The following is a 576716-nucleotide window of genomic DNA, read 5'->3' as shown; positions in this document are numbered from 1 at the left end:
GGAAAGACGAACAACACTGAACATTCACTTGAACACTGCACTAAAAAGTTGGCAAATATGACATACCACAGCTGAGGGCAGGGGGGGGGGGGGGGTCCTGGACAGGTGATGGGAAAATAAAAAGGGAGGATGGAGAGGAAAAACGAAGGGGGGGAGGGGGGTGTCCTAATTCCGCCAACGCACTGGCCCTTTATACTTGCTGTACGCAGTATTACCTCCGTCTGTAGTACGTGCGTATCAGTATTCCACAACTTTTGTCACCTCAGTGTAAGTTCAGTTGACTGAAAACTTAAGGTACGTAAAAAAGATAACGAAGCTGACAGCTATAATATACCGTTAAACATATTCTGATAAAAATATCTACGTCAAACGATCTATACAAGCAGGTACGTAACAAGTGCTTATGATGACCTAAGAGCGTTCTATGCTCATTCAAACACAAGCTATAGTCCATAGAGGCCGCTAGTGCTGAGGTAAGTAAGTGATGGGCATTATCGATTTAGTAGCTTAAAACAGAGTATGCACATTAATTGATTAAATTGTTATCATTTTGCAATATGCATGACTAACAATAACACATAAAATAAATGCAGTATGTAAAAAATAATATCCGAGAGATCAGAATAAAACGTGTAAAAAGTGTTATATAATCTATTTATAGAAAACCTTTTAGCACCACAAAGTTAACAAAACGCGACATTGTGTGAAAGCTGATTAAATGAAACAGTAATTATTTAATTAAAAGTCTCGATGATCGATAGCGCATTCTGAGCATTGCGCAGCCCGCGCCGCTCCGCGGCCCCTCCGTGGAACGTTTTGTTTTGTTTTCCTGTGGTGGTGGTGCTTGCTGTGGGAGGCCCACTGTTCGCGCCGTCGGCGGTCAGTGTACGTCGCCACACACCGGGCGGCTGCTGCGCTTTTCGTAACACCAAGTTTCTCAATACATCGAAGTAGGAATTCACGCTGCACAAACGCTCTTCGTTAAGCAGCAATTCCAGTTATTGTTTTCTACGTACGCAGACACTGTTTTCCTCCAGTAGGATCAGTAAGTGTCATTTGTGTGCCCTTTGCAACGTTTTCAAGTTATCCTGCACAATGCCGTCCACATGTTTTTCCTTATCCTGTGTACTGAATATTCTGTTATTTTGGCGATACCCGTTTTATACTTTTCAACAAATGTGGTGATGACAGTAAGCCGACACCGGTCGTTGTGAATTGTATATGTGATTATGATGGATATCAGTAACGTGTCATGTTGAATTGTGGGTAGAGCAAACCAAAGACAGCGATTCACTGGGAGAAAACTTAGAAGGTGCAACAGGTCTACCAAAGAGATTGCTTACACCACGCTTGTCCGCCCTATTCTGGAGTAATGCTGTGCGGTGTGGGATCCGCATAAAGTGGGACTGACGGATGACATCGAAAAGTACAAAGAAGGGCAGCTCGTTTTGTACTATCGCGAAATAGGCGAGATAGTGTCACAGACATGATACGTCAATTGGAGTGGCAATCATTAAAACAAAGGCGTTTCTCGTTGCGACGGGATTTTCTCATGAGATTTCAATCACCTGTTTCCTCCTCAGATTGCGAAAACATTCTGTTGGCACACACCTACATAGAGAGAAATCATCATCACGATAAAATAAGAGAAATCAGGGCTCGCACAGAAAAATTTAAGTGCTCGTTTTTCCCGCGTGCCTTTCGAGAGTGGAACGGTAGAGAGACAGTATGAAGGTGGTTCATTGAACCCTCTGCAAGGCACTTTATTGTGAATAGCAGAGTAATCACGTAGATGTAAATGTAGAATTACAATAATAGCAGAAAAGAATTGAAGAAGTTCTTCCTAAGTTTGGCAGCGACACACTACAGCTTGGGAAACGACCTGTGCTTTTGCCACAGGCTATTACAACTATCGGACGAGTCTAAATAATTCCTACTTCTAGAAAGTTGTGGAGGGCAATGTCATACCATTTTTTAAATATTCACACGAGCTCGGAATGCACTTAATCTACTGAAACATACGGGATATCACCACTGAACAACTAGGCCATCGGTGACTGGGAGAATTGAGACTCTGTTAAAAACAATATCGCACTTAATAACTCAATAGTACATCAAACATCAACCTAATGCAATGCCTTGATCTATAGAAACTCATAACATTCGTAGGAACTTCAGGAAGTCTGTTACACATTATCAACCCACGCTGAGACAACTGCGCAACAAGAGTGGCGCACTGTCGGCAGAGTACATGTTGCAGATCTCCTGCAGACTTGGTTCTGCTGTGGTAGGGATAACAGGTATATCACAATTTGGTAATGAAATAGCGCTGCACCTGGAAACGTACCCCATAGTTGAAGTACGCGGGGTAATATGATTCTTGTGGAGAAAGCACCTAACTACCATACAGATTCTGGAGGTACACGGACCAAATACAGTGTCGCGTTCAGCCGCAGTGAAATGGTGCCAACAATTTGACCAAGGCCTTTCAAACGTGGGTGATGTTGATCAGAAAGGAAGGCCAAAGACGACTACCACAGACAACAATGTCCAGGCAATCGAAGGGGTAAGAACATCTGGGGAAAACAAATTTCCCAACGACGAGGATATCCAGACAACAGTCCTCGAATGGCTCCGTGTGCAAAGAGCGGATTACTGTCATTGAGGAACTGAACGATTGATAGAACGTTCCGATCCTGTTTACAGACACTTGATGACTATGTTGAAGAATGGTGTGATGTATGTGTCTCACTTGAAGTGCAGTGCAGCATTCAGTAAAAGTTATCTGGTCTGCCATAATAACGTATAATTTACTTTTTGAAGTCCCCTCGTACTCGAAAATACATCTGTAAATCCGGTTTCACAATAATTTAGTTCTACTGTTCTGACACTGAAATATCGTTTTTACATTTCCATTACTATCATCTGATGTGAATTTTATGATTTTTTTTTTTTTTGATAGGTCTTAGATGGAAAAGAAAACTGAGGATGCGCTGGATGACGATCAGTTTGACTTTAGGAAAGGTAAAGGCACTAGAGAGGCAATTCTGACGTTGCTGTTAATAATGGAACCAAGACTAAAGAAAAATCAAGACACTTTCACATAATTTGTTGACCTGGAAAAAGCGTTAGACAATGTAAAGTGGTGAAAGGTGTTCGAAATTCTGAGAGAAGTAGGGGTAAGTTACAGGGAGAGACGGATCATTTGCAATATGTACAACAGCCAAGAGGGAATAATACGAGTGGACGACCAAGAACGAAGCGCTCGGATTAAAAAGCGTGTAGAGAAGGATGTAGCCTTTCGCCCCTACTGTTCAATCTGTACATCGAGGAAGCAATGATGGAAATAAAAGAAAGGTTCAAAAATGGACTTAAAATTCAAGGTGAAAGGATATCAGTGATAAGATTCGCTGATGACATTGCTATCCTGAGTGAAAGTGAAGAAAAATTACATGATATGCTGAACAGAATGAACTGTCTAATGAGTACAGAGTATGGATTGAGAGTAAATCGAAGAAAGACGAAGGTGATGAGAAGTAGTAGAAATGAGAACAGCGAGAAACTTAACATCAGGATTGATGGTCACGAAGTAGATGAATTTTAGGAATTCTGCTACCTAGGCAGTAAAATTACCAATTACGGACGGAGCAAGGAGGACATCAAAAGCAGACTAGCAATGGCAAAAGGGCATTCCTGGCCAAAAGAAATCTGCTAATATTAAATATCGGCCTTAATTCGAAGAAGAAATTTCTGAGAACGTACGTGTGGAGTACAGCGTTGTATGGTAGTGAAACACGGACTGTGGGAAAACCGGAACAGAGGAGAATCGAAGCATTTGAGATGTGGTGTTACAGACGAATGTTGAAAATTAGGTGGACTGATAAGGAATGAGGAGGTTCTGCGCAGAATCGGACAGGAAAGGAATATGTGGAAAACGCTGATAATGAGAAGGGATAGGATGATAGGACATGGGGTAATGACATCCATGGTACCAGAGGGAGCTATAGAGAGCAAAAACTGTAGAGGAAGACACAGATTGGAATACATACAGCAAATAATTGAGGATGCAAGTCCTACTCTGAGATGAAGAGGTTAGCAAAGGAGAGGAATTCGTGGCGGTCGCATAAAACCAGTCAGAAGACTGATGACCGAAAAAAAAAAGAAATTGCAGTGTAAACTGTTCATCCTGCAACTGTAGGTAGGAGGATATTGACGGTAAATGTTAAACGCTGGAGCACTAGGAAACGTGTCTGTACAAACAAACGTACATTAAGGCCTGCGTTTATAGTTGTCTGCCAATTACCAACGCCGTTGGAAGTTACGTCTGAGCTAATGAAGCGAAAAGACTTGAGAGCCTAAAATGGGACGAGATAAAGGCATCCAATTTTCCAGGTGAACAAGGACACATGCAGTTAGCGTTTTCGTTTTTTACCCGTCGACTCAGTCCTGTTAATTCGGTACAGGCGATGCTGTGTTGTTGGAACGTTTTTTTTTTCATTGCATTATTTTCAGAGCTACAGATTAAATGCTGGAAAATTAAATGCCGAGCTATGCTTTGTCTTTCGTGAATATACGAAAGAGTGCTACTTATTTTTATATTGCAGCAAAGAACAATACACGTTTCCCATTGGGACTACTGTAACCGACAACAGATCTCCGAACGAACAGCTGCAATCCGTGTCTGCAGCAGAGCGGTGCTCCTCGAGAGAAGCCGTACGCACGGAGTAAGTAAGCAGTGTCGGCGTAATCCGCTTTCCTCCGTCTTAACTTCATAAGCGTCAAACTGTGTTCTCTCGCCCACGTCAGCCGTTCACACCACATAGTGCCATCACGACACGAGACCCTGTTTTCCTGTGGTTTATATTTCCCCATAGTCAGTTCGTTCATTATGTCACTACACAGTCAATATATGAATTAAATAAAGCGTTTCATAAATTTTATTCAAGCCTTATTCCACTAACAGTTGTAGCCTGACGGTGTGGCCGAGTTGTTCTAGGCGCTACAGTCTGGAACCGAGCGACCGCTACGGTCCCGAATCCTGCCTCGGGCATGAATGTGTGTTTTGTCCTTAGGTTAGTTAAGTTTAAGTAGATATAAGTTCTAGGGGACTGATGACCTCAGAAGTTAAGTCCCATAGTGCTCAGAGCCATTTTTGAACAAGAAAAGCAAGTTGGATAAACAAAATGCATACTTTCCGAGATCTGAACATTTGCTCGTAGGAGGGCGTAAAAGACCTTTGGCTGCAGATATGAGAAAAGAAGTCACACTGGCGCTCCGTCAACGTGGTCGACGAAGTTTTTCAATACCTTTACATCTTGTAGTATCACATTAGTCTAGGTGCGCGTTAGTCTCAACATTACGTTATACCCAGTCAGTTGCGTGGTTCGAGATGAGTTGCACTGTAGTTTCAGTCGTCTTAGAGAGTGTTGTTGTACAGAAAATACCTCGCAACTCTGGGAATGTGTCGTGGTATCTTACGTACTTGCATAAATTCTTTACTTTTTTGTTTACTGTCATTGTTCTACGAATGATCCCCTACATTTTGTTCACTCTTTGGTGCTACTTGTTAGCAGTGGAAGATTACACCACACAAGTGATGTGACAGATATGATTTTCTGCTGTGGTTGAGCAAATGGAAGTCGCTTCTAAGTCACTGATCTCTACGCTGAAAAATATCCGCCTCTCAGAGTACCATCTGATAAACAGTTCGGCCGGCATTTGCTGCGTTCTCTAGAACACCAAAATATGCACAGTACAAGGCCTCGTTCGGATCACACGCCTGAGATAGAGGAGTGAGTGCTATATTTATTCAGCGGAAATCCTGGAACAGTGTGCGACGATTAGCAGCAACGGAAGGCATGAGTCATCCTATTGTCTGAGCGGTATTTCAGGAACAATACCTGTACGTCACAGAGATGTGAGCTTACCCCGAATGGCAGAGGGATGCACTGCTATCTATGGACGTCACGTTGAATATCACGTACGAAGAAGTGACATGAGTGGACGTAACTATACGTTTACGGCCGCAACCAGTCACATAATATTATTAATTCAGGAGTTTTCTAGGTTATGCGGGCAGAGCAGTACGCGTTTCGGATATTCGTCCATCAACTAGTGCCTTATTTTCTTAAGTCTAACAAAAAGCACATCTGCGTGCATTGAAGACGTACTTTACAGTAGCTTCTGTAGATATCATTTTCTGGCGAAATTTATATATAATTGCTGTAAAATATGAGTGTGTGAGTTCAGAGACATAATAATCTAAAAAGTGTGAAAATATTCGAACAACACATTTGATCCCACGTTGTAGCAACATTCTCTTAAGGGTGAAGCAGAACCAACTAAAACCATACATGAACATAGAAATAAACAGCGTTCAGAAAGACTAGAAGTACCACGGAGCAAATAGCAAACATAAGGTAGAGCTTAGAAAAAGCCAGAGAATATCAACAAGACTTATTTATGTGATTCATACATTACAGCAAAGCAATTTGCTGTGTAAGTCTCTCAGAAACGTAGAGAGTACTAGGCTTTGCACGAAGAAAGACAAACACTACAGTAAGAAATGTACAAAGTTGTGAGATCGGGAAAGGGAGTGTTCAAATGTGTGTGAAATCTTATGGGACTTAACTGCTAAGGTCATCAGTCCCTAAGCTTACACACCACTTAACCTAAATTATCCTAAGGACAAACACACACACCCATGCCCGAAGGAGGACTCGAACCTCCGCCGGGACCAGCCGCACAGTCCATGACTGCAGCGCTTCAGACTGCTCGGCTAATCCCGCGCGGCGGGAAAGGAGGTGGGTATGTATACTCTCTCAGTTTCCTTTCAGTTTTTAGGGTGGACACGTAATGCGAACTGCTGCCTGCAGATTTAACACACATGTAAGCAGAAGTTGAAATTGTGTTTGGAGGGATGACATGACACTTAAGGCAGACATTGAAGAAGACATTAAAAGTATGCTTGAAAAAATACGAAAGGAAAGTGAAAAATCTGGTCTAAAGCCAAATTTGAAGGAAGCAAAACGACGGGAATGAAGACTAATTTGGTGATTACAGAGAAATCATTAAGGAAGTTAATGAATATAGGTTTTTAGGATCTGCAATAACTAAAAGCTGCCTTTGCACTGAAAAAATAAGAAAAAGAGTACAGCCTGCAGAAGGTGTTTCAGTTAAATTAGGGCAAATTCCGAAAGGAAAAGAAACTTTTGCTACTGACGAAAATAAAAATGGTTGAAACTTTGACCATTCCTAAAAATTCATACGGATGTCGCCGACAGTGAAAACGTGGACAGCGAAGAAAAGTGGACAATCTGTAAAAACTGAGACTGGGAAAGAATGGACAATGAAAAAATGAACAGTGAAAAAGTGGACAGTGAAAATATGGATAATGAAAAAGTGGCCAGTAAAAAGAGGACAATAAGAAACTGGAAATAAGAAAATGGAGAATAGAAAGTGGACAGTAAAAAAGCGCATAATTAGGAAGCGGACAATTCGAGAAAGATGCCGAGAATGTCATAGATTGAAAAAAATAAAAAAAAAATTGTCCTGAAAAAAGTAATAACAAAGATATATTTTGAGGAGAATACACTGCAGTTTGAGTTGAGTACTTTGGGCATATCACGGAAACAGAAGACTCCCTAGAAAAAGCTTAATGCTCGGAAGAACAAGAGGACAGATACGTAGGGAAGACCAAGGAGAAGGTGGTGAGAGACCGAAAGCATCGGAATAATCCTGTAAGAACTGAGGACCAAAATTTCGTTCCGGAATGCATGGAGGGACATTGTCAGCCTACATCATGTCACTGGGAGTCAGAGATGAATTGATTGATTATACAAACATTAAATTATACCAACATTTAAATTATACAAACATTAAATTTTCGACGTCATCTGAACCTACTGATGTGCTGCTGACTATGAATAAAGATAGGCAGTAGCAAGCAGACATGAGCAGAGGTTGACTTGGGGGTAGCTTTTACTTTATTTCGTAGCATATAGATGCGTTTTGAGTTACACCTAAGTAAATAGGGCACTAGGTGTTGGACCACCCCTGAATTGGGTAGTTCAGTGCAGTAAGAGAAAAAAAGGAAAAATAATTTCAATTAATAATGTCACGGAACTGGTTGCGACCGTAAGAATGTGGCTCCATTTTAGTCACAGTCACGGGCAGGAGAAACAAATTCTTGTATGGCTGACGGTGTTAATAACTGGACATCACGTTAAGACAGTCCTATGAACTAGTGTACAGATCTCAAAGCATGTGTTTCCGGACCCATGTTTATAGGACTTGGTTATCTTGTTTTGATGATTACTACCATCTGAAACTTCTTTTACACGCTATAGACCTGCGTTAAGTGTCATCTTACATGGGTCCTTGCACAGCATGATACCTTCTTAGTTAATAACGTTCTTGATGGCTCCCTGAGTGTATTGTAACAGTATTGATGTAAAAGCGTTTAAACCACTGGGAATCTAAACTACAACATCCAAGTCGAGCGCCACGACGGTGGTGTTCTGTAACGATCGCAACGCTTGGCGCTGGTGACCAGACGTAAGGAAGGATGAAGTGAGGAAGGCTTTGTTACGTTAACAGGGCAGTCCGAGGTCGATGGGCACCACTTCTAGAGGCTGACGGTTCCGACCCCGAAAGTATTAATAGGAGCGGCGTTACTCGCAGTACGTGTTTTCGCGTGCGCCAGGCCTGGCATTAGCTTCAGCATGTGGTCGCGGCGCATTCCTGCGCTCTCCGGGCACGGCTACTGTCTGGACAGATGCCGCCGGCCACGGGCGAAAGCAAACAGCCCGCCGACGGCCAGGAAAGCAAACACGGCGCCGAGCGGCGGTCCGGCACCGGCCTGTTTATTACTGTCTCTGACGTTATCGCGTCTGATCATGCAGCGGTAAGCGTCGCCTCCGAGAGTGCGACTTTATAACCGTGTTGTCCTTATTCCAGCCTCTTCGGGCAGATTAACGGTTGACGCGTGTCATCTGTTGGCAGAACCATTATACTTTCTCTTCCGCCTCCTCCCTCTTATTATTCTGCATCATTTTTATGCGGCTCACACGAACTCCGAAACTTCTACCTGCTCAACGGCCAAACTCTCAACTTGCCAAGAATGCGCTTCCCGACAGCACCTGAACTCCGCAACATCAGCAGACCTATGAGCTTATTTTGGCCGCTCCCAACAACTTATTAATAACCCGTAGGGGTACTAAAGAGTACTGTTCCATTTTTCGTACAAATATTAAAAGAGGTGAAATTATCATAAATACACGAACCTGCTCGTATAGTGTAACGCGCATCGCACTAGCTTGCGAGACAGGGAGGTGAGTCAGGCTTGTGCGGCAGATTAATGGGCGTGGGCTGGTACACCGACCAGTCTGAGTGTGGTTTCTAGGCGATTTCCGACGTTCGTTTATGCGAATGCTGTGCTGATCCGTATTTCTTCCTCAGATAATACGATACACAAGCAGTAGAATAAGGTAACATATAGTACACAGTTTCCTTTAGGCTACCCTGATGACTCTCGTCTCAGGAAGAAAGGACATGTGGCCACAGAGTTGAATAATAAAATAAAATTCGACAAACCCTGAAAAGGCTGACCTCGTACTACATAAGATACACACTTGAGTGGAACAAAGGGCCATAAATGTGGCAGAAGGATGACGAAAAAGCGAAGAAAATAAAGTATACAGAATGAATCACCGAAAACTTGCACCGAAAATGTTGCGGAAATGGGAAGTGCTATTGATGTGCGGTTTTCACAGAATAGGTTGGTAGTCAGATGCTCATATTGTTAGCCAATCAACAGATTCTAATAATATTTATAAGTGTATTTTTTGTGCAAACTTACACTTTTTTAAATGGAACAATACCTATTGACACCGAGCGAGGTGGCGCAGTGGTTAGCACACTGGACTCGCATTCGGGAGGACGACGGTTCAATCCCGTCTCCGGCCATCCTGATTTAGGTTTTCCGTGATTTCCCTAAATCGCTTCAGGCAAATGCCGGGATGGTTCCTTTGAAAGGGCACGGCCGATTTCCTTCCCCATCCTTCACTCACCCGAGCTTGCGCTCCGTCTCTAATGACCTCGTTGTCGACGGGACGTTAAACACTAATATCCTCCTCCCTCCTCCTATTGACACGAACCGAATAAAAGGAGAGTAAATTAGAATGTTATTGGTGTTTGTTGCAGGATTCTAGTGACAGTCGTAGACGAAATACCGTGTTTTGAAAAGATCCCACGCCGACACTTATACAGTATCTGTGGTAGCACACACTAAAGAGCAACACAAGTGAATACACTACTATGTGGACTCTAACCAGTAACGACGGAATTGAACATCAAAGTTTCTTGGTGGCTTTTTCTGCATTGGGAAATCCTATTGTCCACTCACGACCTACTGCTTGGACTGTCACACACTAACTGATTACAAGTCGCAGTGCACTCAAGGAACACACAAGCACACTGTAAATAAACGTAACAACATCGTACCAGCAAATACCCACACTGAATGGCACAAAAACGTGTCGGTGTGGAAACCTTTCAAAATACATCTCGTAAACAACTCGCACTAGAATCCTGCAACAAACACCATTGATATTCTGATTTACCCTACTTTACGCCTCTTAACGCCAATAGGCATTGATGCATTTAAAAAAAGTATACACTTGCACGGAAAATACACTTTATACCGAGCGAGGTGGCGCAGTGGTTAGCACACTGGACTCGCATTCGGGAGGACAACGGTTCAATCCCGTCTCCAGCCATCCTGATTTAGGTTTTCCGTGATTTCCCTAAATCGTTTCAGGCAAATGCCGGGATGGCTCCTTTGAAAGGGCACGGCCGATTTCCTTCCCACTCCTTCCTTAACCCGAGCTTACGCTCCGTCTCTAATGACCTCGTTGTCGACGGGACGTTAAACACTAACCACCACCACCACCACCACACTTTATAAATATTATTACAATATGTTTAGTGGCTGACAATACGAACCTCTGAATACTAATCTATTCCGTGAAAATCGCACATCAATCGAACTTTCCATTTCCGCAATATTTGCGATGCAAATTTTACATGATTTGCCCTGTATGAAACGAGCTTCAGTTTTTCGGAATGGTAACATTTACGTTTTGTACAAAATAGGATTCAAAAAGTGATACCTGATGAAATGAAATGTCGTGTGGCTAGGGTCTCCCGTGGGGTAGACCGTTCACCTGGTGCAGGTCTTTCGATTTCACGCCACGTCGGCGACCTGCGCGTCGATGGGAATGAATTGATGATGATTAGGACAACACAACACCCAGTCCCTGAGCGGAGAAAATCCCCGACCCAGCCGGGAATCGAACCCGGGACCTTAGGATTGACATTCCGTCACGCTGACCACTCAGCTACCGGGGCTGGAGAGTGATACCTGATCATTGCACCGTTTTGCAATTGTACAACTTTATCCCGGATGATTATTTTGTGTGTTTTGTTTTCTTGTCCATTTTTGTTGTGGAGCCAGAGCCGACACTATTTAGTCGAACGTAAGAGTCTATTCTCTTCTGTATTGCGTATATAAATAGTACGGGTGCCGCTGCTAAGAAAGAGTTAAAACGAGAACGAAAACTCTTGGACGCCTTTGTCGGTCTCCAACGGACAGAGCAATCGTCTGCCCAAACACAAGGTGAGAAAGATGCATTTTACTCGTCAATGTGCTGTTCTGTGATACTGTCAGCGAGTTACCTGAGTAATGAATCTTCTAGCATTTTGATCTGTATATCAAAAAGCTCATCTTCTGTTTCTTCATGTTTGAAGTACACGGAGGTGATAAAAGTCATGGGACAGCGTTGTGCACATATACAGACGGCTGTCGCATCGCGTACACAAGGTATGAAAGGGCAGTGCATTGGCGGAGCTGTTGTTTGTACTCAAGCGATTCATGTGAAACTGTTTTCGACGTGCTTATGGCCGCACGACGGGAATTAGCAGACTCTGACCGCGAAATGGTGGTTGTAGCTAGCCGCTCGGGACACGCCATTTCGGAAACCGTTAGGAAATTCAACAGTCCGAGATCCACAGTGTCAAGAACGTACCGAAAATACCAAAATTCAGGTATTACCTCTGACCACGGACTAAGCGGTGGCTGACGGCCGTCACATAACGACCGAGAGCAGCGGCGTTTGTGTAGAGTTATCAGTGCTAACAGACAAGCAACACTGCGCGAAATAGCCGCAGAAGTGAATGTTGTATGTACTGCGAATGTATCCGTTAGGACACTGCGGCGACATTTAGCGTTAATGGGCTACGGCTGCAGATGACCGATCCGAGTGCCTTTGTTAACAGCACGACGTCGCCTGCAGCGCCTCTCCTGGGCTCGTGTGACCATATCGGCTGGACCCTAGACGACTGGAAAACCATGGTATGGTCAGATGAGTCCAGATTTCAGTTTTAAGAGCGGATGACAGCGTTCGAGCTTGGCGCAGATCCCACGGAGCCATGGACCTAAGCTCTCAGTGGCTTCAGCACTTCTGTGCATGTTTCTGCCGTCAGCTAAAGACTACGTGGCCCTAAGGCGAAGTTCCCTGATGCACTTGTTTCGTGAAAATGTGTTATGCTGCCTGAACGGAAAGCTGTGGAATTCCTTTAGTGTGATTAGTGAACCCTTCCTCGACTTTACTGAATTTCACAGTTTCCATCTACTCGATTTTATGGGTAGGCTTTCTGTCTCCACAAGCATGTTGCCCAGGGAGGAGATGCACATTGTCCTTGATGTGTTGGCAAATGTGCCAACACCTTGTAGATACAGGAGGCCGAAATGCACGCTATCTCACGTAGACGGGCGTGAATTCTGGAACAGGATAAGTAGCGAATTCTAATAAGAAAAGTATGCAGCTCCTCGAATACTTAACTTTTATTTATCCTTGTTGTATACATCGTTCTTCTTGTTGAGACATTTCATACGATAACTATCAAACTATGTAATGCTAATGGCGCCTTGCTAGGTCGTAGCCATGGACTTAGCTGAAGGCTCTTCTAACTGTCTCTCGGCAAATGAGAGAAAGGCTTCGTCAGTGTAGTCGCTAGCAAAGTCGTCGTACAACTGGGGTCGAGTGCTATATCGTATCTCGAGACCTGCCTTGTGGTGGCGCAGTGGCGACACGCGGGTCCGACATGTACTAAATGGACCGCGGCCGATTTAAGCTACCACCTAGCAAGTGTGGTGTCTGGCGGTGACACCACACTCCTCAATATTCACTCATGAGTATGGGGAGTGATCTCGACTTCTTTGTCTTTGACTTCAGCCTCTTTCGTTCCTCGGTACGAAGAGTGTTGCTTCATCTAGAGTGACGCTTGCGACCCCGGGCGTACACGAGCATATCTGTGCAGAAGGTAGTTCCATCCACTTTCTTGTACCCAACTCCCGATGATTCGATGACTGTAGTTTTGAACCAAGGATTGTGATTTAGCGTTCACCAAATGTGACATGTGGTTGAGTCCTACAAAACATATGTACGAAGACTATGAAAGGTGCGTCCTAAGGTTATGGTAACCAGTAAGTATGATTCAGAATTAATAAACTGTACCGAAAGAATGAAAACACACCAATGCCCTGAAGGAAAATAAAGAATACGTCGCTGAATTAATGGTGGTCCTGGAATGTGTGTTGATAGTTCATAATCTGTCAAAAGGCAATGCACATTATGAGCCCGATGCTGGAGCAAATTATGATGATGCGATGTCAATTATCATTAGTTCTTATTTCGATAGAGTGATGGAAGAAACACACCACACCGTGTATCCATGTAATTAAAGGTGAAAGGCGTCGTATATCTGTTCCAATCTTTTCTCAGTGTTATAAAATGGTTCAAATGGCTCTGAGCACTATGGGACTTAACAGCTGTGGTCATCAGTCCCCTAGAACTTAGAACTACTTAAACCTAACTAACCTAAGGACATCACACACATCCATGCCCGAGGCAGGATTCGAACCTGCGACCGTAGCAGTCACGCGGTTCCGGACTGCGCGCCTAGAATCGCGAGACCACCGCGGCCGACCTCAGTGTTATACTGATAGCTGATATCTCCTCCGAGCAACTCGTTTACTAATGCTGCTCTAGTGTCTCTTCTTGAGATCTCATTTTGTGGTCAGTATTGTGGGCTCCAGCAGCCACCCTAACGTCTACGAAGCTGCTGGAGGGACGTCCGCGTATTTTAAGTTCTGGTAAGAACTGCGCTCCGCTCCATCACATTCTGTAGGGACAACTCAGAAGGTAGATAGTGTCACTTGGAAACACCGGAAAAAACAGACTCCGAATGTGTCCTCATTTGAATGCTTCTACAGGTAACATTCCTGAAAAGCAACTCCTTCGTTGTGTAAGTAGGCTATTAAGGTTTTTATGTTAGTAACGCCACGTAGCGCTCTGTATGAAAACCACTGACTGTGTGCAGTCTGTGGCTGGTTGGACTCATTGTTGGAAAATTCGCTAGTGTAGTGCTGGACAGTTGGATGTGAACACCGCGTAGCGTTGCATAGTTGGAGGTGAACCGCCAGCAGTTGTGGATGTGGGGAGAGAAATGACAGAGTTTTGAGAACGGACGATCTGGACGTGTGTCCGCCAGAAAAAGGAAATTTGTAAAGATGGATCTCATGATATATATATATATATATATATATATATATATATATATTATATATATATATATATATATATATATATGGTGTCCCAGCTATCTTGTCCACCCAAAATATCTCTTGAACAATAACAGCTATTGGAAAACGACTTTCACCGATATCAATGTAGGGCTGGGGCCCATGAATGTACATATTTGGAAACATTCTAAAACGAAAGCATATGCGTTTTTTAACACAAACTTATGTTTTTTTAAATGGACCTCCTCTATTTTTTCTTTAGCAATCCATTGCATGACAAAGCACATACACAATGGCGTTGATTGCATCGCAATATTCCCATTACATCCCGAGATATTGAGACGCGAAGTTGAGGCTTGAAACACCCGACATGCGCTACTAGCGCACGTCCTGAGGCTCAGGCGTGAACCCCATGCTGCCCGTAATCGCGATGTGATTGACATGTGTAATCACACCTCCATACTTATCAAGAGGTCCGAAACGAATAATACGGTCTGCTGCCATCAACTGTCATAAGCACATAATGGTTTCCCTCTTGCACGTTTTACGTATCTACGTACACAATATGAACCAGTACCGATCGGTGTACACCCGTCAGGTTGTCTTATTTATCCTGCACACCCAAAATAAGGTTTATCTAATGCGTTATATGACCCATTGTGCCTGTCGCGCAGGGCCTGGCTCTACCTGATCAAGTGTCCAACGTAGTTCCCACTACTGCCACAGTTAAATGGTTGAAATGGCTCTGAGCACTATGGGACTCAACTGCTGTGGTCATCAGTCCCCTAGAACTTAGAACTACTTAAACCTAACTAACCTAAGGGCAGCACACACATCCATGCCCGAGGCAGGATTCGAACCTGCGACCGCAGCAGTCGCATGGTTCCTGACTGCGCGCCTAGAACCGCGAGACCACCGCGGCCGGCTGCCACAGTTACCACTTCGCTTTGTCATGCTATGGATTGCTGAAGAAAAAATATAGGAGGTCCATTTAAAAAAAAAACATAAGTTTGTGTTAAAAAACACATATGCTTTCGTTTTAGAATGTTTCCAAATATGTACAACATGGGCCCCGGCGCTACATTGATATCGGTGAAAGTCGTTTTCCAATAGCTGTTATTGTTCCAGAGATATTTTGGGTGGACAAGATAGCTGGGACACACTGTATATGATGACTTTTGAACACTATTAAGGTAAATACATTGTTTGTTCTCTATCAAAATCTTTCATTTGCTATCTATGCCTATCAGTGCCTTCAGTAATTAGAACCTTTTATTTGGCTGGCAGTATTGGCGCTCGCTGCATTGAAGTAGTTCGAGTAACAAAGATTTTTGTGAGGTAAGTGATTCATGAAAGGTATAGGTTATTGTTAGTCAGGACCATTCTTTTGTAGGTGTTACTGAAAGTCAGATTGCGTTACGCTAAAAAATATTGTGTGTCAGTTTAGTGATGAGCAGAATAAGTAAAGAGAGAAGTCTGAGTACGTCCAGTTTTGCTCAGCTGTTTGAAAATCAAATAACGCAAGAGGCTTTACCAGCACAGTCATTCATAGTTTTTCTAAGAGGACGTTTCAGTCGTAGCTCTGTAGGTAAAGCCGGCCGCGGTGGTCTAGCGGTTCAGGCGCTCAGTCCGGAATCGCGCGACTGCTACGGTCGCAGGTTCGAATCCTGCCTCGGGCATGGATGTGTGTGATGTCCTTAGGTTAGTTAGGTTTAAATAGTTCTAAGTTCTAGGGGACTGATGACCACAGATGTTAAGTCCCATAGCGCTCAGAGCCATTTTTTTTTGTAGGTAAAATTCTTCTAGTAGGGTGGCAGCTGTCTACATACAGAGTATCACATACATCCTTGTGGTGTCGTCCGAAGCGTAAGGCTCCAGAGAAAATTTGGTACCTTACTACGCAGCCAGAAGTAAGGACAGTCATTGCCAGTACCAGCCATGAATGAAAGACGTCGTAAGAAGACAGGCACTCAAGAGGTTCAGGACGCTGCCGTTGCCGGTAGTCTGTTGAAGTCAGAGCGCAGCACCGTTCGCCCCGCCTTCATAAGTCAGATCCGGTAGAGAGCTAGTATTGTTTGTCAGAACAGTGTGCCGAAGTTTTAGTTACATGTACACTGATATCTGACCGTCATTCAGTATTGTTCAAAGTGATAAAGAGTTACTGTGTTCTGCGATAGTGGCAGGGTGGTCACAAACAATCTGAAAAGCTTGTAAGGGTGATACAGGGTAGGCTGCGCTGAGAAATAATTGTTAGGAAAGAAAAGAAAACTTCGATACGTTGCCCGGTTTCCGAGTTAATTAACATTGAAGTGAAGTTAGACAATCAGGCCGCTGCGCGCTCAAATTCAAGCGGTCTTCACGTGACGGTGTCACCAACCGTGTTCTCCGTTTGGTTTCCTAAAACCGAGCAAGAGAGCGATTCAAAAATTGGACATGAGACGTTGGTAAGCATCGAGACAAAGGTTAAACTGTGTCGTGTGCTATCATATACGCTATTGACAACAACTGACTAGTTCTATCTGCCGCGCCACATGTACTTGCACGCGCAACGGGCTGACTGGCTAACTTAAGTGTTAATTAACTTGGAAACAGCGCAACGTATCGAATTTTTTTCTTGACAGTTATTTCTCAGTGCAACCTACCCTGCAACATCCTGACAAGCTTTTCGGACTGTTTTTGACCACCTTACGCAAATAACTGGTTTCTCTTCCATGGGTAGTTAGGGGCATTTTTTTCTGGTGTCATTTTTGCACCTTGTAGCTGGAGTCTACCCAAACAAATTTTGTTCATCACGTCTTTCATACGCCACCCAACGTCAATGGAAAGCGTCGGTTTCATGTTAGAAGCAAAATGATTTTCAAAACAGAGTTTTACGTGCCCATTCGACAGATCGGTTCCAGATTAGTCTAGAGCGATATTCGCTTTATCGATATGTATTAACAGGGACAGCAAAACGTGAAGAATAATCGCTACACCAGCAGCGACTGAGCAAGGTGCTTTTGCATGGAGGCAGCAGTCATCACGGGCCAGGGCAGTGCTGTCGCTACTGGAGTATTGTCAATTCTTCGTGTTTTACTGTCCCTCTTAATACGCATCGATAAAACTACGTTACTCTAGACTAATATGGTGTTGCTCTGTCGAATGGACACGTAAAATTGCACTTCAAAAATCATTATGCTTATAGTGGGCGAAGCAGTCGGCTATGGCCTTAGCCTATAGGGACAGTTCCATCTTCTCCCAGATAATCGTACAACATCTTTCCGCTTAGTCCAGAATGCCGAGAGTATGGGAATGATTATAGGAGGAACTTCGGCAACATTGAAGTGTAAAGGCAAAGAGACCAACACAGAAGTCTTACGCGAAAGCTGGATCGTATTACTCGAAAAGAGCTGCAGATAATGATATTTATTTAATTGCTCATATTATTGTATCTGAGAAACAGAGAAATTCTGAACACATCAGTTGACTTTTGCAGCTTTTCTAACTGTGTTCTCTAGTAGTAATCAAATGATGCTACAATATATCAACGTGCATTCTTCCAAAATTAAAAGAAACAGTTTTTCTTGTTGTTAATTGGAATACCGCCTTTGTCACTCCGAGTAATGCTCTGAATTTAGGACAGTTGTCCCAAGCTTAAACATTAAAAGTGATGGATGAGATTCTGCTGGAGCTAATCCAAGTTGTCTTAAAGAGTTTGTGCAGAAGAAATATTTCAAATTCCGCGCAGCTGTTAATCTCCCGTGTTTCCTTTCTCCCTCAGAGGTCAGCATTTTCACTCCATTATAACTTGGCGCACACTAAGGTAGTAAACACTTGAGGAAGAATTTTAATGACCGAGGTGTAAATTTACGTAAGTGCAGCTACTTTCCTTGTTATTTCGGTTCAAGGGACGCAAGAGTCTCCTTTATATTCTTTTCCACATTTTGGTTCCGGTTGTGAGGTGGCGCTCCGCGAGAAGAGGACGTAATTTATCTAGTCTCGACTCTCCCTTCCTTATCCAAGCAGGTCGTTGAAGAAGAAAACAAAGAAGTCGAAGAAAAGTTTAACAGTACGACTGCAGGGACAAAGAATAGCAGAATTAAGTTTCGTGGGGGACTTGTTTTCCTTCTGTTTGAACGTAAGGAACACTGAAAAGTACTATTGGTTTGTATGTACAATCCACAAAATCTATCTAGCGTAGAATTCAGCTCAAAAACAGTGAAGGAAAGAGATGTAAAGGAAATGATAGTGAACAACTACTAAAAGTTCAATCTAAGGAATATGTTTCCGGTATCGTTCTATTTATAATTCAGAAACTTTGGAAGTGAAGAGAAGCACTGATAATGTGATGCATGAAAATATTTAAGTCTTCGTGTAATGCCTCTGACATAACTTCGGTTGAGATAATATTTGCTGCTGTAGCCATACGGTCAGGGTAAAGAATAATGGTAGCACAGGAGAGTCGATGGCTGAAACCATAGCGAACTATTATTATTTTTTTATCTTACAAACGGGTTACGTTCTGAAATAGTTAACTGAAGTTTCATTTATAAATAAACTTTCTTACCGTAAAAATTCACCTCTTATGTATATTTAGGTTTTTCGAAGATACTTATTCAACTATTTTTATCTGACCTTTCTGTCTGAAACTTCGCGCAGACTGCTTCTCTGCCGTCGTGATATGGGTAACGTATGTTGTACTGTACATTGAATCTGACGCTGAAGTTTCTGTAGTGCGGTATCTACATGCAAGCTTGAGGCTACACTGCTTGACAATATCTACATGCAAGCTTGAGGCTACACTGCTTGACAACCGCTAAGGAGCAGAGACATTGTCGGTTAGGACTAAATAAGGCGATGATGGACGACATGAAACGCAGTACATACGTAATAGTGGGGTGGAGTGGTATATTTATAATGAAATCTGGTACAGATTTCACCACATGGGAAAGCAGGATAACATAAATAACGTTCATGTTTGACATCAGTCAGACTCCAAACATAAAGGTCGATATCTGACTCTTAGTAAGGAATGCGTCCTCCTCGGGCACTAATGTACATTTTGTACCTGTTATTAATGTTCGACGACAAACTGTGGAGGGGTCCTCGGGGGGATATTTCCCCACACATCTCACAAGGCGGTTTTCAATTCTTACACGGTTAGGAAATAATAAGCAGCTGGTTACCTATGGTTTCATTGTATACTATTACAGTTGCTGAAGGATAAAATACTAGAGCATGCGCTGTAGGATTTAGATCCGAGGAATACGTAGACTGCCGCACGGGATTAGCCGAGCGGTCTAGGGCGCTGCAGTCACGGACTGTGCGGCTGGTCCCGGCGGAGGTTCGACTCCTCCCTCGGGCATGGGTGTGTGTGGTTCTTAGGATAATTTAGGTTAAGTGGTGTGTAAGCTTAGGGACTGATGACCTTAGCAATTAAGTCCCATAAGATTTCACACACATTGGAACAGTACGTAGACTCTCCCACGCGTTCATTATCTTCTCTTCCCATTGTGCCCAACACCTCAGCGATCGTGTGTGGGCGGGCACTGTCGTCCATAAACAGGAAGTCGGGGCCTACCGCACTCTCAAACAATCGAACATGATAAAGAATACTCTCCCTGCAATACGGCTGTGCTATAACCGTGCCTCGCACAAAGATATGCAACGGTTTTCAGCCATTGTGTGTAATAGCTGCCCACGCCATAGCGCCTAGGCATTACCGATGTCGTTTTCATGAACGTTTTGTGATATTAACGTGTTTTTCACTCTCCAAATTAACTGGTGGCCAGAATCACTTGCCACAGTGAAGTGGGATTCGTCGGAGAACATCACACTATATCATTGTTGCTGACCAAAACCAGCATGCTACCTACACCAACAAACTCTTTCTCGACGATGGCGCGGTTGAAATGGGCTACATTTAAAAGGCTTCCGAGCTCAAAAACCATCCTGATTTAATCACAGCGACGTAGTTTCTGGCAGAGGCACTGCACTGGTAGTGGCTGCAAGGTCAACAGCGATCTGCCTATGAGTGATGTGTCTGTTCCTTTCCGCCACTAGGGCTGCGTATCTATACTTTTGCGGGGTGGTGGTCCGTCGACAAACACCTGCATGCTTTCGCATCGGATTTCCTTCCTTCATCAGCGGCCTTTTCCCGTCCACCATCGTTAATACTCAATTGATATCTTGCAGACATGTTGTCATACAACACGGAATGCCACACTAATCGGTTCCACAACATCCTTCGTCAAACACGATACTGCATGAACTGTCGACTGCATATAGGGCGTTCGTTCACAGGCTTCGCTGCAGTTAACATGTCCCGCCCTCTACATTTCTTTCTGCTGTCATTGATCTGGTATTCCATAGCAATTATTGGTTGTTCCGTAACAATTGGCAGTTGTTCGTTAACAAGTTTCAGTTGTTCCTTAGCAACTGTCAGTCAGTGTAGGAAGGATATAGGCACTTTCGATTTTCGGCTACATTTTTGATGCAAAATTTTTTCTCTCCTTCTTCTATAATTCTACCCGGAATTATAAATGATTCATTTATATATATTCCGGTAAACAGGAACAATGTACACATGAAACGTTCTTGGACAACATGCCAAGTTGTTTACGTGTGCCACTAAACATGTGTAGTATCTGTAGTCATTTACGTTGGATACAGTTGGCAGTCATAAAACAGGGTAAACGAATCTAGGAAACAATTTACGTCTGCTTCATGTGAATCCTTAACTATCGATCTGAGGTAGTTTCAACTCTTTCCATTCCTTCCATCAAGGACAGTAGCAGGAATCGAACCGGTTCATGTTAACGTAAGTTCTTACAGATATAGTAGCTAACACCCAATAGCAGGTTAAAAAAAAGAAATTGTATGACGCACGTTAGGCACATTATATATTCAGAAAATGCCTGTGGAAATGAGTGACAGGGGGTATTTTTCGTTGTAACAAGCTGTTAAGTGTTCTGCTTCATTGTGTGAAGAATAGTCGATAACTGACTGTTTGGTATGGGTTGGTGAAGCAGTCCTCTATTGCATTATGTCAGTTTCGTATTATTGCAGTCAAACGCTTAGAGAACTATGCTACCTATAGCAAACTACAGAATAGCAGCAAATGTAATAGCGAAATGTAACAGTCCGTACCTCTTGCGCTGTATAGATGAAAAATTCGTCACTGATGCTGAAAAATAGCGCTTAGCCGATGACTACACTTTACGATACAGAGCATCGTAGGTACTCCAACATAAGCACAGAATGGTTGCTTGTTAACAAATTTGTTAACATACTTCATTTTCAAAGGCGCTCATGTATTTATTATATTTTGTGGCACACTCGTAAATCAGCCAACTTTTTTACTCTAGATTACACAGTTGCTGTGAACGAGTTAAAGATCATAACCATGGTTTCGCTGGGTCTCTAGGCTTTTATGGTAAATATAAATTAATTTGTGTATCACGACCGGCCAATTTCAAATTATATGAAGTAGCTTCCAGGTACAACAACTGTCATAATCTTGGAAAATACGACACAGCATGCTTCTCGTTCTTGAATGGAAGCTGCCAAATATCAATTTTTTATTAAATTTCGATAAAAGCTAAGAATACCACAGGAACTTGTTTACTTTAACCTTTAATAAATATACGAAAATATTTCGAACACTTGTTTTTGCGCTAGGTTGGTTCAAAAATGGCTCTGATCACTATGGGACTTAACAGCTATGGTCATCAGTCCCCTAGAACTTAGAACTACTTAAACCTAACTAACCTAAGGACATCAAACAACACCCAGTCATCACGAGGCAGAGAAAATCCCTGCCCCCGCCGGGAATCGAACCCGGGAACCCGGGCGCAGGAAGCGAGAACGCTACCGCACGACCACGAGCTGCGGACTTTTGCGCTAGGCTTGTATGTTTTCTAAGGAACTGTAGGAGTTTGCAGAAACGTCTGTGAGCATTCTACACCGACTTATAGAAATATATGTATATAAACAGATCTGTTTTCTCAGTGAGCAAATTATCTGATGTCTGTGAGCATTCTACATCGGCTCATAGAAATTTACGTACGTAAACAGTTCTATTTTGTCAGTGAGAAAATGATCAGATATGAAGTTCGTGTTTTTTTCCTCATGAACTTATTTTTGCATTATTTGTAAATTTTGTTAAATTGTAACAGCTTCCCTAATGTTATGTACTGTCGTACCTTTGCCAGTGGCCATTTTCGCAGACTACCACCACCTGCAGCCCAGGACGAGGTCAAGTCGAACCGCATTCAACGGCTAGGAGACACGTGGACACGGTGGCTTTCTACAGCCATGCAGGGGGCTATGCTAGCAAACATCCTCAACTCAGTTAAGAATCGACACCTTGCGAAGACACTGGCGGACAACGCGAAACGTGCAGATAACTGTAGACAGGTAGGTACAGCGTAGGCAGGAATGCACAGCTGAAGCGTGTGAAACTTCTGGCTGGAAGCAGCCTTTTCGCCTACCTTAAAAAGCGAGACACGTGCCTATAACTGATGGACTCCTGCAGTCGCTGGGACGGAGAGAGGACAAGAAGCGCCAAGAATTGGCACAGGAAAGTGTGTGAAACTGAAGAACTGCAGAAGAAGTCAGCCTGCAGAAAAATGTTTTCTGGACAGTAAGGAAGTTGTTTATAAAATTACGAACGCCAGCAGATTCTTAGGTGAAGCACAAACATGAGACTGTCCAGGCTTCAATCAGAGATATCCGCTATAAAGAAGCGTTGTGTAGCTGCTTTCTTGCAACTAAGGAATGCAGAAAAAATCACAATAATGTGGGACCAACCTTGGGGACAGCATTGACAGTGAAAACGTGAAAAACATGCCAATTCTTGAGTCTCACACCAGCCCACCCTATAGTGGGAGGCGTGGTGATGAAACGGCTATCTGTCAGTGGGTACTGTGGCAAATGTAGTCCACCAATGACAACGATGAGATGCGGAAAAATTCGAGGAGTCGGTGGGCTGAGGAGAGTGACCAGAAGGACATTGCGGAAGCAAGGGGACTTTGGGGGCTCTCGCATCCACCGCCTACCTAGTCCGTTGACTTTGAATCTAATCCTGACTCCCATCCTACTGTTTGCCGTCGCTTCGTGACTTATTCTTCTTCTGTTCCATATTAGGTGGACGAATCCTCAAAGTCCAGTACTTTGGATTGAAGTATTCGACAGAGCATAGAATTTCCGTGCCTAATATCAGCCTTCCGACGCCGTGATAACGCTGCTTCGGCCACTAAAGCGACCGCGACCTGCCAACGTGAGGACCGTTCCGCACCTTCGCTGCACAGCTGCGGGACGCCGGAAATGGCAGTCGACTCGCGCCGCACCTCTCTGTGGTGACCTGCCGTACCGACCCAGCGCCTGCAATCAACATGGCCACACGATAAACGAGGACGGAGAATGGTGAGATGTTGCAATTCCCCCTCCTTCCCCTTAGTAGTTGAGTCGTGTCCACGCCCAGTCAAATTGGGCAGGATATTTGTAATTTGTTTTTGCTTCCAGTCCCAAAGAAAGCAGGTGTTGACAGATGTGAAAATTACCGAACTGTCATTTTAATAAGCCAAGGCTGCAAAAAACTAACACGAATTCTTTACAGACGAATGGAAAAAACTGGTAGAAGCCGACCTCGGGGAAGATCACGTGAGGCAATACTGACCCTACGACTTATCTTAGAAAATAGAATAAGGAAAGGCAAACCTACTTTTCTAGCATTTGTAGACTTAGAGAAAACGTTTGACAATGTTGACTGGAATACTCTCTTTCAAATTCTGAAGGTGGCAGGGGTAAAATACAGGGAGCGAAAGGCTATTTACAATTTGTACAGAAACCAGATGGCAATTATAAGAGTCGAGGGGCATGAAAGGGAAGCAGTGGTTGGGAAGGGAATGAGACAGGGTTGTAGCCTCTCCCCGATGTTATTCAATCTGTATATTGAGCAATCAGCAAAAGAAATAAAAGAAAAATTCGGAGTAGGAATTAAAATCCATGGAGATGAAATTAAAACATTGAGGTTCGCCGATGACATTGTAATTCTGTCAGAGACAGCACAGGACCTGGAAGAGCAGCTGAACGGGATGGACAGTGTGTTGAAAGAAGGGTATAACATGAACATCAACAAAAGCAAAACGAGGATAATGGAATGTAGTCGAATTAAGTCAGGTGATGCTGAGGGAATTAGATTAGGAAATGAGACACTTAAAGTAGTAAAGGAGTTTAGATATTTGGGGAGCAAAATAACTGATGATGGTCGAAATAGAGAGGATATAAAATGTAGACTAGCAATGTCAAGGAAAGCGTATCTGAAGAAGAGGAATTTGTTAGCATCGAGTATAGATTTAAGTGTCAGGAAGCCGTTTCTGAAAGTATTTGTATGGAGTGTAGCCATGTATCGAAGTGAAATATGGACGATAAATAGTTCGGACAAGAAGAGAATAGAAGGTTTCGAAATGTGGTGCTACAGAAGAATGCTGAAGATCAGATGGGTACATCACATAACTAATGAGGAGGTATTGAATAGAATTGGGGAGAAGAGGACTTTGTGGCACAACTTGACTAGAAGAAGGGATCGGTTGGTAGTACATGTTCTGAGGCATCAAGGGATCATCAATTTAGTATTAGAGGGCAGCGTGGAGGGTAAAAATTGTGGTGTCACTGCCAGACACCACACTTGCTAGGTGGTAGGCTTTATTTAAATCTGCCGCGGTCCGTTAGTATACGTCGGACCTGCGTGTCGCCACTATCAGTGATTGAAGACCGAGCGCCGCCACACGGCAGGTCTAGAGGGACTTCCTAGCACTCGCTCCAGTTGTACAACCGACTTTGCTAGCGATGGTTCACTGACAAAATACGCTGTCATTTGCCGAGACGATAGTTAGCATAGCTTTCAGCTGCGTCATTTGCTACGACCTAGCAAGGCGCCATTACCAGTTGCTATTGATACTGTGAATCATGTTCCGTCAAGAGCGACGTTCACCATTAATGGATTAAAGTTAAGTATTTCACCAACTACGTCCGTTTTTTCTAAATTCTAATTTCCTTGTCCTGTTCCAGACCTCACGCCAGCCTGCGTAGGCTAAAATGCGTGCCTTTCGGCTTCCTCTAGTACACGGTGTTGGCTCTCCTGCCAACCACAACAAAAATCGTACAGGGAGACCAAGAGATGAGTACACTAAACAGATTCAGAAGGATGTAGGCTGCAGTGGGTACTGGGAGATGAATAAGCTTGCACAGGATAGAGTAGCATGGAGAGCTGCATCAAACCAGTCTCTGGACTGAGGATCACAACAAGAACAACAGTTTTGCTTTTTATAAATGGTACAGAAATAAATGCATTTACTTCATAGTTTAATCGTCTAATCAGTCTATTCCATTCATACTTCAATTCCTTAAACTCATAACCTTTTAATGTAAGAGTTCACTCAGCTACTGATGTCACTTAACTATTGGCTCCCAATATGGGGCAATATAATTTGTAATCTGTACGTAATTTTATGCAAGAGTTCAAAGATTTCTCAATTCACTACATTTTTGACGCCATTTGCATACTCTATCACAAAGTTTTGAAGGATTCGCCAAATTTTAGACCCAGAACTCGTTATTAAAAGTGGCGTTGACTTACTGCTGCAGAAAAATGTTATTTAATTTTCTTCACAAAATGATCATACGCAGTGAAATAAGAGTCCTGAATGTGAAATTAGCCTACAGTGGAGGAACTGAACTGAAATGTGTAATCTATCTGTGAATCTAGCGTTTGAATTTTTTTTCAAGACATTTCACTTTTTCAGTTTAATATTGTACACACAGCATGACAGATTCCCACTGAAATGTCAGTAAAGACCAGTAATGAAAAACAGGTTTCAAACAGCAGTGATTCAATCTACCTGGCTAAAGTAAATTCATCTCTTGCATTTTGCGAAGCAAATACAAGAACACTGGCTGAAACTTTTTGGTAATCATACGAATTTATTACAGCCCAGTAAATTCTAGAGTCAGGTCTTCCTGCTGAGCATTGCAGCGCACAGCTACCTGGCGCGTGGCGGTAGACGTTCGAACCTGAACTCAGCGAATAGTTTTCCTCTCTGATTACGTTTCGAGAACCATATAAACGGCGTTGGTTACGCACTTGCTAGAGAACATTAACAGCAAATTACAGCGGTCCTCAAAAGAGCCACTGCGGGCGCAAGCCGGCCTGAATGGAGCATCTGCTCATCAGCTCTGCGGCTGGCTGGCGCAGGGGGCGCCCACTCTGGCGGCCGTTCTCTTCTTTTTTGGATAACCTTACAGGCCACTCGTAATCCATTCAAGCTATACAAAATGGCTTTTTCCGGTATGAAAGCGTGTATTCATACACACGTGGTTTCAAAACACACACACACACGCACTATGTTCTTTTCTCGTTTCTGTGATGGTCAGTCTGGATAAGAGAGATACACAGAAAGAGATAAATAGGAGGGATAGTCAGAGAGAGAGAGAAGAGAGAGAGAGAGAGAGAGAGAGAGAGAGAGAGAGGTGGCAGGATGAAGAGTGATAGAAGGGAGGGTAGAAAAGGGATACTGCTGAAATATAAGGCTCTGATGAGGGCAACGGCATTAGTTTCTCCTTTTTCACAAGCTGCGTACTTTACTTCCTTCTCATGAGCGTCTTCCATGAAGGAGGTCCGTGAATCGTGTTAGACTTTTAGCCTATTATATTGCTGTGTTTAATAATAAGAAAATTACCTTCAGTGCTTTCCCACATGGACATCACATATTATATGACGTAGGAATTGAAAATTAATGCCGGCCGTGGTGGCCGAGCGGTTCTGGGCGTTTCAGTCCGGAATCGCGGACTGCTACGGTCGCAGGTTCGAATCCTGTCACGGGCATGGATGTGTCTGATGTCCTTATGTTAGTTAGGTTTAAGTAGTTCTAAGTTCTAGAGGACTGATGACCTCAGATGTTGAGTCCCATAGTGCTCAGAGCCATTTGAACCATTTTTTTAAATTCGTGTATGACAAGTTGGTGGTATGGAGGAGGTGAATGGCTCACTTCATCTTTACTGAAGACTTCCACATTACCGTTAGAAAAGCAGAATTAGTAATTTCGTTGCTATACCGACGCACTTACCATATTTTTTAAACAGTCTCACTCAGTATATTAATACTCTAGCTATAATTCGTTACAAGTTGTGAAATATTTATATACAATCTTTAATAATTTCGACATATTGCTGGCTCATTTTCAGAACAGGTTTTCAATACTAATAAAGTATCACTCTGGACAGTAGAGATTGTTTAACTGTGGTAACTAACTAGATATACTATAACGCTTTTATTTCGGCATAATTTTCAGAAACAACTGGGTTTAATCGAAAAAAATGTGAAAGGAAAGAATCGACAATACATAGCAGATTGCTCTCTTGGTTGCCCTTTACAGGTGAAAATGAACCAGAAATGTCTCGAAACTAGCAAATGAAATATGTAATCACTTGCTGTATTGGCAATTTGTTGTTTCTCGGACTGCAGTGTAATGGAAGTTTTATTTACATTCCGCATTCGGTCACACTGCTAATAAATTACGCTACCAATTTACGCTGGTACAATATTTGTGTATCGTCTTAAGAAATTTGTAGATTATTCCAACTATACTTATCACTTCATGGCATTTAGGAGGAGAAACATTGGGAATATTTTCTATCTTCATTTATCTCGGCTCGGAGATTTCTGCTGATGGTGACTGCGCTCACTAAATCAAGAGGTGCTTGTTACTTGGAAGACAGGCAATGGCCAACCCCGACGATATTTCAAGTACTAGAGGTATAACCTCGACAACATAACTGTAGGACGGTGATGTTTTCAATAGGATGTACGGATGGGAGACCTGAACCTTAACAAAATGCTGAATTTTGGTGTTGGAGTAAATCCTTCAGAGACCTATGAGCTGCAAAGAGAACAAATAGATCAATATTACACCAAATAAAACCCGGTTGCTCCTTGGACGGTTTGACACTGACAGCAAAACTGACCTACTTTGGGCACACCATAACGAAACAAGATTCGTTGGTAACGACATTAATGCTAGAGAAAATCGAAGTCACAAGGAGAACAGGACGGCAAAGACTGAGATGGATAGATAGCATCGTAGAAGCAATGGAGTCCAACCTGCGAAGTCTTCGGGAGATATTGCAAGACGGAAGAATTGGCGTGCTTTAATTCATGGGATCACGGAGAGTCGTGCCTTTCGCTGGCATTTCTCTTTCCGACTGATCCGTCCAGGAACGGCTGACGACCTGCTCTAATACAGTGTTACTGACAGAAGTAAAATTGTAGGGACGAGTCGTGAGTTGGTCCTGGATAGCTCAGCTGGTAAGAACATTGCCCGCGAAAGGTAAGGTTCCAGTTTCCTGTCCCGGCCTTGCACACAATTATAAGCTGACAGGAAATTTCAAAACAGCGTTCACTGCGCTGCATACTGAAAGATTCTAGTAACAAAATGTTACACTTTTGCCACTGAATTGATTTATTTCTTACACTACAAGTTTAGAAAGCCTGTTCCATCTTCAGGTGTGGTTACATGAATATTTAATGAATTCCAACATTTTGTTACTATTTTTTAATCATCCTTTATACGACTGGGTTGAGGTCGGGTCTCATCGCTGGACATTCCATCACCACCGAAGCATCCGCTTCATATGACCTGACATTATCGTTCGTGGCCTCTGTCGTATACTGCCGCCTCCTCGTTATCTAACGGTACTGTACGGATGCACACTCCGGAAAAAAGGCACCTCGTATAGTGTCAAGATCACTACGGTAGTCAGTACTAACGTTACCGTTACGTCGTCAGAAAACCTTACTCTAATCTATGGACTTACTGGAAAACCGAGAATGAATCTACCGCTCTGAAGTGTAGTGTGCGTAGTTTTTCTGGTAGATTAAAATTGTACCGGACTAGTCAGTGCTCTTACCGACATAGCTACCCATGCACGACTGCCAATAACCTTCTGCCACTTTTAAAACTTCAAAGAACTGCTTCCATGCACCTTACGGAAAGAAGTGATATCGCGGAAAAATGGCTTAACCAGGCTGAGCCGGCCGCGATGGCCGAGCGGTTCTAGGCGCATCAGTCCGGAACCGCGCTGCTGCTGCGGTCGCAGGTTCGAATTCTGCCTCGGGCATGGATGTGTGTGATGTCCTTAGGTTAGTTAGGCTTAAGTAGTTCTAAGTTCTAGGGGACTGATGACCTCAGATGTTAAGTCCCATAGTGCTCAGAGCCATTTGAACCATTTTGAACCAGGCTGAGTTATGAATAATCATTCTGGAGACAACAGCTATCCTATGGCTAAAACTTTTTAAGTCGCTAAGAGCAACGTTCCGATCGAGAATCCGATTCGGCACAGTTTTAATCTGCCGAAAAGTTGCAGAAACATATTGCATTCGTATTCAAATCTGCACACACGAAAATATTGATCGCTTAAACCCAAGCGAAATCTAAACTCCTCTGTGAGTTATACAATTAATACACTGGCGAAGCTGCTGATTGACGTGGGTGTGGATGAAACTACGACTATCTGCATGATGTTATTGTCTGGTGTGGATCACTTGGAAAGGAAGCTTGTTGCTTACGTTCGTGTATTATCACCCTTACGGTCTGACCCGTCCCTGACATTGCATTAATAATTATAAAACGTTATTATTGTTCCCTGGCGATTGTTATCAAAGGCTTCATAGCTAAATTACCGGTCATCGTTTAGGGCTGTATCCCTATATACCGCTTTGTAACTGAAATGTGTTACCGTTGCGAATCCACAACCCATGACTGACGAAGACAGTCAAGGATCAGTGCACCAAGCATTGTGACTCATCTGTTGTTAAGACGCCTGCCGTGTCGAATACGTAGACCGCAAATGACAGTTTTAGTCTGTGAACCTTTCTACGATGCACTACCTTACGGACATCGACGTTGTTTCGAGGGACCACATACTCTGCAATACAAGGCTACGCATGAAATGTGACATTGCTATTTGCGTATGCGGAACAGCCACGTCTGCAGCTCTACAGGAACAGACTGACTTTCAAAAACAGGTTCCGCTATTCTGCTGCACAGATAGTTGTCGCATGCGTCAAAGGGCAGGAATGTTCCCCGACCGCTTCTGCAGAAGTATCTAGCGGCTGCTACAGGCCTCATGATAAACTGCTTACGCTACCTGTTGTATGTTCTTCGAACGGCACGTGTGGCATAAAGAAAATAGCCAGTGACATTTTTTCTGGGTGCCTTCATACTGAACAGTAACTTCAAAGACCACGGCAGAAAGAACACAGTGACAGATATGTTCATGAAAGTAACACATTTTCCGATATTAATCCAATGCAAACCTAACAATACTGCACCGACAAGTGTAAAACATAAAATGTCAGTAATGAAAACAGGTGAGACATTTGTTTTTATGGGACTGCAAACACGTGAGTGTTGTAAGTCACGTACCCCGTTTATGCGGCAGTAAAAAATATGATATTCACTGCTCGCACATAAAAGAGTATTTTATCCGCTCGCTTTGAGGTGTATGCCACAGCACTGGCGAAAGGCTCGAAAATGTTCCATTCGAAACGTAGCAGAAAGCTCTGCAAAGTGTTCTTCCTATCTACGGTGGTATTTGATGTGTTACACTGTGTGTGATCGTAAATGGAATTAACATAAAGAAGCTAGAAGGAAGTTAGCGGACCGGTGACTGGGATATCAAAATAACTCTTTATGAAACTCTTAACCAATGCCCGATGCCTACTGTGACGAAGTCTGCTTTTTATAGTCTTCTGTTTATTACTGAGAACGATCAGCTTATCTTGTGAGTCGAGACTGGTGGAAACAATACTACCGATTCACTTCGCATGGAATCAAAGTTCCACACATGAAATAGGGGTAAGGTATTACTATTTTGGATATGCAAAAAGTTTTAAGTAGATGATTAAGGAGACATAAAATACCCTCACATTCAAGTGCGTTAAATGTAATTATACGTTGCTGTAATGAAAAAGAAATACTAAGGATGAAATGCATGCTTATGGAAGCAGAAGTATGTGCTAATGGCAGCAGTTATTGCCACGTCTCTACTACATTGGCTCCATATCACAAATACTTTTGCATTGGAAACATGTGCTCCACACGGCACACATATACGCACAACAATGAGCGAGCTCGGGCGAGAAGCGTTTGTTCGCGCAGGTCACGCTTGCCATTTGCACGCAAAGACTGCCGACACGCGTGAGCGGCGTATTGGAGCCGCGTTGGCAACGAGCCAGGGTTGCACCTTCAATCAGTTTATCGAAACAGCGCCTACGTGGGTACTTGTGTGCGACGAAGTGTATTGTCTTCCCTAGAGTTGTTTAGAGAATAGATTTAATATTTTGAAGAATCAGCCACAGTTGCGCGAATTTTCTGGTCTTTACCAGGTTTCGGCTAAATTAATCTAGCCTTCGTCAGAAGCATAAACATACTATAACATGCCAGAGTAAGGCACAGTCAACATTAAAATTAAAACCTACAGTACCGTGTTACCATGTCGAATTAAAACTACGTAACTGAAGTCCATCCCCGGCATCTCTTCACCACGCGGTCGGTCGGCAGCGGCAAATACGTTGGCACTGACCGTTGCACGCGGAATTGCACTGAGCGCATGTGGATTATCGTTTGGCTGTAAGAGCACGACGGTACCGCCTTGGTACTGCACAGCAACTGGCGTCTGACATCGCAGCATCCACCTGACGTGTTCTATTGAGGCAAACACTGTACAGAAGGCTTCGGCAGAGTTACCTCTTGTATGTGTACCTGTGACGCGTCTTCACAGAACGTTAACTTCTAAAGTGAAATCGTCAACATGCAACCTGGACGGTCGAACAGTGGGCCAATGTTCTTTTCGCTGATTAGTCCCAATTTTGTCTGCAGAGTGGTTCTCGACTGATTCTCATCATGAGGGAACGTGGAACACGATTTCGGGATCCAAGACCGATATCGAGGAGGATCCCTAACAGTGTGGGCAGGTAGATAGTCGGTTAAATTTAAGCCCATTTAGATGGGGACTTAATACAAAAGTTTTCATTTCAAATCCACGCCTTAATTTAACCTGGCAATATCAGAATCTTCAGGCCTTCTTTTACCTCTTCATGAAATTGAGCGGATGAATCGGCAAGGTTTAACTGCTGTCAGGTATCGTGGCAATATGTCGGGACCTCATGTGCGGTTGCTTCAAGGCCGTGTGGGCATGGACTTTGTATTGATGGATGATAATGCTCGACCTCATAGAGCATGGATGGTGGATGTTTTCTTGGAAACGAAAGATGTTGCACACTTGACATGCCTGCTCGCTCTCCCGATTTGAACCCCATAGAGCATGTCTGAGATGCATTAGGAGACGGGTTGCATCAATTCAGGATCCACCAACCACTCTGCAAGACTGCGTACAGCTCTGCAGGGGCCGGGCGGAGTGGCCGAGCGGTTCTAGGCGCTACAGTCTGGAATCGCGTAACCGCTACGGTCGCAGGTTCGAATCCTGCCTCGGGCATGGATGTGTGTGATGTCCTTAGGTTAGTTAGGTTTAAGTAGTTCTAAGTTCTAGGGGACTGATGACCACAGCAGTTAAGTTCCATAGTTCTCAGTTCTTTGAGCTCTGCAGGAAGACTGTGCGTTATTGACTCAACATGAGATTGATGGCATCATTCACAGCATCACTTGTCTTTGTCAGGCCTGCCTGGATTGCTGCCAGAAATCGTCGCACCTCGTACTGTTCACATTACCCAGTTGTTGGAATGTGTGTGCAAACCCGTTAAGTTGAAAAAAAAATGTTTTTGTATATCGTTATGTATGTTGAAGCCGTTCTGTATTCTTTACATTTTTTCTACTTTATTATAACCTGTTTACACTGTTTTGTGACAAAATAAACGCAATATTTCCGTTTGTAGCTTTAATTTTGGGCACAAGTGTAAAATGATTTTTCAAAGTCAGGGTCATTGTATCCTTCACGATTCCTATCACGTAGGATTCCTTAACTTACGGCACGACGTGTTACAATGTATACGGCTAATACCACTGCTACGCCCAAATAGACAAGAATTTTCGGAGGATGGGGGTGAGGGGTATCAAAGAAGCTTCTTGTGTGTTCACTAGCTAAATGACATGTTTGAGATGCCAGACGTTTGCAAGTTATCGTAAACTTAGAGGGGAAAATGCCACCGCAATCTCTCGTCGGTTGAGGTGCTGCAGCCCATTTCTGGCTACGACCTACATGACAGCGCCGGTCGGATACTCTGGGCTTATCCAAGCACAAAATCCGCCGTCAGAAAGTAGCAGCTGGTGGCACGAGACGACAGTGAGAGGGTGGGGAGGGAGGGAGGGAGGGAGGGAGGGAGAGCAATCACCGCTTAAAGTCGATAAGCTGCTGCAGATCCGCATTACCGTGTTGGGCTGCGCACAGCATTAGTGGGAGTTTACGGTCGCTTTCGCTGCGCCGGTGGCAGAGTTCTGTGCCGTCAGGGATTCTCTTGTTTGAGAAGAAAAACGCACTCTGTGCTCTTTCGATCTTGTGCAAATACAGAGTCCCTTCGGATTTCGTTTGACGTAAACATTTGTACTTGGATTCTGCTTTCTACCCGTCGCTGATGGGCACCGGCTAACAAATTTGTGTTGCTAGAATGCGTTGCTGAAGATCAAATTTGTTCTTCCTGTCATTCCAGACGGTGTATCATAAATATGAACGAATGCTGACGCGGCTGAAAGTGTTCGATAGTAGAAGCAAAAACGTTCCTATAAACCTGCGTCCAGGAACGAGCCGTTCGCAACATAATTGGAAATGTGTATCGCCACTTGCTTCAGTGTATTTGAAATGTCAAGTTTTCGATTAAACCTCCATCTATTTGTGCTTCATTTTCACCCATAGCCCATGGTTGCGGGGCGTGGTAGATGCATGGTGGGGTACAAGGATGTTTTACTACTGATGTAATCCAAGATGGATAGGTTCAGCAAGGCCGTACCATGATCTTCAAGATCATCTCACCTCAGTCCTCTGGAGAATTCTATTTGAGATCATGTTTAAAGTGAGTCGTAAATCACTCCGGCTGATACAGCGGACTGTGTAGTCTTGACGAGATGTAGGAGATGATTTGGGGGTCTCAAAGAATTTGTAACTCACTGTACAAGCGAGTGTAGTGTTGCATCTATATGCGAGGACGACACGTGGAACACCTGTCTTAACGGCTACTATTGTACAGTAAACTGCATCAGATAATGTGCTGAAGAAGTGTTGAATATCTTGTTTGGTAGATAATCGGTAAAATTTAAGCCCATTTAGATGGGGAAGTTTTCATTTCAGATCCACGCATTAATTTAACCTGGCAATATGAGTCAACATAACAAGATGCGTACTGCATGAATAGTCAAAACTAGTCCCTTATTCAGGGAATGGGCATAGGGGAGGAGTTTCAGGAATCCTGCATCGAAGTTCTAAGTAAGGTGCTTCTGGAGGTGGCTTGCCATTTCCTTTCCCCGACCCGTTGTGAAGTGTCAATGTACAACAGTACCGTGTAGATGGCTGTATTGAGTGCTGGTACAGTTTAGAGTTGGTTTGTGTTGGCATGGGTCGAAGGAAGAGAGGGAGTGAGACCCCTGCCGGAACATTCTCGAAAAGAATCAGGGGGCCACCGAGCATAATGTTCCCATCCGACGGACGGATAACCATCAACAGTGTCACATGCCCTCACTTCAAGAGACACTGCGGAGATGCTTGCAATTTACTTGAGGGCATTTTCGCCAAGACCGACGATGAGGAACTTTACGCCACCACTTCCTCTTCCGTTGCCGGCCAAATAATGTCAGTAAAAATTATCTGCCACCACGATTTGAAGCGCGGACCTCAGAGTCGAGCGTCACCGCACTAGCGTGCATTAGCGACCTCGGCAACGAAGGCTGGCATACGAGCAATAGTAATAATAAAAATAATAGTAAACTTATCCTACTATTTCTCGCTCTTCTTGTGAATAGTCAACTTCTTCTCCGCATTCGTTCTGTACTGATGCTATATTATTATTGTACCTCATCGTACTATAACGCAAGATCTTATAACGGACGGAAGGCATTGCTAGCGAGTTCTTTGTCATGACACGCTACTCTTAGTACGCTACAGTTTCCCGGCATAGAACTGTGTTCTGACGCTATGGTAAAATTAATCAAAAATTGATATATTCCGTTACAGTGTACAAAGGCTTTCCTACAATCATATTTAGAGCTCCGCCGAAAGCTACATTGCGAAATTCCTGCGTGGTCTCTCAGAAGACGGCACATAGACAAGTTTTGAAAAGTGGAAAGAACCAATGTAGACGTGCCTTGACCCAAACACGTCCTTCCTTGAACGCGACCACCAGTAGTTGAACGTATTTGGCAACATTTGAAACATGTATCTCAATTCTTTTGTGAAGCGGTCATACACAATATACGAGGACGAGCGGGAATACGTCTGAATTAGGGCGCCCGTCCACTGCGACTGATGTGATCTATATTGGGGAAACTTATCATAGCGGCAGGACATAGCTGAAGGTCACGGTAACGCTAACAACAATCTCGGATTTTTATTTTATTTTATTTTTTTATACCGCGTAGGCCGACATTTGTTAAAATGGCAACATCCAGAAACAACGTCCCGATTCCAATGAAACACTTGACAACGTGGTGTCGTTTAGTGTAACAGAAACAAGTGATAGGTGCCGACATACACTTAGCCTGAAAGAGCTCTCCCACCCTCCCTCCATTCCTCCCTCCTTCCCTCCCACCCTCTTCCTCCCGCCTTCCCTCCCTCTCTCTCTCTCCCTCTCTCTCTCTCTCTCACACACACACGCACGCGCGCGCGCGCGCACCGACGCTCACCCTCTCTCTCTAGTGTGAAGTCGCAAATACTATGCTATACCCAAACCTTGGAGAGTCCAGACGAGAACAAGTGCCAGTATATCCCATTTGAATTTTTGTCAAAGGGAGCCTTCCTTCCTCTTTTTTTAAATCATGCAATTCGTGTTTGTGCAGGGCAGGGTGGCGGCGGAGATCAGACCTCAGCGTGGGATATCCGCCCACTTATGGCAACGGCTATAACAGAACGTGTAGTGTTAGGACGACGGCACATGCAGACCCGTTTACGTCGACGGTGCTACTGGACTCCTGGCACGCTTTGTGTTGTGTCGGCTTTCACTCTTCAGAATCACAAAGCTTACAGAAGGCACACGAACGCCGTTTTTGGGGCGATGAATGGTAAAATGTAGTGTTTCTGAACGGTTTTCGCTTCACCTGTAGTGTTAGATTCAACGACGGTTGCCGTAATCTGACAGTCTGGAGTTTTTAGCGGCATAGCGGACAAACGTCAAATTTAACTGTGTGGTGCTCCATTAAGTCAATATGGCATCTCTCTACTCAGGGCCATCTGAACCACACCGCTACAGTTTGCTGCCCCTCCTTCACTCGGCCTTAGGTACATATTTCAGCGTAACAACTCCCAAATACATTTGTCGGGAAATGTGAAGCTCTTCTTCGACGAGTGCCCTGTACCACTGCGTCCCTGCGCTTGACGTACGTTGACGTATCATCCGTCTGTGGCTGTTCTCAAATGCTTCAAATGGCTAGGAGCACTATGGGACTTAACTTCTAAGGTCATCAGTCCACTAGAACATAGAATTACTTAAACCTAACTAGCCTAAGGACATCACAAACATCCATGCCCGTAGCGGTCGCGCGGTTCCAGACTATAGCGCCTAGAACCGCTCGGCCACCCCGGCCGGCGGCTGTTCTCACACAGCGCTTTTGGGTACAGGATGGTGACATCGTTGGAAATTTCGTACGCAATGCAGAGGGACTTCCAGATAATTAATTACTGGTGCAAAAATTTTCAGACGAGTCATAGTGCATTCTTAATTGCAATTTGCCAAATAGAATATATAAAGAAGTCTTTCAATCTTAAAGCGTCGTCGTTGAAAACTCAATTCATTCACTGTGATGTTATGTACAGTGGAACCTCTATATTCGGTACTCGTTAATGCGATCTTCGTATCATCAAGATATTTATTTTTAAATACAGAAATTGTTCAGTATTCACTAATGCGTAAGAAATAATGGCACCAATTATTAAATTGATATTCAGCTAACCGCCATATACAGATCGTGGCACTTTGTTAGTTAACTAGTTAACAGTGAGTTCTCCCCATTTGTTGCGAGCGTAAAAGAAATGCTTCAAATGCCTCTGAGCACTATGGGACTTAACATCTGAGGTCATCAGTCCCCTAGAACTTAGAACTACTGAAACGTCCCCTTTGAACAATTATACAAGACTGTCCTTAAACTGACACACAATATTTTTAGCGCAACGCAATCTGACTTTCAATAATCCCTACAAAAGAATGGCCCTGACTAACATTAACCTATACCTTTCACAAATCACTTACCTCACAAAAATCTTGGTTACTCGAAGTACTGCAATACAGCGAGCGCCACTACTGCCAGCTAAATAAAAGATTCAAACTACGGAAGGCACCAACCACCGATAGGCACAGCTAGCAAATGAAAGACTCTAATAGAGAACAAACAATGTATTCACCTTAATAGCGTTGAAAAATCATAATATACACAGCAGCTCATGACATCCAGTCTTACAAATTTCAAAACTCCGCCATTTCTCTCCCCACATCCACCACTGCTGGCAGCTCACCTCCAACTGCGCAACGCTATGCGCTGTTCACATCCAGCTGCCCAACACTACAATGGCAGACAACAATGCAAACTAGCCACAGACTGCACACAGCACAGCCAGTGATTTTCATACAGAGCGCTACGTGGCGTTACCAATAAGAAAAACTAAATAGCCTACTTACATAGCCCCCATGCTTCCCACAAAAAATTTTACAAATTTTTTTGGGCACTGGCCAATAATGATTTGATAAAATTTTTCATAATTACAATAACAAAGATATCAAATGCACACACTTATTGATACAATGTTGGTCAAAAGCTAAAATTTTCTCACAGTCCATAAAGACAGTCCTGATCATTCATCACAGTAAAATTGCAGTGTTTTTTTTTCTCAAAGTCTGAGCAGTAAAAGAAAATGCACACAGAAGTAGTGGATTTCCATGCAATCTTGAAGAAGTAGTGTTGTCCTTCCAACGGAAAGACAGTGCTGACTCTTGACATGCAGACAGGTAATGGGCCACAACAGAGCAAACCCACAGTAGAAATAATGGTACTGGTGAGTCAGCAAAGGTGTAGACCCACTGCAGTCCTTGTAGAAATAATGGTATTCGTGGGTCATCAAAGATGCAGACCCACTGTAGTCCTTGTAGAGGTGGCCAGCAGCCATCTGTTGTGACTGTGCAGGTGCACAATCACCTTTAAAGAGTCTTGCGGATAATATAGCAAGTCCATAACCACCACTTGTGCACTCACAAAGTTTTTGGAATTGTCCTTAGAACCAGCAATGCTGTTATCCAGTCCCTTGCTGAATTATTAACACACGGGCAAACACTAACAGTCCCAACTTCTCACATATTGCCCATATGCTATGACCAACAGAAACGTGTGCAGTGAAATGGAACTTACAAGTTAATAATATGATGAACTGGTGTCAATTGCAACTTTATAACATAAGAATACAATAAGAAAGGTACAAGATATATCATTAAAAACATAATAATACAGATAACATTTGTAGTAATACGGACTTTAAAAAGGAATCAAACTAACATATACATCAGTGTTACAAGAATTATGACATAAGTACATACATAAAAGATCAGAATAACTTTTGAAACATCAACTTTATACATGAGCATTAAAACAAAACAGAATAAATAATGTCTAAACCCCTTTACGAAGAAAATAACACAGTATTTGAAAAATTCTACAACATAAATCTTATTAGCTAAACACATAAAGACAGGAAAAACACAAATATACATGAGTACACAAACACATAGCAGAATAACGCAGGGGGAAAGGACAGGGTTTGTTTTCAGTGTAACATTTGGTACTGCAGTATTTTGCAAACAAAACCTTTTTTTTTCTTGGAGATCTCCCTTTGTTCATCATTATTCCCAAAAAGTCCTATCTATACCTGCTTTCTGTACTTTTTTCGTATAACTTCTCAATGCATTTCTTCCAACGCATCACAACTCGTTCTCTTATATAGTGTACCCTCTCTTAAGCTAACTTAAATCTACTGAGCTCAGATGCTAAACTAAGGGATGAGGCAATGCAGCAGCGCAAAACAATTAATACAAACAGCAATGAAAAAAAATGGAAATTGTCAATGCAAGCTACAGTTAATCTAAATTAGCAGGCAATGCAACATTACAACTAATATGAGCCAATGTGCAGCAACAAGAAAAATAAATCAGTAGTAAAACTAGCTTCACAGAGTAATACAAAGTGAAATTTGGTAGCACTATGCCTGGCAAACAGCAGCAGCAAATGTAATAACTTATCTCTGAACATGACATAGCTCAAGCAGAAAAAATATTACACTAAAGACAACAATGCAGACAAGGGAAATGTATATTAACATCTTAATGTCTATGTAATTAAAGTGGTGCACCACAAGAGGTTATTCTACCAAAAAAATTACCACATAGTTGAAAAGAAAATTCCATATGCAATTCCTGTGAAGGGAAATGTCTTTTTATGCTCCTTCGCTTTTTTTATAGATCATAAAATTATTTACTGGATCTGTAGGCAAAAAATATTTATATTAGTACATCTATTAAATTTTATTTTAACCAATGCTGCTGCAGCTATAAACTTGATATTAAACAAAATGAGCAAACTCTCAACTAGAAAGACAATAGATGTAAAATCCTTCTCATCATTTCATTACGCATTTTAGTAAATATCATAAATTAAAAGCTCCACAGTATAATCATATGTTTTCAAGTTTGAGCGTGTCGTATTTGCGATGCTTTCTACAAAGAAATTTCAATAGCGAGGGTAATGGCCTCTTTTTTTTTTACCTGTACCTCTGAAAGGCACACACTAATGGCTTTTTTCTGGGCGACTGTCGCGCAGCTGCCCACGATGCATTACGTGCAGGTGGTCACTTAACTTTCTTACGGAAATATTTATGACAGCAGTTTCCGCTACAGTGACAGTCTCATATAAAAATATTTCACAGGTCAAGAATTTGCGTTACAAATCTGTAGAAACAAAATCCTATTGATGTAACAGAGTCCAAAAAATTTTCGTCGGCATTGTAATACATTCACACATTTACATACATTTCATAACTCTTAAAGTAAGATTCTTGGTTTCCAACAACCTTTTTCACAAACCGGAGTCCCTAACCACTACTCATTATTCCTTACCTTATTCGTCGACACTTCTTCAATATTTCATCATAACAGATGCGTAGCATACTCAAATAACTCATATAGCATCAGCTTATTGATCATAAACATACTGCAACAGCATAATACACATAGTCATCATAATAATAACATCATAACACCTCAGTCAACTCTCAAAATCGTCGTAGCTTCCTCCAATAATTTCAAAACCTAAAAATAATTCTCTGCTCATGTCTAAAGTATCATCAGCCTCAAACGTACTTTAAAAATCGTGATCCCATACCAAATATATCATTCAAAGCTCTCATAGTATCACAATGGTTCCAAAAAATATGAACAGTTCACAAAGTACAGACAAAATACAATTTCATAAGTGTGAAGTTATCCAACTGTGTAATTGCGTAAACATGTGTCACTGTCATAAAAAAAATTTTGTTTCTCTGTTAAATGATCAGATAGCTGTGTAATTTATGTGTTAGAGAAATATGGTACCGATGTGTAAAGTTGTATAAGCAAATACCATATTAGCTAGGGCTCCTTGTGCTTGCCAAACACATGGTACACAAAGTAAGTGTGTACCCCCCTGAGGATTAATGTAATTATACCCTCAGGTGTTACAGATTACAGCAATGGAATGAAATGTATCATGGAAAACTTTCTTTGTAATTCAAAAATCTTGAAAAATAAATGGCTTAAGTACAAAATTAATCTCTCAGATGCATGTCCTGTAGCGCTAAATGTGCGTCTTGCTGTAAGGTAATTCTGTGGAAGTGTCGTAGTTAACGTCCTCTGTAAGCAAAGTTCTGCTGAAGTCAGTATACTTACGTCATCATAAACGAAAGTGAAATGCTTTGCGTATGGATACCATAGTTATTACGTACTTTACCGTGATCAAGAAAGTACTATAATGTAACGTATTGTTGTGCTACGAAAAAGGCTGTCTCAGTGTAGCTATACCACAAAAGTTACTACTAAAACATGTTTTACTTTCCAGAATAAAACAGAAAACTGTGCAGATGTAAAACAAACACCGCAAAAGCAACATTGTAAATTGTCACTCATTAGTAGCGTCGTGATAAAATCGTGTAGCTGTCAAATCGTGTAGCTGTCACATAAACTAACCACTGTGTCATCTGGTATCTCGCAGAAAGTACTTTAAATCCAGAATGTATTTTCAAGTAAACCAAAATGTTGCATTAAAATCTCATTAGCAGTACAAGTATATGTTCTAAGTATGGAAGGCTGATAGTCGTTACGTAATCGTGCAACTAACAAGCAAGAATGTACAAATAACAACACTGTGTCGTCTGTTCACTATAACAATGATTTTCATACAGAGCGCTACGTGGCGTTACCAATAAGAAAACGTAAACAGCCTACTTACACTACTTAAACCTAACTAACCTAAGGACATCACACACATCCATGCCCGAGGCAGGATTTGAACCTGCGACCGTAGAAGTCACGCGGTTCCAGACTGAAGCGCCTAGAACCGCACGGCCACACCCTCCGGCCAGCGTACAACAACATGAGAGAGAAGGATGGTAGTAATAGCCCATGGATAAAACGGTGCACTACGAAAGATAGATAAACACGAACTGTTGAAAAACGGTGCTATGCTTTTAGTGTTGGAACTTCAACGGTAAGAGATTGGAAGAAGAATATATGGCCAGCTGTTTGTGAGTATTCTGATGCAGTTTATACATCTCAATAAAGGAACCGGTGAAATTTCTATCAATCGGAGTTCGTTGAAGCACTTAGAAACATTCCAGGACTCTCAGAAGTAAGTGTTAGTGTCGTATATGACCGACTGCGACGTGATAACTGCTTATTTCCGATGACGAAATTATCACCATTTGTTGTTTATAGACAGTGAGACTGATGAAGGATTAACTGCCAAAGCTGACGCTCAATCTGAAGACGTCATGACACACATAGTGGCAATCAAATAATGGTTTGAAACTTCCTGGCAGATTAAAACTGTGTGCCCGACCGAGACTCGAACTCGGGACCTTTGCCTTTCGCGGGCAAGTGCTCTACCATCTGAGCTACCGAAGCACGACTCACACCCGGTACTCACAGCTTTACTTCTGCCAGTACCTCGTCTCCTACCTTCCAAACTTTAGAGAAGCTCTCCTGCGAAACTTGCAGAGCTAGCACTCCTGAAAGAAAGGATATTGCGGAGACATGGCTTAGCCACAGCCTGGGGGATGTTTCCAGAATGAGAAAAAATACTGTAAAAGGTAGTAGATGTTGTTTATTACTAAGGTTTCCATAAACAAGTGTAATGGACATAAAAAGAGGATCCGACGTCAGCTGACAAGGCGATCTACAGTTCTTTGTAGCTCTACGAAATCGGTAGTTACACAATCTGCATTCACTTCTACCTGAGCAGTTAAATGACAGTTTCCACTCGTAGATGGTTGATACCATGCGCACGTTTGCAGGCGATGCTTAAAAGAAAAGTGTGCAGCATAGCTTAAATAAAATAGCATTGTGCTTATAAAGGAGTAGGTGCACAGTTTATTACTAAAAGAAAAAAAATCTCCCAGTATTTTCACGACTGTGATGTTGTTTTCCCGTAAATTGTTTGTAATACGAAAAGAATCTCTGTAACAGCCGGATTAAAGTTACGTCATGATGTCAATCGAAACTCTTTTTCCCACAAAAAGCCTTCTATGAAACAATGTTTTTGTCTTGGAGGTATTTCGTTTGTATCGTTCACTTTTCCAGATAGGATTTAGTGGAGGAAGAGAAAAATTGTACTCGTTTTTATTTGTTTCACTTTATTAGGGTAAAACAGGAAAACAGGGATAGATAGCTGCACGGGGGAGATGACCAATGGCAGTCGTTCTTTCAGTTACCCGCTTTACAGCGCTGCCGGTCATCTGTTAGTGACTCTTGTCGCGAGAGACACTTTGATGCTTCCTTGACTCTTTATTTCAACAAAAAATATTTTTCATTATGTTACAACACGTCAATACTTTTCCATTTTACTGAGTATTAGATGTGAGTAGTTATGGGACCTTACATTTCCGCGCTGAATAGGTCGAGCTGCATACCGTCATGTTTCTGTTTGCGTTCCGTCCACCATGTTTGATGACGCACCATGGCCATCTCTCTCTGCCGATTGGGGTAGATCACCTTACCATCTTTGCTATAGTTACAAATTCCGACTAAGTACGTTTTTCAAGAATGTTTCTACTAAAGGCATATGGAGACAAGAAGACTTCATTTTCCTATGCAAACATTAGAGTGAAAATTGAAAACCGGTTGTGATTCTGCGATGGGTTCAGGTTCCTGTTAGGGTTTAGCCAATGAGGAACGTGTGATTTCCTATAATTTTATCTACAAAATGGCTCTGAGCACTATGCGACTTAACTCCTGAGTCATCAGTCCCCTAGAACTTAGAACTAATTAAACCTAACTAACCTAAGGACATCACACACATTCATGCCCGAGGCAGGATTCGAACCTGCGACCGTAGCGGCCGCTCGGCTCCATACTGTAGCGCCTAGAACCGCACGGCAACGCCGGCCGGCAATTTTATCTACAAAACTTACCTGTAACAAGTAATTTGATAAAAATATGTTAACGTTTTTGGATACTATTTTAATACGATTTCCTTTTCGTTTTTAAAGACTTTCGTCGGCTGGCCATCTAACCCTTACGTGTCTGGCCATCTAACCCTGATACGTGGAGATTGCACAATTCATGAAAAAAATCGTACCTAGTTTGAAATTTGGTATAATTTCGCCAACGAAATCTTATTTTGTTTCCTATGAATATATAAAGCGATATAAGTAAATTTCCCAGTAATTTTTTGTGTTTGAGTTTGATATTCGCATTTGAAAAGATCATTGCGATCTATCCCTATTTTACCCAATTCAAATTAACATTTAATTTCAATTCTGAGTTACCGATTTCTTCAAATTAACAGCACATGTGTGTATCATTTGATTTGCTTAGTGATCGATCGTTCCATGTCGTAGGTGGTACAAGTTAAATACCGGATCAGGATATCTATTTCGTGCTCTCCTTCCAGATAACAAAATTTTTCTGGTCATAATTGGGTGTCCATTAAGTAATGGAACGCGTAATTCGTCACAACAAACGATAATAATGACCACAAGGCCAAAATTGAAGTATTGGGTTTTATGAACAAATAATGTGAAAAACTGTGCGAACAGGCCTCGGAAGGCCTAACGGTAGCGAACGACAGCCGTGTCATCCTCACCCGATAGGCGTCGCTGGATGCGGGTATGGAGTGGCACGTGGTCAGTACACCGTTGTCCGTTTTCGTGGCCGGAGCCGCTACTTCTCAGTCCTCAATTGGCTTCGAAAGACTGAGTGCCAACAGCGCTCGGCAGATTCGGATGGTCAGCCATCCAAATGCTAGCCAAACCCGACAGCGCTTAACTTCGTTGATGTGACGGGAACCGGCGTTACCTCTGCGGCAAGGCCGTTGGTAAAATAATATTAAAGGCGACCTTATTTTATTTACTCGAGTCTCAAGCCGTACGAAACTCTACAGCACATGCCTGTACAATATAAAAGGTTACTAATAAAACAACAATTTACCTAATTTACAATATATGTAGTTCACATAATGAACTAAATGATCTTCTCCCCGGATTGGGCAACAGCACCGCCTTCAGACTGCATCAGCTTTTCATCACTGCATGACTCAGGGCAGCATAGTTGTTCCATTGTCAGTGCTCTTCCATATTTACATTATGTCGCTTCTTTATAAAGTCCTCATTTCACAAGGTTGTCCTTGGATTAACCAACACTTGATATTAGCCTGTTCAATGATCTCCTTGTGGACCAATCTAAAGTACCTCCAGACGGCAGACAGTAGGTTTCATTCGCATTTTAAGTTGCTCACATCTGACTACCCTCAGTCGTTGTCTGGCAGCACGTGAAGTCATAGTTAGTGTTGAACTAAGAAAACTTCTTCCGAATTTCAATCTAGATCTTTGTGGTTGATGGCAATGAAAAGAGAAATTAATCCAGCCTTCGGGAAATTAATCCGGCATACTGTCCGGGGCTGGGGGTCGGAGAACCTACAAATACAATAGATAAGGGACAGTCCTAAAGCGAATGTGTGATGTGGCTTAATGCACAACACAATTATTAGACCATTGTTTTTCACTGAGCCTACCATTAAGGCATTAGTTTATCTTGTTTAAGTCTGTAGGAATACCAAACAACGCTAACAGGAGATATTGAACCTATAAGGGCAGCATGAACGGTCACAGGTTTGATTGCCAGGCAGTGCGGTACTGAAATGCTGATAAACCTGCATTGGCAGACGCTTGAGGATGAACATGATCCAGTGAAAGTTTCAAGAACCACTCTCAAGTAAAGACTACAGAAACAATCTTCAGCTTTCTGGGTATCGCTCCTGCAGAGACCGTGAAGACAAAATTAAAGACGTTTAAGCAATCATTCTTCCCGCGTTCCACACGCGATTGGAACGAGAAGAAACCCAAACATGCTGTTCAGTCATAAGTACCCTCTGCCATGCTATTAAAAGTGTTTTGCAGAGCATGTATGTAGATGTGCATTTATGAACAAATCGGTGTAGTTTACTACTTAAAACTATACACATAAACTAAATTCGTGCTGCGGGGTAAGAAATTAAATTAGAGATTCGTGGAGGGTTACGAAACGGCATGGTATCTCTCTTTTTGCACCATCCTTAGCATAACTACACGTCTGAAAAAATAACTTAGACATTCCATTTTGGTAGCCAGTTCATAAAGTACCCTATTATATACATTTGCGGTATATTTGTCGTTGAGGCGGTGTCAGTTCACAGCCGCGGGGGATTAGCCGAGCGGTCTTAGGCGCTGCAGTCATGGACTGTGCGGCTGGTCCCGGCGGAGGTTCGAGTCCTCCCTCAGGCATGGGTGTGTCTATGTTTGTCCTTAGGATAATTTAGGTTAAGTAGTGTGTAAGCTTAGGGACTGATGACCTTAGTAGTTAAGTCCCATAAGACTTCACACTATTTGAACATTTTTTTGTCAGTTTACACCTTTACGAGTATAAGTGAATAGCTGATGGATGCAATCTTTTAACTTGATTTCGTTTTCCGCGAAGCTGTATAACGAGTGTTATGTTTTAAGAAAGTCACTTTTATTGCGAAGACGCGCCATACCCACATTTTTCTATTAAAGAACCCACAGTTTATCTGTTAGAATAATGTTGAACACCGAGTAAAGAAAGCCTCTCTGACGAGTATTTCATTGTATAAAACTCTCTGACGAGTATTTAATTGTATAAAGCTCTGTTGTTATCTATTCTTATTCTATCACTCTATGAAGTTTCTTTTTTGCCTGTTGTCGCTGCTTAATGCTGAGTGTTCCCCTAGTTACACGCTGTCACCCATTATAGGCTAGAGGACCATTCATAAAACTGATAAATAACATCGTAGTTTTAAATGAACAATTTCATTTGCGACCATCTCTAATATCGATTTATTGCTGTGCTTCGTCTGGGAGAACAAATTTTCATGTGTTTCCCACGCTATCTAAGGACAGTTTACCAGATTTTGTAGCAGTTCAAGTAGTACTCGTTGTAAGTGAGAATAAGTTTAATTCACACCTTTCTCAGTTGTATTTTTAAGACTCCTGATCAGAAATCCCAAACTGTTAAACTGCTACTAATCAACTGCTACTAACATTAGTAACTCGTAAACTTTTTGTTCTAAAGGGAGGTAAACAGTCTCCAAACTCGTAGTAACATAGGATATGCGACAATAAAGCAGCATTAGAGGGCTTATAGTTTAGCAGAAGAGACTTTCTCTTAGAACTCGGACGGTTTGAATTCCATTTTAGTTGTAAACGTGTAAGTAACTATACATCCTGTGAGTTACATGCATGAAAGTAGCAGTACAGTAATAAAATATGTACCATCCACTCGCAGTGAGTAATTTTTTCAACTTTGAACAGAGAACGTTTAAATGATTTCAAGACAGTTGCACATGCAATCAGCTTGCAAGGATCTTTGCTGAGATGGCGTAGGGTGTGTGGCTGGTCAGAAATGGAACATGGCAACCTAGTATGTGCTTTTGCTTTCTTTTTTGTTATTTCAGTTGTTCTCAAGGAGGCGGAAACTTAGGGAGTGTTATAATCTTTAGCCATATGTTTACAGTTTGTTGTGAAGACACCGTAACACTATAGAAACAACAACAGATTGTTTTTCAGTAAAAAGGGGTCATGAAATCCGATTTGATACGTAAACTCATGCCACATTTTGTGATCTAAAGGTGCTAATAGTGAATATATATACTACAGGAAAAATAGTACACCCTTGTAGAGGTTTACAATTCACTCAAGATTTGTTGTTGCAACAGCACATAATAGAGTGTATGCAATGACTACAATCACAGACCAATACCACAAGCGCTTCTGAGGTACCAGTTATCCACCCATGGTGAAACACTCGTATTAGTACGTTGTTTAGCCTCCACAGGCGGCAACGCAGGCACTGACGCTGATTCAAAAATGGTTGAAATGGCTCTGAGCACTATGGGACTTAACTTCTGAGGTCATCAACCCCCTAGAACTTAGAACTACTTAAACCTAACCAATCTAAGGACATCACACACATCCATGCCCGAGGCAGGATTCGAACCTGCCAGACTATAGCGCCTAGAACCGCTCGGGCACTCCGACCGACACTGACTCTGGCATCCAGCCGATCGTACAGATGGCGAATACTCTCCTGGGATAAGTTTGTAATGTTATGTGAGCCTCACTGACCATTTTTTAACTAATTTGTGCCTGATTTTAGTCTGAGAAACTCAGTAATGTATGTAAATACCGTAAATGTAAATTTTATTCAATAAGTACTTGAAGTGAAGTGAAGCGCAGCTGGACAGCAAGAAACTCTTTAGCGCGCAATTCCCGCAACGATAGTAGTTGTCAATCTTTGAGTATGAACTCTAAAACAAAAAAAAGACACTTGATTTATTTTAAAAAAGAGGACTGTTAATCTGTATCTTCTGAGAAGAGGACGTGTTGCTAGGTCGTCGCTCAGAACGTATTGTTACATTTAATGAAAATTGCTATTTCAGTGATAAAACCAAGTAATGTATGTGTAATAGGTGCCATACATTTTTGTATGCCAATTTTCTGCAAGTGAAGAATAGAAATATCTTGTTTTTGGAAAAGGAGGTGAACTTCATTGTCGTTGACGTCTATCAATCAACAGAATTGTAAGTGTACAAAGTTCACTAAAATACAGGCGAGGAAATGCATTCCTTTTAATTTTCATTCAATACGTAACAAACTCTCATAATTTCTTAATTGTAGTAACTGGATTATGTTCTTGTATAATGGTATGGTGCTGAACTCCACTGACCAATTTTGATGCAGCAGGACGTGCAGTTTGAAGGAAGTTTGTGTGGCAAGCAATCTTCTTTTCACACGAAAAGCAGATTGCTGTTTGATCTTATTTGCTTGCAACAGTGGTTCCTTAGTAATGAAAAGCTACGAAAACTTGGGCTCAAAGTTATCCGCAATACGGCCAAGTAACCAAGAGAGTCGTATTTTAAATCTTAAAGAACAATAACTTCCTCCAAATTATAATACGTCATCAACTGGGGAGAAGAGGAGTTTGTGGCACAACTTGACTAGAAGAAGGGATCGGTTGGTAGGACATGTTCTAAGGCATGAAGGGATCACCAGTTTAGCATGGAGGGTAAAAATCATAGAGGGAGACCAAGAGATGAATACACTAAGCAGATTCAGAAGGATGTAGGCTGCAGTAAGTACTGGGAGATGAAGAGGCTTGCACAGGATAGAGTAGCATGGAGAGCTGCATCAAACCAGTCTCAGGACTGAAGACCACAACAACAACAACAACATCAACTGGTGCAGAAGCTGATAATTTAAGGAGGCAGCAACCAAAATTCAGGTACCAGTTACGACTTAAAGTAAAAATCTCTCTCTCTCTCTCTCTCCCCCCAAACACGTATATAAATATTCATATTATTAAGATGAAAGTCATTTTATAAGTTATTCCACGCCTGCTCTACCTGTTCACGTAGGTCTTCAAGAGTTGTTGACTGAGGGGTCGCAGGGGTTACTTCTCATCCCATCCTATACCAGACATGCTCGATTGGAGGCAAGTCCGGAGATGGTACTGGCCAAGGAAATTGCTGCACGCCTTGCAGAGCACGTTGAGTTTCAAGGGCAGTGAGTGGACGAGCATTACGCTTTTGGAGCAACACATCATCTTCCCGTTTCTTAAAAGTCAAGAGGACGGGTCTAACAACACTGTTTACGATGTGATTCTTGAGTTTCTCCCGGCGTATTTGATAATAAAAATATCCACGGGAGTACTGCCGGTCTACAGTGTCCAACGGGCACAATATTTCGGCGATCATACATGCCGCCATCATCAGGTGAACTCACGGACTGAGCTCCTGTGAACGTGCCGGCACGGAGATCCTTACGCTATGGCTGCTCAGAGGGAACTGGGTTCGGTCGCGGGGGCCGCCGATTTAAATACCCTCCACCCGCGGCGCGCTCCCTCCGCTGTCCGCGCCCCGCGCCACGGTCGCGCGGTGGAACAGATTGCGACGGCGTCTGGGATGACGTCGGTGTGATGGCTCTGTCCGCCGTGGTCGTCACAACTATACGTTTGCTCGATTTACTCTTGATTAACCCAATCGCTGGTTCCCAAGCCTTGCTAAGATTATAGCCACAGTCACGGTTTATGAGGTCGTCATTGGTGCAAATCTCGATGGCTTCTCTAACAACGCTGTCCCCGAATCTCGACGTCTTTGCGTGCAGGCAAAATCTTCTTTCATCGCTAAAGACCACTGCGTGCCATTCCATGTTCTAAAGTGAACGGTACCATTCGGGCCGCGCATGTCGATGCTGTGGCGTGAGTGGAGGACCAGCTAAAGGTGGCGTGCCCGTATTGCCACTGCTAATAACCGGTTCTCAACAGTTCCTTTCGGAGTACGCTGATGCATTAGGTCCATACTTAACAATCACGAAAGATCCGTACCCAAAGACTGGGAAGTCTCACAGGTTACATCAATATTCAAGAAAGGTAGTAAGAGTAATCCACTAAATTACATGCCCAAATCGTTAACGTCGATATGCAGCAGGATTTTAGAACATGTATTGTGTTCGAACATTATGAATTACCTCGAAGAAAACCGTCTATTGACACACAGTCAACATGGGTTTAGAAAACATCGTTCTGTGAAACACAACTAGCTCTTTATTCACATGAGGTGTTGAGTGCTACTGACAAGGGATTTCAGATCGATTCCGTATTTCTGAATTTCCGGAAGGCTTTTGACACTGTTCCACACAAGCGGCTCGTAGTGAAATTGCCTGCTTAAGGAATATCGTCTCAGTTATGTGACTGGATTTGCGATTTCCTCTCAGAGAGGTCACAGTGCGTAGTAACTGACGGAAAGTCATCGAGTAAAACAAAATTGATTTCTGGCGTTCCCCAAGGTAGTGTTATAGGCCCTTTGCTATTCCTTATCTATGTAAACGATTTTGAAGACAATCTGAGCAGCCATCTTCGGTTGTTTGCAGATGACGCTGTCGTTTATCGACTAATAAAGTCATCAGAAGAGGAAAACAAACTGCAAAACGATTTAGAAAAGATATCTGAATGGTGCAAAAAGTGGCAGTTGACCCTAAATAACGAAAGGTGTGACGTCATCCATATGAGTACTAAAAGGAACTCGTTAAACTTCGGTTACACGATAAACCAGTCTAATCTAAAAGCCGTAAATTCAATTAAATACCTAGGTATTACAATTACGAACAACTTAAATTGGAAGGAATACATAGAATATGTTGTGGGGAAGGCTAACCAAAGACTGCGTTTTATTGGCAGGACACGTAGAAAATGTACAGACCTACTAAGGAGACTGCCTACGCTTTTCCGTCCTCTTTTGCAATACTGCTGCGCGGTGTGGGATCCTTACCAGATAAGACTGACGGAGTACATTGAAAAAGTTCAAAGAAAGGAAGCACGTTTTGTATTATCTTGAAATATGGGAGAGAGTGTCACAGAAATGATACAGGATTTGGGCTGGAAATCATTAAAAGAAAGACATTTTTCGTTGCGACGGAATCTTCTCACGAAATTCCAATCACCAACTTTCGCCTCTGGATGCAAAAATATTTTTTTTAATCCGACCTACATAGGGAGGAACGATCACCAAAATAATATAAGGGAAATCAGAGCTCGTACGGAAAGATATAGGTGTTCGTTCTTCCCGTGCTCTATACGAGATTGGAATAATAGAGAATTGTGAAGGTGGTTCGATGAACCCTCTGCCAGGCACTTGAATGTGATTTGCAGAGTATCCATGTAGATGTCGATGCAGAAAAGCCCTCTTATATGTGCTGTGGTAGCTGTACGGTCTGCCACTGCTGCCCTTAAAATGAGATGATCTTGGCTGGCGTCCGAGCAACATGGACATCCTGAACCTGGTCTACGGGTGAGAGAATGTTCACGTGACCACTAATACTAGCATCGTTGTACAGCTGACGCAGCACGTCCAAGTTGTGTGGCAATTTTCCAGAAGAACCATCCCCCCACTGGAAAAGTCACAACTTCAACTTTTTCAAACTCACTCAGTTGGTTGCAGGAAGCACGGGTGTGTCTCTGTGGCTTGGTTATCTATTTCCCTCACTCGTCTGCAACACACTCAGTCTTCTGCTTCTGCCTGTGAGAATTCTCTAATAAAGGGTAGACTTAGAGGCTCTCTGATAACTATGCCACTACGCTATCTGTTGGCGGACGGCGTTGAAACCATAATCTGTACTATCCCCCAGGTGGCATATGCCGTCATCGGTTCAAAATCGACTTCTTCTTTCCAGGTGTATTAATTTTTTCCAGCAGCGTACGTTATTCTGGGACTGATGATATTGGTGTTGTTGATGGAGGAGATAGCGATGCTGTAGATGACGCTCTATTCCTGTTGATGTTAGTAAACTGATGCGGTTGCAGTCAGGAGACGGGCATAATGGTGATGAGACGTGAGTAATAGTACTAGTAGCTCCTGATAGACTGTGGTGATAAGGCTCATGGGTGACAGGGCTTTAGGAGCAAGGGAGACACTAGCAGGGAAGGACGCCATAGAAAACGTATGTCTGATGATGCTAAACGACGCTCGGGATACTCATTGGTGGCCATTAAAGGTGTAACAAACATCAAATTGGCATGAAATGTACAACGTACTTGAATATGCAGATGATAAGCATTTCAGAGCAACCACACAATGCAAATGGGTGTACTCGCATCTAAATTATGTACATAAGGGATGTTGATGGTTAGCAATGTAGGAGGCCTTAGGGGGCGAACTGATTATATTAGCGTCGCCACAAGAAATGAAAATTATTTGCTGCGTATGTAGACCCTGACTTTAATGAAACTGAAATGACGGAAATGTGTTTTCGGATTTGTGAACGCTGAAAGGGGAAGACGTTTTGAAGAACCAAGTGGGTCGTAGACAGAGGGAATGCCTTGTATGAATGGGGTTCTCGTGCGTATTTCATTACATTATCATTACAAACAACAACAGGTGAAGATGGAAGCTCCGTGAATGTATGGACGTGATTTTTATTTGCTTCTAAGCTACCTCAGATACTTGGGATTAAAAGCGCGCACACTAAAATCAGTGGGAAGGACGTACTGTAAACAAGCGCGGTCGCTTGTCCACGCGCTGCCTCATTCTTCGAGCAGTGAGCTACGCATCCACTTTTTTGCTCTTCAATTTGTGCTGCTTTTACTGCAATGAAAGGTGGCTATGAGTAAAACAGTATCTGTATAAAGCAGGTATTATACGTATGAAAGAAATACAGAGTGACAGCGGAGTTTTAAATGCAAATTTCAGAATAACGACGCAGCAAGATTTAGATTTTCTGCTTGGAAAACTGGAACCTTTTACCTCTTGGCAAGTTACTGTTCTGCGTAATGAAGTTCCTGCAGCAACAAAGCGGGTAACAACATTTCCTTTTCCGCATCCGGCTATACACATACCAGTTGTGTGATGTTTACTTCCCGTTTCAAAACAAAGCACTTCAGAGATTATTCACGAAATTGTGTAATACTTAAGATTTTCTTTAGTGGCTTCATGAAGTTAGATGGCTTTCATTTCGATGTTTGTATTTTATTTTGTAAAAAACTGTTTACAAAAATCACTCATAAAAGATTATAGATTAACATCGCCGGATTCCAAAAATTCGGGGGATGTCATGTACCCCACGTCCATTACAACGGAGATAGCGTTTTGCAAATATGTATTTTTTTTGCATCCTTTGTGTCCTTGATTCCAGTTTCTGGCAATTTCTTGAGGAGCTCAGCATGCACCATCTTTTTCAGTTGTTCAGGTGTCAGGTTCCTCAATTTTTCACGCAAATGTTACGTTAATCTGTAGACTTTTCTCTCCTATGTTTTCCTACTTCGAGATTTATCTTAATCCTTTCGGTAATATGACTCGACAGTTGGTACCTTATTTTTAGTTACCAACAATACAAGTTCTTATTTGGCGCTCAGAACATCGCATCTCAAATTTTTGTTCAGATAATCTCAAGAAGCGGGGTTCCGCCTGACTATTCTTAGTATTTGTCTATAAATCTGAACAAGCTCTCTTTGGAATCAAGAGACATCATTGCCCATAAACCGCATTTTTTCACAACTACAATACGGTACACAACGAAACATGCATGATCATCTACTGCCAGTCGTCTGCTAAACTGCGCTAGAGATTGCAACCAGACAGGGAAACAATGCGCTCTATTTCGGCCAATTACTCAGCCGCCTATGCGCATGGTTCTTACTGTTTTGGAAATGTGGAGCGCATGTGCGAAGTTGAATTGAGAAAACACATCGTGCGGACGCATCTTAAAGGAGTGAAGTAATCATCACTGCTCTTTCTTGCATGTTAGACTGTTGGAGACAGTACGTGGACAGTGAAGAGTTTAGGAAACACTTTTTTTTCTCGTTTAGGCGCAGCCACTGTGCTGGCTGGCTGAGCTCCCCTTGAAGCCTGCGGGTAGCGCTCACTGAGGTGCACCAAATTGCGCAGCGGCAGGCGGTAACGCTAGGGTCGCGCCTGTGAGGCAGGCAGCCACCCGTACACGAGCGCGCAGCGGGAAGCGGAAGCGGTACGCTCCAGCGAAGGGGCGCGCCACTGCCACCTGCTCACCTCAAATACTGCTGCAGCTTGTAAACTCGCTTTGTCTCACATCGGTACCGATATCAGTACTTCTTTAGAGCTGTTTCCACAAACACCCAACTCCCTCAGCCCCTATACTGCAAGAGGGAATAACGTTGACAAATATTTCTTAGGCACTGAAGAAAATTTTTTCCCTTTACAAATGCCGCAGCAATCTCAGTTGAAGCGTAAGAGGGTAGTCGTTTTTAATAGGGGTGAAATAGGGTTGCAGCCTATCCCAGATGTTATTCCAACTCTACGTTGAGTAAGAAATAAAGGAATTACGAGTATATTTGGAGGAAGTGATTGTAGTTGACGGAGAAGAAAGAAAAGTTTTAATGTTTGAAGACCGTCCTTGGAAGATTAGTCGAACGGAATAGATAGTACTTGGAAACAGGCAATAAAATGAAGACAAGTGAAAGTGAACGAGGTTAATGGAATGTATACTTAAGTCACGCGATGATGAGGGATTTACATAGGAAATTCCTCGCAAAAATTAGCAGATGATGTTTGCTATTTGGGTAGCAAAATAACTGACGACGCGACATTAAAGGGGATACAAACGCACGTTGGAAATAGTAAGAAAAGCTTTACTGATACAGAAATTTGTTAACACTGAATATAAATTAACTTGTGAGGAAGTTTTTTCTGTAAGCCTGAGGGGTAGTCAGAGTTTTAATTATCCTTCGACAGAATAAAATTACGTAATTTACTTTAGTTGCTGGTATTCGTCAGCAGATATCGTAGAAAGTGAAATCGCCGCGCCACAGTGCCGTATCACGCCGGAAGGGGAACTAAATCAAAACTGCGCAGCCGATCTCCACTTTATCAGTGGGCTCCTCTAGTGGCTTGCTGTGGTACTATGGCATTGGGATTGAGTGTAACGTTGTACTGAAATGAAACGTGGTCGATAAACAATAGAGAAAACATGAGAATATAGAATTTTGAAATGTGCTGCTGCATAAGAATGCTCAAGATTAAATGGATAAATCGAATAACTAACGAAACTCTACTGAAACTAACTGAAAAAAACGGGTTTTGTGGTACAAGTTGTCCGAAATAAAGGAAATACTCGTACAAGACTAGGTCAGGCATTGGGGTTAGTTAATTCGCTGATGGAGGGAAGTTTGATGGATAAAAGTAGTGTACGGAGGCCAAGGCTTTAATACAATAAGGAGGTTCAAATGGATGTTGAGTGCAATACGTAGTTGGTACAAGAAGACCTTAACAAGGTAGAGACGAGGGTGGAGCGCTGCACCAAACCAGTCTTCGGACTCAAAAATAACGTTGAACGGTTATCAAGCTAAAGCGGCTAAGCACCAGTTTTGCATTTCTTTCTACTTCTTTAGGTGCTATGTGGAAAGGGTTTTTACATACTAAAAGGGCTATCTCAAATAATGGCTGATGTAGGTGCTATGAAGGAAAGTAGATGGCCTGATAAGTAACTCCTATGTCTTCAGAAAAGAAAGGAGACCTCAGAAATATGATGGAATACCTACCTGAAGTGAAAAAAAAACAGTTTTTCAGTGAATTGTGCTGTTCGCCCCCGATAGCTGAGTGGTCAGCGCGACAGAATGTCAATCCTAAGCGCCCGGGTTCGATTCCCGCCTGGGTCGGAGATTTTCTTCGCTCAGGGACTGGGTGTTGTATTGTTCTAATTATCATCATTTCATCCCCATCGACGCGCAAGTCGCCGAAGTGGCATCAAATCGAAAGACTTGCACCAAGCGAACAGTCTACCCGACGGGAGGCCCTCATCACACAACATTTTTTTTAGTGAATTGTGCTGAGGCTTAACATTAGAATGGTTACTAGAGATAGAGATATTACAAACATTGTTTGGTGGACGTAACCCATTCAGCATGTCAGAGCTAATTTCTTTAGGAGAGTTAGTTTATATCTGTTATTTTTGGATCATGCCAAGTGACGACTTGCTTCCCTAAAGTCAATGAGTAGGCGTTAATGTGTGCATATTTATATTCACGTTATTTTTCTAGTGTTCATTCTGAATAACCTAGAACGTACATTTCGTTCCTTAGTCCCTTTAACATGATAACCCTTCAATTACTGGTGGCACAAAATCAAATCAAATCATTTTATAAAATTGTGAGTGTATGGAACTTAAATGCATTAATATGCAGGGTGTATCAAAAAGAATCACCCGATGTTTTAAAAAAAATCATAACTATTATGTTATTTGACATATGCGCATGAAAAACGTACTGTTGGAAAGAGCTAACTTTCGAGTTTTACACGGTTCCTACTAGGTAGCAGCAATGTGCGTCCACTTCAGTTCTAGTAAAAATGGTGTCAGGACAACAGAAAGCGTTTTGTGTTTTACGTTTTGGGCAGTGCCGGTCAGTAATAAATGTTCAGCGTGACTTTCGTATTAGGTACGGTGTGGATCCTCCTACAGCACAGAGCATTAGACGATGGCATGAACAGTTCCGAGAAACACGTTGTTTGTGTAAAGGCAAATCATCAGGCCGTCCCCGAGTGTCTGACACAGACGTCGAATGCATCCGCCACAGTTTCACAAGCAGTCCGCAGAAATCCGTTCGCCGTGCAGCTCGACTGCTCAACATGCCCCCGATGTCCGTCTGACGTGTGTTGCACATGAAACCACACAAAATTCGGCTATTGCAAGCTCTTCATGAAGGTGACAAACTACAACGTGTGTTCTGTAATTTCGTTCTTGACGAGATGGAAGATGACAGTTTCCTTCTTCGCTTAGTGTTTAGTGACGATGCAACATTCTATTTACGTGGAAAGATGAACTGTCATAATGTGAAAATGTGGGGCACGGAACAATCGCATGAAGTTATACAACATGAGAGGGACTCTCCAAAATTTGATTTATTTTGTGCAGTTTCGCGGGAAAAGGTGTATGGTCCATTTTCCTTTGCCGAGAACACTGTTACAGGAAGCACTCGATATGAGAACTTTCTTTTTCCACAGTTGGAGACTTTATTCTCCATTTACCGACCGGATGGGTATAATGCCACTTCCTCGGACGAGAAATGAAAATCCAAAATTAGCTCCAAAATTCCCAAAAATTTCCCCAAAACAAGTTCCAAATTCCATGAAAAATGATCAAGCAAACAAATTTCCAGTTAACACTATTATTTGGATATTAACCAGTAATTGAATCAGGAATCTAATACTTAATAATTTATTAACACACGAAAGAAAGATAGGATTCCAGTAAAATCAAACTCAAAATTCAAGATCATAGTAAATCGCAAAATCATTATAATTAAAATTCACAAAGTAGAACCAACGTTCCCAAAGAATACTCCGTGTGAGTATTCTTTGAAATTCGTGAGTAAGCCGAAGCATGTCATACTTTTGAATGCTCGTATATGTAGGCGCAATTAGATTGTTTTTTCAGAATTGATTATTGCGATCTAGTGTGACGCAGTGAAACGATACATTGACCTCAAATATTATTTAGAATTCAGATAGAGGACTTGCATATATTAGACACAAGTGACTTTTAACTACATAACCTGAAGTTAACACTATATAGGAAGTGAACACAGATAGGCAATTTCATTCGTAATAACTAATGGGCTATGGAACTTGGCGATAGTTACGAAGCATATAACTTACAATTCCACCCAACACCTGGGAAAGTTTCTTCCTCACGGCTCTGTTAGGAAGTGACTAATATTGTGTAATAAACCAGCGTATCGTGTCAATTCACGCATTTATCAGTCAAGCTTTACAATATTATTTATAAAGCTAACGTGCTGCGATATTATTTGACTGAAGCGCGGCGCTTATATAGAAACTCCTTGAAGTTAGGAATTAATAACACTGTTACGACTGATTATAGATTTGAGATTACAACCAGTCTATACGGAATTTGGTGTCGCAGGAACTAATTTGAACTTATCATTAATATTTAAATAGCAACTGATAAACCATCGACTATAAACGATTTAATTACGACATTTGGTGAAGTAAATATCTCGCACAATTCGCGAGTTCAGTTCATCAATATTCTGTTTGTAACGTCGATACCGATACATAAGAAATAACAATCTCATTGCTCTACCGCTGAGTGTTAGCTAAGACCGAAGATCAGAAGGACGTTACATGGGGCACCGCCACAGTGGATCTGCAAGTGCGAGAATGTTTAAATCAAAGGATTACTGAAAGATAGTTCGGTGGACTAAATGATTCAGCCTTACATTAGTGGCCTCCAAGGTCACCGGACCGGACTGTGTGTGATTATTTATTGTGGGGTTTCATAAAAGACTCTGTTTATGTGCTTCCGTTACTAACAACAATGAATGAACTGAGACATTGCTTAACAGTAGTTGTGGAAAATGTAACACAAGACATGCTCGCTGCAGTGTGGGAACAATTTGAATGCAGCATTAACATATGCAGTGCATCTCAAGAGCGGAATATTGAATACCTATGAAAAGGTATGGAAAAAATTTTTTTTTGAGTTTCCCATTCATCAAAAAATGAAATTCATTATGTATGTTTATGTGGTGTGCGTACTGTAAGATCTTCGGTACACACACCATCAGATTATTTGACTTGTCGCTCTAACTAAGTAGGCGAGTGTCAGCAATATGTCTCGTGGTCTTATCGTGGCGTGTTTATCTTCTGCCGTTAGGTCAGACGATAGAAATGCCACTTGCACGCTTAGAGTAGCAGATTGATGGTGACCAACTTTAAACAGAACTTGATTAATTTTCACACGCATTTATTAAAATAATAAAAAGCGTAGACATTACGTAACTTGATTCTGGATGCTGTTTACAATTGGCAATCTGAAGTTCCTTTGGTATTGGTACGTTAATCTCATTCTCACATGTCTCTGATACTTGAGAAAGTCTCTATTCGTTTATCTTCATGGCTATGTACAGGAATATGGTAATCTTATTAGGTGCAGACTGAAACTTGACTATAGACTGGTACAGACAAATGTAGAACTCATACAGACTGGTACAGACTAATGCAGACTGATACAGACTGGTGCAGACAATTGTAGACTCACTAATGGGGAGGTCTGTACACTCGTTATAATACCTCGCGCGTTCAGGTATCATTGCGCGAGTGTGATCCTCGAGGAGAAAAGGTTCTACTTTAGCAGCAATCTCATTGGCTGCGTTACATATTAATACGCGGATCGGCGGAAGCAGAATTTGGTCCGTCTTTAAGGCAGCGTCATCTCGTAGCGCGGAGACGGACGAGCGCTGCGCCTGCGCTGTTGTGCTTAGCGGGGCGCGCTCTAGTGGGAAAGTTGTGTACTCGCTGACTACGCGGAACTGTGTACACAACAGTTTATTAGTTTCAGAAGTGCCAAATCGCATGACTATTTTTGATGCATCCTGTATTGTTGTTTTTCAGCAACTCCTATTTCAAGTGCATTCCGAGTCGCTCCGTCCCCATGAGCTGATGCTTCTATTTTGAGGTACTTAAATAGCAATGGAGGGACGGTTTTTGTTTGTCGGCTCAGAATAGCCGTGCCTCAGTGGCGCTCCGCCGCGCGGCCTTGTGGGGCCATTCAGCACTCGGTGGCTGCTCGTGCGGCCCCCACCCGCTCCCGCCAGCGCTGTTTACCTCTGGCACAGCGCGGCAGCGGCGGTCGCGTTTCATTTCCTGCCGCCTCGCACACAGCGGCTTCCGCTTCCGGACGCGCTGCGCCGCTCGCCACCAGCTGCCGCCAGGGGCAGGCGAGACACCCTCCCCGCCGTCGCACCTGTGAGTGGGCGTGTAAGGAGGGGGCGGCAAAGGGAAAACCTCAAATGTTCGAAAGCATCACTCCGCCAGTACACCCTTAGTGATCTTGTACCTCAGCTATTCAATTGGTGCGTAGAATGTATGAGTCTGGTGACATACCGCCTTTCAGAAATATATCATCCACACAATTCCGAAGACTGCAAGAGATGGCAAGTGAGAGAATTATCGCACAATCAGCTGAACAGCTCGTGCATCCTATTTTCTTACAATAATAATATACAGAAGACTGAGAAAGAAAACTGAGGATGTGCTAGATGACGATCAGTTTGGCTTTAGAGAAGATAAAGACACGAGAAAGGCAATTCTGACGTTGCGGTTGATAATGGAAACAAGGCGAAAGAAAAATCAAGACACACTCAAAGGAACTGTCGACGCGGGAAAAGCGATCGAGAATGTAAAAGGGTGCAAGATGTTCGAAATTCTGAGAAAAATAGGGGTAAGCTATAGGAAGAAGCGGGTAGTATACAATATGTACAAGAGCCAAGAGGGAATAATAAGAGTGGACGACCAAGAACGAAGCGCTCGGTTTAAAAAGGGTGTAAGACCCTTTCGCTCCTACTGTCCAACCTGTACATCGAAGAAGGAATGATGGAAATAAAAGAAAGTTTCTGAAGTGGAATTAAAATTCAAGGTGAATGGATATCAATCACACAATTCGCTGATGACTTTGCTATCCTGAGTAAAAGTGAAGAAGAATTACATGTTCTGCTGAATGGAATGAACAATTTAATGAGTACAGAAAACGGATTGAGAGTAAGAGGAAGAAAGGCGAAAGGAATGAGAAGTAGTAGAAATGAGAACAGCGAGAAACTTGATATCAGGATTGACAGTCACGAAGTAGATGAATTTTAGGAATTCTGCTACCTAGGCAGCAAAATAACCAATGACGGATGGAAGAAGGATATCAAAAGCAAACTAGTTCTGGCAAAAAGGGCATTCGTGGCCAAGAGAAGTCTACTAGTATCAAACATAGGCCTTAATTTGAGGAAAAAATTTCTGAGAATGTACATCTGGAGTACATCTGTCGAGACACGAGGAAATGAGTTCAGTGATACTAGAGGGAGATGTAGAAGGCAACAGAGGAAAACAGAGATTGGAATGCATACAGCAAATAATTTAGGACGTAGGTTGCAAGTGCTACTCTGAGGTGAAGAGGTTGGCACAGGAGAGGAATTCGTGGCGGACCGCATCAAACCAGTCACAAGACTGATGACTGGCAAAAAAATATCCCCAGCTACTGATGCTCTTCAGGTTTAGGATCGGGCATGAGAAAGCACTTCTCTTTGTTTCATTCCATCTCGCACCAAAGCCGAATGTGGTCGATCTCTTTAGAGGACGAAAAGCAAAGAATAAAAGGCATGTCGTTGTGATAGCTCTCGTGATTTTGTGTGAGACCCACTTTGAAGCAGACGAATAACATCAGTGACGTTGTACAGTGTTCAGACTCGTTCAGGGGGTTTGTCAAAAGGTTTGTGCGAATTTCCAAACGCTATAAGCGTAGGCTTGCCTTTTTTAAATCTTTCTTATAAGATAAATCATGGGATCGGTATTGCCTCACGCGTTCCTACATTTCTCCGGAGCTCAAACTGATCTTCCTAGAAGTCGGCTTCTACCGGCTTTTCCATTCTTTTGTAAGTAATTCTTCTCAGATGGTTACATTGTTAGATAACTAGGTCTGCGTAATGATCTTAGGGGAGGAGTAAAAACTACGCTCGCGCTCTTGGACGAGTCTGAACAATATAGAACGTTACTGATGTTCTACAGAAATGTAAAAATGTTATTGCGTTTTCTAATTATTTTTGCTCCGGAGGCACTATGTCTGTGGAGCCAGTTTAAATATCTATTCCGACAACGTGAACTGTTTTACATAAATAACTTTTTTCAGTTCCTTTCACGCATTCGTTTGCTACAGTGACGTCCCCGTTGTATTGACGTTTATGAAAGGGAAATTGTATTAAGTATGTAAATGAGTGTGACACCCTTCACTACCCAGCGGAACAACAAATCAACTTATACCGTACGACAACGGAACAAATAGTCTGAAGCGCCTGAGAATATGAATGAACGAGATATTGCCACATCTGTCTGCCGCTTTTGGTACCGTTACCACGGTATAACCCTGTCATGACTGTGTTTGCTGTGATCCCATAAGTAAGAGACTTTAGATCACTCTGCCAGTCGGTACGGGTATGGCTTTTGAGACGCCGTGTTAATTTGTGTAAGATATTCTCCATAATATTTCTATATTCCGTATTTAATTGTTTCATGATGTATGGGAATGGTTTTCTGTGGAGTATGGAGTATCGAAGAAAGTTAATGTCAGGGGTACTAGAAGTTAAAAACACGCATTGAAATTGCAAGATCGCGCCTTAAAATGAACTGTTTCATTAATGCAGGTCCTTCAGGAAATATATTTAGTATCTTGTAATAATGTGGGATTTAGGTGTGACGCAATAAATGGGTGCTTGAGGCTATTTTCATGAAAATTGCCTGAAATTTCTGAAGACCCTTTAGATGAGAGTTTTTGGCGAAGGAAAGCATTGCGAAGTATTTTGCAAGGCAAATTAGACCCCTATAAACAAAAACTTTAGCCCCAACAAACCAGGTGCTCCTTCACGCACTGCTTCGTTAATAGCGGTGTGCAAATAATAATAATAACAAAAGTAATAAGTAAAGAAAGTAAACGTGAAATTATAGTGAATTGCCGTTGCCACCTGAGGCTGAATTTACGGTGCTGGCAGCAAGCAGACAGCCTAGGCGCTTTCACCTCGCTCGTTCGCTGAGGGATTTTTCATGTATTTCGGTAGGACAGATTTGAGTTATTGGATGGAAATGATTACAAATTAAATTTTATGAACAACTGATGTCCATAACCAATTTCCTATACTTTTAAAATATTAGTGGAGGGAAAGCATCGCTTTCAACTTTTTTGCGGTAATTAATATAATGTATGATTTTTTGGTGCTGTGTTGTCCTTTCTTCATAAATGTTCATCAGAACTTCGTGCATCTGGCTAACTTTCTGTTTTCGATAGGAGCTAACTCACTTCCATTTGTGATATCTATTTCTTGGCACTCTAGAAATAAAATCACATTCTGATTATCGCCATATGTAAGCAAATCCCTTTAGAACGAGAGAGGGCGGCATGGACAACCTTTCCTACCCTACGGGCCTGATTCACTTACTTACTTAACGTCGCGTGACTCGACAGCAGCGCTCCTAGCCCATAAAGTTAAAACTATAGCGTAAGTGACGTTAATATTTCAGGGGTAGTGCACCGGTATGAATGGCTCCTTTTTCTCGGCACACCTAGCCAATAAATTGTAGCACAAAACACACGTCTTTGATAGTAAATTCATTTTAATAAACGTAAACACGGTCCGTAGTAGGCTATAACGCGATTGCATTGTCAAACACATTTGTAACATCTGTACCTAAGTTATCAAGAGTGATTTGAAAATGACATGAAGCACAGATGTTACAAATATGCTTGAGAATGACGCGTAGTCGAAATTGCGTAGTCGCACGATTAAATAAAAATTGCATTACATTCTACTCCGGACAATGTTTACGTTTATTAAACATCTAGAGGCTGTGGATCCCCACAAATAAAAAATTACATTCATTTTATTTTCACCCCATCATCAGGTATTTACATTTATTTATGTGTCGTGAAAATTGTGTCTTTTTACTTACGTTGTTGTACGCTAGCTGTCTTAAAACCTTCCGTTGCAAAATTCTGACGCGTTTCGGTCCCTCTCCCACGCAATTTCTTTCGCGTTCCTGATACGGCCGCATACGGCCAGCCGCCGCTGGTTGCCCACCCGTGTTTTAGAATATTCAGGTACTGAACATCAGGTAAAACCGAAATCGGCAGAGTGCTACTATTGTTTTTAATCGAACTCCTCACTTGAGAAGTACAAATTCAGAAACGGTCTTTCGTTAAACTAAGGGTCGTTTCAAAAACTAAACTTATAATGTGAAAAAAGGAAAGCTTATGATCAATGTGAGTTGCTGCTTTCGACTTAGTGTCAGCGTGATGTGGATTTTTGTTGGGAAAAATCATTCAAAAACTGAGAGCTGCTCAGCGATGACGAAGAGAGGAATGTTAGGAGTTGTTTCGCATTTCTGATGACTATTATACCGTGTTGCCATTAACGCTCTCACCAAAGAGTCGCGGAAGTTAACAAACTTCACCGTTTCATCCACTCTTGGTTCGATACCCATCGGTTATATCGTCAAACCGAGAAATTCACTCCACTACTTAACGACAGTAGTGAGAGGAAAAGTTACCGACAGCTCTTCTACTTCTCCTGTTAGAAGCATACAAGATACAAAATTGGTTGCCGCTAGGAGGCGCTAATACCGTGTAACAGCATCGCCAACCTTGATAACGGCCTCATTTGGGTGAGCAAGAGCGTCTACAAGTATGCCATATGTACCTGTGGAACCCCACATTGATGACTTGATCCCACAGAGCTACCAAATTTATGGATAGCTGTTGCTGCGTTTCGTTCACTCTTTCAAATAGCCTCAGACATTTACAGTGGGTTTAGAATCGGGTGTTTCAATGGTCGAGTCGAGCTGTGATATATTGCATAAATGTTCATGAAATCAGAAAAATTTGAGTGCCGCCCTGTGAACATGGCTGTTGTCATCTTGGAAGATGACACACTCATGAAATGTAGAGTTACGGGCAACACATAATCCCAGACACGCTTGAATTAAACATTGTGGTTCATGTTCACGATAACCTGAGTGAATTTGCCCCACCATCTTTGAGTTGAACTTGTGAGGTAACGGGCGAGTTGTGGCGCCCTGGAAATATTCGAAGTTCGGAGTTGACGTGGCCGCACGGGCCGCTGGGCAAGCCGGGGCCCATCAGCAAACACGTGGTGCCGAATGTTAGCTGAACATGAGGGTAGCCCCAACTCGTGGTCCATCCACGCAGCTGGTAATTCCACGGTGACGCTGTGTCGATGAAGGGGACACGCCGGGAGTGCCAAAGATGGCGGACTCTGTGAAACCTTAATGGCAGACATTTCACGGTTCGTATAGAAATTAATAGTAGCCAGATGAATGATGATACCTGAAAAAGAAACATGTGCATTACCGTTATTTGCACGACAATTCTGATGGTGTAATCAGATTTTCAATATCTTTATTATTTTAAATTTTAGTATCTCACTGTAAATTATGACGTGCGGCTAGAAAAAAACCGGACTGATGCTGGAAAAAACATTTATTTACAATTATTTACAATTTCATGTTATCTCCTTCAATGTACTCTCCTCTTCGGTCTCTACACCGCTCCATACGAATTTTCCACTGTTCATAGCAATGCTGCAGATCATTTTCGGTAAGTCCATACATTACTTCCGTCGCTTTTTCTTTTACTGCTTCAACAGTCTCAAATCTAGTTCCTTTCAAAGCTGACTTGACTTTAGGGAAAAGAAAAAAGTCACAGGGGGCCAAATCAGGTGAGTAGGGTGGATGATCTAAGATGGGAATGTTGTGTTTTGCCAAAAACGTCTTCACTGACAACGCACTGTGAGCTGGGGCATTGTCTTGGTGAAGGATCCATGACTTTTTCTCCACAAATCGTTCCGTTTTCTCCGTACTCGCTCACGTAGGGTAGCCAGGACGCTAATGTAGTAATGCTGATTCACTGTTTGTCCCTCTGGTACCCAATCAATGTGCACAATCCCTTTGATGTAAAAAAAAAAACGATCATCATTGCCTTGAATTTCGATTTTGACATTCGTGCTTTTTTTTGTCGTGGAGAACCAGGAGTTTTCCAATGCATCGATTTTGTAGGAAGGTGGGATCACTTTCAATGTTTTCCAGGATGTCAGAACAAATCATTCTTCGGCGTTCCTTCTGTTCAATTGTGAGACACTTTGGAACCATTTTTGAACACACTTTGTTCATGTTGAAACTTTCATGAAGAATCTGCCTAACACTTTCCTTGTCAACTCCTGTTAACTCAGACACTGCTCTGATTGTTAAACGGCGATCTTGTCGAACAAGTTTACCGATATTTTCAATGTTTGCATCAGTTTTTGCTGACAATGGTCTGCCAGTGCAAGTGTCATCACTGGTGTCTTCGCGGCCATCTTTAAATCGTTTAAACCACTCAAACACTTGTGTTCGCGATAAACAATCATCGCCGTACACTTGTTGTAACATTACAAACGTTTCACTTGCAAATTTTCCTGGTTTGAAACAAAATTTGATGTTAACACGCTGTTCTTTCTGTACACTCAACATTTTCCGACGCACAGACAAAACGTCAACTACTTAAAACAGACGCCACGGGCAGACTGAGTGCAGGAGGCAGATGAAACTCGAGCAGTAGGCGGAGCGAGAGTCACGTGACAGGCCACGCGACTTTCAGCCTTATTGCATTCGTTTTATTGTTTCACCAGTACTAGTCCGGTTTTTTTCTAGCCACACCTCGTATACAAGTAACACCCAGCAACGAATTTCCAAAATCTAAACGGTTCATCCGATTTCGTCGATCGATGTGTCTTTAGAAAGCTATTAGTGTAAGCCTAAATTGGTATGAATTGCAGGCATGTAACTTGAATAGTACATGAGTTATTGGAGGTCAATGTGACCAATTACTATCGATCGCGTCAAACCATAAGTACTCCACAGTTACACGGAAAAACGGTAGCAGCATGCTTATAAATATATTTATTCATCTGTGTCTTTGTTTATATTCGAAATATACTATTCATAAAGGAATTGGTTAAATATTAAATATTTACAGAGACATTAGGCTACTGGCCTAACTTTTGTTCTATTCCTTTGATATATGTTTATTTAATTTGTTTATCTATTTAATAATGTGTGTTAGAGCGTGTTTATGGTCCAGCCGTAGGAATATTTATTTAATTTCAAGTTATTTAAATGTAAATCCAGTATTTCGAATGTATTTCATTATGTTTGTGAATGTGTGTTGGCTTGAAGACATGGTGGGATCGCTCTAGCCAGTCGCAGCGCTCGTGAATGGGGAGACTGGATGGAAGCGGGAGAAGAGTACGGGAGAGGACACGGGGGAGTCTGGGACAGGACCGCCCGGGACAGTATGGCGCGAGGGACGCACGGTCGCGAGAGAGACTTGGGGTGTGGAGCGGTTTGTGCGTGGTCGCGAGAGATAGAAATACTTCGGAGTGCAAACTTGTGAACTTGTGAGATTTTCGAGGTTTCTGCAGCGAAGGCATAGTACGCGTTTAGAAGTGATTATTCGCGAGCTATGTTGTCATTCTTAAATAATTACGTGCAGTAGGAATCTATTGTTTCCCTGTTATTCAACTTATATTTTATTTAATTGCTGGACTATCGACACTAGTAAGTGTTTTGCAGAAATATACCACATTTTCAAAAGTACTTCTACTATTATACTCACCATTTAAAGTCGTTAAGTTAGTACCTGCAGATTTTATTTATTGCACTCTTTTATTTATAAATTTCTACGTTACATTCGCGATTGCCGAGTGATAGGAACCTTCGACCATTCGATTCAAGTGTATATTCATATTCTATACTGTAGACTCAGCATTATTTGGCTTGTAAAGCGGCAACTACGTATCCCAGCCCCTAGGTAACGAAACCAAACTTTTTAATATTTCAACTTTGAGTCTGAGGGTCACCACAACCTAACATCCTTTCATCATTTCATTTGAAAGCTCGCAAACTACACCCTCCACACTTTCCTTGTTAAACATCTCATTGTGCCATCGGTGCACTCAACGTCTTATGTCATGCCTTCACTCAGCAACTGTCCAATTTCTGCGTTTTTTTGGCCGGTTATATGCTTCGCTGTAAGTGATGGCTTTTTTGCGAGGTACCCTACTCCAAATGTCCATTACGTTAAGTTAGCTATCTTTGGTTGGAAACTCGTTGAGATGCACCTACATTCATTGCCAACAGAGATTGCTCTGTGGTTTGAAACCGAACGTCATTCACGAAACATGACACACTTCTCCGTTTCGTCGGTTAGGATATGGGTTCTTGTTCCGCTTTACGTGGCTGCAAGTGGTACACCTTTCCTCGCAGACACGTTGGACAGTTTGTGTTAATAGATCCACGGTGTGGCCATGGGCAGGCCCAAACTCGATAACTCCTTTCTGCCGCACTGCCACGACTCCGCTCGACCCATGTTACCGCGCCCATTCCGTACAATCGATTGCCATGACTTAAGTCGGACGTGGAGGATTACGTGATTGTCCTGTACGCTTCAGAACGATCAATGCGCTTCTTTAAGGGATTTTGTAACATGTTGCCTGGAGAGCTTACCTGCGTCACTAGTGCACACCATCCGACACGTTACTGACGTTCGCTCTACAGTCGTCACAAATATTAAGTTGGTGCATAAGGCCGTAGCGTTTTTGTTGTGGATGTTGGGATTTCAGTTGCTACGGATTTGTTTATCGACTATAGCTTTTTGTTTGTATCTCGCTCTTGTTGTTTGAGTTTACATGTTGTCATTTTGTCACTTGAAGATAGTGAGTGAAGCTGTGGCAGCTAGAAAGTGGATTTCCAAGAGGAGAAATCGGAACATTTCTGACATATTCTTCTGTTTGAGATCAGTAGAGGGATGACGGTAGCAGAGGCAGCCAGGAACATTTGCGCCGTGCATGTGAATAATGCGACTGAAAAGAGCACTGCAATAAAATGTTTTTCTCGTTTTAATGGTGATCCTTCTGACATTAGTGACTCTCCGCGTTCAGGAAAACCTTCGTGGTAGGATGGCAATTTTGATGAACTGTGCTCATTCCACCAACGTACGAGGCTTGCATGCAATGGCGACGCTCGAAAAATCGGGTTCGTGTGTACTGCGTGCTCTAAGGCGAAATCACAAAAATCAGCAGGTGTCCATATGTGCACCTCTGCTTGCTCGTCATCAGTTGCCTCGTGAGTAAGACAACCATTCCTATTCTGTATCGTTGCTGGGGGTGAGAAATGGTGTCTTTATGCAAACACGAGGAAGAGAAAGGAATGGTTAAGCCTAAACAAAGCAGCAGCAGCGCGCATCCACAAAAGATAATGTTGCGCATCTGTGAAACAGCGTCGATGTGATACACAACGATTTACTTCCTCAAGATGTAACCATCATTGTTGACATTTACTGTGAACAGCTGAGACGTGTTGCAGACGCAGTCGAAGAAAAAAGACCAGGAAGACTCCTTGAAGTGATGCTACTCCACGCTGACGCCCGCTCGCATTCTGCTAGACTGACAAACAACGCTATACAGCGTAAAGTGTCAGGCAAATCCAACACCTTCCATGAAAACCCTGACATGATAAGCAAATCCAGTAGTATGTCACATAGCTCCGAATAAATCGTGACATTAAATTAACCAAAGTAATACGAGTAACGAGTGAGCAAATGGAATACCACAGACTAACACAAGAATGCCTAAATGCATGTCATACCTTCCCACCGTGGGACAGACGCAGTTCCGAGGGGAGAAACGAGAACAGAAGCTGAGAGCAGAACCGTGTTAAGCTGGAAGGCCCTACGATAAGGGACGGAGGGACACCCACGTCGCCAGCTAACCGCTAGGACCACACCATCCGCAAGTTTTAGCGTGAGACTTTTTCGCGTCTCTGTTACGTCAAGACCACCCCCCAGCCAATGTTAAAAGCTAGAGCCCTCCAGAAGAACATTATAGATCTTACGATAACACAAAAAAGGGCTACACCACCCGCAAGTTTTAGCGTGAGACTTTTTCGCGTCTCTGTTACGTTAGGACCAACCCCCAGCCCATGTTAAAAGATAGAGCCCTCCAAAAGAACAGTACGGATGTTACGATAACACTAAAGGACCACACCAGCTGCAAGTTTTAGCGTGAGACTTTTTCGCGTCTCTGTTACGTTGCAAACTTTAAAAACATTGCCCCACCACGAAAAGTATAACGTTTCTCATTGGATAGACAGAATTTTTGTAGGCAGAGCTTAAGGTTAACATTGAGACCCTGATTGGTCAGATGAAAACACAGCCAGATAGTTTTTTTAAACCAACTTCAGCAAATTGTAGTAAGGAGAAGTTAGGAAAGAGTTGCTTCGGAGACAGCGAGGTGAGCGGAGCTGTGCTGCCCACCGCCCCCTGACGAACACTGACAAGGTAATGAACGCACGCGATGCCGCATAACAGCGCATAAAGCTTCACTCATAACTGCAGAAGTCTCATCTGTTACACTCCCCTTTTTTGCGTAATACTAGTGTCGATCGTCAATTAAAGCTCATGGTGTTCACATTTGCCACTTGAAGTAAAAATCTGAAACGTGATGATTTTTCTGTTATATAGTTATTGAGAAGCCACATCAGCCACTGTAATTTTCGACAAGTTAGATAAGTAATTAAAGATAATTGAGGGTCACTGTAGACCATTTTGATAGTTTTCTCTTTTGTGAAACTTAATTTAAACCTAGATTATAGATGTGATATGGCATAGGTCATCCTTCGATCCATTGTAGAACTTGGAAACCCACTCAGGGAATATTCGTTCACATTTTTGTTGGACGCAGTTGGTTTTTACCATCCTGTACTAAAACATTTCCTTTTATTAATAGGGCAATTTCTAAACAACGTTTTGTGAGTAGAATAAAATTTCCAGTGGTAAACTTAACTGCTTTTTCGACGTTATTTTACCAGCTAACTAAAAATAGGTAAGCCTTGAACCCCTTCCACTAAATTTAGTTAGTATTAAGATTCTTTTACAGGGAGTGCAGTGGAGCTGACGCTGAAATCATTAAGTATTTGGTTATATCATCGCTAGTCTCACTGAACTCTTCTGAATTCTACATGTCATGTGTGATCTGGCGTCTCCTTACCAGCAACAGGTCCCAGGTTCAAACTAGTGAATTCCCTAAAAAACACGCTCAGAGCGTCGTTGCGTGAAAGTGGTAGGGAGACACGATATAGAACAAACAGACACCACGCAGAATGTTTAGAACAGCACTTGGATTGCGATGTCATTCTACACCCTCCTTATTCACCTGAACCTGCACCCTCAGATTTTCACCTTTAACGTTATCGAAAAACCTTCAACGCACTTTCTTTCTGGATGAAAGAGCGCTCTGAACGTGGCTCGACGACTTCATAGCTTCAGAACCACGTGATTTATACAATAACAGAATGGAATAGTTACCAAAGCGTCGGGAGGTTGTTGTAAATAGTTGAGGCGATATACGAGGCGTGTTTTTAAAGTAAGTACCGTTTTGAAATTTAAAAAAGACGTGCTAAGATATCTCAATAATTTTATTTTTACATGAAAGCCTGTACCTTAATCTACTTTTCTACATAATTTCCGTCAATATTGAGGCACTTGTTATAACGATGTACCATTTTTTGAATACTCTCGTCATAGAAGTCTGCCGCCTGACTTGTTAACCACTGCATCACCACTGTTTTGACTCCGTCATCGTCTTGAAGACGCTGACCGCCCAGGTGTTTCTTCAAGTGCAGGAACAGATGGTAGTCACTGGGCGCAAGATCGGGTCTGTACGGAGGATGATCTAGAGTTTCCCATCGAAAAGATGTGATGAGATCTTTGGTGTGATTCGTCACATGCGGACGGGTATTGTCTTGCAGCAATACGATGCTCTTGCTCAACTTCCATGGACTGTTGCTTTGATTCTGGTGTGACGTAGGCTACCCATGTTTCATCGCCCGTAACAGTTTGGATTAATAAATCATCACTGTCGCTGTGGTACCGCTCAAGGAAAATCAACGCACAGTCTAAACGTTTGGTTTTGTGCACATCCGTCAACATTTTCGGTACCCAGCGTGCGCACAATTTTCGGTAATTCAAGTGCTCGGTCACAATGCCATACAAAACGCTACGAGAAACGTTAGGAAAGTCATCCCGCAAGGAAGAAATCGTAAAGCGTCTGTTTTCTCTCACCTTATTGTCCATTTCCTGCACCAAACTTTCATTAACGACCGAAGGACGCCCACTCCGTTGTTCATCATGCACATTTGTGTGGCCATCTTTAAATGCTCTCGCCCACTTTCTTACAATTCCGTCACTCATAATGTTTTCTCCGTAAACTGCACTGGACTTGCATTCGGGAGGACGACGGTCCAATCCCACGTCTGGCCACCCTATTTAGGTTTTCCGTGATTTCCCTAAATGCCTCCAGGCAAATGCCGGGATGGTTCCTTTGAAAGGGCACGGCCGACTTCCTTCCCCGTCCTTTCCTAATCCGATGAGACCGATGACCTCACTGTCTGGTCTCCTCCCTCACAACAACCCAACCCGTAAACTGCACAGATCTCACCATGAATATCGATGGCTTTTAGGCCTTTAACACCAAAAATCTTATAACAGCCCGTACTTCACAGTCGGCGAGACTCAAGATTATCGGAGGCATCGTAAACACTCAGTACACAACGTTAACAAGGAAGAATCAGAATGTAATGGCGTCAGTGCGTAGATTAAGGTACAGGCTTTCATGTAAAAATAAAATTATTGAGATACCTTAGCACGTCTTTTTTTTTTATTTCAAAACGGTACTTAAAAAACACGCCTCGTATTATTAATGACTAAAGTGTCTGTATCTATTCATACGTAATCAGCATGGTTTCAGAAAACACCATTCTTGTGCAACGCAGCTCCTTATTCGCACGAAGTAATGGCCGCTATCGACAGGGGATCTCAAGTTGATTCCGTATTTCTAGATTTCCGGAAAGCTTTTGACACCGTTCCTCACAAGCGACTGCTAATCAAGCTGCGGGCCTATGGGGTATCGTCTCAGTTGCGCGACTGGATTCGTGATTTCCTGTCAGGAAGGTTCAAAAAATGGCTCTGAGCACTATGGGACTTAACATCTTAGGTCATCAGTCCCCTAGAACTTAGAACTACTTAAACCTAACTAACCTAAGGACATCACACACATCCATGCCCGAGGCAGAATTCGAACATGCGACCGGAGCGGTCACTCGGTTCCAGACTGCAGCGCCTAGAACCGCACGCCCACCACGGCCGGCCCTGTCAGGAAGGTCGCAGTTCGTAGTAATAGACGACAAATCACGGAGTAAAACTGAAGTGATATCAGGTGTTCCCCAGGGAAGCGTCCTGGGACCTCTGCTGTTCCTGATCTATATAAATGACCTGGGTGACAATCTGAGCAGTTCTCTTAGGTTGTTCGCAGATGATGCTGTAATTTACCGTCTAGTAAGGTCATCCGAAGACCAGTATCAGTTGCAAAGCGATTTAGAAAAGATTGCTGTATGTTGTGGCAGGTGGCAGTTGACGCCAAATAACGAAAAGTGTGAGGTGATCCACATGAGTTCCAAAAGAAATCCGTTGGAATTCGATTACTCGATAAATAGTACAGTTCTCAAGGCTGTCAATTCAACTAAATACCTGGGTGTTAAAATTACGAACAACTTCAGCTGGGAAGACCACATAGATAATATTGTGGGAAAGGAGAGCCAGAGGTTGCGTTTCATTGGCAGGACACTTAGAAGATGCAACAAGTCCACTAAAGAGACAGCTTACACTACACTCGTTCGTCCTCTGTTAGATGGTTCAAATGGCTCTGAGCACTATGGGACTTAACATCTGTGGTCATCAGTCCCCTAGAACTTAGAACTACTTAAACATAACTAACCTAAGGACATCACACACATCCATGCCCAAGGCAGGATTCGAACCTGCGACCGTAGCAGTCGCGCGGTTCCGGACTGCGCGCCTAGAACCGCGAGACCACCGCGGCCGGCCCTCTGTTAGAATATTGCTGCACAGTGTGGGATCCTTACCTGGCGGGATTGACGGAGGACATCGAAAGGCTGCAAAAACGGGCAGCTCGTTTTGTATTATCACGTAATAGGGGAGAGAGTGTGGCAGATATGATACGTGAGTTGGGATGGAGGTCATTAAAGCAAAGACGTTTTTCGTCAGGGCGAGATCTATTTACGAAATTTGAGTCACCAACTTTCTCTTCCGAATGCGAAAATATTTTGTTGAGCCAAACCTACATAGGTAGGAATGATCATCAAAATAAAATAAGAGAAATCAGAGCTCGAACAGAAAGGTTTAGGTGTTCGTTTTTCCCGCGCGCTGTTCGGTAGTGTAATGGTAGAGAGATAGTATGATTGTGGTTCGATGAACCCTCTGCCAAGCACTTAAATGTGAATTGCAGAGTAATCATGTAGATGTAGATGTGTATCTGTTGTGTTTACTAAACTTATGGAAAAACGCTAGAAAGCCGTTAAAAGGGGTTAACAGTAACGAGACTGCGTGTCGCACAGGTGAAACACGCGCGCCGCAGAGCTGTGTGCTTTCGCCCGGCTCATAGGTAGGATTTTGAGAGTACGGCCGCTGGTCCCCGAAGCCCAGAAGCCGCCGCCAGTGACGCAGAGCCGGTGGCGTGCCGGCGGCGTGCGTGCCTGCGGCGGCGCCCACATCGATCGCGGCCGGCAGCCAGCCTTCGGCCTCAGATTGCGGCACGCGCCTCCTACCCTCCTCCTCCTCCTCCTCCACCTCCTCCTCACTGCGGAAGCTCGCTGACCCCAGGGCCAGCGATCGCCGACTGCCGCTCACGGCGAGCACTCGTCCCGCCTCTTGTCCGACACGCGACTGCTTCCCCTCCCACCTCCTGCCTGAAGCTCCTACCACAGGCGGGTCCAAAATTTCTCACTTCAATTCGAGCAACGTACGACTGGAACAGCACACAGTAAATCGGTCTACCGACAGCATCTTACAAACAGTGTGCTCTCAGGTGAGACTAGAAATGACAGCGTAAAGATGTTACATAGTTCTGCGAAAAGTTTGTTTTTAGGAATGTTAGAAGTAAGAGAAATTTATGACCACCACAACAGTTCGACTCGAAATTTATTACAGGAGCAAACTGACCTTAGGAGAAAACATTTACAACTTGTTTCTTGATTTATTATTATTATTCTGACTATTTTACGTAGACACTCAGCAAGCCATTGTGCAATGTATGACGGAGGATTCACCGTACCAGAACTAATGATTTTCTAAGTTTTCGAAAAAAGCTAAAAATCGCACTCAGTATTTTTCTTTTCCAAGGGTTTCGCTCTTCAAATGAACAATACACAGTTTAGAGTTGGCTACCAACACAAAAGACTGCGTTTACAGTTGGCTATCACCACTCAAGATTAAACTGGCTGTACTACACTACTTAGACTTAAGTTTAAAGTACATTTACTACTGTAACAATTTTAAACGCAATCTTTAGTGTTGTCAGCCAACTTGAAACTGTATATTCTGATGACGCTGTTGTTCATTTGCAGAGCGAATTCTGATGACGCTGTTGTTCATTTGCAGAGCGAAAGCTTTAAATAAAAATACTACATGCGACATGTGCCTTTTTTCAAAAACTTAGTTTTAACTGTCGCTCCACCTGCAGACAATGCCTCCTCTTGCTATCAGTTTTCGTTCGTATTCCATTAGTTTATTGGCCGAGATAAAATACACTCTAAGACAAAAAGAAAGGCACGCCACAAAGGAATTATCCGAATGGCACGGAAATCGGTAGATGCGATGTACAGTCGTGGATAAAACGAGCGAGACCCCTCGCCTTTTCGTTATGCTGATCCGCACAGCTTTTAAGTCTGCTACACAGCATAACAGGCATGGCGACGAAGTGCTACCAACATACTATGCACAGGCGTGAAATTGGAAAACTATCCGAAATTTGTCAGACTGTTTTTAATCATGTGCAAGACTATATTAATGCTGATTAGTGTGATATCCACCACATCTTAATATAAGATATAAATGGAAGAAGAAACGCTAATTAGCACCAACTGTACTAATAAAAATGAATTTCAGCTTATCGAGATAACATAACTGTTTTAGTAAGACAAAGTAACCCAGATCATTACGAATTAGCAAAATATTATGCGCATTCGGCCGCGAAATGGTCTGTGTCAACGTTCAGACCAGTCATATCGAATTACCGTTGCTGACCTTCCATGAAAGTGCGCAAATTTAGCAGTGCGTGAAGATTCATAACGACATTCAGTTAAAAATCATTCAGTGCATCACTTAATTCAATTACTGACAGAAGCGGAAAAACGTAGGCAGTAACGAGTATGAAATTCTACAAGGGTACACAGTAAAGGTAGCGCTAAAACGTATTGGGGACGCGAGAATTTCTTAAAATTCCTTTACTGATAGTCCATCTGCCTCCATCGAGATTAGAACCGAAAACAAACCAGACCTCCGTTGCAGTAGCAAACACCTTTCACTACGCTAGCAGACAACGGATGCAAACAGCCCTCTATTATTACCCCAGACATGAATAAGCCGGCAATTTCGCAATGAAAATGGCAAAATGATCTACAGTTTCTGTTGCATAGAGCTTTCTGGACTCAAAAACGTGTATTGTCTAGCTTTATGTCACCGCTTATGTGACAGTCATTCGGGATGTTTGTCGAAATAACAAAAAACTGTTATTAGCGAGTAAATATAGTAGGATAATTCTGCACCACCCAGGAAATAAACGGCGACGTAGCTGCCAAACGTATTCTACAATGTTTAGAATTATCCTTTAGACGTGCCACAGCCAGAAAACGTTCATTAGCCGAAGTGTTCCTTAAGGTAGCTAGCAATGGGAAAGCTTGCACATCTAAAACGCGGTGGCGTCAATAGCGGGATCTGAATTACCACGTGTATAGCCAAATGTATTTTATTTGCGTTCCCGTAAACGTGATTTGGATCAAAAGCGTAGCTACGATTAATATTCTGACTATGGATCGACTGCAACTGGAATATTTCGAATAAATAGTAGGGGAAATTATTATGCGGCCCTCATCTTCAGTAACTGTGGGAGCTATTTTCATTGTTAGGATTTCGTCACGTAAATCGGTAAAAATGGAACCCTATTAGTCTCACTTTCTTGACCGTCTATTTTGCTACCCAACCATTAAAACCCGTTTACTTCGAGTACGGGTGGACATAACAAGCTGAAATGTATCGCACTTCCTGCGGTATACGGTCCCCTGGTGGTGTAAAAAAGTGAGCTATGTCAACGCAATCTAAAGATACGGCCGTTTATGTAAAGAAAATTTACGCGAAAGGTCAAAAAATGGCTCTAAGAACTATGCCACCAAACAGTTTAGGTCATCAGTCCCATGGACCTAGAACTACTTCAACCTACCTAACCTAACACACATCCATGCCCGGGGAAGGATTCGAGCTGACGGCGCAAGCAGCAGCGCGGTCCGCGATATGACGACGTTGAGCGCACGGCTAACCCGCGCCGGCAAGCTGTTAATATCATCTGGTGTTGCTAAAAAGTTATTCACTTCTGGTGAATGATTTTCTGCGCAGTCCATTTAAGAAAGAATAAGTAAAATATATTTCATGTTACAGAAGAGGAAGGACGCCTAATTCATTTCCCCTTGTCTTTATTCATGGTGTTAGATTCGCAATCTGAGCATACGTACTGTCCATAATCACACTTTAGCTCCAAGTCATAGTCACTGATATGCGAATACAACACATTGGCTTATACTTGAGGTATTTAGTTTCTCACGAAGAGGTGGCAGACGATGCTGTGGCGTCTTCGAAGCGCGAGTTTTTCCTGTGCTAGCTATCTCAGCACATCAGCTGAGCGAACTTGCATTGTATGTTGCTAGCACTTCGTGCCTTGCCTGTTATGCTGTGTGGGAGACTTTAAAGCTGTGCGGATCAGCATAACGAAAAGGAGAGGGGTCTCGCTTTGTCCATGACTGTACATGTACAGACAAACAAATGATTACAATTTCAGAAAAGAATAAATGATTTATTCAAGAGTAAGAGCTTCACAAATTGGACAAGTCAATAACGCCTTGGTGCCACTCTGGTCTTTATAAAAGCAGTTATTCGGCTTGGCGTTGAATGACATTCGTTGGTTGTCCTCCTGAGGGATATCATGCTAAATTCTGTCCAATTGGTGCGTTAGATCGTCAAAATTGCAAGCTGGTTAAAGGGCCCTGCCCGTAATGATCCAAACTATCTAAATTGGGGACAGATCCTGCAACCTTGCTGGCCAAAGTAGGGTTTGAAAAGCACGAAGACAAGCAGTAGAAACTCTCTCCGTGTACGACCAGGCAGTATGTTATCGAAACGTAAGCCCAGGATGGCTTGAATATCGCCGGCTGGTGTGGCCGAGCGGTTCTAGGTACTTCATTCTGGAACCGCGCGGCCACCACGGTCGCAGGTTCGAATCCTGCCTCGGGCATGGATGTGTGTGATGTCCTTAGGTTAGTTAGGTTTCAGTAGTTCTAAGTTATAGGGGACTGATGACCTTAGATGTTAAATCCCATAGTGCTCAGAGCCATTTGGCTTGAATATCGTCGACGTGCCACTGTGATGTACGGCTGCAGCGGATGACAACCAAAGAGGTCGAAATAGCAATCCAGATCATCACACCTGTGTAGCCAACAGCCAGCTTGATATCCCACCACTTTCCAGGGCATTTCCAGACACGAATTCGGCCTGGAAACTCGTTGAGTGGAGCAGAATTGTGGAATTGTCTTCAGTTATGAGTTCCGCTTCGAGCTGAGCCCCGACGACCAGCGGAGACGTGTCTAGAGAGTCTGACCGTCTCCACCCTCCTGTTGCCCAATGATGAACTTAGTAATGTTGCCGGCCGGAGTGGTCGTGCGGTTCTAGGCGCTACAGTCTGGAGCCGAGCGACCGCTACGGTCGCAGGTTCGAATCCTGCCTCGGGCATGGATGTATGTGATGTCCTTAGGTTAGTTAGGTTTAATTAGTTCCACGTTCTAGGCGACTGGTGACCTCAGAAGTTAAGTCGCATAGTGCTCAGAGCCATTTAGTAATATTTGGAGTAAGTTAGTAATTTGGACGGCTGGTCACATTTTCACAGCACTTGGCACACTGAGGTAGTGACACGCTGCAGCGAGTGACAGGGACAGTCGAATGGTTCAAATGGCTCTAAGCACTATGGGACTAAACATCTGACGTCATCGGTCCCCTAGGGACTTAGAACTACTTAAATCTAACCAACCTAAGGACATCACACACATCCATGCCCGAGGCAGGATACGAACCTGCAACCGTAGCAGCAGCGCGGTTCCGGACTGAAGTGCCTAGAACCGCTCGGTCACAACGGCCGGCTGACAGTCGAAATTTAATAACCAGTTCTGTTAATGATAAAAAATTCAACTTTTTTGTTGCTCTTATTTGTTGTATGTTGCTGGGTCGTTGTTCTCCTCCTTTCTGTGGTTCATCTTTTTATAATTGTCTAGAGCAGTGTTTTTCAACCAGCGGGCCGCGTCCCCCTGGGGGGTCGGAAAGCCTTGCTCTGGGAGTCGCGGTCGCAGGATAAAGCAGTTGCAGCATGGCTGGTAACGTATGTTTGGTGACGATCATGTGCTATGGTATAAATGTCACACGGAAGTGACAAGGATTTGTGGAAGCACCTTGCAAATTCGCTCACGTTCAGATCTAGCACATATTTATAATAATGAATACGAATTTAATTCAAACCTGTTGAAGAGTTCAAATATGCAAACACTTGTAGCAGTGAGAAGCAGCACGATGTCTATCGATCTCTTCCCATGGAACTAGGACGGCGAGAGTTACTAAATCTTGTACGGATAGTACAGGTTTGCAGGGAGAGGGAAAGGACCACATCAACTTCCGGGCAGGAACGGCGTTGCAGTGGCAGGGTCTTGTGTATTACTGACAATTTAGTTTACGTGCCAGTCATCTGGTGTGGTAAAAATATCACACGGAACGAGAACAATTTATGAAAGCTCATTTAAAAGATGCTCACGTTCAAATGTGATACACATTGGCTCCAACAACACCCACACAGCTCACGTGCAAGATTTTGCACCACCGTTACTAGAATGCATTTCAGTGACAAGCTTCGAACCAAAAAACAGACCGTTAGGATTGGCAGCAGTGAGACAAGGCACGAAGTGCCGGATCTGGGATGCCTGAACTCAATTCAGACTTTGTTTCACTCACTGCATGTAGACCTTGTTTCTGTTTACCTAGTTCTGTGGCTTCATCGGGATTCCCACAAAATCGTCGTTGCTGGTCACCGGTTAATTTCTCATTTCTTTCGTGTAGTTAATTGCGGTGATTGCCATGAAGTGAATCATTGTTTTTTTTTATAGTGCTTTGTAAAAGGGTTGAAAAATATCTTTAAAAAATAGTACCATCATTTGTAATAATATATACTACATATTCTCGCAATCAATAAACAGAAATGTTGGCTTCTTTTAAAACTGAAGGGAAGCATATGAAATAACGATCCTGCTAAATGTCTCAAAATTAGGTGTTCTGTAATACAAAAACATTGGCCTATGGAAACTGGTATTTATTTTTTGTTAAAATTACGTAATTCCTTGTTTAACATTAATTCTGAGTTGAGCATAATGTAGATTGTTTTATAATAAGTACTTTGCCTTTGAAATCGCTGACAAACTTTTATTATGGGTCTGGGGGTCGCCAGAATATTTTTACTTGGAAAGGGATCGCATATTCAAAAAGATTGAAGATGCTGGTCTAGAAGAAGACTAGCTTACTGCTCCAATAACCATGTCAAATCTGGTGGACTTTCTGCAGAATTATACATATATCTTCAGTCATTTCACCTAACCCGACTTCCGACTCGTACAACCAACTGCCCAAAAGGACAAAGATTTTCCTGTAACAACATGTAACAAAAAAAATTACTATCATATATCTATCTATTTATACAAAATAATCTTTGGGACATACAGTTCATAAATGAAGTACGATTAATTGTCTATCTATTTTGAGAAGTCTATAATCATCGTTGTGATTATATTAAGTATTTATAAAGATTGACGTTTAAACACTTTCACATAGCTTTTTTATTAGTGGGTGTTTGGTTTTTACGTGCTCACCACGGTATTGCTCACTTCATATGATCCAAGATCGGGTACTACATTTATCTCACTATAACCAGTTTTATTACAAGACACCCGGACAGCGGTCGGCTACTCCCTGGCTATCGGTCGCCATACCACATGACAGCCAGGAGTGATGGTCTGGGGCACCATTTCTTTTCATAGCCAGACCCCTGTGGTTGTCATTCACGGCTTCCTTACAGCACAAGGGTGCACCGACGATATTCTACGCGTCGTTTTGTTGTCCATCTTGGCAAGCCATACTGGGCTTACATTTCAGCAAGATAATGCCCGCCCGCACACGGCGACAGTTTCTATTACGTATTTCTGCACTTTCCATACGCTACCACGACCAGCAAGTTTGCCGGATCTCACCCGATTTGAGAACGTTTGGAGCATTGTGGGCAGGGCCCTCCAACCATTTCGGAGTTTTGACGATATAACGCGCCAATTTCTTACAATTTAGCACGATATTCCTCAGGACGATGACCAAGAGCTCTGTGAGCCAATGCCAAGCCGAATAAGTGGTTTCATAATGGCCGCATGTGGGCCAACGCATTATTGGCTTGCTCAGTTAGAGAAGCTCGTGCTCTTCTATAAAGCATCCAAATTTTCTGAAATCGTAGTCACTTGTTTGTATGTACATGTACATCACATCTACCGGTTTCCGTCCCATTCGGATAATTCCTTTGTAGTGCGTCGTTGTTTATCTTTCACTTTTTTTTCTTCATAGAGTACAAAACCATCTAAATGCCTCTGTATGACCCTAACCTCTGTTACCTTTTTCTCATTATCCCAATTTGCCGAACAGTGTTTCATGAGGACTAGGTCTTTTTTATTAGTAGGTGCTTCATTTAAATTTCCCGAGCATTTCTGTCACACTTCAGTAAGAGCTATTCCAAAATTTTCGATCGTCCCAGGGATTCTCTGAATTTCTTCGATGCCTGTTGTCATACCTATTTACGTAGGGCCTCCATACACTGGAATATTTGGTCACGCTATTGGCTTGTATGCGATTTCCTTACAGATGAAAATTCGTGCCATATTAGAACTCTGTCCGGAACCGAGACTCGAACCTGGGACCTTTGCCTTTCACGAGTAAGCAGGAGATGAGTTACTGGCGGAAGTAAAGCTGTGATGATGCGTTGTGAGCCACACTAGGGTAGCTGAGACAACGGTCTCGCGTTCGAGTCCCGATTCTGAACACAGTTTTAATCTGGCAGGAAGTTTGATGTCAGCGCCCACTCTGCTACAGATAAGGCTGTATTTTCCCAGAACTGTTCCAAAAAATATAGATCTTCCACTCGCCTTCCCTAACAGTCATTTCACGCGATCATCGCTATTCACATAGCTTCTTCCTATTTACCCTAAATACTTACATGATTCGACGTGCTCAAGGTTTTCTGCTTTACGAGACCAAGCAGAAAATATAGTCTTTTCCGAAATACTTTAGGCCCAGGCATCCAAGAAAACAGAAAATAATTTGCACAGTAGTTGCTGTCACGAGATTGTAAGCATCTGACTTTATCTGCCGGCGTACTAATATTCGTGATTAGATTATGATATGAAGATACGCTGATGCCCCATAAAACTGCAACATCAGGAATGATAGCAAATGACGAAATCATTTTTACTGTGTGTACAACAGAGTAAGAAGATTAAATCTGTAAATAATTTGGGGCTACACAGTATATGAAATAAAGTATACTGAGCTCCCTCCTCTGGCAGTAACAGCGGCTTTAACCTGGCTGTACATCAAGTGGTACTTACCTTGGGTGGCTCTATGCCAGAGTTCATCGATCGTAATGAAAGGAAATGGAAATGAAGTCCCAGGCTACTTGACAGATAGTAGGGGAACGATGCGGGAGACCCGCACCGCCGTACTGGGCAAGGTTCTAATGGTGGTGGTTTGCCGTTGCCTTCCTCCGACCGTAATGGGGATGAATGATGATGATGTAGATGACACAACAACACTCAGTCATCTCGAGGCAGGTGAAAATCCCTGACTCCGCCGGGAATCGAACCCGGGACCCCGTGCTGGGGAAGCGAGAACGCTACCGCGAGACCACGAGCTGCGGACTCGTAATGAATAGCGAGTGGTGAAGAGCCAGTCTCTGACCACTCCTTACCAAACGTTTTCTTGTGTATGAGAGACCTTGTTGTGTCCCGCTGGGATAGCGTTGGAATCTATGGAAGAAGATACAGACTGAGAAAAACAAACACTGGTAGAAGTTTAAAATAACTCTATACTTAACTTGGTACAATTATTTCATGGAATGCCCAAGCATAAACAAAAATAGAGCCTGAAGTATGTACAGGTATGGCTACTTTAACTTTAATCATTCTGTGTTAACAAGCAGAGGCCTGAGTGTTAAACTTGTAAGGGCAACTCTGTAACAACTAAGCCAACTTAGGACGTAGCCCGGAGACTGAAGACTTTAGAGACTCGGATAGTGTAGCCAGAACGTTGGAGCCTGACACTCGAGCTGGACACCGGAACTCGAACAGTGGCTACCTCTTAGGGTCGTGCTGCGTGGCGCTGACGGCGCCGATCCAAGAGGGCGTAACCCTCAGGCAGACAGCAGTTGGAGGAAGCGGTCGCTCCTGGCTGCTGCTCACGGTAACCGGCATAACCACTGTTGTCAAGTTCGTGTAGCGGAGTGATGGCTCCTGCGTGGTACTGATTGCTGATGACAGCACAGATCTCAGACTTGGATAAAGTGATGGTCAGTGCAATAGTCGGACAACTTCTATGTCAAGAGTCGGTCTTTCGATAAATGTGGTCTTTCGTTGGTGAAAGATAACAAAAGAGGAACGTCGAAGATAAGGGTCAGCCGTTGGCTTTATACACGTCAAAAATCTAGCGCTTGCTGTCCAAACTAACAGCTGTGCCCACCAGGTGTCGGGACAGTATGACCAAGATAAATGGAAAATGGCAGCATTCAGTCTCCACAGTCTTCACACACTGATATGTCCATTGTGATACTGTACACAGTACTGGGACACTCCTGAAAAGAGGATGTGGTGCCAATCCTATTTACAGTCTTATCAAGGAAGACGCGACAATGGTCACTGTCCTGACAGTCCACGCTGTTCCAGATGGCAATCAAGGTACGTGATGTGGCTGTGCGACCGTACTCTCTTGCCCGAACGATATGCATTTACTTTCGGCCGCTAGTTATGCTGGGCTGTTGATCCCGTGTGGGACTTTGTCTTGAACACAAGTGTTCCATATTCGCATGTCAGTTACCGGTTGTGACCTACACGAGCAATTACACCCTCAGAAAAAAAAAAAAAAAAAAAAAAAAAAGAAAAAAAAAAGCCATGCACCACGAAGAAATCAGCCGAATGGGAAGGAAATCGGTAGGTGTGATGTACATTTACAGACGAAAAAATGATTACAATTTCAGAAAAATTTGTTCATTTATTCAAGAGAACAAGCTTCAGAAACTGAGTGAGTCAGTAAAGCGTTTGATGCTCCACTGGGACTTATGCAAGCAGTTATTCGGCCTGGCATTGATTGATTTGTTGGATGCCCCACTGACAGATATCGTGCTAAATTATGTCCAATTGGCTTGGTAGATCGTCAAAATCTGGAGACGGTAGAGAGCCCTCCCCATAAAGCTCCAAAAGTTCTCAGCTAGTGAGCGATCCAGCAACCTTTCGAAGGTAGGGCTTGGAACGCACTAGAACAAGAAATTGGAACTCCCGCCGTGTGCGGGCAGACATTATCTTGGTGAAATGTAAGCTCAGAACGACTTGCCATGAAGGGCAGCAAAAGGAGCAGAATATCGTCGACGTGCCACTGTGCTGTGAGCGTTCCGCGGGTGACAACCAGAGGAGTTCTGTTATTATATGAAATTGCACCGCAGGCCATTACGCCTGAATGTTGGGCCGTATGGCGGGCAACAGTTAGCTTGGTATCCCACTGCTGTCTGGGGCGTCTGCAGACACGTCTGTTGCCTGGGTTCTCATTGGCTGGAATAGAATTGTCTTCAGTGGTTGTTATCTGCGGATCCGTTACAGCATAGTGGTACGTGGGAGTTATTCTATGCTTCGTTTTGTTGCCTTCCATGGCAAACCATCCTGGGCTTACATTTCAGCAAGATAATGCCCGCTCGCACACGGCGGGAACTGCTGGAGCTTGTCTTCGCGCTTGTCAAACCCTGCTTTCGACGATACATGTACATCTACATTTATACTCCGCAAGCCACCCAACAGTGTGTGGCGGAGGGCAATTTACGTGCCACTGTCATTACCTCCCTTTCCGGTTCCAGTCGCGTATGGTTCGCGGGAAGAACGACTTCCGGAAAGCCTCCATGCGCGCTCGAATCTCTCTAATTTCACATTCTTGATCTCCTCGGGAGGTATAAGTAGGGGGAAGCAATATATTCGATACCTCATCCAGAAACGCACCCTCTCTAAACCTGGACAGCAAGCTACACCGCGATGCAGAGCGCCTTTCTTACAGTCTGCCACTTGAGTTTGCTAAACATCTCTGTAACGCTATCACGCTTACCAAATAACCCTGTGACAAAACGCGCCGCTCTTCTTTGGATCTTCTCTACCTCCTCTGGCAACCCGACCTGGTACGGATCCCATACTGATGAGCAATACTCAACTATAGGTCGAACGAGTGTTTTGTAAGCCACGTCCTTTGTTGATGGGCTACATTTTCTAAGGACTCTCCCAATGAATCTCAACCTGGCACCCGCCTTACCAACAATTAATTTTATATGATCATTCCACTTCAAATCGTTCCGTACGCATACTCCCAGATATTTTACAGAAGTAACTGCTACCAGTGATTGTTCCGCTATCATATAATCATACAATGAAGGATCCTTCTTTCTATGTATTCGCAATACATTACATTTGTCTATGTTAAGGGTCAGTTGCCACTACCTGCACTAAATGCCTATCCGCTGCAGATCTTCCTGCATTGCGCTTCTCTTTGCTTTCGCAGTAGTTTCCTAACTTTGTTGTTGAACCACGATGGGTTTTTCCCGTCCCCCACAGTTTTACTCGGCACGTACCTGTCTATAACGCATTTTACGATTGCCTTGAACTTTTTCCATAAATACTAAACATTGTCAGTGTCGGAACAGAAATTTTCGTTTTGATCTGTTAGGTAGTCTGAAATCTGCCTCCTATTAGTCTTTCTAAACAGATAAACCTTCCTCCCTTTTTTTATATTCCTATTTACTTCCATATTCAGGGATACTGCAACGGCCTTATTATCACTGATTCCCTGTTCTGCGCTTACAGAGTCGAAAAGTTCTGGTCTGTTTGTTATCAGTAGGTCCAAGATGTTATCTCCACGAGTCGGTTCTCTGTTTAATTGTTCCAATCTGTGTGAAATCTTATGGGACTTAACTGCTAAGGTCATCAGTCCCTAAGCTTACACACTACTTAACCTAAATTATCCTAAGGACAAACACACACACCCATGCCCGAGGGAGGACTCGAACCTCCGCCGGGACCCTATCTGTTTAATTGCTGGAGGTAATTTTCGGATAGTGCACTCAGTATAATGTCACTCGATGCTCTGTCCCTACCACCCGTCCTAAACATCTGAGGGTTCCAGGAGCCTCAACAGTAACCCACGATGCTGCCGCTGTCGTATCCCGAAGCATGTTGATAGACGTTTCCTTTTCTTCTTCTTTTTATGCAAGACGTAATACGATCATCTCAAAGAAAAAGTAAACCATTCGCATAGTTAAGCCTGCTGAGTAGTTTGTACGGTTGCGTTTAAATGCTAGGCCGGCCGAAGTGGCCGTGCGGTTAAAGGCGCTGCAGTCTGGAACCGCAAGACCGCTACGGTCGCAGGTTCGAATCCTGCCTCGGGCATGGATGTTTGTGATGTCCTTAGGTTAGTTAGGTTTAACTAGTTCTAAGTTCTAGGGGACTAATGACCTCAGCAGTTGAGTCCCATAGTGCTCAGAGCCATTTGAACCATTTTGAAATGCTAATTACTTCCGTATAAAAGCATGTAGTATACTTACGTAAAAAAACAGACGTAGGCGGCTGTGACAGACTGCATTAGAATAGCGGAGTCACAGAAACTGGAAGAACTGAATCATTAGAGTTCCGCCTTTCCTCGTGGCATGGATGGTGAGTCGGTACCTCAGGTGGCCCTGCAGAAGCTCCGCTAGTGCATTTCGGCCGCTCGCTATCGCAGCGGCGCGGCCCAGATTGCGTGCTCGGCTCCGCCTGCGGCCGCGGCCAGCGCCGCCCACCGTCGCCCCATGCATAAAAGATGGGCGGCGCGCCACACACGCCGCCGACACCGGCCTCGTTACTGTTTCAAAAGGCGCGCGCCGGTGCACAGTGCCGCCAACCTGAATTTGTTGCGCGCTCTGCCAAATTTGAATTTCTTTCGCCGTTCGCATTCGGATCTCTTGTGCAGGAGGGCTGGCGGGTGCTTGATCTATTGGCCACAGTCCAGAGTCCTTTTAGAATCTACTGGGTATTTCAGGGTCTTTTATCAAGCAGCGCATCGTAAGCGTTTCGGTGCTGCCTTGCTCTCAGACCTATTTTCACCTCTAATGTGGGTTTGAACATCGCGGTGATTTGCCTGAGAAGTCGCGAGTGGAATGGCCTCCTCCTACTTCAGCTAGCGTATCCAGTCAGACTTGTTATACGTGCAAAAGCAACCGCAATGCAACTTCAATTTTTTCTACACATATAGCACTGGTCTCAGTGAAAATCAAATCAACTGCTGTCGTGCAGCAAAATTGTATCCTATCGTGTACTTCACAATATTCAGTGTCACATCCGCGGAGTCAGCTACAAAACTAAAGAGTTTTGCTATAAAACATTTGCGTATAGGAGACTGCGTCGTCTTGTTCTAATACTGATTTCCATTCGGGTCGTGTAAATATATATCTAGGATGAAGGTCGCTTCCAGCGGAGGCGAAACGTTGCTCATTACAGGGTTTTTCAATAACGTTCATCGCATTTTAATATTGTATGTCGTCTTTTTTACTTTATCCATTAGGAATTGTTGGCGAAAGCCTACAACTGTAAAAATATTGCATTCGTTTATGAAATAACTTTTTCGGCAAGCAGTCAGGATTTCATTGATTGGCGACTCCATGGAGTGTTCTGTGCACCACGACCAGATAATGGATATAATTGGAAAGAGAGACAGAGTTTATGTGATCACTCTAAGCTTGTTAATACCAGTGCCTAACAAATTTAATTGTATCTTACAGCACTGAGGATGGTCACTAAGTGACCGAAAATCGATTTTGCGGATAATAAAACAAAAAAATACGACCAAGCCTGTTTCTCCTTCCAATTATAGTCAGGATTTCCTTTTTGTTTATATGTTGTATGAAGCGTTTCGGGAAATCCCTATTTTCAGGTGCGTTTTTCGTGTTCTGTGTCCTTTGTTAGTGGTAATTTGGATCTGTGAGAGGCTCCATTGTTCTGTCCTCTTTACTGTAATATACAGGATGTATCACTGATAGTGACCGGGCCAAGTATCTCACGAAATAAGCATCAAACGAAAAAACTACAAAGAACAAACTCTTCTAGCTTGAAGGGGGAAACCAGATGGCGCAGTGGTTGGCCCGCTACATGGTGCTGCCATAAGTCAAACGTATATCAACTGCGTTTTTTAAATAGGAACCCCCATCTTTATTACATATTTGTGTAGTACGTAAAGAAATATGAATGATTTAGTTGCAACATTTTTTTCGCTTTGTTAAAATAAACCGTTTACTAATTGCGGAAAAGGTCGATATCGTGTTGATGTATGGCTATTGTGACCAAAATGCCCAACGGGCGTGTGCTATGTATGCTGCTCGGTATCCTGGACGACGTCATTCAAGTGTCCGGACCGTTCACCGGATAGTTACGTTATTTTAGGAAACAGGAAGTGTTCAGCCACATGTGAAACGTCAACCACGACCTGCAACAAATGATGATGCCCAAGTAGGTGTTTTAGCTGCTGTCGCGGCTAATCCGCACATCAGTAGCAGACAAACTGCGCGAGAATCGGGAATCTCAAAAACGTCGGTGTTGAGAATGCTACATCAACATCGACTGCATCCGTACCATATTTCTATTCACCAGGAATTGCATGGCGACGACTTTGAACGTCGTGCACAGTTCTGCCACTGGGCACAAGAGAAATTACGGGACGATGACAGATTTTTTGCACGCGTTCTATTTAGCGACGAAGCGTTATTCACCAACAGCGGTAACGTAAACCGGCATAATATGCACTATTGGGCAACGGAAAATCCACGATGGCTGCGACATGTGGAACATCAGCGACCTTGGCTGGTTAATGTATGCTGCGGGACTATGGGAGGAAGGATAATTGGCCCCCATTTTATCGATGGCAATCTAAATAGTACAATGTATGCTGATTTCCTACGTAATGTTCTACCGATGTTACTACAAGATGTTTCACTGCATGACAGAATGGCAATGTACTTCCAATATGGTGGATGTCCAGCACATAGCTCGTGTGCGGTTCAAGCGGCATTGAATAGCATATTTCATGACAGGTGGATTGGTCGTCGAAGCACCATGACCCGCACGTTCACCGGATCTGACGTCCCCGATTTCTTTCTGTGCGGAAAGTTGAAGGATATTTGCTATCGTGATCCACCGACAACGCCTGACAACATGCGTCAGTGCATTGTCAAGGCATGTGCGAACATTACGGAAGGCGAACTACTCGCTGTTGAGAGGAATGTCGTTACACGTATTTCCAAACGCATTGAGGTTGGCGGACATAATTTTGAGCGTTTATTGCATTAATGTGGTATTTACAGGTAATCACGCTGTAACACAATGCGTTCTCAGAAATGATAAGTTCACAAAGGTACATGTATCGCATTGGAACAACCGAAATAAAATGTTCAAACGTACCTACGTTCTGCATTTTAATTTAAGAAACCTACCTGTTACCAACTGTTCGTCTAAAATTGTGAGCCATATGTTTGTGACTATTACAGCGCCATCTATCACAAAGCGAAAAAAGTGGTTCAACTAAAACATTCATATTTCTTTACGTACTACACGAATACGTAATAAAAATGGGGGCTCCCATTTAAAAAAACGCAGTTGGTATCCGTTTGACCTATGGCAGCGCCATCTAGCGGGCCAACCATAGCGCCACCTGGTTTCCCCCTTCAAGCTAGACGAGTTTCGTTCTTTGTAGTTTTTTCGTTTGACCCTTATTTCGTGAGATATTTGGCCCGGTCACTATCAATGGACCACCCTGCATAAGAAAATGCGCAATTTTTAATTAATATTCGATCTTTAAGTAAACCTTATTTACGCTTTTCTTGCGGTTCACTTGTGCAGAAACTCACACATGTTGAACATCACATACAGGTTTTCTGTGCACGGTACACAATCAAATCAGCAAATGTACAAGAACGAAAATGGAATCGCGGCTGATAGCAGAGATAGTTAGTTAATAAACAAATTCATTGTGTCGTCTACATGATTTAAATTAGAAACCTTGATTGTGTGTTAACTTACGCATCGGAACTACAAGAGTACTTTGGTACCAATTGGAAAGATCTGTTGTAAAGATACTGGGGTGAGGAACACTCGCACCTAGACCGGTGTGCTAAGCTACCTGATCTTTATGTTTTAATTACTGCAGCTTTTTAACTTTATTAGAACGAAAGGCTTTATATTACATTCAATCTCGCAATTGAAGTCACCTTATCCCAATCTCAATGTCTGCTACTATTTGGAGCAGCGGAAGCAACATAGCAATCAACATTCCCACAGTGTAGAAGCTTTCAGACACCTGATCATCGATGAAGGTGTATGACTTACCTAAAGAAGCTTGTGAACTATCTTCCTCACTGAAATGAGGCTGTTATCAACTGTAGAGGCGGTGTTAGTGTTGGCGTGATGCCTGCTTGGGGGGTGACTAATTTTTCGTCCGTTGAAATTGGTAAATGATGTTCATTTGCTGCAGTCAAGACGAAACATAAAATGCTCACTCTGTTTTAGGTTTTTCGCGTATGATTAACTAAGAGAAGTGAGCCTGCATAAGAAAATATTGCGAACCAATAGTCTCCGTTATCGACAGGAATACGAAAGAAAAACATTACTATGGTCGACATATGTGCTTGCCTTTTACTAAAAAAAAAAAAAAAAAAAAAAAATAGGGCGCAGCAAGCTTTTACGGCACGTCTGGATTTAAACTTTCAACACTTGTTGGAGTGATGGGCGGTGTTTGCCCACCATCATTCAGGGACCGCTGCCACTTCGAACGTCAGCGGAAGTGCCGAGGCGCCACGGAAGAGAACGGAATCCCGCCAGCGCTTCCCAGGGCAGAGGCGATAGCGCCTAACAAATGTGACGCAGTTTTCAATAGGAGATTGAAAAAAGGGTTGCCGTTAAGCTGCCGATAAGGCGTTGGCGAGGCTCCAGCAGTCAATATGCAACGGGGGTTTCGAAAACGCCGTACGTATCTCGCGCATTTTTCACGTCAGCTGTATAACAGGAAACTAAGATTAAGGGATACACACACACAGGGAATTTGTTTCCTAGGAGATAAAACGAAGATTGTAACTTCATGCGCCCTCTTGTCTGACCTTGTATTGTCTTCAGTTCGAAGACTGGCTTGATGCAGCTCTCATGTCTACATAACTGCTACAACCAACATAAATTTGAACTTACTAACCGTAGACAAACCTTGGTCTCCCGCCATCAGTTTTACCCTCCTCCACTTCCTTCCAAAACCAAACTGACTTTTTGTCAATGCCTCATAATGTGTTCTATTGGTCGATTGTTCTTTTGGTCAAGTTGTGTCATAAAGGTCTTTTCTTGTCAGTTTTACACAGCACCTCTTCTTCGCTCATCCAATCTACCCATTTAATGTTAAACATTTTTCTGTAGCACCACATTTCAAAATTCTGTCTTTATATCTGAACAGTTTATGGTCCATGTTTCACTTGCGTACAAGTCCAAGTAGGCTGACATTAACTACTTTAAAACTAATAGCGTTGAATTTAAGCCCAGGGTTAAAGAAGTGCATTTCTTAAAGTAGATATAGTGAAATAACTATTTGATATTAGTACTTGTTAGTCGTGTGATCGCAATGAAAATATTTTGATTACTTGGTACGACAGAAAAAGCGAGCTGTAGGAAAAAGTGTATAAAAAGAAAATGAATTTTATCGTAATTGCTGATACTGAAATTTGGACCGAACTCTGTGCATATTAATTGAAAGAAAAAAAAGAAAAAATTAATATATTGCTTTTCTTTTTTTTTTAAGGAGAACATAAAAGGAAATTGATGTGTTCCATTTTTACTGTAAATGTTATGTTTTACCGCTAGAAGATCATTATCGGCGAATTTACAGTGAGAGTAATGTTGCTTAAGGACGTGGAATCATTGCAGATATGTAGGTTTAAGCGCTTCTTGTTTTCCTTACACTGCTTAAGGCAAACCTCGAGGTAATTCCTTTGAAAAGAGCAACCCATTCTAATCCGAGCTTGTAAAAAGGAAGGTTACGGTTTAACATCCCGTCGACGACAGGTTCCTTGAGGCGCCAGCTCGCATAGGATAAGGTTGAGAAAATGAAATCTGCCGTGTCTTTTCGAAAAAAAACCACTCATCCATGTGTCTTTAACGATTTTCTCTAATCTCACAGCTCCAGACTTGAGTGGCGAAGTAGTGCGATACCAAGGTTTTGTAGTGTGTCGTTACGAAATTCTTTTGATGACAAGTGGTTACCATCGATAACGTGGCAATATCACAATAATCTTCATGTATACAGCAGAAAATCCAGAGATCCTGGTCATCTGTGGATTGTACCAGCGGCAGGGCACACTCAATGCTCCACGGTGTTGGTAATGTTACCAAAGGCAACTCCATCAAAGCGGAGTTACTAATCACAGTTTCCAGAAATTCTTCTGCCAAAGAAGATGCAGTAAGTATTCCATAATTCGAATTAAAAACAGCCGCTAACGTGAGTAACTCAGTAGATACCATAGATGTAAACTTAAGTCACTAAATGAAGGCAAATGTTCCAGCCCTGACTGTATATCATTTAGGTTTCTGTAGGAGCGTGTTGATGAAGTAGCTCTATTTTTCGTAATTATACAGAACCGCTCGCTAGCCGACGGACTCATATCTACGCTGGAAAGATTCACAGGTCATACCAATACACAAAAGCGAGTTAGAAGGTAATCGGCTGAATTATAGTTCCATATCATTAACATTGATTTGTAGTTGACTGTTAACATGTATTGTGTAACAACATTTTGAAATATATCAAAGAAGTCATATAACCAGCAAGAATTGATAAAATATCTTTCTTTTGAAACATAACTGGCTCTTTGTTGGCACGAAATAATGAGTGGTATGGACAGAAAAACTCTAGTTCTAGATATGCACAAAACTTTTGACAATGTTCTTCTCAAGCGGCTTCTAATCAGATTGCTCGCTCATGGAGTATCGTCTCAGTTGTGTGACTAGATACGTTGTTTCCCGCCAGAAAGGTCACAGCTTGTAGTGACTGAAATGAAGTCATCCAGTGAACTGATAACTGAGATTCTCCAAAGAACTGTTGTAGGCCTTCTGCTGTTCTTTCTATAAACAAATGAGGGGACAATCTGAGCTGCCATCTTATATTGTTTCCGGATGGTGCTGTCATTTATCGTCTACTAGAGCTATCTGAAGACCAAAACGGCTGCAAAATGACTTAGACAAAATATGTGCATGTTGCGAAAAATGAGAATTGACTCTAAGCAACGGAAAGTGTGATGTCCTCCATGTGAGTACTAAAATGTATCCGTTAGTAATGGCTGACGATTCGACTAAATACATAGTGATAAACATTACGAACAACAAGAATTGAATGATCACAAAGATAATGTTTTGGGGAAGGCAACCAAAGACTGCGTTTTATTGACAGAATTATGTGGGGCGTGGGATCCTTATCACATAGGGCTGACGGAGCATATGAGTTCAAGGGGCAGCTTGCTTTTGTATTATCGTGTATCATGTATATGATAAGCGAGTGGGGGAGCTGGGGGACCAATCATTGAAGCGAAGGCTTTTGTCATGACGGCGAGATTTCTTTCACGAAATTTCAGTCACCAGCTTTCACTTTCGAATACCAAAAAAATTTGTTGAGATATGACCATCAAATAAAATAAGAGAAATCAGAGTTCGCGCGGAAATATTTAGGTGTCCATTTGTCACGTGTGCTGTTCGATTTGGGAAGTATGGAGAAATTGAAAACAGTTCTAAAAACATTTAAGAGTACACAGCATAGTTATCATGCAGAGGTAGATGTGCTTTTTGTCAAAAATATGCGAAAAGCGAGCATTTTTCAATTATTGATGGGTGCTAGGACCTTAATCGACTACTTTGTGTATAACGTGACAATGACAGCAAGTTGCAACAGTCTAACCTAGCTATACAAGATCTTGCTCTTGCTGAACCTTTGTAATACACACACGTGTGCTCTGTAGAACAGAACACTGCGTGCGAAACCCGTGAACCAGCTTTAGATTCAGGGCAGCATTCTTCTTGGGTTCGTGTTGTGTGGTTAGTTGTAGTAGAAAAGAGCACGTTAGTAAATTATTGCCGATAAATGCGGCTTTTACGTAGAGTAGTAAAGGAAACAAAAGAAAAATTCGGAGTTGGTATTAAAATCCATGGAGAAGAAATAAAAGCTTTGAGGTTTACCGATGACATTGTAATTCTGTCAGAGACAGCAAAGGACTTGGAAGAGCAGTTGAACGGAATGGACAGTATCTTGAAAGGAGGATATAAGATGAACATCAACAAAAACAAAACGAGGATAATGGAATGTAATCGAATTAAGTCAGGTGACGCTGAGGGAATTAGATTAGGAAATGAGACACTTAAAGTAGTAAAGCAGTTTTGCTATTTGGGGAGCAAAATAACTGATGATGGTCGAAGTAGATAAGGATATAAAATGTAGACTGGCAATGGCAAGGAAAGCGTTTCTGGAGAAGAGAAATTTGTTAACATCGAGTATAGATTTAAGTGTCAGGAAGTCGTTTCTGAAAGTATTTGTATGGAGTGTAGTCATGTATGGAAGTGAAACATGGACGATAAATAGTTTGAACAAGAAGAGAATAGAAGCTTTCGAAATGTGGTGCTACAGAAGAATGCTGAAGATTAGATGGGTAGATCACATAACTAATGACGAGGTATTGAATAGAATTGGGGAGAAGAGGAGTTTGTGGCACAACTTGACAAGAAGAAGGGACCAGTTGGTAGGACATGTTCTGAGGCATCAGGGGATCACAAATTTAGCACTGGAGGGCAGCGTGGAGGGTAAAAATCTTAGAGGGAGACATGAATACACTAAGCAGATTGAAAAGGATGTAGGTTGCAGTAAGTACTGGGAGATGAAGGAGCTTGCACAGGATAGAGTAGCATGGAGGGCTGCATCAAACCAGTCTTAGGACTGAAGACCACAACAACAACAACAACAACAGTGGATAGTGGGAGGTTTATTTTGTCATAAAATGTTTGGGACACCTTTAACGCATCCCTTAGCGTCACACTGATGCGTTCTCGACTGTCCGCTGGATTTTAAAGCGGCAGTTGTTTCATTTGTACACTACAGTCCCACTCGTATAGCTTTCGGGTACATTATATTTACTCATTAGTTTCACAAACCTAACGAAGCGTATCTTAAAAACTGTCTTAAAGAGTACCTATTACAACGAGACATTCACTCGCTTACGGTCTACGTTTAACGAAGAATTTCAATAGAAATAAATGATGATTTTGACACTCAAATGGCTGCACATCTCTGTTATGGTTACTATAGGGTGCATCAACGTCAGCCACTAGATACACGATGGGCCATAACTGTACAGGATGCTGCCGTGATGTTGGAAACTTTTGTGGACGGATCAGTCGACAGCAGTCGAAAGCTGTGAAACCAAACGTATTGTCAGACAGCTATGCTGGCGGAATATGGGCGTATATGAATTTCCAGAGTGTCCGCTGATTTGAAACATGCTGGCAGAATAAAGCTGTTCACCTTACCGGAACTCGAATCTGGGATGGAACGGCAAAAGTCTGAGATTCGAGGCCCGAACCGGCCCGCAACTTTAAATCAACAGGATGTTTCATGCGAATAGTTATTTGTTCATTGTAAGAAACTGATCCCTTATGTACGTTATTGCTAACATTGTGACGTAGAGAAAATGGAAACCGCCTTTCTCTGACTTTGTATGAAAGATTGATCGGAAGTGATGCCTCTATATCGTGACTAGTTCGTTTACTTTATCTGATCTATCTTTGGAGTCAAGTAAAAGAGTCGTGTAAGAGAAATCTCTCGAGACTAAATGTTCTCGCAAGAATTCGAGTTTCCTGTGATTTTTTCGAACAACGTCGGAGTTGTTCGGCCGAGTACAGCAAAACTTGGTGCGTCGATATCACGCCTGCATGGAAGACAGAAGATGCCTCTGTGAAGAACTTTAGCGACAGTAGCAAATTCTGCACATTTTGAAGATTCATAAAATCATTGCAAAAATGTGTCTACTTAGATCTTCATCAATACCAGCAGACCATTGTAAGTATGTATTCATTTTTTCGTCTTTAACTTTCGACTCGGTCGTTTCCAGCGCAGGCTCATCTTCCTCAGGTTGGTACCTTCGCGCTTCTCCGTAATTGTTGTTTGATGCTGTTCATACTGAGATGGGGTTCTACAATGTTGAAAGTAGATTGGTAGATGCATGGTATAACGGAATAAGAACTTGATTTAAATATTGTGGGAAGATTGTTAATGGAGTTGTTGGCTTTATGGGGATTACATTTTACGCATTAGGTGATGACGATGCTAGTAACATAGCCTTTATTTATGGACTGGCAGGGAAGGGAGGAAAGTACCGTTGGTTAGGAATTCTGAGTCTGGGTATTGCTGAAGTTACCTCCATACAAGTTTGGAGTGAGTGGACGTGAGGAGCAATAAGATGGCGCAGGAATCACAGCGAACCAGATAGAAGGAAGAGTTGGAGCCCGATGCTTTATCGCTGGTCCAGTTCTCGGGATGTAGGATTTTAGGAGGTTTCAAGGGATTTGAAGAGAGCAAGTGGCTAATAAATATAAAGAGTACAAGAGGTTAGGTGAATACGGTGAGTGAAACGCACAACATGACAATCAAGTACGCTTAGTGGGTGATACAATTTGGGAAGAACAGAAATCCGACAAGAAAGGCAAAGAGAAGGGTCTATATTTAGATCTGCACCTATATTCAGCAAACCACGTTACGGTGTGTACCACTGTCACTTCTCCCCTTCTCTGTTCCAGTTGCGAATGCTACGTGGGAAGAACGACTGAAAAGCTTCCATAAAAACTCGAAGTTCTCTAATTTTTCTTTCATTCGCGAGATATAAGCAGTAGCCAACAATATATCTGTCGACTGTTCTTGGAACATACGCTGTCAGAACTTTAACAAACAGTAAACCATATCGTGATACACAACGCCTTACTTGTAGGGTCTGCAATGGAGTTGGATGCGCATTGTCGTGACGTTTTCGCGCTTACTAAACGAACCAGTGAAGAAAGGTGCTGCTCTTCCTTCGACCTTCTGCATTTTCCCTATAAATCATATTTGGCAGGGGTCTCGGGCTAAAGAAACACTCAAATATCATTCAAACGACAGTTCTTAAGCTAACTGTTTTGTGAGCGGAATAGTAAAACAATGGAGAGTTTTATTTTATTTTCTAGGAACTATTCAATCCAGCTGCGAGCCTACACTGAAACTCCGTACGTTGGTATTTGATTCATTTGGCGACAACACCTGAAACTGATGAAAACCAGATGACCCCAAGCGCCGTTACCTTGCTATCTGGGTCTCGTGGTCAAACAGAGCTAGCAGGGTTTAATAAGATCACCATCTATCTCCACGCGAGTGTAATACTATTCCAAATTTTACAACAAATTGAAGTCAGCGACGTATCAGTTGTAGCAATAAATTGTTAATTTTCACTTTGGAAAATTAAAGATACGTAATTCATTTTTTGTTTGTTAAGAAGTGCACATCGAAATCCCCACTCCACAGTATAGTAGTATGCTGTTAGAGTAGTCAAAACAGATAGGAGCAGCGCATTTCCACTTTATCAGTGGACTACATGCACAATCCCGCAGGGGGCTCCCTTCTTGGGAGTATGTGGGTGGCAACCACACAGGCCCTTAGCTAAGCCTGGCATTGCTTCCACTACTTGTGTCAGGCTTCTCCTGTTTCCATTCCTATCCGGCTCCCCTCGGCCAACTCTTGGTTTCTTCGACCCCAACGGTATTAGGTTTCCCAGGCCCAAGGGTGTCTTTCACTTTCCTCTCTAGTATCTATTATCTACCCTTCGACCCAACGGCGAAGCGAGCGGAAGAAGAATCTTATATCCCAGGTTCTCAACGATCGTGGAGGCGGAAGAGGTCATGCCAGACGAACTGGCTGTAAAGGCGCCGCTCAGCCATCATTGAGCTCGCGGCAGTTCGTTGCAGTTCTGATACCTGAAGTCACATGTCACATGCATATGTGCCGTGATGAATTGTTCTAGAATCATAGTGTGTGGGTCACTTCCTCGCAAGCTGTAATCCACCTTAAACAAATTCACGCAAATGGCAATTTCTCCTGTCATTTTCTCTAAAGACCCATGGCGATGGGATAAGGACGATGGTAGCAGGCTCCGAGTGAAGCTGGAAGCTACTAGTCTGGACCTGCACATTGGTGGCAGGTGCGTGATAGTCGCCTTCCTGAGAACCCGTGTGACTACTCGGGAATCCGGTCCTGCATCTGCGACTGAGCAGGCCTATTTAGGAAGACCGCTGCCCACCCTGAATGGGGAAGGCCCTAGAAAATGTGGGCTAAACATCGGAAGTCACACTTTAACCGGGCTGGGAATCCGCACCCAGTAGGTCACTCCTTATACTGCGGACGTAAACAAAAGAAGAATGAAATGATTATGACAATAGGGACATGGAATGTCAGGACCATCCTAGACGTGAACAATTACAGGCCAGAGAGAAGAACCGCTCTTATCACCCAAGAACTAGCCCGGCTAGATATAGACATAGCTGCCTTGAGTGAGACAAGACTCTCAGGTGAGGGACACATCAGTGAGGTACGTTCAGGGTACACCATCTTCTGGAAGGGAAAGGATGCAGGAGAACCACGCATCCATGGTGCAGGATTTGCCGTAAAAACGAAAATAGTGAAAGATCTTCGACTTACACCTGTCTCAATTAATGAAAGACTGATGACTCTTAGAGTACCCATTGATTCAGACAGATTCATCACCTTCGTCTCTGCATATGCTCCTACTTTAGACAGTGATGAAGACACAAAGAATCAGTTCTGCCACAAACTGAACAGTATTCTCTCTAAAATACCCATTCAAGATAAATTAATTTTACTTGGTGATTTCAATGCCAGAGTGGGAAGGGACAACCGTTTTTGGAGAGAGGTCATGGGTAAACAAGGGGTGGGAAACTGCAATTCAAATGGGTTGTTACTTCTTGGTCTATGTGCTGAGCACGAACTTTTCATCTCCATTACCCAATTCCGTTTGCGTAACCGCTATAGGACCACATGGATGCACCCACGCTCAAAACATTGGCATCTTATAGACTACTTTATTACGTGACAGCATGACAAGAAAGACATTCTCATCACAAAAGCAGCACTAAACATCGATGAGTGCTGGACTGACCATAGACTTTTAGTCAGCCGTTTGAGAGTACCAAAGAATCGCAAGCCACGATCCCACTTTTCAAACCCACCACGCAGAAAATTCAACATAAGCAACCTGAACAACAAAAACGTTCGCTCACACTTCCAAGACATACTGTCTGAACACCTTAACAAAGCTCCAGCAACCACAGATGATGTCTAACAAGGATGGACCACATTAAAGAACACCATAAAAGAAACTGCTGAGAATGTTGATGGTTTTAGTGCACGGAAAAGAAGTGACTGGATTGATGACAACCATGGAGAAATCCAAGCCATCATCAATGCAAAGCGGGATGCTTACCTATCCCTTGCTCAAGATCCGTCCTGCGCAGAAAAGAAAGCACACTTTCAAGAACTCAAGCAGAAATGTCGAAGTGGCAACAGAAAGCCACAGAACTCCAAAATCTTTCCGATGCAAGGAACCTGCGTGGCTTCTACGCTGGTATTAAAGAACTGTATGGACCTATCCGCTCCTCATCAGGAACACTGAAAGCTACTGACAACTCCACCATTCTTATTGAAAGTCAGGACATCTTAAATCGTTGGAAAGAGCACTTCAACTCACTGTTAAACCGCCCTTTACTGCCGCTAGAGATTTGCTCAAAAATGTCCCACAGCACCCTCCAAAACCCTGGATGGCTGATCCTCCAACTTTTCAAGAATTCTGCAAGGCACTCAAGAGTGTGAAACCTGGGAAGGCTCCTGGACCTGGCAGCATCCCGATGAGGGTGGCGGCTAGCCTCTAAAAACTAGACTCTTCTCACTCATTCTATTAATGTGGGAAACCCGCAAGGTACCAGCTGACTTGAAGAACTCCACAATTGTCACCATCTTCAAGAAGGGCGACAGAAGCGTCTGTGGTAACTACCGGGGAATATCTCTACTCTCTGTCACTGGCAAAATTTTTGCAAGAATCCTTTTAAATCGCCTCCAGACACTTTCAGAGACTATACTACCTGAGTCTCAATACGGGTTTCGACCTTCAAGAGGGACAATTGACATGATTTTCTGTGCACGACAACTACAGGGAAGTGCAGAGAACAGCAAAAGCCTTTACTATTTGTTTTCTACGATCTAGAAAAGACCTTTGATACAGTTCCCAGAGAAGCCATGTGGATGGTCTTAAAACGCTTCGGCTGCCCTGGACATTTTGTTGACCTGATTGAAGCTCTCCACGATGATATGACTGGACAGGTCATCTGCCAGAATGAAACGACTGGTGAATTCCCAATAACAAGTGAGCTTAAACAAGGATGTGTTCTTGCACCAACATTATTTGCATTGTATCTGGCAGCTATGCTTTACGAGACAACCGTAAACAATGCAGGAATAGAACTAAAGTACAGGTTTGATGGAGGATTATTCAACCAGTCCAGACTCCATTCAAAAAGGTTCACCAGTACCACTCGTGTAACAGAGCTGCAGTATGCTGATGACAATGCTTCTCCAGCTCATTCACCTGCAGAGTTGCAGCTGTCAGTTGATTCCTTCAGCAGGGCGTACGAACGATTTGGTCTCTCCATCAATATTCCAAAGACAAAGGTGATGGCGCAGCCAACTCCTGGCTCCTCCGTTCCTGACTTCAGCGTATCCATTTATGACACACCCTTGGAGCAAGTGGATCATTTCCTCTACCTGGGAAGCATACTGTCATCTAACTGCTCATCTGGAAAAGATGTGGAGAATAGATTACGTGCTGCCCATGTAGCATTTGGACGTCTTACAAAGCGTGTCTTCCTGAATAAAGACCTAACACTGTACACCAAACTGATGGTGTACAAAGCTGTAGTCATTTCCACCCTGCTATATGGTTGCGAAACCTGGACTTTATATCGCTGTGATCTGAAGAAACTAGAACGCTTCAACCAACAGAAGCTAAGATATATCATGAACCTGAAACGGGATGACTTCATATCCAACACGGCTGTTCTTGAGAAAGCAAAAATGTATAGCATGGAAGCTCTTATGCATTGGGCATCAACTCAGATGGGTCGGACATGTCCAGCGGATGAAAAATGACAGACTTCCATGCCAAATGCTGTACAGCGAAATGAGCACAGGTAAAAGGCCACGAGGTGCCCCTCTCAAACGTTATAAGGATCAGTGCAAGAAAAATCTGAAAAACTTGAACATCGATCCGAGTAACTGGTCCACAATAGCAGAAGACCGAAGTCGCTGGCGCTCAGCTACCTCAAATGCTCTTCAAAACTTTGAGCTGGAGCGTCGAAGAATGGAGGATGACAAACGCCGGAGACGTAAACTCCTCGAGGCTCAGCCACGTCCTCCACCTTCCATCAGCTGTAATGTCTGTGGCCGCCTGTTCCACGCTAGGATTGAATTGCTAAGCCATCAGCGACACTTCCACGCCTGAACCGTGACAAAGGAAATCTCAGGAGAGAAATGAAAACTCGGATACGAGTATCAGCCGACGACGACGACATGCACAAACAAATATTAATTACGGACCTTTAATTTTTCCAAGATGACAATTAAAGCTTCATGACTAGGCCTCGTAAGCCTATTGTGTACATCTGTTCGATAACTCTTATTGAAAATGGGAATATTCTTGTATTTTCCAATCACGTGGAACGGTTCGCTCCTCCAGTGACGTACAACAGACGGCTGCTAGATGAGGGGCAAATTATTTCGCATACTTTATGTAGAATCGAATGCGTATCTCGCCAGGTTGGGTTTAATGGCTGTCGGTGCTCCCAGAAATTGTTCGGCAATCCTGAAATCATGCAGTAATAGGTCTCTCCGTTGTTTATGCCCAGTACACTACATTTGTTCATGTTGAGGGTCAACGACCAATGCTTGCACCAAGCGTTAATTCTTTGCAGGTCTTCCTACATTTCGCTGACATTTTCTAGCTTTGCGAATTCTCTATGTACAATAGCATCGCCTTTGATCTGTTGAGCGATTTTAGTTGATTGTCTATCCTGTGGTCACTTATTTCTATACCTGACATTTTGATGTTTGTGCGACAATTGAAAGGAGAAAAAGTTGTGTGATCTCTCTTACAAGGGGACCGCACCTACTCGTAATCACCGATTTCGTCCAAATTTATGGTGTTTGCAAAGTTTGGCCAGAGGTGAAAGTGACGGAAGTGGAAGCTCCAGATGGCGAAGCGTTTAGGAAAATAACATTTTTGGCACGGGTGGGGCGAGGAATTAGCCATTTACGTTAACTCAGCCTCCAAGCAGCGGTTAGCTCAAGGAAAAGAGTACAGGACGGTAATCTGAGTGTCATGGATACGAGTCTCTGTACGAGAACTTCTTATGTAAAATTAGATACTTTCGTTATTTTACAGTTGATGATTTACACGTGCTGGGGTGGCATTCATCGCAAAAACACGGGAAGCAGAAATTTTCTCGGCGTCTTGCACACGTTATAAACGCAAAATTATGAGAATAAAATCGTTGTTTTAAAGTTCCTATAGAAAAACATAATACTTTACATCCATAAAAAGTCGTCTATCGTCGAACAGTTTAGCAGCAAACCACGTGTAACGCAGTATTTCTCCAAGCGATGGAGTGGATTGCTGCTGATGTCCAGTGGGATGTATTTTGATGCAGTCTTCTCCAGATGCGATTTCTTTTTCCCTTTCTATGAGACAAGAGCAGTTTTGAAGCTTCTTGATAAAATTCTTGACCTGAAGATGAAAATAGGCACGGCAGGTCTCCACTACCGGAGTGCATTAGATGGGGTGTCCTGCCTTGGAAATTTATTTGCAATCCCAAATTTTCCTTTGCGTTTCTTTTTCATGCTTTTTATGAAAATATTAATAAATACAATATACTGAGTGTTATTTCGATTCATTTGTTGTGCAAGTAAAGGGACCCTCGAATTACCGCTCTGCAATCTTTCCGCCGCGCTAACCGCTGCCTGTAGGCTAAGCTAACGTAAATGGTTCATGCCTCATCCGACCTGCGCCGAAAATGCTACTTTTCTTTTTTATAAACGCTTGGCCATCTGGAGCTCGCACTTCAGTCACTTTCATTTCTGACCAAACCCCACGTAGACAACAATTTGGACGAAATCGATGATGACGGGTAGACGCAGTTCCCTTGTCAGTGAAACAGTTACGGAATTTAGTTATGTCATAGTACGTTTAGGTACTAGAGTGGAAAGACAGTGATTCGACAGATGTGTATGATCCGTTTACTGACTGAACTTAAGACTAAGTTTTCTTAGGATATTTTTTCAAATTCATATGTCCACTGAGGCTATCATAGCAATGAATGTCGGGTAGGGACATTCTCACAATGTGGATGTAAACAGTACAGTAAGTGGTGTGACAGTATACAAAGAAAGACGAAAATACCGAGGAGTAGCGGAAATTAGATTAACGATAAACATGACATCAAAATTCGAGACTATGAAGTAGACGAAGTCAAGGAATTATGCTATCGTGAAAGAAAATTTACGCGTCACGGATGAAGCAAGGGGGACAGTTTAGCATAGACAACAAGTACATTACACGCAAAAGTAGGTGTGCTAGTTCCAAACAAAGGCCTCTGTTAAGGAAGTAATTTCTAATAAAGTACGTCTGGAGCACATAACTATATGGAAGTTAATCATCGACTGTGGAAAAATCGAAAAAGAAGAAATTAGAAGAGTCTGATATGTGATGCCATGAAAGGATGTTGAAAATTAGATGCACTGATAAAATAAGAAATGAATAGGGCTTCAGAAAATCGAAAAGGAAAAGAAAACTGGGAAACACTAACAAGAAGAAAGGATGGAATTATAAGACATGTGTTAAGCAATTAGGTGCTAGCATCCGTGGTTCTAGAGGGAACTGTGGAGGGTAAAAACTGTAAGGGAAGAAAGGTATTGCAATATGTGCCCCAAAAATGCCGGATGTAAGTGGTGCTCTGCGACGAAGAGGCTGACACTAGAGAGGAATTGTTGGTGGACCGCATCGTACCAGCTGGAAGACAGAAGGGGTAAAAAAAAAGTTGATGCAGAGTTTGAGGCCCACAGCGTGACCACAAGGCACGTGTGGACTGTGACGATACAGAAACTGTATTCGCAATTAGGAATATGAACCACCATCGGCTATATGTTGGAATGATGGCAATGAAAGTTTGTGCCACATCGGTACTCGGAACCGGATAAGGCGATCATTGCCTTAACCGTTTCGGCTATACGTGCACGAATGACGACTAGACCCCAAATTCCCATACGTCGTCGTTCATGTGTCACAACCTGCACTCATACGTTATGTAGGCCTATATTCCTGTCCAGGAAAGACGTATTTATTGAGAGGACCTGGTATTGACAAATAAAGACAAAATACCAGTGCCTCTTTTATTCAGAAACGATGTACTTTTTCTTCGGACGTGTATACATGTCCGAAAAAAAAAACATTGCGCCTTACTTCTTAATAACATAGGCACTGCTATTTCGTGCGGCGATACAATTTTGGAAGAACAAAAATCTGAGCACGATAGTGAAAGATAAGGATCTACATCTACAGCTATGAAGGGTACTAAGTGTACCGCTGCCACCTCTTCGCTTTCCTGTAACATTCTCAAATAATGCGCAGTAAAGCGGATGACGCTCGTACGAAAGAGGTGCTACGACAGATGCCTGGTGATGGTGCAGAGAACGTTCCAGGCATCGGAAAGTGGCTTCGCGGCAGACACGTTTAACGGAATAGCGAGACTGCGAAGCGGCGCACAGAGTGCGGTTGCGCGTCCGTAGCAACGCCGGAAATCCGCAGACTTCTGACTGTTCGGGCGAGTCCAGAGGTTCGGCTCGGATTCCGCGGCCGCAGCAGCAGCGGCGGCAGCTGCCGATACCGCAGTGCGCGGCGGGCGACAGAAAAGCGCGATCCGGGCTTAAATTAGCGGCCGCCTCTAATAGCCTGTCGCCGCTCTGTTGCGCCCGGTATTTATCAAGCTCGCTTTTAATCCTTCCAAAATTTATCGCTATTAGCTTTCAGCCCTCCCTCCCGCTCCCACGCGACGTGTGGTTTAGTCACGTAATTGCCGCCCGTGCGGGTCAGACGGATCGCAAGCAGCTTTTCCGAATTACGCGTTGCCGCGATCTACACTGTTCGCCACCGCCGCTCCTGACAACGTGTTGCCCACACTGCATTTGGAGCCCAGTCTGTTCACGTCGACCTGTTTTCACACCCAACGATCTGGGGCGGCCGTGGCAGGTATTTGGTGGGCCACTCACTTCTGTAATCTCCCGCTGTCTGTTCTGTTTTGTGGCTAGCTATTGCAACTGAATGATTGATGTCGTAGAACTTATGTATTATTCTCACATTTACACCGAAAAAAGTGGGAAATTGGCCAAGGAACTGTAGTTGTATTATTGAGAATTGGCTTTCAAACCTGGAAACAGTTATCTTCATTCATAAAACTGATTTAAGAGACAGATTCGATACATAATTCACTTTGTTTTCTCTAAAACAAACCGGAATCCTTAGAGACTTATTTCGTATTTAATTACTTTAAATGCCATGGAAATTAACCTGGATTACAAAATGACTTCGTCTGCCTCCGCAAAAAGAAAATCTTGTGTAAGATTGTGGAAGATTAAAACATGGTGAGGCCATGAGAATCCTGCTCGCTGCACTAGCTGTGCATTGTGTACCGAAAGAAAAATATGGAGCTCCCTCAACCGTAACAGAACTTGTCACGCCGTGGCCAAACCAACGCTGCACAAATCGGGAATTGCCGCTGATGACAAACGCGACTGCAGGATAGCGGAACAAACACTGGAGCACATTTTACACTACCGCCCAAGAAGAACATTTACGGGTACCTGGAAAGATATCGAGATGAAATACATGCAGCATTTAACTGACTGGAGTCTTTGGATGTCCAGCTATGATGGAAAATGGGTATCTCAATTTCTTTTAGCTACTGCTGGTTTTCCAGCTTTCATGATTATCTATGTACACACACACACACACACACACACACAAACACACACACACACACACACACACACACACACACATATATATATATATATATATATATATATATATATATATATATAAACTAATTGTATGAACCTGTAAGCTATAATTCTGTAAGCTATACGCTGAATAGATAAAACCGAAAGACAAAGTCGTGAAACGCCGCAGCTGTAAGGGGTATCACAGACGTTTGTACATAGGCTGTAAAATAATCGTAGATATGAAACTTTCTGGCAGATTAAAACTGTGTGCCTAACCGAGACTCGAACTCGGGATCTTTGCCTTTGGCGGACAAGTGCTCTCCATCTGAGCTACCCAAGCACGACTCACGACCCCGTCCTCACCGCTTTACTTCCGCCGGTACCTCGTCTCCTACCTTCCAAACTTCACAGCAGCTCTCGTACAAATCTCGTAAGTACTGGCGGCAGTAAAGCTGTGACGTGTGAGGACGGGTCGTGTTTAGGTAGCTCAGTTGGAGTGCACCTGCCCGCGGAAGGCAAAGGTCCCGAGTTCGAGTGTCGGTCCGATGCACAGCTTTAATCTGCGAGGAAGTTTCATATCAGAGCAGACTCCGCTGCAGAGTGAAAACCTCATTCTGGAAATCGTGGATACATTTAAAAACAATAATGGTGATTTCTATACATTTTTTGCCAATTCTAACCGTGTAGGCCGGCCGAAGTGGCGTGCGGTTAAAGGCGCTGCAGTCTGGAACCGCAAGACCGCTACGGTCGCAGGTTCGAATCCTGCCTCGGGCATGGATGTTTGTGATGTCCTTAGGTTAGTTAGGTTTAACTAGTTCTAAGTTCTAGGGGACTAATGACCTCAGCAGTTGAGTCCCATAGTGCTCAGAGCCATTTTGAACCTCTAACCGTGTATTTACCATCTACTCTGTATCTTGAACTGCTTGTGCGTCCAGTTACTTCCTATTTGCTGCTGTTTCACCTTACATCTGACACCGATACCTGAGAAAGACGCCATGTTTTTTTTTGGGGGGGGGGGGGGAGGGGGTAAGATGGACACTCATAACACCTTTTTTGTACATTTATTTATTTATTTGCAGACTATGTCTATAAATTATTGAGAAAAAACCTTATGGAACCAACATTCTTGCTGGACTTGGTCACTCAAAACCCAGCACTCTTAATGAATCGGTAAGCTCACAAACTGCATCTAATTCAAATGTTGCAGCTAAGGCAGGGACTTCGTTCGAGAAGGCTGCACTGGCGCCAATTTTGGAATCACCTTAGAAAGGGAGGAAGAAAGCTGTATTGGTGTTGAAAGAGCACGAAGGATACCCTACAAAGTTTGAAAGCAGCGGTACACAAAAAAAGTCTCCCAAGCACCAAACGAAGAACAACAGTAAAATTGACTGCAGAAATCAATGATTAAAGAAAAGGAAACGGACCGTCAATGAACCGGATGCAGCAAATTCATTGTAAGAAATGGCTTCATAAAACATACACGGATGAATATGACTGTGATCCAAACAGTAAATATCAACTGTAGAATGACCGGAATTAGCAATACTTTTATTTTATATTACTTTGCAATAAAACATGTAATAAAATTGGTGATCGTATCAAATATATTTTTTCATCTTACCCAAACCATGCCTTTTAGTCCAGACTGTAAAAAAAAAAAAAAAAATCCGTGGGACGTGAAAGTTATGAGTTTATGACATACGCCAATTGCTAGTTAGACGAAACCTTTTCAAACATATGTAGTTAATTTCCTTCTGAAAATATCAAAATTTATCATCATAAATCCATGTGGAAGCAAATCATCAATATTACTTTCAAACTATTTCTCTTATCAAGGTTCCCATATTCTGCTTTACACCTTTATGGAAGTACAAATAATTTCCTTTATTTTATATGCTCGTAGAACTCCGTTCACACCCAGCATTAAACCCAAGACGTACAAATTCGGTCTCTTCAACTATCTGTGCGGTCAGACCATACTGTATGCTTCCTATTATTCCATTTATTATGGCAGTGTTAATTCATTCTTCACCACCGCAAGCGACTTTAGTATTATATTAATTTAGCAAAAGTATCCGATTACTTCTTAGAGAAGATTCATTGCGAAAACTGGCATATGTGAGCTACATTACTGCACCGCTGTATTCGCGGGCTTTCGAATACCGCATTCTTCCATGTGAAACCACATTTCTTTCAATGTATCAGCTGATGTAAAAGTTTCGAGAGACGCCGTACAGCAAAATATAACCCATTAACTTACTAATGTTGTTATAAAACCTCTCTTTGATGTAGTGAATTATTTTTTAAACATTACGTTGTTTAAGTTAACTGCGAAGCTTGAAAATAAACAATTTCTCGTGGGGTACGTGCCTCTCGGAAAGCAGGAATGTGTCTTGTGAAGACCGTCTGCTTTCTCAGACGTAAAATGAAATGCCAAGACGAGCTGGCTTTCTACTAGCACTCAAATTGCTTCTGGGTTTCCGTAAGGAGAACAATGTCATTATGGTTTTTCTGGTCGTCGGAGAGGAAAGAAGATTGTCGTGTCCGACAACAAGTTCTTAGTACGCGAGCAGAGAGAAAAGGCCTTTTATGTCTGCCCCACTTCGAAAACGAATATAAGAATGCTACTTACATTTCTCTTGTCTGATAATAATTTATGTGCCGGAAAATGTGTGTCTGGGGCAGTTATGAACATTAGCTCCGCGAATAATTCTAGCAAAACGTCATCCTCTTGTTCTGAGTATAGCAGTGAGGTACTCTCCACAGTTCCATGGAATGGATAATTTACAGCCGTATCTTATCGCGAACGCTATGTGGAGGTGAAAAATTTCGGTACACCACAACACCCTTCGATATTTATGTAGCTTTTTGGAATTATTTTTGTGACTATTTTACAACATACGCCAGTCGCATTATTTGAGGATAAAATAACTACTGGGGTGCCAGTGCGTATTTCCGTAATGCCTACAGTGACCGGCCATGAAATATTCTTCACACTGAAATTAAGTGAATAACTGAAAGACTAAAGACAAACTACGTTAATAGCATTTGTGGATTTAGAGAAAGTCTTTGACAATGTTTAATGGTCTACACAGTGAAATTCTGAAGTTGGCAACATAAACAGTAGGGAGCAAAAGTTTGTACAGAAACGAGGCTGCAGTTATAGGAAAAGAAACAATAGTTGAGCAATAGTTGAGAATGGAGTGAGGGGTATCGCCCATACCCAATTTTATTCAGAATTTACTTGGAGAGAATTGCGAAGGAAACCCAGGAGAAATTTGGAAAGGTAAGTAAAATTCAGATCGAAAAAATTAAAACTTTGAGACCCGACGATGACATTGTATTCTGTCAGAGATGGCTTGGGACTTGGAAGAGTAGTTGAACGGAATGAATACTGTCTTGAAAAGCTGTTATAAGATGAACATCAACAAGGGGTATTAAAGGTAAGGTTTTATGCGGAGGAAATTCTACGCTAAGTGAATCAGAATAGGAAATGATATAGAAGTATTAGATAATTTTGTTACTATGGTAGCATAGTAGCTGACTATAGTCAAGTAGGGAATTTATAAAATTGAGACTGGCAATAACAAGAAAAGAACTTTTGAAAAGAGTAATTAGTTAACATTGAAGGTAAATTTAAATGTTAAAAAGGCTTTCGTGAAGCGTTGAACGGAAATGAAACTTGGAAGATAAGTAATTCAGACAAAAAAGAGATTAGAATCTTTTAAAATGGAGTGGTACAGAAGAATACTGAAAATTAGATGGATAGAACAGGTTAGTAATAAGGAGAGACTTAGTCAAACTGAGGAGAATTATTGCACAACTTATCTAAAAGAAGCGACTGATTGATAGGACTCATCCTGAGGCATCATCAAACCGTGACACCGGTAACTGTGGGAAGGGATGTGTGATGCTGAACTTGCAAACAGAGACGACGACTTTGCAGAAGTCAGTTTTAAATGGATGTAGCATGCAGTACGTATGGAGAGGTGAAGGCGTCCCGCACAAGCTAGACTACCGTGTATAGCTGCATGAAACCGCTAGTCAGACTGAAGCTCACACCAGCGCCACCACCACCACCAACAACAACAACAAAAACAACAACAACAACTACTACTATTACTACTACAAATAATAATGAAAAACAGAGACCTTGCTGTTCAATTTATAAGGGGATGGTCAAATCCGACAAGTCGAAACGTGGCCTGAAATTTTTTACATGGGAAGAATATACCGAAAGAAACACTCAGTCAAAATTTTAGCTGCTTATACGCACTGCAAGCATTTTTTTAAAAAATGTTGAAAATTGACAAATTCGTAGCTTGCAGGCGGCTGGAGATATGTACTTCCCTACCGAGCTGTACCGCACTTCGCATGCCCACATGCCAGCCACATATTATTGGTTGACGACACAACGGTAAGCAAATAAGACGACTCGGCGCGATCGTAATTGTAAAGGAATCTCAGTTCTCGCGGATAGTTTCTCTGAAACAGTTTTACGTAGTTACTGTTCATTCAAATTTGCAATTCATTTAATATCCGTAACAATAATACAGTTCCTCTTTCGGCAGCATAAGTGTTAACGATGGAGATAAACTTAATTAATATTTAACGTGTTTAATGCTTAATATTAAGTAGTGTGCAAATCCGGTACTGCTTCGGAAAATTTGACTGTGAGCTGCATAAATGGAGGAAAGACTTCTACAAAACAAAAAATACGCCAAAATGAAACTCGCAAAATTGTGAAAGAAAAACTATCCAAAAGATTTAACGTACAGAGTGGCCAAAGAGTTCCATTACCCCCGTTAATAACCGACAGAAGCACCTGAACGTAAGTAAATACTATGAACAACAGTTCTTCAGAAAAGTTTGCACTATGTGATCAAAAGTTTGCACTATGTGATAAAAAGTATCCGGACACCTGGCTGAAAATGACTTACCAGTTCGTGGCTCCCTCTGTCGGTAATGATGGAATTGAATGTGGTGTTGGCCGACCCTTAGCCTTGATGAGAGTTTCCACTCTCGCAGGCATACGTTCAACCAGGTGCTGGAAGGTTTCTTGGGGAATGGCAGCCCATTCTTCACTGAGTGCTGCACTGAGGAGAGGTATCGATGTCGGTCGGTGAGGCCTGGCACGAAGTCGGTGTTCCAAAACTTCCCAAAGGTTTTCTATAGGATTTAGGTCAGGACTCTGAGCAGGCCAGTCCATTACAGGAATGTTATAGTCGTGTAACCACTCCGCCACAGGCAGTGCATTATGAACAGTTATTGAAAGATGCAATCGCAATCCCCGAATTGCTCTTCAACAGTGCGAAGCAAGAAGGTGCTTAAAACATCAATGTAGACCTGTTCTGTTATAGTGCCATGCAAAAAAACAGTGGGTGCAAACCCCCTCCACGAAAAACACGACCACATCATAAGACCACCGCCTCCGAATTTTATTTGTTGGCGCTACACGCGCTGGCAGATGACGTTCACCGGGCATTCGCCATATCCACACCATGCCATCGGATTGCCACATTGTGTACCATGATTCTTCACTCCACACAACCTCTTTCGACTGTTCCGTGGTCCAATGTTTACGCTCCTTACTCCAAGTGAGCCGTCGTTTGGCATTTACCGGCGTGATGTGTGGCTTATGAGCAGCCGCTCGACCATGAAATCCAAGTTTTCTCATCTCCGCCTAACTGTCATAGTACTTGCCGTGGATCCTGATGCAGTTTGGAATTCGTGAGTGATGGTCTGGATAGATGTCTGTCTATTACACATTACCCTCTTCAACTGTCGGTGGTCTTTGTCAGTCAACAGACGAGGACGTCCTGTAAGCTTTTGCGCTGTACGTGTCCCTTCAAATTTTCACTTCACTATCACATGGGAAACAGTGAACCTAGGGATATGTAGGGGTGTGGAAATCTTGCGTTCATACGTATGACACAAGTGACACACAATCACCTGACCACGTTCGAAGTCCGTGAGTTCCGCGGAGGGCCCCATTCTGCTCTCTCACGATGTCTATTGACTACTGATGTCGCTGATATGGAGTACCTGGCAGAAGGTGGCAACACAATGCACATAATATAAAAAACGTATGTTTTTGGGGGTGTCCGGATACTTTTGATCACATATTGTATGAACCATGTACAGCTCCTCATTAGAGGCAATGCCTCGTTTTTCATGATAATACACTATACAGTGCCCTCCGAATATCAACTGAGATGAACATTGCTGATTTCAAATCTTCTTGGACATGAGTAAGCAGATTCAAGAAATCATACTGTGTAGGAAGTCTCAAAACAACGATGTTTGCTTTTTTTTTTTACCCCCGCATCGGCTGTGTCTAACGCCAATCAGTCAGGTTTTGTGAAAGAACTGCCTGCAAACCGCAATTTATCGTTTAGAGACGAAAAAAGACAGATTAAGGCTATGACACATTCTTATGCAGCAATGCCAGTGATAAATATGAGTGGATTACTGTTTCCTCAAAGCATATTAGCACCAAAAATTTAAAAAAAGAGACAGTTTAGAGACAAAAATTTTATAATCTGTCTATCAAAATCTGGAAAAGTAGGAAAGAATAATTTTTAACATTTCATTCAAAACAATTTCTAACCAGTTGCAGCATTTAATTCATTGCTTTTGTCGGATTCTTGGCCTGGACACAACGACGCCTCTGACTTTGAGGAGGACAACGGAAAGATTGTTGATTCCATGTGGAACAACCAGTGTGACTCTCAATAAATAATTTTTCAGGCTATGGAAAGTATTTTTAAGGGAATGTCGGACAATATAATTTCGGGTAGCTCCGTGTAATTTGTGGTTTACCAGGAGGACAATATCCTTAAATTTCACTCACTTCTGCATTAGCAGTTTGCACTGGTACGTCTTGCGAATTGTTTTAAATGTGGTCGGTATGCAACACAGTAAGTAGAGCAACAGCCGAAACCATTTCTTACTCGACCGCAATTCGGTCTAAATAAAACTAGTAAGGAAAATGTCTTTGTTAGTCATTCAAATGACGCTTCGCTTTATTGCGGCGACTATGGAGAATAAACAAGGAACTGTTTCATTGTTAGTAAAATATATGTTTTTCAAAAATTGTCATAAGAACGCGCTACAGGAATTGTTAAAGAATGACGCATGTGTAAGAAATATGTCATTTCAGCAAATGAATCTCATGATAGATGGTTGTCGGCTGTAATGTAACATCAGACACTACCTTGATTTGTTTTACCCTGCTAGACACCTTTGCAAGAATTACATCTGCAGCAGTGCAGTTGTCGACATGAAATGCTTCTTATTAAAAAAAAAAATTAATCATTCGTTAAACGTTTTGTGCATCTGAGGTGCTTCAAATTCGCGTGAGTCACTCTAGATACTCACACCTACACTAAAGCGCAAAAAAAAGAAGAAACTGGTACAGGCATGCGTTTTCAAATACAGACACATGTAAACAGCCAGAATATGGCGCTGCGGTCGGCAACGCCCAAATAAGACAAGTGCCTGGGGCAGTTGTCAGATCGGTTGCTGCTGCTACAGTGGTAGGTTATCAGGATCTATGTGAGTTGGAACGTGGTGTTCTAGTCAACGCACAAACGATGGGACACAGTGTCTCCGAGATACCGATGAAGTGAGGATTTTACCGTACGACCATTTCACGAATGTACTCTGAATATCAGGAATCCGGTAAAACATCCAATCCCCGACATCGCTGCGGCCAGAAAAAGATCCTGCAAGAACAGGGCCAACGACGACTGAAGAGAATCGTTCAACGCGACAGAGGTGCAACCCTTCCGCAAGTTTCTGCAGTTTTCAATGCTGTGCCAACAAGTGTCAGCTGCTAACCATTCAACGAAACATCATCGATATGGGGTTTCTATGATCGCATGACACAATGCTTTATGCCCCACCTGGACACGTCAACATCGGCATTGGACTGTTGATGACTGGAAGCATGTTGCCTGGTCGGACGAGTCTCGTTTCAAATTGTGTCGAGCGGATGGACGTGTACGGGTATGGAGACAAACTCATGAATCTAGGCAGGAAGGGCTTTACAAACGGCTGTCATAAGCGGTTCTTCGTGCGACAAAAACGACTAAATTCAAAAATTAAAAAAAAAAAGAAATACTTGCAGTGCACCATAGCAGCTAAAATTTTGACAATGGGTTTCTTTCGTTGTATTTTTTCTGTGTAAAAATTTTCGTCGTGGGTATTGGATAGGACCATCTCCTTGTTCGATTAATTACAAGGTCTTTGACCGAAGCGATGTAGTAAGAGCTCTTGTGGATGAAACTGGTTGGACGTTGCTTATTGGTGCATTTCCGTGTGGTTCCCAGTCGTCATCATGTGATTATCAAATATTGTGGCAGCCAGATGTTCTCACCTAATTTGATTTCTAAAATTTTCAGCTTGCTAGAAGGGGAAGCATGAAGTGTTAGATCACTAAACTGTTTGACGTATTCCGAATAAAAGATATAAAACATTAAATAATAGCTGTGACAACTTACTTTCAGATACTTGGGTAGAGACATTAAATGTTAACTTTCCTGGTTTGTCAACTTTTAAGTCAGGTCTTTCAGTACGAAATATGCGTCCGTCACGCATCTATCTGCAGTGGATCAACACCTTAGATTCACTGAATACTCGCTACCCGAACTGCAGTGATTTTGGCACTGTGTGAGATTGGCGCAAAGGACAGTAGAAGTGTTGGTGCAGTATACCTCTACTTACTGTAGCCAAGGGTATTAGCTTCAAGTGACAGTATAACGGTAACTGCAGATGGGTAAAAGCCATGTTGTTGTTGTGGTCTTCAGTCCTCAGACTGGTTAGATGCAGCTCTCCATGCTACTCTATCCTGTGCAAGCTTCTTCATCTCCCAGTACCTACTGCAACCTACATCCTTCTGAATCTGCTTAGTGTATTCATCTCTTGGTCTCCCCCTATGATTTTTACCCTCCACGCTGCCCTCCAATACTAAATCGGTGATCCCTTGATGCCTCAGAACATGTCCTACCAACCGATCCCTTCTTCTGGTCAAGTTGTGCCACAAACTTCTCTTCTCCCCAATCCTATTCAATACTTCCTCATTAGTTATGTGATCTACCCATCTAATCTTCAGCATTCTTCTGTAGCACCACATTTCAAAAGCTTCTATTCTCTTCTTGTCCAAACTATTTACCGTCCATGTTTCACTTCCATACATGGCTACACTCCATACGAATACTTTCAGAAATAACTTCCTGACACTTAAATCTATACTCGATGTTAACAAATTTCTCTTCTTCAGAAACGCTTTCCTTGCCATTGCCAGTCTACATTTTATATCCTCTCTACTTCGTCCATCATCAGTTATTTTGCTCCCCAAATAGCAAAACTCCTTTACTACTTTAAGTGTCTCATTTCCTAATCTAATACCCTCAGCATCACCCGACTTAACTCGACTACATTCCATTATCCTCGTTTTGCTTTTGTTGATGTTCATCTTATATCCTCCCTTCAAGACACCATCCATTCCGTTCAACTGCTCTTCCAAGTCCTTTGCTGTCTCTGACAGAATTACAATGTCATCGGCGAACCTCAAAGTTTTTATTTCTTCTCCATGGATTTTAATACCTACTCCAAATTTTTCTTTTGTTTCCTTTACTGCTTGCTCAATATAGAGATTGAATAACATCGGGGAGAGGCTACAACCCTGTCTTACTCCCTTCCCAACCACTGCTTCCCTTTCATGTCCCTCAACTCTTATAACTGCCATCTGGTTTCTGTACAAGTTGTAAATAGCCTTTCGCTCCCTGTATTTTACCCCTGCCACCTTTAGAATTTGAAAGAGAGTATTCCAGTCAACATTGTCAAAAGCTTTCCCTAAGTCTACAAATGCTAGAAACGTAGGTTTGCCTTTCCTTAATCTTTCTTCTAAGATAAGTCGTAAGGTCAGTATTGCCTCACGTGTTCCAGTATTTCTACGGAATCCAAACTGATCTTCCCTGAGGTCGGCTTCTACTAGTTTTTCCATTCGTCTGTAAAGAATTCGTGTTAGTACTTTGCAGCTGTGGCTTATTAAACTGATTGTTCGGTAATTTTCACATCTGTCAACACCTGCTTTCTTTGGGATTGGAATTATTATATTCTTCTTGAAGTCTGAGGGTATTTCGCCTGTTTCATACATCTTGCTCACCAGATGGTAGAGTTTTGTCAGGACTGGCTCTCCCAAGGCCGTCAGTAGTTCCAATGGAATGTTGTCTACTCCGGGGGCCTTGTTTCGACTCAGGTCCTTCAGTGCTCTGTCAAACTCTTCACGCAGTATCGTATCTCCTATTTCATCTTCATCTACATCCTCTTCCATTTCCATAATATTGTCCTCAAGTGCATCGCCCTTGTATAGACCTTCCACCTTTCTGCTTTCCCTTCTTTGCTTAGAACTGGGTTTCCATCTGAGCTCTTGATGTTCATACATGTGGTTCTCTTATCTCCAAAGGTCTCTTTAATTTTCCTGTAGGCAGTATCTATCTTACCCCTAGTGAGATAAGCCTCTACATCCTTACATTTGTCCTCTAGCCATCCCTGCTTAGCCATTTTGCACTTCCTGTCGATCTCATTTTTGAGACGTTTGTATTCCTTTTTGCCTGCTTCATTTACTGCATTTTTATATTTTCTCCTTTCATCAATTAAATTCAATATTTCTTCTGTTACCCAAGGATTTCTACTAACCCTCTTCTTTTTACCTACTTGATCGTCTGCTGCCTTCACTACTTCATCCCTCAGAGCTACCCATTTTTCTTCTACTGTATTTCTTTCCCCCATTCCTTTCAATTGTTCCCTTATGCTCTCCCTGAAACTCTGTACAACCTCTGGTTCTTTCAGTTTATCCAGGTCCCATCTCCTTAAATTCCCACCTTTTTGCAGTTTCTTCAGTTTTAATCTACAGGTCTTAACCAATAGATTGTGGTCAGAGTCCACATCTGCCCCTGGAAATGTCTTACAATTTAAAACCTGGTTCCTAAATCTCTGTCTTACCATTATATAATCTATCTGATACCTTTTAGTATTTCCAGGGTTCTTCCATGTATACAACCTTCTTTTATGATTCTTAAACCAAGTGTTAGCTATGATTAAGTTGTGCTCTGTGCAAAATTCTATCAGGCGGCTTCCTCTTTCATTTCTTAGCCCCAATCCATATTCACCTACTATGTTTCCTTCTCTCCCTTTTCCTACACTCGAATTCCAGTCACCCATGACTATTAAATTTTCGTCTCCCTTCACTATCTGAATAATTTCTTTTATTTCATCATACATTTCTTCAATTTCTTCGTCATCTGCAGAGCTAGTTGGCATATAAACTTGTACTACTGTAGTAGGTGTGGGCTTCGTATCTATCTTGGCCACAATAATGCGTTCACTATGCTGTTTGTAGTAGCTTACCCGCATTCCTATTTTCCTATTCATTATTAAACCTACTCCTGCATTACCCCTATTTGACTTTGTGTTTATAACCCTGTAGTCACCTGACCAGAAGTCTTGTTCCTCCTGCCACCGAACTTCACTAATTCCCACTATATCTAACTTCAACCTATCCATTTCCCTTTTTAAATTTTCTAACCTACCTGCCCGATTAAGGGATCTGACATTCCACGCTCCGATCCGTAGAACACCAGTTTTCTTTCTCCTGATAACGACATCCTCTTGAGTAGTCCCCGCCCGGAGATCCGAATGGGGGACTATTTTACCTCCGAAATATTTTACCCAAGAGGGTAATCATACAGTAAAGCTGCATGCCCTCGGGAAAAATTACGGCTGTAGTTTCCCCTTGCTTTCAGCCGTTCGCAGTACCAGCACAGCAAGGCCGTTTTGGTTATTGTTACAAGGCTAGATCAGTCAATCATCCAGACTGTTGCCCTTGCAACTACTGAAAAGGCTGCTGCCCCTCTTCAGGAACCACACGTTTGTCTGGCCTCTCAACAGATACCCCTCCGTTCTGGTTGTACCTACGGTACGGCTATCTGTATCGCTGAGGCACGCAAGCCTCCCCACCAACGGCAAGGTCCATGATTCATATTATTATAATAAATTCATATTATTATAATAATTTGTTTAAACTGGCGGTTGGTTATTGGGCAGGTAATGCAGTAAATAGAAAGCAGTATAGGAACGAAAATCGGCCTACTACAGCACAAAGTGGTAACAGATTTAAAACGGAAATAAGAGAATAAGAGAAATAGGAAAATAAAGTAGAAGGAGAAGCACATTACGAGAAACTTAACATTTTAGCATTATCGCACCACATTTAAAGTTCTAAGAGACAGGCACTACATAAAAACAACAATCCCCTTTCGAAAAAAAAAAATCGTAAATGTATTGATTCTGTAGATTCTTCTTTGATAGGTCGTCTGATGTAGAGTCCTAGTAAGCTCTTGATAGGGATCACGACAATCTGTGTAGCACTAATATGCCTTGATATCTTGATAAATATACATCTACACTTCGGAAGCCAAGTTATGGTGACGGTATTTCTGAAGCCACTATCATTTTCATCTTAGCCTACTGCAATCCTGAATAGAGCGTGTAGGAACAGCTGTCGGTAATCCATCGTATGATATCGAATTTCTCTGATTTTCTAGTTTCTTCGGCACTTTAGTCATTTTCCATGAACTTGCTGGGATACTAAAAATATTTGCTTGGCCATCAACTGTCAACCAAAAATCCAGTAAGCGTAGCATAAGTGGATTATAAAGCCAAACATGAATTGCTTTTTTCCAAGAAGTGCGTCTACTGATCAGTTGACAGGAGGAAGCGATGCCACCAGAGTATCCTTTCAGTGACTGAAGACCAAGGATCCGAATTGGCTAGGTTACCTACTATCGAGGGTACCACAGTTTCTTATCCAATTATCATGGGGCCCATGGTAGAAGAGTACTCCTATTGGCGAAATTCCTCTCTCCGCTGCCAATGTACGCCTTCATACGAGCTATCCGATAGTCCATGGGCTAACGCTACGTGGCTTCGTCCTAGCAGTCCCGAAGTTATCTCAGACGTCGGACCCGACAACTGCCACGACAGCCCAACGATAACAGTGCAGCTACCGTCGTTTTATTGCACTTTCTGTCTCGTGTCTATAAGATTCGCACAGAAATGAAACCAAATTGCTTTACCTAAAACTGTAATGTTGAGTGAGATGGGAGAAAGGGGTGCACTGGTTAAGGTTCTCATACAAACATCCGACCGTTTAAGGCGCAATGTATGACGGAATTTCTTCGTGAATCTCGGACAAACCGGTCAAAGTTTTCTTGTCCATATCAACAATACTGAGATGTTTGAGATAACGTTTGTAAAGCGACCCTAAGAAGTGTGTCAGGAGATCGACGTGAATGTGATTGTCCAAAGATGATTCTCATATAAGTAGACACAGAGTTGTAAAGGTGTTTACCTTGCCCGCTAAGCTAACACCAATGTTGCAAGACGGCCACTTCTACCCCACAATGGCGCGTGCGGGCGGCTGTGGGGATGGGCACCCCACTACTAAAGATTCACAGCTGTAGTCTAGGTGCTGAAAGTGGCTAGAGGTAGCGAGTGGATCCACTGAGGCAACAGAAGGCCGAGACAGCGAAACAGTGGCTGGTGGCGGCAGTAACCTTGCTGTGGCAAGGTGACGCAAGGCTCGACTGATATACTCTGCCCACTGCCCAGTGTGGTTGGCAGGGGCATTTAGACACTCCAAGTCGAACCTTGGACTCTCGAATGCTGGCTGGAGTGTTGGATGATGGTACACAATAAGAAGCCTCGCCTTCGCAGTAGCAGTTCGAAACATAGAACCATTAGGGCTAGTTGACAGCTCGTAGACCAGCAGTTTTTCCATCTTTTTGGTGCCAGTCAATGAGCTGATGATGTAGCTGCTTGTTTGGACATCCGACCGATGGCTGGTGTGGAGATTGTACAGAACGAATCCATGGATCGAATGAGGCTACTGTCTGAATTGCGGGCATATACTGGATGTGTTGTGACAGGAGCTCAGTTCCAGCGACATATCAAGTTCTGAAACTGTGGAGTCCTGCCCACGCGTCACTAATAGGGTGCCTAAGGAACGCAGCGTTCTCGGAATACTATACAACAATTCAAACAATAAAATTAGTTGTTTTATTTCTAGAAAGCAAATTGACAATACTCAACTCTAATTACAGCAAATGTCGCTAGCGAGAGGCGGCATGAAAACAGTAAAATTCTTGCTGTACACAGAGTCCTAGTAAGCACTTGATAGGGATCACGACAATCTGTTAGTGTAGCACTAATGTCCGTTGCACACAGGGGCCGATCTGAGCACGAGGATTTTTTTTTAATAGAGTTGGAGCCCCTCCACGCCCACACCGGCATCATGGCCAACACAATAGGTCTACTGCCGTCTCTGCATAAGGGTTAGTATTCACTAAGGTGAGGTGTCGCAGGATGTGGGTATTGCGATGTCTGCGTACGTCTGGTTAAGGTTAACCATTAATACGAGCTCATCTGGAGATAGATTGGGTCGAAATCGAACGAAGGGTAGCGGTTTGAAAGGCAGAGGAAAAAAAGTGCCAAGGAAGAGCCAAGGGAAAAAAAAAACCTCTGCTATAGTTAGGTCGGGTGGTAAGAGCAGTAGCGTATGTCTTGCTGCCTGCGATAGGTTGTGCAAGGGTAGGCTTTGTTAGTAGTGGGTATCATGCAAGTCGATACCTTGACGTTGTGCGGTTGTCTTGCTCGGAGGCTGGTGCTGGGTGCTGGTGTAGAGTCCTCGTTCAGCGTCAGTAACCTGCAACAGTTAAGTTTATCATCGTTTTTGTGTCCGATAGGTCATAAGTCGGAAGCACAGTGTAAGGTAATGTTGGCAGTTTGTTTGTGCGTCAGTGGGCGAGCTCGTCGGTGACCCTGCTGTGGCCTGTTGGTCGGTTCGAATAGCAGCTGGTAATTACTAGCCAGTGTTGCTGATATGCAGAAGCTTGCCGACGTTTATCGCTTGTTTCCGTATGTTACTTTACCATAGGTGGCTATGCCCTAGCTAGCAGTGTCTAGGGCATAGCCACCTATGGTAAAGTGCACGAGGCTTACAGTAGCGCCGTTTGTATGTGCTTCCAGGTGTCGCTTTTGGCGCGGCGCCGTCCAGTTCCGCCTACCATTGGCCGACGCTTCCTCGCCGCCTTCGCTGCTCTTTCGTTCCCCATCTTCGTTCCGGCGCTTGTGGTTACGTCAGAACAGAAACATTGTTTTATGCTACAGTATGTTACAATCCAGTAGTGTCGATATTACTAAGTGAGCTATTATTAACGGAGAAGAGTTGCATAGCATCCTTCTAAGTCATCAAATCCGGTAATTTCCTTATTTACCTCGAGAAAACAATTCGGACAATTTGGGCATAATGCAGAGTGTGGGTCAACATATCACCGTCTGCATTCCACTCTCAACAAGACAACGACGAACAATGTAGAAAGTGAACGTGCCATATACTGTAAACTATTGTCACTCTCTGTAACGGTGACGCAGAAAGCAACACAATGAGAGCCAGTAGGCATAGCTGCTGCCACTCCTTTTGTTTCCAGTACAGGCTGTCGATTCGGACGCAGGTTGGACAAAAGCCTCAAACATGAACAAAAGCGCGTTCTATTGTTACCTGCAAGGGGGCGGAGAGACAGGTAACGTGTGCTGGTGTAGCTCTGACGACAGCTTTGCTCGCGAAATATCCGACACTCCAACGGAATCTGGACTATTTGAATGACAATGGTGTGCCAGAGTGAAAGCAGTAAATACGAGTACTTATCTGTGCAGAATAGGGACCTACTCGATTTACAAATGTAATGCACGGCAATTCTTAGAGACGACATTAGCATAATCCCCCTGTAGCGCCAGAGAACACAGTACCAAATCCCGTGTTGCGGGGCGGTGACACCCGGGATGCAGTGCCGATGACGCAAACCGGTGGTGAGTCACGGCATTCCGCACGCCGTGCGCCACTCTTTAGCATATTCGTCACGGAGCGTGTCTCATCGTGGCGCGAAGGGTGCAGCTCCCCAGGGAAGCGGGGATGCACAGCCGTCCGGGGCTCCCTGCTGGTCTCCAGCAAGAGTGTGCTGTGTAATTTCTGCGCTCATTGGTGCTGAGAAATGAATAACTTGTGCAGCATTAGCTTTGTGCATTATTGACTAATTTCTCTGGAAAACAATACTGTACGCTGTAGTTAAACCCATAGAGTAAATATCTCTGGAGTGAGCATTGCGTTCTGCGCAAGTTGTCAACATTAAACCAGGATCGTCACGTGTTTTTGGGACGTCGCTGTGCGTGTGTGCTTTCTGCAGCGTTTGAAGTTTATAATATCAAGAGTTTTTGTTGTGTTTCACCGTTTGTTGATAGTGTGATAGCGATGGTGAATTACTGTTGTTGCTACGGATGCAAAGAAAAATATCTGAAAGGAAGGGTAGTAACTTTTCATGGGTACATACCATGCAGCTCTAATTATAGTTATCATCTTATAAGAGACACTGCATACGTTTAAAAATTTCGAGACGCGTTATAATTAAGGCTTGATTCTGTAAACCTATTTTTCTACGATTTTACGACTATATAATAGATATTACGGCTCGTACAAAAGCTTACAAACAATCGCTTCCTCTCGTAAATTTGCTAGTGGAACAGGAAAGGGAATGGTTAGTTGTTTCAGCAGATACTACCCTCCACGCATTTATCAGTGACTTGTCGATTATGTATATAGATTACTCAGTCTACTATTTATTTAATAAACTGGGAGCAAGTACGTAAAATGCGTTACATAAATACTTCAAAGTGTCACCAGCAAGAAAAATTGTGCTTTAGGTTGCAAAAACGAGAAAATAAATACGCAGAAATAGCAGAGAAAAGGACGAATTAGCAGGGTTATAATCGCTAATGTGTGGCAAATTCGGTGTTTTTCGGACACTTGCAAGAGCACTAGAGTACTGTCAAGTCGTTTTGCAAGACTATCACTGCCAAAATGTACGTCAGGCTCTGTAATACTATAAAGTGCCGTATCATACCGAAAACTACCAAAAATCGAGTGCATCTGAACTGACACCTATCGCAAAGAAGCAGGATGTAATATCACTTGCTCTTAAAAGTTACGTAGCTGGTTTATTCCCGGTATCAAATGGATACTATTAAAATGTCTGCGCGACGTGCCGAGAACACGTGAGCAGGTCGGCAATGTACAGTATGTTGACAACACAAAATTGTTTTGCGCATGTGAATGCTCACTCCAGAGATATTTACTCTATGGTTAAACCGACTGAGGTTACGCTGTTTTAAAAAGACTGGCCACGCATGGATGCTGCACGAGGTCCAGATTTAGGTATTACACGGTTTCTCTACATAATTTCAGGTAAATGCTCGCATGGTCCCTATTTACTTCTCAAGTAATAGAACCCAGTACGTTGTCCTCGATGGTGAGTGCTCATCGAAGGTGAGGGTATCATCTGGAGTGCCCCACGGAAGTGTGGTAGGTCCGCTGTTGTTTCCTATCTACATAAATGATCTTATGAATAGGGTGGATAGCAATGTGCGGCTGTTTGCTGATGATGTTGTGGTGGACGGGAAGGTGTCGTCGTTGAGTGACTTGGACAGGATTTGTCATTGGTGTAAAGAATGGCAGCTAACTCTAAATATAGATAAATGTAAATTAATGCAGATGAATAGGAAAAAGAATTCCGTAATTTTGAATACTCCATTAGTAGTGTAGCGCTTGACACAGTCACGTCGATTAAATATTTGGGCGTAACATTGCAGAGCGATATGAAGTGGGACAAGCATGTAATGGCAGTTGTGGGGAAGGTGGATAGTCGTCTTCGGTTCATTGGTAGAATTTTGGGAAGATGTGGTTCATCTGTAAAGGAGACCGCTTATAAAACACTAATACGACCTATCCTTGAGACTGCTCGAGCGTTTGGGATCCCTATCAGGTCGGATTGAGGGAGGACATAGAAGCAATTCAGAGGCGGGCTGCTAGATTTGTTACTGGTAGGTTTGATCATCACGCCAGCGTTACGGAAATGCTTCAGGAACTCCGGTGGGAGTCTCTAGAGGAAAGGAGGCGTTCTTTTCGTGAATCGCTACTGAGGAAGTTTAGAGAACAAGCATTTGAGGCTGACTGCAGTACAATTTTACTGCCACCAACTTACATTTCGCGGAAAGACCACAAAGATAAGATAAGAGAGATTAGGGGTCGTACAGAGGCATATAGGCATTTTTCCCTCGTTCTGTTTGGGAGTGGAACAGGGAGAGAAGATGGTAGTTGTGGTACGAGGTACCCTCCGCCACGCACCGTATGGTGGGTTGCGGGGTATGTATGTAGATGTAGATGTAGAAGGGCACGTTCGATTACCTTCCCCATCCTCGTCATCCTAGGTCTGTATTAAATACCCGTATACACAGGGTGTTCAGAAACAGCCTCAAGAGCTCGTAACGGTGTTGTAGGGTAGACTGTGCTGAGACATAACGGCAGAGATAAAAATTCTATACGTGCTCCGTTTCTGATTTAATTACACGGAAGTCAGCCAATCAGGACGTTGCGCGCACAAATTCAAGCGGGGCTCAACAGACGGTGCCGCCAAATGTATTCTTCGTTCGATGCAAAAATGGGACATGGTACTGTAATAAGTATCGAACCCGAGCCGAAGGTTGAGGAGTCTTGTGCGCTGTCATCTACACAACGTGTGGGCAGCCGTTGGCCCGCTATTGGTTTAAGTTGGGCCCGCTAAAAAAATTCCAGGTGAACATAAAATGTACTCTCAATAACATATGTTTCGAGGCATACGTCGTTGTCGTGGTGTGTTGGGAAAGGGGTACCATTCATATTGGTGCGTTATCCTATAAACACTCTACTCTTGGAGGCTATAGTTCTGAATTGATCCGCTATCAGAGTTGTTGTCACGTCGTAGAGAGGCGGCCTGTGAGCTTAAATAAGTACGTGAATCAGGCTAGTGGGTCACCGAAGGTTGCCCATGTCTGATCTACGCTATGACAGCAACTGACGCTAATGGTATCTGGTGCGCAGCTTGAATCTGCACGCTCAACGACCTGATTCGCCAACTTCCATTCTCATTATTTCTGTAACGGGACAAACTATAGAATTTTTTCTTTAACAATTATTTCTCAGCGTAATCTACAATTTACAAGCTTTTCAGACTGCTTCTGACTACCCTGTATAAACCTATTTGTACTTAAAACGTAATACCATGACGTGTTCAATATCCTTGTAAAAAACGATCCACAGATGAATAAAACTACTATTAGTGTTACTAATACAACTACTACTGTTGTCAAGCATGTGACTTACCAGTAGTATCCATTTAGGTTTACGCATTTTGTCCATTTTTTAAACTGTTATCTGTGAAAATTTCAGTACTGATGTGTGGTTGTGGAAAGTGTGCAGACCAGTTGATTTGTTGAGTTGGCTTAATACCTTTAGTGGACAAAAAACGTGTTCCAGACACACCAAATCTGGTGAGTACTGCTCATGAGGAAGATCCCTTTGTGTCCAGATGGTGCCGACAACTCTCCTTTATTTTTCATTTCGCACTCTAGCTCCTATTATTTTCATGCAGTTGTCCGAGAATTCAAGCGCAGTACTCACCAGTTATTGTTTCATCCTTTGCACGTTAATCAATAATGGTATTACCTCACTCCAATTTAATCACAGAGAGGGCGCCTCATGACTCTTATGGCACGATTTTATGTTAATTTATTTTACTGTAGATTTTTGAAGTTTGATTCACGATACCTGTGTATACTTTTTGAGACAGAGTAATGAAATGTGTAGTATAACACTTCTGTAAACGGATTCTATTCCATTAGTCTTATTATAAAGTTGAAAATGATTTTGTCGCAATGTAATCCCACAGGGATGCCACATGTCCTTCATGACTTTATTTGGATTTAAATTCTGTTCCTTGTTTTTATGCATCACTGTGTAATTTACATATCCCAGATATACCTTATTTTAAGATTCATGTACCGGTTCCGGCTTTCAGTCAAACTAAAATTTCATGGTTTTCTGGTCCTGTAGAGGGCACTACAGGTCCTCGATGAAGCGTATTCATGCCATCTGCGCTGATTGTAAGTAATGGCGTCAGTTTTGTTTCTGGCACGTAAAGGTTAGTGTCATTTATTACAAGTTTATACACTGATCAAATTGGTACCCGTATGAATCTTCGGGTAATTTAATGATTTGAGAAAGTCAGCCATCCAGTTGCAGGTATAAAGGTTTATTAACCACCCTTGACCGTGGTTTCAACTATCGTAAAATTGTCTTTTTCAGAAGTACGTGAATCTATAGAGAAAATTTTTTCACATCTTAGTTAAGAAGCGTTAGCAGGTATAAAGGAATAGATAAAATTATAATAAACAAAAAATTAAACATTGGAAACCTCAAAATTCAGAGAAAAAAATCTTATGTCAAGTAACATTGTATATGTCTCCATCAGTAAAACCAAACAAAATCCATTAAAACACATTCCCATTGGAGCTGGGTTAAGCGTAGAAGTCTTCTCATTAGAATATACTAACAATTCCAAAAACTTTATCGATCGGCCACGTAAACATGCGATCTCATATTTTAAATTTAGTTTTTGGGGCAATCTCGTGTAAAAATAACAAATGTATATGCGTGTGTATGAGAATAGTACCACGAACTGGATATCGTGTCGCATTGACGTAAAGCACCATAAAATCTAGGGCCCAACAGGCAATAGGACAGTCAGCGTACCTCACCCGAATGCGATGTTATCGCTATGGCAGATCGAGCGGCCTTTAATCTAGTGCGTGTGCTGTTGACTCTCTGCGTAATGCTTGCGCTAATGCCGGTACGCCTGACTTGGAAGCCGGTCGGCGCTCACCTGCGCCGGCTGGGTTTGCTTTCGGCCGTAATCCCCGCTGGTGCGCCGTTGCGCTCTCGCGCTGTTTCCGCCGTAATTCATGCCGAGGCGATTTACAGGTAATGGCGGCCCACTCTGCTGCTGATTTGTTGCCCAAGTTCACGGGGGGCGCCGGGGCTGTTAATCTCCAACATGCGTGGACCCTCCATACAGGTACGGCGCGCTCTCTCCCAAACACCGATTCAGTGTTTTCTCGCGAGGCCGGTTCTCTGAAACCGACAGCAGAATAATTATCAACAGGGGAGCGCGTTTGCTCTCAGCGTGGAAATGACGGAGAGGCTGTTTGTTCACGGAAAGCAACGCTTGATTTGAACGAATTCACCACTGATCCGGCAACCTGTTGCTCCATCATAAATTACTACGAGACATAAGAATGCATATCTTACCTATAATTCTTTTACACTATCTTATAATATCTGTAGGCTTTATAAATATCTCAGGCGAATATCGTTGCATACACAAGTACGAGGGCTATCGAGAAAGTAACAGACATTTTGGTCTATCGCCGCGGAGGGGGAGGGGGGGGGGGCTAAAGCCGCCATCTTGGTGACATAACCTTCCTACAGTCAGTACGCATCCAGCGGTGGTAGCGTATGGTCTGGCTCTACGCTACTTTGCTTTCTATCACGTGTTGAAATGTGCGCTGCAATAGACAAGCCCGCCACTTACGAGGGGCGTTCTGTGGTCAGGTTTTCGCCGAAAAAAAAAAAAAAACAACTGCAGTCCAATTGAAATTTATCGCAACCTTAGTGACATGTATGGAAAAGGAATAATGAGTGAAAGTAGTCGTGAAACAACGATTTTCACAAATTTCGTCGTTGATTTTCATCACTAATTCATCACTCAACAAGGCTAGGCCTCCCATTGTGGTCCCTATCGTGAACATTGATAAGGCCATTTTTAAAATCAGTATATCATTGCCTCACTCGGCTTTCAAACACTACTCCTTTTCTGTACATACGACAAAGGTCGCGATAAATTTCAATTCAAAGAACGCAACTCACAAGTGGCGCGATTAATAACGTTTTCTCCAAATTTAACGAAGTTTGGTGCATGAAATCATGGCGGAGAAGCTTGGTTATCGCAAATTATGTGCTAGGTGAGTTGCCAAAATCTTAACGAAAGACCACAAAAAGCGGAGACTGGCTGCAGCAGTAACCTTCCTCGAAGGTATGAAAAAAGTGGCAACTGGGGACTAGGGTGAATCATGCCAGTTGTGAAACAAAAAGGCAATCGATGCAACGAAAAGACACAAATTCTCCGAAGAAACCGAAGAAGTGTATGACACTGTGATTCTCGTTGACTTCCTTGAACGTTGCCCAACAATTAACCCAGAAAGATATCGTGAAACACTGACAAAGGCAGGTTATACAAAACAGGCGTCGGGGAAAACTTCACGCAAAAGTTATGCTTTTTCACCACAATGCACGTCCACACAGTCCAATCGCACTCCAGAGCTCAAACGGGGTTTTGGATGAGGATTTGGCGCTAAGCGACTACCACCTCTTCCCAGCAGCGAAGAAGACATGGCTCGCTACACAACGCTTTGATACTGACGCCGAACTGCTTGCCTGTATAAATCAGTGGTTGCAATAGGAGGCTGCAGTTGTTATAGAGACGGCATTGAAAAACTTTTGCCACGGTATGATAAGTGCCTGAATTTGAATGGCGATTGTGTAGAAAAAAGCATAAGAATACAACTTTCAAATGAATGTAATAAAATTTTATTTTTTTCGTATTGTTAACTTTTTATTTCAAAACGTTTGTTTCTTTTTGGATAGCCCTCGTATAATATCTTTGTAAAATAATTTGTTTTTCAAATGAAACGTCAAAACAAATAAAAATATATATTGTACTTAGGTATTTGCGTACCATGGTAATGGTACATCATAATTCAGAGTAGGTACAAACAAACATGTATAATAATTTAGAAAAGGTACAAAAACTACGTAAAGAATGACAGAGCATACCGTGGAGCAGACATAGATTCGACCGCAACTTGTTTGTGGCAGACTTGAAAGTAAAGCTGAAGAGAGTGAGACGAAAAAAGCCAAGAGAGAAATTTGACCTAGAAAGACTAAAGGGAGAAGGTAAAGATGCTGAGTTGCAAAACGTGTTAATGTCAGAATAAGAAAGAAGGTCCAATGAAAAACGTGCAAACGAAAAATGGAAGAGGATGAGGTAAAACCTTAAGGAATCTCCACAAGAAGTAGCAGTGAAGAAATTCGAAAGCATAAAGAAGGAACGGGCAACAAAAAAAGTGCTAGGTAAGACGGGAGGATCAAGGAAGTTGAAAATAGTATGAACTAAGGAAGGAGGAAGAATGTACAGAACGCTGAACAGTGAATTAAGGAGAGAAACAAAAGAGGTAAGGAAACCATGGACGAAAGGGAGATATAAAGAAATAGAGAAACTAGGAAAAAAAGAAAATATGGCATTGAGCACTATGGGACTTAACTTCTGAGGTCATTAGTCCCCTAGAACTTAGAACTACTTAAACCTAACTAACCTAAGGACATCACACACATCCATGCCCGAGGCAGGATTCGAACCTGCGACCGTAGCGGTCGCGCGGTTCCAGACTGTAGCGCCTAGAACCGCTCGGCCACTCCTGCCGGCAAAGAAAATATGAAATGATGTATAGATTAGCGGCTGACCTAGTCTTTTAAGCAAAGAAAAGCAAGACAAGTATGGGAATAGTAAGAAGATGGTACAATGATTCATAAACCGAAGGAAGTAATGGGAAGGTGGCAAGGATGTGTAGTGTGTCTGTATGAGGCTGGCCTACAATGAATTGGGAATAAGCTTACAGAGGAAGGCACATTTAGAAGGTGTGAGGCAAGGCTGCTCTCTCTCCCCAACATTGTTTAGTTTATATTTGGAGAATATTATTAATAAATGTTAGAAACTAAAAAGGGAAGAACAGGTTGGTAGTAGGAGGATGAATGTATTCGATATACAGATGATATGGTGTTATTATCAGAGAGCGAAAGAAATGTAATTGGAATATTAATGAGACCGAATAAGAGAAAGACAAACTGTATGGTGATAAGTGCAAAAGAATAAGAACAACTATAAAGTCACGACAGGAAGGTATAGAACAAGTTAGTTCAAATGGTTCAAATGGCTCTAAGCACTATGGGACTTAACATCTGAGGTCATCAGTCACCTAGACTTAGAACTACTTAAAACTTGGAAAGCTACATGTGAAGACCGCCATAGGACACAAGATGATGATGATTGATGATGCTAATGGGAATGGTGAAGAAATGAGGAAAAATTTACGGTTAAGGTAAACTGGATCTGGCGACGTAGCCGAGGTCACTAGCATAACCGAGAGCGTCCGCGCGGGGGGCAATTTTTCTAGAAAACTGTTGGTTTCAGACTTTTCAATATGTGATAGCGACGGCATCTGAGTTTGGCATTTCGCACTATCTAACGTAACCGAATGCGTCACTCGCCTCTGCGTTGAAGATGTGGATAACGTCATAGATTCATTGGGCCGCAGGGCAGGTTGTCTGTTCGATTTTACCATTCACAACTGGCCATTATTATCAGTAACTACTGCAAACTGATTGCTGGTTTAACTCCAACGCGTATTGCGAGGTAGTGATTGATGAGCTACTTTATCCAAGCAGGATATTTGTTTTACGAAAATGTTATAAAACTCATGGACCTTAGCAAAGCGACATGCCTTCTGAGTCATAGTCAAACGGAGTCTGGAATTTATTAGATTTCATGGAGTTTTCTGTAAATAGGCAAAAAGTAAATTGATTTAAGTTGAAACTCTGGTAGTGAGTTGAAAAGAAACACAATCTCACTTTTGCGTACTTTGGATGCACCCACGTTTATTTTTCCACATGTTACCTTCGTTTCATTAGAGTACTTACTCGCGCGACCAGCTATAATGGAACACGACTCGTATTTGGAGTGAGAGGAAGAGACTCACATCCTCTGCGTAGTCTTCACAGTTAAAGGTTAATACGATTTCCTACAATGATTTCAGGAAATGTCACGATATTTTCTTAGAACACAATACCACGGCCCATACTTGTGGTGTGGAACCTTTCTTTTTGCCAAATTAAATGATTCTACGTCAAGAGGAGGTACCCCATACGTTCTAATGGGTGACTTTGCGAGTATCAAAATATGTGACATAAATAACCGTATCTTGTGACTGTATTAACTGAGAAGCTAACGTTTATTGTACTGCCAAGATACAATAGTATGTGACATGAATTTAAACTTTATACGTCTGCTCGCCCCTGAGAAAAACGGATCCTAACAGATAGACTGACAAACAGGCAGGCTGATAACAAATGACAATCTTTTTTTGTTTGATATAATTACAGATTAACAATTTTCTGATTTTTTTCCTTTGCTTGTATTGTGAAGCCTTGCTTCTAGCTAAATTTGTTGATTCTGTGCCAACTTGAAGTACCATATGGGTTTTGATGTCTGAATTTGTATCAAAATATGTGACTTAAATGGTCGTATCTTTTGACTGCATTGTCTCAGAAGTTTCACTTTTTTACATCTCCAAGGAACCGCAGACCTTAATATGTGATATAAACTTCAACTTGATACCCGTTCCTGAGAAACAGGATTTTGAACAGACAGACAGGAGTTTGAACAAACAGACAATTAAGTGTTCCTATAAGGGTTCCTTTCTTACAGATGAGGAACGAAGCCCTAAAAATATTGCCTGTACGACCTTAAAACATTTAGTTACGTCGGAAATAGCGACACTTCCTCCTGTCACTAACCAGTCACTGCCAACTATTCCTGTGTTCGATAGTTTAAAATTTCCTTTGTGTCGCATGTAACGGTGGTACTAACGTTGTCTGGAAAAGTCCGTCCCAGGTTGTCCTACAATCCACTGCGTGACGCAGAGACTCACCGATTCTGCCGGCCTGTCCTCTATTAGCTGTCAAGCGATGTGCAAAGACTGTCGAACGGCGTAATCTAATGTCTACACTCCATCTCGCAGCCATTGCGTCGGCATTTGCATATAGATTAACTTGTTGTAGACGATGTTTCTCGACGTTATGATCTAGTTCACCAGACGGCTTCGGTAAGGAGTGTGTACACCATTCATTATACTGTGGATACGGATAGCAATCACACCCTTAAAATTCCCTCTCGGATACAGTTCATTTTTCACCTCGGTAGTGTTCCCATTAAAGGAGTACTGAGATAAAATATGTACTGTAACATTTCATTTCCGAGGCTGTGGGCATGGGCTTTCATGGAGTAAATTGGACACGTATTAAGTCTGGCGGGTGGGCCACCTTCGCTGGGACCTGATTTCTCCCGTTTGTGAGAGGTAGACGTTAAGATGGATTTATCCCGCAAAGTACAATTGTCAGCGTGTCCTTTTTTGTATTTATCTGTTGGCGTTTGCGTTGGTATTGCTTGAGCTGACCATCGTGTGATAGTCTGTGCACGAAGAATAATATTTCAAGGTTTTTCCAGTCTGTCTTAAACTATCCCATGAAAGAAATCAAAAGTTTCCTGAACATTAGAGTGGTAAATAACGGAACGATAGATCGAGCCACAAGACATCGCCAAACAGTGAACTGCTGGTATTGTAGGAGAAGCAGAACCAATGGGAGTGCCTGTTACTGTGTCATGGAGGATCGTTCTGTGTATACACCGTTAGGATCACAATACAAACTTTTATTGATCACCAAATTCACTAGCCGGCCGGTGTGGCCGAGCGGTTCTAGGCGCTTCAGTCTGTAACAGCGCGACCGCTACGGTCGCAGGTTCGAATCCTGCCTTGGGCATGGATGTGTGTGATATCCTTAGGTTAGTTAGGTTTAAGTAGTTCTCAGTTCTAGGGGGTCGGCCGTTGTGGCCGAGCGGTTCTAGGCGCTTCAGTTTGGAACCGCCCGACTGCTACGGTCGCAGGTTCGAATCCTGCCTCGGGCATGGATGTTTGTGATGTCCTTAGCTTAGTTACGTTTAAGTAGTTCTAAGTTCTAGGGGACTGATGACCTCAGATGTTAAGTCCCATAGTGCTCAGAGCCATTTGAACCATTTTTGAACCAGTTTCACTGCTTTTAGCAAATACATCTTCAGATCGGTTTGTAAAAGCTAAAAAACAAAATAATGTTACAGTCTATGTTTCATTCACACTAAAAATACGTTTCAGTTCTTTCCTCCACCATGATTACTTCTGCGACAGTAGACTGAGCATATCGTATGGTATGTATGCTATGCCACAATGTTGTGATATTGTCACCCTTGGACATTGAATTGTAAAGATCCACAATCTTCTAATGTTACGGAAGTACCAGTGCACCAGCACAGTTGGTATGTATATTCGTGCATAAACCTAATTATAAATATAATTGGTCAAACTAAACTAAATAGTTAAAAGGGAAACACATATTTGTTTAACATTATTAACTCCTTATGGATGTAATGTATAAAAATCTTAAGCAGTAGACACAATTTCGTCGTGTTATTATAAGTTTTAGGTCTTCGACCTCAATCAGTAAAAACAGAATCTTTACAGGATCAATTTATGTCACATAGTAAGGTCTGTCGTCCCATGTTGTAATAAATATAAACTTCTAAGCCAATGCAGTCAAAATATATGGTCATTTATGTCACATAATTTGACACTTGCAAACTCACTCATCGAAAACTAGCCGGCCGGTGTGGCCGTGCGGTTCTGGCGCTTCAGTCTGTAGCCGCGTGATCGCTACGGTCGCAGGTTCGAATCCTGCCTCGAGCATGGATGTGTGTGATGTCCTTAGGTTAGTTAGGTGTAAGTAGTTCTAAGTTCTAGGGGACTGATGACCACAGATGTTAAGTCCCATAGTGCTCAGAGCCATTTGAACCATTTGAACCATCGAAAACTATAGGGTACTTCCCGTTAACCTAGAATCATGAAATTTGGCAAGAAGCAAGGTTTCACAATGCAAGTACAAGTAAGATAAAATAAAAAAAAATGTTTTTTTTAGTTACATCAGAATAAAAAATATTTCCTTTGCCCGAATTCGAACTAAAAACTATACATTCTCGGGACTGATATCTTGACAGTATCAGTGGCGATAATGGGAAAAAATCGTAGAGACTCTCGACTTCTGGGATGGGAAACTTGTCCACGTACGTAACTTCGTTTGCACGGAACCTTCAGGGCGCGAGTCCTACTCGTACATGGCCAGTTTTTGAAGTACTGATCAATTCTAAACAGAAAACAATAAAAAACTTATTTACAACCCATTAACAAAATAATTAACGGTAGTTGATATAATGGTGAAGATAGTATTGGAGAGCGATTACCAACACTTGCTACTTATTACACATGAAACTGAACTGAAATTTGGAGCTAATCAATTCTTTGTGCCATGTAGGCACAGTGGACAAAAAATTGGCACGCCCAGGAGATGAGGGTGAGGAACACTGCCTCCGACCTTCACAGTATCCTCAATTCAGTGAGGAAGACAGTCAATAATTTTCTTCAGGTATGCCATCGCCAGCTGAAACCTTTCATGATCCTGTAATGCTGCCAAACTGCGGGACGTTGAATATTACGTTTCACCCACCGTTCAAAATACTATGAGATGTGTTTTGTAAGGGGTTAAGATTCGGTTTTTTACCTGGGCTCTCAAAGTACGGTAGGTTGCCTGAGTGCAGACGACGAATGTATGCGTGCAAGCGCTTGAACACAGCAATTGTTGTACGAGTGACTTCAATGAGGAATGCAGTACATTTTTTCCTGAAAGCAAGTCTGTTTTATTCAGGATTCCAAAACACCATATTGTTCCCTACTCTTTTGACTACAAAATACTATTTTTCAGCGTAATCTCTGTCCAATGGGCCTGTCTTACGCCACCATACTGGGAGGGCCTTCATGTCCATGTGGTACCACTCTACTGGTCGACGTCGGAGCCAATGTCTTGCTGAGTCAGTAACCACCACATCATCCACGCACTGCTTCCCACGGAATGCATCCTTCATTGGGCCAAACAGATGCAAAACGTAAACTGCGAGATCCTGGCTGTAAGGTGGATGAGGAGGAACAGTGCAGTCAAGTTTTGTGAGATCCTCTCGGGTGCTCTGATCTGTGTGGGACCTTGTATTGCCGTGGAGAAGGAGATTCCCTCAAACGAGAGTGTCCGCACGTTCCAACACCAGAGGAGTCACAGCTGTGTGCGGGCGGCCGGCACACGGGCAATCGGACAGGTTTGCGCGACATTGTTGCGATGATGACAGACGCCTCGCCCAACGACTCACCGTGCATTTGTTCACTGCCAGGTCTCCGTAGACATCCTGCAAGCTCCTATGACTGAGACGTATAAAGCTATTATCGTATGCGCCGCTGTGAGCAATGTCCTCTTGTGAAATACTCGACAGCAAGACACTGCATTTTTATTGAGTGACAGCAACTATTGTTGTTAGGCTTCAAACCAATTGTCATTGACAAGTAGTGAAAGTCGCTTCTGATCCCTGTCGGTGAGATCCTTTTTACGACCAATGTTCGTACACCGTCTTATATGGTGGCAATTGATACACCATTCCTTGTGGATACGTTGGACAGTCCGCACTGACACGCCAGAGTAACCACCTGGCGACCACACAGCCGAACGTCTCGGTCATGGTTCATCTCGGTGAAGCTTAGCAGGTACCATGTGTCCTCTCTTATCAACATGAGGCTGGGACAAGAGTGTTACCCCCCCCCCCCCACACACACACACCTATATTGGTTGAAAATCATCGCTTCTGGACACTGTGCTCAAGACACAAAGTCGGTGGAGGATCTGAACCATGCAGTATTGGCATGTACCAACTAAATGGCCACACAGGCGGTCTCGTACAAATAATTGGTTGCGAGGGGTTATCCCCTCCCTACAAGTGCGCTTTACTTCACCGTTTCGATGTATATAGGTATTATTTGCTCGCAAGACGTCGGTATCCAGTTTTGACCTATAAGTTGTGTGGATCTTGTCCTCGCATGAACGGAGCCCGTTTCGAAAACTGGGACATCTGTTTGTGTTTTCATTTCGCATTAAGAACTCATCTTTGTAAACGACTCCGTTGTCCAGATTTTATTTATAAGTTGCTGCGGATGTCATTCTCCTCTGGAGCTGGCCCGATTCAAACCCTGGGTCGAAAATTGTGTTTATTAATTTATATAACGAACTTCTATGTTTGTACTTCACAGTTATCATTGTTCTATTGTGAAAGTTGCACTAAGGTTAACTTGGCACTGTGGTAACTACTGTTGGCTGTTTGGTGTTCGTCTTTTCGTGTTTTTATTTTACATTGAGAGCTTATTTTTCTGCATCGAACGCCTTTCATTGTTCCACTGTGGAAATTGCAATTATGTTAATGCGGCACTTTTGTAATTACTGTTGGCTGTATGATCTTTTGTGACCAATAAAAAAATAAATAAATACAACCGTGTTCCACACACACACACACACACACACACACACACACACACACACTACCTCACAGCCGTGGTATTAGTGACGGTAGAGGGCTACATGCCACCTTAGCATCACTTCCACATTAACAGTGGCCCAGAGTGACCAGTGTACTTTCAGAAGTGGAATCCAAAAGAACAGATACAATTTTTGAACCAGCAGCCATTATGATTTAAGACACAAAGAACTTGCAGACACTGGCTGCTAGCGGGCATTGACTGAAATGAATGGGGAAAGTTGAAAATTTGTGCTGGACCGAGATTCGTACCCGTGTTTCCTGGTTATTAGGCAGATCATCTGAGCACTGAGCCAGCCAGACACAACGGTCATTGCAGCTGAATGGGCTACCCTAGCACGCCTACCGTGCGACCCAAATTCTCATCTTATCAATACTTTACTAATGTAGCGCCCCTTGCCCGTTAACCTCACTGCTCGCAACATTTCGTCGACTCCCGCAACAGTTAGAGGCTGGCTTGCATTCGCACTGAAGAGATCATTGGCCGTCGTCGCTTCAATCAAATAAAATTAGGGCGAGAAGGCCAGTGATTTCTTCAGTGCGAATTCACGCCAAGCTTGAAGTCTTACGGGAGTCGACGAAATGTTGCGAGCAGTGAGGTTAACGGGCGCTACATTAGTAGTGTGTGGGTGTGATGAGAGTTTGGGTCTGATGGGAGGCGTTCTACGATAGTCCGTCCAGTTGAAATGACCACTGTGCTCAGATGGCTTACTGGTCAGAGCATCTGCCTAGAAAAGTGGAAGATCTAGGTTTGAATCCCGGTTCTGCAACAGTTTCACTTATATCAGTGCCCACTAACAACTAATTTCATTAACTCTTCCTTGTTTTGATTGATATTTTGTCCGGTGAGATTGTTCACTTGTTCATGGTTACTTTACCGAGGAAGTTGTTGGTATTTGATCACGGTGAATACTTTCGGTGGTTGTTTTACAAAGAACTGTGAGACTATTCACACACAAACAAAGTGCTGTACGCGTCTTATAAATGAAGTCCAATATATAGTGCAGTGGCTGGCTGTGCGCATTGTCTGCTGGTCGCGGCAGGGAGCGGTAGTGCCCAGCAGGGGTTGTCCGGCTGTCCAGGGTCGCCGCCAGCGCGTCCAGAGCTTCCGCCACCCCACCCACGTAATGAAGTGGCGCTTCGGCAGCCCCTACCTGCACCGCATCGCCAGACAAAGGCTGCAATTAATGGCGGGGCCGCGCCGTAAACCTCCAGCAGCTCCGGGGGAGCCTGCGAGTAAGACATCCCCACCGAGGGGCCGTAAAGCAGAACTGTGGACACTACAAGACGAGCGCGGCAGCAGGCAGAGCTTAACGACGATGCTGGTAACCTCCCTTAATGAACGTCTCGAGCAAACCACTGTCAAGTTCTCACTGCCGTAATTGTAACTATATAGACAATTTGTTGTTGTCGTTGTTGTAGTCTTCAGTCCTGAGACTGGTTTGATGGAGCTCTCCATGCTTCTCTATTTTGTGCAAGCTTCTTCATCCCCGAATAACTACTGCAACCAACATCTTTCTGAAACTGCATACTGTATTCATCTCTTGGTCTCCCTCTACGCTTTTACCTCCAACCCGTCCTTGCGATACTAAATTGGCAATTTCTTGATCTCTCAGAATGTGTCCTATCAACCGATCTCTTCTTCTAGTCAGGTCCTTCAAGCGTCCTTCAAGTTACTTCAAATTTTTCTTTGATTTTCTTTACTGCTGGATCAATGACAGACTAAATAAATTCGGGGATAGGCTACAAGGCTCAGTTCCTTCTCGACCACTGCTTCCCTTTCATGCCCCTCGACTCTTCTAACTGCCGTCCGGTTTCTGTACAATTTCTAAATACCCTTTCGCTCCCTGTATTTGGCTCCTGCCACCTTCAGAATTTCAAAGAGAGTATTCCAGTGTAAATTGTCTCTAAGTTTATTAATGCTACGAACGTAGGCAACTTAAGGGCAGAAAAAATGTGTTTTACTCTTAACATTAATATTTTTCGTTCGCCTATAGTTTCGGTCGTAGTGCTTGAAGAAACCTGAAAAACGAATGGAAAGTAGGATACCTCTCATTCAGAGTAACTCCTTCGTCTATGTTGATAATGACAAATTGCTTGCCACTGGGGAAATGCAGGTACACCTAGTCGCATTTTGTTGGATCGAATCGAGTTCAGAACAGCAACTGCAAAAACGATCGACTTTACTCTTTTTCACTTTGTCTCTGTCTTTCTTTTTATTTAGCAGGCACTCCCACACACTTACCAGTCAGAGTATGATAGAGGTTTTGGAGACTTATAATCAAACAACCAGAAGGGATAGATAACATTCAATCAGACTGTCTAAGAAATTGCGGGAAGTGGCAGTTAAGGCTAGTCCAAGTTAGTGGTTGTAATTTGTGAGATTAAGGACACACTGTATCATCGGCCTTTAGGAAGAATATCATTCACACCATCCAGAAGACAGGAATGGCGGATAGCTACGAGTACTATCGCACAATAAGCTTGTATCAAACTGGTGTCAAGAATAGCATACAAAAGCACAGAAAATGAAATTGAATATCTATTAGATGAAATCACTTTGGCGTTTGTAAAGATAAAGGCAACGGAGACGCACTTCTGAGGTTGTACTTCATAACGGAGGCAAGACTTCAGGAAAAAATCAAGACATTTCCCGTGGTGTACAAAAACCATTAGATAGCGTAAAATAGTGCAACATGCTTTAATTCCACAGAAAAATAACGCTGCTGAGAAACGGAGAGGTATAAAATTCGCACAAGGACCACTAGGGGACAATAAGAATGGAACACCTACAGAGAAATGCTTGCATTAATGAAAGTGTAAGACAGGAATAAAGTGCTTCTCCTTTACCGTTCAGTCTATATATCCATTAGAGATTAAAGGAACTAAAAGAAAGGTTCAGAAATGGTATTAAATTTTTGGCTGATAAGACTCGGGGCAGAAATTTCTGGAAGGTAATGAATCATGGAGTATGGGAAACCAGAAAAAAAAAGAACGGATGTGTGAAGCGTCTGAGATGTTGTTGTTGCTGCTGGCTACTGAAAATTAACTGGACCAACAACATAAGGGAAGGAGGAGGTTTCCTTCAGAGTTGGGGAGGAAAAGAATATATGGAAGGCAGGGCCAAGAAGAAGGTGTGGGATGATAGTGCATCAGGATATAACACGCAAGGTGCCAGAGGAAACCACACGACACAACAATGTAGGGGAAGAGAACGATTAGAAAATATACAACAAATAACTGAGGACGTTCAGTGTCTGATTTGTCTATTGGAATACTGATGATGAGAAAAACATAACAAAAAACGATACTTCTAAGAATCCTAACAATCGGATTTTGTGCGCGGCATTAGTGTGTTTTATTTTCGCTGCATAATGATTAGAACTGTCACAGTTTCCTATCTTAATGAGAAGTCATATGTGTTCCTAATAGTTAAAATTCTTATTCCAGATTATCTCCTTGTTTCCTGTCTCGGTACACCTATATAAGAATATGTAAATATTGCACCTGGCTCCTTTTGGAAAGTGCAAAGTTCAAGATGACATAATTTTATTTGTTTTGAAAGAGAGAAATGCTCTCTTCAACATGCAATTGTCAGTTCAAGATTTTAAATTCAAATAAATGTCTTGTTTTCAACAAGTGAAGCTTTCAAAATTCTACATTTCATAGGAAGTTTGAATGAGTGGAAAATGATAATGCAGAATTAGTAACTGAACAGGATGCTACTGTTCTAATCAGACCCACTGGAAATGAAGTTAGAAAGTCTGTGATTTAAACTCTCATCCATAACGAGTTTGTCAAACATTATACTGAAATCACCTGTGACTTTGTTAACGGGACTATGCCTCAATTCCCCTGAAGATACTTAGGTATACCTCGGGATATCTCAAACTGTGATTGTTCGTGCTGCCCTTCTCTGTATCCGTTCAATGTCCCCTCTTAGTTTATATGACATGGGTTCTATACACCTGCTAAATCTTGTAGAATGTGTCGCAAACATATTTTATAAGCAATATCTGTTGTACACTGGCCGAATTTTCCCTGTGCCCTATCAAAGAACCAAAGTCTGAAACAGCTTTACCTACTACTGAGCATACGTGATGTTTCCATTTCATGTCCTCGCATATTTTTGCATCCAGGGGTTTTGTGACGTTCTCAGTTTTACATTTCTGAATATTTAAATCATGTTACTGATAGTTGCACCTATTTTAAATATATTTATAATCTGATCTGGCATTTGTACATATTCTTCAGCTAGCACTTCATTTACATGAGGTGTGCCTGTAAAATAATAGGAATAATATTGTCACAGATTAAGCACGCATGCGCCAAAGATGAACGACCAATAGCAGTGAAGCGTGAAGCCTTCTCAACCAAATGCAGCAACTTTGATATCTTTAGACAAATCAGTGACGCCAGGCGTTCATTTGTGCAAGAGTTGTTATTTTGTTTTGACGAAAAAATAATGTGAGATAAAAGACCAATGAATTGTCGTTAAACTTCACGTGAAACTTGAAAAAACTGCAACTGAAACCAATTTTTTGCCAAAAGAAATATGTGGCGGAGACTGTTTATCACGTAAGCAAGTTTTTGAGTGGTTCAAGCTTTTCCAAGATGGCCAAGAAGACGATAAGGATGACTCACACCCGGAACGCTCTTTATAACATGTGACGAATCTTGATTTCTCATTTATGATCCAGAAGCTAAATGCCAGTCTATGCAATGGAAGGGCGTAACTTCACCGACAACGAAAAAACTAGAATGAGCAAATCAAGATGTAAAGCGATGGTGATATTTTTTTCGATATCCATGGAACTGTGCATTTTTAATGAGTTCCTAAAGGTCAGATTATTAATCAACATTACTACCTTGACGCTCTTGCTCAACTACTAAGGTAACAAGAAAAAAAAAAGGACCCGAAATGTGGAGGAACAAGTCATGGGTTTTCCTCAAAAAATAAATAAATAAATAAATAGGTAAATAAATAAATCTCCGGCTCATATCGCATTGTTAGTTAAGAGGTTTCTAGCGAAGTACAGCATCATAGTGTCAGACAAATCACCTTATTCGCCTGACCTAGCATCATGTCAAATTTGCATTAAAAGGAACAAAATTTCTGTTCGTTGAAGCAGTGAAAGAAAAAGTGGGACGTGTCATCAAGGATCTCACAGAGGAAGACTTCCAGCACTGTTTCCATCACTGAAAATGGACATTGAGCACTGTGTGTATAGAGGAGGAGAATGTATTGGGAGTGACAATAACTAAATATCTAGGTTTCTTAAATAAAATGTTTCACCACTATAGTACTCTTAGTTCATAGCTACACCTCATAGATCACATCATCTGCAATAAGTCTGAGGTTACTATTAGTATGTGTCCTAGACCATTAATATAAAACACGAATAGCATGTGTCCCTACACACTGCCCTTTTCGCAGCAGGAATGTTCTGCTGGATTAGGTGTCACACTGCTGTGTGAACGTTCTTCAGGTTACTATGACATGACCGACAATCGTCGCCATTTTACTGCATACCTTGTGGCCCCATCCATAATGGAGCCACAGTAATGACTAAAGCTGTTGCAATGACGTAATTTCTAGAGACGCTGTTTGACTGAACTCCACCATTTGAGAAAAATAGGAGGTAACCACTCATACCACATGTTCTTTTGCGGCTTATAACTGAATTTCCTTTAAATAATGCCACGGAGATACATTATCGTAGCATTTGAAAATATAAAATTACTGCAGAAGTGAGCAGGAACATCTCAAGCCGAAATTGAGCTGCTCATTTTAGTTCTGAAATAGTCAGTTTTCATTACGAAAGTCCTAACAGTCATAATGAACAGTCAGGTTAAGTTAAGCCTGTAAAACTGTGCGGTATAATTTATTGCTGCTCCGTACGAAGGGAGCTATAAATTTCTTGCTTTGTTCGCGGCGTTACGGAGGAAGGGTATAGTCTATACAGCCGTCCCCCATCCTCCCACGCCCTCTCTCCCCTCTGCCAAGACTTCTGGCCTATAACGTGACCTGGAAGAGCACAGCGCTTAGAGAGTCTTTTGTGAGCGTCGCTATTACGACAGACTTTTATCATTAGTGAAAAATATGTGGGAGAGACTGCATTAGGATGGAAGGTCTGGTCCTCGGCTTGTTCACAGCCACGATATTGGCTTACTGGGTTCCTTATACCCGCATAAATTCCGAACAAAACGCCCTTCTCTGCACGAGTTCTGCTTCTTCTCCAACTTCACTGCGTTATCGGCAGGACTTAATTTATTCGTACTTGCTCAGATATCGAATAACAGACCCACTACCAACACATTTACGTTCTGTCTAGCAGAAAATTTCTGTCCGCATTACTCCCTTTTCTGAATCAGCTTGTAAATAGTGATATGAAGAAGTGTTGGATAGAAAATGTAATTTACTTGATTGTATTAACTAAATTTTATTTATGCGTTGCATGTTGTGTGCTGTGGATTAATTAATACAGTTCATATAAAAAATCTAATGTACTGTTGCTTACTTTCAATTCAGTCGATTCTTTCGGTTCAGTTTCGCTGTTGACGGCCACGTTGCAAATAGTCTGTAATATCGACAGGCAAGATAAGTCCGTAGTTTGCCTAGAGTATAACTTTTCGTCACTTTTTTCTGTCTTCTGTGATTTCTTAGTTGCTTTCATGAAGTATAACTATTCATTTTTATTTTACAAGCATTCTGAAATTCGTGAAGCTGACTGTGGAAGAAGAGTTCTAGCCTGCCACTCATAGTGTATTTCTGGCTGCCATTTTTCAGCTTCAATCGACAAGTGGGTCACATTCTAGGCTGATCTTAGTGTTAGAGAAATCCATCATTGCCCAGAAGTCCCAGAGAAATGCCGGATGGTTATTAGTTGGAAAACCCAGTCGGCTTCTGACACTGTTCTTCATAAACAAAGCAAATTTTGTTTGTCGTTACTTCATTTCTTTCCCTGTGTCTGGTGGGGATGGACTCCGACCAGTGCAGATTTCCGCTGTTCAGCCTAATTGACTTTTATGTTTTGTGACGGTGGTGCCCACAGCCCGTATTTAAGAAATACCAGTGAATATCTCTTTATGACAACCGGTTTCAGTTGTCGGACCTTCATCAGGTATCATGAGACATTTACTAACAGCTTACATGGTGATTCAAAAACTGTGGCGTATAATAGCATAAAATCCATCATAAGTCACTGCTGTCAATTAGTAATATACTGGATGTTTCAGAGGTAATTACAGAATTTTTGTAGGATGATAGGGTGGGTATAGGCCATCATTTTAAGTATACGAACATGATTTCTGTGACTCATAGTTAGTGCGCTAGACAACGGCAAACCGCATTCGCTTTGCCTGGAGGAAACATCCCTGTACATTGCGATTACTGCAATAAATACTCGAAGTGTAAGCACTGACTTGATGGCATAACTCTAGCAGTCGAAGCGCGGAACGGTGGACATTGCGTAACGTTTCATTGGCTTGATCTCGGACGTCTCCTGCAGCAACAGTAATTCGAGCTCCTAGGTCTTCCACAGTGCTCACGGGTGTTTGATTTACAAGAGCCTGCACGTGGCTCCAGAGATAACAGTCAAGTGGTGTGAGATCTGGGGATCTTGCAGACCAGTGAACAGCTCCGTTACGTCCATTCCAGCATCCAGGTTATTGTCCATCCAAGAATCTTCTCAATCGATTTGTGAAATGAGGAGGTGTCCCATCCTGCTGGAAGAACATTCGTTTTCTGTTTTGAAGCGACATATCTTCGGGGAGACCGGGAAGTACGCGCTGAAGATAAACGCGACCGTTAGACTGTGTGGAAGAATTTAAGGCCCCACTACTTGTTTATGAATAATTTTAGCCCAAATATTAACTGAAATTGGTGGACTGTCGTACCTCGAGGATTTTCGCTTAGCCGGACGTGGGAGCTGCGACTCTTGAGCATTCCTTTGCGGCTGAAAGTTGAGTCATCAGTCTACTAAACAATGTTTGCGAAGTCGGGACTCACCATTCTCTGCTGCAAAAACCATACGTCAAAGTCGTCCCGAATTGGAATATCAGTAGGTAGAAGGTAATCTATCTCACACAGCCTGTAGGAACGCAGATGATAATAACGCAGAGTTCTCCAAACACGGCTAACACTAGCATTTAGAGCATGAGATACGGAGCGTACGCTATCTGATGGATTGCTATCGAATATTTGTAGTACGCATTCCTCGAAACCAGGATGGCGTATACTCCGTGTCGATGTAGAGCATGGAAATCTCCCTCTGACGTCCCTCTTTTACGGAGATGACGATCAACAGTGGCAAATGTTCTCTGATTTCGTATTCGTCTGTTTGGATAACATGCGTGCACACGCCGTGCTCCCTCCATAGTTCTTGCAGCACCGAAGGCCAGTTGCATGTCTGCGAGTTCATTCCACGTGAAACGTTCCTTATCCTACTCATGATAACACAGAGCAAACAGTATTTTTAGATTTGCAATTGCGTACCATTGTTCCTTAACACACTCCCTTATCTTTGGTACAATACTTGATTACGAATTACGTTGATGAGGAAGCGTAGTACATAAACGACAACTCAATTCGAGTACAACCCACCGGATGAGGAAAAAGGTAACTAGTACAGAGATTCCTCGTCAGGGAGCGGGTACTAATGAAAACAAATGACACTAGACATCCAAACTTATGGATACGTACCGCCGGTTGTCGCACCACCACGCGGACCGATGACTTATTGAGATCGCCTACAGTCGTAAATCTGTTCATATGATTAAAATGATACCGTATATCCAGGCTATAATCCCACAAAAATTTTGTTCTTACCTCTGAAACACTCTGTATTTTACTGCTTTTTGGCCGGTCGGCGTGGCCGAGCGGTTCTAGGCGCTACAGTCTGGAACCGCGCGACCGCTACGGTCGCAGGTTCGAATCCTGCCTCGGGCATGGATGTGTGTGATGTCCTTAGGTTAGTTAGGTTTAAGTAGTTCTAAGTTCTAGGGGACTGATGACCTGAGAAGTTAAGTCCCCTAGTACTCAGAGCCATTTGAACCATTTTTACTGCTTTTATTGCTACTTACTGATGAAGATTGGGGATCGAAGCCCTGTTATAATAAAGACATATTTATTCTCAGCTCTTTGAGGTGAACCATGAAGTCTTTTAGCGATTTTTAAACAATAATTAATGGAAGAAAAACATTCCAAGAAGAGATACAATATGCGATGGTAGTAGATATCAGAGGATATTTAAAAGGCGTGGGATACCAATACAGCAGTAGCGGAAAAACGCAAAGTTTTGGAATATTAATACTAGAAAAAATGCAACATTGCTTGACTATCCAAAATTAAACCATTACAGTTTTGCCCAGCGCCGATGGCATGTAAATACACAATGAATTCATCAAATCTGCCATTGAAGTTACACCTTTTGTACCGCAACATGCTGCAAGAGGAGAAATCTAGTAACCTTTAAGGCCAGGGAATTAGATGATACGGTTATCAACACTAACAGAGTGCGATGTCGCACCATCCCACTAAATTTTACTTGGTACATGTTCTTGTTGCTCATGGTTTCATTGTTCCATCATCAGGAATAACCTTGCTATAAACTATACTCAATGATATCCCGATATTTGATAATATTTTTGAAACACTTTTGTCTGAAAAGCGTCAAATTGTGCTTTTTGAATAAGGAAAGAAAATGCTATTGAATCAAAGCATACGGAACTCGTCAAAGAAGGTGCAACGGAAGTTATAAAATTTGGATATACTAATCCCATTTGAAATTACAGTCACGTCTTCATTTTCGAAAAGAGTTAAGATCTGTGGTACGATTGTTTGATATAATATAGCATTACGTGAAACTATGTTTAGGGTTGATGAGACGTGTTCGCTTTGCTTCCTGCGTAGTAAGAGGCCATTTGTTGAGGTAACCTAAAGAAGGCAAGGTGTTCTGTCACACATTCACAGACTGTCCATAAATTCACTGGTCGTTTTTTTATCTTCATTTGTTGGCAGGACGATGTGTAAAAGGTCCTTTTTTATTTCACTTGTTGAAGTACCCGTATTTGTAGCTGTGAAGGTTGGAAATATAATTGACCTGCTTCTTGCTACCTAGAAATGGTGCGTTTTGTTGAGACAAACAGTTGAAGGACGATATGCAGTGGATGACACGTACTGGTATCTATAGTTGATCGCATGTTTTTCAAAGCGGATCTAGTTCTTTAAAAGTCACTAATACGCATTTTTATCGTGTGTTTTGATGGAATCAAACCTGCCTGGAAACGATCTCTAATTCCGTCTGAGCTTTTTCCGTACTACTGTTGTTTTTATAAAGCTCTTTTATGACGTAGCGTCGGTGATACCCAGACTCGTTGAGCAGCAAACGGCGAAACTGTCTATCGGTTGCCACCCGTATTGGGCGGTGGTACGAGATACGCTTCACTTTGTGTCGTTCTGTATCTGTTCTTGTATATGCGAGGGACGTTTTATAAGTAATGCAATACATTTTTTCTCGGCCAGTATCGATTGAAAAATGCAGAATTTATTGTGGGACATCGTGGAATATTCCTTCTTCAGCCCCTGCAGTTATACGAAGTTGCGGTAGGTGGCGGCTCCATACATATCGTTATACACATAGAGGTGCGTTCCAAGCAGAGACCTCTGGTTTTCCGCCAAAAGAAACTCAATGACAAGGTTCCCTTTGGCGGTAGCCGCAGCATCGCTGATATTTATAGGCTCTTCCAGAATGTCTACGGAGGCCAGTCAGTGAGTTGTTGGGCGAGGCGTCTGTCGTCATCCCAACAAGCACAAGCAAACCAGTCCAGTTTGTCCAGTGCCGGCCGGTCGCATACATCTGTGACTCCTGCAACGTTGCAACGTGCGGACACTCTCATTCGAGACGACTGACGGATCACAGCCAAACACCTCGCTGCACAACTGGACGTCTCTGCTGGTAGTGCTGACACACTCGTCTACCAGTTGGGGTACTCAAGCATGTATGCCCGCTGGGTTTCCTGCCGCCTAACAAAAGATCACAAAAGGCAACGAAGGACCATCTCTGCGAAATTTCTTGCGCTTTGCGAGGCTGATCGTGACAATTTTTTGTCGAACATCGTCACAGGCGATGGATCTTGATTCGGAAAGAAAACTGCAATTAGTCGAGTGGCGCCTCACTACCCATCCTCTGAAGAAAAATTTCAAAGTCGCATCCTCAGCTGCTAAACTCATGGCGACGGTCTTCTGGGATTATTCCGTGGGATGTGCAATGAACAACTTTGGAAAGAATTGTGGTAACCTCAGGAAATTGACGAAACGACTTCAGCGTGCTCATTGCTACAAAAATGCAAACGAACTTCTTCTTCTCCGTGACAACGTAAGACACAACACAAGCATGGACACCTGAGAGGAGCTCACAAAACTTTATTGGACTGTTCTTCTTCATTCATCCTACAGCCCGAATTTCAAACGTTTCGACTTCCAACCGGCCGGCGACACAGTGAAGGATGCACTCCGTGGGAAACTATGAATGGACGTTGGAGAGGTTATGGATGCAGAATGACGTTGGCTCGAACGGCGTTCAGTATACATACTGGTCGTTCCAGTAAGCTGGCGTAAGGCCGAGCGTAGAAAAATTGGGTTTTGTAACCAAAAGAGTGAGTAATAATATAGTTTACACTGAAATCCTGAATAAAATCAACCTGTTTTTGTAAGAACAATGTGTTAAATTACTCGTTGAACGCCCTTCGCTGATTTGTTGGATGGATTTTGGAAAAGTGTTGTGGATGTGTAAAGGAAATAGCATATAAGACCAGATCTGTTGTTGCAGCGCTTGGGGTGCTTATCAAGTAGTGAGGATAAAAGACATCGAGCGAATTCAGGAACGCACTGCTAGGATGGCAACAGGATGTCATGGTCCACACCACACTGTAACAGAAATGGTCGGGAAAATTAAATGGAAATACTTGTAAGAAAGACGCAATAAGATATGAAATGGCTCTGAGCACTATGGGAATTAACTGCTGAGGTCATCAGTCCCCTAGAACTTAGAACTACTTAATCCTGACTAACCTAATGACATCACACACATCCATGCCCGAGGCAGAATCCGAACCTGCGACCGTAGCGGTCGCGCGATTCCAGACTGTAGCGCCTAGAACCGCTCGGCCACTCCGGCCGGCAAGACGGAATAGTTCTCGCAAAATCTTATTCAGTAAATTTAGAGAATCTCTGTGCGAAGAAAGTTGTGCGTCCATTATGCTGTCACCATCGTATATCTTGGGTAACGATCAGGAGAAAGAGATAAGAGACAGTAGTGTGCGTATGGAGGCAAACAGACAGTCATTGTTCCCTCGCTGTGTACGCGAATGAAATAGGAAGGAGAACTGATGTTAGTGGCACAATATAATCAGCGACATGTAGAATGACTTGCGAAATATTTGTGTAGACATGGGAGTAGAATGCAGTTAAGTGGAAATCATAACTTTCATTAACGGGGTGAACTCGAAATGATGGAGTACGGGAACGTGCAAAGTTGTAAGAAATTAAATTCTGAGAAGGGTAAAAGAAGGATGGGTTTAAGTAGTTTCGCAGACGGCGACAGTGCGTTTTTCTCAAGCCGCGAGGAGTCCAATTGCAGTTTGTCAGCGCTATGTGCCCCAGTAGTCGTTGAGAAAGAACAATGAGCGCCGTAAGCTGCACGGGTGGGACATAAGTAAGGCTGGCGGCCACCGCCACGAAACTAGTTTAGCGGCTGCCAGAAGCAGCGGTTGGCGACGCTCTGCTCCTCCGCGGTTGAAGTACGGCCACTGCGGCGGTGCTGGCGCGCGCCGCGGAAGACGGATGACCGCCGTCTGGGAGCGTGCCCTTTGGCGCTGCAACAGCCGCGCCGATGCACCCGTGTTACCGTTGTGTGCAGCAGTGAGGGCAGGTGGGCTACATAGTGCTGCGGCAACTGTTGTCGTAGCAAAGCTGGACAGGAGCAGAAATGATTGGCTAACAGCTTAACATAGTAAACAGAAGACTTACTTAACTTGTAGTCGGCCTGTGTGGCCGAGCGGTTCTAGGCGTTTCAGTCTGGAACCGCGCGACCGCTACGGTCGCAGGTTCGAATCCTGCCTCGGGCATGGATGTGTGTGATGTCCTTAGGTTAGTTAGGTTTAAGTAGTTCTAAGTTCTAGGGGACTGGTGACCTGAGACGTTAAGTCACATAGTGCTCAGAGCCATTTGAACCATTTGAACTTATCTTGTATTTCTCCAAGCGTACGAAGACTTACTACAAATAATGCAGCAGGAAATAGAGACCAGCTTTCAATGTCAACAAGGAAGAGGTTCGCTCCACTAAGCACGCGCGATGTAGTCTCAGTGAAGAGGCTCCGAGTGCAAATGGGGTGAGTGCCCACCGCCGGCCGATCTATGTCGCGGTGGCAGAGGCCGCTCGCACTGCAGAGCGACTGGAGTTGTGTGACAGCAGGTGCGCACCCTTCACTCCTCCAGATTATGCACGATCACTATTGGGATCTGAAGGGAACTCGCAATTCCGTTGCCAACCTAAAGATGCCAGTAGAGTGGTGTCGATACATGATACCACAATCGCCCTCCACATATCATTATGTGTTTAATTACTGTACAATTTTAGCGAAGTACAAATAAAATGACATTAAGGCACAGGAGTCCGCAGTTCGTGGTCTTACGGTAGCGTTCTCGCTTCCCGCGCACGGGGTCCCGGGTTCGATTCCCGGCGGGGTTAGAGATCTTTCCTGCGTCAGGATGACTGGGAGTTGTTGTGTCATCATCATCATTCATACCCGTTAAGGTCGGAGGAAGGAAATGGCAAACCCTCTCCACTAAGACCTTGCCTAGTACGGCGGTGCGGGCCTCCCGCATCGTCCCCTACGGAGTATGGGACCTCATCAAGGAACAGGATGTCTTGAACCTTAAGTTTTGTTTTAATACCACAGTGCTTTCTAGGCATGGCCCTATTGAAGGTGGCGTGCTCTTCCCTTCCTTCGATGACGATGATGAAGATGATATTTTGTTTGTAGGGCGCCCAACTGAGCGTTTATCAGCACCCTAACAAATTCCCAAACTTTGCTCAGTCCTGTTGCGCCACTTCCATGAATGATGATGAAGACAACGCAAACACGCAGTCATTTCGAGGCAGTTGAAAATCCCTGAACCTGCAGGGAATCAAACCCGGGATCTCGTGATTGGGGAACGAGAACGTGACCGCGAGACCACGACCTGCGAAATCCTTCCTTCCGCCTTTGAACCGACTAATCCAGCCAGCTATAGAGGGACGTGTTGCTTAGTGTGGATTCCAAACTACGGTGCAACTCGGCTTTTTTTAACATAAAAAAACATACCTAGAGCTTAAAGAAATAAGGAGTGATGTGTAAACATCATAGGACTCGTCAGAGATTGAACCCAAGACATTTCCATGCGACCTGTTCACCACATTACTGATTCACAGTAAGTGATATGCTTGAACATCAAACTGGATAAATAAAACAACAGAAAAATAAATAAAATAAATAAAAAATAGACCAATAAATGATTTTTTCGTTCGTTGCTGCCACACCTTTCGTTTTCTTAATATAAATACATTTTTAAATGAAATAAACCAAAATTATTCCTATTTAACTATACTCAAAACAAAATAAAAAGATTTCCTCTGGGGTAAAAAGATTTCCCCTTAGGTCTGTAATTTAACATTCAGTGTACGATTTCCTTTTTTCAGGATTCACTTCTTGATCTTGTCTTGTTAATGATTTTCTGTTTTTATGAATAGTATGTGTAAGAGGTTCCGTATGTTTCTTTGTGGCTGGCGTATCTTGCAATTTTTGTGCGCTGAGTAACCAAGTACTTAATAAAGTCGTTGACTCCTTGTTTATGAGCCAACGAGGTGCCATATTGTAAATATGTTTTTAATTGAAATTTGATTGAGAAATTTCTCATTTGGCAAGAGAACATCCAACGGAAGATTAGTATACACTGCACTTTTCAATATATAACATGATCAGTTACAAGATGTGATCAGTTGTCCGTAGAAAAAAAGAAAGCGAAATCCGTTTACCGTCGTCAGAAAGAGAGAATATAGTGAATTAGCAGTAAAAAACTCGTGAATTTCATTTGAAAAGATACAGCGTGTATCGTAATAACAGCAGAAACTATAGGCACGAAAATACAGTGAACCAGAAGCGAAAAAGCTCCAGTAAACATAGTCCTCAGACAAGCCATCAGCGAGACAGTTGCCAATATGTGGTTACGAGCCATCATAGATTGTACATGAGGTACTGTCCTATATACTAGCAATCAAGTCCCTATGTAAACGGGCTTAAATTTCCCTCATAGCCAACTTAACAAGAAATAAAATACTACTTCAGCACGTTATATGTTACAATTTGTTCTGCATGTGGAAGTGTTAACCCTCTCGCTGCTGTAGCCGTGCTCTCTTCATTCCGTCCTGAGGACGGCGTTTGTTACGGCTGCACTGATCGCCAAATTCTGGTGCCTGTGTTGAGAGACGGCCTTCCAGTCGATATGAAACACTCATCATCCGATTTTTCGGAAACTTCTAAGTGAAAAAATTTGATTTTTACACATCTTACAATCTGATATTTTCACCCAGAAAGGGCTGAATTTCTTTTTGTTATATGTCATAGTTACTGCACCGCATTAAATTAAGTAGAACATTGAGTGAAATGTTGCAGATTTTTCAGAAGTAAAATAGCACTGCGTAAACTTTGCGAATGGTTATTACTGTGAATGAAATGCAGGTAAGGTATCAAAATTTTATTTAAAATTAAGAGCGGAACGATATCTCATTTCGTTCTCAAGTTCTTGGATTTGAAATCCGACGGATGGTTGCGCACGACGCGCTCATTCACGTCCTTGTGCATCGAGAATCATGTGGTCATAACATTGTCATACCTCATAAACGATTCAAGGTATGGAAACGAGATTTTTGCAGGTAATGAGGCACGTATGTTTTATAATATATATGCGAAACTTTTTTATCCTCTGAGATTTGGAAGTAACTCGTTCGGAGCAGTGAAAGATCGGCAGCTCACGAAGCATACAGACGTCCTTAGGAAAACCCAAGCGGTGCCTGGGGAACAGCGTAGCAGAACGTGTCTATACTTCCACAGCAGCGGAAGTGTTGGAGGTATCGTGTTGTCCCTGCATCTGGATACAATACTACACGCTTACGAGTTCTTTCAAAACCCTTCTGCATCGTTTCGTAAATCTTGAGAAGACTGAACAACTAGCTGTTCCAGTTCTTCACATATCAATGGTGGTGCTGAAAACTTCACTCTTGGGATGGCCCCCAACAGAAAAATCCAGTGGGCTGAGGCCAGATGACATTGGAGGCCAAGGTATAAGCACAAATCGTCCTACTGATGTTGTGCCTTGTTGGCGCAGTATGTTACAGGAGCAGCAGAATGTGTTGGTGTTTCATCATGTACCTATAACATGCCCCAACCAATGACATCGCTTATACTCCCACTTCCATGTTTTAGGTAGAACTTTCGTGAAGTTACTCTTAAGTCTTTCCAAAGGGAAATGTGGAACGACCGCAATAGATTTATGTCAGTCAGCAGACAGACGTAATTTTAAAATAATGTTTCCTTGAGCTCAAATTTCCAAAGAAAAGTGAGCTTACAGAAATATGTCGAGCTGGAAAGTTCTTGTTAAGTGGGAGAAGATAATGGAAATACAGTTCACAGTAGGAGAGAAATGGCTGCCGAATTGTTACTGCGATAAACAGTGGTGTCCCTCATGTACCATAGAATGGTTGCGTGAGCTACAGCAAGTGGTCTCGGAGGCAATAACTACAACTGACTCTCTCTAGTGTCGTGACAAAGATAAAAAACATTTAAAAATGTGCTATACGAGTTTTGGGGTTCTCTAGACAAGCCAAGAGGGAGTTGACTGTCAGAAAACGATTGAATATCAGTGGAATGAAATTGAAAGTAGACAAAGATTTTTGGCAGATGAGTATAGGAAAATATCAAGAACAGCAGAAAATTTTGTAACCATAGTAGGATTCATTATGGATAGGAAGGTGGGGCAGAGAGTAATTTAATCTGAACAGTTCAGTTATAGGGTTGTACTCATCAGAAGCGACAGCAGACCGTCACCGACAACAATAGTTGAGGTACACAGGGCGATGTCGCAAGCAGACGATGAAGAGACAGAGAAAGAACATGATACTGAATGGTTAATTCAGCACGTAAAAGAAGGTGAATATCTGGTAGTCATAGGGGACTGGATTGTGGTAGTAGGGAAAGCGATAGAAGAAAGGTTTACGGGAGAATATGGACTTGGTAGTAGGTCTGAGTGAAGAGAAAGACTAATTGAGGTCTGCAGTAAATATGAGCTAGTAACAGTGAATATTGTGATCAAAGAACACAAGAGGCGGAAGTATACTTGGGGAAGGGCGGGAGATATGGGAAGATTTCAGTTAGATAATATCACGGTCAGACAGAGATATTATATTGTAAAGCGTACCCAGGAGCAGATGCAGACTCAGATCACAGTTCAGTTATGATCAAAAGTAGTCTGAAGTTTAAGAAATAAGTCAGGAAAAATCAGTTCGCGGTGACATGGGATCGGAAGTACTAATGAATGAAGAGATACGCTTGAAGTTCTCTGAGGGTATAGATACTGCGATAAGGAATAGCTCAATAAGCAGTTCAGATGAAGAGGAATGGATATCTGTAAAAAGAGCAATTACAGAAGCTGGAAAGAAAAACATAGGTACAAGAAAGATAATTACGAAGAGACAGAAGAAATACTGTAGTTGATCGACGAAAGAAGGAAGCACAAAAATGTTCAGGGAAATTCAGGAATACAAAACTACAAGTCATTTAGGAATGAAATAAATAGGAAGTGTAGGGAAGTTAAGACGAAAGGGCTGCATGCAAAATAATCTTTGGTGAAATTAGAAGCAAGGGCGGTAACATTAAGAGCGCAACGGGGATTTCACTGTCAAATGCAGGGGACAGAGCAGACGGATGGAAACAGTACATTGAAGGCCTGTATGAGGGGGAGGACATGTCTGATGAGGTGAGAGATGAAGAAACAGGAGCCGAGAGGGAAGAGCTAGGGAATCCACTATTGGAATTAAAATTTAAAAGAATTTTGGAAGACTTAAGATTAAATAATTCATTGCATCGGAATTTAAAAATTGTTAGGGGAAGTAACAACAAAACGCCTATTCACGGTGACGTGTGGAATGTCTGACACTGACGGTTACAATCAGACTTTCGGAAATACACCATCCACACAATTCCGAAGAATGCAAGAGCCGACAAATGGGAGAACTATCGTACACTCATTTGAACAACTCTAAGCCGTTGATAAGAATAATATGCAAAAGAACGGAAGAGAAAATTGAGAATCTATTAGATGGCAATCAACTGAGAGACAGTTCTGGCGTTTCTGTTGATAATGGAAGCAAGACTGAAGAAAAATAAAGGTATTTTTATCGGATTGCATGAAGCGATGATGGAAATAAAAGAAAGGTTCGAGGGTGGGATTGAAATTCGAGGTGAAAGGATACCAATGGAAAGAGTCGTTTGATGACATTGCTATCCTCAGTGAAAGTAGAATTACAGGATGTGTTGAACTGAATGAAGCATATAATGAATACAACATATGGACTGAGAGTAAATCGAAGAAGACTAAAGTAATGAGAAGTAGCAGAAATAAAATACCGAGAAACTTAACGTCAGAATTGGATATCACAAAGTAGTCGAAGTAAAAGGAATTCTGCTACCTAGGCAGAAAAATCTCGTTTGAAGGGCGGAGAGAGGAGGACAGAAGAAACAGACAAACACTGTCAAAAAGAGCATTCCTGGCCATGAGAAGTCTACTCGCATCAAACAGAGGCCTGAATTTGATGAAGAAAATTGTTGAGTTCTACGTGGTCACTACAGGTGATATCTAGTGGCATCTTGCAAATTGAACAGCTAAACTTGTCCTGTATAACCTGCTCCCTTTCGGAAATATTGTAACTTTGGGTGTGTGGAATTAGCCCTTCCATGTCCTTCGTGCACGCAGATATTGCTTGGTTGGTTTATTCGAGGGGAGGGATCAAACGGCGAGGTCATCGGTCCCATCGGATTTGGGAAAGAAGTCGGCGGTGCTCTTTCAAAGGACCCATTCCAGCGTTTTCTTGAAGCAATTTAGGGAAATCATGGAGAACCTAAATCAGGATGACCGGACTTTTGTTTGAACCGTCGTCCTCCCGAATACGAGTCCAGTGTGCCAACCACTGCGCCACTACGCTCGGTCGGTTACTGCTGAGCGGCCGTTGAGAGCGGATGCGCCAGATAGCGTGGAGACACCGTGGCGAACGCCAGTATGTCTCGGTCAGTCAAGCACTGCAGCGCCAAACATGTGTAATTTGTAAAGTTCTGAGAAGTAGCACCTTGTATATTACGGAGTAAAGTATTTTTACGTAGCACGTTATGTTCCATTTTCCCACTATGCTGTGGAAATAGGGGAGGGCAGCCAGTTCTCTAGTATTATGCACTCGAAACCTAAATGTACCAGTGCAGGACCAGAGGCCTGTAAGTGAACTGCGTACAAAATTTTTGGGAATGCGTATTTGGGGCACAGCATTGTATGGTATTGAAACATGGACTGTGGGAAAATCGGAACAGAAGAGAATCGAAGAATTTGAGATGTGGTGCTACAGAAGAATGTTGAAAATTAGGTAGACTGATGAGGAGAAGGGACAGGACACTAGGACATCTGTTGAGACAGCGGGGAATAACTTCCGTGGTGCTAGAGGGAACTGAAGAACATCCGCAGGAACAGAGATAAGGTTCTCATCATTAAGAACATTGTGAGGCCGGTGTAATTAGTACAGAATATTTAGGCAACTTGTTGTACACAGGTTGTGAATCGCACCGATTTTTCCTTCCACTTATCCATAGTTTCAAGATTAGAAAACGAAATAGATACCATAGGAAAAATACCATGACGTAATTACTGTCCGGTAACTTTGAAAAGCATTGAACGGTACACGCAGATTTTCGTTCGGTATGGCATGACGGTTGCTTTCCTTTCCAAAGACATTCTGGAATGACTTGAATACAACCACTTGTAATTTAAAGTCGTATGCAGTAGCCCAAATGTTCGCGAGAAGCCGTAGTTGACAGACTGTTGATTCTATTAATTAGTGTGCGTGTGAAAGGTTTCGCGGCGAATTGCTGCTATGAAAATGTCCCGAGCAAATTGAGTTGATTGGTAACCCAAGGTGCTTTTTCAGAAACATTAATTAACGTCTTCAGAGTTAATGACTGTGTTTTGTGTTCACCCTCAGTTACCCAGTGTGATCTTGTGAAGGTACTGAAATTTACATTATGATCCATAAATGAATTTTCCATAAAATCTTCTTCAATTATGGAGATCGAAAGCTCACTGTAGCTTATTTCAAATGCTTGCAATTCTGTAAAAAGACTCTTTCGAAATTCTAAGAAACAAAACGTCTTATTTATTTCAGACGCATATAAAACTTCCCTTACATAAAAAAATAACGACAGGGAACGGTAGAAAATTAAATCCCGCCTAGCAACTTGTAATGAATCAACATGCATTATTTTTACGTTATAGGGAACACTCACTGCGGAATCCATCAGGGACGGCAAAGGGTGTGCTTTTAAAGCAGTGGTGGTATTTACCTTTGGCACGTCGGAAATTAACAGTACTCTTCTTTTAACAATAAAATTTATTGCAGTCAATTGTATGCATAATTTCTGTCAGTGGCTACACACCTTCCGACTAATCAGTCATTTCCAATAGTACCCTAGTGCCAATTGGAATCTTTTGGTTAGTGGAACTACGCCAGAGATATCACTTGTACAGTAACTCGCTTCCACGGTCACTTGATTACAAATGGTTCAAATGGCTCTGAGCACTATGGGGCTTAACTTCTGAGGTCTTCAGTCCCCTAGAACTTAGAACTACTTAAACCTAACTAACCTAAGGACATGACACACATCCATGCCCGAGGCAGGATTCGAACCTGCGACCGAGCGGTCGCGCGGTTCAAGACTGTAGCGCCTAGAACCGCTCGGCTACCCTAACCGGCACTTCATTACAAGAATCACGTAGTGGAGATTTCACTTTTCCACAAGTGCGAGAACATGCTGAAAATTTCATTTATCAATAGCACAGACGATGGGCGAGTTCTGTACTAAATTATTGAGGAGGGGGAAAGGCTGAGCAGATGGGTATAGATCACAAGAGGTTCTAAACGGGATATCCACTTGAAAAAGCACTTTTTGGAGCAAGCGACAGTGCAGAACTAAGTCGAACGCCGCTCGAAAATCAAGAAATGTGGCATCAACCTGGGAGCCGGTATCTAGAGCATGTTGTATATCATGCACAAAGAGGCCCAGCTGTGTCTCGCATGACATGCTGTTTCCTGAAACCGTGTTGGTTTCTGCTGATGAGATTCTCAGAGTCTAGAAAGGTCATTACGTCTTCACCACAGGGTTTCCTACATCGTATTAAACGTGCCACGGTTTTGGTGTTTCCATATTTTTGTCAAACCCTCTGTATTTAGACGCTTCCTCAGGCCAAGAATGTGGGCTTGTGATTAGTCTTGCATAATAGACAGCGCTTCGTTAGCAACACTGCTGATATACGGCGTTAAGTTTTGCAGTGCCCACCCCACGGCTTTCTCTGCAGCGGTGTGCAGACGACTGTGCCGCAGCCGTTGCAGCTGGCGGCATCGCACGCAGCCAGGACTGCAATCTGACGGCGCGGGGCGGGTAGGCGCCGGAAGCCGGAAAACGCCGGCCCGGGCCCCGGTCCCGGTCCCCAACCCTCCGGTCTGGTAGCTGCAAACCGCGCAGCCGCGACCGCCTTTGTGCGACAAGGCCACCATGTTAAGCCCCATCAGGGGGGCGGACCGCTCGTTCAGGGCATCGTCAGGGAATCACAGCGAACTGAACGGGTCACCCTGCGAGGTTTTTATGCTTGATTTCTTCTGCTTCTTCTTCTTCTTCTTCCTTTCTCTCAAGGAATGGGTGATTCGACTACTCTCATCACAGACGAAGTTGTTGCCAACATTTCATTGGTCTATATATCGAGACTGAATCGACAAATTACAAATTTGTACAATGCCAGGGTTCGAACCTGGGTCTCCTGCTCACTATGCAGATGCGCCAACCACTACGACACGCTGGCACAGTGGCTTTACACTGAGGAGCAACACATGCTAGGGTAGTCCGTGCAGTTGTGCATAGCCACTGTCCCAGGTTGGCGTAATGGTTAGCGCATCTGCTTAGACGGGAAAAGACCCTGGTTCGGATCCCAGCCATGGTACAAATTTTCATTCGTCACTTCAGTGTGCATACACACATCATAGATATTTGAGACCTGAAAAGGTCTCTCGAACCATATACACTACTGGCCATTAAAACTGCTACACCCCGAAGATGACGTGTTACAGACGCGAAATATAACCGACAGGAAGAAGATGCTGTGATATGCAAATGATTTGCTTTTCAGAGCATTCGCAGAAGGTTGGCGCCGGTGGCGACACCTACAACGTGCTGACATGAGCAAAGTTTCCAATCAATTTCTAATACACAAACAACAATTGACCGACGTTACTTGGTGAAACGTTGTTGTGATGCCTCGTGTAATGAGAAATGCGTACCATCACGTTTCCGACTTTGATAAAGGTCGGATGGCAGCCTATCGCGGTTGCGGTTTATCGTATCGCGACATTGCTACTCGCGTTGGTCGAGATCCAATGACTGTTAGCAGAATATAGAACCGGTGAGTTGAGGAGGGTAATACGGAACGCCGTGCTGGATCTCAACGGCCTCGTATCACTAGCAGTCGAGATGACAGGCATCTTATCCGCATGGCTGTAACGGATGGTGCAGGCACGTCTCGATCCCTGAGTCAACAGATGGGGACGTTTGCAGGACAACAACCATCTGCACGAACAGTTCGACCACGTTTGCAGCAGCATGGACTATCAGCTCGGCGACCACAGCTGCGGTTACCCTTGACACTGTATCACAGACAGGAGTGCCTGCTATGGTGTACTCAACGACGAACCTGAGTGCACGAATGGCAAAACGTCATTTTTTCGGATGAATCCAGGTTCTGTTTACAGCATCATGATGGTCGCATCCGTGTTTGGCGACATCGCGGTAAACGCACATTGGAATCCTGTATTCGTCATCGCCATACTGGGGTATCACCCGGCGTGATGGTATGGGGTGCCATTGGTTACACGTCTCGGTCACCTCTTGTTCGCATTGACGGCACGTTGAACAGTGGACGTTAGATTTCAGATGTGTTACGGTCCGTGGCTGTACCCTTCATTCGATCCCTGCGAAACCCTACATTTCAGCAGGATAATGCACGACCGCATGTTTGAAGATCCTGTACGGGCCTTTTTGCACACAGAAAATGTTCAACTGCTGCCCTGGCCAGCACATTCTCCAGATCTCTCACCAATTGAAAACGTCTGGTCAATGGTGGCCGAGCAACTGGCTCGTCACAATACGCCAGTCACTACTCTTGATGAACTGTGGTATCGTGATGAAGCTGCATGGGCAGCTGTACCTGTTCACGCCATCCAAGCTCTGTTTGACTCAATGCCCAGGCGTATCAAGGTCGTTATTACGGCCAGATGTGGTTGTTCTGGGTACTGATTCCTCAGGATCTATGCACCCGAATTGCGTGAAAATGTAATCACATGTCAGTTCTAGTATAATGTATTTATCCAATGAATAACCGTTTATTCTCTGCATTTCTTCTTGATGTAGTAATTTTAATGGCCAGTAGTGTAGTTTCGTTTGATTAAAGCAGCTATTCCTGGATTTCAGGAACGATCCCTCATTTCGGTCAGTGCTGAGGTGCTATTCCAATACAGTTGGAGTGCCTTTGCCATGCTGTTCGAGTTTAGGAGGAATGCCAAGTATGCTGAGGAGTGAATGAGAATTTGGATTGACGACGAAGGTGTGCTGTATAGATGTCTGAGACTTGAAAAGATCTCTGGAACCATATTGTTAGGTTTCCTTGGTCTTCTAATGTCTCTTTTACGTTTCTGTCCATACTGTGAAACAGAACTTCAAGGACAAAATTTCGAAGGTTTTTCGATGAATATTTTGATACAAGGCGCTAGCAGTCACCAGTCACTCTTACAGGTTAATTGCATTCCGTTTCATTTCTTACCACCATTTATCTTTGCATCTATATTGCACTGAAAACTCGAAGATGCTGCTCCAGGCGGGTGTAAAAATTAATGTACACAACGGAAAATACTGAACACGAAAATAAAGATTTGGCCCTGTCTGACTACCCCATGAAGCAGATCTTAGGATCTCTTAATGGTGATGTTATTTCCTCCATCTTGGTTTTTAACGTATATATTACAACGTAAACATAAATGAATGATTAAGGGAACTAGTAACTACAAACTGATAAATGTTGTTTCTACTTCTATATTTACTGTAGATCAAAACTCCTTTATATAGTACAAATGTTTGTATATCAATGTACAATGGACATAAAGAGATACAAATGAATTAACTAATATTACTGATCATGCGAGGTGCCGCGGCTAGCAGTGTATTTAACACTAAATTCTAGAATCTACATATGTAAATGATGCTCTAAGCCCACCCCCTATTCTAACTCCGACTTTTGCTGTTGCACAAGGATTAATAAATATACGCGAACTGACTGCAATCAACCCTGCAAGTGGAGTAGAAAAGAGTTTGGCACCTGCAATAATTTAATTTGATAAACAAGTTAGATAAAGGAAGGTTTCATTAACGTAGTGAGAAATGATGGGTTGCTCTACCGATTAACAGAATGAAAGTTCTGTCCAAAATAACAATATGATTTATTAAGACGAAACACAAAATAATAAACAAAAACACATGAAACATTTATAATACATCAAATTGGCTCAAATTGGATACTCAAACAAATGCTGTGAAGGTCGAAACACAAAATAATAAACAAAAACACATGAAACATTTATAATACATCAAATTGGCTCAAATTGGATACTCAAACAAATGCTGTGAAGGTGAAGTTGTCCCTAAACTAGATTGTGAGGTTTATGACGAAGTGGTATGTGGAGCCAATTCCTTGCCACTCAAATCTTAAGAGAGACACACAGCTAACCCAACATTAATTGCTGCTACTCAAGACAGAACAAAGTTAGAAAAAGACGAACAGGCGCGCTCTGCTGAGCTCTGATTATCACCTAGGAAAATCCCTAACTGCTGGTGCTGCGGACATACATTACCAAACCGTCTTCTTAACTGCCAGAACACGATCTGACGTACCGGAGGCGATGGCTGGTTGCTTCGACAGCCTCGACCGAAAGGCGAGAGCCGACTACCTAGAGCACCCGTACAGGCCGAACACACAACATTCCCGCCCCCACGACAGTGGCCGTGGTTAAACGTTCCAATCAGGAACTCAAAAACCGGCGGAAAATTCCACTCCATTGCCAGAGCACTACCATTCCACCAATGGAGATTCTTGGCGCCAATTTCTGTGCTGATTTTGCCACGTCACGGAGCTACGCCCTGAGCAAGCCAATCACAGTTACTATTTTGCAGAAAGCGCGGGAATTTTCCCGCCACAACTGCCTGGGTACACAAGTCATTCCCACGCCTCGCTGGTAGCCCAATAGAAAGTGTTTTCGCTAAGATTCTGCGAAGTAACGGAACCTCTAGCCCAGCCACTACTTCAGGCCCCTCCGGGCGTGTCTTTTGACAATGTCGGCGTCTGGAAAGCATTCACTCGACTCCCTCACACTCGTCGGCATAACCCTCTCGAGATCCGCAGAGCCCGCCTGTCACCGGACCACCTGGGTGACGAGAGACGCTGCGTGGGAAGTCCGCGTGTGAAGGAATAGCAACTTTTCACCGCATCCAATTAGAGACGAAAATCGTAAGATAGAAATATGAGAGGGGGCTCATGCCACCTCTCAATCAATTGCCCAAATCTGCTCTTTTTTATGGCTACGAGATCTAAAATAATTAATGCGAGATGAGTGACATCACCTACTTACCAAACGCTAGAAGAAACTACTTTCAAAGATGATCTACAGTGGTGTGCAACCTTAGTAGAAATAAAACTTATGTGATCACAGCTGTTTAACTTTACAGCAATAATAAGCCAAAGCAGTTAGCAGTATCATCATATGTACTGCATCTGGTGCGTTGGGGTGATGACTCTCGTACACATCTCCGACGATGGAAGAACTCCAGCCACAAAATAAAAACTCATTCAAACACTAGGACGGCAGAAGGCTGTCCTCTGTCTTCTCCTCTGTGTTCTACAGCCAAGCAACGCGAACTCCCAGCCAAAAGATCGGAATTCAGATAACGTCACAACATGAGTATAGACAGAAGAATTGCTCTCAATCACTGAACGGTGTGTACTCAATGACGACTCCCTACCCGAAGGCGAAGTTCAGAATCGTATAAGCTCGCAACAGTACGTGCCTAACCATTCTGACTATAAAATCTCCTAAGAGAAAGGACAGCAAGTCCGTCTGTACCAACAAAAGCTGATATGGAGTGACCATCAAACACGGGCTGAACGGTAGACCTCTTTCTCTCCTCCGCTGGTTTCCCAGCAAAACTCGGCTCCCCTCCCTCATAAAAGCAGGAGGTGTATCATATTCTCGAAGCCAAGGAATATTCTCCCTCTCTACAGATTCTTCTTAACGCTGACCAACCATATTTTAGTCTTTTGTCGTCCAGCACAGAAAGTTTGCGAGGAAATACCTATCCTCATTAATTAGGAATTCATAGAATGGTACGCTTCTCAGAGGAAAAATATTCGGGAATAACCCAACCTGCGTGATTTCCGAGGTACTGCTTCCTCATTCCTCTCTGCTGCATCCAAGATTTTCAGAGTTTCCGAAGTATTATCCGGTTATCCTTCCGGCCCCGCTACAATACCGGCTGGGCGCCGCTGTATTGTGCTTCAGCGCTAAGGTGCTCCGACCGTCCGTCTTGGGCTACTTCCTGTGTTAAGCAGGACCAACACACCTGCGCGGGCTTTTCCACCCAGGGCCTGAGGTTCACCTGCCGTACCATTTCCACTGGCGTTCCAACCTCTACTAGTATAGGCAATCATTCATTACGCCGTTTTGATAATAAAGACACTCCGTCACCTCTCATGCTACAAGCGTTAACAACTATTTACAAGGTGTACGTGGCAATGTCAGTCTTCTTTAAATATTCATGTTTACGATGTACAACCTTTCAAATGATACCTAACTTCGGTTGTAAATCACGGCAAAGTATGTAAATGAGTGCTTTCATGGCGCGAAATTATAGCCACCTTACAAAATAACAATACAAAAATGATTTTTTTTTCTTCTGCGGGCATGTGAAGAGCCTACTTTATGAGTTCAGACCGATGATCCAGCTTGCTAAGATAGTCGTTGCCTCGAAGAAAGTGCTCCAGACTACTGCATCCTTGAGCGCGTAAGACAATCGATGGTTTATCCGTATTCCATGTAGTTGACGTTTTGAACAATGCCTGAAGAACAGTTCTACCTTTATATTGACGGTTAACGAAAACCACCACAGCTGTAGTAATACATATTAACTGTGTCACGACCTTTTCCTTCCTTTAGGACATAAGATTGCCTAAATGTACCAATATCACAATATAAAATAAACAGACCTTCTATATATAATGATAATGGCGCAACTTGCCAACCTAATGTCCTAAAGGAAGGAAACCTGTCGTGGCACAGTTAATGTGTACCAATACAGATGGTTTCATTGATGAAAAATATTAGTGTCAACCAGCTGTGGAGCTCAACATGATCAAGATTATTGAAGTTTTACATTTGTTGCGACTTGTACTGTACATTGGCAGAAAATTAGAGTAGAGTTGTCGAGTTTCGATGCTTTTTATACCGGTGGCGCAATATCACAGGCAACAGAGACCTGCTTAGTGTAGAGCCAGGCGAACCTGGAACATTGAGGTGCTTACTGTGATATTCAGTGAAGAGTCTCATTTCTGTTTGTGGCAGTCAGGTCGAACGCCAACGCGTTCTTAGATACATCGGTGAAAGGTCTGTGGATGTAATGGTTCTACATCTACATCTACATTTATACTCCGCAAGCCACCCAACGGTGTGTGGCGGAGGGCACTTTACGTGCCACTGTCATTACCTCCCTTTCCTGTTCCAGTCGCGTATGGTTAGCGGGAAGAACGACTGTCTGAAAGCCTCCGTGCGCACTCTAATCTCTCTAATTTTACATTCGTGATCTCCTCGGGAGGTATAAGTAGGGGGAAGCAATATATTCGATACCTCATCCAGAAACGCACCCTCTCGAAACCTGGCGAACAAGCTACACCGCGATGCAGAGCGCCTCTCTTGCAGAGTCTGCCACTTCAGTTTGTTAAACATCTCCGTAACGCTATCACGGTTACCAAATAAACGCCGCTCTTCTTTGGATCTTCTCTATATCCTCCGTCAACCCGATCTGGTACGGATCCCACACTGGTGAGCAATACTCAAGTATAGATCGAACGAGTGTTTCGTAAGCCACCTCCTTTGTTGATGGACTACATTTTCTAAGCACTCTCCCAATGAATCTCAACCTGGTACCCGCCTTACCAACAATTAATTTTATATGATCATTCCACTTCAAATCGTTCCGCACGCATACTCCCAGATATTTTACAGAAGTAACTGCTACCAGTGTTTGTTCCGCTAGCATATAATCATACAATAAAGGATCCTTCTTTCTATGTATTCGCAATACATTACATTTGTCTATGTTAAGGGTCAGTTGCCACTCCCTGCACCAAGTGCCTATCCGCTGCAGATCTTCCTGCATTTCGCTACAATTTTCTAATGCTGCAACTTCTCTGTATACTACAGCATCATCCGCGAAAAGCCGCATGGAACTTCCGACACTATCTACTAGGTCATTTATATACATTGTGAAAAGCAATGATCCCATAACACTCCCCTGTGGCACGCCAGAGGTTACTTTAACGTCTGTAGACGTCTCTTCATTGATAACAACATGCTGTGTTCTGTTTGCTAAGAACTCTTCAATCCAGCCACACAGCTGGTCTGATATTCCGTAGGCTCTTACTTTGTTTATCAGGCGACAGTGCGAAAACTGTATCGAACGCCTTCCGGAAGTCAAGAAAAATAGCATATACCTGGGAGCCTGTATCTAATATTTTCTGGGTCTGATGAACAAATAAAGCGAGTTGGGTCTCACACGATCTCTGTTTCCGGAATCCATGTTGATTCCTACATAGTAGATTCTGGGCTTCCAAAAACGACATGATACTCGAGCAAAAAACATGTTCTAAAATTCTACAACAGATCGACGTCAGAGATATAGGTCTATAGTTTTGCGCATCTGCTCGACGACCCTTCTTGAAGACTGGGACTACCAGTGCTCTTTTCCAATCATTTGGAACCTTCCGTTCCTCTAGAGACTTGCGGTACACGGCTGTTAGAAGGGGGGCAAGTTCTTTCGCGTACTCTGAGTTATGTCTATAACTCTTGTACTTGTGGTCTGGGGAACTATTGGTTATAACAACACGTCTGGTTTAGTAACAGTTAAAGGGAGCCTGTATGCTTGCCTGTATGTGGTGGGAGTGGTAAACCCTTTTCACAGACCGTTTATGACCAGGGTGCCTATTACAAATACAATGCATTACTACACACTGCAGTTCACACGACAAACTCTTTGGAGAGTGTACAGGTCTTTGACTGACACACCTAATTCCCAGGTTTGTCACCCGAATTTCATATCCTGGCTGCGATGGGAGGACTTACATAATCACATCAACTTCCAGCAGCATTATTCATAATTTCTATAGTAAAATTCAGTCGTAAGTTGCAAAAATATTGTTATTTTGCTTTATCGGTTTCAACAAATTAATTTGTTATCTTCATAAGCGTACAAAATTAAAGATATTATAAATCTTTAGACCTTGGCTGTAGCTTTACGTGAAGTAAAGGAAGTGTCCTACAGAAATTTACTTAGCATTGGATTAATAGATGTCAATATCTTCTTCATAGAAGCGTAATGCCACTTTATATACACAAATATGCGCGTTGTATATGATTATCGAAAACACAGACAGACAAATTACACTACTTGAGTTACATCTATGTGTATGGTAAGCTGTTGTGCTAGCAATGAGGAACACATATAAAAACGTATAAAAAGTGTAACCGAATTATATAAAAGAGTTGTGTATAATAAATTTGAAAAAAATGGCACATAGTTTTAATATATAAAAGAAATTGGCCAATTTTCACATTTTGTAAGATATGTTATGTCATCAAAATAGTGTCTGCTTTTTAATGCAAATTGATCACGCATAATTTTTTGTGGATTTAGGTATGACTGTTTATATATTTCAAATTCTAAAAGATATATTTTGTAGCCGTTGTCAACTACATGCAAAATTTCCATTTAAGCAATAATGGAAGATGATGAGTGTTTCTATGTTTTGAGGTGTACTGAAAAACTTGACTTATATGACTTCTCGCCGCCTTTGTTGAGCAAGAACTCACGGAAGAGGGTCTTAACTGCCCTCCCTGTCTGTCCTATATAAAAACTTCGACGTATATTACATTGGATTTTATACACTCCAGATTTGAAAAGTGTGTCAGTTGGAGGTTTCTCATTTACTATATAGAGAGCATCTTAGTAGTATTATTAGTGGTAAAGGACACAGTGATGGCTGTTTTTTTAATAAATGAGGTATACGTTATGAAAAGTCACCTAGAAATGAGGTTGTATGTATTTCTTAACAGAAGGCAATGTTCACTCTTGCTATCACAACAGTTTGACATGTACGTAGATGTGATCGAACTACTGTAAACTGTCAATGTGTGTCTAAAGTAATCACATAAAATAAGTACATTTTTGGATATATTATGGTATCATGTTTCTATGAAGAAGGCATTGACACTGCTGAACCAGTACTAAGTAAGTTTCTGTAAATAAACTCAGTTGACGAAAGACGTTTCATAATATGTACATATAGTATGTACATACTATCACGTACACAAGGTTATAAAAGGACAGTGCATTGGCGAAGCTGCCATTTGAACTCATGTAATTCACGCGAAAGGATTTCCGACTTGACTGTGGCCGCACGACGCGAATTGACAATATTTGAACGCGGAATGGTAGTTGGAGCTGGACGTATGGGACATTCCACTTCAGAAATCGTTAGGGAGCTCAGTCTTTCGAGATCCACAGTGTCATGAGCGTCCCAAGAATACCAATTTTCCAGCATTACCTCTTACCACGGACAACGAAATGGCCAACGGTCTTCACTTGGCGACCGAGAGCAAAAGCGTTTGCGTAGAGTTGTGAGTGCTAACAGACAAGCAAAACTGCATGAAATAACCGGAGAAATCAATGTGGGACGTACGACGAACCTACCCGTTAGTACAGTGCGGTGAAATTTGGTGTTAATGGGCTATGGCAGCAGACGACCGACGAGGGATACCTTTGCTAACAGCGCGACATCACATGCAGTGCCTCTCGTGGGATTGTGACCGTATCGGTTGGATCCTAGACGACTGGAAAACCGTGCCCTGGTCGATGAGTCACAGTTTCAGTCCGTAAAAGTTGATGATGTCGTTCGAGTGTGGCAAAGACCCCACGAACCATGGACCCAGCTTGTCACCAACGCATTGTGCAAGCTGGTGACGGCTTCATATGGTGCAGGATGTGATTACATAGAATGGTCTGGGTCCTCTGAATGTTCGGCTACTTGGAGATCGTTTGCGACCTTTCATGGACGTTATGTTCCCAAAGAGCAATGGAACTCTTATGGATGACAATGCACCACGTCACCGGGCCACAATTATTCGCGATTTGTTTGAAGAACGTTCTGGACAGTTCGAGCGAATGGTTTAACCACCCACTGCGCCGGACATGAATTCAACTGAACATTAATGGGACATAATCGAGAAGTCAGTTCGTGCACAAAGTCCTGCACCGTCTTCACTTTCACAGTTGTGCACGGCTATAGAAGAAGCATGGCTCAATATTTCTGCAGGGCATTTCCAACGACCTGCTGAGTCCATACCACGTCACTCCATTACGTCGAAAAAGGAGGACCGAAACGACATTAGGAGGTATCCCATGACTTTTGTCACTTAATAAACTTCTTATACTTCACATAAATGTATAGCTGAGGTCTAAAGATTTATAATATCCATAATTCTGTAGGCTTATGAATATAAAAAATTAATTTATTGAAACCGGTAGAGCGAAGTAAAAATATGTTTTCCACTGAGCGCTGCATTTTATTCTGAAATATACATTATAGTTGTTGAAAATTACGGCCATGAATAAAATAATATATCTTCATGAAGCGACAAAACATGTGATTCAGGCATGACAAGAAGTTCCTGAAGATGAAATTCAGTGGCTGTTTGCTTCCATGCCACAACGAACACAAAAGTGTATTCGTGGTCAGGGCTGTCACACCTCGTACTGATGACGTTGGACATCTGTTCCCAATGTACTGAAACTTCAGTCATTTGATACACGTTATGTGACAAACATCTCCATTAAGGTCTATAAATATCCGACCGATAACTCATTATGTAACTCCCGAAAATAGAAATCAACTGCAATACAAACTATGAACTGTTTCCTAACAAGAAGCTGCACTATTGTCCACATAACAAGAAAATCCCCAAAAAGAGCAACATGTTGGGGACCTGTAAGTTAGTTGACATCGAAGTTGTGTGAATTGGTAACACAGCAGTGATGTGCAATTTTCCACAAGACAGGCAGGAAGCTGCGAACCGTTTCTGTCACCTCTAAGTACCAAAGTGAAAACAACACGATTGCAATGACGAGAGCCATGATAGGAACGTCTAGTTCCTTTATTACTTTCATTATTTACAAGTATTATTCACACTGTCTTGCTTTACCAAAGAGGAAATGAATGAAATAAAATTTGATTTGATTTGATTTATTGGTGTCCAACTTCTTCCAATCTACTGATTAATTTCCTAGTACAACAAAATGATTTTGACAACTGTATCTGTTGTTAATAATATTAAATAATGCGAGCATTACTTACAATCTGATTTCCGTACAAATTCAGGCAGCAACTGGATCATTGTATATAAGTGTCGTCAAATGATTTTCCTATTTTGTGATGTATGGCTACAGTATCCTCAGGATTATCATATCCACCTTAGTGTATTGAAGATTTACATGTTTTCTGACAAATTACCTTGTAAATGAAAATATGTTTCAGATCTTTTCACGTATTCCTCGTCCATGAGGACCATTTCACTTGTGATTCGTGAATGGTACACTAGCACATTTGCTTTTTATTTGCAAATATTTTTTATGTATTACTGTTCTTTGAGCTACTCAACATCCTGGGGAATCTCCTCACTATGGCTCTACTGGAACGAAAATCTAATCTAATCCAATCTTGATAAACGAAATTACTTTGCGAGAGAAGCGGATGTCGCTTCTTCGGTTCACAGAGGACATAATCCTTTGAATTGAAAGAGAGGAAAATTTGGAGAAAAAGTTTAGATTGAGCCGGCAGGCTACTTAGAAGAGAAAAACAAAACAGAGTCAAGTATGACAAAACTAAGAGTAAATGAGAATATCGTGTAGTTTAGCAAAAACGACACACAGATTACGCACATAGCTCACCGGGTAAGACATTAGTAAGAGACTGACACAAACAGAAACATTTTCTTGAGCATCTCGCGCATAAGCGCGGAACCCAGGAAGAACCTTCCGAAATTGTACATATGGAGAACAGAAACTAAATATGAATAACAGAAAACGTCAATAAGATGACCGACAGCGGAAGATGAACTATGAAAAAAAGAAAAAATGAGAAACCAAAAACAGGAGAAGAGGAAATTCTAAGCGTTTGAAACATGATATAAAAATATAAATTTACTGTTGAAAAGGCTGATAAAGTACTAAATCGAGACGTACTAGAATTAAGAACAACATTGCCTTTGGAAAAAAGTTGGTTTGAGGAAGAGCCACTGACACTTGTGATACAGCAACCAGAACAAGTGCATGGATAAATACATACTGGAATATGAAGGTTATCTAAGAGCGTTTAAAGTAATATTGCCTAATATTTAACATTTTTTTTAAAAAAATGCCCAACACTGTGGTGCCTGTAATAATGTTATTTCATTTTGCTACCGGTTTCTTTTCTGAATCATCCCCAAAGGCAGCTGCGCAACATACAAAAGTGGACAATGCGTAATTTGACCGTGACTGTGCGTTAAAATTTACGAAAACGTTTTGCAGAGACCATTGCCACTCACAATTACTTGCTAATTTATTTTATATTCATGCATTTTTCGAGGTATAGCCACATCGTCAGACAAAAGTACAACACTATTTTACATTTAAATATTGTAACGTCGTTTGTATGCGAGATGAGCAAGAGGAATTACAAACAATGTTTTAGTTTAAACAATGCCCAATGTCGGGTTCATTTAAACCGAATCGTGCTTTCAGATCACATAGAAAACGCCCGTTACGTCCTTGAGACAGAAATCTGTGCTGAGCTTTTCATAATAAAATTACTGTCTTTGAATGTCTCTCTCTCTCTCTCTCTTTCTCTCTCTCTCTCTCTCTCTGTCGAGTTCACTAAATATGTGAACAAGAAATATTTCTTTTAGAATTAACTGACAGAGTTGAAAATTTTATGACCGTGAAAAATAATAAGCGCGTCATGATCTATTCACATTGATAGATCGGACTTCATCGAGATAAAACATGAAGGTTCTAAGTGATAAGTATAAATGATAATTATCTCAATGAGATGACCGCATTTGCAGTTGTGCAAATCTTAACTAACCCTGCTATTCCTTTTTAGAAATCTCACCATCTGATCCATGAGACAAGCTAAAAAAAAATAAGCCTTCAGTATCTAGTGAGCATGCTATGGTACTAAAATAAAGAAATACGGTACAACTTCCGATTGAAACAGTTCTTAGTTTATAAGAACAGTTACACTGGCATTCCGTCCAAAAAGTTACAAGGAAGAAGGAAATACTGAGGGAAACAAATCGACAGATCTTTCCTACTCGAGAAACAAAAAAATTAGAGAGACTGTATGAATATGATATATACATATATTTAAACATATGAGTTCCTTGCTCGGTGGAAACGTATTATTTTCAGTTTGATTAAGTGATTAGTCACTCGAGATGAATTACACAGTTAAAGACGAAAAGAAACCATTCTGACGTTTCAATATTTGTTTGCTTGAAACACTTCAGTAATCGGCTTGTATGCATCAAACAAATTCGAACCCTACTCGCTATTATTAGACCGTAATAGTTTGTTAAAATGTAAACTAACAAGCGCTTACGTCTCTCAGACGATGGCTTACTATCGAAACTGGATGTGAAACAACAAAGATTTAAGCAGATTTATGGTGTTATAAAAATCCTTCATAAAAATTGTGGAGCACAACTTAAAAAGATTTTACGAGCCAGATAAATTTATTATTGTAGCGATTAGTTGCTTAATAAGTTAACAACATGCAGCAAATCTTTTTAATCCGCTTTAATATGGTGCAATAATCATAATGTCCCTAATGCGAATACAGATTTTTACTGTTACAGTTTATGCAAACAATCCTATAAGTACGGAATCCACGGCTAAAATAATTACACATACTGAAAGGAAGAGCCCCCCTCCCCCCCCCCAAAAAAAAAAATTAAAAAAGATACTAGAATGTTGAAAGTCTGTTAAAATTTAATCAGAGTCCAACTTGCAGCGTTGGCTGTTTTACTGTTGGCGCTTAAAGACTCGTACAATCGGTTTCGTACCATGCAGGTACATCCTCAGGTGAATTTCTGGATAAAAATTTTATACAATCCTTTTTAACAGATGTGCTACTGGCTTACTAAGTTCAGAATTCTTAATACTAAAAGATTATTACTATCGCACACGAATTGATAACAAAAGACATGAGGCGCTATCATAAAGTTACTTATAAGGTCTAATGTTCCATGTAATGTAAATGGATTAATTCGCGTCCCAAAGCGCAATGAAGAGCACTAACTCCGCTACCACAAACGTTAGTCAAACATCATAAAGACAGCTGTCAGTGATAAATTTACGTTCAGAGAGCGCCAAACATGACTAAAAAGGTTATAAAAGTAACATTGAGGAAGGTTCAACACGGGCTCTAAGTAGATCCAAATGGAAGGAAAAATTTAAAACAATATTGTCGGACTCACTTTTGGAAACGTGAAACCTTCTAGACTGTTGAAGATTTGATTTCTCATATGACAGCAGTGAATACACATGTGTCTGCAGCTCCCATCTTTAAAAAGGCGTATATGTCCTCAGAAATGGTAGGTATGCTCCTAAAACGAAAGTCTCTATGAGGTGAAATTTCTCACCGTCCTAAACAACGCGAAGAATACGGGATCTAAAGACGGCACTTACGAGAAAATGATCCTCTACGTGTGTATGTGCTGTGAAAATTCATTCCGCATATTAATAAGGCAATCAGAACTGGCTTCACGGGTTAAAGGACGATTCAGCGTCCGTGCGGAGACGAGGTAACAGCAGAGCACTAAAAACTATAAACCGGCGTGGTGCACGGAGGACGCAAGTGCGAGGCGTGCGAGCTGTCTGCCACTGTGCAGTTCCGATAGAACTGTGCGCTGACTGGACCTTGGGACTCGCTTACACGATAAATAGAAGACGTACACATCTGTGTTGCCGTAGATAACGGTAAAAACATGAAAGAGTATGCTAGCAATCCATTGTATAGAAGGACTTACCACTACATAAAATAAATAAAATACCAATTATAAGAACAACGGTAGTACATACACTGAGGTAACAAAACTCACGAGACAGCGATGTGCACACATACAGGTGGTGGTAATATCGCATACAAAAGGTACAAAAAGTCTGTACTTTGGCCGAGCAGTCATGAACGTATCAGTCAGGACAGTGCGCCGAAATTTGGCGTCAATGGGCTGTGACAGCAGACGACCCACGCCAGTGTCTTTACTAACAGCACGAAATCTCCTGCAGCGCTTGTCCTGGGCTCATGAACATATCGGCTAGACTCTAGACGACTGGAAAACCCTGGCATGGTCAGATGAGTCTCTATTTCAGTTGCTAAGAGCTGATGGCAAGGTTCGAGTGCGACACACACCTCATGAACCCATGCACTCAAGTTGTCAGCAAGGCACTGGGCAACCTGGTGGTGGCTGGGTGACGATATGGGCTGTGTCTACCGGGTGATCAAAAAGTCATTATAAATTTGAAAACTGAATAAATCACGGAATAATGTAGATAGAGAGGTACAAGTTGACACACATGCTTGGAATGACATGGGGTTTTATTAGAACCAAAAAAAAAAAAAAAAATGCGAAAGTTAAAAAAATGTCCGGCAGATGGCGCTTCATCTGATTAGAATAGCAATAATTAGCATAACAAAGTAAGACAAAGCAGAGATGATGTTCTTTACAGGAAATGCTCAATACGTTCACCACAATTCCTCAACAATAGCTGTAGTCGAGGAATAATGTTGTGAACAGCACTGTAAAGCATGTCCGGAGTTATGGTGAAGCATTGGCGTCGGATGTTGTCTTTCAGCATCCCTAGAGATGTCGGTCGATCACGATTCACTTGCGACTTCAGGTAACCCCAAAGCCAATACTCGCACGGACTGAGGTCTGGGGACCTGGGAGGCCAAGCATGACGAAAGTGGCGGCTGAGCACACGATCAACATCAAACGACGCGCGCAAGAGATCGTTCACGCGCCATCTGTTGGAAATTTTGTGAACTTTGTTTTTTTGCGGTTCTAATAAAACCCCATGTCATTCCAAGCATGTGTGTCAATTTTTACCTCTCTATCTACATTATTCCGTGGTTTATTAAGTTTTCAAATTTATACTGACTTTTTGATCATCCTGTACATGTAATGAACTGGGTCCTCTGGAGACCATTTGTAGCCATTCATGTCACTGGGCTACAATTGTTCACGTTGTATACGATAATGATGGAAAAAACGGTTCACATTTGGTTTTAAGACCGTTCTGGACAATTTGAACGAATGGCCTGGCCATCCAGATCGCCCGACATGAATCACATCGAACGTTTATGGGACATAATCGAGAGGTCAGTTTGTGCACAAAATCCTGCACCGTCAACACTTTCGTAATTATGGACAGTTGTAGTGGCAGCATGGCTGAATATTTCTGCAGTGTGCTTTACAACGACTTGTTGAGTCCATGGCACGTCGATTTCCGAGAAAGGTAAGTGCGTGGTGGTGGGTGGACGGGGGGAGGGTGAATGTGGAAGGAAGGGAGATTGATTGTTTGCAAATGAACTGGAAAGGAAAAAGAAAGAAAATAGGATAGGAAGGGGAATAACGTGGAGGGGCTAGCGTGATATTGGAAAGAAAGGATCAGTGGATGAGAAACAATATAATGGAATATAAAAAAACATAGGCAACATTGTGCAGCGACCTCATGGTTAAAGTTAGTCGAAAGGAAGTATATAATCAAAATTCACTTAAAGACTGCCATGTCTGAGATCTGCTTGATTGTTTAGTACTTGTGAAGGTTTCTGCTTATTAGCTCTCATAACCTGCACCTAGTCTAAAATATTCAACACGGTTCCATTGATTCCCCTGAATAAGCTCTCCGAATTGTGGTTTACATTTATAGCTGAATGACCAGTATCCCTTAGGTACGTTGTCATGGCAGATCAGGAATCGTTCAAATTAAGATGATGTTTGAACTGTGTCTCAAAATCATTTCCTGTCTGCCCTACGTATCTATTTTGACATCCATTGTAATTAATTGCATAATACACACCAGTACACTTACATGGATCGATATTACTTCGTTCCTTTGGTCTATGCCTAACTCAGGCGCTTTTGGATATGAAAAATTCTGGTTAATTTTTTCTTTTTCAAATGGAAGCATATTTGCGGTGACACCTAACCGTGTTATTGTTTCCTTGTAAAGGTGTTAACGTAGTAAATAAAGGAGAGTGAACAAATGAAAAATATGTCTGCAGCTCGTGGTCTAGCGGCTAGCATTGCTACCTCTGGATCACGGGATCCCGGGTTCGATTCCCAGCCGGGTTAGGGATTATTCTCTGCCCGGGGATTGCGTGTTTGTGTAGTCCTATCATTCCATCATCATAAGTGACTAGATTGGACTGTGAACAGTTTGGGAATGTGCACGGGCGCTGATGACCCCGCCGTTGAGCCCCCCACAAACCAAACATCATCATCAAAGGAAAAATATTATCTTTTTTTAGTATTTCTCTATTAGTCCTGGACGAAACTGACTATAGTAATCTGTTGTGTGATATTATATTCCCGATTGAAGGCCTCTCGGGATGAGGGGATATTGTGAAGGCGATGCGAAAAGTATCTAAAAGAGGCATTTTTTTATAATTTAAGTGGCTTTTTTATAATTTGGAGGGTGAATGGAAGACCGATAAATGACGTTACGGTAAATGTCGTTACGGAAAATGACAATAGAAAAAAAAACTTTCTCAAAGTAATCGACAAATCGTGGTTGGAAAGTGTATTATGCGAGCTGTGTTAGACGGTAGACTTGTGTTAGCATATCGTGAATTAAGATAAGCACGAAATTTTACTAACAATATCCCACGCAATTCTCGCATTAACTATTGGACGGGCAGGAAAGTCCCTTTTGTGAACCTTTATAACCGCCCTTAAACATGGTTTTGAATTTATGGGTATTAATGACCTCCTTCGGAAGAAATCTGAGAAAGCGGTTGTGGTTTTTTAAGTATGTTTTAATTGTCCCACATATTTAGCAGTAGCATCGTATCTACACTGCGTCACATTGTTTTCATTGAAAAAGTCATATAGTTTAGTTGTGTTTTGATATTCTCTAATGGCCAGTATAGTCTTATCTTTATCAGACTTAACTACGATGGATTGGTGGTGGTGGTGGTGGTGGTGGTTAGTGTTTAACGTCCCGTCGACAACGAGGTCATTAGAGACGGAGCGCAAGCTCGGGTTAGTGAAGGATTGGGAAGGAAATCGGCCGTGCCCTTTCAACGGAACCATCCCGGCATTTGCCTGAAACGATTTAGGGAAATCACGGAAAACCTAAATCAGGATGGCCGGAGACGGGATTGAACCGTCGTCCTCCCGAATGCGAGTCCAGTGTGCTAACCACTGCGCCACCTCGCTCGGTCGATGGATTTGTCTTCATCAAGTTTTTTATTGATATTACGAAGTATTTTACTATCATTACTTTGCATTATCCGCTTATGTGACCTGTTCTGTTGTTGGACATGGCTTTTGGTGGTTTTGCTTATATTAGTGACAGCTTAATTCCTCTGAGCTATAGTGAGTAATGTTTCAATCAAGGCGGGAACAGAATGAGCTGTGGAATAGTCTAATTGATCCAGGAAAAAACGTTGGTTCCTGTTATACGTTAGACCTTTTTCAAGGAGTTGCGTTTCTCCCCTGTCAAAGGTAACGTCCGTTAAATTACAGATCCTTAGAGCTGACTGGAAGGAATTACTAGACGTGAACGGACCAGATGATCGAAGAGTAACGGGCAACAAACGGTGTAGCTTTTTACAATCTGTCACGCGTAAACTTGTTAATACATTCATCGATACGTTCTAGGGCCGAATCAACAGACTGATTACTAAGTAAAGCTGCTAACCTTAAGCGGAAAGCATAAATAGCTCTATTGATCTTGTCCTTCTTAACATAAAAATTACGGGCGTCATTTCGTAGGCAAAAAGTCATTATGCGTCCTGTGGATGTACTAGATAAGTGGGCTCGATCATTAACGATGTTTCTCATATAGTCATGGAACCAACAATGCGCAAGGCAAGTCTTATTAATTGAATGTGCATAGTAATTCTAAGCATAGTTTTCTTAAAATTTAAAAATTGGGAAGAAATCCTTTTTGCTGTACCATACAGGTTATTGCAAACAAAGCTGTAAGTAGGCCATTCATATACTGAGTTATTATACATACTGAAAGAAACACTCAAACAAGTTAAAATATACTAAGATGCTGGAATGCTGGTACAATTGTTTGAGTGTCCAATTTGCCGCCTTAGCTCTTTCATTGCATCGCTCATAGACTTGTATAACTGGTTTCGTATCATGCGGGTACGTCCTCGGGTGTATTTCTGCTTAAAAACTTTTGTGCCAAACTTTACAAGAGTCGTACTACTGACTTACTAAGTCCAAAATTCTTAATACTAAAAAGTTATCATCACTGCATGCGAATTACTAACAAGAGATATGACCCACTATTGCAAAATTACTTCCAAAGCCTAAGATCCTGTGTTATCTAAATGACTTAAAGCGTGTTCCAAGGGGTAACGAGGCGCACTAATTTACGCTACCACTGGCCGTCGTCACACATTATAAAGCCAGCTGTCACTAACAAATTAACGTTCGGAGAGCTCCAGACGTCTCTAAAATAAAATGTTATAAAAGTAATATTGAGAAAAGTCCAACAGGTGCTATAAGTAGACCCAAACGAAACAAAAATTAAAACGATATAGACTAGGCACTCTGTTCTGCTCCACCAAGCTCTTTGACCGCTGGAGGAGGGTAGAACGTGTGTGCGGCGCCCTCTCAGACCTGGCAGAGTTCAGCACAGTTCGACGCGGCCCCACAGACAGTCAGCGTTAGCAGTCGGTGTGTCCTCAGCTGGCAGACATCATGGGTAACATCACGTCCACCTCCACCGACACCAGACCCGTGAGGGAGTGGCCGCCTTCTGACGCAGAGTTATTTGTGGACGTTGTCTTCATCTTAGTGGCAACGGTGTGCTTTGCATACGCCCCCATCCTGCTTATACGGTACATCCGTCCGTTTATGAATTACATGTACGGCCAAAACCACTAAGACCGATTAAAGAGTGACAGTGTGGACATCCATTCTAAGACATCTAAGCAACCTCCAACTAGCTATCGTATGGAGAATGGATATTAAACTTTCTGAAATAAAATGGCATTGGTCAGGAACAGTTATATAATGTGCAATTTTGGTGGAGGGTTAAATAGAATAAGTAACTCTGTTGTCAGATACGTCCATATAACTATTACCCATGTATGTATTTCACGCATTCTGTGGACTGCACATAATCTCTTAAGAAAGCCGTAGTAATTTTTAAAAATGACAGAATTTACGTATGTTTCATATTCTTGTAGAAGTCACTGTCAAAATGTTTGACTAAAACTAAGAGCCAACATTTGAAGGGCTGTAGTTTCTCATAGCTAAGAAATCTACTGTAATTTGTTATGAAAGATTCTTCTTTCTGCAAGGCAAAACTTGCAGTTTTATTATATCTTTATCCGGCATTTTCAAACAATCTGTAGTTCATGGGAATGTACAGTGACGTGAATGTGACTGGTTTGAACCACTGCGATGTTTTTACGTATTGACAAGATTGGACATAACAGAACGTAATGCGTGCTCTAGAGTTTTAGCTATTTTGGTTGTGGTAATCATAGTTTTATTATACAGTTATTCCTAAAATGTTGTTCCTTGCGTATTGTGTGTTCTCTAACTATATAAGAAACATAGCTAAAGCCCCCTTATCTAGTGCGTCCATCAGACCCATCATGACCTTCCCCCTGCGAAATAAAGTCCGTAACTTGTATGTTTGGGACTATATTAATAGTGCCCTTTATGCTACCCGTTTATGGTTAGCAGTTGTTTGGCCCCCAGAGCATGGCATTAACGGAAAGTTTACAGGTGACCGGTTCTGAAACACTGTAGTTAGTTGCCCAGTACTGTTCGTTCTCCTAGGCCGTTCACCTCCAGTAATCATAGTTCGCTTTACGTATTTGTAGTTTAACCGATATTACGTTTGACTGAAGACACAACTCCTTGAAAAGTTTGACGTATAATATCGTCTTTCCCAAGTCCAACTGGACTGTTCCACAGCTCTTTCCGCCTTGGATGCGACGTTACTCGCTATAGCTCAACGGAATGAAGCTGTCACTAGTATCAATGTCATGCCCAGCAACAGAGCAAGTCACATAAGGAGCAAATGCAAAGTATTGATAGTAACATATGTCGTAACATCAAAAGTAAACTTGAACATCAGTCTATCATAGCTAGGTCGGATACAGATAAATCTATAGATGACAGTACATAGCGAAAGTACATGACTTTCAATGAAAACATCACTCGGTTTACGTACGGCCCTGCTACTAAATTTGTGTAACAGTTAAATCTGAAAAGCAAAATAGCTTTCCCAGATTAATTAAAATCTATGAAAGCGCAAACTTCAGGTGAACTGCTATAAAGGTTCACAAAGGGATTTTCTTGCGCGTCTGATAGTTGTTAGAATGGCGTAGGTAGTGTTAGGGGAAAAAGAATTGCCTCAGATGTTGAGCGTAGATCCCCCAGCAGAGATTTAGTATTAAAACTCCTGGAAGTAGTAAGCCAGCTTTGGAGATTCTACATTCAGAGAAGGGATATGGCAATGAGATCCTACCTGTCATAGTTTGACCAATATTTGTCTAGAGTGTTTACGTTCATCCTTCTGTTTTATCATAGAAACGTCGCAAAACAACCTGTCAGATATATTCAGAACACGCTAACATCCAGTTTTGCGTTGAACGCAGCTCTGACACTCTAACTTGATTTGTCGATTACTTTGACAAAGTATTTTTTATATTTCCGTAAAACTTCGTCCACTGACCATGTCATTCATCGGTTTTCCGAAGACCCTCCAAATTATAAAAGCCGCTTTTAGATCATTGTTGCATCGCCTTCACAATGTCCTCTTATCACGTGAGGCTTTCGTTGGGGAAAACATCATACAACCGATTGCTAGAGCAAATGGATGCAGTGTCAGCTTCGTCTAGAACATTAAGTGCTAAAAAATCATTCTTCCTTCAATACAGCTTTTTTACTACGTAAAGATCTTTGCAAGCCAACAATAGCACGATATCACCGTTTAGCGTATTAAGACGTAATTTGAGAGCAAATAGGCAGCTATTCGAAAAGAAACATGATTCTAGTGTGTTCATACAGGAAAGCGCCTGATTTAGGTAAAGACACAAAGAACGAACTAATGCCAGTCTATATAAGGGTACTTCGGTGCATTATGCAAGTAATTAAGAATGTCGAAGGTAAGGCAGGCAGGAAGTGATTGAGGCACGGTTCAAAGAACATCTTAATTTGAAAAATTCCAAATCTACGTGACAACGGATGTAAGCATACTGGTCATTCAGTTACAAATGTAAAACACATTTTGGAGATCTTATTCAGGGAAGTCACAGCAACCATGTTGAATATTTTAGAGTTGGTACGGAGTGAGATCTAATAAGCAGACACCTTCAGAAGTATTAAGCAGTCAAACAGATTTTAAACACCGAAGTGAATTTTGACTAATTAGCGGCTTTCGACCAACTTGAATCATGCGTTCGCTGTGTAATTTTGCTTATGGTCCGTATAACCTATTACATCGTCTTCTCGGCCACTCAACCCCTCTTTCTAATATCACTATACATCTCGTTATTCCACTTCCTCTTTTTCTTTTATGCTTTCCAGTTCCTTCCCCTCCTTCCCACATTTCCTCCCTTCGAGTCGTATCCCCTTACATTTATCTTGTATACTACTAGTTAATACCCTTGTTATATAGTTTATATTTTTCATTTTATATAACAGTAAATCCTTCCATATGTAGTATATTTTATATTTTTTCGCGTTATCTCCGGCAACATAAACGTCTACATCTACCTAGTCTATAAGCATGGCCCAAGGTCCAATCAGCACACAGCTTTTCTCGGTACCTCAGTGGTAGATGGCACGCATGCTTTGCACTCTTTTCACCCGCCCACGACGCCGGCTTACACTGTTTAGTGAGCTGCTGTTACGTCGTCTCATGTTCGCCACGCGTACTAGGTAATCCTTCAACCTAAGAAGCCAATTCTGGCGGCCTTCAGTCCACACACAGCATTACTTTCATTTTAGGATCACCATAGCTAAGGACATATGTGTTAAAATGGGTGCGGTAGGTACAGCTGTATTCACACCGGTCATCTTAAAATTCAGATGTTCAACAGTCTAGACGTCTTCGCGTTGCAGCATGTTTCAGATATTGTTTAATTTGGTGGTAGCGTCAGTTATTACTCCTCACCGCTCTTCGGAACACGCATTAAGCATTTCAGATAACATGGGACATTAGACTTCGTAAGTAATTTTATGATAGCGTGTCATGTATTTTGTTTATAATTATCGTGCCACAATAATTTTTTATTGTTGAGAATTCTGAACTTGCTAACTTAGTAGTACTAACCTTATAAAGTTTTGTCGTATTTTTACGCAGAAATACACACGAGGATGTACCTGCATGGCATGAAACAGGTTGCACGAACAATGAAACAACTAACGCCTTAAATTGGACTCTCCTCAATTTTAACAGTATTTATACATCTGTGTATTTTGAGATCCTTTGTTAGCTCCTTTTTCCTGATACTGGCTGTAACAGCTACAGACTTTCGTTTGGAAGAAGAAACGAGCAACAAACCAGCTTGCAGAAAGCTGGAAAGCAATCGGGGAAATTATATAACTGGGATGCCGTAGAAGTGAAATAGCATTTATCTTCAGGAAATCTGCAGCTCGAAGGCTTCCTGGCCTAACAAACTCGGACAAACAGAGGAAACCTGTTAAACGTGCAACCTCGGACACTAGCTGTCAAGTACTACTTACTTGTAGTGTAATTACTTTTCCGTGCAAATCTCAGATACAAATTGTTTTACAAAATGTATGGTAAAAAGGTATGGACTGTCTCAGAAGTAAGGTTTCGCAGAGTAACATGACTTACTAAAAATGCCTTATTCAGAAACTGTGCTGTTACTATCGTCTTCTTATTCTGGTACAACATTTGTTAAAACTCGTTGTAGAATGCATATAGTACGAATTTCTTCATAGTTCCGTTCCACTCATGACATCATAAGAGATATTCCCGAATTTTGACTTTCGTTGCTTGTCTGTTTCACTTCAGATTTTAATTTTTTCGCATTTTCGCAGACGGCTTGACAAATTCGCGCACTGAAATACTCCCTGCCGCTACGTTTCCATTCCATACACTGACGTTTCTTGCGCTACGTCAGATCATAGCTAAGTCGCCAGATAGAAGTCTGGAACATCACCGTGTTCTAGAAAGTTACCGAACTCTCCTACAGTAGTGTAGGAAAACTTTCCCTAATCGGTCTTGTCCAGTTGCTTGTTTTGCTATAACGTTAGTTCCTTGCACGTTCAGGTATTGTAAGCGTTTATGTTCGGTTCCAAATAATTTCATAAGGTTCAAAAAGTTCGTACAATTCAAGTAAACTTTGATTTCTGCCGTGTCAGAAAACTGCTTAACTAAAATTATATTCACACGTTTTCGTTCAATTTTACTTGTTACATTAACCCCCTTTCCCCCAGACGACTCACCACCAGTATTTCGATCCAGATAGTACGTTTCACATCTAAGTTTTGTTGGCGTTGCTACAGGCCTTAAATAGTAAAGTTTTTCTCTATCACACAATAGTTCCCTCTGACCGTGTTACTGGTGTTTACTTCAGTTTTGTACCAGTTAATAAGTTATGTGCATAAAGTTCGACTGTTTATCGGGAAGTTCGTATACTTTTCCCATCCTATCCTCCGCTCTTATGAATACAAAAGTTCTCTAAACCCATAGTTTTTTCCAAATATTCTATCACCTACGCACACTTTTGGTGGCTGTACTACAACCGTTCATCTATTCGACATTCGTACTTCATCAATTTGCTCCAGGATTATGGTTTGTACTATGGAAAAGGAGATTCCCTGGGAGGGTATAAGAGTAGAGTCGGAAGGAATGAGCTTTAATTTTAACAAGTTGTAAGTGGTTCAGAACAAGTTTGTCCCTTGGTGTCACAATCAGATACCCCGCAAATTTAGCTGGAAAGAACAGGGAACTAAAAGCAGCAGAATTAGCCGAAACAGAGCTTTGACGAAACAATACTTCACGTAATAAATTGGCTCGCATAGTGTGCCACTGTGGGAAGGATAAAGCGCACAAGATCGTTTCTCGCATCAAGAAAAACGTAGAAGTCAATGACACGTCATACGTCAGAGCTGAATCCGCTAATGCAGAAATACGAGGCAGGAACAACTTATAAAAAAGGGGCTTTGCTTTTGGAAACGTGTGATTATAGGTTAACAATGTGTGTAAAACAATTGTCTATTCTGATATTACGGCTTCACGTAAAGGTGTCCATCAACGAAAAGGATAGAATACACATCTACATCGATACTCTGCAAATCGCCGTTAGAGCTCTAATGTCCGTTATGTCATTATCGTTGCTCTCTATGTAGGTCGGCGTCAAAATATTTTCGCATTCGGAGGAGAAAGTTAGTGACTGAATTTTCGTTAGTTTCCGCCGCAACGAAAAACTCCTTTGTTTTAATGGTGTCCATCCAAGATCCTGTATCATGTCCATGACACTCCCCTATTTTGCGATAGTATAAAACGTCTGCTCTCATTGAACTTCCTTGATGTACTTCGTTATCCCATATGGTAAGGATCCCAGACCACGAAGCAGTGCTCCAAAAGAGGACGGACAAGCGAAGTGTGGGCAGGTTTTTAGTAGACCTGTTACATTTTCTAAGTGTCCTGCCAATAAAGTGCAGTCCTTGTTTCGCAAACCCCAAAACATTTTGTCCTCTTCAATTTAAATGGTTCATAACTGTAATTTCTAGGTACTTAGTTGAATTTACGGCCTTTAGATTTTACTGATTTATCGCGTAACCGGATTTTAACGGATTCGTCTTAGCTCTCGTGTGGACGACCTCACCCTTTCCGTTATATAGGACCAACTGCCACTTTTCGCACCATTCAGGTATCTTTCCTATGTCGTTTTGCAGTTTGTTTTGATCTTCTGATGACTTTATTAGTCGATAAACGACAGCCTTATCTGCAAACAACTTAAGACGGCTGCTCATTCTCTCCCAGACGGTTCATATACATAAGGAACAGCAAAGGGCCTATAACACTACCTTGTGGAACGCCAGAAATGAGTTTTACTCGATGGCTTTCCGTAAATTACTACGAGATGTGACCTCTGACAGGAAATCACCAATCCAGTCACATAACTGAGACGATATTCCATAAGTACGCAATTTCACTACAAGCCGCTTGTGTGGTATATTGTCAACAGCCTTCCAGAAATACGGAATCAATCTGAAATCTGTCAACCTTTGTCAATAGCACTCAATACTTCATGCGAGTAAACAGCTAGTTGTGTTTAACAAGAACAATTTTTACTAAATCAGTGTTGACTGCGTCAATAGACCGTTCTCTTAGAGGTAATTCATAATGCTTGAAAACATGTTCAGGAATCCTGCTACATATCGACGTTAATGTAATTTAGTGACTTATTCCTAATACCTTTGTTGAATCCAGAATGAGATTTTGCCAGGAAGTTTCACCTTTGTTGAATGTTGGCGTGACCTGTGCAACTTTCCAGCCTTTGGGTACAGGTCGTCCGTCGAGCGAGCGGCTGTATATGATTAAGTATGGAGCTATTGCATCAGTATACTCTGAAAGGAACGTAATTGGTATACAGTCTGAACCGGAAGACTTGCTTTTATTGATTTAAGTTGCTTCACTACTTCGAGGATATTTAGCTGTACGTTACTCATGTTGGCAGCTGTTCTTGATTCGAATATTGGAATATATACTTTGTCTTCTTTGTTGAAGGAATTTCGAACGGCTATGTTTAGTAATTCTTTCTCAGCATTGTCGTTCATGGTATTTCCATTGCTATGGTGCAGAGAAGGCATTGACTGTTTCTTGCCGCTAGCATACTTCACTTACGACCAAGATCTCTTTGGATTTTCTGCCAGGTTTTGAGGCAGTTTCTTTGCGGAAACTATTGTTAAGGATCTTGCGTCGATGTCCGTGCTAAATTTCGAGCTTCTGTAAAAATCGGCAGTCTTGCAGATTTGGCGTTCGTTTACATTTGGCATGAGTTTTTCGTTGTTTCTGCAAGAATATTCTGACCCTTTTTGTGTACCAAGGGGATCAGCTTCGTTGGTATAAATCTGCTGTCGAGACTTTCTTTGAATTCAAGCTACATCTGGTCTACATTTACATTAAGTTGGAAGGAGTGGAGAGTCTGTCAGGAAGGCGTTGAGTGAATTACCTGCTTTTTGAATAGCTATATTTTTAGTTTATTTTTGAGGGTATGAGGGTTACAATAATCAATCTCGCTAAAACCTCCATGTGTTCACTAATCCCTGTGTCCATGTTAATACTCGTTATTAGCTCTGGATAATTTGTTGCTAAGAGGTCAACTGTTTTCACAACCGTTTACTATTCGTGTGGGCTTATGAACTAACTGCTCGAAATAATTTACAGAGAATGCGTTTAGCACAATTTCCCATGTTTTATGCGTTCCTCTGGATTTAAACGTATTTTCGCGAACATACCGAGGATAGTCACCACCAACTATAATTGTACGGGTTAGGTATGTTTGAAATAACTAAAGTTTTCTTTGAACCTTCCACCAATTGCCTCTGAGTTGGGAGGTCGATAAAAGGATCAAACTATTGTTTTATTCCGGTTGCCAAGACTGACGTCTGACTATACTAACTATTCAGGGTTGTGAACAGGAAAAATCTTAAGTTTATTCAGGTACTGAGAAGAAGAAGCGCTAAATCGTTTCTTTCTTCATATCTTCACAATTCAAGGCATTCAGCTTCCTCTATAGGGCCCCAAAGCAGACATGGATAGCCGTACCATTTCTTAAGATGTTTATGATATTGAAAAGGAGTTTGACGAGTGATGGCGCGATGGGAGAAGTAATTTGCTAGTTTTTAACTAAAGTTGTCTTGATCACAACACTTATCTCTAAATAACGTAGGTGACCGGTTTCGGTTATATTTGTATAACCATCTTCAGACCCTTGGAGGATGTTAGGCGGAGCTCTCTTCAGCTGCTACGAAGTAATTTGTTGTATACTATAAAAATCGTAGGTTGCAGAGTATTCTTAATTACCTTAAAAACGCCTCATTTCGCCCGGGTGGGGCATCATCAGCTTATGTGAAAATGAGGGCGACGATATTAACACAAATATGGTGTGGTTCCCTCCTGGACTATTACAAAAGCAAAATAAGCTTCAAAATCTGACCGAATAAAATTATATAAACGTAATGTAACTTGCGTTAAAAATAAATTTTTTAACCTGAGTAAAGTTCCACTATATAATATTATTCGGTCGGTTCTTAAAACTTATTTTGCTTTCATAGTAGTCCACAAAAGACCACGCCGGATGTCTTGTTATATCGTCGTCCCCTTAATTTTCAGATAACCTGATATCCTATTCGGGCGAAAAGCGTCGTTCTTAAGTTAGTAAAGAACATTCTTAAACCTAGGACTTTAAATTGTAGCAATAGGTTGATATACCACCACGCAAAGATGGAATAATTTCTGTAACTTACTGTATTTTTAATAATGGCAATATATTTCTGTAGACTTGTTGGAACATATTTCTTCTGACGCCAGTTAACTGATCTTGAATAAGTGTTTGTTACATTTTATTATTTAATGCTGCGTTAAACTTTGACATGCCGATTTGTGGGTAAAAGAATCAGACGTTTAGCTTTATGTAACTTGAAATTAAGAACGTGTTAAGTGGCGACGATCAACCAACTCTTTTGTATTATCCTTAGGAAATGGGCAACAGACAAGGTTTTAGTCAGTAGATATTGTTTACGGTAAGATGGAGGTTACTGTGACAATGTAAAGTTAAGACAACGGTGGTACGACAGATATTTCGGCGTCTGAGTTGATTCCCTCTCCAGCTACTGGTAGTAGGCAGCCTTTTAATAGACATGGAGTCTTCCGCGTCCGGTCGACCTATGTAGTAGCCACTGTTTTCACTTTAGTCGTGACTGACTCGACAGGTCGGTTCCATAGCTCCAGGTCAGTTGTTAATGTCGATCCCTGTACTAGTCTTTACGTAAATGTTTATTCTGTGGTCAACAGTTGAACGTACTAGTGACAATGAATATAAAGACAAATAATTTAAAACAACTCTTGTTAACGTTTGTAGTGCAAGTTTTCGGAATGAGAGTATACTGCCACAGTTTCCGCCTAGTTAACGGATGTTTGTGGTAATGCAGATTAACTTTTCTGTGAATGCTGTCATGGCTTTGCTTGCAATATTCCTAATTTTTCTGATCTTTCACTTCAGACCTTAAAACAATTTAATGCTAATAAATCTAAATCACAAATGCCACAGTCGTTAAAAATTACGCTATTGGCCACTTGTATGTCAGTTCATCGGTCGATTGGTTTTCTGCGACAGATAAGGTTCCTTTCTTTGGGCAACCCATGATCAGATGTTTACAGCGAATGAGATCTGGAGGACATCCTGACTAGGCAGACTGTATCGAGGGGGGGGGGGGGAATTCGTGGAGTGCTGCTAGCTACTTATGGTACTGGAAAACTAAACATTTTACGATAACTCAGGTGTTTAGAGGAGGCATTTTTGTATTTGTGGGTTCTGTAAGTTTCTTTCAATAGATTGCTCATGACGACTTCTGATTGGTCCAGTGTAAGAGTGTAAGAGATGAGGGATTGAGCGTTTTAATTCTGGTATCGGATTGGGTATGATGCACCTCAACCAATCAGAGGGTAGCATGTTAGCGCGTATTATGTAAGCAAAATTAATTTCGGAGCTCAAGCTTCATGTTCGGACACGTCGATAAGCTGAGTGTAGATGTGATAATTTTGTGGAATTAGGAATTAAATCTGACCGTGGAGTGCCACAAAGCGAACGCTAACGAGTGAGAAGAGAATGCGAAATCCCGATTATGTCTACTGAAATTTCGATTACGTGTAAAACTGACTTTCGAATTAACTAGAATCAGTGGCTTATTGTGCAACTCGGGACGGAGAACTGAACGTTTAAGTGGGAAATATGTGAGAGCATTCTGGCGATGACGTGTTCTGTTCTCCTTTCTGGTATTATGTTTGGTTACGTACCATTAGCTGGCTGTTAAGTCTGTGTCGAAACTGTAAGACCAGCACAGACTTGGCTGTTTTTATCTATGAAACCACTGATGTTTTCACTCGGATTGTCTTTCAATTAATAGCTGAGTTAAAGTAACAGAAAACATGTAATGCAGCCTGTAGAGATGTGTACCACGGCTAGTTTCCGATACAGCTGACGTACATTACTGGTTTCCCAATGAGGACGGCGTGTTAGGGCAGCGGAAGGCAAGATGACCACAAGGGGAATGGACAATTCTGTAGGGAGAATTTTAACAGAGCAGTTGAAACGTGCTAAAATTTTAAGAATCTTACTACTGTTTCGTGCACTGCTTATAAAATAAAGTGGAACACAGTGTACACTCCGTAAACCACTGTAGAGCTTATGCTGGTCTGGGACGTACGTGAAACCCGCACAAGTCTTTATACTTCGGGCAGTTTCGTACCAGTCTCCGTCGACTCTGGTTGAAAAAGTGCGCAAACGATGGCCCGGTTACTTCGCGGAAACCGGTGCAGTATATAAAACGAGCGGCCAAATTGAAACGTGTTCCCGAGGGCGTAAAGCGGATGCCGGTTAACTCTGGTCGCCGGAGGGAGACTGGCTGGGCGAGCGTATTTACTTTTCCGGTTTGGCCTGCAGGGGAGACGACATAAATCAGCGGGACAGTTGTATTAAGAAGTGAAGCGGAAGCAGCAGTAGCGGAGGCGGTCGTGGCCGGCCGCAGCGCCGCAATATCGCGGCTATTGCAGGGCGCCCCGTGCCGCAATATACCCGCTGCGCTGGCTGAGGTCGCAGGCACAGTGCTTGCCGCCGCGCGACCCGGGGACAAGTGCCCCGGCCAGATATTGGCCGATCTCGGCCTGCTCATCTCGACGTATACCTACTGCAAGCAGCATTGGACGCCGAAGTAAAACTACCTTGTTACCTGAAGGATTGCATTCAAGCCTGGTGTACACGTAATGTTTAGTTGTCAGTCTTCTATGATCATACCAGATTTGTCAAATGAAACGTTGTGTATGGACGGACGTTGGACAGTCTTCCATAAATTGAATGAAAAGTGACAAAATCGCTAAACTGATGGGCTGGAGCTTTGTGTACATTGAAGACTGTAGTCTGAATGTAGACCCGCCAGTCCTGTCGCTCAAATTTAACTGTGCTGCCAGTCTACGCTCGGTGACGCTAGATATTGCAACTGTCACTTTAGTGCGTGTATCCGTATCCGGTTCACCCTTTCGTGGACCGGATCCAACGCTCCCTTCAGCAGCTGGCGGACGACGGTTCTCCGGTTACCTTTAAATGAGTTCCTGGCCACGTCTGTATCCCTGGGGACGAAGCTGCAGATGCCGCAGCCAAAGCTGCGGTCGTCCAGCCTCGGACAGCTTCTTGTGTGCCTTCATCCGAATTTAGCAGGGTCATTTGTCAGCGCATTTTATCGCTGTGGCATGCCGATTGGTCTGCACTTACTGAAAACAAGCTTCGGGCCTTGAAACCTCTCCCCACGCCTTGGACGACCTCTTCACGCCCTTCTCGGCGGGAGGAGGTCGTTTTGGCCCAGTTACTGATTGGACACTGCCGGTTCAGCCACCGCCATCTGCTGATGGCTGCGCCGGCGCCGTTCTACCCATGTGGGCAATTGCTGATGGTACGCCACATTTTGACGTCCTGTCCGAATTTTAAAACACTGCGCATTGATCTTGGCCTGCCATGTACTCTGGATGAAATTTTAGCGGATGACCCAGGAGCAGCTGCTCGCGTTCTTTGTTTTATCCACTTGACAAACCTGTCTAAGGACATTTGATTATGCTGTTTCCTTTTAATCCCTTGCCTGTTACTGTGCCTTTTATAGTGTTGTCCTTTTTAGTTGCTGTTTTAACGTTGTGCCTCGCAGTGCAATCATAATTTAGTCTGGGCGCTAATGACCACTAGTTGTGCTCCCTAAACCCACAAAAAAATGCGTGTATTGGCGAGAGTCATAAAATTGAGTCAGTGGACTCGCGAATTTTTCATAGTTAAACTATTTCATAATGCGGGTAACCGCGCTGCTGAAAGGCAAAGTACAGTGACACCACATTATGTATTAGTAATGTCAAAAGATCATAGGCATACCCATCGCTACTAGTCAAACTATTCAGAAAATAGTCAACAGTATGGCGAGCGAAAGGCAAAGAAATGTTCTGCTAACTTCTGAAATTAGTAGCGGCACATAAAAATTACAATGTGGAAGGTATCAGGTGGCAGTGTCTTAACAGCCTGCCGAGCGGCAGACTGTAAGGCGGAACGGAAGCTATCCATGTCGACAGCGTAAAGTCTTATATTCACGACTAGGAGCGCTGGTTCGCTACATTTACAAGTGAGAAGAGAATTTTATTACATACTAACACCTAATCAATCAAAATTATCCAGAACACTACGGTGCTTTAATTCCAATTGGTTATTTAGCGTGAAATGTGCGTTTCCTTTGTCTAAAAATTTCCACTTTCTCTAATACGAAGTATGGCTTTTCTTTCTTGTGTAGTATTTTTAAGTTTCACTAGTTGTACCAAAAGTTTTCCTTGCCTCTGGCAATAAAATCTCAGGATTACACCCATCGAGACGTGAAAAACGACATATGCAACTTCAGTTAATAAGTAGATCGTGAAAAATTAATTTGATTGTTAAATAGATCAACGCAATTCGAATAGTTTACTGCAAGTAGAGCGAAAAATAAGCGTCCACAAGATGAAACGGTGGAACGGAAGATTTATGAATCTTTGTAGTTTCTAGACATTTTTCCACTAGGCTGTGCATAACTTACTTTCACACCACCGGTTGCGGGCATGGCCTATTTTAGTGCCTCTAGTAGTATAGCTATGCACATAGATTCAAAGAAATACGTCCATGGATGGATGAATAGCCGATAACCACCTGTATGTGGAGCGTAGCGACCAAAACTGAAGTCTAGACCGGCAAACGCACTCCCACGCAGTGCAACAGAGGGAACATAAGCATTTCATACGCGTCCCTTTGAACCTGTAATCTAATGTACGTACAGTAAAAGACGACCAGCCACTTTCAAAGCGGTCAAGTCTTTAAAAATTGACAATGCCAAATGAAGAGTCGCTTGTGGGAAGAAATTTTCTCGGACCAGCTGTTGTCGAGATACAGTAATCGGTACTGCAGTAAGTCAGCAAAGGCTCTCTGTTGTGGACCTTAAATCACTTGCAGTTTTATTTAACTATTTAGGCAGACGGATGTTAGAGTTAAAAGAAGCAATGTTACCTTCACTGAAGTAATAGGCGACCTGTAGTGGGGACAGGACTCCTTAGAAGGGGTTGCCAGTTCTGGCCTTTACTTTGCGACCAAAGGAAACCACTCAAAAACCTGAGTCTTAACCGGCGGGTGATAACCATACTTAAAATCGTAATGCATGTGACAACACATTTGTATAAGTAAAGCCGATGTTTCCCCTCACATGTGCAGTGTGTCTAATTTTCATTTTTCCATTCCCTGCTGCAAAGTGTGCTCTTTGGGATCCAGACCATCAGATTCATTTTTCTCTTCAGCCAGATACCACGGCAGGGTGAGAGTTGGGCAGAGACGATCTCAAATTAGGAATTTGTTTTGCTGGCCATTTCTAGTTATGGCATTCATCTGAAAACGTAGGAGACCTTTGTAGGGACGAGAGGATTAAAACTAGTAATTCTACACTTGAGGTACAAAGACTTTGCCTGCTACGGTAGCCATCTCTTCTGTTGACTTCCCAGTCTACTTCGCCCTACCAGAGCATAATTTTTGGCTTCGTTACATAGTCAGCGGCAGTTCATTCTGTTGAGACGTTAACTCCGTTTTCTTATATTGTATATTTTGTTTCATAAGTTAGGTTAAAACTTTTAATTTATAAATGGGTAAACTTGTCTTCTCCAACATAAAAATTGCGTTTACGTGCATTTTGTGTTGATGTAGAACTGTTCCTGCCTTTTGTCCCCCCAACTCTTCAGTGCAGGACTGGCTTTCAATTTTCAGCCAAAACTCGGGAAGACAGGGGGTGGGTCGGAGGGAATCCCAGATAGAAACTTTTGGGGCGAGATTTTCAGTTCCGATGTTTGCCTTGAAACAGTCCCGAAAAACTTTGAGAAGCAGGGGGAGGAGACCCTTTTTAATATAATTTTGGGACAATGTGTCGCACACAAATATGAACCCTGTTGAAGTGAAGTGTAGCAGCAAGAAATGAAAGAATTCTGCACAAACTGGAAGCTTCTAGCTCGTTTGGGTATACCCTTCAGGTTGGTTCAGTATCAAGCTCTCGAATTCTCATAGCGCCCTGTAATAGTTTCTAAGTGTAATACGCAGAATACCGTATTCAACATATCTCTCGCAAACATCGAACGAAAGTACACAGGAAGATACACACAGTACGGAGATAAGGAAAGGCTTCATAGTCGGTAGAAGGCACAGTACCTCCGGCCCGTCCGTGCAGCGGCTGCTGACGGCGGCTGAGCCGACACCAGTAATCTCCCCGCTCATTGTCCCGACTTGTCGCCTTCAGCCGGGGAGGAGGCCGCCCGCACACGTAACACAATAGCGGCTCGTTAATGACGGGCCCAGACACGCTATTGGACACCGATCCCGAAGCCGACGCCGACGCGGTGTTATTAGGGGGCCTTCCGCCCCGAGTCGTCCGTCTCGGCTAACGAAATCCCCCAGGCACGGCGATTCATTGTGATCGGCACGCCGCCTTCAGCCTGCCACCGCGGGTTCCCACATCAGTCGAACGTAATTACCAGAACGTCTCGTCGGCAACAATGAGTAATCTAAGCGGCAGGTGAGCCATTGTTCCAGTCAGGACGACCTTTCCGTTAACAACTGGGTCATGCTCCTCTAAGCTCCACACCCATAAACTGTTACCTCTTGCCTTGTAAGCAGAAGTCATCTTAAAGACGAGTACAGACTCGCCTTTGACTGTCAAAACCGTCCTACATTACTCAGTACCAACCGATTCAAAACTGTATTACTAAGGTACACATATTGCGCAGTACCTTACGACAAAGCTGATTTTTAAGCCAAAAAGTTACTGATGTTGCAAGTGCAAACACAAATCCGCTCGAGCAAATACAAATATACGCTACACTGATCAGCCAAAACACTAAGGCCACTTGCTTAAAAGAAATTTGGTCCACCTTTGGAACGCAATACAGAACGAGCCACTCGGTTGTGGGTGCGGAGCTGTTGCGCCATACCGTCACCTGTGTGTTCCATCGGCGTCAGATAAGGCGAATCTGTTCGCCAAAACATAAACGTAAAATCAGTCATGCTCCTCAAACCACTGTTGCACGTTCTGGGCTTGGCGCACGCATAGTTATCTGGAAGATGACATAGCCGTTGGGGAGACATAAAGCATAGAGGAACGTAAGGGTTCCGCAAAAGTGTTTGCATAGTCCACAGCTGTCATGACGCATTCGATTCGTACCACTGGTACCACAGACACCGAGGTTAATGTCCTCCATAAGTTTTGAATTTTATTCGTTATTTGTCCCGTGAATCATATCAGAAAAATACTTCGTACAACTGTTGCAGGGTAAATCACTACAAATATACATATTACAACTTCAAAACATGAACAGAAAGCATACTCATGTTACTAAAGGCTCTTCACAAACACAGGAACATTATAATATTGATAGTGTTGTTTTTATCTATATTGCACAGGTTCTGGTAGCTACATCTTACTGTCTACCACGTTGTGCTGCATGGGTGGTAAAGATTTATATACTCAACGGTAACATTTTTATTCATTTACTTTCATTTCTGAAGATTGCATAAGATTTGCATTAAAATGGCTGAAGTTAAGAATTTTGATATACTGTTAGATCAGATTCCAAAAATTCTTAGCTGGTGCACAGTGTTCAGAGATTTTATATTAATTTTAAATTCATGTAGTTCCTAATTTTCTTTTATTGGTGCTGGGAAGTTATAATTCTGTTCCTGTGCATTTAACGCTATTACCGCAAACGTTTGAGGAATTAGTCTAAAAGCTTCTTGTCATTATGGTTACAATCCACATGTCTGTACACTTTAACGTTTTTCTTAGTGAAATGTAATATTTATACTGCGTATTAGCAGAGGAGGAACAATATATTCAACTTTTAAAATTGGTTTACTTGTTTATCTTTGCTGTTTCAATTTAGTTTATATTAAGGTATAAATAGCTTAACTGACTCAAAACTTTGACCCCAAATAATTTCATAATTACGTTTAGTGTGATTGAGCATAATACATTATCAGTGTACTCTTGTTTATAACGTTCCTTAATGATGTGATCATAAAACATATTACTGAATTTTGTGCTAGTTAGTGCTTTTTCAGGTAAGGGTGTCCTACGGAAACTTCGAAGTATTTTGTTGCCAAATTCATCATTATTCTCCAGTGATACGGTTAGTGACTATGGATTTCTATTTTGGTACTGCAAAGTTAGTCCGACCGTCTTTTTTCCATTAAGAAGCAGCTTCTAATCTTTAATCCATGTTTGTTATGCGGTTCTTTCGTCAGCAAGCTGAGGAGTTTCTTCTACAGAAGACGTGAGAAGTGTTCTCGTCGACAAACAGGAGGATTTTGTGTGATAGGCTAAGTGGAAGTAAAAACAAGGGGTCTAAAACTGAGCCGTGGGAACGTCTTAATTTATGGTTTATGTGAAAGTGCAGCGCTAGCTCTTCTTGGGGGCTTGATTTCCTTTAATTCAACATGCTGCTGTCGATTTTTCAGATAGCTTTCAAACCAGTCTTTGGTGGCTTCTCTTACTCCATAGGAATAAATGTGTCGCAGCAGGATGCTGTGATGAACCTTGTCAAAGGCCGTAGTACAGGCCCCACCGGCCTGCCAGTGGTGCGGTTCATATTTCGGGCCAGGGTGTCGGCGTACCCGGACGTGGCCACCCAAGAAACGTCCCTCTGACCAGGTGACACGTTTCCATCGATTCACGGTCCAACCACGATGATCCCCTGCCAACTGGTACCGCGAGGACGTTAATTGATCAACAAGGGAAGTCCTGTTTCATATATTTTGTGTGAAGGCTATTTCGCTTCAGGGATTTTTAAAATGTTTTGTACTCTTCGGTAATTTAACTGATTGTGACGTTATGTTGTGTGATAGATGATGCATGTTAGTGTCAGAAATGAGCGTGCAGATATGTACTCTGGCCAGTACAATAGATTGCGGTGCATTGCCGCAGTTCAAATGGCAATGAAAAATACAAAAAATGCTGCCAAAATGAGAATGAATTTCTACCAAAAGGGCGAGGAAGGTAGTTTCGTACCTGCTTTGACTGTCTAATAAACGGCAAGAACTCTGTACAAATGTGTTCATTGGGCCATACCGAGAGTGCAGGATCCCACTTACCAACATGGTGGAGGATGCACTCTGAACGTGGAAATCCAGGGGGCTGAATCACCTCTCGAGTGTTCAGTGATCTACTGCCAGTAGAGGCTGACTACACTAAGGACCCAGGTGGTATTTGTATCATTCCATTGTCTGGATTTCTTTTACTAGCAAAAAAGTTAAGACAGCATCAATTTTATTACTAAAGTTCTGTGCGTATTAAGTACATAGTGTTTGGTAGGAATATGTTCATTTGATGTGTAACGAGATCTTTTAGATATAAGACGAAATTTCGAGAGGTATGAGGTCACGAGGAAGTCCTCAGTGGAAAGAGGGAAAGGCACAGGACAATGTGGGAGATGATGTCTGAGGGAAAGGAGTCCATCAAATGTTTTATTTTTATTAGAATTGTTTTATAATGCACGTAGAGGTTACATGCAGTTGTGTGTATTTGTGATGCAGTAGTAAGTGGTGGTGGTGGTGGTGGTGGTGGTGGTGGTGGTGGTGGTGGTGGTAACGTAGTTTGTGTGTAGGGGAAATAGTCACCCTATTCCTGTGAGACTGAATTCAATGATACTGTGAGATTACTTAGTATGATAAATGAACTGTAGTTATTTCAAGATTATTTTATTCTCTTCTCATTTTGTTTGTTCAGTAAAACTTAATGATAAATTGAATTTTGAGGACTTACTTTGTAGCCCATGTAAAAGTTTCTTTGGGCAAGTTATTTGTTTTGTCATTGTTATACTATTGTCATTGTTATACTATTGTCATTGTTATACTATTGTCATTGTTATACTATTGTCATTGTTATACTATTGTCATTGTTATACTATTGTCATTGTTATACTATTGTCATTGTTATACTATTGTCATTGTTATACTATTGTCATTGTTATACTATTGTCATTGTTATACTATTGTCATTGTTATACTATTGTCATTGTTATACTATTGTCATTGTTATACTATTGTCATTGTTATACTATTGTCATTGTTATACTATTGTCATTGTTATACTATTGTCATTGTTATACTATTGTCATTGTTATACTATTGTCATTGTTATACTATTGTCATTGTTATACTATTGTCATTGTTATACTATTGTCATTGTTATACTATTGTCATTGTTTTACTATTGTCACTAGGTTAAGCTGAACACCCCACTTTGTAAATTTTTTCTTGGGGAAAGGAATCCTTATGGTTTCATGATTAGATGCTTGTGTATTGTCTGCGAGTCTAGTCATCGGCGAAAACTGCACGCTGTTCATTCCCTGTTGCTCAAACACGAAAGTGGTGGATTGCCGACGGAGGAATGGGGTGCTTTCCGCATCCCGTTCAACTGGACGGTCTCGGTGCTGACGGCGAATCGTTCAGAGGTGCACGAGGGAGGGCTCTGGGTGGCTGTTGGACGTCGCGGGCAGTGCATAAGCACGACCAGCACGACCCGCACGACCCGCCTACTGCAGCGCTATCAAGAGGCGTGCCTGGCTCGCTGCCAATCATGCCTCGAAGTACTGTCAGCGAAGAAACTGACGCTAGACTGGTACTCCTGGGTGTGCCATCCTCGGTGATTGTCACTGTCCCACACAACGGCGCAACGAGAGGGACGGCTAGCCCACGGCAGCACAATCAAGAAGCTAGCGTGGCTCGCTACTAGATACAAGAGTGGCGCGACCAGGGTGTATCACCGACGGTGTCTCACAGCTACAGTAGCTGATAGCACCACGCAGTGACGTCAGCAACACGAGAATGCGTGCCCACATCATTCCAGCTGACCAAGGCAATCTGACACTGTACTTGGTGTCACACGATGTGGAGACGTCCGCTGCAATCTAGTGGGGTGCGACAGAAATAGTGCGTCTCCTCCTTATGCACGAGCTGCTACCGAGGTGGGACCAACCGGTAGACGACGACGACGACGACGACGACGACGACGTCGGAGTCCCCGCCGCCCTCGCAGCCCGTGTCCTTTCCCTGTACGCGCCGCTGTGTCCTGAGGTGCGGCCGAGTACGCGAGACGAGATGGTCAGCACGAGCCGCCTCGAGTTCTTCGGAGGAATGCCCGAGGCAGCAAGGCTGCTTGGATGGCAGATGGTCACCAATTACTGACAACTGGGACATCGAGCCCTCCAATTAGTCTCAAAGTACCCTCCACTGAAGGTCGAAGTCTCCCACTGCCCCTTAGTGTTTGCGTGCCAAGTGAAGTGAAAGGTGCAAGAAATATCTCTACGTGTTCTTCGTACAGCATAACTTACTTTCTGTACTTGATATCATTGGTACAGCTTGTTTTACGAACTTAGGTTGTCTCAGCCGACTGAGGTCTTTGTATCGTTATTTACTATCCTGAATTTTAACAATGTTTAAATGATTTGAGTACTCTTGGTCCATCACTCATTACTTGCACAGTTTTTAGTATTTGACACTGTGGAACGACATTGTCACGCCTGCTTCCAGGCGTAATAAAGGCTGATGTAATTCTGTATGTAAGCAGTATGCTAGATAGTGATTATGGTTCATTGTATTCACTGATAACTTTGATATGTATATCTTTGTCCTGTGATTCTTTGTGGGTACTGTTTTGCTTAGCGATTATGAAATTAATCTGTGGTACTTCATGTCATTTTCATGTGACAAATAATTTTGTAACATTTCTTGGTCCTGTGTTGCTTTAACTTTTTCATTCTGTACACAATGTTGTAAGTTCCAACGCAATGACATAAGTAAACTTTGATGGTCGTAAGAGGCCTGTATTAGTATAGTTCCATACAATACCATAGTGAAGATAGGTAATAGACAGGTTACGTTAAAATGTGCATATCTCAAAATTGTCAATGTTCTTGCATGGTAAGGCCACTCCCTGCTCATTTTTCCGCCGGAATCACATGGTGATGAAACGTCTCGGTGAGCCTTTTCACTGGCTGCCTGCAGGCTTTGTATAGCTACTTGCACCTCTATGGGTCGGTACGTCTTCACTGTCGATTCTGGGGAGGATGAGCAGCAGGGTGTCACACAGCCACAGCGGCACTTCAATATGCAGTCATCTATCAATTTATGGTTATGCCTTACTAGATATACTAAGTGTGTATAATCCTTTTTCCCTTTCTCCATTTGTATATTATGTATTCATATTCCTGTTTTCCATTCCTAGTCTCGTCTGCTAGTGTGTGAAAATTGCTATCTTTCTTCATTGTACTTCGTTTCTTGGGCAGTAATTCTTAGTGGTGGTGACAGTTCAGTCAACTTCTGTACAAAGTAGCTTCTGATGGGCCCTAGACACATCACAGGAGACTGGTCGGCAACTATTGTATGTCGAGAAGGTTGCCTGAACGTTTTGTCTGTCCACTTCCGCGCCTTCTTTCTGTGCGTGTGTTGTACGAATGTGCGTGTAGACGAGACGAATGCTTCCTTATACAAAACTGAGGCCTTTCCCAAGTGTTTAGAAATAATTATACAATACTGATAAGCATACTATACCAAGAAATTCTATGGTGAGCTCTATTGTTAATTTGACGTTCTTACCATCTAATTTGTGAAATAAATTTTAAATGGTTTATAAATTCTTTGAAAAAGTTACTTTTACAACCTGTCCAGCTTTGTCTGCCTCCGTTTGATGTTAATAGGTATTTCATATGTTGTTTGATGTCCACAGCAGACTTTTACTTGAACATAATGTAATATTATTCAGGGACATGACATCGCAGTAATTCAGTGCAAGCATAGTTCATTTGTCAGTTTTTAAATTGAGACTTAATTCACACAAGTGAGCATCAGGCTCGCTTTCAATGTCTCCAATCAGAAGGTATGTATAATTGAAGTTTGAGAAAGGATTCATATTTAAACAAATTCGACGTAAACAGCTTCGAACAACGTTTCATAGTCGGAACTAAGTGCCTTTTCGGCACTCAAACAAAAATTCGTTCTCTCAATTTATCCAAACCCGGTTCCAAATTCTCTCGCAGTTACCCGTAGAACTACCCTCTCCTAGGCCGTCTTAAGCCTCCCATCATCACTTCATGAGCTAATGGGTGCATCTCAATGAATGTAAACATTAAGTAATTAAATTTTCCAGTCACATTAATATGACTAAGTGTCAAAAGCCTGAATGGTACCCAAGGATACTAGTGTTGACCCATTGTGCCTTCCAGAATGAAGAAATAACCCAAGAAATGCCACGGAAACTTTCCCAAGACAATGACGCTTGCCGGGTGCTACCTTCTGTTCAATGGAGCGTAAGACGTGATTCATTTCAAAAAGCCACCTGTCTCTGTTAAGTGGGCGTCCAGTTGATATTAGGCATGAAAATTCCAAATTCCAGCGTTCGTTGCCGATGAACCGGTGCCTGCTGCAGAGGTTAACACGCAGAAGAAAAAAATGGATCAACTTTGTAATTAATGTAACAGTATTCGCTCTAAAGCTCACAAAATCAGTCTCTCTGTACTAGTGTAAAAGGCGTTTCAGTTGCATAAGTGAATTTGTTTCCAGACGTGGGACATCATGATACGATATATCATAGCATCTTCGTTACTCATGTTAGTAAGCACTTTGTATTGTCAGAACATGTTATGTATGCTAGAAATCTTTTCTGTGACAAATATAAAGTGTTAAAGGAGAAAAATTTACGTGTGCAACGATAAGAATGCAGTGAGAATGTATTCACATCTGTTGCACTAACGTAATGAAAACACACTTCAAACAGACATTTCAGGTAAACCACATCCAATGAATCTGTGACGCAGCTGTGTTGCGTGCTTGATTTATATTTCAGGACAATCCGCAAAAAGTAATGAAAGCATGAAAACCGTCTGAAGATGAATCATAGATTCTAATCCGGTAACGGTACCCTTTGAATAAAGGAACTGAAAATTTGTGGCTGTTCGCTCTCTCAACGCCATTATCTTCAAATAACAACCACGGTCTCCAACCATATCATGACAAAATTGCAACACAGGAACGTTCTTGGAAAGGTTTAGGAGGCACTGTTGGAAACACATTGATTCATCTGGACGATCAGTTGTTACACTTGGACGTTAATTCGTTCATACAAAACTCTGGAGTCGTGCATACCTGTCACCTATGGTCCATGGTGCACCACAGTTGCTTCGGCGCAGATTTTCGATAACGCCAATTTACCAAGCACGTACTTTAACCACGGAGGCACATGAACGGCGTACAAACTTGGCCGTTTCGGAAATGAGACATTGCAGTGCCTGTTATGTACGATGTAATGTTCTTTCGTGCATGCATCCATCCATCCATCTTAATATTAAAATATCCTTCCCCAGTATGGGAATACATGTAAAAGGGTGCAGTTTGTGACGCATGAACGGCATATGGAAGTTTGTGTATGGCTGACAGTCTTGCACGGATACGCAAAGCGGTTAAGCAGGTTGCGTAAAGCGGGAAATTATTTGTCGCGGTCGGGCGCAAATTCCGTTGCCATTGCGTTACACAGCTGGTCGTTGTCTGTATTCACAACAGCGAAAACATTTCATAAATTTCTGAAATGCTTCCACTCTTGGTACGGAAGGCAATGATCATGCTCTTTTTGGACGTTGTAAAAGTGGCTCCGTTCTCGCATTAAGACGGCACTGTTCACAATGTCCCACCGCTTCATATATCCTCCACCGCTAGTGCTGCCACCTGTTTATTGCACGTTGATGTCGAACGCAGGCGCTGGTCACATTAATGTGAGTGGGCTGTGTATGTAACAAATTTGATCCAGAATCAAAACATTGCATGCCTGCAGATGCGCCAATCGAAAAGGTATGTAATTTTATGATTAAAACTGTATACCTGAAGTCTCTAATGGTTATACAATATAGAGAACGTACAATAATGTTGAAGATTGATTCACAGATTGTCTGCTGGTTTCGTGGCGCACTAAGCTTTTTCGTATTGTGCGCCGGTTTTGAATTACGGTGTTTCGATAAAAATAAAACGTCCTGAAATTAATAAACGCAAATGTTTCAGAAACTGTCTACAACTATCTTGTTTGTGGGGTGATAAAAATGTCACAACCAAGAGTAAAAAAGTTTAATCTAAAAGGTATGAGGCTTCATGCTAAAATTGGAGTCAAATGAAAGCACTCGTCAAAGACTTCAATTTGACCTCTTACGTAGTGTTTTAGCAAGAACGTATAAATTAATAGTACACGCAAGACACTGAAAAGTAACTTAATACATTTATCCTACGGAGAGGTCGATGCCTTGAAGAAAAACTGTTTGCGGTTGCCTAGCATCCATGGTTTTGCCCAGTAGTGCAGCTCTTCGCCCGTAACAACTAGACGGCAACTAATGCCTCTCTTCGTGGCTCTAAAAATACGGAAATATCATGGACTGTGATCAGGAATGTAAGTTGTGCGAGAGCATCCCAGGGAAACTACTGCAGCGTAGGCGAAACAACCTAGGCAACATGTTGGCAACCATTATCTTCCAACGGAATGATGCCATCCGTCAAAGTGTGACGGCGCGCTTCAGTTTTTGCAGAGTGTCGAGCTGAAGTTGTGCGTTATGGAGGGCCGCGCTTCAGAAAGTCGATGAGTAGCGGGCGCTTGCAGTCAGATCATGATTTTCCGAAGGTGCCGTGCCTATTGTTTCGACCGCATTAGAAGTTTCAGTGGGAGGCTCTTACACATGATCCATTCTCGATCTCTCTCTATGCGATTTACATGCTTTTGGAACCCTGAAGAAAGGCATTCGTGCTCTTCGATTTGCTTCAACGACGTGCACGCATGTGCATAGTATTGGTTCCGTAGGCTGACGCAAACATTTTTCCATGGAGGCGTTGTCCCTCAATGGGATAAATGCATTAGCAATTACGGTGATTACTTCTGGAGGAACAAACAGCTTACTTACTTTTCCATCTGCTTTTTCATTTGGCATCCCCTTACAATTTACGAAGATTAGGAAAAAGAGGGCATAGTGCGTGGTTGCATTGTAGTAGATACTTCATGACAATTTGTGATGAGAATCTTAACAAGTGCTTTAAAACGGTGTTTTCTTTCTGATTCCGACAATGTCTGTTGTCTAAGAGGTAGTGGTCCACATAAACGTACAGCGTTACTCGCACGTACCTCTCCCGTCTGCGAAGACATCTCCGCGAAAACAATACATGCATCAACACATGAGTGGATAGAGCGTTTATGGAGGTATTGAGCTGACAAGCGTTCTTGCGGGTGGAAGAGAAGACTCGTTCTGTTTACTGAAGCTGGGAAGGTGCGACAGAGGCCCACGTTGGAAATCTGTTCACTGGCCTGCCTACATGAAGACTCGAAATAATTAGACATGATAATATGCAGAGGATGTTGTCTGAATGGCAGCTCACGCATGCTCGATTAGTGCGCCGTTTGTCCAAGTATTATGAATTAAAACTTGGAGATATGCTCCATCTATGGTGATCAAAAAGATTGAAAAACTTGCAGAGGTGTTTCAGGGTACGTTGTGATGGGGAATAAGACATGTTCCACAGTTTGAGTTAATTAGCACAGCAGTTAGCCAATCAGGCCATTCAGTTCGCCAATTCAAGCGCCCTGTCGGAGCCCGCATCGCCAGACGTGTTCATTTGGTTACGTAATGCTAAACAAGACAGCGATCGGAAACTTAGACATGGAACCGAAGTAAGGCTCGAACTTGAGCCGAAGTCTGGGCAGTCTCGTGAGCTACCTTCTACGTTACGAGAACTGAAACTAAATGTATCTGGCAGATACCTTGAATTAGTGCGAGCAATGGCTTAATTGGCTAACTTTAATCCTAATAGCCTCGAAAACGGCATAAATTAACAAATTTTTTTTTTTTTTAAGTTTCTGAACACTATCTACACGGCAACATCCTTCCAAGCTTTTCAGACTGATTCTGACCACTCTGTATATGATTTAAATAAGAGAGGATTGTCTGTTCTAAAACCCACCCTAGCATTTAACACGATATCAGAAGGTAAGATCGTGCCAACGGTGAACTGAAAAGGGGACGAAGAATGCTAAGAAATGGAACAGACGACGAGCGAGAAATGAGCAGTACATTTGAAACGTCCCCTTAGAAAAATTGTACATGACTGTGCTTAAACTGACACTATTTTTAGCGCAACGCTATCTGACTTTCAAAAATCCCTGCAAAAGAATGGCCCTGACTAACATTAACCTATACGTTTCGCAAATCGCTTACCTCACAAAAATCTTCGTTACTCGAACTACTGCAGTACAGCGAGCGCCACTACTGCCAGCTAAATAAAAGTTTCAAGCTACGGAAGGCACTAACTATTGATAGGCATAGTTAGCAAATGAAAGATTTTAATAGAGAACAATGTATTTACCTTAATATCATCAAAAGTCATATATATAGGAGTTCATCCATTTTTACAAATATCAAAACTCCGCCATTTCTCTCTCCACATCCAGCACTGCTGGCGGCTCACCTCCAACTGCGCAACGCTAAGCGCTGTTCACAGCCAGTGATTTTCATACAGAGGTGGCGTTACCAATAAAAAAAACCTAAACAGCCTACTTACACATTTAGCTTCACAACGGAAGAGGATGACTTAACCCAGACGAAAAAATACACGAACAATGAGGTGAAATTAAGTAAGATTGAGACTCTCAAGAAGCAGCCAGAGATCGTACTGTCTTTCAAACTAGTGTATCGTTGAACACTTGAGTGAATTTGACTACCTAAGAGTATTTTTTAGGTTAGTGCTGTGCAAAAGAAAAAGACAAGAAAAAGACAAGATTACTGTAGTTTATCTAAAGCATGGTCTCGTTTCTCCATTAGTTATTGTCAGTTAAGATAGGAAGCGGTGAACCGTCTCGAAACTGAAGAGAGATTTATAAAGGGCCTTGTAACCCACGGAACATTTTCCTTCTACGTAGTTACCCTCCTGTCTGTTACTTAAAAATACAGCATTTAGAGCAAAATTGAAATTGTCAATATGTAATTCAGGCATTATTCGAAAACTGATTTGTAATGTGGAACAGACGGTTGACGTAGTAAAATATTAAAATATTAAAATATATAGCGATAAATGGAAACGAAAGTATACAAATTTAGGGTAATTATAATTACAACAAACAGATTTGCCGAAGATTGTTGAGACTTCAGTTGTATTGTTTTATACTTACTGACTACATTTACACGGTCATTCGTAAACCTGGGCCCACTTCAATTTCTGTTTCATGAAAAACTGAATAATTTGGAAAGAGAAATAGTTTAGATTACCACTGCTGAAATGTCAATAGTTGTGTAAACGACAGCTAGAAATGTCAGTCAGTTCACGTCAGTTGTAAGATAAGTATTAAGCAGCAATGTTTCCCGTATTCCTGAGTTCTTGAGATGTGAGCCGGCAATTTCAGTGGAGAAACCACTTCGTCTCCGATCAGGATATGAACCAGTTGCCGGCCGCGGTGGTCTCGCGGTTAAGGCGCTGTCCGGAACCGCGCGACTGCTACGGTCGCAGGTTCGAATCCTGCCTCGGGCATGGATGTGTGTGATGTCCTTGGGTTAGTTAGGTTTAAGTAGTTCTAAGTTCTAGGGGGCTAATGACCTCAGCAGTTGAGTCCCATAGTGCTCAGAGCCATTTGAACCACTTTGAACTCTACTCGATGCTGAACATAAATATTTTAACAGCTGTTGTGTTTTAAACCGGGGACCTAGAAACGACGGAGACGCTTCGTCCCACTGTAGCCCTCAGTGGTTCACAACCGCTAAACAGGCCACAGCATCCCACCCACCTCATCGCCGCCCCACACCGAAACCAGGGTTATTGTGCGGATTATTATTTATTTATTTATTACCGAGCGAGGTGGCGCAGTGGTTAGCACACTGGACTCGCATTCGGGAGGACACGGTTCAATCCTGTCTCCGGCCATCCTGATTTAGGTTTTCCGTGATTTCCCTAAATCGTTTCAGGCGAATGCCGAGATGGTTCCTTTGAAAGGGCACGGCCGATTTCCTTCCCAATCCTTCCCTAACCCGAGCTTGCGCTCCGTCTCTAATGACCTCGTTGTCGACGGGACGTTAAACACTAACCACCACCACCACCACCACCACCACCATTTATTTATTTATTGCCAAATTATAGACCTGTTACCTGATGTTTAAAACAGGTCGTACATCTTAGAATTTTCATTTTTCATCTTTTTACAGTTTTCTTTCCTTTTGTTTCATCTACAACATTTACAAAGAATGATTCAAAATAACAATTTGAGGTTGAAATATAAATAAAATTTTGTTGTTTTTAAGAAGAATATAAAAAGAAGATAGGATAGATGAGAGAAACGTTAGTACCATCACCGAGTGTGATTGACGGTGAATACCTCGGAATGGTTTCATCGAGCCGTTGACCGCCACACACACACACACACACACACACACACACACACACACACACACACACACACACACACACACAATGGTTATTAGTAGAGAAATAATGTTTCTTATCCTATTTGTTACTACTCCTATGTATCAACTACATTAAGTACGCATCCATGTACAGCATTTGGTGTTTTCTTGGCTAGACTGCCAGCAATTTGCTAATTTACTGTCACATCTCAGCTTCCTCCTCCTGTTCCTCCTCATTTTCACTATTTTCGCTGTCACTGTGAGTATCGCTGTCCATCCTCTGGAGATTTTTGTTACGCTGCACATAGGCATGTCTGTGATGTCGTGTCCGCATATACTCTTCATGTGTTGTTTTTGAAATACTGTTTGTCAGTGCGTTTAATTGTGCCAATTATTCTTCGTCTCTTATTGCTGTGTATATATCTATGTCTGTATCTGTGTAATCTAAGTGTAGTGTATGTCTATTGTTCGTGTATTGCCCGCAGAAAAAGACAGTGTGTTCTGGGGAACCTTCTTCCCCGCATGTGCATGTACACTCCTGGAAATTGAAATAAGAACACCGTGAATTCATTGTCCCAGGAAGGGGAAACTTTATTGACACATTCCTGGGGTCAGATACATCACATGATCGCACTGACAGAACCACAGGCACATAGACACAGGCAACAGAGCATGCACAATGTCGGCACTAGTACAGTGTATATCCACCTTTCGTAGCAATGCAGGCTGCTATTCTCCCATGGAGACGATCGTAGAGATGCTGGATGTAGTCCTGTGGAACGGCTTGCCATGCCATTTCCACCTGGCGCCTCAGTTGGACCAGCGTTCGTGCTGGACGTGCAGACCGCGTGAGACGACGCTTCATCCAGTCCCAAACATGCTCAATGGGAGACAGATCCGGAGATCTTGCTGGCCAGGGTAGCTGACTTACACCTTCTAGAGCACGTTGGGTGGCACGGGATACATGCGGACGTGCATTGTCCTGTTGGAATAGCAAGTTCCCTTGCCGGTCTAGGAATGGTAGAACGATGGGTTCGATGACGGTTTGGATGTACCGCCCACTATTCAATGTCCCCTCGACGATCACCAGTGGTGTACGGCCAGTGTAGGAGATCGCTCCCCACACCATGATGCCGGGTGTTGGCCCTGTGTGCCTCGGTCGTATGCAGTCCTGATTGTGGCGCTCACCTGCACGGCGCCAAACACGCATACGACCATCATTGGCACCAAGGCAGAAGCGACTCTCATCGCTGAAGACGACACGTCTCCATTCGTCCCTCCATTCACGCCTGTCGCGACACCACTGGAGGCGGGCTGCACGATGTTGGGGCGTGAGCGGAAGACGGCCTAACGGTGTGCGGGACCGTAGCCCAGCTTCATGGAGACGGTTGCGAATGGTCCTCGCCGATACCCCAGGAGCAACAGTGTCCCTAATTTGCTGGGAAGTGGCGGTGCGGTCCCCTACGGCACTGCGTAGGATCCTACGGTCTTGGCGTGCATCCGTGCGTCGCTGCGGTCCGGTCCCAGGTCGACGGGCACGTGCACCTTCCGCCGACCACTGGCGACAACATCGATGTACTGTGGAGACCTCACGCCCCACGTGTTGAGCAATTCGGCGGTACGTCCACCCGGCCTCCCGCATGCCCACTATACGCCCTCGCTCAAAGTCCGTCAACTGCACATACGGTTCACGTCCACGCTGTCGCGGCATGCTACCAGTGTTAAAGACTGCGATGGAGCTCCGTATGCCACGGCAAACTGGCTGACACTGACGGCGGCGGTGCACAAATGCTGCGCAGCTAGCGCCATTCGACGGCCAACACCGCGGTTCCTGGTGTGTCCGCTGTGCCGTGCGTGTGATCATTGCTTGTACAGCCCTCTCGCAGTGTCCGGAGCAAGTATGGTGGGTCTGACACACCGGTGTCAATGTGTTCTTTTTTCCATTTCCAGGAGTGTAGGTGTCTGCCTCAGACTCACGCGGTTTAAGTGCGTGGAATAAGGTCCGCGCCCGGTTAAGAAATGTACCATACCGCGGCTGGGGTCGATATGTCTCATTCTCAAACGCTCCCTTATGTCAGGGAGGAAGTCGTGCAGCCTACGTCCCTTATCACTTACATCCCACTCACCTTGCCATGTATCCAAACGCCAACTTTTAAGGTGATGTATCGTCTCTATGGGCACACCGGTTATTGTGTGTACCTTATCTAGTCTCCCCACCTTTAACCAGTACCTCGCAGCTCTGTATTTGATCGTGATATCTATGGGGCATATTCCCAGCACCACACACAGTGCATCCGCTGAGGTGGAACCGAAGGCTCCAGATAGCCTAAGTAGGACACTTCTCTGCCCTCGTCTGACGGATGCTTTGTTGGTGACCACGTTCAGTCTATGTGCCCACGTGCTAGCTGCAAAGCTGAGTACTGATTCGAAGAGCGCACAGTGGTATGTACGTATGACTGGTAGAGGTAGTCTGTACTGTTTTGAATTTAGCCTCACCAGTTTGTGGAGTATTTTTTCTGCTTTGTCTGTCGTCAGCCTTATGTGTTCGTGGAAATTCAATTTTTCATCTATGTGTACCCCAAGATAGCACGTAATGCGTGCTCGTTTGATGTTTGTGTCCCCAATTTTAACCGAAGGATTCCTTTGGAGTGATTGTTTCAGTAAAGTGTATGTTGTTTTGTTTTCGGCTATCCTGAGTTTGTTGTTGTGACACCACTGAGTATTTGTTTGTAGTAATCCACTGGCTTTCTCTTCTAACTGGGCTCTGTTGTTTGCAGTGACTACAACTAACAGGTCATCTGCGTAGGCGACAATTCCGTCTGACCTGTCATCCCGATCCAGAAGTTATAGGAGGGGTTCGATTGTTATGTCCCAGAAGATGGGGCCGCAGATCGACCCTTGAGGACAGCCTTTGGTAATTCTTTTAATTACTTTCCGGCTGTCCATCTGCCATTCGACTACTCGGTCTTTACAGTAGTCCAGAAAACTGTTGTACAGTGATTGCGGTACCTCCAGATGTCTTAGCCTCTGAAACAGTGCTGGCCACCAAAGATTATCAAATGCTCCGGCAATGTCAATCATTATTGCCATGGCGTATATCTGTTTTGTAGTGTTATTTATGTGCAGGGTCTGGTTGATGGCATCATCTGTTGATCTGCCAGATCTGAAACCGAACTGGTGTTGGCTCATACCCCTGAGAGCTCTGTGTGTTTGCAGGCGCTTACACAGTAGCTTCTCCTGAATCTTTGCTAGGGTGTTTATTAGGCATATTGGCCTGTAAGTCTTTGGATCTGAAGGATCCCTGTCCGCTGATTTCTTAATAATGACTGCTTTGGAGGTTTTCCATACTGTAGGTACCCTGCCCAGCCGTAAGGCATCGTTCAGTAACGTTGTTAGGAACGGGGTGATCTGCGGTGCTAGTTTTTTCAGTGTTTCCGAGTGGATACCATCTGGTCCAGGTGCTTTTTTGTTTTTGAGCTCTGAGATTGCTAGCGCAACCTCTTCTTGCGCAAAAGGACAGGTGACAGTTGCAGTGTTGTATGGTGTGTGTAGGTTTCCTCTTAGTGTTGCATGATATTGTGTGTCTGTATCGATAACGTCGTCAGGGAGCAGTTTATACAGCAGAAACTCCGCTGTATTCCTCCATCCCCTCGTCATCGTGCCGTCATCCTGCCTTAGCGTTCCCAGAACTAGTGGAGTTTTTATTTTCTCTGTCAGTATTTTGCATGGTTCAACCCATATATTTTGCTCTGTTTGTGTTGTTACAAATAGCTCCCATTGTTGTCTACGCGTGTTGTATAGGGTCTGTCTGTAGAAGTCTTGTGCATGCCTATATGCTTCAAGTCTTATTCGTCGGTCCCTATCGGCTATCGCCCTTTGATATAATTTTCGTTTGCGTCTTGCGTCTTGTTTGAGTCTCGTAAGTTCGTTGGTCCATGGTACTGGTGAGCAATTTGTGTTCTTTGCTGTCGGTATTGATGTGTTTTGTGCACGTTGTATCACCTGTGTTAACTTGTGTGCTCTATAATCGATACTTCCATTGATGTTTTCTAGATCGCGTCGTTGGATAATTTCCGTTAATTTGTTCCAGTCTGCTTTGTGCAACAGCAAGTGTCTGGTGTGTGATTTGGTCATTGTGTTCTGAGTGTGAGTTAGTGTGTATGTTATGACATTATGATCACTACTGGTTATGTTGTCGTGTACAGTCCAGTTTGTTACGTATGCCATTGCTGCATTATTTGCTAACGTGAAGTCGATATTACTGCGCGTACCATCGAACCCTGCATATGTGGGTATAGGTCCTTCCGTATTCATTACATGTAGTTGTGTTTCTTGTATTAGATCGATGATTATGCGTCCTCTGTCATCTGTTCTGAGTTCCAGAGGGTCGATCTGGAATTAATGTCAGCACTTATCACTAATTTTTTGCCTCTGGCATGCATTACTAGGTCTCTGATGTAGTCTGCATATGGCTGTATTTGATGGCTGTATTGGGCGTACATGGATGCAATAACCCATGTGACGTTCCCGTTTTAGTTATCTCTATGGCAACCAAGTGTTGATTGCATAGCTGTGTTACCTTAACTATGTTATAAGTTCTATTTAGAATTACTATTGCAGCCTTACAGTCATTGCTGCCTGTTATTGTGGTAGCATGTTTTGGGAGATATATCAGTTGCCCGTTTCTGTTATAGGGTTCTTGTAAGCACATGATGTCTGCCTGCAGGTCTTGTGCTATTTTAGGGATTTCCGCGCTGACTGTCGTACTGTTTTTTGTATTATGTTGTAAGATATTCATTTTTTGTCTATGTGTTCTGGGTGTTTTACGTGTACAAAACATTTACTGCCAGTCTGTGAGTAATCAAAATATGTTCGTCCGTGTGCTCTTACATGATCTATATATATTTTGTCCAAGTCGAAAGATTCTGACCTGCGCAGGCAGACCTGGAGCATGAGATCGAGCAGCGGCTCTGCTGATGTAGGAATATTTTCTGTCTTTAGGATGATTCTGTCTGTTTGTTCAGTTACTGGAAAACAGAGAGAATCTCCCTTTGGATGGCACAATCTAAGTAGCATCCGCTGCGCTGTCTGCAGTATCTCTTTTTTTCTCTAGCCTACTTAAAAGTAAGTTAAGTTGTAAATTATCATAATTAGGTGCAGCTGGCTTGCTGTTGGTGCTGGTTTCTGTTGCGGTCTCTGAGGTGGTACTGGACGGATTGTGGCTTGGTGTTGGCCACTGATTGGGGGACATTTTAAGACCTCTTTGGGATGTCACACGGTTGCTTTTCGTTTTGTCACACGCCTCTTCAATGCTGTTTGCCATCACACGTTTTTCACTGATGTTGGTGGTGCTTGCTGGCGTGGTGTCGGCGATGGTGGTGATTTTTATGGGACTGACTGTATGTGTTATGTTGTCTTTGTTTGTGTTTGGAGTGGAGGTTGTTGCTAGACGCACGTTGACATCGTTGCAAATGTCACATGTCTCTCCCTCAGATTTGTCCTCATCTAATTGGTCTACTTTTATAAGTCTGGGTCCAGTAGTTTTGAGTTTTGTATTGGTCTGTAGCCTGAGTGTTTCGATGTGTTTTGATTCAGGGACTGCATGTCTGTCTGTTCCTTGTTCCTCTTTCCCGGGGTGCCTCCCGAGACAAATTTGACTGGTTTGATGTACTGTTCACATTTACGTGTGTCGTAGGGTTTTCCATGTGATGATGATTCTGGTTTGTGTTCATACTGTGTATGTGTGGTGTGATGTACTTCGGCTGGGAGAAATTGTGAGGGAGTATGTCGGTTTTGTTTGTACATTTTCTTGTGCACAATATATGTAAGCTCATCTTCCAAATCATCTATCCTCTGCAATAATGTTATTTGGAAGTTTATCCAGTGGTGTAACTGTCTTTTAATTTGCTTTGCCACCTCGTAGTGGATGGAACCACAGATTGTCATGTCATGTATATATTCTATCGTATTAATGCAGCTATCCTGTAACGTCGTTGAGTGTGTTAGGGGCGGGATGGGTTCATTATCGACGTAATTCTCCGGCAGAAGATTCATTTGTCTTCTCCAGGAAATTGCTCTTTGGTAACTTCTCTGTAATGTTGACGGTGATTTGTATTTATGTGTTTTGGGTGATTGGCTTTGGGCGTTCGTGTTTCTTGCGTGTGTGCTGATTTTAGCTGCCATAGTCCATACCGTCCAGGAGCCGGTCACGCATCTGTTTATAGGTCTGACAATCACCTCCTTTGGTTTTATTGCAGACGCGGCCTCTGTATTTGCAGGGGATACAGACGCAAACCGCGGACCTGCACTCACTGCGCTTGTGTCCTTGGTTGCCGCACTTGGCACACGTGACGTCGGTTTTTCTGCAGGTTTTAGTCGTATGTCCTAGGTCGCAACACTCAAAACACTTGTTTACTACTGTATAGTCTTTCACAGAAAGTGATTCGAAGTCTATGTAGACTCTCTGTCTTCGGGTAAGGACTCTGTACAGGTGTGGGCTGACCTCCAGTATCTGGTGACTGAAACCCCTTCCCCTAGGCCCTGTTTTGAATCTTATTTTGACCTCTCTGTCGAAGTCTTCTTTCGTGGTGTCACCGCTTAGATGCTGCTCGTAAAGGCTTCCTAGAAACTCTTCGTCGGTAAGTGTATCTGGTACGTGATATACTGCCACGAGTGGATTGCGTTTTCGCGGTCCTTCACAGACAATGGTGTGCAGGTCTTTAGTCTTTTCTATTATTTTTCGACAGTCCTCCTGTGGTTCTGATTGATTTTATATGTATATTCTCTTTCCTGGGATTTATGTTCTTGGTCTGTCGGACAGCTTTGGCGTCTTGATTTTTTGTCGATTTGATATAAAGGGTTGTGGCCTGTTTTGTTTTAGCCTGTTCTATTCTTCGAGCCTCTTTGGTTTTGGGCTCTATAGTTAAGGCGGCAGCATATGTCAGTGTCTGTGCTTGTGTCTGTGCTTGTTGTGTGACTTTATTAGTTAGTTCTCTTATTTGTTGCTGCAAGTCTTGGTTCGCTACACTCAATTCCCTATTTTCGTTCTCTAATTTCTCAGCCTTCTCTTGCAAAGTTTGTATTTGTAAGTCATTGACTGGATTCGAGGCTCTCTGTAGTTCTAGTCTTAGTCGCCTATTTTCATCGTTTCGGCAGGACAGTTTAGCTTCGAGGCTAGTTATTTCGAAAGCCAAGGGAAACACTTTGTCTCTAATGACGGTTAACAGGGCAGATGGAACATGCTTAGCTTTTAACTCTGCTCCTATTTCACTCAATATTTTGTCTATGGCTGCTATCTTTTGACTGGGGGACATGGGCACAAGTTCTTCCTCCGTGTGTTCCATACCTGGTGTGACGTTGATGGCTCTAGCTAGCGTCTTACCCCACGCTTTCCTTCCTCTTCCGTCGGCCTCTGGTGTGGTGGTGTCGCTGCAGGGCCGAAGGTAGGCAGGCGGTTGTTTACCAACAGCAGGCAGCACAGCTGGTGGCCGCTACTGCTGACGTCGACGGCGGGGCGCAGGGCAGCTGGTGGCCGCTGCCGACGTGTCGGATTCCGCTGCGGCTGGCGAGGTGTCGCAGCGCGCGGCGCGGAGTTCGGACACGCGAGAACCGACGCGGCTGACTGGCGAAACCGACACGCGCTCGGCCAGCGGGAGGGCGACGGCCTCTCCGTTGACGCGTTGCACACGACGAACGCACTAGAAACACTTTAATCACTCTCTCTGTTTTATTTACAGTATTTAAAGAGTAAACGAGAACCGACTGTGTAAGATAACACTCCCGGTACACGATAATTAAAAATCAGTGTCCACAATCAAATTTTTACCGAGAAAATCTGCATCTGAATGCGGAGCCGCATCACACTGCAACCTACTCGGCCGCCGTCTTGCTTGGTAAGCAAGATGGCCACCGTGCGGATTCGTGTCGGGGATCGGCATACCTTCCCGCTCGGTAAGCAGCGCGTTAGACCGCACGGCTAGCCAGGTGGGCTAACAGCTATTACTCCCAATAACTTCTACCTGGAGGTTCCGGGCTGATAAGCCGTGGTCGATGTATAAAACTCGACCCTGACGTTTCGTCTCCGACTGCGGGAGATATCCTCAGAGGTAAAGCGGCGAACCTGGAAGGTGGTCTCCCGCAGTCGGAGACGAAACGTCAGGGGCAGAGTTTTATGCATCGACCACGGCCTATCAGCCCGGACGTTTTAAGTGAAGACAATGCGGCCGTGAAAGCCTGGAGGGTTCACATCAGTTACGGTTAAAAAAGGAAAAAGAGCTAGTGTAAGTTTGCCTTCTGTTGGTATTAGATAATGAGAGAAAGTCGTTAGTGTGAAATAAAATTTAGTTAACGTATTTAACCCCCCGTGTAAAATGGTTCACATTTTTGCAAAATGAGGTTACTCTAGCCCGTGCAAGAACAACCGCAAAGTGAAGTTCAAGTGGTGCTAGACCATGATGGTCATTCTGAAAGCTGGTCTTCATGTGGAAGACTATGTCCAATATGAGAAAATGTTGAAAGATAAGTTTACATTTGGGCAAAATGCTACAATTTTATTTGAGAAAGAATATTCCAAATGTGGGACTGAAAACTGGTGAGGGTGCTGAAGTGAACTGTATGGGAAAGACAGCCGTACTGTAAATGGTCTGAGCAAGGGGGGGGGGGGGGGGAGACTTCATAAGAATTGTACAACACTACTAACAAAACGTGGCTATTTTAAACTACGAGAGCTTCAGTAATTTGTGTAATATGGCCCCTATCCGCACTGTAGTTTCATTAAAATACATTATTTTTGCAGCTAGTTACACTATGGCAACATGTAACTTCAAAATGTGTTATTCAGTTGTTGGAATGTACTATACTCGTATGTTTACTGTATCACTTTCTGAATAAAGTTTAATATTCTTTGTTCTTGCCTTCAAAATGTAGTGATTCATTTGTTCCTCATGCTCCTGGATGTCTACTGTAGAAACATACATTGAGTTTACTTTGTCCTAACATTATATTACCACCTTTTGACGAAAAACTAAATGAGTCGGTCAAAGTAGCCACGGGCATAGGTAACACCAGCCCATTTTTTAAAATGGTACCACAGCCATAGATGTATTTTCTTTAATATCTTTATTTAATTGATGGTACAAGACTTAAACAGTACTAGAAAAATGTTTGAAACTTTCTCTCTGCACTATCTTTCGTTTTCCTCCCACATAGGAAAAGACAGCAAAAATTGGGCCCAACTAACTCCAGTTTACGGTAACCCTGTATCGGCGCTTTTTTTTTTTTTAAAGAAAGCGACTGTGACGTCTTGCTGTTGGCGATGATAAACGCAGGTGAGCTTGAGGCCGGATTGCAGTGTGGCGAAGGCACTCGAGCCTGCCAGCGTTACAAACGGCTTCCCGCTGGTGTCTCGTGTCACCGCCAGGGGCGCTGACAGCTCACGCGGCGAGCGTCGCCTGGCGACCGCGACCCCGGTGTGTGGGTGGCGGCGGCGGCGGCCGGTCCACTCTGCTGGCGGATGACACGGCCGTGTGCGAAAGCGGCGGGGCGGGGGCGGAGTCGGAGGTGGGGGCGGTCTCGCCGGCACATCAGCCTGCGGGGCTCTGACAAGCGAGCAGCCGCACGGCTGGACGGCACAAGCGGAAATAACGCGTCAAATTTTGACTCTCAAGTCTCAGAGGCATGCCCGTTTTGAATAGTCAGTCTTTTTTAATTTCATTTTACCTGATCACTGTGCTGAAAATATTTCGTTTCTCAGCGTGTCTGCCTTAACCAAATTATCTGTCCGCAAAGTCGAGTTATGTTTTATTTTCGTTGACAGTTCTTTATCTCCATTGCATACTGTTTGCGTTAGTAATCTAGTTTTTTCTTCATTAACGTCCTTCCCCTAGATCTAACGAATAAATACTTACCGATTTCCGTCCATCACGCTACTACCCTCGAAATGCAATACACAGAAGTATTTCGCCTATAAAGTACAAAGTATAACAGAACAGCTTACACAGGCTGTTAAACAATTCTTGTGACAGGCTTCTAGTACTTCTAGAGGGGACTTAGTAGATACACTTTTTGTGCAGTTTCAACAATACCGTTGGCGTAAAAAAAATCCATAATACATACATATATATGTGTGTGTTTGATCGTTCCACATCTCCTCCTAAACATTGAACCGATTTCAGTCAAACTCGGTACACATATCCCGTACTGTCAGGCAACGATTGCTACTGGGGAAGAACCACCTACCACTATTGTGGGTATACATTATAGCACGAAGAATACTTAAATAAATTTGTTGTTTGGGAGTTCACAGGGTGCGAAACTTAGCATTAAGGGCTGCAACCCCCGGCATCAGCTATGGCTCTAACCCGACTAGACATTGTCTTCAGCTGATCTCGGATGACATATTTGCACGTCATTCCAAGTTGGTTGAGGCGATTGGTGGCGTGCCACTCTCTCGGCAGCTATTGGCCACATGTTGTTAATGGGTAAGAGTTCTGCAGAACTTCACCTGGATCGAGAAGGTTCACGACAGCACAGACTTCATTCGGTCTTACGTTCTCTTGTTGAAAAATAACATCATGACCTCGAAGACATAGTCACCGGCCTTAAAACATTATAAATGGAACGAGTACTGTCCAAATTACTGGATATGTTAACAACAGGTGATGTTGTGTTCCAGCAGCTCCCCGTACCATCTAACCAGGTACTAAGGCAGTATGACGATTACGAATGTAGTCTTGGAACTATGTTCTCGTCGGAGCTTCCACACACACATCCGTCCACCGTTATGTTGCACGCAGAACCGGTTCAAAGTAGTTCAAATGGCTCTGAGCACTGTGGGACTTAACTTCTGAGGTCATCAGTCCCCTAGAACTTAGAACTACTTAAACCTAACTAACCTAAGGGTATCATACACTGCCGGCCGGTGTGGCCGTGCGGTTCTAGGCGCTTCAGTCTGGAACCGCGTGACCGCTACGGTCGCAGGTTCGAATCCTGCCTCGGGCATGGATGTGTGTGCTGTCCTTAGGTTCGTTAGGTTTAAGTAGTTCTAAGTTCTAGGGAACTGATGACCACAGATGTTAAGTCCCATAGTGCCCAAAGCCATTTGAACCATTTGACATCACACACATCCGTGCCCGAGGCAGGATACGAACCTGCGACTGTAGCGGTCGCGCGTTTCCAGACTCTAGCGCCTAGAACCGCTGGGCCACTCCAGCCGGCACGCAGAACTGGGATTCGTCTGACAAGACGATGTGATGTGACTCCCGTGCTCAGTGTTGTCGGTGGACACACCACTGCTGACGCCCCTCTCTCTGCTGCCACATGAAGGGAAACCCCAACAGTGGTCTCCGTGCTGGTGCTCGGTGATCGAAGCTTCGTCACACTGTCGGTGCTACAAAGAAACCCATTGTTTTGATTCACTGTATGTGACGTGCCTGTACCATCCTACTACATGGGCGAAGGTGCAGTATGTCTGACCCATCAGGCGCTAGTCACGTGGGGCTGTAGAGAAGCTGCATGGAGTTGTATCCGCACCTCCTGAATTCATCGATTCCAAATACGCATAGCAGTCGTAGCATCCTTACAACGCTAGGAGTAATATCACCAGACGTAGCATGATCTCACATATGCGTTTTTTTTTTTAATGAGAAACTCACTGCATGATGATTCCATGTAGTTATCCAGAATGAAATTTTAACTCTACAGCGGAGTGTGCGCTGATATGAAACTTTCTGGCAGATTAAAACTGTGTGCCAGATCGAGACGCGAACTCGGGACCTTTGCCTTCCGCGGGCAAGTGCTCTACCAAAGGTCCCGACTTCGAGTCTCGGTCCGGCACACAGTTTTAATCTGCCAAGAAGTTCCATGTAGTTATAATTACACTCCGGGAAAAAAGTTAGCAAACCATTTTAGAGATTTCCAATTCACTCAAAATTTATTGTTGAAACTGTGCATATGGAGTACATGAAACGATTAAATTTACAGATAGATAGCACACGCGGTTCTGAGATACCAAGTATCGACCCATGCTGAAGCACCCACATTATTATGTAGTGTAGCCTCGACTGGCGGTAATGCAGTGCTGACTCGACTGGGATCCAGTCGACCGTGCAGATGGCAAATGCTGTCCTGGTATACGTTATGCCACGCTCGCTCGACCTGTCCACGGAGTTGTGTGAGAATTGTTGTTTGACGAGTCTCACGAGTCACTTCTCGTCCCATCATAGGCCTCACGTACTCGGTTGGAGACAAGTCCGGAGATTGTACTGGCTACGAAAGCTACTGCACATCTTACAGAGCACGTACAGTTTCATACGCAGTGTATGAGCGAGCATTATCCTACTGGAACAACACAATTACATCCTGTTCCAAGAACTGCAAAAGAAAGGAGCAAACAACATTCTGCACGTACCGAAAGCTGGTTACCGTCCTCTCCAAAAATATCAAAGGTGAACGAGAGTTGTAGCTAGTCGCACTCCAGACCATAAGCCCCGGGCTGTTCCAGTGCGTCTTGGGCGAATGCACTCTACGAGACAGTGCACGCAAGGCCCATTTTGTACGTATGCAGCCAGTGTCTTCATCGCTGAAGACCAAGGTGCACCATTCCATCTTCCAAATGATCCTCTGACGGCGCTAGGTCGAATCGTGCTGTGGTGTAAGTGGAATTCGGGCTAAAGATGTACATGCCCGTTGTACCACTGCTAATAACCGGTCCGCAACAGTTCGTGTGGACTAGGCCCACAAGCCTTCTTATCTGTGCTGTGGCAGATCTACGATCTGCCAAAACTGCTCGTACAACACGACGACCCTGGTGGGCGCCTGTTCTGCTTGGACGTCCAAAACCTCGACCATGGATGTGAGAATGTTCACGTGACTACTGATACCAGTTTCATTGCACAACTAACGCAGCACTGGTGTGACAGTGCTCCACAAAGACCATCGCGCCACTCGGAAGGCCAAAATTTGACCCTTCTCAAACTCGCCCAGTTGGCTGTAGGAAGAACGAGTTCATTCACGTGGCATGGTTGCCTGCTTGTTCAAATGTTCAAATGTGTGTGAAATCTTATGGGACTTAACTGCTAAGGTCATCAGTCCCTAAGCTTACACACTACTTAACCTAAATTATCCTAAGGACAAACACACACACCCATGCCCGACGGAGGACTCGAACCTCCGCCGGGACCTGCGGCACAGTCCATGACTGTAGCGCCCTAGTTTGCCTGCTTGCTTCACACCTTTGCACCACACTGATACTTCTGGCTGTGAGCTTTCCCTGTTCAAGTGTAGACATCTGCTATCCTCCAGGTGGCGGAGGCCGTCACGGGATGTTGTCTTGAAGGCGCAGTAATTTCTTTTCCCAGCAGCGTAGAATGTAGACGGCGTTGCTTCGACCTACATTGTACAACTGCGCTGAAACGCTAGTCATTTGTCTCATATGTCTATCAAAGCATCAACGCCTCATCCAAGTTTAAAGTCTGTTGCTTTGCGCCATTATGGCGTCTCAGTTTTGATGGCCAGCGTTGTAGTTAGGAAGTCTGGACGGGTAATGCAACAGCATTCCCCGCTGTATGTTTCAGATGAATCAGGAGCTTCGGCTGTAGTGTGTGCCCCAGTCCGTGCTCAGCAAGCGACTGACTCTCCGCACAGTGCCTCACTTGGGGGAATGGTTTCCGCGCGGCGTTTGCGTTCTCTGCAGGGAGCGGAACAGTGGCCGGCGAGTCACGCGTCAGGGCAGGCGCGACCTGGCGGCTCGGAATGCACTGACAGCAGCAGTGCGCGGCGCTGCGCGGCAGAGTGCGGTGTGCCGCCAGGAATAGACGCCGCGGATCGCCGCTGCGGCCGCCGGGAATAGCAGCCAGTGCCGCTGCCGCCGCCGCCGACTGAGTCACGGTGGCCACTGCCGAACAAAAACACCCGCCGGACGCGCCCGCCACAAAGGCGAGAATTAGCCGCTCGCCTGATTAACGCTGCGGTGCGGCGCGACGGACACCGGCAGCTATACTTAGCGGAGAGCGGCACGGCGCCGTCTCGCTGGCCCTTCGTCCACTCCTGGGCTGGCGGGACTGCTGACGTACTGCGCTGCTTCCTTATCCGTGTAACATCTTACGGTCGTTGATATCTGCAGTTACACTGAGTCCGCAGCTCGTGGTCGTGCGGTAGCGTTCTCGCTTCCCTCGCAAGGGTTCCCGGGTTCGATTCCCGGCGGGGTCAGGGATTTTCTCTGCCTCGTGATGACTGGGTGGTGTGTGGTGTCCTTAGGTTAGTTAGGTTTAAGTAGTTCTAAGTTCTAGGGGACTGATGACCATAGATGTTAAGTCCAATACTGCTCAGATCCATTTGAAGCCAGTTACACTGAAGTGACAGAAATCGTAGAATACCTCATAATATCACGTCGGACCAATTTTTGCTGACTGATGTCTCAATTACGTCCCATAAATGCTCGATGTCATTCCTTTCGGGCGATCAGGGTGGTCAAATCATTCTCTCGAATTGTCCAGAATATTCATCAAAACAATCACCACCCAGTGACATGGCGCATTGTCATCCATAAAAAATGAAGTCCATGACTGGCTGAAAATGGCCTCCAAGTAGCCGAACGTAACCATTGCCAGTCAATGATCGGTTCACTTGGCCAGAGGACCCATGCTATTCCATGCAAACACAACCCACACCATTAGGCAGCCACCACCAGCTTGTACAGTGCCTTCCTGCCAACTTGCGTCCGTGACTGCGTCGCGTCTGTGCCACACTAGAACCTACCTACCATCAGCTCTTTTTTGGTCATTAGTCTTCTGACTGGTATGACGCGGCCCGCCACGAATTCCTCTCCTGTGCTAACCTCTTCATCTCAGAGTAGCGCTTGCAACCTACGTCCTCAATTCCTCAATTATTTGATGGATTTATTCCAATCTCTGTCTCCCTCTACAGTTTTTGTCCTCTACAGCTCCCTCTAGTACCATGGAAGTCGTTCCCTCATGTCTTAACAGATGTCCTATCATCCTGTCCCTTTTCCTTATCAGTGTATCCAACATAATCCTTTCCTCTCCGATTCTGCATAGAACCTCCTCATTCCCAATCTTATCATTCCATCTAATTTTCAACATTCGTCTGTAGCACCACATGTCAAATGCTTCGATTCTCTTCTGTTCCGGTTTTTCAACAGTCCATGTTTCACTACTACACAATGCTGTAGTCCAGGCGTTCGTTCTCAGAAATTTTTCCCAAATTAAGGTCGATTTTTGATATTAGTAAACTTCTCTTGGCCAGGAATGCCTTTTTTGCCATAACTACTCTGCTTTTTATGTCCTTCTTGCTCCGTCCGTCAATGGTTATTTAACTTCCTAGGTAGCAGAATTCCTTAACTACATCTACTTCGTGACCATCAATCCTGATTTCACTTTTCCACTTTTCTGATGTCTACTACTTCTCATTACCTTTGTCTTTCTTCGATTTACTTTCAATTCATACCGTGTACTCATTAGACTGTTCATTACGTTCAGCAGATCATGTAATTCTTCTTCACTTTCACTCAGGATAGCAGTATCATCAGCGAATCGTATCATTGATTTCCTTTAATCTTGAATTTTAATTCCGCTCCTGAACATTTCTTTTTTTGCATCATTACTTCTTTAAGTACAGATTTAACGGTAGGGGCAAAAGGCTACATACCTGTCTTATACCCTTTGTAACCTGAGCACTTCGTTCTTGGTCGTCCACTCCTATTATTCCCTCTTGGATGTTGTACATATTGTATATGACCCGTCTCTCCCTTAGCTTATCCCTACTTTTTCTAGAATTTCAAACATCTTGCACCATTTTACATTGTTGAACGCTTTTTCCAGGTCGACAAATCCTATGAACGTGTCTTGATTTTTCTTTAGTCTTGCTTCCATTATTAACCGCAACGCCAGAATTGCCTCTCTCGTGCCTTTACTTGTCCTAAAACCAAACTGATCGTCATCTAGCACAGACTCAATTTTCTTTTCCATTCTTCTGTTTATTATTCTTGTAAGCAACTTGGATGCTTGAGCTGTTAAGCTCACTGTGCGATAATTCTCGCACTCGTCAGCTATTCCCGTCTAGGAATTGTGTGGATGATGCTTTTCTGAAAGTCAGATGGTATGTCGCCAGACTCATACTTTCTACACACCAATGTGAATAGTCGTTTTGTTGCCACTTTTCCCAATGATTTTATAAATTCTGATGAAATGGTATCTATCCCTTCTGCCTTATTTGATCTTCAGTCCTCCAAAGCTCTTTTAAATTCTAATATTAATAGTGAATCCCTTATCTCTTCTAAATCGACTCATATTTCTTCTTCTATCACATCAGACAAATATTCCCCCCTCATACAGGCTTTCAACGTATTCTTTCCACCTATCCGCTCTCTCTTCTTCATTTAACAGTGGAATTCCCGTTGCACTGTTAATGTTATCACACTTGCTTTTAATGTCACCTAAGGCTGTCCTTCCGACAATCATTTCTTTTTCGATGTCTTCACATTTTTCCTGCAGCCATTTCGTCTTAGCTTCCCTGCACTTCCTGTTTATTTCATTCCTCGGCGACTTGTATTTCTGTATTCCTGAGTTCCGGAACGTTTTTGTACTCCCTCTTTTCATCCCCTACTGAAGTATGCCTTCTGTTACCCACGGTTTCTTCGCAGTTACCTTCTTTGTACCTACGTTTTCTTTCCCAACGTCTGTGATGGCTCTTTTTAGAGATCCCCATTCCTCTTCAACTGTACTGCCAACTGAGCTATTCCTGGGCACGCCTTACAATCCAGTGTCTGATTGTGGAATCTCTGTCTGACTATGATGTAATCTAACTGAAATCTTTCAGTATCATCCGGTCTTTTCCAAGTATACCTCATTCCCTTGTGATTCTTGAACAGGGTATTTGCTATTGCTGGCTGAAACTTGTTACAAACTCAATTAGTCTTTCTTCTCTCTCGTTCCTTGTCCTAAGCCCATATTCTTCTGTAGCCTTTTCTTCTATAACTGCTCTCCAGTCCCCCATGAGTATTAGATTTTCAGTCCCCTTTACATACTGTATTACCCTTTCAGTATCCTTATACACTTTCTCTTTCTTTTCATCTTCAGCTTGCGACGTCGGCATGTGCACCTGAACATCGTTATCGGTGTTGGTTTGCTGTCGATGCTGATAAGAACAACCCGGTCACTGAGCTGTTCACAGTAACACACTCTCTGCCCTACCTTCCTGTTCGTAACGAATCTACTCCTATTATACCATTTCCTGCTGCTGTTGATATTACTCTGTACTCATGTGACTAGAAACCCTTGTCTTCCTTCCACTTCACTTTGCTGACGCCTACTATATCTAGATAGAGCCTTTGCATTTCCCTTTTCAGATTTTCTAGTTTCCCTACCACGTTCAAACTTCTGACAATCGACGCCCTGACTCATAGAATGTTATTCTTCAGTTGCTTATTCAATCTTTTTCTCATGGTAACCTCCCCCTTGGCAGTACCCTCCCGGAGATCAGAATGAGGGGCTATTTCGAACTGCACGACCGCCTCGGGTATGGATGTGTGTGATGTCCGTAGGTTAGTTAGGTTTAAGTAGTTCTAAGTTCTCGGCGACTGATGACCTCAGATGTTAAGTCCCATAGTGCTGAGAGCCATTTGAACCATTTGAACTATTCCGGAATCTCTTGCCAATGGAGAGATCATCATGACACTTCCTCAATTGCAGGCCACATGCCCTGTGGATACACGTTACGTTTCTTTAATGCAGTGGTTTCCATTGCCTTCTGCATCCTCATGTCGTTGATCATTGCTGATTCTTCTGCCTTTAGGGGCAATTTACCACCCCTAGGACAAGAGAGTGCCCTGAAACCCTGTCCGCTCCTCCGCCCTCTTTGACAAAGCCGTTGGCAGAATGAGGGTGACTTCTTATGCCGGAAGTCTTCGACCGACAATCCTGATTATTAATCGAAATTTAAGCAGCGGTGGGATTGGAACCCGGGTCCGAAGACGTTTTGATTATAAATCATAGACGCTACCCGCAGACCACGGCTGGAATCGGGACATCTTATAGGACACGGTTTCCTGTCGTGCTGTTAGCAAAGGCACTCGCTTAGGTCATCTGCTGCTATAGCTCATTAACGCGAAGTTTCGCTGCAGTCTCCTAAAGGATACATTCGTCGTACGCCCTACATTGATTTACGTCGTGCTGCGTGTCTGTTAGGCAGACAGTTCTACGCAAACGGCGCTGCTCTCGGTCATTAAGTGAAGACCGTTCGCCACTGCGTTGTGCGTGGTGGGAGATAGTTCGTTAAATTTTACATTGTCGACACACTCTTGACGCTGCGTGTCTTGGAGTATTCAATCCCCTAACGACTTCCGAAATGGAATGTCCCATGCTTCTAGTTCCAGCTACCATTCCGTCTTCAGTCTATAATCACGTCGGATACCTATTGACATGAATCACGGGAGTAGAAATCAGAGTTCCGCTAAAAAAATTGTTCAAATGGCTCTGAGCACTATGGGACATAACTTCTGAGGTCATCAGTCCCCTAGAACGTAGAACTACTTAAACATAACTAACCTAAGGACATCACACACATCCATGCCCGAGGCATGATTCGAAGTAGCGGTGACGCGGTTCCAGACTGTAGCGCCTAGAACCGCTCGGTTACCCCAGCCGGTAGAATTCCGCCAGTGCACTGCCCTTTTATACCTTGTGTCCGCGATATTGCTGCCATCTGTACATGCGCATATCGTTATCCCTTTACTTTTGTTACGTCAGTGTATAGTGATGAAGCTGCTGAACTTGAGGGGGGACTGGATTAGTTGAATATAAATACAGATGGCTGTGACTAGACACTTATCAAATACAGTGCGCTACAGAATTAAAGCAGCACTTTTTCGAAACCCCGTTATTGTTTCTCATTGCAACGCCTAAGTTCTAAATTTGACTCGAATGTGCCTACCCCTTCCTCCGTGATGGTGCAAAAGCGTTGCTCCCTGTGACGTCATCCTCATGCCAGATGACACCTCAGACAGCAAGGAATCGATCGATACTTGTGATAAAAAGACCAGAGCTCAGAAGCTCAAGTGACGTTTGAAAAGGTGCGGAAATGACGTCGCTTTGGCACCAAATATCACTACAATTCAGGCATGCTCCACCGTGGTTGTGACACACAATGGGAACGTAATCACAGCCTCTCTTATCCCCTATTTTCACTCCCCTACGATGCTGGTAACAGCAGCGTTGTCCGGCTGCGAAATCACGTGGTTTTCGTATGAGTGGACGACGAAAATATTTCAGACACAACGCCGCTCAGAATGGACACAAAAATGTCTCAGTGGCTGGCATAGAGGACGTCACTGAAATCACCCCTTTCATCGGAACGTTGACTCCCACACATTTGGCGGTCGACAACGGCAATTTGTGGTGCGACGAGTAACAGAAAGACGTTATAAACAATCCTCCCTCATGCCTGAACCTTTCTCTAAGGACACTGTGGCCTAGCAACCCCACTGAACGTGATCTCACCCGTTTGGAGTGCAGTACGACTACAATTTTTGTTCTGGTGTACGTGGTGGATCCACTAGGGACCTCCAAAACCATTCGACGACATTGAACATGATATGAAGTAGAAAAGTGTGCTTATGTTTTCAGTCCAGCTGTTTCACCCCCTCCTGTGGCACGATCACGGAGAGGTGCGACATTGACATGTGCGTGAATAAAATGACACAAGGCCCTTCTAAGGTTCTAGTTCGGCGAAACCCTCGGTGTCACCCGTCCACATTTACGGAGTATTTTAAAAATGAGCCTTTACTTTTGTATTAGGCCAAACATGAAGAACAGAGACGGTATTGAATAATACAACTTAATCCTCTACTCCTGTGATATCATAATAACATCAGATACAGATTTGGAAATATCTAATAACACCCTTAATAAACACGGCAGTTGGCAGTTATGTACAGGATACAGCACGGTTGTCGCTGGGTTGAAGCTGGCGCGGCAGACAGAGGACAAAAATCTAGTCTTATACGGCCGTGCTCTGAGCACCAGTGACGTCACAGACGACACTAAGGTTGCGTAATAGCAAGACGAGCAGTCAGTTAGGACTTGACATGACCGAGGAGCACATAAATAACCAGTTGACCATGAAGGCCGGAAAAGATTTTGTGTAGGAGGTAAGTTTGCTTATGACGACGGAGACGACGCAGAGATGGGTGCAGCACCGGTAGCATAACGTAAAGGTAACAGCGGTTGTAACACTACATATCGGTATCTCAGTTAAGTCTGCATATCTACATCAACATGATTATTTTGCAATTCACGGTTGTGTCTGGCAGAGAGTTCATAAAAAACACCTTCAAACTATTTCTCTATCGTTCCACTCTCGAAGAGCGTCATGAAAAAGAGAACTCGTAAACTTTGTGAACCCTGATTTCCCTTATTTTATTATGATGATCGTTTCTCCCTATGCAGGTCGTGGTCAACAGAATATTTTCTCATTCGTAGGAGAAAGTTGGCTATCGAAATTTCGTGAGAAGATTCCATCGCAACGAGAAAAGCCTATGTTTCAATCATGTCCACTCCAAACTCTCTATCATATCCGTGACACGCCCTCCCCTCTTTCTCGATAACATAAAACGTGCTGTTCTTCTTTGAGCTTTCCGTTAATCATATCTGGTAAGGATCCCACACCGCGTAGAAGTCGGACAAACGTAGTGGAAGGCGTCTCTTTAGTAAATCTGTTGCGTCATCTAGGAGCTCTGTCAATATTCGCAGTCCCTGGTTCGCCTGTCCCATAACATTGTCTAGGTGTTTTTTCCAGTTTAAGTTGTTCGTAATTGTAATTCCTACAAATTTAGTTGCATTTACGGCCTTTAGTTTTCACTGATTTGTCGTGTAACCGAAGTTTAACAAATTCCTGTTAGTATTCATGTGGCTGACCTCACACTTTTCATTATTTAGAGTCAACTGCGAATTTTCGCACGATACAGGTATCGCTTCAAAATCTTTTTGCTATTTCTTTTGATCTTCTAATGACTTTACTAGACGATAAACGGCAGCACCATCTGCAAAAAATCTAAGACGGCTGCTCAGATTGTCTCCTAAATCGTTTATATCGATAAGGAACAGCAGAGGGTCTATAACACAGCCTTAGGGAACGACAGAAATCACTTCTGTTTTACTCGATGACTTTTTGTCGATTACTACGAACTGTGACCTAACTGACAGGAAATCAAGAATCCAGTGACATAACTGAGACGATATTCCATAAGCATACAATTTCATTACAAGCTGCTTGTGAGCTACAGCGTCAAAAGCCTACCGGTAATCTATAAATACGGAATCAATTTGAAATCCTTTGTCGATAGCAGTCAACACCTCGTGTGGTTAAAGAACTAATTGTATTTCCCAAGAAAGATACTTTCTAAATCTGTGTTGACTGTGTGTCAACAGACCGTTCTCTTCGAAGTAATTCTTAATGTTTGACCGCGATGTATGTTCCTCAACCCTGGTGCATATAGACGTTAATGATCTGGGCTTGAACATTGGTGTGACCTGTGCATTTTTCCAGTTTTTTTGTACGGATCTTTCGTCGATCGAGTGGTTGTACATGAGTGTTAAGTATGGAGCTATGGCATCAGAATACTCTGAAAGGAATCTCTTTGGTATACTGTCTAGAGCGGAAAACTTGCTTTTATTAAGTGATAGCTATAAAATCATTTAACACTATGCTGTTCACTTTCGCCTTTGTTAAAAGCACATTTAAGCATAGTGTTTTCTTTCCTATTTTTAATTCACGAAATGTTCAGCAAGAAGGAAGGAGAGAATGAGAGCATATAAATCTGTATAAATAACGAGTTTACGCGCTGAAACAGCCAGCAGATACCTAAAACAAGAGCCTGGATCGCGTGCAGCGTGACTTAACGGCTAGTAGCCACGCCAGGCAGTAAATTCGCTACGTGCCTTCCCTGTATTTAGCGCACGAGGTCTGACGTCTGCCAAACAGCGACAAGGAAAGCGGCCGTTTTCCTGGAAACATTACTGCGGAAGGAACTCGCCGTTTGTTGGTCGTCTGGAAGCGTGGCGCAGCTGAACTTCGGGTAGAAATACATGTTCAGGTGGTATGGCTCGATTCACACAGACAGACAGGTGAATCTCCGTAAGAAATTCTTCACTATGGGTATTTATAGAACACCAAAAGTTGCATTTCGGACGAATAATTAACTATAGCCAAGCCTGGAACGTAACATCATCACTGATGAAAATTGAGTGATAAAAGTGGGAGTGTATGAAATAAAGTTCCAAGGTTGTAAGATGAAGTACATGGGTCAAACAGTAGGAAATTTTAAAACAGAGTCCAATGAACATACAGCAATTGCGTCAGTAATTAACGTGCCTTCAGCACTAAGTGTTAAAAGTCACTGATGAATCGGCCGTCGGATTTGAACTGATTGAGGTTTAGACGAGATAATGATGTTCTGTCAAATGTCAAGCGATGTAAAAATGTTTTTATGTTTTTTCTATGACATAAACGTACAGATCCCTCAATCGACAGCTATATCATTGGTTGGCACTGATATATACGGTAAGCAAAAGAGTCTGAGGATCTTAGGTAGGTGAATTATAGTTAGCTGTCATTGTTCAGTGAACAGAGTTCTATGAGTATTGAGCGTGAGCAGTAATAGCGGTCGTTATACCATGACATGCGTGATGGAAAGTCATATGCTTGACAACGCTTTTTGCCACTTGCATATTTTTGAAGGTGGCATATGGCATATAGTTTTAAGAAAGTTGGAACAAATGGACATCATATATAGCTCTCATCATATGTATGTTAGTATGTGGAATAATGCTGAACCATGATCCTTGCTTTTATTGTTTATAGAACGTGATAATGGAGTCATGCCACCCTCAAATGTATTCGAAATTAAATAAATTGTGCACTTGGACAACTAACGTGTCATAGTCTCCATACAGATATATTGGTACAGTTGCACTTGACTTCACAAGAGGTTACCAAAACTTTCGCTGTCGACCATGAATAAACTGTGCGATTTCTTCGGTTCCTAAGTCACAACAGTTATTTGATTACAGTCCGAGAGTTTAAATATTATTTACCTGGCAATAGATGTGAACATAGCGGCCTGGTATTTTGTTTCGCAACACCATTTATATTCAACTGATAAGATTTGTTGGTGTAATTTGCATGTGCAGATTCTCTGCACATCTTCGTACTGATGAGTGCTGCAGTATACAGACTGAACCCGAATTCTATCGACAAAAGTGTGGAGATGGTTCAGAGATATTTTCTGAGTATTTTGGTATGAGGAAGCAGTGATCTCTCGTATCTCGTTACATATTAATTGCATTTTCTTTAATTTCTTACCCTTATTTATCTTTGTATTGTGTTTCTCTGAAAATATCACTACAACAGTGGAAATGTCGACTCTACGCACGGTGTGTCTTGTTTGGAAACAAATGTGCTCAGTTCATTCAGAATACTCGTTGTTGACAACAGATTTTTCCGCTTCACTCTTCTGTTCAAGTTTGCATCCACTGTTGCACGGTTCTCTCTCGGACTTGTTCGTCCAGGACTGTTAGTTGTACACTAATACAGGTACACAACATTATGGGCAGATTTACTGGTGAAGAGTTGGCAGATATACACCTAGTACATGGGTTCAGAGTTACTCTCGGTTTTGTGATACATATTTTGGCGATTAAGATTATTAGCTTTTTGAGTTTTGTGATGGTATTTACACATAAACTAAGGTAATTGGAACAACAAATGAAATAATTCACGATACAGTATTACTCTGTAACGAGTCACCGGAGACAACGGTTCCCTTATACCCAAATGCCCCAAAAAACTCCCTGGTGAACCATCGAAACTTTGCTGGTGGAGTTCGAGATTACCCTCCGTACCGGTGTTTCGGTTTATTTGAACCATACCACATTGTTTTCTCTTTATTTTAGATTTCATATAGATTTGTTAATAACATACACTGTCCTTCTGAAAAATTTCAGATTGATCGTATTCCCGGCATGTAAGCGACGTCAGCGCACTAACTACGGTGGCAGCTTGAACTATCAACTGTATACAACATGTAGGGATTCAACCAGCCATTTGTGAGCAGCCAGTATAACAAAGCGAATGTGCGTCCGTAGTGTGTCAACTTTGTTGCGCCAAAAATCGCAATGGAGTAACGTCTCTAAATCAAGTGTTCTAGACATTCTTCAGAACGTTTTGAAGAACGGAAGAAGTATGTGCGTAGTTTGCCTGACAGGCCAAGATCTCCTTGCCCTCCCCCCTCCCCCCCCTTCCTCCCAAAAAAAAGAACAATGACTCGTGGATGCCTGCTGCGGCTTGATTGAAATGGTTCAACGCTTTGACGACATAACCTAACTCGAACCAATATGACGCCAGATTTGAACATCACAAAGAAGGACTTTCCTGACAGTGCCACATGGTATGAACATTCTGTGCGTTGTACTCAAGTGGGGAAGACTACGTTGAACAGCTAAACAATTAAGAACAGCGTCTTAATGTTTTTGTATTTTTTATTAATCTAATCTCGAAGATTTTTGGACATTATATGATCATATGAGTAAGTAATAGGTTTTAATTACTTCGATTATTGTTTCCTTTTCAATATACTAATACCTCTATAGCCATTTTGGTTGTCACTATGTGCACGTATTTCGTCTCATTCACATGTTCATAAATGTTCGTTTTTACGCTTCCTAGGTATACTTGAAAAATAAAAGTTGAGTAGAAATTCGGCAGTGGTGGAGAATAACACATCATATTTAAATAGTTGATACCTAAGCGGAAGTTCTTTGGTATAAAAATGGAAATGCCGTGTGGCTAGGGCCTCCCGTCGGGTAGACCGTTCGCCTGGTGCAGGTCTTTCGATTTGACGCCACTTCGGCGACCTGCGCGTCGATGGGGATGAAATGATGATGATTAGGACAACACAACATCCAGTCCCTGAGCGGAGAAAATCTCCGACCCAGCCGGGAATCGAACCCGGGCCCTTAGGATTGACGGTCTGTCACGCTGACCACTCAGCTACCGGGGCGTACAGTTCTTTGGTAATAGCCACTGTCGTCGGCTCAGTGAAGGTTGACTTGATTCTACGCAAAGATTTCCTATCAGTGTGACTTGACGTATTTCGGCCGTACTTTACGTACAGCTCAAGAACGTCACGTGTGATATCGACACTATACTCGACATTTACAACCTGATAAATATCCCATGGATAAACATCGTGTTCAGGCTGGCCTTGCGGTAGATTACGAGAACGTCCAGATTTTAACATCTGTATCATCTGTCTGCAATTAAATTTACAGGGAAACAATTGAAATACGTTTCACGAGTAAGTAAATTAATCATGTCTATAGTCTTAACCTTGAAAACTGTAGATACCTGGACTGGCAATTGCACACAACGGTAATTTTTGCCCTGTCGGCCAGAATTTCTGACACAGCATTCTTCAAGGAGGGCGTAATTGTTGCATTTATCCGTGTTGTCGTGTGGTAATTCCTCGACCATGATTATCCGTGTACGCTTGCGCGAGAGGCTTGCCTTACCGACAGCAGACACGGCTGTAATCTCAAAGTTTTTCTTTTCTCGTTTCAGTAATATCCTTCCGGGTGTCTGCAATAGCAGCCGAAAGTTTGATAATTTTGTTATTTATGATGCGTACACAAACCCAGAAGGATTTTATTGAAATGGCCTACAGCCACGAAAGCCTTCGCTCTTACACACTGCTCGAAAGAACAAGAGGAAAATGGCTTTGGGCATCTGCCATACTCCACTGAGAAATAATCATCATGATATGTTACCAAATTATACCTTTATCCTTAAAAAATTAAGTACTCAATAAAACATCATTACATCCTCGATTGTTTGCACAAAATGAACTGGAATTTCTGATGTATCAAAAACAAAGTGGAAAAATTCGTTCATCCTGTCATCTTAGGTGCTTTTGATTGGACTTTGAAAGTTTCAATAATGTGTATGCCCTCGGTAAGCGTTTATCGCCGTCTGTATCTCCACATAAGTCTACGGAGGTCGCCCTCTGGTATCTGTTCCCATTCTTCAGCAAGAGTCCATGTGAGTTTTTGGAGAGTCTGTGATGGAACAGGAGGATCAAGAACACGTCTTTCAAGAATGTCCTACCATTTCCTTACTTCAATGTTCAGGCTTCACAACACATCCCTGCTGACGGGTGCCACATGGGCCCTGGCATTAGGAGGAATTCATGGCCGCACCGTATGCAGCAACCACCATACGATCCAACAGGATCTGTTCGATTTACCGTGTGACGGTAAGACGACCATGGACAACGACAAGATCCGTATGGCTGTCAACACTAAGGCTTCACACACTATCACAGAACCTTAGGAATCTGTCGCTTTCCTGGACAATATCTGGGATCTACCGCTCACAACGGGTCTCCGTACACAAATCTTGACTCGTCTGTGAATAACACATCTCGTCAGTGACGAAGCTGCCAGTTGACAGGGGACGGCAGGACTGAAGGTGAGCTGCAAGATGTCGTGTCAAGCGGGGTACTCGAACGGAACGTCTGGATAGTAAGCTCCTTTCTTGTAACCAGTTCATTACAGCGTGATCGAACACAGCTTCTCCAGTGGCCCTTCTGACGTCTCGCATAGCTGTGGCGGTATCCGTGCGACGCTGCAGCACAGATGGCCGGATATCGGCATTCGCGTTGGCGATCTTGTCCAACTTGTCTTGTGTACTGACCTGTCTCCCTATTGCGTTTCCGCAACCTGTGGATGACAGATAGACATTAGAAAATTGCGTTGCATTGAGTTGTCAACACTGCGGGTGCTTGGTTGAATACAACATCCAGAAATGACAAATGACATCTGTGTACGTCACTTGAAAACACTGGGACACCGGTACTCAGTTCTTTCTGAGGAGTCACCCGAGAATGTAATCCACTACACATCCAATAGATAGTGATGGTTATAATTGTTGCATACACAGAAAACGGAGATTCCAAATCTTGCAGTAAGGCCACAGGTACCTCTTGTATGCAAATAGATTTACACTACTGGCCATTAAAATTGCTACACCAAGAAGAAATGCAGATAATAAACGGGTGTTCGTTGGACAAATATATTATACCAGAACTGGCATGTGATTACATTTTCACGCAGTTTGGGTGCATAGATCCGGAGAAATCAGTACCCAGATAAACCACCTCTGGCCGTAATAACGACCTTGATACGCCTGGGCGTTGAGTCAAGCAGAGCTTGGATGGCGTGTACAGGCACAGCTGCCCATGCAGCTTCAACACGATACCACAGCTCATCAAGAGTAGTGACTGGCGTATTGTGACGAGCCAGTTGCTCGGCCACCATTGACCAGACGTTTTCATTTGGTGAGAGATCTGGAGAATGTGCTGGATAGGGCAGCAGTCGAACATTTTCTGTATCCAGAAAGTCCCGTACAACATGCGGTCGTGCATTATTCTGCTGAAATGTGGGGTTCCGCAGGGATCGAATGAAGGGTAGAGCCACCGGTCGTAACACATCTGAAATGTAACGTAAATGCGAACATGAGGTGACCGAGACGTGTAACCGATGGCACCCCATACCATCACGCTGGGTGGTACGCCAGAATAGCGATGACGAATACACGCTTCCAATGTGCGTTCACCGTGATGTCGCAAAACACGGATGCGACCATCATGATGCTGTAAACAGAACCTGGATTCATCCGAAAAAATGACGTTTTGCCATTCGTGCACCCAGGTTCGTCATTGAGTACACCATCGCAGGCGCTCCTGTCTGTGATGCAGCGTCAAGGCTAACCGGAGCCACGATCTCCGAGCTGATAGTCCATGCTTCTGCAAACGTCGTCGAACTGTTCGTGCAGATGGTTGTTGTCTTGCAAACGTCCCCATCTGTTGGCTCAGGGATCGAGACGTGGCTTCACGATCCGTTACAGCCATGCGGATAAGATGCCTGTCATCTCGACTGCTAGTGATACGAGGCCGTTGGGATCCAGCACGGCGTTCCGAATTACCCTCCTGAACCCACCGATTCCATATTCTGCTAACTGTCATTGGATCTCGACTGACGCGAGCAGCAATGTCGCGATACGATAAACCGCAATCGCGATAGGCTACAATCCGACTTTTATCAAAGTCAGAAAAGTGGTGGTACGCATTTCTCCTCCTTACACGAGGCATCGCAGCATCGTTTCACCAGGCCGGTCAACTGCTGTTTGTGTATGCTAAATAGGTTGGAAACTTTCCTCACGTCAGCACGTTGTAGGTGTCGCCACCGACGCCAGCCTTGTGTGAATGCTGTGAAAAGCTAATCATTTGCATATCACAGCATCTCCTTTCTGTCGGTTAAATTTCGCTTCTGTAGCACGTCATCTTCGTGGTGTAGCAGTTTTAATGGCCGGTATTGTAACGTACCGGACGTTGATTCACGTGTTTCCCTAATTCTGTTGAGCAGCGTATTACAACAATTTTTCCTCGTTGCCTCGCTGTAGGTCTTGTCGCTCAGACCGGCGCGGTATTACTTGTCAGTGGTGGTGGTGCAGCTCCAGCCGCCATCAGTTAGTAAGGCAGCTGGCAGCAGGCAGCAGGCAGCAGGCAGCAGGCGACAGCGAGTCCTGCCCCACGCGGCGCCGCCTTGCGCCTCGGAGCGGAGCACCTCTCGTGCGCCCTCAGCGTCGCGAGCCCTCCGCGCGAGCCGCCTCTCCAGGCACCGGGCCTGGCTCGCCTGCCTGCCTGCTACCTCGCTGCTGTAATTGGCACGCCGCCACCGCTGCAATAATCCTGCACCGCATTTTTATTTCCGAGCTTTCTCGCCAGCGAAATGGGCCTTTATCTCGGGAACACTAATTATACACTCCTGGAAATTGAAATAAGAACACCGTGAATTCTTGTCCCAGGAAGGGGAAACTTTATTGACACATTCCTGGGGTCAGATACATCACATGATCACACTGACAGAACCACAGGCACATAGACACAGGCAACAGAGCATGCACAATGTCGGCACTAGTACAGTGTATATCCACCTTTCGCAGCAATGCAGGCTGCTATTCTCCCATGAAGACGATCGTAGAGATGCTGGATGTAGTCCTGTCGAACGGCTTGCCATGCCATTTCCACCTGGCGCCTCAGTTGGACCAGCGTACGTGCTGGACGTGCAGACCGCGTGAGACGACGCTTCATCCAGTCCCAAACATGCTCAATGGGGGACAGATCCGGAGATCTTGCTGGCCAGGGTAGTTGACTTACACCTTCTAGAGCACGTTGGGTGGCACGGGATACATGCGGACGTGCATTGTCCTGTTGGAACAGCAAGTTCCCTTGCCGGTCTAGGAATGGTAGAACGATGGGTTCGATGACGGTTTGGATGTACCGTGCACTATTCAGTGTCCCCTCGACGATCACCAGTGGTGTACGGCCAGTGTAGGAGATCGCTCCCCACACCATGATGCCGGGTGTTGGCCCTGTGTGCCTCGGTCGTATGCAGTCCTGATTGTGGCGCTCACCTGCACGGCGCCAAACACGCATACGACCATCATTGGCACCAAGGCAGAAGCGACTCTCATCGCTGAACACGACACGTCTCCATTCGTCCCTCCATTCACGCCTGTCGCGACACCACTGGAGGCGGGCTGCACGATGTTGGGGCGTGAGCGGAAGACGGCCTAACGGTGTGCGGGACCGTAGCCCAGCTTCATGGAGACGGTTGCGAATGGTCCTCGCCGATACCCCAGGAGCAACAGTGTCCCTAATTTGCTGGGAAGTGGCAGTGCGGTCCCCTACGGCTCTGCGTAGGATCCTACGGTCTTGGAGTGCATCCGTGCGTCGCTGCGGTCCGGTCCCAGGTCGACGGGCACGTGCACCTTCCGCCGACCACTGGCGACAACATCGATGTACTGTGGAGACCTCACGCCCCACGTGTTGAGCAATTCGGCGGTACGTCCACCCGGCCTCCCGCATGCCCACTATACGCCCTCGCTCAAAGTCCGTCAACTGCACATACGGTTCACGTCCACGCTGTCGCGGCATGCTACCAGTGTTAAAGACTGCGATGGAGCTCCGTATGCCACGGCAAACTGGCTGACACTGACGGCGGCGGTGCACAAATGCTGCGCAGCTAGCGCCATTCGACGGCCAACACCGCGGTTCCTGGTGTGTCCGCTGTGCCGTGCGTGTGATCATTGCTTGTACAGCCCTCTCGCAGTGTCCGGAGTAAGTATGGTGGGTCTGACACACCGGTGTCAATGTGTTCTTTTTTCCATTTCCAGGAGTGTATCAGCGAGGATCAAAATGTTAAAAAGTGTGTGAAATCTTATGGGACTGAACTGCTAAGGTCATCAGTCCCTAAGCTGACACACTACTTAACCTTAAGTATCGTAAGGACAAACACACACACCCATGCCCGAGGGAGGACTCGAACCTCCGCCGGGACCAGCCGCACAGTCCATGACTGCAGCGCCTTAACCGCTCGGCTATTCCCGCGCGGCTCAGCGAGGATCAAATCTGTCAGTTTAACGTAGGGATGCTCTACTATTTGCTCTTTAGTCCATTTTGATAATATCTACTGTCTTAAAAAGTCATAAATGTTATAATTATGCAGATTGCTTAATTACAAAATTGCGTAAAAGTTATTTTCTCTCCCTCAAAAGTTGTTAGCCTACTAAACTTTCAAGACATTATACGTGTGAAAAAACTTTCGACAGTTCTGGCTATATTTGAGGAAAGTGTTCCATATTTAATTTCTATACTTTCAAAAGGTCAAGTTTTTGCATGAAACATCTTATAGAGGAGGTGAGAGTTGCGACGGTTTGGTCTTTCCCTTGAAGTTCTTTGTTTAAGCCGTTCAGGTTCACTATTGTGTCAGTTACAAACGCCAGATCCAACAACCAGCTCAGATCATACAGTTGTGATTAATGTTCTTCTTTTATCGCTGGCAGAAGCTCTCTAAATTTGTTTAGAACCGTACCTATACATAGCCATCGAACTTCGGTGTGCACTAGCAAGCTTACCTGTGTTTAGCTGTACTCATTTTTCATAAACACATGGAGCAGGAAAGACTTTTGCTTGGTGTGAGTGTTAATGGCGGTGAAATGCAGGTGGAGACGAGACTACTATCACAGTCAGCTTTTCTACAAATAGTAAATTACAACAAAAAGTAATCCTTGATACAATACCTCCAAGAGTCCCTGCGGTAAATCAGGAATATACAAACAGAAAGGCGATACATGCCCAAAATTCTAAATTGGACAGAAAGGCAGAAGTTTAGAAATTAGATTCAAAGAACCCATTGATGCTTTAAGGCTTGGCAACTTGGACAAATCTGCATTTACAGCCCATATTGCTGAAGAAAATCATTCAGTGAGAAACATTGAGAACAACTTAAATATTTTACATCTAGCAGAAAAAGGAGCTACTATGAATATATTATACGAAATATAAATACACACACACACACACACACACACACACACACACACACACACACACACACACAAGCGCCAAGAGAGCACCCCAGACTGTATCCTTAATGAACAGACAGAGTTAGCTAACACACCTCTCCTCAAAAAATTCCAAAAATTATTTTCCACCCTCCAAAGCAAGTAATATTCCTACACCTATCTGCAGATCAAGCAGCAAATTTATATGTTACTATAATTCTCATGATGCTAAATGTAAATAAATAATCTACTGTCTTACCTATAAAATACTCACAAAAAATCTATTTTTGACATGGAACATCTTTATTATCAATGTAACAGTGTCCGCTCTAAAACTCACAAAATCAGTTGCTCTCTGTACTAGTGTAAAAGGCGTTTCAGTTGCATAAGTGATATATGATCTTTTTCCAAACGTGTGACACCTTTATAATGTTATGATATATCATAACATCTTTACCCGCCAGGATAGCCGAGAGTGCTAACGCGGTCCTTCCTGGACTCGGGTACGCGCGCCGGCCCCTGATCGAATCCTCCCGGCGGATTAACGACGACGGCCGGTGTGCTGGCCAGCCTGGATGTGGTTTTTAGGCGGTTTTCCACATACTACTAGGTGAATGCCGGGCTGGTCCCCACGTCCCGCCTCAGTTACACGACTCACAGACGTTTGAAACACATTCACACTACTTCACTATTTACACCCGATGCAGACAGCTGGGGTACACTGCTTCCGTCCTGGGGAGCACGGGGTGGTGGCAGGAAGGGCATCCGGCCACTCCTTAAAAACTAATATTCCAAATCCGGTTAACCATAGCCGACCCTGCGTAACCGCGGGACAAGGCGCAAGCGATGGATACACTACTTGCCATTACAATTGCTACACCACGAAGATGACATGCTACAGACGCGAAATTTAACCGACAGGAAGAAGATGCTGTGATATGCAAATGATTAGATTTTCATAGCATTCACACAAGGTTGGCGCCGGTGGCGACACCTACAACGTGCTGACGTGAGGAAAGTTTCCAAGCGATTCCTCATACACAAACAGCAGTTGATCGGCGTTGCCTGGTCAAACATTGTTGTGATGCCTCGTGTAAGGAGGAGAAATGCGTACCAGCACGTTTCCGACTTTGATAAAGGTCGGATTGTATCCTATCGCGACCGCGGTTTATCGTATCGCGACACTGCTGCTCGTGTTGGTCGAGATCCAATAACTGTTAGCAAAATATGGAATAGGTGGATTCAGGAGGCTAATACGTAACGCCGTGCTGGATCCCAACGGCCTCGTATCACTAGCAGTCGAGATGACAGTCATTTTATCCGCATGGCTGTAACGGATCGTGCAGCCACGTCTCGATCCCTGAGTCAACAGATGAGGACGTTTGCAAGACAACAACCATCTGCACGAACAGTTCGACGACGTTTGCAGCAGCATGGACTATCAGCTCGGAGACCATGGCTGCGGTTACCCTTGACGCTGCATCACAGACAGGAGCACCTGCGATGGTGTACTCAGCGACTAACCTGGGTGCACGAATGGCAAAACGTAATTTTTTCGGATGAATCCAGGTTTTGTTTACAGCATCATGATGGTCGCCTCCGTGTTTGGCGACATCCCGGTGAACGCACGTTGGAAGCGTGTATTCGACATCGCCATACTGGCGTACACCTGGCGTAATGGAATGTGGTCCCATTGGTTACACGTCTCGGTCACCTCTTGTTTGCATTGACGGCACTTTGAACAGTGGACGTTAAATTTCAGATGTGTTACGAACCGTGGCTCTACCCTTCATTCGATCCCTGCGAAACCCTACATTTCAGCCGGATAATGCACCACCGCATGTTGCAGGTCCTGTACGGGACTTTCTGGATACAGAAAATGTTCGACTGCTGCACCTGGCCAGCACATTCTCCAGATCTCTCACCAAATGAAAACGTCTGGTCAATGGTAGCCGAGCAACTGGCTCGTCACAATACGCCAGTCACTACTCTTGGTGAACTGTGGTATCGTGTTGAAGCTGCATGGGCAGCTGTACGTGTACACGTCATCCAAGCTCTGTTTGACTCAATGCCCAGGCCGTTATTACGGCAGAGGTGGTTGTTCTGGGTACTGATTTCTCAGCACCCAAATTGCGTAAAATGTGCCGGCCGATGTGGCCGAGTGGTTCTGTATTTGAATACGCATGCCTATACCAGTTTCTTTCGCGCTTCAGTGTACATCCTTCTCGGTATGCCAAATCGCAAACTACATTTCTATTAATTTTATCAAGAAGAAACTGGGCTTAAATCAGTTACACGTATTGTATTAACAAGCCCAAATGTGCAAAGGTACTGTGCATGTAAATAAAGCAACTGCTCACTTATACACAATTTATGCAATGACTTTCTGTGCCATCGATGGTAGTTCTTGTTTATTTCAACTACTGGCCGATTCCTGCTATAACGACTTTCCAGCGATAGTTTACGTGTACTACCAAAAGCAGCCCAGCTATCCAGCCACCGGTATTGTAACATATTATTTCGTAGCCGCGTCTATGCGCTCTTCCTGTGGATATTATTTACGACAGGGTCAGTTTCTGGGGAGAGGACGCTTTCGTTAGCCTGAAGTTCGTTTGGAAGAGTTTTCCCGAATATTACTTAACGAAAAATGGTCAGGGACGGCTAGTGTTAACGTAGGTTATTCTCGTGGCGTCAGTTTCAACAAAGATTTGAGGATCACGCCAGGAGGCAGCACGTCATAGGAGCGCTGTAAGCAGTACTAGGAAATGGTCGATGAGAACGCCTACCTTCTGCTCCTGATTCTCATTGGCTCAAATGTATACATGTTAAATAATTTCGTTGAGAGGTTTGGTGCTCGTTGAGATCGAGAATTTGACTAGCAGCTAAGTGCCCTCTACGTCGGAGTCTGTGTGTTAAAGAGGTTATCATTTTGGAGTCAGGAATTACTGATCCTTCGCGATCAGTGAGATTACTTTTCTGGTATGGAAAATTTACAAGGCATTCGAAGGTGTGTACCCGCTGCAGGGATTGAATTCTGCTTAGCTGTTGTGAAGCCATCGTACCATTGTGGCGTGTACCGGTACTGGGAATGTTACGTACCAGATGTCAAACGTGTGGTATTTTTATCACAACATGTGGCGCGACTATGTTATCCCCAAATTATAAAACAAGGAAACAAAAAATACGTCGCAATATGACATGCACTGCCAACCAAATAAAATATTTATATCGTTCTGTAGTATAACAGCCGGCCGGTGTGGCCGAGCGGTTCTAGGCGCTTCAGTCTGGAATCCTGCCTCTGGCATGGATGTGTGTGATGTCCTTAGGTTAGTTAGGTTTAAGTAGTTCTAAGTTCTAGGGGACTGATGACCTCAGAAGTTAAGTCCCATAGAGCTCAGAGCCATTTCGACCATTTCCAAGTTAAGTTATTCGTAGTTATAACCTCTAAGTGTCGAGCTGATTTCACAGTATTTAGATTTGTGTGATTTATTGTGTAACCGAAATTTAGTAACATTTTTTGTATTCATGTGGATGACTTCTCACGTTTCATTACTTGGAGTCAAGTTCGACTTTTCGCACCATACAGATATCTTGTCTAAATCATTTCATAATTAGTTTTGATCATCTGATGACATTACAGGACAGTAATCGTCTGTAAATAATCTAAGAGAGCCTCTCAGCTTGTCGCCTGAATCGTGTATGTAGGACAAGAACAGTGGAAGGCCTATAACACTTACTTTGGGTACGTCAGATACTACTTCTGTTTTACTCGATGACTTTCCGCCAGTTACTACGAACTATGACCTTTCTGACAGGAAATGACGAATCCAGTCACACAACTTAGACAATACTCCGTAGGCACAACATTTGAATAGAAGTTGCTCGTGATGTACGATGTCAAAAACTTCCTGGAAATTTAAAAATGTGGAGTCAATTGGACATCCCCTGTCGACAGAACACAGTAATTCGTGGGGGTAAAGAGCAAGCTGTGTTTCACAAGAACAATACGAGTTGGCTATTTGTCAATAAATCGTTTTCTTCCAGGTAATTCATAATGTTCGAACACAGCATATTTTCCAAAATCCTACTGCAAATTGTTAGTGAGCCTCGACTTGTTGGTAAAAAGAGACCTCGGAGCAGGGCGTGGCGCCGTTAGGTAACTGGAGGTGGTGATGGATAAAAGTGATGGACTTTCTTAATTGATACGAATAAATGTAATTTGTTTCCGTGCAAATTGGAGTGTGGTGTTTTTGTGCGACTTTTCCTTCTAAATCATTCTCCCCATCATTCTCGATTTTAGCTTTACGCCTCTGATGTAAACTACTCACTAACCTGCGCCAAGTACAAAATTGTGCTACATTCAAGAGCTGTCAATACCCTCAAAGTATTCCTTATGTCTATCCATTCTGTTTTCTTTTTCTTCTGCTCTGTGCTAATTTGCCTCGTCGGGCATGGCTTTCCACCTAAGTTTACTACTAAGATGAGACATTGGCAACACTGGACAAAGAGGATCAGGATCTAAGATCAACAAGTGTCACAAGTTGTCATAACTGTGAATCTTTAGATACAGCTATGACAACGATCTTCCTATTGAGTTATACCTGTCTTCCAAGCTAAACAATACAGATCGCACTAAACAGCAGAGGCTATAAAACCTATAATTATAGCCTATATAAACCACTACTCAGAATAGCCTTTGTGTTCAAGTGTTTGTGAGCATTTGTGTCTTGATAGTCTTCCTACAGTTTATCGAAATAGCTCCCAAGCAAATGATTCACTTCATTTATCTAACAGATACTGCAACTCAAATGAATTACCTTTTTTGCATACGAACCCAACTGTATCTCCATAAACACAGAGTGACATTCAGTCAAGCTCATTACTTTTGCCTCAGTTATTCGGAAACTAAATATACAATTCAATTTAAACGCATCATATTTTTATTTTCTCCAGAGAATCCGATTATTTCTCGCTCAACGTCCTTTTGTTTAAATCAACTGTGGTTACTGAAGTTATTTAATTTAATTTTTCTGTTACGGAATACTTATAATCAGAGAACACGCGATTTTAAAGTATTTATTGCTGTATGAACATAGCGTACATTTCCTGACAAGATAAGTTAAACCCTCTTGGTTCAAAAGTCCCTATTACCGGTTTTCACAAAGTGCTGGAGAATGAATAATTTTCTTTAATATAACTTTCGCTTACAGGATTTCATCTTTATACAGTAAGGAATATGCATTGAGAGTTTAAGAGGGAATCTTAACACAACTGCTTAAATAGCATTGCAACATATACCAGAACAGGAGGAAATACATACATGGAGGGTTTTCAAAGTCAGTTATTGGCATAGACGATTATGAGTCTCACTTTTTGCTGGGGCTGTGAGTAATAATAATTTTGAAAATCATTAAATCAGAAATGAGTAAAGAAATTCTTTATTTGCACAAATTTGCAGGCTATCGTACACTCTGCAGTTACACTTTCGATATTATATCAGTCTGTTTATTTCCAGAATAGCAGTCTTCATCACTTTCAGCATCATCAGACGCCTTCTGGAAAGCCAATTCTACTTCCTTGCAAAACTGCAGATTGTCTTTATTCTTCCATGTACTCCAAAAATGATTTGTTAATAACTGACTCACATCTGGGACATTTTTTCGATTCAGTTTCGTATGATTTATTTTGACTGTAGCTGGCTTTGATATCTGAGATAGTTTTGTCCTCCTTTGTTACATACTTTGCTACACCAATATCACTTCTGTACGCTTGTTGTTGAACTTTTTCATTTGACGAAGTTTTTCTAATGAAGAATCTTTTAAACTGACTGATTCTGAAGTGTCATGACGCTAGAGTTTTGAAACACATAGTTGCCTCATTCCTCCAGTCGAAGGCTCTCACTCCGTCAATTCCAAACTTACGTAAAGTAGCAATATCACTTATTACATTTTCATACATAGCAGGTTCTACTGTAATTTCCATCTTCCTCATATTCTGTTCTTGCAAAATTGCTATCAGGTGGTATGAAGGAGTGACCTACAACTTGGAAAATTATTTTCACTTTTTCATGTTAAGAGGAACCTCTGAATGAAGCCATTTACTAATAATGGTGATACTAATGGCATTTTTGTTTTGATACCCACAGTCATCTGCAACGAGTTTTTATTTCCTGAATATGTGTCGGCAGAGGTCTGTAGTATATACAGCTTGCTATCTTGTTTGAGATATTTGAATGCTGAGCTTTATTCCAGCAATAAGAGTGAGCATTTTGCTTAGACGAAAATGCGTTAGAATTTCCAGTGTCCCTAGAGAAATTATCGCAATTATATTGTCTATTAAAATAAGCAGTGTGATCTATAAGTTTTGGAAGCAACATATTTTTTCCGTCGGTCAAAAGATATGATCAACAATCCTCCTTTATCCTGACGCATTAATTTATAAAATGCTCCTGCCTTCTGTGTGCTCTACGTAATTGTTTTCTCCTTTACAGAGTTTTTGTCTGTTTTCAACCTTTCTCCTAATTCTGTACAAACAGAACAAAAATCAATTCTAGGTCTTCTCAGACACTATACTGAAACTAGCACAAAAGTTTACGAAAATAACACTCAAAATGGCTCTGAGCACTATGGGACTTAACTGCTGAGGTCATCAGTCCCCTAGAACTTAGAACTACTTAAACCTATTTAACCTAAGGACATCACACACATCCATGCCCGAGGCAGGATTCGAACCTGCGACCGTAAAAATAACACCCTTGGACTTTCAAATTATTTGCGTTATACAATGGCAACAATTTCTTCATATCAAGTTCAGGTAGTAAGTACAACCTACTCTCATTTCTCCTACTTCTACAGTAATGAGATTCTGAACACTTGATTGAGTGTAGAAATTTTCCTGTTGCTTCCCTGCAATTTGCATTATTGTAACTTCACCACTTCTCTCAGTTTCCCTTACTGCGTGTACGATGTCATCGTTGAGAGAACCTGCAATACGATCCTTTTTAATCCCAAAATTCCAAGAAATACTTTCCTACTTACTGAAATACGACCACAATTTGCATTTCGTATGTGGTAGGTGAAGGTTAGGCCTCTTTTTGATTCTCTCCGAGCTCCCCGCTCCTCTGCGGTTGTGAAACAATGCGGTAACTGAGTATGAAGTTATGCTGGCCTATTTTGTTCTGTGAAGCATAGAAGACTCGATTGAACTTCATAATATCTTCTGTGTGGAAAACTTAAATATCTTTGAGTTATGTTTATATGTGAGATAAACTCACAGACAACTAACAAAGTATTTGAAAATGAGTAACCAGTTTTATTAATTCGATAGTTGAAGAGTGTTACTGCTTTAGCGACAGCAATTGTAACAATCAATGATAGAGTATTATGCCTAACTAATCCACGAAATTGCCAATGGTAGCTTACTTTTCCCGTTTCTCCCCAGATCTCTTCCATGTTTTTGGCTGCCTCAACCTTTTCCGTCCTCTTCCTGGAGTTGTTGCAGCAACATAAGACGCTTCTCCACTCATATGTAACTCAATTATTCCTCACAAAATGGCGCTCTGAAAATGAACTTTTGTTCACATTGAACTACAGGACGTTATGAAGGTGTTGGCAACTTCATATTTTCTAACTCCTCGATACCAGTAAACAGTCACCAGATTTGGTATTTTCTTTATTAGTATCTAATGTATTTAATGCTTATAAAGCAACAGAAATTACATTAGTCTGTCTTTTTTGGCTAATTAGTAAGTTTTTCCCTATCTGAAAATATTTGAGTATACCACTAAAAACGCAAGAAGTACGACATACTGAGAGGAGAACACGCCATCTTCATACGTTTGTAAATTTCAGTGGCTAGTGCCTATCGAGGATTTTGAAATTAACTGCATACAAATGTAGATGTTTATGGATTTCACTTTTATTTTGCTCCATACGTCTTGTTGCAATTAAGGGATTTCTCATGCCCACACGTTAATACATCAGTGATGGTTAACTTTATGTATCAGACGACTTGATTCACGCTATTAAAAAATGTGTTTTACGTGGTTTTAAATATAGAGGATTCTCCTACTTAAAATGTGTTTTACGTGGTTTTAAATATAGAGGATTCTCCTACTTAAAGGAGCTTGAAAATAATTAAATGTTACTGTTTGATTGCAACAAGCTACTTTTCTGTCCTCTTTCTGGAGTTGCTTTAACCCTGCAATAGACTTGTGAACCAATTCATAGAATCTGTTGCAATTTTGGCTAATCTGTTACCAACCGGCACATAAAAAATGGGAATTTTAGAGGGTGATCTGTTGTTCGGTGCTTCTGGCACTTTAGTTCGAATGTTCAAATGTGTATGAAATCTTATGGGACTGAACTGCTAAGGTCATTATTCCCTAAGCTTACACACTACATAACCTTAATTATCCTAAGGAGAAACACACACAGCCATGTCCGAGGGAGGACTCGAACCTCCGCCGGGACCAGCCGCACAGCCCATGACTGCAGCGTCTTGACCGCTCGGCTAATCCCGCACGGCGGCACTTTAGTGATATTCATCGATCAACTTATGCAGAGAGACTGTATCTGGATGAATGTAAATCAGTTTCACCTCTTAACGAGAACAAACACACATCGTCATTGTCTGAAAGTAGCAGCAAATTATCTTTCCACCGGAGATCCAACTAGTGAATAGCACTGTTCATACGGATTCGCATCTCACTAAAACTTTATGTGGTAAGTATGAGTTTCATATTGAGGATTAATTACTCGTACCACTCGTAACGAAAGAGGAGCCTCCCTAATACTACTTTTACCGGAAATGACCGCGTTCGTACAAAACATTTAATAATAAAATTAACTGATCTTTTAAAGTGAAGCAACAATTGGCGGAAGTAACATTAAAAGTGGAGGAAACCTGACGCCTCTCCATTGGAATGAGAGTTAGATCCCTACGTAATCTTGGAAGAACCAAACAGACAAAGTTTCGACTGTTCACAGAATTCACTCATTATTGCACTCACTCGTACTGAAGCAGTTATTGGTATTTGCCAAAACAGGTAAGCATGGTCCCACATTGGCTCTGGAATACTATATTATGACGATTTCTAAATAAAAATTCACGCGTAGTAAAATATGAAAAAACTTACAATGGAAAAAAATGTCTCACTCCAGATGAATGTGCAACAATGTAACTGCTGTGGAAATGGAAGCAATGTAAAACGAAAATTACTTGCAACCATGTATTTTGCTATAAAAAACATTTAACAAAAACAATTACTTTCAGTTTAAGCTTTTCAAATTACTAAGGAACGATTTAAAAACACTGCGGATTTAGTTTCATGGAATAGGTAAAGATAATGAGAAGTGATAAAATAATTCAACTAAATATTACACGTTTATTAAATAAGTGGTTTTGAAACGTATTTACGGCAGGAGATGTGACGTGTCATATCGTATTCGCGTAGTATATTGCGTTGTGGTTTCAGTGATCTTTAAATATGCTTCAAGTGCAAACGAAAGCTGAAGTTACTATACTAATACTTGCATTAAAAGCTGATATTATTCCCAGACAATCATATTAATAGTCAAATATAGTTACGACGACAATAGCATTCTCATGCTATGTCAATATCGTTAACTATTTGTGGGCAACAGCGCAAGAGGTCGGCCTAAATTACGTCTACACACATCAGAGTACTCATTTTCAGTAGAGCATGAATTAATAAAGTTCTCGGAGATTTCACTCGGAAATGGATTCATTTATGTGTAAAGGTGCATTACACTATTGGTAATATTCACGTTGTAACAAGCCTGTATCTTTAATTAATATTCTTTATTCGCTGTGATGGCGAATACGGTAAGCTGAACGTACTCAGCAGCATATGTCCGGTACGGCCACTGGTTTCACAAGAAAAAAAAAAATAAAAAATAAAAAAAAGAGGACTGAAGCTACGTTAAACTATCTTAAACATTTCAGATGAAGACGCTATGTTACAAATAAAAGAAGTTTTTTATAGTTAATAAATATTCTACTGTATTCTGAAAGCGCTTAAGGAAATAATGCATACGGTTATTGTTTAACGGACCTTTTACGGTCACATCCATCTAAGTCAGCGGTAATTTTAAGAGAGGTGGACTCGGCTTTGTTCGATGTACAAAAAGAGGAAAGAATAGTAATTACTAATGCGTTTCGTAGTCAGAATGAGAGATCACACAGTCATATGTAGCTCTTCATCAGCGTCGCTGATCTCATTTCATTACTTGTTTCACACGTTTTGATTAGTTTTTTACGGCATTTTAAGTTTATCAGACAGATTAAAAATTATGCTGTCGGTTTTTCAGTAAATCTTAACCAGAAGACAGTACATAGGGTTTCGTGACAGTCATAACGTCCGATGAAGAAACACTTAGCTGTGGGAAATGGCGTGTCGTCATTTCACGTTGATTGCCCATACACCACAAGTTTCATCCTAATAAAAAGCTGCCGATGTAGTCGTCCTCTTGCTAATGGTCACTTGCAGAACGAGGCAGTAATAAGTGAGTTATTTACAGTCTCCTCGATGACTGAAGTTTCTGTAGTTGGCAATGTAGGCTACACATACTTCTCCCAGAAAACCGCAATGTTTGACATCATTGAACTTACTGAACATTTCACACCAGTGTTCGATCGCTGTAGTTGTATTATTTTCTTCGATATTAGCTTTTTCGTCAGAAGCACTTGGGTACGTTCGTACAGGGTGACTTCGCTAAACGGGGACAAACTGCAGCAAAATGTCCCTGAGGGGATAAGGAGCAAACGTTTCAGTTTGAAAGCACGCACGAGAACACACTAGCGATGTGGGCAGTGACCTGGAGCCCCGTCATGTAGTAGTCACATTACCCATCGTACTAACAAAGGAACAATTGCCAGTAAGAGAAGCAGGGTTACTAGGAGGAAGGGCGGTGTGGAAGGGTGACCGGTTCGACATGGCAGTCGCAAATACTGATACCCGCCCAAACATCGAAGCTGAACCGGTGCTGATGGTTCGCTGCTGCCATAGCATGAGGATTCTCGGTAGCCCACAGATGGGTGTTGTGATGGCTTATGATACTCCTCGTTGTAAGGGTACTTCATTTGTGAATAGGATGGATGACAGAGATCTGAACACCGTAGTGACCTATATGACCAACCACAGAGAAAATCATCACCATGGAGGAAAACCGTAGATAAATAAGGCCTGCACGCGTTGTAAGTATTAACGGATAGTGGCAGTTGTCTTGCAGAATGTTCCACACGCTCGTCTAGTTTACCTCATGCTGGCGGTCCATCTGCCGGGTGCTTATACCGCGGTTGCTGTCGAAGATCTTTTATCTCCACCTACAAGTGGGTGTACCTCCCTTGGAACGCATTTCCGGACATATCCAAATGACCTTATTTGCACCTTAACCTCTTAGGCATTGTTTCCTGCAATTTGTCCCCATTTAGCAAACTTCAGCACGTTCTTAGTGTCAAAAACATACCACTTAATAAACACGTTACTCTCCAGTTCGAAGATCGTTGTTTGTCTGCCTCAGTAGCTGCGTGGTCAGTGCGCCGGACTGCTATGCCCAGGGGCGAGGGTTCGATTCTCGGGTTGCCCGGAGATTTTTTTTTTCTGGTCGGGGACTGGATGTTGTGTTGTCCTTATGGTCGTATCGTCGTAACTGACGTTTAGCTAGTGAGATGTCAGAATTAGCACGGCCCGAATGCCAACAAATTGGGAAAAAAATCGTAGCATCCGACTTACTTTGCGAAATAGTAAAATGGAAATGCCGTGTGGCTAGGGCCTTCCGTCGGGTAGACAGTTCGCCTGATGCAAATCTTTCGAGTTGACGACACTTCGGCGACTTGCGTGTCTATGGGGATGAAATGATGATGAAAAAGACAACACAACGACCAGTCCCCGAGCGGAGAAAATCTCCCACCCAGCCGGGAATCGAACCCGGGCAGTTAGTTATGAAATTCCGTCGCACTGACCACTCAGCTACCAGCTGCGGACTGCGAAATAGTAGTCCACGACAAGAAGCACCTCGGTAAATTTACAGGGTGTTTCAAAAATGACCGGTATATTTGAAACGGCAATAAAAACTAAACGAGCAGCGATAGAAATACACCGTTTGTTGCAATATGCATGGGACAAAAGTACATTTTCAGGCAGACAAACTTTCGAAATTGCAGTAGTTACAATTTTCAACAACAGATGGCGGTGCGGTCTGGGAAACTCTATAGTACGATATTTTCCACATATCCACCATGCGTAGCAATAATATGGCGTAGTCTCTGAATGAAATTACCCGAAACCTTTGACAACGTGTCTGGCGGAATGGCTTCACATGCAGATGAGATGTACTGCTTCAGCTGTTCAATTGTTTCTGGATTCTGGCGGTACACCTGGTCTTTCAAGTGTCCCCACAGAAAGAAGTCACAGGGGTTCATGTCTGGCGAATAGGGAGGCCAATCCACGCCGCCTCCTGTATGTTTCGGATAGCCCAAAGTAATCACACGATCATCGAAATATTCATTCAGGAAAGTAAAGACGTCGGCCGTGCGATGTGGCCGGGCACCATCTTGCATAAACCACGGGGTGTTCGCAGTGTCGTCTAAGGCAGTTTGTACCGCCACAAATTCACGAAGAATGTCCAGATAGCGTGATGCAGTAATCGTTTCGGATCTGAAAAATGGGCCAATGATTCCTTTGGAAGAAATGGCGGCCCAGACCAGTACTTTTTGAGGATGCAGGGGCGATGGGACTGCAACATGGGGCTTTTCGGTTCCCCATATGCGCCAGTTCTGTTTATTGACGAAGCCGTCCAGGTAAAAATAAGCTTCATCAGTAAACCAAATACTGCCCACATGCATATCGCCGTCATCAATCCTGTGCACTATATCGTTAGCGAATGTCTCTCGTGCAGCAATGGTAGCGGCGCTGAGGGGTTGCCACATTTGAATTTTGTATGGATAGAGGTGTAAACTCTGGCGCATGAGACGATACGTGGACGTTGGCGTCATTTGGACCGCAGCTGCAACACGGCGAACGGAAACCAGAGGCCGCTGTTGGATCACCTGCTGCACTAGCTGCGCGTTGCCCTCTGTGGTTGCCGTACGCGGTCGCCCTACCTTTCCAGCACGTTCATCCGTCACGTTCCCAGTCCATTGAAATTTTTCAAACAGATCCTTTATTGTATCGCTTTTCGGTCCTTTGGTTACATTAAACCTCCCTTGCAAACTTCGTCTTCTTGCAACAACACTGTGCTCTAGGCGGTGGAATTCCAACACCAGAAAAATCCTCTGTTCTAAGGAATAAACCATGTTGTCTACAGCACACTTGCACGTTGTGAACAGCACACGCTTACAGCAGAAAGACGACGTACAGAATGGCGCACCCACAGACTGCATTGTCTTCTATATCTTTCACATCACTTGCAGCGCCATCTGTTGTTGAAAATTGTAACTACTGTAATTTCGAAAGTTTGTCCGCCTGAAAATGTACTGTTGTCCCAAGCATATTGCAACAAACGGTGTATTTCTATCGCTGCTCGTTTAGCTTTTATTGCCGTTTCAAATATACCGGTCATTTTTGAAACACCCTGTATATATTTTATTTAACAGTTCACGGATGCATCGAAAGCAGTCCACTTTAACAAACACTTGCTTCACTTTCCGAATCGCGGCTTTCAAATGATTGTTTTCTGAGATAATAGTTTAAAATGAGACTCACATTGTTGTGTTGTTTGGTGGATTTCAACCCGAAGACTGGTTTAATGTAGCTCTCTGTGTTAGTCTACTCTGTGCGAGCCCCTTCTGAATAACTTCTATAACCTACATCCATTTAAACCTCTTTACTGTATTCATGCGTAGGGCTTTCTCTACAATTTTTACCCCCTACACTTCCCTTCATCACCAGATTTGTTATTCCTTGATGCCTCAGGATGTGTCGTATTAACTGATCCCTTTTTTAATTCAAGTTGTGCCATAAATTTCTGTTTTCTTCAGTTCGATTTAGTTCCATCTAATCTTTGGCAGTCTTCTAAAAGTTCTGTTGCTTCGTGTCTGAACTGCTTATTGCCCACGTTTCACTTCCGTGCAAGGATACACTTCAAACAAATATCTTCAGAAAAGACTTTCTAGCACTTAAATTTATATTAGATATTAACAAATTCCTCTTTCTTAGAAATTCTTTTCTTGCTATAGCCAGCCTGGATTTTGTATCCTCTCAATTATGGTCATTGTTAGCTATTTTGGTGTCCATATAGCACAACATATTTATTAGTTTTAGAGTCTCATTTCCTAGGCTAATTCCCTCACCATCTCCTGATTTAGTTAGATTGTACCCAGTGATCTTATTTTATCTATATTTTTTCAGCAGTGAACTTCACTGTATGCAATAGACACGAAGTATGAATAAAAACCTCTTCAGTTACAAAAAGATAAGTCCGCAGACACAGAAAACACAAAGACATAATGATAGGCTACTCATCATCCCATGCCACCACACACTAACATTCTGAATTTACACTCACAAGGGGAGGCCGCCAATTGTGAAATTCAGATTCGATTCATACTGCGCATAATAAAAGCTCATGGCCAGAGGTGTAATGTGGCAAAGCACCAAAATGCACTTCTCAGCCGTTGTAGAGAAAATCGACAGTTAAAAGAAACCGTTGCGGTGAAATACTCTCTACGATTCATAATTTTTCAGAGCGTAAGCGCTCGGGTTCGTAATCTGAAGGTCGCCGGATCGAATCCCGCGCCATGCAACTTTTTTTTTATTATTAGTTTTTTGTAATTCAAATATATATATATATATATATATATATATATATATATATATATATATATATAAAAATTGCTTATGCATGTTTCTGAAGGCGGATCGCTCTTCAATTGTACCGCCTCCATTTTTCCGTTTGTTTAACAGGGTGTACCAAAGCTCTCCCGTCCGCACTGATTTTCGACGATGTTATAAGTTGCGCTAGGGACCGCATCTACCTTCTTTCGAAGTTAGCAGGCAACTACGCTGTTATGCGGCGGCTCGTTTCGGCCCATTCAACATCTGTCCTTCAAGTGTAACGAGCGAGTAACGGAGTTTATATTTCATACCTGCCACAGCAAATTTGTGTTCGTGGGGTTTCTATTCTAATTCGAACGTTTGACTTACGCTATACGTATTCGTTTCGGAATATCGTTTCTACGTCTTCCGTTAACTATACGTGGTTAACACTATGAAGACAATTAATAACATTTGTGAAATACAACTTTGTTTGCGGAAAACATAATGATGTTCGAAGTCGCCAGTTTTTCCACGACAAACGACTTTCAACAACTTATTATATGCATCATTGTTGCAACTGATTGCCAGGAATTATATATATATATATATATATATATATATATATATGAATTACAAAAAGCAAATACTAAAAAAAAAAAATTGCACGGCGCGAGATTCGAACCGACTACCTTCGGATTACAAACCCGAGCGCTTACCGCTGCACCACAACGCGGTAGAAAATTGTTTATCGTAGAGAGTATTTCATTGTAACGGTTCCTTTTAACTGTCGATTTTCTCGGCAACGGCTGAGAAGTGCATCTTGGTGCGTTGCCACATTACACCTCTGGCCATGAGCTTTTATTATGCGCAGTATGAATCGAATCTGAATTTCACAATTGGCGGCCTCCCCTTGTCAGTCAACTTAGAACGAAACAGCGTTAGCTGCTGTGTACTGCTTTTTTGTGACGTAACAATCATCTTGAGCGGTATAAATGTGGACAGGTCCATTTGCACAAGATGCTTTATGTTTTTAAATGTTTTAGTTATGACAAGCCTTTTATGAACTCTTTATTTCCACCTGAAAACTTGCCGTGAGGTCATACATAAAATGAACACGTTTCATAACTAAAAATTTTTTTAAGATTTGAAGAGACAGCATAGTCTGTCGAAAGCAGTTATTTCGATAGAGAAATATTCATGTGATCTGAGCTTTAAAAAGTTTCAACAATAAAAATTGTTGCCGTCAACAGTGGCTACACAGAAACAACTGACAATTTAGACACACAAATACAAAATCAGAAAGCGGTGAATTGCCACACTAATAAAGAAGAGAAAATATTTGGCAACATCCCACACCTAATTCCCATATCATGAAACATTTTTAACCTATTCAAAAAAACTACGTAACAATTACATTTTTTCTAATAAAAGTTAGGACACTTACTAACCCCCAACATCCAAACAGTTGCCCAAAAATTCAACAACAGCTGAATGCATAAAGTATCATGCCCCAGCTGTCTTCTCTACTGTGAAGGGAAAACAGACATAAATTTCAAAACCCGTTTCCGGGTACACATAAATGCTTCCAGATTCAATCACTATGAAAAATCAGTTATTTCGCAGGATACAGTGGAATCTAAACATTATCAACAAGATAGAAAACAATTTGGTAGTACTACACAGCGAAGCCAACAGTTAGACCCTAAATCTTTGAGAACAACTGGAACTAAATCTCCTTAAAACCAAAAAGCCTGATTCTAAATGAAATGAATAGACAGATTTCGTTAGCTGTAGTTATCTCGGTAATTTTAAAGACTTCTTTTATATTTATCCATTGCATATGTCAATTTAGTTAATGCTCAGATATTTGACACCCACATGACAAACTTCATCTTTGATCATATCGTGTTAAGCTACATCTGTGAAAATTTTTAAAATGTATGACCAAATATGCGTCTTGAGCGACAGGACGTGCAGTGACAGCACGGATAAACCAAAGTATGCTGTCCTTAAAAGGACAAAAATATTCTTTCTTAAACGTTCAGTAAGTTTTGCACTAGTTTGTCCAATGCTTCCCATATTTTCCGCAGTTGATTAACGAAATACAGAACCTAACATTTAACCTTGTCTTTGAAGAACCATACATTTTACTCCACTTATGAGTAGAAATACAATAGAAGACAATATGCACCTGGCGATGGACGTACAGGGTCCGAAATCAGCCATGAAATTCAATAAAACATTAAAAAATACTGTGTCTGAAAGCTGTGTCTCTATTCATGAAACCTTATTTTCGTTTTGTTGGTGATCGTTTTATTATTTCGTTTCAACAGGCTATCCATTCCATTGCTCTTTCAAGTGCTTTGCCGTTTCTGATAGAATTACAAGGTCATCGGCATACCTCAAAGTTTTTATTTTTTCTCCATGAACTTTAATTCTCTTTCCAAATTTCTCCTTGGTTTCCTTTACCGTTTGCTCAAAGCACCTATTAAATGACATGGGGGATAGGCTACAAGTCTATCTCTCTTCCTTTTCAATTGCTGCTCCTTTTTCATGTCCTTTGACTCTCATAACTGCAGTCTGGTTTCTGTGCAAAATGTAAATAACCTTTCCTTACCTGTACTTCAACACAGTTACTTTCAAAATTTCGATAAGTTATTCCAGCCAACAATGTCAAAAGTTTTCTCCAAATCTACAAATGGTATAAATGTAGCTTTGCCATCCTTCAACAGGACTTTTAAGATAAGCCATAGGGTCATTATTGTCTGGCGTACTCCTGCATGTCTCAGAAACACAAACTGACCTTCCGTGGGGTCACCTACTAGGTTTTTCGTTCTAATCTAAATAATTCATGTCACTATTTTGCAACTATGGTTTATTAAAATGTTAATTCATTAGTATTCACACTTGTCTTCTTTGTAATTGGAATTACACTGTGCGTCCCAGGCGCGTTAGGACTGTGGCTAAGAAAAATAAAAGTCATGGATTATGTTCAGAGAATAACTGTATCTATTCAAAATAGGCTCCCCCTGAATCAGTACACAGCTAAAATTGTTTCAAAAGTGTTCTGAAACAGACATTATATTCATTTTAAGTGACCATGTTTAGTACTGCAGTACAATTTTCATGGATGTCCCCAATTGCATTGTAATTGCGTCTTTTTCACTGTGAACTTCAGTTCGGCGAACAAGGAGTCGGCTGGGGACAAGTCCGGCGAATATGGCGGGTGATCCAGCGCTATGATCCATTTGTTGACCAAAAACGTGCACACGGTTTGCACTTTGTGGGCTTGGTCACTGTCGTGGAGTTGTGACGTGGAACTTGTCTCTCGGTGTTTGGGTGGAATTCGACGAATTCTCGCCCACAAACGATGGTGGACTCAAAAAACTTGATGCTGCCTCGTTGCTCCACCGCCATTTTTCGACAAGTGTCAGACACGTACTGTTACATTTTCGGTCGGGACGCCTGCTGCAGTGAAGCTGTCACTTTGACCTTATACACGGCTGTTGTAGAAACTTCAGGGATCGTAACGCCACAACTCGTCACGAGACAGGATTGCAGTTTGGAATTTCACACAAGCAGTCCTAAACAGAACTGGGACACACTGTGTATTACGTCCTTCTTTAAGTCTGAGGGTATTTAGCCTGCGTGATATTTCGTGCATACCTTGTGTTATACCTCTGTCATGGTTGGTTCTCCAGAAGGTCTCAATTTGCACGTAGGAATGTCTACTGCTGGGGCCTTGTTTCTACTTGCGGCTTCCAGAGCTCCGTCAAGTTCTTCTCGTAGTATCATATTTCCCATCTCATCTTCACGTATCCCTGATTTCGTTTCTATAATATTCAAGTTCACTTCCCTTGTAGAACCATTCTGTATCCACCCCTTTCATCTGTAAGTTTTTCCTTGCTTGCTTGGTACTGACTAGCCATCTTAGCTCCTGATATTCGTACAGTTGCTCCTCTTTTATTCTGTACACGACATCTATCGTTATACTGGTCATGCATATCTCTACAACCTTAGATTTGTTCTCAAGGTGTTCCTGCTTAGCCTTTTCTCCTTATCAGTCTCATTCTTAGACGTTCGTATTGGCGTACTACCTTCGCGCCTTTGTGTTATTTTATTGTCTCTTCTGTACGTCCATGAAATTCGTAGTTAGCGCTATGCGTCGAAAACAGTCCGCGCTGTGCATCAAAAACAGTCCGCGCTATACACAGAAAAACAGTGTATAAAGTTGCTGTTCTGCTGTTACAAGCAAGCCGTTCACTCTCTTGCGCACTACGATCAGTATCTCCCTTCTCTCTAGACTCCTTTGATACTTCACAAAGCAACCTATCAACATTTTTCAAATCTGGTCGCTGTCGCGGAATATTCCACATGTTGCATTTTGTTGAACTTGTTTACGTGTAACACAACGAAAATAAAATAATAATTCCTTAGATGTCAGTTACAGAACGTAAATACAAAGAAACACAAAACCCGAAATATTGCACTTTTATATTTGATGTGAAGAAAGAGAAGAAAATGTCGTATCGGATTGTAGGAGTTTCTTCACATGCTAGACTGCGTCAGCAGGCATCCACATATTACGTTTCCGTCTCTTCATAAGTAAACTATCTACATTATTTTATTTTATTGTAGTTGGAACTAATGCTACCAATTTGATACATAAACACCTGCAAGAAAATGAGTGAGAATTACAGTATTTCGTAACATTTGTTTTAAATACACAGGTCGCTCTATGGTGACTGATGTGGCACGGTGACTGTATTTGTAAGGATAAAAGGATAAAAAAAACAACAAAAAACAGTGATTCAGGTTTTCTGTAATTTCCTTAAATCACTTCAATTGAACATTACTACGGTTTCCTTCATTAGATTGTAGTGGAATCGTCGGCTATTTTTCTCCAACTTAACCTGGTCTGCTTCTTCTAATGATCATATTAGTAAGCAGTCGCTTTATTACCATTTGATACTTTTGGGATAGTAACGGAAGTAACTAGTCTCATCGCAGCTAAGAAAAGCTGCTGGTATGTTGTTGCCATATGGTGCCTAGTCGTAGTCGCCTGTCACTACTAATGACCGCAATTTTTTTTTTTACTAGTTACCTGAAAGAGTAAGAGTAACTAACCCAGTTTGTAGTTTTTACTAGTTGGTTGGTTGGTTTTGGGGAAGGAGACCAGACAGCGTGGTCATCGGTCTCATCGGATTGGGGAAGGATGGGGAAGGAAGTCGGCCGTGCCCTTTCAGAGGAACCATCCCGGCATTTGCCTGGAGTGATTTAGGGAAATCACGGAAAACCTAAATCAGGATGGCCGGACGCGGGATTGAACCGTCGTCCTCCCGAATGCGAGTCCAGTGTCTTACCACTGCGCCACCTCGCTCGGTATTTTACTAGTTACCTGAAGGTGTAAGAGGGACTAAGTCATACTCTATGAGACCTGTCTCCTATATACAGTAATCTGTGGCGTTTTAGAATTAGTGAAATAGAATTTACAATGCATCAAGCGTAATCATTCAAGTGTTTGATAAGAAAACTGACGTGCTAAATGCTACCGGTTTTCCATGATATGGACGCTGAGCTCCTGCGATCTGAGCATTAGTATGGGTCGATAATTTTACGTTAATTCGCTGCGCATGCAGGTGCAGCAGTAGCAGTCACGCGGAACCTGTTGTTAGCGGGACGGCCTCTCTTGTGGACTCGCCCCGTAATGAAGCTGGCGCTTTGTTCGTAATGACCGGCGCGATAAGGCCGGCGCGCCGAGATTCGCGTCGGCGCGCGCTTATCGCGGCAGGCTCTGCAGTTATTCTGCGAAACAGAATGCGCGCCTGTGCTCCGCGTATCGTGGCAGGCGCCTGCTGGCCAGTGATTCGTCCGAGGAGCGTCACATTAACCTGGAACAGCCATACGTTCTGCTTTAATGCTACAATGTAGCGTGACTCTTCTAAGCATGGACAAGCGTCGTTTCTAGCGGGTGGTTATAATTAAACTGATGGTGTTCCGAGTACTTTAGTGGGGGCTGTATAAATCTCAGGACGCTGAAACTTGGTAGGTATGTTCATTAATGCATGAAATGTGTTCTACAGTCACAAATATGATCATCTGAATAATGGAATGACGGCTGTGGAAATTTGTACCGGACCAGGACTAGAAATCATATTTCCCGCTTATCGCGAGCTGTCGCCTTACTATTACGCCATCCGAGCGTGAACCAAGGCAGGTCCAAACTTCCAGTTCTCGTCAACCAAGTGTTTACATCTTTAACTCGTAGTTCATTATGTATATTCCTGTGCAGGGAATTCAAAGTCGTGTACCCGGTTTCGGCGGATGAATACGACATAGCAGTGGCTGTGTTGTCCAGAATACGATCGAAAGCTCCTTTGGACATGCATTCATGCCAGAAGAAACTTTGCACCCTATTTTTTTTAACAACACAGCCACTGCAACTTCGTGTTCATGAATTGGTGCGCTTACTAAAAAATAGTTCCACTTTCTGCCACCAGGTGAAAATATGGCGCTGTAAGCAGTCTTAGAATCTGGTATGGGTGCAGGAAAAGAGGAGGTGTGGTCAAACACATGATAATAATGGTTGTGGATATTTTATTAGGATATAGACACAAGTTACAAAATGTGTTCAAATGGTCTCGAGACTCAACAATATGCTGTATCCGTAACACCGCTTGGTCGACAGTTGCTCGCAGAATATCCGGCGTAATCAGAGCGATATATCATTATGCTATCCTTCAGATCAGGAAGAGTCCGGGTGCATTCCTGATAGACTCGATCTTTCAGATATCCCCAGAACCAGAAGTCACATGGCCTTAGATCGGGGGATCTGCAGGGCTACACGCCTTGAAATTACCTGAATGTGATGCGATCGTTGCCGATGGGTTCTACGAAGCAAATGTTTCACGTGGCACACGACATGTGGTGTCACCCCATGTTGCATGAATGTAGTGATGTGGACGCAGTTGGGTTCTAACAAAGCTGGAATCACGTGTCGCACAAGCAAGTCCTTACAGTGTGCAATGTCGCTGTACACCTAACAGACCCGTGAGGTGTCATCTTCTCCAAGAAAAACCAACCGAGAATGAAGGAGCTTGTGAAACCATACCACACAGCCACACAAGGTGTGTGCAGTGGATTGTTCCCGTTTAACATGTGGGCGAGTAGAATCCCATATGCTACAGTTATGTGCATTCACGGCACCGTGCAGAGCAAAGTATGACTAGTACATCCAAGCAATATTCCACAGCCACAAGTCATCCATTTCCATGCACGCAAAAAGCCGAACAGTAAAGTCACGGTGTTGCAACTTTTTTTCGGGCTTCATTTGGTGCACATTGTGAATCCTGTAGGGATACCAGTGTAAAATGCGCCGCAAAATCTCTTGAACTGTTGACGACAGGAGAGTCAAACTGCGTGACAGCTCGAGCGCTGGCTGCAGAATTTGAGACATGTGCTGCACGGTCGTCTATAGCTACAGCAACTTCATCAACAGCTGCCATGGGTATGGGTCGCATCCCTCTCTCCACTGCACCAGCTTATACACCCGTTTCTTCAAATTACTTGATCAAATTCTTTAGCCCATTTATTGACATGGGACCTCTTCGCAGCTGTCTCTGTCTGCATGTTTCCGCAATGAAGCCGTGCCGCGCGGTCTTAGGCGCCTTGCCACGGTTCGCGTGGTTCTCCCCGTCGGACGTTCGAGTCTTCCCTCGGGCGTGGGTATGTGTATGTGTGTGTTATCCTTAGCTTAAGTCAGATTAAGTATTGTGCAGGCCTAGGGACCAATAACGTCAGCAGTTTGGTCCCATAGGAACTTACCACCAAAAAATGCAGCGGTGCCATTGCTGCTGTTCTGATAAAGCAACTTTACTAGCATTGCATGATCTTTCTTCTCTGTAGGTATTGCGTCTCATGTGGAGAATTTCAACCTTCTTAACCTTTTACAGTCACCTCACGAAAGAAGTCTACATACGTCACCAAGCGATAGACAGCATACTGACTTCAAAATCGGAAACATTTCACATTGTGACTGCCTACAGCGCTATATTTTCACGTGGTGGTGGAAAATGGATCTAGTAATTTTCCGTCGTATTCCGTGAGTGCACCGATTAATGAACAGCGTCCAGCAACACATACAGCCCGCCCTACTGCACTCGGAACACTGCCAGTTTTAAGTGTAACCACCCAGTATGTGATTTTTTTGATTCAGATTTTTTATGACGTATAGGTGAGATCAGCCTAAAGAAATACTGTTCGTGGGGTATTTCATGCGATGTGCAATGTCCACGGAAAATTTTGATTGATTTTCCGTTGCAGGCAAGATGCTGTGGCAAGGTAATTTTACCTGCCAAATCAATTAGGCGATCTCAGATTGTTCAGTTCTGTATTCCTTATGAGGATGCTTCTTGACGACAGCAAAACACGGAGAGCAATCCTTGCGTCCAGCTGTGCTGCGGCACGCCGATTCCTTAGTACGACCAAACAATACTTTACTCTTAGAGTTGTGCCTTTCGCGTTCGATACGTGTTCATCATATTTTCTCCGAGAAATAAATGTTTTTCAAATTTGTAACTTCATGGAAAGGATAGGGAAATAATATTCATATCCCTTTTCAGCTTAATGTTTGTGGTGATACCGTCAAGTTAAGAACCAATTTTCACTTTGCAGCGGACCTGAGCTGATATGAAATTCCTGACAGATGAAGACTGTGAAATAGACCAGGAGTCGAAGCCCGGACCTTTGCCTTTCGCGGGCAAGTGCTCAATAGACTGAGCTATCCGTTCACAACTCAAGCCCCGTCATTTCTTTGCTATGCCTGCCTTCCAGTAGTGCTAGTGCAGCACAGTGCGCAGAAGAATTTCTGTGAAGTCTGAATGGTATGAGAGACGTAGTATCGGAAGTAAAGCTGTGAGGGCGGATCGTGAGTCATTGTTTACTGGAGTGGTTTCTGCCCCTGTTGCTATATAGTTCCATCCGTGTCAGTTTGCTATTAACTATAACACACACTGTGTATAATAAATAGCTTTGTACCTCACTCGTGTATGTGTTGCTGGACACTGTTCATTAATCGGTGCTCTCACGGAGTATGCCGAAAAATACTAGTTCCATTTTCCGCCACCAGGTGAAAACAGGGCGCTGTAGGCAGTCAAATGTGAACATTATTTTAAAATATGTGTCAGTTAACGTGTTGTGGATTGCAGTTGCCAATTCCAGTTTACAGAAAACTTTTCACAGTATTTATTGTGTAGTCGGTGTTGAGAGACGCCGTGTTAATTTAATAGTAACATCAGACATTCCACAGATAATGCAGTTATCTCTAGTGAAGACTGTCTGAGAAAATCTGCACGAATATTCTGTGAGATCTTGATAAGCTTTCGAAGCTATGCAAAGATTGGCAACTCACTTTAAATGTTCAAAAATGTAAAACTATTGTCTTCACGAAACGAACAGAATGGTACCCTATGCTTACAGTACGAATGAGTGACAGTTGTAATATAGAAGTTATAAAAATACTTCGATTTAACTATTTGTGGGGATATGAAATGGAACGATTACATAGTCTCCGCCTTAGGTAAAGCATGTGGCAGACTGCGGTTCGATGGAATACTACGAAAATGCAATTAGTGTACAAAAGAGGGTGCATATAAAATATTCGTGTGACGGGCTATGTATCACTCTCATACGGATCACTAAGACAAAATTAGAGTATTTGGGGACAGTTTAAACTAAACTCAACAAACGCCAGTTGGCGTTTTTCAGCGAACTCTGGTACTTCCATGAGAGACTCACACAATGTCTAAAAGAAAATACGGCAGAACTTAATATTTACCATTGTCAAAGGCACCTGTATATGGCAAATTTTCACAACACTCGACATCTCCGTTTTTCAAGATTCCACAAAACTCAGCTAATATTCCTTTTATACTGTACAGCTGCAACTTACAACAAAAATTAAATTTAATAGCCTTTAAACTTGCTGGTGTTCACTGTCGGCATGTCGGACACCGTCCTACAAAGTAAACTGGCTCTTTGATAAGCGTTTCTTGGACAACAGTGCATACTGTCGCACTTCTCTTTCACGCTCAGCCACTGTTTCACTACAACGTTATTAGCTGTTGTAGTACACTCATTTGGAAAATCACTTAAGATGTTACAAGATTCAAAATATTATGAAACAGTACGGGAGGCGAAAAGTGCAAGTTGAAGCAGGAGCCACCAACGTCAAAAGAGTGACAAGATGTAAATATAGATTGTCACCGTATTGAAACAACAAAGGAAACAAAAGGCAAAGCAGGATGTTTGTGTCTGAATGGTGTTCATTTTAGAGATAGCCCGTATATGAGTAAAACAAAAGTGAGCAGAATAATTTCTTAGTACTATTAATGGAGGAAAATGAGACTTTTGCTGGCAAATAAACGTGCACAAGATGGAAATAATTTTAATCGGCGCTAGTCATCCCAAATAAGATTTAAATGAGTTTGTGACGATTTGCGGCTTGTGATAAACTACTGAAGGCCAAAATCTCACGTTACGTTTGGGTGATTTTCAGTTTTTCGCTTATATCTCGAAAACGATACACTCCACAGAAAATTTTCTAAACATCAGGATGAAGGAATATAAACTTTATCGCATAGTGACCTACTTAAGAGTTAAATTCGCTTCAGCCGTTTAGCGATAAACCATCTTTAAAAGGTAGCAATTTTTAACAGTTTGTCGAAAAGTGAATTATGCTCATGTTCCAACGCCTTTAACTCAGGAACTGCTACTTGAAATGAAAAGTGCTATGCATAAAAGTTGTAGAGCATCAGCTTCTGCGTAAAACGAGCTCGTCAATTCTAAAATTCACCTCCGGTTTTGGAGAGGTAGAAATAAAAATGTGAAAGTATTCGTAGCGCTAAAGAAGAAACACAGATGAAAAAGTGGATACGTCGCATTTTGTAAAAAAAAAAAAAAGTAATTTCTAACATTTTTTCTCAATAAAGGAGATTAGTGATGAACTTAAATTATTGTTTCTTCAGTTCATATCTACATGGATGACCAGTATTATATTTATGAATTTTTTTGAGTCAACTGTATTGGGTAAAACTAAAAAATACCTAAACATATAACACGTCAGCCTCAGCCGCAAATAGAAGCCAATCTTTACCTAGGTTTCAGCCAAAATAATTTCACCTTCATCAGAAGCTATTGACACTAAACTATTGCATGCCGTGTCAAGTATCTACATTACTTAGCTGAAGAGAAACAGCAGGCCCCACTGAGCGGACGAGGTCGGTAGGTCGCGAGAGCTGTGCCGGAACTAATCGCAGCGAGCAGCTATGTACCGATGGTGGCCATGCGCATGCGAGCGTCGAATTGGATTAACATAACCATTAAAACTGTTAATGGCGTAATATGTAATCGAACTTACTTCTGCGGAGACCGAGAACCCTATAAACCTTAGAAGTAAGTTCGGTTACACATACACCATTAACAGTTTTAATGGTTATATTAATCCAATTCCTAACGTAAAGATAGCTACTGTTATGCATCTATATTTCCACGCGCTCATGCGCATGACCATCAGCAGTGCTCGGTGCACAGCCAAATTTCGGCATGCAATACTTTAGTGTCAATAGCTTCTGAACAAGGAGAAATTATTTTGGCTGAAACCTAGGTAAAGATTGGTTTCTATTTGCAACTGAGGCTGACGTGTCATATGTGTAATTATCACAGTTGCTGACGGGGCTGCACGATGTTAAAAATTCTTAAAAAATACCTCTTCTGTAATGGTCTTTATTTGAGTTTTGTTAAATCGGTCCTCAATTACAGCGCGCATAAGGACGATGAAACTGTCATTCTTTCCGCGCTGCATACGTGGATGGAAAGGGAAATGTGATTAGGGTTTCTTGTTGTATGCCCGAGACGCCATATCAGTTTCTAAACGTTTTTTTGAATCACCCTGTCGATGTAGACCTCGTAGGACGTGGCGAAAGTGACAGCGGGCTGTGGCTGTGTGTTGCAGGCGTGGCGGGCACGGTGGAGGTGCACCTGGAGAGCAAGGAGGGCGGCTTCTTCCTGAAGCACGTGTCGCGCCAGCACTACGCCGACCTGGGGCAGCACGCGCCGCCACCCAGCCCGCCCCCGCCGCCCCCGGACGACGCGGCCGCCGGCGCGGGGGCGGGCGCCGTGCTCAGCGTCGACCGCTTCAGCGTGGTGCAGAGCTCGCGGCCCGTCTCCGTGCGCGCCACCTACGGGCCCTTCTCCACCAAGCAGACGGTGAGCATTCCCCGTGTCACTAGTTTTGCGTCTGCACTCTATCGGTATAAGCTATTGGGGAACGCGGGTGCTAGATGAGCTCTGGTCGGTTTACTTTCAGCTTTGATCACATTACTCTTCTCACACTGCTTGCTTGCTTCAATTAACCACAAGCACAAGAATATTACTTACAGCAAAGAGCAAATACATAAATAAAAAGAAAGAAATAATCAGAAAAGCACCACAGATATAAACTTTGAGGGCCGGTATTGTAAGTTGCTCAAACAGATGCGAACTTTGAAATCAAAAATTTGTTACGTAAAACAGCTACTAAATCACATAAAAATGGAAACTCACGAAATTAAATCATTACAATACTGTAGTTTGCGACTGATTCAAGTTGAGGAAGGAACCACCTACAGGCCCTTACTGAACGCCATCACCGGCCGCATGACATCAGCTTCGCACAACAGATTACAACAATATGTACAGGAATTTCTGAAATACAAACAAAATAAAAATGTTACTACATTTAAAATCTTCTGGGTTGTTAGGCCGCGCTATATTTCCTTCGAAAATAATCGATGTTTCGATCCCTCTGCTGGAATCTTCTTCAGGATATTTCGGTGTCCACTACTGCTAGAACACTGCCAGAGACCAGTGTCGCGTTATCTTATAAACGGGAGTTTTCCCGCGTTGTGCCGGAGAAGTATTCTCGCTTCTCCAGCACAAACGCGGGAATCTTCCCTTTATAAGAGAACGCGACACTTGGTCTCTGACAGTGTTCTACTAATAGTGCACACCGAAACATCGTGAAGAAGATCCCAGCAGAGGGGTCGAAACGTCGATTATTTTCGAAGGAAATATAGCGCGGCCTAACAACTAAGAAGATTTTAACTTTAGTGACAACGGCCAGGAAAGCCTGCAGACTTACGTAAAATAAATAGTTACCACAAACCACTGAGTTAATATAAAATGCCCTCTAAAAGGAAACTCACCTGAGCTCGGTATTGCAAAAAAACTTCTAAACAACAAATGGATGAACAATTAACACCACTTAAATGTGATGAAACACAGGTTGTCCAGACTTGCAGAGATTTACATGAACTTAAAAAAATTATCTGTAAAACAAGTGAAACATTGAAAGCGGGGATGCTCAACCTGTCGACCGCGATCGACCAGTCGATCACCACGGCTGAATGGGCCGGCCTATTCAAAACCTTGTCGGAATGTCTGTGTAAATGAAGCGCTTTTGTAAAATACCAGGTTTTTGGCAATGAGTGTTCCACATGGGATCTGTAGATGGTTGATATGACAACACTGTCACTGCATCTTTCATTTACATTTCACAGCCTCCAACGGTCACGCCAAGCAAGTCTTGTCTATCCCATAGGGAAGTAAATGGTTCAAATGGCTCTGAGCACAATGCGACTCAACTTCTGAGGTCATCAGTCGCCTAGAACTTAGAACTAATTAAACCTAATTAACATAAGGATATCACACACATCCATGCCCGAGGCAGGATTCGAACCTGCGACCGTAGCGGTCGCTCGGTTCCAGACTGTAGCGCCTAGAACCGCACGGCCACCCCGGCCGGCATAGGGAGGTACTACTCGCGAAGTGTAACCAGGTGCGTTGTGAGTGGGAGTCACTGTGACCCGGGAGAGCGCTCAGGGTTTGTTGAGAGATGAGGTGCTGTGTGCAGTGCGGGGTTGAACAAGTTCCGCCTCCAGTAGGCAACAAGAACCTTCCACACACAACAATGTGCATGACATTTCCTTAAAGTCAGAATACAATGTAGATAACTTTCGGAAATTAGTGAGTGTATAAAAGTGGCATCGTATGTTTTATCGTTTCCTGGATGAAATTATGTATGTGAGACAGCGTTTTCAACGAAGAACACTGTAAAATCTAAGTGTACAAATTAACTGACTGACCCTTACGTCTCACACTGTGTAAGGTTAGCTCTGACAAAATATTCACCACATAATAAACTTGCCAATGATGTGTAAATCCAAGAATGAAATTAAATTTTTTCAGCATTTATGATAGTCGTATTTTAATTTTCTTAACTTGTGTAATATCTTGAAAATTGAGTAGTAGGCTTGCAATTTTTGAAGGAGAGAAAATTACCTTTTATGTATTTTGTGTAATTAAAATGGTTAATTTTGGCTATGTTGCTGTTTTGTGCTTAAACCTTTATGAATTTTTAAGTCAGTACATCTCTAAGTTGTCTAACTTGCGTGTAATATATTTCAAGACTAAAAATGTTGAGCATCTCTACTTAAATCAAGCCAGCGAATATAGCAATTAAAATTAAAAGGCTCAGGTGTGATATTTTAAGTAGGTACACTAACTGTTATCCGGTCTGTTCTCAAACAAATTACGAGTAGGCACAGCTGTGCAATAAATGAACCAGAATACGCTTTTGATTTAAAAAGAAAAGAAAAAAAGACTTTCAGTGACTACAGAAAGCTCTTTCGTATTCACAGGATCGCAGGATATGTACATTACTATGTTCTGGAGAAATAATTAGCACTTCAGTCACCTTGGTTCAGCACGTACCCCGTTGACTAGTAGGCATAGGCTCTGCCATGGGCCTTGATAACTTGTTCCATGCATGATAGCATCAATGCATGTAAGCCATCCATGCTGCATTCGTCCAGTTCTAGAGTTCGTCTGTGATACTTCACAAGTAGGTCTGGGATAATTTTAAGAGAAAACACATGGTAGTTGGACCCACATATTTCATCGTTTGTTGTTTCATGGAACACAGTTTATTGCTTGACAGCAATATTATAAGTACAATTTGAAAAAATCTTAAATGAATAGCAATGCTCACAATTATTTTAAGAACTTAAGAACTTGAACTGGCTCAATTCATTAATAACGAATTTTAACAATTTATACAATTAAAAGCACGGCTTAAAACCGGGGATTTACACTTGGCAAGCACAAGAAAGAAATCACATCGACTATGCATGGCAACAAGTGGGTTCTTGAAACAATTTTATCAGTAAAATGAATTTCAATGACAGGCACAAAATGTGCAATTAATTTACAAGCATGTCAACACGTCACAGATGTGGACAACGTCCATCCAAATTGCAGAACGAGTAAGAAGTCAAGCTACTGACTGTGGCTGTTGTAAAGCCCTTAACAATGTATAAGCCTTAATAAAAATTCATTAAGCAATAAAACACACAATCCTTCAAAAGCTGGGAAAGCAAAAAATTTAAATGTTACTCCCAACTGGGACACACCAGCAGAAACATTGATAATGACCCTTAATTGAAAAATACAACTGCCCAAAATTCGAGAGAAGTTGGGAGAACATGCAAATTACATGTGATTCCCAACTGCTACACACCAGCAGAAACTTGACAATGGTCTTTAATAAATATGCAATTACCCAAAATACAAGGAAAGCTGAGAACTACATGAGACGGCTATAAGAGCGAACAAGGAAGAAGCAGGCATGTTCACAATGAGTGGAGTTAGCTAATTAATGTGGTTAAAAAGAAATGTTCAGCAGTTTATATTGATAAGCAAAAGCCCTTAAAACTAAACGTGCTCCATAAATAGCAATAAGGGTGCGAGGTTTAAACGAATATTTAAAGAGCAGGTGTAGTGAGGAGCAGCTTCGTGCTTGCAGAACGTGCTTTAAACCTCGTGAGCTTACTGAATTCAGGACTAACAGGACAGATTAGTGGTTCCCGATTAATCGGCGACACTCCGCAATGTCACTCATCAAACTATCAACTTCACTTAACTTGAACCACCACGACATGGCTGGTAGAGGCACCAGATCGCCGGCCGACCCAGACGTCGTGCGACGATGGAAGTGCCGCCGCAGCAGAAAGTAAACACGTCTGTGCTCCATGGCCTCTGCCAAAGGTACCTTGCGAACACACATCAGAAGGAAACAGTAATCTGTGCAAATAAGGCTACAGACGAAATAGCCTAAGATGTAGGAAATATCAACCTATAGCGAAACCGACTACACAAACAAGTTACAATCTTAACACTCATTAAAATTTCTTGTAAGAAGACTAAATATCAACGCCTGCTGATGAAATTATTGAGACATACTCATCTACAAAGGGTGTTTTGCCTCCGACACAGATTATGTTACAAATTTATTTACGTCAACTCAGTTTATGACAGAATACTTGTATCGTTCACGGAACAACAGATTGCTGTCACCTACACCGACCGATGATGATACACACTATCACTCGGAGGGGAGTTAATATTACCTAAGAAGCTCATTAAACTTTCTGTGATGACCCTCAGCGAAACCAACTGTAAAGTAAAAATTCAGGGCGAAATCTCCAGAGAAGTGGAAGTGAAGAAGGGACTTAGACAGGGTGACAATATCTCCTCTTTTCTATTCAACCTTTGCCTGGAAAAAGTCATAAGCCAGATAGAGTTAAATAAAGGAGGAACCTTCTTAAATCGTTCACTGCAGTACCTAGCCTATGCTGACGATGTGGCATTACTCGCACGAAACGCTGCTGTGTTCGGCCAAACCTGTCAACAACTGGAGAAAGGTGCAAGGGAACTTGGCCTGACAGTCAACATCGAAAAGACCAAGTATATGGCAATGACCAACCAACAAAATCTACCAAATCTCAGGATAGCCGACAGGGAGTTTGAAAGGGTGAGAGACTTCAAGTATCTTGGGTCGACTATCACTGAGACAAATGACATTGGCAGTGAGGTGAAAGCCAGAATAGCAGCAGGTAACAGATGCTACTTTCCCGTATTACCCATGCTTAGGAGTTCGCTTCTATCACGTAAATCCAAAATCCTCATTTACAAAACAATTATAAGACCAGTTGTTATGTATGGTGCCGAAACATGGACCATGACTGTAAATGAGGAAAGGGTCCTTAGCATATGGGAGAGAAAGGTGCTACGTAAAATATATGGCCCAGTATATGAGCAAAAATGTTGGCGCATTCGTACGAATGCAGAACTACAACACCTTTTTGAATAACCTGACATTGTTACTACCATTAAAATAAGAAGACTGCGGTGGGCAGGGCACGTGGTCAGAATGGAAGAAGACAGAGCATGTAAGGGGATTTTTGGTTGCAAGGCTGGAGGCAGACGGCGGGGGGAACGCCCCAGAAAGAGATGGGTGGATAGAATTGAAGAAGCTGGGTGTCAGAGTATGGAGACGGAAAGCCATGGATCGGATAGATTGGCAGGATATTGTGATGCAGACCAAGGCCCTCCAAGGGCTGTAGAGCCGAGGAGTAGTAGAAGACTAAATATCAACGCCTGCTGATGTAATGATTAAGACATACTCATCTACAAAGGGTGTTTTGCCTCCGACACAGATTATGTTACAAATTTATTTTCGTCAACTCAGTTTATGACTGAATACTTGTACCCTTCACGGAACAACAGATTGCTGCTAGCTACACCGATCGATTATGATACACACTGTCACTCGGAGGCGAGTTAATATTACAGGTCCAATTTCACATTAACACAGACGTGGCCTTGCAATATCAAATATCCAAAAAGTAAGAAAACAACACATATCTTCACTCAGATGTGAAGGAGCTGCGACTTTTAGCATTCCAAGCCGGTGTGTTATTGCCTCCAATCCGTACGGGTGGTCTTCAAGGTGTCGTAAAATCTTAGCTTGCAGAGTAGACTGAGAACTTGACGATCTGGCTCCAGGCGACGTCGCCTGCTCTTCCCGCAACTCGCTGCTACCAATCCTTAAGCAAGCCGGCAAGGCTTGCTTCCGACCCATTCAACCGCTGGCGGCCTATCGGAGCCCGTACTGGACAGGAAGAGGCCCCAAAAGCAACAACTTGCCAGTCACATGCCGACTGACTGCACCAGGACCCGCCAAACGAACGACACACGCCTCGACAAAAGTACCTATCTCGCGATATATGATCAGATCGATATCGGCAACCCAAGTAGTTAGTGGCGCCAGCGGAATGCCATGCCGCCAAAATTAAAGCCACTATGGCTCAGTCTGTGGTGGATGGCACTGGGTCTTCATGCTCGGTTCCTATTTGAACTTGGAACATGAGGTTAAAAGTTTCTAGCTTAGCGCGGACCAATGGTCATTTGCATAGCTTTTTGAACATATATCTTACAGTACGGGATATTAAAAATGGTTTGAACGACGAACCGGAGCTGGCGCCCAGGCATGCTGTGTGAATCGATTGATTCCTTTTGCAAAAGATGTTAATTGGGCTGAAATTAATGCTCAGCTAATGGCACCATTTGTACGCGCACCGTTCGGATTTTACATGAAAAAAACACATTTTTCTGGGAGATTTTCCAAGCGTGCCGCTCCTGTTGTTTAAAATTGTACGAATAAGTTCAAACTTTGCACGAAGGTAGAGAAATGGATACAGTCAAAATAAAACGATTTATCCAATAATCTTTATCCGTTGTCGAAATACGATGGTTTAAAGTCGAGCTAAGTGTTGCACATAAAATACATTCTTATATGAATTGAATGCGGAGTAACGGTTTAAAGTGATTCAGATAAATAAAAAAATGCATTCCTAAGATACAATTGAAAACTCGCTTTAAAAAATTCATTCTCACTTTACCCGCAATAAACACGTTTTCGGAGTGTTTCTTGACGCGTACCACTTCTATGTTTCAGACATCTGCGAACTGGTTCGAATTCTATAAGATCGCAGGCAAATACATGTAATTGGTGGTTGTCCTATCGTTTTGTGAAAGATTCACAAATTGCTATGATATAAACAATATGTTTCGAAAGACAATAAAAATGCCTATAGCGGACTAGTCGTCTAACGAGTGAACGGAAGAGCACATCGGTTGCCAAGCTATGACGGAAGTCGAAATTATGGTAGAGTGAAAGTTCGAAACCAGACTGAAAAATGCTCTTCTCATTATAGCACAAAAAAGACGAATAAGTACAGGGCAGAGTTAGGGATGTAAAATAGGGGAACTAGTTTTTCGACTTTTCTGGCAGCTTTAACATCTAATTCAACATGGATACTCAGCAAATCACATTTAAGTGCCTGGCACAGGGTTCATCAAACCACCTTCACAATTCTCTATTATTCCAATCTCGTATAGCGAGAACGAACTCCTATATCTTTCCGTACGAGCTCTAGTTTCCCTTATTTTATCATGGTGATCGTTTCTTCCTATGTAGGTCGCATTCGGCGAAGAAAGTTGGTGATTTAAATTTCGTGAGAAGATTTCTGCGCAACGAAAAACGCCTTTGTTTTAATGATGTCCACCCGAAGTCCTGTATCATTTCAGTGACACTCTCTCCCGTATATCGCGATAGAAGAAAATTCTCCAGCTTACTGAATCGAACAAACAGGAAAGTTCCTTACCTCGACAGACTCCTATGGATTGTTTACCAGCTATGGCACTCAACTGTCCTTGCGAGTCTTAGAAGGATGGATCTGCAACAGTTTGGCATAACTGGTAGTTTTTTGAAAGATTTCATGATGCCGTTCTTTTTATTTCAAGTACGATTGTACAATTTCAGCCTTAGGGGCCATTTACAAGTATCTAAAGCGAAAGCATAACATGGAGTCATAGGAGCAACTACATACATGGCATAAAAAATAAAGTAAGTTATAATGCGCCTAGTATTTCTACAGATACGACTTGTTCCTACATCAAAATCACAAATGTCACTAAAATATCCAATGTATAATGCCTTGTTTTAGATACTTGAGAATGGCCTAAGGCAGCAACTGTACTATCGTACTTGAAATAAAAAGAACGGTAGGTGAAGGCATCATGAAATCTTTCAAAAAATTCATCGCAGCTGCAGACCCTATCGCACTGAAAATTATATAATTGGTAGTATTGCATAGAACTTCAGTTACGTAAGTGCAATATAGTTGTGACGTATTTTCTCAGACACCAACTAGCTTTCGAAGAAAATACATTGCTTTCTGGTCAGCATCTAGTTACAAGATTGCCGTAGCATTACAATTACGCGCTTCTTATGAGTGACAAAACTTTTTCATTATTCACGTATGGATAAGAACATTAGTCTTCATTTCTTCTATCGACATCACAACACAGAAATTTTCTTTTAAGCCTCGGCATACTTTCACACATTTTAACAAATGTAGTCATGAGACACATTTCTTACAGGTCATATTCATGTTTTAATGATTTAGATCAAATCCCAAAGAAGACAGGTGTTGAAAGGTGTGAAAATTACCGAACTAGGAGTTTAATAAGTCACAGCTGCAAAATACTGACACGTCTTCTTTACAGACGAATGGAACAACGGGTAGAAGGTGACCTCGGGGAAGATTAGATTCTATAGAAATGTTGGAACACGTGAGGCAATACTGAGCCTACGACTTATCTTAGAAGATACATTAAGGAAAGGCAAACCTACGTTCCTAGCATTTGTAGACTTAGAGAAAGCTTTTGACAATGTTGACTGGAATACTCTCTTTCAGATTCTGAATGTGGCAGGGGTCAAATAGAGGAAGCGAAAGCTAGTTTCAATTTGTACAGAAACCAAATGGCAGTTATAAGATTCGAGAGGCATGAAAGGGAAGCAGTCGTTGGGAAGGGTCAGGGTTGTAGCCCATCCCCGATGTTATTCAATCTGTATATTGAGCAAACAGTAAAGGAAACAAAAGAAAAATTTGGAGTAGGAATTAAAATCCATGGAGAAGAAATAAAAACATTGAGGTCTGCCGATGACATTGTCATTCTACCAGAGACAGCAAAGGATTTAGAAGAGCAGTTGAACGGAATGGACAGAGTCTTCAAAGGACGATATAAGATGAACGTCAACAAGAGCAAAAGGAGGATAATGGAATGTAGTCTAATTAAATCAGGTGATGCTGAGGGAATTAGATTACGAGATGACACACTTAAAGTAGTAAATGAGTTTTCCTGTTTAGGGAGCAAAATAACTGATGATGGTCGAAGTAGAAGGGATATAAAATGTAGAGTGGCCATGGCAAGAAAAGAGTTTCTGAAGAAGAGAAATTTGTTAACATCAAGTATAGGCTTAAGTGTCAGAAAGTCATTTCTGAAAGTATATTATGGAGTGTAGCCATGTATCGATGTGAAACATAGACGATAAATAGTTTACCCAAGAAGAAAATAGAAGCTTTCGAAATGTGGTTCTACAGAAGAATGCTGAAGATGAGATGGGTAGATCACGTAATTAATCAGGAGGTATTGAATAGATTTGGGGAGAAGAAGAATTCGTGGCACAACTTGACTAGAAGAAGGGATCGGTTGGTAGGACATGTTCTGAGGCATCAAGCGATCACGAAGTTAGTATTGGAGGGCAGGGTGGAGGGTAAAAATCATAGAGGGAGACAAAGAGATGAATACACTAAGCAGATGCAGTAGGATGTAGGATGCAGTGGTTACTTGGAGATGAAGAAGCTTGCGCGGGGTAGAGTAGCACGGATAGCTGCATCAAACCAGTCTCTGGACTGAAGACAACAACAACAACATTGATTTAGATTTATGTTACATTACAAATTAATAATAAACTCGCAAGACTTTCTAATATTGTTTCCAACTTAGTTTTGCGTCCGATTACCGATAAGTGCGTGTTTGCATTTCATGCGTCTCTCTAAATAACGTGGCAGCCCTGCCGCGCATCAATTATGAACATCCTGTTTACAATAACTCACATATTCCTCTTGTTCGTTTTACATCGTTTCTCGTTTTTTATGTAACGTGTTCGTGTAATTACACAAAAGCTCATTTCGCGGCAGTGCCGTTGAATTTAAAACCCAATTACAACGGTTGTAATAGCAAAAATTAATAGATAGTAATTTCCATTTGATGTTAGCATGGAACAGCGTCGTAAACATCCTAACAAAAGAACCCAAGCAAGTTGCATTTACTGAAAAAAGTGAATCTGTGCCAATTGCGAACAGAACTATTAAGCATTTGTTAAAAGATAGCGTTGTTTGAGTATTTCCTAACGGCTTTACCACAACAGAGTGGTGGCAAGTGTATCGTCATACATGATGCACTTTTTATAGTAATAGCAAATCAAAAGCAGTTATCCTACTTATTGTATTGATCTCCATTCCTTCGTCTTCCTTGGGTTCTGCAAACTAATGGGCTTGTAAGTGCTTAAATGAGTAAAATATGTGACAACAATTTAAAAGCAAAGCAGGACTCGGAAATATAGCGTATTTCAATGCAGATCGCGATTCCTGTGTTAGGACAGAGAATAAGGATGTCATGAACATTATACATAATGAATCAGATGACAGTTGGGTGTTAGAAAAGTACACGTCAAAAAACAATGTGGAGAGATCAATCACACTCTACTGCCTTGTAGCATATCAGTTGCGTGTGGTTTTCATTCGAAAGACTGGTTTGATGCAGCTCTCCATGCCAGTCTATCATGTGCAAGCATTTCCATCTCTGCATAACTATCGCAACTTGCATCTATTTGAACTTGCTTACTGTATTCATCTCCATACTTTACTAGCATAATCTTTCAAAATTTTCTATTCTCTTCTTGTCTAAACTGCCTATAGTCCATGTTCCACTTCCGTACAAGCCTACACCACAACAAATACTTTTAGAAGAGGCTTCCTGATGTTTAAATTTGTTTAATGTTAACAAATTCCTTTTCTCCAGAACTTATTTTCTTGATATAGCCAGGCTATATCTATTTCGACCAGCATCATTATCTTACTGCCCAAATAGGAAGACTCGTCTACAACCCGTAGTTTCTCATTTCCTAATCCAGTTCTCTCAGTACTGCCAGATTTACTTCGATTACACTCCATTACCCAAGTTTTAGTTTTGCTAATGCCAATTTTTATAACTGCAGTCTCGTTTCTATACAAATGACAGATAACGTTTAGCTCCCTTAATTTTACCCCTGATACGTTCAGAATTTCAAAGAGTGTAGACCAGTCAACATTGCCAATAGCTTTCAAATGCTCTAAATGTAAGTTATTTCTCGAAATTTTTTCTAGGATGGGTCGTACTTCATGTGTACCAAAACTGATCTTCCCTGAGGTCGGCTTGTACCAGTTTTCCTATTTTTATGTAAATAGTGCACGTCAGTATTTGCAATCATAATGCGTCTTTTGTTGGACTAGAATTGTAACTTTTTTCTCGAAGTCTGGGGTGTTTAGGGTCTCTCACATATCTTGCACACCAGTTGGAGTAATTTTGTCATGGCGGGCTTTTCCAAGCTTCTCTGAATAATACTGAGGGGATGTCTTGTGTTCTCTTAGGTCTTTTAGTGTCAAATTTTTCTCGAACTATCATCATCATCTATATGCATATTCCACAAGCTACGTTACGTTGTGTGGTGGACGATACTTTGTATACCAACGTCACTCCCTCCACCCCCATCCCCATCCTGCTCCAGTCGCGAATGGTTCGCGGGAAGAACGAATGCTGGTAAGCCGCCGTGTGGGCTCGAATCTCTCTAATCTTCCTGGTCTTTTCGCTAGATATGCCTCTAGTGCGATATTCATTTTGTCGATATCTGTTAACAGGGGTCGTAAAACACGAAATACTCCAGGAGCGACTGAGCAGCGCTGCTTCATGAAGGAATCAGTCGTGATTTAACGATGTGTTTCCAACCGTTCATCTCACACAATGTCTTTGTATAAGAGGTTAAAAAGAGTGGGAAATAATGGTCGAACAGCGTCTCGTAGGTCACGTATTTCTATACTCAGTTCTAACCGACGCTGGCGAAGGTTTGAAGAGCGACAGCAGGCACTGGATGACTGGAAACGACTGACCTGGAGTGATGAATCATTCTGTAACCTGTGGCATACCGATGAATGGGTCTGGGTTCAGCGAAAGGCTGGAGAACGTTACCTGCTACGAAGTGCAGCGCCAGCAGTGAACTACGGAGGGGGAAGTGTTGCAGTACGGGAGTGTTTCTCGTGATCATGGTGTGGTCCCATTATTCAACTTAAGGAAACGGCTGTGTGGAAGGATATAAACACATTTTACAGCACCGTGTACTGCGTGTAGTAGAGGAACATTTCAAAGACGATAACTGTCCTCTCTGTCATAAACCAGCATCTGTGGGGCAATACTTTGCGGACAATATCATTTCCGAAATGGACTGTCCTGCCAAGAATCTGACCTGAATTCAATGGGACACCTTTGGTATGAGCTCAAACGTGGACTTCGCTCCAGGCTCCCGCATTCGACATCATTCTCTGGCTTCCGCTCTTGAAGAAAAATGGCCTGGCATTCGTCCTCAGACATTCAAACCCCTCGTTGAAAATACCTCCAGCAGGGCTGAAGCCGTGATAAAGGCGAAACGTGGACACACCCTCTATTATTAATGTCTAACAATAGGTGTCTGGTTACTTTTTAGCAGATAGTAACACTCTCCGGCCCTGAGAGAACGAACGAAGCGTTGTTTCTATAAAAGAGTCCTACTCACGTTCATGAGCGAAAATTAATTTTTCCTTATAGAGTCTATTTCAGTCAGTGTTTACAAAACTGTTTGGTAGCTATACCGGCTTAGACTGCGTGCTTATGATAAATTTTTCTGTAGTACTGATAATAACTAGTCGGTTGTTGTTATTTAACAATTTTGTGAGGTTTGATTGAAATAGATTTTATAGAGGAACGTAATGTGCTTACTTATGCTCACAAGCAATAACATGATTCAAGTGTAAACAAAATATTTATTGCGTTGGAGACATCTTCTTACGATCTCCTGCTCCTCCTTCTCCTTCTTCTTTTTCATTTCAAGAATTAAGTCCCTCACCTGTTCCTATCCCAGTCTAGCATCTCTTCCAGTGACCTCTGGGGTCTCGTTTCCTTTGTGATTTGTGCTTCAGTGCTTGCTTTGTGAATCCTGCTGTAGATATGTTATAACCACTTTACTCTTTTGTTTTATTCATTCGTTAACTGCATAAATTTCCAACTCGTATCCTTTTTGTACCGTGTCTGACATCTCAGATTGCAACCTTTCGTCCGTCACTTAATTTCATTTCTATAGCCTGTGCAAGTCTTTCGTCATGTTTTTGATACCTCCACGACTCTCTGCCTTACGTGCAACCATTACTTTATAAAATGTTATTTTTGATTAGTCGTATGAACTGCACCACACATCACCAGATATGTATTTGATTCACTCTGTCCGTGAGTTTAAAGCTTCTAGGTGACCTAATAGGTTAAAATGGGCAACTTTAATTAAAACATGAGCATTGAGCACTATGCTGTAACGTGCAAGGTTTTTTTTTTTTTTTTTTTTTTTTTTTTTTTTTTTTTTTTTTTTTTAAAAACATAATCTTATCTTTCCTCTGAGATACAGTATAATTGTAGTTATTGAATATATCGACTAGGCAATTTATTGCCCTTTGTAAATCGTACTCACTCTCTAGTAAATTATTCATTCTTATGGTCTCTATTACAGTGTGTTAAGGGTTACAACCATTGTTCCATCTGCGCTGTCATCAGAAATTTGAATATGCCGGCCGAAGTAGCCTTGCGGTTCTAGGCGCTACGGTCGCAGGTTGGAATCCTGCCTCGGGCATGGATGTGTGTGATGTCCTTAGGTTAGTTAGGTTTAACTAATTCTAAGTTCTAGGGGACTAATAACCTCAGAAGTTGAGTCCCATAGTGCCCAGAGCCAGCCAGGAATTTGAATAAATATTATTGTTTACTAAGGGTCTTATTCGGCTGTAACAGCACTGTCAAGTGACATCTAAAATATAATAAATATCCATCGAATGTATTCAGATTTAGAATAATACCGGCATTGCAATGTTAAAACCATAAGAATTGTCGATACATTATACAAAATAAATTGTAGACCATGTAATTAAAACTTATTATCGTTTATATGTACATCAAAAGTGTCACAGAACGTCTAGAGTATCATTTTGCCTAGGCTTGCAACAAATATTTGAGCATAAAAGCAACACCAGAACAGTGTAAATTGCGAAGGATGGAGACATTACGGAAAATTACTTAAGTGTACAATGGTGAGTGTCAAGACTGAATGTCAACATATGCGGATCAGTTAACAATATGTTTGAGAGGCAGTTAAATGAAAACCGAACACTTCCCACAACGGGACCATGAAATGATTTGCGTTCAAAAGTAATCACCACACGCGTTAAGACATTTATGCCACTGGGAGAGGAGACGATCAATTCTGGTTTCGTAAAACGCGGTCGGCTGCTGATGGATCCACAACTGCGCCCACTTTTGCACTTCCTCTTCCGATTGAAGGCGACGTTCCTGCCTCTCTTCCTTCAGGTCGCTGACATTCTACATCTACATCTACATTGATACTCCGCAAGCCACCCAACGGTGTGTGGCGGAGGGCAAATGGAAAAGCCAGCAGTGGAAACATCCCGCATCTCCCCTGCCAAAGAAATTCAAAGCATGTTACACAGGTACCGGTAAGGTCATGATGACCTCCTTCTTCAACTGCAGGGGAACTCCGCTCGTCGAGATTCCCGAGCGTTGAACCACAATCAATGCGTAGCCTTATGAACACACTTCGCAGAAGCTGCGCCACGAAGTCAAAACGCCCGGGAGTGCTGTCGGACGAAATCATCCTATTACACTATATCACGCGCCCAGGCACCGCCTATCGGACGAAGGCTTCACTACGCTTCAGCGATGTGGTTGTTAAACACTGGCAGGGCTCTGTCATTTCGCTTCTGCTTTTCAAATTATATATAAATGACATCCCAACAGTCTCCCTTGTTACGGCGAGTTTTTATGCGGACGATACGGCTTTTCTGACAACTGGACGACACTTGGACCAGCTAATCGCTAGGATGCAACGGCAAGTTGCTGTAATGGAACGCTGGGCGCTGCAAAATAAGATAACGATCAGCCCGACGAAGACGGCAGCCGTTCTGTTCACACGGAGGAAACCAGTTCTCAACGACAGACTCCAAATAGCTGACCAATTTATCCCATGGTCGCCGGGAGTGAAGTATCTCGGTGTCTACCTTGACAAAAAATTACTCTTTACGCTGCATATTGACGACAAGAAGACGGCAGCCCAGAAGATGGCCAGGTCATCGATTCCGTTCCTGAAGAGTAAGGATCTCAACCCTAAGACTAAACTCCAATTGTGTAAGGCAACAGTGGAACCCACAATGTTGTATGGCTCCACCTCGTGGGGAACTACGTGCGTCTCCAACTGCAACAAACTCCAAGCGCTGCAAAACATTTGCTATCGATGGATCACAGGAGCTCCATGGTGGACAAGAAACGTCGACATCCGCACCGTACTCCACGAGACCACTATACAAGAGAAGGTCCATGACAAGGCTCTACGAGTTTTTGACAAGATCGATGCCCTTAGGGACGAAGTTCGACAATTAGAATCGGTAGGAACGGTAAACCCTGCAAGATGGCACAAGTACAAGTATCGAGTACCGAAGTCAATAACGTTTCACCCCCCCCCCCCCCCCCCCCCCATAGGCAATCTGTCATAACCCGAGGAAGCAGTCACACATAACAGCCTTGACACATTTCACCCTCCACAGGAGATAGACATCACCAAAGACAGCAGGCTAAAGGACCCATTGCGTGCCTGTTAAACGCTGCTGCATCACCGTACAGCCTTAATATTTAACAGTGTGATTTCCACATCTTTGGCGACCTGAAGAAAGACATGAGAGAACGTCAGTTTGAGTTGAACGATGAGCAGCAAGAGTGGGTGCGTTTGTGGGTCTGTCCGTGTCCGATCACTGACTGCTAAACAGGAACTGATTGTGGTAAATGTCTAAAAATGATTAGAGATACTTTTGAATGGTATCATTCCAAGGTACAGTTGTGGCGTGTGTTCCTTTTCATGTGACTACCCCTCATATCATGGACGAGCTAGTTGTAAAGGAAGTTAAGTTGCTTGTATCGCCTCGTGCTGATATGTATTGTCGCTATGTGACGACCAAAGATTACATGAAAAGCAAAGAGTATACTCCTATATCGATACACGAAATGTACAGAGCCTGTACGTAGCTATATTATGTTGAACGTAGAAGAAGCAATAGACAGTCTCTTGAGAAAAGCGCGTGCATTCTCCGGACCTAATGAGTGACGTAATATATATGCATTACGGTTTACATTTAAATTTCATGGATTTTATAATACATTGCAGAAGTATCGAAGATGTCTACCGGTACTTATAATTAAAGCGCAGCTACTCAGAGAGCTACAGTCTGGAACCGCGCGACCGCTACGGTCGCAGGTTCGAATCCTGCCTCGAGCATGGATGTGTGTGATGTCCTTACGTTAGTTAGGTTTAAGTAGTTCTAAGTTCTAGGGGACTGATGACCTCAGAAGTTAAGTTCCATAGCGCTCAGAGCCATTTGAGCCTACTCAGAGAAGTCCATTGTGGGCTGTAATTATCGTATGGCAGCTCCACTTTGCAAATATTCAAATGCGTTAATGCGAAACCGACTTAAGCTGGAAAAAGTAGTTCAAATTTTGGGCACCAGATGCAAATCTGGCGCTGTATCTCGTCGATATCTCCGGTGTCCATATTGAACAGACTATGAGAGTGGCGGTTAATAATAACATCGATATTACATTTTTCTCACTTGTCTCACCTTTTCTGCCGACGTCCCATTCCTAATCCATTACATATGGAAACATTTCTATACGTCGTTTTTGCATTCATAGCGTGACATTTGCCCTGCTGGCTAAGACTGAAACTAATTTTTTTCCAGAGTAAATCAGTCACGCATTATCGCATTAAAATATCTACCAAGTTTCTATACCCTACGATAATGGCACCCACGTGCAACGTCTGTGAGTAGTTGCTTTTTAATCATAACCAACCAGTATATCCTAGGGTCGACATTTTATAGCAAGTTATTAATCTACTATCTTTCTAGGAGGATTTCCACTCTGCAATGGTGTGGCGCTGTTTTGAAACTTAATAGCGGATGAAAGCTGTGTTCTGGACCAGAAATCAAATCTGCGCTTCTTGCCTTTCTCGGGAAAAGGCTCTACTGAATAAGCTAATCTAGCGGGATGGTTCAAATGGTTCAAATGGCTCTGAGCACTATGGGACATAACAGCGGAGGTCATCAGTCCCATAGAACTTAGAACTACTTAAACCTAACTAACCTAAGGACATCACACACATCCTACTAGCGGGATGACCGGCCCTAATAGATTTACTAGTGAAAGCTCAGAGTTCGTGTGCCGGACCGGCACACGGTTTTGAATCTGCACAAGGGCCAAAAAAAAAAAAAAAAAAAAAAAAAAAAAAAAAAAAAAAAAAAGTAACAAGCCAGCTTTGTGTTGGTGAAGTCAAGACGTATTGTGTGGTGTTGTGCGTCAGGTGCCGGCGCGCTACGTGGTTCCGGACCCGCTGGACCTGCCGCAGCCACCGCTGCCGACGCTGCAGCACAACGGCAGCCTGCTGGACGCGGCGGCGGCGGCGGGGGCGGCGGCGGCGGCGGCCGTGGCGGCGGCGGCCGCGGGGGCGGCGCCGCGCCGCCTGGACGTGAGCGCGCACATCGTGCGGCCGCAGCTGCCGCGCGACCAGCCGCAGCTGCGCGTGCTGTTCCACGCGGGCACCGGCACCGCCGCCGCCGCCGACGTGGGGCCCGGCGTCGCGGCGCTGGGCGGCCGCCGCCACCCGCGCCAGAGGGTCTGCATCGTGCTGCACGCCGCCCTGGGGGACCGTCCGCCGCTCACTGCCGCCTGCTCGCCCGACGGCGAGGACGGCGTCTGCCTCGCGCAGGTGCGTCACAGCCTCTCACTCACTCACTCACTCTACGCATAGAAGCGTTATATGTATAGTTGCTACCGCAGACTACAAAAAATAACGTAGATAACCGTAGTTTTCCTAGTAGCTTTGGTCAGTTAAGGTGATATCCGCGCTACCTGTACGTTAGCTGTGTTGCATAACTGTCGGGCGTTACGTCATAATCATCGCATTCTTCACAAGTACGATCAATGTCTTACCAGATCCCCCTAGAAACCGGACGTGGTGAGCTGTCTAGGAACTGACTGACGAGGTATAAATCGCTTGGTAACCAACAGCACATTTTTGTTCCATATGGTAACTTAAAAATAAGCAATATTGAGAGGAAAATTGAAATTGCCAATGTTTATTTCAGGTGTTATCCGAAAATTGTTGATCCGTAACTTGAAGCAGAGGAACGTTGTAGTAAAAATAAAGAAAACAATACATATTTATCGTATAGCTGTAGAAAATGCAATTTCCTCAAAAAAAGGCAAAACAAAAAAAAAGTAATAAAAAGAGAAAACACAAAACAAAAATATGTGTATGTCAAATATCGTTTCAATACTTCATCGAACTTTCATAAAACATGTGTTTTTGTTATTCATAAACAATTTTCGCATTTATCAACAATAACAAGAAACTCTTCTTGCCTTTGGGATGATGAAGAACGTTCTATTCAATATAATGTAGCAACTATAATTACATATATATTTTATATTTGCCCATGTAAACTATACTTGCATCAAAAATAATTGCCTTAGTTACATAAAAGTACAGAAGTTGCGCTATCAACAGATTTATCACTTACAAAATGCTGTAACGATAAATATGCATAATGGACTAACACTGAATGATGTCCAGTTCTAATTACGTGCACTAGAAACAAAAGAAAAAAAAGCGCAAATTTTTCTCTTACACAGTCATTTGTGTTTTTGTGTTTGTTTCTCTCTTAATGTTACCAATACTACCGGCAATCCTACTGTTTACTACGTCATTTGTACACTGTGTCAAAACTACCGAACTGTTGTTTTGGTGGAGCACAGCTCTAATTATACGGCAGTGTCATGTGGGGTTATTCATAAGTACTCCACGGTTTAAGACGATTGCGCAGAAACAACAACAAAAAAGGGAGAATGGACAAGCATTAGTACGAGTGGTATCTCTCCGACATTTTAACTCACACGTAAATATGGGCATGTGCATGCAATTAAAATAAAGTTCCCTCTCCTTCTTCGTTAAGTGACCAATGAAATGAACTATCTTTTTAAAATTTCGACGTAATGGCATGCGCAGTAAATAGTAATAAGAAAATAAAAGAGACACTGCATAGCTAGACCCAGAAGAAAGCCGACACAACCGTGGCCGAAACCTTAGTTATATGCAGTATGACGCTGTATCATACCCAGAAAATTTTTATGTCGAGTGACTCTGGCCGTGGAATCCTACGCTATTATGCAATTCATTGAAGTCACTACTGCTGCTTCCCCACCCCCAGGGAAGGGGCAATGTCAGCATCCCGCTTTGGAAACCTGTTTCATTGGCTTGTCTATCAGCAGGCGCGAACTAATACAAGCGCCAGTGCGGAGGGTATGATTTCTCTACATGTTTTGACGTGCCTGCTCTCTGTAACTATGTCACTGGGCGTATTACGGGCCGAAATTCGAAGAATTGGGCTAGCCATTGATATGTGTCTTTTTCTGTATTTCTTTTTTGTTTTTGCGTAACCGTCTTCTGAAGCGTCGCAGGTAGAATAACCATGTATCTTCAAAGTTACTGCCATACAGGTTTAATAGTGTACATGCCGTCGTGTCATGTGGAAAGCTACTGACAGAGTGTGTACAAAAAGGAATACTATTCAACCCCTTAACATGGAGGAAAGAGATTGGTTATTGCATTATGTTCTGTTTTAAATGAATAACACATAATATATTTATCCAAGATATTTTTAACTTAAATTTGTTAGAAAACTATCCTTTAAAATCAGTTTAGAAATTTATTTCATTTAGACTTAAAGTTACATGTAATTTTCAGAAAACTGAAAGAAAAATTGGGGGAGGGGGGGGGGGGGGGAGGGATGGGAATCTGAAATAGAAACAATATTCAATGAAGGGTTTACTCAGAGATAAAAATCGCAAATGTTCTGATCTGCACAACAGCCAGAATGTTCTTCGTGGTCCAACATTTTGCACTGCGTAGATTGTACATAGTTCTCCTAACATTGCAGGTAAATATTGCCCCACACATTATGCATTCTGTACCGCCACTTGCTGGACTCCATCTTCATCGGTGGGGTCTTGCAGTTCCTCATTGTCTGAATAACTGAAGTCAGTAGTTTTTTATTTTTTTTACTGCTTTGGGATTTTATTTGCTCTACAGTTGCTTCTACAGACGTTGATAGGCCTTTAGATCCCAATGCTTTAAGTAACCTCCCAGTCCTCATTCATAATCCCCTGCTAATTACAGGTTGGCTCAGAGGCCGCGAGACAAACATCTAAGGGTGATAAATCAAGACGTAGGGAACACCATTGACACTTCCCAGCGGCGCCACGTGTCTGGTTATGCCCGTAAGAGGCGGCAAGGCATAGGCACTTCGCTTCTAAAATATCTCTCTCCGTTTAGTGACAATCAGTATTATGATTTTCTTTCCAAAAATGTAAATTTACTAGGGTAGGTAGTATGCCATCGCTGGGAACCGCGTGCGAAAATTTGTGTGAAACAAAAATTGTTTCCCATGGAGTGATCTGTCACCCCTAGAAGTTTGTCGACAAGACTGTGAAACTTTTCAATGTCCATAAACTTCACCACTGTGAAACCCTCTGTATAACATAACTTCGCCAATTCGGTGAATGAATATTTGGTAGCCAATAAAAAATACAGATATATCACATAAAATCTTCGTAAATTCTGATATAGTACTATATTAATGTCAAATATACTTCAGAACGTCAAATAAAGAACTCATACCTGTAAAAATTTCGAAGGCTTTTGCTGTGCGTATGAACTACCATAGTGGCATAGCTAACACTAACAACGATCAGCCATGTTATGACGTCAACGCAGCCTGTGGGGAGTTAATATTACTCTCACCAACACACTGTATCTCTAACACGAAATATTCACTGTGTTTCAATGTCCCCCTACCTATTCCAAAAGAATCTGCTCTCCTCTACTGTTACTAGATCATTTAGCTGTTTCCTTGCTGATAATTAATTCACATGATTGATTATGCAGTTGCACCTTCAGACATGTCTTCTGGGTGTCCAAATCAAATCAAACACTGAAGTACGTAAAGAATCCAAAACGTAACTACGTCGCAAATCAGTAGTGCTACTATACATTGCAGTTCTCGTATGCACCCAACGTGAAGGCCAAACATTCAGTAACCGAAGTTTCACGAACATGGTACCATCCCTGACAACAGTGGCGTAGCAGTTAGTGCTCGTTCAGGGTCACAGAAATATACTTTGTAACTTCTTATCTCGTCTGTCATCTTCCACACAATACTCGCGAACTATTACAAATAACGAGTTCTCACTCACCACCTAATTTCAGCGTCATTGTTCTTTCTGCTACGTATTACAGTGATACATATTTTCAGTCCCGTTATCGGAGTTTGGGTTTGCTAGAGATGATACGAGTTTTGCAAACCAGGAAGTTAAGTGCTCCCTAGCTGAAGCCGTCCTCTAATGTGCTATTAGTAAACGCTATTTTCCCCAATTTTATAGTTTTGGTGAGGAAGTACTGCCCTTCAAAACTGATGTTGGTTGCTGGCGGAAGTTTTATGTTAATTACGTTACTTTAACGCTATAGAAAATCTTAAATATGAGAGAGAAACATGAAGAAGAGGTACATAACTATTTGTAATAGAAATTACGTTTTTCACATATATATATACGTACCCAACTGCTCCGTGTACGTGTAAAATGATGCCACAGCGAGAGCATCGGTAACAGCAAATCTGCACAGGATTTGGTATCCGAAATTTCCTATGATGTTGAAACGTCCTTTGTTTCGTAGTCGGAGAGGTCGTGGCCGGAACCCACGCGTTCTGTGGCTCGCGAGACAAACTACGTGATGCTTTGCTCCGAATATTAGAGATTTAATGATCTGTAGCTCTCTTAGTGCAGTCACAAAAATTCCGAGGTTCGACCACTGGACTCGAAAACGTACACCACAAACATTCTGTACATCTCCTCCTAACAACTACTAGCACTCACGATAATTGCAGCAAAGGAAGGTAGCTTAACAGAACAAAATCAGTTCGTCACAAGTGACACAAAGACATCGGACTTCAAGTCACCATCGAGAAGATTGGTGTTCAACGCAGATAAGCCCCGGGTATAGGAGCATTATTTCTAATTGTTGTGGGCTTTCCGTGTTTTAAAAATAAATTTTTTGATCACTGATTATCAAGTAATGTTAAGCCCTTAGACATCACTTCCGCCCCAGGGAGTCCATGACTTTCCTCCTACAGAGAGAGTGGCTGCCATCTCCTAAACAGTATTCATACAATGAATATTTTCAGTCAGTTAGTCTCAGGAGCATAATGTAAGCATTTTGGCTGATCGTTTCTCGCCACCCGCTAGCAGCACTCCTCTTGATGTTTTTTGCTGCCAACTCTTTTCGCAAGTATTGCTGTGAAATCTCTGTCGTCATGGAAGAGTCACAGCATTTAAGGAGGTTTCAGTCACAAGCCGCTTTAGGTGGATGAGAGAAAGACCAAACAATCGGCTTCTAGTGGGCAAAGCCCATATACAACAAATGCCAGATGTCAGCTACTGCGTCCGTAGCAGGCAAGGGAATGAAAAAAGAAAAAATGGCTCTGAGCACTATGGGACTCAACTGCTGTGGTCATAAGTCCCCTAGAACTTAGAACTACTTAAACCTAAACTAACCTAAGGACATCACACACATCCATGCCCGAGGCAGGATTCTAACCTGCGACCGTAGCGGTCGTGCGGTTCCAGACTGTAGCGCCTTTAACCGCTCGGCCACTCTGGCTGGCAAGGGAATGAAACTTAGAAGTTATGATATACATTTTTTCCAGTTGAGTCCTAACGCTCTAATAATTGCCCAAGTTCAAGTTAGCAAAACAGATACATTCTATGTGAAACAGATTTCGTCAGACGCAGAAACAATAAATATTTAAATAAAAACAAATTTTTAGTACTTCAAGTTTTTAAACCAGACTAAAGAGTATAAAATAATTTCTCCTAGCACCACACAGATTCCTAAGCCCACACAGATGGTTCTGAAAATTTTTGATTGTCTATTTTTAATAGCTATGAAAATGCTTGTGAGGTTTATAATGGGAAAGATGGGGCGCATACAACAGATAATAATTAGGGGGTGAACTATCCACGCCTTAATTATGTGTTGCATTAAATCCTTTTATAGCTATTAAAAATTCATAATCATAAATTATCAGAACTATCTGTGTTGGGTGAGTCTGTGAATGGGGCTAGTTGAAATTATTATATACCTTTTAGTTTGATTTAAAAAGTGATAAATTAAAAACTTACTTTTATTTAAATAATTATTTTCTGCTTTGTAGTCTTGTATGTGTGAAATTTTTCAATATATTTAAAACATCTTAATGATATTACAACAGAGAAATTTGGTAAGTTTCAAGTTTATTTCAGTTTCTTTTCATCTGAATCAACCAACATATTGATTCCTCCTACCTGTGAAGGCGAAAGAGAAGCTTGAGCTCACATTTAGGATTGTCCAACAATCTTTTTAGCAAGAGCAGGCATTCACCTTTGGCGCTGTCGATGTTGTCATTTGCTACTGTACTTTAAACGTAAGTTTAAGTACTATAGTCGAACCAGTTTAATCTTTAGAGCTGTCGGACAACTTTAAATGCAATCTTTAGTCCTTTCAGTAAACTTTCAACTGTATATTCTGATGGTGCTCTTGTTAATTTGACGAGCGAAACCGGTAAATGAAAATACTAGGTGCGACATGTGGCTATTTTCAAGGACTAAGAACTTACCAACAACCGTTCTTACCACGAACCATTGGCGACTGGAACCCGAAAGAGGGAAGTGGCAGTGGTAGCAAAGTACTCTTCGCTACACACCAGACAGGAATGAGAATTAATAATGCATTATCGTCCAACTATGAGATACGTTGTAAGTTTCAAATCTTTAGCTCATGAAGAGAAAACAGTGGTAAATAAACTACCCTCCTCCATACACCACGCAAAGAAGCAGGTTAATGTGGCACTGTCGTCCAATTCTGAGCTATGTTGAAAGTTTCAAGTCTCTAGCTCATCTGCAAGTTAGTTTAAAATCAGTTACATAATATGTGCTTAACAGACAGACAGACAAGAGAGCTAACTAATAAAATTTTGGTAAAATGAGTGACGTATATACCAAATTTAGTTGAAATTCCTTCAGCCGGCCCTGGTTACGCTTTTATAACACCTCTTTTTTACCCCTTCCCTCAGCTGTAATGGTGCTGAGGAGGGTCTTAATGTCACTTCAATTTTTTCAACGTTGTAAATGATATGTGTGCCCAGTTTGGTAGAAATGGTTTCAGGCATTCAAGAGGTGCACATACACTCGTAAATACAGTGAGTTTCCGCAGAACCCACTAGGTTAGCCGAGAGCCCTAATGCGCTATTTCCTGGACTCGGGTAGGCGCGCCGTTCCCGGATCGATTCTGCCTGGCGGATTGACGACGAGGGCTGGTGTGCCGGCCAGCCGGAATGTGGTTTTTAGGTGGTTTTCCACATCCTCCTAGGTGAATACTGGGCTGGTCCCCATGTCCCGCCTCAGTTACATGACCCGCAGAAATTTGAAACTCGTTCGCACCAATTCATGTTTATACTAACACAGGCGGCTGGGGTACATTGATTCCGTCTTGAGGGTGGGGAGGGGTGGAGGGGTACGGGTTGGCTACAGGAAGAGCATCTGGCCACCCGTTCAGTTAACCATGCCAAATTCGACCGTAATCATGCCGACCCTGCGAAACCTGCGTGACAAAGGCACAAGAAATAGAGAGTGAGTTGTCGCAGGTTCTTTCTGTAGCAGGTAATTTACACACTTTGCGCCAGCAGGGAAGGGACTATAACGCAATATGCTAAGCACATCCATCGGGCAGGAACTCCAGTTGGACAGGCGGTGCTCTGCATTATACTTCATTGTCACCTGTTTACTCCTCCCAAGTCTCTAACTAATCGGGAAGGTAGTTTAAACTCAATTGCAATGTTTGTATCGAAAAACAGACATGAAGCAAGCTAATAAATACGTGTTAAAAAGACGTAGGGAATGTTGAGCTAAACATAAACATGGTCGAGAATGTTACTGAAACGATAATAAAAATTCTTGAGGATGGACCTTTGTAACTAAATACTACGTAATGAGTGGAAGGAATTTTGGTAACCAATTTTCCCAGTGAACACAGCGTGCGCCTGTAATTTCCGATCGCGTTCGGCCTGACGTGCGCTATGAAGAGAACAAAATCTGTTAACTCCCAATACCTCATTGTAATGGATATCACGCAACGCAAGCGTCAGACACATGTGGCCATTTGACCTTTCATACACACCAAAACAATATATGTGTGCATATGGATGTGCACGTCATACGTCTGCTATTAAACGCGAAAATTAAATATGGAAAGCCTCATATTTCTCATTCGTTGTTCATACGCGCATTATTGTTCTTATACCATTTTCACTCATTGATTTCCTATCATTTAAATTTTGCTAATGTTAGGTTAGGGTTAACTTGAACTCCACTGACGAAATTTCGGAGGTTTTTCAAGGATATTTTCTGAGATCACTTTATTCTTCATTTGAAATATACTGAAAAAAAAAGAAACAGACATATCACGAAGGAATTATGCGAGTGGAACGGAAATCAATAGGTGTGCTGTACATGTACAGAGAAACTCATTATTAAAATTTCAGAAAAATTGGGTGACTCATTTGTGAGCTTCACATACCGAGCAAGTCAATAACACGTTTGTCCACCTCTGGCCATTTTGCTAGCAGTTATTCGGCTTGTCATTGGTGGATAAAGTTGTTGGACTTCTTTGGCCTCGAATCGCACTGACTGGAGTAGAATTGTGTCCAGTGATGAATTCCGCTTCGAACTGAGCTTTGATGACCAGCGAGACGTGGCTGGAGAAACTCTGGACAGTGTGATATACCAACGTATTTGTTGCCCAACATACGGCCTGACATCGAGGAGTAACGTTCTGGGGCGCCAATCCATTTGACAATAGGACCTCTTTGGTTGTGATCCGCGGCAGCCGTACAGCACAGTGGCACGTCGACGACACTGTACACCCCGTACTGTTGCCGTGCATGGCAAGTCATCCTGGGCGTACATTTCAGCAAGATAATGCCCGACCGCTCACAGCTAGAGTTTCTACTGATTGTCTTCCTGCTTGCCAAACCCTACCTTGGCAGGCAAGACCTTTGGACCTCTTTCCAATTAAGAACGTTTGGAGCATTATGAGGATGGCCCTCAAACCAGTTCGGGATTTTGACGATAAAACGCAGCACTTGGACAGAGTTTGGCAATCAGTGCCAGACCGTACAACTGCTTGCATAAGGGCCAAAGGTGGACCAACTTCTTACTGTCTTACTCAATGTGTGAAGCTCTTCCTCTGTAATAAACCATCCAAGTTTTCTGATGTTGTAATCATTTGTTTGTCTGTACGTGCACGCCTCTGTCACATTCGGATAATTCCTTCGTGGTACGTTGTCTTTTCTTTTTTTAAATAACAAACGGAAAAAGTAGACAAGAACATGGAAACATCGCAAACACAACACATAACTATACCTAATACGGTGTAGGAAAACTATTGGTAAACAGCTTCGAAACGTCTCAGAATCAGTGTGCGATTTGTGCTTTTACCAGTGGGGGGGGGGGGGATGTCTTAGGGGGTTAGTATAATTACATATGTTACTAGCTTGGACCGTGGCGTTACCCATGGATAAACAGTTATTTATAAATAGATGTTAATGCCGAAACTCACTATTCACGCGTATGCACTATCAGAAAAGCCATCCCTTGTTATATCTTTAAAAGTATATTGTAGGTAAAGCTTATGTACAAAATCATCTACAGACAGGTATACGACGGGAATTCAAAAAGTAAAGGCACATATGTGAAAAACTGTACTTATTCTGATGATAGAAAACTGAAACGCGTTATTTTTCTACGTAACCTCCCTGGACTTCAATGCAGTTTTCCCGGCGTTTTACTAGATTTTTCTTTTTAATTTCATCAGAAAATACGTTTTTCGGTTGCATCTGTAACCAATTTTGCACCGCAGCAATGACGTCTTCATCACTTTCAAATCTTCTTCCCTGTAGTGCTCCCGTTAATGGTCCAAACACGTGAAAATCACTTGGAGCCAGGTGTGTACTGTATGGTGGATGATCCAGCACCTCGAATCTCCTTTATTGCGTCGGCTGTCCGTCTGGCAGAATGTGGGCGAGCGTTATCTTGCTGCAGGATGACACCTCTTCACAGTTTTCCACGACGTTTGGATCTGATTGCAGGTTTTAGTTTCGTACGCAACACATCACATCCACCATACAATACAGACGTGGCTCTAAAGCCTCGTTTACGCTGGGGCGACGTCTTGCAACATTGTGGCATGTTACGGAAATGTGGCGTGCGTCGTCTTGTAGCATGCTACAACAGGCAACATCTGGCGGCGTACGTTGCATGCGGCAGGTTAATTTATACCAAAGCAACAGAATTTGTGCCACACGTGTGTCGGTTTTGCAGTATAAAGGATGATAAAGTATCGCAGCGGCGGCCTACTTGGTACTTGTACATGCAGCTAACAATGGAAATGAAAACCAAAGGAAAAGAAAACGATGGTGGAAGAGAAGAGTATTTAAAGAAGGTCCACGACATAGTGTCCTAGGAACTAGAAGCAGACGATGGTGCGTTATTTAGTAATGTGTGCTTTCGTCCCAGGCGCGTTAGTCCGCGCCATACCGCTGCCAAAAGGTGGCCTAACGGTAAATGTTCGCACAGGTACCTGGCCGGTCACCACCCTGTGTCAGGGCCCGGGATGGAACTTTCAGTCCCCAGCTCACCCAACTCTGCGGTACGACAGCTGCGGTATGTCTGCCACACTACTTCCCTCGTAAGCTCGCAAGTAAACGGATGACGCACCTTAGACGAAAGCAACAATGACAACATGAGAATGATGATTTAGTTCTAAATGTTTTGAAATGCTTAACTACTACGTAACACTTTTTCCAAATTAATAAGCAAACATATTAATAGTATTAATAGTAAGGCTGTATTAAAAACTTTCAGTGTTCGGCTCCACAAATTTAAATTATATGTAAAGTTTTACTCCAGTGCGTGGGAAATAAATATCCCAGGTTGGGATGCATAAACTAAAACCAGAGGAGGGGATGGTCTGATGCAGAGGGGGGGAAATCCCCCCCATCCCCCCCTGCAAATCGCACACTGCTCAGAATGGATAAATGGAGATCCCGTATGGTTCTCAAGAGAATCAATACCACTCTTCTTGCAAAATACAGGCGTGTTAAGAAAGCGGTGATAGAGGTGGATAGCGATCTGACACTCTTCTCCGCGATGTATACCGCGACGGTTAGGTTCAATAATATTGAGATCTGGTGACCGCAATGGCGTGGGGTGGGGGTGGGGGGGAGTAGGGGTGAGAGACGTGATAATGGATCCTCGTGCTCACAGTACCAGTCCTGGAGGAATCGAACTGCATGAACTGAGGTCCTGTTGTCTTGGAACCTGATCAACCGAAACGTTCACATACTCCTTGACACTAAAGTGACCTTGCAGAATAAAAATGGGGCATTTGGAATACCACGGTATTGCTACCCAAATCATCACCGACCCGCCATGTTTCATTGGCGCGCAAATTGGGAAGCGGTTGAAAACAGTGTGAAGCAGAACTCGTCTTACCGAATGACTTTCTCCCAATGCCCCATAGCACAGGATTTCATGTTACAGCCAGTTCCAGCTCTCCCAGTAATTCCCTGCTGCTTGAGCTTCCTTCGTGTTATTTTCGTGCTGTAAGGGTTCACGAGAGCAACATTCAGTTCTGTAGTGTCTTTTGTAGATGCCATCTTTCGTTCGCTACTGTACCTTTCATCTGTGAATGAAGAGACGTCATTCAACAAGCACCTGAACTTAATCACTCGGTGCATCTTCACGACTCGATACTCACCACCATCATTTTATGTTTCTCAGTAAAAATACTACGGAGCAACGTGGTGTATTGGTCAGAATAATAATATAATCATTCGTTTTATCGCTTTTTCATTTTATAAACTACACACCTTGAGTTGCTTAGGTTTAAGCTATCACCAGAATGAATTAAAATACCTAGCAAGAGTCCATGGTAGAGATAGGTAGGTCAGACTCAAATGAGATACTGAATATTGAGGTTCTTTTAGTGTGATTGCTTTTTGGCCTAAACCAAACCGTGTTACGTTGTACAAAATATAAAAAGAGGTTCAAGACAGAAAATGACTTAACTAATGATATAGCGATCGATGATTCATGTAATTATTTTATCTATTACTAATTTTTTTTTTGGTCATCAGTCTATTGACTGGTTTTGATGCGGCTCGCCACGAATTCCTTTCTGTGCTAACCTCTTGATCTCAGAGTAGCACTTGCAACCTACGCCCTCAATTATTTGCTTGACGTATTCCAATTTCTGCCTTCCTCTACAGTTTTTGCCCTCTACAGCTCCCTCTAGTACCATGGAAGTCATTCCCTCATGTCTTAGCAGATGTCCTATCATCCTGTCCCTTCTCCTTATCAGTGTTTTCCACATATTCCTTTCCTCTCCGATTCTGCGTAGGACCTCCTCATTCCTTACCTTATCAGTCCACCTGATTTTCAACATTCGTCTATAGCACCACATCTCAAATGCTTCGATTCTCTTCTGTTCCGGTTTTCCCACAGTCCATGTTTCACTACCATACAATGCTGTCTGTACTCCAGACGTACATCCTCAGAAATTTCTTCCTCAAATTAAGGCCGGTATTTGATATTAGTAGACTTCTCTTGGCCAGAAATGCTTTTTTTGCCATAGCGAGTCTGCTTTTGATGTCCTCCTTGCTCCGTCCGTCATTGGTTATTTTACTGCCTAGGTAGCAGAATTCCTTAACTTCATTGACTTCGTGACCATCAATCCTGATGTTAAGTTTCCCGTTGTTCTCATTTCTACTACTTCTCATTACCTTCGTCTTTCTCCGATTTACTCTCAAACCATACTGTGTACTCATTAGACTGTTCATTCCGTTCAGCAGATCATTTAATTCGACTTCACTTTCACTCAGGATAGCAATGTCATCAGCGAATCTTATCATTGATATCCTTTCACCTTGTATTTTAATTCCACTCCTGAACCTTTCTTTTATTTCCATCATTGCTTCCTCGATGTACAGATTGAAGAGTAGGGGCGAAAGGCTACAGCCTTGTCTTACACCCTTCTTAATACGAGCACTTCGTTCTTGATCGTCCACTCTTATTATTCCCTCTTGGTTGTTGTACTTATTGTATATGACCCGTCTCTCCCTATAGCTTACCCCTACTTTTTTCAGAATCTCGAACAGCTTGCAACATTTTATATTGTCGAACGCTTTTTCCAGGTCGACAAATCCTATGAAAGTGTCTTGATATTTCTTTAGCCTTGCTTCCATTATTAGCCGTAACGTCAGAATTGCCTCTCGTCACCTAGCGCATTCTCAATTTTCTATTCTTGTAAGCAGCTTCGATGCATGAACTGTTAAGCTGATTGTGCGATAGTTCTCGCACTTGTCAGCTCTTGCCGTCTTCGGAATTGTGTGGATGATGCTTTTCCGAAAGTCAGATGGTATGTCGCCAGACTCATATATTCTACACACCAACGTGAATAGTCGTTTTGTTGCCACTTCCCCCAATGATTTTAGAAATTCTGATGGAATGTTATCTATCCCTTCTGCCTTATTTGACCGTAAGTCCTCCAAAGCTCTTTTAAATTCCGATTCTAATACTGGATCCCCTATCTCTTCTAAATCGACTCTTGTTACTTCTTCTATCACATCAGACAAATCTTCACCCTCATAGAGGCTTTCAATGTATTCTTTCCACCTATCTGCTCTCTCCTCTGCATTTAACAGTGGAATTCCCGTTGCACTCTTAACGTTACCACCGTTGCTTTTAATGTCACCAAAGTTGTTTTTACTTTCCTGTATGCTGAGTCTGTCCTTCCGACAATCATATCTTTTTCGATGTCTTCACATTTTTCCTGCAGCCATTTCGTCTTAGCTTCCCTGCACTTCCTATTTATTTCATTCCTCAGCGACTTGTATTTCTGTATTCCTGATTTTCCCGGAACATGTTTGTACTTCCTCCTTTCATCAATCAACTGAAGTATTTCTTCTGTTACCCATGGTTTCTTCGCAGCTACCTTCTTTGTACCTATGTTTTCCTTCCCAACTTCTGTGATGGCCCTTTTTAGAGATGCCCATTCCTCTTCAACTGTACTGCCTACTGCGCTATTCCTTATTGCTGTATCTATAGCGTTAGAGAACTTCAAACGTATCTCGTCATTCCTTAGTACTTCCGTATCCCACTTCTTTGCGTATTGATTCTTCCTGACTAATGTCTTGAACTTCAGCCTACTCTTCATCACGACTATATTGTGGTCTGAGTCTATATATGCTCCTGGGTACGCCTTACAATCCAGTACCTGATTTCTATTACTAATAGTGCCGGGAAATCATGGGTCTCCGTAGGAAGGACGACAATTTAAATTCCCGTCCCGCCATCCACATTCAAGTTTCCATGTTTTCCCTAAATCACTTAGACGAACGCCAAGACGACTTAACTAGAAGGGCCGAACAATTCCCTTTCCTGTCTTCCTCCAATTAGAGCTTGAGCGCCATCTACAGTGACTTCTTCATCGATGTCACGTTAAACCTCAATCTTGCTTTTTTCCGTTTAACAATATTGTATGGATCACGAAGCGACACAGTCTATCAGAGAGCGGCGCTTCTAAAACGTTAAGTATCTTGCGCTGGCTAACCAATATCATAACAGATGACGACCATTCCATCATAGCAGCACCGTAACAGCAGGACGCATGCGACAGTACACTGCCACTCATATAGAGTACCCATTAGAAGACAGATTCGGAGGCACATGTGGACACCCATTTTGATGTAGAGGGGATAGAGCCTTATTTTCGTTTGTCTCACACATTCTAGTGGTGTTAATACAGTGAGGTTATGAACTATTTTATTTCTGTTGAAACGTCCGGGCAGAGAGAATCGATGGGTATAGCTGTTCACTAATATTACATACACCTCTGCAGGGAAATCTTCACCATCTTAGAAGAAAACCTAAGGGGTCGGTATTTATAGGGAAATCATGAGCTGTGTGCACTCCGTCAGGTAATGCCGAACTCACATGATAGTCTCGAACAGGCGAAACCTTTCTCTATTATAATAAATCGATAGCTAGAATTCATCTCTTTGTGCAAAGTAGGAATCCATATTTTATTTAAAGTAACTACCTATTTCAGTGCGTTAAAATTATATTGTTGGCCATAAAACACGAGGAAGAAAATAACAAAATATGGAAACTTGCTGCCAGATTAAAATTCTGTGGTGGACTCAGACTCGAACTCGGGGGCTTTGCTTTCCGCGAGTAAGTGCTCTACCGACTGAGCTACCCAAGGATGACACACGACCAGTGCTCACAGGAGTCACAGAACTTCTCTTGCGTAACAGTTCTCTCGGTCCGGCACGCAGTTTTAATCTGCCACGCAATTTCATATCAGTGTACTCTCCGCAGCAGAGTGAACAATTCGTTCTGGAAACATCTCCCAGAATGTGGCTAAGCCGCGTCTCCGCAATAACGTTTCTTCTAGGAGTGCTAGTCCCGCAAGGTATGTAGGAGAACTTCTGTGAAGTTTGGAATGCATGAGATGAGGTACTGGCGGATGTAAAGCTGTGAGGAGGGGTCGTGGTTCGTGCTTGGGAAGTTCAGTGGGTAGAGAACATGCCCGCGAAAGGCAAACTTCCCGAGTTCGAGTCCCGGTACGGCACACAGTTTTAATTTGGGAGGAAGTTTCATACCAGCGCACACTCCGCTGCAGATTAAAAAATTCATCCAGGAAGTAAAATATTCCTTAATCTACATATACAGTCAGTAGGAAGAATACATGATTAAATTTGTATGTGGATTGCGGGTAAAAGGATGCGAATCCTACGGTCGCAGGTTCGAATCCTGCCTCGGGCATGGATGTGTGTGATGTCCTTAGGTTAGTTAGGTTTAAGTAGTCCTAAGTTCTAGGGGAATGATGACCTCAGATGTTGAGTCCCATAGTGCTCCGAGCCATTTGAACCATTTTTGATGCGAATCTGAATACGCAGCTTGCCGCATTGACAGCAACAACGGCTGTAACCCTGCTGGACAACGAATCGAAATGATCTTGAGTGACAGATGTGAGTACGTAATTCCACGCTCTTCACTCTATGCTAGAGTTCATCAGTCGTAGTGGATGACGAGGGGATGGCGTTCCAGTCTCTCGGCAGCTCATGACGTGATTTTTTTAGTACGCAAGGAATGCGGAGAACTTACTGACCTGACCAACGGTCGAACACCCTTTATAATGGGGCAGGTCAGGCAGCACGAGCTACATGCGGTCTTGCGTTATCTTGTTAAAAGATAAGGCCAGGGACTCCTCGAAATTAGGACGCAGCCTTATATATTCCTGACATTGTATCATTGTGGACTCTGAAGAAACTTTTAAACAAGGTCACTAGTGAAGCACCTATTAGATACAGATAACCGGTTTCGGCACGGCTGGGTTGTTATCTTCCGATCTTACGCCTTATAACATTACATAATATTTTTATTAGTACTGTAAGTGGTGTTACACGTGTCGTGAACTTCACCAGTAATCGACATGTCAAACATAAAAGAAATAAATGTTCAAACATGATACTAAGCCGTCTACGAATACTCACACACAACTGACTATTCAGCTACCGATCAGGACCAGCAACGTAACTGCTAAAGAGCAGATTACTGGCTATGCTAACCAAAGGTAGTCGTGTTGTGTACCCAATGGCAGCAACCATCGTTACGCCACGTGCTGGCCTCCTATGAGGTTGGTGGTGTTCCATCTCCTCTGAGCCTCCACACACGGATACGCTGATTGTGTTATACGGAGAACTGGAATTCGTCTGAAAGGCTGATATGATACCAATACTGAGTCCTGTGTTGTCGCTGGACGAACAGCGGTCGGCGCGGCTTCTGTACTGCTGCGACAGGAAAAGCAGCATCAATGGTGGTCGTGCTGATAGGCAGGTGCATCCCAGACGTCGTAGAACTTTCCGTGTTGGTATTTGTCTTGTTGCAAACAGCCAGTTTCCTGACTGAAAGTACGTGATACGTATGTTTGATCCTGCGGTCGAGCGAACGATATGCCTGTTCTCTGGGGCGCTTGTCACATGGACTGCGGAGTATACCTACTTGAAACAAATCGATTATATAAGTGATATCAAAAAGTTTCAGTTCGAAGGTCATGCAGTGCAGAATCAGTACGTTAACGAGACGAAATCACCGTGAGCATTGAGGCAATCATTCCACGATACACCAGACTAAAATAAGCCTTTGGTAAAATGCCGTACCAAGCTGTGTGCAGAGGCCCGTAACTGCCTGCTGCACGTCCTCGACCGACAGGAATCTTTGAACATTCAAGGTCTTTTTTAAGGGACAACAGGCATGATAATCGCGTGGGGAGAGAACAGAACTGTAGGGTGGGTGCTCGAGTGTCTCCCAGCTGGGTTGCTCCACCATTTCTTCGGCGTCTTGTGTCGAATCGCGAGCAGCACGAAAGTTGCCGCACAATTTCACAACGGTAGTCTTCGACACACATTGTGTCTCACACACATTATTCATTCTCCGATGAATATCTAGCAGTGTTTGTCCTTCAGTGGCCAAAAATGAATAACGCCATGTTGGTCCTGTTTAGACGCATTTGGTAATAACGTCGATTTAGTTGACGTTTCCTTATTTACTATACGCACGTTGGAAAGATATGACTCCCACGCTAATCCCTTGCCCTCATGTTGATGCTCATGTGCCGACACCTTAGCCGCTCTACGCTGCATATACGCCTCAGCAACGCCCTCAAACGGAAACTTTTTGATGGCCCCTTATACAAGGTGAGTCACGTAAGACGTAACACCCATTTCATTTCGTGAATGGTTACAAATATCGAAACGCGGTTTTCTGCAGATGTTAGAGTATCAAGGCGAACGTATTTTTTATTTGGTAACTTTTTTAGCGATGATATTACCGCAGATATTGAAGTAAGTTCTTTTTCTTAATGTAACCGTATACGTTTTGTAGCTGCAGTCGATTGCTCTTGAGAAGACAATTAGAGTGACACAGCGTTTGTCAATGTTGACGTTGAAACCCGTCGTAAAAGAATTCGAGAAATGTCCTAGACTTTGAGAGCACGGTGGCCGGAATCGGCATTAGCGGTGCAAACACTGCCAAGGAGAGCTCTCATGCTATGCTGTGTCAGAAGTCAACACATTTGCCTGTTTACTTTTCTTCACTGCAGGCTGCTCATTTCTGCTTTAACATTCGTTGCGTGCGGGCATGTACACCAATGAGGAAAAGTTGGATATACTACTTTTATATGTTTAATGTGAAAGAAACGTCGTAAAAACAGTAAACCGATACAGGGTTATCTGTCCCGATCGCCAGTGTCTGACAGGTTATTTGAACGTCAAAAAGAGGACAAGAAAGAAGACTGCAGCTGACAGAGAACACGAACGAGCTGTTCTGGCTACGACGTTAATGAATCCTACACTGGTACGAGATATATTGCCAAGGAATGCGGAGTCAACCAGATAAGTGTCATTCGCATTCTGCATCGACAGAATTTCCATCCCTATCATCTATCACCACATCAGGCACTCGAAGGCCGTGATTTCGAAAGTCATACAGAATTTTTTCGGTTTGCCCTTCAGCAACTGAGAGGCAGCCGTACGTTTTTTTAAATGTGCGCTCTTTACCGATGAAGCAATGCTTATTAACCACGCTAATATAAGTTTGCTTTATGCCCGTGAGCACAAGGGGAACAATATACTTATTGATAAGCCACCAGTAGCGTTGGATAATGCTTTTTGTATCACTGAATATGGTACAGGAGTAACAAGAAAATAAAAGTCACTGTTTGACGACGAGAAATAAAGCTAAGACTGTATTCACCAATAGGAAACCTACGTTTGATCACTGATACAGAAAACTTCTCACAGCGTCTGTGAATGACGAGTCCCATAAGACATTGGTCTGTTGACGACCGAGGGAGTCAAAGAGTCTGGTCCTATGTAAAAGCGCTAAGCGCGTCTAAGGCTTCCCTTCAGTTCCTTGTTGACCAATCCGGTGTGGCAGTTGAAGATAGCAAAACGAAAGCCAAAGTTTTCAATTTCACGTTCACGAAATGGTTCACACAGGAGAATAGTACAAACATACCGTCATTTGACCATCGAACAGACTTCCATATGGACGACATAGTAGAAAGCATACCTGGGGTAGAGAAACAACTGCAAGATTTGAAAGCAAATACATCACCTGGCCCGGATGGATTCCCAGTTCGATTTTACAGAGAGTACTCAACGGCATTGGTCCCTTACCTATCTTGCATTTATCGTGAATCTCCCACCCAGCACAAAGTCCCAAGCGACTGGAAAAAAGCGCGGGTGACTCCAATATATAAGAAGGGTAAAAGAATGGACCCACAAAATTACAGACCAATATCCCTAACTTCTGTTTGCTGCGGAATTCTTGAACATATTCTCAGTTCGAATATAATAAACCTTCTTGAGACTGAGAAGCTTATGTACACGAATCAGCGTGGTTTTAGAAAACATCACTTGTACAAACTCAGCTTGCCCTTTTCTCAGATGATAGAACTATGGATGAAGGGCAAAAGGTAGACTTCATATTTCTAGATTTCCGGAAAGCATTTGGTGCGCCATTGCAGACTGTTAACGAAGGTTCTAGCATATGGAAAAGTTCACAGATATGTGAATAGCTCGAAGACTTCTAAATGAATAGGACGCAGTATGTTGTCCTCGAAGGCGAGTGTTCATCAAAGACAAGGGTATTGTCAGGAGTGCCCCAGGGAAGTGAGATAGGACCGCTGTTGTTCTCTATATACAGAAGTGATTTGGCGGATAGTGCGGGCAGTAATTTACGATTGTTTGCTGATAATGCAGTGGTGTACGATAAGGTGTCGGAGTTGAGAGACTGTAGGAAATACGAGACGACACAGATAAAATTTCCAGTTGCTGGATGAATGGCAGCTAGTCCTAAATCTGGAAAAATGTAAGTTAACGCGGATGAGTAGGAAGATTGAAACTGTAGCGTTCGGATACAGTATTACTTGTGTCCTGATTGACACAGTCAAGTTGTTTAAATGTCTAGACGTGACTTTGCAGAGCGAGATGAGGTGGCACGAGCATGTGACGACTGTGGTAGAGAAGGCGAATGATCGACTTTGGTTGACTGGGGAATTTTAGGAAAGAGTGGTTCACCTGTAAAGGAGGCCGCATATAGGACGATGGTGTGACCAGTAGATTTTCCCTCTATTTGCGAGTGGAAGAGGAAGGGAAAAATGGCCCTGAGCACTATGGAAATTAACTTCTGAGGTCACCAGTCCCATAGAACTTAGAACTACTTAAACCTAACTAACCTAGGAACATCACACACATCCATGCCCGAGGCAGGATTCGAACCTGCGACCGTAGCGGTAGCGCGGTTCCAGACTGTAGCGCCTAGAACCGCTCGGCCACCCCGGCCAACGGAAGGGGAAAGGAAATGACAAGTAATGGTACAGGGTACCCTCCGCTACGCACCCTACGGTCACTTGTAGAATATCTATATAGATGTAGATGGCACACGGCGTCAAGCGAGGCCGTGGTCGCCGGGTGAACGACGGCTGCATGCTGACGTCGTAGCAGAACATGGAGAATGCGGAGTTGTATCAATGAGAATGTGGTCGGAGGCAGGCGGCGACCGCTCGTGGCTGCAAATGAGGTGACTCGGTAGCCTGTTGCGGGCTGTTATCGGAGGTGCTGACTACTTTTGCAGACAGCTGATGTCCAGGACGGGAGCTCGGCAAAAACACTCACTATGACCATGCGTTGGGCTGCCGCGGCCGGAGTTGCCGAGCGGTTCTAGGCGCTACAGTTTGGAGCCGCGCGACCGCTACGGTCGCAGGTTCGAATCCTACCTCGGGCATGGATGTGTGTGATGTCCTTAGGTTAGTTAGGTTTAAGTAGTTCTAAGTTCTAGGGGACTGATGACCTCAGAAGTTAAGTCTCATAGTGCTCAGAGCCATTTGAACCATTTTTTGAGCTGCCGCTTGTGTGAGTCCTGGTGGAAGATTACACGATCGCTTTCTAGGCGGTTCGTGATCTGCGCAGGAAAACACTTCCGTGATTGTGGCGCTCCCTGGCGCGACGTTGGCGCCTCTATATTGTGCAGAGCTTTCCGTAAGTCTGCCTTTAAATATGGTTATATTTACCGACAGTGGACTCACGGAGCCTCTAGTGTTTACTACCGTCGGTTGAGTTGTGGCGAGACACTCGCCGGCAGGCTGAATGTGTTGCGGTACAGCCGAACTTCAAAGGGGTATCTGACCGCTTTCTAATCAACGATCATATTCTGAACATAGCATGTAAATGGCATTTGTCCTACGTTGTCTGTGCGATTGCCCCAAAATGTCAATCATTTGTATATCCAAGCACTTAATAAACTAGGAGCCATGTTGTGCAAGAGGTTTCCACATCCGCCTATATCCTGGAACGAAAACTAAACACCACGAAGATGATGAGAGCCTTCATGTCTTTTCTCACAAGTTAAGATCTCAACCAGGCACGGAAATAGCGTATCCATCATCCGAAAGATGTAGCCACTTGAGAGATGGAGAAAAAAAAGAAGATAAAAGAAAAATAAAACTGAAGCTGGAAGTCCCAAGCTGGTCCAGAACACGAGGAACTGCAAGAGAAATATCTGGTCGGCGAAATCAAACACTACGTGAAAAACCTATTCGTCAAAAGTCGCAGAAGATTCATGTGACAGCTTGAAAATGTAGGACGAGCAGACTCATAAAGGTGGCATAAATATAAAATGTCCAGAGCCCTCATAAAAAATGCACGCTAAAACTCAGGATATAGGGTGCAGGAAGACTTGACTGAAATGTGGAACAGCAAACAAATAACTTCTAATGCTGTATGGCACCGGCGGCTGGGAGCCTGATTGAAAAGATTTTTCTATCCTCCGTGCAAAATGCCACCTTTCCCTCGTAAAGTGTTAGAGTTGTGTGTTTAAACGTCTCTGAAAAGTGGAGGTGACAGGAATGAGTGAGTGTAGTGTAGGGTCTTGTTTGTGTTGACTGGTGATGAGAAGGGGAAGCGTGAAATCCGATACTGGCGTTTAGCCTACCACTCTCGGATAGCACCAAGGGGGCCGATGGGCTTAACGCGCGAATCCGACGGAGGTATCACCATCAACGGTGTCACATGCCAACACTCCAAGAGAGACTGCTGAGGGGTTTGGAATTTAATCCAAAACGTTGGCGCAAAGTCTGGTGATCAGGAACTTTACGCCACCAGCTCACCTATATCCAACAGCATGCAGGCGGTTACCCATCCAAGCACTGGGCACGCACGACGTTCGTCTGGTGATCTAACGAGAACCGGTATGTAAAAGCTCCGAAGCAATTATTAAGAAATCAGCAGACAGGGATCCTTCAGATCCAAAGACTTACAGGCCAATATGCCTAATAAACACCCTGGCAAAGATTCAGAAAACGCTACTGTGTAAGCGCCTGCAGACACACAGAGCTCTCAGGGGTATGAGCCAACACCAGTTCGGCTTCAGAACTGGCATATCAATAGATGATGGCATCAACCAGGCCCTCCACATAGTTAACACCACAAAAAAGAAATACGCCATGGCAATAATGATTATATATATGAAGACAGTAACTTGTTCTCGAAAGAACAGTTACTGTTGATGACCCTGCAGCTTTTCCCTGGAATAAATGATGACTAACTGACAACGTCAGCTGCCGACAGGTGTTGTTGTTATACCTCGATGTGGACAGCTGAAAATGTGTGCCACGACCGGGATTCGAACCCGGGATCTCCTGATCTCCTGCTTCCAGGGAAAAGCTGCAAGGTCATCAATAGTAACTGTTCTTTCGAGAACAAGTTACTATCTTAATATATATAGTTAAAGGCTACCCAGCCATTGACCTTCGTCTGTGCGAATGCGCACAGGTTGCCCAAACTCTTACGGGAATCGCCAAAGCGTGCGCGAGTAATGAGTGGGTGGGCAAATGTCTATAAGGTACAATACATATGTAGAATTGTGGACAGTTGGGAATGAGAGTCTCACGGGAAGCGTGCAAGGGATAAGTCCCTGCAGTCACGCTATTCACCTGTGTCCTCGGTGGCTCAGATGGATAGAGCGTCTGCCATGTAAGCAGGAGATCCCGGGTTCGAATGCCAGTCGGGGCACACATTTTCAGCTGTCCACATCGATGTATAACAACAACACCTGTCGGCAGCTGAGGTTGTCAGTTAGTCATCATTTATAGCAATAATGATTGACATTGCCGGAGCATTTGATAATCTCTGGTGGCCCGCACTGTTTCAGAGGCTTAGACATTTGGAGGTACAGCAGTCACTGTACAACAGTTTCTAGACTACCGTAAAGACTGAGTAGTCGAATGGCAGATGGACAGCCGGAAAGTAATTAAAAGAATTACCAAAGGTTGTCCTCAAGGGTCGATCTGCGGCCCCATCTTCTGGGTTATGACAATCGAACCCCTTCTACAACTTCTGGATGGGTATGGCAGGTCAGACGGAATTGTCGCCTATGCAGATGACCTATTAGTTGTAGTCACTGCAAACAACAGAACCCTGTTAGAAGAGGAAGCCAGTGGAATACTACAAACAATTACTCAGTGGTGTCACAACAACAAACTCAGAATAGCCGAAAACAAAACAACATACACTGTACTGAAAGGATCGCTCCAAACGAATCCTTCGGTTGAAATTGCGGACACAAACACCAAACGAGCACACGTTACGCGCTATCTTGGGGGTACATACAGATGAAAAATTGAATTTCCACGAACACATAAGGCTAACAACAGACAAAGCAGAAAAAATATTACACAAACTCGTGAGGATAAATTCAAAACAGTACAGACTACCTCTACCAGTCATACGTACATACCACTGTGCGCTCTTCGAATCAGTACTCAGCTTCGCAGCAGCACGTGGGCACATAGACTGAACGTGGTCACCAACAAAGCATCCGTCAGACGAGGACAGAGAAGTGTCAAGCTATCTGGAGCCTTCGGTACCACCTCAGCGGATGCACTGTGCGTGGTGCTCGGAATAAGCCCCGTAGATATCACGATGAAATACAGAGCTGTAAGGTACTGGTTAAAGGTGGGGGGACTGGATAAGGTACACACAATAACCGGTGTGCCGATAGAGACGATACATCACCTGAAAAGTTGGCGTTTGGATACATGGCAAGGTGAGTGGGATGTAAGTGATAAGGGACGTAGACTGCACGACTTCCTCCCTGACATAAGGGAGCGGTTGAGAATGAGACATATCGATCCCAGCCGGGGTATGGTACATTTCTTAACCGGACGCGGACCTTATCCCACGCACTTAAACCGCGTGAGTCTGAGGCAGACACCTATATGCACACGCGGTGAAGAAGGTTCCCCAGAACACACTGTCTTTTTCTGCGGGCAATGCGCGAACAATAGACATACACTACACCTAGACTACACAGATACAGACATAGATATATACACAGCAATAAGAGACGAAGAACAGTGGGCACAATTAAACGCACTGACAAACAGTATTTCAAAAACAACACATGAAGAGTACATGCGGACACGACATTACAGACATGCCTATGTGCAACGTAACAACAATCCCCAGAGGGTTGACAGCGATACCCACAGTGACAGCGAAAATAGCGACAATGAGGAGGAACAGGAGAAGGAAGCTGAGATGTGACAGTAAATAAGCATAATGTGCTGGCGATTTAGCCAAGAAATCACCAAATGCTGTACATGGATGGACACCTAAAGTAGTTAACACCTAGGATTAGTAATAAATAGGATAAGCAACATTATTTCTCTACTATAATCATTTGTGTGAATGTGTGTATGTTTGTGTGTGACTGGCGGTCAACGGCTCGAAGAAACCATTCCGAGGTATTCACCGTCAGTCACATTCGGTGATGGTACTAACAAATATTTCCTCTATCCTATCTTCTTTATATAGTCTTCTTAAAAAACAACAAAATTTTATTTATATTTCAACTTTAAATTATTGTTATTTTGAAAAGTATCATTCTTTGTAAATGTTGTAGATAAAACAAAAGATGAAAAACGAAAATTGTGAGATGTACGACCTGTTTTAAACATCAGGTAACAGGTCTATAATTTGGCAATAAATACACAAATATTCAAAGAGACGAAGCAGTTGGCAACAATTGACTGGTGGAAACCTCTGTAACACAGTAACACACCGAACTAATTGGTGCAGTGGTTAGCACAATGGACTCGCATTCTGGAGGACGAGGGTTCAGATTCACGCCCGCCCATCCGCAGTTAGATTTTGCGCCATTTCCCTAAGTCGCTCGAGGGTAGAGTTGCGCTTTACCCAAATGGTTCGGAAGCTTTGGGCAGTACATAAATAACGTGATAAATGGTAGGATTGCAGGTTGTACTGGAAGAATCAGTAGGGAAAGAAACATAAATGAATATGTGAAAGAGAAACTGGGAGCCGACGACTTGTCTTTGCTTCTTACTTTTTGTTTTACACATGATTAGAACTGCACATCGCCCAGTGTTAGTCCACTGGTAGTTTATAACGTTGAAAAAAATAAATTGCATTTTATAAGTAATAAAAGTTTCTCGCGTGACTTCTGTGATTTTATGTAACCAAACCAATTACTTTTGATGCAAATACAGTTTACGTACACAAACATTAAAAAATCTATTAATTACTGTTGTTTTGTACTCAATAGAACATTTTTCATCACGATCAAAGGAAAGAATTTCCTGTTATTATTGATAAGTGCGAAAGTTGTTTATGAATAACAGAAACATATCTTATATAATCTTGACGAAGTAATGAAATGAGGTTTGATATGTTTTTGCTTTGCGTTTTCTTAATTGTACCATTTACTTGAGGAAACTTCGGTTTCTAATACTATACGATAAACATGTATTGTGTGATTTTTTACTACAACGTTCCTCTTTCACGTTATGAATCAATAATTTGCGAATAAAACATGAATTAAACATTGACAGTTTCAAGATTGCTGTAAATACTATTTGTTTTTAGTAACAGGTGGAAGGATAACTATGAAGAACAAAAATGTTCCGTATGATGCTTGGCCCTTTACATATCCTCACTCAGTTTCCAGACAGATCACAGCTTCCGGTTTCTAGGGGAATCTAATAAGGCACTGATTGCATACGGAAGCAAATCGATCGAAATGGGATGACGTCCAAAAGATACACAACACACCCAACGTACATACAACGCAGTTACGATCTTCACTGATCGAAACTACTAGGAAAACTACCGTAGTCTACGCCTACTTACGACAGTCTACTGCACTCTTACAACGCTAAAGCCAAATACTGGGATAATCCCTCTGAGAGGGCACGATCGGTTTTCTTTCCCATTGTTCCCCAATACGAGCTTGTGCTCTAACGAAGTCGCTGTCGACGGATCGCAAAATTTTAATGTACCTTCCTTCTCCATTTTTCGCTAGAACACGTGACAAAACAGATCATAAGCTTGGCCAAGTACCTAAACAGAGGTCGAACAAAAATAAAGCGAAAACGTAATACTACCGGAAGTACCAAAAGAAAAAATCGGCAGAGGCTGTCACTCTTCGGCATTAACCAATTGGCAAAAATGTGGACAGGTGCCAGTAGCACTCGCGCTCTGAGGGTACCATATGAACATAATTATGTATAAATAACGTTCATCCACTGTGGGAATCGAGGATTTCGACGACTTTTGTGTGTTATCGACAGGCTTGATACTGGCAAGACATCAACCACAGGCATTCCAAGACTCGAGAATGTTCTAATTTCAAGTATGAAATAGGATAATAAATAGCAAAAGCAAATTCTTTCCATGTGATATGATTACAAATTAACAATTTTGTGATTTTTTTTCCTTTGCTTGTACTGTGAAACGTTAAAAAAAATGGTTCAAATGGCTCTGAGCACTATGGGACTTAACTGCTGAGGTCATCAGTCCCATAGAACTTAGAACTACTTAAACCTAACTAACCTATGACAGCACACACATCCATACCCGAGGCAGGATTCGAACCTGCGACCGTAGCGGTCGCGCGGTTCCAGACTGTAGTGCCTAGAACCGCTCGGCCACTGCCGCCGGCGAAACTTTCCCTCTTGCCAAAGTTCATGATTGTACTTCAAGGGGAAGTAACCTGTAGGTTTTACGAGAACACTTGCAGTATCAAAATATGTGACGTAAAGACCCGTATCTTTCGACTGCATTGACTTAGAACCTTAAATTTTTTATACCAATAAAGGACAATTGACCTCAGTATGCGATATAAATTTCAACTTGATACGCATACTCCTTCCTGAGAAAACGTGGTATTAATAGAGGGAGGGACAGAGAGACAGTGGGAAAACAAGTGACAAAATTAATTTTTTCGTGTAATGTGACTACAAATTCAGTAATTCAGATTTTTCCCTTTACTTGCTCTGTGAAACCTTTGTTCTTGTCAAATTTCATTATTCTAGATCAACGGGAAGTACCGTGTATGTTTTGATGAGAGAGTTTGCGAGTATCAAAATATGTGACACAAATGGCCGAATACTTTGATTACATTGCCTTAGATGCTAACGTTGATTATGCCACCCAGGGAGCAAAGATTTCAGTATGCGATATAAATTTCAATTTGATTCGTCTACCCATTCCTGAGAATAATGTGTCTTAACAGACGGATGGATGGACAGGCAGTCAGATAACAAATAGAAACAAATTTTTTCGTGTGATATAATTACAAATTAAAGATTTTTGGATATGGTCGTTAGATTGCAGTATGAAACCTTGCTTCTTACCAAATTTCAAGATTCTGGGTGAAAAGGAAGTGCCCTCTAGGTTTTGATCTGTGAGCTCGTGAATATCAAAATATCTGTCATATTGGCTTAGAAGCTACACTCTTTTGTATCGCCAAGGGCCTGTATACCTTAATCAGAGTTTGTTTGGGCCTTTGTCCCACGGCAACGGGGGATAATGGAATTGGCGATGTTAGCGTTAGACGGTGGCCGGATGCCCTTCCTGTCGCCACCCCATACCCTTGGGACGAAATTAGTGCACCCCAGCTGCCTGCATGAGGTGTAACTCAGGAAACAGTGCGAACATTTTCAAATGTCTGCGAGGCGTGTAGCTGACGCGGGACATGAGGACCAGCCCGTATTCACCTAGTGGGATGTGGAAAACTGCCTAAAAACCTCATCCAAGCCGGTCGTTAATCCGCCGGGCGGATTCGATCCTGATCCGGCGCGCCTATCCGACTCCAGGAAGCATAGCATTAGCGCCCTCGGTTAACCTGGCGCTTAGGACTGTATACCTTAATGTGTGACATAATGTTCAACTTGGTACGTTTACGGGTCCGTGATAAAAGAGGTTTGGAAGAGAATGAGATTTTCACTCTGCAGCGGAGTGCGTGCTGATATGAAACTTCCTGGCAGATTAAAACTGTGTGCCGGACCGAGACTCGAACTCGGGACCGTTGCCTTTCGCGGGCAAGTGCTCTACCAACTGAGCTACCCAAGTACGACTCACGCCCCGTCCTCACAGCTTTACTTCTGCCTGAAGTTTCATATCAGCGCACACTCCGCTGCTGAGTGAGAATCTCATTCTGGAAACATCCCCCAGGCTGTGGCTAAGCCATGTCTCCCCAATATCCTTTCTTTTAGGAGTGCTAGTTCTGCTAGTTTCACAGGAGAGCTTCCGTAAAGTTTGGAAGTTAGGAGACGAGGTACTGGCGGAAGTAGAGCTGTGATGAGGGGACGTGAGTTGTGCTTGGGTAGCTCAGCTGGTTTGTCCGAAATGTCGCCAAGTGGATGACGACCATCACCGCTTAACTTGTATCGCGGTGGAAGACGTCTGGCTCCTAGGAAGACAGATGGTAGCTTGCTACCTCCGTGTGACCCCGCAACATATTACACCTGCTTCCTTCTTACATCCGGAGAGTGACTACTTTCCGGCGACTAAATCGCAGTCGATCATCTGGGTCAAAGTTCGGACGATCGCGTACCTCTATGGGGATGATGCCAAGCCGAGACTTGACTTTTGGTATTTCTTGCAGCAAGCCCACAATGAAGTTCATAGTTGGTCACACTATGGGGAAACCTTTGCCAACTACCTTCAGGCAGTCTTCCTCGACCCACCACGCAGTTGTGATGTGCCAGGTGCAGTCGGTGTGCACATTTGACAGCTGATAATGAACCTCACACTTCTCTCATCACTCAATATGTAATGCACATAGTACACCATGAAATTATCTACATGTTCCTTTTAACAGAGTGATGTTTATTGAAAATAAATAATAAAAAAAACGTACCTGTTCCTTTAAATTTGCGATTGTCACTGTGCAATCGCCCCTTTAATTAAAAAAAAAAAAGTTGGTAGAGCACTTGATCGCGAAAGGCAAAGGTCCCGAGTACGAGTCTCGGTCCGCACACAGTTTTAATCTGCGGCGAAGTTTCAGGTTTGGAAGATTCGGACAGACAGACAACAAAGTCAGCCTATAAGAGTTCCGTTGCTACAGGCTGAGGTACGGAACCAGAAGAAAAAAAGAAATAAAAAATACCAGAATGAAATTTTCACTCTACAGCGGAGTGTGCGCTGATATGAAATTTCCTGGCAGATTAAAACGGTGTGCCGGACCGAGACTCAAACTCGGGACGTTTGGCTTTCGCGGGAAAGTGCTCTACCAACTGAGATACCCAAGCACAACTCATGCCCCGTCCTCACAGCTTTAATTCCGCCAGTACCTCGTCTCCTACGTTGCAAACATCACAGAAGCTCTCCTGCGAACCTTGCAGAACTAGCACTCCTGGAAGAAAGGATATTGTGGAGACATGGCTTAGCCACAGCCTGGGGGATGTTTCTAGAACGAAATTTTCACTCTGCAGGGGAGTGTGCGCTGATATGAAACTTCCTGGCAGATTAAAACGGTGTGCCGGATCCTTTCTTCCAGGAGTGCTAGTTCTGCAAGGTTCGCAGGAGAGCTTCTGTGAAGTTTTGGAAGGTAGGGGACGAGGTACTGGCGGAAGTAAAGCTGTGAGGACGGGGCGTGAGTCGTGCCAGGGTAGCTCAGTTGGTAGAGCACTTGCCCGCAAAAGGCAAACGTCCCGAGTTCGAGTCTCGGTCCGGCACACCGTTTTAATCTGCCAGGAAGTTTCAAAAAATATACCAGTTTGACGTTTGTCGCATGTCACATTGAAGGAGCTGCACTTTTAATGGGCAGCAGTGTATTTCTATTGTCTGTCTGCGTGCAAGGAAGAGCGGAGCAGTGTCTGTGTAGCACGGTGCTTGGCTGTGGCTCGCAGGTGACGGTGCCGGCGACGTGGTGGCCGCCGCTGTCGCCGCCGGGCTGGGGCGGCCCCTCCAAGTGGCCACCGCGGCGCGTGCAGCTAGCGTACTCGGTGCTGGAGCCGCGCGGAGAGGGCTGCGTGGCGCGCGTGCAGATCCAGCCGGTGGCGCCGCTGGGGACGGTGCTGCTGGCGCCGGCCGCCTCCGCGTACCGCGAGCTGCGCGCGCCCGGCCCGCCGCCCGCCGAGGACGGCCTGCTGGCGCTGCTGCTCCCGCGAGCCCCGCTCTACCCGCGGGCGCGCCTGCACGCGCCGCTCTTCCTGCTGCAGCCCGCCGCCGCGCTGCTCGTCGTTAAGTGAGTGCCTCCTCTGCACGGCTCTGATTCCCATTCATCGCCGAGTCGTAATATCGATACCTGATAAAAGTTTTTTGTTTCGAAATGATCTCCTGACCAAAAAACTTGTGCATTACTGCGACTTGAGACAGATCCTCAAGGTTTTTTTTTTCTTTTTTAAGCCATGGGACCCTCCACGCCCCCACGAACGTGGTGACCAAACCAAAAGTTCTACTGTCACCTCCGTCAACATGTTTGTTATCTAATAGGTGGATCACAGAATGCTGGGCTGTGATGTTGTCCGTGCGTCTGGGTAAGACTACGCATTAACACGGTCCATCAGGTGATAGATAGTGGACGAAACGCGAATGAGGGTACCAATTTGAAGAGCAGAGGGAAAAAAAGTGCCAAGCCTCGTGCCATGCTCTGCGACAGTGGGATGGGTAGTAAGAGCGGTAGTGGTTTACTACCTGCGATAGTTCATGCAAGGTTGGGTTTGTTAGTTTGGGTATCATGCGTCATTACCGTGGCAGGCGATGGCGATGTATCCCAGTTGCTGCAGCCGCTGCATTCCTGGAACAATCAGGATCGTTATACGAGGGCTATCCACAAAGTACATTACGTTTTCGTTTGTGTCCGTTAGGGGCAGGGGTAGCGTGGCCATCTTGGTGTCGTGGCATTCAGCCGCTCAGTCGGCATCCTGCCGTGCTAGAGAGAGGTTCGTGCTGTACTCCGTTGAGCTACTGTGACAGTTTGAAATGTCAGCGTTAATTTAAAATGACGCGAAGTGTGAAGTGCGTGCTGTAATAAAGTTTCCTACTGCAAAAAACTGTACACCGATAGAAATCTATCGGCAGCTTTGTGAAGTGTATGGGGACAACATAATCACTGAAGGTGGAGTGCGTCAATGGGTCATAAAATTTAAAAATGGCCGAACTAACGTTCACGACGAAGAGCGAAGTGGAAGACCCAGCATAGTGACTGCCGAACTTGTCGAAAAAGTCGATGCCGCGGTCCGTGAAAACCGTAATTTCACAATAACGGAACTCTCTATGAGTTTTCCACAAATTTCACGAAGTTTGTTGCACGAAATCATTACCGGAAAGCTTGGTTACCACAAATTTTGTGCAAGATGGGTTCCAAAAATCTAGACAGAGATTCACAAAAATCAGCGTTAACGTTTTTGGACGCTTACGAGAAAGATGGCGACTCATTACTCTATCGCATCGTTACTGGTGACGAAACATGGGTTAAGCATGTGAACTGCGAGACAAAATTGCAGTCAATGCAGTGGGGGCACACAAATTCCCCCCAAAAACCCAAGAAATGCATGCAGACAATGTCGGCAAGGAAGGTGATGGCGACTGTCTTTTGGGACAGAAAAGGTGTGATTTTTGTGGATTTCCTGGAAAGAGGCACTGCAATAAACTCTCAAAGGTATTGCCACACTCTGCACAACCTCAGGAGAGCAATACAAAACAAGCGCAGGGGAAAGTTGGGCTCAAAGATCTTGCTGCTTGACAACGCCCGGGCCCACACGGCAAATGCCACTCGTGAAGCTCTCGAATCTTTTAAGTGGGAGGTGTTTCCACATCCGCCGTACAGTCCCGACCTGTCATCTAGCGACTTCCACTTATTCCCAGCAATGAAGAAGTGGTTGGCTATGCAACGTTTTTATGACGACACACAGCTTCAAGAAGAGGTAACCTCGTGGTTGAAGGCGCAGGCGGCCGAATTTTACGACGAAGGAATTTCCAAGCTCGTCCATCGCTACGATAAGTGGCTTAATTTAAATGGCAACTATGTAGAAAAGTAGTATTTAAGTGTGGCTTTCATCTGTATATAATAAAAAAATTTCCAATACTTTATTTATTTTTAATTCCAAAACGTAATGTACTTTGTGGATAGCCCTCGTATATTAGTGGGAGATCGGCCATAGATCATCTCACTGTGTGGGGTGTGTGTGGAGCTTGTCCGCACGTAGTGTACGGTACAGCTTCCCTGCGTGGTGCCAGTTATTCGGCAAGTGTGTTCCAACTGGATATCCAGTAATGGTGGCTGATTAACATGGGCTCACCTGTACCGTTGTGTTTGCGTGTACTTGGCCATAGATGTTAGGTCCTTACAATTATGTCTTTTGGTCTTTTATGTTTCCATCTATGGTTGTGGTCGTAGTTCTCCAGATTCAGAATAAACGGGTTCTGCGAATGTCTGGAGTTTCTGTATAGTCTTGTGGTGAGTTTTTGGATTACCTCCGTGAGAGTCTCAAGTCGGTATTCCCGGTGAAGATCCGCGATGCGTGTGTATCGTGGAGCATTGCTTATGATTTTGAGTACTTTGTTTTGTATGATCTGCTGACGGCGCAGACGTGTGGGCGCAGCGTATCCCTAGACAGGGGTTCCTCGCGACTGCGCGGACGGCGCAACCCGACGGGTGAGGTTCCGTGGTTTGGTTCAGAGTAGGAAGCAGAGGAGAGATGAGGGCACAATTTGTTTTCTCATCTCGGGAACGACTTCCAAGATTTTATTAGAAAACACTCCATTTTTCATCTTCGCTGCTATAGACTACATGGGCTGTTCGAAAAGTAAGGTCCATTCGGTCGCGAAATGGAAACTGCACTATCAAAAATGTTTTACTTGCAGCAATTTTGCCAACCCTTCCAGCTACTTCTCTACATATTCGCCGCTCCGAGTTAGTCATTTGTTGTAGTGTCGTACCAACTGTCCAATACCCTCGCCATAGGAGCAGCTGCCTGTGTTTCTCATCAGTTCTCTGCGATGATAGGCATCTCGTTTTTTTCCCTCTATTGTTTTCTTGACACTTGATACAGGTAGGCCGGCAGCGGCAAACTTCGCCGCCCTTCGGCAACAGATATCACTAGTAGTACACATGAAGACACAGAGAAACAAAACAAAACGGTGGATAAAAGACAGTAGACACACAAAGTAAAAGACATGTAGGAGTTCACAGGCGTAGTGAAAAACGTTCAGCACTCGTATATGAACATAGACGCCTAGGTTTCCGTTATGATAACAATAGCAATAAAATACGTAAAACGTTTTAATTCGATAATTTATCTTCGTCGGCTCATCGACTATCCCTACTCATATCTTCAAGCAAATCGAAATTTAGAGAAAAATATCATTTGAATAGCGTTTGTCGCAAAATTTGAAATACACGTGTCATGAAATTGATTTGAGAACTATAATATCAACAATGTTTCACAACTTTTGGAACATCACAATTTACACAAAATAAAAATGGAAATGTGTACTCACCTCTGTCAGTATTTTACTTCACACTCCGTCTTAGACGGATGCTGGTAGACCATAAAGGTAAAGAGAGGCAAAAGAAAAAGGTTTCAACTTGGCTCTTGTCTTGAGGCGATGTTCCTTCAGCTCAGATTTTTGTTTGTAGGATTACCTAGGGCTTTCGTTATATTGGCTACAGTGCGTTTCAGATGAAAGAATCTTAGAACTGTCCGTTTCGTCTGCCAGTGCGTCAGTTGAAACAATAAAGATATGGTTGTCGCTTCTGATTAATTAATTAACCAATGACTAACTGCAACAGGATTAAATATTTCAAAAATAAATACACTTGTACCCCAAGTAAGAACGAAAGTATTTTCTAATGCAACTCGTTAACTATAACGAAATTCCTCCTTTGCATATGCCACTCAGTTATTCATTACGAAAACAATTAGGGTACGAATTATTAGTTATCTTTTCTCTTTACAGTATTTACTGACATAGGTTAATTCAGTCAATGTAATAAATCGTCACAATTATTACAGATTATTTTGTTTGTCCCTATACATCTTACTCTACAACAAGTTTAGAGAAAAAGGGGAATAATTAATGATGACCGCCCCTTTAAAATACATTTCACAGCTATATTTATAGACAGATTGTTAATAAATCGTTGCTTTTGCTGGGCGTCACTGGGATTTTATTTTTCAAATATCGCGGCGGATGCCTGCATATGTGACACCCCTTACATCTGGTGACAGAAAGGCGAACTAGTTGGTTCCTTGCATCTCCTCTAGGTTGTGCCGACGTCTATTCGCATGTGTTTTCGAAATGAAAGGGAGAAAATACAGTGTCAATATTTGCTCTTCTCAACTTATCCCTACATTAAGAGGCATGTCTTTGATGAGCATGTTTCGACAATCGAGCAAGAATTTATCTCGTCCAGCTCGATTTTTGAAAACATGCTCATCAGAGATTTACCTTTAAATGTGCAGATAAGTATCATAAGTATTGAATAAGTATACATCCCCACTCCTACAGAGTTTTGCTTCTGTGCGCTAAGGGGTCATAGGACAAGTTCAGACGCCCATTCTAGACTGGTGATCCCTGCTCTAAGCAACAAATCCGACAAGAAAAGTGATTACGCGGAAGGAAGATCTTCCGCTGAATAAATAACAACAACGACTCACCTCTCCCAAACGTGCGCAGAATCACTCAAAACTAATAAAACTTCCGCAGCTTACATGCTTGTACAGCCATAGTCTGCAGATGGTTCAAATGGCTCTAAGCACTATGGAAGTTAACATTTGAGGCCATCGGTCCCCTAGAACTTAGAACTACTTAAACCTAACAAACCTAAGGACATCACACACATCCATGCCCGAGGTAGGATTCGAACCTGCAACCGTAGCATTCGCGCGGTTCCGGACTGAAGCGCCTAGAACCGCTCGGCCACCGCGGCCGGCTCACATCCAAGGAAACATGGCATTCATTGCATATTAGTTCGACCTACATGGATAAAAAGTGTGCTCTGTAACGGTAACACGATCAAGACCTTGAAAACCACGAGTTCACTGTGTTAAATGTCAGCGTGGCATTTCGCTTCTGGACATTCCACAAGAATAGTCGAGGAGAGGTATGGGGGGCGTCGGTGAGACACCGGACGGGAGTAACTAAGAATATCGTTGTCTAAAAACTAACTGTGACATGATGATGAGTAACGTTAATGAGGAGCTTATGGAAACAAGGATATTCGGAAAATTCCCAAGTTAAGCAACCTTTGGGAACTGACATTCTGTTTATGCCCCCCGTCGGAAATTCGAGTCCTCGGGCGTGAGTGCGTGTGTTGCCCTTAGCGTAAGTTAGTTCAAGTTAGATTAAGTAGTGTGTAAACCTAGGGACCGATGTCCTCAGCAGTTTGGTCCCATAGGAACTTACCAAAAATTTTCAGATTTCAGTTTATGAAAATCTCAACAGCCATCTCTTTCGTAAATACCGGAAAGCTCCGAGTGCGTGAGTGTTTCATGGAAAAACAGAATAGACGCTGGAAAAACACAGGCGCATCAAAGAACGCAGCAAGTCGAACTTCATTGTACATAAGGTCGCAGTACCATAAATGTCTCACAGTATTGTTAGAGTGCACATACGCCAATTTTTACTCCAGTTGACAACAATGCATATCGTAACACTAAAATTTTATTACGTGATAGTGATATCTTTGGCGTTACCACTTAACACACTTGAGAATGATTCGCAATTGAATCTCAGCCAGTTTTGATAGTGAAACTACAGCATTACTGGTCACTGGAGGGTCAGATTTCATTAAACACACGTTATGCTACTGATTGCAGCACCAGAGGAAGAAAATTAAGTTAGGCGAGGAAATATTGATCACAAAAAGGGACTCGCCAAATGCTGAAAACCCGAAAAAGAATAGTTTACTAATGTTTTACGCGGACCAATTTGGTAGATAATAGTGAGTGACCTGACCGGAAAGCGGATTGTGTACAACACCTGCGAGTACTAGTTCTCAGTCAACACAAGTTGAACAATGTGTCGTAGCACATATTCTACTCTGAGGTTCTCCCTTTGACGCACAAATTTTCACAAAACGATAAATTTACCTCTGAAATTAAACGCAGCTCAAATATGAATGAAAGGGTGATTTTCAAACACACAGTTCGTTATTGTTTTCTGTAGCTATTGTGCTCAGAGACCATCGCGAATGACAAGCTCATCAGTCACCAAGCGGCGTTTCGCTGCCATTGTGCTGAATACATTTACAGAATTCGATGCGATACAGAAACGATGCAAATCTATTTCGATTTGCTCTGATGGTGTGGTATGTCACCTCGAAATCCCTTATTGAGTATCGAAATCCTTTTATTACGGCGTTATAGGCCGTAGTTTTACTACTAGTGCCAAGATAGGTGAGTGGAGAAAAGGAGAGTTCGATTCATAGTCTAACCATGCTGATTTGAGTTTTCCGTTGTGTTATCAGTTACAGCAAATTCAAAGTGGATTATTAAATAAAGAAAGCATCGGGGACTTTCTGAGAAGCCCTTGTGAATTTGCTTTTACGCATTGTTACAAATGGCCAAAATATCAACAAGCTGTTGAATGTAATGTTTCCTTTTACAAGTGCAAATAGGAAATTCCTCTAAAATTCCATGAATCCAAGTGTTATTTGGATTTAAAGATTGTGCAACGCTTCAGATTATTGGTAATAACACGATACAAGCCAGAACTTAGAACGTTCTGCGTAGGTATGATGTACGAACCACTACAATTTTCTGAAGGTCAGTTCGGAAGCAGACACACAGCTTGTAGAGATACTGTAGATTGTAGGACGAGACACAGTTAATAATCGAACTGCAAATAAAGTTAAATATGATCCGTTCTTCTATCCGTCTTCTTGGAGCACATCCAATAATAACATATACGAGTTTATACTTGAAATATTTCTATGTGACTAATAATGACAACACACACTGTATGTCTCCCACTTTAATGTTCAGTAAATTTAAGTAATAGAATCTTAGAAAACGATAGCGTTTAAAAAACAGTGCACCACGGGAATTTTCATTTTTAAGGGAACCTTACATTTCTAATACGAGTTTGAAGACGACAAAGACCAATTCATGATAAATGGCCCACATTTTGCCCTCGAGTCAATGCCATAAGCAAATAATAATGACGTAAAACCTAAATAAAATGTCAAAAATCACAGTCTGGCTAGGGATACCATCTCTTCCAGTGTTTTCTGTTTACAGCGCCTTCGTGCACTCTAAGATGACGCTTCAACATCCATAAACAGCTCTTAAAGAGGTAATGTCAAAACACAGTTACAGGAACCTTCCCACAGTAGTGAGTCAAATATACGTAGTTAGCATTATCACCCGCATAACAGTCTTCAGCTCTACGTGTGTATGCTGTCTCAGCATGATTAATAACGCCATGTACCCACCTGTCAGGTCGTTCTCCCTGTCTTTTCATACATCTTGGAATCCGTCAAAGATATTCTTTGATCTACCATGCATTTACACCTTTCGGTCATTTCCATGCCATTTTCATCACAGTCTTAATTACGTCTGTCTTAAATTGCAACAAATAGTCGTTCTTATGCGGATACGGAGCACGTCTTTTTCACCGCTTTTTTCGCCACTGATGAGAACTGTGCACTTGTTGCTATCAGCGGCCAAAACAGCGGTGAAAAGGTTGTGTTCGTATAACTACGTCTTCCACTTCTGTGTCTTTCTTGATACATCTGTTTATTCTTGTGACTAATTTCCAAAACGCGTTTTTCCATTTCTTGCTGAGCAGCCACCATTTCTGTATAAAAGTCACCGTCTACTTCCATCAATCAAGACTGCTAACACGGATTGTGACGATTACTTTTCAGGCACGTCGACAGCTCAATTCTGGGATCCCCATTTAATTTACCTACAGCACACTAGGCCATTTCTACCTTTCTATTTTTGTACTGCCCATAAAATCCTCTAAATGCAAAAACTTGTGATCTGGTTCTAAGAATTATTGCTCATTTGTCGAGTTTGTCGATGTGCTGATTAGCGTAAAGAAAAAACATACATGGTAGAACGATGAAATCTGTGTTTAAAATATACTACGAAGAAAGAAAAGCATGAGAACTGAGTGAAAAAACTAAAATAATGAACAAAGTGTTCATTGGCGTCCAGCTACCTCAAATGCTAGGAATGCCATGAGCTTTCGACAATATACCTCTCTGCCATGGTGAATTCGAATGACTGCTGATGGCCTGCTGATACTCTCTTAGCTGCCGGATGTAACGTCTCTGGTGTCCACATATGTGGCTATACGTTGACTCGATGTTAAAGCCTGTTGTGCTAGGAAAATTTATAAAATACGTATTTGTCCAGTCATGTGGGTGATGATGCTTACTAAACAGGGTGTTACAAAAAGGTACGGCCAAACTTTCAGGAAACATTCCTCACACACAAAGAAAGAAAATATGTTATGTGGACATGTGTCCGGAAACGCTTACTTTCCATGTTAGAGCTCATTTTATTACTTCTCTTCAAATCACATTCATCATGGAATGGAAACACACAGCAACAGAACGTACCAGCGTGACTTCAAACACTTTGTAAGCGAGGATACATGCTTCCACCCTCCGTCGCATGGAATCCCTGATGCAGCCCTGGAGAATGGCGTATTGTATCACAGCCGTCCACAATACGAGCACGAAGAGTCTCTACGTTTGGTACCGGGGTTGCGTAGACAAGAGCTTTCAAATGCCCCCATAAATGAAAGTCAAGAGGGTTGAAGTCAGGAGAGCGTGGAGGCCATGGAATTGGTCCGCCTCTACCAATCCGTCGGTCACCGAATCTGTTGTTGAGAAGCGTACGAATACTTCGACTGAAATGTGCAGGAGCTCCATCGTGCATGAACCACATGATGTGTCGTACTTGTAAAGGCAGATTTTCTAGCAGCACAGGTAGAGTATCCCGTATGAAATCATGATAACGTGCTCCATTGAGCGTAGGTGGAAGAACAAACTAAAATGAGCTCTAACATGGAAATTAAGCGTTGCCGGATACATGTCCACATAACATCTTCTCTTTTTTTGTGTGTGAGGAATGTTTCCTGAAAGTTTGGCCGTACCTTTTTGTAACACCCTGTATATACACTCCTGGAAATTGAAATAAGAACACCGTGAATTCATTGTCCCAGGAAGGGGAAACTTTATTGACACATTCCTGGGGTCAGATACATCACATGATCACACTGACAGAATCACAGGCACATAGACACAGGCAACAGAGCATGCACAATGTCGGCACTAGTACAGTGTATATCCACCTTTCGCAGCAATGCAGGCTGTTATTCTCCCATGGAGACGATCGTAGAGATGCTGGATGTAGTCCTGTGGAACGGATTGCCATGCCATTTCCACCTGGCGCCTCAGTTGGACCAGCGTTCGTGCTGGACGCGCAGACCGCGTGAGACGACGCTTCATCCAGTCCCAAACATGCTCAATGGGGGACAGATCCGGAGATCTTGCTGGCCAGGGTAGTTGACTTACACCTTCTAGAGCACGTTGGGTGGCACGGGATACATGCGGACGTGCATTGTCCTATTGGAACAGCAAGTTGCCTTGCCGGTCTAGGAATGGTAGAACGATGGGTTCGATGACGGTTTGGATGTACCGTGCACTATTCAGTGTCCCCTCGATGATCACCAGTGGTGTACGGCCAGTGTAGGAGATCGCTCCCCACACCATGATGCCGGGTGTTGGCCCTGTGTGCCTCGGTCGTATGCAGTCCTGATTGTGGCGCTCACCTGCACGGCGCCAAACACGCATACGACCATCATTGGCACCAAGGCAGAAGCGACTCTCATCGCTGAAGACGACACGTCTCCATTCGTCCCTCCATTCACGCCTGTCGCGACACCACTGGAGGCGGGCTGCACGATGTTGGGGCGTGAGCGGAAGACGGCCTAACGGTGTGCGGGACCGTAGCCCAGCTTCATGGAGACGGTTGCGAATGGTCCTCGCCGATACCCCAGGAGCAACAGTGTCCCTAATTTGCTGGGAAGTGGCGGTGCGGTCCCCTACGGCACTGCGTAGGATCCTACAGTCTTGGCGTGCATCCGTGCGTCGCTGCGGTCCGGTCCCAGGTCGACGGGCACGTGCACCTTCCGCCGACCACTGGCGACAACATCGATGTACTGTGGAGACCTCACGCCCCACGTGTTGAGCAATTCGGCGGTACGCCCACCCGGCCTCCCGCATGCCCACTATACGCCCTCGCTCAGAGACCGTCAACTGCACATACGGTTCACGTCCACGCTGTCGCGGCATGCTACCAGTGTTAAAGACTGCGATGGAGCTCCGTATGCCACGGCAAACTGGCTGACACTGACGGCGGCGGTGCACAAATGCTGCGCAGCTAGCGCCATTCGACGGCCAACACCGCGGTTCCTGGTGTGTCCGCTGTGCCGTGCGTGTGATCATTGCTTGTACAGCCCTCTCCCAGTGTCCGGAGCAAGTATGGTGGGTCTGACACACCGGTGTCAGTGTGTTCTTTTTTCCATTTCCAGGAGTGTATACATTTGACGCACTACCGCGTAAATGTCTACTATGACTGTGTTTTGACATTACCTCCCCAAGATTTGTTTATGAATATTTAAGCCCATCTTAGAGCGCACGATGGCAGTACAGACAGAAAACACTGGAAGAGATGGTATCCCCAGCCAGACTGTGATTTTTGCCATTTTATTTACGTTTTACGTCATTATTATTTGCTTATGGCATTGACTCGAGAGCAAAATTTGGACCATTTAACCTCGTGATCAGTGAATCATTCACCGTGCTGAGAAACTGGCTGCCGTGTTGTCAGCGATTTTTATTTAAAGAGATTTTTAATAACACTGTCCCAGAACCATTAGTGCGAGAGGTTGTCAAATTTGACACTGACCAGGAAGTACTTGTCATGGATGGCAGTCCAAGATCATTTTATTCATTATTACCGACTGGAGACTGTACATTATTATTCAACTAAAATGATATAGCTGGGTATATGTGTATGTCTGGTAGCTGACTGGAATTTGATGAAACGGCCACTCTGCAGCACATCGAAGTCTTCATAAAAATTCCTACAGCACACAACATTCTAAAAATAACCCTTCACTTCCCTCTTCATTAGCTAAACAACAGTATAAGGCCACATATTAATAGAAATCAATGCTGTTCTTGGACAATGTAATTACCTATGGCTGACAACGGGTCATTACAAGTGAAACAGACGGGTTCCTCTCGTCGTGGCAAAAGCAAATCACTCCTTAAATAGCACCGCCCTATATGAAATCGATCAAGGTCCTTGCGGCACGCTTCAATGACTAGCACTCGGTACGCTGAAGCTGCACAATCTTACTGACATGCCACAAGAATTTATCGGTCACCTAAGGTCCGTTTCTACCTACAGTTGCATAACTTTTTACACAAGCCGAAATGAAAGCTTTCAGCGAAGTGGTATGTTTCACACATCCTTCCAAAAGAACGGGTCTTATTGTTAATTATCCTGTATGTGAAACAGTGGTTGCCTTGCCATCTTTTGTAATAGCGAATTTTCATAACCGAAGGAGGGGTTATAACCTCATTGGAATTAATTTTTACGGAGGCTGTTAAAAATTAAGAGAGCATTTAAGAGTGATCGTAACTCCCTCCGACAATGAGTTCTCACCAAAAGTAGACTCTAAATATATACAATATCAGTACATCGTCAGGTTTTCGGTTTGCGTAATTCTTCAGTTGAAGGTGAAATTATAGAAAAATTAATTGAAATTATAAATTTCAAATATCAGTTCACTACCAGTAGCTAATTTCAGTATTTTCCGTACTGTAATTAATTGAAATGTTCACAAGCGATTCATTTCGCTGCGAATGGACGCGAAATTAATAGAAGTACGACTATACTTCTTCTATTTTCCTATTTCTCTGTTTTTCTGTTTGTAGCTATTATTTGCATATTTTAAACATTATATTCAACTGGAAATCATTTCTTTGCCTGGATAGCAGCGCGTAAGAGTAAAACTAACGGTGCTTGAAACATAATTATTGAAATGCGAACTATTTAGAACTATTCGTTGTCCCATAGTGCTCAGAGCCATTTGAATCTTGGATGTGATTTTCCGATCATCCCGAAAATTGTCCATTTCAGGACAAAATAAGCGACCTGCTGTTCGACTGTTTCTTCCTCGAAAACTGGTGTTTATTTTAGCTACAAAATCCATGTTTTATGCCTATCTAAGTACCCATTTAGCCCTATAATTATGTAATTATTATAGTTATTCAGCGTAGGTCTTCGCAAAAGAGGAATCATCAGCTAAGTTGGATGCCCGAAAACAACATGATTGAATCACACAGAAGAAATAAGAAAGAAGAAGAGGAGATAAATTTATCGCACGGCACAGAAGCAGATGCCACGATGTTAAAACGCGCCTTGGAAAGTGTACCGCACAACAGATAAATGTAGCCAACTGAAGTGACACACTGAGCTTCATTTCAGTATCATATACGCTTCACGAAGCCAGAGAAGGTGAATGATGTAACAGGAAAGACATTTTCTATAACCTATATTTCCGGCATCTATCCAGTAGCTCCTCAGTCTCCTATGACGACCATTCGTTTCTGTCTTCATGACGAACATTCTCTGGCTCAAACTGATTAGGCAAAGTCACGCTGGCACAAATGTTAGATGTATTGCGTCTCTTCGTAAACCTCGCACGCTTCACTGTCAACGTCTATTGCCGAGTTGTAGCACTTACGGGTGGTAGGAGAGTCTACCCACCTGAAGCAGACTCGAGCTCGCAATTAAACCTGAGTAGTGCGGACTCCATGTCGAAATAAGAAATTCAGTCTGGTACGTGCCCGCGATAGTCACCTCACCAGCACGCCGAGTGCTATTGTAACTGTCAGAATAACCTTTTAATGCTTTCCGATCCTGATGTTGAAGCCAACGCAATCGAAGCAGTTAATGCAGATTTCATGGGGCTATCGTTTTTAAGGCTCTGTCGTTTCTCGGAAAAACGTAGTTAAACAGCTCTATTCTATGATGTATCAGACCTTTATTACGCTCAAAGGTTTTTATCCGTGTGTAAGCATCCACTTCTCGGAAAACACTCGCGGAACAGTTAAAAGCGGGAACATTCGTTTGATCGGCTCTGTATGCACTGATTAACTGGCGTGTAGTCGTTACGTTCACAGGTCGGGAGCAAACGCGCGATATTGGAATAGTGTGGCTACGCGATACGCTGCGGAATCTGTTTGCTTTTCATAACAGTGCAGGATTAGGGCCCTCTGATGTCTCAGCCAATTAATTCGACAGCATTATGATTTTTCGGAAGTATAGAAAAGCCGTTCCAATTAAATCTAACAGAATAAGCAGCTTTTACATAGTACTTTGAATTTTATACAAAGCAAACAGACAATTAATAGAAGCGAGCATGAATTTAGATAGGTCGCAGTGGTTATTTATAATGCTAATGAGTGTTTCAATTGCCGTCATAGGTAGATTTCCGTTTTTTGACGTAATTCATTTTGTTATCACGTGTGATTCTTGACACGGTTTCACCATATTCGAATGGACTTCCCAAAAAGAATGTTTCTGACATTTACTTGGGAAAAATAAAAAGCCGCCAGTATTTTACTGAAATTTGTTGTTTGGTCAACTCAGAAGTGGTTTCACACATATATGTCCATCTTCAGATGACTCTATTTACATATTAAGCACTGCATGGTGTGAGCACCATGGCATCTGTGCACTGTGTGAGAAATGATTATTACATCGTTAAAACCTCGTCTGTTTAGCTGAAACAGATGTATTAGCTAGAAAGACCTGCAAATATCGTTGACAGCAGCTATTGACTCAGAAATCGTCATCGGGTTGCATGGTATTTAATAAGAAGAATGGTTTGGGCGTAAAACAGCAAGTAATGATTCATTTCATATACACTATCTGCGCCTTTCATAATAACGGAACGAGAGTAAAAGTGCTTGTGTATCCGCACTTAGTCACATATGGCGAGTTCAATGGATCGCCGTCCACAACTCGCTGTCTAACAATACCCGAAATTCAGCAGTTCTGTGTATTCACTGCACCCTGTAGTGTAAACTGCGCCTCATCATTCCGTAGAATATTGTTGGCCAACGCCCGTCAACTTCGATCCGAGCCAGCAACTGAAGACCAAATTCAGAACGTTGCTGCAGATGATGAGGTCCAGTTAGTAAATAGTGTCTCAAGTTCCATGCGGCTTTTCGCGGATTATGCTGTAGTATACAGACAAGTTGCAGCATTAGAAAATTGCAGCGAAATGCAGGAAGATGTGCAGCGTATAGGCACTTGGTGCAGGGAGTGGCAGCTGACCCTTAACATAGAAAAATGTAATGTATTGCGAATACATAGAAAGAAGAATCATTTATTGTATGATTATATGATAACGGAACAAACACTGGTAGCAGTTAGTTCTGTACAATATCTGGGAGTATGCGTACGGAACGATTTGAAGTGGAATGATCATATAAAATCAATTGTTGGTAAGGCGGATGGCAGGTTGAGATTCATTAGGAGAGTTCTCAGAAAATGTAGTCCATCAACAAAGGAGGTGGCTTACAAAACGCTCGTTCGACCTATACTTGAGTATTGTTCATCAGTGTGGGATTCGTACCAGGTCGGGTTGACAGAGGAGATAGAGAAGATCCAAAGAAGAGCGGCGCGTTTCGTCACAGGGTTATTTGGTAACCGTGATAGCGTTACGGAGACGTTTAGCAAACTCAAGTGGCAGACTCTGCAAGAGAGGCGCTCTGCATCGCGGTGTAGCTTGCTGTCCAGGTTTCGAGAGGGTGCGTTTCTGGACGAGGTATCGAATATATTGCTTCCCCCTACTTATACCTCCAGAGGAGACCCGAATGTAAAATTAGAGAGATTCGAGCGCGCACGGAGGCTTTCCGGCAGTCGTTCTTCCAGCGAACCATACGCGACTGGAACAGGAAAGGGAGGTAATGACAGTGGCACGTAAAGTGCCCTCCGCGACACACCGTTGGGTGGCTTGCGGAGTATAAATGTTGATGTAGATGTAGATGCTGCGCCGTCTAGATCGTGTACGGGTACCAGTATAAAATAGACCGCAAAACTTCTCGTACTGCTGAGCATGGGACAGACAATTCTTGTGACACTGCACGAGCACTTACACTATCCGGACCATGTGTTGCATGATCAGTTACAGGGACAGCAAACGTGTCAATATCTTACACTGGAATAGGACGCCATCCACTTCCAGGTGCTATACCAAACTCATCCGTGTTTTAGAATTTCGTTATCGTCTCAGTTAAACCATTTAATGACGTTGGCCCGCTACTCAGACCTTTCAGTCGACGATACTCTCTCAATGTAGTGTGTCGCTGCCGTTCACATAAAACAGTTTTGTTGCCTGTGAACGATCTCTGTTCTCGACGTCGATACCGTCCATTCACGTCATGGCTTACCAAATGACAGCGTATATGTCATACCGTCGTACAAACAGTGCACAGCGCCAGAGTGGCACCTGGTGGCCAAAGCTGAAACATTTTTTTCAGTAGATCGGTTCCGCGTTAACGCATTACCATGTCTACGAAGTTTCGCTGCTATCCGATATTCAGAGCCCACACTGGACCTCCGTGAATAGCTGCGCTTTAATTACAACCACCCGGCACCTTCAAAACTTCAGTATAAAGATTGCCTCTCCTTTCCTAACAAAATAACACGAGCTGGAGGATTGTGAATAGTGTAGGAGGTGGTATTGGAGACAGATTCGAGTAAAACGTTCCACACAATATATGTAAAATTTTTATTGGTTACAGACATATTGCTGCTCACAGACACAAGTTTTCGTTTCACGTATCGGTACTTCAGCTGCTACGGATTTATTTCTCGATTGTCATTGTTGTTGTTGTTGTTGTTGTTGTGGTCTTCAGTCCAGAGACTGGTTTGATGCAGCTCTCCATGCTACTCTATCCTGCGCAAGCTTCTTCATCTCCCAGTACTTACTGCAACCTACATCCTTCTGAATCTGCTTAGTGTATTCATCTCTTGGTCTCCCTCTACGATTTTTACCCTCCACGCCGCCTCCAATGCTAAATTTGTGATCCCTTGAGGCCTCAGAACATGTCCTATCAACCGGTTCTTTCTTCTTGTTAAGTTTTGCCAGAAACTCCTCTCCAATTCTATTCAATACCTCCTTATTAGTTATATGATTTACCCATCTAATCTTCAGCATTCTTCTGTAGCACCAAATTTCAAATGCTTCTATTCACTTCTTGTCCAAACTATTTACCGTCCACGTTTCACTTTCATACGTGGCTACACTCCATACAAATACTTTCAGAAAAGACTTCCTGACACTTAAATCTAGACTCGATGTTAACAAATTTCTCATCTTCAGAAACGCTTTCCCTGCCATTGTCAGTCTACATTTTATATCCTCTCTACTTCGAACATCATCAATTATTTTGATCCCCAAATATCAAAACTCCTTCACTACTTTAAGTGTCTCATTTCCTACTCTAATTCCCTCAGCATCACGAGAGTTAACTCGACTACATTCCATTATCTTCGTTTTGCTTTTGTTGATGTTCATCTTGTATCCTCCTTTCTAGACACTGTCCATCCCGTTCAACTGCTCTTCCAAATCCTTTGCTGTCTCTGACAGAATTACAATGTCATCGGCGAACCTCAAAGTTTTTATTTCTTCGCCATGGATATTAATGCCTACTCCGAATTTTTCTTTTGTTTCCTTTACTGCTTGCTCAATATACAGATTGAATAACATCGGGGAGAGGCCACAACCCTGTCTCACTCCCATCCCAACCACTGCTTCCCTTTCATGCCCTTCGACTCTTATAACTGCCATCTGGTTTCTGTACAAATTGTAAATAGCCTTTCGCTCCCTATATTTTACCCCTGCTACCTTTAGAATTTGAAAGAGAGTATTCCAGTCAGCATTGTCAAAAGCTTTCTCTAAGTCTAAAAATGCTAGAAACTTAGGTTTGCCTTTCCTTACTCTATTTTCTAAGATAAGTCGTAGGGTCAGTATTGCCTCATGTGTTCCAACGTTTCTACGGAACCCAAACTGATCTTCTCCGAGGACTGCTTCTACCAATTTTTCCATTCGTCTGTAAAGAATTCGCGTTAGTATTTTGCAGCTGTGACTTATTAAACTGATAGTTCGGTAATTTTCACATCTGTCAACACCTGCTTTCTTTGGGATTGGAATTATTATATTATTCGCGAAGTCTGAAGGTATTTCGCCTGTCTCATACATCTTGCTCACCAGATGGCAGAGTTTTGTCAGGACTGGCTCTCCCAAGGCCGCCAGTAGTTCTAATGGAATGTTGTCTACTCCCGGGGCCATGTTTCGACTCAGGTCTTTCAGTGCTCTGTCAAACTCTTCTCGCAGTATCGTATCTCCCATTTCATCTTCATCTTCATCCTCTTCCATTTCCATAGCATTGTCCTCAAGTACTTCGCCCTTGTATAGACCCTCTATATACTCCTTCAACCTCTCTGCTTTCCCTTCTTTGCTTAGAACTGGGTTTTTCGTCTGAGCTCTTGATATTCATACAAGTGGCTCTCTTTTCTCATTGTCATTATTATTTTGAATTCAAGTTGAGAAATTGTGCATGAATTTTTCAACTATGATCGAAATTGTAGTTGTTGATCAATTTTTGCTTTATCAATTAAGCTGACGGAATTTAGTTACAAATGCTGAGTGCTGCTATGTGATACATGAGTTTGGCTTTTGTAATAGAAACGCTGCTGCTTGACGTGGCCCCGCAGGCGTCAGCTGGGATAGATACCGGGGGAAACATCAGACAGCACCCGAAGGCCAATGCTTTGAACACATGGAAGTTGTGGGAGGTACGGGCAGGCATCGTTTTTCTAATAAAAGCCTTTTTTTACCTTTAAAATTTTACAACTTCATTAACTTGATCCTAAAATAGTGAGTGAACATTCGTTATCATGAACAACAAGATCCTCAATATAGTTTGTTAATGAAAGTTCCTGAAGTATTTTAACAGATCAAAGAAGAGCTCTCAGAATGAATTTACAACGTTTAAAACTCAAAATACCTTTTTAAGCGAAGGAAAAAGTATACAAATTGCATAATGTAAGGTTAAATAAAAGATTCTTACGCCACATGGCAATACCAAAATTTTCGTGGATACGACCAGGCAATAAAATATTAATAGCAAAATTTTTAATTAAAACAACTTAAATGCTATAAAGTCTGATTACTATCGACGTACACTAAAATCCCGTAGCCACTACGATGCGCACAGTATCACAAAATATTTTCCTTCCTTTTAAACACTTTACACCATAAACATTCTTACATATGATGCATACTACAGCCAACACACTATGACAAATAATTAAGCATAGATATTATAATTAACCAGCTATGTGAAACTTTTCCATTCAAAATAAAAAAAAACACAAATAAACTCTTAAGCTCAGTGGGTACATCCGTTTAAAAATATACAGTACATATATTTTGATTTCGTCGTGGTCATGGGCTGTTGTGCACCGTGCTGACCTTCAGGATCACATGCGGCACGGAAAAGATTTTCCACGATGTACAAAACGTTAATATGGCGCAACCAACTTACACAACTTGCAAACTAGGATTATACGTCGATGTGGGTGCGGCTCGCAAGTCTTAAAACTGGCGAGGGAGTAGATGCTGAACACTTCGACTAAACCGCACCGCACCAAACAGTAGTACGGTGGGGTATACAAGAGACAAATCAATAACTGTTGCAAGACAGCCTCAGCAAGGCAGTAAGAAAATATTTGGGACTTTTAAAATTTTGAGAAGTCCACACCAAAGCGTCCGACCGAAAAGCTCCACAGTCAATCCTTCCCTTACTACAAACACTTAACAGTGCCTCCAAGGTTCACTCGTGGACACTACGAGAGTGTCAAATTACTTAGAACTGTAGATAACAGTTGAACACGCTGGGGCCGACGTAGGTTTCTTAATATGACAAGCAATGATTCGGTGTCTCATGCGGATCCACCTTCGATTCAAAACAGTCATTTACTTTAAAGCAGCTAAATAAATGACAATGCCGATATCAACGCTCTCTTCCCAGGCAGCGCTCTAACTGGAAATTGCAGTACCGAAGCAAAGCTTACACCACTGACACGTCTTGTATACGTCTCACCAAGGTGCACCTTTTCAGAATTCTTGTGTTCACCTCATGCCGTAATTCTCCGTCCGAACCCAAGGGCAGAACCAAGAAATCACTTCTCAGCTCTTGAATGGGCACACGATGATCGCCCTCGGGACAACGCCGGCCCTCCACACTATGATCTTCGAGCCCACGGCGTTCCGTCTCCAACAGACTGCTTCGGTGCGGGGCCCACCGACCAAGGGGCCTTGCCCTCCGACACCGACGTCGCTCCTCACGCACAGCCCCGAGCTAACTCACAACAAGCCCCTCCTTCCTCCTTCTGTCCGCCTCAAGGCGCGCCGGAAGCCAACTCGACAAAGACATGCGGCGACCAGAGAATCCATTCCGATCTTGATGTTGACATCGCGACGAGTACTGAGAAGGCGGGTGGTTTCTGCTCACTGCTGTCTGTAGAGCATCCTCGTACGGTAGACGCTTCCCCTAATCGCAGAGCACCAGATTCAAAATTGTTTAGTCGTGTCTTCACTAAACTGTGTGAGACTGGTACAGTGTTTGGCAGTCATATCTCACCTGAAAGTGCAAGTGATGACGATGTGATTGAAATAGAAGATATTATTCTATTGGCAGAACGTAGTCCTTCAAGAAGCGTACTCAGAATTTCCAACAGTGTCCGACATACAAGAGTTGATGTACATTACGTATGCACGGCCTCTGTCCGTGTCGTTTACAGTACACTGAACAGCTTCTCGGATGAGGTGAAGGTAGACGATCGCAGTTTTGCCATTGTATAGTTGCAAATCGCAGAATAATGTCATTAACACTCTTTACTGATGAAACGAGTTTCGCTTGTGAGGGTATCAATAACACACTTAGCTCAGATTGGTGATCCGGTGGAGACCCACGTCCCTTTGAAGTACAGTTCAATTTTCCATCCTCGCTATTATAGAATCTTCGTTATATACCCCGCATTCAACAGATTTCGGTCGTTAGCCATTTTGAAGAGCATATGCCTTTATTCTGAAAAAATACAGGCAAGAACAACGTGGTTTAGGAACACAGGCGTACGCACCTGAAAACGGAAGTACAGCTGATCGTGGTGCAGACAAGAGGGATTCTATAACAGACAGGGTGGAAAATGAAACTGTTCTTCAATAAATTTGTGGCTGTGACTCCAGAAATAAAAAACTTATCCCTTTTTGGAGACGTTTCCAGGAATGTTCTTGTGGTAATGTGGTGTGGTGTCTTATGACACTCAGTTGGTTGGGCGTGTTGGGTTACCACATCGTCTTACAGAGCTCCGTTACGTCGAGTTCCTTGAGAAAGAGCTTCCTGCTTTATTGACAGAGTTTCCGTTGACTGCAACAATGAAGAGGTCATCTACACCTTCTACACGTCAGGTACACATTGTCTGAACGGAACATTTCTTGGGAGATGGATAGGAAGAAAAGCTTACGTTTCTTGGCTACTAACCTTCCCGGACCTTTCCTGCTATAGATTTTCGCCAGTGGGGTGGTAGAAAGGCGAAGTGTGCAGAGGAAAAGTAAATGCAAGAGACAATCCTTTGAATTATGAACAGTACCGCCCTCATAAAAGAACGCTAAGGCCACATCCGAAGAGTCACACGTGGTGGTGTCAAGAGAATTCGCAAGTTTTAATTTAATCATTTGCCAATGCTTAATACGTTCTGTGGATTCTTGTTTGGTTTGCATTCTAGTAGCTAAATCTCTGCAACCAATAAAAATTGAACAAGCTTTGTATGGAGTGTGTTGTTTGATTTAGTGCTGCATGTGCAACCAAGTTCTAAAATATTTACTACTGCCCCTGAAATAGATCAGCGATTTTTATTTTTTATTTTATTTTTGTTTTATAGTATTTGCTGCCATCTAGTGATTAAGATAGGTCATGTTTCCACAATATAGTATGAAGCTTATTTGATTTCTTTATATTTTAACAGTGCTGAAACTTTAAATAATTGCAATGGAAAGCTAATTAGGAAATGGAAATTCCTTAAATTAACGATTTACGTAGTAAGAAGATAGGGAAATAGGGAGGATTGGAAAGAATTTAGGTTAGTAGAATTCTAGAGCCGATGCTCTCCTGGAGTGAGTATCTCAAAAGGACACTGAGACTCTCGCTCCCGGACAGCAGCTGCCCGATCTACCACTACACGCCATCCGAGGGCGAAGATCTCAGGAATACTTCTGAGCCTTCCGGCCTCATATGGCATGATCCTACATCTAGGTTAGGTTATAGCCCGTATTGCGCTCTGCATTTGTTTGCCTGACGCTTCAGTGACTGTACATTTAGTCCTGATCCTACGTTTGTCCCCATCTTCGTCTGTGCCGCTGTCGTCTGATCTGTTACCACCACTACTGACGCCTGCCTCGCTAGTATTGTCCGTAGAATCATTCGTCGCCTGTGCTCGTTGCCGCTCGTTCTCTTGTCAGCCTGTATACAGCACTCTAGATATTCAGCAACAAAAAAAAAAAAAAAGCGCCAAACAGCCGTGCAGATTGAGAAGTTATTTTATTTTATTTTCGCTACCAGGTTCGGAAACTCAGTATGCATTATCAGGCCCCATATGCACCTCCCAAACATTCGATAGAGGCATACTCGGGCCATCTCTTTGTGTATGTCGTGAACTCTCGAGTGCTTCCTTCGAAGACCTGGGCAGTCAAGTTCTCGGAGGAAACACTTGGGTGTTCACGACATCCAGAAACGGATGGCCCCAGTACGCCTAGATCGATAATTTTTGGGAGGTGGTATGAGGCCTGAAGATGGTGGCATACTGGATTGTCGGAACTGGTAGCGAAAATAAAATAAAAAACTTCTCAATTTGCACGGCTGTTCCTGGCGAATTTCATTGTTAAATATTTGACCAGCCGCTGCCCCACGTCCAGAATGAAAAAAAAACAGAGAGTAGCTATTCTGTTTGCACAGGCGTTGAGATCGGTTCACGAGGTGTGGTCGCTAAGTGAATATGTCGTCCTGCGAATGCTAGTTTTTTCTTTTTCCTGTGGCCAACAGTCACAATATAGGAGCGTGATTTCTGCTCTCTACACAGGTACAATCAGCCTCCTGAGCGAAACATACATGTAGCAAATGCATTGTGTATGGCCCACGGTTGGTTAAGAACTGATTGGCATGTTTCATCCCAATAGCTCCCTCATGTTGGGGAAGAGAGAATATACCGTACGGGCCTATTCTCAGTTGTCCCACTCTTTTTGCGTGGATTCACTGTCCAGGTTCTAAGCTCTCTCAAGGTCTGTGTTTCCTCCCACAAGAGATCTCTGATTGCATCTGCTCTGCCCGTTTTCAGCCAGCATGTTGCCGCGGTAAACTTAACCCTAGGACGCCTAAGGGGGGAGGGGGGTTCGTTGAACCCACAATTTTTTTATGTCCCCTGCTTTTGCCCAAGTAACTTTCATAGTACATATTCCCTTTGAGTTATTATTTGTTGGCTATTTTATGAAACGTTAGTGTCAATATATTTTATAGAAAATTCCTGCTTTGAAAGAAAAAATAAATAAACTTATGGGTCCAATAAACCCCTCCTTAGGCTTCCATGCTATAGAAAATTTCCCATAGTAGGATTTCGTATTTCTCATCTATACAACAATGCAAGTTAGTTTCTTGTTGGTTGGTATTCTTGATATTCACAATTATCGGTTTACTTTCAGAGGAAGTGATTGTTGATGTCAGTCAGCTGTTATTTATCTTGTAAACTTGCAGTGAGTTAGTGCAGTTCCTAACACGTAGGCCTCCAGTAACTTTGGTGTCCTACACAGCAAAAACGAAACAAAGTAAAAACTTACTGATGTTGTCAACAATGCACCAAGATAAAGGCTCTGTTGGAGGAGAGAAAAATAACACAGAGATAAATGCATATTGTAATTCCACTAAAGGTGGAATTATTACCATTGATCAAATGACGCGTATGTACACCTGCAAGAGGGGAACAAGGAGATGGCCTCTATCTGTATTTTACATTCTCATCGACATTTGTGCTATCGATTCAACCACCATATTCATCCAGCAACATCCAAGATGGAATGAAAAGAAACACAACAAACGGAAACTTGATCTTCTACAAGCTGGGATGAAACTAGTGAAATTGCAGGTAGAAGAAAGAAGTGCCAATGCAAGAGGGTTATCTAACCAAATTGTTCAATCAATGGAGACTATTCTACAAAAGAAAATCAAAGAAGTGACAACAGAAGCACGTCAGCCTCCTGCGGGGAAAGGTCGGTGCCATATATGTGTAAGAAAAGCTAAAACAAAGAAGCAGAAGTACAACAATCTAAGTAAACCAAAACAGAATTGTGGACAGTGTCATAAACATGTGTGTAACACACATTCAGAAAAAAATTGTGAAGTGTGTCTCTTGCCTTGAAGTTGAGGACTCTGAGTAGTCTATTGTATATGAACACATCTGTATTTTGTACATCTACATCTACATCTACATTCATACTCCGCAAGCCACCTGACTGTGTGTGGCGGAGGGTACCCTGAGTACCTCTATCGGTTCTCCCTTCTATTCCAGTCTCGTATTGTTCGTGGAAAGAAGGATTGTCTGTATGCTTCTGTGTGGGCTCTAATCTCTCTGATTTTATCCTCATGGTCTCTTCGCGAGATACACGTAGGAGGGAGCAATATACTGCTGGACTCTTCGGTGAAGGTATGTTCTCGAAACTTCAACAAAAGCCCGTACCGAGCTACTGAGCGTCTCTCCTGCAGAGTCTTCCACTGGAGTTTATCTATCATATCCGTAACGCGATTACTAAATGATCCTGTAACGAAGCGCGCTGCTCTCCATTGGATCTTCTCTATCTCTTCTATCAACCCTATCTGGTACGGATCCCACACCGCTGAACAGTATTCAAGCAGTGGGCGAACAAGCGTACTGTAACCTACTTCCTTTGTTTTCGGATTGCATTTCCTTAGGATTCTTCCAATGAACCTCAGTCTGGCATCTGCTTTACCGACGATCAACTTTATATGATCATTCCATTTTAAATCACTCCTAATGCGTACTCTCAGATAATTTATGGAATTACCTGCTTCCAGTTGCTGACCTGCTATTTTGTAGCTAAATGATAAGGGATCTATCTTTCTATGTATTCGCAGCACATTACACTTGTCTACATTGAGATTCAATTGCCATTCCCTGCACCATGCGTCAATTCGCTGCTGATCCTCCTGCATTTCAGCACAATTGTCCATTGTTACAACCTCTCGATACACCACAGCATCATCTGCAAAAAGCCTCAGTGAACTTCCGATGTCATCCACCAGGTCATTTATGTATATTGTGAACAGCAACGGTCCCATGACACTCCCCTGTGGCACATCTGAAATCACTCTTACTTCGGAAGACTTCTCTCCATTGAGAATGACATGCTGCGTTCTGTTATCTAGGAACTCCTCAATCCAATCACACAGTTGGTCTGATAGTCCATATGCTCTTACTTTGTTCATTAAACGACTGTGGGGAACTGTATCGAACGCCTTGCGGAAGTCAAGAAACACGGCATCTACCTGTGAACCCGTGTCTATGGTCCTCTGAGTCTCGTGGACGAATAGCGCGAGCTGGGTTTCACACGACCGTCTTTTTCGAAACCCATGCTGATTCCTACAGATTAGATTTCTAGTCTCCAGGAAAGTCATTATACTCGAACATAATATGTGTTTCAAAATTCTACAACTGATCGACGTTAGAGATATAGGTCTATAGTTCTGCACATCTGTTCGACGTCCCTTCTTGAAAACGGGGATGACCTTTGCCCTTTTCCAATCCTTTGGAACGCTACGCTCTTCTAGAGACCTACGGTACACCGCTGCAAGAAGGGGGACAAGTTCCTTCGCGTACTCTGTGTAAAATAGAACTGGTATCCCATCAGGTCCAGCGGCCTTTCCTCTTTTGAGCGATTTTAATTGTTTCTCTATCCCTCTGTCGTCTGTTTCGATATCTACCATTTTGTCATCTGTTCGACAATCTAGAGAAGGAACTACAGTGCAGTCTTCCTCTGTGAAACAGCTTTGGAAAAAGACATTTAGTATTTCGGCCTTTAGTCTGTCATCCTCTGTTTCAGTACCATTTTGGTCACAGAGTGTCTGGACATTTTGTTTTGATCCACCTACCGCTTTGACATAAGACCAGAATTTCTTAGGATTTTCTGCCAAGTCAGTACATAGAACTTTACTTTCGAATTCACTGAACGCCTCTCGCATGGCCCTCTTCAAATTACATTTCGCTTCGCGTAATTTTTGTTTGTCTGCAAGGCTTTGGCTATGTTTATGTTTGCTGTGAAGTTCCCTTTGCTTCCGCAGCAGGTTTCTAACTCGGTTGCTGTACCACGGTGGCTCTTTTCCGTCTCTTACGATCTTGCGTGGTGCATACTCATCTAACGCATATTGTACGATGGTTTTGAACTTTGTCCACTGATCCTCAACACTATCTGTACTTGAGACAAAACTTTTGTGTTGAGCCGTCAGGTACTCTGTAATCTGCTTTTTGTCACTTTTGCTAAACAGAAAAATCTTCCTACCTTTTTTAATATTCCTATTTACGGCTGAAATCATCGATGCAGTAACCGCTTTATGATCGCTGATTTCCTGTTCTGCGTTAACTGTTTCAAATAGTTCAGGTCTGTTTGTCACCAGAAGGTCTAATATGTTATCACCACGAGTCGGTTCTCTGTTTAACTGGTCAAGGTAGTTTTCAGATAAAGCACTTAAAAAAATTTCACTGAATTCTTTGTCCCTGCCACCCGTTATGAACGTTTGAGTCTCCCAGTCTATATCCGGCAAATTAAAATCTCCACCCAGAACTATAACATGGTGGGGAAATCTACTCGAAATATTTTCCAAATTATCCTTCAGGTGCTCAGCCACAACAGCTGCTGAGCTAGGGGGCCTATAAAGACATCCAACTACCATGTCTGAGCCTGCTTTAACCGTGACCTTCACCCAAATTATTTCACATTTCTGATCTCCGTCAATTTCCTTCGATACTGTTGCACTTCTTATCGCTGTAAACACGCCTCCCCCTTCACTGTCTAGCCTGTCTCTGCGGTATACATTCCTATCTGAGTTTAAGATTTCATTACTGTTTACGTCTGGTTTCAGCCAACTTTCTGTCCCTAGTACTATATGGGCGTTGTGACCGTTTATTAATGAGAGCAGTTCTGGGACCTTTCTATAGACGCTCCTGCAGTTTACTATTAGCACATTAATATTGTTATTACCTTTCGCATTTTGCCTACTCCTACCTTGCCGCGTCTCAGGAGACGTCTTGTCGGGCCTAGGGAGGGAATTCTCTAACCTAAAAAACACCCATGTGCACTCCACACGTACTCCGCTACCCTTGTAGCCGCTTCCGGCGTGTCGTGCACGCCTGACCTATTCAGGGGGACCCTACATTTCTCCACCCGATAGCGGAGGTGGAGAAATTTGCACCCAATTTTTATTGTAATATGTCAATTTTTTATTCACTCAATCCAATATTTCTAACAATTAACAACATTTATAAACCGATGCCATAGTTAAAATACATAAACCATTTTGAAAGTTGTAATTTTTCGTCAGTAAACTTATTTAATACCTGTGGGCTCGCCGAAGCCCCCCCCCCCCCCCCCCCCCCCAGGCATCCAAGTTAGAAAAAAAGGCTTGGGCGTCCTCGGGTTAATAGTTACGTGTATCGGGTATATCCCGAGCACCACGCACAGAGGACGGTGATAGAGGTGTAGAGAAAAAGAGAGAAGGAGAGACGTGCGGTAAGTGGTGTGTTGTTTGGTTGTCAGGGTGCGCGTGAAGAACGGCCTGCGGCTGCTGGGCGCCGAGGCGAGCTCGGAGCGCTGGAACGTGACAGCGTCGCTCAACGGCAAGCACACCGCCGCCACCGTCACCGCCTTCCGCAGGGACAGCCTGGCCGACGCGCCGCCGCAGCTGCAGCCCTCGCCGCACGGCAAGCCGGGGTGAGTCAGCCACTAGCGTTCCCTCCCGGTCCTGCTGGCGTTTTTGCAATGTACAGGGTGTATCAAAAAGAATCATCCGATTTGGTACGTCTACAGGGTGATCCATTGATCGTGACCGTCGTAGTTCGCTACACGACGACGGGGGCGCGTCGAGTAGTCCCCTGTTCGATAGGTCGAATAAACTTCAGTTTATGAAGTACTGGCCTGTCCCACGTGCCATTGGATATTCGAGGCACATTGAGTAGCAAGTCGTAAATTACGATTGTGTACTGATTTCTATTGCCCCGATTACAGCGAAAACTGGGGCGAAACAAATAATATGCTTCACACAAAGCGTATGTATGTTTCGTCGTAGAATCGTAATCGGCATTTAAAAACTGGGGTTCCCATTGAACATTTCAATGGGTGTGGTGGTGGTGGGTGTCCTCCTCCGAAACAAACAAATTAGAATCATAACTTTTTTTGGTCCGATGTGTAATTTTCGAGGTACTTCTATTATTTCAGTTTAAATGAACACATTTATATATCTGTCGGCTATAAAAGTAAGTGTCTTATAGCAATATGCAAAGGCACTTTTTTTTATCTTTCCATGTTTTGCATTTAATATAAATGTATATGTATAGTTCTGTAGAACAAAATTGACGAGAAATCTCTGCACAACATGAAATTATAACAGTCAAGTTAACAACAAAATAAAATTTGCTCGAATCCTATACTGACTGCAAACTACTGGTGTATATTAGCTTAAGGAACAATATAACATAGAGATTTTTTCAGGAACTCCCCGACAGCAAAGAACGAGTGAATCACGAAATTCTTAAATTTAGACTTGAACGTGCGATTGCTAAGACACTTTAATTCTTGCGGTAGCTTGTTGAAAATAGACGCAGCAGAATACTGTACTGTACACCTTTCTGCACAAGAGTCAAGGAGGTGCGATCCAAATACAGAATCTATTTCTGCCAAGTATTAACTGAGTGAAATCTGATAATTCTTGGGTATAAGCTCATACCGTTAGCAGCAAACGGCATTAAAGAAAATATATACGGAAAGGCCAATGTGGGAATTATCAGGCTTCTGAACAGGAGTCTACAAAAAGTTCATGAACTTACACCACATATTGCGCGAACTGAGCGAACAATAGCCTTTGTGAAGGGGAATAGTTATCCCAGAAAATAATGCCGTGCGTCACGAATGAATGAAAGTAAAGTAGACTAATTTTCGTGTTGAAACATTACTTAACGCATATACTATTCTAATGAGAAATAGAGCAGCATTTAATTTTTGAACAAGTTTCGGAACATAGGCTATCTATGACAGCTTACCATCTACCTGAACAATTACGAATTAGGTGTTCAGAAATTATACAAGCTGAGTCTTCCTGTGATTTAGCATAAACTGACTTTTTACAAGCTATGAACTTGCGTCTTGAACTGTACTATTTGGATTGTTCACACTCTTACGTAGTGTGTGTTAGAAACTGTAAAAACTGAGTCTTCCCATGATGTAGCAAAGACTGATTTTCTACAGGCCATTAAGTTATGTCTTGAATTGGACGAATTGATACATTGCCTATGTTGCACTCAGAACCTTTCACTAACAAGCTAGTGTCATTAGCAAACAAATTTTAGACTGTAGTGTTATATTAGAAGGTATATAATTTATACTGGTTGGTCATAAATTGTCTGAAAAGCTTGTAAGGCTTTGCTGGGTAGGCTGTACAGAGAAATAATTGTTAAGCAAAAGTTCGATACGTTTCCCCGTTCCTAGTTAACTAACACAGAAGTTAGTCAATCAGACAGTTGCGCTCGCAAATTCAAGAGCCCCGCCAGATAAAATTAATGTCAGCTGTTCTCATAGCGTAGATGACCGCGCACGAGACTGCTCAGCCTTTGGTTCCAGTTCGAACCTTATTACCGTCTCATTTGTATCGCTCTCATATTCGGTTTTATGAATCTAAGCGAAGAACACATTTGGTGACACCGTCTCTGGAGGAGGGGGGCGGGTAGATTCTTGAATTGAACACGCAACGGCTTGATTGGCTAACTCCAATGCTAATTAACGTGGAAACGGTGCAATGTATCAATTTTTTTTTCTTAACAAGTACTTCTCAGCATAGCCCGCCCTGCAACACCGGTACAAGCTTTTCAGACTGTGTCTAACCATCTTGTGTATACGAGGATCATTCCACACGTCACGCCACCTATGACATATCTTAAATAATGCGACAGCGTAGTTATTTCATGGTGTGCGATGAAGAGATAAGGCAGTGTGTATCAGAATGCCAACATACAACAGAGTTCCAGTACAGGTCATGGCAAAGGGTGACATGAAACTCATGCATTATTTTAAATCTATGTAAATTTATTTCGCACGAGTACAAATGGAACAAAAATGAGTCAAATAGACTATCCTTCAAAATAGTCCCCGAATGGATGTAGATAGCGTTCCCAGCGACAGGGAAGGCGTTAAATGCCATTAGCATTGCCACCAGTGTGTGCCACCTGTCACCAAAATACCTTGAGGATATCCGTCCCGTTTGCAAAGTGCCTGCCACACAATGGTTTCTGCAGTTATGGAATGAGATCGACGTCGCATGGAAGGGGGGGGGGGGGGGTCTGGTGAGTGGGGTGGCTAGAGGAGAATTTTCCACCCCATTGCTGTACAGAGTTCATGATGTCTGCTTTGTGGGTAGTAGCGCGATCATGCAGTATGATTGCCTTATACAGCGCCCGGACGTTTTCGTCTTCAGCCACAGCGGCCCATGCTTTTGCATGACAATGAGTAGCATTTGTGCCAGCGAGAAGGTAACTTTCACGTATGCTCGTTGTTGCCCTTTGCTTACATCCACTTTGTAGCACACACTGAATGTTTCAGGCGCTATTACCCACCCATCCTCGCATGCTGTAGCGAGCTGTCGGTTGATTTCGGTACTGTTTGCCGTGGGCTTTCGAACGTATTTACTGCGATTACATCGATGCCACATGTATGAAAGGTGCACCTTGTTCCCATGACTTATGGAATGACCCTCGTATAAGAAACAGCATCGATCCCAGTACCGACTTCTGCCACACTCCCTATTTAACCGTGCCCCAATCAGACGCCACCTCATAATCATTACCATTATTATGGAGAATGATCTTTCTCCGTCTGTTCTTAAAGTGCAAGAGGTAGCAGTTGTGAAATATTCCTCTTATTCCATAATGGTCGTTTCTGCAGCAACATTTTGTGATCAACACAGTCACAACATTAAAGCAAAGAAAGCCAAGAATACGCCTGCGTGCCAGGGATTTGGGTTCAAAATGGCTCTGAACACTATGGGACTTAACATCTATGGTCATAAGTCCCCTAGAACTTAGAACTATTTAAACCTAACTAACCTAAGGACATCACACAACAGGGATTTGGGGATAGCCTGTATTTTAAGATTGCACTTTGTACCTCATTTTAGCTACTATATTGAAAAATATTTTATAAATCTATTTAAAACATATTTTAATTGTGCACTGTGTTTTTTTTTTAATCGTAAGACGGAGTGTTATGGCACTAATTTCGGTAGCCAAATAATTGGACAGTATGACGGTGTAACTATAGGCTGAAGCAAATAAAACATTTGTTCTACTTGATAGAAGTTGTTTTTGAAACAGTGTTACAACTTTACATCTGTGCTTTACATGCATTTTTTAGCGTTTTCTTTTTTTTCTCTCACGCTTACAAGTACTTAAAGAGCTTTGACCGAATGAAAACGAAGTGCCTCGAGTGACTGAGTGATTGTTCAGGAGCGGCGGAGCGGCCGGTGGCGGCGGCGGAGGGCCGTCCAAGGCGGAGGAGGTGTTCTCTCTGCTGGTGGCCGTGTCAGACGAGGGCGGTGCGGGGGCGGCGGACGCGCGCCTCGTGCTGAGCGCGCGTTACGTGCTGGCCGGCGACGTGGCGGTGGCGGCGGGGGTGGCGGGGGCGGCCAGGAAGCCCGCGCTGCTCGAGGCGTCCGGCCGGCGGAGACACACCGCCAGGCTTGAGGTGCACAAGGACGACATCCAGGCCGTGCTGCCCATCTCCAAGGTCGGTCTCACGCTGTGCTGCGAGACAGCAATATTTTGCTTTTGCGTAAATCACACATTACTAATTTCGGCTGTCATCATCAGATTTAATCATCAGAGCTGCATAGGGCGATTACTAAGTGTAAAACAGGAAAGGCTGCTGGGCTGGATGATCTTACGAATGAGAAAATAAATCATTTTGGTCCTGCAACACTAAAATGGATTCTACACTCATACTCATAAATTAAGGATAATTGCAGAATGTGGTGCCACACAACGTGGCACTACACAAAACTGGTGTTAATAGCGTTGGCACATAGGGAACACACACGGCACAGATCTGCAAGTCCACGGTATTGGTGATAAGTTGAGAAAACCGTCCCGAAACACATGTGCTACAAAACGCCACTGTTTCCTGCGCATGTACCCCGACGTCAATATGGAATATGATCAGCATGCACACGTACACAGACCGCACAACGGATTGACATGCTCTGGATCAGGTGGTTGAGCAGCTGCTGGGGTATAGCCTCCCATTCTTGCACCAGTGCATGACGGAGCTCCTGAAGTGTCCTAGGGGTTTGAAGACGCGCAGCGATACTTCGACCGAGAGCATCTCAGAGGTGCACGATGGGGTTTAGGTCTGGAGAACAGGCAGGCCCCTCCATTCGCCTGATATCTTCTGTTTCAAGGTACTCCTCCATGACGGCAGCTCAATCAGGAGGAAGGTGGGACCCACTGCACCCCTGAAAAGGCGGACATACTGGTGCAAAATGACGTCTCGACACACCTGACCTGTTACAGTTCCTCTGTCAAAGATATGCAGCGGTGTACGTGCACCAATCATAATCCCACCCCACTCCACCAAGCCACGACCTCCATACAGGTCCGTTTCGAGGACATTAAGGGGTTTCTATCTGGTTCCTGGTTCACGCCAGATGAAAACCCGGCGAGTGTCACTGTTCAGAGTATACATGGCCTCGTCCGTGAACATAACCAGGGACCACTGTCCCAATGACCATGTACTGTGTTCTTGGCACCAGGCTTTACGGGCTCTCCTGTGACCAGGGGTCAGTGGAATGCACCTTGCAGGTCTCCAGGCGAATAGACCATGTCTGTTCAGTCGTCTGTAGACTGTGTGTCTCGAGACAACTGTTCCAGTGGCTGCGGTAAGATCCCGAGCAAGGCTATCTGCAGTTTTCCTTGGCCGTCTGCGTGCACCGATGGTGATATATAGGTCTTCTTGTGGTGTTTTACACTGTGGACGTCCCTTACTGTAGCGCCTGGACACATTTCCTGACTAGCCTCCAGTCATCCTAGTAGTCTACCCCTCATAACGTCATCAATATGTGTTCTTTGAACCATTTTTTACACACAGTCAGCATTAGCACGTCTGCAAACGTCTGCACACTTTTTTCGCTGCACCGTTCTCAGACATGCACCAACACACCTCTGCGTATGTGGACTGCTGCCAGCGCCACGGTGCGACGACCGCAGGTCAAATGCATCGCATGGTCATACCCCTTGGTGATTTAAACCCACAAATTGCTCACCAGAGTGTTGTTTCACCATGTGTCAACAGTATCCTTAATTTATGCGCATGAGTGTACATCTTTTTAACAACTGCTTATGCTCTGGTAGGATCCCCAAAGTCTGGCGCCAAGCTCCTGTTACCGCTATCCGTAAACCCGTTAAAGAGAACAATGACCCTAAGAACTACCGTCCCATATCTCTTCTTTGCCATTTGTATAAAATCTTGGAGAGAATGATTCTGAATCGTTTGACAGAAGCAATTGACACTGCGCTCTTTCCTCAACAGGCTGGCTTTAAACCGGATACAAGTTGCACGTCACAGATCCTCGGTCTCACCCAGTACATCGAAGACGGTTTTGAATCACGTATGGTAACCGATGTGGCCTTTGTTGACCTGTCTGCTGCGTACGACACTGTGAACCATAAATTACTCCTGAAAAAGTTTTGTGACATCACTAATGAATATTTTAACCACCTTAATAGCCATCTTCCTTAGCGACAGGTGATTTTTAGTGGAATTTCAAGGACTCTTTAATATGTATACGAATGATCAACCACTCCCGCTGTGCACCGGCATGATATCGCAATGGCCTTCTAGGGAAAGGATTTCCATGATGTCGAAAATAAGCTGTCTGCAGCACTGGAAGAACTAGGACGGTTCTACAAAAATAATAAGTTATGGCCTAACCCTACGAAAACGCAAGTCTGTGCTTTCCATCTAAAAAACAGACGGGACAACCAACAACTAAATATTTCAAGGAATGGCACTGAACTTTCATTTTCCCCTAAAGGATCTTGGCGTGACCTTAGATCGGACCCTTAGGTTCAAAACGCATTGTCAAAACACAAAAATGAAAGTGTCCGCAAGGAATAATATCATACGAAAACTAAGGGGATCTAACTGGGATGCACAGCCAGTCACTATTCGGACTTCGGCTTTGGCGTTGTGCTACTCTGCGGGCGAATAAGCAGCGCCTGTCTGGCATAACTCCTGCCATGCTAGGCACCTGGACACCGCCCTGAATGAGACGTGCCGTATAACCACTGGGTGCCTGAGACCCACTAAAGTGGAGCAACTGTATTACCCAGCAGGTACAGCTCCGCCCGACATCAGGCGCGAAGCAGCTGCTCAAGCAGAAGGACGTAGAGTCTTGACATCTGACACTCACCAATTATTTGGCCATTCGCCAGCGCTGTCTCCCTTGAAGTCCAGAAAAAGTTTTGTAAGGGTCTATGTAAACAACAACAACATAAACCAAAGGCTAGACATGTGGACAAAGAGAGTAGACACTGCTCCTCTAGGCTGGAGACAACCTAGAGAAGAACTACCTCCCTGTGATAATGAGAACTGGTGTACCTGGAAGTCCCTCAGCAGATTACGAACTGGTGTTGGGCGGTGTAAAGAAACTCTTGAAAAATGGGGATACGCTAGAGGACCCTCAACTTGTGAGTGTGGAGAGGAGCAGACGATGTCTCACCTGCGCAATTGCCGTCTGTGCCCGTCATCATGCACCGAAGAAGAGTTGATGCTGGCCAGTTCTAACATCTTAGACGTTGCTCGTTTCTGGGCGACTGATGGTTGGGAGCTGCAGGTGCCTTCACAGGGTTGGCTGCTCCCCCTGGGATTGACGGAGATCAGAACACGTAGACCCTCTTTCTCCAGCTTCTTGAATTGTGGTCTATCCTCTCGGTGGTTGTCTTCTGGATGCTGTTAAGCCTTATCAGTGTAGTTTGCTTCAGACGTGGACACAGCTGTGTGGAAGTGGTCAGTGGGCTCAGCAATGACGCTCGTCGAAGAGCTACATAAATACTGTGGAGTACTTCGACCGCGCCCTTTTTCCGCGGTATTGATGTCGCTCTCCAACGTCCGACCCGTCGGTCAGAAGGCCGGGCGAGAACAGAGCATTCTGATGATGTCGAGCACAGTTCTGAGTGAAGCGTTAGAAACGGCAAACTTTTGTGGGCTACAGCCATACAACCAGGGGGTCTAACCAGTAACGTAGCTGGTACTATCTATCACTCGAGATAAGGGTTACTAGTCTAGCTTCGACCTACGAGACAGAGTTGCAACAGTCACTTCTTCTATACCACTAATCAATGGTGTGTAGCAATCCAATTATTTTCAAAAGCCTCTCAGACCAGAGCTCTGGATTGTAAAACGAGCACCACAATGAGTCACTACACCAAAAGATTTTTAGCACAGGTTGGGGCAAATAGAAGTGGCCCGGAGAACAGAGCTGCAGGGTACAAAGAAACACGGCAGTACTAACCTGACTACAGCAGATGTTGAGAGTGAGCACCATTCGTCTGTTGGCACTTTCAGACCCTTGTCAGCAAGTTGCTGAATGCGGATCGAAGCTGGACTTGCTGAAATGTCATTCGAAATGTTCTGTTGCTGTTCTTGAAGACTAATAGGGTTGTTGCGATACACCTTAGACTTGACGACTTCCCAAACAAAGTAATCGCACACCGATAGAACAGATGACCTGGCTGACCATCTAGGACCGCGACGAGAGTGACCGCTGCTAACAACTCTGTCATGGGTGAAGATTGTGTAAATATGCTCCAAAGTTCGGCCGACTGTATGCACAGTTGCTCCATCCGGTTGGAAGTAACCGTAGGTCATTTCCTCCTCCGTACATGCTGCCACAAATGGTTTCAAAATGTTGGTAATGTAAGGTGGTCCGTGCTACTTTTATTTTCCCCATCCTGTATTTCCTCCGTAAACAAAACTGGACAACAGTCTAAGGATAAAAGGAGGAGGACAGCTAATCACCACCCGTTTCCAATGGAACGAATGCACTTTACTGTCTTACATAATGTCTACCTTGTTGTTATCAGACAGCTAGTTCATGCATGCCTCCATCCTGTAGTATATCTCTGTCCACCTAGCAAATGGCCGTTCACTAAATGCCGCCGTTTCTCACGGAAACTCAGGATCACTCACTCCCGACTTCCGTACAAGCGACACTTTAAACACCTGAACTTCGATCCAAAGGGCGCACGACTCCCATACTACGCTGACGAAGGCTGCCGACTCAGTACGAAAGCATTCCGGGGCAATATTTTGACAGGAAATGAGCTTCCAGAGCAGTAAAAATTGGCCATTTCCTGCTAACGCTCATAGCATTTGCTGTAAGGAGCTGCTTCCTGCGAACCCTTTGAGTAGTATCTTTTCCAAAGGGTATTAGGAAACAGCGGCCTTACTGAGGAAATCACTCGCCTTTGAAAACCACAAAGTCGAGCCAGACCACACAACTGAAGCGGATTAAGGGAAGACCGGCCATCTTATTTAGAGGTCGGAGACTGACCACGACCAACACAGCCAACGGGTGCGGCCCATAAGCGACGTTACATGCTCATAATTATAGGCGTGTGTCGCTGACGCAAGTCAGTCTTGGTTTGTTCCATACTACCACCTCTGAAAGTTTATCGGCGGAGTTCTGATTCACCCTGCATGTATGGTGGTTCAGCTGTCCCTACCGCTGTGGTTTTATGCAAACCGAACTGTAAATCTGGCCTGTATAAACCAAGCGAGGGAATAATCCTCTCACTCGCCATGCGCAAACAGTTAGGCCTACAGAAAAAAATTTGAAAATCCTTCTTGTAGGAAATTTAACGCACCTAAATCTTGTTCTGGAACAGGTAGTCACTGGAGGCCACGGCTTTCGAGTTATTCAGGAGAAAAACTACAACAGTGACCTTCAAAAGCGCTTTCAAAAATGGCTCTGAGCACTATGGGACTCAACTGCTGAGGTCATTAGTCCCCTAGAACTTAGAACTAGTTAAACCTAACTAACCTAAGGACATCACAAACATCCATGCCCGAGGCAGGATTCGAACCTGCGACCGTAGCGGTCTTGCGGTTCCAGACTGCAGCGCCTTTAACCGCACGGCCACTTCGGCCGGCCAAAAGCGCTTTCAGCCCCTACTTATCGACCACTAGCCAGGATTTAGAGAGTGTTGTTCGTGGCACTCTCTCCTGCAACTGTACTAAAATTTCCGGCTATACGAGCTATTCCTGATATTAAATGTTTTTCTGGCTCTATTTCTTGGGTCGTTATGCGACCAGCATAGTCGGAGACTTCGTTAACATTATTAATTTAAACATGCTTGTGAGAGTAACGAAAGAAAAATGGCTTTTGTAAACGTTGCGTTAAAACTAATTACGATGACGATTCTGTCCAAATTTAACACTTCCAAGCTCGGTAGTTTCGTAGTCAGAGGGTTTAACGAATTCAATAATTTACTGTCTACTCCTATTTCATGCTGTTAAAATTCACAAAATTCTTAGGTATAATTTACACAAACGTCAATTTCACAATTTGTAAGTGCTCGACTGAGTCGTGGGCGTAATAAGGCCAATCAATGAAGATCAAAAATGGTTGAATGTGAGAAATAATTCTTGCAGTCGCAAATATTTGTACAGTGGTAGGAGGGAGTGTTATGAACAACATACTAGAAATCCTGACTGGTGAGGGACGAGTGTGGGAGTGGAAGTGCGTTTGGAGCTCACTACGTTTTTCTCGAGCGACTCGAAAACTACGGCCTCTAGCGGAAACGTATCCCGGTCCAAAATTTAACTGTATTAAACCTCCTACAAAAAGATCGCGTTCATTTTTTCTGTAGGACTAATAGTTTGCGCATAGCGAGTGAGAAAATCTGAAAATCTCGCGCATGGTTTATCACGGCCAGCTACAACATTACAGGCTGCATAAAATCACAGTGGTAGGGCCAACTGACTCAGGCTGTATAAATGATATACGTGGTAACGTTGGAAGCTCAGTAAGATTATTTGCAGTCGTTAGGAAGGTAGCACCTCCAGAAGCGAAATGCATGAAGACCGAAAGACATTTGCGCTGGAACTGGCAATTGACACGGAATGTAAGTAAATATGATGAACTGCGCACAAATAGGCGACGAGATCGATTAGTGTTCGATTACACAATTGAAGTCAAACCACTGTAAACAGTAACAACCGCATGACATCCAAGAGTAACCGGTCCGGATAAGTCTAAAGTCGAAATACCGCAGAAAAGTAATTGCAGGAAAAGCTGACAGTAGGTTGAGATTCTTTGGAAAAATAATAAGCAAATTTAATTCATTGACTAAAGACATGGTTTACAAAACACTGCTTCGAATTTACCTTAACATGTTGGGAAAATGCAATAGCTAGAGAATATCCATCGAAGATCGCATTGCTTCGCCATGGGATCGTTTGAAAAGACCGAGAACGTTATGGAGATGCTCAAGAATTTGCACTGCTACTCGCTAGAAGAGAGACCTAGTGAATCCCGGAAAGGTTGGCTGCTGAAATTGCGGGAGCATACGTTCCAAGAACAGTCGGCCGATATCTTACTTTTTCCCACATGTGTCTTGCCGAATTACTACGACGAGAAGATCATAAAAACTACGTAAAATTAGTCTCGAGCTGCAGAGACGGTCTTAGTCAGCGGCTAGTTTATTTATAGTTTTAACTCATCGCACGATTGCATTCCCGCCATACAGATGGATAGTTTAAGCACACAGGCATTAGATCTCTTACGGAGTTTTGCCAGTAGTCATCCTTTCTGTGCACCATTCGCGAATGGAACAGGAGAAGGGGATACCAAAAGTACATTCCACCACTTGCAATGTATGGACATAGGTACATATGAGCACGACGCCGAACGTATGACACCATGTTTCTGATCAGAGAAATGAGCCTTTGGTTACACGTGGTTAGGATCAAATGCTAACGTAATGTTTGAAACTCCCTGCATGGAAACGCCTCTCCAGTACGAAATCAGCCTGCATATTGTGAATAATTTGCCACTGTATTCGGTTGTCAACGTTGTGTAATGTCCTAAGGTTATTAATGCAGAACTTAACAGTTAACGTACTGAAACTCCGCGGCACACATTCGCCTCCTACTGACTGTGGGAGACGCGTCTACATACAGGAGACAGTACACGTAAATGAAACACTTGACTGTAACCGCCTGTAAATTAAGCGAAGTTCTGTGACGACATGAATTGTAACAGACGTTTGACGTCGTGATGATATGTACTGCATTATTGTTTGTATTTTATTTTTGTCTTGTATTGTAACCATTGTTTCATTTTTATAAATCTGGCGAGATAACGGGACTAAACCAGTCACGTGTGCAAAATAAAGATATTTGTGATCTAGAATTAACTCATCAATGAAAGTGCTAAAATGTTCTCTATCTCTATTACGTGAACCTTATTTATGTCTTTTTTGTATTTTCTGACTACACACTTCATGGATGGAATTCTTACGGAGTCGTGTCGATTCCGATCGAGATCCTACTCTCAATCATTTGCACCATCATTATTATTAAGGGTTCACCGCCATGTGTCGGTATGAATGAAGGAAGACAGAATCGTTTTGATCACTTTTTATCTTTACTGTTAAAATTCACAAAATTCTTAGGTATAATTTACACAAACGTCAATTTCACAATTTATAAGTGCTCGACTGAGTCGTGGGCGTAATAAGGCCAATCAATCAAGACGTTCTTTGTTGCAGATCATCTTCCGATCCAAATCCGATTACTGCGAATCAAATTTCGTCTTTAGGGTGGAACTCCAGTTTACTGAATCTTCGCTCTAATAACCAATGTCCAGTGTCAATCGTAATACACATAAAAATCACTTTCTCTAAACCGGGGCGTCCGAGGGATTAGAAAAATATTCATGTTATACTAACCTTCAAGAAGACAGCGAATATTTAGTTTCATAACCTATTTAACTTGATGGAAACTGGAGGAAACAAACGCACCTTCAAAATTTCAGATATAGAAAAACTTAACTTTTTCCTGGAAGTCTTTTGATATGTTACTACAAAGAGATGCAAAGATATTTTCTTAGCTTGTGTATCTCGTGTAAATCCTCCGTGCTGTACCTATTCCTGTAGCAAGTGCTCGTGGAGCACATAAGAAACAGCAAAATATTCTTGTTAATGGAGTATATAACCTGAACACAAGTTCCTGACCTGTTTTTCAGAATTTCTCCCCTCTTTAATGTGATTAAATCGTGAGAGGTGGTTTCGTTGTTGCCCACGCTTTGTCACAGACTGAAAATGCAATGCAGTATTCTTCTTTAATGGCCGTATTTATATGAAATGAACACCGTCTCGAACATCTTATTTTAGTAGCAAGGATAATTATTTTCCGGTCTTGCGGTAGGCATTTATCCATCGGATGAAGAAATTTATTCTAAGCGTTCAGCTTAGACTCCGTGTCTAGGTCATTCAGGAGACTGGAACAGGGGAGAACCTTTTGTGTGGTGAGCTGAATAATTTTCTATATCGCATCGGAGAGCTGTCGTCTGTAGTCTTGGCCGCCACAGTATTACCGAATTCATTGTTCTCGTACGTCTCTGTCATTTGTTTCCTTGGAAAAGTAGCAAGAAACGAGGCGCACAGCGTTTGTGGTACTTAAAAAACTGCAACAGAGTCATGTAGAAAGACAGGAAGTACAGATTTTCCTCTAGTTCAAGACAATGATAATAAAAACAGTCATTAGACTACCGATTTCGGTCCATAGCGACCATCTACAGAGAGGACATTAGATTTCTGGCACTGCGAGACAGTCGAGCACAGTAATGGCGTTTGTATTCCGTCGTCTTCGTGCAACGCCGCACGTCTCATGTTCAGCTGAGCAATCGATGTACGGACGTGATGAATGCAAGTCACAGCATATTGTGTATTTACACAGTACAGTTCGTTAATGAATATTTTCTATGCACGTTTTCAGCTTATTATGTGTCTTTGCTATGTACCGAAATCCTTTAATACGTCGACTGGTTTGTAAGACCAGATTAATATTATTTCGTCGATGACATATATTTAGAGAGATCGGACATTTTTTGAGATCTCAAATTGCACTTGAGAATGGGTAGAAAGTTCAAATCGCAACTATGTCAAAAAATTAAAACCAATCTGCAGTAAAATGGCGGAATTTTTTTTCAAAAACGTCTACACGACTGTGTTCCCTACGAAGAAAAAAAGAATCCCACTGATTCGTTCCTACCTGGTCCACAAGTATGAAAACATTAGACTCATTTCTGCCGCCTACTCCTCTCACCCCGCTTTCCTCTCTCTTTGGTTAACGTTGAATCCGTATTTTGTAGTCAGTAGACTGTTCATTCCATTCAGCAGGTTCTGTTGTTCTTCATCACTTACACAGAGGACAGCAATGGCATCAGTAGATTTTAACATTGATACATTTTCGCATTGAATTTTAATCTCACGATTTCTTTTATTTCCTTCTTTTACGATGCAGGTTGAGAAGTAGAAGAGAAAGATTGCACCGCTCCTTCCGCTCATTTCAATCAGAGCACTTCTCTCTTATTTTTCCATTTTTGTTGGTGTCTGTTGATTATTAATCGTATTAGCGTTGTTGAACTCTTCTCGTAGATCAACAAATTATAGGAAAGTATCTTAATCTTTTTCAAGTTCCAAACGTGGCGTCTCCGTTGTATCTTTACGTCTCGTGAACCCTGTACTTACAAAATACAATATAATCGACTTTAGGATTGGTCATACTGGTGTCCCTGTCGTCAGCTCGACATCGTGGAAATGTACCACAAAGGACAGTATCCAAGATGAGAATAATTGTTAAGTTATCTGAAATTCGTAACGTATGTTTCTTGTAAATGAGACATTGCGATAAAATCGGAGTTTACAGTACAAAGTACTGCGTATTGGATTGGATTTGGGCTGCTTATCTGGGTGTTACACGTTGTACGTTAACCGAGATTCCGGCGCGGAAATATAGGCAGTCGTTGCATTAATTCAGAAACACACGTCACGTAACTGTCCGTCCGAACGGTTTTCATAATAGAAATTGGCAGACAATGTCGGGCACAAAAACTGTTTTCATTTGGCCTGCCGTCAGGGCGCATCGAGTTAAAAATCTGTTAACTAAGTGAGGTCTCCGTCGCAGATGCAGATTCAATTATCGAGATAATCGATTTGCGAGCTGGGCCGCCCTCTCGTGCTATTGGGAAAGCGAGCCGCGCCGTAATTGCACGTCACCCGCCTCGCCTGGGGACACGTGACGGCCGGCTGCTCCGCTGCTTCTCTGCCGGGACGGACCAATCCGAGCGGCTCGGCTCGGACGACGCAAACAGGAGGTGGCAGCAGCGCACTTGTGTTCTAGTTGGGTGACAAGAAGGTCGAACTGCATTCGTCGTACAAAGGTGGTTAGATATTTTCATTTCTAGTAATGGATACATCCTTAACGCAGTTGGACACACATCAAAAAAAGTTTTGCATCACCTCGGTTCCGAGAGGTCCGGAACCTGTAGAGAAAATTGAAATAGAGATCAGCATAAACATCATTTCCGCCCTTTTTTTGCTCATTGAATGTCGTACCACCATACAGCGAGACGTTCAGAGATGGTGGTCCAGATTGCTGAACACACCGGTACCTCTAATACCCAGTAGCACGTCCTCTTGCATTATTGCGTGCCTATGTTCGTCGTGTCATACTATCCACAAGTTTATCAAGGCACTGTTGGTCCAGATTGTCCCACTCCTCAATGGCGATTCGGCGTGGATCCCTAAGACTCGTTGATGGGTCACGTCGTGCATAAACAGCCCATTTCAATCTGTCCCAGGCAGTTCAATAGAGTTTATGTCTGGACAACATGCTGGCCATTCTAGTCAAGATATGTTGTTATCCGAATGGAATTCATTCACAAGATGTGCAAGATGTGGGCGTGAATTGTCGTCCACGGGGACAAATGCCCCGCCAATGTGCTGCTGATATGGTTGCACTATCGGACCGAGGATGGCATTCACGTATCGTACAGCCGTTATGGCGCGATCCATGACCACCAGCGGCGTACGTCGGCCCAACATAATGCCGCCCGAAACAGCAGTGAACCTCTACCTTACTGCACTCGCTGGACAGTGTATCTAAGGCGTTCAGCCTGAATATGGGTTGAAGGCATATGTGACACTCATCGGTGAAGAGGACGTGATGCCAACCCTGAGCAATCCATTCGGGATGTTTTTGGCTCATCAGTACCGCGCTGCATGGTGTCGTGGTTGCAAAGATGGACCTCGCCATGGACGTCAGGAGTGAAGTAACGCACCATGCAGCCTACTGCGCACTGTTTGAGTCGTAACACGACGTCCTGTGGCTGCACGAAAAGCATTATTCAAAGTGGTGGCGTTGTTGTCGGGGTTCCTCAGAGCCATAATCCGTAGGTATCGGTCATCCACTGCAGTATTAACGCTTGGGCGGCCTGAGCGACTCATGTCATCGACTGTTCCTGTCTTTCTGTATCTCCTCCATATCCGAACAACATCGCTTTGGTTCACTCCGAGATGCCTGGACACTTCCCTTGTTGACAGCCCTTGCTGGCACAAAGTGAAAATCCGGACGTGATCGAATCGCGGTATTGACCGTCTAGTAATGGTTGAACTACAGGCTACACGAGCCGTGTACCTTCTTCCCGGTGGAGTGACTGGAACTGATCGGCTGTCGGTCCCCCTCCATCTAATAGGCGCTGCTCATGCTTGGTTGTTTACTTCTTTGGGCGGGTTTGGTTCAAATGGCTCTGAGGACTATGGGACTTAACTTCTGAGGTCATCAGTCCCCTAGAACTTAGAACTACTTAAACCTAACTAACCTAAGGACATCACACACATCCATGCCCGAGGCAGGATTAGAACCTGCGACCGTAGCGGTCGCGCGGCTCTAGACTGTTGCGCCTAGAACCGCTCGGCCACCCCGGCCGGCGGGGGTGGGGGGTTTAGTGATATTTCTGAACAATCAAAGGGACTATGTCTGTGATACAATATCCACAGCCAACGTCTGTCTTCAAGAGTTCTGGGAACCGGTCTGACGCAATACTTTTTTTGATGTGTTTATAATAAAAGAGTGTAGCTAATTTTCACACTTTTTTTTTCATTGTGTCATCAGTCTTCTGATTGGTTTGATGCGGTCCATCACGACCTCCTAACCTGCGTCAACCGCTTCATCTCACACTGATGAGCCAAATCATGATAATCAACTGTTTAAGAGAATGATAACCCATTTTTGGATCGAAGTACAGCAACGATTCTGGGTAGCGTGAACGAGTCCTTGGTGAGTTTCTGGAGGTATGTGTCACCAGGTGTTTCGGCACAGGTTATCTAGACTGGTGGGTTGTGGGCTCGAAACTGATATTCTATGGCACCACAGATGTGTTCCATCGGATACCATTTGATACAGATTGGGCAAGACATCAACATGTGTTCACTATCATGCTCTTCAAGTCATTGCAGTCCGATTCTGGCTAACAGCACGAACAGTTGTCCTGCTGGAAGATGCCATCGCCGTCGGGGAAGGCCTGAGGGACGAAGGAATGCAAGTGATCCGTAACAATGTTCACGTAGTCCGTATCAGTCATGATGCCACGACGCCCATGGCACAGTCCCTCCCCTCCACTATCTACGGGCTGCGTCCGTGGCGTGGTGCTTATTTTCAGCAGGAAATTCAACTGGATGACAGCGTATCAGGGCACGATCAGAACATGATTCATCCAATTCATCCTACGATGCACTTCTTTCCCCTCTATCCACTATCCAATCCCGGTGATCCGTTCCCACTGCAATAGTAAGTGACAGTGTCGTTGGGTTAAAATGGGAACACGAAGGGATCGGTTGTCACGGAGTCCCATCTACAACAGTTTGCACTGTACGGGGTGCTCCAAAACACTTCTGTCGCCAGATCGCCGCCTACTGTGCTTTCCACAAGGGGTAATCCTGTGACCACTACGTTCTGTGATGAGGGGTGGACGTCCAAAATTTTGTCTACTAATCGTGATTTCACTGTCCCTCAACCGCTTTTCATAGGCACTTACGACAGCAGCACGCGAAGAGCCGCCCAACTTCACCGTTTCAGACATGCTACTCCTAGGCGCTGAGCTATAACAGTCTGGCCTCTCTCAAAGCCCTTCATTGAAGTGGGAGTGGATTTCCCCATTTTCGGTCAGTATTGTCGCTAGAATGATTTCCTACTCGTCTCTCCTCGGTTCATACACTTCTCTCACGGCGTCACGCAATCGGAAAGGCGTCAGGCGGCTTTCGGTTTCGCGGTGGACATTGGTTATAACGTTTTGGCTCATCGGTGCATATTCAAATGTCCGTCTCCACTACAGTTTTTACGCTATACACACAGCTCACTCTGGTATCGTGGAACCTATTCCTTAATGACTTAAAACGTGTCCTATCATTCTGTCCCTTCTTCATACTCGTATCTTCCACATTATTTACTCAGCGATCCTACGGAAAGGACTATTTATTATCCACCAAATTTCGACTACTTGCTCTAGCACGACGTCTCAAAAAAATGGTTCAAATGGCTCTGAGCACTATGGGACTTAACTTCTGATGTCATCAGTCCCCTAGAACTAAGAACTACTTAAACCTACCTAACCTAAGGACATCACACACATCCATGCCCGAGGCAGGATTCGAACCTCCGACCGTAGCGGTCGCGCGGTTCCAGACTGTAGCGCCTAGAACCTCTCGGCCACTCCGGCCGGCACGACGTCTCAGTCACTTCGATTCATACTATGCTCCAAACGCACTTCCTCCAAAATTTCCACTGACCCCAAGGCACCTCCGTTTGCGAGTTCAGTGGTGTCAACGGCAGCTCACTAGAGGGTTGGGTGGAGGTCTGTTTTGTTGAAAGCTGGTTCTGCCTCGGTGCCAGTGAAGGCCGCGTGTTGGTTAGGAGGAGGCCACCTGAGGATCTGCAACGAATATGTGTGCGTGCTAGACGCAGTGGAGCTACTCCTTGAGCCATGGTCTGGGGTGCGTTTTCATATGGCAGCAGGAACACTTTTGTGGTTATCGCACGCTCCCTGACTGCAAATTTGTACGTCAATCTGGTGATTTTGCCTGTTGAGCTGCCGTTCGTGAACAGCATTCCAGAGGGTGTTTTTCAACAGGATAACGCTCGCTGTTGTAACCCAACAAGCTCTACAGTGTGTCTACATGTTGGCTCTGCCTGCTCAGTCGCCAGATCTGTCTCCAGTCGCCCACATGTGGGACATCATCGGACCAGCATTAACCGTCCCTATATTGACCGACCAAGTGAAAGAGGTAGCGCACTCCTTCCCACATCTGCACAACACAATCCATGCACATCTGCATGCTTGCATTTAGCATTCTGGTGGTTATTAATGTACCAGCATTTCACATTTGCAGTGGCTTATCTGGCGGTTACGTTAAACTGTCCCAAATTAAACTAATCTCCGTTGCAACCAGCCTTCGAGGCCCAACGGTAACTATCGGTCTCCGTATCATCCTCAGCCCACAGCCGCCACTGGTACGCATATGGAGGGGCATGCGTTCAACACATCGCACTCCCGGCCGTTGGTAGTTTTCGCTACTTCCCTATCAAGCAACTCCTCAATTGACCTCACAAGGGCTGAGTGCATCCTGCTCGGCAGATCGGATTGTCACCCATTCAAGTGGTAGCCAAGTCCAAAAGCGCTTAACTTTGGTGATCTGACAAGAACCGGTTTTACTACTGCGGCTAGGCCGTTGGCTTACATTAACCTGTAATCTTACGGTGTTACTCACTCACAAATGTTACACAGACTAATGTATTTCCTAAATGTAATTACTCTACTTAATTATTTTTCGGTGTTGCGATTTTTTCCGTCAGTTTATATTTTGTGTAATATTTTTTATGACGATTGTTTGTGTTCTGTCTTTAAGTACGCCGTCCATTCCTTTCCGTGGGTCTAAGTCGTCCATAGATCAGTTTCTTGTGAACCTAGATTTCGCTACGTAAACGTGCGTAGTGATGTGGTACGTGCATCAGTATTTTAAACTCGATCACGGATGTTTGGCTTCCAAAATTTTAATAAACTATTATGTGCAATTGAGTCTGTATATTACGTATTATAGTTTTCTGAGTAACTGCCGCTGCTTCGTGCCATCATGCCAGATACTACCAGCAGAAGCAGATGGGTTCAATATTCAACAATGAGAAATCAGCGTTCCTATCCTGTGCTCAAGGAGATCCAGTACACTTATCTTTAGTGGCTTCGAACGATCATTTGCCTTTTTCCTGCAGGAAGCAGGTATACTTTCTGTCAAAGTTTCCTGTTTAACGTCATAGTTTTAAGCCTCTGCGACTTCGGTGTTCTCAAGATCGGTGTCCTGTCGACCGCTTGATCTACTTAAAAACTGCGTTCCGTTGTTGCACGGTCGTGGTCAGTTTCACGTCGTACGCAGCACAGCGGACTTTCTGCACGCATAGAGAGGAATCTCCGTCGTTGTAGGCTCAGACGGGACAGTTGTGACTGATCGACCGCAGTCTCATTCTCGGTCAAAGGTGCCGTTTGGATGCGGTTTGTATGGGCGCGGGGTCAGCACACCATTCTGCCGTCCGTTGTCGGATTTGCAGACCTCATTCAGGCAGCTCCTCAAATGGCACCAAGTGGCTGAGTGTATCCAGTTCCAGTCCTGCCTCCCAAGGAAAAATCTCTGGCAGTACTGGGAACTGGACCTGGGCCCTGTCTATGGCAGTTAGCTACCTTGAATATTGAGCTATGGATGTCACAGAAAGGAAGGAAAGAAGATATTGTCACTTCCTTCTGGTATATGCTTTCTGAATCTCATCGAAATTAGTCTTCTGCTGCCAGACGTTCTGCTGCTAAGTTTATTTATTTTTAAATTCTCAGCTCTGATCGGGAATCGAACCTGGGCCCTTTGGTTAGCAGTCCAACGCACTGACCGCGCATATGCCGAGGCTGAATGCTGCTAATTCCGTCGTAGAATGTAACTCCCAGAGAAATTAGACGTCTCTTAATAGAACGTTCGGAATTTGTCTCTGCAATGATACCGTTCTAGATTGGAATCTGGTAGCAGCATCAGTCCAAGGAGAACCTCAAAAGGGAGGAAAACATTGTTGCGATGAATAAAATTTCTCCCAGCAACGTTCTCACCTCGCGCAGGCTCGAGGATTTCCTACCAAAGTCCATCAGTCCGAACGTTTACTCCGATGTGCAGCACGTCGCGATTCATATACACTGCATCACTTGAAATGAAATCGTAATCACCTTTTCATGATAAACAATGATGTAATTTTCTATACTCTTCTTATACAGCAGAATCAGTGTTCATATTTAGCTTGTATGTATGTATGTATGTATGTATGTATTGAGCTGGGGACCTAGAAACGACGGAGAGGCTTTGCCCCGCCGTAACCCTCTCGGGTACACAACCCCACAACAGGCTACAGCAGCCTACACACCCCACCGCCGCCCCTTACCGAACCCAGGGTTATTGTGCGGTTCGGCCCCCAGTGGACCTCCCGGGAACGTCTCATTCCAGACGAGTGTAACCCCAATGTTTGCGTGGTAGTTTAATTATGGTGTACGCATACGTGGAGACAGTGTGTGCATGGCAATCGCCGACTTAGTGTAACTCTCTTCGTTGATCCATTATGGATCGTGGAACGACGGCTGGTATGAACTTCTTGATGCAATAATTTACCAATAGCCGTATGATTTGTAGAGGTTTATTTTATTTTATGAACTTCTATGTGCTACCAGTTTCGGCATTACATTGATGCCACCTTCAGGCCCCACTCGTCATAGTCTGTGTCGCCTGGCCACCAAGAGCTGTTGCAGGACAATTGATTCACGGATCCAGTTATATGGCTCCTTCCTTGTATAGCGATTTTACGACTATGACGAGTGGGGCCTGAAGACGGCATCAATGTAATGCAGAAACTGGTCGCACATAGAAGTTCATAAAATAAAATAAACCTCTACAAATCATACGGCTGTTGGTAAAATATTGCATCAAGTAGTGTAACTGTGGCGGAATAAGGGGAATCAGCGAGCATTTGCCGAGGCAGATGGAAAACCGCTTTAAAACCCATCCACAGGCTGGCCAGCACACTGGACCTCAACACAAAAAAATCCGCCGGCAGGTCTCTCCTCTCGGGAAGCAGTTCGCTAGACCGCAAGGGCTTGAATTTAGCTTACTACGACTTTACTAATGCATAAACTTTTAAAATTCGAAATTTCAGAAGATAATTGATCTTCAACAATACATTCAACTAGTTTCACACGAAGTTCAGTACACATCTACTCCATCATATAATTATCAACAGATTGAGTTATTTCACTTCATTAATTGATTATTCGCCAAATACAGAGAGAAGCGCTGCGCACCATAGAGCGCATAGCGCCTTTATATTGCTAGAAATTCAGCACGGTCTATTTTCTGCAAACCACCTTGAGGTGCATGGCAGAGAGTACGCCCCATTGCGTCAGTTGTTAGGGTTTCCTCCAGTTCATGTATGCAGTGGTGGAATAACGACAGTTTGAATCATTTGTGTTTGCAATAATCATAATCTTATCATCACGATCCCTACGTGTTGATACGTAGGGGGCTGTAGTATATTGCTAGAGTAATCATTTAACACCAGTCGGTGAAACTTTGTTAATAGGCTTTCTCTGGATAGTTTACGCGTATCTTCAAGCCTATACCAGTTCAGTTCCTTCAGTATCTCTGAGACACTCTCATACGGATCAAACAAACCTGTGACCATTCGTGCTGTCCTCCTTTCTATGCGTTCAATATCCCCTGTTGGTCCATCCGGTACGGGTCCCACACATTTGACCAACTTTCTGGAACCGGTCGCACGAGTGATCTTTAAGCAATTTCCTTTCTAGACTGATTGCACTTCCCAAGTATTCTACCGATAAACCGAAGTCTACAACTTGCTTTATCCATGACTGAACCTATGAGATCATTTCATTTCAATACCTAGAAGGTGTTACACCAGGAATTTATATGAGTTGGTAGATTTCAACAGTGATTCATTGATGTTAGTCATCGGGTCCCAACACAGTTGCATTGGGCACACCCGACGTTACTTCTATATCGGACGATGACTCTCCATCCAAGATAACATGCTGCGTCCTCCCTACCAAAAGGTCCTCAATCCAGCCGCAAATTTCACTTGATACCCCACTAGATCATATTTTCACAATAAGCGTAGATGTGGTACTGAGTCAAATACTTTTCGGAAATCAAGAAATACAACATATACCAGATTGTCTTGATCCAAAGCTTTCAGTATGTCATGTGAGAAAACTGCGAGTTGGGTTTCACATGATCGATGGTTGGCATTGAAGAGGTCGTTCTGTTCAAGATATCTCATTATTTTTGAGCTCAGAATATGTTCTAGGATTCTACAACAAACGGGTGTCAAGGATATTGGATATTAGTTTTGTGGACCACTTCCACTACCCTTCTGGTAGATTGGTTCAAATGGCTCTGAGCACTATGGGACTCAACTGCTGGGGTCATTAGTCCCCTAAAACTTAGAACTAGTTAAACCTAACTAACCTAAGGACATCACAAACATCCATGCCCGAGGCAGGATTCGAACCTGCGACCGTACCTTCTGGTAGACGGTGTGATCTGTGCCGTTGTCCAACAACTGGGCATGGTTTTTTGTTCGAGGGATTTACGACAGATTATAGTTATAAGAAGGGCTAACGCAGTCAAAAATTCAGTATAGAATTTGACAGGGACTCTTTTTGGCCCTGGAGCTATGTTCAGTTTTAACGATTTTAGCCGTTTCTCAACACCATTGACAGTAATACCTATTTCATCAATCTTCTCGGTGGTACGAGGATTAAATTGAGGCAGTTCTCCTGGGCGTTCCTTTGTAAAGGATCATTTAAAAACGTAGTTCAGAATTTAGACATTTGCTTTGCTGTAATCAATTTCAGTTCCTCTCTCATTCATTAGGGACTATATACCAACTTTGCTACCACTAACAGCCTTTACATAAGACCAGAATTTCTTTGGGTACTGTGAAAGATCACTTGACAATATTCTGCTACCTTAATCATTGGAGGCATCACTTATTGCTCTCTTGACAGCCAAAAGCGTTTCATTCGGCGTATCTCTATCTATAGCTCTACGCTTTGTTTTATACTTATTACGCAGAAATCTCTCTTTCTTTAAAAGTTTCTTTAAAGTGACTGTATACCATGGAGTTTCTCTCCCAATATGAGCTGTTCTACTGGGTACATACCTATCCAGTGCAAGGTCAACTATTCTTATAAGCTTCAGCCAGAGTTCCTGTACACGCCCCTGCACTGTGCTGAAGGTTGTTTCAAGTTCCTCATTGAGATAAGACACTACTGATTTTTTATCTAGTTTACTGAACATGTATGTCTTTCTGCTTGTTTTAGTTGTCCTTTGTTCTTTGGTAGTCACTGTTGCCGCAACCGCTTCATGGTTCTTGATACAAGTTTCGATGTGGACATCCTCAAATACGTTAGATCTGTTTGTTGTCAATAGATCGAATATATTTCCATCATGAGTGGGTTTCCTATCTGTTCTAGGTAGTTTTCAGAGAAGGCATTTAGTAAAGTTTCGCAGGATGTGTTATCAGCCTACCATTAACAAAACTGTAATTTTCCCAATTAATTGTTGGATTATTAAAACCTCAACCGACGATTGTAGTATGACCGGGAGACTTAGTACAAGTGAGCTGAGGATTTCTCTAAGGTTTTCGCTTACATCAGGAAATGAATCTGGCGGGTGACAGGAGGACCCAATTATTATTTTATGTTTATTATTTTATGTCCACCCCTGATACTGAGCTTCGCCCAAAGAATCTCATATGCAGCTTCAATTTCTACCTCGGTGCATTTGAGTTTCTTGTTTACGAAACAAATAGTACACCTTCGTCTTGATGTAAACATACGCACCAGACAAGTGGAAGAAATTAGTAGGTGCAATGAACCTTATTCGTTGCGATGCAGACATACGCACCTGACAATTGGAAGAAATTAATAGGTGCAATATAACAGAGATCATTAGAGGTGAAAAAAATGGTTCAAACGGCTCTAAGCACTATGGGACTTAACATCTGAGGTCATCAGTTCCCTAAACTTAGAACTACTTAAACCTAACTAACCTAAGGACAACACACACAGCCATGCCTGAGGCAGAATTCGAACCTGCGACCGTAGCAGCAGCACGGTTCCGGACTGAAACACGTAGAGCTGCTCGGCCACAGCGGCCGGTCATTAGAGGTGAAGCTCAAGTAATCTGAGATAGAATAATGTTAGGAAATGTGATGTCCTGTCGGAAAGAAATCATGACCCGTGTCGTCTTAAACTATTGAAGCAGAGGTAGAGAAGCCACAGAATGGCTGCACGGGGATTTGAATCTCACCCCTGCCGAATTTGTGTCCAGTGTATTAACCTTCGCTCGACCTCGCTTCGTTGCAGCCGTAACAATAGCAGTATGTTTTCCATCAAAATTCTGACAGGCCTTGGCACACAAATGTTGTCATCTATTCGAAAAATGACGGAAATTTGCAGGACAGACGATTTCGCAATGTCGAGAGGGAGAAGCGGAGGGCAGAATGTGGGGTGTAAAGCGAAACGATTCAATTCGCACTGCATCATTTCATTTTGCAATGCAGAATGGAAGAGATTACTCGCCATTGAAGGGGTTGGTGGTTTAAGGAATAATTACCTCTCTCTCCGGCTATGGCTATACTTACAATAGTTTGAAGCAGGAAGAGATAATTTTGTTTTTTGACTTCCTGAATCGTACGTCGTTAATAATGGTTAGCTCTGTATTACAAATGAATAAACGTACACCTCTCCATCAGTTAAGCGCGTACTCTAGATTTTCAATGAAAGGAGAGTGGAGTCTACAATTTCAGAGAAGCAAATATCGTTTTAATATTTTTCCTAGTGTCTTCTCATGGCTCTCAAAGACGCTAAATTGCAGTCTGAGGACTCCAGTTTCCCACGGGTCTTTAAACAGCCTGTGGTTCGCAGTTTTGCAACAGATTTCCCGCAAATGGTTCCGCAGCGACTTCGGTGGCCAATCTCCCGCGGTGAGCCCGGCGCAGCTCACGAGCTTCCCCCAACAGTGCAGCCAACTCATGCAATTTAAATTACGCTCGAGCCGAGCTGTCGAGCAACTTCGCTGTTTGATCTGGCGCGGCTTGCAAACAGTACGCGCTCCAAGAGCCACGAAGACGCCGCAGCCGGGGATCCCGCCCAGACCCTGGGCAGCGCCACTTCCTAGCGCCGTGGCGTTCGGCGCACAGTGAGAGAGGCTCTTACCGTATCTGCCTTATTACTTATACCTCAAAATTATTACTGCTATTGTCAATTCAAAATGTAACATACTCTGGGCTATTCATCCGCGTAATTTCCCGTTCTCAAAACACGCTGTCTGTCCCACTGCTGCCATCTTCTTAAAAAATAAATAGAGTTGAAATCTGTTTACGCAGGATAGAGCGGATGGGTATATGGTTGTGGAGGTGGCCGTAATCAGTTACTGTTAGTTGCACAAAACACACGAACTTTCATTTCCCTAAAAACAAAAAAATGGTTCAAATGGCTCTGAGCACTATGGAACTCAACTGCTGAGGTTATTAGTCCCCTAGAACTTAGAACTAGTTAAACCTAACTAACCTAAGGACATCACAAACATCCATGCCCGAGGTAGGATTCGAACCTGCGACCGTAGCGGCCTTGCGGTTCCAGACTGCAGCGCCTTTAACCGCACGGCCACACCGGCCGGCTCCTAAAAAGAACTTAACTACACACTGCCTTAAAAGGATCAAATTAAACAATACAACTGAAGGCCTAGATAATAAAAAAAAACAAGAATTTCAGATAGAGCAAATTTAAAAAAAAATTGATTTTAAGCAAATCAATTTTCAAAATTATAATTTAAGACGGTTGAAGGCCTTATCTTAAAAATATTTCACGTAAAAGCTCAGCTGAAGGCCACACACTGGACACTGAACAACTCAGGGCTTAAGGCCTTGATAACAAGAATTTCAGGTAGAAAAACTTTCAAAATTTAGTTTTTAAACAAATCGGTCTTCAAATTTTAATTTAAAGCGGCTGAAGGCTTTATTTTCAAATTAAAACAAACTAAATTAATAGACAGCTGAAGGCCTCGCACACTACATCAGACTGAAATGAAAATCACAATCTAAAACCGTCAGAACAGTGGTGCTGCTACTCACGGGCAGGCAAGCCAGCAACTCAGCGACGCCAGTAAATCAAATAAGAAACGGGACGGCAGTACCGCAAAGATAAGATGTCAAGCAATAAACGGCACGAACACGAGACGCGCACGGCTCAAGACTTTCTTTTATTGCTTCATTGTGGAGAACAGCAAAATCATATGCCCCGTTCCTGACAATTGGTACAACAATTACATTCCTGAATGAGTTTTTATTCTACAGTGGAGTGTGAGCTGATTTGAAACTTCGTGGCGGATTAAAACTGTTTACCGGGCCCTCTCCTCGCGGTCTAGTGCTCTCTCATGTGAGCTACCCGAACGCGAATAACGGCTCAGGTTCGAGTCCCAGACCGTCTCACAGCTTTAAACTACCAGGAGGATTCAAATCGGTGCACACTCCCCTGAAGAGCGAAAATGCATTCTGGAAACAGTCCCCCAGGACGTGCATACACTGTTTCTACGCAGTATCCTTTTTTCCAAGACTGCTAGTCCTACACCGTATCGAGAAGAACTTCTAGTAGATTTGGAAGGTAGCTGAAAACATACTGACTGAAGTGGTCCTGAGTCGTACTTGGATAACACATTTGATGGAGCACTTGCTAACGATAGACAATGGTTTACATTCGATTCCGTTCCGGCACGCAGTTTGCCAGGAGGTTTAAACGATTGCTTTGTCAAATTATCGCACTGGTCTTGATTTTTTACATTATTTTGTATTTTAAAATGTCAGATTTACAATCCACATTTGGAATACACTTCAGAAGTCTCTAACTCCTCTTTTTTTATTGCGGCCATCAAAATTCACTTAAGAGCGCAGCTTTCTGCTGTTGGCCAAATCGGTCGTTGTGCGGAGCATGCTGACCGGACCGTGCCGAAGACTGCTGTCTTAATCTCGTCTTTTTCGTCTAATTGACGGCCAGAACATGCTGGAAATTTCATTTGAACTAAATTTCACCAGATTACGTGCATTCTGAATTTGGTTAGGCGATTAGGGTGTTAAGCGGCATGCCAGTGACAAACTGTACTCCGTTATTTGTGCGGTTAATTACAGCGCGGAATTGCACATTGCTTATACCAAATGTGCTACCAGCATGCAGTCTCTGAGCACTCAACTACAAATATTTGTTCACTCGCTGTATTAGTACTCAGGTATTAACTAATACAGTCGTGACTTAGTTAAGCGACGAATTTTCGGACTGACTATTTCAACTTCTTATGTGTCAGTGTTGGGGGATTTGATTTGTTGAATTCGTGCACAATTAATTTGTTTCATTGTAATGTGCAAAATAATTGTGATTTTCTCTTTGTTGTGGAAGTCTGCCATAATTGTATGTATTAAAGGAACTTGGCTCGAGACGCGGGCACACTGGTGAATTCTACAAGTAGCAGTCTGAGAAGTTTTATCTCAGCCAGGTATGACAGGGCCGATGTCATTTTCCTGAATGCGTGCCACTGAAACATTATCAGTACGGCTCCATAAAGGCAGAGTCAGCTGTGAATTTAGCAAACTATTGCGTTTATTGTTATTACTGTTTATTTGGGCGGTAGTATTTTATCTATTTTTAATGAGTAATGAATCTGATTTTCTCGCGGAATGGCGGGATGGGCAGAATTTGGATTTCCAAATATTGTCAGTTGGATGGTAATCGATGTTAAGCTTAAATAACTTAACTTTGTTTTGTTCTCATTATAATCTTGGAACCGAAACATGCAATTTTTTTATAAACCAAATTTTGTAACTGTTTACTTTGTTTTAGGGCTAAAGTCCGTATATATGAAGTCAGCAAACCATTGCGCTCATTGTTATTGCTACTACTTTGAGCACTTGTTTTTTATCTATTCTTAATTAGTAATGATTCTGATTTTCTCACGGAGTGGAGAGTATTGTAAGAGGTTGGACGGTGATTTCATCCCACTCCTTCGTAACACAACACGACCGTCTTCCCTTCTGCACCATTGATTTACCGCAGGAAACAGCACGTAAACAGCAGCTAACGTCTTTGCACTCTGAAAGGCAGTGTAGCACAGGCTGAACTACAGAAAGAGAAATAAATAATTGAGAGAATGAAAAACAAGAAGACATGACTGTCGAGAAGGTACGATCTTGCTTTATTTATTCATTAGTTTCAATAGTATTTTCATCTGGTCGACGTAATATTGAATTGCTAGGACAAACCATTCTCATCACATATAACGAAGCATTAAGGAGTGTACAAAGCTTTTTGAAATATTCCTGTACACTCGTAATTATGCAGTGATATGTCCTTGTACAGCCGGCTGCTGTGGCCGGGTGGTTCTAGGCACTTCAGTCTGGAACCGCGCGACCGCTACGGTCGCAGATTCGAATCCTGCCTCGGGCATGGATGTGTGTGATGTCCTTAGGTTACTTAGGTTTCGGTAGTTCTACGTTCTAGGGGACTGATGACCTCAGATGTTAGGTCCCATAGTGCTCAGAGCCAAACTGTCCTTGTACAATTATATTTACAAAACCTTCTGATCGTTAATCAGACGGAAAGGACGAGGTGAAGACAGCAGCCTCCGGCACGGTTCGGTCAGCATGCTCCGCCCAACGACCCCTTGTGCCAACAGCAGCACGCCGCGCTCATAAGTACCTCTTCCGGTCGGCGGCGGTTACAGGGCTGCCTCCCCGCTGACCGTCCGCGTCGAGACTGGCTGCCGGCACGTGACCAATGCAGATGGCCCGCACTATCCTCGACAGCCAAACACCAAGTACAGACCACTTTTCCGATTGCACGCAAAGTAAAACCCTTCCCAACGCAAAGATTGCTCTTGCTGTTGGACGGAGGTCTAAACTCTTTGCGTGAGCTATACCCACCCTGGCTCTGAGCACTATGGGACTTAACATCTGAGGTCATTAGTCCCCTAGAACTTAGAACTACTTAAACCTAACTAATAGGGATGCATCAATTATCGTCACTGACATCCTTGAGATGAATTCGCTCTTGTTTTCCTTGATAGTTACCGACATAGGAATCCTAACATTTGTGTGTTTTTTTTAACCAGTGCTCTCTAGTAGTAAGCATAAACTCAGGACCATCCTGAAGGGTACTCGCGCTCTACGTCGCCGTATCGCTCGCCGCTGCCCTTCCCCCTCTGCACCCTTCACCCACCTTCTCTACCCCTTAGGCCAGCAACCCCCGGCTATCTCTTACTCACGGCTCGGCGCCCACGAGAAGTGCCCCCCGCTCAGCTCGGAGACAAGACAAGACAAGACAAGGATCCGCCCGTGGATTTCCTCTCCCCGTGCTCGCCGGCTCAGCAGCGACCCACACCGTTTGTCCGGCGCCACCGCAGTGTCACGTGACCGGTCGTTGGCCCTCCGGCACTGCTCTGATAACGCTGCTTTTCCGCCAGAAGGCATTTTACTGCTGTATCTACGACAGCATCTAGCTCCGTGCTTGTTTCAGCGACACGTGTTCTCGAACCATTGTAATTTCTTACGCTTTACAGTTTTGCTACGGAACTCCTCCACACGTTACTGCTACATGACTCTCTTTGTTACGTCATCCGGACTGGATATATGTTTTAGTCTGATATAGTGTTTTATTACTAATTCATCAGCTCAACATAGTTTCTAGATTTTTTCCCATTAACAAAAACAATTCGTACGACCGTCAGTCAGTGCACTGACGATACGATCACAGAGGGACAGAACAGGTGACTCCACACCGTTTCAAAAGTAGTCCTACATTGCCCCTCCCATTTCTCTTCATCGTCAGCCAATGATCATTCAGTGTAGAAACAGGGGTAAGCCACGTCAACGATGTCAACAATAAGCCATACGTGTGCAGAGAACCTTCCAGTCCCCTTCTGGAGGGTATTCCAGATATGTCATAACAAACCTTTTTTACAGAAATGGCAAGTTGACGTTTTTACGGCGGAAATGCGTTAACAACTAAGGGTTAATGTAGATATGATACTTGACCTGTAGTTGCTGTAAACTGCAGCAAAATTCTTCAAATTAAGACTGAAATTTTTTTATTTCGGAAATTTTTGTATGTTGCACCGATTCGATAACATCAAAATAGTCTTCCCGACACTGGATAGTGAAATAAATTTCAGAACAGAAAGTTAGGAGGGCAATGTATGATTAACAATACATTTTAGTATTGTAATGTGTCATTTATCAGTGATCAGACGAATCTCCGCAGCTTCCAACGACCAGCAAGGTTTCCGAGTTTGGCTCATGACATCCCTTGTTGTAAGTCACTGTTGGCACGCTCTGTCTTTGGTGTTTTCTTTGAAAAAAAATTGTTAAATCAGGTCTCCTTTACTATGTGAAATATTTCTTTTAAAAAGTGGGAGACACTCAAGAAGCAAAGGGCAGGCATATTGTGGCAAAAACAATCAGATGTGAAACGTATTACTTTACAGTACTTAAGAAACATACAAAGTTTCTAATTTAAAAGTAATTATTTGATTTTAAGATTGACACACGCATTTATTTAAATTAGAAAATGAAGGAACATGTAGTTTCTTTAACACAACATTAATAAACAAATTTAAGGTTGATTAATCTGCTACAATATTTACCCTTAAGAGTAGGTTCATCCTTCATCGTCAGGTTGTATATTTTGATGATATCATCCAACTGCGACAGCACACCAAACATATTCCAGACTATTCAGGTTTGACAGCTGTGTTCGACGATTAATAAAGGTGACGTTCAATGAAGATACCAAGTAATGTGAATATCTTCGATCGGTTCTTTCTAATTGGTTTGCCGAAAATAAACGTTTACTTTAAGATCGTTCTGACATACCACCTTCAACAGAAATGATGTTGACTTTTCGAATACGTGTCATGTTGAACGCTCTCAACTAATATTTTGCATTAAAAAATACATTTTCCGGTTGACGAGGATGTGAGAAATTTTTAAAGTTTCTGAAGTTTTCGTTTGAGTTTTCTCTCTACGATAGTTTGTTCCCAGTCATTGCCTATTTATAATACTATTAATTATTTTTCCAGCACCGCAGTGTGAAAAAGTGAAAACAACATTTTGAAAACAGCATCACATAACATGCAGATTTCAGTCTCATATTTCTGACCTAATCACTTTTTTCAAAAGTGTCTTCGAATGAATGACCGAAAAATTCAACTATGACTCAAGCAGAATTAGTATAAGGTGACAACGAAGTGTCGTTGTTGTTGTGGTCTTCAGTCCTGAGACTGGTTTGATGCAGCTCTCCATGCTACTCTATCCTGTGCAAGCTTTTTCATCTCCCAGTACCTACTGCAACCTACATCCTTCTGAATCTGCTTAGTGTATTCATCTCTTGGTCTCCCTCTACGATTTTTACCCTCCACGCTGCCCACTATTACTAAATTGGTGATCCCTTGATGCCTCAGAACATGTCCTACCAACCGATCCCTTCTTCTGGTCAAGTTGTGCCACAAACTTCTCTTCTCCCCAATCCTCTTCAATACTTCCTCATTAGTTATGTGATCTACCCATCTAATCTTCAGCATTCTTCTGTAGCACCACATTTCGAAAGCTTCTATTCTCTTCTTGTCCAAACTATTTATCGTCCATGTTTAACTTCCATACATGGCTACACTCCATACAAATACTTTCAGATATGACTTTCTGACACTTAAATCTATACTCGATGTTAACAAATTTCTCTTCTTCAGAAATGCTTTCCTTGCCATTGCCAGTGTACATTTTATTTCCTCTCTACTTCGACCATCATCAGTTATTTTGCTCCCCAAATAGCAAAACTCTTTTACTACTTTAAGTGTCTCATTTCCTAATCTAATTCCCTCAGCATCACCCGACTTAATTAGACTACATTCCATTATCCTTGTTTTGCTTTTGTTGATGTTCATCTTATATCCTCCTTTCAAGACACTGTCCATTCCATTCAACTGCTCTTCCAAGTCCTTTGCTGTCTCTGACAGAATTACAATGTCATCGGCGAACCTCCAAGTTTTTATTTCTTCTCCATGAATCTTAATACCTACTCCGAATTTTTCTTTTGTTTCCTTTACTGCTTGCTCAGTATACAGATTGAACAACATCGGGGAGAGGCTACAACCCTGTCTTACTCCCTTCCCAACCACTGCTTCCCTTTCATGTGCCTCGACTCTTATAACTGTCATCTGGTTTCTGTACAAATTGTAAATAGCCTTTCGCTCCCTGTATTTTACCCCTGCTACCTTTAGAATTTGAAGGAGAGTATTCCAGTCAACATTGTCAAAAGCTTTCTCTAAGTCTACAAATGCTAGAAACGTAGGTTTGCCTTTGCTTAATCTTTCTTCTAAGATAAGTCGTAAGGTCAGTATTGCCTCACGTGTTCCAGTGTTTCTACAGAATCCAAACTGATCTTCCCCGAGGTTGGCTTCTACTAGTTTTTCCATTCGTCTGTAGTATATGAGCATATGTGTGCTAAGAAAAAACATTTTGACTGTTGATTGTCCGGTCGTTTGCAACACACATTAAACGAGTAATGCGCGTACTAAAACGATGAAAGGGACACTTATCTAGCTTCTACACTAAAGAAATAAATAGTTTTTTGTTCGTAAAAATAGTTGTTTACAAAGGTAATATTGCACTTGTAGCCTCATAATCTTGATTTAATGAGCCCGAAAGTGATTTCGACGATTACGAGAGCCCAGAAATTTGACGCATTGTCACATTTATTTGTTAGTCATAAATTGACTTATGGAACGTGTAGTACCTGCGACAGAAGAAGCGACCCGCAAACATTAACAGAGATGTCGGGTGTAGGCTTCCGGCGTCCTGGCTGCCAGCAGTGACAACGCTACTGGAGGACAGCGTGCAAAGCAGATCACACAGGCGCGGGAAACCGCGGTGGTCGTACGTACAGAAAGCGCAGGCAAGCCGCAGCCTACACCTGGCAACAGGTAAACAGCGCTATGTCACAGCTATCGGTAGTTTCTAATTCGCCTGTTTCCACCAGTTGACAATAAATAATGTAAACACCAATCAAGCAACGAAACTTCCTGGTAGATTAAAACTGTGTGCCTGACCGAGACTCGAACTCGGGACCTTTGCCTTTCGCGGGCAAGTGCTCTACCAACTCAGCTACCCAAGCACGACTCACGCCCGGTACTCACAGCTTTACTTCTGCCAGTACCTCGTCTCCTACCTTCCAAACTTTACAGAAGCTCTCCCGCAGCCTACACCTGGCAACAGGCAAACAGCGCTATGTCACAGCTATCGGTCGTTTCTAATTCGCCTGTTTCCACCAGTTGACAGTAAATAATGTAAACACCAATCAAGCAACGAAACTTCCTGGCAGATTAAAACTGTGTGCCGACCGAGACTCGAACTCGGGACGTTTGCCTTTCGCGGGCAAGTGCTCTACCAGCTCAGCTACCCAAGCACGACTCACGCCCGCTGCTCACAGCTTTACTTCTGCCAGTACCTCGTCTCCTACCTTCCAAACTTTACAGAAGCTCTCCTGCAGGAGAGGAGACGAGGTACTGGCAGAAGTAAAGCTGTGAGTACCGGGCGTGAGTCGTGCTTGGGTAGCTGAGTTGGTAGAGCACTTGCCCGCGAAAGGCAAAGGTCCCGAGTTCGAGTCTCGGTCGGGCACACAGTTTTAATCTGCCAGGAAGTTTCATATCAGCGCACACTCCGCTGCAGAGTGAAAATCTCATTCTGGACCAATCAAGCACGTCTTCATCCACCATTGACGAGAAATGAAATAAAGACCAGTAAACAACGCCTAACACCCTTCCTCCTATCCTCAAGTACTCTTTCAAATTACGCAAACAGCTTCCTGCGGTGCTGTATAAGATGTAAAGTCGCTCTGATTCAGCAGCCAGCTCAGTATATAGCCCTGAGGAAGGGCGCCTACAACAGTGGCCAAAGCGTCGTTGACAATGCCGTCTACAGCCCAGAAGAATTTTATTGACAGAGACAACAGTCGCGGAAGCCTACACTTACACTCGGACGCATCTGTTCCTCTTGCACTCTCAATCCTCTTGCGAAATTTTGTTTATCTCCAATGATTTCCTCAACAAGGGGAAAAAACATCTGTCTGCGTCGAGTTGGTCTTGTGGATCAATTTCTCTCAGTTGAAAATATCCACGGTATAAACCGTCTATTGATTTCAGTTCTGCAAGGTGATTCAGATAAGTCGTTTTCCTAAAATATTTCGATGAATCGTTTCAGACATTGTAATCCAGAATTCTCCCAAATGACTTGTAAGAAAGACCACACTAAATGAGTATAACCTATTCTCATAACTATATTAATTACAGAGATATCGGTCACGTGTTTTCAACGTCACTATAATGATTTGTGCTGATATCATTGCAGTTCTAAATGAGACGAATTCTGGGAATCTAACCTGGGCCTCTTCGCATAGCCATGCACCACATTGACTATGCAGCAGCTGGCCGGGGTGGCCGAGCGGTTCTAGGAGCTACAGTCTGGAACCGCGCGACCGCTACGGTCGCAGGTTCGAATCCTGCCTCGGGCATGGATGTGTGTGATGTCCTTAGGTTAGTTAGGTTTAAGTAGTTCTAAGTTCTAAGGGACTGATGACCTCAGAAGTTAAGTCCCATAGTGCTCAGAGCCATTTTTGAACCATGCAGCTACCGAGGCGAACTAACTTAAGATTTACCTGTTCTAACATGAAACCGACTGCTGTCATATGCGGAAGTTCGTGTTGTTGTACGGAAGTGTCGCGTCGGGTTGATGGGGCGCTGCAGCTTGACGCAAGTAAGAGAGCATGCTTACGAAAGCGGAATTGTGGAGAAACGATAATTTAAAACTGATGCTAACAGCACTTGGCCACATTATTTCGACTCGTATAGCAATTGTACCCGTGGTCTAGGGGTAGCGTCTTTGATTCATAATCAAAACGTCTTCGGTCCCGGGTCCGATCTCCGCCACTGCCTAAGTTTTGATAAATAATCAGCCTCATTCTGCCAACGGCCTTGTCAAAGAGGGCGGAGGAGCGGATAGAGGTTCAGGGCACTCTCTTGTCCTAGGGGTGGGAAATTGCCCCTAAAGGCGGAAGAATCAGCAATGATCAACGACTTGAGGATGCAGAAGGCAATGGAAACCACTCCATTAAAGACACGTAACGTGTATCCACAGGACATGTGGCCTGTAACTGAAGAAGTGTCATGATGAACTCTCCATTGGCAAAAGATTCCGGAATAGTCCTCCATTCGGATCTCCGGGAGGGTACTGCCAAGGGGAAGGTTACCATGAGAATAATCAACGAAAGGATAACGTTCTACGAGTCGGGGCGTGGAATGTCAGAAGCTTGAACGTGGTAGGGAAACTAGAAAATCTGAAAAGGGAAATGCAAAGGCTCAATCTAGATATAGTAGGGGTCAGTGAAGTGAAGTGGAAGGAAGACAAGGATTTCTGGTCAGATGAGTATCGGGTAATATCAACAGCAGCAGAAAATGGTATAACAGGTGTAGGATTCGTTATGAATAGGAAGGTAGGGCAGAGGGTGTGTTACTGTGAACAGTTCAGTGACCGGGTTGTTCTAATCAGAATCGACAGCAGACCAGCACCGACAACGATAGTTCAGGTATACATGCCGACGTCGCAAGCTGAAGATGAACAGATAGAGAAAGTGTATGAGGATATTGAAAGGGTAATGCAGTATGTAAAGGGGGACGAAAATCTAATAGACATGGGCAACTGGAATGCAGTTGTAGGGGAAGGAGTAGAAGAAAAGGTTACAGGAGAATATGGGCTTGGGACAAGGAATGAAAGAGGAGAAAGACTAATCGAGTTCTGTAACAAGTTTCAGCTAGTAATAGCGAATACCCTGTTCAAGAATCACAAGAGGAGGAGGTATACTTGGAAAAGGCCGGGAGATACGGGGAGATTTCAATTAGATTACATCATGGTCAGACAGAGATTCCGAAATCAGATACTGGATTGTAAGGCGTACCCAGGAGCAGATATAGACTCAGATCACAATATAGTAGTGATGAAGAGTAGGCTGAAGTTCAGGACATTAGTGAGGGAGAATCAATACGCAAAGAAGTGGGATACGGAAGTACTAAGGAATGACGAGATACGTTTGAAGTTTTCTAACGCTATAGATACAGCAATAAGGAATAGCGCAGTACGCAGTACAGTTGAAGAGGAATGGGCATCTCTAAAAAGGGCCATCACAGAAGTTGGGAAGGAAAACATAGGTACAAAGAAGGTAGCTGCGAAGAAACCATGGGTAACTGAAGAAATACTTCAGTTGATTGATGAAAGGAGGAAGTACAAACATGTTCTGGGAAAATCAGGAATACAGAAATACAAGTCGCTGAGGAATGAAATAAATAGGGAAGTGCAGGGAAGCTAAGGCGAAATGGCTGCAGGAAAAATGTGAAGATATCGAAATGATATGATTGTCGGAAGGACAGACTCAGCATACAGGAAAGTCAAAACAACCTTTTGTGACATTAAAAGCAACGGTGGTAACATTAAGAGTGCAACGGGAACTCCACTGTTAAATGCAGAGGATGGAGCAGGTAGGTGGAAAGAATACACTGAAAGCCTCTATGAGGGTGAAGATTTGTCTGATGTGATAGAAGAAGAAACAGGAGTCGATTTAGAAGAGATAGGGGATCCAATATTAGAATCGGAATTTAAAAGAGCTTTGGAGGACTTACGGTCAAATAAGGCAGAAGGGATAGATAACATTCCATCAGAATTTCTAAAATCATTGGGGGAAGTTGCAACAAAACGACTATTCACGTTGGTATGTAGAATATATGAGTCTGGCGATATACCATCTGACATTCGGAAAAGCATCATCCACACAATTCCGAAGACGGCAAGAGCTGACAAGTGCGAGAATTATCGCACAATCAGCTTAACTGCTCATGTATCGAAGATGCTTACAAGAATAATATACAGAAGAATGGGAAAGAAAATTGAGAATGCGCTAGGTGACTATCGGTTTGGCTTTAGGAAAAGTAAAGGGACGAGAGAGGCAATTCTGACGTTACGGCTAATAATGGAAGCAAGGCTAAAGAAAAATCAAGACACTTTCATAGGATTTGTCGACCTGGAAAAAGCGTTCGACAATATAAAATGTTGCAAGCTGTTCGAGATTCTGAAAAAAGTAGGGGTAAGCTATGGGGAGAGACGGGTCATATACAATATGTACAACAACCAAGAGGGATTAATAAGAGTGGACGATCAAGAAAGAAGTGCTCGTATTAAGAAGGGTGTAAGACAAGGCTGTAGCCTTTCGCCCCTACACTTCAATCTGTACATCGAGGAAGCAATGATGGAAATAAAAGAAAGGTTCAGGAGTGGAATTAAAATACAAGGTGAAAGGATATCAATGATACGAATCGCTGATGACATTGCTATCCTGAGTGAAAGTGAAGAAGAATTAAATGATCTGCTGAACGGAATGAACAGTCTAATGAGTACACAGTGTGGTTCGAGAGTAAATCGGAGAAAGACGAAGGTAATGAGAAGTAGTAGAAATGAGAACAGCGAGAAGCTTAACATCAGGATTGATGGTCACGAAGTCAATGAAGTTAAGGAAATCTGCTACCTAGGCAGTAAAATAACCAATGACGGACGGAGCAAGGAGGACATCAAAAGCAGACTCGCTATGGCAAAAAAGGCATTTCTGGCCAAGAGAATTCTACTAATATCAAATACTGGCCTTAATTTGAGGAAGAAATTTCTGAGGATGTACGTCTGGAGTACAGCATTGTATGGTAGTGAAACATGGACTGTTGGAAAACCGGAACAGAAGAGAATCGAAGCATTGGAGATGTGGTGCTATAGACGAATGTTGAAAATTAGGTGGACTGATAAGGTAAGGAATGAGGAGGTTCTACGCAGAATCGGAGAGGAAAGGAATATGTGGAAAACACTGATAAGGAGAAGGGACAGGATGATAGGACATCTGCTAAGACATAAGGGAATGACTTCCATCGTGCTAGAGTGAGCTGTAGAGGGCAAAACAGAGATTGGAATACGTCAAGCAAATAATTGAGGACGTAGGTTGCAAGTGCCACTCTGAGATGAAGAGGTTAGCACAGGAAAGGAATTCGTGGCGGGCCGCATCAAACCAGTCAGTAGACTGATGACCAAAAAAAAAAAAAAAGCGATTGGAAGGCAAGGGAAGTGGCATCTGCGGATGATTCACCAGCTAACTTCGGTAATAAGTCTCTTAGTTGTGGCAGAACCTTAAAAGAAATGTGCACGTCAAAAACTGAAAGGATTCGTGACAAAGTGAGGTCTGACGATTGTTAAATAATAGCTTCGTGTTACGAATTTCATCCAAATATACACACTTACATTGCAAACTGACATCAAATACAGCAACAAAAAGGAAATCACCAAAGAATGTGGTCATAAACAAGTCCTTACAATTCTGTTTACGTCATAAAATGCCCGAAATGACCACACATCAGTGGCACAACGACTTCTGAAGAAACTGAAGAGGATCCTTCAATAGTGCAACAACGCAACGTTTTGCATCCGTGCTTCGTTGGAACATGGGCATAGACTTCGTCTTCGAGTTTACCACAGAGTAAAAAGACTAGTGGCGTCAAATCAATCGAACTTTCAAACTGTTAACGCAATCACGTCCTATTCACCGAGCAGAAGAGAGCTGGTTGAGTGCTTACCTAGTCACAAGCGAGTAGTGAGCCAAGCACTCATTGCGCCGGTATATATATTTCAAACTGGACTACCTCTAGGAAGGCCGGTAGCATTACGGTACGACTTCGTACCCATCTTCAATCTGTTCATCAATAAAGTGCGGACCAGTCATGTACTCTCCAACAACCTCACAGCGAACATCCCCTTTCAACTGCGCCCAGATGTTCAACTTGCCTCAGCCAGCGCGGATTCTCAGCCGTCCAGTAATGCTTATTTCTTACATGCTGTTTCTAATCATTCGTAGAAGTAGCTTCATCCATAACGAGAAATTTTTGAAGAAAGAAACTGTCTCGTTAGAAACGAGAGACAGAATTCCATACTTCTGCAAGCTGTTTGCGCACAAAATACGAGGAATGCTGGGACGACTTAATTTGGACGCACTCACAGTTTCTCTGGAGATAATATGTGTACTGTGAGCAACAGCTGTCAAAACATATTTTTAGTTCACTCCGCTCGTTGTGCCGGCCGCGGTGGCCGAGCGGTTCTAGGCACTTCAGTCAGGAACCACGCGACTGCTACGGTCGCAGTTTCGGACCCTGCCTCGGGCATGGATGTGTGTGCTGTCCTTAGGTTAGTTAGGTTTAAGTAGTTCTAGGGACGGATGACCTCAGATGTTAAGTCCCATAGTTCTCAGGGCCATTTGAGCCCCTCGTTGCAAGCTCGCTTCTTACTCTCTGCGTAGAATTACAGTGCCCTCCAAATGGCAAATTTTTGCACACTCGCTGAATTGTCGTTCTTTCTAGAAATCGTCTGTCGCAATACTCAACAGTTTTCTACGCATTCTCCGTACGCAAACAGTACATCTAGTTCCTCTCGCTTTGTGAAATATCTTTTTTTCAAACTTACCCGCACACACGTCAACGCCACAGGCAGATTGAAAGCTACTCTTCCTCTTTTGTAATGGTGCCACGGAGGTGTGACGCTGTGCTTCGTGCTTATCCGATGTAAAGTTTCCGTATTTTGTATTGTGTTAAATGCTGATTGTATTCTGATGAAACTTAATCTTATTCTTTTGTCCTTCGAACATACTGTTCAGGAAAGCTCTCCCATTTCTTAAAAGGGCTTTTCGACAGTGGTCTACAATAGCGATTGCAGTATATCCTCTGCTGACACATGGACATAACCCCCTTCTAAGAAATGCTACGGCTGTTTTGTTAAACTTAAACTTATCCAGTGCTGCAGAACAAGCAAATATCGGTCTAAAGCAGTGGTAAACTCTAAATTCGTCTTTCCGTAAGGCATTCCTGTGCAAAGCTTTTAGCTGCTTGTGGATGAATTTTGTGTTAGGTCTGAGGTCCTATGTAAACAGCGACATGAGTAACAGTTGCGTCAGAAATTATACAGAGTTTTCCCGAATTGCAGCGGAAGAGCTTTTTTTGAATCGTGCAGGTTGCGGCTAATAAATTTACTGTCTCAGTTTTTATATACCGGATATCCATGCTTGAACTAATGAGGTTGTTTCTGTATATGTCCACAGCCTTTAGCGAAATTCTTAAGCAGAAATGGGATCGGAGTTAGTTATTTTGTTATTAAAAAGAACTGGATTCTGCATTGTTGAGCTACTCGGATAGCTGCGTGCATTGGCGCACCGCTTCCGAGATTCAGGGAGCGCACTGACTCCGAAACGAATCGGCCCGGAGGATTAACGACGGAGGACGTGGGCCGACCGGTATGGATATGGTTTTTAGGCCGTTCTCTGGATCCGACTATTGAATACTCTGCTGGTACTACCGTCCCGCATCAGTTACACGGTTCGCAAACATTTCGAAAACACTCTCACTCATACCCAGAATTTATATTGCCCGGGATGCGATGCGAAGCAGATTCCCTACAGCACTGCGATTCCATGGCGCGATCTGGCGAACGGGGAGTAGCGCAGCTACTCAGCAGTTTTGGAACGATGTCATTTCTCCTCCTCGCCCCAGTAAATTCGTTTTTAGTAAAAAACTGTGCTCTCAGACTTCAAAAAAAAAAAAAAAAAAATGGTTCAAATGGCTCTGAGCACTATGGGACTCAACTGCTGAGGTCATTAGTCCCCTAGAACTTAGAACTAGTTAAACCTAACTAATCTAAGGACATCACAAACATCCATGCCCGAGGCAGGATTCGAACCTGCGACCGTAGCGGTCTTGCGGTTCCGGACTGCAGCGCCTTTAACCGCACGGCCACTTCGGCCGGCTCTCAGACTTCAATGGAGTCTTGTATGGACAAATAAAATCGACAAGAAGAGAGTAAACCCTCCCATTGGAGGTTATGGCGGCACATTTAGGGCAAGTGATTTGTATAATTATTGTTTGAACTTTCCGCAAAACTGGCCACTACCGAGAGAACAACCCACTACCTCAGTAAAAGCTCTATTAGTGCTGATTAAACATGAAGCCTTTCCCATATTGGAAAATTTAATGTGTCCACAAACTAGACTGTCAGCGAGTGAGGAAAAAATGTTATTAACCAAGAGATTACCAAGAGCACGGCCGTTGGTGGAACGCACTTTCGGAATTACAGGTAGCAAATGGCGTCTTCTCAGAAACGAAATTGGAACTTCGGTTGAACATGTAGACATTATTATCCAGTCCGTCTGCGTCTTGCGCAATGTAACAATCGATAAAGGCGAGCCGGACGTCGACTTTCAGTTGTTTATTGACCTGGACATAATCTTAAATAATGCTTTGGCAGCATGCTTTCAAAATGACACAGCAAACAGTTGTGCTACAAGAAGAGCAAGGAGTGTGAAAGAGGCATTCAGAAACTATCTCAACCGTCAATAACGCAAACATGATTCATGACAAATTGATTGAATACTGTAACGACCGTGAAATCATTTCATTATGAAAAAGATATAATCTGTACGTAATTTAGATGTGGTAGAATACAATTTCTTCCTTTAACTTATTTCTGGAACTTTTGCAGTTATTTACTTTGCATTTTGTATTTATGATCTTCTTCACAATCTTCGCTTTTTCATTGCAAGCTTTACGTACCAGATTCCTGTTGTGATGTTTGTTTTTCTGATCCCGCAACAAATGGCGTTCACGCACATTATTAATGAGCCTTTCGACGCCCATCGCAAGAAATTACTGCAAACTATAGCACGAAACACAAACTCACCTGCGACTGCGTCTCGTCGCATCTACGGTTGCCAGGGGCCCGGGTTTAATCGTATATGTTCGGTTTTTTACCGTAGTGTCTGGCCAAATATGTACAAGTCCGGCTTTTGTTAGGTCTTTTGGTGATTAAGCAGAAAAGGCGCAACGAAGACCCGTTCCAAGCAAGTGACGTAAACGCGAGAAATAAGTATAAGGAAGAATCAGGAGATACGGTATAAGGATATGTATCGATATACCAACGGTGCTTGTCTAGAAAAAAAATGTTGGATGACAGCAGATTCTTTGATGTGTGCGGAAACTTCGCGAAATTCGTGGAAAAAAGGCGATGACTTTAAAACGCTTTTGGTTCATGAAAAGTGGACAGCTTACTGAATATTATATCACAATGAAACATTTTATATGGAATTACTGAAGTTCGTTACTTTTCTATTTCAGACCACAATGTCATGCTCGAAATGCCGTGCTCTTTCATTAGCTCCCAACGGACAAAGGAACACAATTATCTCCAAACCGATGCAGTCATAAATATGATATTCTGTAATTTAAATTTATCCTGTCAAGCGTTCCACGAAATGATTTACAAGAGAAACAAAGGTTTTTTTTAAAAAAGAAAAGAGGCAGGAGCCTACATCGCATAAAATATTTCTATATTTAAGACAACCAGTTTCGATAGACTTTGCTCTCTTTTTGTTGTGAAACGTATTCATTTTACATTGAAGAGCACACTATGTTGTGTGGATACAAATCAGCACATTATAAAAGGTTTTTAATAACTAAAGAAATATTTTTGCGTTCTAGACTGTTGAGTGTTTTTAGCAAGTAAATCAGATCGCTCCTTCAGTACTCTCTAAATGAGGAAATTTAGTTCTTGTTAAAGTGATTCCAAATAATGAATACTGCTACTTAACTACATATTATTGTTATTTATTTATAATTATGACTAAAATGATCCAAGTTATTGAAAATCTTTGCATTTTCCGTCCAGAAGAGAGGATAATTGTTTATAATCGGAAATGAACATCTTCTATACTCTGAAATAAGATTATCTTAGGAAGAAGACAGCAATAAAGGAAGCTGAGCACTTCATTGCTATCATAACTGCCAAATTATAAGACTTAAGGCTGATTTGAGTTTTTTCTTTTTTGTTAAATTTCCAGCTCGCTAAACACTAACTGGTTATTAATACTCGACCTAAAATTTCCAAATGACTATTTCCGTGTAAAGTACATAGTCCGGTTTTTGGGGCAAAATGTCCGGCTAAATGTTACGCCTAGTCGAGCTTTTCTATTTGTGGACCTGGAAACGCCATCGCTCGACTCGGCTCGGCATCGCACCGTGGGAAGTGTAAATTCAGCTTGTACACACTAGACGCGGGCAGATGGGGCATGCAAATTCCTGCTTTATGAGTATGGGGTGGGGGGTGGGGAGGGGCGCGGATAAGTGATGGCCACAGGACGGACATCTGGACATCCTCCACCAAAACCAGACTAACATGCTGACCCTGTGAAGACACGGGATGTCGCGAGGAAAAAAAATAGAAAAAAAACTGTATTGTAGCATACACTGATCAGCCAGATCAGACCGAGGGCAGACAGTTATGAACCCGAGGCTGAGCACGGGCATTTCTGAAACCAGACGAATTTTCGGGTCACAACCTCCCTACCTCTCCAGCTGCTTAGGCTTTTCTATATGACCGTGTACCTAAAGTCCCTAATCTGTGGTGAAAAGACATCTACTTCGACGAAGAATGCTAAACCGAGAGAAGTAGATGAAGTTATAACCGAATCGCCACTGCTCAGTATTTTAGCAATGACGATTAGAAACGAAGTCCGGTTAACTATGTATATTTGTAATTACGTAAACTAGTTTTTAATTAACAATCGTTAGTGGAAAATTGTGAAGAAAGGTTTTCAAAGTATGTCGTTAATGAAATAAGCAACGGTCGCCAATTACTCAACGGAACAAGAATAATTAAATTGAAATTGAACTTCGTACTCGTAAGCAATCTTACGTAAGAACATTTATTGGCGTCCTGATGTAGGAACACTAACTAACGCACACTTTCAAGTACTTCACAGCACACAAGTCACAGTAGTCAGATAATAATCAATTAGCAAACACATATAACACATTATATTAATTTTCAAAGATCAGTAAAAGTGAGAATGTTTACTGGCTGTGGACAGAAACTTTTTGTTACGTTACTCACCGTAATACGGACTGTCGTACTTGTAGAAAGCAAAAAGATTGTTTGAATTTAGCAGTTACTTTAATATTTCTTTGTAATAAAAGTTGCAAATTATACCACAAGCTATAAATTAGAACTGTGCTTTGACAATGAAATTCAGTGTCCAAATTACCTGAAGTTTCACTACAATTTTTTTAATATGAAAGTTACTCTATTTTTAGCAAATAAATTAATATTGGCTTTTGCATCATTCTATTTCTAACATTATTCATACTGCAGTCAAAGCTTTCATTATTACGTAATAGTCCAAAAGAGGTAAAATTTATGTTTGATAATCTAATAAATTAATGTTCCTTTATTTCCAGTTAATTTTCAGATTATCTGGGTTCATACAAAGGGATAGGATGTATACTATTTGACTAATGACTTAGGAAAATTATTTACGTGACAGTATGTACGAAAACAATGTTATTTAAGCAATAAAATTCCAACTTCGCTGGTCAGTCTATTAAATTTTTAGTTATAAAAAGTCTAGATTTTACTTCGCTTCATGATGCCGTTGGTTTGTCGAGTGGCTTCATTTAGCGGTAAGTAGGGCACAGGTTGATCCTCTTGCCATACCATAGCCAATAACAAGGGCCCACAGTTCTCTTGATGCCGGCCGGAGTGACCGAGCGGTTCTAGGCGCTACAGTCTGGAACCGCGCGACCCCTACGGTCGCAGGTTCGAATCCTGACTCGGGCATGGATGTGTGTGATGTCCTTAGGTTAGTTAGGTTTAAGTAGTTCTAAGTTCTAGGGGACTGATGACCTTGGAAGTTAAGACAAATAGTGCTCAGAGCCATTTGAGCCCAGTACTCTTGATGTTATGTGAATTACTCTTGCTGCATTTTTACTGTGCCCAATAAATGCCATAGCTTGCCCATATTAAAGATCCGCCAACGCAACCATTTTAATTTTCACTGCTCCACACTTTTGCATAGCTACACCAACGAATACACACAACTAACGACTCCAATCGTCTCCTCGCGACTCGCAACTGCTATTACTTTTGGCGCGCTCGCACGCCCAGCGATAACGCATTTACAATTTATTACACTCTTTGACAATAGCTTTTCCCTGACTAGGCCGGCGTGTCTATTTACAAATGTTAACATTCCATGCGTATACTCTTTCTTAAACAACAAATAGCATTTGTAACTTGACAACATCTTTACAAGAATAATATTCAGCACAACTAATAAAACAAACTTCGCAAAACACGTAGAAATTGTATGATTTTCTCTCTACTTCGACCATCATCAGTTATTTTGCTCCACAAATAGCAAAACTCCTTTACTACTTTAAGTGTCTCACTTCCTAATCTAATTCCCTCAGCATCACCCGACTTAATTCGACTACGTTCCATTATCCTTGTTTTGCTTTTGTTGATGATCATCTTATATCCTCCTTTCAAGACACTGTCCATTCCGTTCAACTGCTCTTCCAAGTCCTTTGCCGTCTCTGACAGAATTACGATGTCATCGGCGAACCTCAAAGTTTTTGTTTCTTCTCCATGGATTTTAATACCTACTCCGAACTTTTCTTTTGTTTCCTTTATTGCTTGCTCAATATACAGATTGAATAACATTGGGGAGAGGCTACAACCCTGTCTCACTCCCTTCCCTACCACTGCTTCCCTTTCATGTCCCTCGACTCTTATAACTGCCATCTGGTTTCTGTACGAACTGTAAATAGCCTTTCGCTCCCTGTATTTTACCCCTGCCACCTTCAGAATTTGGAAGAGAGTATTCAAGTCAACATTGACAAAAGCTTTCTCTATGTCTACAAATGCTAGAAACGTAGTTTTGCCTTTCGTTAATCTTTCTTCTAAGATAAGTTGTAGGGTCAGTATTGCCTCACGTGTTCCAACATTTCTACGGAATCCAAACTGATCTTCCCCGAGGTCGGCTTCTATCAGTTTTTCCATTCGTCTGTAAAGAATTCGCGTTAGTATTTTGCAGCTGTGACTTATTAAACTGACAGTTCGGTAATTTTGACATCTGTCAACACCTGTTTTCTTTGGGATTGGGATTATTATATTCTTCTTGAAGTCTGAGGGTATTCCGCCTGTCTCATACATCTTGCTCACCAGATGGTAGAGTTTTGTCAGGGCTGGCTCTCCCAAGGCTGTCATTAGTTCTAATGGAATGTTGTCTACTCCGGGGGCCTTGTTTCGACTCAGGTCTTTCAGTGCTCTGTCAAACTCTTCACGCAATTTCATATCTCCCATTTCATCTTCATCTACATCCTCTTCCATTTCCATAATATTGTCCTCAAGTACATCGCCCTTGTATAGACCCTCTATATACTCCTTCCACCTTTCTGCTTTCCCTTCTTTGCTTAGAACTGGGTTTCCGTCTGAGCATATTCATACAAGTGGTTCTCTTTTCTTCTAAGGTCTCTTTAATTTTCCTGTAGGCAGTATCTATCTTACCCCTAGTGAGATAAGCCTCTACATCCTTACATTTGTCCTCTAGCCATCCCTGTTTAGCCATTTTGCACTTCCTGTCGATCTCATTTTTGCGACGTTTGTATTCCTTTTTGCCTGCTTCATTTACTGCATTTTTATATTTTCTCCTTTCATCAATTAAATTCAATATTTCTTCTGTTATCCAAGGGTTTCTACTAGCCCTCGTCTTTTTACCTATTTGAGCCTCTGCTGCCGTCACTATTTCATCCCTCAAAGCTACCCATTCTTTTTCTACTGTATTTCTTTCCCCATTCCTGTCAATTGTTCCCTTACACTCTCCCTGAACTCTGTACAACCTCTGGTTCTTTCAGTTTATCCAGGTCCCATCTCCTTAAAATCCCACCTTTTTGCAGTTTCTTCAGTTTTAATCTACAGTTCATAACCAATAGATTGTGCCCCTGGAAATGTCTTACAATTTAAAACCTGGTTCCTGAATCTCTGTCTTACCATTATATAATCTATCTGATACCTTTTAGTATCTCCATGGTTCTTCCGTGTATACAGCCTTCTTTCATGATTCTTAAACCAAGTGTTAGCTATGATTAAGTTGTGCTCTGCGCAAAATTCTACCAGGCGGCTTCCTCTTTCGTTTCTTAGCCCCAATCCATATTTACCTACTATGTTTCGTTCTCTCCCTTTTCCTACTCTTGAATTCCAGTCACCCATGAATATTAAATTTTCGTCTCCCTTCACTACCTGAATAATTTCTTTTATCTCATCATACATTTCATCAATTTCTTCGTCATCTGCAGAGCTAGTTGGCATATAAACTTGTACTACTGTAGTCGGCGTTGGCTTCGTGTCTATCTTGGCCACAATAATGCGTTCACTATGCTGTTTGTAGTAGCTAACCCGTACTCCTATTTTTATTCATTATTAAACCTACTTCTGCATTACCCCTACTTGATTTTGTATTTATAACCCCGTATTCACCTGATCAAAAGTCTTGTTCCTCCTGCCACCGAACTTCACTAATTCCCACTATATCTAACTTTAATCTATCCATTTCCCTTTTTAAATTTTCTAACCTACCTGCCCAATTAAGGGATCTGACATTCCACGCACCGATCCGTAGAACGCCTGTTTTCTTTCTCCTGATAACAACGTCCTCTTAAGTAGTCCCCGCCCGGAGATCCTAACGGGGAACTATTTTACCTCCGGAATATTTTACCCAAGAGGACGCCATCATCATTTAATCATACAGTAAAGCTGCATGCCCTCGGGAAAAATTACGGCTGTAGTTTCCCCTTGCTTTCAGCCGTTCGCACTACCAGAACAGCAAGGCCAATTTGGTTAGTGTTACAAGGCCAAATCACTCAATCATCCAGACTGTTGCCCCTGCAACTACTGGAATGGCTGCTGGCCCTCTTCAGGAACCACACGTTTGTCTAGCCTCTCCGTTGTGGTATCTGTATCGTTGAGACACGGAAGCCTTCTCTTCATGGTTCACATCACGGGGGAGGGTGGGGGGGGGGGGGACGCAAAGGCATTATCTTTCTGAAACATAAGCCCAGGATGGCTTGCCATGGAGGGCAACAGAACTGGGCGTAAACTATTGTTAATGTACCGCTGTGCCGTAAGGGTGCTGTGGATGAAATCCAAAGGAGTCCGGTACGAAAAGATATGGCACTCCAGACCACCACTTCTGGCTGTTGGGCCGTATGACACGCGACGGTGAGGTTGGTGTCGCACTGCTGTCTGGGACATCCGCAGACATGTCTTTGGACTGGAATCTCATTGATTGGTGTACAATTGACTGGTGTGACGAATCCCGCTGCGAATTTAACTCCGACGACCTGCGTTTATTTAAGTCCCTGCCAAAGCCTTCTCAGGCCACGGAGGTCGCCGGACGTCTACCAGTTGAAAACGTTTGCAGCATTATGGGCGGGGACCTCCAACCAGCTCGGGATTCTCATGATCTAATGCAGCAGTTGGACAATTTGGTAAGGTACCCCTCAGGACATCCAACTCTATCACTCAATGCCAAATCGAACAACTCCTTGCATAAGGGCCAGAGGTGGGCTATCACACAGTTGACTTGCTTAGTTCGTGAAGCCATTTCTCTTGAGTAAATCGTCCAGTTTTTCTGAAACTGTTATCATTTCTTTTATCTGGACGTGTACATCACATCTACCGATGTCTGCCCCATTGGGATAATTCCTTCGTATTGCGTCGTGTTCGCTCTCTCTCTCTCAGTCACACACGCACACACACACACACACACACACACACACACACACACACATACATACACACGGAGTGCATTTTAAAGGGGTAATAAAGCCGGACGTTCATTTAACATTGTCCCAGACAGAGAGAGAGGATTTATGGGTAGTCAATATTTTACAGACTGTTTGTCGACGAGCTGGGATAACACAAAATATTTTAATGTATCAAAATGCAAACTACGTGAAATAACTCTTTCGATACTCGTAGTACGAATGAGGGGCAGTCGTAAAGTCCAATTATTACTTCTAAAACAATAAAGTTTCGTAATTAATATTCTGTATATTTTCACTAACAAGGTATTACTGAAACCTCCGCTGCACAATACATTAGCTCGCCACGTGGGAAGAAAAGACGAGGTGATGCATCGCAATGTGAAATTGGAGTATCATAAGTTAATACGTTAACTCCATTAGAAGAAGAAAAACTGCAACAGGCCACACTGATTTGCTGGAAGTGCACGACAACAATGCACGAGCATATAACAAAGCTGTTATGTGGTGCGAACGCCGTCAGAGTTGTCAAACAAGTCTGAAAGGTAAAGAAAGACGTTGCAGAGCATATCTCTGTGAAAAAATAAGAGTCACAAGACAAGTGGATGCCTGTTGCTTGAAGATACACGTTGAGGTAATAATGGAAACAGTGAGCATCAGTCAGATCACTTTTCAACATGTTGCACGACACTCTAAAAAATGGTTCAAATGGCTCTAAGCACTATGAGACTTAACATCTGAGGTCATCAGCCCCTAGACTTAGAATTACTTAAACCTAACTAACCTAAGGACATCAGACACATTCATGCCCGAGGCAGGATTCGAACCTGCGACGGTAGCAGCAGCACAGTTCCGGAGTGAAGTGCCTAGAACTGCTCGTCCACAGCGGCCGTCTCACGACATTCTGAACACGACAGAAGTCGCTGGCTGAAGGGTTCCGCAACTATTTCGTCCATTAACACTGAAGAGCCAAAGAAACTATTACATCTGTCTAATATCATGCATCGCCATGAGAGCACACAGAAGTGCCACAACACGACGTGGCATGAACTGGACTCGTGTCTGAAGTAGTGCTGGAGGTAAGCTACACCACGAATTCTGCAGAGCTGTCCATAAATCCGTAAGAGTACGAGGGAGTGGAGATCTCTTCTAAACAGCACGTTGCAAGTCATCCCAGATATGTTCAGTAACGTTCGTGTCTGGGAAGTTTGGTGGCCAGCGGAAGTGTTTAAATTCAAAAGAGTGCTCCTGGAGCACTCTGTGGCAATTCTGGAAGTGTGAGATGCCGCATTGTCCTGCTAGAATTGCCCAAGTCCGTCGGAATCCACAATGGTCATGAATGGATGCAACTGATCAGACAGGATGCTTACGTACATGTCGCCTTTCAGAGTCGTATCTAGACGTATCTGGGGTCCCATATTACTCCAACTGCACACGCCTCACACCATTACGGAGCCTCCACCAGTTTGAACACGCACCGCTGACAATTTGTCCAGACAAAATCCCCACTTCATTGTTACCTGTGAGATGCTGTGTCCCATCGCTCATGCGCTGACTGTAACACCACGTTGAAACTCACTTAAATCTTGATAACCTGCCATTATAGCAGAAGTAACTGATATAACAACTTCGCCAGACACTTGTTGTCTTACATAGGCGTTGACGACTGCAGCGGTTCTTTCAATGTGTGGTCCGAGTTTCATCGACCTTTGTTACTCACCAGTAACACGTCATGCGAAAGTTACTTTCGTCCATAGGCTTTGCACACCAGTGACGTCATGAAACACTAGCTCGGAGTGGAGATGGATTTTCCGAAAAAAGTCGGCAGTCGTCTAGTTTATCGAATAATACCGCTACCAACCTTAAGTGATTTCAAGCAACTACGCCACGGAAAGCTTTAACTGGTCGGATAGTTACATTAGCGTCGCTGCCAGACATAACGAAAACACGTAAAACATTGGTTGTTGTGGGTGAAGGGGGATCAAAAACTTATCCAGAGGCGGATTGCAGGATCAGATAAAATCATCTCAAACCTCATCAGCAGTTTTGAATCACAATTACTTTGCTTACAAGGAAATATTTCAATATTTCTTCTACACTGAAACTTTTGGTTGGTTCAAATGGCTCTGAGCACTGTAGGACTTAACATCTGAGGTAATCAGTCCCCTAGAATTTAAAACTACTTAAACCTAACTAACCTAAGGACATCACATACATCCATGCCCGAGGCAGGATTCGAACCTGAAACTTTTAATCGCTCGACAAGCTTAAAATTTCTTATTACGATCCTCATGCAATAGGGGCTAACTGACTTCACTACACTGTGATACCTGCACCTCCTACAGAACAGGCGCATAATAAAAGCGTTTACCTGACATCTTTGAAAAACTCTGAATGATTTGACAGATGTCAAAGCAGAGAGCGCTTGTCTTTATCACAAGCGACGAAAGACAAAATGGTTCAAATGGCTCTGAACACTATGGGGCTTAACTTCTGAGGTCAGCAGTCCTCTAGAACTTACAACTACTTAAACCTAACTAACCTAAGGACAACACACACATCCATGCTCGAGGCAGGATTCGAACCTGCGACCGTAGCGGTCGCGCGGTTCCAGACTGTAGCGCCTAGAACCGCTCGGCAACCCCGGCCGGCGACGAAAGACACATCTCCATCACTTTATGCCCCGTGATCCTCGCTCAAGGTTTAGCGCTTCCCTTGATATCGTATTTGCGCGCGAGTATTTACTTTCAAAAAATGTTGCGACGTTAGCTTATCTATAAATAAGCACCAGTCCCCATGTGCACTTAGCGATATATTTCATGTACTAGAGGAGAAATATAGTTCATCTTGTGATTCGTTATCAATAAAAAGAGAAAGAGCAGTTTGTTTCGTTACAACAGGAAACATCCTTGCTTTAATAATGCACTTTTTACACGCTTATCGTGATTCTGACTTGCTGGGCTGACATTTCCATGCCGCAACCTGCCTCATATTAAGTCTGGCTCGCACAGGGGGTGGAAGTGCACCCGTGTGCAGTAACCGATCCCGTAGCAGACGCTTACTTTCCCTCGTCTGTTTTTTGAAAACTGCAGGACTGATTGCATCGCCATCTTTCATTCATGGACTGGCTCATGGTAGCGAACTGCAGCCTAACATTTCTACCACCTCTGCACGTTAAAAAATTCAATTTAATCTCTCGCATTCTGCAAAGCAATAAAAGGAATGCACATAAATTTACTCTCCACGGCTTATCGTGTTACGGGCAAATAATAGATTTATCAACTCGGGAAGTTAGCGCTGTGTTGAAAAATGCGGGTCACGTCGGCTCGTGCCCTTCTGGGTCACAATTCCGGGCAGTTTATTTCCAGAAGCTTCAGTGATTCTCTACACAGATATAGCACTTCGGTCTCGTACTGAAACAATTTCTACTGTACAGCGTCAGCAAGTGTTTCAACAATGTATTTTCTCGCGTGTACAGTGACGTGAAAGGGAAAGTGATTTTATTATGTTGCACAAAATATTATATTTTCATTCCTAGAATACATTTCCATAAACTATTGTAACATGGCCAGAAAAAAAAATAGAAATAAACAATCGCATACACACTTGCTCCTTCGCATTACATGCATGCTGTTTATTGATCACCCGGAACACTATGACCACCTACCTAATAGCCGTTACGTTCAACTATGGCACGAATATCAGAGGCGACGTGTCGTGCCATGGAGCAATGAGGATTTGGTAGGTCGCTGGAGGGAGTTGGCACCACATCTGCACACACATGTCACCAAATTCCCATAAATTCCGGGCAGGGGGGCGATGAGCTGTGACGTCACGTTCAATTACATCCCATATGTGTTCGATCGGGTTAAGATCTGCCGAGTTGTGTGGCTACTACATCAATTGGATGTCAATGTGTTCTTCGAACCACTTCATCACATTCCTAGGGCTTGTGACATGGCGCATTATTTTGTTGAAAAATGTCAATTCAGTCGTGAAAGATGATTGCCGTGAAGGGGATATACGTAGTCTGCAACCAGTATACGATACTCCTTGGCCATCAGGGTGTCTTGCACGAGCTCCACTGAACCCATGGATGTCCACGTGCATGTTCCCCATTGCGTAATGGAACCACCGCAAGCTTATCTCCATCCTGCAGTACAGGTGTCCCCCTGGAAGACGAGGGATTCGCGCCCTACCATCGGCATGATGAAGAAGGCATCGGGATTCAATGAACCATGCAACACTCTGCCACTGCACCAACATCTAGTGCCGACGGTCACACACCCATTTCAATCGTAGTTTCCGATCTCGTGGTGTTAGCATTGGCACGAGCAGGGGTTGTCGACTGTGCAAGCCCTTCGTTAGGAATGTTAGGTGTACCGTGTGTCCACACACGCTTGTACTCTGCCCAGCATTAAAGTCAATTCAGTCCAACCATGCAGACCGGCAATGGCAAGGAAAGCGTTTCTGAAGAAGAAAAATTTGTTAACATCGAGTATAGATTTAAATGTCAGGAAGTCGTTTCTGAAAGTGTTTGTATGGAGGGTAGCCACGTATGGAAGTGAAACGTGGACGATAAATAGCTTAGACGAGAAGAGAATAGAAGCTTTCGAAATGTGGTGCTGCAGAATAATGCTGAAGATTAGAGTGGTAGATCACAGAACTAGTGAGGAGGTATTGAATAGAATTGAGGAGATGAGGAGTTTGTGGCACAACTTGACTAGAAGAAGGGATCGGTTGGTAGGACATGTTCTGAGACATCGAGGGATCACCAATTTGGTACTGGAGGGGAGCGTAGAGGGTAAAAATCTAGAGGGAGACCAAGAGTTGAATACACTAAGCAGATTCAGAAGGATGTAGGCTGCAGTAGGTAGTGGGAGATGAAGAAGCTTGCACAGGATAGAGTAGCATGGAGAGCTGCATCAAACCAGTCTCAGGACTGAAGACCACAATAACAACAACAACAATACCTTTGCCAGCAAGGTCGCCAGTTGATAACGTAAGGAGTGCTATTGCCAGGGGCTCCAACCATCTCGCTATTTTGACGATGGTACGCACCACTTGGAGAGCATTTGGCATGATATCCTTCAGTAGAACACCCAGCAACGGTATCACTCAATACAAAGCCGAATAACTGCTTGTATAGGTGCCAGAAGTGCACCTACGCGTATTGACTTGATCAATTTGTGGACTCTTTCTCCTGAATAAATCATCTAATTTTTCTAAAATTACCATCATTTATTTGCCTGTACAAGTACATCACATCTTCTGATTTGCCTCCCATTTGGATAATTCCTTCATGGTGTGACATCGTTTTTTTCCCCTTTCTTTCTTTCCTTAGAGTATATTTGAGCTGTAATCTTGCTAACTTCGGGAAATAAGAAGTTGAGAAAGTAAGATCCAAAGGAGTGTTCTTGACTAACTGACAGCAGCAAAAATTTTAATTATTGTAACAAAAACGTGACCGAACAGCAACGGAACAACACAAACACATTATAAACCAGGAATCTGTTTTAGTGATGAATTAAGTAATGACCTAGTACGACTCACTGTGCTCAGCGACACTTCGAACGCCTCTTTGCAAGTTCAGCCCGACAGAAACAGCTCGGAACTGTTTATTTTCAGGGCTACTTACGAAGTCTGCAGTTTTCACCGATACACTCTGCAAAACAAAAAAGCATCAGCAATGCACTTCAATTCCCTGCCTCGGTTTAAACTACTGTCGCTCCAAAACGGCCGGGGCCCCGCCCTGGCGTTATCTGCGAGGAACTGAAGCAATCCGCATGAAAGCCCGGACTACAGGGACTCTGGCCTGGAGCTGCGACCTGGGCGCCGAGCCAGCCGCGAGATAGGAGTAAAACGAACTGCGGGCCCCGCTGATGGATCGCGCCCATTTGCAACTCTTGCCAGTCCTCCGTCCCGGATTCGGCTGTGAACTGAGGCAGCGATCGACAGTCGAGCGAGCGTCGTATATCAGGAGCCGCTGGCAAAGTGTGTCTGTCGGCAGCTGAGATTGCGAACGTCGCTAAAGGAGCGAAATATCAGATGTTTTAGAAGTCATGATTTACCGTCAAGAGCTGCTAATAGAATTCCTTAATTTGACAACCAGTTTCGATCGACAGACCATCATCAGATTCCTGTATACCAGTTGAAAGAACATAAAAGAGCGGGTCAACGTTAAACTGTCTGAATACTATTAACAGTACCTTAAGGGAAATACTCGTAACAAATGGAACCTACACTTATTGTGTTTCATACTGTGTGAAGCAGGTGGCGTCCCATTCTCCAAATTTGCTTTCTCGTTTCCCCTCGTATTTATGGTGAAGTATGGTTTGTTACTCAAAAGTCAATGTAGGACGGAAGCAGCGCTGTAGCTCGTTTCCACAGAGGTGTCAGTGTCCGTTTGTAAGTCATTACTTCTAAGCATTTTCTTTCTGTCACCGCAACTGTCATACTGAATCGCAGCCAAGGCCATAACTCCAGAAGGTCCAGTGTGTCTAGACCGCATACAGGTTGGTTGCAGGCACTCAACTGGCCTCTTTCTAACCAACACACGGCCATCACTGGCATCGAGGCAGAACCTGCTTCTATCAGAAAACTCAATGGAGTTTCACCTTGTCTTCCAGTGAGCTTTCTCTTGATACCACTGAGGTCGCAAATGGTGGCGATTTAGGGTCAGTGGACTGCCCGTTACAGGGCGTCTGGATCGAGACTGTCCTTGAAGTAACCTATTTGTAAGAGTTTGTCGTGTCAATTTTGTGCCAATTGTTGCTCAAATTGCTGCTGCAGATGTAGTATTATTCGCTAGACCGATACGCCGACAACGATGGTCTTTCCTCTCAGTAGTGCCATGTGGCCGTCCTGAAGCCGTTCTTCTTGCTACGACCACTACCAATAACCACCTACAGTGGCTAAATTCCTGCTAAATCTTTCTGCTGTGTCGCAGAAGGATAATCGACCTTCTCATAGCCCTATTACTCGACCTCTTTCAAACTCATTGAGGAGTTTATAGCAGAGTTCAAAATGGTTCAAATGGCTCTGAGCAATATGGGACTTATAGCCGGCCGGTGTGGCCGTGCGGTTAAAGGCGCAGTCTGGAACCGCGTGACCGCTACTGTCGCAGGTTCGAATCCTGCCTCGGGCATGGATGTATGTGATGTCCTTAGGTTAGTTAGGTTTAAGTAGTTCTAAGTTCTAGGCGACTGATGACCTCAGCAGTTAAGTCGCATAGTGCTTAGAGCCATTTGAACCATTTACCAATATGGGACTTAACATCTGAGGTCGTCAGTCCCCTAGAACTTAGAACTACTTAAATCTAACTAACCCAAGGACATCATACACATCCATGCCCGAGGCAGGATTCGAACCTGCGGCCGTAGCGGTCGCGCGGTTCCGGACTGAAGCGCCTAGAGCCGCTCGGCCACAGCGGCCGGCTATAGCAGAGTCTTTGTAGCTTTAAAGCCATTCTTGACTAATATCAGCTCACCACGCCCAGTCTCAAAGGTAACTAGCGCTCACGTGGGTAACAGCGTTTATTTATAGCCAAACTGATTTGCATCCCCATATTGGATTTACTAGCCCTACTCTTATGAGACTGGCGCGAAATTTAAATGGACTTCTTTCAGATGTAGGAACACGCTTACAAACTTACGTTTATGTTGCAATACTTCTTTGTGCTGCGAATCTATTTCCGTCAGTGTATTACACCCACTGCGACATGTATTTCCTTTCCAGATTTGGTTAAGATTAAAGTCAGTATAAAACGGAATCACATTTTGACCTGGCGCAACATGAGTAACTCACTTAAGTCAACAAAGAATGCACTGCGATGACTGGCGGTACATAATTAGCTGCCATCTTCCTTGTTCAGCAGATGCGCCCCGACACTCCACGGTCACCGGAGTCCTGTCGCCCTGTACTATTTTTGGTCACTCAGCCTAGACAAAGGAGTTCCACCTGTCGCAGTACTTCTTCATATTACGTGGCATAGATACAAAACCTCCTTTTAGAACAATTTTACACACACGCATTAGCACAAGGTAAAACGCTTACTTGTGTTTTGGGCTAGACGCTCAGCAGTATTTTTGAATTCATTCTCCCATCCAAACTATTCGTATGAGGATTAAAATTACGTATGAACGGTCATCACAGCGATGCGTTACACACTGTACTGCACTGTAGAGCCAAAGAAGCTGGTACACCTGCCTAATATCGTGTAGAGTCCCAGTGAGCAGGCAGAAGTGCCGCAAAATGACGCGACGTGGACTCGAGTAATGTCTGACGTGGTGCTGGAGGGAACTAACACCATGAATCCTGCAGGGCTGTCCATAAATTCGTAAGAGTACAAGGGGAGTGGAGATTTCCTGTGAACATCATGCTGCAAGGCATCCCAGATGTATGAGGAGTTTGGAGGCCAGCGGAAGTGTTTAAACTCAGAAGAGTGTTCCTCTAGCCACTCTGTAACAATTCTGCATGTGTGGGGTGTCGCATTGTCCTGCTGAGATTGCCCAAGTCCTTTGGAATGCACAATGGACATGAATGGATGCAGGTGATCAGACAGGATCTTAACGTACATGCCACTTGTCAGAGTCGTACCTAGACGTATCAGGGGTCCAGTATCACTCCAAACGCACACACCCCACATCATCATGGAGCCTCCACCAGCTTGAACAGTCGCCTGCTGATATGCAGGGTCCATGGATTCATGAGGCTTTCTCCACACCCGTACTCGTCCATCCACTCGATACAATTTGAAACGAGACTCGGCCGACCAGGCAACGTGTTTACAGTCATCAACAGTCCAATGTCGTTATTGACGGGTCCAGGCGAGGTGTAAGCTTTGTTTCATGCTCTCATCAAGGGTACGCGAGTGGACCTTCTGCTCCAGAGCCCATATCGATGATGTTTTGTTGAATGGTTCGCAAGCTGGCACTTGTTGATGGCCTAGCATTGAAATCTGCAGCAATTTCCCGAAGGTTTGCACTTCTGTTACGTTGAACGATTCCCTTCACTCGTAGTTGGTCCCGTACTTGCAGGATTTTTTCCGTCCGCAGCGATGTCGAAGATTTGGGGTTTACATGATTCCTGATATTCACGGTATACTCGTGAAATGGTCGCACGGGAAAATCCCCACTTCATCCCTACCTCGGAGATGCTGTGTCCCATCGCTTGTGCGCCGATTATAATTCCACGTTGAAACTCACTTATATCTTGATAAGCTGCCATTGTAACAGCAGTAACCGATATAACAGCTGTGCAGGACACTAGTCTCGTAGGTATTGCCTACCGTCTACCTGTCTGTTTACATAGCTCTGTATTTGAATACGCATGCCTATACCAGTTTCTTCGACGTTTCAGTGTATTTAGGCACTATACTATCATCTATAATGGCAATAGTCAGTTATTGTCTAAAGTTGACCACGTAACAGGAGAACCGATTAACATTCACAGGTTCGTAATTTATTAATAAGTACGCAATTTGTCTGTCAAGTAGCGTTGCAAGAATCCATTAACAAAGTCACCTTTCATTTCGGGGTACACTTTAAATAAACAAAAAAAAGTGTCTTTTAATAACACTGGATGACCTTAAGAAATGTCGACTCATATTTCATGTAGTTTCGCCAGTATCTTGTTCTTCTGAGTGTGTAAATACTAAGGAGCTATGCAAGAACCCCTTGCTTTGCTGTCTTCTCTGTCGACCAACATTTTTTAAAGCATTCAGAAAGTAAATCAGGATTCCTGCTGAAAATCTGAAGTCGAGGATATAACATCGAAATAAAGTAAGAATTCAGCTTCGGTTATTGTAAGGAATTCCGAAAGAGTAGTAGCAAAAACTTGGTTGCTTCAATCAAAGGTGCGCTAAGAGAATAAATTGACGGTAAGCTTTCATTCACATCATAAGGCAACACAGCGAAGCGAGCATGTATGAGAGGAAGCATGTGACGCGGAGAACTTCAAAACTTTTGCACAAACGTGACACAGGAAGACTGAATATTCCTTGAGTGGTAACTGCGACTAACGAGACAGAACATATTAAGACAATAATTGTCCGCAATTGAGTCGGGGTCTGCTTACCGTAGCATCAAAGACGTGCTCAGTTTCCATAAAAACTACAGAAAATGTGTTGAGCTCTGTTAGTCCTGTTAGTATTCAAGCGCATTCAATGAGAGCAGAGGGTATTTGACTAAAATAGTCACACCAGATGAAATTTGGATCCAGCAGCAAGGGCAGTGAAGAAATGATCGTGTCTTGATCTGCAAGTAAGCTGGACCACCTACCAAGGAGAACATCGGAATTGATTTTTTGCACAATGCGGTAATTATTATTGGGGACCAAAAGGTGAAAAAGCAGGTGTACTTTCAACTTTTCTAAAGACAGTGTCTTTCTATTCTAAACGCTGCGCATTAATTCAAATCAAACGCTGCACTCTTCTGTGCAGTAATGTTTAATGACACTCAAAGCGGCCTGCCGAACCACTGAAATCATTAATTATTAGAGGCGTTGAGATTTTTGTCTCCATACAAATTTCACCCATTCTTATCATATTTCAGGACAGTACAGAGATTCGTAACGTGCCAAATTGTTTGCTACACGTTAAGATGTGACCAAATTGGAAACGTTCTTGGAGGTATTACGGAAGTTTGCAGACTTCCCGACCAGGGCCGTCGACAAAGAATCGCTTTAAGCGGAACATTGGTGCACTTCAAGTAAAGTGGCTCGCGAGAAAACCAAATAATTTTCAAATTTCCCTCGAATTTCACCCACTAACAGGCACATCCGCATGACAGCGTTAAGTATTTCTTCATTTTCTCGTAGAATACAAAGAAGCGAAGGCACGTACTTGAAAAACACCATTGCTCATAACTTTCAACTCAAAAATTCCGTAATGGAATGCTGCATTTAACGCATGAAATGAAGAGTGAAGAGACTGGGGCAGACCACAGCGATCGCTGTAGACGAACACGCTTGCTAGCAGTTTAGCCAAACAGACTTGCGGTCTCCAGAAAATTCTGAGAACCAAGCATTCTGGGCAATGGCGGTAACATCAAAAGCCCCACATAAATTACCGCAGAACAGTTAACAGCTCTAAGCGCTACGTCTTACTGTTGCTTCTGCGAAGTGTATGTTTTGGAGTAGTTTCCGGATAAACATCCAAGTGTTTCCAAAAGCACGTTTGCGGGGGCACGGATTTGCCAGCACTCGAGCCTAAAAAAAGTCACTCCGAGACCAGAACAGCAGGAATGACTGCTTTGTCTTTGCTTCTTTAAATGCCGCTGCACATTAAAAGTGATCACCCAGGAAACACCGTTACTTTCACCGTTACGATAGAGTTGAAGATATTGAAACCAGCTACTTGTTTTCCATGAAGAGTAGCGGTAGTGTCTCGTAACATTCGTAAGAAAATCCTCAACAGCAACTAACCAGTAGCCTACAAAATGTGTTTCAGTTTTACTTTTTTGTTTATTTGTTAAAAAAAGTCACGCGATGAATTTCAGGAAGCAAGCTCCTTCCATCAAATATCATCAAAACAATTTAAAATGTGTGATACTCTGAATTGTTTCCATCAAATCTGATAGTAAGGTTTTGCCTGCTGAAGTAAAGCGCGTAATTTTTATTTGTAAGATTTTCTCCGCGAGAGGACTTGCTGTTGTGTTGTCCTAATCATCATCATTTCATCTCAATCGACGCGCAAGTCGCCCTAGTGCGGGCGCCAAATCTGGAGAACGGGCCGGCCAAGTTACGGGTCCACTGCGCCCAAGCCAACGGTTTTGAAACAATTAGCGAAGACATTCTGTAGTACTTGGCGCACTATGGCCCGGAGAGCCATCATGTTGGTGCTGCAGAGGAACGTCTCCTAGCATCGGTCAGGAGGCCGCGATACTTGAGCGCGTTCAGTGTCCCGTCTACGAAACACAGGCCTATGATCCGATGGTCCACTATCCCACACCACAAGTTTATCCTCCATGGACGCTGATGTTCCACCTGGCGAAGCCAACGGAGCCTGTCAACAGGTTACATGATACATCTGGAGTATCCTGTGCACAAAAGTTAACACGATTCTCGTAATCGTTTCCATGCATTTCTTGAATGAGAGATATGTGATAGGAATGGAACCTATGCCGATGGAGAATGCATAGGACACTTCCTCGTATGATTTCCCCGGGACCTAACGTGCGGATCAACTGCAAACAACAGCAAGAACATTAATTTCCCCCTCTTCTGTCATCACTTGTTTTCTTCTGTGCCGGCTGCTGTGGCCGTGCGGTTCTAGGCGCTGCAGTTCGGAACCGCGGGACTGCTACGGTCGCAGGTTCGGATCCTGCCTCGGGCATGGATGTGTGTGATGTCCTTAGGTTAGTTAGGTTTAAGTAGTTTTAAGTTATAGGGGACTGATGACCTAAGATGTTAAGTCCCATAGTGCTCAGAGCCATTTTTTTGATTGAAGAGTTTGATAAATAAATGCCTAGATAGTTCACATCTGTTGGGACATCTTGCAGCTTACTCCGTACAAGAATGTACTGCATTCTTCTTACACTCTTCATACACCATGAGTATGTCAGCTTCTTCTGCATTGGTAAATCCCACTGTTCACTGACGACCTTCTGCTTGGAACGTCAGACACAAACTGGCTGGCAAGCCCGAACACACTCAAGGAACACAAAGCACGCTGTAAGCAGAAATAAGAACATCATGCCTATCAACTACGCAGGTAGAATGGCACAAACAAGTATCGGTGAGGAAACTTTTTAAAATACGATGTCTCGTAAACAATCCGCACTAGAATCTTACAACGAACACCACTGACGTTTAAATTTACCCTACTTTTAGTTGATTAATGTCAACGGGCATTGTTATATTGAAAAGTGTTTGTTTGCACAAAAAATATACTTTCAAACTATTACTACAATCTGTTTATTGGCTAACAATACGAGCCCTTGACCTGATATCCATTCCGTGAAAACCGCAAGTCAATAGCATTTACGCAGTATTTGCAGTGGACGTTTTAGGTGATTCGCCTTGTTTATTAAATAAGGGGGGTGAAAGACTGCTCGTTTGTTGTACTCGTCTATTAACTGCTGTTCTCCTTTTGTGCATTAATTAAAATTTCATTGTTTAAATACAAACTTTTTATCACTTGTATTAAAACAAACTCGTCTTCCCGTTATGCTCCACAGTATATACTTACTCATCTAATGTTTTGTCATAATCTGTAAATGCATTGGCGTTTCCCATAGTATGTTCTCATCTCTTATTAGTCAATGGTTCAAATGGCTCTGGGCACTATGGGACTCAACTGCTGAGGTCATTAGTCCCCTAGAACTTAGAACTAGTTAAACCTAACTAACCTAAGGACATCACAAACATCCATGCCCGAGGCAGGATTCGAACCTGCGACCGTAGCGGTCTTGCGGTTTCAGACTGCAGCGCCTTTAACCGCACGGCCACTTCGGCCGGCCTCTTATTAGTCATCTGACTCATTATTTTAAGTTGTTACTACATTGCGATCGTCATTTTTTGAAACAGTCTTGACTTTCCAGTAAGAGAGTTCCAACTATTGTTTTCAGTCTATTATTAATTATTCGTGCATATAATTTATAGCTAGTGTTCAACAGATAATTTTTCTGTAATTTTTACAAGTATTTATAGTTCAAATGGTTCAAATGGCTCTGAGCACTATGGGACTTAACATCTGTGGTCATCAGTCCCCTAGAACTTAGAACTACTTAAACCTAACTAGCCTAAGGACATCACACACATCCATGCCAGAGGCAGGATTCGAACCTGCGACCGTAGCAGTCGCGCGGTTCTGGACTGAGCGCCTTAACCGCGAGACCACCGCGGCCGGCAGTATTTATAGCCCCTTTTCAATGGAGTGGTATTACTTCGGCCACTACCAAGAGTCAGGTATTATCTTCTATTTCCAACATTCGTTTTATAAATCTAACAGCCTCAGTTCTAACATTATTCCTCCACATTTGTTAAATTCTGCATTAATATTATCGGGTCCGTGCTGCTTAACTGTTCATCTGATTTAATAGTCGTATCTACTCCGATGCAACATGGTCTCCTTGTATTCTTTCGTCCGACAGGTGCCCCAACCAGTGGAGGTACAGTGAAGAAATTTACGACGTTGAAAAGGGATGGGCGTCCCTCACTGGCGGGGGGTGGCTGCGTATGTTTGAAATTGGTGGGTTGCCTCTGCTTTGCTAGTGTCAAAGGATATTGTAACGACAGAAATCTAAAGAAAAGAAACAATTGAGTGGTTGTTGTGTTAGTTACGAGAGAAAACTCGAATAAAAACTGTCCGTGATGTTCAAATGTGTGTGAAATCTTATGGGACTTAACTGCTAAGGTCATCACTCCCTAAGCTTACACACTACTTAACCTAAATTATTCTAAGGACAAACACACACACACATGCCCTAGGGAGGACTCGAACCTCTGCCGGGACCAGCCGCACAGCCATGACTGCAGCGCCCTAGACCGCTCGGCTAATCCCGCGCGGCTCCATGATGGGTGAGTGGGGATTTGAGTATGTGGACGGTCTGTCGATCTATGTATAGAATATTAAGGAACTGATTTGCTTGTAAAAGCGTTTTGTTAAATACAACGGTTATTACAAGAAACTTTCGGAGTTCCTTGTTAGGTTTGGCAGACGACGTTTCTCTTTCCAGCACGGCAACTACGGAAGAAGATACGTGGCCCATCGCTTAATGCTGGAGTACGTTTATTGACTACCAGTTAGCGGACCCCAATCAGCTACAAAGCATATTAGGAGACCGGAATATTTTATAAGATACACGACTGACAATTCGACAGAACGTAAAATGCAATGTATGGGTTGGAAAGGAAACGAACCCTATTCGTATGCAAGAAGAAACTCATCGCGCTATGATTCTGTCCTCTTTTCTAGTTAGCGTGTCCTGCATATTCATTTCCTCTCCTATTCTGCGGAGAACCTTCGCATTCCTTATCAGTCCACTTAAGTTTCAGCGTCCATCGACAACACTCCACCTCAAGCTCTTCGATTCTCGACTCTCATGATACACTTGCAGTTTTTCCGACTTACATCACCAGAGATTACTAACTCAAATTAAGACCTGTGTTTGATACTGGCAGGCTCCCTCTGGCGAGTAATTCTTTGTCTGTACTAGTCTGTCCTTTATGGCCTACTTGCTTCCCAGGCAGTCCAATTCCTTCTACTATCTGATCCCTAATTTTGATCGATTTCATTTCTGCTGGTTTTGTCTTTCCTCGGTTAATCTGAAATACGTATCACCATTTACGTGGGATTGCATACGAGAAACATGATTGGGTGCTACGTCACTGGGAGGTAAGAGATCTGTGTAGAGGGAAACTCTCCGAAGCTCTGCGTGGTGCCTCGTCTGTGCGGAGCGGTCGGACGACCCGAGACTGGAGTGCAAGTGATGCGGTGACCGCTGGGAGTTGTCGGGGCGACAGTGAGTGGCGGAGGGTGGCTGCGGCCATTAGGGGGTCAGCGGCCGCTGCGCGGAATTCAATTTGTGGCGGCGGCGGCGCCCGCTGTGTCACGCGGGTCGCGGCCCTGCGCTGCCAGGGGCAGCCCGAGGCGCGGCGAGGCGGCTGGCGAGGCGTGCTTGCGGTGCTCATCAAAACGCCACGGAGCGCCGCCGCCGCACTGCATTTGCACTGCTTTGTGGCGCCCCGGCAGCCGGCTTCTTGCCGGAATGAGGACAGCTGCTCAGCCGGGCAGTCCGGTGAATTAGATCGGGGTTCTGTCTCCTGTGTGGCGGTTTGCGGGTTATCTCTCGCTGGTAAAGCGCCCAAGTTGTTCATTTGTACAGTAATTTATTTATATTGTCACGAACGAATAAAGGAGGACGAAACTGAAGTACTTACACAGAGTAGTGATGGTCCTCTAGAAGTTTTTGTTACGTATTTCAACTTTTGGCCACACTAATAGCATCATTACAGGCTTAGAATTGTTAAAAGTTATCATTAGATTATTTAAATACGTTACATAGAAACTCATCAACGGAAGATCCCGAAGGGGTGTGCTCACAATCCAGCGTATCTCAACTGATATCCAGTCTTGCAGTCAGCTTGTTGCGTAAATAGGTCCCATCCATGCATTTCAACTTCAGCATTATTCTGCAGAGCCTTATTTCCAAGACTGTATTCTCCTCTTGTCTGAAATATTTATCGTCCGTGTTGCACTTCGGCACAAATCTACACTACACAAATATCTCCAGAGAAGACCTCGCAGAACTTAAATTTATGTTAGCTGCTAACAAATTCCTCTTGTTGACGAGGTTATCGGGTGAGACGTCGGATGTCGTGTGACATCTCCACAGTTTCATCTGGCCAACGTCTTCCGGGGTGACAGACACACTGCTGAGCTATGATTGAAGCCTCTGATTTATGCCATTGTAAGTAGGAAACGCTCAGGGGCGGAGGCATCAAGCTCGGTGGGCAATAGCGAATATTTCCTGTTTGGTAGCGGGAAGGACAGTTACGACATTTGTCGGACGATGGAGCAGGAGCTTCGGCGAACACGCAAAGGCTGTCGTTCGAGCTGTGCGTTGCCGTCGGCCGCCCCAGCGCCCTCTGTCGGAAGGCGCATGCCGATATAGGCATCCGCGCTTGAATGAATCATTGAAGCTTCATCATCACCAATATTTCCTCTTTTTACTCTTTATGAATTTAATATTTCCAATGCTGGATTGAAACGCTGTGCTAAGTTGGAATCCTGTGTCGAGCTGCGAATTTCCACCGTTACTTTAGTTCGCTGTGCCAGTACGAAGACGTCGACCAGAATATTTGGTCTGAGAACGCTTGGTGTTTAGAGGGTTCCTTGCTGCAGGAAGTCATAGTTCGGACAGATCTGTCGCACCGTGGAAGACGCACCCAACACCGCCGTCGCACACGTCAGGATCAACCAGAGAATTCAGCAGTGGCCGGTGCAGTACGGACCTCAGTAAGGAATACATAAATACCAAAATTCACCCGTCGACTTCTTCGCACAGGGTCATTAACCGAAATTCGCAGATCGACAGACGTTATATTTCAATTCATCCAACGGTCTCAACGTTAAAATCACAGCGACCACGAAAGGAAACTATTGATCATACAACGGATGGCGCTTCAGTGGCAACATAAATATTCTGACGAGAAAGGCGCGTATTTCAGCTTACTGCTCCCGATAGAGGACGTTGGGCGCTCCGGCGGCACGTCCAGCGCGCGTGCGCTAAGTCTCTTGGTGCAACGTCTGATAGGTGAAGTAACTGTCCTTACGGTTACCTATCGGGAAATCTACGCTGCTGGCCACTGAAACTGGCACCTTCACGCCTGCGCCTTTCCTACTCAGAACGGCGTAAGTAGGAGGCTTCAGTGATAGCCCAGCAATGTATTCATCGCACATGAAGATGTCGATCAGTCGTACAGATGAACTATTGTGGAGAGTCCACAATGACAACCGACGTCTCGCCCGAAAACCATTTCTACAGACCGCAGGGATGGCTCTTTTTACAGAAAGGCTTTCCTAGCTATTGCTAGTGCATCTTATACACCTCGTGTTTCATCCACGGTCAGTTTTAGGTGCCCAATTTCCTAATTTCCTAATTAATCCTATCAGGCTTTTCCAGTAATACTACAATTCATAATAGGTGTTTGACTTATGTTAGTATTCATCTTACAACCTCATTTTAAGACATAATCCGTTCTTTTAATGGTACTGAAAAATGACATCGCTTTCATCAGATTACAGCGCTATTACATTGTTTCGAGTTTTACTTATTTTCAAATGTGTAACAGATTTTGATACGTCGCTACCGTACTTCAAAATTATTTGTAGGAAAGCTATTTCCTCCCTCCTCCCTCGCTATTTAACGTCAGTAGCACCGAGCTCACTGGTACGTCACCGAACGAGATGTGCGCTTTCGAATAAGTATCTGCTGGAGTATTTGGAGTCGACTGAGCGACCGTGGGTGAGGACGGCGCCGAAATATTTTCCAAGTCGCGTTTGCGCCATGATTCCTTCCCCCCGTTATTTGAAATAAACAGGTGTCTAATTCAACAACTGATAAAAGTACTTTTATTATAAGATTAAAGAATAAATACTATAACACGTGTTATTTCATTGCACTTGGAAACGTTTATGTCCACAGTGAATGAAAAAGAAAGAGAGAGACACAGTGAAGTGTATGTATAGGGTTAAGTCAGTGCTCAACGCTGTCACCGATCGGACTTCCGCTATTTGTTATGGATCTAGAGAAATGTGACTGTGCAGGTCCAGAGGCGAGTATGTAGGTTCGTACAATGTACGTGACAGGTAGCTGTCAAGTATATCAACGACAAATTTTTAAGAAGGAGGAGAGTTTGTGCTATACAATCAGACCAGCTCTCCTCATTCGTACACGTTGGATAGATGATTCACATTTTTACGGCCTCTGATCGTTTGCTCGTTTGCTATGAGCTTATGTAGTGAGCAGTATAATACCTAGCTGAACATGAAACGCTAATGTCATGGAAAAAATTGGCCAGGTGCGAGTAGAACTCACGCACTGAGGGTTCCACACTAACATAATTAAATATATAGTCACTTCATCCATACTAGGATTTGAGAATCTCGACCATATTTTCCAGTTATCGATAGTGTTACTGGCAAGATATCTGTCCCAGAGATTCCAAGATTTTGGAGAATGTTTTAATTTCAATAATATAAATGTGACATAAAGTCATGCAAGAGGGAAGCGAACATTATTATAATAATCATTAGTTTTCCATTCAGGCTGACCGGATCGCAATAGTAAAAGTCAAGCATCATGCAAGGAATTATTTTATTTTCATATGACGGATTTAGGAATTTATCCATCATCAGATATCCAGAAGCGATTATTGCACGTGGATACGGTGTTTTTCAGACTAGTGTACAAATGTTTGTTTCATGTACAACATGAAATGCCGGTATCTGGAGTAATCGCTCCTGGATATCTGATAACTGATAAATTCCGAAACGCCTCGTATGAGGCAATAAGGTCATCTGTTGCTTGCTGTTTGGCTTTTAGCATTACCACTCAATGAACCTGAATGCAGAACTACTGATTATTTTAGTTCAAGTTTGAAGTCGGATAATAAATGACAAAAGAAACCTTGTTTCTTTCCAGATTTCATGATTATAGGTCAGCGGAAAGTACTGTACAGTTTTTGATGGGCGAACTTGCGAGTATCAAAATATGTGACATAAATGGCCGTACCTTTTGATATGATTGACTTAGAAGCTAATGTTTATTAAACCACCAAGGGACCATAGACCTCAGTATGTGACATAAATATCAACTTGATACATCTACCCGTCTTAACAGACGGACGAACAGGCATTCAGGTAACAAACGACAGAAAAATTTTTTCGGGTCATATAATTGGAAACTAACAATTTTCGGATTTTTCTCTTTACGTATGCTGTGAAACATTGCTTCTTGATAAATGTCATGATTCTAGGCCAACGGAAAGTACCCTGTAGATTTTTATGAGTGAGTTTCCTAATGTTAAATACGTGACTTACATGGCCGTATCTTTTTACTGCACCCACTTAGAAGCTTCAATGTTTTACACCGTCAAGGGACGATAGTTCTCAGAATTTGGCATAAATTACAACGCGATTCGTCTATTCGTAACTCAGAAAAAGGTATCTTAACAGACGGGGGAACAAAGAGCGTCTCAGATAAGAAATGTAAAAAAAAAAAAAAAAAAAAAAAAAAAAAAAAAAAAAAAAAAAAAATCGTGCGATATAATGACAGATTTACAGTTTTCGGATTTTTTTCTTAGCTTGTACAGTGAAACCTTACTTAGTGCGAAATTTCATAATTCTAGGCCAATGGAAAGTACTATATAGGTTTTGATGAGTGAATTGGCGAGTATTAAAATATATGACACGAATAGTCGTATCTGTTGCCTACATTGACTTAGAAGCTTCGATGTTTTACACAGTCAGGGGAACATAGAACTCAGAATGTGACATAAATTTCAACGTGGTAGGTCTACCCATTTCTGAGAAAAAGGGTTTTTAACACTAGAACAGACAAGACGGACATCAAAGTGAACCCTTGAGGATTGCGATTGCTGTGCCTGTGTTATTCTGAATACGATGCAAAGTTCCTTTGGACATGCATTCATGCCGTTATGGAATACGTTAAATGAATTCGCAATTGCGAATGAGGACAACCATCGCTCGTAGAATGGAATGACGACAACGAAATTTAGTGCCGGACCGGGACTCGAACGCCGATTTTCCGATTATCGTGAGCAGTCACCTTATCATTTGGCTGTAGTCTCGTACAGCTCCACCGTAATCAGAATAACATTGGCACTGCAGTATCGTATTTATCTGTCGATACCGGGTAAGCAACTTTCAAGTAAAACGTTTGACCTGTACTTGAATATACATAATGGATGTACGAGTACAGGTTTCAGACGCGTGGTTGACATATGGTAGTTTGGGTCGGGCCGTGAGACATGCACGGATTGCCAAGTGGTAAGTCGCCTTTCGCGCTGCTAACGGGACGGATGTCTTGTTTAAATTTCGCCGCGCAGCTCACTCACAGAGTTGCTTACGTGCTTCTGCCGTCTTAGGCGCTATATCTCCTTGGAAAGAGCATGACTTATGCCTACAGAAAATCGACACTGAAGATCACCTTCTCACCTGTATATCCCCGACCAAAAGCACCTGAAGGCGAACAGTTTATCATAGAAGACGTGAAGATTAATGGCAACGATCTTGTAGGCGTCCAGCTGTCTATAGATAGCTAGACTGCTGCTGCAGCAGTGTGGTATACGTGAAATTGATTAACGAAGAAGTATGCGACAAAATTCTACGTGAAACTCACGTGATGGACACATCGGTGATAAACTGTGAAACATTCGGGACTTGAACTGCGGAATATCCGAGTATTTGAACTACCTTTCGAGGTTCCTTCAGAGTTAATGGTATCTGCATTCCGCTCATATGGAAAGGTGATTAATTATACAGCTGAAAAGTGGGTCCAATTCAGCATATACGTGGTTCTGAAAGGAGTACGACAGATCCACACAGAGATAACCAAACATGTGCCGTTCCTACTTATATATTGGTGGCTGCCATCCAATTGTAATTTATGATGGCCAGTCGAAGACGTGCTCGGAATGTGGCCAAGAAGTCCATCTCCGTTCTAGCTGTCTACAACGCAGAATTGCACAGTTACTACCTGGGCACCAGCAGGCCACGACCGCTCCGACGACGATCCCGCTGACGTCTGTCGAAGTTCTCCATAACGAACCCCGACCACGATCACCACAGGCTCCTACTACTGACACATCATCGTCTCCGGTAATGCGTCAGGCTGTTCGGAAAGAGTGATTCCCTTGCCCCCTCCTCCCGTCTTGTGCAGTGGTGGGCGATCTCTTGTGCCGGGGGTGGACCTTTACCACATGGTTGCGCCTACCTATGTTTTTGTGCCCAGAGTGAAGATCACATGCACCAGCAACGGTTGCCGAAGAGATGTCGTAAACGGCGGATCGCCACGTCTGACACCTGTTGGACGCAGTCTCAAGACGATGATGATCATACCTCTCGAGATGATCCTCCGATGGACGAGTCTGTGGTGGAAGCACCGGCCTGTCCCCGTAGGAGGTACAGCCATCTTCGCATACACCAGGCGTTGTACCAATGGACGTTGAACAGCAGCTGAGCCAGCACCACTCTTCCACCGCCGACGTGGCAACGCCTTCGGACTCGACAGGTACTCCATTGGACGCAGACCATCCACGCACCTTATCGTGGTCTGACGATGTTGACGACGAAACACCCAAAGTTGTGACAGCAGCGAATGCTGCAGCTCCAACCCACGACTGCTAATCGACAGGGTTATTGGGTTTGAATGTGCAGCCTGCTGGGACAATGTTCCTGTTCACTGCTGCTCTTTGTGCCTCCATGAGCGCCGCAGTAGTCCCAACTCTACGACAAGCTTACAGGATTGACTCCATCAATGTCAACACCATCGGCACCCCTATCAAACTACAATTACTTCGCGAAATGTTGGCGGCGTCGGACCTCGATGTCACCCTTCTGCAGGAAGTTCGCCTAGCGACGTTTCCTACTATCTATGGCTATGTTTCTTATGGCGTGTGCTGAAAGTGGTAGATGGACAGATATCATTTTAAAGGAAGGCATTGACGCAGACGACGTGATTTACCTATCGGCTAGGGGTCTTGCTGTGACTCTCCATATTGTCCGAATAATCAGTGTTTATGCTCCCTCGGGAACGGCCTAAAGACCGGAACGGACGCGATTCTATTCAGAAGCGGTCGCCCCTTTGTTTGTGGGCCGCTACGACCATATATTTCCTAGCGGCGACTTCAGTTGTGTGTTATCCCAGAAGGACCAACATCCCCATTTCACCACATGCCAGGACTTCCATGAACTGAACCTCACTGATAAAATGGTTCAAAAGGCTCTGAGTATTATGGGACTTAACTTCTGAGGTCATCAGTCCCCTAACACTTAGAACTACTTAAACCTAACACACCCATGCCCGAGGCAGGATTCTAACCTGCGACCGTAGCAGTCGCGCGGTTCCAGACTGTAGCGCCTAGAACCGCGCGGCCACCTCGGCCGGCGAACCTCACTGATACTTGGGACCCCGTGCATGATGATCGACCTGGATATACATATGTCACCATCCATTCAGCAATTCGTCTGCATTTCCCAAGGAATCGTAACTGCCGTGCTTGACGCTGAGTTGTGGCCTACTGCCTTCTCAGACCACATCGCCTACATTTGCACTTTTTCGCTCCGGAGGCAAAGGGTGTGGCGCGGTCGAGGCCTGTGGAAGCTGAATGTCACTCATCTCAAGGATGCGGAATGCAAGCAGGTCGCAGGGAAGATGTGGAACAGCCTTGTGAGACGCATTCCACCGTATCCTTCAACACTCAGGTGGTGGCTCCACTGCAGCAAGCCTGCTATATGTCGTTCGATGATGATTTACGATCGCGACAGAACTCTGTGGCAACCACAATACCACGTAATACTATTTCACAACTCTCCGCGAACTCTCAGGCTATGCCCCCTCTGTTCAACGACAGGCTGAAATTCAACGGATTAAGGCGAAGATGATTTCGCTTATGCGTCGCTACATTGAACGCACAATAGTACGCGCTAGATGTCACGAATGGGTACTAGGGAACCCCCGTACATGCATCATTTTATGCGAGAGAAGCAGCGGTGTCGGAGGAAGCTGGTCAGAGCCCTTGCCATGCCAGATGGTCGCCGACTAACAGAATGATATCTCAAACGCCTTTGTGGGTCACTACAAACAGTTCTATGCAGCAGAGGACCAGAACATAGCGGTAATTACTGATGTTCTCCGCTCGTTGCCAGAAACCCTTGACGGGGCTGCTGTGGAGATTCTCAGAGCGACGATTACGGTTGATGCTCTTCATAAAGGTGCGCCGAACAAAGCCCCGGGTCCCGAAGACTTTCTGCTGAAGTTCTACCGTACAAGCCACGACATCTGGTTTCACGCTGGACTGCGATGTATGAAGGACTGATGAATCATGACCTTCTCCTCTCACCGGAATTCGTAGAAGGCTTGCTTATCCCTGTCCCCAAGCCGTTGGGTGGTCACGACGTTGGACATAGGCTGTTGACCATGTTAAATTGTGACTTCAAGATTTTAACCCGAATTCTTGCCGCTCGTCTTCGACGCGCCGTCCCTGAAGTCATCTCTATGGATCAAACGTGCTTCGGTGGTGACGGCTTTCAACGATTACCGTCATATCACAGCCCTGGTACGATCTGCCGCAGTCGCGATGCTTTAGTGACAATGGACTTCGACCATGCTGTAGATAGTGTGAGTCGCGAGTGCTGGTCTATGGCCGTGTGGCAGGCCCTATTAGTATCATACGGTCCGTCCGCCAGGGATGTCCGCTGTCTATGCTCCCCTCCGCCATCGTCCTCGAGCCAATGTTACGCGGTTTGAGGAGTCGGTTGACAGGGATAACTATGAGGGGGCACATTTTCATCTCCTCTGCGTATGCAGATGACGTGGTGTTCTTGGTTCTATCGGAGGATGAAGTGCGAGAGGCACTGGAATCGATCTAGCAGTACGCGACTGCTGCTGGAAGCCATGTGAACGTCACGAAATCTAGTATTATGTTCGTTGGTAGAGGTCTTCCAGCTGGGAGTGCGGCTCCCTTGCCATTAGTGGACAAGCTAAAATGTTTGCACATCACCTTGACGCGTGGTATACAGCGCACGATCTCATTTAACTCTAAACGCCTGTTTCAAGATATCCGTACGAACGTTCGTGGCAACCTCCTGCGAGCACTGAACATGTTACAACGGGTGGATTTTGCGAACACTCGTCTGGCCTCGCGAATACCCCATTTAGCACAGATTTTAACGATGCCAAAGGCAATGTCACATAGACTGCAGGCGGCGTTCAGCTCCTTTGTTATTGCGGGTATTATCTTTAGCCTCCGCTATGACACGCTGACAGTCCCTCCTCGAAATGGCAGCCTCGACCTTGTCAACGTCCAAGCGAGAGCAGCTACCCTTCATGTAAGTACGACGGTAAATCGTGGACCCGTCAGCGTACCGGATTATCGTGAAGCCTGATTGACGAGCTGGACCCTCCCTCCTGGGTGGCCCCCGTTGCAGTAGCACATATTTCTTCCTCTGTCTCACATGTCAGAACCTTTTCCATCGAATACAGTTAGTCCACTACTAGGAAACTACTGCGAAAGCAAAGAGAGCTTCACTCTAAGTTTAAACGCAGCCAAAACCTCTCAGACAAACAGAAGCTAAACGATGTCAAAGTTAGCGTAAGGAGGGCTATGCGTGAAGCGTTCAGTGAATTCGAAAGTAAAATTCTATGTACCGACTTGACAGAAAATCCTAGGAAGTTCTGGTCTTACGTTAAATCAGTAAGTGGCTCGAAACAGCATATCCAGACACTCCGGGATGATGATGGCATTGAAACAGAGGATGACACTGAAATATTAAACACCTTTTTCCAAAGCTGTTTCACAGAGGAAGACCGCACTGCAGTTCCTTCTCTAAATCCTCGCACAAACGAAAAATGGCTGACATCGAAATAAGTGTCCAAGGAATAGAAAAGCAACTGGAATCACTCAATAGAGGAAAGTCCACTGGACCTGACGGGATACCAATTCGATTGTACACAGAGTACGCGAAAGAACTTGCCCCCCTTCTAACAGCCGTGTACCGCAAGTCTCTAGAGGAACGGAGGGTTCCAAATGATTGGAAAAGAGCACAGGTAGTCCCAGTCTTCAAGAAGGGTCGTCGAGCAGATGCGCAAAACTATAGACCTATATCTCTGACGTCGATCTGTTGTAGAATTTTAGAACATGTTTTTTGCTCGAGTATCATGTCGTTTTTGGAAACCCAGAATCTACTATGTAGGAATCAACATGGATTCCGGAAACAGCGATCGTGTGAGACCCAACTCGCTTTATTTGTTCATGAGACCCAGAAAATATTAGATACAGGCTCCCAGGTATATGCTATTTTTCTTGACTTCCGGAAGGCGTTCGATACAGTTCCGCACTGTCGCCTGATAAACAAAGTAAGAGCCTACGGAATATCAGACCAGCTGTGTGGCTGGATTGAAGAGTTTTTAGCAAACAGAACACAGCATGTTGTTATCAATGGAGAGACGTCTACAGACATTAAAGTAACCTCTGGCGTGCCACAGGGGAGTGTTATGGGACCATTGCTTTTCACAATATATATAAATGACCTAGTAGATAGTGTCGGAAGTTCCACGCGGCTTTTCGCGGATGATGCTGTAGTATACAGAGAAGTTGCAGCATTAGAAAATTGTAGCGAAATGCAGGAAGATCTGCAGCGGATAGGCACTTGGTGCAGGGAGTGACAACTGTCCCTTAACATAGACAAATGTAATGTATTGCGAATACATAGAAAGAAGGATCCTTTAATATATGATTATATGATAGCGGAACAAACAGTGGTAGCAGTTACTTCCGGAAAATATCTGGGAGTATGCGTGCGGAACGATTTGAAGTGGAATGATCATATAAAATTAATTATTGGTAAGGCGGGTACCAGGTTGAGATTCATTGGGAGAGTGCTTAGAAAATGTAGTCCATCACCAAAGGAGGTGGCTTACAAAACACTCGTTCGACCTATACTTGAGTATTGCTCATCAGTGTGGGATCCGTACCAGATCGGTTTGACGGAGGAGATAGAGAAGATCCAAAGAAGAGCGGCGCGTTTCGTCACAGGGTTATTTGGTAACCGTGATAGCGTTACGGAGATGTTTAATAAACTCAAGTGGCAGACTCTGCAAGAGAGACGCTCTGCATCGCGGTGCAGATTGCTCGCCAGGTTTCGAGAGGGTGCGTTTCTGGATGAGGTATCGAATATATTGCTTCCCCCTACTTATACCTCCCGAGGAGATCACGAATGTAAAATTAGAGAGATTAGAGCGCGCACGGCGGCTTTCAGACAGTCGTTCTTCCCGCGAACCATACGCGACTGGAACAGGAAAGGGAGGTAATGACAGTGGCACGTAAAGTGCCCTCCGCCACACACCGTTGGGTGGCTTGCGGAGTATAAATGTAGATGTAGACTTGCCTAGACCAGAAACCCTACGGCACGTGATGTTTACCACCTAATCACAAAAAATTATACTCGGAATGTTATGAAAAGCCGATATCTTACGGTTGCATAGCCCGTGGTTTGGCGTTCTGTGCACCATGTCATCCTCGAAACGAAGGCTCGTGCGACCTGGTATCTGGTTGTTAATGGAAAATGCATGACACAACTTCGTCTACATGCTATAAAAATGGCAGATTCGCCATTGTGCCCTCGTTATCACACGCTTATTACGGACGAACATCGACTGATCTGTTGATCTTCTGCAGAGGTGTGGCACTTGATTCAGAAAATGCTTGCCTTTCTTCTACGTACGGCTCCACATGGTATTACACCGAAGACACTTCTTTTCCCAGATGAGGCTTATTTCCCAAGTACGAAGACCAACGCAGTGAACTGGATAAAAATCCTCTCGATCTCTTATTTGTTCCATGAAGGCGATACGAGTCTTCTTGATTTTTGAACATTCCTGCAAGATCGCTTTACTTTTGTCATGCACCATCCACGATACCGTCAGTACTACGCCAACTTTTTGGGTAGTGCTTTCTTCGATCGCCCCAGCGGCTGGGGTGTCGCGGGTATGATAAGGTGATTTCAGTGTGAGTGTGTAATTCCAGAACTTGCTCCAATGTACCGGCAAAATAGAATATTCTTCGCGAAGACATTCTCGGAACATGACTGACTGCCTTGGGATTCTGAGTGCTGAATAATTACAAAACGTATTTACACCCACTTCGGTTGCACAAAATTTTGTCAATTGGCCACTGTTTCGATTGCACTAGGGTAATCATCATCAGAATAAAAAGTTGCATGGAATACATGTGATCGCATCTTGATTTAAAACATTTGAACAAAAGTGCTCTCGTCGAACAGAAATGGCCGTGTAACTTTTTATTCTGATTAAGATTGTTCTAGTGCAATCGAAACCTTGGTCAACTGACAAAATTTTGTGCAACCGAAGTGACTTTATATACGTCCTGTAACTAAATAGCATACGGTTGCTTGATCACAGCGAATCAAATGTTTAAAATTTCAAGATTCTGAGTGCGTCTATCCGCAAGTTGGCGGGGCGCGGATACCATTTTGTTTTTTCTGCCGGGAGGGTGTTTTTTAATTCCATTTATGGTTTGTTTGTTATTGATGCTAATTGCACATCATTATTTTTCGCCTGGAGGGCGTCTTATGTGGTATTTAAAAAAAGAAGAAAAAAAGAAAAAAGAGAAAAAGAAAAGGGTAAGGCGACCGGTCGCGATAAGCGATAAATCTGGTTTCGAGTCCCGATCCGGCACAAATTTTCACTGTCGATATTCCATTCTACAGTTGCTGGTTGTCCTCATTCGCATTTGCGTATTCACATACTGTATAAGGGTTCCATTTTTACCTACTGAGATACAGAACCTAGAAAGGAATGATTTATTGCAGTCGAAGGAAGGGACAGTTATCAATTTTCATGTCAAGTGTAGCAGAATTTCCAGAATAGCGTCGTCTGTTAGTTGTTGGTTTGCCTTCGTGGTACAGATGTATCAGAGGGGACAAATGACAGGTTAGCGAATAACCGATGTGGGAACCGCGGCACAGCATATGCTACTGACGTGACGGATGAACGTCATTTACAAAGCAGAAAGCTATCAGTAGCAAAGCTGAATGAACATTTCATCGTATCGCGTTGCACCCTGACCGCAGTACAATGTATGGCCTCTCATCACAGGACGCTTGCCGCCTGATGTAAGAGGAGGAGGTGGAAGAACAAAACTAGATGATGTATTAATATAGCCACAATCTAAAAAAAAAACTTTACTTTATTAACTTACATAAATAATAAAGAGGTATCTTTGGCAGTTACCAAGATTAGATGTCGTGTAAGGAAACAACTTTTGTGAGCAAACCGGTGACATTTATACTCGGAGAACAACCTATCATTTACAATCTTTTTATTTCGTGAAGGATACGAGAATCGAAATGACGTCTTCAGACAATGTTGGTGCGGTATGGACCGATATCCGGTGGGCCGCCCTCTCAAGCACGCGCTCTGTCAGTCACGCCGCCGCGGTTCCTACAGCAGGATTTGCGTAACAAGGGCGCTGTCACGAACGATTACGCCGCTGCCAATGAGACGCAAGCAGCCCCTCTTGGCAGCTACAGTGGTGGATGTACTTAAGTTCGTATATTCACGCACTGAACCCATTTTGTGTGTTTGCCAGTTTAATAACACTTACAGACTTTCATAATGGCATGAGCTCGACATCTTCCGAATAGACATTGTGATAAGGAGTGACAGATTTATAAGTATTTTGAATCTGTGTATATTTTTACACTCATAGCTACTGTTAGCAATTGACACTACTACTACAGCAACAAACTTATATATTGTTTTTCACTGTTTGGTATTAGGTGTGGAATAAATTAATAACTGAATTCTCTGCTCATAAACACCCTGTTCCTCGCTCCTATACCCACTAAAGAACCATACAGCGTGCAAAGGAAGTCATAACAGTTAGTAAGCATGGAAGCGACGCGCGGCAATGTTTCCTCACGACTCCAAATTCCAGCAACTTTACTTTTCGGTTGTATCACAGATCTCAGATATTTTTAGGAAGCAGAAATATCAATACTCGCTCCAATATTTTAGTTGCTACAAGGATAATCATAACAATAATAATAATGAGCGTATGGTATTGGTGGCCGGGAGACCCCTCGCGGGGCGGTTCGGCCGCCGCTCCACAATTTATTTAACGCCACTACGGCGACTTGCCAGTGAAAGAGGATGAAATGATGATGATGATAGACACACAACACCCAGTCATCTCGAGGCAGAGAAAATCCCTGACCCCGCCGTGAATCGAACCCGGGATCCCGTGCGCGGGAAGCGAGAACGCTACCGCAAGACCACGAGCCGCGGACGCTACAATGGTTAAGAGTGTTTATTATCCATGACCAAAATTATGTGCCCCATTTCCTACTGTCTTTCGGCGAGATTCGCATTTCGATATCTTGAACTGTTGATGTTGTAAAAGGGTTGTAAGTTTTATCGCGTGCAATAACAAGAGATCGAAAATGAAGCGAGTACGGGAGTAATGTTGAGGGTTGCATACGCTAGAAATCAAGGCCCCACTGTTACGTCACTGCTAACGAGGCTTCCTTCCTTCTCACTGTAGTTCCGCGAGTATGACGAGTCTGCGAACTGTGGCGCTGCCGTCGCTTTCTAGTCGTCGACTCTTTCTCTCTTACTGAAGTATGCAGGAGTGAAAGGCTAGTCGTGACGTACAGTATGGAAGTTGAATGCACGACCTTGGTGTTGAAAAGTAATACCGACAGAGCGAAATGCCTGGTTGTTGGGACCAGGTGGCCTCTAACAAAGCTATGCTCTATGAGACTGTGTAGGGTTTAAGGTGAAAATTAGTTGATGCACTGTATACAGTTGCAAATGTGCTATAGTTCAAGCTTCAGACGAATAAAAAAACAAATTTCGTCCAATGCAAACAAAGTAGTTGTACTATTATTTATTGCACATCCATCACGAGAAAACGAAAACTGTTATGTCCCTGCGGCCAAAAAGCACGCTATTTGTGTATTCTTTTCATAGCAGGAACTTGCTTTTATGGGCTAATAGCGAGTTGTGTAACTTATCATTCATTACTATAACTTTTTTGAAAACTACTGTAAATTTAATTTCCCAATTAGTCACATACAAATATGCACTTCATCTTCACGCCCTGTTTTCTTGTACTGTCAACACAAACTCTTTACTTTGCCGAAAGTGTGTGTATGTTAATGTAATTGTTAGACATTCTCTGAATAGTGATTAAATAATAAAATAAATTTATAGTACTCTTCAAAAAAGTTATGTGTAGTCAATTTGTAACCGACAACAGACTTAAGCGACGAGTTTTTAGATAAATGGAAACAGTTAGTTCGGAATGACGTCAGAGTACCCTCTGGCGAGTTGAAAGTGGGTACACAGAACTCATTTCTGACCTCTAGTAATAAGCAGTATGAGGACTGGCATGCGACGTTGTTCGTGGTAGCATTCGTGACACCAAGACCCTCACAGGGCAACGATTCCGTTCAGAGAGGCCTCTAGCGTCGGTTCCGAATTCCGCTCCTCTCTTTCACATACCCGTAAACACACACACACACAGACACACACACACACACACACACACACACACACACACACACACGAACAACGCGGCCCACTTTAGAGCAGAGGCCGCGGATTTGGTGTGAGCTGTCGATGGCGTCCGGACCCTGGGAAGGCCGGGTCAGTCCGGCGCTTTGTGCGGGTAATGGAGCGAGCTGATACCGACCTTTGTCACGGTACGGTGACAGAGTAAAAGTAAGCGAGGCGGTGGTGGAGGGGGGAGGAAGAGGAGGAGGAGGAGGAGGAGGAGGGGAATGGGTGGGGCAAGGGTCCAGCGCTGCTGCTGCGCCTCTGTGCTCACACACCACACCTATGCACGGTCCGGTGGTCATTGGAGGGGGGAGGGTGCTATTGACAGAGCCGGGACGTCACACACAAGCGAATACAGCTGCGTATTTGACAAGTTCGAACGGTGGTACAGATTTGTAATTTGCGTCTGGACCTTTAATCTTCACCTCCTCTTTTCAATGCCCCGTTTTAGAAAATCACTGAATACGAGTATAAACTTCGTTAAAGTTTTACTGTTAATTCAGGTATTCCTTGTAGATAATACTGTCAATAATCATTTCAGGGTTTGCTGTGCTTTTTGGGGCATTAGAAGCAACCTGGTTTTAGCAAAATATGAATCAGAGAATCAGAATTCAGGAATTCAAAATTCTCGACCGTTTATCCTACTCTCCACGCCCTATCTTTAAGACTACCTTTACTCCTGTTACGTCCTTTCCTCCTTCTTCTTCCATCTTACATCCATCCTGTCGCCTTCCCTTTCCTCCTCCCTGACGACTCCCATTTCCTCCACTTATGGAACCACTTCGTCTTCTAGGGCCAGAGAAGAAACCCTTTTCTCTGGAATGCACTGGGGACGAGGCTTCCTCTAGGAGCCCCCCCCCCTCCCCCCCCCCCCCCCTGCTATCTCCAGTAGAAGAAGCCGGTTACCCTTCGATTTGGACGCGGGACTCTCTGTGGCCTTCAAGGCGGCTGGTTATCTTTGGGTCCTGATATTGTTGCGATTTGCTCTCTTCCTGACCTTACCTCCTGTGGTCCTCTGAAGGATGTCGGCCGCCACCCCTCTCACCCGACATTCTACACTCCTGGAAATGGAAAAAAGAACACATTGACACCGGTGTGTCAGACCCACCATACTTGCTCCGGACACTGCGAGAGGGCTGTACAAGCAATGATCACACGCACGGCACAGCGGACACACCAGGAACCGCGGTATTGGCCGTCGAATGGCGCTAGCTGCGCAGCATTTGTGCACCGCCGCCGTCAATGTCAGCCAGTTTGCCGTGGCATACGGAGCTCCATCGCAGTCTTTAACACTGGTAGCATGCCGCGACAGCGTGGACGTGAACCGTATGTGCAGTTGACGGACTTTGAGCGAGGGCGTATAGTGGGCATGCGGGAGGCCGGGTGGACGTACCGCCGAATTGCTCAACACTTGGGGCGTGAGGTCTCCACAGTACATCGATGTTGTCGCCAGTGGTCGGCGGAAGGTGCACGTGCCCGTCGACCTGGGACCGGACCGCAGCGACGCACGGATGCACGCCAAGACCGTAGGATCCTACGCAGTGCCGTAGGGGACCGCACCGCCACTTCCCAGCAAATTAGGGACACTGTTGCTCCTGGGGTATCGGCGAGGACCATTCGCAACCGTCTCCATGAAGCTGGGCTACGGTCCCGCACACCGATAGGCCGTCTTCCGCTCACGCCCCAACATCGTGCAGCCCGCCTCCAGTGGTGTCGCGACAGGCGTGAATGGAGGGACGAATGGAGACGTGTCGTCTTCAGCGATGCGAGTCGCTTCTGCCTTGGTGCCAATGCGTGTTTGGCGCCGTGCAGGTGAGCGCCACAATCAGGACTGCATACGACCGAGGCACACAGGGCCAACACCCGGCATCATGGTGTGGGGAGCGATCTCCTACACTGGCCGTACACCACTGGTGATCGTCGAGGGGACACTGAATAGTGCACGGTACATCCAAACCGTCATCGAACCCATTGTTCTACCATTCCTAGACCGGCAAGGGAACTTGCTGTTCCAACAGGACAATGCACGTCCGCATGTATCCCGTGCCACCCAACGTGCTCTAGAAGGTGTACGTCAACTACCCTGACCAGCAAGATCTCCGGATCTGTCCCCCATTGAGCATGTTTGGGACTGGATGAAGCGTCGTCTCACGCGGTCTGCACGTCCAGCACGAACGCTGGTCCATCTGAGGCGCCAGGTGGAAATGGCATGGCAAGCCGTTCCACAGGACTACATCCAGCATCTCTACGATCGTCTCCATGGGAGAATAGCAGCCTGCATTGCTGCGAAAGGTGGATATACACTGTACTAGTGCCGACATTGTGCATGCTCTGTTGCCTGTGTCTATGTGCCTGTGGTTCTGTCAGTGTGATCATGTGATGTATCTGACCCCAGGAATGTGTCAATAAAGTTTCCCCTTCCTGGGACAATGAATTCACGGTGTTCTTATTTCAATTTCCAGGAGTGTAGATGGGACCCTCTTCTTCAATCAAGGTCTGACCTCACATTCATTCCATCCTTACCGGTGACAGACACTGACTCATCACAGTGGCCGATTCTGGCTCATTCGACATCCATCCAGCCTCTTGCACTAATCTCCTCCAATGGAAATATAATGGCTATTATCGCCACTTTCTGGAATTGCAGTCTGTTCTTTCTCTCTACTCTGTAGCTTGTGTTGTACTGCAAGAATATCGTTTTTTTTGGTTTCCAAGCTCTCTGCCAGATCTGGGTCAGCCTTTGTGAGCCTCCAGTGGAGTCTGTACGTTTGTCCCCCTGGACATTGTTAGTTCCTGTGTTTCTCTTGATACTGCGCTTGAAGCAGTGGCCATTTGGATCCATTTAGACTCACCAATAACACTATGAAATTTATATCTCCCCCCAAGACAAGCCTTCCATCCATACTGCTCTTCTTGCACCCCTTCGACAACTCACTCTCTTTTTCCTTCTCCTTAGGAACTTTGATGCCCATTACCCTCTGTGGGCCTGCTGGCACAGCTTGATCTCTGCTTCCTCGGCAATAGAGCCCCACACATTTTAGTGTGGCGCAAGGCACTTTCACGACCATTGATCATTCCGTTGTAGCCCTGGAATTCTCCCCTCTGTTCAATGGGGAATTCATGAGGATTTGTGTGATAGCGATCATTTTTTCTGATCGTCTTATTTCTCCGCAATCACTCACCTGAATGCTCTCCCAGCTGGGTCTCTAGTAATGTACACTGGGATGCCTTTGCCGCAGCTGCCGTCCCAACTGCTCGACCATGTGGCTGCACTGATGAGTCTGTACAGAGTTTGATCAACATCATCCTTTCAACAGCTGCTTTGGCGATTCCTTCTTCCTTGGGTTCTCCCTGGTGGAAGACTGCCTCTCGGTAGAACCCCGAAATTCCTGTGGCTCTTCAATCCCGCCATAGTGCCCTCCAATACGTCAAATGGCATCCATCTCTCGACCACCTCTTGGCCTTTAAATGGCTTTGTGCCCATGCTCATTATTAAAAGCCGGAAATGGATTTGTTGGGAATGATACGTCGGTGCCAGATGGCCGCATACTCCGTCTTCACAGGTATGGGCAAAGGTCAGGCGCTTTTTTGGCCACTGTCCTCCTACAGATGTCCTGGAAATTTCCCTGAATGGTATTAGTCTCGCGAGTCCAGACTCTATGCCTGAGCATTCCGCTCAGGCCTCGGCGTCGCTCTACTCTCCACCGTCTGGATCGAATTCCTTTATGTTTTGTTCTCCACCACTCAGATCCCATTTACCGAGTGAGATTTCGCCAACGTCCTTGCTCTCTACGTGGCTCCTGGACCAGACTGGGTGCATAACCAATGTTTCGACAGTTACGACTGTTAAACAACGTCATATACTAGCCGTTTTTAACCGTCTTGGAGCAAGAGCGAATTCCATTCCGAATGGCGAGGAAGTGTATTTATTCCAGTTCTGAGATCGGGTAAATCGTCTCTTCAGATAGACAGATATTGTCTAGTCAGTTTAATCAACGTCCTCTGCAAGTTACGTGAACATATTGTGTGTCAAAGGCTGGATCCTTGAATCCAGGAACCTTTGGCTTCGACTCAGGATAGTTTTCGCCAAGGCCGCTCTACTGCAGATAATTTAGTGCATCTAGAATCTAAAATCGAAACGGATTTTGCCTTGCGTGAGCACCTTGTTGCAGTTTTCTTCGATTTGCATGAAGCGTATGACACCGCATTGCGCAGCCACATTCTTGCCATCTTACATGAGTGGGGCCTTCGAGGCCCACTCACGATCCAAAACTTTCTTTCATATCACACTTTACAGTTAAGGTCAGTAACTTCTGTAGCACCCCCTGTATGCAGGAGAATGGGATTACGCTGTGATCCTCTCTTTTTAGTGGCTATCAACGGTCTGGTGGGTCCTATGGTTTCCTCCTCTTTGCGCGATTTTTGCATTTATGTTTCTTCATCCACAATTAGCGTTGCCGAAAGCAGACTGCAGGAAGCAATATACTGAGCACAATCTTTGGCTTTCACTCATGGCTTCCATTCCTCAGCTGCCAAGATCTGCTTTATGCACTCTATCGTCGCCGTACAGTCCATCCCCATTCGGATCTATACCTTGGCGGTCAGTCCGCCAATGAGATGGACTCTCATCGTTTTTTGGGACTGTCTAAAGTGGACAGGTTGGTCGCGCCAGAATGCTCTATGATGCCCAAGCGACAGAAACTGTGGCGGGGACTGCTCTGCTCTGTTACAGCTCTACATAGCACTGGTCCAGTCCAGTCTAGACTATAGGAGTCTCGCATACAGCTGAGCATTACTTTAGACGTTACAGACGATTGACCCGATATGCCACTGTGGGGTGTGACTGTCAGTTAGTGCCGTTTGGACTAATTCCATAAGAAGCCTCCTACAAGAGTCAAGGATTTCACCTTTGCGGGTTCTGCGGCAACATCAGTTGATTGCTTACAAACTACGCACCTGCTGCTCCGTGGAGCATCCAAACCACCACATGGAGATACAAAATCTGTAAGCTGTAGAAAACAGACTCCACCTTTGAGCAGCATTCTCTGAAAACAAGACACAGGTTCACAGAATATGTAGAAATACTGCGAATTATCACTGCTTGAAATACTAGAGATACCTATGATTACTGGAGATCAAGAGGCGCTGCGAGATCCATCCTGAACTGCCACTGAATGCGCACACAGACTTCAGCTACTGCTTCCTGATAGCTCTATATCTGACCGATGTTTTTCCGTGTAAATATATTTCAACAAGTACGAACACTCAAATAAACAAAATATGAAGAAAAATTAAAATTTTTCGTTTATGGTGCCGGAAGGAACGAAGATTAAGCTTTAACAATCCATCGGTGACGAGGTCATTACAGACGGCGGTGGAGTTTTTTTAAGGAATGAACCCAGGGGCAGAATCAGGTCTTTGCTGCAGTTTGAAACGCAGGATTGCTACCACAGCCTGACACATCAGGAGTGGATAATCGTGATTTCATTTGTATGGTAGACGTTTCTCTCAACTAAGGGTTCTAGGAGCTGCTAAGGTCGCAGGTTCGAATCCTGCCTCGGGCATGGATGTGTGTGATAGTTAGGTTTAAGTAGTTCTAAATCAAGGGGACTGATGATCTCAGATGTTAAGTCCCATAGTGCTTAGAGCCATTTGAACCATTTTCTCAACTAAGAAATCGAATCACTATTCTCGGGAATAAAGCGCAAAATGCCTCTATCCAGCGAATCTCTCTGTAGGGCAGTGCGCCACACTAAACTGAGACTCATTTTCATAAACACTATGTGATCAAAAGAATTCGGACACCAGGCTGAAAATGATTTCAAGTTCGTGGCGCCCTCCATCGGTGATACTGTAATTCTGTATGGTGTTGGCCAACCCTTAGCCTTGGTGGCAGCTTCCACTCCCGCTGGCGTACGCTCAATAAGGTACTGCAAGGTTTCTTAGGAAATGGCACATCATTCCTCACCGAGTACTGCACTGAAGAGATATATCGATGTCGGTCGGTGAGGCCTGGCACTAAGTCGGCATTCCAAAACATCGCAAAGGTGTTCTATAGGATTCAGGTCAGGAATCTACGCAGGCCAGTCCATTACAGGGTATTATTGTCGTGTAACCACTCCGCCACAGACCGTCCGTTACGAACAGGTGCTCGATTGTGTTGAAAGTTGCAATCGCCATCCACGAATTGCTTTTCAACAGTGGGAAGCAAGAAGGTGCTTAAAACATCAATGTAGGCCTCTACTGTGACGAGGCATCGTTTGGCATTTACCGGCGTGATGTGTGGCTTGTGAGCAACCGCTCGACCATGAAATCCAAGTTTTCTCACCTCCCGCCTAACTGTCATAGTAGTCATAGAACTTACAGTGGATCCTGACGCTGTTTGGAATTCCTGTACGATGGTCTGGATAGATGTCTATTACATATTACGACCTTCTTCCAACTGCCGGCGGTTTCTGTCAGTCAACAGACGAGGTCGGCCTGTACGCTTTTGTGCTGTACGTGTCCCTTCACGTTTCCATTCCACTATCAAATCGGAAACAGTGGACCTAGGGACGTTTAGGAGTGTGGAAATCTCGCGTACAGACGTATGGCACAAGTGACACTCAATCACCTGACCACGTTCGAAGTCCGTGAGTTCCGCAGAGTGCCCCATTCTGCTTCCTCAAGATGTCTAATGACTACTGAGGTGGCTGATATGGAGTACCTAGAAGTAGGTGGCAGCACAATGCACCTAATCTGAAAAAAGTTATGTTCTTGAGGGTGTCTGGATATTTTTGATCATATAGTGTACGTTAAACGTACAATCCCAATGCATCTTGGCACTCAAAAACAGCGATTCCATCTCGCATTTGGATTTTGCTGCCTTAGGCATGTTAGTGATACGGTATATTGGCGACTGTTACCGAAACTTTGTATAACATATGAAGATCGTAACAAAACTGACCACCAAAATACTGTCAGAATTTGCAGGCAAGATAGACATTTCAGTCGGCCCATGTCAAGAAGCGTCTAGTGTTACTACTGTAAATATAAAATGAAAGGCATTCTGTTTTCTATATTCTAAGTGAGTCACCATCATCTAGTACATTCCACTTAAAATCATTACAGATTTTTAGCACCGAAATTGCTGATTAAGCCACATACAGCCTCTTCAGTTTTCTGCATAGGAAACTGTATCTAACCTTAGTTATAAGGTACCAACAGATGTACGAGGGCTGTTCAGAAAGAAAGCGGTCGCGAAATGCAAAGCACAGTGATAATCAAAAATTTTTTATTCGCAACAGTTAGCCACACCTTCCAACTACCTCTCTAAATAGTCACCGTTCCGACTTAGACATTTGTCGTCGTTTTGTACAAACTTTCTAGTACCCTCGTCACAGAAAGCTTTCCACCAATTCTCTACGCTGGTCTGTCTTTCGTCGTTGTCTTCATAGCCAGCGGTTCATGTGAGTAGAGATGAACATCGTAGGGAGCCAATTAAGGGCTGTGTTAAGGGTGATCCAACAGACGCTGCAGGAGTCTCTTCATTTCCCCTGAAGAATGCGGCTGAAAATTGTCTTGAAGAACGAAATGCATGACATTTATGTTATGTGGGCTGCATAGCTTCAGGCGAAATCTCTAACCAGTTCCACATACTTGGTGGGAGGCAGTGTTGCTTTAGGCATTTGTAGATGATCAGTTTGCGCCTTGAACGGAAAAGAGCGACGTGAAGCGATCGAGAGGCACATTAAAGACACTACCCAACAGATCTGCGCAAAGTTCCATCGGATTTCCACAGTGGTTTCCATTTCGCTCCTGATCGGACCTTACTTTCCGAATACGCCTCGTGAAAGAACTAACCATACTGCTTCATCGTTCTTAGAACTATAGTGACGGTGAGTTAGTTGCGCTACCTTACATTGTCAGTGATTCACCCAGTAACTTCAAATTTTTACAGGAACGTTGATACAGTCACATAAAAAAATTACATCGTAATATCTTAGTACTTGCACTAGGTTTTCTTTCAGCATAACTAAAAAAATCGCACATGGTCAAAACCTGTAATCGTATTGATAATGATGTATTTCTGTTGATCGTTATAAAATAAAATAGTTCTAAAATTAATGTAGCCTTGTTCTGTGGGAAAATTAATTTTTGTGTGTTGGTAGACTGATTCGCAGAAAAAGTGTAACATAACTCTACCAAACATGCAGCGTGCTCACACGAAGGTTAATGTAATATGTTGTGTGACAACCATATCGTCGAGTCACAAGCTAGGTGCAGTAGTTCATGGAATATTTGTTCATCGTCTTAGGATCTGGTTTACCATTGATATGTATCAAACGAAGAATCTACAGAAGCTTGCAACAGGTCCTCCGGCCGTGTTTCAGAACTGGGAAGTGATGAACACCGCGGTGCTGACCGGCCACCAGGTGTCACAAGCCATGAAGGTGTTCATCGTGAGCCAGGCGGGCAAGGTGGCTGACGTCACGCTGCAGTCCGCCTGCCACTCCGAAGACGAGAGCGTGCTCAAGGTAAAGCGGCTGCCTGATGCTCGTTTGTGAATGTTTTTGTAAATTTATGTTTGTGTAATTCATATATTTAACCTGGGAAATATTTTTTCAGTTTTCTAGAACACTGTGCTGTACCACGTTTTGGAGTGATTTTAAACCCGAGCACTGCTTTCTGTACCCCGTATCGAAGATTTATTTCTGGTTTACGTTAAATGTATTCGCAATTGTGAATGTGGACAACCATCAGCTGTAGAACTGAATGATGAGAATATTTGTGTCAGATCGGGCTCCAACACGGATTTCTCGCTTATGGTGAAACGTCGGCTTACCATTTGACACTGCAATATCGTATTTATCTGCCGATACCGGGAAAGTACAAATTCTGACCTGTACGACGGGAATACACATAAGGGATGTACGAGTACACGCTATAAACGCATTGTTGAAGATATATGAAAGTTTTGGGCTGGCCGTGAGTCGTGTACAGATAGCCAGATGGTAAGGGGACCGCTCACGATGAGCGGGAAAACCGGATTTGAGTCCCGGTCAGACACAAATTTTCTTTGTCGTCGTTCCATTCTACAGCTGATGGTTGTCCACATTCACAATTGAGAATATATTTAATATATTTCATAATGGTTTGTAGCCGCCGCAATGCCTGCACGTATGTCTAAAGGAAGTCGTAATTTCGAATAACACAAACACTGGAATATCGTATTGTTTCTGGTTGTCCAGCATTGACCATGGAAAAAGATCAATTGTAATTTCACGGACTTGTTCGCATTTACAACTGGGACGACACGACAGCGGTCACGAAGATTTCTGTAGCATATTCCGCGACTAGCGCTAGACCAGTGGCACGACTCAGATGTCATACCGAAAACGAGTCGAGGCGTTTTTACTCTGAAACTCGTTACAACAGCTGGATATTACGAACAAGGGGCACAGGTATCAGTAGTCGTTCTCGTATTGACCCAAACAGTTGTCTCACATAGCATACTGCCGAGAAAACGGATCCAGGTGAACGGCAAACCCTAAGCCGTGCTAAGAGTCTGATGTCTTCCCAGAGGAATTGCTAGCAAAATGCAGAGAGCTACGATATTCTCGCGGAATTTCCAATCATAGCCACGACAGTGTGAGTTCAGTGGTTCGGTCTAGACACTGCAACAGCTGCTTAGTGAGCATTATGTGTGCACTGTCATTGTTTGTGGCTAACATTGAAGTTACCGTCCGATGATGTCCCGCATGTGTTCGATTGGAGACAGATCAGGTGATTGAGCAGGCCAAGGCAACATGTCGACACTCTGTAGAGCATGTTGTGTTATAACTGCGGTATGTGGACGAGCGTTAGCCTGTTGGAAAACAGTGTGAAATGCTGTTCATGGATGGCACTGCAACTGGTCGAATCACCAAATTGACTTACAAATTTACAGCCAAGGTGCTGAGATGACCACAAGAGTGCTCCTGCTGTCATACGAAATCGCACTCCAGGTGTAGGTCCAGTGTGTCTAGCATGCAGACAGTTTGGGCACAGGTTCTCAATTGGCCTCCTTCTAGCCAACACATGGCCATCATTGGTGCCGAGGCAGATCCAACTTTCATCACGAAACACAATAGAGCTCCACTCACTCGCTTGACAACACAGAGGACTCAAATGGCGATAGTTTGCGGTCAGTGGGGAATGAGCGACAGGGGACGGGTGGCTCGGAGCTGTCCTATAAGTAACCGATCTGTAACAGTTCGTTGTGACACTGTGGTGCCAACTACTGCTGAAATCGCTGCTGCAAGTGTAGTACAATGCTCTAAAGCCTAACGCCGAACACACTGGCCTTCCGTCTCGATAGTGCCACGTGGTCTTCCGAAGCCCGTTCTCGTGAACACTGCCGCCAGCCATCATGTACAATAGCTAGGTTCCTGTCAAGTATTACTGCATTATCTCCGGAATGAACATGCAGCTTCTCGTAGTCCCATTATAGCACCTCGTTAAAACTCAGTAAGGTGTTGATAAAGGCGACTGTCGCCTTAAAGCATTCTTGACTAACATAAACTCACAACGTACAATCTCATAGGTAACTAAAGCTCACGACCGTTACAACGTAGTCCCGCGTCCGGCCATCCTGATTTAGGTTTTCCGTGATTTCCATAAATCGCTCCAGGCAAATGGCGGGATGGTTCCTTTGAAAGAGCACGTCCGACTTCCTTCCCCGTCCTTCCCTAATCCGATGAGACTGGGTACCTCGCAGTTTAGTCTCTTCCCCCAAACAACCCAACTCGTTACAGCGTATATTTAAAGCAAACCTAATTGCGTCTTCATAGTTGTGCCACTGGCGCCACTGTTATGCGACGGGAGGAAAATTTGAGTTGACATCGTCTTTAAGACGTAGAAACACGACTACTAACTTACGTTTATTTCGCGCAACTCCTTCTTGGTGCTGCGGTATTTTTTCCGTTATAGTACACATGAAGATTCCAAGTGCAATCGAAATTAGTCTTAACGTAAAAAGAAATGTGTAACTCAAACGGAAAAATGGACGATAAAAAAACAGTTTTAAACAGATATTTCAGTGACGTGGTGTGTTGGACATGGAAGTGCTGCTCTAGAATGCCTGTCTTGCGCATTCTGTGAGCGACTGTTGGTTTTCATGACATCGCGGTCGTATGCCAGTTAATAATCATCTGCCCACCGGAGTGACAGAAGCTGGCCATTCCCTTTATTAACCAGTAAACTGTTGAGGTTTCATGTGCAGTCGTTTTGTCTTTAACAATAGCTCAGCAACAGTTACTACATTTACACGAACCATTAAAAACTTAGTTCGATGAAAAGAGTAGCTCGTCTGAACCTATTATATTAACCCTGTTGCGCACAGGTTGAGTGGTGTCCAGAGAAAGGACTTGGTGTGTGTGGGGTGATTGTCTTGCAGGTATGTTTCAGGATAGGCCCCCCGGCTTCCACGAGCATTTCACCGAAGTCATCAGATCTGCAAGGAATGCAACTGCTCGTTACTGTGTTGCTGATTGTGGCACATTAGAATGAGACACAGGTGAGGTGCTGGCTCATCAGCGAGTGACCGCCTGCCGCAGGTGTCCAGCTCGTGCAGCTCTGTGTACGTCGACGGCTCCGAGATCCGCGGCTCGTCCAACGCCTCGGTGGTGGTCAAGTACGGCACGTACACGGGGCTGGCGCGCTTCACCGTCTGGATGCCGGAGTTCCCGCTCGAGGTCAGCGTCGCGGACTTCCGCCTCAGCCAGGTCAAGGGTTGGCGCGTGCCCGACGAGCACTCCGGGTGAGCAGAGCCCTGCAAAGTGCTGCCTACGTGACTGCTACTCCCTTACACCTGTTAATATTAATCCGAGTTTTACTATTAAGGGACGTCTGTCGGCTCGAAAGGGAATCTGTATTTAACCATTTGTACAGAGACCCATCTCACGTTTCTTAACAACCTGTGACGACGTGTGATTCTGTTGCTCTTGGTTTGTACACAATTGGACTTGCAGTCTCGTCGGGGGAGGTGGGGAGGGGGGTTATCATGCCAGTCAATCACTTATCTCAGCTAGTAGTTGATGTGTTTAGTATTCTCGTACGTATCAAGCAAAAATGAACAAAACCGTTAATGTTTGGATCGTTTTAAATATTGTGAAGCCCGAAGTAAAGGCGTTATCCAATGGGAGACGGTGCAGGATAGGACGATGACACTTTCGCAGTGTTTTTTGTGGGTCTGATTCATCAGAAACGTGAATATTCATTTGACTGACCAACTGAAGGTACACTGGATAGTAAATTGGATGAAGAAAACGACTTTATAGACGGTAACACGACTTGTAATTGTACCGCTAGTGCTAGTGCCGGAAATAGTACTCCTCAAAGAGAAGCTATGACTATGAACCTTCACCTATAAGGGAATCCAATACCGTTAATATTATTAACAAAATTTTCAGGAGAACATCTTGAAGATATTTGTGATGATGATCATACACATCCACGTAAAGTTACGGCCTACAACTCATTATAAATGAGACATCCATCTATAAGAAACACATCGAACATCAAAGTAATACTTGATTATGTGGAGAAAAAAAAAGACTTAATGAACGTCCATTTCGGGGAAACAAGGCAGTCAAAGAACTGGTCATAAAACCAACACGGACTGTCCCAATTGGACACAGCAAGGAATGAAGGAGAATGTGCCACCTGAAATCTTTGGCAATGCAAAAAGCATGGGAAATTGGCCACACGAAGTTTAAGTGCTGTACAGCTTTCATAGCACGTCTCATGAAAGAACACAGAAAGTGCCATTGACAGATCACTGCTTTCATAACAGCCAGAGATGTAAAAGAAGATCAAGATATTCACCAGTCTGTGGCCTGTTTTGTCAAAGAAATGAACCAGAAAACTGCCAGTTCACAAATACTACCACACTGTATTTGGCCACTGATCAAAGTGGATTTAATTATAAACTGACTTCTGGTACGACACTATCTAAAAAGGCGGAAAAATCAACAGTCCTCTTGATCAAATCAGATAGGATATAACTCAGAGTTGTACAACAGATGTCCGACTTTCAAGGAGTGCACACCTAATAAAAAAATTTTATGTTTATCTTCAAGAAAAATCTTCAGCCCGAAAGTTGAAAAGGCTACTGAAACAGTCTTCCATCAAACCTATATTTGGAGGTTATCACAAGTAAGAAAGTGTCAAAAGATCAATTAAAATACCTATTTCATAAATTTTGTTAATTAAATTGTCGCAGATAACCAGAAATGTATACTACTTGATGATTCCTGGAGTACTCACAAGGACACAACAATAATAAATCATTCATTTGCGGGTAAAGACGGTGAATTCATTATCACTCCGTGAAACACAACAAATACTTAATTCATTTGGACGTGTATTTGGCAATATGTAAATGCAATATATGGAAGAAGAATAACAGGCTCTCTAAGACTCTTCGCAGTGAGTTCGAAACTAAATTAGGAAACAGAAATTTCATAAGGAAAATGCATTCTATTATTCATAACCAGATGTTTGCTCATATGTGTCAGCCTAGCCTCAGTATTCCTGGCAAGCGGCCGAGTAAAATACACCCATACATATTGCTGAATTCAAGAATGTGGATCAATTGGCACTTGATCGTGCTGCTCAAAAATGTGATTTTGAGGATTGTCCAGATATAGCTTTCACCAAATGTTCCTATTATGATCCTGCATATTCATTAAGGCATTTTGTTGGGGAAGCGTCACGTTCATTTCTGAAGTCCAATAACGGGCAAATTAAAAGTAACACAATCGAATACTGTCACCATCCTAATCACAGTGGTATGTAAAACTTCTAAACGCAACTGGATCACTGAATTCCTGTTCGAGCCGAGAGACTTCCCTTATAAGTGTGACAAGACTGCTTCGTCCATCTATGTCAACTTCCTGTTCAACTCTGCCGAACACCTTCGAGTATCCTACAGACCAGCGTCTCTAAACTCTATGCCAATGTTACCAATCCGCTTCACTCCCTTCCATCTCACAACCACCAACACATTTATAATGCTTATATCCTTCAAATTCTCTTCAAATACGACGTAAACGGTCTTGATACTTATCCTTCCTAATTTATGCCAGGAGGCTGCAAAAATTAAGTTACATATTATTATGGCAGGTCAAGCAACTTTCATCGAATGCTGACATTTTATTTCAAATTGACACATTTTTCAACATAGTCACCAACTATCTGTAAACAACGGTCGGAACATTCCACCAATCATTCAGTTACTCGACGATATAACTCCTTTCCTTAGTCTCGAAGTCATTCGCGAAATGCTGGGTGAACATCCACATCGCCGGAAAATGTACAATGGCAGCCAATCATTTCCTCGATTGCCTGGATATTGTCGTCTGTGGTCGATGTCATGATCTTCCTTGCCCATCAGTAGCACCAATGTGTTTACGGCCTTGATCAAATTCCTAGCACCATTTCATTACAGCTGCAGGCGACATTGCATTTGATCCAAATACCGCGGAATTTCACGGTGAATCTGTGTGCAACTTAGAGATCTTGATTATACGAATTCGTGGTGTCTGTACTTTCGGACATGTCCAAAATAACAGACACCTCCCATTCATATAGTCGATTCGCCTCGATGTGCAATGAATCAACAATCTTCATTGCCAGGCGCACATTTACATTCGATCTCCAGCGGGAATCTAAAAGTAGCGAGCGTGAAGGACATGGACGGGGTCAGTGGATAGGTGGAGCTGGGTGGGAGTGTGAGTCGGCCGGAAAGCGTGCCAAAATAGTCAGCGCATTTATGTTAAACATTGAGTCCGGATGGCGCAGTGATTAAGACGACTGCCTCGTAAGTAGGAGATCCCGGGATCAAATCCCGGTCCGGCACACATTTTCACTTTTTCCCGCTGACTGCGCATGAAGTCCCGATGCAACTGATACCTTTAGTTCCTTCCCTTTCCATTCTCCCCTCTCAACCCTCAGTTTACACAATTAAACGTTTTGCCCCGCAGTAATAACACTTCTACATTGTCGGTTTTACCGCCATAATTGGATTCTACATTTACAGTTTCCACAAATTGAGTACGCCAACGACACATCTTCCCAAGTCCGAAGAAGTGTCCATCTCCTCCTTCACAGGCAAACAATGTACAATACGGCAATTAGCATGAATAAATAATATTAAGACGAGACAAAAGAGCCTCATCCCCTGTAGTCATTTCATTCCACACAAATATAATGAGGCAAGAGGAAGAAATTATTAGGCCTGGCTTATTTTTAACATTGTTAGTTACAGGCCTACCTTCAACAATTCTCTTTAATATACCTGCATAAGGCTTCCACCTACACCCCTCGAATTTCTCAAACAAAATAACAGAGTGAGTAGAGGAATTGTATCCGCCAAACCCAAACTCTGAACAATATGGCACATAAACCTCTTTTTTACGGCCTAAGATCTTCTCAATCAAAGTAGACTTCCCTATCATTGTGTCACCAAACAAATACAATTGCGGCTTCCTTACCTTCGAAGACTGAAAGGACGCTTTTTACCAAGCTAAGACTTCTTTAGCCAACCCGGAATACAACAAATCACAATGCGATAACTCGCGACTTTCCTTGTGATTCTGTTGAAACGCTTCCCAATATTCTTCGATAAACTTTGCACGAAACCAATGACTAACAAAAAACGTATCAGTACGCTTCCAGTTGCAGCGCAATTTCACTCCCCCCTGTACCGCAGCAGGACTGTGTCTGCAGTACATTCAGAACATGTTCTCTCTTATAACTGCATAGGCTTCCGAGGCCAGAGTCAGTTGACATAAAAGTTTTCTGAGTATGGTACTTCAATGTAAAAAACTATAGTGGAGAAAACCAACGTCTAGGCTACGGCTGCAGTGGCCTGCTTCTTCGTTTCCTCTGTTGACAAAGTGCCACTCTTGTTCCGCAATGGTCTTAGCATGGGACGACGCGTTTAACTTACTTTTTGATGTCCCCTTGCATATTAGCCTACGCCAGAGCAATGCTATCCCAGTTTTCGCAATGTTCCTCTTGTTTCTTTCCTCTGCATAGTCGTGACCTAATCAGCGTTTACTTACTGTTACTCCCATCTGCCACATTTTTGTAGATACAAAACTTCCCTATTATGCAATTAGACCTCAACGTACCTGCTCCATTGTTGTTCTACATTTTCGCACTGCCATCTATTTTGTCTCTCGAAAATGTACAGATCGATTCAGCGCTGGTGTTACAAACTTTCAGGTATCCGTTTGAGGTAAGGGACTCTGGTCCGGAAACGACTGAGTCGGAAGTTATAAGCTAAAATAGTTCTGATATCTCTGACAGTGAACCTGTTCTACTGAAAGCTCTTTGCTTTCCATGTTTTGGGACCAGGTAGTATGAATTAAAATTGCCTTGGCCGGCCAGTGTGGCCGAGCGGTTCTACGGTCGCAGGTTCGAATCCTGCCACGGGCATGGATGTGTGTGATGTCCTTAGGCTAGTTAGGTTTAAGTAGTTCTAAGTTCTAGGGGACTGATGACCTCAGATGTTAAGTCCCATAGTGCTCAGAGCCATTTGAAATTGCCTTGTAAACATGGGCTTTAAAATACATACTTTAAGAGCTATGAGCACTTCTTCATCTTTGCTACTTGAAACATCTCTCTTCAGCTGAAAAGTTACTCATATCTCTTAAGATATGTATTTTAGACCTCACGTTTACTAGACAGGCTCAAAATGATACATTTACCATTCTCCATCGTCCCTGAAAGTTTGTAACATCATCACAGCATTGCCTGTACCTTTTCCAGTGAGAATTGTTCCATCTCGTCTATCATCAGCATGTTTTAAAATGATAATAATAATAATTTCGTGTGGCTCAGTGCCTAGTTCAACTCTTTCAATTGGACTCAACATGGACTATTGGCGTAAACATATCCAAGGGGGAAAGGGGAACTTAATTTTTACGTGGAAACCGAACAATGTGTCGTTCCTGGTGACTACTCACAACGTAGAGATGAAGGCTGAATTACACGTAGACGGAAAATTTCCGTGGACCAACTTTTCTGGCTTGGATTCGATCCTGCGATCTTTTGGTTTCCTGGGAGGCACTTTTCCGCTAAACAACCAGGACTGACATAAAAAAGATTTGCCGTATAATATTAGTACGACTTACTTAATAATTTTTAATATTGTTAAAGAATAATCTTAATGAAACATGTCCATTTTTTTGTGCAAAAATTCCTAATGCCTCAGGCTGTTCATTCGATCCACGATAAAAAGAAGAAGCAAAATATCTCAACATATTAACATGAAGATGTCTGCAAGATAACGTATTTAGCTTCCTAACAATATAAAACTGAGTGAAAAATTAAAAAAGTCTTCATCGAGTCGATTCACAACGTTGAACACAATACCTTGCTAGCCTCAGTTTGTATAGTATTTTAAAGAAAACCCGTGTGTAAATTTCGGTGCACCATTACTAGTGGTAACTTTCGAGTAAGGTAAGTTTTAGTTATGTATCCCAAGTAAGTTTTAGTTATGTATCCCAAGCACTCTCGTGCAGTAAAGTGATTATAATCTTATGGAATAAAAGAATTATCCAGAGCTCAAACTTTATTTCCAGCCATTCAAACATCCACACAAATCGCTACTTTTAAGACTATTGTTTCGCAAGACATCCTTCAGCACTTTTTTAGACTACATTAGACACAAACAAAACGGCCTATTATGTGATCAGTCTGCGAAATTCAGAACACGACGTAAAATATAGACACTGCGGGACCAAATATCAAAACATTTTCGCAGTATAGCGAAACAGTGTACAAAATCCAGCACTTACGTAGGAATACGTAATTTCAGTTGAATTTCAGCGAAGAGTCGATAAGTGGAAAACGAAACAGATGAATATATCATACTCTTCATGTGAGTCAATCTCTTTTCAACGCCCTCTTAGAGGCTATGTTCTGATATTTATTGACCAAAACTCCAACAACATTTCAGTAAGAAATGTAAAACATTTCTTCCTAACTGGTTTCATTTGGTTTTGAACAGGTCAATATCGCCACTACGCTAGTCTCAAAGACTCTTCTTTAATTTGCTTCCCGCATGAGAGTCATGAGAGTGGTATACATAGTACAAATCAAGAAAAATTGATAAAATTCGAGTAACATTTTAAACATAATTGCTAAACGGCTTGTTCCTGTATTAAACTTTGCATTTTTTTCTTGTGTAATACAGTGACAAAAAACTTTACTTTTGTAACAACATGCTAGATAGATGGTATAACTTGTTGCAGTATAATTTTATAGAGACAGAAAAGTTACAGTAACATCTAGAGACTGCAATCGCCTGTATCTCATTATCAACCACACATGGAAACGTTAAAGCTCCAATTTGCATGCTTCAGAATAACTGTCAGTATCCAGTTTGTGTAACGCGAGTTAACAGCATCAGCAGCTATGTCCACCGGACACTGGGCATCAGGTATCAACAGCCAAACAAGAGCATGACGAGACGAATAGTTTCGTATTCATAGTTGTTACAGTTTTTTCAGCCTGAGTGCATTCTAGAGTTACAGAATATAAAGTATCGGAATTCTTCGTGTGTTATTGTATTTCATTTCGTGCTTTTCACAAATGTCCGTGTTTTGTGTTACAGTAGAGGTGGCAACAAGCTGAAGAAACGCGAGGCCGCCGACGTGCCGCGGTGGGGCAAGGACCCCAGCTTCCAGGACATGATGGAGCACGACCAGAAGCCCAGCTGCCGACTGCGCTTCCAGCAGAGTCCCGTCGAGGTGAGCAGGCGCCGCCACTGGTTGTCTTACAGGTCCTCGGTCATAATGTCAGTAACGGATCAGCTAAAAATAGAAAGCAGTTCATTTAGGTTTTTATTACAATAAATTCAAAGATTCGCTAGTGATTGTAAAACGAGAAACATTTAGGAGCAATGGTCTAAAATACACGTCGCGATAAGAAGACATGTAGAACAGCGGGACTATAATAAGTTATTTAAGTGGCAGAGATGGCGTGCACATAGGCCCAACATCGCCATCTTTTGTATGAGGGGACATGTCAGTATTACGCAATTGCTCATTCGGTGCGGAGCCGTTATACGAAGTGGGAACTTGTAACCAAGAGCCACTATATCTCGCCGACATCGCAAAGTGGAATATCGGCGTGTGGGTGCGTCCCAACGGGGCAGAATGATTGGTCTCTGGGTGGCGGATCTGTTGTTTCGTGGCATTGTGGCTCGTATAAAATCAAATAGCTCCGAGCAATATGGGACTTAACATCTGAGGTCATCAGTCCCCTAGAACTTAGAATCACTTAAACCTAGCTGACCTAAGGACATCACACACATCCATGCCATAGGCAGGATTCGAACCTGCGACCGTAGCGTTCGCGCGGTTCCAGACTGAAGCGCCTAGAACCGCTCGGGCCACGCTGGCCGGCGTGGCTCGTACAGGGCACGCTGCTTCAACGGTGAGGCGTATGTGGAACCAGTGGAGAGAAGAAGGTTGTACACAGTGCCGACAGCGTACTGAACGACACAATGTTACCACCGCGCGACATAACCGCCATTTGTGTGCTTGGCCGTTTCGGACAGAACAACTTCGCCCACAATGTTGGCGCGACGCTGGAACACTTCAGTAGGTGTGGAAATGTCTGCGTCAACGGATCGATGCTGTTTTGTACGGGCTGGACTGGTGGCACGATTGGCATTACACCAATTTCCATTTATTAGAACCCACCAACTCTGCAGCCTGCACGTGAACGCCGAAAGCATACTGAGTGGCAAAATGTAGTTTTTGGGCGAGTCCAGCTTCAACTTGCCCTACAGTGATGGCCGTATACGCGTGCGCTGGCACCGTGGTGAACGCAATCGGGCGGCGTAGGAGACAAAGGCCGAGTATGATAGTTTGGGGCCAAATTGGCTACGGCACTCGAACTCGCCTTTTGCGTCTTTAGACAACCTGAACAGCTACCGCTACATCAGGGAGGTCTTACAGCCCCAGATACTGCCGCTCCTGGATGCCATATTTCAGCAAGACAACACATGGCCGCGAGTGGGCGAGGAATGGTAAGCCTTCTCCGAAGAATGATGGGTGCCACAGCTTGCTGACATGCCCCTTCGCCTGATATGTCATCCATCGAACATGTCTTGGGATATGGTCGGCCGGCACCTCGTTCGTTCAGGTGCTCCTGCAGCCACAGTTAATGCTTCGTGGCCCTGTCTACAAACCACGTGGTAAAGCATAGCAGCGTATTCATTGATTCCGTGCGTGACGTGTAGCGGCTGTGATTGCAGCACGTGTTGGCGCTACTCTCTACTGAATTTCATCAGTTATAGTACATGTACGGTACGGTAATGCCAATCATTTGTGTAGTGTCATGTCCCTAAGCGGTGGAATAAATTTCATTGTGGTCCCATTTCTCGGTCTTCGAATTTCACATTTTCCAAACTCTAGTGTAGATACGCGATATTCAATTGACTTGTTTGACCCTGAGAAAATGCGAGGTTAAAAGCATAACGTTCACGTGGAGTGTCTCGTTCGCAACGAAACTCTAATCAAGTGTAAATTTCCATTTGGGAGAAGTTGTTGTTTGTAACTTAATGAACAGGGAAAAATATATAAATCAACAACGATACTACCTAAGGAACGGTCCCAGCATTTGCTAAGAAGGAGAAAATATTTTAACTGTCTTGTATAACTTAATTGGTATTTAAATTTGGCTGTTACAGAATGGGGTTTAACTGTCTTAAGTAACGGAACAACGCAGAGAAACCAAAAATTATGTTCAATATTGATACTTCGGAGACTGTCACGTAGGCTACGTTTTGCGAGAATTAGTTATTGAAAAATACAGAAGTAACCTACCGTTTCTTTAAATTACTAGCAATAGTTCGTTTTTTGGGTGGGATCCACCTGCAACAAACGCAATTTTTATTATTTTTATCCATACTTGTTTCGTTGAAATTGCAGCATCATCATTGAGTTCTTAATTTAATTTCTATTAAATAACAGAAACACTGATCTTTAGAATTTGTACCTAAGGAAATTTGAGTTTTTAAGAAAGGATTAACGAATCTGGAAAACGGACTAGCTTTCTCATGTGTACCTTGTTACATGCTGCGGTTTTTGTGGTGTTCTGTATTTGACGTTACTGTTTCTTCCTTTTTTTCCCACAGATTGTCATCCGCAACCAAGGTGAACTTAATGTACAAAATTTACGAACGGTAATCTTATGGTTAACGTTGTTTTATTCTGAGTATAAGACTGTTTGTGTGTATGTATGTATGTTTGTGAGATTAATTAGAACACAAACACACATAAAAACATTTAGACATGAGTACATGTAATAATAGATTTATTTCCCGATGTTTGACACACAATAATCGTTTTAGAAGTCGATATCCTTTATTTTCGGTTCATAGATGTACCAGAAATAATGTACTTTTAAATAACTGCGTTTGGTTGATGTGAACTTGAAGTCACGAGAATCTGTATTTGCTAAAGCACTAAAAGAAAGGAAAAAAATCGTGCTGAAATGTATTTGCGTCTAGTTTCCTCTCAGTGGTGGGTTTGATTGCAACATTTGTACCGTTTTACACAAACCACAGTTCAGTTGGTAGTGCAACAGAATTAATTCCAAATTAACATCAATGAGGGCCGCCGGTCAGTGTGTCTAACCGCTGCAGATGCCGCATAAATCGTTTTAATGGAGAATACTGAATATTCAGCATGTTCACAATCCGCATCGGGCAATCAGTGCAGAACGTCATTTGAAGAGGTCTAATGCAGTGTCGTGGTGGTCGTAAACAAGCGTAATTCCAAGCCGACAGCATGTTTAGAGTTATTTGTACCGCTTTGTTGGTTTACAAGCTACACAGCAAATGGTCGTTTCTGTATGACAGTTTTTGATGGATGCTTCAGTGGTGGTTCTTATGCAGCACCGCAAACAATAAAAGCGCTGTACGTGTCTTTCAGTTTTTTCTTTTATTTTTCCCTTTTCCTGTATTAGTACCAACCAAGACACGTTATGTCATTTAGTGCAGATCAAGCGTATTTCTTTAATCACCTTGTTTGTGATGGCTGTCTTTGGCTATCCAATTCGAGCAACGTGAACTCTTCGACAAATTATTTCTTACAAACTGAGACTGCACCACCGTCGGAAGCGGACTGAAATGGAGTGAGCGTGTGGCTTTTTCAGTCCTACATTAAATTGGTTAGTTTCTTCTGAGCGCGTTAACATACAATTATAAGGGAGAAGTTGTTGTTTGTTGTGGTCTTCAGTCCTGAGACAGGTTTGATGCAGCTCTCCATGCTACCCTATTTTGTGCAAGCTTTTTCATCTCCCAGTACTTACTGCAACCTATATCCTTTTGAATCTGCTTAGTGTATTCATCTCTCGGTTTCCCTCAAGACTTTTGCCCTTCACGCTGCCCTCCAATGCTAAATTGGTGATCCCTTGATGCCTCAGAACATGTCCTACCAACCGATCACTTCTTCTAGTCAAGTTGTGCCACAAACTCCTCTTCTCCCCAATTCTATTCAATACCTCCTCATTAGTTATGTGATCTATCCATCTAATCTTCAGCATTCTTCTGTAGCATCACATTTCGAAAGCTTCTATTCTCTTCTTGTCCAAACTATTTATTGCTCATGTTTCACTTCCATACATGGCTACACTCCATACAAATACTTTCAGAAACGACTTCCTGACACTTAAATCTATACTCGATGTTAACAAATTTCTCTTCTTCAGAAACGCTTTCCTTGCCATTGCCGGTCTACGTTTTATATCTTCTCTACTTCGACTATCATCAGTTATTTTGCTCCCCAAACAGCAAAACTCCTTTACTATATTAAGTGTCTCATTTCCTAATCTAATTCCCTCAGCATCACCCGACTAAATTCGACTACATACCATTATCCTCGTTTTGCTTTTGTTGATGTTCATCTTATATCCTCCTTTCAAGACACTGTCCATTCCGTTCTGCTGCTCTTCCAAGTCTTTTGCTGTCTCTGACAGAATTATGATGTCATCGGCGAACCTCCAAGTTTTTATTTCTTCTTCATGGATTTTAATACCTATTCCGAATTTTTCTTTCGTTTCCTTTACTGCTTGCTCAGTATACCGATTGAATAACATCGGGGAGAGACTACAACCCTGTCTCACTCCCTTCCCAACCACTGCTTCCCTTTCATGCCCCTCGACTCTTATAACTGCCATCTGGTTTTTGTACAAATTGTAAATAGCCTTTCGCTCCCTGGATTTTACCCCTGCCACCTTTAGAATTTGAAAGAGAGTATTCCAGTCAACATTGTCAAAAGCTTTCTCTAAGTCTACAAATGCTAGAAACGTAGGTTTGCCTTTCCTTAATCTTTCCTCTAAGATAAGTCGTAAGGTCAGTATTGCCTCACGTGTTCCAATATTTCTACGGAATCCAAACTGATCTTCCCCGAGGTCGGCTTGTAGCAATTTTTCCATTCGTCTGTAAAGAATTCGTGTTAGTATTTTGCAGCTGTGACTTATTAAAGTGATAGTTCGGTAATTTTCGCTTCTGTCAACACATGCTTTCTTTGGGATTGGAATTATTATATTCTTCTTGAAGTCTGAGGGTATTTCACCTGTCTCATACATCTTGCTCACCAGATGGTAGAGTTTTTCCAGGACTGGTTCTCCCAAGGCCGTCAGTGGTTCTAAAGGAATGTTGTCCACTCCCGGGGCCTTGTTTCGACTCAGGTCTGTCAAACTCTTCAGCAGTATCGTATCTCCCATTTCATCTTCATCTACATCGTCTTCCATTTCCATAAGATTGTCCTCAAGTACATCACCCTTGTATAGACCTTCTATATACTCCTTCCACCTTTCTGCTTTCCCTTCTTTGCTTAGAACTGGGTTTCCATTTGAGCTCTTGATATTCATACAAGTCGTTCTCTTTTCTCCAAAGGTCTCTTTAATTTTCCTGTAGGCAGTACCTATCTTACCACTAGTGAAATAAGCCTCTACATCCTTACGTTTGTCCTCTAGCCATCCCTGCTTAGCAATTTTATACTTCATGTCGATCTCATTTTTGAGACGTTTGTATTCCTTTTTGCCTGCTTCATTTACCGAATTTTTATATTTTCTCCTTCCATCAATTAAATTCAATATTTCTTATGTTACCCAAGGATTTCTACTAGCCCCCGTCTTTTTACCCACTTGATCCTCTGCTGCCTTCACTACTTCATCCCTCAGAGCTACCCATTCTTCTTCTACTGTACATCTTTCCCCCATTCCCTTATGCTCTCCCTGAAACTCTCTACAACCTCTGGTTTTTTCTGTTTATCCAGGTCCCACCTCCTTAAAATCCCACTTTTTTGCAGTTTCTTCAGTTTTAATCTACAGTCCACATCTGCCCCTGGAAATATCTTACAATTTAAAACCTGGTTCCTAAATCTCTTTCTTACCATTACATAATCTATCTGATACCTTCTAGTATATCCAGGATTCTTCCATGTACATAACCTTCTTTCATGATTCTTGAACCAAGTGTTAGCTATGATTAAGTTATGCTCTGTGCAAAACTCTACTAGGCGGCTTCCTCTTTAATTTCTTACCCCCAATCCATACTCATCTACTACGTTTCCTTCTCTCCCTTTTCCTACTACCGAATTCCAGTCACCCATGGCTATTAAATTTTCGTCTCGCTTCACTATCTGAATAATTTCTTTTATTTCATCATATAGTTGGCATATAAACTTCTACTACTGTAGTAGTCGTGGGCTTCGTGTCTATCTTGGCCACAATTATGCGTCCACTATGCTGTTTGTAGTAGCTTACCCGCACTCTTATTTTTTTGTTCATTATTAAACCTACTCCTGCATTACCCCTATTTGATTTTGTATTTATAACCCTGTATTCACGTGACCAAAAGTTTTGTTCCTCCTGCCACCGAAGTTCACTAATTCCCACTATATCTAACTTTAACCTATCCCTTCCGTAGAACGCCAGTATTCTTTCTCCTGATAATGACGTCCTCCTGAGTAGTCCCCGCCCATAGATCTGAATGGGGGACTATTTTACCTCCGGAATATTTTACCCAAGAGGACGCCATCATCATTTAACCATACAGTAAAGCTGCATGCCCTCGGGAAAAATTACGGCTGTAGCTTCCCCTTACTTTCAGCCGTTCGCAGTACCAGCACAGCAAAGCTGTTTTGGTTAGTGTTACAAGGCCAGATCAGTCAGTCATCCAGACTATTGCCCCTGCAACTACTGAAAAGGCTGCTGCCCCTCTTCAGGAACCACACGTTTGTCTGGCCTCTCAACAGATACCCCTCCGTTGTCGTTGCACCTACGGTGCGGCCATCTGTATCGCTGAGGCACGCAAGCCTCCCCACCAACGACAAGGTCCATGGTTCATGGAAAAGTTGTTTTCCTTATTTTTCGGTTCCTTACAGCTGTTGTTCATCGCAGCCGTACGCAGACATGCCGTTTTATGCAGCTGAAAGTATACTCTGATTATAATATGTTTTGGGTTGATGAAAAACGTGCTTGTTAAAGAAGTTTCTATTGCATTTGTCTTCTTTTTTCATTTCCAACGAAAACAGTATGGCTATGGATGCTACCACAGGAATGTAAGCTTAGATTGCCCTTTTCCCTTTCGAACTGTCAGTTGATTCGGTAACACCATCTCTCAGTACATTTTCGTGAAGAAACGAAGCGTCGTAAATCGAATTTCATTTTACTCTACACTACACTGTACGTCCCCCTTGAAGTATTGGATAAGCATATTATGAGGCCAGACGAAGGACACAATAATTCAAATAGGGCCGTGATTAATAACTCAAAATGGTCTCCATCTGTCAACTCTCCATGTGACAACTTGTTTACTATTAATTCACGAAACAGGCAGAGCTGCTACTGGAACTCGCTCAGTTATACAGGGTGGTCCATTGATAGTGACCGGGCCAAATATCTCAAGAAATAAGATTCAAACGAAAAAACTACAAAGAACTAAACTCGTCTAGATTGAAAGGGGAAACCAGATGGCGCTATGATTGGCCCGCTATCCGGCGAACGGTCCGGACACTTGGATGATGTCGTCCAGGACACCGAGCAGCATACATAGCACACGCCCGTTGGACATTTTGATCACAATAGCCATACATCAACACGATATCGACCTTTTCTGCAATTGGTAAACGGTCCATTTTAACGCGGGTAATGTATCACGAAGCAAATACCGTCCGCACTGGCGGAATGTTAGGTGATACCACGTACTTATGCGTTTGTGACTATTACAGCGCCATCTATCACAAAGCGAAAAGAGTGGTCCAATTAAAACGTTCATATTTCCTTACGTACTACACGAATATGTAATAAAATTGGGGGTTCCTATTTAGAAAAACGCAGTTGATATCCGTTTGAACTATGGTAGCGCCATCTAGCGGACCAACCATAGAGCCATCTGGTTTCCCCCTTCAAGCTAGACAAGGTTCGTTCTTTGTAGTTTTTTCGTTTGACGCTTATTTCGTGAGATATTTGGCCCGGTCACGATCAATGGACCACCCTGTATATGCAGTTGATGTGATGACGGCCAATGATCCCTTCAGTGCAGTGCAGGCGTGGTGACCACTGGGTCCGGATGGTACAGTGGTCAGCCCAACAGCTTAGTAAGCGGGAGACCCGGGTTCGAATCCTGGCCTGCCATAAATTTTCAACTTGCCCCATTTGATATAAACCATCGCCCACTGGATAGAATGTCATTAATTCCGTTGTGTCTTAAACTCCCTCTACATTGCTCTTGTTAGTACGTCAGCTGTAGGACTGTTTAAAGCTGGATGGTGAGTGCAACTGCCGGTGAAGGGAGACGCTGGACTGAGCTACGGCGAGTCCGCCTCGTTTCTTGCAGGTGTACGCGCGCTTCAGCGCCTCGGACCAGGACTCGGGGCGCGTGAGCTACTTCGTGAACCGGCGCACCTGGCTGCGAGTCACCGACCTGGTGGAGGCGCTGCTGCGCGTCTCCGACCCGCGCATCGCCAGCCTCAGCGGACGCATCCTGCAGGGCCGCGGCGTCGGGCGCTCCGAGGTACAGGTACGTACGCCATGGGCTGCTCTTTCTCAGCAGGCACACACCACTCAGTCTCGTCTCTGATCTGGAGCCCACTTTAGGCCGCTTCAATTCAATCAGATCACAAGAACGTCTTAGATGCCGCGACGTGATCGCGAATAAAACACTAACCCAGAAAATACAGAATAAATTTAGCCTGCTTACGTCTGCGGGTTTCGGCAAGCAATGACAATCTTCCAATCTGTTTTCAAACATTTCCTACTATGCCATCATCGTATTAGGACTTGTTTTGAAACAGACCTGAAAATGGCCATCGCTGAGCGAAATCGGTTCTCTAAAGCAGTCGCCAGACGGAACGTGCTTTCGGACGTTAAGTGTATCGAGTTCAGCGTGCTGTTCAGTGCTCAGAAACGGCGCGACTTGTGCATACGGTACGTGTGCCACAACGCCACCGTAGCGCTCTTCAACGGCAGCTGTCAGCTGTAACTGGCTCGCAAATCACACTCTTTACGAACTGAATGGGCGTGAAATTCCTACATTACCTCTGTTAGAACGCACGTTTCCTCCCTTGTCCCTATGCTAGTCATCTTATTGTGTCTGTAGTATGGAAATGGAAATAAAGTCCCATGCTTCTTGACAGAGCTTAGGGGAACGATCCGGGAGAGTCGCACCGCCTTACTAGGCAAGGTCCTAATGGAGGTGGTTTGCCATTGCTTTCCTCTGACCGTAATGGGGATGAATGATGATGATGATGATGATAATGATGAAGACGACGCAACATCACCCAGTGATCTCGGGGCAGGTGAAAATTACTGATCCCGTCGGGAATCGAACCCTGGACCCCGTCCTCGGAAAGCGAGAACGCTACCGCGAGACCGCTAGCGGCGGACGTCTGTAGTATACATAAAAAATAATTTCAATATAAGTGAACATCGTATAAGGCATAAAGGTAAATACTATGTCCAGTCAATAAGGGCACCGGCTTATAAAAATTTCATTACAAATTTTGCGATACAAATTTATAGGCGTTCTTCAAATAAAATAAAAATTAATTCATCACTCTCACTTTCAGTAAAACCCCAAGGTCATTCTTACTTGATTACTGTTCGTCTTCAGGAGCAGAATCTTTACAACACGTGAAATACATACAAAATTTCAGACAACTAAGTGCAAAATACGTTACTCAGAGTATTGCAAGTTGTCTTGTAGAAAAAACGCACCGAACAAACTCGTTCCTCAGCATGAGTGCAATTAAATGTACATAACATCGAATATATATAATCTTTACAACATGTGAAATACATACAAAATTTCAGACAACTAAGTGCAAAATATGTTACTCAGATTATTGCAAGTTGTCTTGTAGAAAAAACCCACCGAACAAACTCGTTCCTCAACATGAGTGCAATTAAATGTACATAACATCGGATATTATAGAGTATTCTTCTATTAAACTATAAGAAAGTATCAGAACCGATTACAAACCGCGAAGGTTAGGAAAAAAGACAAATATTGTACCAGTGGGAGGCGAACAAGTAACATCTCATGTGTTACATTACACTACACCGACTGTGTATGATTTACCACAATATTTTCCATCTTACCATCTCCTGAAAGTTTTAAGCTAGATGGGTTGTTAACCAACATTTAATTATGACAAATGGTACCAAGAAGAATGCGTTTTTGATGGATCCTCACTAATCCGTCGCCTTACTTTCATACATTCATAATTCGCAAGTTACAATAATCCTTTAACCATCAATATGACGTTTCGCATCATTTTATTACAACAGGCTTACAATTAATGACGGCCTTTCGAGAGATCCGAAATTTCCTCGTGCTTAGAAATAGCATGTATAGAGATGTGGCCTTCAGTTGAAAGCCAATACGGTGTCTCGCGACTCTGTACGTAACAGAGATGGTGCGCGTGTAACACAGGGGGCATTCTTCCCTCTCACTGGTCTCCGTTCAAACGCACGTTCAGAATATCTGCACGTTCAGAAAGACTCTCCAAAGTGCTTATTCCACGTTATCACGTCAGAAACTTGGCGTGCTCAACGTTCGAAAGCACAGTCCGTGTGTCGACAGTTTAAGGACCAAACACCTTTTTCGAAATCACAGACAGAAATAAAAGAAATTTATTTCAGAAGAATGCCTCTTTTTTGACAAATGCAATGTTAGAGAACTAAACTATCAACCATAATCAAGATACCAAATTTGTTGGTGGTTTGGGAATGTATTTACGTAAGTTCGGTAAGGACCAAGTAAAATGAAATACTTTTAACTTGTCAGTGGAAGTCGCCTAGATCACGTGTAACAGCGGATTACTCATTCACTTCTGCCTTTACCGAGTTTCGAATGTTACTTATCATAGCATTTGTTATGCGCAACTCACTTTTGTAACAGAACAGCAAATGGTCCTTTTTTTTAAAAAAAAAAAAAGATTCTTCCTTTATGTTTTGGGCTGCAAGACCATACAGCCTACGGTAGTGTCAAAAGTGTCACGTTTAATTGCAATTTACACATCAGAACAATCATAAGACTGTGAAACACAAAGATAATTTTGTTCTGTAAATTAAGGAACACAAAATTATGACGCAGGATTTGAACCGAGTCGGTTCCAGAGGAGAATGACATCCACAGCAACTTATAATTGATAGCTGAAAGAGTCGTTTGCAAATGTAAGTTGTTAACGCTAAGTAAAAACACATACAGACGTCCCAGTTTCCGAACGGGCTGGTTCCATGGGAGGACAAGATCCAAGGCAATGGTGTTCTATTCACAGGTAGCTGGCTAGTATCCCGTAAGAATATTTTTAACTGTGTTTCAGCAAAAAACCGGAGGCGACATGGTAGTGTGTAACTGGTGGTCACCGTACATAGCGTTAATATTCTGGTTTAAAACCAAAACTTTTTCAAGGTGTATCCTAACGAGAGGTCTATATATGTATTCTAACGAGAGGATCTGTATAACTTTTGATGGCAACTTGTTCGTTGTATGGAGACCACCTTTGTGAGAAGAGCAGAGTATGTACTAGCAACTCGGTCATCCTGTCGTTTTATTCATACTACACAAACACAGGGATTCACTTCGCATACAGTTTTCAGAGCCATTCATATGGCACAGAACTTGATACCCTGCGTTATGGCGGAAAGACGTGTCATGTCCGACCAGCACCACGAAACGAATGACAACACTCAGGGTTGAAACAGTAACTTAGTAGGTAAATAAAAGTTTGTATTTTCAAAAAGGAAATGACATTCTTAGAGAGCAGTTCATCCTTATTGTGCTGTGATTTTGCCCTGCGTCGGCCCAGGGATGGTATTATTATTAACGGTTTTATCTTGGTTAATTTAAAGTGTGGCCGGATGTCCTTCCTGTCACCATTAGAAAATAGTTAAGTAGAGGTATTTACTTTGCTCTTAGTTCTTCAACCTTTCATTTCTTCTATATGCAATGTTCTACAGATCGATACCAACCAATTAATTAGGACTGTAGATGGTATTTTTAGGAGTAAATTCAGAATAGCACCCAAGGTCAAGAAACGTCATCCAACGACGCCACAGACAGTCGAAATTATAGGAACTAACGCCTGTAAATAATCCACACCCGAGTCTGTACACAGACAGACAACAAGAACAAGTTACCACAGCATTCAGAACCTCAGGCGCCGTTCACGACAACATTTTGTCTGTGTACATTTCCCGTCTGAAGCCACTGGTCCCTATAACTTAGACGCTCTGTAGCACAGTTTCTTTACACAAGTTCGTATCATGAACTTGTCCCTCAGACACACATTGCAGTCTGCTGAAGTTCACGATACCGTTTTCTTACTGTCTCTGTGTTATACAATGAGTTGACAAAAGTCACGGAATAACTGTATGCACCTATACAGATGGCAATAGTACCGCCTACAAAAAGTGTAAAATGACATTGCATTGGCGAAACTGTCATTTATACGCAATTGGTTCACGTGGAAAATGTCCGACGTGATTATGGTTGTACGACGGGAATTAACAGACTTTGAACGCGGAATGGTAGCTGGAGCTAGACGCAAGGGACGTTACATTTCGGAAATCGTTAGGGAATTCAATATTCTGAGATCTACGGGGTCAACAGTGTGACGAGAATACCATACTTCAGGAACTGCTTCTCACCACTGACAACGCAGTGGCCGACGGCCTTAACTTAACGATCGAGAACAGCGACGAAGTGTCAACAAAAAAGCAACACTTCGCGAGAAAACCGTAGAAATCAATGTAAGATGTACGACGAACTATCCGTTAGGAAAGTGCGGCGAAACTTTGCGTTAAATGGCTATGACAGCCGACGACCGACGCGAATGTCTTTACAACTAGCATGACATCGCCTGCAGTGCCTGTCCTTCGCTCGTGACCATATCGGTTGGAGCCTAGACGACTGGAAAACCGTGGTCTGGTCGGATGAGTCCCAATTTCAGTTGGTAAGAGCTGACGGTAGATTTGAGTGGCGCAGGTCCTACGAAGCCACAGTTCCAACTTGTTAACAAGGCGTTGTGTAAGCTGGTGGTGGCTCCACAATTGTGTGGGATGTATTCACACGGAATGGACTGAGTCCTCTGATACAGCTGAACCGATCATTGGCTGGAAATAGTTATTTTTGGCTACGTGGAGACCATTTGCAGCCATTCATGGACTTCATGTTCCCAAACAATGGTGAAGTTTATATGGATGACAGTGTGCCATGTCACCGGTCTACAATTGTTCTCGATTGGTTTGAAGTAGATTCTAGACGATCCGAGCGACTAGTTTGGCCACTCATATCGCCCGACATGAATTCCACATTTATGGTACATAATTGGGACGTCAGTTCGTGTACAAAATCCTGCACTGGCAACACTTTCGCAATTATAGACAGCTATACAGGCAGTATGGCACAATATTTCTGTAGTAGAATTCCAAAGACTTGAGTCCACGACTCGTCGAGTTTCTGCACTACGCCAGAAAAAGGGAGGTCCGACACGATATCAGGAAATAACCCATGACTTTTGTCATGTTACTAAACGGGGTGAGTTGGCCTTGGCCTTGGTGGCCGAGCGGTTCTAGGCGCTTCAGTCTGGAACCGCGTGACCGCTACGGTCGCAGGTTCGAATCCTGCCTCGCGCATGGATGTGTGTGATGTCCTTAGGTTGGTTAGGTTTAAATACTTCTACGTTCTAGGGGACTAATGACCTCAGCTGTTAAGTCTATAGTGCTCAGAGCCATTTGAACCATTTTTAAACGAGGTGAATTACTGATGCATTCGGTAGGATCTTCGGCAGAAACTGTAGACATTTGTTTTTGTTTGGGCAGTGTATTAATCCAAAATTAACGTTAATGTTTCCAATTGGCAACCAATGCTGTACAATAACGTCATGAGATGTTTATTGCGATTGGACAGCACTGGTTGCCAATTATTAACATAAAAATGATCACAGGCCTCAGTCGAGATTTTATGTCCTGTTTATCGTTAATGTTTTCGTTGGTAAAAATGACCTTCGGTAACTACCTGTCAGTGCAACAGGAACCGAGCGAGGATGTGGGAACGAGCAGCCTCTTGCAAGGCTTCCCGATTCGTGTTGGCAATATGCGGTAAATGGTTAAGGAAAAGTGTGCCACATTCGTTGGACGACAAATCCCCAGTCGCTCCGTCGGCCACCATAGCTGATCCCGAAGCTACTACGTACGACCCTCTCTCGCTTGTTCACTTTGAAACATGTACTACATTTTGCAACCAATGTGCTTGTCGTTTGTGAGCTACACAGGAGCAGCGAAAGCTCCATAAATATCGATTTGCGTGAAGAATGTTACGTACTATTTTGATTCTTTTGCACATTTTCTGCACACTTCGGTAGCTCACACTATATACACACATTAAAAAAAGTTTTGCATCACCTCAGTTTCCAGAACTCCTGAAGATAGACGTTGACGGTGAATATTGTATCATAGACACAGTCCCTTCGACTGTTCACAGAAATGTCACCAAACCCGCCCAAAGGTGTAAACAATCCTGCATGAGAAGCGCCTACAGGACACAGCGGGTCCGACAGCCGATCAGTTCCAGTCATTGCACGAGGAAGGAGGTAACGTGGCTCGTGTTGTCTGTCGTTCAACCGTGCCTAGACGGTCAATACCGCGTTTCAATCGCGTCCGCATTGTTACTTTGTGCCAGGAAGGGCTCTAAACATCGGCGTGAACCAAAGCGATGTCGTTCGCAGATGGAGGAGATACAGAGAGACAGGAAATGTCGATGATATGCCACACTCAGGCTGCCCAAGGGCTACTACTGCAGTGGATGACCGCTACCTACGGATTATGGCTCGGAGGAACCCTGACAATATTGAATAATGCTTTTCTTGCGGCCATAGGACGTCGTTTTAATACTCAAACTGTGCGTAATAGGCTGCATGATGAGCAACTTCACTCTCGACGTCCATGGCGAGGTCCACCTTTGCAACCACGACAGCATGCAGCGCGGTACAGATGGGCCCAACAACATGCCGAATGGACCGCTCAGGATTGGCATCACGTTCTCTTCACCGATGAGTGTCGCATATGCCTTCAACCAATCGTCGGAGACGTGTTTGGAGGCAACTCGGTCAGGCTGAATGCGTTCGATACACTATTGAGCGAGTGGAGCAAGGTGGAGGTTCCCTGCTGTTTTGAGATGGCATTATGTGGGGCCGATGTACGCCGCTGGAAGTCTTGGAAGGCACCATAACGGCTGTACGATACGTGAATGCCATCCTCCGACCAATAGTGCAACAATATCGGCAGAATATTGGCGAGGCATTCGTCTTTATGGACGACAACTCGCGCTCGTGTCGTGCAAATATTGTGAATGACTTCCTTCAGGATAACGACATCGTTTGACTAGAGTGGCCAGCATGTTATCCAGACATGAACCCTATCTAACATGCCTGGGATAGATAGAAAAGGGCTGTTTATGGATGACGTGACCCACAAGCCACTCTGAGGGATGGAAGCCGAATCGCCGTTGAAGAGCGGGACAATCTGGACCAACAGTGCCTTGAAGAACTTGTGGATAGTATGCCACGACGAATATAGGCATGCAGCAATGCAAGAGTACGTGGTACTGGGTATTAGATGTACCGGGGTGTACAGCAATCTGTACCACCATCTCTGAAGGTCTCGCTGTATGGTGGTACAACATGAAATGTGAGATTTTCATGAGCAATTAAAAGTGCGGAAATGATGTTTATGTTGATCTCTATTCCAATTTTCTGTAGAGGGTCCGGAACTCTCGGAACCGCGGTGATCCAAAGTTTTTTTGATGTGTGTATGTTGTTAGGCGCGTTCCGGAAAAATTTTCTGTTGATTACACACCCGGCAAGGCAAACGGCATGTTCAACACTACCAACAGTTTTGCAGCACGATATCTTACGTGTGCTACAATAACAGAAGTGCACAACTTAATAAAATGGATAATTTTATCATCTCTCTAAAGATTAAATAACGGCTTGGTGTCATGTCTTGCACAGGCGTTCATCTTACTTGACAGTAACACACTGTCAGCCCTGTGTTTTGATTACCGTATGTCTGCGTTATGTTTTTTAAGGTCAAAAGCGAGTTAATTTGACAGCCTTAGCATTAATCAACTGTTTACTAGTGCATTGTACTCCTAATGTTGTTCGCATAGTAGCTCAAAATCCTGTAATTTTATGCATAGATTATACTGAAATTTGAGATATATTTCTTTTCATCTCCGCACCCTTAAGAGCTAGGTAAGTATTCAAGGAATTTCCCATAATTGATCTCCATTTATTTACTTTACTGTTCTCGAGCAGTACCTTTAAAAGTTATGTAATTTTTTCAGAGAAAGTCTCTGACAGAGAAGAGTTCAGCAAAAACATTTGTTTTCCAGTTTGAGCAACTCTACTCCCTAGTATATTCCGTGCAGGCTTCTTCATCTTCGAATACCCATTGCAACCTACATCTATTTGAACCTGGTTACTGTATTCATACCTTGGTCCTTCTCTACAGTTTTTCTTCCCACTATTCCCTGCAGTACTAAATTGCTGATTCTATAAGGTCTCATGACGTGTCCTATCAACCGATCTATCTTTTAGTAAAGCTGTGCCACACATTTCTTTTCTCATCAGTCTCTCATCAGTCCCTCGTCATTAGTTGCGGAATCTATCCATCCAAACTTCGGCATTAACTGTAGCACCACATTACTAAATCTTCTGTTCTCTTCTTGTCCTAACTACTTGTCGTCGTTTCTCTTCCGTACAAAACTATACTACAGACATATACCTTGTGAAAAAATTACCAAACGCCTAAATTATGTTTTAGATGTTAACAAATTCCTTTTTTACAGAACTGCTTTCCTTGCTATAGCCAATCCAGATTTCATATCCTGTCTACTTCGATTATCAATTATTTTGCTGCACATATAGCAAAACTCATCTACATTACACTGCTCAGATTTTCAGTTAGCTCTTTCACTAACAAATAATTACGAAGCTATCGTTCAATATTATTCAGGTTCTTGTTAGTATCTGTAGTTTTCCTAAATGGCTCCTTAGTTAGGGACGTTGATATTTGGATTTCACATACATTGCTTGGTTTATACCTAACATCTACGTTACCGGTGTTCCCATTGAAATCGCCCTTTCCTGTGGGAATAAATGAACTTCTCTTTTGTACTAGTAACTCAACTGCGTTGTTTGACTTTTACGTTGTCTTTTAAGGTCTACATTGCGCTTACTGCGCTCCTACTTCATCTATTTGCCAGTGTTTTTTCTATGATATAAAAATACATATTTTGAGAAACGTTTAATATTTTTGTTGTTCCATACATTATTTTGACTAGTGTTATCAGGTGATAGAGAGGTAGAAATTTATCGATGATTGCAACATTTTATTTGATGCAGTTTACTTGCTGTACTGAGTGCGTTACAGTTAGTAGATTGGCCGATATTTTATCATTGATACCTACTTTCTCCAGGGGCTGTACATTAATTCGAACTTTTCTGTGCACGCCTCAAGTTTCCTGTTTATACTGCCTCTCTGCTTTCAGTGCAAACTGTCATGAATGTTCAGTATAATGAAGAGTTCGCCTGAAGTACACGTTTATGCTCCACTGACAACGTCGACTTTATTAAAAGACAGTCTCTCCACTATAGGGTCTTCCTGAAACGATGCTGGTTCTAGAGGATTAGCAGGGTAACCTGTATGCACAATCATGCTCATAAATTAAGGATAATGCTGATGCATGGTGAAACAACGTTCTGGTGGGCGGTTTGCGGGTTTAAATCATCTCGGGGTATGACCATACGGTGCATTCGACCTGCAGTCGTCGCATGGTGGCGCTGGCAGCAGTCCACGTACGCAGTGGTGTGTTGGTGCATGTCAGAGTACGGTACAGCGAGTAAGTGTGCAGAGGTTTTCAGACGTGCTAATGGTGACTGTGTGTTGAGGATGGCTCAAAAAACACACATTGATGACGTTATGAGGGGTAGAATACTAGGGCGACTGGAGGCTGGTCAAAGACAGCAGGTCATAGCACGGGGCCTCCGTGTGCCACAAAGTGTGATCTCAAGATTATGGCAACCATTCCAGCAGACAGGAAACGTGTCCAGGCGCTACGTCCATAGTGTACAACAGCACAAGAAGACCATCAGTGACCGCAGACGGCAATGGAGTACTGCAGGTATCCTTGATCGGGACCATAGCGCAGCCACTGGAACAGTTGTCTCCAGACGGACAGTCTACAGACGACTGAACAGACATGGTTTATTCGCTCAGAGACCTGCAACGTGCATTCCATTGACCCCTGGTCACAGGAGAGCCCGTAAAGCCTAGTGTCAAGAACACAGTACATGGTCATTGGAACAGTCGTCCTAGGCTATGCTCACGGACGAATCCAGATATAGTCTGAACACTGATTCTCGCCGGGTTTTCATATGGCGTGAACCAGGTTCAGATAACAAACCCTTAATGTTCTTGAAAGGGACCTGTATGGAGGTCGTGGTTTGATGGTGTGGGGTGGGATTATGATTGGTACGCGTAAACACCTGTATGTCTTTGACAGAGGAACTGTAACAGGACAGGCGTATCGGGACGTCATTTTTCACACCTTTTTAGTATTGCGGTGGGTCCCACCTTCCTTCTGATGGATGATAACGTACGGCCCCGACAAGCTGTCATCGTGGAGGAGTACCTTGAAACAGAAGATACTAGGTGAATGGAGTGGCCTGCCTGTTCTCCAGACCTAAACCCCATCGAGCACGTCTGGGATGCTCTCGGTCGACGTATCGCTGCACGTCTTCATACCCCTACGACACTTCAGGAGCTCCGACAGGCACTGGTGCAAGAATGGGAGGCTATACCCCAGCAGCTGCTCGACCACGTTATCTAGAGTATGCTAACCCGTTGTGAGGCCTGTGTACGTGTGTATGGTGATCATATCCCATACTGATGTCGGGGTACATGCACCGGAAACAGTGGCGTTTGTGTTTCGGGACTCTCAACTTGTCACCAATATCGTGGACTTACAGATCTGTGTCGTGTGTGTTTCCTATGTGCCTATGCCATTAACGCCAGTTTTCTCTAGTGCCACGTTGTGTGGCACCACATTCTGCAGTTATCATTAATTTATGAGCATGAGTGTAGTTCGGAATGAAAGGTAGAACGCAGTGTCTGACTAAAGCTCTACAGACTGCCCGTTCAATTGCAAGAGACGCGTCCGCTCGTGGCTGCTATGTTGTTTCGAATCCCGGTGTGGCCGGCAGGTCTCGTAACTCAAACATGCTTGTAATGTGGATGTTACGTGTCGTTTACGGCAGGTGCTGTCGCCGACGGGTAGGGTGATCGGCGCCAAGGAGGTGCGCGTGGGCAACGACAAGGTGTCCATCACGCGCCTGCAGGTGCGCGTCGTGTCGGGCCTGCAGCTGTCCATAGTGCCCGACAGCGCCGTCGAGAATGGATACGTTGCTGAGACCTCCGTCACGAGGAAGCTGACTGCCCAGTACCAGGTAGGACTCTGCAGCTGTGCTCTTATCAAACGAATGCAGTCTTTACGAAAATTCTCAGAGGTTGCTGAACTGTCGTAAGATGCCTGGTACATGTCTATTTGTTGGACACATTTCTATGTAAGAATTAGCGGCTTCACTGCGTACCACCACAATTAAAAATCGCATGTTTTTTGTATTTTGATTCATTATATGTCATATTTTTATATTATATTGACATCAATGCTAACATCATTTTCCAAGATTTTTGAGAATGTTCTAGAATAGAATCTCACCATAGCAACAGTAATATTCTCAGCAAATCACGGTTCGGCTTTCAGAGGTGCATCTCTACTGAGAACGCCATTTACATGTCCACTCACCAGGTTTTACAAGCATTAAATAATAAAGTAGCGCCGACAGGTATTTTCTGCGACCTATCTGAGGCATTTGCTGCATGAATCACAGAATTCTTCTAGATAAATTGAGATTTTATGGGAATGATGGTATAGCCAATCAATGGATAATGTCATATCTAACCAAACGAATACAGAAAGTTATACTTAGTAATACAACCAATATAGTCCGGGAACATAATTCTGTCCCGAGAGGAATCATGTACGGGATTACCCAAGGCACAATCGTAGTTCCACTGTTGTTCCTAATATACAGTGTGATTCACGAAGATATACAAATATTTTAATATATTATTCTACAAGTAAATCTAAAGAAAAAAGTTCATATAAAAATAGGCCCGAAAATGTTTAATTACGGAGTTACGGCTAATAATAGATTTTGCCTGATATTTAGCAACGTCACTAATATGAAGCCATCGCATAACTATACGAGTAAAGCACGATTTCCATTTATTTTGTTGTTATTGGTCTATTGAATCTAATAAAACATGTCCCAGACGTGTATCTGAAGTAGTTTTCCAGAACATCCAGAAAAGCAAAGATTATTATACAAGTCAATTTTCACGGTAAATGATAACAGCCAAACAGTTGCAGGATAAAGATTTATTGTAATCCTTGACCACGGTTTCGGTATATCTAAATTACCTTCATCAGAATCAAAAATACACTAAAATCACATCCTGCAGTGGAGATACATAAAAACAATCATGGCAAAGGCGTCGTCAGCAGTTAAAAAAAATTCTTCACGGTAAATGATAACAGCCAAACAGTTGCAGGATAAAGATTTATTGAAATCCTTGACCACGGTTTCGGTATATCTGAATATACCTTCATCAGAAGCAAAATACACTAACATCACATCCTACAGTGGAGATACATAAAAACAATCGTGCCAAAGGCGTCGTCAGTAGTTAAAATTAAAATATCACCTCCATTTGTACAGCATAATTATGAAGAGAAGGTCGATGTGAACACGGCGTATCATCAGTACTTAGCCTGTGAACTAGCGTGAGGACGACGCCTTTGGCATGATTGTTTTTATGTATCTCCACTGCAGGATGTATTTTTGCTTCTGATGAATGTATATTTAGATATACCGAAACCATGGTCGAGGATTTCAATAAATCTTTATCCTGCAACTGATTGGTTGTTATCATTTACCGTGAAGATTTTCAACAGGTGCTGCTTCAGCCATGTTTAAAATTTTGAAACAAGTAAATTTGTTTACTTTCCATTAAGAATGTCAAAACGCTTATGTCATTGTTGGCAACCGTTAGATAGTTAGTTTTCTGTATTGTTCAGTGAAAGAACATAATAACAATAGTGTTTTAAGTGAAACCACATAGTAACTGTTGTAGTTTGTGGATTAGTTATGAAATAGGGATGCCTTTCAAATTTACGAGAGAGGAATTTTTCCAAAATTAAATTCGCTACAACTTCTGTTGAAAACTTTGTGAATTGTCTGGAATTTAAAAAACAAATTGGGCCAAGTAGTTAAGAAATTAAAAATTTTAAGAAATTACTTCATTGCTTCTCTGGATGTTCAGGAAAACTACTGCTGATACACGTCTGGGACATGTTTTATTATATTACCAGATCAATAACAACAAAATAAATAGAAATTGTGCTTTACTTTAACCTCATACAGTTTTGCGATGGCTTCATATTAGCGAAGTTGCTAAATTTCAGGCAAAGTCTTTTTTTAGCCGTAACTCGGTAACTAAATATTTGCAGATCTATGTTTATGTGAACATTTTTCTTTAGTTTTAGTTTTAGAATAACATATTAAAATCTTTGCATATCTTTGTGCATCACTGTGTAGGTAAATGATATTCCGCCCACCGAACAACAAGCAGAATAAGTTATTTTTACAGATGACACTAGTATTGTAATCAGTCCAACCATACATACAGAAACAGAAGAAATGGGAAACAAAGTTCTTAAAAGTATCATTCACTGGTTTTCGGTGAATGGTCCCACTTTCAGTTTTAAGAAGACTCGAAATATCCAGTCCTGAACATCTAGGGGTACTTCACCAATTATAAGTGTAACACATGGTAGGAAATAATAAATAGGTTGGAAACTTCAAAATTCTTAGACGTCCGTAATGATGAGAATTTACGTTGGAAAGAGCACATTTTGAACTCCTAAAATAACTTACTTCAACGACATTTGACGTAGTACCATTGCAAATACTGGGGAGACACAAATCAGCATTTTCATTCAATAATGTAGAATGTTATAACGATACGGGATAACTCATCTTTAAGAAAGAAAGTCTTCGTTGCTCGAAAACGATCGTCTTGTAGACGTCTCTTTTAGGAATCGGCGTTCTGATTACTGCTTCATAGTATATTTATTCCCTAGTGGAGCTTTTCTAAATAACCCTCTACAGTTCAAAAGGAACGAAGATGTACATAAATACAATATCAGAAGGAAAAATGACATTCATTACCTAACATTGAGGTTGTCTTTAGCACAAAAAGGGGTGCACAATGCTGAAAAAAAAGTTTTTGATCTCTTACCCAGTGATGTAAAATATTTGACAGGAAAAGAAAATTTGAAAACCAACTGAAATAAATTCTCCTTGACAACTCCTTTCATTCCATTGAAGAATTTCTATTATTATAATGTGTAAAAAAGGAGGTGGTCAGGAATTACTAACACATATCTGTATATCGAAAAGAATTAAAGTTATAGTTGTTCAGAATGTAGCCATATTTGCAAATTCATTTGCGATGTGAGAATGTATACTGACTCTTTCCACATCATGCAAAATGATACATGGCACATGAAACTAACCATCAATTGCTTGTAAGATGGGATTAGCTGTTAGTGTTTCTGAGTCTAATCACAGTATCTTTCTAGGGTGGCGTCTTTAATTTTGCACCATCCCAATGGGAACTGATCCAATCCTGAAAGTACCTAAACGGTTGGCAGGAGCACAGCAGTCTCATACATCATTATGCGAGCACTTGTCTTGAGCAGAAGTGCTGCCCTGAATAACAGTTGACCGCCGCTCCATTCCAACTACCCGTTCTGACGCCAATGCAGGGATATATTGCTGGTGAGCTTCCTTTTAGCAGAATAAACTGGAAAGAATTTCAACGGAGAAAGAACGGTGGTGTTTCACCCATAAATTATTTTGATGCTATTTCCCAGAACTTACTTATTTTAATTTTTACAATTATGTCTAGACAACTTTTCCTCTACATTGCACCTGACCCGATAGCAAGCAAGTCACAGGAGTCCACCATATGTGAGTGAAATTTTCTTTCTCATACGCTACTAAAGGATGTCACCATAGCGATGGAAAATATCAGAGTGAGTATGGCGTCTTCAAACTCAATTCCTATAGGTAAAGCATAACCGATTTAATGCTGCTGCTATTACGCGGAATGTGGAGTCAGCACAAAATTGCTATACTGTTTCTACCCTTCCGAAATTACGAATTAGTAATTACTGGGTTTATTGATCGTAGCTAGTTGCGTTTCACAATCTCTCTGAGCTAACCTGAAGTAGCTAGACGTGAAATTAGCTGAGGTGCAGCTTACCTAAAACCATTTCATAGGCGTATAAACCACGAATGTCAGTATAGCGATGCAGAGACGCTAACTGCATCTCGACAATCAGCGCAGTGCTGCCGCAGAGCAATGTTAGAACAGTGATTTCCCTACGCTGTCACTGGCTCACAGCTAACCAGGGTGGCGCGCGTACTTACTTACTTGCTTGCCTTGTCCTTTATTTAGCGACATAGTTCTTCACTCTTTTCTTGGCTAGCTCTAAATTCTCTGTTCCAACTGGTGGTAAAAGCGAGAGAATGTCTGTATCCGTAATTCTTAGATAAATACGCCGTTAAACATATTTTAAAGGCACCACAATTTTGATGCCTACCGCTGGTCTCCCTCTTTTGGTTGAGTCCATTATTCTAATAGCGGTCTCCCATCACAGTTTCTATGTAGTGTGTTCATCTCGATGGATGTATTTCTCCGCGAGAGCGCTCTAGAAGCTGTCCCATCACTGGTTACACGCCGTTCTAACTGCCTCACATTGTCCCTCGTGTTAAGAGATGTCGCATCACGTTCATCGAGTACTTTTATTGATTAAACGAATAAATAATTTATAAAATCTTCTAGTAAAGTGACACTATTTCCTCTGACTTGATAAAGGAATCCAACAGTGGTTAAATTTGACAACAAGGACAACGATTTTTAGCATTCAGTATATGGGATTCAATATTAAACTGAAACGCAGTGAGGTATTAATAACGCAAATGAATGCTTTCAGAGGACACTGCTGTTTCATAACTTCGATAAAAGTAATTCTCTTTACCAGTTTTGGTCACTTAGTGCCCATCTTCTATCGCATTATTTTCGAGTGTCGCCAGCAAGGTGCATACAGCAAATGCCGTAGTCCCGCGACATATACCATGAACATCGTAGGTTTAGCGACACCCATCAGGCAGCTATAATTACGAAAATGGTGACATAACCGGCAGCAGAGCTGCAGAAGCCTCTTCATGCAGATTATCGCCATCCACACAAAGCAACCTTTTTTCACACCCATTGCCATAGGAGTGAGAAAAAGGGGGTTTTGTGTGGATGACGATAATCTGCATGAAGAGGCTTCCCAGCTGTACGACCGGTTATGTCTCCATTTTCGTAGTTATAGCCGCCTGGTCGGAGTCGCTAAACCTACGCTGTCCATGATATCTGACGCAGGAAAACGGCATTTTGCTGTATGCATCTTATTGGTGACGCTCCTTCTGAATAAGGACCTAAGTGCCCAAAACTGGTAAAGAAATTAAACTTCTTTAATGCAGCTGGTTCTTTATTATTTCGTTGTATACAATTACAGTTGCTGACGATGGTTAAAATACTAAAAGTAATTTTGGCAGCATTACACTTTCCGTTTGCAGTTTCTGTGCCATAGCTTAGTTTTTATTTAGCGTATGGCGCTCAAAGTACTTGACAGCAATATTACGCAGTAAAGCGGTTCATGACTCCAGGTCTGATCATTGAGACGTCAGATCATGATATGAACGTTGATACCCTTCATATCACATCCAGGGGAGGCAGGTTTTTCCCTGTGTGGAACTGACGAGTTTGTTGTAGTTGTTTTTGGAGGAGGAGACCATCGGTCTCATCGGATTAGGGAAGGATGGGGAAGGAAGTCGGCCGTGCCCTTGCAAAGGAACCATCTCGGCATTAGCCTGGAACGATTTAGGGAAATCACGGAAAGCCTAAATCAGGATAGCCGGATGCGGGATTGAACCGTCGTTCTCCCGAATGCGAGTCCAGTGTGCTAACCGCTGCGCTCAGTGACGAGTTTGTCTTTATGGACTCCCCCACGACGCAAAGTGCATTGCAGCACCTGTTGACGAATAACTTGCGCAAAGACCGGGCAGAGAGCAGCACTTAAGTTATTTTTTCCCAATACGGAAAGCGTAAAATAATTCGGAAGAAAATTCCTTTGCCAGAGAGCAAATGTATGATTAATAATTTACCAGTTTTCTGTAGATCAGTGCTGCGGTTTATTGCGCTCGTAACTGCTCCGTAGACGAGAGGTCTCCATGTCGAACCGCAGAGCCACTGGCTAAGTGGAGGTGATGGCCAATTAGAGATGGACCCAGCAACGTTTAATTGAAACCAACATATTCCACTTATTTCCGTGCAGTCTCAACCGAAAGAGGAGGCGCAGCGGTAAGCAGACTGCACTCTCATTCAGGAGGACGATGGTTCAAATCCCTGTTTGGGTATCCAGATTTAGATATTTCGTGGTTTCCCTCTCTCGCTTAAGACAAATTCTTGGACAATTCTTTAAAAGGATGTGGCCGTTTCCTTCACTGTCCTTCAAGCCGAGGTTGTGCTCCGTCTATAATGACTTCGTTGTCGACGGGACGTTAAACCCTTATGTTCTTTTGTGGAAACTTCATGAGTATGTGTGTTTCTTAAGATGTTAACTTATTGACTTTGATTTACAATCTCGTTTGTATTTGTGGATATTTTGGTTGAAGTTGTTTGGATCCAACTGTAAGGGTGTATTTTCCGTTAGAGTTGGTCAAATGCTCGGATATAGGAATCTTTTAATGGACTTAAAGTATGGTTGGGACACTGGCAAGTTGAACCTTGTCTAGCGGCTGAAAGCGAGGCTAACGAGGCTTACAAAGACTGTTTTGTACATGCATCAGTCAGAAAACTGATCTGGTTTTTCCAGTAAACGTTTCCTATGTAATGCTGAGAGTGTTACGTCGCTTATTCTTTCCTGCTGGCCGAGAGTGCTTTGATTCTAGCAGTGGTCTGAAGAGATTTTGTGGGATGGCACGATCCATCCGAAGACGAGACGAAGGAATGTATTACTGAGGGTGACCTGTTTTACAACCCGTACTGCTGTTACAATGTTCCTTCTTGTCTTCAGTTCCCTCAAATCCAAGAACAAACGTTTGACTAAGCCAGCCACGTGGTACAGGCTACTTGACTGCTCCTCGGTTTGTGAAGAAAAAGTTAACTGTGGTGTCACCGCCAGACACCACACTTGCTAGGTGGTAGCTTTAAATCGGCCGCGGTCCATTAGTACATGTCGGACCCGCGTGTCGCCACTGTCAGTGATCGCAGACCGAGCGCCACCACACGGTAGGTCTCGAGAGACGGACTAGCACTCGCCCCAGTTGTACGGACGACTTAGCTAGCGATGCAACACTGACGAAGCCTCGTTTATTTGCAGAGAAGATAGTATAGCCTTCAGCTAAGTCAATGGCTACGACCTAGCAAGACGCCATAGCAATTGATAGTTATCGTATGAAGCATGTCTCATCAAGAACGATGTATACAAATGATGGATTAAAGTTAAGTATTCCAGCAGCTGCGTACTTTTCTTTATAGCATTCATTACGTATCCTGTTTCAGACCTCACGCCATCCTGCGTGAGTTTAAGCGCGTGCCTTTCGGTTACCCGTCACTGTGGACTGGCTGTCTTGTCAGTCCACAACATTAACCATCTAGGTCCGCTCCAGCTTCCTGTGCTCGTATACTCACGAAATAGTTTCGATAGAGGTGGCCAGCTTCACATTTCACTGCCAGTCACTACTCTTACATTAATTGAGCCCTGTGTCAATCTGATTGGACTCACTTTCACTTCTGATTCGGCCTCCGGACCGCAGGCAGTGCACCTCGGTCTCCACTTAACTCTCATTTTGTTTTCTTGCTACAACGTCAGCAAATCTCAGAAGAGTACAGTCTTGGGATAAGGTAACAAAACAACGAGAGCCGAATACTCACACACAATCAAACACTTAGTTTTCCCCAAATACAACAGAGTGTATTTAAATTCTAACTAGCCTTGCGAAGTCTACTTCTTCGATCAATGACTCCTTTAGGTAGCTTTAGATATAAAAGTAACGTTGGACTATTGCCAAATAACGACTCGGGTGTGGGATACAATACGACACTGTTGCCCTCGAAAACCCGATGCTCTGGTAAAAAGTGTAAGGTGAAAGCATATGTGACGTCGTGTTGTGAGAACTTTGCTCACGTCGCACGTAATTTTGTGTACCCTACGTAACATTCATCTTAAGTAAATAACATAAGTGACGACACAACGAGTTTTACTATAATGAATGACAACAGACACCATCTGGATAACTTTTTATTTTCCTTAGGATCACCGGTGCAATTATACGTCACAGGTCTTCTTCAAATTAAAATGTAGTTGCAGCGGATCGTCGTTCGATATCGCTGAAGTTTCATCCCGATGACAAAATACGATTCACAATAATTAGATCTGGAGTTGAAGATGACCTGTGGCAAGGGTCGAAATATTTAATTCGAAGACACATTAGTACCCCGGCGGTTTGTCTTTCACTATTAAGCAAATAAAAACTAGCTCAATCTACACAGCGCATTGTGCACCTCGCAAAACGTCAAAAAGCCGATTCAGCCCTTCGAAATGATTCTCGATCTTCAGTGTTCCGACTGGAAATTCCATCAAGAACAAATACTCCCATTCGTTCGGCACCTTGTTCCGCTGCTTTCATGCTGCGTGCTAGCAGCATGTATCGTACTATTATTTACGTTTTCTTTTTTGTATTCTTGAAAGTGTCTATTTACCTTTAGAGAAAATCAGACGATACCTTGCTCCATTATCACATCACATTTATCTTGAGGTAATACCTCAGGCGCTAAAGGCTGTATTGGAAAAAAAAAAAAAAATACGGATCCCGACACTCCGACCTCCGTATCCATTGTTAAAAATCCACAGAAATGCCCTTCGCTCGCCTCATTCACAGAACATTACCGCTCGAGTACGTAGGCCAAGTATAGCTTACCTAATATAATGAGTGAGGTGGCGAAGTGATAAAACAGTGGATGTTTATTCTGGGGGGCCAGAGATTCAAATCCCGATCAGACCATCCTAGTTTTCCGAGTTTTTCCCAACTCGCTGAATACAATATAATGACAATTGCTTTAAAAAGAAATGAGTGGTTTCTTTCTCTACTCGTCTCCGATCCGAACATGCATTCTATCTCTAATGACCTCGTCGTCGACGGGACATTAAACCCTTACATCCTATCTTCACTTAGTGTACGATTTACCACTTCCCGAATTAAATGTGAGTCGTATGAAAACTCTTCCTGCAAATTAGAAAATAACTTGTTGATACAGGCCGTGTATAATGTTAATGCCGCAATGAAGTTATTTTCTGTATGTTCTCCGTGAGGATGACCGTGAGACAGTGTTTTGTCAGATGAGAGAGACGAGCGACGATCGTTCGTGTTGCAGGAGGGCCTGCTCGACATAGACATAGAGTTCTCCGACGGGACGCGGACGCCGCTGCGCGAGGTGGCGGTGTCGGACTATCACCTGCTGGTGGAGAGCCTCGACCCCGAGGTGGTGGCGTTCGCGCCCATGGTGACGTCGCCGCACCCCCGCGTCATCGCCGTGGGGGAGGGCCGCGGAGACCTGCTGCGCGTCGCACTGCTGCCGGCTGACGCCTGCCGCGGGGGCGGCGCAGGTGGGGGCGCCATGACGCGTGGGCGGCCGGCCGCAGGCGGCGCGGGGGCGGCGCCGGCGCCGGCGCTGGCTGCCGCCTCGGCCTACGTGGAGGTGGACTTCTCGGGCAGCGACCTGCCACAGCGGCCGGACCTCGTGCAGAACGACGGCGGCCCCGGCGTGGGCGGCGGCCTGCCGCTCGGCTTCGGCCCGCGCTCCAGCCGCGACATGGTCGCCGACGTCCCGGACATCTCCATCGGTGAGCCGGCGACACTCGCACTACCGTCATCACATGCAGATTTAAACAGTTTGTGGAATTATCCTACTCTCCTGGAAGACGGTATAAACTGTAGAAATTAGTCTTTTCCCAACAAAGCCTTAACGTCAAACATAATCGCTACAGTTGACTGTTCGATTTCACGTAAATAACATACTTACATTCTTGACGCAACACTGCTAAAATCAAAATGTTTCCTTTAGTTCGTCGTGTTATCGCTGTCGTGCGCAAAGCACACTACTGGCCATAAAAATTGCTACACCAAAATGAAATGCAGATGATAAACGGGTATTCATTGGGCAAATATATTATACTAGAACTGACATGTGATTACATTTTCACGCAATTTGGGTGCATAAATCCTGAGAAATCAGTACCCAGAACAACCATCTCTGGCCGTAATAACGTCCTTGATACGCCTGGGCATTGAGTGGAACAGAGCTTGGATGACGTGTATAGGTACAGCTGCCCATGCAGCTTCAACACGATAATACCCCAGTTCATCAAGAGTAGTGACTGGCGTATTGCGACGAGCCAGTTGCTCGGCCACCATTGACCAGACGTTTTCAATCGGTGAGAGATCTCGAGAATGTGCTGGCCAGGGCAGCCGTCGAACATTTTCTGTATCCAGAAAGGCCCGTACAGGACCTGCAACATGCGGTCGTGCATTATCCTGCTGAAATGTATGGTTTCACAGGGATCGAATGAAAGGTAGAGCCACGGATCGTAACACATTTGAAATGTAACGTCCACTGTTCCAAGTGGCGTCAATGTGAACAAGAGGTGACCGAGACGTATAACCAATGGTACCCCATACCATCGCGCCGGTGATACGCCAGTATGGCGATGACGAATACACGCTTCCATGTGCGTTCACCGCGATGTCGACAAACACGGATGCGACCATCACGATGCTGTAAACAGAACCTCGATTCATCCGAAAAAATGACTTTTTGTCATTCGTGCATCCAGGTTCGTCGTTGAGTACACCATCGCAGGCGCTCCTGTCTGTGATGTAGCGTCAAGGGTAGCTGCAGCCATGGTCTCCGAGCTGAGAGTCCATGCTGCTGCAGACGTCGTCGATCTGTTCGTGCAGATGGTTGTTGTCTTGCAAAAGTCCCCATCTGTTGACTCTGGGATCGAGACGTGGCTGCACGATCCCTTACAGCCATGCGGATAAGACGCCTGTCATCTCGACTGCTAGTGATACGAGGCCGTTGGGATGCAGCACGGCGTTCCGTATTACCCTCCTGAACCCGCCGATTCCATATTCTGCTGACAGTCATTGGATCTCGAACAACGCGAGCAGCAATATCGGGTTATGATAAACCGCAATCGCGATAGGTTACAATCCGACCTTCATCAAAGTCGGAAACGTGATGGTACGCATTTCTCCTCCTTACACGAGGCATCATAACAACGTTTCACCAGGCAACGCCTGTCAACTGCTGTTTGTGTATGAGAAATCGGTTGGAAACGTTCCTCATGTCAGCACGTTGTAGGTGTCGCCACCGGCGCCAACCTTGTGTGAATGCTCTGAAAAGCTAATCATTTGCATATCACAGCATCCTCTTCCTGTCGGTTAAATCTCGCGTCTGTAGCACGTCATCTTCGAGGTGTAGCAATTTTAATGGCCAGTAGTGTAAATACGGCTATAGTCACACAATATGAAAGCTACTTCCAGCCACATCTATATCCTGCAGTCCACCTTGTGGTGAGTGCTGGGTGTCTACCACTATCCGCATTTGGGAGGACGACGATTCAAATCCGCGTACGGAGATCCAAATTTAGATTTCCGGAGATTTCCTTAAATCATTCCAGGCAAATGCCGGGATGGTTGCTTTGAAAGGGCACGGCCGATTTCCTGTCCCATTTTCGATACAATCCGAACTTCTGACCTCACTGTCGACGGGACATTAAACCCTGATCAGCTTTCCATCTCTACTGTTACTTCTCCACGCTTCAGGTTCCAATGGCGATGCTGTGCCGGAAGGACAGTTGTTGGCAAACCTCCACGTGATCTCAAATCTCTCTAACGTTGCCTTCGTGGTGTTTCCACGAAATAGGCGAAGCACTGTTTTAGATGACTTGGGATTAAATTGGAAAAGTGAATGTCTTGGTGACACGCTTCCTTTTTAAAAACAGTGAACAGTTTCGGCTCTACAGTTCTCATCCACTATGCCCACTACAGTCAAGTGATATTTAAAGAAGACAAGGATTTCTGGTCAGACGAGTGTAGGGTGATATCAACAGCAGCAGATAGTAGTATAAAGGGAGTAGGATTCGTTATGAATAGGAAGGGAGGACATAGTGTGAGTTACTGTAAACAATTCAGTGATAGAGTTGTTCTCATCAGAATCGACAGCAAACCAACGCTGACAACAATAGCTCAGGTATACATACGAGTATATGACGATACTGAAGGGGTAATACATTACGTGAACGGAAATGAAAATATAATACTCACTGGGGACTGGAATGCGGTTGTAGGGGAAGGAGTACAAGAAAGGTTACGGGAGGATATGAGTTTCATTGTAGAAATGCGAGAGAAAGAAGACTAATTGAGTTATGCAGTAAATTTCAGATGGCAATAGCGAATTTTATGTTCAAGAATCACAAGAGGATGAGATGCACTTGGAAAAGGCTTACGTAGATTACATCATGGTTAGGCATAGGTTCCGAAATCAAATACTGGATTGTGAGGCGTACCCAGCAGGTGATATAGACGCAGATCACAATTTAGTAGTAATAAAGAGTTGGCTGAAGTTTAAGAGACTAGATAGGGAGAATCATTGCGCAAAGAAGTGGGATGCGGAAGTACTAAGTAATGTAGAGATACGTTTGAAGTTCCCCAAGGCTATAGACATTGCGACACTGAATAAGTCAGTTGGCAATTCAGTTTAAGAGGAATGGACATCTTTAAGAAGGGCAGTCACATAAGTTTGAAAGAAAAACGTTGATACAAGGAAGGTAACTGCAAAGGAACCAAGGACAAGAGAAGAAATTCTTCACTTCATCGATGAAACAAGGAAGTACAAAAAGGTTCGGGGAAAAACAGGTATACAGAAAGTCAAGTCAGTTAGAAACGAAATAAATGGGAAGTTCGGGAAACTAAGGTGCATTGGCTACATGAAAAATGTCAAGAAATGAAAAAGGAATGATTCTCGGAAGGGCTGACTCAGTTTATTGAAAAGTCAAAACAGCCTTCGGTGAAATGAAAAGCAATGGCGGTAGCATTAAGAGTGCAATAGGAATTCCACTGTTAAATGCAGACGAGAGATTAGATAAGTGGAAACAGTACATCGAAGGCCTCTGTGAGGGGGAGGGGCGGCTTCTCTGATGACGTGATAGACGAAGAAACGGAGGTCTATAGGAAATAGATAGTGGCTCCAGTATCAGAATTTAGTAGCTTTGGCAGATTTAAAATCAAAGAAGGCAGAAGGAATCGATAACATTCCATCGGAGTTTCTAAAATCATTAGGGGAATCGCAACAAGACGGCTGTTCACATTGGGTTGTAGAAACTATGGGACTGGCAATATACCATCAGAATTTTGGAAAAACATCATACACACAATGCCGAATATAGCAAGAACCGACAGATGCGAGAATTATTGTACAATAAGTTTAACAGGTCATGCATCCAAGTTCGTGTCAAGAATAATATGTAGAAGAGTGGAAAACAAATCTGAGGATGCGTTAGATTACGATCAGTTTGACTTTAGGTAGGGTAAAGGCACCAGAGAGGCATTTCCGACGCTGCGGTTGATAACGAAAGTAAGACTGAAATAAAATCAAGACACGTTCATAGGATTTTTCGACGAGGAAAAATCGGTAGAAAATGTAAAATGGTACAAGATATTCGAAATTTTGAGAAAAACAGATGTCATTCGAACCGCAACTTGGGCGTGTTCATTGAGGTTACCGTAAACATGAACCAGGACGTTTAGTACTGCATTTTCGGTGACGGAATCTTGGCCTATCTGCTACATCGTCAGGACAGGTATGCTGTGAACACTCCCGGCTTTCAAGGCTGCAAGTCTTCACGATTACATTGCACGTTTGACAGTCAAGTACCCTATCGCATATCGACTTGCGTATACATGAACACCGACAGAGGTGCTTCTTACAGGCATCACAGGACAACGTTTTTTGTCTGTCATGGCTCACTCAGTGCGCTGCACGCGAACCAACAAAGGTAGTTCATAAACCAATTGATTCAGCTCATCCTTGATTCCCTATAGCGACTCCAATACTGTTGCAAGCATGTGGTCTTAGATGGGTGCCAGGATACAGGGAAACGACATAGGTGACAAAGATAGAGAATAGAGAATAACCTTTATAAACACATTGGCTGTAGCAACGATCACAATGAACAGCAACAAAATATTATATACTCGTAGAACAATCTTGATCGGATCAAAACACCTATATTCGTAAGTGATGACCGGTTTCTACCCGATGCGCATCGTCTTCGTCCCGTACTCTGCAATTTAGAGTGCAACAGAACAAAACGAAGTATCTAATGTAATAAAAATTAAGTTAAAAATAAAAGATAAGATGTTATGCCCAGTGCTATCGTGTGAAGACGATGGCTTGGAGCAGAAACCGTGGATACCACCAACTGATATCGATTGCTGACAAGTTGACGCTCTCATGACCTAGAATACCTGTTACTCTACGTCACCTTTACCTAATAGGACAGGACGTATGCGATACATGTTAGACAGCATGTATATCAATCTTAATAATATGCTGGGTATTTTCGTAAAGTATATGTAAATAACAATGTATATGTTGTGCAGGTAAAATTGTGCGTAATTTAACGTGAAAAAGTATAAATGACCAGGCAGTGGCATCCGTTAATACGTTAGTGAACTGCAGTGTGCGGGACTTTGTGTACACCAAAGATGCGCTATAGGACGCCGCTGGTTACTTAGCGACACGGATGAGTTACCGATAGGGATCAATGGTACTATGTCGTTGACGTACTGCATTCCTGTCGACCTCGTATGGTCTTAATATTTGGTCGTCTGACCATGCTGATCTTGTTATTGCCATGGAAGGCACGGAATCCAGTTAATTTTGCCCCGCTGCATATGATTTTGTTCATTGCACACGAAAACGGTTGTGGATGGCAAGTTATGCTTCGGGCCTGAAGGTGAAACAATTTGGTGTCGAAAATGGTAAGATGTGTTAAAAAGAATAAGCAAAGGTGGATTCAACTACAACCCCTGTTTTTGTCATCATTATTGAAGTAATTAGTTGCAAGTCGTTCTTCGGCGGCAAGTGTTAACACTGCATGCTGTGTTATACACTGTAGAGAAGAAATGTAACCATTATACAGCTTTAAGAGTAATATAGACACCTTCATAGTACGTACAGAATGCAGCGCACTTGCTGTTTGGAATTTGATTAAAAATAGGTGTTTGAAAGATTTAAAAAACCCCGAACCGACTTAAATGACGCTGAAAAAAGTAATGTAATATAAGACATATGGGGTGCTGAAGTCGGGCAGTACACCAAAAGTGGATGACAAATGTTGAACATGTGACGTCACATCCAAAAAACGAAAGGGATTTATGAACATGAGCATAGCGGGACGATTGAGCAATGCAATAATTGCATTCAAGCAGACGGTACATATTTCGAACACATTTTGTAAATGTGATGTGTTGTGAAAAGTTACAAAATTGTTATCCTTGCTGTAACCATGAAAAGCTGTTCTTTTTTCTAGTTCTTTCTTTTTGTCCGTTCTTTTTTTGTTTACAGATCTTATGTAGTAAAGAGAACATACGTTATTTGCTGGTTAAGATGCAATTCGGAAGCTTGGAGTATCGTTATGCTGTACTTTGCAATAAACCAGCGGACACCGCGAGACTGGTAAATAAATTAATAAGTGAACACCTTACTGTAAACTCACAATTGTCTCAGTCAATTTGCCAGATGCAAGATTCCAACCCTGAGTCCCACGAGCACACGTAGGCCGGGAGCCACACAGACCTGAATAATTGACTTGGATTGGAATGATCCGGTGCGACAGATCGATAGGTTCAACCGTTGCACACGCGGCCAAGTACGTCATCTATTGATGACAAATGTCTAACAATTGTCATTCACGAAATTATAATTAAATCGATACCCTAGCTGCAAACAGGCGTTGATATACATCATTGGGGACACGTTGAAAATCATTATAAAGAAGCTGCACGGTCATCAACGGTATCTGTTCTTTCGGGAACAGATACTATCTTCATATATAGTTAAAATATGGCTACCCGGCCATCGACCTTCATGTGCGAACGCACACACTATTCCCCAACTCGTGCGGGACTTGATAGTAATCTGCCACGAGTAATGAGTGTGATGGGCAAACATCTATTAGGCGCACTACGAATGTAGTTGTGTGGACATGTTGGGAATGTGGGTTTCACGGGGAGCGTGCAAGGGATAAGTCCCTGCAGGCGCACTATCCTCTGTGCCCCAGATGGTTACAGGCACGGTAGCTCAGCATGTTTGGTCAGAGCGTTAGCTACATTGCGTAATAAAAATCCGAGTCAACGGCTCAGCACTGAACTTGTACGAGCGTCTTGGGACAGCCGCACCGAACAAATGCAACGAACAACATAGAGGGGAAAAACATTGGATAGAGCGTCTGCCATGTAAGCAGGAGATCCCGGGTTCGAGTCCCGGTCGGGGCACACAATTTCAACATGTCCCCAATGATGTATATCAATGCCTGTTTGCAGCTAGGGGTGTTGATTTAATTATCATTTCATTCTAGAGACGCTGCACGGTCTTCAATGGTATCTGTTCTTTCGGGAACAGATACTACCTTCATATTTGTAATTCACTTTTGGGGTATTTTCCGACGTTTGCGGCCCCATGTGTCTTACTTTTCTCAGCGGTTTCTAAACGTTAAAAGAATCACTCTGCATAGGGGACAATTTGGAGCACTGGATGGAACTTAGCGACCAACTGCTAGGAGTTTGGAAGTTCTAAGGGATCTGATCATCAATGTCCTTGTATACCAGAAGAAACTTGAGGATATCCTCTGTCCCACAGTTTAGGTCATTTTCAAGGATAGAGGAGGCTTTGCACGGTCTAGGGGTGACTAATTTTTGTTGAATTTGTTAATGTAGAACAGTTTCGGCACTCGATGATTCTATAAGAGCCTGAACAACGCAGTCACGACATTTACGTGTCTCCACACGGCTTATACTGAATGCGTGCTTTGTGTGGTGACAGGGTTTCCGCTGAAAGACGAGAACAACCATGAGCCGACGGTGCAGGCGCGCCAGCACTCGGCGGCGGTGTCCGGTCTGGGCGGCGGGTCCGGCGTGCGCGGCTCACACGTGGGCGGCGGCGGCGTGTCGCACCACCACCTGGGACCCGGCGCCGCCCACGGCCAGCCCGCCGTCAGCCTGACGCCGCTCGAGATCGGCATGTACGTGCTGCTGGCGGCCTTCTGCTTCGCCATCGTCGTGTTCGTGGTCTCCTGCGTGGTGTACGCGTCCAAGTTCAAGCCCTTGACGCCGATGGAGGCGGCCACGTTGGGAGCGCGCGGCCCGGCGCTGGGGGCGGCCGGCGGCAGCTCGGGGGCGTCCAGCTCGGGAGCGGCGTGCCTGGGGGCGGCCGGAGGGGCGGGCGCCGCCGGCGGGGGGCCGCCCAAGGGCCAGGAGCCCACCACCACCAACGCGCACGACTGGGTCTGGCTCGGCCGCGCCACGCTCGAGCGCGCCTCCGGCCACGCCGTCGTCAACAACAACAACAACAACAACTGCAAGGTAAGCTGCCTGCTCTCGGCAGCATCGTGACCTCCAGGAGCGACTGCTGACTCACGTAGCGGGACCTGTTACCCGGTAAAACGGAGACCTGGTTAGACAAGCAGCGCAGTGGTGTGTATGTTCGAGGATCAGGAACTGGGATTAGTATAAGCGTATTCTCACAGCAAGAACGCTATCACATGCTACACGTCCATACCACAAGGCCGGCATAGTTCAAAATTAATCGCTCAGCAAGTGATACCTGTGCAATTATGCCTCCGTTTTTTGAATAAACTGTCTTTAATGCCACCCATCACGCTATGTCAGCATCTGCGTCTCAGAGTGGTGCTTAAATCCGACATCTTCAATTATTTGTATGATACATTCGGATCTCTGCCTTTCACTACGGTTTCTACTAACTCCCACTAGTAGTGCCATGCAGGTTATTCTTGATTTCTCAAACCAATCTGCATGCCAGTCGCTCTTGTCAATATTCCAAATGTTCCTTTCTTTACCGAGTTTGCAGAGAAAATTCCTTATCAGTCCATCTGATTTTCAACATCAGCCTATAGCATCACATCTTCGACTCTATTTTCATTTTGCTCACAGTCCATGACTCACCTCGTTAGAAGACCGTGCTCCAAACGATCTCACAAAATTCTTCCAAATTCAGCCTGACGCCGCTCGAGATCGGCATGTACGTGCTGCTGGCGGCCTTCTGCTTCGCCATCGTCGTGTTCGCGGTCTCCTGCGTGGTGTACGCGTCCAAGTTCAAGCCCTTGACGCCGATGGAGGCGGCCACGTTGGGAGCGCGCTGCCCGGCGCTGGGGGCGGCCGTCGGATGTGGTTAGACTTCAATTGTTAGACACGGTGCCGCCAAACGTGTACTCTGTTTGGTTTCCTAAAGCCGAACGAGAGAGCCATACCAAAAATTGATATGGGACAGTAGTAAGTAGTAAGAATCAAACCAGAGCCAAAGGCTCAGTCTCGTACGCTATCATCTACGTTATGAGAAAAACTGTCACTAATTGTATCTGTCGGTTCCCTTGAATTTGGCGCGCAACGGTCTGATTGTTACCTTCAATGCTCATTAAGGGCACGACGTATCGAAATCTTTTCTTACAATCTACCATGCAACACCCTTACCAGATTTTCAGACTCTTCGTGACCGACCTGCATATAGCGCACCATGTTCATTCCATCCAAAGATCCTGTGATTCCTCCTCACTTGTCACCAAAGAATTTTATATCCTTTCCCCCTGAATTTCAGTCACACTTCAGAACCTTTGCTTTGTTTCCATTATTCGTTTTTCAGCGCACATATTCAACAGTAGTGGAGACTTCATACTTTGTTTACACTCTTTCTAATGCGAGCACTATGTTTTAGGTCTTCCATTCTTATTGTTCACTCTTGTGCCTTATACATATTGCACGTTACTGTATTTCCTATAACTTACTTATATTTTTCCAATAATTTATAACATCTTGCACCATTGTGCACTGATGACTGTTTTATCTAGTCCGAAAAATCCTATGAAAGTGTCTTGATTCTTCTTAAGTCTTGCTTCCACTATCAGGCGCAACATCAGAACTGCTTCTGTAGTGGTGGTGGTCTACCCTTTGCTATAGCCAACGTGATTCTAACAGCTCCTCCATTTCTTTTAGGTTCTTCTACGTATTCTTGAAGATTCATCGCCGGTATTATCTGGAAACATTCCTGGCACACTTTGACATCATTTATTCGCCTGAATAAATCACTGGGCCGTTTCATTTAGCTAGTTAATCATAACATAGACTTCCTTATTGAGACACAAAATACATAGAGGGAATATTTTTCTCAGAGTTTCCTTGAAGTCCAGTTATCTGCAGCAAAAGGTCTGAAGTATACCCAAAGTACATAATATCGTGAAAATGGATGCCTAATAAAAAAACGTTTATCCATATCTTCAATTGCCTGTCTCTTATGTGCACTTTGCTTCTGGGTACTTGAATCTCAGCTCGCACAACATTGTTCCCTCCTGCTGTAATTTGCACACCATGCACTTACCGAACTTAACAACTTTTCTTGAGCGTTCTGTCACGTTCCCGTGTGTAGTGCCATTCCATTCTCTTCTTCATCGGCAGCAAGTTAATGGCATTAAGACCAAGCCGTTGTGGTTGCCCACGAAGGCATCACTTTCCACTCTTAGACTGCCGGCAAGAACGCACGATTCTGTGAACTGGAGCGTGGCTGTGTCCTGTCACACCACCAAGTTAGTTGCCACTACGGGAGGGTCCACGGTGCGAGCTGTCACATAATACACGCATAACAAATGCTTCATAAACAAATACGCAGAAGCTGATTAGGAACGAACGGTAGGGAGTTTGAACACTCATTATGGATACGAGTCCTGTGTTTTTATCTAAACGGCCGCTCATACGATGATTGTTCTTGGAGATCGCTTCTAATACATTTTGACGCTATTAAAATTAATTTATGTTCATACTACATGGCTTTCGTATTGGTGTAGGTGGTACTTGTACAATGGTTTTCTAAGTTTTACTTTGCCATAACAAGGCACACTGTACATAGGATTTAAGGATAAGTATCTTGAAGGATCGAGTGGATATAAAGAAAGAAAAGAAAAAATACTGTTGTTGTTTTACGCAGCTTGCGGCTATGGTTAATTTTCAGCAACTTCCAACAATGTGACTCACCTTTCATTGAGACAGCTGCTAAGATGGCACCAAAAAGTCACCGGTGTCCACTCTGCCACAGTATAAACACTGGAATATCCTCTTAAATTATAGCAAAAAGGAACATAATAGGAGCTACTTGTAACCACCATGGTTAATGTGACTAAATATACTGAATTGGACTTTGGTTATTATGATGTTTTACTCTTTCCTTCTATGAGGCATTCATTTAAAGACTCGTACCGATTACCTTAATAGGAAAAAAATGACCATCAGTTAGATACCGCATGGACCACCATGTTAATAAAATATATTCGTAAGAAATCGGGGAATAGACGTTAGCGAGGGCATCGACGATATCTGCATGTGGTCGGCCGTCATATAAATTGCGAGCAGAATTCTGCTGACCGTTAATGAAAAATTGTTTATATGAGTTTGGGAACCATGAACGTTCCACATCTGCATATACATATACGTGATTACTCTGCTATTCATAATAAAGTGCCTGGCAGAGGGTTCAATCAACCGCCTTCAAGCTGTCTCTCAACAGTTCCACTCTCGAATGGCGCGCGGGAAAAATGAGCACTTAAATTTTCCTGTGAGAGCTTTGATTTCTCTTATTTTATCGTGATGACCATTTCTCCCTATGTAGGTGGGTGCCAACAGAATGTTTTCGCAATCGGAGGAGAAAACTGGTGATTGAAATTTCATGAGAACATCCCGTCGCAACGAAAAACGCTTTTGTTTTAATGATTAGCACTCCAATTCACGTATCATGTCTGTGGCACTATCTCCCCTATTTCGCGATAGTACAAAACGAGCCGCCCGTCTTTGAACTTTTCCGATTCCATTCGTCAGTCCCATCTGATGCGGATCCCACACCGCACAGCAGTACTCCAGGCTAGAGCGGACAAGCGTGGTGTAAGCAGTCTCCTTCGTAGACCTGTCTAAGCGTCCTGCCAATGAATCGAAGTCTTTGGTTTTCTCTACCCACAACATTGTCTATGTGATAGTACCAATTTTTGTTATTTTAATTGTAATCCCTAACTATTTAGTAGAATTTACGGCCATCAGTTTGTGTGACTTACCGCGTATTTGAAATTTAGCGGACTTCTTTTAGTACTCATATTAATAACTTCACACCTTTCTTTATTCAGGGTCAATTGCAACTTTTCGCACCATACAGTTAGCAAAATTTTGCAATTCGTTTTGGTCATCTGATGACTTTACAAGACGGTAAATGACAGCATCGTCTGCAGACAATCTAAGAGGACTACTCAGGTTGTCACCTATGTCGTTAATACAGATCAGGAACAATAGATGGCCTATAACACGTTCTTGGGGAACGCCGGATATTACTTCTGTTTTACACGATGACTTTCCATCTATTACTACGCACTGTGACCTCTCTGACAGGCAATCACGAATCCAGCCACACAACTGAGGCGATATTCCGCAGGCACGCAGTTTGGTTAAAAGAAACTTGTGAGGAAAGGTATCGAAAGCATTCTGGAAATCTAAAAGTATGGAATCAATTTGATATCGTCTGTCGACAGCACTCATTATTTCATGAGTATACCTATGGCTCACGGGTTGGGGACTTTTCTTAGCCTGGGGACTGGGTGCCTATGTTGTCCTCATCGTTTCATCATCCTCCTCATCAGTCATGACAGTGGCTAGAACGGATTGTGAAAAAAAATATTGGACTGTGAAAAAACTGGGACTTTGCACGGGTGCTGATGACCGCGTAGTTGAGCGCCCTACAAACCAAACATCATCATCACCTCATGAGTATAAAGAGCTAGTTGTGATTCACAAGAACTATATTTTAAGAATCCGTGCTATCTAAATCATTTTTCAATTCGTTTTGGTCATCTGATAATTTTACAAGACGGTAAATGAGAGAACCATCTGCAAATAATTTAAGAGGGCTACTCAGATTGTCTTCTATGTCGTTAACATAAATCAGGAACAATAGAGGATCTATAACATTTTCTTAGGGAACGCCGGATATTACTTCTGCTTTATTCGATGACTTTTCATCTAGTACTACGTACTGTGACATTTCTGACAGGAAATCACGAATCCACCGCATTTCCTGGAGGGGATCTATTATTACTTACATTGAACGTCTGTCGTCTAATATAACCTATGGATGGAATCAGAGAAAATTTCACATATATGGGATGATAACCTACACAATCGTGTCGTGGGTATCAGTGATTAGTGCGGTGTGGTATCGAAAAGTGTTCCCAAACCTAGGGCGGCGGAGTGTGTTTGCTCCCGTGCTGTTTGGAAAACTTATACAAGGTATCTCCTGTTCGATGAATCGGTTATCGTATAGATGTGCCGTACTATTTTTATTCAAGTTTTCCAAATGTGCATGCGTGACATGGTGAAACATGAAAACTGTGACACTTATTTGCACATTGAAACTCTGTCGGATCGGGATCTGAACCACGGGAACCTTTTCTTCACGGGCATTGCAGTTACCAACCGAGCTGTCCAGGGACGACTCACGATCCGGCCTGACCGCCTTACTCAATATTTCGGTTTCGAATCCCAGTTCGACGCAAAGTTTTAATCTGCCATGGAGGCTTATCGATTCATTATGACAAATGTGAGTAAAACATTGGATCAGTCTCCTTCGTGATGTCTACATAAATACTCCTCCGTTCATGTTCTGGGGGGATGTAGCTCTCAGCTGCAGTGCTTGTGTCGGGCACAGGTACGGATCACGGCGAACCCGCTGGAGCAGTCGACGGAGATGCAGGCGTCATCGGCATCGGCAGCGGCGGTGCGGCACGTGCCGGCCGTGGACAGCTCGACCTACTGCAAGAAGGAGAGGGACAAGGAGAGGGACAGGGAGAGGCCGCAGCCCGCCACGCCGGTGCGACAGCACTCGAGGGAGCCGGCGCTGCCCACGCCGCCAGAGAGGATGTGGCAGATGTGAGTACCGCTCGGCGCCGCTGGCACTTCTGCGATATCGCAGTACCTGTGTTGTTAGGCAGAACGATGCAGTGTACCTTTTGACATGCGTGCATGTCCGGCACAATATCGCATCATTATTCTTAACAACACAGGCACTGCAATATGTTTTTATTCGCCGATACCAGGCAGAGACTTTCGACTACAATGTCCTCCCGTGTACAGGAATTATACACTGAATAGCCAAAGAAACTGGTACACCTGCCTAATATCGTGTAGGGTCCACGCGAGAACGCAGAAGTGTCGCTTCATGACGTGCCATGGACTCGACTAATTTCTCAAGTAGTGTTGGAGGGAAATGATCCCACGAATTTTGCAAAGCTGTCCATAAATCTGTAAGAGTACGATCTCTTCTGAACAGCACGTAACAAGGCATCCCAGATATGCTGAATAATGTCATGTCTGGGGAATTTAGTGGCCAGCGGAAATGTTTAAACTCAGAAGAGTGTTCCTGAAGGCACTCTGTAGCAATTCTGGACGTCCTACTGGAATTGTCCAAGTCCGTCGGAATTCACAATGGACATTAATGGATGCAGGTGATAAGACAGATTGCTTACGTACGTGTCACTTGTCAAGAGTCGTATCTAGACGTATCAGGGGTCCCATATCACTCCAACTTCACGCGCCCAACACCATGACAGAGCGTCCACCAGCTTGAACAATCCCCTGCTGACACGCAGGCTCTATGGATTCATGAGATTATCTCCATACCCATTTACATCCATCCGCTCGATACAATTTGAAACGAGACTCGTCAGACCAGGCAACATGTTTCCAGTCATCGACAGACCAATATCGGTGTTGACGGGCCCGGGCGATACGTAAAGTTGCGTGTCGTGCAGTTCTCAAGGATACACGAGCGGGCCTTCGGCTCCGTAAGTCCATAACGATGATGTTTCGTTGAATGGTTCGCACGCTGACACTTTTTGATGGCCCAATAGTGAAACCTGCACTATTTTGTGGAAGGGTTGCACTTCTGTCACGTTGAATAATTCTCTTCAGTCGTAGTTGGTCCCGTTCTAGCAGGATCTTTTCCGGTAACAGCGATGTCGAAGATCTGGTGTTTTACCGGATTCCTGATATTCACGGTAGACTAGTGAAGTGGTCGTACAGCAGAATCACCACTTCATCGCTACCTCGTAGATGCTGTGTCCCACTTTCAAACCGCACTTAAATTTTGGTAACCTGCCATTGTAGCAGCAGTAGCAAAACTAACAATTGCGCCAGATACTTGTCTTATATAGGCGTTGCTGACAGTAGTGCCGTCTTCTGCTTGTTTACATACCTCTGTATTTGAGTACCCACGTCTATACTAGTTTCTTTGGCGCTTCAGTGTATAACGTATGTGCGATTACAGGCTGTGACGCAGAAAGTTGGAAGTTTGAGTCTGGGACATGAGTCGCGCACGCATAGCCAAAGCGCTTAAGACGACCACTCAAGTAAAGCGGGAAATCTGGGTCCAGCACAAATTTGTCGTCAGTCCGTTAGACAATTAATGGTTGTCCACATTCGCAACTGCAAATTGCGAATGCACTTCATGCTTATTAGACTGTTTGTGAACAGCATTTGCGAACAACTGCGCCACTTGCTAAATTCCTACTGGCCCAATTACTTAGAGACCAGTTTCTGACTATTCACAATTTACGCTTTACATTGCAGCACAGTGAAGCAAGCAATATTGGGTCAAAATTACTGGATATAAACTTCATGGATCTCATTATACGAAGGATAAACAACAACCATGACTTCACAATATTCAGGAAACCGACAACCACGAGTATTACCATTCACAGTCAAACCACCATTGACACACAAACAAACAAGATTCAGATTCGTGCTCCACAAAGTAAACTGAACACTCATTAGCAAAATGAACTACACGTAGGAGCGAAACACTGTAAAACAAATAGCAGTGTAAAATGGTATGGACACCCGCATGATAAAGACCAACAAAAACGTGAACGGAGAGAAATGCACAGGTTGCGTCTACAGAAGGCGTTGTACAAGATTACGGGAGAACAAAACACAGAGACAAGGAACATATGCAAGACACAACAAGCCAGACTCATCACAAACTGGCACATACTCACCTACATTAATAAAATAGTTTACAAATATTATAAAGAAACTTGGACTTCGTATTGGACACAAGACACACTATACAACACAAAATATCTCAGAACACAGGAAACGTTTAGAAATAAAATCAACGTATCAGATATATATGAAATTGTTTGCAACATTTTTTAGTCACCATACACAGGGCAAAACTGCAAGAACTTTAAGATAATATATACAGAACACTTAAGAACTATAAGAAGTAACAACTCCAATAGCACATTTGCTGGCCACCCAATATCCCGCAACAATCACCCGTCTGAAATAGGAACACATTTACAAATATTAAAATCCACCCACAGCCTGTACCATAAACTCACAAAAGAGGAAAACTACTACATACAAAAGGCGTTAGTAGAAGGAAAACAGATAATAAGTCAGTACACCACACTGTACAGTGGGATACTATTTAACACGTCAAAGGAATTTTACACAAAGAGAGAGAGAGAGAGAGAGTAAGAAAGTAAACGAAATTCAGATTTGTCGCCAAACACAATCGACAGCAAGTGAACGTCAACTGGGACTCGACATACAACAGCAATATTTACATTGTGTTTTAGCGACGTTGAAAAGTGTTATTTATTAACGAAGTTCTGTAAAATATGTGTAGTGTTAGTGTTTGTGTGCACTTCTCGGCCACCCATGATAATGCAGATAAAGAAGTATTTGCGAAAGCTGTAAGTAATCGCATTTACAGGGTGGTCAGAAAAGTCTGCAAAGCTTGTACGACTGTTGCGGGTGTGTTGTATTGAGAAACAATTGTTAAGAGAAAAATTAGATACATTGCTCCGTTTGCAATTTAAGTAACATTGAAGTTAACCAATTAGATCGTTGTGCGTGCAAATTCAAGCAGCTTGCAGGAGGCAGTGTGGCCTAATGTGTTCCTCGGTTGGTATCCAAACTTCACTTTATGAGTTCCGAAAAAGGCATATTTTAAATAGTAATGAGCGTTTGAACAACTCGTAATTCACAGCCGACGTAAGTATGAGAAGGCATTCTGAAACTGAATTTCTCACTGCAAAAGGTGAAACGCCCAATCGTATTCATGAAAGGCTGGAGAAAGAGTATGGAGATGATACGGTGGACGCCAGCGCCGTTAGAAGATGGATTCGTCGCTGTAGAGAAGCTGAAGGCCGAACACAGTTTGCCGCAGGAACGTGGAGCTACCGGCCAGCGACTGCAGAGACTTCACACACCATCCAGCGTGTTGGCCGTACCATACCTAACGACCATCGGGAAACAGCAGACTGAATGTGTCTCCAGTTATCCACCGGTGGAGGCGCTGTGACTGCCACTTTTGAAAAACTGATCTACTTCAAGGTTTTTGAATATTGGGAAATGAAATTTTGACCTACCACAATAAAGAGGCAGGGAATACAAGTGCATCCAACCTTTTGTTGCGCTTCAATATGAGGGGGCTGTGGGATGAAAGGAAGAAGAGGTTTTGGCGAAAATTATGCCTGGAGACGAGACTTACTCTATTGTCTTCGGAAGCAGGTCCACGCTTCACACCGCATAGATGTAAATGCTACTGTTTCAATGTGGAAAAACTGTGAACAAAGATGGTAATTATATGGAAAAGTAAGAAAATAACTATTATCCCACGCTTGTGGAATTTACTTTTCTTGCAAAATGAAAATAAAGAAAATAGGAAGAAATACTTTCTGATCCTCGTAAGAGGGCGGGTGTTTACACAGATGTTTAATTAGGTCCCCCAAAGGACCCTAAAGCCTTCGTCATTTTTCGATGTCTAGTTGTGAGGCAAGGCACTTTATCTTCTTGAGACATCACATTGAACCTGGGGAAGATGTAAAGTACAGCTGTGTGTGTGTCAGAATCAACTGGATCTGCCCTTCATAGTGAATAACTTCCGAAGAGAATGCCACTGAAACATTCTCGATGATACAATAGTACCGCAAATCGTTAAATTCCATCAGTCGTAGCAACATGTTTGTGCACGGAACTAAGTACTGGAGAGCGTACACATCTGCTAGAATACAGCAAAGTGATTCAAGAAGAAATCTAACAACTTGTAACAGATGAGTTTCAGACGCCATTCATCTGCTTCACCATTATGGGAGGATAATCAAAATATTTCTCTCATACATTTGCTAATGAATTTCACTTAAAACACCTAGCCAGACTAGTATTGCATTCGGGGTTATAATTAAACGTATTCTATCGGAAATGTTAAAGTTCTTTAAATAGATCTCTTCTCAGTCATTACTTGTCGAGATAAAGTTTCTCCGTAACAAATCATATTATTCCAGAGGAACATACTCACTATGTACAGCCGGCCGAAGTGGCCGTGCGGTTAAAGGCGCTGCAGTCTGGAACCGCAAGCCCGCTACGGTCGCAGGTTCGAATCCTGCCTCGGGCATGGATGTTTGTGATGTCCTTAGGTTAGTTAGGTTTAACTAGTTCTAAGTTCTTGGGGGCTAATGACCTCAGCAATTGAGTCCCATAGTGCTCAGAGCCATTTGAACCATTCACTATGTACATGTGAAACAACTACCTTAAATCACATTTAAGTAAAAGTTCATCAGTTGTAGTCACAATAAAATGAGCGACTCTTCTTAACACCGGCATTTAGCATGATGGTCAGAAAAATTTCGTAAGGGCACAGACAAAAGTAAGAGAGTGAAATCTGGCGTGGCGTGTATTTCTGTAGCTATATACACGGCCTGACAAAGAAGTTAAGCAATCAGAAAGGGAGGTGAAAACGAAATTAAAGTTCACTTCTTGAAAGGGTTTGTGAAGTTAACTCAGTGATTATAAAATGGACACAATTTTACAGAGGACTTGGCAGAATGAGCCAACTTTCCACTATAACCTTACACTCCCTCTGATCTGGATGAATCCACTGATTTAATTGGGAATGGTGTTTCTCCTGAGACAAGAGAGCCAACAATTGTAGTGACTGGTCCTTGATATGTTGATTACTGAAACTGGGACGAAGTTCTATTACGGACATACCTGGGGATCTCACTAGAACGAGAGTATTTCAAAATCATGTGGCAGTTCATAGAGGCACGTGTCATTTGTGTACGAGTATAATCGTGTTGAAAAATGGCACCACCATACTTTCCTTGAGAGGTGGCACATGACGACACAGGGTGTACGATGAAGGCTTTCACGACCGGATGTTTCAGCTACTGAGAATCTTTCCGGGTTGTATGGCCGTGGTCCATGGAACTCTTCAATCCCTGACGTTTCGTCGAAGGCTACGTTGGACATCTTCGGAGGTGCTCCTGGTTGTGCTGAGTCTTGCCTTGGACGAAACGTCAGGGATTGAAGAGTTCCATGAACCACGGCCATACAACGTGGAAAAATTCTCAGCAGCTGACACAAGGTGTCCTTGACGTATCGTTGTACCGTCAAAGTTCCCTCATGTGCCATTAGCCCTGACCTAATATCATCCCTGATGATTCCCCACGCCATTACTCCAGGAGTAACAACGCTGTGCCTACCCAAAACATTTGAAGAATGGGATCCATCGTCGCTGACGATGTCAACCGGTGTAGTGCAGAACCGCGATTCCCTCGCTGAACGTATTTAGACTCCATTCATCAGGAGTCCATACTTCCCAATCACGACATCATACGCAGATGTTTGTATTGTGATATTACCGGCGGCCTACACATGGGACGGTAGTTGGCGGGTCCAGTTGCTGCTAGCCTCCAACAAATGGTGCGAGATGGCACAGAATGCTGAAGTGAGTCAATTACTTGTTCTCAGAGTCCAGGCACAGATGTGAAGCTTTGCGATGTGATTGGAGCATAATATGGCAATCCTGCCTTGGGTCATACGTAGTCGACCGGAAACTTCACGACGAGTATGCCTTCCTTCACGTTCCCATGCAGTCAAAAAACGGGTGGCTGTTACATACGAATGCCCACAAATCTGCAAGTTGGCCGATTCAGCCAGACAGCCAAATGAAGATCCACAATGGGGCTGCATTCAAGCAATCTCACGCGCTGATACTGTCTCTCAAACAAGATCGCGGGGTACCCACATCCTTCACACTGATCACTCACCCTGCCAGGGCTGGTTACAACACTAGTCCACTCTGTTTGTCGGTCTACACATCAGTCGGAATTGCATCTGTAATTCTTTACATCAACCTATCGATGATGTGTAAATGTACAAGTTACATTGATATCCAACTATGTCTTCTGGGCCGCGCGGGATTAGCCGATCGGTCTAGGGCGCTGTAGTCATGCACTGTGCGGATGCTCCCGGCGGAGGTTCGTATACTCCCTCGGTCATGGGTGTGTGTGTTTGTCCTTGGGATAATTTAGCTTAAGTAGTGCGTAAGCTTAGGGACTGATGACCTTAGCGGTTAAGTCCCGTAAGATTTCACACACATTTGAACATTTTTTTATGTTTTCTGGGTTCTTCACTTTTTTTTGTCGAGCTGTGTATGTGCTCCTCAAGCTACTGTACAATGCATGATGGAGAGAGCATGAAAACAATATTAATTATTTTCCTGTTCCATTCACGTACTGAACGAGTGAAAAGTGTCTGTCTATACATCTCTCAAAGTGTCCCAATCTTTTTTTTTACCTTATGTTATTTTATGTTATGTTAACCGGGGACCTAGAAACGATTGAAAGGCTCCGTCCCCTCCGCAGCCGCAGTGGTCCGCAACCCCACGATGACTACTCCAGTCCACGTCACCCCTCAGCCGCCCCACACCGAACCCGGGGTTATTGTGCGGTTCGGCCCCCGGTGGACCCCCCAGGGAACGTCTCACACCAGACGAGTGTAACCCCTATATTTTGGGTGGTAGAGTAATGGTGGTGTACGCGTACGTGGAGAATTTGTTTGCACAGGAATCGCCGACATAGTGTAGCTGAGGCGGAAATAAGGGGAACCACCCCGCATTCGCCAAGGCAGATGGAAAACCACCTAAAAACCATCCACAGACTGGCCGGCTCACGGGACCTCGACACGAATCCACCGGGCGTATTCGTGCCGGGGACCGGCACTCCTTCCCACCCGGAAAAACCGTGCATTAGACCGCACGGCCAACAGGGCGGGCCTTTTTTTACCTTAGTCTCATCATCTCTATGCCCGATGTCCGATGGTGACAGTTTAATTTTTGCATAGTCTTCTTTGAAATGTTGTCTACGTATATCTAACAGGCTTTTGTAAGAACTTCGTCGTCTTTCCTGGAAGGATTCTCATTTCAGTTTCCAGCGCATTTCTAATACTCTTTTGTGAGAGACGAGCTTCCACGATCCTAGGAGTGAGTCTCCGGTGCGGTTCTCCTCTTGCTACCGGAAATGACCGCAGAGAAGCCCCCGGACGTTGGCGCACCAGGTACATATAGTCTGCGGCCGCGAGCTCGCCTCCAGGTCACCACCAGCAATGGAGGGTGAAGCTTTGACAATGCCAGCCACTCGTGCTGGCGAAACGTCAATAAAATCATCAGATGAACGTCAGCCGAAGAACCCGAGACAGAAGGCAATAGGCAGTTTGTCAACAAGTGGCTACGAAAGCCTTAACAATTTTGTGACACAATTTGGTTCTATATCCCTCAGGAGGACAGCTAACAACTTTAGCAATCAGTGAATAATTGGTGGCATACGCGCCATGCGTATTTTACTTGCTCTATTTGTGAAGCTCTTTCTCTTGAATAAATCATCTAATTTTTCTGTAATTTTAATAATTTGTTTGTCTTTACCGATTTCTGTCCCATTCGGATGATTCTTTCGTCGACCGTCACTTTTTTGTCGTAGAGTGTACTTCATTCACCAGGAAATAAATATGATTTGGGCCCTTTCCCCGTCCGTCTTCTCTGAGGTCGTAGGTAGACGTTGGTTTGGGTCCTTCCTTTCGTAAATTACGTCCTTGTTGTGGCAGTCACCGCGTGATCGTGGTGAGAGGCATCGGAAGGGCTGTAGTGAGAGACTGCTTGGTGTGTGCGGCAGTCGCAGCAGCGGAACGCCGCCGCCGCTACCTCCCCACGGGCTGGTGGCGCCCGCGCCCGCGCCGGCGTCGGCGGCGGCTGACAAGCCGCTGGAGGTGGAGTACCGGCCGCCGGTGCCGCCGCACCGCAACATGGGCGTGACGGCGCGCATCGGGCCCTCCGCGGCCGCGGGGCTGCCCGCCGCCGGCTTCCAGCAGAGCCCGGCAGCCGCCGGCGCGGACACCGCGGGGGCGCAGACCGCCTCCCCACTGCCGGCGCCGCCCCCGCCGCCGCCGCACCAGCAGCTGCAGCCGCAGCAGCGCAGGCACCACCACCACCACCACCACCACCGCAGCAACAGGTTAGAGACCCACTACTGCCTCAACCACGCGCCGCCGCTCCAGTCGTCGTGAAGGACTCGGAGTCCGCTGCTTCAAAGCAAGTGCTATTCTTCTGTATCATCCTAAATGTTCTTTCCCGTTTCTATTTTCTCACGTTTACGTTATTTGCACCTTGCTGTCGTCAGGTAAACTCTGCTTGCGTTTGCCTGAGCCGCTATCCCGGAATGCATCCGTTTCTTCACTTCTACGGCAAACGGTTGCCGAGCATGTCGACAGCCAGTGCATCGTGGACGTATTGACACACTCTGGGATTAAAAACGAGTCATCAAATATTAATGTATTTCGTAGAAGCAACCAATACTGCGAAGGCTGTCCAGAAAGTAACAGACCTTTGGATCTATTGCTGCTGTGGGCGAGGCTACAGCCACTGTCATCTTGGTCGCGTAACGTCCCTATACTCATTACGAATCGAGCGGTGGTAGCATGTGATCTGTGTCTCCATTACTTTGCGTTCTTTGACGTATTAACGTTCATTTCACCATTAAAAAGCTTTCGCAACATTTTCCCTTAATTTCACGGAATTTAGTACAAAAAATTGTGGCGGAGAAACTTGTTTACCACAAATTTACTGCTAGGTGGGTTACCAAAAATCCTAATGGACGACCACATAAATCAGAGATTGGCTGCGACACTGACCTTCTTCGAAGATTACGAGAAAACTGGTAACAAAGTTATCGATCGTATCGTAATGGGGGACGAGACTTGGGTGAAGCATGTCAGTTCTGAAACAAAAAAGCAATCGATGGAATGGGACACGCAAGTTCTCCCAAGAAACCAAGGAAGTGGTTGTAAAAGTTGTCAACAAGAATGATCGTGGTTACTGTATTTCGGGACTCTTAAGGGAATAACTCTCGTTGATTTCCTTGAATCTGACATAACAATTAACTCAGAGTCGTATTGTCGAACCCTGACAAAGTTAAGGCGGCGATACAAAACAAGTGTCGGAAGAGAGTTAGCGCAAATGTTCTGTTTTTTCACGACAACCCATGTCCACACACGGCCATTCGTACTCGAGAGCTCCAACAGGGTTTGGTGGGAGGTGTTTGATCGTCCACCATACAGCCACCTCTTCCTAGCAACGAATACATGGCTCGCTACACAACGCTTTGGTACTGACGCCGAACTGCATGCCAGTATAAACCAGTGGTTGCAATCGCAGGCGACAGATTTCTACAGACACGGCATTGAAAAACTTGTGCCACGGTTTGACAAGTGCCTCAATTTGAGTGGCAATTAGGTAGAAAAATAGCTTAGGAGTGTACCTTTAAAATGTGTGTAATGATATTTGGTTTTTCCATATCGTCAATGTTTTATTTCAAAACGTCTCTTACTTTCTGGATAAACCTCGTACTAACAACGTTAAAATTCGTCTTGGCCTCTTATCTCGAATTCATGACGAACAGAAAAATCTCTTCTTCTGTATCTGAAGTAATTTCTGGAGATTTTTGTTCTAAGCTCTTCCTAAAGTGATTTAGGAACACATGCGCTTGGAAAATCTCTTCCATATTCCCCGTTCTACGCTTTTTGGAAATATCATACAATTACTTCTTTCTCGTTAGTGTCGAAAAAGAAAAAATGTGAAAAAGCAGATAATTTTCTAAATAAAAGGTAAACGAATGTCAAAATAGCGTCACTTGCTTATTAGCTGCCACAAGCTCCAGTTGCTGAACGTAAATTAAGTATCTTGTAGTTTTAATGGGCATTCCCCAATGTTATGTTTCACCCCGCTAACCATAGTTTTTCTGTAGTCTTTCTTCGTTCTTTTCATCACTTAAAATATTGTTATTATCTACATTTAGAACTTTATTTTCCGTATTCATGCAATGTGCAGTTGCCTGTTTTTAGTTTGCATAAGGCTGTTAAGCATGTTAGTCTTCATGTTTACAGATATAGATTTGAAATAGATGTAAGTGTGACGTTCCCTCTTGATGTAAGTGTTAAAGGGATCTGTTAGAAAGAACATGTTGGAATACCTACGTATTTTAGGTTGCGTGGCATCTCAACATTTCTGATAATATGTTGAATACATCAACCTAAATTGTCTTGCATTAATGAGAAGCCCCAATTCACGCATAAAAATTAAGTGTTATTGATCAAATAAATGCTCCTCCTGCATTGTGTATCGTAACTAGCTATGTACTAGTGCCTCTGGTCCTGGAGTAAGACTTATTTCGAATTGATGGTTCTTACATCCACTAATCTGCACCATAACAGGAATAGTTCGTAGTGTCTTTCTGCTTTCTAGTATCTGTGGTGGCAATGAATTATTTTTGAGACATTAATCTTAACGTAGCTGTTGGTCAATATTCTCTGGTACATTATTGACTAATCTTCAGCCCAAATAGGGCTTGGTGAGTATTTGCACTGATAAAGTACGTGAGTTTGCAATGCTTTTGAAAAGTGTCCAGAATATATTCATCCTTTAGAAACAAAGCTCTTCTCCATTTTTATTTGTTTCCATCGCTTTCAGTGACGAAAACACTATTACGTTAAGAAATAATAGTTTGCTTTCCTTTTCGAATTACTTTATTTTATTATCATACTCATACACGTTCCACATCATTTTTGCAAACGTATTCCCATCGATCTTGAAACTTTGGTAGGGGTGACATACGACAACTATTTCATATCTTGTGCCAGTGAGCTGGTTTATGTTCACTACTGTCTGATGCACTTATTATTTTCAGTTTATTACGACAAAGAGAAAAATGGCAGAATTTTACTAATCGATGAAACTTTTTGTCGTCCTCATTTTTAGATTGGTGCGTTTTCTGTGTTACTCCGTGAGACAGAAGTTGAAATATTCCCCAAAAAAATCAAGTTTACATTACCATCAATAAAATACCTGAGGTCACTTCGTCTCTGTTCTTACCATCCAGACTGATGACCTCAGAAGTTAAGTCGCATAGTGCTCAGAGCCAATCTTACCATCCAGCAACATCACGGCTATGATGACACACTCATGTGATGATAGATGAAGTAGTGTATCAGTTGTGTACATCATCAATTCGGTCAAACACGTTTTCAGAAGGGGCTAAAATCTTTGATCATATTACATCCTAACACGGAGTCATACATTGATAAACATTTTGCTCGATATGCCCAAGGGATAGAAAATGGATGTACAAAAATTCGCGTTGATAGTATTTTATTCGTGTGTATGTGCTTTTCTTTGTGCAATGGAGATGTGTACTGCTGAGTATACAGCTGTAAGAGACCACCTTTTGTTTCGGAGTGTATTTTGATTTAGCTGGAACTGATGAATGCTCGTAGACGGACACGGAATGCTAATCTTCGTTTCTTCCTTTCTTATCCTATGCACCGAGCAGCAAAACGACTGTACATTAATACATTTCCTTTATTTGTAGTGTATGCATGTGACAAACAGATAAATAAATTTCGATATCATATTCAAAAAGGAAGGTATCTTAAAATTTCAGGGAAGGTGTAAGAATGAAATCAGCCGTGAATTTGGCTTAAACGATTAAGGAAAATTCGGAAAAGCCCCGTCGGAAAGACTGGTTGTGGAGGTTGGTTGGATATTTGAATTACAGATCTCCAGAATTCGAATCTGATGACTTGACTACTACATTACCTTGGCCAGCTGCATATACTGCAGAAGTACACTGAATACAAGTGTTGTACTGTACTTGGTTTTTCTTAAGGATGGTGAGGTATGTAAAAGAATAATATGTTTTCAGATCATTTCAGTTCTGTTCATCAGAACAAAAAGTACAGGGGACAACATTGCACCTTGTTGGGTTTGTGACGGAATTTCCGCACCTGTAAGCTACTATATTGAGAAACAGCGAAAACGAATGGTCGTTCTCTCAACTCTCGTCTTCACTTCGTTTGTAACTAGCAATGAGAAACCTTTGACGTAGTCCGGCTCAATCCATGGCTAATTGCACACTGTTGCCACACTATCATTTCTGCTTCAGCTGCCGTCCAAATAGCATAAAAAACAACTGCTACCGCTGAGGTTGGCAGCGTTTTGCTACTTTCACTTATCCATTTGCTGTGAAGAAATATTGCGGATCTGTGAAGAGAGATGTGATTATTACCGCATACTATTGTTGTTCTCGTTTCCGAGTTACAAGACATAAGGAACCAAATAAAGGTAGTCATGCACAGGGTGCACTACTTTCTTCGTGACCTTTTAGACAACTCCATAAGAAAGGAAATTCTTAACGGCAAAGGCGTGTGGTGTTTTATCACCCAACAGTACACAGAAACCACGGATAGTGGCAATCTGGGAGCAAAAACTGATGTTACCGCCTCCGAGGAAGGATAGTATTTGAAGGACATTGTTCATCTTATTGTATTACGATCGTGACGAGTATCACGCAAAGCAAAAGGTGACTGATGTTTTACACGAGAAGGCTTCACAGATAGCCGCAATTTGTAATAGTTCAAAGGTCTGTGGGATTCAGGTACAAACAGTGCAGCGATGGAGACATATTCTGATGGAGAGAGATGCTTTTACAGCATCTCTGGCAATTTCATTTAGTCAATGCACAACATTAGAAGAGAAAATCATCGTTGTCCCATTATTTTTCTCGTTGAGATTTGGCTTAATCAAAATCACGCGAGGAAGCACATCTTGTAAGATAAGAAGTTTGAAAGTGCTGCCTAGCAGAGGAGACAGATTTATTATCTGTCATGAAGGATCATCTGAGTATGGCTGTCTCAGAGCTGCAAAGCTAATATTTACAGCCAGCAAATCCAACGATTATCTAGAACAGACGCATAGTGTTGTGTACAGCGCTAATTTTAGATTTAATACATCCTTTAGGAGGAGGCTGTGTTGTTGTCATAGATAACGACAATAATCTTTGGAAAGGACAACAAGCGAAAGTTGCTGATTCAGTTACAAAGAAAGATGAAATCAAGAAATAGCCAGGAAATTATTTCAGTTTTGAAAGGTGAGATGGTGGAAGAAGTGTGGCGCTACAAACTCCTTTACAACAAAATTTATCTTGACAACTTAGCACCAAAATGAGCGACGAGGTTGTAAGGCTTCATCCTTGCCACCACCAATAGAATCCAATAGTATATGCGTGGGCTCTAGTGGAAGGAAAGATCGCATCCATTAACTGGCGAGGCGAAATTAAAGATGTGCAGAATTTATGTGAGGAAGCCTTTGATGATGTCACTGCAGAAGACTGTGTTAAATGCGGACGCCGCGCTAAAAATTTAAAAGAAAGTTACTTTCCGAAGGAAATCATGGTCATTACTTCAAATTGTAACACAAATGTTAAATTTTCGGATACACGTACTTCTTCAGAACAAGACAAACAACAATAAATTACGGCTACAAAAATACTGTACCCTATGTCTGCTCCTTTACATTCTCTTGTTGCAAAAAATTATAGATAAGAGGCAGAACTACCGACATACACAAATACTGACATATAGTACGTGTGGTAGGAAGTTTTCAAATATTAGTAGTGGGGAGAAGAAACCCATATCGTATGGTACGTACTGAGACAAAAACGTATCTGTAAGTCCAATGAATGCTTGAATGTTCTGGTAATCACAACAGAAATTCTTTTATAATTTAACAGGTGAACTGCTGTTGTGGTGTGGCTGTGCATCTGTCCAGTAGCACGTCACCTCATTGTTAGTACACTTGGTTAGTGTCAAGAACAACTGCACAGAGAAGAGTCCAAGTTCAGGAACTATTTATTTGAACACTCAAATCTCATGGGAAATGAATACAAGGAACACTTCCTTGAACACATCCCTTGTAGAAGTCCAACATCGATGGGCTGAATAGTTCGAGATAGTCCTACGTTAAGTCATTAGCTATCACGCAGATTTCCGACTAGACATTCTGAAGATCCTCGTCAGTGATGGTAGCTGTAGCTCTGGCTGTAGGCCCACTGAAGATTATATAGGCCTGTCGAGGTTGGTTATAACATGACGTTCAGGGTACGTTCACCCTGCACGATTGGCTGCCACTGGTCGCGATAACGAAAAGCTCCCTAGTTGGCTCGCCGGGCACGATGATGTTATCCGACATTTCATTGGTGCTTGAGGAGGGCGTGGCAAAGTAGTTTCCCCCATCAGGAGTGCCTTCTGGAGCCGGCTGTCGACGTCTGCCTAGCTGTATAGCTGCGCCTGCGAGATAGACCGCTGGTGGCATAGTCACGTGGGGCATCTGGGGACGCAATATCTTCAAGACCATCTTTTGTACAGTGTACCTTATAATTCACACGAGAATACATTGTGGCGACCCCCAGTGTGTGTTTAGTGTCGCTGTCTGGCTTGTTGTAGGTCGCTACTTCTCATCCAGCTACCAGCAACTGTTTATTATTTCTAATTTATCATTTCTGGAAGAGTTCTTCAAAAACTTTTTATATCTGCAATATTCGATGGTTTTATAAATTCTAGCTTCCTGAAATAGTGAATATTTGTATAAATACCTGCATTCTCTAAATTCTATTGACCCAACGAAATAGCAGATGGGATTCGACCAGATAAGATAACTTATTTGGCAAATATGTACATCTATTTGGGCGGCACAGCACAGAAGTTGCTCGAGAACAACAGAAAGAAGCTCGATAGCTGGGAAAAATTCCAGGCTGAACTGAATAAAGCACTTGGCGACAATCAGCAGCAACCCTCATTTGGCGGAAGAATAATTTAAGAACTGGAACCAACGTCGTGAGGAAACGACATAGTTACGCATACATAACGTTTTGGTACTATGCTACATTTTAAATCCGAATATGACTTAAGCTGACAAAATCCCACATTTGATGAAAGCAGTCGTGAAAGATATGCATCAAGCTCTCCTGGTAAAGAGCATCACAACAACAGAGGAATTCATCAAGAGGGGACAACGAATCGAGAAAATGCAACAAGGAAAGAGTCGGTTGAAAGAGGTATGACGGACTGCCAAATGTGGTTACTACTGCAGTGTGAAGACTACCATGAGCTCGCCTCCCTAACACGCTAGACAGTAAGGGCAGAGTTGTAGCAGCGCATGACAGATAGAAATGTCAGACCGAGTACTCAAGACATAGCAGTCTTGAATATCGACTCGATATATCAGGAGGTGATAGAGAATGTTGAGGAAGAAGTGAATCAGTCTGTAGCACCAATCGCCACCATCGGTCAAGGCACTATGAAGGCCAGCTCGTTCTTACGCCGCTGCCGTCAAACGACAACCCAGCATCCGAACTATGTGGGTACAACCAAGTCTTTCACCAACCAAAGGCGTAGTAGAAGAAAAGACATTTGGAGGACGGAGGAAAACATGCTGCTCGTTTTTCAGTGTAGATGCCCTGCACATATTGTGTGAAAATGCAGAAAAAGACGACGAGTGTGCGACGACTGTTACGCCGTAAGACATCAACCACCACAACAGTCCTAAACACACCAGTCATCTGCAGACCCATGGGCCGAAACTCATGGCCGTAACCTGCGCGTGGTTGTTCCCCAGCATGCCGTAGCCATTTAGATGTACAAGCCACTCGCCTGGCTGCCGAATTCGGGAAAACTATGCGACGCGACCGTCAACAGAGGTGAAACTGCCGCAGATGAAGATCCTCCATGGGCGATAGATGCCAAGATGAGCGGAAATCTCATCCAAGTCGTCACTGTCGGCCAACCAATCTCGGCGCTATTTGTCTCAGAGACTTCTTTGTCCATAATGTCAAACGCTCATCATCGCCAGCTAAAGAATACCATGTTCCGTGATATAAAAGCGATGGTGCTGAAGTTCGCAAACGAAATACGTAGTGGCAACTGGAATATGAAATAATTCAATAACAATAAATGACAGAACAGAGTCATTAGAATATGTCGGTTTAACAGAACATAGTCATAATTTTATTCTCAGAAGGGACTTCACAGGTGTCACAAGCAGTCATGAACTATGTAAGATCAGAGTTCAGATCGACGAAGCTATTCCAACCAGAGCATATAACAATCACTGCTCTGGGTGTTGTTTACCACTGAAGAAGCTGTTATCCAACCCACTGCGCTCTGACGGCACCATAAAATGTCTGAAAGCATCAAAATATTTCTCAGCTATGTGCATTGAGACAGGCTGCTGGTAAACCGAGGTTGGCTGGGAGAAGTCTGCTTTCATAACTCCCGATGGCTTCTATGAGCTACGTAGTTTGGATTATTTAACACTATAGCCACCTTCGAGCGTATGAAGGCAACCTGGTTCGGCATCTAAAATGGACGACGTACCTTTGCTGTCTGGATGACATTGTCGTTTTTATAGCATGTTTGAAGAACGTCTGAGTTGAATGACAACTGTGTTGAAGTGCGTTCAAAAGTACAGGTCTTTGTATGATTCTGGTATAGTGCCTCTTAGTCTCCTAAAAAAAGATAAAAACCTTGCGGCACCTAGTGAGTGGCGATGGAGTCGCCCTGATCTAATGAAGATACGAGCGGTCACCGAGTTAACGATTCCTAGGCACATTCGTAATGGGAGACATTTTCTCGCAATTGTCTCGCACTACCAGTGATTCATAAACGAGTTCCGTTTCAAGACACGTCACTTGCAAGTACTAATGTAAACAGATGCCAAATTTTCTTTCAGTGAGGCGCAAAAAATATTTTTACTTGTCCTTAAGGAGGGGCTAACATCATCTCCAGCCTGGCATTGTTTAAGGAGAATGCCGGGGCAACTTCAGGCGACACTATTGGTTTTGGGATGGGAGCAGTTCTCGTACAGATTCTGGAAGGTGCTGAAATAGTGATAGCTGGTGTTTTCAGAGTATCCTTTAAGTCAGAGAAGAACTACTCCACAACCAAAACAGACTGCCTTTCAATTGTTTGGATCGTTAATAACTTCCGGCCATATTTATTTTGGGAACCACTCACCTTTACGACGGATCACCACTCTCCGTGCTAGCTGAGTAGCCTGAAGGATTCTGTCAGGCTGACCCGTGAGATTACTGGCTGATCAGCCTGAAGGGTCCGTCGAATCGAATGGCGAGATGAGCACCGAGGTTTCAGCAGTACGTCGCAGTGGTGTACAAAAGTGGACATAGACAAAAGGATGCCTGCTGTCTTTCAAGGAATCATTTGGCTGAACACAGCAACATGGACGAAATATCAGTCATCACTACATTAAATGACACTGCTGCTGAACAGACGGAAGATCCGTAGAAGTCTTTAAGACTGAGAAACTCACCAAAGGAGGATTCCAATTAATAACTGGGACACTGTTTAAGAGGAACTATGATGCGATGAGGCGAAAATGGTTTCTCGTCGTCCCATCTCCTCTAACATCCTGAAGTATTTTCACGACGCTGTAAGATCTGTTCACATGGGATTCGTGAAGACTTTACACCGAATCAGAGCAGTTATCACTGGACAGGCCTCTACCAATCCGTTATACCGTATGTGAGCCACTGTAAGGAATGCCAATGACGAAAGCATATGCCGCAGTTATGTTCGGGGCTTCTGGTACTAATTCCACATGCAGCAGCGCCATTCCGTTGAAATGGAATCGAGCTCTTGAGAAGGTTCCCGAAGTCGACAAACGGGAATCGATGGGTAATAGTCTGCACTGACTACCTCACCTGTTATGCTGTTACCGAAGTTGTGCCAACTGCCGAAGCTCCGGAAATTGCCAAGTTCCTTGTAGAAGACATCATTTAAAGCCTGGGATACCCCTGTGATGATCTCTGGTCATGGGAAAGTTTTCCAGTTGAGACTGGTATCAGATATAATTTCACTGTGACATCAACCACAAGATGACAAACGCCTATCATTCACAGAGGAATGACCCACAGAATGCTTTAATATGGCCTTGTCAGATGTACGTTGGTGTCGAGCAGAGAGATTAGGATACATTTCTGCCCATCGTAATATTCGCATACAACAAAGCGAAGCAAGACGCTACCGCCTTCATACCGTTCTTTCTGCTCCACAGTCGCGAGGCCGAAACGACAATTGACGCAATGTCCCTGTTTCAACTGTATGACACTCAGATTGACTATCTGATACACCGAAGGACCGAACAAGCAAGGCAGACACTTCGCATACGGTCTCCGGGCGTCCAGGAAAAAAACAGAGTGCTACAACGCGAAGCAACGGCCATGGGATCCAGCCCAGGAGACTTGGTATGCAAGGATTTTCACGGCTGTGTGGAAAGAGCGACTATCGAAAACGTTATAAGAGTGGTACTTGGGGCTGCAAGGGATCCTTTGACGATTGTAGGACGTCACATATGAAATCGAGGGTGACAATTATTGAAGTGTATGATATAAAAGCGTCATGACTTCTGAACCGTTTGCGTTAGGACGTTAAAACTGCAAGGTTGGCTGCGCGGCATGACGGGAAATAGTAAGTGCATGTGCACGCGTCTTGTTGTTCTCAGTAAGCAAAATTGTCGCCTTTGGGGGACTGAGAATCCGCATTTCGCGATCGAGAAGTCTCTTCTCCCTCAACCGCTGACTGTGTGGTGTGCAAAGTCCAGTCACGGAGTAATCGGTGCTATATTCCTTGATGCCACGGTGACTACCAAACGGAACGTGACGGTTTTGGAAGATGATTTCATTCTCATTATCCAAAGTGACCCTGATTTCGAAAATATGTTGTTCAGGCAGGAAGGAGTTCGACCCTATCGAAGCAGGAGAGTTTGATGTCCTGGAGGAGCACTATGGGGGCCGCATTCTGGCTCGGCTACCCATTGGCATGGGCCTCGATTGGCCACCATATTCTCCGGACCTGAACACAAGCGACTCCTTTTTGTGGGGCTAAAGACAAGGTATACAGCAATAATCTCAAAACCATTTCTGAGCTGAAAACAGCCATTTAGGAGATCATCGACAGCTTCGATGTTTCCACACTTCAGCGGTTCATGCAGAATTTCGCTATTAGTCTGCGCCAGATCATCGTCAATGATGGCAAGCATATGAACATGTCATAACCTAAATCCGAATATCTGTAGTGACGTTCATATGTTGAATAAAGTGCGTTCACGCCATAGTTTGTAACTAATTAAAATTTTTTCATATAGTTCAATAACTGTCACCCTGTAAGCTCTGTTGCGGCTGTACGTTGGTGTTCTTAATAAACGTACTTCTGATGCCAAGTGTTGTCTTTCATTCAAAACCAGCCTTAAGCTTTGTTCTTGAGTGTTGTTACGACATGACAGTATTAGTGTGGGAAGTCCGAAGAGTGAAGCGATGGCTCCTGTTTTTCTAAAACACTTTCAAACTTTTCTTAACGTTCGATTTCGCAGCCGCGATAAATTGTTCAAAAGGAGTGATTGTCAGCTTCTGGCTATTGCTATGTGTCATCTGGCGATTTTCGTAGTCTTGTTATTATTAAACGAGCGCTTTGTAAGGCACAAAGCGTACTATTTGTGTGCAGCCGAGAGGAAAGCACGTGACAGGAATGCGACAGCGACGCTTGAGACGTGCTCTAGGCAGCGCACTATCCGAAGCTATAAAAACATTTTCATTAATGCAATTATGCACACATGTAACTGTAACTGGCTTGAAGGAATTCGAGTGACATGTACTTAGTCGTCACACTTTTTCAGTGTACTTCGACTTCGGGAATAATATCAATCGTGCAATAGTCTTCACGGATTTCTCGCCGCATAATAACTCAGTGTGAACACGACGTTGTTCTCTCCTTACATCATATGGCAAAGTGCCGGTGTAGTCATCGTTCGCTTTCTTCTCTTGAAAGCGCAGCACTTCCCTCAAGGTATCTACTGATTTTGTCATTAGTACTGTGCTTTTGGAAATTCTTTTTATTGATACGTCATCAGGGTTGCAGAAGTAGTTATTTCTGGCTTCTTTATGGCCTTGCTGTCTGTTTAGTATCGTAACTGGTCGTCCATCTAAATCAATTTGATCTTCAGCATTCCTAACAGCCGGATAGGTATTTTGTTTGATTCTCTTGTGCTCCGGTAAAACTTGGTGGCATTCTTCGTAAGTCAATCCCCCATCACGTAGACCATCACTAGTAGAATATACATCTGACAGATGGTGAGGCTGCAGCTAATAGAAAGCTCGGATTGTTCATTAAGGAGAAGGCACAGGGTCCGAAGCCTCTGGGAGGTTTTCCGGGTTATTAGGCCGCGTCATGTTTCTTCTAAAATGTTCGACGTTCCGACTCCTCTGCTGGGATCTTCCTCAGGATCTTTTGGTGTCCACTACAGTTAGAACACTGTCTGAGACGAGTGTCGCGTCCACTTATAAAAGGGAAGTTTTCCTGGCGTTCGTCCTGGAAAAGTGATAGTACTGATTAAAATTCATATGGCTACCATTGGTGAGCCATAATCATAGGCTAATATTCCCGCTCTGATGCAGAAGAAGGGGGCGTTGGTAGCTCATCTCTATGGATACCATTGGCGGTACATCGTCATTGGTTAGGAAGGTACTATTCCACACTTATGCTGGAGAAGGGTTATTGGTTCAAATGCCTGCTACCGCTATTGAAGGGTCGTCATCAGTGGCTAGATTCGAAACGGACAGAGCAAGAGAGGGGGAATGTTTACCCAAAATATTATTGTCCGCCGAGGTGACTTGCAGCGCGTTGTTTATGCCGCTCACACACCGCGGCCGCGTATTTACTTCCTTGATGGCGTGGAGCCAATATGCCGGCAGCCTATAGCCGTCCTCTCTATTGAAATTAGATGCATTCCTAGAAATTTCAACCGCTTCAAGGACCTTTCTTCTATATACGTTTGTTTCTTTAGCCAGTACACGTACGTTATTAAAATCGATGTCAGAGCCACAGTTCTCGTGATGTTCCGCTACTGCCGATTTTGCACTTCGTTTTAGCCGCATGTGTCGTTCGTGTTCCCTAATGCGTTCTTTAACAGTTCTTCCCGTTTCGCCTGTAAACACTTTGCCACTGCATTCTTCTGGGATTCCTGCTATACATGTGTCAGACAGCGTTGTATGATGAAGTGGGTTTGGCTCGAGTCACGCGAATCTTCTAGGGGTGGGCTGCTGACATTTAATGACTGTTGTGTAGCCCGAGAACACGAGTGGGGGAAGAGTGCAGAAAAAAGTGTTGAGGGGAGATACCTTTCACACTTGCCAAAGAGTGCAGAAAATGTTTTCGGTGGGTAGGGGTGCACATTTTGTATTTCCCTCACGAGCTTTTTGTTTCGTTGTAACGTAGTATATACGGAGTGTTCAACTGAAAAGGTACGAAACGTCGTAACAAGCAGACCAGTTGAAATTTTCATATGTCGCTGTTGGGTAACGTAGTGAGACATCTAGGGACGCGAATGTAGCGTTGCCACAGCCACAAAAATTTGAAAGCTGTGCTTACCGTCTCAATGAATCCCTCGAGCACGGGAGAACGATTAACTGTGGCGTGTACTGTGAGACATTCCATAGCCTGAGCAAGTCTATCAAGAGCAGTCGGCCTGGACTGTTCACAGAGGGAGTGATTCTGCTCCACATAACGCACACGTCTCAAAGGTCACATATGTGTTGTTGTTGTAATCTTCAGTCCTGAGACTGGTTTGATGCAGCTCTCCATGTTACTCTATCCTGTGCAGGCTTCTTCATCTCCCAGTACCTACTGCAACCTACATCCTTCTGGATCTGCTTAGTGTATTCATCTCTTGGTCTTCCTCTACGATTTTACCCTCCACGCTGCCCTCCAACGCAAAATTTGTGATCCCTTGATGCCTCAGAACATGTCCTACCAACCAGTCCCTTCTTCTAGTCAAGTTGTGCCACAAACTCCTCTTCTCCCTAATTCCATTCAATACCTCTTCATTAGTTATGTGATCTACCCATCTAATCTTCAGCATTCTTCTGTAGCACCACATTTCGAAAGCTTCTCTTCTTGTGCAAACTATTTATCGTCCATGTTTCACTTCCATACATGGCTACACTCCATACAAAAACTTTCAGACACGACTTCCTGACACTTAAATCTATACTCGATGTTAACAAATTTGTCTTCTTCAGAAACGCTTTCCTTGCTATTTCCAGTCTACATTTTATATCCTCTCTACTTCGACCATCATCAGTTATTTTGGTCCCCAAATAGCAAAACTCATTTGCTACTATAAGTGTCTCATTTCCTAATCTAATTCCCTCAGCATCACCCGACTTAATTCGACTACATTCCATTATCCTAGTTTTGCTTTTGTTGATGTTCATATTATATCTTCCTTTCAAGACACTGTCCATTCCGTTCAACTGCTCTTCCAAGTCCTTTGCTGTCTCTGACAGAATTACAGTGTAATCGGCGAACCTCAAAGTTTTTATTTCTTCTCCATGGATATTAATTGCTACTCCGAATTTTTCTTTTGTTTCCTTTACTGCCTGCTCAATATACAGATTGAATAACATCGGGGAGAGGCTACAACCCTGTCTCACTCCCTTCCCAACCACTGTTTCCCTTTCATGCCCCTCGACTCTTATAACTGCCATCTGGTTTCTGTACAAATTATAAATAGCCTTTCTCTCCCGGTATTTTACCCCTGCCACCTTTAGAATTTGAAAGAGAGCATTCCAGTCAATATGTGTAATGTCCAAAAAGACACGGTGTAGGGTTGGTTCCTGGCATAGTCACAGGCATTCTGGGAACAGGGAATCATTCGGCTCGTGAAGCAGTGGGATAGTTGTAGTCACACCTCTGGTGTTTGATTTCGAATAAAGACTTTAATTATACCCACAATGATGTTTCGTACCGTTTCTCTTGAACACCCCTCATAGCAAGGCCCTGATGTAATGTACGTAACCTAAGCTAATCTATAGGTGGTAGGTAGCAGTTTATCTTTTCGTTTCCTTTTTTTTTTTTTTTTTTTTTACCCAAATGGGTTGGTAAAAAGACCAGATGATGACGCAATAGCAGCACTCCACTGATGTAGAAAAGCTGATACCCCTGCATAGCGCTATGTTACTGGGAAGTATGCAGTAGATCTGACGCTGTGTTGTGCTCAGGGCTGGCGGAGGCGGAGGTGGCGGTGGCCACGACAGCGGCGCGCCGGAGCAGCCTCCGCAGCGGCACAAGTCTCGCCGCTCGTCGGGCCACCAGGCGCAGCCGCAGCCGCAGCCGCAGGTGCCGCCGCACCAGCACCAGCTGCAGCACCACCAGCACCAGCTGCAGCAGCTGCAGCTGCAGCACGAGGCGGCAGCCGCGGCAGCAGCCGCAGCGGCGGCCGGCGCCAACTCCTCCGACTTCGTGCCTGGCGCGCAGCGGGGGGCGGGTGGCGGCTCGGAAGTGAAGCGCGCCACCATCGTTGGGAACCCCATGTTCTCGGCAGGCGCCGCCGTCGTCGCCGGCGGCGTGGCGCTGTCTGGCGCCGCGCACGACGACCTGGTCGGTCTCGACGACCTCAACCTCGGCATGGACTACGACCAGATCATGGAGTACTTCGACAACCTCAAAGAGTCAAATGCCTGAATCTAGTCACGCGACTCCGTCGTCCGCAACCGCGGGGGGCGGCAACCGATACCAAAAAGAAGCTATTCGTGTACAACATATTTATTTATCTACCCGCGCCAAATGTCACATTTCTTTAACACGCGAAGCGTAACGCACTGAACAGCCACTGCTGTGTAGACGGTACATTTGAATAGTTTCTGTCAACAGATTACTGTATCCACTTCTTTTAGGCGGTGCATTGTTCGTCTCCTGCAGCTAACATGACCTAGCTTCGGACTCCGTCCGAAGAAAGCAAGGTGTCTCCAGCATTTTTTCCACCGTATGACGTTTGTGTTCATGCTAGCTACTATATGCACGCTGTATTGCTGTTGGTGTGTTGTATCGTCAGCTGATTGAAGTCGACTAAGCAAAGGGAGGCGTCTACCTTCCCCCGCACTGTACAGTATTTATTCTAAAAAGATGTTTCGATTGATGTTCCTACTTGTCACGCCTCTGACCCGTACCTCAACCTCACACGCCAGCTGGGAGCTGTCCGTCACCCCTGCTGCCGCAGCACAACTTTCGAGAAGCATCTTTTTTATATTTTATGCCAAAAAAGAACAATGTCGTTTTGTTTATAGAAGAATTTTATTTTTATGCGTGTGCACTCCATAGTTTTATTATGGGCATCGTGCTGTCTGTTGGTGGCCTTTGCATGAGAGGTACCCCACCACCCGAATATTTAATATATTTATTGAGGACACTTGATTTTCCTTGTAATGTCTGTGTTGTAAAAAGTGTACATAACGTATAAATGTTTGTATTTGTAAGCATCTTAATACCGTTGCACATTTTATATGGGCCCATATACATATATAAAAAGTAGGTGAGAGGATAGCTTTTTTTCCCCAGTCACTTTTTTGTATACCCAACCAGGGTTTATTACAATATGGCATGGTAATTTGTATCCTTTTAGTGTACTACGAGTCTAAATTTGTTGACATTGGATAAAATGTTTCTCGTACTAAGCATTTAGCTATGTTTAGACGCTAGAGTCAATTACAGTGTGGATAAATCTAAGCGTGATTCGTATTGAATATTGCAGAAGTAGTTGTGGAGCGAGTATTAAATATCTGTCACTCAAGTGTAGATCGCTTTATGTAATAGGAGACGTAGTTCGTAGTGTACAGAACTATTCTATACAGACATAATGCTGGGCTCCAAACATGAGTGACCCTCTGGTATCATACTTCCATGAAAGATAATGCATGTTAGTCACACGAGCTCTTTAGGGAAAATTCCTCTGTGACGCGTTCATCTGTGTACACTCAATGTATAAAGTGCATATCTGTCACATTGAAGGTCGTATCTGCTTCGTACTACATGTGAACAACTAATTTGAAAACGGATTAGTGTTTTTCGTACAGCTCTTGTAACTACCAACTTCATACAAATTCACAACAGTCAGTATAATGCAGTCGCTTGTTTGTTGTGATGACTTGCTGAACGATTTCCCTCACTTAGTTGTATGTGTGCTCACCATGTACGCGTAAAATGTGCTTTCACCGTGGCTGAATGTCGCTTAAAGATAGAGAAAAGATCAGCAACCTACTCCACACTTAAGTCCCTGCCACGTAAATTAAAAATGTTTCCCAATTTGTGAATGTTGTAAATTGAAAATTCAAATGAAGAGTAACTGTATGTGTACATATTATGCAATGTCGATGAAGCTGTTTCTTGATACTGATGTTTGCAGTTTATGATCGATTTCAGTAGAATTTTTAACGAGGTATTTGTCCTCTTATTTACAATATACGTACTCCAAATTAGATACTCGCATCAGTATGAGACATATGTTAATTGTCTTACACAAAACATGTATTTATTACACTATATTTTGTGAACGACTCACTGCTTCATACAGTATGTATATTGAGTAGTCCTCAACAATTTTATATCAATGAACTGTGCACATAGTTAAGTGTTGAGGAATGTCCATTATTGAACTCATACCGGGTACTCAAACAACCTATCAACATTACCTCTCCCAAAGGCAAATATTCTAATCTCTCACTGAGAATTTCATAATTAAGAGTACATGTAACTCACCGACTGCAAATGTTTGATGTTATATGATTATATGCCTACAGAGTCATAAATACAAATAAAACAAATTTGTAATTGAATAAATGATAATTGCAAGGTTTCACATTCTTTAAAAGACCTTCCCAGATCTCCGTCTTTCTGCTAAACACGATGTTTTTGCAATTCGACTTTTGGGTCAATGGATGGCTCCTCCGTTACTGAGTTCAGATCACTGCTTCTGCCGACACTTCACTCTTCCGCAGGAGGCAAATACTTAACCTTGCTTATCGAATATATTTTAAGGAACGCAGCAGTTAATGAAGAAAATAAAAACTAGTTATGGATAATACTATCTTAAGAAGGAACAATACTATCGTATTCCTCATATAGGAAAGAAGTCAGATATATTGCTACGGCACACACTGAACCTTTACGAGTAGTATGTACGCATGTTCTCATGGTCTCGTTGAGTACTATTTATTGTGTAACCACCAGAAAGATGTGAAAACTTAATTCGTACATTAGTTGTGTTTATAGTGGTTTTTATTATTTTACGGACGAGGATTCATTTCGAGTATTCGATTATAAAGTGGTCGTAGCCACAGACTTTATGAACAACCATTGTGATGGTTGTTGTGGTATTCATTCCAACGAATGCAGCCTTTTACACTAGTCTATCCTGTCTTCATCTTTGCATGACTACTGCAACCTTCATTCATTTGAACATGCTTACTACGTTCCCGTACAATTACTATCCCTTATCCTTCCTTTCATTACCAAACTGACAATTCTGTAATGCCTCAGGATGTATCTTGTCGATGGGACCGTTCTTTTTGTCAATTGTGCCATAATTTCTTTTTTGCGCAACATCTCCTGGCCTCCTCATATTTTATTTGATCTTTCCATCAGATCTTCAGCATTCTTCTTCAGCATCACATTCCCTTCTTGTCTCAACTCATTATCGTCAACGTCTCGCTTACGCATAAGGCTACACTACAGACAAATACCTTCAGAAAAGCTTCGTAACGCTACAATTGACATTAGACATTAAAAAATTCTTCTTTTTGAGATTTATTTCTTTCCTATTGCCAGTCTACATTTTACTTCACCTTTACCGTAGCCATAATCAATTATTTTGGTCCCCAAATAGCAAAATTTATCTACTACTTCCAGTTCTTACTTCCTAATCTAAACTCATCAGGATCATCTGATTTAATTGAACTACATTTCATTACCATAGTTTTATTTTAGTTGAAACTCACTGTACAATGCCTTCAAATGCCATCCATTACGTTGAACTACTCTTCCAAATCCTATGCCGTCTCTGGCAGAATTTCAATGTCATCGGCAAACCACGAAGTTTTTATTTCTTCAGTCTGAGCTCTAATTCCCATTCAAAAATTGTTCTTGATTTTCTTCACAGCTTGCTCAGTGTACAGACTGAATAACATAGGAGGTATGCTACGGCCCTGTCTCACTCCCCTCTCCACTACAGCTTGCCTTTCACGTCCTTCGGCTGTTATAACAGCGGTTTGGCTCAAAAAAAAGTTGTAAATAGACTCTCGCAACCTGTATTCACGTCTGTCAGCTAATGCCTTCTTTGGAACTGGAGTTGTTACGTTTTTCCTGAACTCTGAGGGTATTTTGCCTGTCTCATATACTTAGCACACCAAGTGGAATAATTTTGTTATGGCTAGCATCACAAGGATGTCAATAATCCTGAGGTAACGTCCTCTATTACAAGTACCTTGTTTCCAATTAAGTGATTCACACTCTGTCAAATTACCGAAATATCACCGAGAGAGGTAGCGCAGTGGTTAGCACACTGGACTCGCATTCGGGAGGACGACGGTTCAGACCCGCGTTCGGCCATCCTGATTTAGGTTTCCCGTGATTTCCCTAAATCGTTTTAGGCAAATGCCGGGATGGCTTCTTTCAAAGGGAACGGCCAACTTCCTTCCCCCATCCTTCCCTCATCCGATGGGACCGATGACCTCACTGTTTGGTCCCCTCTCTCAAACCAACCAACCAATCCGCAGTATCATATCTTCCGTCCGTCTTCAACTGCTTCAGCTACTCTTTCTATAATACTGTCCTCAAGTTTGTTTCCATTGTATAGATCCACTAAATATTCTTTCCAGCTATGCGTTCCTTAGAACTGTTACGTAAATTAAAAACAAGTTTATTCTCTCATATTTTCGTGTCCTATTTCTGTGTATAGAATATTTTTAGTAAACTTGTCATGTTAAACAGGATAAAATCCAAGATTATACTCTGCTATAGTCCTCAAAGAAGTGTTATGGAAATATATTTACAATGGTGAATTTTAATTGAGAAATCACGCAGGTTCATTGAAACAAATGAAGGTAAGCTGTAATTTATGTTCCACCGACATTGACGCTGTTAGAGTCAGTGTCATAGCTTGAGTATGGAAGTAATGAAAAGAAACAGATCGTACGCTGTTGAAGGTTCTGGTTTAGAACTATCCTCAAGTCAGCTAGAAACAAAAAGAATTTCAAGTTCACTTAATTTGGTCATGCTGCGAAACTGAAATGATATTTCGCCTCCCTGGCTGACTATTGCTACGCGGGAACTGTACAAGTTAACACTGCTTAAGGCACTGTGCAGTGCGACGTCACGAATTAGACTTCACTTACGCGCAGCTGTCCTGATCGGAATGTCGTGTTAGTACCTAGTTGTGTGTAACTTCGTTCCTTTACGGTTGCGTGTATCTATATTCCAACGAGAATTCTCTGTAGTTTTATGGAAAATCGACAAATAATTGAAAAAATAATAATTTCCTGGAAGGCGTTTCTTATATTTCCAGAAACTATTTACAGTGTAGATGATCTCTGTAGTAATCGTAGTCTGAAAGCCACACAGGTCTTGCTTCGTAATAACCACAACGGGAAGAAGACATGAATAGTCAAGGGATACATTCATCAACATCTCACTGTTTTTCCTTTCATTTTGTGTATGAGGTTAAAATAACACACGATTCCAATAAATGTTGCACGTGTAAAAAGAGCAGCAATGCAGAAAATTAAATACAACCAAGATGGTGTCTTCTGGGCACTCCGTCAGTCTCAAGCAGAAGAATGTCCAATTCCTGGCCCAGATCGGCAAAAGTAGACCACGTTATAGACATTAATCTGTATACACGTAAAGAAACACACTCTCACATTTACAAGGTTTCACACTTCTGGGATATTTCGCACCAGAATTAAATTAAAAACAGCCCCCATCCCTTTTTTCTGACCAAGGTTTTCGCGAGGATTCCTTTGGTTCTGATACAAACGCTGGAACTGAGAATCCTCCCTCAAATATTTCACTGGACCATTGCTCGAACAGTCTGCTCTACTTTTAGGAATAAACTAAGAAGAAAAACAGAGAGTTTCGTGAATCAGTAGTACATATACAGGATGTATCGGGTGTAAGTACAGATATTTTTATATATATGTGATAGATACATCAGTGTGCTGATTGTTTTTTCTCTGAGTCTAAAAGTCTTCCCACAAACAGGTAATATAATTTACTCTCTGATGTTTTCTACGTAGTCGTGATTGCACAGCCCCTGTCAGTATAGCCTAATCAGTATAGCCTAACCGTTTTGCGTTTTCCGTACCAGATTGGGTTGACGGAGGAGATAGAGAAGATCCAAAGAAGAGCGGCGCGTTTCGTCACAGGGTTATTTGGTAACCGTGATAGCGTTACGGAGATGTTTAACAAACTCAAGTGGCAGACTGCAAGAGAGGCGCTCTGCATCGCGGTGTAGCTTGCTCGCCAGGTTTCGAGAGGGTGCGTTTCTGGATGAGGTATCGAATATATTGCTTCCCCCTACTTATACCTCCCGAGGAGATCACGAATGTAAAATTAGAGAGATTAGAGCGCGCACGGAGGCTTTCAGACAGTCGTTCTTCCCGCGAACCATACGCGACTGGAACAGGAAAGGGAGGTAATGACAGTGGCACGTAAAGTGCCCTCCGCCACACACCGTTGGGTGGCTTGCGGAGTATAAATGTAGATGTAGATGATGTAGAACACCTGACCTGCTGCCAAGGGGAAAATAAGCACTAATGATATGCTCTTGCCACATGTACTCCGATGTACTAGCCAACCTAAAAATATACTAGTCCTGTTTCTTGTTGCTGTTGTGGTCTTCAAAAATGTTTAAAATGGCTCTGAGCACTATGAGACTTAACTTCTGAGGTCATCAGTCCCCTAGATCATTGAACTACTTAAACCTAACTAACCTAAGGACATCACACACATCCATGACCGAGGCAGGATTCGAACCTGCGACCGTACCGGTCGCGCGGTTCCAGACTGAAGCGCCTAGAACCGCTCGGCCACTACGGCCGGCCTGTGGTCTTCAGTCCGAAAACTAGTTTGATGCAGCTCTCCATGCTACTCTATCCGTTGCAAGCCTCTTCATCTCCAAATAACTAATGCAACCTACATCCTTCTGAATCTGCTTGCTGTATTTATCTCTTGGTCTCCTTCTACGATTTTTATCCCCCAGACTTCCCTCTAGTACTACATTCGTGATCCTTTGATGTCTCAGAATATGTCCTGTCATCCGTTCCTTTCTTTTAGTGAGGCTGTGCCACCAATTTCTCTTCTCCTCGATTCTATTCAGTGCCCCCTCATTCGTTGCATAATCCTCCCATATATTTTCAGCATTCTTCTGTAGCACCACATTTCAAAAGCTTCTGTTCTCTTTTTGTCTAAATCGTTTATCGTCCACGGTTCACTTCCACTGATGGCTACACTCCATACAAATACCTTCACAAAAGACTTTCTAACACACCTACATTCGATTTCAATAAATTTCTCTTCTTTTCTCGCCATTGCCAACCTGCATTTTATATGCTGTCTGCTTTGGCCATCATCAGTTTTTTCCTGCCCAAATAACAAAACTCATTACTACTTTAAGTGTCTTATTTCTTAATCTAATTCGTTCAGCATTAAGCCGGCCGCTGTGTTCGAGCGTTTCTAGGCGCTTCAGTCCGGAACCGCACTGCTGCCACGGTCGCAGGTTCGAATCTTGCCTCGAGAATGGATGTGTGTGATTTTCTTAGGTTAGTTAGGTTTAAGTAGTTCTAAGTCTAGGGGCTGATGACCTCAGATGTTTAGATCCATTTGGATCATTCGTTCAGCATTACCTGAATTAATTCGTTTGCATTCCATTATCCTCTTCTTGTTTTTGTTAATATTTTTCCTATATCCTTTTTTCAGGGCACTGTCCATTACGTTTAACTGCTCTTCCAAGTTCTTTGCTGTCTCTAACTGAACTACAACGTCACCAGGATACCTCAAAAATTTTAAAATTATAATTATACTATTAATTTTAATTAATTAATTATAATTATATTATAATTAAATTATAAATTGTATTTTACCTTCCTACCTTCAGATTTTCGAAGAGATTATTCCAGACAGCAATGCGAAAATCTTCCTCTACGTGTACAAATGCTATAAAAGTAAGTTTGCGTCTCCTTAACGTATCTTCTAAAGTAAGTCAGAGGGTCAGTATCGCTTGACGTCTTCCTATACTTCTCCAAAATCTAAACTGATCTTCCCCGAAGTCAGCGTCTACCAGTTTTTCTGTTGTTCTGTAATGAAGTCGTGTAGGTATTTTCCAACCATGAATGATTAAACTAACAGCTCGGTAGGTTTTACACGTGTGAGCACCTCCTTCCTTTGAAAGTGAGGTTATTTGAAGTCTGAGGGTATTTCTCCTGTCTCATACATCTTGAATACCACATGGTAAAATTTTGTCATGACTGGCTCTCCCAAGGCTATTATTAGTTCTGACGGAATGCCGTCTACTCCCGGAGCCTTGCTTCGAATTTGGTGTTTCAGTGCTCTATCAAATTGTACTCCTAATAGCTATAATTATCAATCTGAAAGTGAAGCAATTACTGACATTATGTTGTTCAAAACACTGTCCTCAATAAAACACTACACCTTGTATATACAGGTAAGCACTCTCATACGAATATATCGAAACGTGAATACTCCCCATTGATAATTACAGCTTAGGGGATATTAGACTGAAACGGAGCGTGCCCGCGTAATGTGCCAGGTCCCCAGCAGAGTATATAAAGATATAGAAATGGAAATGAAGTCCCATGTTTCTTGGCAGAGCGTAGGGGAACAACGCGGGAGACCCGCAACGCCGTACTAGGCAACGTACTAATGAAGGGTGGTTTGCTGTTGCCTTCCTCCGACCGTAATGGGGATGAATGATGATGATGAAGAGCACACAACGACACCCAATTTTCTCGGGGTAGGTGAAAATTCCTAAGCCCGCCGGGAATCGAAACCGGGAAGCGAGAACGCCACCGCGAGACCATGGGCTGCGGACATAATAAGGTATGATTGACGTTAATTTAATAGCATCATTTTACTTGGCCTGTCGTAAATGATTATTATCAATTGTACTACACATAGGAGCAAGTTATTGCCTTTGCACGCAATCTGATATGTAAACCACAACTGTTGTTGAGGACATACCGTCTCAGATAAAAATTAGAAATAACTCCATTGTAGTCGGTCCGACCGCGATTTTCAGAAGATTTCTTTGGTTGTAGGTAAAATTCTGTATCTGATATTTCTCTCTCCCAAATTACTTGGTTGGCAGTTTCTCTCCCAGCTGGCTGATATTTGGCTGAAAATGTACGCGTTCAATAACCGGTGGATGTCAAACAGTTCTCCATTGCTTCCGCCAGGGAATAAAGATTAGAAGCGATCCTTGATTCACGAGTGCCTTAGAATATACCTTTCCACTATCAAGCTGGTGCACTCTATCGTGCTGCAGACCAACGTTATCTGCAAGTGTCTCTAGTTTGTAAAGCAAATGTTTGAACTGGTAATTCCCTTCCATATATTCCTAATAAGGTACCACCGGCTGCTGTGACCGAGCGGTTCTAGGCGCTTCAGTCCATAACCGCGCTGCTGCTACAGTCACAGGTTACAATCCTGCCTCGTTCATGGATGTGTGTGATGCCCTTATATTAGTTAGGTTTAAGTAGTTGTAAGTCTAGGGGACTGATAGTGCTTAGAGCCATTTGCACCTAATAAGGTACCCTCCACCCAAAACAAATTTCGCTGGGATATTAGTGAGAAGGTCAAAACCCTTACAGTCATAGATAGTGAAGAGTGATAGTAAAATGTTTACTTATCTCCTCTGTGGTGTCACCGCCAGACACCACACTTGCTAGGTGGTAGCTTTTAAATCGGCCGCGGTCCATTAGTATACGACGGACCCGCGTGTCGCCACTATCAGTGAATCCAGACCGAGCGCCGCCACACGGCAGGTCTATAGAGACTTACTAGCACCCGCCCCAGTTGTACAGCCGACGTTGCTAGGAAAGGTTCACTGAGAATTACGCTCTCATTTGCCGAGACGATAGTTAGCATAGCCTTCAGCTAAATCAATTGCTACGACCTAGCAAGGCGCCATTTATCCTTTGCTATGTATCTGATGAAGCATGTACAGTAACAAGACCAATGTTCACCAATTGTGGATTAAGTATTCCAGAAGCTACGTACTTTTCTTTATAGCATTCATTATGTATCCTGTTTCAGACCTCACGCCAGCCTGCGTGAGTTTAAGTGCGTACCTTTCGTTTACCCGTCACTGTGGACTGGCTGTCTTGTCAGTCCACAACATCCTCGACTGTCTGTTAAACACTATTCATCAAAACAATCATTGGTGAATTTCTGTTTGCTTCGGTCTGAAACAAGAACCTTTCCATAGGCCTCATTTATGCCAAAGCTGCTGACTGCCCACAGAAGCCTGCATGTTCTCTCGCCTTCCACAAAGAGCCAACATGTGGCCAGTTCGTCCTCAAAGCAGTATAGGCGCTTAATGAACAGTCTTTTAATGGCGCGGCGGGATACATTTCTCTGCTGTGGTTACCTTTTGCGGTTTCGATAGAGATAGGTGGAGAAGTTTTTGAATTAAATTGGTAAAGAGTTCATTTTATCTGGTTAAAAACCAATACAAATAAATATACAGTACATCGTTAGTCGCACAAGATACAACAGCCCATTTGATTTGTGATACCGAAGCGAGATTTTTAGCAAATGACAGTACGTAGAAGGGTACGTAATACTGTTGTATGATTAACATTCTTAATTGTCGAGACAACATAAATATTTGAACACATAAGATTTGTATTAACTTCAATGATATACTTCTTAACGACATTCGAAACTCATTAAAAGACGAATACGACGATATAACCCTTTTTAATGTTGGTGTTGAAGAACGTGTCGGAAAAGTATGGGAGGAATGTGCTAAAACTGGCAACGAGGGTGCATTGACACCAGTGACACACACAACCATACACAACATACACTATTTTAATTATTATCTCGTACAGTGGACAACCTTTCGCCAGAAAAAATTGAAGTGGTTACATTCCCCCGCCTCAAACCAAGGTTTTTCGGTGGCTTCCTTTGGCTGTCAGGTAAACGACAGACCTGGTAAGCGCCTCGCACTCATTCCCAATTTCAACTCATCTGTCCGACCATCGGCTCCCCTTGTCATTCACTTAAAATTCAACGGTTCTTAAAAATAAAAACAAAAAACCACGGGTTTTGTCATGTAAACACATCCGAGTGGCGCTCTCATTCCGGGCTCCGTCATTCTGCGCAGCTAGAGGACTGATCATACTTTTTACAACATAAATACTGGATCGGTTATGACTTCTCTGAATTGACCTATGTACGAACATTTAAGTGATCAGAAGGGAATCAGGAAAACTATTTCAAGTGCTTCTGTAGGTGCTCATGTTAAAGAGAACAAATTTTGTGAAAACAAGCAAGCAGTCGAAAGGCTTACACAACAGCAGAGACTGGCAAGAGAAAAGGCAGTTTTTTCATCGCAACAGCCGACTCCAGGGGGTTTTTCTTTCAATTTTAGTACATTTCTTGTACTTTTACGAAAACTTTCGAAGTCAAAATTAATAAATAATATATTATTATAGTTTTTAAGAGTTTTCGTATCCATTAAAAATATTCCAAAAAATATATATATTTTCTTGAATATCTCGTTTAACACATGATTTAAGTGCATTAGACATTTAGCCAGATTACTACCCCATGGCGCACTGTCTTTGTCTAATAACCTCGTTTCGATATCTTGAACCGTGCGCGAAATAAAATAGGCGTTACATCTTATCCATCTCACTATGGACTCGTATTCTAGAAAACCAGGCTAGCCATCACATTATACGTTTGCTAAGGATTTTTCAAACAGCATAAAGCGAATAAGAATAACAGCACACATTTTCAGTTACATTCATACCACGGTATTGAAGGGACTCTAAACTCAAATCTTCATTTGTCGGGCAGACGCATAACAGGGATTTCCATTCTTGGAATTCGAGCCTCATCAAATAATACTCGTATAATCAGTGTCAGTTCCAGTGCTGCCACATATGCTACGTTTATTGCTCCTGTTTTGTAGCAACCGCCTGGTAGGGCAATGTAAATATTTCTTGGTAAACAGTGGCTTTCTTCAAAGGAAATGGACAGTGGAAGATGAAAATTCTTCGAAATTACCGGATATCATAATTTTTTATTGCAGCTACAGCGTTGTTCACAAAGAACTCATTACACCGAAGTGAGTATTCCAGGAAATCACCGAAGAAATGTGACGTCACTCCATTCGTCTACTATCACGAAGGCTATGGATAAACAATTTGATGGTAGTGTATGAAATGAGAGGTAATATGACCAGAAAGATTCTCAGCCGTCTTCACTGGGTGCAACTGTTTATTGATTTGTAAATATCGAGAAATAGCAATGTATTTAGCTCGTAAATGTTTCTTAACTGACATCTCCCAATTACACATTGCCGATTAATGACCGAAAGAGGGTGGTTCGTAAGAATAATCAGCAGTTGCTCAGAAATAGTGAACCGACAGACGGAACGATTTACTATTATTTAGCTACGTTCAACCAACGTTTGGAATTCGCATAAGGATAAATAATTGTACCTCGCTGATGTCGATATAATATCAAAGACTTTCATCTGGCAATTCGGAAAGGTGTGTACTGCATATCTCCTGTAGCGAAAAAGGTTGAAGTGAGTATTGGACGTAAGTCTCCTAGTTCACGTACACATACTTGCGTCATCGTCCATAGTTAAAACTTGGTAATCAGTTCTTCGTTACGACTAGTACGGATGAACTAGATCTTCTTGTGGTTCAATGTCTGTTCGAAAGCAAACTGAAGTTTTTTGAGCTAACTACAGAATTTGTTCTCAGAAGCATATTTCAGGTGTGTGTACTTTATCTATTTTCCAGTAAGAGGATTCCATCGACATCTGTTAAATTCCCACGTACGCCTGCCAAAATGTGTCCATTGGGCTTAAAGCGTTTCCTAGCGGCCTAGTGGCAAATTTTGTCATGTGTAGGAATAGAGGGAACTCTGAGGCAACTTATCTGATGAGCAGGTTCGAAGCTCCAGTAATTCGTGCTGGAAATGGTCCTAGGGAGGACAGCTTGCTGCGGGAACGTTCACGCTTAGACTGTGCCATTACGCGTCGGGGTAAGTTAATTCACGCTAACAGGACACATACATTGCTTTGCTCTTTCTGTTGTACGATTAACATAAAAATGACGTGTAAATTTTACGCGGACTTGCACTAACACGGAACAAGCCTGAGATCACACAATTATGGGGGCAACTACTTAACACAGACGTCATGTGTCACTTCTAGCGTTCGAATCCACTCCGCGTTCCGGCCCAGTTAAACTCCAGAACTGTGGTATGTCGCATGTTTTGTGAGTGCGCCAGTGTAGAGTATCTACATCGTCAGTTGGAAAGAGTTTTGTACTGAGGTGAAGATGAAAGATTCTATCATGATCGACACTGGACAACTGGTAGTGGCCTAATCAAGTGCCATGGGTTTTGCAGGATTGCTGTCTCCTGGGAGATCAAAGCCTTAGCCATACTACTCATATTACGCGGCACAATCATTTTCTGCTGCAGCCATCAGACGTTCTTCAGATTTAGCTGCATCCACTTCAGACTCATCAAGTTCCACAGCTGCAACACGTACATCAGTATCAGCAAAAAGGAATACTAGCAGGCCAGAAATCTTCAAAAACGGCTGCTATTACAGCAATATGGAGGCCCATAAAAGCCAGCTAAAAAGTGACAAATTCAGCCAAACAGTTCGCTATAGTAACATCACTGACATCAACACTCTAAATCAAACATCCAGATGCAGATAACAGCGTCACGGTATAGTATAAAATCAGCCTCATTGTCGATCACCAATGGAAAGGTACTGAAGGCAAGTTCTGTATTAAATATCTAATAAGCAGAGGTGTTTATAAAGCACGGTTGCTGTAATATTGTAAAACAGGATTCGAACGCAGATTGTGGTTCTAAAGGTAGCTGTAGCTGCGCTTGGAGTCATCTACGCGATCCACCCACTCAGTATCGCAGCATGCTAGTGATTGGATGGCTTTAAAAAAAGGAGAAGGAACTGGGCTGTCTTGCCAAACGTCCATATGCTAGGTAAACTAAGTGATAACTCACAGAGTTCACAAGTTACTTCCCAGGGGAGTAGGTAGGCTATTTTATAGATAGAATTAGATTAGGAAATGATACACTTAAAATAGTAGAGTTTTGCTATTTGGGGAGCCAAATAACCGATGATGGTCGAAGCAAAGAGGATATAAAATGTAGACTAGCAATGGCAAGGAAAGCGTTTCTGAAGAATAGAAATTTGTTAACATCGAGTATAGATTTAAGTGTCAGGAAGTCTTTTCTGAAAGTATTTGTATGGTGGAAGTGAAACATGGGCGATAAATAGTTTGGACAAGAAGAGAATAGAAGATTTCGAAATGTGGTGCTACAGGAGAATGCTGAAGATTAGATGGGTCGATCATGTAAAAATGAGGAGGTGCTGATCAGAATTGGGGAGTAGAGGAATTTGTAGCACAACTTGACTAGAAGAAGGGATCGGTTGTTAGGACATGTTCTGAGGCATCAAGGGTTCACATATTTAGTATTGGAGGACAGTATGGAGGGTAAAAATCGTAGAGGAAGACCAAGAGATGAATACACTAAGTAGCTTCAGAAGGATGTAGGTTGCAGTAGTTACTTGGAGATGAAGAGGCTTGCAAGGAAGACTATCATGGAGAGCTGCATCAAACCAGTTTTTGGACTGAAGAGCACAACAACAGCAGATACAGAGAGAGAGTTATAATATTATATATTAATTGTATATTATATATTAATTATAGTAAGTGCAACCCAGCGGAAAAGGTAAGAAATAACTGGTTCACTTTGTCAATAGTAGACTGGTAAGCAAAAGTTAAGGAATGGTGACCTTTTAAAAATGTTTGCTACGAGACAAAGTGTTACAAGCCAATATTTGCTTTGAACGATACGCTAATGTAAGTAGGAACTGGGACATCTAAAATGGTAATCGTCCCTAGACAAATTGTGTACTTAGGTGCAGTTTCCCTATGTATTGATAACGACTGCATTCTTATGACTCTACATGTTAATATTTTGAGTAAGTTGCTTGACCTTCATCTTACTTAGCAGGACCATAGCATAAGGTACTAAAAAGGATTGATCTCATTACACCTGTATTGGTTATTGATTGGTTCTATGATACAAAGAAAGACACGAGGAACTGTCAAATTACCCGGAAACGACGAAGCCGAAGCTACTGACAAGGGAAACTCCCTATCGGACACTCCTCAGATTTAATGCTAAGAGGGTCCAGTGGACAGCCCGTCAAAAACTGAACACAGATCATGCGTGAAACCAGGAAGAAGAAATAATGAACTGTTTAAAAAAGTCAAACGCCAAGAAGTACAGTAAAGAGCAGCCTGAAACAGCAAAGGCGTCGTGGTTAAGTGGTCTTTGTGTCGAAATGCCCGGCGTACGAGCCATGTTCAAAACTATTTCGTACCGTTTTTCTTTTCCCCACAACATTAGGAAATGTCCGTCCGGTCATTGAACTGTTTGTTCTCTCTCTGTAGTCTTGGCAGTTCTCATACTATACATTGGTTATACACTACTGGCCATTAAAACTGCTACACCACGAAGATGACGTGCTACAGACGCGAAATTTAACCGACAGGAAGAAAATGCTGTGATATGCATATGATTAGCTTTTCAGAGCATTCACACAGGGTTGGCGACGGTGGCGACACCTACAACGTGCTGACATGAGGAAAGTTTCCAACCGATTTCTCATACACAAACAGCAGTTGACCGACGTTGCCTGGTGAAACGTTGTTGTGATGCCACGTGTAAGGAGGAGAAATGCGTACCATCACGTTTCTGATTTTGATAAAGGTAGGATTGTAGCCTATCGAGATTGCGGTTTATCGTATCGCGACATTGCTGCTCGCGTTGGTCGAGATCCAATGACTGTTAGCAGAATATGGAATCGGTGGGTTCAGGAGGGTAATACGGAACGCCGTGCTGGATTCCAACGGCCTCGTATCACTAGCAGTCGAGATGACAGGCATCTTATCCGCATGGCTGTAACGGATCGTGCAGCCACGTCTCCATCCCTGAGTGAACAGATGGGGACGTTTGCAAGACAACAACCATCTGCACGAACAGTTCTACGACGTTTGCAGCAGCATAGACTATGAGCTCGGAGACCATGGCTGCAGTTACCCTTGACGCTGCATCACAGACAGGAACGCTCCCGATAGTGTACTCAGTGATGAGCCTGGGTGCACGAATGGCAAAACGTTCAAAAACAATTGTTCAAATGGCACTATGGGACTTAACATCTGTGGTCATCAGTCCCCTAGAACTGAGAACTACTTAAACCTAACTAACCTAAGGACATCACACACATCCATGCCCGAGGCAGGATTCGAACCTACGACCGTAGCAGTCGCGCGGCTCCGGACTGGGCGCCTAGAACCGCTAGACCACCGCGGCCGGCGAATGGCAAAACGTCATTTTTTTTTATTTTTGATGAATCTAGGTTCTGTTTACAGCATCATGATGGTCGCATCCGTGTTTGGGGACATCGCGGTGAATGCACATTGGAAGCGTGTATTCGTCATCGCCATACTTCCGTATCACCAGGCGTGATGGTATGGGGTGCCATTGGTTTCACGTCTCGGTCACCTCTTGTTCGCATTGACGGCCCTTTGAACAGTGGACGTTCCATTTCAGTTGTGTTACGACCCGTGGCTCTACCCTTCATTCGATCCCTGCGAAACCCTACATTTCAACAGGATAATGCACGAGCGCATATTGCAGGTCCTGTACGGGCCTTTCTGGATACAGAAAACGTTCGACTGATGCCCTGGCCAGCCCATTCTCCAGATCTCTCACCAATTGAAAACGTCTGGTCAATGGTGGCCGAGCAACTGGCTCATCACAATACGCCAGTCACTACCCTTGAACTGTGGTATCGTGTTGAAGCTGCATGGGCAGCTGTACCTGTACACGCCATCCAAGCTCTGTTTGACTCAGTGCCCGGGCATATCAAGGCCGTTATTACGGGCAGAGGTGGTTGTTCTGGGTACTGATTTCTCAGGATCTATGCATTCAAATTGCGTGAAAATGTAATCACATGTCAGTTCTAGTATAATATATTTGTCCAATGAATACCCGTTTATCATCTGCGTTTCTCCTTGGTGTAGCAATTTTAATGGCCAGTAGTGTAGAATATGAGTCATGTGGTAAGAATACATTACCGTCGCAAATAAATGTGATGAATAGTGAGAGCAGGCGAGATACCACATAGACGTCTCGCATAAATGAAAGCAACAAATAAACGGGTGTGATCTATGTTACAACAAAAGAAAGTCAAGAGTCAAGACTTGGAAAACGGAACGCAATTTCAAAAACGTTAAAAATATATGTTTTGACAGAGCACAGAAGTACTGTGTGATTCTAAAATGTTGCGTTCATATGTTGCAGCTTATGTGACAAACTATTATGTTTTCATCATTTCTTTGGGAGTGATCACATTCACATGAACACTCATATTGGGCAAGGAGGTATATCTCACTCTTTTACCAGTCGTACAAACTAGGTGCGTTGATAAGAGATTCCTATCACATAACACACCTACTGTGTACTAATGCCGTGTATGACACACCAGACGCGTTTTCCGGCTGAGGATTCCATTGACTTGTCATCAAACGTTTGCGGTTCCTATTGGAAAGCCACTTCCTTTCGGATGCTAATAGAGTAGTTGTGCAGAATCAACTGTCATAGGTCCCTATCTTACATCTCGCTGTTGCAACGGACGGTACACCACGACAAAGACACAAATTTGAATAAAGGGAACAACGGAAAAAAAAAATCACATCACGGAGCTTTGAACGTGGTTCACCCGCCTGGAAGTCCAACATCGTACGCACTTTTTTTTTCATTTTGTTCCGTACTGTTCATTGCGTTTGATCGGAGAGGACGTCACATGACATCCATTTAAGTTGACGATTGATTTCTTTTATTACAGAGGGCAAGCTGTCCACTTTTTCGGCACTGTTCGTTGCGTTTGATCGGGGCGGACGTCACATGATATTCATTCAAACTGATCGTTGGTTCCTTTACTCACTTTTTTTTAATTACACAGGGCAACCAACCCTCTGACCGAACACGCTGAGCCACTGTGCCGGCTGTTAACCATGACGCCAATTCTGTTTCCGGCTTCGCTATATTACACCTCTTGGACCTGGTCACTGTTTCTACTTTGCTTTCTACTCCCAGTCCAGTACACCTTCTTCCTGTTTTCATGCTCGATCTGTGTTCAGTTTTTGACAGGCTGTCCACTGGGGCCCTCTTATCACTAAATCTGAGGAGGGTGGGATGGGGAGTTTCTCTTGTGAGTGTGGGATAGAATCGACAATTACACTCGAAGTACCCAGACTACCTAAAATTACACTATTTGTCTGGAACACGCGATTGTCTTTGTCAGCTGTCTCAGTACCGATGCCCACTGCTGTAGTTCACGCGTATGCGACTGCTTCTATGGAGACACTTCATTTATCCCAGAAGAAAATACAATACATATCACATCGTACATCCTCGAAAGTGGTTCAGGAATGATGCAAAGTAAGTGGGTGTTTTCATACCTCTTGCATATGACGCAAGCAGAATAGGTGAGGTAAATTTATTGCAAAGGTCTCAGAACTTATACATCTTCAACTGCCATACTGCTTCGACCAAGTGGTACGTTTATGGCGCCTACTGCACCAGACAGAGAGTAGTATCAGAAACACGTGAATGAGTCTCATATCCCTTACTAACGCTAGCTTGAATGGGGAGCCTATTGTATACTATGTGTGTCTTGTAATTTGTGTGATATTGGAAGATATTACGTGTTCATCATGGACAGAATAAGGAGCCACTAGATTTAACTGCAGAAAACAGTGAAACAGCACTGATATTGATAAAAGGCCCTTAAAAGAACTCTGAATGTTAGGATTTGTGTTAAACGTTGTAGCAGCCCAGTAAATAGTTTAGAAAATCAGAACTGGGGAATTTGACGAGGCAATAGTAGTTCCATACAAAATTAGTTGTTGTGGTCTTCAAACCAGTCTCAGGACTGAAGACCACAACAACAACAACAACATAGTAGTTCCATACGAAATTAGTCAAATATAATCGAATATCAGTAATTTTGCAGCTGGAATGTTAAATGCGAACTAATGTTGTCATATGCTAAAAAAATTGATTCCCAGGCAATAATTACGTTCCTTGGAACTCTCTACAGTGTAATTTATCTGTGATGAGGACCGGGGCAAGCTTACTCTAGTAGATACGTACGGATGTGCTACCTCTTTGTATCAAAGCGGCTAATGAAAATTTTCTAAGCTTCTTTTTTTTTTTGGACTCTTGAGATTGTCCTTTGTGAGCGAGATAATCGGTGATTCATAGACAGTGGAAAAGCAACAACTTTATGTTTAAAGAGTAGTAGTGTAAGGAGACAGAATAAATGAAGGTCAGATTCGCACCTTACAAGAGAGCTTTATACATCGCAACAGGAAGGTGAATATGACAGCTAACTTAATTCGGCGGTAATGAGCAAATTTGCCCATCAGTATGTAATTTAATAAGGGATGACACTCAATTGACAGTAATTAACACATCATTATTATAATGCATGTTTGGATGGAAGCTGAAACAAGCAGGAAGAGGCGTTTTAGTTTGGAATTCAGAGGGACGAGGACAGAGGCAAGGCCGTGCTGCAGGGGGTACCACAGAAACCACTTAAAGGGGTGTCCCAGACGGAAATTCAGCGATCGACCAGGTGACTCAAGTGGGGAGAGTGAGTATAACGGCCCATCTGAGGGAGGACAGGAAAGAAAGCTCTTAGAAAACTGCGTTTTGGAATTCCAAATGGATACGAAACAAGACCAGTGACGCATTTTCGATCACAGCGATTGGTACACATGTGAGAGAGTCAATGTACGTATTTAGGCATCTGGAACGGGCACAAAACGCCCGATTAGTGAAAACACGCTAGGAAGGAGAAAAGAGCCAAGGTTTCGACAGAATTTAATGGTAGGGACCTTGTGATTGGTAGAGAGAGTTTCCACAAAATAAGAGGAACACTCCTATTGGCCTAACCTAACTAACCTAAGAACATCACACAACACCCAGTCATCACGAGGCAGAGAAAATCCCTGACCCCACCGGGAATCGAACCCGGGAGGTTTTATAGGAATTTCAGCGGAAGAGAGCGCCCTAGCAGACTATAGCTCATCGCAGCTTAAGGTAAATACCGCGAGCAGAGGCATAGACTATTGGTTCACCAGCTTTCGTCCACTGTTAACTCGAGTGACCTTGGGTAATCTTTTGCTCAATTTGTCACATAGCTAACCATCCACCGTAGACTTGAGTGTCATCTTAAAATTAGTACCAAACTTTGAACCGGAATCGGACGATTTTCGTAGTGCTGACCACAATCATAACGTAAGTGTAAGAACAATTTTGTAAAGAAACTTCTAGTTAAACTTTAATATTGTCATGTTTAGGATAATTTAAACTTCTGAGAGTTAATATTTAATACTGTTGTGTTTTAGATTATTTCACTTTTTGATGTTGACAAGATGCGTTATCCTGACAACTGTTTTTCTTTTTTGTCACATTGAAAACTGTGTAAAAGCGTGTATTTTAATGCTGATATTGCGACATTAAACATATCATTTCAACTTACACAGTTGTCTTCAATCATAAAATAAGTAAAGCACAAAATATTTCTCCTTACAGTAGTACAAACAACTGAATTTTTACAGAAGTCAGTAGCATCTCTCTTTCATGATATAATTCCAGATCAATCGATGTGGTGCTGTACTTGAAATAAGTAGGCAGTAGATTTCCATTCGGCGATATTCTTTAACTTTTAGGGTTTCACTAAATCATTTCAGGTCACTTGGTGGAATAAGTCACGACTAATTTTCCCTCAATCTTGTCCGACCAAGGTGATGCTTCGTCTGTTATTGTTTTGTTTTTGTATCAACTTTGAGTCCCAATGTTTCTGTCTTTTGACACCAGGTACAGTCAACCACAGGAAAAGAAAGAATTATGTTGAAATCATTTCTCATATCTTATAAGCGACTGAAAATGTAGGCGTTTTCCAATTGTGTAGAACTCATCGGCAACAACGGACATTGCACTTACGGGGAAGTATGTACAGCTGTTAGTGACTTATGACGTTACTAAACAACAACTCCTTATTCACTGTAAAGTACATTGTTGATGTTACAGTAACGTTCTCTTGGATTTTCTTCCTTTCGTTCTTTAAAAATAAATTGTTCTGAAAGCGCAGCGATTCGCATGACTTAAAATTCGATTATTCGTTGTTATTCCGTTAACTTTTAGTATACTCCACCACTCGTGCCTTACGCCCAGAAAACTGATTTTTTTTCCTTTTGTCTGTGAACATTACTTGACTCGTAGACGGTGACGCCACGTTTCACTTGCATTACATGAGCGACGTGCTAAAACTGCCCAACATCGCTCTAGTGGCAAATTTGCCTCCATTTGCAACTCAATGTAAATACGATTTGTTCACGGTAGATCAAAGCTTATCGTGACCCTGTAGGCAGTAATCTGTTATAGTTAACGATGACACTGAACACAAGCTAAACAGACTATACAATGAAAAATTTCAGAACACAGGGCACCGCACTCTGCGTAAGCCAATTCATTTTGTAAAGAGCGTCGTTCCAGACAACCGTCAGCTTATTCCTTACGTATTGCCTCGTACTTTATCAAGTCAAGTGTTGGAGTTAAATTGATTATGATTCTCAACAACCTACCAAATGAGGGGCTTTCTTTCTTTCTCATTTCACACATTTGTAGCTTTTGCAATCCAGCAAGAAAACATAATATCCGATAATGCTCTCCAAGTTTCCCCAGAGCGTGTCACAAGTAACATGTGTGACCACAAGGAGCCTGATGTAATGCCTGCAATGTGTAACATTACAAAGAGCTGCCAACGTGGAACTGGGGGCATATAGTCCTTCGTTCAACACAAAAACATGTTGTTGTCACGACATTCTTACGAATATAGTAAACAGCCGTCGTGGAAATATTTTAATCCTAAATTCATGTATTATTTGAATTCTCGCATGCAGAGAATGAGTAACTTCAGAAAAAAGCGAGGGATTGCACAAAACATTTAATCATTTTCAGCGACAGAAAAAGATTAAGTCTACGAAACCAATATCAAAGAACATGCAAGATGGAAATCAGTCACTGGCTTTGGTACAGTCTATACAAGCGGCAAGAGAAACTGCGAATATGAGTAACTTAGAAGTAAATATCCTCGGAGTAGTGAAGCAATTTAAATCACCTGATAAAAGCAATTTTTCCGGTCCAGACTGTATACCAATTAGGTTCCTTTCAGAGTATGCTGATGCAATAGCTCCATACTTCACAACTATATTCAACCGTTCGCTCGACGAAAGATCTGTAGTCAAAGACTGGAAAGGCGTACAAGTCACACTAATATTCAAGAAAGGCAGTAGGAGTAATCCACTAAATTATAAGCCAATATTATTAACGTCGATATTCAGCAGCATTTTGGATCATATATTGTGTTCAAACATTATGAATTACCTTGAAGAGAATGTTCTACTGGCACAGAGGCAACACGGATTTAGGAAACATCGTTATGTGAAACAGAACTATGTCTTCACACACGCTAAGTGTTGAGTGCTACTGACAAGGGATTTCAAATTGATTCCGTATTTCGAAATTTCCAGAAGGCTCTTGACGTTATATCTCATAAGCGGCTTTTAATCAAATTGTGTGCTTATGGAATATTGTCTCAATTACGTGATAGGATTAGTGATTTCCTGTCACAGAAGTCACAGTTCGTAGGAATTGATCGATAGTCACCGAGTAAAAAGGAATTGATTTCTGGCGTTCCCCAAGGTAGTGTTATACGCCGTCTGCTGTTCCTTATCTGTATAAACGATTTAGGAGACAATATGAGCAGCCATATTAGGTTTTTTGCAGAAAACGTTGTCGTTTATCGTCTAGTAAAGTCATCAGCAGATCAAAACAAATTGTGAAACAATTTAGAAAAGATATCTGTAAGGAGCGAAAATTGGCAATTGCCCTTAAATATTAAACAGTCTGACGTCATCTACATGAGTTCTTAAACGAATCTGTTAAACTTCGGTTACAAGATAAATCAGTCTACTCTAAAGGCTGTAAATTCTGCCAAATATCTAGGAATGACAATTACTAACAACCTGAATTAGAAAGAACATATAGAAAATGATATGGGGAAGGCGAGCCAAAGACTGCGAGTTAATTGCAGAATATTTAGAAGATGCACAGATCTATTAAAGAGGCTGCCTACATTACTCTTGTCCGTCTTCTTCCGGAGAACTGTTGCGCAGTGTGGGATCTTTTACCAGATAGCATTAATAGAGTACACCGAGAAAGTTCAAAGAAGAGCAGCACGTTTTTTTACTGTCAAGAAATAGGGGAGAGGGTGTCACTGACATGGTACAGGATTTTGGGTGGACATCTTTAAAAAAAAAAAGTCGCTTTTCGTTTCGGCGAATCTTCTCAAGAAATTTAAGTCACCAACTTTCACCTACGAATGCGAAAATATTTTGTTGACGCCGACCTACATGGGCAGATACGGTCAACATAATAAAATAAGGGAAGTCGGAGATCGCAATGGAAGATACATATGTTCGTTTTTTCTCCTCTTGCTGTTCGAGACTGGAATGGTAGAGACTTATTGTGAAGATGGTTCGATGAACCCTCCACCAGGCACTTATGTGTGATTTGCAGAGTATCTATGCAAATGTAGATGTATACGCGGCATCTGATCCACCTGCATACACCAAGAAAGTCCCTTCTAAAGACTGTCGCAACATGTCACAAGAATATTCATTTTTTCATATTGTTTTCCGCTTACCATCTAGCATAGATGTAACTGACAAGACTAGGAACCAGTTTTTAGACATTTATAATCAAATGGAATTATATCAATGGTAAGATTGTTTGATGCACACCCTTAATTATTAATTACCGGTACTCTTAAACTGTAGTGTGAGCTGCGAATTACTATTATATTTTATAACGCCCGACATTGTTTAGTATTAAATAAATAGGTAGAGCAACTATTGGAGCATGTGCGCCATCATTGTTAATGTGCATTTTTCACATTCCTGCAGTTCGCTTCATCTTCTTTTATTTGCATTCCATTCAGAATTCTATGCGTTCTCTGACGTCATCATATGCTTGTTTATAGGCTGAAATTCGTACTTTTTGCAAATTAATTTCAACGTTAAACTGAAATAGCTTAAATTAATCTAAATTCATTAAACAGAGAAATAAGGAACGTTTCTCTCATTTTAATGACACTGATTTACTATGCATGAAACAAAACAAAGAAATATTATAAGAACAGAAATGTAACGGCAAGAAAAACAATATTTCAAGATTCGACGCTTTCCAGAACGATGTATGTGATACACATAAAAATAAATAACGCTGACAACCAAAAATATTACTGAAACAAAACTCAATGTCTATATTAAAAAAATCTATTTAAAGAGCGTGGAAAACTCAATGGTTTTGACTGAACTGTTGAATCGACTTGGAAGGATTAGAAACAGAGTTCTCTGTCTACTTTGTAGATTCCTGTTCTGTTTCTAAATTTTGACACCTTTGGAAGAAATCAGTGCTAATTCTACAGATGTAAACAAATTTCCTACGAGTGGTACTACTCTACACGATTTGTATCAAGTTGTTCAATGCAAAAAATAGGTAACTGGTACCGTACATCAGTTTGAAAATTTTTTATACCAATTAATAATTTTAACACTGACCCCAGCTAAATTTCTTTCTATAGAGCACAGCACTTTTGTGTGTTTTCTGTTGGCTTCAACACTGAATGAGTTACTCTGTCAATTACGATCTCTCCATAAAGTGACACAGTGTTCTCTCTAACTGGAATTCGCTGCGACCGGTAGGAAAAACTGGAAATCACGACCAAAGCTGCACAGCTCGCGCATCTAGCAGATGCTGTCGTCGCAGAGGGAAGTCTATGCACTTACGAGATGGTTGTTTGAGTGGCAAGATTCCACCACTCATTAGACGTGAATGTATTTCAGAAGAGAAATATCCAGCTTGAGTCACTGAATGCAATATTCCGTTACCAAATATAGACATCACCCTTATATCCCTCAAACTTTGCTTGTTAAAAATTAGAAGAGATTCTTTTCTTTCAAGGTGATCCCCGTATTATATACATCAAGGTATCAAAAATTCTTGCAGAGGTTATTGTCTTAATCCTAAAGAGGTAATCAAAAAGCCTGAGACACCCGACTCCAACTTCCACTACTCTATGCCGTACCTCAAGCTATGAACGCAAGGCTTAAGTCTAAATGCAAAACGTCCAGTCATACATAGCCGTAGAGAAGTTCGTCTTGGTTTGGAAGAGGTATCAGTATCTCTCGCAACATGGACACTTTTATACTGGGTTGTGAAGTCCCCTCCAAGACGAAAAAAGGACGAAACACGAAGAAATGGTACATGTAATTTACATGTGCAGACAAGCAAATGTTTACAGTTTCAGAAAATTCAGGAGAAAGAGCTTCACAAATTGAGAAAGTCGATAACGCATTGGTCAACATCTGGCCCTTATGCAAGCAGTTATTCGGCTTGACATTGATTGATAGGATTGCAGGATGTCCACTGGGGAATACTGTGCCAAATTTAGCCCAACTGGCGCGTTATAAAATCAAAGTCCCGAGATGGACGGAGGGCGCTGCCCATAATGCTCCAAACGTTGTCACCTGGGCAGAGATCCGGCGAACTTGTTGACCAAGGCAGCCTATCACAAACACGGAGATAAGCAGCAGAAACTTTCACTTTATGTGGGGGCCGTTATTTTGCTGAAATTTAAGCTTAGGATTGCTTGCTATGAAGAGCAACAAAACTGGGCGCAGAATATCGTAGAAGCACTGCTGTGCTGTGCCGCGAATGAAAGCCAAAGGCGTCCTTCTATGAAAAGAAATGACACCCCAGACAACCATTTCTGGTTGTCGGGCCGTGTTTGTGGATGAGACGTGGGTTTTCCGCTATATGCCAGACTCTAGCCAAAAATGAAACCAGTGGTTCGTACTTTGTGGGTTGCGGATACTCCACAAGTCCTCTGTATCAAGTACAAACCGCGTGGATCGTGAAAGGAAAAGACATGACTTTGTATCAGAACCACTTAAGAAGATGGTTCGGCAGGGGGAAAACTAAGGGAACTGCGGAACATTATCCATGGTCGCTGCATCTGACACTTACCTCAAAGTATTCCCACATCCAAATGTATTTTTGGTAAACTTACTGAATGGAGGGTAGAGCTTTTGACAACCAGAAACGTTCCCTCTATAGAATATTCAGAATTAAACTTTAGAGATGGAGTCTACTTTCTGGGAAAACATTGAATGAACTGTGCTGAACTAAAATGGAACTCCGTCAAAATATCATTGCAGTTATTGGCCAAGAACACAGCTTCTCATTGGTGGACGGAGAATTCTCCATGCTGCATTCGTATGTGGCTGTGAATTTAGCAGGAGACTTCTGTTACTGGACTGATCGTCTAAAGAATCTGATTTATTTCATCCTGAGACTCTCCTCAGCAAGTCACAATGACCACCTGCATGGCAGAGATCGCTAACAACACGAGACTGAGCTGCTGAGTCACAGATACACTCCATAAGACGGGGGTCACGAGGGCAGGAAGCCACACAAGTGCACTTCCTGAAACGCCGTAATTTGGAATCTAACCCGTTACGTTTCCTGCTCCCAACAATAACTAAAATTTTTTGCTTTTTCATTCTATACCTAACGCCGCTGCACACGTAATAGGTAATCTGTACAGGAATATGTATAACTGCTGCTGATACGAAATATCATTTAAACTTACAGTTCAGTTCTTTGATTCCACTGATGCACTTAGTTTTATTAGAAGCCTGAATAATTAAAAGCTACAGTTAATTAAAGATAACGCCATTTAATGGTATTACATTGTGAGCCAAGAAACAGGAGAGGACGTACTTTACCAGGCATTCGAAAGCAGATATTCTCTACTTCCTATTAAGTGTTTAGAATTACCTGAAATTTGTTAACTTACGAAATAATTTACATCAAAAGTTCGGATCCTCAAAATTTCAACCGCCTATATTCTTTAAGGGCTGCGAGATCCTGAACTTTGGTAATATAACTTTATTCTATATATGTTTCTGAATTGGACAACACGTCTCACTAATTAATTTAGGCAATAATTAAGTTTCCGAAATATTTAATGTCATATAACATTTTTATTTCAATATGGATGCCATGGTCGTAAATAAGGGATTTCAGAGTACGAGTAATAATAACGTCCCATACACTTTTGTGAATCACTATCCTGTTACATTTCTCGTAAACCAAACAGTAATAAAGTCTCAGAGTCCATGCAAAATAGTGAAATCTAACCTAGCTGAATTTCAAAGCATTGAGTGGTTCCAAAGCCACATCGTACTCTGACGTTTGTCTTTAAATAATCACCTTCCACCAAAATTGGCAGTCTGCGCCCCAAGCTCATACACGTCGCTCTGTTGTGTCGATTCGTGTTAAAGTCTGTAACTGACCATTACACCAATACCATCTCTATGTTTGATCGCATTGGCGTCTGTGACCCGCGACTGCCTAGGCAACACCTTCGCATCAAAACATACATTAAGTTCATGGTCGGAAATGACACGAATATGGTCTACGCACGAAGAGCCTCCCGCCAGTGTTCGTACTTGCAACAAATATGTCATTTAATGCAGAGTGTCAGCAATCGTGAAACAACTTTGCTGCTTAACATCTCTTGTAAAATGGTAAACATACAGCTTTAAAGTGTTAAGATTCCGCCACCATTATTCACTGAACAGTGTTATTAATCCTAGTGATCTTACTATAAATCATTTTTACCGAGCGAGGTGGCGCAGTGGTTAGCACACTGGACTCGCATTCGGGAGGACGACGGTTCAATCCCGTCTCCGGCCATCCTGATTTAGGTTTTCCGTGATTTCCCTACATCGTTCCATGCAAATGCCGGGATGGTTCCTTCGAAAGAGCACGGACGACTTCCTTCCCTGATCCGATGAGACCGATGACCTCGCTGTTTGGTCTCCTCCGCCAAACAACCCCAACCACAATATAGATCATTTCCCGTGCACTCTTGCTTTCATGTCGCTATCATTGTACATTATTTCACTGTGAAGGTTAACAAATACTGTGAGTGTGATTAATGATTGGGTAAGTTTTCTTCCGTATATGTTGCCCCGGAAAAGATGAGCGTCCCTTCACCTGTATAATCTGTGAATTGTGAAACGGGAACTGGGCATAAACTACGTACTGTATAATGCAAATAAAGTGGCATCACCCACGTGTAAAGTTCATTTCTTTTTCGTTGTAAATAATTTGGCACTACCCAATACAGCATCAGTTCCAATATGTCTGTATCGGACGCAAGATATGAGACCTCGAATTTCACCAAAACCAATTGCAACATCTAACTACTGATGAGTGGACCGTCCATACTGTCCGTGGACACAGACTGGGATCTGTGGGAGGCTGAACTGATTTGCTGGGTTACATCAGGTATACTGCTAGTCATCAGTGCAGGTCACCTTTTTCCATCCTTCGAGAGTCCAACGACCCATGACCTACAATGAGCAGAAGTACACTTATGAAGCGGTGGCTTCGTAGCCATTAATCAAAACGTTTATTTGGATGGTATAGCTGCTCAGTGGTTATTGTTCTCCGAAAATGAATCGGTGAATGATAAGTTGCAGGTTGGCTCATCTATCCCCTGTTACAATACTTAATCACTTGTGCGACACAGTTGGAATAATAATAGATATACCGGAACGGAAATATTATTTTAAGCCCTTGGCTTATACTACCAACCTGCGGCTTCATCCCAGGCTGCTCTTTCCTTTGTCGCACTACCGTATATAGATGTGCTGGTTGGTTGGTTGGTTAATATGGTGGAGGGGACCAAACAGCTAAGTCAAAGGTCCCATGGATTAGGGAAGGATGGGGAAGGAACCATCGCGGCATTTGCGTGAAGCGATTCAGGGGAAATCGTGGAAAACGCGGGTTTGAACCGTCGCCCTCCCTGATGCGAATGCAGTGTGCTAACCAATGCGCCACCTCTCTCTTTGTATGGATATAATGAAATGTTGCAGCACAGTATAAAATTTCGACACTGGGTGAATGGGCGCTACTTTACCGATTAAACTAATTAAGTTCTGGTAATGCTTATTGTGAAAAATGTTCATTCTCAGGAGACCACTGTCCGCGTGCTATAATCACCTTCCCAGCCAAACCACACAACTCTACCGATCGCTTTCTTGGCGGTCCTATCAAGATACTCCTTGTTCAGTCAACGGGTTGCGGCAGGTGTATACCGATATCTGTATTACTAAACGCCTACTGTCACCCAGTCACAGTTGCAAGTAGCTTGTCTAACGGCTTGCTGGAACAAAAATAATTCTAATTTCGATATTTCATATAATTATTGACCGAATTTGAAAATCTGAGTTCTGTCTTATTCTAGTCATTAAGAGGTATAATCTGACACTATGACGGTCGGTGCAATGGAGTAGCACTGCAAGTGCTTCTGCTCGCTGGCCCTCGTCGTCTGACTCGGGGATGATCTCCTGCCCTTTCTACCGCCAGACACGCGCGCTTAACACCTATTAAAATGTTGTTGTTGTTGTGGTCTTCAGTCCTGAGACTGGTTTGATGCAGCTCTCCATGCTGCTCTGTCCTGCGCAAGCTTCTTCATCTCCCAGTACCTACTGCAACCTACATCCTTCTGAATCTGCTTAGTGTATTCATCTCTTGGTCTCCCTCTACGATTTTTACCCTCCACGCTGCCCTCCAATGCTAAATTTGTGATCCCTTGATGCCTCAAAACATGTCCTACCAACCGATCCCTTCTTCTAGTCAAGTTGTGCCACAAACTTCTCTTCTCCCCAATCCTATTCAATACCTCCTCATTAGTTACGTGATCTACCCACCTTATCTTCAGCATTCTTCTGTAGCACTACATTTCGAAAGCTTCTATTCTCTTCTTGTCGAAACATGTTATCGTCCATGTTTCACTTCTATACATGGCTACACTCCATACAAATATTTTCAGAAACGACTTCCTGACACTTAAATCTATACTTGATGTTAACAAATTTATCTTCTTCAGAAACGATTTCCTTGACATTGCCAGTCTACATTTTATATCCTCTCTACTTCGACCATCATCAGTTATTTTACTCCCTAAATAGCAAAATTCCTTTACTACTTTAAGTGTCTCATTTCCTAATCTAATTCCCTCAGCATCACCCGATTTAATTTGACTACATTCCATTATCCTTGTTTTGCTTTTGTTGATGTTCATCTTATATCCTCCTTTCAAGACACTGTCCATTCCATTCAACTGCTCTTCCAAGTCCTTTGCTGTCTCTGACAGAATTACAATGTCATCGGCGAACCTCAAAGTTTTTACTTCTTCTCCATGAATTTTAATACCTACTCCGAATTTTTCTTTTGTTTCCTTTACTGCTTGCTCAATATACAGATTGAATAACATCGGGGACAGGCTACAACCCTGTCTCACTCCTTTCCCAACCACTGCTTCCCTTTCATGCCCCTCGACTTTTATAACTGCCATCTGGTTTCTGTACAAATTGTAAATAGCCTTTCTCTCCCTGTATTTTACCCCTGCCACCTTCAGAATTTGAAAGAGAGTATTCCAGTTAACATTGTCAAAAGCTTTCTCTAAGTCTACAAATGCTAGAATGTATCAGTAAAATGCGATGCAGGTGACCGACAAGTACAAATGTCAACCAAGGTACGGTCTATGAGGCTTAAGTCAAATGACGAATCGAATGCGTGTGTTGAATTCCTTAAAATTCACATGTTTTTTTTTCATAAATAAATACAGTTCACTGATAGTGTCGTCCAAACAGTGATTACCGTTTTAATCATTGCTTCAGCCCCCTGTAGCGATTCTGAAATGCTATAAATTTTAATAAAAAACGTTGAATGTTGAAGAACATCGATTGACGTTTAAAAAATCGATCAGTTCGCTAAAACACGGCCTAGTCCCGATAGTCTTAAGTTCAGTCGACACTTGCGCGAATTGCAAAGTGTCGGATGCCACAAAATATTCGAAGTCTCGACTGGTATAAACAAAGTTAAAGTCCAGTGGCACCATTTCAGAATCAATCAAAGGTGGTGAAAATAAGAGTTCAACCTGACCGTATCAGAAATTAAGTCCCGCTGGTATCCCAAAACACAATTCGGAAAGTTCAAAAATAAACGGAGTCCCACAATAGCGCTTCAGTGGCTAAGTGTGGCAGTACTCGAGTGGAAACAGGGTCCCACAGCTCCGTGTTTGCAGCAAAGTTCCGTTTGCTTGCAAAAACAATCACCAAAAGACACAACGAGTGAAAGACACAAGTCCCTGGTGTGTTCGACACCGAAATATTCCAAGCCCGGATTCTTAGCGAAAAATCTTCCGTTGGCGCGCACACCCGAAATTCGGCTAAAATCAACACTTCTGGAACTGCAAAGAACAATCACCAAAAAATCGCGTGGAGCAACCCAAGTTCGGCTTCAGCTAAGGCGTGCAGCACTCTGTCCTGGAGCTTTGGGTCAGCTCCGCTTAAATACCCTTGATCAGAAATTTGACAACCTAAGTCACGTAACTGCTGTCCACTGATCACCACTTCTTGGCATGTCTTTTTACATAGAAGAGCAATCTTAATTTTGTTTGCACCATTCTATGCGTGCCAAAAATCCCGTCAAAAATCATATATTATACAAATCTGTAGCTGCAGTAGTTCGCCCAGAATTAATATTTTAATGTTTTGCAATTATTTTTGTGGAGTGTGAAAACAGTTTTTGTCCATTTGTGCTACTACATGTCATTACCGGTCTTTATAGGGCACCTCTTTCCAACGGATTGGAAGCGCTCTTTCCGTTGTGCTGATCAGAATTTACGTATGTACAAAGGTTAAACAAATAAGGACAAGACTATGCAAAATTTATTAATAACCGGAGTCAACATATCATAATAGTTACAAATATCACTAACTAATCATCTTGAAATGTGTATAACGAGATTCGCTATCGTACACTGCCTCGTTGTTCGTGTATCTGTCGTGCATTATTTGTTTTAATTAATCAGTAGCAACAAATTAATAAAATTGGTGTTTTACTAGTGAATATTAACGGTGAAATTATGCAAGTGTGTCAGTCATTGCGTTCTGACGAGACCTTATAATGAGCACTCGCTCTACTGTGTACGTACATTGGCTCAGAAGTTATAAATTATTCAGTTAATTGCACATATAGCAGATTTGTTTATTTAATATCTTTTGATATAAAATTCGTATAAATCGTATCAGCGTGTCGGCTGACTAGTCTCAACTCATCTTTCATTTGCCGTATCGTACTTTGTCATACTAATATGCGTTTGCGTATATCAACACAAACGTGGATAAAGTATTGTGCACTGGAACTGGGTAAACCCTCGTGACGTCAGGTAGCCGCCAGCCGTTTGAAACCGACAGGTCCACGTGGAACGAACTGCCGCTGACCACTCGCTCGCCGCCTTCTTCAATCCCGCTCTCGCCCAGTCTGGAACCGCGAGATCGCTACGGTCGCAGGTTCGAATCCTGCCTCGAGCATGGATGTGTGTGATGTAGGTTTAAGTAGTTCTAAGTTCTAGGGGACTGATGACCTTAGATGTTAAGTCCCATAGTGCTCAGAGCCATTTGAAACATTTTTTTTTTTTTTTTTTGAACCTTCTCTCGCCCGCTACCTGGCTGAGCCGGTCTAGTCGGTCGCCGCGCGCTGGCCCTTTAAGCGCGACCCGCTACCAAACTTCTCTCTCCAAATGACAACAAAAGACTGTCGTGTTAGAAGGTTGAAAGCTTAACGCAATAAGAGAACTAATAAAATTAGAAACTGTATATATATAAAAGGTGTACAACTTTGCTTCCGCCGTTTTTCCCCCAACATTTGAGGCTTTAATGAAACATATTGGTTACACATGTATCGTTCAAAGTATTTTACATCGCTGGCCACTACTTTCTTCCACCTTTCGGGCAGTGTACGAATCCCGCGTTGAAAAAATTGTTCATCTTTTCAAGCGATCCACGAATCGATCCAATTTGTGACTTCTTCATGAGATCGGAAGTATTGGTCAGCCAGGCCATGCGCCATTAATCTAAACATGTGATAGTCACAGGGAGCAATGTCTGGATAATACGTACGTTGGGTGGGGCAGGACTTCCCATTTTAGCGTTTCCAAGTACGTTTTGACCTCTTTTGCAATGTGGGGTCGAGCGTTGCCATGCTGCAAAATCACTTTATCGTGCCTCTCGCTGTATTGCGGCCGTTTGTCTTTAAATGCTGTGCTCAGACTCATTAATTGCGTTCGATAACGAGCACCTGTGATTGTTTCACTTGGTTTTAACACCTCGTAGTAGACGAAGCCGAACTGGTCCCACCAAATGCAGAGCATGATATTGGAGCCGTGAATATTCGGTTTGGCCTTCAACGTGGAAGCTGGCCGGGATATCCCCATGATTTTTTGCGTTTAGGATAGTCGTAATGAAGCCATTTTTCGTCCCTGGTCACAATGGGACGCAGAAATCCTTTCCGTTTTTGCCTCTGAAGCAACTATTCACAAACACACAAACGCCATTCAACGTCTCTTGGTTTCAGCTCACACGGCACCCAAGTTCCTTCTTTCCGAATCATTCCCATAGCCTTGAGACGTTTTAAAATGGCTTACTGTGTCACACCCACTAATCATGCCAATTCTTCTTGAGTTTGACTTGAGTCTCCACTCAGCAATGTCTCCAGTTCTGTATCTTCGAAAACATTCTCTCTTCCACCTCTATGCCGCTCTACGACGTTAAAATCACCGTTCTTGAAGCGTTGAACCACTCACTAATAGCGTCCTTACCGTACGTACTTGAGAGCATTCGATAAGACTCAGCCGCTATTTTCTTCATATTGAAACAAAACAGTAACACCTCCTACAAATGACGAGAGTTAGGCTAGTAAACTGACATTTTCAACCAAGAACAACTTTATTCTGCAGACATAAATCGATTAATGTTTGAATGAGGTTATGTTGACCGAGGTCCAAGCTAACTGCCTGACGTCTGCGATATGTTTCTTTCAACCGCTACTTACCGTTGTCTCCACCTATCCGCAAACGGCGGAAGCAAAGTTGTACACTTTATATGTATACATTGACGGAAAAAAATCACAATGCTAAAAAGTAATTCAAGTGTAGAAATCAATTTTCGGGAAAACATGTGAAGAGGTAACACATTTAGACTAAGTAAGTAACACTGCAAGATCACACGTTAATGTAAGCGTGAGATAGGCCATTCCAAACGTGAAATGCTGGTACAATATTAACGGGAGTAACCGCCAAAATGTTGAATGCAAGCATAAAAACGTGACTAATGTGCAGTACGCGTGCCGAATGTTAGTTTGTGGTACAGAGATCCATGCCTGTTGAACGCGGTTGGTCAATACAGGGACACGTAATGCTATTTGCGGACGATGGGTTTTCGTCCGGTAAGTCCCATATGTACTACACTAGAGACAGGTATGGTGATCGAACAGGCAAGGCAACAAGTCGATACTCTGTAGAACATATTGAGCTACAACAGCAGTGTCTGGGCGAGCGTTATCCTGTTTGAAAACACCCCTTGGAATGCTGTGCATGAATGGAAGCACAACAGATCGAATCAGCAGATGGAGGTACAAATTTGTAGCAAGGGTGTACGGGATAAACACGAGAGAGCTCCTGGTGTCATACGACATCGCATCCCAGACCATAATTCCTCATATAGGTCCAGTGTGTCTAGCACGCACACAGATTGGTTCCACGCCCTCAACTAGCCACCTTCCTACCAGCACACGGTCATCACTGCCACCAACGCAGCACCAGATTTTATCAAAAAGCACAACTAGCCTCCACCCTGACTTCCAGTGAGGTCTCGCTTGACACCATTGAAGTCGCAAATGGTGGTTGTTAGGGATCAGTGGAATGTACTCTACAGAGTGTCTGGCTCGGAGCTCTTCTTGAAGTAATCAATTTGTAACACCTCTTTGTGTCACTGTGGTGCCAACTGCTGCTAAAATAGCTGCTGCAGATACAGTACGATGCACCAGAGCCATACGCCGAACGTGAAGGTCTCCCCTCTCACAAGGGAACCTCCCCATCGCAACCCCCTCAGATTTAGTTATAAGTTGGCACAGTGGATAGGCCTTGAAAAACTGAACACAGATCAATCGAGAAAACAGGACGAAGTTGTGTGAAACTATGAAAAAAATTAATGAAATGTTCGTTGATGAAGTTTGTGCTCCGACCAGCTAGCGGTAGAACGTCTGTCTTCTGCCTGATGAGGAACGTTACAAAATAAGTCTGTCCTGCTGCGCTATATTCACGTCGGGTGCGTATTAGTTGTACCGGCCAGCACAAACAATCACATGGTCCCCAGAACAGCTACACGTAGATGCATACAAACTGCCATTATTGCACTAATCATGGTTACAGTCTATACACAGCAATAGTTTCTCCACTACTGGGTACTATTTTTATACTTTCGTCTTTGCGTCCAAAGAAAGCGGCGTTACATGCCGCATGGCCATACAGAGCCCAGTCTTCTTGCGACCGTACATTTTCGTGACCACTATTGCCAGCAATCACATACAGTCACTGCATTCCTGCAAGTCTTCCTGCAGTATCGCAGAAGGGCTATCAAACGACCTCGTTCAAACTCAGTGAGGTGTTGATAGCGGCGTCTTTGTGGCCTTAAAGGAATTTTTGTCAACATCAACTCAGCACGTCCAGTTTCAAAGGTAGTTAACGCTCACGACCGCTACAGCGTGTATTTAAAGCAAAACTTATTTGCGTCCTACTAGCTCCAGTCCTAAGCGACTGGCGCGAAATTTGAACAGACATCGTCTTTCGGATTTATGAACACGCCTACCAACTTTCGTTTATTTCGTACAACTCCTTCTTGGTGTTGCGTTTCTTTTTCCGTCAGTGTACATCCTGATGCAGCGTAACTAATGGTGCGCAATGTTCCCAGACTATATTCATCGAGTATTTCAGAGTCAGACCATTTAGCGACTTCCATCAAACTTTACACATAATCCCAACGCTAAAACCGACCCTCCCCCCCCCCCCCCACACACACACACAAAATAAAAGAAAAAAGTTTATTGCTTACTAAATTATCGCTGTTCATGGAGCAGAACGTCAGCATCAGGCATGACGTTTCAATTTATTATTTCTTTGCTGCTAGCTCTATTCGCAATACATTTTGCAGACAGTGTTCGCATATACCACTGATTGTAGCTGCAAAATTATTTCATTGTGCGGCACATAGTTCAGGAAAACTCATTTCATAAACGTTCAGATATTTACAAAACTAGCATTTCATAAAATGGAACTGTTTTAAACACTGGAGTTCAGTTCTTTAAAGAATCTGGAGTAGGCAGCACGAAGTGCCCTAATTTGTGCACTAAATGTACCGTTTGGACTATTATGTGGCACACACGTACACGGCATATACTCGTACATGGGCCAAACGGGTATTTCGAAGTATTAGTTATAGCTTTTACGGTGATTTTTTATACTAGTTACAGTTAACAGCTACTTATAACTGTCTGTTATTTTTACTATTGAATTCACCAGAGAGGGTGCAGTTTAGTTTTTAGTTTTAGTTTTAGTTACGTCATGTACCGTAGATCATTTTCCCAATTATTTTATCGATATGATGCGGGACAAGTCAGATTACAAGATATATAAACACACATGAATAGTGCTAATATCAATATTACTGAAATTTTTAGTTCTACACATGCAACTACATTTAGAGGTACAATTTTTTTTTTACCATTTCTGAAACAGAAACTCGTCCATGCAGTAGAAGTAGTGTCCAAAAGAAATGATTTTAAGCTAGATTTAAAACCTGATCTGCTACCTACCAGACACTTTACGTTGTTGGCCAAATGATCAAAGATTTTTGTTGCTGAATAATGTACTCCTAGCGCCCGCGAAAAGTGAAGCCGGCCACTGTGGCCGAGCGGTTCTAGGCGCTTCAGTCCGGAACAGTGCTGCTGCTACGGTCGCAGTTTCGAATCCTGCCTCGGGCATGGATGTGTGTGATGTTCTTAGGTTTAAGTAGTTGTAAGCTCTAGGGGACTGGTGACCTCAGATGTTGAGTCCCATAGTGCTCAGAGCCATTTGCACCATTTTGGACACTTGTTAATGCTCAAAGATCTAAAACAGTCGTGTGAACTTAATAAATATCTAATTAACTAACTGGAGTGGCTTTTCATTAACTGAACAACAGTTGAGTAGTCAGCATCAGGCAAACACGGAGACGCTAATGATCTCTCCAATGTATTTCTTATGAGCAGGACTTTTAACTTTCGTCAATTAATGTATAGGCAGTCCAGTCTCTTAACAAGCAGTCGGCTCCCAGGAGAAAAACGGGCCACACAGCGAACTTGTGACGTCACTCAAGTCGCCTTGTCTACCGTACTTCATCAATGCTTGGCTTCATGCAGGGCGCACGGGAAATGAAGGAGTCTATGAAAATGTACTCACTAAAGGCCTTACCTTTTTCATGTGCTATCTAGAGCTTGCATTAATTTAAACATGCAGTTAAGAATTATTAAAATCATCTGAAATAGTTACTCGTTCCTCGCCGGAAACGTTTGCTGATACTCGCAAGATCTGCTGTGTCACGTTTGTGACGGACGCGGCATAGCTTGTCTTTCTCGTGGGCCTCGAGCCCCGTTGTGTGATGTCATAGCCCATTTAAAAACTTTTTGGTTAATTAACATTTTCATTTTTTGTTTCTTTTTTTTTGCTGTTGATTCTGGCGGGCATTACCACGCTAACAGTTACCGCATACAGATTAATGGCAACTGCATGTGTGGCGGCATATGCATCACGTTAAGTGCACTAACAGTCCATTTATTCGTACACTCGGTGGAAACCCTGATGGACAGTAGTTATTTCCACAGAAGTACGAAAATACTTGTTTCACTCTAATATCTTTCCCGATAACTGTGTCCGGGACACAGTTATAAATTTTCACCTTACCTGCAGCGATAGCCGTAACTCCCAGAGAAAAATGACTGACAAAAAAGTAGTCCCCCTGTCGGAGGTTCGAGTCCTCCCTCGGGCATGGGTGTGTGTGTTGTCCTTAGCGTAAGTTAGTTTAAGTTAGATTAAGTAGTGTGTAAGGTTAGGGACCGATGACCTCAGCAGTTTGGTCCCATAAGACCTTACCACAAATTTCCAAATTTCCAAAAAAGTAGCTCCCACAGAAAAATAACTTACAGATGTTGTAGATTATGTCCACAGTCGCACAAATCCCTTACGGTCACTCCACATAGTTACATAACACGAAATCGAGGTACACACTTCGATAATCAATGGCGAGCATTCTGACTTATTTCCATGGGGCACAAATTACCTCATAGATGGTCGGTCCCTCGGCTCTGTTCATTTATCCGTGGTCACATCTCAGATGATGCGAAAGCGTAGTACGCAGTTCGGTAAGCACAGCGCGCCACGCTATTTGCAGTTAATAAAATAACGGCTAGTAACAGATGAGCGGTTATTACTGTAACTGCTACTTCTCAGTAACCGATTATTTCTATATTTTAATTTAATTTTTGCCACCTCCGGTAGCGCACGCCCAAATGATTGCTTTCTTACAACTGAAATATACTTTTTAATTTCACTCCAATGAACGAACCAAGCTTCCATCATTATAAAGGGTAGCTCAGAATTCCTAATACAGGCTTGTAAGGATTGTAGAGGAGAATTAGCAGATCAAGTTTTGATAAGGAACTCATATCCAGAAATGTGCCATTTGGATGTAAAACATGCCCCTTCACGGTTCGCACAAACCCTGAGAAGAGGGCGCCGTCTCCAGGTCTTGTTGTACGAGTCCTGAAACGAACTTGTGACGTCACTCTAGTCAACTTGTTCGCCGCACTTCACGAACGCTCGGCTCTGTGCAGGGCTCATGGGTAATCCATATGTGGTTGGAAGGGTACCCACTAAGGGTCTTCACTTTCCGTGTGTTATCAAAAGCTTGCCTGGATTTGAGCGCGCAGTCAGGAATTACTGAACTCGTCTGAAATAGCTGCTCGCTCCAAGCCGAAAATGGCTGCTGGTTCTCGTAAGATCTGCAGTGCCACGTGCTGTGACGTACACGCCACGGCCTCTCTTTCTCGTGCGCCTCGCTGTTGTAATTACGACAATACATAACACCTTCGTCGACTACAACAACGGCTGCGAGAAATCAGTAAGTTCTAAACTAGGAGGGTTGGCTGTGGCGCTCCAAGATTGCGCAGCACTCTCGACCTTGAAGAGAACATCCTTCGTCTCGTAGAAGAAAACCCGAGGACAAGCACTCGAAACATTGCCCACGCCTTTGTGCTCCTACAACACACAGGTCAGAAGTCATTGTCTCCGCTGCGCGCATAACGTGAAGCGGGAGATTTGAAACTGATCTGATACTCAAACCGATTTTACATCCAAACTAAGTACCCTCTACAATCCTTAAAAGCCTGTAATACGAATTTTGAACCAACTCGTTATGTCAGCGGATGACAACATTCTCCTTTCGCGGCGACCGCCACCGATGTCGCTCCAAAGGAAGAAGCGCGGCGTTAACAGCGGGCTATCTATACATACGGCGACGTGCAGCTAACACTATGTCATCAACGTGACATTGTCCACAGTAGCCATATATATCGACGGAGACTTTCCCCGAATCTGGGTACTCGCTGTATACTCTTGGCACAGTGACCCGTGACAATACCAGTTGCTACATGTCCTGAGAAATGGACTGCCTCATGCATCGAGCTCCACGATCTGGCCGCGGTAAATGCACCGTTATCGGCCATCCTTTACTTGACTGTCACACTGACCATCATAACTCACGTATCGTCCCATTTGACTAGAGTTTCGTCTCTCCAGGTGTCTGCAAAATACTCACAAATTTACTTTGTGTTGTGAATGTGTTTCTGGGAGTTAAGAAGCTGGTGGCACAGAAATGTGGAGCCCACAGAGTAATCCGAAACCTGCGGGATGGGAAAGAAATCTCGGAAGTGCATCACGAAAGATTACATCATTTATTTTAATTTAATTATAGAAACAAAAATTACAACAGAGCTAAAAATATAGCTTAAATAAAAAGCATAAAAATGTGGAACTGTACAGCATTTATTTAAGTAACCAATCCCCCGTTTATAAGAACGTCATGAGACGTTATTGGCTAATGATAGGCTTGTAAGCTGATAAACGGTCGACTAAATAAATAAATATTGTCCAATCAACCAACTAGCGGCGGTAGAATAAATTACCGTGTTAAAAATGTAATTTTCCAGATGACTCTTCTAAATGAAGACAGTAAAAATTGCATTGGTTAAAAATGTTTAAGATGCGGAATTATACTTAGTAATGTTAACACATAATTTCCAATTGCAATGTTAATTAACTTAACTGTAGTTAGTTTAAATCTCTCAGACGTATTTTCTTCCCTTCACACTGTACACCGTAAGGTTAAATTCCATATGAATTTTTTCTCTGCAAGCATATAAATCAAGGTCATACATCGAAAATACAGAATAAGAAGTTCAACTACACTGATGATTTTCACGGCAGTACATCACAATAAGTAATTAAGATTTTAAGAATAAATTTACATTAAGTGTCTGAAATGGCAGTCGCTGGTCACAGAATATGTCAACAATTTAGATCAAAATTCAAGAAGCTAATAGTGTGCTGGACGATACTTTTGAAATCCACTGCAAATCTATGGGAACACGAGCACCTTGTGCAGTGAACGACAGCTATTTCAAATAGTGAATTAAACTTTAGCAACGTCGGTTAGCTTCTACAACTTGACTGAATACCGTGGAAGGAGACTTGAAGAGAGATTTAATAGAACAATTATATAGATCTTGTGCTATGCAAACAGAATGTCCGAGTATGGTCACTGGTAAATTTAGCTGCTAAAATTTTTTAGTATCTGTTATATGAAACTTTGCACATGATTTCTCCTCTGCTTGGCATTCGTCAGAGATTTAAACGACTAAGAACGGCGAAGTTTCAAAGGAAAGTTTCGCAATTCGTCAAGGGCTTGCTTAGACGGTTCAACGCCGTTATAAAGATCCTGAATAAACTCCTTTGGGAGAAATTACTGGAAGGAAGTGAGCCACTTGAAGAGTTACTCGTGAAATTTTGAAGCATACCCGCAGAGCTGCCGTACTTCAACCTGGATGCACGTCGACCGACATCCGTCGTAAAAAGATTGGATTAATTGGTACCCACATATTACTAAAAGCGATACGAGCTAAAATCTCTGTGAGCTGAACAGAAACTTACACTTCAACTATATCCAATGAGGGACACTATCACTGACAGTTTAAACAACGTTAGGACTGAAGCAATTGTTATACTAAGTATAAACAGGTAAAAGGCCAAAATTATTATTATTATATTATTAAATGGTTATTGTATTATCATTATATTATAATTATTATATTATTAGTATATTATTAAATGATTATTATACTTCGTAAAATATTTCCAGATAAATCCGGTCGTGCTAGATGCTGAACAGAACGGAACAATGACATACTGTAAGCAGAGGCGCACTCACTATCACAACAATATAATTCACATGAAGGAGATGCAGCAATAATCTGCTAACGACGTGCCATAACTTTTTTGACGCACTTACTGGATGCATTCACGGAAAGCTTTGGCACAACACACCATACTCTCACACTAAATTGACCATGAGAGTTCTAAAACATAGTTGTCTTAATTCTTGTGATACTTGATAATGTTCAGCTTAGAAAATACACTACTGGCCATTAAAATTGCTACACCACTAAGATGACGTGGTACAGACGCGAAATTTAACCGACAGGAAGAAGATTCTGTGATATGAAAATGATTAGCTTTTCAGAGCATTCACGCAAGGTTGGCGTCGGTGGCGACACCGACAACGTGCTGACATGAGGAAAGTTTCCAACCGATTTTTCATACACAAACAGCAGTTGACCGGCGTTGCCTGGTGAAACGTTGTTGTGATGCCTCGTGTAAGGAGGAGAAATGCGTACCATCACGTTTCCGATTTTGATAAAGGTCGGATTGTAGCCTATCGCGATTGCGGTTTATCGTATCGCGACATTGCTGCTCGCGTTGGTTGAGATCCAATGACTGTTAGCAGAATACGGAATCGGTGGGTTCAGGAGGGTAACACGGAACGCCGTGCTGGATTCCAACGGCCTCGTATCACTAGCAGTCGAGATGACAGGCATCTTATCCGCATGGCTGTAACGGATTGTGCAGCCACGTCTCGATCCCTGATTCCACAGATGGGGAAGTTTGCAAGATAACAACCATCTGCACGAACAGTTCGACGACGTCTGCAGCAGCATGGACTATCAGCTCGGAGACCATGGCTGCGGTTACCCTTGACGCTGCATCACAGGCATGAGCGCCTGCGATGGTGTACTCAACGACGAACCTGGGTGCACGAATGGCAAAACGTCATTTTTTCGGATGAATTCATGTTCTGTTCACAGCATCATGATGGTCGCATCCGTGTTTGGCGACATCGAGGTGAACGCACATTGGAAGCGTGTATTCGTCATCGCCATACTGTCGTATCACCCGGCGTGATGGTATTGGGTGCCATTGGTTACACGTCTCGGTCACCTCTTGTTCGCATTGACGGCACTTTGAACAGTGTGAAAGGTATGTGCTGAGATTCGATCAGGATAGAGCCAGTGGAAAATGTCGATACTTCCCAACCCCAAGGTTGGACGAGTAGTACATCTTCGAGTAGTAAGATCTTTGACAGCTAACAGAGCTAGGTGCACGCGGTAAAAGTGTGAGTAGTGGTGAGGAGATGCGCAGAGACAGCAGACGTGTTTCGAGTCGGAGCTAGATGCCTGCAGGAGGCAGCCGGGTCGTGACAGCATCAAAGTAAGAATTGGCGCTACGCACATAATAAGCTATATATTGAGCGAAACTCGCCACATACCTGGGGAAACTAGGAAGAATAGTTAATAAAATAGGTTTTCTTTGGTTAAATAATGTCTAAAATCTAGATAGAAAACCCATTGTTGATGCAATAAGCGTTTTGTGAAACTTTCTTGTAAATCCATGCTATAGAAGTTTTTTTTAGTTTTTCACATGTGCCTTAAAAGGTTGAACAATAAATATTTTTTAGATAAAATTAGAGTTTCATCTCACACCTTATGTCGTTCTCCGCATCCTGTGCTTGCATTGAACCAAAAGGTACATTAAAGTAAGGTTCCCATGAGTAAAGCTAATAATTTCATTTATCAGAGTAAAACAATCTATATGTCATTGCACAGTTGGCAAATTATTCAGATCAGGACAGAATTTTTATTAAGTAACAAACAGGGCCAAAATGAGTAAAGTTATCTAGAATGACAATTTTATGCCATTGCACTAAGGCTGAGTTGAATATATGTTTTATTGTCGGCTAAACGGGAAGGAGTGCACGAGCTAAGTCCACAGACGCAGTCAGATGCAGGTTGGTGACTTTCATTTATTTTTACCACTAAACTTCCGTGCAGTCAAATGTGTATTTTGAGTATTAATTTTCCAACAATATTTTCATGCAGTCAGATAAAGTTCAGTTCAGTTAAATACGCAGTCAGATGCAAGTTTTATTAAAGACTAAAGCAGTCACATGCAGTTCAGTCTAGTTTAAATAGAGAATTTTTATTAACAACACTTTCAAGTGGACGTTACATTTCAGATGTGTTACGCTCCCTGGCTCTACCCTTCATTCGATCCCTGCGAAACCCTACATTTCAGCAGGATAATCCACTACCACATGTTTCAGGTCCTGTACGGGCCTTTCTGGATACAGAAAATGTTCGACTGCTGCCCTGGCCAGCACGTTCTCCAGATCTCTCACCAATTGAAAACGTCTGGTCAATGTGGCCGAGCAACTGGCTCGTTACAATACGCCAGTCACTTCTCTTGATGAACTGTTGTACCGTGTTGAAGCAGCATGGGCAGCTGTACCTGTACACGCCATCCAAGCTCTGTTTGACTCAATGCTGAGGCGTGTCAAGGCCTTTATTACGTCCAGAGGCGGTTGTTCTGGGTACTGATTTCTCAGGATCTATGCACACAAATTGCATGAAAATGTAATCACACGTCAGTTCTAGTGTAATATATTTGTCCAATGAATACCCGTTTATCATCTACATTTCTTCTTGGTGTAGTAATTTTATTGGCCAGTAGTGTATTTCTTCTGATTTGGGTGATACTCGATAACGCTGGCTTGAGTGTCTCAACGACACAGACTGCCATACCGTAGGTGCAGCCACAATGGAGCGATGTATGTGGAGAGGCCAGACAAACATATGGTACCTTAATGGATCGGCAGTCTTTTTAGTAGCTACAGGGGCAACAGTCTGGACGATTAATCTGACCTTGTTTCATTAGTGTTGTGTTGGCAGAAGAGCCAACACCGTGTTACGAGAGGAGGCCGAAATGCACCCGTCTTAGCTCACGCAGGCTGGCGTGAGGAGGGAAGAAGTATACTGACGTGAGGTCTGGAACATGACAAGGAATGAGTATTCAGAAAGCGGACGTAATTAGTATGATAACTTTAATCCATTAATGATGAACGTCGCTCTTGACGGTACACGATTCACAATGTTAACTGTTCAGAATACACTCTTGAAGATACTATCATTACTAACTGAATATGGCGCCTCGCTAGGTCGTAGCAAATGACGTAGCTGAAGGCTATGCTAAACTGTCGCCTCTGCAAATGAGAGCGTATGTAGACATTGAACTATCGCTGACAAAGTCGGCTGTACAACTGGGGTGAGTGCTACGGAGTCTCTCTAGACTAGTCCTGCCGTGTGGTGGCGCTCGGTCTGCAATCACTGATAGTGGCGACACGCGGGTCCGACGTATACTAACGGACCGCGGCCGATTTAAAGGCTACTACCTATCAAGTGTGGTGTCTGGCGGTGACACCACAATTATCTAACATGGTCTCACTGTGCGGGCACTTCCGATCAACCGAAAACATAGGGAAACTGCAGCCGTAATGTTTCCAAAAGAAGTGTAGCTTTTCTGCATGGTTAAATATTAATGGAATCCTGTAGAGTATAATATTCTGGAGGTAAGATAGTTCCCATTCGGGTCTGCAGGAGGGGACTACCAAAGAGAATATCGTAATAGTGAAGGAATTGTCGTAACCAAGATAGACACAAAGCCAAAAACCATCACAGAAGTTAATATGTCAACTAGCTCTGCAGATGATGAAGAGGTAGAAAGAATGTATGATGAGATAAAAAAATAGTCAGAGAGATAAGGTAGACCAAAATTTAATTGTGATGGAGGACTGGAATCCGATAGCGGTAAAAGGAAGCGAGGGAAAAATAGTAGAATATGGGCTGGGGGAAGGAAATGAAGTAGGACCTACCTTGTAGAATTCTGAACAAAGCGTTTATTAATCATTATAACGATTTTACCATCATGTAAGAAGGTTCTATGCGTGAAAGAGACCTAGAGACACTGAAAGGTTTCAGATTGATTGTGTAATGATAAGACCGAGATAGAGTTAAAACTTTAGAAATTGCGAAATGCTAAGAAATAGCGGAAACGGGACGTGGATAAACTGAAAGAGCCAGAGGCTGTTGAGAGTTTTAAAGGGAGTGCTAGGCAACGCTTGAGTCAAACAGGAGAAGGAAATGAAGTAGAAGGCGTATGGGTATCTTTGAGAGACGAAATAGTGAAGGGACAAGAGGATCAAGTAGGTAAAAATACTAGACCTCGTAGAAATGATTGGATAGCACATGATTTAATTGACGAAAGGAGGAATATAAAATCGCAGCAACTGAAGCAGGCGAAAGGAATACAGACGTCTAAAAAATGGGTTTCACAGAAAATGCAAATTAGCGAAGTAGGAATGGCTAGAGGACAAATGCAGGACTGTAGAACCAAGCACAAACAGGGGAAATATAGATGTCGCCAACAGGAAAATGAAAGAGACCTTCTGAGACATGAAAAACAAAAAAAACAAAAAAATGGTTCAAATGGCTCTGAGCACTATGGGACTTAACTTTTGAGGTAATCAGTCCCCTATAACTTTGAACTACTTACACCTAACTAACCTAAGGACATCACACATCCATGCCAGAGGCAGGATTCGAACCTGCGAGCGTAGCGGTAACGCGGTTCCAGACTGTAGCGCCTAGAACCGCTCAGCCACCCCGGCCGGCATGAAAAACAACTGTATAAATATATCAGAACCTCAGATGTCAAGCCAGTACCAAGCAAGGAAGGAAAAACAGAAAGATGGCTATTCAAAGGAAATTAAGTTTGAGACAATATTGTAACACAGAATCAGATAAAGACTAAATTGGAGATATGATACTGCGATATGAATTAATTTGACAGAGCACTGAAAGATATAAGACAAAACAACGCACCTGGAGTATGTGACATTCCCTCAGACTTATACTCCAAGACAAAAAAAAAAAAAGGACGCACCACGGAATCGGACGTAAATTGATAGATGTGAAGCGTTTTTTTTTTTTGTTTTTTGTTTTTTTTTTTTAACTTGACTTGACCTGCAGTCGATGAGGATCAGGACACTATAACACCCAGTCCCTGAGCGAAGAAAACCTCCCTGACCCAGCCGGGAATCGAAACCGGACCCAGAGAAATGAGAATCCGTCACGTTGACCAGTCAGCTACCGGGGGCGGACAGATGTGAAGTAAATATACATCAAACAAATTATTACAATTTCAGAAAAACTTGATGATTTATTCAAGAGAAAGATCTTTACAAATTATGTAAGCCAATTATGCGTTGTCCTACCTCTTTTGATAGTGCTGGCTGGGATACAGTCTTTGGAATTTTGAAGGTAGCTGGGGAAAATATGGAGAGCGAGAGATTGCATACAGCTTGTACAGAAATCAGACTGCACTTATAAAAGTCGAAGTACTTGAAGGGAAGCTGTAGTTGTAGCCTAATCCGAATGTTTTCAGTTTTTACACTGAGCAAGCAGTAACGGGAACCAAAGGAAAACATTGGGGAATAAATTAAACTTCAGGGAGAAGAAATAAAAACCTTGAGGTTTTCCGAAGGCATTCTAATTCTGTCAGTGACAGCAAAGAACCAGGAAGAGCACTTGAACGAAATGGAAGTATCCTGAAAAGTGGTTGTAAGATGACCATGACAAAAGCAAAACAAGGGTCATGGGAGGCAGTCGAATTAAATCTGGTGATGCTTAGGGAACTAGATTAGGAAAAGTAATAGACGAGTTTTGCTCTTTGGGCAGCAAAACAGATGGCTGTGACTGAAATAGACAGGGCATAAAACACAGACTGGCAATAACAAGGAAAAAATTTCTGAAAAAAAGGAATTTAATTCTGGATAGAAATGTGTTAGGAACTCTCTTATAAATGCATGTATCTACTCGTGTAGTGTATCATTATACGGAAATACAAAGTGGACGATAAGCAGTTCAGACAAAGACAGAATAGAAGCTTTTGAAACGTGGTGCTATAGGAGATATTATGTGTACATTGCATAAGTAATGAATCGCATTTGGGAAGAAGGAATGTATGACACGATTAAAATATGGGTTGAAATCGCTCTGAGCACTATGGGACTTAACATCTATGGTCATCAGTCCCCTAGAACTTAGAACTACTTAAACCTAACTAACCTAAGGTCAGCACACAACACCCAGTCATCACGAGGCAGAGAAAATCCCTGACCCCGCCGGGAATCGAAACCGGGAACCCGGGCCCGGGATTAAAATATGGGGTTGATGGAAAGTGTTGGTTGTGGGGAAGAGGTGTTAGTAAAATTGTATAGGATGAAACAGTGGAGGGAGCTGCACCAAACCAGTCTTCAGACTGACGATCACAACAAAGACTTGGTAATATTATGACTTCGTAAGACATTAAAGAGCTCAGTTTCTACTGTCCAGAACTAGTTGTGCTGTTAGAAGAATCGCTCGTCCATCAGAGTTGGCATGTTGACACACTGCCGTTTGAGAGGCTCCTATTGTTTTAAGTTGCTTATGAAATTCGGCAGCTAGAGCTTTCGTCATCACTGTTATATCTATATTCTACATAGTATTTTGGTCAGGAAACCGCAGAGTAAGATCTTAACATCTAGCATTTTATACTGGCGCTTAAATAGATGCTTAGGTCGCTAATATTGTCTCATAATGTTCAGTGATAATTAAATATTCCGTAATTTTGATGATATATGTTTTATGGGCATTAGGCTGTGGTCTAGGTCGCATTTCTCGGCATAACGTTTCGTCCTCCATGGCTGGAGATATCGTCAGACGCTTTATCAACTCACAAAACAATTAAAGTTTCAAACAAGCTCAGCAAACCGAACTGTTTATACGTATCCAGGCAACCGTCGAGCCGAGACGCCATCAGATCGCTGCTTAAGGCCATGGAGACCTATGGAACATGTGTTATAGAGCTTCATTTACTACTAAGGCACCCAACTTGGCTCATTTGCAGGCTCTTCTCTGTCAAAGTTGTTTCTGTGTTTTTGAATTTCTATGGTCTCTCTGGACATTCTAGAGTACCAAAGATAAGATCTTGATAAAAGGAATATCAGAGAAATGAATTTGGTGGTTCTATAGTCCCAGTGCACGTTCTGCGTTGTCTATTTATCTCTGTCAGCAGAATACAGTACATACAGCTCCTGTGTTTCTTAAAGCTTTCTATGTGCTCTTGAGCACATGAGCAAAGGATTTGATATACTCCTGCTGGGGCAAGTGGTGGGCGTAGGTCCCTTCCAGTGTTCAAATATTCGTGCATCTTTCTTGCTGGTTTAAGAACTGTCAATTCCCTGACCTGTGAGTACTCTGCTGATTCACGATCTGTGAACGTTTTTATGAATGGAAAAAAACTTTCTTCTAATTGGTTTTTATTCAATAGAACTCCTCTTTTCTGTTCGGTATAGTGGCCTATTTGTCTCTTTGTCATAGTAGTCGTTCCTTTTTGAAGGCAATTCTTAAATGATCGAGCTCGTTCTCCAAGAACTGTGGCTCAAGGATTCATTTAGCCCGATCCACCAACGTTTCAATAACTCCTCTTTTCTGTTCGGGATAGTGATTGGAATTTCTATGAAGGTATCTGTATGTATAGATAGGCCTACTGTAGATTTCTGTTCCTAAAGTTCCGTCGGCTTTACTAATAATTTTACTAATAATTTCTTTTTTCATAGTTTACTGTATATTAGAATTAAAATCAATCAGAAAATTTGGAAATTGTGGGATTTCTTTTTATCCGTGAGGCCATATAACGAATACCGACGGCGGGAGCTCACATTGTATGATTTAATACTCTGTGTTTACTTTTTAACATTTTCGTTTGAATCTTTCACTCAACGTTTCACCAGCCTTAGATGTTCTGTCGCTCAGTTAAACTCATTATAACAATTTTGCTCCCGACGGGCCAGGGAGAAACTTAAATCACGTTTTTCTTCACAGTGGATGTACTTCTTATCGTTCGACAAACCCATTTATTGCAGATTCGTTACTGAAACAGTTGGGTTGGTTGTTTTGAGGGAAGAGACCAAACTGCGAGGTCATCGGTCTCATCGGTTTAAGGAAGGACGGGGAAGGAAGTCGGCCGCGCCCTTTCAAAGGAACCATCCCGGCATTTGCCTGGAGCGATGTAGGGAAATCACGGAAAACCTAAATCAGGATGGCCGGACGCGGGATTGAACCGTCGTCCTCCCGAAAGCGAGTCCAGTGTGCTAACCACTGCGCCACCTCGCTCGGTATTGAAACAGTTACTCACATACACTATGTGATCAAAAATATCCGGACACCCACAAAAACATACGTTTTTCATATTATGTGCATTGTGCTGCCACCTACTGCCAGGTACTCCATATCAGCAAGCTCAGTAATCATTAGATATCGTGAGAGAGCAGAATAGAGCGCTCCGCGGAACTCACAGACTTCGAACGTGGTCAGGTGACTAGGTGCTTCTTGTATCATACGTCTGTACGCGAGATTCCCACGCTCCTAAACATCCCTAGGTCCACTGTTTCCGATGCGATAGTGAAGTGGATACGTGAAGCGACACGTACAGCACAAAAGCGTACAGGCCGACCTCGTCTGTTGACTGACAGAGACCGCTGACAGTTGAAGAGTGTCGTAACGTGTAACACGCAGACATCTATCCACACCATCACACAGGAATTTCAAACTGCATCAGGATCCACTGCAAGTACCATGACAGTTAGGCGGGAGGTGCGAAAACTTGGATTTCATGGTCGAGCGGCTGCTTATAAGCCACACAAGACGCCGGTACGACGCCTCGCTTGGTGCAAGGAGCGTAAACATTGGACGATTGAACAGTGGAAAAACGTTGTGTGGAGTGAAGAATCACGGTACACAGTGTGGCGATTCGATGTCAGGGAGTGAGTATGGCGAATGCCCGGTGAACGTCATCTGCCAGCGTGTGTAATACGAAAAGTATAATTCGGAGGCGGTGGTGTTATGGTGTGGTTGTATTTTTCACAGAGGGGGCTTGCATTCCTTGTTGTTTTGCGAGGCACTATCACAGCATAGACCTACATTGGTGTTTTAACCACTTTCTTGCCTCTCACTGTTGAAGAGCAATTCGGGGATGGGCGATTGCATCTTTCAACACGAGCGAGTCGGCGCGCAAGTTGCCAAAGTTGTGTCAAATCGAAAGGCTTGCACCCGGCGAACGGTCTACCCGACGGGAGGCCCTAGTTAGCCGACATTTACATTTAACACGATCGAACACTTGTTCATAATGCACGGCCTGTGGCGGAGTGGTTACACGACAGTAACATCCTTGCAACGGACTGGCCTGCACAGAGTCCTGGCCTGAATCCTATAGAACACCTTTGAGATGATTTTTAACGCCAACTTCGTGCCAGGCCTCACCGACCGACATCGATACCTCTCCTCAGTGCAGCACTCCGTGAAGAATGGCCTGCCAATCCCCAAAAAACTTTCCAGCAGCTGATTGAACATATGCCTGCGAGAATGGAGGCTGTCATCAAGGCTAAGAGTGGGACAACACGGTATTGAACTTCAGCATTACAGATAGAGGGCGCCACGAATTTTTTAGTCATTTTCAGTCTGGTGTCCGGATACTTTTGATCACATAGTGTACCAGCATTTTAGTGAGATTAAAATAACCCAAATCGGGTAATTTAACTACCACATAGACATTACAGCACGACTGACTTCATATTTACATTGGGAGCCTAAAACCAAGACTGCAGGGGTGTGTCAGGACGGACATAATGTGTTACCGTAATAGTCTTGACTTGTACCAGGGTGAGTTTACTAACAGAACTAAATGTGTTCAGATTAGGCATGATTGTGGAGGGCACAAGTTCAGGCACTCGTCAGAGAGGTTTCGCAGGTTCTGTTCATTGGCCGGGAGAACGGCGGTTCAAATCAACGTTTTCCATGAAACTTCCTGGCAGATTAAAACTGTGTGCCCAACCGAGACTCGAACACGGGACCTTTGCCTTTCGCGGCAAGTGCTCCGCTGCAGAGTGAAAATTTCATTCTGGAAACATCCCCCAGGCTGTGGCTAAGCCATGTCTCCGCTATATCCTTCCTTTCAGGAGTGCTAGATCTGCAAGGTTCGCAGGAGAGCTTCTGTAAAGTTTGAAAGGTAGGAGACGAGATACTGGCAGAAGTAAAGCTGTGAGTACCGGGCTTGAGTCGTGCTTCGGTAGCTCAGATGGTAGAGCACTTGCCCGCGAAAGGCAAAGGTCCCGAGTTCGAGTCTCGGTCGGGCACACAGTTTTAATGTGCCAGGAAGTTTCATATCAGCGCACACTCCGCTGCAGGGTGAAAATCTCATTCTGGAACATATTCCATGGTTTTCCTAGATCAGTTAAGGAAATATCTGAGTGTGTTTCACTTGAAGCAGCCGATATCCTTACTTTGTCTTCCTAATCCGAACTTGTGCTCCGCCTCTAATAGATTATTAGATTAGAGTACTTCTTTGTCTAATAGATCCATAAGGGGATCCTGAAAAATGTAGAACACGGTATACGACATGTCTTTACAAAGAAAAGAGATTCGCTAATCTACCTTGCACACAGATAGTCAATAAATTCAATAAAAAAGAAAATAACCTAGTCTTATTTCTTTCCTTTTAATGTATTATTGTGTATCGAAATGTACTGCGAAGAAATGCGCCCAAGAATCACTCTGGCAGATCTACGAAATTGATAGACAGTGACCATGAAATGTGCCAACGGCCTTGCCGCAGTGGTAACGTCGGTTCCCGTCAGATCACCGAAGTTAGGCACTGTCGGGCACTTGGATGGGTGACCATCCTGTCTGCCGAGCGCTGCTGGCAAGCGGGGTGCACTCAGCTCTTGTGAGGAAAAATGAGGAGTTACTTGATTGAGAAGTAGCGGCTGCGGTCTCATACATTGACATACGGCTGGAAGAGCGGTGTGCTGACCACATCGCGCTCCATACCGCATGTGGGATGAGGATGACCCGGCGGCCGGTGGGTACTGTTGATCCTTCATGACCTGATCAGACGGAGTTTAGACTACGATACGTTAACTGCACTATTCGAACCGACAGTCAACCTCGTCGCCTACTGCAGACGACTTTTACTGCAGCTCAGACGTACAGGTGAGTGGCAGATAAATCTATCATCAGGCTGTGTGACACAGTCCTCATTGTTGTGGGACTACTTGGAAGACATTACTATCAAGAGCTTGCAACGTCCCTTAGAGTCATAAAAGATCTACAATCACTGGTCTACGGAGCACCGAGAAGAAGATTTTATGGTACGTGAAGCATTTGTGGGCGCGGCTGTTACCTAGTGCACGCTGTGCACCAAAGAGTGTTGCTGTGACAACGAAATTTGATGGCAGTTATTATTTGGTGGTCTGTGGCTTTTACTGTAAGTCTGAACTGGGTCTGCTGCAAAATGAACGTAAGTGGTTCTGAAAATGTAGCACACTGCAATGTGACAATACCTTTCAAGCGGGTCTCTTCTGTATTAGTACGACAATAATACACATAGCAGATATTAGTTCGGAAAACGGTCTACTCAAAGATTTTGCGTGAAAGCCAGTGATCCTTCTTCAGATGAATTAGTATGTTAATTTTGAACTATGCGAATTCATGCAAGAAAACGCGATAGCTTGCAGCGGGGCGGGTTAAAAGTCGTGTTGCGTTGCGTAATTGTTTGACCACTGTCTCTCGTCGTACTGTGCACTACACAAGTTCCACCTACCTCAGTGCGGTGTCAGATCACCAGCCTGTTTCTCTGCATACGTAGATACTGTTCGGACGATGTTAAAAGCAGCGTTGGAGAAAAACACCGTCAATACTTGCGTTTGCAAAAGTCCACGTAAACTCTGGCGGCAAGCTATCCTGTTATATAACACAATTTTCGGGTGGAGGGCGATTGCTTCATCTCTTTAGAAAAACGACAAAATTCTGCAGCGAGTTCTTTTATTTCTTTAGGTTCAAAATTAAACACTTGCCATCAGCCCGAATTTAATTAATGAATAATATCACTGTCCTCAGCTCACAGTTCAACTGTGTGTGAAATCTTATGAGACTTAACTGCTAAGGTCATCAGTCCCTAAGCTTCCACACTACTTAACCTAAATTATCCTAAGGACAAACACACACACACACACACACACCCATGCTCGAGGGAGGACTCGAACCTCCGCTGGGACCAGCCGCACAGTCCATGACTGCAGCGCCCCGGACCGCTCGGCTAATCCAGCGAGGTGGCTCACAGTTCATGCAACCCAGTGCACACTCTAAGCAGCCAGAAATGTACTTAAGTCCAAACCGAATTATTACGCGATTTACTGTCATTACTCTGCTAAAATAGACGGGTTTTACATTCGGTCCTTTTTCAGTGGGTTTCTAATAAAGAAAAAGGACGCCAAATATTCCATAGTCGAATATGAAACATGCCATACGGAATTTTACAAAGGCCGAAAGTTCACAAGCTTTTATCTCTCTAACAAATCACCTCACCAAGCTCAAAGTTTGACAATCTGTCCGTAAATGCAACTGTTTTCACGGCAATATAATCTGGACACGAGAAACCAATAACTTCTTCATTTTACTCATAATGTAGACGGACACGTCCAACGTGACCTGCACGTCTGATAGCTAGCCAGCGACACTCGAATGCTGCTCCTCCCACATTCTGCAACTGCCCGGCAGTGTGCGGGAACTGCTAAACTCTGATTGATTGATCAAAATGACCAGCCAATCAGAACAATCGTTCGAGATAACTCTCACACCAAAACTGTCCTACACCAATCAACAGTCACACATGCATTTACGTCACTTCGTCATGCAAATATTAATAAATTGCAGTTGTTTAAAAGAAAATGCCTTTTGCATGTTGCACATGAAAATTTTTATTTTTATTTACGCACTCAGACGCGTTTCACCTTTTTTACAACGCATCTTCAGTGTGTGTCTTGAAATATTATATGATTTGTCCTTTTTACACCTAGGTTATGGTTTCACATGTAGGTTATAGATTTAAAAACATTTCCTTAACGTTTTTTTACGAAATGGAAAGGTACTTACAGGTAACTTCTAATTCACTGCATCCAAGCAAATTGCTTTTTCTCATCTGGCAACTGTTTTTAAACCTATAACCTAGATGTGAAACCATAACCTATGAGAAAAAAGGAGAAATCATGTAATATTTCAGGACACCCACTGAAGATGCCTTGTAAAAAAGGCGAAACGCGTCTGAGTGCACAAACAAATGAAAATTTTATGATGTGCAGCATGCAAAAGGCATTTTCTTTGAAACAACTGCAATTTATATACAGCTGTTGCGAAAATGCCCACTACAACAAAAGTGAAATATTAGTAAATTTTTTAACAAAACCAAACGAATTGGAAACTAATCATAAAATAAATTTAGAAAACTATTACTCTACAAATGACTATTCTGGTGGCCATCTTACGAAAGCAAGCGTCCTTAGACATACGTCATCAACAATGGGGGTAAAACACAACTTTCCCACGACACAGTTACGTAATGGTGTATATACACTCCTGGAAATGGAAAAAAGAACACATTGACACCGGTGTGTCAGACCCACCATACTTGCTCCGGACACTGCGAGAGGGCTGTACAAGCAATGATCACACGCACGGCACAGCGGACACACCAGGAACCGCGGTGTTGGCCGTCGAATGGCGCTAGCTGCGCAGCATTTGTGCACCGCCGCCGTCAGTGTCAGCCAGTTTGCCGTGGCATACGGAGCTCCATCGCAGTCTTTAACACTGGTAGCATGCCGCGACAGCGTGGACGTGAACCGTATGTGCAGTTGACGGACTTTGAGCGAGGGCGTATAGTGGGCATGCGGGAGGCCAGGTGGACGTACCGCCGAATTGCTCAACACGTGGGGCGTGAGGTCTCCACAGTACATCGATGTTGTCGCCAGTGGTCGGCGGAAGGTGCACGTGCCCGTCGACCTGGGACCGGACCGCAGCGACGCACGGATGCACGCCAAGACCGTAGGATCCTACGCAGTGCCGTAGGGGACCGCACCGCCACTTCCCAGCAAATTAGGGACACTGTTGCTCCTGGGGTATCGGCGAGGACCATTCGCAACCGTCTCCATGAAGCTGGGCTACGGTCCCGCACACCGTTAGGCCGTCTTCCGCTCACGCCCCAACATCGTGCAGCCCACCTCCAGTGGTGTCGCGACAGGCGTGAATCGAGGGACGAATGGAGACGTGTCGTCTTCAGCGATGAGAGTCGCTTCTGCCTTGGTGCCAATGATGGTCGTATGCGTGTTTGGCGCCGTGCAGGTGAGCGCCACAATCAGGACTGCATACGACCGAGGCACACAGGGCCAACACCCGGCATCATGGTGTGGGGAGCGATCTCCTACACTGGCCGTACACCACTGGTGATCGTCGAGGGGACACTGAATAGTGCACGGTACATCCAAACCGTCATCGAACCCATCGTTCTACCATTCCTAGACCGGCAAGGGAACTTGCTGTTCCAACAGGACAATGCACATCCGCATGTATCCCGTGCCACCCAACGTGCTCTAGAAGGTGTAAGTCAACTACTCTGGCCAGCAAGATTTCCGGATCTGTTCCCCATTGAGCATGTTTGGGACTGGATGAAGCGTCGTCTCACGCGGTCTGCACGTCCAGCACGAACGCTGGTCCAACTGAGGCGCCAGGTGGAAATGGCATGGCAAGCCGTTCCACAGGACTACATCCAGCATCTCTACGATCGTCTGCATGGGAGAATAGCAGCCTGCATTGCTGCGAAAGGTGGATATACACTGTACTAGTGCCGACATTGTGCATGCTCTGTTGCCTGTGTCTATGTGCCTGTGGTTCTGTCAGTGTGATCATGTGATGTATCTGACCCCAGGAATGTGTCAATAAAGTTTCCCCTTCCTGGGACAATGAATTCACGGTGTTCTTATTTCAGTTTCCAGGAGTGTGAAACGTCCCCTTAGAACAATTATACACGACTGTGCTTATACTGACACACAATGTTTTTTTTAGCGCAACGCAATCTGACATTCAAAAAATCCCTACAAAAGAATGGCCCTGACTAACATTAAACTATACCTTTCACAAATCACTTACCTCACAGAAATCTTCGCTGCTCAAGCTACTGCAATACGGGTTCGCCACTACTGCCAGCTAAATGAAATATTCAAACTACTGAAGGCACTAACTACTGATAGGGATAGTTAGCAAATGAAAGATATTAATAGAGAACAAACAATGTATTTACCTTGATATCATCATGTATAAATATAGCAGTTCATGACAAATTACAAATCTCCGCCATCTCTCTCCCCACATCCACCACTGCTGGCGGCTCACCTCCAACTGCGCAATGCTACGCGCTGTTCACAGCCAGCTGCCTAACACTACAATGGCGAGTATTACAACAATGCAAAGCAGCCACAGACTGCACACAGCACAGCCAGTGATTTTCATACAGAGGTGGCGTTACCAATAAAAAAACCTAAACAGCCTACTTACATAGAGAAAACATAAACAGCCTACTTACATAGCAACGCAATCTGACTTTCAAAAAATCCCTACAAAAGAATGGCCCTGACTAACATTAAACTATACCTTTCACAAATCACTTACCTCACAAAAATCTTCGCTGCTCAAGCTACTGCAATACAGGTTCGCCACTACTGCCAGCTAAATGAAATATTCAAACTACTGAAGGCACTAACTACTGATAGGGATAGTTAGCAAATGAAAGATATTAATAGAGAACAAACAATGTATTTACCTTGATATCATCATGTATAAATATAGCAGTTCATGACAAATTACAAATCTCCGCCATCTCTCTCCCCACATCCACCACTGCTGGCGGCTCACCTCCAACTGCGCAATGCTACGCGCTGTTCACAGCCAGCTGCCTAACACTACAATGGCGAGTATTACAACAATGCAAAGCAGCCACAGACTGCACACAGCACAGCCAGTGATTTTCATACAGAGGTGGCGTTACCAATAAAAAAACCTAAACAGCCTACTTACATAGAGAAAACATAAACAGCCTACTTACATAGCAACGCAATCTGACTTTCAAAAAATCCCTACAAAAGAATGGCCCTGACTAACATTAAACTATACCTTTCACAAATCACTTACCTCAAAAAATCTTCGCTGCTCAAGCTACTGCAATACAGGTTCGCCACTACTGCCAGCTAAATGAAAGATTCAAACTACTGAAGGCACTAACTACTGATAGGGATAGTTAGCAAATGAAAGATATTAATAGAGAACAAACAATGTATTTACCTTGATATCATCATGTATAAATATAGCAGTTCATGACAAATTACAAATCTCCGCCATCTCTCTCCCCACATCCACCACTGCTGGCGGCTCACCTCCAACTGCGCAATGCTACGCGCTGTTCACAGCCAGCTGCCTAACACTACAATGGCGAGTATTACAACAATGCAAAGCAGCCACAGACTGCACACAGCACAGCCAGTGATTTTCATACAGAGGTGGCGTTACCAATAAAAAAACCTAAACAGCCTACTTACATAGAGAAAACATAAACAGCCTACTTACAAGTGTAATATAATATTGAATCCTTACATATGTCCCACATACACACTCACTCATTCTCATTCATTCCAAAACAACAAAACAAATTGTTAATAATCTTTTCTGGATTTTATATTGCGAAAAATGAAAAAAGTTAACCTTCTTAATTATGAAAATTCAAACAAATTGACCTAACATTTTGTGAACTTCAGTAACGATTACAAATGATACTAAAAGACAGACTATTATGAATCCTAACTGACTTTAATCTTACAAGTGTCACTTTGGGGTGTTTTAGGTAATTTTCTGTAACTCTGAAAGTGTGCCAGCTAGAAAGCTGAGATTTTTACACAATCTTCTTCTCAATAACGAAGGGCACTATATTGACATTTAAGTAAATTGCATGATCTTTAATATAGTTTATTTAGATTCTTAGGGCCTTGAATATTCTGTACACAGGTACCGCTTCCCTCGGCGTGGCAAGTGACAGGTGTGAATGAGTCACGGTAAGATACAACCGGCTGTTTCTATCACCGCCAACGGCTCCAGAGCTACGAGTCTTACTGAAAAGTAGTGCTATAAATGCTATTGCGTATTGACTCGTGACGTTACAAGCTATTCACCATTGTGCAGGAAGAAATTAAACAGATTACGCCTTTCTTCAGTCAGCACTCATAAGATAAACCCTGTCCGAGGTTACAACTCGCTACAAACATTTCCAGTGCTCAGCAGTGACCTTCCAGTCTTCTGACCACACATTGTAAAGCATGCTGCTCGTGAAACTGACTGACTACCCGCTACCTGAAGCGGGAAGTGAGTGCTGAACATCTAAGCAGACACCACAGGAGTGAGAGAGCTGTGAGAGAGCTGCTGCTGCGGAGATCCGTTGTCTACAGGTACATTACACGACGAAGAGTCAGAGACTCGCACTTGTAGACCTGTTTCTTAAATGTCTGGTGCACCTATAAAACTTAACGATTGGTGAAATCAGTGTACCAGTTTTCATTGGTTCATGGGCAATACTGCAAAAAGTAGCGGCCAGAGCACAGACATGTAAGTCCCTTTTAGTTTTAGTTAAAGGGCCGCTGCTAACAGAGGTCCAGTGGGTGTTGTAATCATCGTACGGCAGAAAAAAGTTGGTTGGTCTGCTAATGCAATCCAGTTGTGCCCACCAGGTGCAGATTTGATGGTGTACATCGTTTGTACGACGGTATGATGTCCACGCTGTTATTTCACAAGACATGCATTGAATAAACTGTATGTCTATCGAGAAGGGAGACCGTGTGCCGCTAGTGAATCTGTTTTATGTGAACAGCAGCAACTACAGTGCTGAATTGAGAGAGTATCGCCGACTGAACGGTCTGAGGAGACGCTTGATGTCATTAGATGGTTTAAAGAAAATGACCATGAAATTCTAAAACACTGGGGAGTTTGATGTGGCACCTGTAAGAGGAAGACGTCCTATTCCGATGGAAGTTATGGACGAGGTTGCTGTTGCTGTAACTGACCATGCAGCATCGGGCAGTGCTAGTGCTCGAGCAATGTCACGAGAATTGTCCATCACATGGACAACAGTACGGAATTTTACGGTACATTGATAATTTTTACTTTTTGGACCGTCCGACTACAACTGAATGAATCACAATTATCTTGCCATACGCGTTTCGCCTTTATTCTCTGCAAGGCATCTTCAGTGGCCTGGAATATGTCCATATTTTTACTATTTTGTTGACACTATCGGGCAATGTACCTATAGGTTATAAACAGTTCTGGCTATTGGTTTTTGCTATGATGCAGTAATATTTTAAATTCTACTTACAGACTGCGCGGACGATTTTCTACATATTACGTTTCTGTTCCATTTTTGGTGCTGTTCCTTTTATTATAATTGCCACTTGAGATTTTTTGCACATTTCACAGCACTAGGAACTGAACGCTTGTTATTGATGCAATGTCTTGGTTTGTGTTGCCTTCTAGTTACTTTCTGAAGCAAACTGCACTCGGAAATCAATGTTTCAACAGTCACTACGTCAGCCGAATTGGAACTCGTGTAAATAGATACGAGAGCCTAAAACTGTAGAATAAAGCCTAGTAAACATTTAGCAGTGTAGACACGGAAAACGAAAGTCTGTCGCCTTAGAACAGGAAAATGTTTCCTTAGTCTCCAGCCAGGACGTCACACAATAGGGTCTCATCATGAACCAAGAGCCACAGTGTTTTTCTTAATCGAATCACTTTGTCATAAAACACAGAAATTAAATTTATCCCAATAATATAAACTAAGTTCAGAGGACATAGGCTACATAATATAACTGATACTAAGAATTCATGAAATCGAATGATAGTCTAAGTAAACATAGCTTCTGTTTATTTGCACTGTAACAACAAATTCATTCGTAGTTTTCTTTAGATAATAAAAGCAAGTATAGCTACAACCTTCAGTTACCGTGATATATGGTAGAAGGCATGTATAAATATAAGAAAAAAGGCCTGTGTACTAAAATAAATGCTCTGGGTAGAACACCAAACTCGAACAGAATGAGAGAAACGAGAACTGAACTGAAATTCAGGGAACAAAGTTTTGATCATGAATGTAAAATGCACAAACGTGGTGATTCGGTGCAATGTTATTCTCTACGAAATAACAAATATCAATACGGTTTAAATTTTAAACAGCAAAACAATTTTAGTTTTGCAGACAGGAAATGGCACCGGAGCACTCCAGATTCATTTTAATGAGTTTACAGTCGGACATACAAAGCAAATACAATGATACGATTCAGTATCCATATGTCACACATAATACTTTTTTTCAATGTATTACATTCGCACTCTCATACATGCAGCGACAGAATGTAAGTAAGGCGAACTGTACACATCTTCCGATTTGAAGAGGTATTTTTATTAGATACTTACTAAGAAACTGTTAGAGTGGATATGCTTTCAATTACGGATCATGCTTTCAATTACGGATCATTATAATTTAAGCTAACTTACCGAATTAGTTTAGTAATAAAATCAAAACCATATGAGATGTTTTTAACTTGTAATGTTCGTCTATCAATATTACCACTCTTGTTACAGTAGATATATTACCTGACGTAAATGTGTAAATGTGTTACCAAATTGACGAAAATACGTTCAACGTGTCTACTGCAGCAGCGGACAGAAATAGAATAAATTTTCGAGCAAGCGAACAAATGAAACATTCTGGTAACATGGAATAATACGTAATATTGAATAATACGTATACTATAAAACAGTAACAAAACGTGAAGATTTTACTTCTGCAGATGACTGTTTTGTGGCTTAAGTGAAAATGAATAGAAATTTAAGGTAAGTGCGATTTTTGAGCAGCTGCAGTAGTATTTCATTCGCGCAGAAAAATAAGTAATTAAGGCACCAGTATTATCCTATAAAGAAACATAAAAGCACAGCCTCATCCTGTTTCGCTGGTGTCTGTCTCACTCGTGTCCATTTACTACGCTTACAATTAAAACAGAGTTTATAACATCAATTATTTAATTAAGTAATCCGTTTTTTTTTTTGTGGACATACACTTTATGTTTCAGTGTATAGAGGGATAGGGCATCGAACTCATTACTTTTTATATTAGGTCATCACGGATGTTCTTGGAATGAATTACAAAATAATATAAACGTATATTTTTGTCACAAATATAATATTGCAGTTATTCACTTCTCATTGTGAAATAAAGAAAAACAATTACTTCAAGGCTGGTGTGCACATTTCTGTAACGTACAGAATTCTTTTGTTACTGTTAAGAAAAAGGAAACGCAATTATTCGGAATATTTGGAAAACCTCTTAGTAAATAAAGATTTTTATATCTTCGTATGCAACAAAACGACACTTAACCTCTCAAGATCTTGAAAAAGAAACACACAGAATACGAATTAATAGCTGCAGAAGATACATATGGCGTTGGGAATACTTACGTCATTCTCGACTATCAAGAACGCTGTTCAGGTGTCAAACGGCATCAACGTATAACGCAGCATTACATTTATCTTGCCGTAGAGCAGCAATGAACTATATTTATCGTAACAACAATGCCTATGTAAACAGACCCGCGCTTAGCGATTGGTCAGTGGTCGTAGGACGCGGTACTGGATGTTCTGACGCCACTGGAAGTAGACCCTAGTTATGTATTAGATATTTTGTGTTATACTACAGCTAATGAAAGTTTCAGACGTTCGGAAGCATTAACAGATAGTAACGGTATTGCTAAATGCTTACGCCATGTATACCTTATTCACATACCAGTGTACAGTCGCTTTCACTGAACTGTTCTTTGCAAGACATTATGTCTAATTCTGATCAGTACATGCCGGAATGATTTGTAAATACCCTCTCAATTTCTCCTTTGAACATGGAATGCAGAAACGCTCAAGTTTTCATCTTCTCTGTAGTAAATTATCATGGTAAAAATATCACTAAATCTACACACTTGCGGTAGCGTATTGGATATAGTAACCGACATGCATACGCAATCTTCTGGGTTTGATTCTACTCTATTTTTTATGCTTATGGCATTGTGTTTTGTACACTTGAGAATGAATGGAATGTGCGGAGGAAAATCAGCCTTTGTATGTGACAATTTGTAAGTTGTGATCTTCCTGTACTGGAGCGTTCAGTTATAAACGTCATTCTGAGAAACATTCGGAGGATAGGAGGCTGCAAAGAACCTCTCCCGTTGTGAGTACTGAAAGAAATAGCGGGAAATGTCCTCCCCTTCTCTCCCCTTTCCTCAAACCACTTTTCAGCTAGAAAGCCGGCACTCATTGTGTTGCTTCTCACTCGTTCACGTTTCCAACGTGTACGGTGAAAATGGAAGAAAACTGCGTCGCATTCTTTTGTGAAACATAGAAGAGGAACACCGTTATAGAGAGGTAAGCACCGTTATAGAGAGGTGAAGAACTGATAGTTATAAATGTTTTGGAGAAGATATCGGAGAAACATTCGTCGCTTCCGTATAAGGATACAAAAATGACATCCGAGTTTACTTGTGTTTTTGTGACAAGTGTAGTATGACTGCGCAAAGAAAGATGCAATACGGGTAAGCTGTCAACTCAAGAAAAGACAAAAAGCCGACAGTCCATCGCTGTAGGAAAGCGTGACAGTTTCGGTAAAAATACGGCGCAGTCAAAGGTGTGCTCATATTTCTTCAGGATCGAAGCATCTAGAACAAACAAGGTACTTGATAGTGGTAAATAATGACAATGGCCTACTTTCAAAAGAACGACATTATATAAACTGATAAAGATATTGGTTTTCATTTCTAAAGTAGGAAATGAAATAACGTAATTACAGTCAAAGGGTAATTAATGATACAGATGCTTTGTGGAGGCGGCGTTGTCTCCGAAAGATTCAACAGTTCAGACGCGCTAAACAGAAGATTTATTACCTTGACGAAACATGGGTTAACGCAAGATACGTGACACAAAAAGTATGGACTGATAAAACAACGACTGATAAGGGATAAGCTTTTCATGCTGGTCTACATCTACATCTACATGGTTACTCTGCAATTCACACTTAAGTGCCTGGCAGAGGGTTCATTGGACCATTTTCATACTACTTCTCTACCATTCCACTCTCGAAGGGCGCGTGGGAAAAAGGAACACCTAAATCTTTTCGTTCGAGCTCTGAACCTCTTGTTTTATTATGATGATCATTTCTCCCTACGTAGGTGGGTGTCAAAAAAATATTTTCGCATTCGGAAGAGAAAGTTGGTGATTGAAATATCGTAAATAGATCTCGCCGCAAAGAAAACCGCCTTTTTTTCAGTGACTGCCACCCCAACTCACGTATCATATCAGTGATACTATCACTCCTATTGCGCGATAACACGAAACGAGCTGCCCTTCTTGGCACTTTTTCGATGTCCTCCGTCAATCCTACCTAGTAAGGATCTCACACCGCGCAGCAATATTCCAGCAAAGGACGGACAAGTGTAATGTAGGTTGTCTCTTTTGTGAGTTTGTCGCATCTTCTAAGTGCTCTACCAACAAAGTGCAGTCTTTGTTTCGCCTTCCTCACAGTATTATCTATGTGGTCTTCAGAATTTAAGTTGCTCGTAATTGTAATTCCAAGGTATTTAGTCGAATTGACAGCCCTTAGATTTGTGCGATTTTTCGTACACCCAAAATATATCGGATTTCTTTTAGTACCCAAGTGGATGACGTCACAATTTTCTTTGTTTAGTGCCAATTGCCACTTTTTGCACCATACAGAAATTCTCTCTAGATCATTTTGTAATTGGAATTGATCGTCTGATGAGTTTACTAGATGGTAAATTACAGCATCATCTGCAAACAATCTAACGGGGCTGCTCAGATTATCAACTAGATCATTTATGTAAATCAATAACAGCAGAGGGCCTATGACACTACCTCGCGGAACGCCAGATATTACTTCTGTTCTACTCGATGATTTACCGTTTATCACTACTAACTGTGACCTTGTAAGTAGGCTGTTTATGTTTTCTCTATGTAAGTAGGCTGTTTATGTTTTCTCTATGTAAGTAGGCTGTTTATGTTTTCTTATTGGCAACGTTACGTAGCGCTCAATATGAAAATCACTGGCTGTGCTGTGTGCAGTCTGTGGCTGCTTTGCATTGTTGTAATACTCGCCATTGTAGTGTTAGGCAGCTGGCTGTGAACAGCGCGTAGCGTTGCGCAGTTGGAGATGAGCCGCCAGCAGTGGTGGATGTGGGGAGAGAGATGGCGGAGATTTGTAATTTGTCATGAACTGCTATATTTATATATGATGATATCAAGGTAAATACATTGTTTGTTCTCTATTAATATCTTTCATTTGCTAACTATCCCTATCAGTAGTTAGTGCCTTCCATAGTTTGAATCTTTTATTTAGCTGGCAGTAGTGGCGCTCGCTGTATTGCAGTAGCTTGAGCAGCGAAGATTTTTGTAAGTGATTTGTGAAAGGTATAGTTTAATGTTAGTCAGGGCCATTCTTTTGTAGGGATTTTTGAAAGTCAGATTGCGTTGCGCTAAAAAAAAAAAAATATTGTGTATCAGTTTAAGGACAGTCGTGTATAATTGTTCAAAGGGGACGTTTCATATGTCGACCCTTAGCCTAGGATACCTTACTGGAATCTTCTGATTTTTTTCTTGTAGTTTGTGTAATTAGTGTAGCTATTGTTTATTGCTAGCGCGTAATTATAGAGAGAATTTCCTTTGTAGTTGTAGTTTTTCATTGTTGTACAGTAAAACAGTTGTGGCATGCATGTAGATTTGCACCAAGTATTTCGCAGCTGCGCTGGCAATTAAGTAGACATTATTTCCATTGCTATGTTATTTTATTTTGCTCTTCAAATTGCGCTTTTCTGTGTTATCGTGTGAAATACTGTGACAATAATGGCGTGTGAAAAACGTAATACTAGGCTCCAAAGTAAACTGAGAAATGACAGTGAAGACGAAAGCAGTGTGTTAGCGCCGCAGAGTAATGAATTAACTAATGTTCAAAGTAATAATTTGGTAATTGCGCATAGGGAAATGGAGCGGGCTGCAAACAATGGCGTAGACAGTGAAACAGGTAGTGAACAGGGAAGCATTATCGATCGATTGCTCGGCAACAGCTCGCCTCAGGAATCCGAAATGACAGGACAGAATTTTGCAAATACTGTAGATTCAGGTTTTGCGTCCTCACCGTTTTCTCAAATGAGTCAAGACACATTTTCCACTTGTCAAAATGTGAATGTTGCCGGTGCAACTTCACTGCCAAAAAGCACTGAGGAACATGTTTCAGACACCAGTGCATTGTTATTACAATTAATGCAACAAATGGGACAAAAGCTTGAAAAGTTAGACACAATGGAACAACATCAGAGACAAACACAGCAACAGTTAGACACAATGGAACAAAATCAGAGACAAACACAGCAAAAGCTTCAAAAGTTAGACACAGTGGAACAAAATCTTAAAAAGTTAGACTCCTTGGAACAAACACTTGAACAAACACGTGAAGATTTAACTACTGAGTTACATAACATTGAATCGAATTGTCAAAAAGTCTGTAATGACGTAAAAACACAAATTTGTGAGCATTTTCAACCTATTTTTCCGCGGCATGAAAATGCATTACAGAATCATGAAGCAGCCATAAAAGAACTGCAAATTATTGTTCATGAAAATCATGAGACCTTGCAAGCTAAATTTGACTCAGTTGCATCTACCGATTCGGTTACACAACTTGCAAAAACTCAGGAAAACTTTAAGGACACAGTAGATACTCTGAAACTTGGTTTAGAAAAACACACTGAAGAAATAAGTACACTATCGGAGAAAGTAGCCGAACTTTCGGATCAGGTCACTAACTTATCTACAAAGGTAGATGATGATCTGAATGACAGAAGACCCGTAGCCTTCACTGACACAGAAGAGTATGAACAAATAAGAAAATTCAAACAAAATCAGAATCAAATTAATACACAACACCAAAGAGAAATCCGGGAAGTACAAGATCAGCTGACACAGGTAATACAAGAATTACGTATTTCAGAGGACACTCGCCCTCCAACACGGGAAGAGGGACTTAGAAACACGGAAAAGCCGCAAAATAATAACACAGGGCATTTCGGAAGTTATGAAAGAAATTGTCAATGTGCACCGAATTTTGAGATGGAACGGCCGACACGACCTAACAATGACCGATATGCGACTCGCCGACATGATGATTTTGACTATAAGCTGTTCATTACTACACGTAAATTCAAAACATTTAAGAATTCTAGCAACGACATTCATCCACAAGCATGGCTCCATCAATTCTCTCATTGTTTTCCTCCCAACTGGTCGTTGGAACACAGATTAGAATTTATGTGTGGCTACTTAGAGAATGAACCAGCTGTAAGAATGCGATCGGTCATTCACGATTGCCACAGTGAAGGAGAATTTTACCATGCCTTCCTCTCAGCATATTGGTCTCAAGCCACACAAGACCGAGTAAAACATGGTATCATAATGATGAAACATTTCGAACAATCTGAATTCTCCAGTCTTGTGAAATATTTTGAAGACATGTTGCACAAGAATCAGTACCTGTCAAACCCATACAGCCCCTCAGAACTCATCCGCATTTGCTTAATCAAATTACCTGAACATTTACGGCATATTATTTTAGCAGGACGTTGCAAAGACGACATTGAAGCTTTTCAGGGACTGTTACAAGAACTAGAAATTGACACTGATAATCGCGGAATGCGAAAACAAGGACACAACAATTACAGGTCACATCCGTCACAATTCCGTGACGACAGAAACAATAACCGGACACGAATGGTCTATTCTTACAACGCAAATCGTGACCAAAATAGACACCACCCGTACGACAACCGTTGGCAGAGTAGTAATAATTACAGGGAAAGATCACCTCTCCGCGGTAGTGACTATCACACAGACAATCAGAGAAACAGACAATATGGGAACCAAAATAATTATTATCAAGGGAGACAGAATAACTTCAGACGCAACAGTTCAGCGCGCAGTTACGATTCAGGGAGAAATTCTCCACCACTTAACCGACAAGAAAGAAACTACAGGAACTACCGACATGACGACAGACGATGTGATCGTAACGACAGACCTGAATTGCATCAGAACTGGCGGGATTCAAACAGAGCAGGGCCCTCTCGAGGAGGTGAATTTGTAGAAGTTAGGTCTCCAAATCCCAATAACGATGCGCGCCAACAAAGAGACAATAGGCAATGACTCACACCGCTGGCAGCCACAAAACGTTCTTATGACACTAACGACGCAGCTGCCGTAGCTAGTAATTACGTAAAAATGGAAGACATTAGGGACATCTTACTCCAGGAACACGACGTAAAACATAACAACATTGCATATCCTGTGATTCACATTACTGTAAATGACGTAAAATTTACGGCAGTACTTGACTCTGGCAGTCCCATTTCAGTAATCAGTGAAACAGCCTTTAGCAAATGCAACAAATCGAACGATTGCCCCACACTTCCGTTACGTAAGATTAAATTACAAGGTGGAATCTTTGGAAAAAGTGTAGATGTACGCCAACAAACCAATTTAGAATTCTTTTGTCAAAGCCACAGCTTCTCTATGAACTTTCTCATTGTTCCATTATTGTCGACGGAAATTATATTGGGAGTAGACTTTTTGAATGAGTACAAAGCAATCTTAAACTTTCACGATGCTGAAATAAGTTTAGAGAAAGAAGGTAAGTCAATAGCTTTGAAATTTGAAGATTGGCTCTCTGTTAGACAACAGTTCGGACTTTTCTACGGAACTAGACACTAACAATCACTCTGCAAGTACTGACAGGGATGATATCGACGGCGCATTTGACACTAATAAGTTAATTCAGAATAAAATTCAAACAATTGAGAATTGTAATGACACTGATAGGCAGGACCTTTTTGAGATTTTACAAGCACATTCCACAGTTTTTACTCATAAAACAGGAACAATCAAGGGATTTCAATACCAATTTCGTGTTCGCGAGCATACTAAATTTTGTGTTAGACCATACGTAATTCCGGCGCATTATAGGGACCGTGTTAGAACAGAAATACAATCTATGCTTAATGAGGGCATTATTGAGCCTGCAGTAAGCTCATACAACAATCCATTACATGTTGTTGAGAAGAAAAATGGATCGATCAGGCTTGTCTTAGATTCGAGACAAATCAATACGATCATTATTCCTGAAACAGACAGGCCGCAAACGTTAGAAGAACTTCTTCAAAATTTTAATGGTGTAAAAGTGTTGTCTTCCATTGATCTCAGATCCAGCTTTTATCAGATCGAACTTCATCCAGAATGTAGAAAATACACAGCTTTCCTTTGTTTCGGCGTTTGTTATCAGTTTCGGAAACTTCCTTTTGGTTTGAACATTTCTTCGGCAGCATTCATTCGTGGGTTAAATTCCATATTACCTGAGTTCTTAAAACGTCACATCACCTTATATGTGGACGATATTCTGATAGCAGAAGCTTCATGGGAACAACATAATCGCATCCTCAACAGTTTGTTACGTATTTTTGCAGAATCTGGAATTACAGTTAACTTGGAAAAGTCTGAATTCGGTAGGACAAAGGTGAAGTTTTTGGGACATATTATTACTTCTGAAGGGATTCAGCCGGATCCTGAAAAGTTAGAAGCAATCAGACCCATTCCAGTTCCATCCACAAAAAGTCCGCAGTTTTCTAGGTCTCGTAAATTTTTACCGTCGTTTTCTGAATATGCAAATTCTTGTTACACCAAAACTTTGTTCTCTCACTGGAAAAAATACTATTTGGAACTGGGACGAACAAGCATTGTTGGAATTCAATTCTTTGAAAGAAGCGTTACTTCACGCGCCAATCTTAGCTCATCCAGATCTGTCACAAGATTTCTGCCTTAGCACGGATTCTTCTAAAGTCGGTCTTGGTGCCCATTTATTTCAAGAAGCCATAGAAAATGGCACTACCATTCAGAAAACCATTGCTTTTGCTAGCCAAGTGCTAACAAAATCTGAAATAAATTATTCCGTTACTGAATTAGAAGCTTTAGCTATCGTTTGGGCATTTAACAAATTCCGTTTCTTTCTTTCTGGTAAGCACGTAAAAGTATACAGTGATCATCATGCATTACAATTTCTTATGTCTTCAAAATTAAATCACGACAGGTTAAAACGTTGGGCATTGTTTCTGCAAGAATTCCGCTTCACAATAGTCTACATTCCCGGCAAGGAGAACATTGTTGCGGACGCACTGTCACGCGCACCGGCTGGGCTTGAGAAAAGTGCCACAGAAGGCAACCTCGAGAAAAATTTCAGTATTCTTTACATTCAGAAAGTCGCCTTTGAAAACTTCATCACCACATCTTTAAAGGACATTGCTCATGAACAAGATAAAGATCCGATTTGGAAAGACATCAAGAGCAAATGGCATGAAAAGACACACACACAGATTCGGCATTATTATCTGGTTAGAAACAACATACTGTTCAAACGCTGCACTGTTGATGACAAGCTATGGGTACTTTGCATTCCTGACGATTTTGTTAATAAGCTCATTTGGTACATTCATTTCAGCTACGCACATTTTGGTCCACGAAAATGTTATCATATTCTTCGAACGACTTGTTATTTTAACAATATGGAAAAGAGAATTCGAAGAGTCTTGTCTATTTGTAAACTTTGTCAAAAGGCGAAACCATCTACTGTCTCACATCGTGCTCCGTTGTTTCCTATCATTCCTTCTAAATTAAAAGAATTTGCTGCTGTTGATCTCTTGGGACCGCTTGTCAGAACATCTAATGGATTTTCGTACGTTCTAGTCGCTGTTGAACTTACTTCAAAATTTGTTTCTTTCACACCGTTACGTAAAGCCACTGGACGGTCTGTATCCAACGCCTTTGTTAAAAATTTCTTACGTGAAGTTGGCCACGTTGCTAAAGTCATTTCAGATAACGGACCGCAATTTAGATCTGCTGTTTGGTCACGCATGCTTCGCAACCATAAAATCAAACCTGTTTTTATTTCATTGTACTCACCACATTGTAACCCCTCCGAACGGATTATGAAAGAAATCAATAAGCTTTGCAGGCTTTATTGTCACAGAAAGCATCAGCATTGGGACAGATATTTACACTTATTTCAAAACGTGCTGAATGAAATGCCTCATGATTCCACTGCTTTACCACCTACTCTTGTACTGAAGAATGAAGAACCACCGAACAGAATCAGAGAGCTTGTACCTTTCCCGAATACACGTAAACTTCGACACAAAGACATAATTGATTTGGCTCTTAAAAATATAAAATCTGCAGCAGACAAAAGGAGAAAACTACACGGTAAAGCAAATGCAAAGAAATTGTATATTGGTCAGAAAGTTCTCATTAAAGCTCATTCATTGTCACATAAGAAGAAACACTTGAGTCTCAAATTCTTTCTAGTTTACAATGGACCATACAGAATCCGACGTATACCACATGATAATTGCGTTGAAGTTGAAACTCTGCGTACTAGGAAGCGTAAAGGTTTACACCACATTTCACATGTAAAACCA

The 576716-nt window shown here is 43.0% G+C and overlaps 1 protein-coding gene across 1 annotated transcript; it reads left to right on the top strand.

Moving 5' to 3' along the window:
* Nucleotides 1-265601: 265601 nt before the first annotated feature.
* On the top strand, nt 265602-508008 carry LOC126439376 (transmembrane protein 132E). Its single transcript, XM_050090568.1, has 16 exons — nt 265602-265632; nt 265872-266125; nt 283395-283799; nt 313518-313855; nt 340600-340773; nt 344553-344832; nt 429274-429417; nt 432478-432680; nt 439548-439683; nt 447792-447974; nt 458779-458967; nt 468137-468605; nt 475871-476409; nt 481793-482013; nt 490107-490445; nt 505389-508008. Exons 1-16 carry the CDS (start codon nt 265602-265604, stop codon nt 505849-505851), a joined length of 4368 nt encoding a protein of 1455 aa, XP_049946525.1. The 3' UTR covers nt 505852-508008.
* Nucleotides 508009-576716: the final 68708 nt, after the last annotated feature.

The sequence above is a fragment of the Schistocerca serialis genome, chromosome 1 (assembly GCF_023864345.2).
Source record: "Schistocerca serialis cubense isolate TAMUIC-IGC-003099 chromosome 1, iqSchSeri2.2, whole genome shotgun sequence".
NCBI lineage: Eukaryota > Metazoa > Arthropoda > Insecta > Orthoptera > Acrididae > Schistocerca > Schistocerca serialis.
This window is presented reverse-complemented; position numbering and strand designations above follow the sequence as displayed.

Coding starts and splice junctions, on each gene's coding strand:
- LOC126439376 (XM_050090568.1), top strand. CDS start 265,602: ATGTTAAAAATTCTTAAAAAATACCTCTTCT. Junction 313,856..340,599: donor GCCGCGCTGCTCGTCGTTAA/GTGAGTGCCTCC, acceptor TTTGGTTGTCAG/GGTGCGCGTGAAGAACGGCC. Junction 439,684..447,791: donor TCCAGCAGAGTCCCGTCGAG/GTGAGCAGGCGC, acceptor CGTTTCTTGCAG/GTGTACGCGCGCTTCAGCGC.